This window comes from Platalea leucorodia, assembly GCF_965183815.1.
Source record: "Platalea leucorodia genome assembly, chromosome: 2".
NCBI lineage: Eukaryota > Metazoa > Chordata > Aves > Pelecaniformes > Threskiornithidae > Platalea > Platalea leucorodia.
This window is the reverse complement of record NC_138824.1, coordinates 122,958,506-123,535,221: the sequence shown is the minus strand read 5'-3', so window position 1 is coordinate 123,535,221 and position 576,716 is coordinate 122,958,506. Positions and strand designations below refer to the sequence as shown.

The 576,716-nt window shown below is 40.6% G+C and overlaps 9 protein-coding genes across 19 annotated transcripts; 6 read left to right on the top strand and 3 right to left on the bottom strand.

The window, feature by feature from the left end:
• Positions 1-128,481: 128,481 nt before the first annotated feature.
• DCBLD2 (discoidin, CUB and LCCL domain containing 2) lies at positions 128,482-166,719 on the top strand (the record flags this gene model as incomplete). Its single annotated transcript, XM_082336609.1, has 16 exons — positions 128,482-128,524; positions 128,678-128,782; positions 142,167-142,394; positions 146,751-146,888; positions 148,064-148,115; positions 149,482-149,554; positions 152,701-152,834; positions 153,506-153,546; positions 156,421-156,636; positions 157,791-157,915; positions 162,325-162,472; positions 162,868-163,038; positions 163,962-164,055; positions 164,443-164,492; positions 165,041-165,178; positions 166,264-166,719. 16 exons carry the CDS (start codon positions 128,482-128,484, stop codon positions 166,704-166,706), a joined length of 2,199 nt encoding a protein of 732 aa, XP_082192735.1. The 3' UTR covers positions 166,707-166,719.
• Positions 166,720-187,957: 21,238 nt separating this feature from the next.
• Positions 187,958-196,680, bottom strand: LOC309600812 (cell cycle control protein 50C-like; the record flags this gene model as incomplete). Its single annotated transcript, XM_082333425.1, has 7 exons — positions 187,958-188,145; positions 189,259-189,468; positions 190,467-190,604; positions 192,689-192,779; positions 194,169-194,270; positions 195,534-195,644; positions 196,468-196,680. 7 exons carry the CDS (start codon positions 196,678-196,680, stop codon positions 187,958-187,960), a joined length of 1,053 nt encoding a protein of 350 aa, XP_082189551.1.
• A 1,142-nt stretch (positions 196,681-197,822) lies between these two features.
• On the bottom strand, positions 197,823-443,760 carry CMSS1 (cms1 ribosomal small subunit homolog). Its single transcript, XM_082304043.1, has 10 exons — positions 443,684-443,760; positions 217,341-217,441; positions 212,562-212,633; positions 209,442-209,571; positions 206,466-206,525; positions 205,658-205,760; positions 204,177-204,237; positions 203,208-203,295; positions 201,520-201,608; positions 197,823-198,093 (listed from the first exon to the last, which is right to left on the bottom strand). The coding sequence occupies exons 1-10, from the start codon at positions 443,742-443,744 to the stop codon at positions 198,010-198,012; spliced, it is 849 nt and encodes a 282-aa protein (XP_082160169.1). The 5' UTR covers positions 443,745-443,760; the 3' UTR covers positions 197,823-198,009.
• On the top strand, positions 359,386-441,960 carry FILIP1L (filamin A interacting protein 1 like; the record flags this gene model as incomplete). 3 transcript variants are annotated; one of them, XM_082304040.1, is made up of 5 exons in its annotated part: positions 359,386-359,459; positions 366,545-366,723; positions 422,278-425,032; positions 438,053-438,237; positions 439,742-441,960. In XM_082304040.1, the coding sequence occupies exons 1-5, from the start codon at positions 359,451-359,453 to the stop codon at positions 439,743-439,745; spliced, it is 3,132 nt and encodes a 1,043-aa protein (XP_082160166.1). In that variant the 5' UTR covers positions 359,386-359,450. The 3 variants fall into 3 exon arrangements, with proteins under 3 accessions (XP_082160166.1, XP_082160168.1, XP_082160167.1); XM_082304042.1 differs by lacking the exon at positions 439,742-441,960 and adding an exon at positions 439,527-439,617; XM_082304041.1 differs by lacking the exons at positions 359,386-359,459; positions 366,545-366,723 and adding an exon at positions 404,431-405,335.
• A 1,534-nt stretch (positions 443,761-445,294) lies between the features above and the next one.
• On the top strand, positions 445,295-482,392 carry TBC1D23 (TBC1 domain family member 23). 9 transcript variants are annotated; one of them, XR_014230582.1, is made up of 21 exons: positions 445,295-445,371; positions 452,761-452,891; positions 453,644-453,755; positions 453,983-454,088; positions 456,884-457,088; positions 460,157-460,280; positions 462,476-462,600; positions 462,714-462,757; positions 463,678-463,781; positions 464,563-464,685; positions 465,741-465,833; positions 468,419-468,589; positions 468,809-468,851; positions 469,575-469,684; positions 470,356-470,498; positions 471,682-471,726; positions 474,771-474,859; positions 477,679-477,814; positions 478,999-479,193; positions 480,452-481,427; positions 482,305-482,392. XR_014230582.1 is itself a non-coding variant. In XM_082334887.1 (20 exons), the coding sequence occupies exons 2-20, from the start codon at positions 452,845-452,847 to the stop codon at positions 482,300-482,302; spliced, it is 2,025 nt and encodes a 674-aa protein (XP_082191013.1). In that variant the 5' UTR covers positions 445,295-445,371; positions 452,761-452,844; the 3' UTR covers positions 482,303-482,334. The 9 variants fall into 9 exon arrangements, 5 of the variants coding, with proteins under 5 accessions (XP_082191013.1, XP_082191009.1, XP_082191012.1 ...); XR_014230583.1 differs by lacking the exon at positions 482,305-482,392 and having other exon boundaries at positions 480,452-480,586; positions 481,275-482,278; XR_014230584.1 differs by lacking the exon at positions 482,305-482,392 and adding an exon at positions 481,975-482,278.
• A 940-nt stretch (positions 482,393-483,332) lies between these two features.
• On the top strand, positions 483,333-496,430 carry NIT2 (nitrilase family member 2). The gene is made up of 10 exons (XM_082334910.1): positions 483,333-484,847; positions 487,164-487,282; positions 489,986-490,106; positions 490,221-490,309; positions 491,885-491,978; positions 492,964-493,038; positions 493,471-493,549; positions 494,216-494,314; positions 495,380-495,435; positions 495,816-496,430. The coding sequence occupies exons 1-10, from the start codon at positions 484,460-484,462 to the stop codon at positions 495,902-495,904; spliced, it is 1,209 nt and encodes a 402-aa protein (XP_082191036.1). The 5' UTR covers positions 483,333-484,459; the 3' UTR covers positions 495,905-496,430.
• Positions 496,431-496,563: 133 nt separating this feature from the next.
• On the bottom strand, positions 496,564-523,828 carry TOMM70 (translocase of outer mitochondrial membrane 70). Its single transcript, XM_082334905.1, has 12 exons — positions 523,569-523,828; positions 514,544-514,717; positions 513,139-513,265; positions 509,968-510,077; positions 507,952-508,100; positions 506,581-506,788; positions 505,831-505,965; positions 504,544-504,651; positions 503,733-503,849; positions 502,793-502,890; positions 502,142-502,264; positions 496,564-501,180 (listed from the first exon to the last, which is right to left on the bottom strand). Exons 1-12 carry the CDS (start codon positions 523,812-523,814, stop codon positions 501,027-501,029), a joined length of 1,749 nt encoding a protein of 582 aa, XP_082191031.1. The 5' UTR covers positions 523,815-523,828; the 3' UTR covers positions 496,564-501,026.
• Positions 523,829-526,634: 2,806 nt separating this feature from the next.
• LNP1 (leukemia NUP98 fusion partner 1) lies at positions 526,635-535,381 on the top strand (the record flags this gene model as incomplete). Its single annotated transcript, XM_082336598.1, has 3 exons — positions 526,635-526,784; positions 532,844-533,089; positions 535,178-535,381. 3 exons carry the CDS (start codon positions 526,635-526,637, stop codon positions 535,379-535,381), a joined length of 600 nt encoding a protein of 199 aa, XP_082192724.1.
• Positions 535,382-560,717: 25,336 nt separating this feature from the next.
• Positions 560,718-567,772, top strand: TMEM45A (transmembrane protein 45A; the record flags this gene model as incomplete). Its single annotated transcript, XM_082303969.1, has 5 exons — positions 560,718-560,907; positions 563,114-563,326; positions 564,073-564,257; positions 566,448-566,593; positions 567,679-567,772. The coding sequence occupies 5 exons, from the start codon at positions 560,718-560,720 to the stop codon at positions 567,770-567,772; spliced, it is 828 nt and encodes a 275-aa protein (XP_082160095.1).
• Positions 567,773-576,716: the final 8,944 nt, after the last annotated feature.

Below are 576,716 nucleotides of genomic sequence, written 5' to 3'. Positions count from 1 at the left end.
GGCAATTCATGTTTAAAGTCTGGATACAAATATTGAGTGCCTCCTGTTGCTTGCTCCACCTCTGAATAAGAAGTACTCTTCTCTGAAGTTTTTTATGATGCATATAATCATGTGTAATCATAACTTTCCTGTACATGTTTTGTGAATATTTTTACTGTTTATAATACAGACCTAAATCTCATCCTTCTTTCAGCTGATAACATTCAGAGGTTTGCCTTTTGCCTTGGATGTATGATGTAGGAGCAAAAGCTAGCTTCATCCATCATCTTGCTGGGCGCTGGGTTGTTCAGTCTATTTTGTCCCACAGTCCTGCCAGTCACAGTCATGGACCTTCCTTGCCCTTCTAGGATTTCAAAAACCAATACTCCAGAAGCAATTCAGAGCCACTATGAGCATAATTCCTGGTTTATCTTTATTCTCCTTTGGTAGAGTGAAGGGCCACAGAGAATCAATGTAAGTTAAATTTTCTTTAAGGCTTCTTCATATTGCCTGAGCATCATCAAAAGGTTTGAGACTGGATTATCACATGCCTCGTAGCTCTTAGGAATCAAGTAACTTGTCTGCTTTCTCTGCCTGAATGAGAAAGGTGGTGCAGCTGTGTAGGCTAAAGATACATCAGGATGCTTTTGGTAGCAGAGTATGAGAACTTGCACTTACATGTGGGTCTGCAGCTGGCTGCAGTCAGCCCCATCCATCCCACTTCTGACCCTGGTGTCTAGTTGGCACAGTTTTGTACTTACATATACAGAAGACACTCAGTAAGGTGAAGCAATGGGTCCTGAGTCTGGCCAGTTTCTCCCTGGACCTCTTTTTCCTCTTTATTACCTCTCTGCTCTAGGTCCTGCTCAACTACCATGATCTTGAGCCAGGCCTTCCTACCTCATATGATAATCCCAGCACTGCAGTATGAGAACTGTCTTTGTCCTCACTAGGGAAGACAAAGCATAAGGGGTTTGCCTTACGCTAAACTCCACTTATCTCTGATTCCCTTGTTCTTGGCTTCTGACTGGTCATGGGCCACAATACTTGACTCTACCTGTAGACCTGGACTCTTCGTGCCTTACAGCATGGTGAAGCTGTCGGTGTTTGCCTGTCCTGTGGTTGTTCCATTACATCAGCCACAGAGTTATGCAGTATCTAAGAAGATGAAGAAATATCAAAGAAAAAATCTCCTTGGAGCTCTGCATGGGTGTCTTGTCTAGACATCAAAACAATCTGCAGAGAATAACACCCATTAACTGCTGTCAGTGAAGCAGAAGTGGGAGCTGCACTTGTTCCTCCAGCTGAAAGGCAAGAAGATCATCCCTTGCTCTTGCATGCGTAACCTGCACAGCAGTAGTTCTGGTAGTCCTTCCTTTGCCCTCCCGTGGCCCTATTGCAGTTCTTTCTTGGCATGCAGAAATGGCCTGGGAGTTGCATTCAGAAGAAGTTGTACAACTGGATTCACAACAAGGAGGCACATCAGCTATGTTTTTTCCTGAGCATATTTTTTTTTCAAAGTGTAACTTTCTTTTTTGTCCTTGTCTCCTTGTGTCCTTCTGCTGCATAAAAGCCTTGACAAGGCTTGAGAAGGACTTGTGTGTTCTGGCGTAGGAGCAAGGAGGACGTTATCTGACTGGCAGAATAAGCTAACAGCAGAGTATCTCATTGCAGGATCCTCATCACCTAACACTTTTACCATACAGAGCAATTGTTAATAGACAGTACAAATGAGATTTGGGACCTCTCTTTTGTAGGATCCTTCTGGATGCAGTGATATTTTACATGAGATTCAGTGTGAGGGACTGTGAAAACTACAACAGTGCTTTCCTTGCACTTTGAAGAGCCCCCAGTTTGCTTGTGAAGTTCAGTTCAAGGTACAGCATTTATTATAGAGGCCTGTTTCTGATGGCACAAGCACATACCATGACTCCCACTGAGTAGGCCAAAGATCATCTGTAATAATCTCTTAGGAGCTGATAGCTAGATGAAAATTACAGTTTCCAAAACAGAAAGGTCTTGCTGTTATTTAATACACTTTTAACACAGAGGGGCATTTGTTACATGTGAGTCTTTGGCAGTAATTTCTTAACCGCCTTTTCCTGAACCTCTCGCAGTTAAGAGTTGCTTTCTCAGACTAAGGCTAAATTACTTATGAACACACAAACATGGTTATTTTGTTAATGCTCTGGATATTACTGTGAATGATACCATAGCCCTAAGCAAATTTCTCTTCTGGTTTTAGACTTGTGAAGGAACAATAAGGCCAATGATTTAAAAAGGGGTTATTTATTGTAATTCTTATGTTGTGTCTTTGCAGAGCTTGCTATTTTTACCAACTAAAACGCAGGGAAATTCTCAAAAGCAGTTTAAAATAATAAACTTGTCTTAAGTCAAGAACAGATCCCATCAACCTATTGGCTCCCACTTCTGTTTTGAAAGGAGCACTGCTGTACCAGCAGCCATTCTTCTGCTATGAGTTTCCCGTGGGTTTTCACTGTGGGCAACCTGTAAGTTTTGACAGATCTTGGACAGTGACATTATTGGAATTAACAGCTTCTGAAGGAGTCCTGTGGAACAACATTTACGTACTTCACACCTTGTATGACAGATTAGTGTAAAATCTTGACCTCCTAAGACTAGCTGTTTTCCTCATTCCAGCAGAAGTCACTGAGAAAGGGGACAGAAGGTTAAAAAAAATCCCCATTTCAGACTGTTGTTTTTTTTTTTTTTTTCCAAGAAGTGAAATGGTCTCTAAGAATTTGGGTAATGCATGTACATGGTTTCTTGACTTTATATCGAGAATTTATGTAGGATGGAAATCAAAATACACAGCATCTGTGTGAAGAATGTGTGCTTGTCCTGGGGAGCTTTGACACAGAAAGAACCTGCAGCAGTGTGTGACATGGTACCTAGGGGCTTGCCCTGCAGTGTGCGCTTCCCCAGAGGGCATTTAGCTGCCCTCGCAGTGCTCCTTGGACGCTGTCTTCTTGGACCATATCAGCTTTACCACAAACAAATCTGACAATAAAGTAAGCCATTTGGATGTATAGGTGCCCCATGCTTGAGGGCCACCAAGCAGCTTAACAGAAATGCTTTGCATACAGAATGGTAAACAAATCCTGGGAATGTGAGCATAAAGGATGGTCTCCCAACAAGGTTTGTTGCGGATCCATGCAGGGAGGTCCGCATGCATCTGAAGCACTGCAGCCGTATTCCTGGATCTAACCTGTCAGTTACTACCTTGTTGCATCCCTGTCAGCAATAGGGAGCAACACATGATGACTACAGGAGCCTCAGCAACATACTACCCAGAAAGAGGGATGTCATCTAGAAAGTAGGATGTCATCTATACTACCAAAGAACCTGCCTCCACCTTCCTCCTGCCTGGAACAAGTAGCATCTTATCACAACTGACTCACTGTTCCACTCCAGTACAGCTCTCTAGAGGATGGTGGTCAAAATGGCTTGCAGATTTTACTTCATATCAGTGGTGCTATATCAGACTTTATACAGAAAGATTGCTGTCTCTAACTACTAGAGATGCAGACTTGGCTCAGGCTTAGACCCAGATGGAATCTCTTTGTTTCAGTTTGCACCATTAGTGGGGCTCCAGGCTGAACTGTGTCCTCACAGACATGTACCTACTCTTTTTTTCCTTCATCAGGTTGCAAACAGGTTCAAGGTACCTGGCTTGGGGAATTACTCCCAGAACGATATACAAAAAAGAAAGAAACCACAGAAAAGTGTGCGTGTGCGCATGGCAAATCTGCTTAGAAATGGGAGATAAAAACCCCCATAAACATAAAATCACACAGTGACAACTTTTAAGCCATTTTCCAACATAGAACTACAATACCCATTCCCCTTTTTCATTCTGGGATCAGGCCAGGTGTGGTGACCAGAGAAGGCTGGCTGGGGGTATGGATTCATTGATTCTGTTCCAGAGCTGTAATCAGTCCTCTGGATCCATTTTAAGGTAACAGCAATAGCAATACCCATGTATTTGAACAGAATATTTGGATTAGATCCCAAATGAGCTCCGCCAAGTCAATTAGCATCTTTGCAATGTCTCATCTGTATTTGGTTCAGTAATACTTTTTATACATGGCATCTGGGAGCGGTGATTAACGATCAGAATGTGTTTTTGAAATTCTTGAATGAAAGCGGCTACATCAGTACAATGTCTAAATATTTTAATGAGTTTGTCATTTTTTCTCTCTGTGCCAGTATTTTGTACATTGTAAACTCTTCAGCACAGCATGAAACTCCAATCCCATTAAATTTTATTGAGCAACTTAATAAAAATGACTTAAGTTCCAAAAAGAAAAAAAAGTAAGTACAAACACAAAGAACAGTTTTGTAAGCCCTGTTGTGGGTCCATGCAAGGATGCCTGGGTGCATATGGAGGCCTCCTTACTCCATTGGTGCAGGCTGCCCCTTCTTGACACATAAGCGTTAGTCACAAACAAATAACTACAGGAGATATTATTTCTTATGTGGCTTGTATTATAGCAGCAGTTTATGTTTGCATAGGCAAACCTGCATTAGAAAGCACTCCATGTGTCCAAAGGCTGACTTGCAAAGAGAGAAATTGAAAGCAAGGAATGTTAAGTGACTTTCTGGCTCCACCACTGAGGTTGCCAGAGGAATGATCAGCATTCCCAATACGTTAATGGCTTTTGCCATGGGAATGGTTTGTGGCAGGGAACTGGTCTGAGGCTACTGAGTCCACGTTAAGCGATCTGGTAGTATGCCGAGCAAATTCAATAGATTTGGGGCCAGTAACCTACAGACAAATAGAAGTAGTGCTCCCAAGTTCAAGTGCAATATTTACCTTTAGGAAGACCCTGTGTCTCCTTACATATGTCTAAAATAATGCTGAGCAAGTAACAAAAAGGTGTTTCATAGGTATGAGCCTTTCCTAATTGGATTTCATCTATTTTTAGTATTTAAACAATCTTTTTGCATCGTTGCTTCTCCTAACCTGTAAGGTCGCAGAACTCGTGGGCTTCTTTGCTCATAATGATATCCCATGATACTTAGGGAGAGGCAGGAACAGCTAAAAATAGTGAAACTCTCCTCAACTCAGCCCCCTAGGAAAATATTTTGATAAGCCCAGGCAGCAAGCAGGAAGGCTTGAAAAGGAAAGTAAGACATACCTCTCTGAATCTGAACAAACCCTAGGAAAGCATGGCTTAAGAAATAGACTACATTTAAGCTTTTATTTTATATGAATCAATTTGCCTATCTAATGTAAAACACATGTCATAATCCATTCAGGTAATAGGAACAAGGAAAAAAATCTCTTTCTGTGATCTTGCTGCTTTCTCTGCACCCAGATGTGACCCTGGCAAATGATCAGAGACTTGCTTTACATTTTGTTGGTCAGCAGTATACATCAGTAAGGCTGCCAGGGAGCTGCTGTTTTATCTTCTTGCGTTTCCACACTGAGGCAGAATTATCTGGACCACGGTGTGTCCACAAAACAAAACGAAAAAAATCGATTTTATATGGAGCATTTATAGGTGGCAAAAAAGAATATGCTATGGCTCAGATTTTCCAGCTACTTATGATTTTTGGGTGCCGTACCCTTATGATGAGTAGTATGATAACACTAAGGAGGAGAAAGGGGTTAGGAACCAGGGAGCTAATTTTCTGGGAGTATGCACTATTTCAAGTTGTATTTCAGGAGTATTAACACCATCTGACTTCACTGTCTAGCTCAAGTGCTGTGCCCATTGGAAGTTTGGTGCCTACCACATGGTAAAAACTGTCTGGGAGTTTCTGATCACTTCTGCAAACCCTGTCCCACAGTTTTTGGTATAGTAGCAAAGGTGAGAAAGGACCCTTGCTTTGCAGCCCCTTGTATGTGTCGTGACAACACCACAATAAGAATTTTTGTACTTTGGTCATTTTAGGTGGCATTTTATTAGCAAATTCTCTTCTTGTAAATTTAGGACAACTTCCAGTGTTACAGGTGAAAGCCTATCTTTACAAAATCATGGCTAACTACATGCATGTCAGTTCTGTGAATCACAGGGGTTTTTTTTCATGGTTTATGGAAGAAAAAAAGAAATCCAAGCTATTTCTCAGAATGATTCACCGTGAGTACAGTGAGCGAGAGCACATCTGCAAGTTAGTGCTCTCATCTTTCAGGCCTTCCTTGAAAAAACTTACTGTTCTGTAACTCAGGGTAAAGCTGGATAATGGCTTACCCGTCAAGAAAACATAAAATATCATATGCTTCAGTGAGGTTTTGGAAAGCTCCCCTTTCCTATGTGCTTTATGATCTGGTCACTGAGGAGCTCATGTAACCAGACATCATGCCATACCCTGGAATCTGACCGTACAAACGTAGCAAGCAAATGACTATCAGAGTGCAGGCACTGTATTCAAAACCTTGTAACACAACCAAAAAAACCCAACCCAACCAAACAAAAAACAATGACCAAAACTCCTGACTTCTGTCAGAGTATCCTAAGGACATCTTTCAAGAGGACTATTTTCCAACAGAGAGAACTGGAATACATATAAAAAACCCAAGTCACTATGCTTTGGTGAAGGTTGAAGTGAACTTTGGTATTTGCCCTTGACCTTGACACTGAGTCCTCTCACTAGCTTCAACTGCATACTGGTTTCTTCACCCAGTTTCTTATCTGTTAAATGTGAAGCATACTTTCAAGGGGGGTCACTCTAACACTTAGGGTTTTTTAAGGACAAAATATAAGTGCTAAGTATTGCATATTTACTAGGAAATTGAATCACGAAGTGGTCTTAAAATACTTTTGACTGCATAGAAATAGCTAAGAGTTCCCACTAGGAGAGTGTTCCTTAGGTCATGGTTCTTATTTTGATCATGTTACATATGGAAAACTCATCATCATGTATTCACAAATGCTGTAATTTACTGGAGCAATTGTGCTGGGCTGGTACATTCTGTGTTTGGTCAGACAGCTCATCTAGGATTACGTACCTTTTCTATAGGCTAGGTTGGTATGGAACAAGCATGCTTAACAGGCTGGTCAAAGTGAGGCACCCACGCGAGATTGCTCAGAAAAAGCAGCGTGCACTAGCATGTTCGGAAAAGGCCTGGAGTAGAAAAAGCAGAGCCCTAGCCTACCTTTCCAAGAATTCTTAATGTCAAGTGAAGCCTGGAGCTAGAAAAACATTTTAATACCAGCCAGCCTGTTATACGCATAAAGCTGGTATTTTACAGGGCATTAAATATTTTTGCCATATATGTAGTCGATTTCTCTTGCTGGTGCCAATTCAAATACATGCTTCATTTTCTGAGCTTCGTTACTCCTGACTAGCTCCCTGTTCATAGCTTTCCTTCCCCCCAGCCTGCAGTTCTCAGGGGCATCTCATTTTTTACTTATTTTTCCTCTTGATATTTCACTGATTTGTTTTCCATAACATCTAGATCCTTTTGAAGTTATTGGTTTCATCTGTACTTTCTTTCTGTTCTCCTTCTTTCTGGTCTGTAGTCACTTTTCATCACTTCCATTCGTTTATTATGTTTTTTCTTATTAACTTTGTTTTCTATTTTTGCCTTGTGGAATCTGTATTTATGCCCTAACCTCTCTCATTTAGTATTTTTCTACTCTGTCTAAGGAAAATACAGTCACGAGATAAAAGGGCACTTCTGCCTCATACATTCCTATCCCAGGAGACCAAGATTGTTTCCATCAGTGCAGGACCTGACTTGTTCCTTGCTGAGGTCAATTATATACCGAATGTTCAAGCCCACTTTTCAGTCCCTGAAACAGAAGGAACAAATCTCATCTCAAGTATGATTTTTTTTTGGTAATGATCTAAGAATTAGTTTGAGATGGTCATCTCAGATAATTAGTTGGTTAGTGATTGATTAAGGTGGGTAAAAGAAAATGAATGGAAACTAAGGGATGATCTAGAGGAGTAATAGCCAAGACAGCTGTTGCCAAATAGCTGTTATTTCCCTGGTGTCCACATGGACACTCGCCTTCTAATTTCATTAAGTTTTGGATGGAAACTATTTTGCTACTGTTAAGATTTTGAAGCTGTGGTGCAAGCAGATTTTTATTTTAGCTTACTGAAACGGACAGCTTTGTGTCCCTAATCTTGCCCTCAGAAGGGCCAAAACATTTAAATTTTTGCTGATTCAGCAAACTTCATCTCTGCATATATACTAAAACAATTGTACCTGAACCCACTCACTAACTTCCCTTATTCATGTAAATTTAAGCACACAAACTTGAAACATTCAGCCCCAAAGCTCGATGCTAACATTATGAAACCCCTTAGCTTTTCATTCTTTCTCTTAGCGAATGTGCTATGAATTTTTCTGTCCTATAGACAGACGTGAAGACTATAAGGACTCCCCCTTCAAAACTATGCAGAAGGCAGATGCAGCAGCACACTCAGCATCTCCACTCTCAGGCATTTTAGATGTCAGCCCTCTTGTAGGGTGTAGACAAGCGCAGCACAGCCATCACCTCTTGTTGTATAAGATTATAAGGGCAGAAAGCAATGAACTGTTCTCATTCCCTGACAGAGTGGATGGGAGAGGGACCTCTACAATACCCAGAAATAGCAAGCCTGGCAGCACTGCCACTGTTGAAAATGTTTTTCCTCAGTGCTAACTAACCATAAGGCTGAGAGTTGCATGGGAGAGTTAGCATGAAATATGAAGTGCATGGAGCCCTTGCCAAGACTTGCCTGATAACTTCCAGTCTACAACACATACAGCAATGCCTTGTGACACAGGGAAAAAATACATATGAAAATCCCGTCTCTCCCTTAAAAAAACTGTTTTAAAAAGGAATATGGAGTATTTGAGAAGAGCTCAGCCAGGATTGCTGAACACAGCGTCTCACAGGTGAACTCCCCTTCTGTTCAAACCTCCTGACTGGGAGCCAGCACGTGCCTGGAGCTGCTTTGCTATAAAGGCACACAGAAGCCCCCAGCATGGCTGCTCCAGCTGCAGCTGCAGGCAGCCGGCCAGTCTGCCCTCCCGTTGGACCAGCAAGGGTCTCTGTTTGTATGGATCTTGTTACAAATGAATTGGAAGTTGCAGTTATAGCTACCTGAAATGATAGGATGTAACTTTTGTTATTTTCCCCCTTTCTGGTAAATGGTTTTTTTTTATTTGTTACTTGAAAAAATATACTGATAGCTCTATATAACCATGGGAACAGACTGTAATGATGACTCTGTCTGCTGCATTTGAGTGTCAGTTACCCAGAGCTTGACACTGCCCCAAAGCAGCAAAGTTTGCCTGTGCAAGCAAATAAGAGAAAACCCTCATACATTTATCTAAGAGAAACTGTCTTGTAATTCCTAGCAGAGTGAACATTATGCCGATAACAAAAACCTTAGTAATTATGGAGTCCTTAGGATATTTATACAGAAATAGCTACGTTGGCAGATGTGTCCCGTCAGGTTTTCTATATAGCAGACCTTATACTTCTGAAAATACAGAATCTGGGGTGAGAAGATGAAGATGAAACAAACTTTGGAATTTGAATAGTAAATCATACAGTACAGGAAAAACGTCTCACCCACGTTAAACTTAGGAGACACAGTTTTCAGAAGGCTGGTGCAATTACAGCCTTGCTGAATAGTGGTTTATTTTCTGTGTATTTGAGCAATATGAGGGTTTATTAATCACTCACATCTATATTTAAGTTGATGGTGTTTGGGGTTATTTTTAGGTGTGAACACCTACACTTATATTTGTGAGGTACAGGTAGCATGCATATTTAATGCCTAACATTGTCTTAGAAGTACAGAAAAAATATTTTTAAAAGGCAATAATTAATGTTTTATTTGAGGAAAAACTTGGAAGGAGCGTAGTGTTTCTCTTTCTTACATGATAAAAGTCCTGTGATTGGCTTTTTAATTTTTTCATAGCAAAAGCAAAATCTGACAGCTGAGATTTTGTTAAGAACAGAACACAGCTGCCAAAATCCAGTTCTGATAAATCTAGAATCAGCTAGCTGACTTGAGATCTAACTCCCTTCATCATGTATATGTAATTTAGAACTGTTAACAAAAAACCCCTGAGAATTCAGGTTCTGAAATTTATTTAGTTGCCAATGCTAATAATGATGATGACTGAAGATATTCATATCTCCCTTTTGTTTGTCAGCATATTATTCAGTTGTCACAAATCATCCGACTGTATTTCTTGTAATTCTGGTTATCTGAAAACATGAAATAATGTTCAAAGAATTCAGAATGACAGTGATTCCCCATCTGTTCCAACTGGCCTAGGAAACTCATTTACCATCACAAATGTTATAAGGAGGGGGAAGGAAATTGCATTAAAAGTATGTAAGGGAGAAAGTACATGAAAAGCGAAAATGTTGCCTATGTTTAGAAAGAATGAAAAATGTAACGTACATCTCTCTGTGCAGTCATTACTGCAGTCTCAGTAAAACATGAAACATTTTCAGAACTGCAAGGATTGGAGTTTTATTGGCACCACTGCAAAAGCACATACAAGGACTCACTTGTAAATGTCAGTGTCTTTTCTGGGAAATAGCCTACATCCGCAGATATTTTAAAGAGGGCTGACAGAAGAAGGTTGTTGCTTAAAACTTCATCTATAATATGGAAGTGCCAGATCCTGAAATAAGTGCAACAGTAGACAGAATGCTCTAATTCGTGCTGCTCCTCCTCTCTTGTTGAATTCAGGGAGAGATGAACATACTCACAACTTTAAGATAAATAGTGTTTTTGGGGAGGAAAAAACCACGGTTCTCTCTGATTTGTGCCAGACTCTGTGGCAGGACTAGGGAGATGCTTAAATATTAAGATGTTAAAGGACATAAAGGATCAAAAGAATCCTCTTGCATCTGGTTCTGACATTAGGCATGCATAGAAGGTGTCCGATCAAACATCTCCTAGAATATGTGTTTTCTAAAGTATAATCTAAGACTGTTTGTGTTGACAGAGGAACTGCCCTTGAGAGATGCTGAAAGCCCCCTGGACTTGAAGAATATCCTGAATTTCCACTATCTTCAGTAAGAGAAGAAAATACTCAGCACCAGGTAGGAACTGAGAGAGACCTGATTTACTGTACAAAAAATGAGAAATCTTGAGATGTATCAGAGGGGCTTACATTCCAAAGTCTTGCAAGTCCTTATGAATTCAAAATGAGGTTTCATTTTTCCTTAGGTGAAGACTCTTAGGAATATGCCTGTCATCAAGCCCTGAATTAAATATATCTTATGGTAGTCTGATTGTATCTGTATTAGATTACTTTCTTGGCCTTATATATGCTCATGATGGTGCCAATTATTCCTTTTAATTCCACTACATCTTTTAATTTAATAGCCTGTGTTAGCTGAAGTGCAATGATTGGGGTATGGAGAAGTAAAATTCCTGAATTTTACCCTTTCTGCTTTTTTCCCCCCGTATATGTGATACAGCTAGTATCATTGCTGACATTTATAGTAGTTATGGTGTATTGCTCCAGATACTGGAACATCTCCAGCAGGGAAGCTTGCTGCATATCTGATCCTATTCCTAGTAAAGGATGTGGAATCGCACCAATATAAATACTGATATAAGTTCTCTCAAATAAGGGCATCTGACAGACAGCAAATATTTCTTCTGTTTGTGGAAGGAAGTAAAGCTCAAGAGGGTGTTACCATTTCTGAATCTAGGTTTGGCTGCATATCTTCAAGGATCATCTCTCACAAAGTATGAATTATGCACCAAGTATAAAGAGTTGTGCCAGGCTTCAGGAGCCTGGTAGGGAGTAGCACAGAATGTATTTGAAGCACTGGCAGTTAGTCAGCTAATGACAAAACATGTTTAGGTGTTCATGAAAACCCTTTGGTTGTGGCCTAGCTAGGATGCAGTTAGTCCACCAGTAGTTTGATGCTTTATCTTTCCTGTGGAACCAAGCTGTTGAGATGCCAAAGCAGAAATGGATTTTCAGAAAGGCAGCTATATATGGTTGAAACCACAGCATGGTAAAGAGTTAGCCAGACAAAAAGCCCAGCAATCTTAGGCTGGTGAGATACATTAATACATAACCTAAATACCTAACAAGTGGAAAATCATGTTGTTTAAATTATTAATCTGTATGTCTCAGAGAGATGTGGTAGTGTGGTAGCTCTTTAGTAGAGGGTGGGAACTGGACACAGAGGTCTCAGATGGTCTTGACTGACCCCTTAAATTCTGGAAGCCAAGCTGGAAGTGTATGTATCATGTCAGCTCTTGCACTGAGGTGGGAGGGCACAGCAGGAGGAGAGGACACAGCAGAAGCTGAATGATGGTGTATCAAAAGCTGAAGTCAGACACGGAGGGAGCAGAGCGAACAGCTGTCTGGCACTGAGAGAAGTCAGTGTTGATTTTCTTTTTTTTTTTTTGCCTGCTAGTGTGAACACCAAATGTCAAAGACTCTGAATGTAAGGGTTGTTGTCTGTGGCCAGACCCATTTTCCTGAATGTGCAAGTAAATACTAATTAAGGATAAATGCTTAAGACCTGAAAGTGAAGTAGTGATTCTTTAGTTAGTAGTGATTCTTTGGTAAGTAGCCGATACTTTGCCTCTTCACAGTAGAGACAGTGGAGGAAATGTTGCTGTCTGTCCTGCAATCTGGCCTCTCTTCATGTTCCTTCCAAACAGTCTGTGAGAACAAAAGGCCAGGCCTGTAAATAGAAAAGCTGCTTTTGCATATCATCACTACTTGATAAAAATAAACAAAGCCTGCTCTCACTTCATTCCTGCCACAAAAGCTTTATGGGTGTTTTCTGTATGACAGGGTTTATAGCGCATGTACGTCAAAACTTAGCACCTGCTTTTTGAAATGCAGGAAGCAAGAAACAAGTTTGCTCATTTGTGACCATAGTAGGTCTCTTAAGACATTTCATAAAGAGTCTCCAGTGAGATGATTCATAGTAGCATAACAGAAACCTTCCTTTGAGCCTCTCAGGGAATTCAAAACTGCGCTGACAGTAATGAATTGTATCGCTTCCTATGGGTTGTCACTTCTTCCTGAGCGATCACTGTCCCTGGGGACTTTTCTCCAGGTTTTCCAGGCATACTCTCTTCCACACAATATGTGGTTACTGTCCTCAGATGGTCTGCAGGATTTCCCAGGCAGGCATTCCTGAAACTGAGCTGGGATTACAGAATAGCTAATTTGAGAGCCCAGCTACAGTTTAAAATAAATCCAGTTCTGTCCTCGATGCTTCTAATTTTAACTTTTACACTCAATTGGTATAAATTATTGTACCAGAGCCTACCAGCTGAGCCTGTTGTCATGCACCTTTCTGGCGCTTAAAAAAATAAAATAAAAAGGTTGTAAAGAGCCATCACAGAACAGCAGGAAACTGTGCTTCTCGGAGCTCCGCAGTGTGCAGGTGTGGGAGTGCAGCGCACCCTGTCCTGCCCAGCCAGCAACAGAGGCTAGCTGATGAGGAACGTGTCCTTGGCATTGTATCTAGGCTGCTGTTTTAAATGTAATGGTAGCTGGCTGGCAACTGTGACCAGCGCTAAGACTACAGCTCTGACCAGCTTGGAAGTTACAGAGCAAACGCAATGAGTTAGGGGCCTGTGAATAAGGTGGATCAAGTCGCCTGTTTGGTTGAAAGAGAAGGTGGGTCAGTGCAGCTCTGGGTTGGAGACTGTGCTATGAAGTGACTAGCCTCTACATTGTCTGAATGAGAAGTGAGCAACGTCTGTTTATCTAGGTTTACGCCTTATTACGCCACAGGGCAAAACGCAGGACAGGCCTCTTTCACACCCTCTCCCCTTGCCCACGCTCCTCAAAGGCCAGACCTTTGCTCTGTGTGGGATGTGTCTGGAGGGGAACCAAAGAAAGCTGGAGCTCTGCTGTCCTGCTGTCCCAGTTCTGCCGTGGGCTGGTGGGGATGTAAACAAGGGTGGGGAAGGGGAGAGCTTCCGCCAGCCGCCAATCTAGTCTCAGGAAGGCGGGAAGCCCAAGAGCCGAAAACATTACAGCATTGTCTTTTGGAATTGACTGAACATGTGCATAATCACTGTCCTAATGATAAACACTGTAATAAATATTGGCAGGACATGAATCTAGCCTCTACAATGGCTTCTTTTTTTTTTTTTAATAATTATAAAAGCAGGTCAAATGACATTTTTCTTTATCACATCTTTGAAGTTTGTTATCCTGCACTCCTCTCTAGATTGCCGTATGGTGAAAGAAATGGCTCTTAGAGCTGTTTTCTGTAGAGCTGTAGTAGACATGAATACCAAACAACTTCACAAAACCACTAAATATTTGGCAACCTTCTAGTCTACTGTAATTTTTAAAAAATGTTCAAGACAAATGTTTATGTTGAAGGGGGGGAAAATCCCCAGGATAGAGCTGTCAATTAATGGATAATTTCGGCTTTCCTATATAACCCTGTTCTATAAGCCATACTTCATAAAGAGTGAAAACTCTTCTAATTAAACTTTTCTGAAACCTTAAAAAGCATTTGAATTGTGAGTGGATGCTGCTCTGGCTTTTCTGGCATGTTTCATACAGGACGTCTGGCCAATTCTCCAGTCTTCTCTCAGATACGTTACCGATCCAAAATATTTTCACCAGACACCCTGAAATGGAATCACAGGTTTGCCAATTTCCATTTCATGTATCTTCTTTAGAAAACTGAAAATTACAGCTCATGAGCACTGGCAATTTGATTGCTCAATGTCCAAACTTAACTCACGGGAACAAAGTAACAACAAAGATGCAGAAGATGATGCCTGGCCTCTATGAGACAAAATTGCTTAAAAAAAAGAAATACCAGTTATGTTATTTCCAACTCAGAAGTTAGGCCTAAGGGGATTGGTGCTCTTAAACCACTGATGAAGTACAGATCAGCAATTACCAGTAGGCCTTCATCAGCAGAGTTATTGCATTATTACGCTGACATTTCCCTGAACCTGCCCAGGTCTCCAAAGCAAAAAAGCAATTCTCAGTGTCTTTACACTGTGTAATTTTCAATTTTCTCAATTCTCTGAGCTCCAAGTCAGCACTTTTTTGAGAAACATATATGTCAGAAGAAAAGTTCTCAACAAAGGTCTCATATTCTGATTTCCTTGGACTTTGCAGCAAGATTTCAAATGCTGTTGAAACTGCCAGAAAAGAAAAATGTGTGTTATAGTATTACAGATGATAACATAGTCCCGTCTGGGTTTTTTCCTTCTAACCAGTGCTGTGAGAGCTTAAGCAATGTTATTTCACTAGGCCAGGAAGTCTAGGCAGAACTTCATTAAAATACAGCTGAATGACCTGTTACATGAACCAGGGTCCGCAAGGGAGTATTGGGGAGTTTGGCAATGTAATGGTCCTGCAAGCTGGTTCGTTGTTCACTAAAGCTGTAGCCTGTGGCTTGAACATCTCTTGTCCTCTGGAAAGGGATGATCTTACCTAGATGCCAAATACGGTGTCTCGTCCTCATATCAAAAAGATCTGCTCTGGGTCAAGTAAAGACTTAAACTACTTATCTGTTATCCTCCCCCCCCCCCCCCCCCCCCATTTATTCAAGACAAATGCTGATCCACCACTCCAGCCCATGCTTCCTACGGAGTTTGTCCGTGCTAGTTCCAAGCTGGGGCTATGTGTTCAGGCCACCTCTTTTCCCTTCAGAAAATGTTCTGGGTGGAAGGAATATGGAAAATGGAAGAGAGCTGTGGCTTTAGTAGTGAATCCCACGGGATACATGATGCTATGGTAATCTAACTCTGGAGGATAAAGATCCGGTCGATGTTGCTAGAAACACTCCAGGAAGCTGGTAAAGGTTATAGCTAGGCCAGGTCCAGTACTTCAGGTATGATTGCTCAGAATTACAGGATATTTAGAGCTGAAGCCCAAGGAGGGACCATTTTAGGAACGAGTTCAGATTTGTAGAACCGGGGAGTGAAGTGACAGCTGTTTAGAAGAATACCACAATGTAACCAAAGCCCAGAAGTTCCTTAAGTTCAGACTTCGACTGAGATATTTTGTCCAAACTTATGCTTTGACTTTGAAGGTGCTGCAAATCCCATGTACCTGTAGTCAGTGAGAGTTTCAGGAGCTGGATCTTCTAGGGAAATCCCTGATAGGCAGACCAGCCACAATTTGCAGGAAGTGGTACAAGAAAATAAAATACCCGTAGAGCCGAAAGGTTTATCAGGTCAGGAGCGCACTCTCTAGGTTTGTGTATGGTAGTAGCCCAGCTGCCTCTGACATTCCTGAGCTCTTGCACCAAGCCAGTTCTTCTTGAAGCCTGAAAATTTTTTCTCAGTCCTTGCTCAGTGTGATGTAGCCACCTCACCAAGAAGCCCAGGCAGGAGTTGATAGGGAGTGTATGGGTGATTTCCAGTGAATGATATCCAAACACGCTCTGAATAGTAAGCTTTACAAAGTGAATGTTGTACTTGAAGGGGAATAAATAACATGATGGCTAGTGAGGGAGGGACTGCAAGCCCATGGGCAATCATCCAGAATTGTAAAGGAAGGCTATCTTTTATAGTACTGTATATCAGTTTATAAATATCATCAGAGGGTTAAAGTAACTGCTTACAGACAGATCATAAAAATAAGGGAACCCTAAGGGGTTCCAGGAGCAGCTTTAGTGGTGGGAACATAGTATTTTTATTTGTAATTGGATACAGCCTACATTAGTTGTACAGCAGCCTCTTCATTTTGTGCAGTATAAAATGGGAGGGGACAGTGTCACTTCTGGCTGTGTCATCCCAGCAAGTGCTCTGTGTTCAATAAAGGGCTTCAGTCCTAGGGACTATCAGCTCGGCACGTTTCACTGAGAAAAAACAAGACATTACTTTAAAATGTTTAAAGTAATGCTTTAAAAGCAGTTATTGCCAAAACATGATCTAGAGAACAGTAACATGCTCTGTGTTCAGAGCAAAAGCAAGATGGATATCCCATGCTCTCATGGATGGATAAGATGGATATCCCAGCTTTCTCCTTTTTTTCTGCCACCATGAATTTCTGCAAGGTAAGTGGATAAAAAATTAGGAAGTCAAGTATGGAATTTTTTTTTATCTGGTTCTAGGTGGCCATAGCTTTTTTCCAGCCAGTGAACTGGTGCTCCTTCAGACTGATTCTTTGGCCCTGCTACTCTGAGCTGACAGCCTGTACCCCTCTTTGCACAGCTATTAGTACCTATGAGGCAGCAGAGGCAGTGGAAGGTCTTGCCTATCCTGGCCAGGCTGCAGGACTGAGCCTCCTTCTCACATGGCTGGTGCACATGGGCAGGATCAGGCCACCCAATTAAAAAAAAAAAAAACAACAACCCCCCTCCTCCCCACCCTACCCCCCCAAATTATATGGGGGATTGTTACAGATTGCCTGGCCTGGGGGCTTTGCAGCTGCTAGTAAGTGTTACGGCATCTCAGGAGGCTTGCGTTGCCATTACCAAGGTGTTTTGTAAGTAAAAGTCATGGGGTTTGTTTAATCCAAATTGGATTATTTCTCCCCCAAATCGCAGAACAGGCAGATTGTCCTTTCTCCCTCCTGGGTTGTTCTGTTGCTGCGCAGCCGCCCGCAGGCCTGTGCCCCGGGTGAGTGCCAGCAGAGTGCTGGGGATGGGCAAGGATGGCGGGCCCTGCCACCACCCTGGGCCTCGCCACCGGCCTTCCCTGGCTGCCGGCTGCCTCCAGGCTGCCTGCGCTTTGGCTGTCCCGGTATTCTGCTGCTCATTAGCCATCAAGGGGAAAATTACTCATTATGGGAAGGCCAGATGAGAATCGGTGACCCTAAAACACGAAGCAAAGGATTTTAAAGGGGTTTTTAAAGCCAGAGCTTTCAAGCACACAGCCTGAGGTTAAACATTTAAATCCATATTTAGGCATCAAAATAAACAGGGGTCTGATTTTTAAGAGGTGTGGAACAACTTGGGTTTTCCACCCAATTCCTCAGAGGCTGTAAATGTGTTCATTTCCTCTAAAAATCTGGCAGCCTCTTTAGGTCTTTAGGAATGGACTTGCAGTCCTGGCAATCCAGGGAAGCCTGAGAGCGTCCCTCAAAACTTTGCCGAGTAAGGAACTGAGGGCTGAAATCCAGAAAAAACTGAGGCTCCTAATCTGAAACACAGCAGGAATCTGGGTGCCTGTGTTCAGGAGCAAGACAAAAACAAGCAAGCAAAAAAAAAAGCAAAAAAAAAAAGCAGGTCCTCTCTACTTGCTCACTTTCTGGCCTTGCTAGTCTAGTATGGCTTTCCTCAGCATTGCAGTTTCCACATCACAGCTAGATCCTTCCAGGGGAAAGGACAGAAGTGGGCTTGAGCTCCCAGGACCTGCGGGGCTTCTCCTTTCTGAGCCTGTGTTCCACTCCTTGTGCTGCGATAGGAAACAAAGCACTGTTCTCACCTTTGTCCATCTTCCTTTTTTTTCCTAAAGAAAACAATAGCGGTAACCCCAGTTGCCAAAAGGGACCAATCACATAGCTAAACCCATGAGATTTCTGCTGTTCTCACATAATTGTGTAAGTGGCGGGACTGTAGCTGCTCCTCTCTTTTGATCGTTTCTGTTCATCTGGCTTAGGCAGCTCTTGCTCAGCACGCTGTTTCTTCTTACTTGTATTCCTGTGTGCTTAACTTTTCACCATTCCCTGAGTAAAGAACTCACCTGGGGCTGTGAATTCCTGTCCTGAAAACTCGGTGCCTAAAAATCATGGCAGCAACTACATTCCCCTGTAGAACAGATCCTGGGACCGGGAATCCTAACACCTAATTGTCACCATCTGAAAGGCAGGTGCATAGTCTAAAATGCTTCCCTAGCTCCTCTCTGAGATCATTTGAGAGAGGCAGAGGCCCCTGATAAGGGCAATCCTGGCCAGTTATCTCAGATACCATTCCGTTGTAAAGGATAAATTGACCCCAGTTCATCACTCCCACCACTGACAGTAGAGGAAACCGCGGTGACTAAGTTGGATTAGATACCTAATTGTTGGGTGGTTTAAAGTCAAGTGCTATAATTCCATCCCCAGGGTCTGACAGGAATTTCTGCTATAAGCAAGAAGCCCATTATTTCAGAACATCTGAGGGAGGGCAGACTCACCAGCCTGAAGATGACTGTCCGTTGTCACAGTGAGAGTTATTAAAGAAGTGATGTGTGGATGTAGCTAGGACAAGCATTTCCAATCCACACAGCATCTCTCCTTGCACGCCGTTATTCAAGGCAGTAGTGAAGAGTTCAAGTCATCTGCACGCCAGGAAGTTGAATTCACACTGGAAGACACGTAGAGGAGAGTTGGTAAATAAAATGGGAAGTGAGTTAGGAGGGAAGATTGGAAGAGTTGTATTAGTTTGACTTAGTGAGATTAATTTTGTGAGTGGAATATGATTCTTTTCACATACAGAACATTATGGAAAGGGAAGAGTTATTTAAGTTAAATTAGAACATTGGTAGAAGGACAAACTGGTATGAAGAGATCACAAATAAATGCAACGTGTTTCTAAAACTTGCTTTGTCTCACAAAATTCAGCATATCTCTTCACGGCATTTATGCTGCAGCAATTGGGGAAAGACAGCCCTTGCTAGGATATGTCACAGCTCTTCCCCCATCTGAGTTCCTCTCCCTCCTTCCATCTCTCCTCAACATAAAAATCAATGAAAGGGGTTGTATAATGTGAGAAGCCTGCAAAAAAACCCTCCAAACATATTGGCTACAAGTCTTCTTTTGGAGAGATGATTATTCTTACTACTTGAAGAAAAAAATAGCCTTGTGATAGCCTTTGGAGTCAGGGGTATTGACCCTAGTGACTGATATATCTGGCATTAGCGATCTTGGTCCCGGTGGAATGTGTGCTTATTTTCTTATTGGCTATCCAAGTCTTGAATGAGCAAAAGGTGATATTTTCTTGATAAAATTGCCCCAGCTCAAAGGCAGTTTTAGGATCAGAACCCCTGGGAGGGAGCCCTTGTAGGAGGAGACATGATGTTACTTCCTTTGCTGACTAGACTGATCGAGTTGATTGCTGATATTCCCATGGAATCATTGATATTCCCTCGGATATTTTTGTGTTAAACAAAATGCCATCATTTGCCAAGGAAAGCTAGGTCACTTCTTAAATCCTCAGTGCATACTACTGAGCTGTTGGATGTTTCAGGTTTTTTCTTATCAGTAATACTCTTAAATATCTCAGTTGATAAGACTTTATTCTCAAAACTAATTTACAGCCTATTACAGATGATGCCTTGTTTTGTTATTTATTGATTTGGTGTTATAAATGGTGTTTCATTTCTCCTTTTAATCGTTAGTAACCCAGAAATGCAGCCATTACACATACTTCATCAGTCCATGTCCTGTGTCAGAGCCAAACTGAGAGGTGCTGAGGAATGCTGGTAAAATCCCCTTACTTCTAGAAAGAGGATATGAGGAAATCAAGGTTGACACAGTTTGTGTATCTATGTGACAGAAAAGAAAGTAAGGTGAAAGGGCATTATCTATTCCTATTAGCTACTGACATCCCTTTCCTGATATGTTTCACCTGTTGTGTTTCTGTCTAATGGGTTATACTCAAAAGATGTGTGTAGATGAGAAGAGCTGCACAAAGAATAATGTTTGCAAGACTTCAGGAAATCAAATTGGAATTAAATTTCTGCAAGGTGGGCAGATGAGGCCAGGAAAAGGCATAAATCACCTTGATCTTAATTCTGCTTTCTGGGGGGAAAAAAAAAAATTGAAACCTTTCTAGGTGTCTCCAGCCTCCTGGTATTAGCTTTTTCTCTTATTAGACAACTAGTTAAAACTGTTGTAATTCCAGGTTACTTTTGGTCTCTATGCCTGGTCTGTCTTAGAGCCGTGCCAAATATTACTGATGGATTTAGCCACTAACTTTCTCTCAAGCCATTTCATAAAGGGCCCAATGGGACCACAGTCGTTGAACCTCTCCCAGCTCTGGTGCCACCCCATCAACTTCAGGTCTCTCTCAGGCAGGCAGTAAGGGAAGGTACTGATAGAATGAGCATAGATGCTGCATCCTCATGGCCCCTGCCATGTAGAAGGCCTCCTGGATACTGTTCCCAGTCAAGAAAGAGATCACTAATCCTTGCTGGGCTTAGCACCGGAGTGGCTCTAGTTTCTGGACACTGTAACTGTCAGCTTGATGTGCTTCCATTCACTGCTTCCCTTTCTGCATCATCTGTATCCAGGGATATTGGGCGCTGCACTAAGTCTAGCACCACGGCTTCAACTATTCCCCAAAACTGCAATAAAAATGAAACAATACAGCCAATACTTTGATGTTTCCTTCTTACTAAATCCATGAAAACATGGCTCTTACCAGCACTGGAAATTTTCCCAACAGCCTTCCTCATAAAATGCAATATTTAGTTGACTAACAATGTCAGCATTTTAAAAATGCTTTTCAGAAAAGTATGAGGAAGTGGAATGTATTTTCCTATCAGTACAATTAATTTCCAGGTGCCTAGAGATGACCTTAGTCTGTACGAAGCAGGGTCATGAATGGACACCTAAGGAAATGGAGAATTTGTGCATTTATTGATCAAAATATAAAAAACAAGAACTCTTTTCTAGTGGGCCAAAAAAGGCTTGAGAGGCAGACAAAGCAAATAATTCCACTCATTCCTTCAAGACAAAATATAGATCAGTGCAGACATTGTGCTGAACAGAAAGTTCTCCAGAAATATTTCAGGTTAATGGTTTTGCAGCATTCTCTCCAGTACAGGCTCCCCAATGCTCATTGACTTAATGTTTTAGATTGATACTATGAACTATGATACTATGAATTGTTGATCTTTGCAAATTTTATTCTCCATAAGATGCTGCACTGAATTTCTAGGATTTTCCACAGCCCAGAGTTTGGCCATGTATTTTATTTCTTTCAGCCTTGAAAGAGAAAGGATGACAGCTCTGGGAAGCTGTACTCCAACAGCCACAACATACACACCCACAAAGAATTTTCAGTGCGACAGCTGGCAACACTGAACTGTGCTGTATCCATCAATTTGTAGAATCTATCCCAAGACATGGAGGCAGCAGAGACAGCTCAAGAAATGGGTGGTACATGTTGAGGACAAGGCATAATAGACAAGGAAGATAAGTTGACTCAACAGATGTCTGAATCCCCCTCCCCTCTCTCTGCAGTTAGGATTCCTTTTTTATGCTCCAGGTTTAAATCAGAAGGGCTGGTTTTTTCAAAGCCCCTTGCATGTGGAGTGACTCTGGTCACACTTACTTTGTTATGGTACACAAGTTTGCTGTTTGTATTACTCCCAACTTAATGACGGTCTCTGTGAAATCTCAACCCATGCCATATAACTTCATGATCAGGCAAAATGCTTTTGGTCTCATTCAGTAGAAACTAATCTCAAAAATCATTTCCACAGCTGTATTCTGCATGATCACACTATCTGTTAGATCCATTTTTACATCTCACAAATGGTTGACAATATGCCACAGGAAAAAAATACAACAAATCTGGATATATCTAGATAATAATAAAAGAATCAGTCGTGATGTGATACATGGATCATGTTGGTATGACTTTTACATTGTAACTGATAAGAGGACTTCAAGAAGAATATCCTGAAGAGGATACAAATTAAATCACATCTGTTAACCATTTGTGCTGCTGAAAGGGCCACTTAGGAACCCTACTTGTAATAGATCTCCCAAAAAACTATGAAACCACCTCTGCCACGCTAAAAATACATATGTCAGAGAAGGAAAAGAGGAAGGTTATTTTACAGAGAGATGTAAGCCCTAGCCCTTCAAAGATTTTCATCTGGAGAAAATCTTGACAAAGTCATCCTGAATGGCCATGCCAAAACTAAGAGTAAAATCCAGATCTCACAGTCCCCGTGCCAACACTGTACCTCCCGTATTGTACATCCATACAATCCATAAATGCATTTTTAGTAGGTGGCTTCTGCCTATTACATTGCTGATAACTGGGCACTTGAAACTCAGTAGAGAGAAGGTGGTCAGGCAATCATTGCTCCAAACATATTAGGCGAGTGTCTGTACTAAGAGTAAGAGAGCTTGTTAAAAGATCTGAAAGTGATGATGAAGTTGCTGTCTTACTTGAGTCAATTCTGGAAGACAGAATCCTCCCTTGGCAATTACTTTCTCCTTACTCCTTTCAAGCCCAGTAGTTCTCAGTTGGTCTCTGAAAGCTCTCCACAAAAAGTTTTCATCTCGCAGTTTAATTGTCACTTCAATTGTCACTTTTGCAATAGTACAAGAACTCTGTACTCTCTGTACCACTGGAATTACTGTTTCTATTGCTGCTACTAACAAGGTGTGTTAAAATCCATTGATCAAAAAAGCCACATCTGCCTATAGCCGATGCTATAAAGGCCAGCTATCAAAAATCACTATCCTTGCAATCCAGCTTTACTGAAGGGGAGCCAGGCAGCAATGCTGTTTCCAGAGGAGCTCCTGTCATCGGCATAGGCCTTTTTTTTCCCCTAAGTTGTTTTAATACAGCCAGCATTTTTCATGTGGCGTTCATGTGACAGATGTCAAATAGCATGATAGTGACATCTTAATAGTTTTATATCAAGGGGGGTTATGGGCAGAACTTGTGGCTTGGTGCCATTCCACACAAATTCCAGAATATGGCTAAAAATCTGTATTTTCCTGCGCTAGCTTTAGCTGCTTGTATCAGTCATTAATGGGTTCTCCGTAAAATCTTTCTGATTGTTTTCTCTGTCATCTAGCTTTATCTTAAGGTATTAGCAATACCTAGCTTGTGTATAGTGCTTTAATCAGCAGGCCTTATGGTCCTTTGCTGAGAGATCAATGTCATTTGCTCTGAGAAATGGAGGTATTCTAGGCGTGAGGCAGTTGCACATCAGACGATGAAGACTGCAATTCAGTATTTTGTTTTAATAAAGTTGGCACCATCCTTTCGGTCCATTGGAAGGAGAGAGAGTTTCTGTGTGGAAAATATAATAGATGACCTATGATTGAAGGTTGCAGTAGAATGCATGCATGCATGCCGTTCATGTTGATTGAGCAGCACTTGATTCTGACATTCCCTCACATTTTAGTGCTTGATTTTGTTGTCCTAATAGTGTTGTTTCTGGATATTTTCTTTAATCAAAAGTTCTACATACATACTGCACCATGTTTTCCTAGTTTAAATCCACTCAATTGAATTATAAAAGCATAAAACTGGAGCAATAAAGTGGTATATTGGGCCTAGACTGTATAAACTAATCTTTGTTTTGATGTTAGTGAGTGATAAACCAGCACTCAGAGTAAGTTTCAAAATATCATTTGGTTATTAGTGCAAAGTACCACTGATAACTAACTAGAGACTTCTGAACATTTTCATAGTATGAAGCATCTCTTGATAGAAACTCCAGTTCAGGAAAATGTTACAGCATGTTCTTAAGTGCCACAGAAGACAAAGCACATCCTTTTCTGAACCAGCGCCAGAGAGACTGTCTTATTCCCTCTTGCCCTCCCTTTCACAATCACATCATGTTTCTGTACCAACTCAAAACATTGTATACATGGAAAAATGTGTGTGTTCTATTACAGGCAGTTATGGATAAGTTCTTCTGTCCGTTCTGAAATAAATTAATCATCCTGTCTAAATTTGTTCTTCGTTTCATCTGCTTCTCCCATCTGTTCTCTTCCTCTCTCTCTTCCAGCTCTCTCTGTTTTAGCAGAGTTTCTCAGTTCAACTGAGATCAGAAGTTGGCCCAGCATGTGTTTGCAAATTCTATTGTATGTGTCTTAACATGGTTTTGTTCAGGGGTTTGTTTTTAAAATCTCTTTCTCTAAAAATGGATGCAAGTCCCAGGCCTTATGGTCTCCCTTTTGTGGGAAGTCATAACATTTTCCCTTATGGGTGGTCAAGTGAGGAAGGCAGTGTCAACGGAAACCTGACTGATGGAGCCTCTCTGAGCTCAATAATCCATTCAGCTTCCAGTTTTCTGGGCAAGACCTGCTTGATAGCCAGCCATGTGTAGGGAGCAGAATGTGGGGTCTCTGTGAGGCAGGGCATGCAGGCCTTAGGCTCCTCTCAGCTCCTACTCTAGCGCTCCACCCCAGAGTGAGCTTTGCACCACATCAAGTGCTTTGTATATACTCTTGAAAGTATGGCCAGATGTGGCAGTTCTATTTGTTTTACTTAGGTATACATACCCTATTCATGTAGCTCTGAATACAAACACTCATCAAAGTAGATTAAATAGACTAATGCCATCGATAATGAAACAAAGCTTCTAAGTCAGTGTTTTCATGACATTTCTAATTCAAACATTTCTGTATGGCTTAACCCGTACAATAAGCAACCAGTTTGCTTCTTTTCTTCATCTGCTACAAGGGTGTCTTCAATATAAAGAAAAATGTAGCAAACCAAATATGTCATGATTCACTTGAAACATGATTTAAAGTTTCTGAAGGGTCATGCATTTCTGCCCTGCTGGACTGTTCTTGCTAAAAACCCCCTAGGTTGCTGCACATGCATGACATTTGCGAACTGTTGTAGGTTTGTAGAATAACTTGATGCGTTCCAGAACTGAGCACACTCATAACAGTCATATGCAAAGCCATAACTCTTACCAGTGCATTTGGAAAGCAGAAAGTTTTCCAGTGCAACTGAAGGATCCAATTCTGCTCTTCATACTGCCGCCGAAAAGTGAGAGTAACTCCACTTGAAATCAGCAAAATTGTTACACTGGACTAATATAAAAATGAGACATCAGTTTCTAGACATAACATCTTTCAGTTTTAATAGTAAGACCATAAAAAGAAAAATCTTGAAGGTTACAACCCTTTTGTTTCTTGCCTGATCCCGCTGACCCTCCCTTCAGCCAGTTGGCTCTTGATTTCTCCAGTGTCCTGCAGGCACCCAGTACTGGTTGAGAGAGTTTCATTCTCTTATTAGATTCATTACTCTCAACTATTCCTTTTTATCCCATACTGTCCAGCACATATCCCTTCTGAATTTGCTTCAGTGGGTTTCCTCTTCCATGCTGTTGGTACTGGCAGTCATGTTATTAACAGAGAGAGAAAGAGGCTTTCTTTTCTGCTTTAAGTTCCTATACATAGTCTAGAATAATTTTGAGTTGCCATGACTGTCCTGACCCTAGTAACCCTAGCCTGGCTTGGCAGCACAGTGAGCTAGTAATCACTAGGAGCTGGGAGCAGTCTGACCATGCTCTGTGGGGCAAGAGCCCTCAGAGATCATAGCTACTAGAAAATCAAGGGTTTTACTAAGTATGTGTGAAATACATTTTTTAAAAATGCTTTCACAAAGACAGCAGAAAGGACTCCTGGCAGGAGTGACCATTCCCCTGCCAAATTTTATATACATGCTTTAAAGCATTAAATAAATTGCATACAAGAAATGGTGTCAATTTTTTATATGTGGGCAAAACTTATTTTTCCCTAACTTTCTTCTCAGAAACAACTGAACCATGACTCTTTTAAAAACACATGAATAACAACAGCCTGGAGCAAACACCAGGCATGGAAAATTTCAACTGAACTTGTAAAAGTTTAACTAAGTTATAACAGCATCTTATAGCATGAAATGTCAAAAAGTCTCTTAATAACAATAGAATAATGGCGAAGCAAATCCAGTATTTCTGTGGAGGGTTGATTAGGGAACAGATAACATCACAGGAGGAATAAATGGAAATAAACAAATGGTGGGTAGTAATAGGGAGCACACACAAGCTATAGGAGTTGTAAAAAAGCTTAGAAAGCAGTTCAGAGTTTGCTTTTCTTAATATATTCTTTTCTAATCATAAGAAATGTTAGTGGCAGATTTAATAACCTTTAACCTCATCTTTCCTACAGTAAGAAAAATATAAAACACACTGGAATGTTGCAAAGTGATGATAACGTGAGGAATGCTTTCAAACATCCAACTCTTTTCATGGGTAAGAAATAATATCTTTGGTGATCTTTTGACTTTGCCATTCCAGTCTGATATTTTTGTAAACCAGGCTAATGTATGGCAGTTAACTCTGTGGTAACCACTCTCATTGCAGTGGTATAAGATCCCATTTCTCCCATCCATGGCAAAGAAAACACTCCATTGCAGGAAACAAAACTACCTGTAAATCAGCCTTTCTGATGCATTGTAATGTATGGTTTGTTAGATATGGACAACACTACTAGCATACATCTGGACCATGGCACAGATGAAGCTTTCTGAAACCCTCTCTTGCACTTGGTTTTCCCATGTATTTTATCCACAGTGGATGCATCCTTTTTTCTATTGCTGAAACATGAAGAACAGATTCCCTTTCTTTTCTCTCCAAAAGGAGTTTTGCATCAGAGCAAAAAATAACTAGTAATTCACAAAGATGAACAGGCTCCAGCTGAAGTTCTTTGGCAGCTTACAGGTAGTCTTTCCTTCTGAGGAGCAAAGTGTGTTAGCAACAAAGATGGGGTAACCATTTACTGTCATGGTCTATACTATACCCACACTTATAAAAGGTCATCAGTCCCTGGGGCTCTCAGTCCTGAACCTACCAAAACCACTGAATTTCCCTGTTTCTTGGGACCTGCTCTTGCCTAGGATTCGGGAGTAACTCTTTACACAGATTCTTAGTCCCTTTTGTTATCTATCTGCAGTGCAGATGATTCATATTGATGTGCATCTGTACAAATGAGACATTTTGGCCTTCTCATTAGACAGTTCTTGGGTAGAATAAAACAACCTGTGACAGCTGTACACTTTCTTTCTCACCTATTTTTGGAGGACCTGTTTGTGTCTTTAGGGGTGTATCAGCTCAGGCTGGTCCCTTCCAACCATTCTGTTCTATCAGCCAAATTTGCTCCCTTATCCTATACTATGGGTTTTCCCCCAGATCCTATAGATCTATTTTAATAGACAAAAAAAAAGCAGTAACCCAAGACTGTGCAAGCAGCTGTAAATCCAGCTGGACCTCAGAATAGGCACTGGTGCAACTTTCAGCATTTTCAGCAGTAATGAGTTAGAACATATGACAATAGAAAAAAATTATATTTTCTTCTGTTGAAATAGAAAGGAATAAGTCCCAGTCCACACAGGGTACAGTCCTTTAGGCAACATTGCCTGTCTGAAAGTCTTTATGAAAGCTGGAGCTTTGTGGTATGCCAAATGCAGAACATTCTGACAAAAGAGTAGAAAAGCATATTCCAAAGAAAGGAATGTAGTTATATTTAATTCCCTGAGAATATTTCTCTAGGTTTGGGCTTAGTTTGCCCTCCAATATAATTTTCCCCAAAAGGCTTAATTTAATTTCATACTGTCTCTTTAACATGAAATGGTGGAATGCAACATAATATTTTCCCACTTGCCAAGATTTGCTTTTCTAAATGTGCGCATTTATTGAATGAGGTCAAACCAGATTGCTTTCTAGTGCAGCAGCAAACATGGCAGATATGTCTTCAGAAACTCCCTGGAAAATGGCTTGGACCCTCTGAATCCTACATGGTCTAGCATCCAAGATGTTGGAGGGAGAGACAATGATGCTCTAAGGAGTATTTATCAACAGAGAGAACTTTAAAAAAATGGGTTAGTTTTCATTAGGTTGATGTGCCACTGACCTAGCCAGACATGACACAATACATTTCAACCCATCTTCCAGCCAAGACATGTTAATTATCTGCTGACTTATTTATACTATGATTATTATTTTTTTACAACTGGACATGTTCTCACAAAAGACTATACGTACTGCATATCAGTCAGTGTTGGTTTTTTTCCACCCTCAACTGGAAAGCTGCATTTTCTGTGAAATATTTTAGTGTCATTTTCAACCTGATCTAATTCTGATGGTAGAGGGACGGTATCCTTTTTATTGTGTTTTGTGTTGTATAACAAAAAAAACCTACAAGGAGCATCAGGTGGCCAACACAGTAATGGTTGCACACAGCCATTATTAGTGATCACTACCATTTCAGGAGCTAATATCCTGAAGGACTACTCTGTATTTTTCCCAAGGAAAAAAAGTCAGGGGAAAGGACTGTGGCTATTACTTAAAAAAAAAAAAAAAAAACAAACCCAAAAACCACACAGTAAATTTAGCATAAGCAAAAATTATCGTCTTGATTTCTAGCATTGGTTGGTCAAATTATTAAGCCTTGTGCTTGTTTCTGCCTAAGGAAAAAATGGCTTCTTGCAGTAGAGTTTCTGTGTATACGCTCCTTCTCTTTCACATCCTTTCAAAGCCCAAGGCCTTGCTTTTGGTTTCACTTACATTTGGGTTTTACTCTAGCAGGCTAATTTAAAGAAATGTACATCTGCTGTTAATGGGTCACATTCACCTCTGTGCACCAGGAACAGAAGCAGCCATTAATCCAGGATAACTTGTTATTTAACCCAGATTTACAGCTGTGTATTGTCAGTGGACTTCCCCTCTCAGCTTGGTTGTGCTGCAGCAGTGTATTTCAAAGTGAAGGTCATGGTCCTCTTGAGGGCTGTGGAAAGGATCAAAGAGTGGGTTGGAAGTTGCAGGAGAAGTGGTGTTAATCACTAGCAGCCCCAGCTGCGGTTCCACCAGTTTTGCTTTGACTGCAGCAATGGTGTGAGCAGTCGTCCTGTCCTTCCTCTCGGCTTTCAGCTCGTCTCCTGCACACCAGCCTCTGGGTGGCTCCAGTATGCGTCTGTGGAGCCACACCACTGTGAACCAGATCAAGGGGTCGACCTGGCTGATGAAATGCTCTGCCAAGCAAACATGCGCTCTGTCACAGCCAGATCTGTTTTCAAGCCCATTTCACCATGCAGACAGAAAATATGAAAGTGTCTGTTGGCTTCATGCAGGCTGCGGCACGGAGTAAGGACAAGCAGCTCTGCAGAGGGGAGTACACAAGCTGTGGACACCAGTTTAAACAACATAGCCACCAAATGGAGCATGGAGTGTCAGATCTTTCAGGGCGGGGGAAGGAGGAGGCTGTAACTACTTGCTGCAGTTTTTAGACTAGCCAGGAAACTACAACTTTACTTCAATTGCAGACTGTTTGTCTGCCTGGAAGATGTGAGTATTTGACTAATACAACATATACGAGCAGCCATTCTGGATCAGACCAATGTTCTGATTAGCATTGTATCCTGCCTCCAACGCGAGCCAAGAAAGCAGGCATACATAGTACTTTCCCCAAATACCCTCCCTGCTGCCAGCCACTTGCAGCTCAGGGGCTTTCTGAGCTACATGTGGTTGAATTTAGCAATCCTCAGTGGATTTCTCTTCTATGAATTTATATTTCCCCTTGAATCCATGTAAAATTTTAGTATCTGCAGTGTCCAAAGACAGTTTATGTCTTCATGTAGTAATTGCAGCAAGTCCTTGCTTCTCTGGCCTGGAGGGAATGAGCTGCAGCTCACTCATGGAGTCACACCAATACAGATGAGCCAAAAGGAGTGGATGGGATTGCCACAGTTCCAAAAGGTTAAAGAAAACTCTTTTTATTCAAAAGAAGTAACCTGATCAATGTGTACATGAATAGTCTCTTCAAGAACTTAAGAGACCGGATCCTTTAGCTGGTGAGCATGGGTTTATCTTTACAGACTTCAACAGCAGCAAATTGCAATTGAGCTTAGCTTTGTAAGTGGCCATCTACTGGCTTGTAACATCTGCTTTTGCTGCTGGGGGTGTTCTGGGGGAGGGAACTGAACAGCAACGAATAATAATTCACTCCATGCATAATCATCACAAAATCAGAAAGTGAATAGCTGAGATTGGCATATGACGAGTCATTTATTAGCTAAACAGTGGCATAGCTCTCTGGTCATTGATCAAATATTTCAGTATCCAGAATTCAGTGTTTGATTTTTGCCCATTGGATCAAAGCCCTGTGTCATGAATGAGTGGTTTGGCCACTTAAAGAATCACTGTCAAAGATATTTGCAAATAGTGATTTTAATAGAAATCTATAAAAGTGTGATTTAACAGAGTTCAATGGCAAGGTTCACTCTATTACTTATTAAATGAATGGAATGTATATATATAAAGAGAAAGAAAGAGGAAATTGAGTTAGAAGAAAATACAAGGAGAAAAAGGGTGCCCTCCTGTTGACTCACGAGGTTCAGAATGGACCCCCTTGCTTTCTAAACTTCTCAGAGAGGAGCCTAGGTATGGCTGGATCCAATCCAAGTCTCAGACTTGGTCAACAGTTTATGTCTAAGGATTATGTATGTCTAACAGCAGTTTAAGGTTTGTTCACAGTTAAGAGAAAATCACAAGAATTTAGGAATAACTAATCATTGGTTAATTTAGCATCTACAAGGTGATTAAATAGGGTTTACTACAATATTTGTATTGCTACACACACACACACACACTAGGCCTAGTAATTTGTGAACTTTAGTGAAACTTTAGTGAAATACTCGCAGTATACATATATAAAGGTACCTAAAATTCCCCTTGATTTCAGTGAAATACTCACATCAAATAATTAACTCAACAGGCGAAGGTTGAGTCTCAAGGAGTGAAAGGCGCCGGAGATCAGCCCAGGTCCCGTTGTCAGGCCTCTGTATGCAAACTTGGAAGTTTGCAGCTCTGAGAGGCGTCCCACTCGGAGGGAGACGCGGGCGCAGCCTGCTGTGGTCCAGCAGAGCTCAAAGGGTCTCCCTTGGCACCGCTGTTTATAGGGTCATGAGATGGTTGACTTTAGGCATCAGTAAATTTCCATGCTATTGTCACAATCCGGGTTGGAAATTACTAAAGTTCTCAAAAATTCCAGTGACGCTGGTACAGATCCTCCTGAGTTACAACCCAGATAAGATATGGCCCAAGGCTGTTGGGGGTGGCTGATTACTCCTGGTACAGACATAAATTATGTTCCAAGGCTGTTGTGAGGCAGCCAGCTCCCTGGTACAGACAGTGCTGCTCCCACCTTAGCCATGTAAGAGTTTCTGATACGGTCAAGGGATGCTTAACCACCAAACTCATTACACAAAGGCCAAGTTTTGACAGGAGTTACTGAGATTGTAAAGCAGTCCAGGAAAGGGGAGGGGGGGCATGCACCACCACACCCTGCTAACTTAATTTCTGCCAAGGATCCATCAAGCTTTTGGGCTGACCACATGTTGCAAACAAGCTGTACAAATTCTTTGTGCTAATGCATTTGTCTCTTTCTAACAATGACTATTAACTGGATAGGTATACAATACGAGCATAAAACCTGTCCCATTTAGCTTCCAGTTTCTGTAGGCTGTTGATTTGGTTTACCAGATATTGGTTGAGGTACATCTTTGGCAGAATGTGTATGAGCTTTCCTTTTGGTAAATTGACATCACAGCCTCCATTCCTAGCTCACAGTAGCAAAAATGTGCCCTTCAGAGGCTCATTTATTTTCTCTTACAGTATGTATCTAGACTGTGAAAAACAGCAGTAACCTACATGTCACCCTCGAGGACAGAAGCTGGGAAAGCTAGAAATACCAAGCTGATGATTTCTAAATGCATCTGAGCTGTGACATGATAGATGTGAATGTACAATGAGTACCAGAGAGGAAACACGTACCATAACATGCATGTTAGAAGGTGCTGTGGGCTAACCCTGGCAGGCAGCTCCGCCCCACCCAGCCGCTTGCTCACGCCCCCGACAGTGCGATAAGGGAGAGAATTGGGAGGGCAAAATTGAGAAAACTTGTGGATTGAGATAAAGACAGTTTAATAATAAAGACAGTTGTGTGTGCAAGCAAAATAAGGAATTCATTCACTACTTCCCATGGCAGGCAGGTGTTCCACCACCTCCAGGAAAGCAGGGCCCTATCAGGCATAACAGTAACTTGAGAAGACAAAATGCCATCACTCCGAACATCCCCCCCTTCCTTCTTCTTCCCCCAGCTTTCTATGCTGAGCATGATGCCATACGGTGTGGGATATCCCTGTGGTCAGCTGGGGTCAGCTGTCCCGGCTGTGCCCCCTCTCAGCTCCTTGTGCACCCCCAGCCTCCTCGCTGGTGGGGTGGGGTGAGAGGCAGAAAAGGCCTTGACCCTCTGTAAGCCCTGCTGAGCAGTAACTAAAACATCCCTGTGGTATCAACACTGTTTTCAGTACAAATCCAAAACATAGCACCATAGGAGCTGCTATGAAGAAAATTAACTCTACCCCAGCCAAAACCAGTACAAAAAGTCTATATTTTCTGTGTACACAGGGCTGGGAATGCATTGATTTGCATATCATCGCTTAGCAGTTTTAGCAGTTGACCACTGGGAGGTCAGTACATATCGTAAATATTAAAGAGAAAATAAAAAAGTCAGTAGCTAGTGTTGGGTAAAAGCCATGGAAGTATTAAGTTGTTATCTTCACCACTTATCTTTCATCATCCGAGTTAACTAGCTGCTCCCTTCGTTTCACCAATACTTCCTGTCAGTGTTCAGAGACAGGCTCCTGAAGGGATGGATCCAGAGCACTGGTGCTCTGAATTGCTCTCGGAAGAGCTGCTCTGTCTGCTCTCATCAGAGGGAGAACCTAGGAAGGCCTTTGGCCTGCTATTTTAGGTACATAGACTTGGATGGCTTTTTTCCCCCTTTTTCAGGGGATCTAAGTGACTGAAAATCAGAGAGATTCAGTCTCCATACTGATTTAAGCATTTTCAAAATCCTATGTGTGTTTCCAATACAATATATTTGAATTTAATCTGTGTTGTACTTCGTATTTAATGGCTCTCTGGTCTCTTCATATAATTAGTATGCAACACACTTCAGCAAGATACCTCAGAGTTCTGTAGTAGTGCTCTTAATCTATGTAATGATAGGGGCACTGGATTAGAACTAAGAAGATACAAGTTCTCTTTCCAGTTCTGCAGCTAACCTACTGGAGGAAAGCAGGAATGTTGCTGTCCTCCCGGTGCTCACTTTGGCTTTCTTGTCTGTAGAATTGGGATAAGAAGAGTGTAACCATAACTCTCAGTGAAATGGAAAATTGAGATAATAAATTTTACTGTAAGGTTTAGCATTGTGGACTATTTGTGTAGGCTTTCTCTCATCAATCAGATCTAGGATAACTTCTCAGCTCTGTGCTCCAGGTACCTACTCTGGCTGCATCCTGACTCCCAGGGATACACACTGTCACTCCTCCTTGTTAGAAATGCAGGGAGCCATGGGTGTGAGGGGATCAGAGCCAGGTCACCAGGCCGAGCAGTCAAGGTACCAGGACTGTGAAGAGTCTCACGGGACGTACCTGATACAGGTATTGACTGCCGCGAACATGCATGCTAGCTACATGCACGCGTGCACACTGAGTGTATACACACCTTAACACCTTGCTTTTCTTAGCTAATTGGGTCCAGAGATCAAGACCCCTGCGTTTTCCCCACTGCCTTTATTAGGGGATGAAAAGAAGGGATGCAATTGAAGTAATCTTTTTTATTGGCAGCTGTAGTGGTACTTTGTTACTGTTGAAGTATAGCTGTGGCACAGAGAATGTGTTTGGGAAATATCTGACATACCGTCTTCAGGGTGGCAGCACCGCAGGTCATCTTAAAATCTTGCAGACATGAATGATATAACTATGGCATAGCTGCTGTGAGCAGCCCTTTGCCTGTTGGGTTGCACACAAAAAATGCCAGCGTCCCCTGCCGTAGCAAACAGCTGTCCTTTTGGTAAGGATCGCGTAATAGGAGGACGTTCTTATAACCTCTGGAACCCTATCATTCAGATTGTGGACTCTGAAGAGCAGTGTACTTGAAAGGGCACAAAGGTGACAAACCTTTTGGATGCCGAAAAATAATGTCTGTGTACTGAAGATAAATGTCATTTTGGGTTTTTACTGCCCTCGGTCCTCTCAGTCTCCCTCAAGGACCACGTCTAACTTCTAGAACCTGAAGAACTTTCAAAATCATCTTTTAATCATAGACCTTTTCTTTCAGTCATATCAACTCAGGATATTTCCTATTTGTTCATTTGCTCTAAACTGCATTGACCTGAGACGTAAGACAGGCAATCAGCAGGTCTGAACTAATGGCAGATCTCAGATCCAGTGTCTCACCAGAGCTAGACATGGAAGCTTCCTAGCTCTCTATGAGATCTGAAACCTCTGTGGACTTAAAGAAGGAGTTTATGAAACAGGAAACACTTTCTTTTTTAGAAGTTTCTAAACTGTGTTAACTGTGGATTCTATCTCTGTTTGAGATCCATAGTAGCTATAGGTAGCTACTAGCTATAGGTAGGAGAATAAGAAAATATAAAATTGTGAGCACACTTCCAGTATATTTTCCTTTAAAATGCGCAATAGTCTTTGTTCAAACATACAGAATACTTGATGGTTGGCCTGATAAGTTGTAGATTTTAGCTGTAGCTGTTTAAGATAATTCACATAATTCACATAAGGTTTCACAACTTCTAAATACAATTGGGAGAATAATGGGTTTTTTACTCTATGCCTGAGTGGAAAAAGTTTAAATATTATTTAGATTCAATTTGGAAGGCTCAGGAAAATAGAAACAACAGACAGGTGTTTTTGGATCACTCCAAATGTTTTATTTACTCTGAAATAAAACATTTGGATTCATTTGTCATCGTTGTTTTTTAACAAGCTTTTTTTCTTTCCTTACTTATAAGGTAGGTCTTTCTAATGGAAGGAGGAGATTTTAAAACCAGAAGTAAAAATGTCAAAGCAGACCACTCTGGCTCTCCCTAAACAAGTACTTCATACAAAGAGAACTGGGAAAATAACCTTTCAGTCTTCAAAATTCTTTCAGTTGATCTTGGCACAAATTTTGGACTGTTTCACTGCCTCCAGAGCTCCATTTCTTCTACCACATCTACCGCTCACTGAAAAAAAAAAGGGGGTGGGGAGGGAAGCCCAACTCTATTCAAAAGAAACTCATACAAATTCATGCCAGGAAAACCCTTTTACCTTAGCACTATGTTCTGAAAACCTGCTCATACAGGTACTATATGCTGTAATGATGTAGATTCATTACAGCAGTTGTTTAAATTGCTTCATCTTCATCTACACTCTTGGCTACCTTTGAGCAAATCTTTAGCACTTCTGCGTACACAGGGGACCTGCTCCATGTGATGACCCAAAGGATCTAACCAGCTTGTCCGAAACTACAGAAGTGTTTGTGCGGGAGTAGGCAGCTGCTGCCTTGCACACAGGGTCCACAAAGGAGCTTAGCCAGAGCTTTGCATCATGGTTGATAGCATCAGCTAGTCTGATCCAATGCCAACCTATCCGCTGAAATCAATGACTTTGAATTAAATGTAGTGAAGGGAAGCACAGCAGGACAATAACATGCTCCAAAAGCAGCCAGCCTTCGACTGAGGGCAACAGTGAATGTTTTGCCTGAGGAATACAGCAGCACTTCTGGGAAGATCCATTCCACAGGAGAATTCTAGGGCTACTGGCACCAGCTCGTTAGGATCACAGTCTGTCTGAGAGAGGACAGACCACAGCCCGTACACCTGGCTAGTACTGCTGAAACAGCCCAGTTTGTTGTTATCACTAAATACTGTATCGCAAATGTTTCGTAAGTTCTGTCCTTACAGGTACAGTTCCTAAAATTGCATGATGCCCTCAGCTACTTTTTGTGGGCAATAGGAAGGGCCTGCTAGACTTGCCATATTCATGCTCTCCCATTTGAAGAGGTTGCTCCATGTGTGCGGAATGGAGGAAGTGGAGAGGAAAGACGGGGATTTCTAGAATACTTTCTTGAGATCTTATTAAGCATGTGCACATGGTGCATCTCCTTCATCTCTTGCCCTAAGATGTGGGTTTTATGCTTCACTTACAAAGCATTAAAAAACCCCAGAGAATCAAAAAAGCAGACGTGCAGTTTGACTGAAAGAACTGGGAAACAATAATGCTTTTTCTCGTCTGATTATCTTCATTTTACTTGCATAATGAAATGAGAAAACATATTTTCAAATAGAATTATTTGGAATCAGACTAGATGCAGGATATGTCATTCATCTGAGATGTAGAAACTTCTGGACTTATTTGGGAAAACATTGCTTTAAAGGGAGTTCCTCAGAAGAAAGCAATTAAATGTCATTTAGAAAAAAATTGCATATTGCGGCATAAATGATGAAATACGATTGCAAAATGTATAGCTTTCTCTCCTGGATTTATTTTTTCTGGTTGGACCTTCTCCACAGACCTGGATGTATCCTGAGCAGCAAAGGCTAATCTTACTGAAATGTGGGAAAGTTTTTAGTGGTTTTGGGTGTGGGAAAATACCTACCAAAAGGACAACTTCTTGCTGCTCAAATCAAACTTACAAAGTTCTGATCTGACTCAAATTCCCAAGGGTGAAAAACAAGTGCATTAGAAGCCCATAAAAATCAATGGCAGTCTTTCTTTTTCCTTCACTGACCTTTAAAAATGACTTTGAGGTTGAAATCCTGCCTTCACTAACTTCAGCGGTTCTTGGATGAGGTCCACATAAAAGCGTTTACTACCTCTGGAGTGTTTCTTCAAAAAATGGGGAGCTTCCCTGTATTTGCCACATACCAACCCTGTTGGCAAAGTGGAACCAGAACTCAGACAACTTTACATTGGATCAAATGTTTTTATTGATGAAAGTACTTTGAGCAATCCTGGTGAATGCCTGCATCCTTCCTATCAAAATCTTGTAGATGCTGAGGGTTTTTTCCCTATGCTTGATTCTGCCTAAGGAGTTTCTGCCCTCCTCCTCCACAGGGCTCTGTGCAGGCATGGCAATCCACACGGCTCCCTGCTCCTCACAGGTCAGGGCTCCTGGCTGCAGGTTGGAAAGGTATCATGATGTTTTAAAAGGTACTACACTACCCTGTGGCCTGTTTTTTGTCCTTTAGGGGTGGGACTAAAAACCTGGATACTTTGCATAACAGCCAATTATCATATAAAAAAACGAGAGACCGAAGACTACATTTTTTTCTCTTAGGTTTAAGTAAAGTACTGTCTACCCATAAACAACTACAGTGGCAAACAGAAAAAAAATCTGTGCATATGCTTTTGTTAGGTTGATTCCTTACCACTTTTGTGGCTACTACGGAGACTGTCATTTTTCTGGTTTCAATATTGAAGCTGTACTTCAAAAATGTATTAAGGTACGAAATAGAAAAGCAGAAATATGTCAGCCTCAGCCCTCCATTCACTTGATCCCCACTAGCTGGGACAGCGGTTCATATGCTTCAAGTGGTTGTGGTTAAAAACGCTTTTATTTCTATCTAAAGTTACCACCAATAACACAGGGCCCTCTACCAGTATTGTCGCAGGGTACAAGTTCTTGGAAGCTGTAATAACAGGATTGTTTCTCTTCCTGCTTGTATGATCATTTTAACCTTAATTATAGCTGTTCATTTATTAAAATAAATAACTCGGGAATATAATAAGTTTTAAATTCTAGCTGTTCAAACAGTCTTTTTATTTCCTTTGTGTGCACGGTTTGGTGGGCAATTTATTGTATCCATTTTCCTTTTTTTTTTTTTTTTTTTTAATAAGAAATGTGCAATGTATTTTCCAGCTGTGCTTGGGAACTATGTATGGAACCACATAGTTGGTTCAACACAAGGCCATAACGAAAAATGAACTTCGCCCTTTTTTTAATAGCACAGGTGACCTATGATGTTCATTGATTTATGATTCAGATAATGAATTACAAAGTATGCTTGAGACTGCCACTGTGCAGCTTAATATTCCACCTGTCCGTTTGCTCTTCCCTTTGTGAATTACCTGCTTGCTCCTTTCCCTGAACGTGGTTTAAATGCTTATTAGTGTGCTCTGTGCCTTCTCCCAAAGGGTTACTACTATTTGCCTTGAAATAAACACCACACTCCATTTAACAGCCTCCTTTGAGCTAAGAAACTCTATTTCCTCCATCAGACAGCTTACAGTGGACGGGTGGGTGTAGATTCAAGGCCAGTCCCTCCCAATCCTCCTCCAGTGAATCAAAGGAGGGCTTGGCTTCCTCGTTTCCATCCTCTAAAGGAAGAGGCAAGCGGGCAGGGAAGGAGGAGGCGCAGGGAAGGGGAGGCATCTTGCAGCAGCAGAGAGATTCAGCAGTGGTGGTTGGCATCCAGGGATGATTCAGAGCTCAAGTTACAAAAATGTGCTTAGGAGCTGTTTATGATTTTAAACCTTTTTTATACATTATTAACTCAGACTGGAAGGACAATAGGATCACTGAATCCAAATGGGGTCTTTAAAAAGGAATTGTCTTTCTTTTGTGGTTTTGTGCTCTTTCTTGTTATCACACCATCTCACACATCAAACCAAGCTAATGGCTTTCTTGCATTCAGTGCTGCAAAACATATAATGAAGCACAGTCCCAGCTGTAAGAAGATACGAGACAAAGGAAACAATATTTTGCATCTACTAGGGAAATGGGACACAGAAATATGAATGCCTTGATTTTCATTAGCATTTACAGTTGGCAGTACATTTGTCTGGTCTTAAAGTGGATATAGATCACTTTAAAACTCCACTTTGGTACTGTAATAGTATAAAATGTCCTCGTAAATCAAACTAAGGAGAGGGTCTTCTGACCATTTGTCTTCTGACCACAGACACTGTAAAACTCTAATGTGGTCAAGAAAGCCTGCAGCTTTCCTGCATGTTGACAGGTTTAAATAATCAGGAAGAGTGCATATAAGGTCTGCTTCAGCTACCTTATACGTGTGAATGCCAGTTGCCTAATGATGACATAGAAAAGCTTCCCATATCCCAAAAATGGCAAAGCCTATATAATTGACCCCAAATCAACCTGGAATTCCGAGTCCAATTTGTGAAAGGAGCCAATGAGTTCTCCTTCAGGATGTTAAAAATCAGATGTGTTTCCTTTCGAAAGCAAAAAGAAAATCCTTGGGAAGGTGTCGTTGCTCACAGGACAACCCCTCAGCCTCTGCCTCTCCTGATTTTCTCTGCCTGATGTTCTCCTTCACACAGACTAATTGTCAGCACATTCTGAGCGCGTCATCCAGCTCCCAGCATGCTGTAAGATGCTCATAGAGGAAACCATACCATTATTATGAAAGAGAATGTGCTGTCCCAAGGGAGATAACTTGGCGGAAGGAAGAAGGAAATAAAGTCGGTCTGAAACTATAGCTGAACATTTGCAAACTCTGTTTTGCACATTTGCACAGCCTGCAAAACAGGAGAAATCCCAGCATGTTTCAGTTATATTGGCTCTCCTATATTATGCACCCTGTGATCTAGACAGGTCTGATCCACAGTTCACGAGGAGTCATACTGGGAGAGAATAGATTAAAGGCAAAGAACAAAAAGGAAGAGAAGAAGCTTTCCTAGCTTTTGATGAGGAATGTCTAATATGAATCGTAAAAGCTGGCCTGCCTTCAGAAATGTTTGCTTGAAGTTCCCAATCCTGACAATGCTTCATGAAAAATATTTTAAGCCTTTTATTTAGAGGCAGCTCTGTGTGTGTGTGTGTGTGTGTGTGTATGTTGTGGGGTCTGCATTTTAGTTCTTCACCTTGGAACAGAAGTTGTTCTTTCTGCTTATGAAGAGCTGCTCATATGGTAACGATACTGGTGTTACAAGTGATGTACTGAAATGCTTGTAACCTAAACCAGAAGCTAAAATGTCCAGATACCAAGACGTGCAGAGGGCTTGTCTGGAAAAATTTAGAAAGTTGCTCTGAACAATGACTAACAAAAGATCCCCTTTCCACTTAGACAGTAAATAAACTAGAATGAAAATAACTGCTGTCCACAGGTATGGCAAAAATAACTGATTCCTGTGACAACCATGAACAGATGCATGAGGAAACTTTCTTCCCAGGGTTTGCAAAGCACTGCTTTAGGGCATCAAAAGGCTTTGTAGCCCGGACTGATTGCTGATGTTATACTGAATACCACACACATGCTACCAACCACCAGGGAAGTCGGAGATAAAGTGATTTTGTCTGAATCCCTTCCCCTGACTGCTTTGCACACATCAGGACGCATCCAGTCCCATGCAGGACTTTCCAAATTGCAATCACACATTGTGCTTCCCCTGCAATGTGCAAGCCATCTGCCACAACTCTGTTTGGTTTTGAGCCATTTCTTTGTGAATAGGTGCTTATCAGCTTGTTATTATTTGTACTTTGAGGTAGCCGATAGGGAGTCCAAGACCACCAACGCTGTCTTCGTCTGACCAGATGCATACAGAATTATTTTCTATAAATAATGGAAGAAGTTTCTGAAAACCATATTCCTATTTATAGTTCTGTTGGATTTTTCGTTAGTTCTGGCTTGTGTGTTTATTTTTTTAACGTGTCAATAAATAAGAATAGTGAAGTATTATAGTATAACAAAAGTGCTAATAACTTCAAAGAAAAAAATCTGGTTTATAAAAAAGGGTGAAGACTGTTTATGATTCATTATAAATGTTATACTAATGTTTGAGAACCAATGTTTTTAGCAAGTGTTTTGAAGTGTGTGAAGTACTAGTAAGCAGTACTTTTTTCCCCCTGTGGATAGCTGAGATGGCCATCATTGATATATGGGAGGCAAAAGGACATTTTTGGTTTGTTTTCTTTTGTTTTGGTTTTGAAGAAAACCCTGCTGAAGAAGTGGCCTTTTTATTCCTTTGACCTACATGAGCTGAGGACTTGGTGTGCTCTCCCATAAAGAATTCCACAGCCAGTAATTCTAATCCTCAAAACACTCCCCGAACACTGCCTAAAAGCCAAAATCTGTCTTTCTTTTCACATATTGTCTCAGTGGAGCACAGCTGCTCTGTGGGTTGTGGACAGAGAGGTGGTCTGATGCACACTTCCTTTGTGCATGCACATGAATATATGCATCTACGCTACTTTTTTCCCTAGGAAATATCCTGAACATAGTAGAAAAAGTAAATATGCTATTCTCTCACAAAATGGAAAAGGTCTCAGTAATTCCATAGCCCGAAGTATTAGTTGGATAGAAATGTCTCTCACTCCCCTTTGAAGGTCACAGGTTTATGTATGTGTGTGAAAATAAGATGCAAAATCAAAGAATCATGAAATAATTCGGGGTTAGAAGGGACCTGTAGAGCACGGCCAATTTTAAAGTTATTTCAGGTTGCTCATGGCCTCATCTGGTCCAGTTTTAAATACCTCCAAAGACAGAGAACCCACAACCTCCTTAGGCATGAAATACAATTTCTTCATATGCTTCCATATTTTAAATGGGAATCTCCATGGCCAGCTTAGTATTTCCACAGTGAATCTAACCTTTCATATCCATTACCAGAACACCACAGTTCAGTTCCTTGTACAGTTAATTTAGATTTGCCTTTTTCAGGAGACTTCAGACAAGGGAACATGTCAGGCATACCAGTGTTTCATAAACAGTCACACAGATAGGAAGGCAATAGACACAACCTGTAAGCTTATGTACCACTAGTCAGACAGACTGATTCTAGAAAATACCTTTCCAAAAGTCTTTGGAATTTTTAAAGCAAATTGTAATTTGATTTTCACAAAAAATTGCAAGTGCTCAGTCCATTTGGGGCCCACTTGCCAGGAATATTTTAGTAAATTAACTTCTTTTGAAAAGAAAAAAGAATTACTCACAGGAAATTAATTTAGAAATTTAAGCCAGAAACCTGAACCTGAGTTTTAAGTTTATCCCATGACCATAACGCTCTGTCCAAAGAAATAAAATGTTGTATGCTTGCAACAGACAGCAGTGCAAACAAATGACAAACTGAGACTCAGTAAGTAATAGGTAAGTTCAGGAAGATGGCATCCTTTCTGCAAATACCTTTCAAGCAGAAAAAGCAGCAATATGTGCCAGGCTCAATACTTGTAACAATTTTTCATACACCTCTTACATGGGTGCAGTCTGGAGAACATGTTATTTTAGAAAATTACAAAGCCAGGTTGGCTGCTTGCTAAAAGGGTCATCCAGCTTCTCAGTGTTGCTTTCTTAGCCTAGGTTGTTTGCACCACTTCTAACAATAATCACTAGGAAAATCTGCGCTGTATACATAAAATTTGCAACGATCTTGTCCTGAACGGAGGCAGTTCCTGTAATCATGTCCAGAAAATAAGTGAGTTTTACCTGGTGACCAATCCCAAATGCAGGCTGCTCTGCTGTACCAAACCACTGTTGTTTGCTTTCTTCCAAATGGTCTACAGGGAAAAAAAATGCTTTGAAATGTTTGGCAGCACTTTAAAATCACTAAGGTCAATTATTTTAAAATACACGTCTACACATAAAGCCAGATGCCTTAGGATCATGAATGCAGTTTATGGATGTCTGAGAGACAAGAGGAAAGTGTAACTGATGCTTTTTTCCCCATCTCGTTTCAAATGTTCTTTTGCTTGTCTGCATAAATTTTGAGGAGATGGTTTTAAAGTATGGTATCATTTAAGGAAGAGAAGGAAGCACCTTTCCTACTGTGCCAGGCCAGAATGCCACCCGCTCCATCGGACAGGCCTGTGAATGGGCATAAAGTATCGGATTTTTAACGTAGCATACATTTAGGAGTAAATGGCATTCTTTCTCTCCTTGGACAAGTGTGTTTCTTTGTCATTAAGACAAAAGAGGAGAAAGATGAAGCACAATTTTCTGTCAGATTGGTTTTGAATTGAGATCTTGAAAGATTGCAAATGTTTAACATACTGAGCAGAGTATAGACACAGGCCTGATAAAGTTACATGAACGCAAAGTTCGGGACTGTATCACACAGTGTCACCACCTGGATGTGGCTATGCTTTCTTTCCAGACGGAGCTGATAGTAAATGTAAGACTTGGCACCCAAACATGTAGCAGTGCAGTATCACACATAACTTTGGGGCTAAAAGTGAGGAGTAAATTTTAGCTATGAGAAAGTGTGCAGTGGCATGATGGAACTACCCACGCTGGCATCCATCCAGCACATGAAGGCTATAAAATCCACAATAGTGTGATGTAGCTTGTTTTATCTAGCTGATACAGGACTTTGTTATATGGTGTGTGAGTATACAGTATGGGGGAGTTTGGGGCTTTATGTCTTATCCATAAAGATGCATGTAAATTTGCATAAAATAGGGATATTTAAATAATACCAAAGCCTCGTTGTTCTTTCTTCTTTCACAAGCAGACAGATGTACTAAAACCTGCAAGAGGAGCAATAAAAATGAGAAATTTCCACAGGTGTTTTGCCAGAGGCCTATTTGCATTACAACTCCATCTGTGTTCCTCTAATCCAAAACAATACGATGTCCTCCTTAATAATGCAAAATTAGAACCAGAGTGGCAGGCAGAGGGGGAGATCAGTAGGAGACAAGTAACCTGGGCCACGTTTAGATGCTGACCTTAGATCTGTGAACTACTCTTTTAATGAGGACCTCATAATTAATAAATGTTTCACGAGCAGCATTTCTATGCATTTGCATTCTTTATCTCATAAAATTCCCCACAATAACCTCAGCTCTGCCCATGTTATCTCTGACACTTCCCTTGGAAAGAGACAGCATTGCTATGATCAGTCTGGGGCTGTATATATTTTCAGTGAGTATGTATGTACTCTTTGGCAAGGTTGCTACAGTTAAATTGTATTTATAAGGGCTGAGTTCTGCCTGCATTCTCTCAGAGTCTCTTCTACCCAACAGTGTTTGACACCAGTTGAAGGATCTTCATTACCTACCTCTCTTTCAAACTTGGTTGAAGTCAATCACAAAACTCAGGTGATTGAGCTGGGCAGACAGACTCATAGACAACACTTTTATGTAAGTCCCATTGCCTTACGAAACCCAGCAAAACCCCCAAGTTTTGTCAGTTTCTGGGCTTGCAAGATGACTGAATTAAGTTCTAGATGTGTCCAGCTGAAGGCATGGCTTGGCATCAGTGTATGTATAAAAAGTGGTCTTATTTACAATGGTCTCAAAAGTTATAATGCTGACCCTATAAACGTCTTTTCGCACTGTCATGTCTCTCCTCTTTTAATTTGAAATTTCCCTGCCTGTGAAATTAGAGCAATATAGAGGAGTAGCAGCTCAAGATTGTGACAGCCAAGAGGTGAAAACTTTATGGATTTTCTTACTAAAATGGTGGGGCATGTAGTGCTTTTAATGAAAAGATTACCCATACTGTTCAGGAGACATTTAGTGTGAGGTAATATAGTTCAGGCAGGAAGAACTTTGAGGCTTTTTCATCAATATAATTTTTACAGACTCTAAAAAAATCTAGTCTGATACTCCAGACTAGAAAAATCAGTGTCCTCACACACCCTGAGTTTGGGTGCCTGCATCCAGAACTGCAGAGCTTCGAGTGTGTTGGAAGCCTCAGGCAGCTTCTACTTTTTCCCCAGGCCCAAAAGTTTGGACAGGTTCAGAAAGGCATCAGATCTCCAAAAGTAAAGGTCTTTAAGTTTACATGTGGCTTCTTTTAAACCCTACTGCTACATCCTGTAAAACATATTAGGACTGCTGTTACTTCTTTATTGGCTTGTAAAACTTTATAATCTCTCCCAAATTCACAAGAGCACCAGTTACTAGGCTACTAATTCCTGTGTCCAAAAGACACCAGACACCTATATGGAAAATTTAGCCTAGGAACCAAAGTTTGTCAGCTTATTCTGAAGTTTTGGTTTGAAAGATGATGGCAAAGATGTCGTTAGCATCAAAATCACAACAGTTTAACTGCAGATTAAGAAGCCAGTGGCATCTGTTTGAGCACTGTCTCCATTCATGCTTCTGTCGTTTGCTGTTACTACCCACTGATGTGTGCTGAAACAGTCTGTGTGTTTGCAATGAGATGATCTTTGTAAAGATGATTACCTGAGGGCTGCTAGGGTTGTTTCTGATGGTTTGGATGCATAACAGAGGGCAAGAATCAAGCTAACACAGGCTTACCTAATCATTAGTAAGGATTTTGATGAGTGATAAATCCAGGCCAGCTGACTTCACATACTTTCCCTAGGTTTAGCTAACAAAGTGCAAGCTTTCAGAGTACTAAAGTACTCAGGTGACTACTGCTGGATTCACTAGTGCTGGCGAATGCACTGCTAGAGAACAGCAGGAGGAAATTCCCTGGCCAAGGAGGTGAGATACAGCTGTCCCCAGAAGTGGCAGTCAGGGAACAGTTGGCAGTACAGGCTGAAAAGGGATGTATCAGCTGGACAGCTGACAAAGCCCACGGGTTGATTCTGAAAAGGATATCGCTTTTAACAGCAAATATGATCCAAATCAGGTAGGAGTTTAAACCAGTTGGTGGAGCAAAGGGGATTACTGTTCCTGCTGTTGGGAGGTCAGCTGTCCAATGTTAGTAGTTTTGGATTTATCAACCAATTTGTTAACTTGTTAGCATCTAAACTTTTTCTAGGTACTTCCTTTTAGAGCTATATTGTCAGCCCTTTGAAAATGGCCTTTGCTGCAGTCTGGAGGAAGCTGTAGGGAGCAGAATACAGGCTGAATGTTTTCGCAGCAGAGAGATGTGGAAAGGCGTGGGTTATTTTGCCAAACCTTCTTCGCTTTTCTGTGCTGAATTTGAATTCTGTCCTCACTTTTCTTATGTTATGACCTCTTTGACACTGTTCTTTAGGGGTTCTGTATGGTGTATACTTGAGTTGCTGGTGCAGCTGAAGACTCAAACAGTCACAGCAAAAATGTAATGGCTTATTCATCAGGGATGTCGGGTTTTCAAGATCCAATTTATTTTTTAGTAGCCAACACCTTTCTTAGCTGCAGCTGTGTATCTCTTGGGCCTGATGTACAGAGGCAGCAAACATTCTTATAAAATGAATGTTTCTGTTCTTTTTCAATGTGGACAGATATGGTGAATGGACTTAATTAACCTTTTAAATCTTCCAGTCTTTTTTATAGTGTGATTCTCCTTAAAATGTCATGAAAGTTCTGTTCAGCAAAAATAATAATAGCTATTTTTATTCCTTTTAACACCTTTCTTCCCATAGTCCTTCAGAGACTGATAAACTGTGATAACGAGTAACCACAACTGAAATGCAGCCAATTCTGAGGTGGAACACGGCAGCTATAAAATGGCAAACAATAACATTTCAAAATGGGTTAGGAGAGGACAGAAGAAGTAATAGTATATGCAAGTGAAAATTATGGGGGAATGTAAGAGTACAAAACAGGAATTTGGTCAGTACATACTGTATTTAAAGCTCATACTAAAAATAAGAATTGCAGGGGGAAGGTTAGTAGCTGAATATTCTTTTGATCCTACATTCAGCTTGTTGCCAAGCGCGCTTGGTGTGTGATAAAAGCAACTGAAATATTTGACCAAAATATGAAACATCATGATTTTGCTTCACGTTACACCTATTATTAGGAAATTATAGTTATTTTTACCAGTAAGAGCTATTCTGTGTAAAATAAATAGCTACCCAGGAAGAGAAATGGACATGGGGAGGATCCATCAAGTTCAAGCCAAGGAGCACTGTGTCAGTCGGCACTCTTATTCCCCGTCACACCTCGTCCACAGAGAGAGAGATGTGACACTCGCTTATGGACAGTAGGGCACACAGTGTCCTGATGGTTTTCTATATTATTGCTCAGTATTCTGTAAGGAAAATGAGGTATCCAACCACCCACGGTTTAATTTGCAACTACTATTGTAAGAGGCCCTAGAGCTAAGGCATCTCTTGGTAAACTCTGCCTTATCTGTATTCTCTTATACCCACCCTCGTGATTTCCCTGCAGTACCTCTTGGGCAACATAAACAGCTCTCTATTCAGCCTATGAAAACTCCCATTTGCCCAACCGCCTCATGGAAGTTCATTGGTTTCAATTATTTTCAGCAAGGTAATATTGGGGTTTGGAAAATGTAGACCCAACTGTGTTATTAGTCTTTTCCTGGCAATTTTTCTTTATCTACTTATTGCATTTTTGAGGTAATGCTTAGCAGCCCCTGTACAAACGTCCAGCTCGCAGGCCCTGTTGGTCAGTACGTCTGTTCCAATGGACACAGTAAACCTTCCACGCTGGCAAAGGAAGCTGGTAATGGCAGCTAAATGATGCCATGTACAGTAAAATGTTGATTTCAGCTTGAGATAAGACATCCCAGGGTTGTACATCCATCTCGGCCTAGGTCTGGTTCAGCAAGAGAAGCAGACCTGTACCCCAGGCAGTCTTCCCTGAACAGCTCGGGGCACTAAGCTCAAGTGAAGGCACAGCCCTGGGGAAGGGAGACCAGGGCTGGGCAGAGCTGCCTGCCTCCCACATCCACTCCCCACCTGCCTCTGCTGTTGGGGGGAGCCCAATAGGCACCCTATTGGGGAGAATATCAGCAATTCCTATGGTTAATCTCTCTCCTTCTCCCGTCCCCAGGGCTGGCATTGTCTCTGGAAGCTGGAGGAACACCTCCAGAGCTGGCCGGGGAGGGAGAGTGAAGAGGGGAACTGCTCTACTGCTGATGCAGGGTTGAATTTTGCCACATCTGGGCTGAGGACAGAAAAGGAATTTTTGGCTTTGTTCCTCCCCTCCATCATTAGGACAACAAAATTTGATTTTGCATGTGTTCCTAGGAAGTCTGGAACTAGCTTTCAAAAGGCAGTAGAACTTTATGTCTTTTTAAGTCCCTGATGTTGTTTAGCTCTCCTGGAAAAAAAAGCTGGCTTAGTGTGTAGCCTGAAATTCAGACGGATACTCCATGTCATTAAAATTATTTTGCTGTTAGTCCAGCTAAAACGCGAGGAAGCAATCTAGCCATTTGACACATATTAGACCCTTCTGATAGCCGCTGTAACCTCCAAACCCAGATGTCTCAGACCAAATTGTTTAGCAGATGAACATGCGTTTCACAGGAAAAGCATGTTGCTCAGTCTGTGTAGTAGGTGTGATGGGAAATATGCTGTATTGGTGTCCAGCTAGCACAAAGGCCAACTTCATTTGCTTTGCTGCGTTGACATTCTTCAGCTTCTTTTCCACATTTTTTTGTTTGTTCAGACAATCTGAATCTTGAAATGATGGAAGGATGCCTGCAGCCTCCTGGGTAAACTGGTGCTGTTGGCAGTTCAGCCAAACGCTTTGCTATAGCTTAAGACTCCACCAGAAATCCAAAGAACTCAAATGTCCGTACACTCCAGCCCAAGCAGACAGTGTGTAAATGTTTAGTCTGAGGTATTTTATTATCTTGTTTCTCTTCTATTTGAGAACCAACATTCAACCTGTCCTGGATTTTTACTTTTTTTTTTTTTTTCCCCCTGCAGTGGGTGAAAAATATAATGAAGTCAGTTTGCTGAACCTGTGTCCTCCTAGTCTCAATGAAAGAATAAAAATTTAAAAAATCTCTAGGTTGAGGTGGTGGGAAATTATTGCTATGGACTCTGTTTCTGTGAAATAGATGATTTGTGTGGAAGGAAAAAAAAAGGGGGGGGGAGAGAAGTCCCTCAGGCAAAATATTTTCAGAAAAAGTTTTTTGGTTTTTTTTTTTTAATTGTTGAGAATTTTATTCAATATGGACAAGAGCAAACATTCTTCCATGAAATGCAGGAGAGGTTTCAATGTAACAAACAGCTGGGAAACATTATAGATCAAATTAAAACATTTTGAACTGGATTTTTCATGGTGGTTGGTGATTATTACTTATTACAGTACATGTTAAATTGCCTTTGCTCACTCCTGATGATTTAGCTTAGATATTCACTCTTGAGTAGCTGAAAGGTTTGAGCAGTGGAATTGATTCCACTTGGAAAGAGGCTCCCAGACTTCAGCATAAGATGGATCTTTCTGGTCAAGTATTTCCTGCCTTTCCTGGCTGGAAGTTTTTCTTACAATGAGATGGCTGGAAAGGAAGATCTCATTGTTATTTATTGCAGAGATATGTGGGTGCTATTTTTTAGTTTTACTAGGTGACATAATGATGTCTATCTTAAAATAAATGCTTTTTGAGAATTTCATTTTCACAGACATTTCAGATCAAATCCAGCTGAATCACTGGGCCAGCAGCCACCCCAAATAATTGAGGCCATTAATTTCAGGAGAATGACATCAATGTTCAGTTTGCCTAGGAAGCAGAAGATTCAACATCAGTCACCTAAGTTAGGATATTGAGTTGCTGTTTAGGTTATTCAATTCACTTAAGGTGAATTAACTCAATGCCAGTATAACTGGAGTACCCAGCCACATACCAGGGATCCAGTGAACCAAACCTCATTTGTCCATCTTCATCTACAGTGCATCTTTATATTTTATGGTTGTGGTGACCAATGGTACCAAAGCTTATGAGCTTTGACACTTATTTGGATGTATATATTACCAAGAGATCCGAAGGAGAGGAGCAGACTCCTCATTTAGTAGATTTCTGTGCTATAGGTGCTAGTAAAAAGAAAGGATCTTCAGCAGCATAGGTTGTTGTAATGTTCATGAAGTCATTTTTTCAGTGGTGACTTTAAGACTAGAGACCCACAATTTGAATCAGTCATAGCCTTTCTCCTGCTCTACATCCATCCAAGTTCACTTTTCTGTGAGATAAGATTTGACAAATGCTTCAGCAGTATTGTTTGTTAAGTCTGTATTTAACAATTTGGGCAGAACTGCAACGACTTAAAACCGTGAAGTCTTAAAACCAGCACGAAAATATTTTAAAGCTTCAACCAAGGTGGGTGATTTCTCTGTCCACCAAAACTTCCCTATGGTATAAGAACAGGCAGGATTAAGATTTAAGATTAAACCAGGCTTGCTAGAGATAAACCTGGGGGTAGCATGCCGATGTTTGGGGACAGTGTGCCAGCGAGGTCCTTTGGTCTGCCGTCTCAGTGGAGGCAGGGGATGGATATCCATGTAGCAGCAAAGATGCAAGGGTTATGGATGTGTCAGAAACCATGGAAGCGCCTGAGAATGGTCATGTAGGAACTAGGGCTTCTCCTCCCAAAAAGGTGGTGGGATCAATAGCCCAGCTGAAGTGCATCTACACCAATGCATGCAGCAGGGGCAACAAACAGGAAGAGCTGTAAGCCATTGTGCAGCAGGAAAATGATGACAGTTGCCATCACAGAAACATGGTGGGATGACTCGCACAACTGGAGTGCTGCAATGGATGGCTATAAACTCTTCAGAAGGGATGGGCAAGGAAGGAGAGGTGGTGGGGCAGCCCTGTATGTTAGGGAGTGTTTTGATTGTCTAGAACTTAATGATGGTGACGATATGGTTGAGTGTTTATGAGTAAGAATCAGGGGGAAGGCCAGCAAGGCAGATATCCTGGTGGGAGTCTGTTATAGACCACCCAACCAGGATGAAGAGGCAGATGAAATATTCTATAAGCAGCTGGGAGAAGTCTCACAATCACTAGCCCTTGTTCTCATGGGGGCCTTCAACTTACCAAATGTCTGCTGGAAATACAGTACAGCAGAGAGGAAACGGTCTAGGAGTTCCTGGAGTGTGTGGAAGGCAACTGCCTGACACAGCTGCTGAGGGAGCCAGCCAGGGAAGGCGCCCCACTGGACCTGTTGTTTGCGAACAGAGAAGGACTGGTGGGTGGTGAGACGGCTGGAGGCTGTCTTGGGCATAGTGATCATGAAATGATAGAGTTTTTGACTCTTGGAGAAGTAGGGAGGGGAGTCAGCAGGACTGCTACCTTGGACTTCCAGAGGGCAGACTTTGGCCTGTTTAAGAGACTGTTTGACAGAGTCCCTTGGGAGGCAGTCCTGAAGGGTAAAGGAGTCCAGGAAGGCTGGACATTCTTCAAGAAGGAAATCTTAAAGGCAGGCCGTCCCCATGTGCTAAAAGACAAGCTGGTGGGCAAGAAGACCGGCCTGGCTGAACAGAGAGCTTTGGCTGGAGCTCAGGAAAAAAAAGGAGAGTTTATGACCTTTGGGAGAAGGGGCAGGCAACTCAGGAGGACTACAAGGATGTTGTGAGGTTATGCAGGGAGAAAATTAGAAGGACCAAAGCCCAACTAGAACTTAATCTAGCTACCGCCTTAAAAGACAATAAAAAATGTTTCTATAAATACATTAGCAACAAAAGGAGGGCTAAGGAGAATCTCCATCCTTGGATGCAGCGGGAAGCATAGTGACAAATGATGAGGGAAGGGCTAAGGTACTTCATGCCTTCTTTGCTTCAGTCTTTAACAGTCAGACCAGTTGTTCTTGGAGTACGCAGCCCCCTGAGCTGGAAGACAGGGATGCGGAGCAGAATGAAGCCCTCGTAATCCAAGGGGAAATGGTTAGTGACCTACTACACCACTTAGACACACGCAAGTCTATGGAGCTGGATGGGATCCATCCAAGGGTACTGAGGGAGCTGGTGGAGGTGCTCACCAAGCCACTTTCCATCATCTATCAGTGGTCCTGGCTAACCGGGGAGCTCCCAGCTGGCTGGAGGTTAGCAAATGTGACACCCATCTACAAGAAGGGCCGGAAGGAGGACGTAGGGAACTACAGGCCTGTCAGTCTGACCTTGGTGCCGGCAAAGGTTACGGAGCAGATTATCTCGAGTGCCATCACATGGCATGTACAGGACAACCAGGTGATCAGGCCCAGTCAGCATGGGTTTATGAAAGGCAGGGCCTGCTTGAGCTACCTGATCTCCTTCTATGACAAAGTAACCCCCTTACTGGATGAGGGAAAGGCTGTGGATGTTGTCTACCTGGACTTTAGTAAGGCCTTTGACACTGTTTCCCACAGCATTCTCCTGGAGAAACTGGCTGCTCGTGGCTTGGACAGGCATATTCTTTGCTGGGTAAAAAACTGGCTGGCTGGCCAGTCTCAAAGAGTGGTGGTGCATGGAGTTACATCCAGTTGGTGGCTGGTCACAAGTGGTGTTCCCCAGGGCTCAGTATTGGGGCCAGTTCTGTTTAATATCTTTATCAATGATCTGGATGAGGGGATCGAGGGCCCCCTCAGTAAGTTTGCAGACGACACTAAGTTGGGAGGGAGTGTTGATCTGCTGGAGGGCAGGAAGGCCCTACAGGGGGATCTGGACAGGCTGGATCAATGGACCAAGGCCAACTGTATGAGGTTCAGCAAGGCTCAGTGCTGGGTCCTGCACTTGGGTCACAACAAGCCCATGCAATGCTACAGGCTGGGGGAGGAGTGGCTGGAGAGCTGCCTGGCAGAAAAGGACCTGGGGGTATTGGTCAATAGCCAGTTGAATAGGAGCTGGCAGTGTGCCCAGGTGGCCAAGAAGGCCAAGAACATCCTGGCTTGTATCAGAAATAGTGTGGCCAGCAGGACTAGGGAGGTGATCGTCCCCCTCTACTCGGCACTGGTGAGGCCGCACCTCAAATCCCGTGTTCAGTTTTGGGCCCCTCACTACAAGAAGGACATGGAGGTGCTGGAGCGTGTCCAGAGGAGGGCAACGAAGCTGGTGAAGGGTCTGGAGCACAAGTCTTATGAGGGGTGCCTGAGGGAACTGGGGTTGTTTAGCCTGGAGAAGAGGAGGCTGAGGGGAGACCTCCTTGCTCTCTACAACTACCTGAAAGGAGGCTGTAGCGAGGTGGGGGTCAGTCTCTTCTCCCAAGTAACAAGTGATGGGATGAGAGGAAATGGCCTCAAGTTGTGCCAGGGGAGGTCTAGGTTGGATATTAGGAAAAGTTTCTTCACTGCAAGGGCAGTCAGGCGCTGGCACAGGCTGCCCAGGGAAGTGGTGGAGTCCCCGTCCCTAGAGGTATTTAAAAGACGTGTAGATGTGGTGCTTAGGGACATGGCGTAGTGGTGGACTTGGCAGTGCTGGGTTAACAGTTGAACTTGATGATCTTAAAGGTGTTTTCCAACCTAAACCATTCTATGATTCTAAGAACATGAGCTTTTAACTTTTATGCTTACAAATAAGATGGTTCTTCCTTGTTGCTCAAAACCTTTATTCCTTATTCCTCTAAACCTTATTCCTCTTATCATTGTACAAAGCTGTCTCCAGCTTTTTCGGTGTTTTTCCAGGAGTTTTTCGGGCAGGGTAGGAAAATTCACAGGCAAAGTACGGCTCTGCTGGGTTGAAAGAGAAAGCTATTTAACTTCGTTGCCATGAGACATGATGGAGGAGCATGAGCCACATGTTTAAAGGGGATGCTGAAGCCTTTCTTGTTACCCTCACTAAGTGAATCCATGCTGCTAGCTTCTACTGTCAAGATGGATTGCATTGCTTTAGTGTACTTATTTAGGTGTGTATATATATATAAAGGTGTATTAAAACCAGTGGGTTCTCCATGTGGCCTTTAAGAGAAAGAAAACTTAAGAAGTTTTAGATTTTTTTTTTTAAGTAAAAAAACCCTTTGAGAATTTTCTCTTCTTTCCATACAAACCTGGGCAAATATTACAAAATATGTTTTGTGATTTTTTTTTTTTTAATATTCAGAATTTTAACTGGATGCTGAATACAAAAGCAATAAAGATAGTTCTCTGCCTTGTTCTACCCAACATATGGACAAAACTTCCTGTAAAGCAAGACTTTGTTAGTCCTTCCTTTATAATCGTATAGGAGCTCCAAAAATTGAATCCCGCCCCCCCCCGCCCCCCCTTAGTTGTAATGGTTTTCCTTATGATCTGAGAATTAGAATATATGGCTGTGCATCTGGAAACTACTTCTACTTATCTCCAAGATCTTAGTAGAAATGATACTAACAGGCAACCAACCATGGAAATTATGATGCTTGGACTGTGTCCTTGAAAAGGATGTTTTGAGTGATGCATGGTTATAATTTTCCGGATTGCATTCAGATGTCAGAACTGGCAGTTGCTTCCCCAAACAGCAGGTGTTCAAGCTGACAGACGAGATGGTAATAATAACCAACAGAAAATTTTACGAGGAATTCTATATAGCACAATATCCATGTTTGACTACATGCAGAGCCATTAGGCAGTGAAAGTTTTATTAAATCCACAGACTGATAATAACAGAGGCTGAATTCAGCCACTGAATTTGGGGAAAGTCAGTAAGCGATGTGTATGAATGCTTCTTTATTCCTTATTAAAATGACAAAGACTTTCTCAGTGCGACCTCCATATATTTACCCCAGGGTTGTTCCATGTGAGCACCCTTGAGACAATTACCTGTCCTGGCTCCTGGGATTGTCTCACTGCAAACCAAAGTGAAGAAAAAGATAGCAGTTATATATGAACTGTGTCCCTGAACAGTTCTGAGGCATAGACATGGGTACTGGAGGCAAATTTACAATTTCATGTATTTTTAATCAGAGTAAGGCTACATCAAGGTGTTCAAAACCTTTTGTATTGCAGCTCACACAGATATGTCATGGGATAGTTTAGAAAGAATCAAGACAGTATTTCGATACAAATTTGGCAGAACAACCACAAAAGAAGCATTTAAAAAAAAAAAAAAGTCTGGTTTTTTTTTTAGGATGTCTCTGTTTTCAGACTGTAGAAAAGATACAGGACTTGTTCTAAACTGCTGGATGATCCTTCTGACAGACCTGTGCTCCTATCTTGACACGTACATATTCACTTAAAATATACATTGTTGAAATTTCTTCCAGGACAACATTAAGCTAAAAATGTAGGTGATCCAAAGAAAATGTGCTTGCTGTCCAAAATGCCTGTTGTTCCCTCACTTCAAATATTGACATTTGTCTGGGTGCTTCTCGTTGTTTAGGTTGTCCACAGACCAATTTAACTGAGGCCAGCTTGCCAAGAAATAGGACTTGTCTCAGTAGGAAATTTGATAATCATTACCACTCTTCAGTGCACACTTTCTGTCTCATTTCATTTTTTTATTGTTATCAGTCAATGTAACTTACAAATCAATGAAGCCTGCTACCCAAATGTCACCATGCCACACTGTTCTGCCTTCACAGTGATGTTAAGTACACCATGTTTTCTACATTTATTTTCACTTAATGTTTAGGTATGCAATACTGGTCAAATATCTGTTCACTGGTATGTTACTTTGGGGTTTTAATTCACTGCTATGTGCTTGGTGTCAGAGAAAGCCATTAAAAGAAATGTGATTGCAGTTCTACAGTCAGACAGAAAGTAGTTTTCATTCTAGAAAAATGTTTCTTTCAATCTAGTTTTCACTCTTAGAATGGCTGAAAGATCTTGGGAGAAGGCAAATTCTCGTAAAGACTTGCTAATCTTAAAATGTGCTTTAATCTATCCTTATTGTGTTGTAACTTTTTGCTTTATAATTACTTTATAAATTACTTTATAATTCCTATAGTTACGTTGTCATTTCAAGGGGCAGCTTAATGGCAGAGGAGAACAGAGATAGCAAGGGAAAATCTGATTTGATTCCAGAAAAAGAAATTCACAGTGAAAGAGATCAAACACTGGAACAAGATGCCCAAAGAAATATTAAAATCTTCATCCTTGGAAGTATTCTAGATTTGGCTGGATATGATCCTGAGCAACCTGCTCTAACTTCAAAGATGGATCTGCTTTTAGTGGGGACTTGGACTAGATGACCTCCAGAGGTCCCTTCCAACCTAAATCATTCTCAGATTGTGAGAATATTCTGCTCTTTTGTCAATAGTTTGTGAAGCAAGTGCTAGCATACAAAGCCTTATAAAATCTGAATTTTTTAAGGATAGCAATAAAATTATAATAAAATTTTCCCTCTGAATATCAGTTACAGTAACACAAATATTTCGCCAAGGTACCATAGACTGAATTCACCATCATTGGTACCAGGTAGGTCACTACTGTCTCTCCCTGGCTAATTAGCCTAACTCCTTTTTCCTTTTGAAAATAAAGCATCGGCCTCCACCTTCCACTGATTTTGCTGGCACTTTGCAAATTAAAATAGTATAGATGAACATCCTAACGAATGGTTCATTCCACCTCCCAGCAGTGGAAGAATCTTCCCTACTGCATGCTGATAGTGCTTTTCCTTGTCTCATTTAAAATCTCCCAAATGACAGGGCTTCCACTACTGCATTTGCCAATCTAATTATTAAACAACAGAGAGAGCTCAGTCTCATGAAGTTTTCCCTAATCCCAAGCTAAGTTTTCTCTTCTTTTCCTATTAATCTTAATTCTATCTCACATATTAATATACCCGTCACTCTCCTTGTGTTTAAATATTTCTCATTCTTTTAGCAGCTTATATGTTATCACCTTAATTTTCCTCTGGGTATTGCTCTTCCCAGTGATTTTTTTGCTTCTCTGAAGTCTTGCCGTCTTTTTGATCACTGGGCATGTGAAACTAAGCAGCGCCTTCAAAGCCCACGTGTACAGGAGCCAAGAAGAATTTAGGTTATTTTTCCCTTGCTCTGTGATGAGGTACCTCTGCAAAAACAGGACTGAAGTGCATTTAACTTTCCTTTCCTGAATTTATATTACAGCGCAGCTGTAGAAATTGATCATCCACTGTCCCCATCAGGGCTCCTTCAGCATCGCTGCCTCCCCATGGAATAGTCCCACTGTGTAGGTGTGCTCTGGGATGTCAGAGATGATCCTTTAAGACAGGTTGTTAAAATTACTGGGTTCGTATTTCTCATTGGAAAAACAGAAACGGAGGATAAATGTAGTGAAATGCTCTATATGCACTGAAACCATCCAAGCCGTGGGATCTGGCTTCAGCATAGCCTTCCTTTCAGCATGTTTAAAATATTAATAGATAATACCTACATGCCATGCAACTGTATGAAAGCACAGACTATGCTGAGATTTTCATGCAGCTCTTTAACTCACATCATGTGTTATAAAAAGGTCATCTGATGGACATGGGACCAAACGAGAAATACTTGAAGCACATGAAGCAAACAAGCAGAGAAAGGGAGAAGAGAATCAAACTCAGTGTGGGGAGGAGGAAGGAGCAGGCCAAGGAAATGGTAATTCCCTGATGTAAATACCCTATATAGCTCTCCCACTCAAAGTTCACATGATAAACTAACAGCTATCCAAATTCTCGTTCCCTTTCCTCCTGCCAATCTCCACTCCATCTGACTCCAGCCCTGAGGAGGCCTGCTGAGTGTGTGTCTCTGCATGTGCACAAAAGGACCACTCGTACCTGCTTATCTTTTGGGTACATTCTTTGTTCAACACTACCAGGAATATGTTTCTGTTTAGCTAGGAAAAAAAAACATGTTCTATTTCGCTTTGAACCTCCCTTGAGGGAAAAGCAAACAAACGTGTTTAAATTGCAAGAAGAAAAAGTTCACCAATTCAAAATAGTCTGATGGGTCTCTAAACGCAAAACAGAAGCATGGGAGGTTTGCCCACCGGTACAAAGATGTGAGTCTGAATCACTAGAGAGGCAGGCCAGCAGGCCAGCAAAGCTCCCCCTTCATTATGTCAGGAAAAATCAGGGGCCCTGTGTTAACTGACAATTCATTAGTCTCTGACAGTAATCCACCCACAGGCAAAAGCACTGTGCATCTACATTTCTACCCTGGCTGTGGTGAGGCATGCAGGCAGTCTTGCAAACAGATAAATATTCAGCCCGCTCCCCAGGGGATGTTACCACACAGTCTGACCTGCGAGACACGGCCCAGTGTCCATCACTGACAGCCCCATTGCTAACTGCTTTTGTTTATCACAAAACTTGACCGTAGAATCTATTAGATAAAACAGCCTTTATTAAGCCTCTAAATAATAGCTGTGCTGCTGTAATAAGCCAGTCCCGTCTGTCAAAAGCTTGGGAAAAGCTGTACTCAGTTCAAAACAGTACTTTTATTTCCAACTTTTTAACAGAGACCAGCTTCTAAATATGATATCTTTTTGCTAGTGTTTCTGGAAGTCAACCTTTCTGACTGTTTTTCTTTGGCATCTACTATTCCAGCAAAGAATGATCTTAATTTTATATAGAGTTGGTTAGTTTTTCATCTCACAGTTATTAGAAAAACAATGCTTATGAATTGGTCAGTGTTTTCAATATATTCCAGTTTGCATCTCCAAAGTTAAAGCAATAATGACTTTTTTTTTTTTATTATTTGGGCACATCTTAGGAACAACACAAATTTTTACTTTAGCCTGCCTGTGGGCTCTGTCCTGCCATGTGTTTTCCAGCAAAGTTTGCACTGGCTTCTTTGTTTGTCCTTTGAGCTGAGTGAAATGGCTTCCTCTCAGTGGGCAAAAGGGTTATGGCCTTTTTGCTCTGTCTGGCATCTGCTTACAAATTAAAAGCCCATGAAATTGAGGGACAGATATCATACAGATGTACCAGAGCTCTAAACCAGGCTACTGGACTCTGCAACAGAAAATATACTAAGCAAGATGTTTAGAAAAACTTCTGCTGATGGGAGGAGGGGAGGGCACCATTAGATACTCAAATGAACCTGATTTTCAGGAGATACAGATAGTGGAAAGGGTCCCCTTTAGAAGTCTATCAAAGTAGGAAATTCCATTCAAACTTTTTTTTTTGAACAGCTATTGTTTTTCTGCCTCTTTTGTCTGTACCTGTTCAATATTACCAGCTTGTTCTAACAGTCCTTTTCTTTGGCTGTGTAATTTCCACACACAATATCTAAACATCAAGTGAAAAGATGCTGGTGTCTTAACAGGCTCTTAAAATGATGCTTCCATCTTTACATCTAATATCTCTGTGATGCAGGTGTAGGCATCCTAGTTATTAACATAGGTGTGAATGGACATATATTTTATTTGTGAAACTATAATCTGAAAATACTCATTAGATTTTCATTAAGGAGTTATTTTTATTTCCTTGAGAAAATTTTTGGCAAAAAAATAATTATCTAGAGATAAAAATCTTATTAAAGCAGGATTTTCCCATAGGATGTATGCTTTGTTTTAGTTTTTACTTTTTATTTTTCTTTATCCTTTTGCTGAAGGAAGGTGAAATATCTGCAGTTTCTTGTCAGGGAGCAACAAGGATCAGCTGCTCCCTAAGGGTTGGGATGCTGGGAGTGGTGGAGGCTCATCAGGCCTTGGTCCATCCCACTGCCCCTGGCCAGGCTGGGGCCACCTCTGTGGCGATATGACAGGTCCAAGGCCAAGCTGGAAATGTGAGCCAGTGAGTCAGGGTCAGGATCAGGTCTGGTGAGGGTAACCAGGGCCAGATATGGCCCAGTGATCACCAGACACGTCCATCGTGATGGGCAGGCATGAGGTCAGCCTGTGGGTCAGGGTCTGGGTCTGGATCAGTGGGGTCCCTGGGCAGGCACAGGCTGCGATGTGGTGGGGGCCATAGCTCAGGCTGGGGCCAAGCAGAGCCTCAGCTTGGAGCAGCTCCTGCGGGAAGGGGGGTCAGCCCTGGCTGAGTCCTCCTCACGATCACCAAAGGAAGGGGCAAGCCCTCAGTTGCGTCACCTCTAAGTCAGCCTTCGGCCCCGGCAGCCAAACCTACAGGACAAAGGATGCTGTCACAGTGCTTGCATTCTTTTTTTAGAAATATTTGAAAATAGTAATTTTGGAACCTACAAAGATGTCTGTTTCTAGTGGAGATTGTTTATTATTATTCATGGAAGATCTAAGGCTAGGTAGCCACCTTGATGTTTTTATTCAAGGGGTGACGAAATTGAAAAAAAAAAAAAGACTTCCAATTGCCTAAAGTGCTTCTCCATGCACTGCCAAGAGACGTAACATGCAGGGACTGTGCTGTCCTAAGGACAGCTAATACTGCGTATTCCACAGATCTTTTTAAAGAAAAGGTATCTGAGGGCTCAGAGTGAGAGGATGGGAGGGGCTGAGTGATGTGGTCAGGCTACAAGTATAGAGATTGTTCAAAATTGACCATAAGGAAGATACTAAGATTCTACTTTACTACAGTTTAACAACCTCAGCATAACTCGTTGGATATGGCAGCCCCTTTCCCCCTCTCAGTGTCTGCACTGAATTCCCACTTAGAGCTTTTCTTGGATAAAACCAGTAAGATCAGTATCAGGGATTCGATTTCCTACCATCTTTTGAAAGGGACATAAACTGACGTTCAGCTGGACTCTTTGAAGCTGAGAAGCCCCACCTTGTTCTTCATAATTTCTTCAGTGCAACAGAAAGGATAACCATCCATCCGTATAACCATGAAACAGGGATTTCACACACGGATATTGAACTTGAAAGGATATTGATCATTTGTGTCATTAGCAGCTTAGTGCTCATTGCAGCACCTGGCTCTTTGCTGTGTTGAACACCTACCTTTACAATTGCCTCAAATACTTAAACAGAGATCAGGCCCTAAAATAAAACAGAAACCCAGCTGTGCTGTCCCAGTCAGCCTCTGTTCCATCCTTAGAAATGAGCTCGTTCTTTCTCAAATTATGTTTTCTCACTTCTCGCTGTTGAAAACTTTTCCATTGCGAACTCAGACAATTAGCTTAAAATTGTATCTTCTGCCCAGCAATGACCTGTTATGCACAGTCTGGCTGTAGCATGGGGAGAAAAATCTCTTTCTGGAACAGCAAATGTAATCTTCTTTTCCCGCCCAGTCCCATATATTTTTTAGTAAATTGGTGGCAGGGAATAGAAAGAAAACTATTTATTCAGGCTTTTGCATTGTATTATCAATATAGCAGGGGCCCTGGAAAGTTTAACTCCTGAGAAGTTTGCCAAAAGTATCCTTAAAGAAAACAGTGAAAGAAGTAATTATGCTGTATCGTTCTGGAAATAAAGAGGCTCTATGTTGCAGTAATATGGCATCCCTGTAGACCTGGAGATAATATTATTTATAGTAATAAAATCTAGTTCTTATTTGGCATTTTTTTCTGACTTGGTCCCTAAGTGTTTCACAAACCAAGTCTCTCATCTTATCTCCATTTTGCAGATGGAATAACTGAGATACTGACTGTAAACTGCCTGCAAAGGATTACCCCAAACACAAGCAGTAGAGCCAGGACCAGAATTTGAGACTTGTGGGTGCTACCCTTTGCACAGAGCAGGAAGCCACGCTGAAAGCCCCTTCTAAACTCCACTTTGGGATGACGTAGCTGCTCTGCAGGCTGTTAGAGTCTCCACGCTTAGAGATAATACACCAGATCTATTATACTAGCAACTTATGGCTCACAGAGCCATAATTTTCTTGTGTGAATAATCAGTCAAGAGCTGGTCTGTCCGGTTGTTGTCCTGCTTCCAAAAGGACAGATGGTTAGTTTCAGAGTGCCTTGGGTTTTTCTCCTGGCTGCAAAGTAGCCTGAATCTTCACTAATACAGGAAGCCCAGAGCCCCAGTGGAGTACCAGCTAGCAGGTTTCAAAATGCTAGAGAGGGGAGGACCTTTGAAGCTCTGAAACGTCTTGTCTCCTACTGACAATGTCCAATCCATCACTTCCTCTCTGCTAAAAAGAAGTCCCCACTGCATCCTTTAAAAATAGGAATAACAAAAGCATTCAATGCAAAGTATTTGTTACTAATAAGAAACTGCCTCCCTTTTATTCCCTGTAATTTGAACAGCTGCAGCCTTCTTTTCAGTCTTGAAAGAGGTAATTTTAAAATTACCTCTGTTCTGACATTTTGCATTTTGGGGCTAATTATACATGGAAAGATGAATGGCTGTATCAGATTGAATTGAGTTGAACTCTGGCTAGTCCAGGATTCTGCAAGCAAAAAGTGACTAAAACCAGATGCCTAGAGAAGAGTATCAGAAAGGGGTAACTTCACACTAATACGTTGTCAGCATAGTCATATTTTCCAGCAATCTGCAATTCAGAGACTATCTGAACCAGAGGTGATGCTGTGTTTAAGTTCTGTAAGCAAAAAGGGAGCATCAGTTGAGGAGACACTGGGTCTAGGTGTAGCACAGTCACATGACTAGTACATTCATTTTTTTCAATGCCATATTGCTTTCTGTTTAATTCACATATTTTTTTCTGCAGCTCACATAGCTTTGTGAATTATTTTTCAAAAAGCCCATCCTTGCTACTTGGCCACAGTGGGGAATTTTTCTTACAGCATGAAGAATTTGTCTGATCTGATGTCACCTAACTCAGAAGTATTTTCCCTTTCACCATATGTCTACCTAATACCACTGTTTCCAAAAGATGCCAAAATCAAATTCTGTATTTTTCATATTTAAATCGTTATCGAACATCTCTTGAAAAGGACAAATCCTAATGGGAAACAAAAATCTTCCTTTATCATAAATTCTTTTCAGTATGTTCAGGTTTTTTTCAGGACACTTGCATGTTTTGCCAGTTATGTACTATAATCTGGAACACTACAGGGACTCCTCCTTTTTTTTCTTCATAACAAGACCTGCAACTGCTTCTCCAAGTTGCTGAACAACTAATCCACTAAAATTGGGACAGTATGTTAAAGTTAATGATGTACTATATAATTAACTTCCTGACTGACTTGACCAAAACCAGAGTCTAGGGGTAGTGCGTCCCCTATCTAAACAGTCTCATTAGACTAGTGGCATTCCTTGGAGGAAAATCTCCATTCAGCTTACATCTGTAGGAGTGATATGTATTACAAGCTTAATATTAAGAAGGAAGTGGAACTATATTTACAATATAGAAGTTACAATTCTGTTTCTCAGCAAGTTAATTTATTGTGATTTTGGGTAATAAATTGTGCTCATATACCATTATGGTTAAGTTTTCTCTTACGTGCTCCAGCAGGCTAGTATATCAGTACGCATCATTACTTATATAGTATGAAAAATTAAAGTTCCACTAATGCTAAAGTGAACAACATCTGTAAGCCTTGAATGATGAAAGTCTAAAGCAGACAAACATGTGACAAGACACTGGACCAAAGACTTGGCATCAGGAATATGTGGGGAATTACTCTAGAACATGAATGAAGAAAGAAAAGCTTTGAAGAAGTAGTTTTCAAGGTCATGAAAGTGTGTATTTTGCAGAGCCTCAGAAAGCAATTATTGCTGGGAATTATACAAGAGATTTGAATTGCTCTAAGAGAGCTTGTGTTGCAGTGTACCTAAATGAGAAGATGTTGATTTCATTAATGCTAAAGAAACACTGTCTGTTCTAATGTGCCTACAGAAAGGCTGTATGCCATTTGGGATACAGTGCTATTGCTGTCCTATGTTAACTGAAGTCACCAAGGGACTAAGGCGTACAGTGAGTTGGTTCTGTCTAACCCAGTGGCAACCCCACTGTTCCCCTGCCGCTAGAGACCTTATCTCAGGCTTTAGTCCACATGTAAAATGCACATGTATCTTTCTTATCATTTTGCTACATGAAAATCTCCCCTACATCTACTTCGTGAAAGCCATTTCCAGTGCAGTTTGAGTTCTCGCATATTTCCTTGTTGCGCCTCCTGAGACACATGGCACAGGAGGTGAGAAGTGAAAATGTCTGTGTTAATATGGCTTAACACCTGAAGGCAGCTATGGGAGCTGAAACATCCTCTGGTTTAATGAGAGGCTTGGTATTTCTACCTTATGGTGCTCTGTACAATCATGCTGCTGCTTAGCAGCACAGTGAAACTGGTATGGGACTGAGACACTTGTCCCTGTCTCCCACTCACCAGCCTCAGCTTCTGCGGCTCCTTCCTTTGCCACACAGCACGTCTCCCGCCTTGGCTGCACATGGGACGCTGAGCTCTGAGCCCAGGGAGAAACACTGACGTGCTGTGCTGAACCTTGAGCTGTGCATCCCAGCCAGGCCCCTTGCCTCATCTTCCCTAAGCCCCGCTCCTGTTACGTGGCCCAGCACATGCAGTGGCACTGCGGCATATGGGCACGCAGCTCCGGCACATACAATAACTTGAGAGCAATGGTGAGAAGAAGCCGAGGCAAGGCCCACTCTGGTCCCTTGTTTTTTGACAGTGACTTTGCATCTCTCCTCTTTTCCTCTTGGATTCACCACCATCCTAGGAGGTGTAAAGTCCTTTCCCAGGACAGTCAGGGTCTTCTCTAAGGTTCATTCGTCTGCTTTAGAGGATGTTATTTTCCCTGCCGCAGGGATCCTCCCAGGCTGCCTGGCCATTTGACTCCATATGAAGGACTTAGAGACTTCATGCTGCTACAGCTCAGGAAGACTAATGCCCTCCTGACAACTGAAAATGTTAAAAACACAAATACAATTATTCTTTCAGTCGTCATTTGGGTGCTTTGATTTCAAAAATATTATTTTCATAGCTGCCTTTTTAATATCACTCATTACCTTCCTGGCTGCTTTGCACGTTGTTTTCCTTTTCACTTAAGATGTATTGCTTACACTGGGAGAAGTTGCGTGGCCAATGGTTTGAGAACAAGGCCAGATGGCAGGAGTTCCCACATCCAACATCCAGTTTGCCACTGATATTATGTGTGGCCTTGGGCAAATTATCTAGCAGCACTGCCTATCAGGTCCCCTATGCAATTGTAGAAGGAGTAGAATCAATAAGATCTACCCTATGGTAATATTCTGACTGTCTCTCAAAGATTGCACTGAGCATACAGTGCCCAGCACTTTGCAGGAGCTAAGTGCTTTTGACAGTGGCAATAACAGAAAGTTGGACCCTGACGGCCCACAACATCACCACCTTACTGGGGCAGTTGTGTTTGCACACTCCAGCTGACCCATCCGCCTCTGTTGTCAGTGGATTTAATCTGAAAATGTAGCATGGAAAAGAGAGCGTAAGAAGACAGAGGAGTAAGTAGGGGGTAAGGAGAATGCTGGCCTGCTTCTCACCAGCATCATTCTCCCTAGAGGAAATCAAAGAAACATGAGTTTTGCAGACACTAGCCTCTTAGTTTAAATGCTTTCTGTGGTAAGCTTGATTACAGCTGTTGTTGGATACCTGTGCTTAGGCTTCACATAATTTTTTCCAGTGGAATAATTCTGTAAGTATAAAATTAGAAATGCTTGTTATTTTTCTTGGAAGATTTTTTTTTTTCATAATAAAACTAAAAAGTTTTCTAACTGCAACGTAACCAGAAGCCAGATTGGTCTATACAGTCCTGCTGAATTTTTTTCACTGAAGCTGCCTTCAAACATGAAGAGTGTGGTGGGGAGCTGGTCAGTGTTTGGAAAGTTCTGTCAAGCAAATGACTTCTCCTTGAACACAGCAGGTTTTTAACCTGAAGCACAATGGTTTCCATTGTGTATTATCCCAAAGCTCAAGTGACTCAGAAATTAGCAGGTCATTTTACACATAGAGAACCAGTATGCAAAGATTATTGAGTAAGACACTTTCTTTTTTATCTTCAATTTAAAAAGTGTATTCTTCCTTTTGGTTGTAAATTGTTCCACAACACTCAAATCTGTATAGCTGCTAACTAAAAGTCACAGAGTAAATTGAAGTTTCTCAGCACAAGGATGGCTCAAAGATTACGTTTACAGCTGAATTATTTTCCAAAAGAACCAGTCAGCCATTCCTCAGAAGTATATATTGCAGTCCATGAAGTTTTATTAAAACATATAACCTGTTTAAAAATGGTAACCGGCTATTTCTACTTGAAACTAAAGAAGAGGGTATGAATATCTATAGGTGAATTTTTTCTAAGGAGAGTTTCCTTCAAACATGATTATCAGAAAAATAGTTTAAGGAAACATTTTCTGTTGTTACATGTTATTCATGCAAAGCAATGTGTTATGATTGGTTTTATTATACATTGATCAGAAGGATGAGCCAGGGAATTCTCTGTGATAGCTTTCCTATGGGCTGTTTGCTCCGGTGTAGGAAAGACAGTGCTGATCTTTCAAAACCACAATTCCCTAACTGTTTCAGAAAGAACCAAAAAAACAATAGTTACATCACGTCCCTCTGCTCACGTTGCTTATGTCCTGTAGAAGCACCTGTATTTAAAATCCACTCTGTGTGTTATCCCCATGGTGAAGCCAGAAGAATTATTATTGGCAACATTTTCAAGCCTTAGCTGCCTAGATTTAAGCATCTAAATATGTGGCTTGATTTTTGAAGTACTGAACACATGCACACAGACATACACACACATTTTATTGAAGTCAGCTGGAGAAGCTGGGTCATAAGCATTTTGGAAAATCAGGCCACTTATTTAACTGTCCAAATATGGATTTATAGGCCTAACTTCAGACACACCCAAGTCTAGTTGTAGGCTCTCACAGATAGTAGTATATTGTCCCAGAACTGTGTCTCCTGCACGCTTCAGACTGACTAATTTTTAAGTCCCATTCCAGAGCCACACTTCCTAAAATTAGGCTGGATGAAAAGAAAATTGTTTGGGAGAATTATTTCCATAAATTAAAACCAAGGATTATTATTATTTTAGTTCTAGGAGGGAAAGGATATTATCCTTCCTCTGCAATAACTGGGACCTAAATATTGTAGCCCTACTGTTAGCTTGTGAGAATTAGAAAATCAGACTAATTTATTGCCCAGTTTTTTCTTTTGCTTCTTTTAAATATTGCAGTGCTTAATGAAATCAGTGGGGCAGCTTGTGATTATTGTTTATAAAGAGCAAGCAGATCCCCAGATAGCCCTTGCTGTGCCACTGCAGGATTGTAATTACACACTGCTTTCTACTCCAGGCTTGGGACAAAATAGCAACCTTACCCCAGGGGCATTAAAATTGAGCACTGAAACCCATTTTACTAAAATTTTCCTGTGAAAGCTGATGTTGACAAGGTGCAATTCTGTTGATGAGCACCTAAGCAGGTGTTTGTCTACAGTGCGAGTTCACACAAACCTTGGGAGGGCAGAGTTTTCGCAGTGCCACAGAGGTTTGCTTTCAGACCTTGTTTTGTGTCATAAAATTTGTGCCAGGAAAGTGTAGAAAACTATTTCGATCACTGCACATCTCTCATACAGTTCAAGTATATTCAATGAACTGTTTGTATCCCAGTTGACAGCACAAAATTGACAAAACTGACCTGAAGAAAGAATTCTTGGAGTCCTGGTTTGTTTGATTTTTAGCTTCGAGGCTTTTTCCTTCATCTAGCATCACACCAGTTGCTAATTCTGTTCACGAAGCATTGGTGTGAAGCATTTCCTTTACTGATAACTTGACTTTGTCCCCCAAACCTGCCCAGTGCAGAACAAATTCAATTTCTTCTTCTCCCACAGTGGAAGGATCTGTGTGTTCTCAAAAACTAGCATAGTTCATAGTCGACAGTGGTCCAGAAAACCTACATACACAAATAGCTTTGTCTGTTTTGATTTAGCAAGATATTTTACAGTTTAGTTTACTCTCTCAGGTGGGTACCCTTAAACCATCTTTTCCCTTACACTTTAGTTTCTTTGTAATAGAGTATCACTAGCAAGGCTGGAGTAAAACAAAACAACTCAGTGGGAGGTAAAAGCACTCAACCATGTAAAGCTTAACATGATTTTGATTCCTAACATTATCTTTTAGAAAACAATTTCTAAAACAATTGCCTCTGAGCTGGAAAAGACACGAAGACTATTTTAATAAAATCTGATAGCAAAGTCAGTTGAAAGATACAAAGTCATCCTGGACAAGCATAACTATCTCTTTTCATCTTTCATATTACAAAGGTAATAAATGTAGGATGGATTCAGCCCTTTTGAATCTTTACAGTACAAATCTGTTATTTGGGATGCTATGAGTCTAGATTTGTACTCATTAATGGAACGGAATCATGCACTTAATGTTTCACTGAACAAAACACAAATTCAGCTGTCATGACTAATTCAGCTGAAGCTTGTTTGTCCTCTCCTTTTCTTTTCTCTCTCCCCTTACTGCGGAGAAGCTGTTCAATGCAGAGGGCACCACAGGGCTGAAGCCAGCTGGACTAGAACTTTTTATCAGATCTGGAATGGTTCTTCCACCCTACAAGACAACTTTGTTTCCTCTGTCTTTTCAGCATGTGATTTATAAAGCATGGTCTAAAATTACCTGAGTGCTGAAAAAATAAGAGCTAAAATGTAAACCAAAGAAAGATTTCCAATGGCTGAGTCCACACAGAAAAACATTTAAATGAATGTCAACAGTGTTTCATGGGCAAGTTCCTCGAAATGTCCTGATTTGCTTTATAAAGGAGTTCAGATACTGTCAATGCCATCTTTGTTTCTAAACATACATTTAATATAGATCTTCCATTGATATTCATTTTGCTCCACTGCAGGATGGGTTTCCCTGTTATTATTTCTATTGTCTAGCTTTATCTTTCTTCTCCTCTGCAGTACCTCGCTTCCTAGATGCTCCTTACCAACTCCGTAAACAATGAGTGGCAGACTAAGTGGAGACAGATTAGTAGCTGCTCTAGTCTCAGAAAAGAAATAGCAGGAGAAACTAAATTTAGCTCTGAGAATAATAGAAGTAGACAAATAAGAGAGGAACAGTTCCAAGTGAAGAGTGAAATGCACATTCCAAGACCACAAGGGAAAACTGGGAAATTTTTTCTCCAGACACCCAGTAACAAAAGCTTCAGTCAACAGCAGTGGGAGATTTCCAGTTCACTTAAACAGCAATAGTCTTAGGGGCCAACTTTCTGGACAAAATATCACAACAGTGTAAAAAGGTGATTTTCACAAGTAGAGGAATTAGTTCCTCTCTCACAGATGTTAATAGTCTTGAAAACAAAGGGTGAGAGAGAGCAAGCTGTAATATCGAATAAAGGGACTAGGACACAGGCAGGTACAAGATGTTTGGCTCCTGGCTAATAATGACTTTTTGCTTCTAGATGTATAAATGCTCTATCCTTTAGCTTCCTACCATTCAGTTCCCTCTTTTTTGCCTGCATCAGTTCATTCTCCATTCAGTGTCATCACCCTGCTACTTCCTTACAGTTGTCCTGTCTTGTCCACAGGAATACTGAGATAGTAAGCATGCCATCTGCTTAGCTCCTTGCTTAGAAACCCAGAGGTCTTCAAGAAAGTAAGGTGGCCTGTACAGGGAGTATACTCCACAGTGAAGAGGTGAAGGGGAAGAAGTGAACTTGACAGAGTGATGCTGATGGCACTCTGCAAAGAGTGCAGGAAACCAAGGGTGATACAATCAGACAGAAGCATGGGTATGTGCAGAGTATGAAAGTCAAATTACTTTGGTTTTTTTCACTCATGCAAACAATTAACGTATCGGCATAAGGTTACCTCTGGTACTTTCCATCACATAAACAGGCTGTCTCACAGTCTGGGAATGATCTGGGAATCATCTGAAAAGGAGATCATTTGAAATAATTGTGCCAACCCTGGACAGTGAAGCAATAAGAAAATTTAGATTTGTGAGGAAGGGAGGGTTTTGAGCTAGTCACACTATAAAAAGATATTAAACAATGACCAAAAAATGCATAGGAGTTGAAGATTGTGTCAGAAGATGAGATGTAAGAAAGGCCGTTTGAGGTGAGAAACAAATCAACATGTTTCTAAGACCTGGAAGGGTACAATGAGCAAAGTATGTTGCTGTCTTAACCACAGCAGGATGTTCAGTCCCTGGCTACCTTCATTAATAAGGATCCCACTAAAACGAAAGAAAATTTCACATCTGATGTTTTTGGCATCAGGACAGAGGTTACTCAGTCATAGGGACCTGCGGGTCACGTGCAGTACAAAGCCATTTATGACATCAGCAAGACAGGGATTTTTGTTGTGGTTTTCTTACTGATTGCTCTCAAAAAAAATACAAAATTGAACGTAACTTTTATTTAGAGAGTAACACATACATGCACACAGGCAGGACTGTGTGAAGAGGTCTTGGATTGATGTGGTGTAACTCAGGATTTGGGAGGCAAGGTTGGTTTCATGTTTCCATGTTCATTATTAGGAGAAGTAGAATTGGTAATAGATGTCCCACTTATGGGCACACTAGGTTTGGTACAAATACACAGCAAAAAAAGTTTCTTCTCCAAAATCATTAAAGCTTTGTTTTTTGTCCAGTTATAATATAGGAGGTTTTTGAACACATTTGAAGTTAGACAAGCTAAAACCTGTTTCTCACAGGCTTAGCAGCTTGAGTTTTCTAAAGGGACCTTGGACAGACTGTTAATGTAAATTTACCCTACTTTGCTCCCCTCTTACACAATGATGTGGTAGAAAGATGCTTCTCACCATCATTGAAAACTAGGCACATAAAACTATCTGCCTGTTCATGTACACAGAACTCTGATTTCTCTCCTCATCTAATCTCCCCTGAATCCCTGGCAGCACACTTCAGCATTGTCATTTTTTTCTCCATTATTTTCTAACAAATATATTTACCAAAGTCTGGTCTTCAGCAATATAGTATTGATATGAATCCTGAATGCAATATATGTGAAGAAAATGAGAAACCTTTAAATTAAAATATATGTAACAATAGACCAAGTAAGCCTGTATTGTTTTACTCAGCCACCTCATGTAGATCATGCTAAAACTTCTGGATTCATTCTTGTATGAATTTGGTTTTCCAAAGAACAGCTATTTACCTGAAGTGCTCTTATCCAGAGGCTTTCACTCATACAGTGCTTGGCCCTTTTCAGAAATCATTAAGAAGCATATGAATCTGAAGTTTCCTTAGTTGCCACGATAGTAGCAACCAAAAAACTCACAAATTGCAAAGGGCACCAGCTTCTCTCTGTCTTTACCAAATTCAGAGAGGGTCTGCCACTGTTCCCATATTTTTTTCAGCATCCATTGAGGTGCTAGAGCGCGTCCAAAGAAGGGCAATGAAGCTGGTGAAGGGTCCAGAGCACAAGTCTTATGAGGAGCGGCTGAGGGAGCTGGGGTTGTTCAGTTTGGAGGAGGCTGAGGGGAGACCTCATCGCTCTCTACAACTACCTGAAAGGAGGCTGTGGCGAGGTGGGGGTCGGTCTCTTCTCCCAGATAACAAGTGATAGGACAAGAGGAAACGGCCTGAGGCTGCGCCAGAGGAGGTGTAGGTTGGATATTGGGAAAAATTTCTTTACCAAAAGGGTAATCAGGCCCTGGCACAGGCTGCCCAGGGAAGTGGTTGAGTCTTCATCCCTGGAGATATTTAAAAGACAGGTAGACATGGTGCTTAGGGACACGGTTTAGTGGTGGACTTGGCAGTGTTAGGTTAACAGTTGGACTCGATGATCTTACAGATCTTTTCCAACCTTAATGATTCTATGATCTCTGAGCTGATGTCATCATGTGAGATGGTAGCAAGGAAAGGATTTTCTCTATCCCATAATGCAGCCTAGCATGGTAGGGTTGAGGTGAGATGCATTTAGGTTCATTTTAACACTGGAGCTTCATCTGCCCTTGGGAATAATTTAGTAAAGGGATTTGCTTGATCTGTTTCCATGAAATGGAGTGCTTCAAGGATCAAATTCTTTTTGGGGGAACAACGATACCAGTCTTCAGCATAGACATTGCAGCAGATTGCATGCAGAAGTCAGATATGTGGCAAAGGGATGTTGTTGTGCACACCAGCCGAAAATATGTCTACTTGTCAGACGAAGAGAGGCCTCACTCCTTCCGTGTGTGCTTTGTCAGTAAAAGAATAGTTGATACTGTTGATGCTATATGAAAATGTGACGTTACTGCCTGTAAAATGTCAAAGTTAATGCCTGTTTGAGAGGACACCAGAAAATCCATATGTTTCAGTCTCAGGCTGCGTATAAATTTGTTGCCAAATTTGTAAAACACACTGCTGATGGTGTTTTGTCAGCTGTGAATCCTTTAGATATGGGATTACATCTTGGCCCTACTGAAGCTGGAGTTTGTGAGTTTTGGTCATTTAGTTAAAGACTGAGTCATAGCACCAGCATATCACGACTTACCTGGGGTTTTGAGATAGCACAAAAGTAGTGTTCACAACAGAAATACAATTCTGTCCCACCCCTCCTCCTTATTCAGCCTCTCCTGCAGTGCAACCTTATACAATGCCTACTCGTACATCCTCCTGCACTTCTTCTTCCAGGAATTTTTGTGTGCTTTGGGGGTGACAGGCAAAGGGCTCTGAAACCCATTCTCCTTTGATTTATCATTGTTTTAGAAGAGTATAACTATGTAAGCATGATCAGAATTTGTCCTTATTTGCAGGTCATCAGGCCTAGTAGATAAATTACATTTGAGTTACACCGCACTCCAGTAAAGCCAGTGGAGTTGCATCAGTGTAGCTGAGAAATGAATGTTCATTAATCATTCCAGCACGAGCTGTCTCCAGTCATTGTTTTCATCTGCTGCTGCCTCTGAGCACCAGCTCTTTCTGCCTGAGAATGTTTGAATCCTTTGTTTTCCTCACCACCTAAACTGTATCCAGTGGGCAACACATTTTCCCTCAGATATTTAATATTGATTAGGTAACTGAATTTAAATTTTAGAACTATGAAAGTTTGGAAACATCTGCAGACATTGAATAAAGTCTGTTTTCTCTTCCACAGTCTGCGAACAGCTGGAATCCTCAGCCTGAAAAGCCTTCTTTGTTTCCCAGGTTTCCATTGCACATTTTTGTACCACAGATGCAAACTATCCAGGCCTGTGAAGGAGGGACAATTCTTATTTTTGTGAAAGATGTTTGCCATTTTCCATTCTGTGCTCTTCAGACCTCTCCTTGTACAATAAATGTTGTTAAAAACATTCCTATTTTTCCCTCTGCAGCTATATTTTTAGTGCAGACACTGGGCCAAATTTTGGTTTTGCACCAAATTTAATCCTGTCACACACAATTAACTTCAGCAGGGTTTCTCTAGATTTGTATTGAGGCATGACACAAACTTACTTGTTGTTAATCTCTCCCACGGAAGCTGTAGAACAAATAGGGCATGTATTAACTACAGTACCCGCTAATAATTTTATCAGTAGCATTGGTGAAGAGCTGTATGTTCCTTTTTTTTTCTCATATGTGTAAAGTATGCTAGGTGAAGATTTATAGACCTTACTCTGCAATCTTTTATTGAGCATAATTCTTGTCGTGATTTGTGACTTCACTGCTGTTCCTCTGATTTTTCCATGATTAGATCTATCAAAAACTGGTCTTTAATAGCATGCTGGGCATGTTGTTAGTGTACGAAACTCTTCTGTAATTAAAATGTTACACAGATAACATTTGCTTTTGAGTGTTCCTCAGTAGTCGGACCCTAAATCCTTGGAATAATAACAGTGTCTGGTCCATGTCTGTCTTATTTTGTCCAAGGTAACAGAATTCTTTTCAACATGTAGTACTTGGTTAAGGAATCATTGAGTATAGGTAGAAATGTCTATGAGACTGAGTGATCCCCACTTCCTAGAGTTATATGACAATATTTTCAAGCCTGGTACTAAATCAAAAGATTGAGTTACAATATGTAGATATTCTTTGTCCCTGCAATTCTACACTCATAGAAAAAGAGAGGGACTGTCGAAGGTTGTTCAGTCTACCCTTTACCAAGGGCAGGATTAACTACACTGTACTGTACTGTACTATACTATATACTATACTATACTTTTAGCTATTCCTGACAGAAAAAAAATCCAGCTTGATACTAAAAATGTTCCATGAAAGCTCTGTTGCTTTCCCATGCCACGTGTTCCAGGCGGAAATAACTTGATGCTTTGAAAAGTTTTCCTGTCTTCTCTGAATCTCTATCTTTTTTCCTGCCACAGTGCACTGTGGAGAACAGCATATACATCTCCTCTTTGCAACAACTTCTCGCTTTTTGGAGGTTGTGCCTTCAAAACATTTTTGAATAGACAGACAAAAAGATTGTGATAATCAAGGCATTTAGACTGAAATGCAGAGCAATCTGGATTCAAAGAACTGCCTTTTGGTGACTGTGTCCAATGATATTTGAAAAGACCTGGAACAAATATAAGTAGAACATTTATCTGTGCCATGCTTTTAGTCAGCTTTCTACGCGATCTGGAGAAGTTACCAACTCGAGATTGACTAGAAGGAGGTTATTTTAAGGACAGACAAATCAGGATGACATGGACAACAATGTACAAAACTGGTATTGAAAACTGCCTTAAAATCATGCATCTGATTAACAGAGAGGGAGATCAAAAGTAGTCCTACAACTAGGGATATTGATTAACTAAGGTATGTCAAATTTTTTTGAATGACACTATCAGAAGAAAAATGAGAATAGCATACACTAATGGCCAAACTAGTGAAAAGACAAGTTTTCTAGATCTTAAATCTATTTCCACTGAGGGCCCAGGTTAAGGACAGGGTCCTGAGGTTTTTTTTATCAGTGTGGAACTAATTTTTGCAGAAACACGTTTCCACTAAAACCTCACCTTTCAATCTGTGTATACAATCCCTTAATGGAATTGACTGCTCATAGAATAAGTTCAAGCACAGATTTTAAAAGCAAGGCTGCTTCATTTTTAAGTGGATATGTTGTATTAACATCACATTTGTCCTACCCTTTCAGGAGTATGAGGAGTATGAAATGAGTAGCACTCATTTCAAAGTGACCTTTACAAAAAGACTCCTGTGTCAGCTATTTACATCAATTTAATTTCCTAAAACTTCCTCCTCTTATTTCTAGGTATTCTGTCCCCTCTACCTCTTTGCATTGACAGTATGTTTCTTGGTCGTAAACAGAAATGTGACATCTCTGGATTTTATTTTGTTCCAGTCAATACAAGAAGAGCACAGGAGCTCAAATAAATTATAACTCTGAATAATACTAGTTATAAAAGAATGCCAAAGCTTCTTGGCGACCACATTTGTGAGCCACAGCCAGAGAACCAGAAACTAATGTCTAGTAAAAGATGTCAGGTTCAATTCTTGCTGCCAATATCTGGCAAGAAAAATCTGCTCAATAGATGGTTTACCTCATATGACCCAGTTGGCACTCAGAGCAAGGCTGCCTAATCATCAGAAAGACAGTGCAGGTAAATTATAAGGAAAGAATATAGCACTTCCCATACATCTCATTTCTTGCATACTATTGTTCTCTGGATTTTAACACTACGCATTTATCCATAACAGTACTGTCAGGGGGTTATAGGAACCTCAGTCTGCTTAAAATAGTGAAATATTTGGGATTTGAATCATTGCTGGCAGTGGATGCTAGCCCAGTGGATTCAAGAGAGCTTCTGCTCTTCTTCACTGACACTATATTTCTGACTTCATTTTCATAAGGGAGTGAAATTGTCAAGTCCCTGTATTTCTGTGAAAAGACTAAACTTTCTTTCCCTTTGGCTTTCCCACTTCCAAATGAGACCTTTTTCCTGGTTTGCTGTCTCCTGAAGTGATTTAAATTCCTCAGACTCTTGAGGGGAGTTCTTTCTGTCTCCCTAAAGCCACAGGTACCTGGGCAAGAAAGCAGTTTAATTTGCTGCTCTGGTTGAGGCGTGTATGTGTAACAATATTCCTCTAAGAGAACAAGGCCAGGGAAGGATGCTAGCCCACCTTTTGTAAATACAACCAAGGCTGATCATTCTCATGATAGCCAGCCAATGCACAAGTGACACTGTTGCATTTTAATGGATGTCTGCAAAGATGATGTACTCTCTGCCTGGTAATTGTGCCCCCTACTTCCAGAGGCTATGCTGAATATTGCCACCCAAGGACCAGAGAGCAGGACCTGCCTGGGGCTGGCTGCTTCTGTCCATGGAGAAAGTCAAGGGAGGAGGGAGCTGCAGTACAGTTTCCTGCTCTGCCACTGTTGCCATAGAAAAGGGTTGGATAGAGATGGCAGTTTAGTCGTGCATAAGCCTCAAAGCACAGCATAAGCTGCAAGTGTGTGTCTTTCGTTGACCAACGTAGGCACAGCAAGCAGTAGGTTCACGGCTGCATTTTCATCTCCCAACACTTCATTGATCTAGGCAACTGCCTGTGTGGCCTATACCACAGTCAGCTCTGAAGCTGTGCAATCAAAGCCATATACTGAATTGTACAGTGTTATTTTAAGGGTCAGAACACGTGATTTCTGTCAAATAGATGAAGCAGAGCTAGCCACATTCCAGGTCTTGTTCCAGAAAGATGGGAGATTGTGTGCTAGATTTTGGTAGCCTAGTGGAGCTATTATTGCTCAGCCCAGAAGCAGCCTTGAGTAGGTCCTCACCTGTACTGATGTGATGGAATTGGCATGAGAGCAAAAATGGCCAGCAAGTTTATTTGATTAGTGGCTACTTGGCAGTAACAGGAGCTCGTATCCCAGAACTGTGACACCAGCACCAGAGTGACATCTCTGAGAGCATGCCTTAGATGGCCTGATAAATCACAGATGGTATTTTAAAAATGGCATTTCCCTGAGGCTATACAGAAGCTATTCCCTGCACAATAAGCTCAGTGTGCACACACTGTCACAGCTTGGCAAACACATGCTCCCCAAAAAAGTGTGAAAACAAGCTAAGTCTCATCTTCACTACTTACTCCTGAATGGATCTCCATCAGGCACTCCGTTACCTTGACAGCTTGATCCTAGTGAGGCCAATCAGATGCAATTCACTATTTTTAAAAAGCAGATACCAGCACATCTGTCTTGCCCTCTTGACAAAAGAAGGAAAATAAAGTGCAAATAAAAATGCCTGGTCCCTTGGTAAAGGAACAAGACAAGCAGGTCGAAACGTATGCCTACTTACCATAGAAAGCCCAAATAACATGAATACCACCTGAATTCCCTGAATAGCATTTCATTAACATTCCAAGACAGCTCTACAAAGGCAAGAGATCAAATCAAAGCTAGAAAAGCATGCCCAAAATGAAGCAGAATTCAAGTTTGACCAGGCAAAATGTTAATCAAGACCAAGTTGCTCAGTGCTTGCATTGGTCAGCAGGGTGCCATTCAGGAGATCATTTCTCTGTGATGCCCAAAATGTGCTCTGCTGTGGTATCAGCAGCTTCTGTGGTCATCAGGGAGGCCAGTCCACATCAGGGCTGCCCAGCACGTTTAGTCCAGCTGGCTGGAGACATGCCATCTAAAAAACAAAAAAATGTTTTCAGTGCTGCTTGCAGTGTTCATGCCTGACAAGATTTCTGACTGACTATGCAACTCCCAGATAGCAAAGACACAATTTTCAGTTTATAAAATCTGATGAATAAGCTGTCCCCTGGGGTTTGGCAGGACTTACAAACTGCCTGAGATCTGCTGTAACTTTCTCCACTTGGCCTAAACTCTCTGATATGGGATGCCTGGAAGTTACACAACAAAAAGCCATCTTTAACCACTCAAAAGAGCAGACTTGTTTTAGAGACTCTGAAAACTACAATTCCAGCAGGAGCATATGGGAACAGTTGCCGTGAAAATCAGGCCATTGTCATAAATGAGTGCTTTAGGCACACAAGTCTGGAAAAAAAGGCCAATAAACTGAACGGTATCATTGGTGAATGACCCACCAGTGGTATTCAGTTGAAAGCTTGGAGATGGCAGTTTGGATTTCATTCATTAAGATTTGCATGCAACTATTTTTCCCGTCTGCTGTTTAAGGAACATTATGGAACAACAGTGAGAACTTTTTTTTAGTTTGGGTTCTGTGCCTTGAGTGCATTTTTTCTGAAGCATGTGTTTGGCTAGTAGTTGCAATTTCATCTTAGCAGCCTCTTTGATGACATGCATTTTTGAAACTGATGCTTGTGCTGAGGGAGTGACCTGTTCCAGGGTTAAGTGGGCCCTCCAAGACATAGCTCTGACTGCCTGCTGCTGGGGTCACTAAACTACTTCAGTGGTTTTGTTTTAGCTCCCTGAATGACACCCCTTCTGATGGTTTTAGCCTTCAGCCACATTCTTTTGCTTCCTAAGAGACTCTTCCTGACTTTACCATGCATGCAGAGGACAGCGTTCTAACAACGCAGTTCTGACTATTTTTTTTCAGAGGCATTATAATTAACCATATCCATCGGTCACATGTTGGTCTGCCTGCCAAAAACCAGTACACAGAAGCAAGTGAATATTGGTAGTCAAATTTTTACAAGCCAGGATGATCTTCTAGTTTGCAGCCGTCTCTCATGAAGAGATGCACACATCTCCATTCAGCACTTAAGAAAGCTTGCAAGAGAAGAGCAGTCCAGCTGCCTACTCAAAGTCACCAGGGGCTGGTATTCAACTCAGTTTATCAAGGCCTTATTCGTATGGTTTTTACTTTGTCATTTGATCTCTCAGTGCTTCAGATCCTTCTCTGTATAATGAGAATACTACAGCCTCCCTTATCTCACAGTCTGTTGCTTTAAGGTGTAACTTTTCAAGGAGTGGGGGGCACTCTAATAATATGGTAGGAAGTACCATAATTTTACTCCTGTCTACAAACTGGTCTGCCTATGCTTATGTATCTCCCACTTTTAAGCAAGCTTCCTTCCAAGGAGGCAAGTGTCATTCAGAATCAGCAGTTGTCTCTCTTCAAGGGTTCAAGGAAGCCTCACTATTTGCCCTCCAGGTATTTGTCTATTCCTCTTCAAGTTCACCTTTCAGGTTGTGTTGTATGAGAATAAGATAAGAACAGGTCCATATAAGTCTGAGGTCCTTGTCATTGTCCCCTTCGTCACAGTGTACAAGTACTTCATAGTCCCTAGGATAGCTACCCTTACTTCACTGCTGTAAAGCTGGTAACAGCCAGTACCCCTTTCACGGGTAACACTCCCTGCCTCTTATGAGGTGCTTTCTGGCAGTAGCTCTAGAGGAGCACTAAAAAACAGTTTCCTTGTTTTTCAAAAGAAACAAAGAAGAGAGTACGAATCAAGTGCATAATGCCCTTTTTTAGCTCTGAAGTGAGATTTAAATAGAGTTTAGGTGCCAAGTCCAGTTGTGGAATCTGACTTTGTTAAGCACTCGCACCCTCTAGCTTTGCCAAGAAGGGGTCTCCCAAGCGCTAAACCTGTGTTTCTGCATACACTCAGGACAGCTTCTGATTTGGCAAGGCTCATCCACCCTTAGACCTACTGTTCAAGAGTTTAATCTGATGTCTCTGGTAATTCCTACCCCAGCCTTCTGCTGCAGCCTAATTTAGGTATCATTTGTAAACTGGTTTTGGTAGGATTTATGTATTGCAGGTCAAGCCAATTTGTAGTGTTAATAATGCTACTGTAGGAGCCTTAGCAGATGTCCAGGGCGTACTCCTGAGCAGTTCATCTAGTTTACCTGCAATTCTTGAAAAAACATGTATTTCTTCTACTCATAGTTGATGTCCAGACATCATTTTGTCTAAAGCAAAACATCTGGATCTCCTGAAGATGTTTCCAATATCTTCTCACCAGACAGGCATTACTTCCTGTAGGGCAACAATACTACTGATTAATCTGTCCTTAGGCAAGGCAACAAGTATTTACTGGGAACCAGAAACCACCTCATCTGCACCAGAGAAGACATAGTAAAATACATTTAGAAGAGAATGAGCATACAGTTGTAGAAATGGCAGGTTTTGAGATCTAGGAGGCATGGGGCTTTGTGTCACTGCTTCAGGAGATGGAAATGAGGGGTCAGAAAAGAAATGGATGCATTATATTCCAGTTCCCTATAACAAGCAATAAATAAATAATATCTGATATTCAGGTTACCCTATATTTTTTAAGTGATCAATAAACTACAGCTATAGATTAAAGACTCTGGCAGTTTGAAATTCACTCCATTTATTTAAAGAATGAGCGGAAAATATTCTTAGTCCCAGCACCTGCTGTTGAATTCCCCTGCTTTTCTGTGGTTTTACTATTACATTTTCCAATTTTAAAAGAAGTGAAGCAGACTAGACACGAGATATTGTCAAATGCCCAAGGTAAATAAACTGCAAAAATATTAAGAAAATTATATATAATTTTCTGTAATAGCAAAGGGAATATTAAGTGAACAATATTAAATTAAGAAAGGATTCTGACAAGAGAGGTAAAAAGTTGAATGGTGTCCCTTTAAAACAAATGTCCAAAATGTCCACTGAATCCTAATGGGTGGAATATTTCTGTGTTGCTTCAACGCAGAATATGGAATATGAATCAATCTTAATTTATGCATTGGATTAATTGCACATTTTAAATGTGATTCAGATCTCTCAGGTTCTGTACTTACACAAATCACCTTTATTGGCCCCATATGAGAGCTCGGTGCCAAGACCACCCAGTGACATGGCTTTACTTTGAAGGATGGAGGAAACTGTGTAGTCTTAAATTCTCATGCAAACGCTGATTCTCAAATTCCTGACTTACAGAATAGGAAGATGGAAACTCATAGCACATTACAATAAAAACACCCTTTGCACCTAGAAGAGAAAAAAAAATCACTTGTGAGGTTCCCTTCTGGGTTTCCCTATGCTTCTCTGGGATGTCCCCAGAAGGGAACAAAAGAGCTTGTATCTTAAAGGCAATTATCACACCTCCACTGCTTCCAGCCCAGGGCATTATGTAGGTGCTTGAGAAGCTGCATCATTGAATACATTCTGCTGTTCTGGAAGGGAAAGACCTAAAATGGGAAAGAAGGCCAGTACCATGTTAAAGTGCTTAAGAGGTCAACACAAAATCTGACTGCAGCCAGCAATGTTTGGATTTTTCCTTTGGCTCAGAGAACAAGCTGTAAATCATCCAGCAAATGTGTACTCTACAAGGGGTGAGAGGAAAAAACATCTGCCCATACTGGGCAGACACTTCAGTCCCCTCCTGTTGCCAAGTTCCTAAAAAGTGCCCAGAAGCACCTAGTCTGATGCACCAGGTCTCCTGCCTCTTCCTGGGCTGGTGGATCCTTGCGCATTAAACCTGACATGGAATATGCAGAAAGAAGGGGAGGAGCACTCATGAAGCATTTGCTTGTCTTTCTCCTGACAAGGCTGCACCTCTCATGTGAAGTTTTTAATCGCAGCTCGAAGGGGATTGTGGAAACCTTCAGAGGGAGAGCGAGCTCCTCACTCCTTTGCTGGTGTGCGTCCAGCCCACAGGCTTAAAAATCAAGTATGTTCCAGCCTTACCCTGATGACAATTTGTCTGTTTGCAAGAAAGGAGATAAGATTCTCAGTTCAGTGGAGAGCTTAAAAACAGCCTTCTTCCACTGCATTCAGTCTCAGTAGAAAAGGCAGCAAAGCAGGAGGTGGTGAAACCTCCCCTGGAGAGCATGGCAGGATAGGAAAAGTGCAGGGCATAGGGAGAGGTTTCCTGACCCACGTTTTTCCTGTGAATATGTATTAAAATATATACATAGATTTGTGTTTGTGTATTTATCAGTCTCCAAAGCTACCAAAAGTACAGCATTTGTCAGTAAGAACAGGGATGGACTTTTAACAAAATCAGCTGTTCTGAGACACACTGAAAAGAAGAGTCATTTCATAGATGTGGGGGAAACTGTTTTCACTTTCATATACCTGTAGCTCTACTGCGTCTGGGCCTGATTTCTGACAGCGTAAAGCAAACAAATCTAAGGAGAACTTCACAGTGCACTAAGCGTGCTGAACTTCACGTCTACCTGCACTCATGACATTTTTAGTGTTTCAATGTGCTCTGAGATGGGAGTAATCTGTAAAAGGGATGGAAATGATTTCTCATTTTTCTCTGAATGTGCTATCTACCAACCTGACTTCACTGAAAAGAATTTAGATTGCAGCCGGCCTGGGTATTTGGCTAATACACTGGCTTCCTGCCTTCACCTTGAGCTTTTTTTTTCCCCTAGGCATAGAAAAACTCAGCAGTCTGCTTAAAAATGAAGAAGTCGTGACACCTAGCGGTGAGTTAAACACCAATAACTTCTATTTCCTACAGAATTCACACTTGTTTTCCATACGCACGTTGTTCTCGGTCAGATTGTGAGAGGTGTGGGCATTACCCTCATGACTCTGGACATCCAGGCAGCCCCTCATTTCTTTCACAGGCCCGTGCAATGTGTGTGTGTGTCTTGTTGCATCAGACTCCTGTGCTTCTCCACAGAAGGCCACAGTCGTTTAGGCCCAGTGTGCAGCCCCTGGTCATGCTCCTTATTGACCATGACATGTTGAATAGCCATTTATACTGAGATCAGGTTAAGTGCTTTGACTTTGGAGAGAGAGGGAGCGTGGCAGAATCCTGGCATAAGACCAAGTGGGAATTTCAGACTTTTTTTCTTGTTGAGTACTTATTCATCAAGGCTCTTTTTAGAAGGTGACTCAAAAATGTATTGTATGGCATGCAGCAAATTCCTGGCAGGCAGTTGAAACTGACTCAGTTGCTGGCAAATTCTTTTGCTTTTGAAGACTACTCAGAGTCTGCCTTGGTCAGCAGCAGTCAAAAAGTACATACTGGCTGTGATACCATGGCAAGAAGTCGCACTGAAAAGCAGTAAACCAGTCTAGACATGTGCAAAAAAGTTATACGTTCTTTCCAAACAGTGGCAAGCCTTGGAGATGTTTGTTTGGTTTTTTCTTTAGGGAAGCAGAACAGTGTTGAGTTGTGCTAGTGGTAACTAGGCTGCAGTCACCGAGTGGCAAGCTTTCTTGGCTTGTTGAGCTAGCTGCTTGGGGACCTGCCATTTTTTATCACAAGAATGAGCTTCAGTGCAAGAAATGTCAAGTCAAAACATCACTGTATGTTGTTCGGGAATCTGGGTGCATGCTTCTTTGCATCTGTCAGAGCTGTTAGCAGTGCAGCCTCCCAGTTTCATGTCCATATTTGTGCATGCTATATCAAGCATAGTTTCCATTGCCTTCAATGAGACAAGCTCCTTCCTCCTCCTCTGTCTTTCAGAAGAGACGCATGATAAAATTGCATGTTGTAACCAAGAAATGGAAACTAGATTACTTGAATATACATTATTTTCTTCATCTAAAGATTTATTTTACCATATGTCCACATGTATTAGTACCTGTAACTTCCCCAGTTTGCTGTCTTGGGTATAATTAACACTTCTACCACCAGAGTGTCTGGATATAAGGCCAGTGAATATCAAAACATCAGTTCTGTCCAAAATGTTCCAGTTTTCATCCCTTGAATCATCAGCATGTGACCTGTTCTGTGCCAATATTAATAACCATTGCTCATGGCTTTCAAACAACTCAAACTATTTAAAAATTAATTCTGTTTACAGTACCTTTTAGAGGAAGTATTTTGTAAAAGTGAATAACTCAAACTGACTAGTGGCTACCCACAAAATATGACTATCCAGTAACAAAATGAATCATTTAGAACTAGTTGGCAAGGAATGGACATATTGTTAGAGAAAATATCAAGCGGAGATCAGATCCAGCAACTGAGAGTCCTGGGTTCTCTTTCCACTGTACCATACATTTCCCATGCTGCTCTGACATAGGCAGGCCTAACTGCAGTGGTGTAAGCAGCTACTAGCCTCAGTCATCCCAGATCACACCCTTTACTTTTTTACACTGGGCTGTAAGCTGTGCAGCTGAAGTGAAGTGCCCTGTTCAGCTCTCACTCCTAGAAACACTTGCAGTCATGAGTTGGAGCCCACAGGCATGCTAGTTTATGCTTTGCCTTTGATTTTCCCCTCTGTAAAATGGAGACGGCCACCAATTGATGCATGGCAAGCTTGTCTGAAGTCCCTGGTACGGGCCAAGGGCTAGTATTCAGTCTTCACTGGCAGTGATGCCACTGCCATTGCTGAAGAGAAACAACACAAAATGGAAAAGCAATACTAATGCTGGCAGCCCTGTAACCTGAAATATGTAATGCAGTCCTGGACAGAACAAGTGCAACATCTGGCAGAGCAAAAAGTTAGGTTCTGCTAAATCCTTGGGTGCCACTTGTTCCATTTTGTATTTGCCATTGTTTCTACAGACTCTAAGCAGCCCCAAAACAGTCACAAACAGAAGTAAATCTTTCTTCTTCTGAGGCCTCTCTCTAGAAGAAATAGCTTGACAGGTTTATAAGGGAAGGGAAGTTGCACATTACTTAGTGTGGCAAAGTTTTTGGAGTGCCAAATAGAAGACGTGACTTTGGGCTGTAGGTCCAGCAACAATAATGTGTTTGATCATTCTCATGCCAGGCAGGACTGTCTGCTGCAGCCTGCGTTGCGCAGGTACACCAGAACCTTTGCTATCTCTTGCTCTTGCACTTTCATGATTCCCCTGCTGACAGATGGGACACAAGGGCTGTGAGGCATAAAGCAGCTGTCAAAGACGGCACTGAGGAGTAAACACCTAGGTGATATTCACTTGCATAGGACTTTGAATACTCAGCTAGGATGTGCTTTTTAAGCTAGTCTCTGTATTGAGTGCAGAGGTGATATGGACAGTGAATCCCCAGTGTATCAGACTCACTTGCATGGCTAAGCCTACAATTACAGAATCACACAATGGTTAGGGTGAGAAGGGACCTCTGGAGATCATCTAGTCCAAACCTCATGTTCAAAGCAGGCTCAACTAGAACAGATTGCTCAGGACCACACTCGGCTGGGTTTGAATATCTCCAAGGATGGAGACTCACAACCTCTCTGGGCAACCTGCTCCAGTCCTGAATCACCCTTGCAGTAAACGAAAGGGTTTTCTGATGTTTAAATGGAATTTCTTGTATTTCAATTTGTGCCCATTGCCTCTTGTCCTTCCACTGGATACCACTGAGAAGAGTCTGGCTCTATTTTCTTTACACCCACCATACCAGGTATTCATAGCTATTATTAAGAATTCCCTCTGATCCTTCTCTTCCCAAGCGTAAATAATGCCAGCCCTCAGCCTCTCCTGCCATGTCAGATGCTCCAATCCATTTGTCATTTTTGGGGCCCTTCACTGGACTGGCTCCAGTATGTTCATGTCTCTCTTGTACTGAGGAGCCCAGCACTGGACCCAGCACTCCAGATGTGGCCTCACCAGGGCTGAGTGGAGGGGAGGAATCACCTCCTTTGACCTACTGGCCACACTCTTCCTTATGCAGCCACAGACCCTGTTGGCTGCCTTTGCTGCAAAAACACATTGCTGGCTCATGTTCAACTTGTTGTCCACCAGGACACCCAGGTCTGCTATCTGATGTCTAGTTCCACATTAATGGCTAGTTCAAGCTGTAGCTTTCTTCAGCTTCCTAGATTTAACGGCTTGAATTTCTCTATAATACATAGATGAACATGCCTGGTCTGTTGAATAGCAGGGACTGTTTCTGCATCAATGCTATTTCATTATCCAGTAGCACTGAGAGGTCTGAAAAGCCCTCCAGGCTGTTGACAAGTTTAGCAGACTGGATGCATGCTTAACTGCCTAGAGCAAACACAAGCAGCAGCAAGTTACTGTGTTTTCTGTTGAACCAGGGTAATACCAAACCTCTTGCTATGCCGTAAGCTTTAATGGCATCCTAACAACTGCAGAATAGCTTGAATTGAGGGAGGAGCTGCTTTTCCTAGTAACCCGGTTGTTGTCCTTCTTGTGGACCAAACAATGACATGTTCTCTGCATACACATTTGGGTCACCTCTCAGGCCTACATTTCGTAGCCCTACAGCAGAAAGGAAAATTCACCCTTTCCCTAGTAACGGAGTGAAATCCTTCTACAAAAACACAACTGCATTCTCCAAAGAGCAACAACAGTGGATGCAGTGGGTTAACACTCCGAAAACAGGCAATAGCCCTAACCAACACTCTGTGTCATCACATAACCTAGATTTCAGTTGAGAATTTGGGTGTTGTTTTAGATAACAACATACAACATGTGTTCATCATTAATCTTCCTGAACATTTGTTTGGCCAGAAACTGTCTCTGATCAAGCCACTTATGTAAACAGGTCTATGCTTCAGACAGAAGTGGTAAGATGTTATTCCAAGTACTTGCATTATAGGGAATCCCTCCTTAACTCTAACAAGATACATTTAATGACAGCCTTGGTATTGGTGGCTGTACTCCAAAGACTTTTATGTTCAGTTTAAATTTCAAAATTAAATAAAAATTTATCTTGCATCAAAGGGGAAAAATATTACGTCTAAAAAATCTACCATTTGTCCCTACTCTATTTGAGGTTTCAATATCAAACACTTTTGCATCTGGCTTGCAAAGAACGGAAAAGCTTTTTCTTCTTTCATTACCAAATGGCAGATGCTGCATTCATTGCAGCTGAACACCCTGGAGAGGTTTCCATTCATCATTTAATTTTTTACAGGTATAGGATCATATACAAAAATGAAAGAAAAAAATGAGAAAAATAAGCTTTGTTTATTTAAGGAAAATAAATGCTGCATTGTATTTGTCTCAGCTAGTTCGGGCACAATTGGTGTATTTCATTTATGTTTGAAAATGTAGTCACATAAACTAACAAAAATTTTACTTGTAGAATATTGGTGGAGTAAATTAAAACATGCAGTTTCCTACAGGCTCTTGCTCCCCATAGTTGGTCTCTTCATGCCTTTTTGTTTCAGAACAAAACAAGAAGGAGGCAGCTTCAGTCCTGCCAGTCCAGGGGCAGTGCGTGAGTGGGGAGCAAGGCTCTCCCGGCGCTGTGAGCGCTGCAGCTACTTACTGGCTGTAAACCTTACCCAAACTTCTTTGTCTCCATTTCTTCATTTGTAAAATGTAAAATATATCTAAGAACTAGCCAAGAGCCATATACTTACTCACTGCTGGGGAAATTATCTCTTCACAATCAAAAAGAGTTAATGCTTTGATTGCTTGAAGGTTAATCCAAGGCTTTAAACTGTCTGATAAGAATCATGTCCAGATACAAGGAGCCCCAAGTTTGCAATAAACACAGCCATTAGAAATATTTATCATTGAGTTAGAGCATTGCAGAGGATTCGTCTCCACTGCGCCAATTCCAGAACACAGTATCTTAATTGCATTACGTATTTTGGATATTGTCCTGAAATGCTTCCGAAGATTGTAGAGATACAGAACTCTTGAGATACGGTTTTGTTTTGTTTTTTTCTAAATCTGGAATTCAGCTTACCCATGACAATTGTTTTAAGAATTTCTTGCAAAGCCCTGCATTCGGTAGCTGGGAAAATGGTACAGAAAAGACTGTGTTGATAGACATACAGAGTAATAAGGAAAGGAGAGAAGCTAGAAGGAAGAGAGTAAGGGAAAAAAAGACAACTGCACTGGCTTTTAATATTTCAAATGCCTGGAGGGGTGAGAAGAAAATAGAGTTACTTTTGTAGGTGGAAAGAGAATTTTGTAGCTTTAGAAAGGTGACAGCTGCTATAAATGACATGGCAGGTGCTGCTGCTTCTTCTCCCTCCTCTTGGCAGAAATGTTCCCCTCAGCAAATGTGCTGCCATTCAGCTGCATTTTAATGGTTTTAATGCATTTTCAGGCCAGATCTGCAGAGCTTGCAGCCAGAGAATCAGAAATGCTGACAAACAAAATGAGCTGAAGTCAGGCATCCCCTTCCAATTCCAATGTATTAATGCCAGTCCTTTTCCATTTGGACTTCTGTCCTGATATACTGAACTGAACAGTTATAAGTCTTCAATATACTGGTTTTTTTCTTCTGCCAAGTATCACTCTGCAGCCCCTTCACTTACGCAGTTTGGCCTGCCACACTGCTGTCATGACAAAGTTTCATTTAGAGATATTATCCCATTAGTATCTACAAGTGACTGAGATCCATAGAAGTCTAGATTGGTTGTCAGAATTGTCGGAAATTACAAAAATCCATCTTAGCCTGTTACATAAACTTGTTTTGAAAGCAAAAAGAAATTAGAAGCAGATAGGTTGGCTGGTATAAAAGAGATAGGTTAAAACAATTGTGATAGCAAGTATTTACAGCTATTGAAGTCATGCAATGATTACGACAATGAGAAAAATGGGAGGAAATTTTTGTAGCTGAAGTCACCAAAATGTGTCTTAAGTAATGTTAATGGAATGTGGTTGTCAGCTTTCATGTTTATCTGAGGGTCACTGAACAGAGGCAGAGGAAAACTGACTGGGAAGAGCTACTGTCATCATGTATCTCAAAGGGATCTGTCATTACACGAACATGCTTCCAATGGGAGCCTGCTCTGGTGCTAAATCTGGATTTTGGCTGGAGTTACTCAGTGAGAAAGACTCACCTGGGAGCCCTCATTTCCTGAGCCACAGCTCTGGAGCACACTCACTATCTGTAGCTTCGGGGACAAGAATGGTAAAGGTGCCAACAAGTAAGGTCTTGAGCAATTTTTTTCTAAAATAGAGCTCAGCATCCGGACAGCTTCAAGGCTCCCTCTTACAATCTGAAAACTCGGTCTTCAAGGATTCAGTATTCCTGGACTTCAAATATATGTAGAAGTTTAAGAAGGCAAACAGAGCCAAACACCTCCAAGTCTGCAGTCAAGATAATTTTGTTTTGATACTGCCAAAATGTAACATTTAGATTGCGGGGGTTTTTATACTTTCTCTTCCAAAACCAACTTCAGATTTCCTATTTTTCGTTCTGAGGTGGAATTATTTCCTTTCTGTTCTTCATTCCATCACTCTCCAACTTCCATCCTAAGGAAAATCATGACTGTGAAAAGCTCCATAGTTCAGCAACATGGGAAGGGCGGAATTGTCACGAAAGGCCCAGTAAACTGTTGTAGAAATGGGCTGAACAAATCTGATTACTTGGAAATAGGATCTTAGCCATGAACAAACTTCTCTGTAATGGAAGGAGAAATAAGCTGGGCAATGGCCAGTTACTTTAAATATTCTTGGTTTTCTCTTAAGTATGATACATTTTCTTCATGTTCTGCTCTGTAATGGATAAAATTTAAACTACCATTATCTTCATACCACGCCTACATCTGGAGGATTGTGTAACTCTGCCGGTTGCTCTGGATGTTACTGTGTCAATAAGTGGAGATCTACAACAGGTTTATTGAATTTCTGTTAGTTTCTGTCTAATTTATGAGGGAACCAAAAGAGTTATATAATTTTAGAAGGGGATTGGATGGTGTATTTACCCAAAGTAGTACTGACTGTCATGCAAAAAACTGAAGCGGTGTCAAATACAGACAGAGCAGACTGGGCCTGAAACTGTTTACAAACGATTGCAACTCAGGTGGAGTTTTGAAGTGGTCAGTGCTCAAAGTAGTCTTGGTATGAGAGACACAGTGTGGGAAAGGAATTAGTTTTCTCTTTCATAATGGGAGTTGTCTGAATTTATTTCACATCTATTCTGTACACAGTACCGGCAGTAAAAATATAAAAACACTTGATGCTGTATTTCTAAGGACCTAAACCACTGCCCATTTCTGGGTATCTTTTGAGCATTCAAGTTGCCTGAAATCTGACTATGCATCCAGCTTTTGCAAATGGGCCTGTCTCTCCAATGGGCCTCTCTCTCTTAGTGATCCAGACCAAAATCCTGACTCCAGCTGTCCCTGTTTTGAGGACATTTCCATGATAATATCTGAATTTTGCTGCATGATCTTGCCCACAGAGGCAGCCAGCCATGTCTGTCTACTGCTTGTAGTAGGCACTTTTTCAGTTTCCAGGAGCTGTGCCTGTGCTCAGAGGGAGAAGCCAGACTGTTCTCAAACTATGTTCAGGGTCACGCTGAGGAAACACCCTCTTGGAAGCTGCCTGGCTCTTTGTTCCTTCCATCAGTCTAAAATAAATGTCATTGAAAGTGTCTCATTCCTCTTTGTGTACACAAAGACCATGGGAACACTTACAAGTCAATCTCTTTCAGATACCGCATACAAAATCAGAGGAAATAACAATGTTTGGGTCTTTCAAGAAAATCCAAAGTGTCCAGATTTCTTTGGCAGACATTCCCACTTTGTTTTTCCAGGCTGAGAAGCATGGAAGTACCCTTTCCACCTCTTTCCACCTCCCTGTCACTCACAAGTTCAAGGCTGATGATGCTTGGACTCGGAGATAAAATTTAGAAGTGAATGGAAAAACACGTCCAGCTGACCCAAAGGGGAACTGCATCCTCTGTCTGCTACTGTCTTCCTCCACATGTTTTACCTTCTTTCTGCAGGTTAAGTGACTCACTACATTCTTCTGCCATTTACTTATCTTCTGTTTTCTCTGTGTGCACAGCAAATCTCTGATGCTCGTGGGACTGTTCCAAGTTCAATAAAATTTCATTTTCTGAAGGTTATAAGATTCCTCAAACTCCAGTTGAGATCTGGAGCCAGAGGGGGGTCCAGTTTGCATAAAATCAAAGGACTGCCACAGGCAAGTGACACATATAGCTCATTAATAAAGTTCTCAAGCTGAAAGTGTTATTTTCTATGTGGGAAAAGTCAGCTTAACTGACTATAAACTGTAGCTGAAATTTTAGCTGGAATTATGCACACAGTCCTGGCTGGCGTAAGCAGAAAATATTTGCACAGACATCCATTGTCTTGACCCACAGACAAAGTTCAAACAAACACTGATGGGAAAATTAAATTAGGAGTACAGGATATTGTCCTTCATTCTCTGCATTCAGGCTACTCAGATGGCAGAATCTGAAATTTATATGGCATTTTAATTGGTCATAAACAAAATGATTCCAAGGTTGGATCTGAACAGATTTCATACATGAATATTTAATATTCATAACGTTTGCCAGGACGACTCCGAATGTTGAAACTTTGCATTCATCTGCAAAACAAGCAAAGCAACAGAGGTGACCAGTGGAAGCGTATGCAGAGCACCCTATTAACATGCTTCATGTGCTTTTCTGTGTTGTGCTATGGTGATACAGAAAACAGCTGAAGTGTTTACTTTTTCACTAATGCTATGGATGATTCTATTTTTCTCTTTAATTTTTGTATGTGTATTGACATCCATGCATGAAGTTAAATCCAGTATGGCAAAGGAATTTAGCACTATGAAAAAAGTTTTTAGCCTAGTTGGCCAAATGGAAAAGTTGGGGAGAAAAGTTTATTTTGGAAAACCTGAGACAGGAAATAAAATAAAAAATTAGGGTTAATGTAAGCATTTGTTTTGTCCCAGCTATCGGTATTTCATTTAGTGTTTGGTTTAAAACCTTTGTTTGACATTTTTAAATATATATGCATTTCAAATTAAAAAAAAGAAAGAATATAAATATTTATTTTGAAATGTTCAAATGAAACATGCATGAATAGGATGAAACAATGGCAATGCTATTTAGCAGTCTCACAAACAGCTCAAAACTGTGATTTCTTCCTTGCTTTCTTTTCTTTACAGCAAATAATTCTATTCAGTCTCAAAAATAATCCCTAAAGGGATCACAAAAGTATTATCTTATCCTTCATCAGACCACTGTTAACACGTGCCCCTCTCCAAAAATAACCAGAAGGCATAAATCCCCAAGTCCAATCCCTATCCTTCCCCAACAGAACTGGCAGCATCACATTTTTCCAGATCCTTCTTTCCAGCCATACCGAAATGAATAGTAATTCACCTTTCTTGATGTCAATCTTCATCGCAGTTTTATAGAAACCCATGTTGAACATGGAGCAATTACTGAAGACCTAAAGCAAATCCCAATTTAAAATCTTGTCCAGAGTCTTATTCATGCCCCAGTTTCTGTCACATACTACATACCTGTTCTTCACGATTGAAAAGATCAACAGTGAAATGGGAATTATTCATCTCACAGAACCCAGCAACAGAACAAGCTTTTCAGACTTTGTTTACCCAAAGCATAGCGCCAACCATTGCTCTCCTCTCAGTAAAAACCTTACTCGCCCATGCAGAAAGCGTACACCCTTCCTCACAGTAGCTTTCATCCTGCCCTACAGAACTGAGACTCCAATAATAAGCTGACCTCTGCAGCCCCTGCTTTCCTGAACTGCAATTTTAACATTAAGTCTAAATTTCTTCATAAATTCCAAAAAGATCTTCTGTATTAGAACCACTCCTTGTTCTAGGCCTCAATGCCCTGCAAGAAACCACACTAATATTTGAATGTTGCTGCACAGATGCCTAGCTCCAAATTCAGTCCTATTGGTCACCTTATCAAAAACCCGTTCAACTTTTCCTGCCATGGCATTGATCATCCATTACTCACAGGTAGGACCAGCCACAACCTGTTAGGATCCTGCAAGAAACTGAGTATCTAAATTCAGCTCTCTTTACCTTAAACCTAAACACAACTTTAGCCGATATACAACATGAAACCCCACCAACTCAGCCATCCTAAAAATTAAGTTTAGAGAGGAACACACAACTCACTACAAATAATAGCCCACATGCTATTCCCACAGGACTTACTAAGTTCATCTATTAACTTGCTCTTCTAGCCTTCCCTTTCCTGGACCATAACATAAGCATTAATAATAAGGATGTTTTCTAAATACAATACTCATCTGTACTACAGAGTTCATACCACAATGACTGATTTCTCTGATACCAAATTTTGCTCTTCTTCCTTAGCTTCTTAAGGAACTAATGTAAAACCAAGACCTTAACCATCTTTTACCAGACCTGTGATCCTAAGCCACACTATCAGTTAATGCTTTAACATCCTTAGCCCAGTTTGTGTTTTATGTCAGAGGATGAATTATACATTATTCATTGCTAAGAGAACTAGTCCTGAAACTGGAACCTGAGGCTTGGCAGGAGCCAGCAACAGGCACCTCTACTTTCCAAATGGAAACCAGATATCCAAATATGGCCTTCACCTGCAGGTAACCTTACTCACCTTGTCCTAAGCCAATACTATCCAGGTGTTGTTGACCTCTGCAAGCACCAGCCCTCTCCGCAGTCATCCCTTCTCAGAGATCCAACACTTGGTTCAGCTCTCCATGCTTTCTTTCGCAGAAGAAAGGAGTGCTACCCTTAGGATAGGCTTCTGAACAGACTTAACAATGGCCACGAACTTCTGAATTAATGCTAAGCTTAAGTAGCTTCCTGGCATCAGCACTGACTGTGTCTCTAAATTCTGTAGGACTTACCAGTAAATTCAGGTCTTTTTCCTCTTCCACCCCAAACTCTGTCTGCATAACTGCCAGATGCTTTGTCTGTAGTCCTGTCACACCTTAATCATTGACAGTTCATTGCTGCAAAATCACGCCCAAAGGAAGAGTAAAAGACTCGTAGGATTCAGCAAGAAATTTTTGTTTACAGCCTCTGTTTTCTTAAAGCCTGATCCTTCACCCAACCCTAAATTAATAATAGCTTATTGTAATAATAATCCTACCCATCCTCTTTTCAGTGCTATAGCATACAGACTGCACTCTTCCTTGCCAACCTCAGCCCTTCCCCGATGGACAGGATTCATTAATACTCCCAGTTCTCTGTCCTTTTCTTTCTTGCCCCCTAACTCCAACCATTTGCTTCGTTACAGACTTACCAACTCCCAGATCAGAGCCAATCATCCTTTCAGACATCATTATACTCTCCAGGACTCCACATTAAAAGCAGATCTCCAACCTTGGCCTTCCAGAATCCTAATCCTAACCACAACGAAGACAGTCACCTTCATTATAGTTAGTCACTCCTGTTGCTTCTGGGATGCATCATCGGATCTTCACTCCTATAAAAACGTCTGAAATAAGGGCTGCTGCGATACAGTGATAAACACAATTCCACAGATTGCCTTCCTAAATCCAGACCATACATCCAACCTTTATACTGCCTTTAATAATTACACTCTTGCCACCCGTTCCCATCACAACTAGCCAGAAGGCATAAGTGCTTGCTATCACCAGCCCTCATCTTAGACTCACCACATTGACAAGATCCTGCAGTAAATGTATTTGTCCAGCTCGTCCTTTCCTGAACCCTAACCCTAACCACTCCAGAGCATCAACCCTAATCCCAGCCGTAACTGTAACCTTAACTGTAACCAGTCACTTCTCTCTACCACACAACTAATCACCTGGAGACTAATCATCTCTCCACTGCTAGATGCACGATCTCTGAAATGAGGTTTACAGGGTAGCAAAATGCCAATACAGGAAAATTGTCTTCCAGTGATATGTCTCTTTTTTTCAATTGTTGCTTGAAAACACATTTTTAAAGGTACCTATTGCCAGTTTTAACTGTGTTTTTGTTTGGAGCGATGAGTTTTAGTTTTAGCGTAGCTTGTCAGTGCTTTAACAAACCCTGGGCTAACAGACAACCTTTGTTTTGTGGCTTACTAGAGAAAGGAAAAAAATGTGAAGGCTTCTTCAATATAAGGAACGTTATGCAAGGGCAAATACACAATCTCCAGTAAATGTGCAAATGCTTTTCCATATCTAAGCTGTATAGAGCTTTGTTAGATGGGATTTTTATCTTTATCTTTCCTTACATTTGTATGTGTTGGAAGATACTTTAACTTATTCCAAAAGCACTGAACAAATTAATAAAATCATATTCTCTCTTTTTATCTGTAAAATTCTGCTAAGAGCACTCACTCCTCTAATCCAGTGCTGAATAAAAACTTCTGATACACATTAATTTTAATAGGCACTGAAGAAATTGCAAGCCAGTGCCCTATAAATCTAACAGGATGACAAAATAATGTCTCAGAATTAACATAAACACTTCTCTCTATGGATAGATTTCTTCAAGAGCAATTAACTGGAGAAAATATACTCCACAGGTTTTCCTAATCATATTTCTTTTTTGGTAATGTAAGAAGTCATTCCCCAAGGGCAATGCTTTGTTCCCATTCAAGTCAGAGATAAAAATTCTCTTGAGTTTCATGGGAACAAGAGTATTCTAAAAATAAAATTGTTCCTCTGATAACCTCTAGTGTTTTTTTTTTCTCAGAACGCGAACACAACAAAGATGACATTTTCATCAGTTCCATTTCTCTCCTCAGGGTGTAGTTCTGTTCAGTGCGAACACAGCTTGGGGATCTGTGAAGGCACTTTATGTCGTCTCGTGCACCCTCTGGATTGCCCTGAGGCTAAATTGGCCCTTCCTGGTGGTAGTTTACAGCTGCTTCTGGGCAGCAGTATAGCTCAGGAGCCTCCATATAAGTAGGGGAAAAAAGTTTCATAGTCTTATACTGCATCATGATAGGGGCAACTCTTTCTTGGACTCTTGCAATTTCTCATTAGCCCTGGTATGCTGCCATGATCACCACAGAAGAGGCTGTAAGTCTGTTCCTAATCACTGTGAATCCTTCCTGAGGATGGCAAGAAACAGGACTGCCACAGAAAAAAGCAGAACAAAGTACTAAACTTGTATCCCAGCCACACAGCAAAAGTCAAAAAATAATTAAAATCATTCCATAGATACAGCAATAGGACCGCCAAGGCCACTATGCTTGAGACTCCCTAGCAGTGAATTCTACGGCTCTATGCAGAGTCCCACAACAGACTTTGTGACCCAAGCCTTCCAGGAGAGAGGGGGACGTTTAAACTTTCCAGATCTCACTTCAGGTAAAACAATGAGCAATCTGTTTGTGATGAATGCTCCCCGTGTACTGTGCCCTTCTTCTCATCTGCAGTTTACTCTTGCCGTTAAACAAGGCACTGCAGGACATTTCCTAATGTCTTTTGGAGACTTGTTTGTTGTTCTGCATGAATATATAGTACTACTGTTACCTTACTCCACGGAGGCACTTAGCTGGGTAACCATGCTGGGCTCAGCAAACACCATTTGAATTGGTGCTCCACTGTTTGCTTAGTTATGCGAGTGGAGTGAGGGAGAGGACCACACAAACACAACCCATGTTTATCAAAAAGCATTGTCAGCCTTTCCTAGAAGACCTTTGCAAGCACCTCTGCTTAAATAAATGCTGCCCATTGGGTTGCCTGCTCAGACAGAAGCTGAAAGAGAAAGGGGTGTTTGCTTGTATAGGCACTATACTGCTTCATTTTTCTGTATTACTTAAGGTGGATTGTGTTTCATAAGCTGGATTCTTAAATGAAAGTAGTGAATATGTCAGCATCCAGATCACAGCAGATATAACTGTGAGAAAAGGCTGTAGAGAAGGATGCTGAAGACGCTTGAGAGAACTACCATAAGAATATATCGTGTGGGTGCGGTGAGGCAAGTGAGGTGTTGCATTCAGCTTCTGAGCATGTGTGAAGTGAACCAGATGATAAAACCTTGAGCAACTTCAGCCAAAACTGGGTCCTCCTTCAGTAAAAGAGTGCTGTGCTCTCTTGGCAGTCAGACTCCATTCTGAATTGTTATTATTGTCTGTATGGAGAAGTACACGGGGAGACTCCAGAAAGAGAGGGCACCAGAGGAGTGTGCAAGATGGGGAAATGCGGTGCTTTGAGAAGGAGCTTGACATGGGCCATGGGAAGTGAGCAGGAGCCCAGGGCAGGGGCCTGACCAGTGTGAACTGGATGGTGAGTGAGATGGGTGTTTGCAGCTGTATGTTGGCTGCAGACAAAGTAGTGAGGGATACGAAGCTGTCACCTGGGAGGCCAGAGCCTGGGGAGCTGGGACACTCAAAGCAGAGTAGCTTCCCAGGTGGCAAACAGGGGCTGTGATAGACTACAGGAAGAAGTGAAAGTCTAAAGTACTTTTATCCAAGAGAAGGAGGGACAAGCACCACCTCCCCATCTTTTTGCAGAAGTCTCGCCCCTACTAGCTGGGCAAGTTCTGGGAAGAACAAATCCCTCCAGAGCTCAGAACCACCAGCACCCCACTTCCTGCTCACCAGTTTGGGCTCCCAGGGCCTGGAGCATCCCTGTGCAGTAGCCCACAGCCTCCTGTCCTCCCAGAAGCCCCTCTTGTTGGAGACAGAGCTTGGTGAGAGAGCCCCTGTGCTGACCCCACACTCTTGTACCCTTCTTATGTCTTGTGGGCACAGTGGAAGGGCAGAAGAGAACCATCATGGTGGGGACTCGGGTCTTCATGGGAGACAATTTTGGCAAGAATTTCCCCCTGTCTTTACACTGGGGGCACCAGAAGCAAAACAACCCTGCGCAAAGAGCCCGTCACTGCAAGAGAGACACAACCAGTGTGACCAGGCACAGGAAGGGCAAACGGGCATGATTTTAGCCATGATTTTTAGCCATTTCTAAAGTAAACCTCTTGGAGTCCATTTTCAAACATTCTTCAATATGGCCTCTAAATTTGCAGCTACAATTCAGACCATTCATATTCCCATTTAAGTGAAAATTCATGGAATTTTCTATAAAAAAGAAAGAAAGGAAGAAGGAGAATTGTTACCAATGGGAAACATTTTCCTGCATATACAGTAATGGCAGAACGTTTACATTAAGCTGCTGGATTTACTTGAACCAAGTGAAGTCTGAAGACGAAATCAAGTTTTTAGACACACGCAAAAGTTAGAGGATAAGTATTTAATTTTAATAGTGACACTATATTAGTTTGTCTAGCTATTACAGCTTTCGTTTAATTTAAAGTTTACTAAAATAGCTCGCCTACCATTCAAGCATCGCCTACGCAAGTACCCAAGCACTTCTAGAGCAACGTGTGTTCTTCACCAGTAGAGAGCAGCACTAACCTAACTATTGTCTCAAGGCAAAAGTTGCTCTACTTTTTTCCTCCTTTCTTCACCCAACAACTAAAGTCAAAGGAAGTTTCCTTCCTACCTTTTTCAAGTGGAATACCTGGTCTCATTACTGAATGTTTTGCAGTGAAGTAAAATTTAAGCATATGTTTTATCACTGGCAGAAATCTCTAATGATCGCCCTACTCAAAAAGCCGCTGTTTTGCCTATTTTCTTCCTTCCAGGGTACCTTTTACCTGGGAGACCCTCTAACATTTCTTACAGACACAGACAATACAGAAGTTAAATGTGAGCCTGACAGGCAGACCAACATGCTTTGTTGCCTGCCAGTTTGCTTTTTGTTTAATGTTGCTTTTCCATAGGCTGACCAAGATGGGAATCACGGAACTGCACCAGCCTTAGAAAGCACACAGGAAAACAGGGTCCTTGTCCTAAAACATATTTTATCTTACCTGAAACAAATATGACCCATGCAGGCAGGTAGAGAGAATCCTGGCAAGGAGATAAGCTACAGACCTGCACTGCTGTTCACAGAGGATAATCATAGGAGGTGGCTGGTGCTTCCTTTCTACCTAGGGATTGACCAGCAGAGCCTGCTTACCGCTTAATTCATAAGATGCAGTGAATTGCTCTAAACCCCTCATTATTTCAGCTTTTACATTAATTCTGGCTTTTGTTCCTCAGACCTACTTCATCCCCATATATGATCCGGACTCTGGGCTGTCCTTGGCTGCCATGCCCAGGCTGGCCCTGCTCACCTCAGTCAGGTAGCATGGGGCTGATAAGGCCCCTGCCCTACCGTCCTTGTTATCATGCCTGGCTCCCAGCTCCCCAACCCTTAGGGAACAGCTGGCCTTTGCTGTGTCCTGACACTCACCCGCCTCACACCAGCTCAGAATCTGCAGAAAAATGATAGACAGAAAGATTTAAGTTTTCCTTTGTATATTGCCTGGACAGTACTCTCTCTCTCTGCTTGCATGACTCCTATTTGTTAAGTTTGGCATTTTTTTTAAAGTGAGTGACAAGAGTTTTTCCAAGTCAGGCTGCTTTAATGAAAAGATTGTTTTTAAAATCATTCTTTCTATCAAATGGACTGTTCTGTGACCTGAAAAAAGTCTGCTCCCACTCTTCTATACCCAGGAATTCAAAACTGTAGTCAACACCTTCTAGGCAAGTAGTTATAGATAAGATGGCTTTCCTAGTTTAGAAGCTGTAGTACCACTGCTTTAGCAGCTAGGCAGAGCCTTGTTAAGCCTTACAGTGTAGTCCAGGTCTGGCCAACAAAATGAGAGATTATAAAGAAAGATTATAATCAATTTCTTCCACCAGATAGATCTGTAACTCTTGAGGTAACATCATTCCTTCTACTTTGTTGTACTTCTCTCCTGAACCACAAGTTAGTTTACTTACGACCTTTTTAAAGCAAGTTTTGTGCTCAAAGAGCCTTTAGTTTCCTGAGACATCTGCACAGCTTTCCTGTCCCAAGACTTTAAGGCCTTTCAAGGTTCAGTCTTTTTGCGTTCTTACCTGGTAAGCGAATGCATCTGGCTAGTTTGTGAAACATTCACCTTTAGAGTTGCCTACTGTGTTCCTTGCTAATGCTGGGCCATGTCATTCTGTCACTTTGGATTTGGCACACTATTTTCAATTAGTGAGGTATCTAAAGACCTCTTAAATTTGTTGCATGCAACATCTTCTTCATGGGCAATGAGCATTAGGTCTGTCACCTCATAGTGAAATTGATCTTTCATTGATGGTTCTTTGTGGATTCTGGGTGGTTGTTTTTTTGGTTTGGGGGGGTGTCAGCTATTCCTTAAGAAAATAAGAGAGAAGTGTAACAAATCAGAAATTCCTACTAGTAATTTGTTTCCTTAGAAATATGTCATTTAACTTTTATGCTCCAGTCAACATCATTGTGTCTCCAGACATTATTGGCTAGCTTTCCTCCTCCTCAGCCTATGTTCCTCTTTCCTTCCACAAGCAGGAAAGAGCAAAAATAATTCATGGCAGGTGCGGTTTTCAGACATGACTAGCTTTAAGTTAGACCAAAGCTAAACATTTTTGGAAACCATGCCAAACTGATTGTGTACATACATGCTAGCTATTTTTCTTTTAAAAAGTACCAGATGGCAAATTAAGAACTATACAGAATCAAAAATCATAATTTTTTTATTGTAGAACAGTTTAGGGAATTAGTTACCTTAAGTACAAATAAGGTTTCGGTTCTAGTTGGGTCAGAAGACTCTTGCAGAATGAAACACAGAAACAAGACCAACTTCACACAAGCCAATGTGCTTTGTAAGAGCACCGTATGGTGAGTTATTGGTATTCAAACCAATTCAACGCATACAATAGAGTAAGTCAAACCACTATATAACACAGCAGTTGAAGGCAAATATTTAGCACACACAACCATGTTCCAGCAGGACATTGTAGCAGTTTGTGGCATGACCAGTAAGTATAATTTTAAAACAGAGTACAGTATTATTTGTGCATAAAGGAATACACTTGATAAGAGTATTTTATCTGTAGAGAAGAAGTGTAATACGTATGATTTTATAGTGGATGCACATTACTGAGGTCCTCTGCGGACTTATGGGGAATTAGCACAGAGGGTTTAGCCCAGCCTTTCTGAGCACTGGCAAATCTGAGTTTCTCCAGTTGGTCTTTCAGGCTGTCACCAATGATGGCTAATTCTCAGAGCCGTGTGTATCTCTAAAGCACCCTTGTAAGCGTTACCTCAGCATTGATAATATGGGCAGCAATAACGTACCTTGAAGACTTCTTTTCAAATGCCCCATCTCTCCTCCTCACATTTTGAGCTGTGTGTCGAGTGTAGGCCCACTTTGCGCTTTCTGTAGCCTCTTAAAAGTAATCCTAACAAATCATGATAGATGGTACACTGTAAGTTATGCATCTTCTCAGGCCCACTTAGTCCAGTGATCTCTCTTCAGAGAAATAATAAAGAGCTGGAAAGAGCTATAAATGGCTTCAGGGAAGTTATTGAAACTGTCAGCAGCTAATACACATTCTAAGGTCTGTTTGGGTTTTGTGAAGATAAAGCAATACCCATTCAGCAATTTCCAATGCACTGATTAGTCTGCAATGCTAGCAATTCCTCTTGCTCTGTTAAAATAACAGTATCCTTTATTCTGAAGATCTGTTGCCTGTGTACAAAAAGAATTGACTCAATATGAATATTTACCAACAATGTTTATTGCATTCAGACTCTGTAGGTTGGGAGGGATATTTCTGAAGAGATTCCTTTATGTAAATACTGCCTACTCAGAGAGATGGGAGATAGGTTCTTAAAACCATGAGGGACGATATTACATTTTTATTACAACACATCTCCTTGCCCGGTGATGGAATCTAGCTGAGAGGAGCGTCTGGAAATCGCATAGCCTCCCCATGGCTTTGGTTGTCTCAAGAAAACTCTGGGGTATATTGTAATCCTTATCTGATGTTCCTTAGGATATGTGAATTCTTTCATTTGTGAGTAACAGTGTTTCATGACAGATATGCAAAATATAATGGTCCTTTTTTTCTAGAAAGGAAGAAAAGAATGCCACAAATTAAATGCCGGGCAAGTACTAGCCCATCTATAATGAGCAAGGACAGCTACTCAGCAAGTATTTTACCCTTTATTCTTTTCATAGGAATGCCTCTGCTCTTCCTTGAGGCCACCAGGCACAGCGGAATTTAGCAGAAGTCTGTGATATTTCTTGGAAATAGCATTCTTGCACGGAAAGGCAAATTTCTTGTATTACAGATGCTCATCTAAATGCTCTGATGGCTTGATCAAATGCCCAATAAAGCTAATATTTGCATGGACTATTTGATCAGACCCGATAATAACATTTTTAGCTTGAAGGAATAAATGCTAATAGCAACTCTTTTTTATTCAAAGCCATATACTTTCCTATACAATAAATAAGAATAAAAATCAACTCTTATTATCAGTGCAGTCCCATGTGTTTACCCCAACTGCCAAGCTACAATCTGTGTTACTAAGGTGGTCTGGTCATCTTTTCTTTTTTTCCTTTAATATTAATAGAGTGTTTATTCCCTTACTCTCTTTAAACTCTGCTCGATCACATAGGCCTTCCACTAAAGGAAATTACAGGCTGCAGGGAAATCTGGAGAAATATCTGTGTTTTAATACTAGCTGTATGTCATCCGGGATCCCACCGGAGATGACATTATTGCTTTTCAATGGCGAGAGCTGGTCACATGGGAGGTGATGTTTTTATTATAATCAGCTGCAGAGAACTGGTGAGGGTGAGCTCATCTGCAGCTGAGTATGTTTGAACTTTTGTACCTTTCAGTACCTTTCTGTGAGCAGTGGAAATTCTCTCCAACTGGGATGTGTTAGAGAGTTAGGTTTCCTGTAGACATTGAGATCTTAGAAAACGGCCACGGGAAATGAACTTTTCAAAAGAAAAGAGAATGGAACTGGAGAATTACGATGTTGATCACTGAAGCAAAGTAGTCTCATCTGGGTTCAGTAGGAAAGGATTATTATGGTTTAAATATCTGATTTGATCTTAATCTTGCATTCACAGAATTACTCAAAAGACTTTTTGAATCTATGTCGTATCACACAAAGCAGATTCCACTTATGCAGTGGCCTACCATTGTGCTGGGAGTCTCCTGGGAGATGCTGAGCACCCTTAACTCCTATCTGAAGCTTCAAGGATTGGTCTTCAGTCAAAGCCTCAATAAACACATCACATCTGCTTCCCTGGGACGATTTCCAGACGACATGCATTTAATTGACTTTTTGTGAGGAATAAATGGAAATGTAGCGGCACATCTGGTCCTGCCTTCAAATCAATCTACAGTAGTTAAATAGATTTAAATTGGCACTCACTCACATGAAGAACCTGTCATGCAGCTCTTTGTTCACTTCACCCCACGACTTGGCTATTAAACAATTGCATTTACCTTAATGCAGATTTTGTTGGGGAAAAAAGATGACATTTTGCACATGGCTGAGCTTTAAGGCAGTTAATGAAATTAAAGCAAGGAACTCCCAGCATAGTAGGAAACGTGGATAACAGGAACAATCATTTAGTCAGCACATGTCTGGTCCCACGGGAGCCAAGGCTAATTATCAGGGCTAAGCTGCATCCAGAGAGGTGAGGAGATGACAGCACAACAGTATTTCTCTGCACAGCTGCTCTAGTCAAATTTATTTACACGTTCTGGAGAACGTGTAAATCAGATTTTAAATCAGATTTCTTCCCAGTGCAGGCTGGGAAGTGTAGATAATGGAGCCATGTAATTGCCCTATCAAGTTTTCACAACAATTTGCAGTGTTTGAAAAGCAGCTTATGCAGTTTATCCAGTACCATCCATACGGGTCAACCCTGAGTAATTTTGGAAAAGATGTATCAAAGAAAAAAGGAATTTACAGAGGGAAAGGAGGAAAGCAGATCCAAGTCTGGAAATTGTCTCCACAAAACAGACACTTTTTTCTTTTTTTCTTTTTTTTTTCCCTGATTTAAGTAAAAACAAAATAACATTCCACAGTCATCAAAGCACGTTCTCTTATCACAGAGTAGGCTTTGAGTTAACAGCATACTTCTTGATCTTTCTCTATTCTCTTTACTAAACCATAAAAGATCATAAAAGGTGAGAAAGAGCAGTTTTGTCTAGAGCACTTTTATGAGTTAAAAGCATTATTTTGTGCTCAAGGCACTCGGCCAGATCTTCGAACATCTGGTTCAGTTCCTGCCTTTTCCATAAATTTCCTGTGTGACAAAATATATTTGCACTTCAATTCCCTATCTGCTAGGCAAGGATCGTGTTGTTTTATTGTTTTACAGAGGTGGTCAGTTCATGGAGTCTATGTGAGTACCTCCATGGCCCCGTTCAGTGAAGATTTGACTTTAAGCTGTGGACAAGGGTTGATTACCTGATATTCTGAGTATCTAGTCCCAGCTCTATCACTGTTTTCCGTGGCTTGAAAGTATCTCTCTCAATATTGTCATCTGTGATATGAGAATAATGCTGCTTTCTTACTTCCAATGGCAGTTGTGTGAATAAGTTGTTTGCAACGCTTCCTAGTGCTTAGACAAAGAAATGTGCTGTAAAGATGGAAATTATTTCCATCACATGAACCCCGTCCACTAAGGTATCTTTAGCATAAGAGAGTCCTTTCACTATCAGTTTTGCTGCTTCTCCTCTCAGAGCTTCCTCCCTGTTGTTTCCAATATGAAAAAGTTCATTCAGACTTCACACATTATTATCTCCCAACTTTCAGATGTACAAATCCAGCTGCAACAGTGTGAAAGATGAGGAATGAGTAGATGATGGTTGCAGTCTGATCTTGGCTAGAATGCAGTTAAGATTTTATCTTAACAGTGCCTTTGGTGTCCAGGGAAAGGCCATCTTCCAGCTTGTGCCTAATTGGAATGCTGGCCCTCGGCCAACAGCCCGGCAGAAAGTCAAGTTGTGAAACAGGAGAAATATTTGAGTCAACTCCTGAAATAGGTGGAGCGGTCGCAGGGAACTAACTCTTCTTACCATCTACTCTGGGCTACATCTTTCCTTCCAAACATTTTATGATTTCTGTGGCTTCCTGATAATTTTTTGGCAAGCTTACAATCTCAGCCTACGAAGCACCAGGAAGATTGGTCCTAGATGAAAATGATCTGATGTGAACTAACAAGTTTCTAAGAAGTCTGCTTTTCTGGAAGGGAGCCAATTGTTTGGAACAAATGCTGCAGACATCTCCTTTGGGCTGATAATTTCTGTTGTGGGTTAGTTGAGGAAAATGTTTTAAATTGCTACACAGGACCATTACGTTCCCAAATGTAAATATGCTGATTATTTGGTCCTGTTCTTATAGCCCTGTGAATCTTTCCTTTTCATCTTTCACTGAAGAACAAGAAACTCTATTCTCAAAGTTACAGATTCAAATGCTGTAACAACCTGTTTACAATGCAGTATTTCTTTAAACTGTGTGCTGGGCCTGTTACTGCCTCCTCCTAACTGAAGGGACGTATTTTTCTGTAATGAAGGATTTTTTTTCACAGTAATACAGGCCTCAGCAATTCTGTGGAGCACTGAGCAAATGGTGTCAATATCCTCCTTGAGCCGGAAAAACAAAAGGAAAGCAAGCAAGCAGGCTTTTGAGGAAGGATTCAGCTTTTCATTCCAGGGTTCTTACTCACAGCAATACACATTCCACTAGCCAGCCTCTTCCCAATAAACACAGAGCACACTCTGCTTTCACAGGAACAAACATTTTCTAGTAATTTAAAGGTGAATATTTGGATTGATGAAATTATAAGCTAGGTGTCTTGAAAGAATGCATGAGACATTGGGAAATCATATGCAAATCTGGTCATACTTTCTCTAGAAGCACACCACATGTTGTGGGGTTCCTCAGAATCTCATCTGTGGGTACCCCGAAGTACTTTCTGAGACAAGAAGCTCTGAAGGCTTTTTTCAGGATTCCCCTTAGCCCTGGGGAAATAGCCACTAATATTTTTATTGCGGCGAGTTTTGAGAAGAGGATGATTAGACAATACAACACAGCACCTGCTTCTGGAAAGCAGAATATGAAGTAAAGGTAATGAAGAAGGGAGCACCAGGGATTGGGAATGTTTGAACAAGAGCAGTGCGTATTCAGTGGGAGACAAGAATCCCTTCACACCAGTCTAGCGATGCTTAGTAAACAATTAAAGGAACAATTAGCGAACAATTAATGGAACAATGTTGGCTGGTTCTAGAGCGAACCATTGCTTAGGAGCTTCCCTTAAGTACTAGGCCTAGTTTTTAGAAAGTCATGCCTTTCATTAGACTATCCGTTATAGCAAAGGTCTGTAATATGCAGATAATATATATAGATAATCTATCTATCTATCTATCTATAGATAATATAAAAGTCTGTGTTTTGCTAATTATATCAGCTGGTCTAGAAAGAGATTACCTCTTTGCCTCACTTATAGCCTTAGGCTATTGTAGCTACAGCAACGCTGCTGCATTGTAATGCTGTTATGGACTCCCTAGACAAAAAGGGTGTAAAGGACCAGCTTGTGAAAATCTGTGACTCTCCAACAACTTCGGAAGAGTTTTTCTGATTTACGTGAAGTGAGAATCAGGCCTGTGTTATACATCAAGTCCTTCTTTGAGGCCACTGTAAAGTCTGGTGTAAAAAAAGGAGAGAGTTTCATTAATTTGTTTCAGAACAATGATCCAGATAGCTAAATAGATTTGAACGAGTAAAAGTGGAGATGACAGCAATGTGAAAATGTGTAAAATGAAAAACTGAAGTAGCATCTTGAAAGATGATAAAAAGTAGATCAAATAATAAATTCTGGTGGCAAATATTGTAAACAAGCAGGACTTTTACATCAGAAACTCAGTGCAGAGAACTTCATTCGCAAATATAGGTCAGATTTCCAGATGCTTCCTGATAACGTGGGAGGCGCTCTGTGCCTGCATGCAATTCCTTACTTAGATAATGCATAGGAAACAAAATGATCTAAACTCCCAAGGCACTTGACCCTGTGTGCAGTTGTCTAGGAACAAAATTATGTACAAAATACGCAGATATTATCAGGGCCTTGTGTATATCGTGATTCCATAGCAATGGAATTTGCTGAAGAATTGTGGTCTTGACTCTTGCTAATTATTAGATACTATATGAAAGGGAATGAGAAGGATTTTGGAAGTCCTCAGGGAGGTCTCTGTGGTGGGCATTTTGCAGACATCTAGTACATACCCCATCCCTAAATGAGCACAGACTACAGAATGGGAAGATGCACCAGAAGGTGTAAAAAAAGGCGGGGTGGGAGCCTATAAAGTGAATAGCTTTCTAGGCTGTATGAGTGTTAAAATACATTTGACAATACCAGCCAAGTATCATCGGTGTACCGAACTATGCTTTTAATGTTAGCTGTGGGAAGGATGAGCTCCTTATCATCTGGAAGGGATGGAAGGTGAATTTGAAAAGGAAAAATGTTCATTTAGAAACGGCACAATTAACCGTATCGCTGCAGAGTAATTCTCTGTCTCTGTCCGCTAGCTATATTCATCCCACAAACCCAGGCTGCCTTCCCTACCATTACAGGTGTGAAAAGTCCCCTCTGCTCTTTGTCTAGTTGCCAGAATTTCCAGCTTTTGCCATGCAAATGTTGTAACTGCCAATAGCTGAATATGAAAAAGTATGGAGAAGGCATAAAATTAATTAATAATGAGTATGAAACTGAAGAGCTTCTTTGGACTGAGTTAATGCTCAAAATATTTTTTTAGAAACTCTTACTTTTTAAAATATAAATAAAACAGCTGTGACATTTCTAATATGCTATTCCAGAACGTTTCATACCTGAGTTCTTAGGTACACATCAAATGTGAATATGATGATTTTTAACTAATCATGGATACCAATGTTAGTAACATAACTGAAATTTGGTGACATAGGTCACATTCCAGAATCCTGGAAATAGGCCAGCCTATGTTCTGATGACACTTGACCTGGGAAAAAAGAGGTGCTTTGTGCAATTTTTTTCCAAAAGTAATATGCAAATTACAAATGATATATGTATTGTTTTATAGTCCTAGATATGTCTCCATAGCCTGAAGAATTCTCTTGCATGGCCATGAAAGCATTTAAGTTGCCCTACACAGTTCCTATAGGGAAATATTGTGAGAGCACAGCTAAGACTCAAAATTAAGTAAGCCTTCATTATTTCTGAGTTGGTTTATTTATAATTAAAGGTACTATTTTTCTTCTTGTGCATGTAATTGCCTAACCAGTCAAATAGTTACTTTCGATTTAAGAACTGTATCAGATCTTATGTTCAATTTAAATCCAACTTCTTTAAATAGCTTTATCTTAAAGTTCAATCCGCAACTACCAGTGAGCAGGTCTAGGACTCATTCACAGTCACTCTGGATAATATTTTGTGGTGCTAACAGAGGCCCAGACCATTCCTTTCTCATTTTATTTCAATTTTGACATCTGTGTGTTGGTTACCTTTTGCATTGCAAAGCCTCAGTTTGGAAACAGACTACAGAAACTGCAGCCACAGCACCCCACCAGGACACAAGTTGTCCCTGTGCAGAACCTGTCCACAGCCCAAAAAGGGGAAGATGAAGCCAGCAGCAATCTGGATGTAAGTCAAGTGCAGGACAATTATGCCAAACAGAGCAGAAGTAAACCATGTTAATGGAGCAGCATACATATGCCTGCATTGGCACTCCACTTTGGTGAGTTTGGCACTGTGGTTTACAAGGGCATGTCTTAGGGTTACTTTCCCAATCTCTGCTGGAGCTTTTCTACGAGTTGGTCTGTGATGTGTGGAAAGTGAACCTGTGGATACGTCTCTGCCTTATGCATGTTCTTCTAAATGTGATTTTATGAATCCCAGATTTGACTGATAAGGTTCCAGACTGGCACAACTCCACTAGATGAGCAGTTGTCTGTCCTGCTATGACTGGGCTAGTGTGTGTTTGGGGGCCACCTGACAGTTATCAAAAGTGAATAGGGTCAAGTTAAGAAAGCTAAGACAGGGGAGCAGATTATCTTGGGAAGGCAAAAGCCAAGGGTGCATCTGATCTCATAGGCAGGCCACGGTCAGACATAGGCAGAGCATGATCAGGTATCTTGATACAGGATTTCCAAACTCTTTCAAGATTGTACCTAAACACAGCCTAGTCTAAGAACTATTCAAGCCTCACCAGGAAGAGCTGAGCCTAGAGGAGCACTATCACAAGGAGGAGGAATCCTACAGAATGAAGCGGAGAGGTATTCAGGAGTCAAAGAACAAGTAGAGAATCCACTAGAGCCTGAGGGGGAATCTAAACACGACTTAAAGCTTTCTGAGGCCATAGGGAGTTTTTCAAACTATCTGTATTTAAGTAGATTCCTCAATCCTAAACAGCTGTGGCAACTTTAAATGTCTTTTTTCCTTTTTGGCTTTTTTTCTTTCCTTTGGGAGAAAGTGGGGGAAAAAAGGACTTGAGGTTCTGTATAAAGGCCTCAAGGTCCACAAACTGCAATCTCCTGTTATGGTAAACAGCCCTTTAATAAAAATCTACTCACAAACTGTTGGCAATCCTTTTAAATTATAATTGGTCTTCTTGTACCTATTATGTCAGAAGGCTGGTTTAGTAACTCCCTGCTCTGCTCTTTAGAAACCTTCTTTTAGCTGTCATTTTGCCAGGATCATCTTTTGCAATGAAGATCAAATTCCTCTTATCTATGAGCTTATCTAATTGCTCATTTGAGCAATATCACTCTTTTAGGCACCTTAGCAAGACAGGCTCTTCATGAATGTAGTATCCAGTCTCCTGATAAGCCTAGTGTCCAGTCTCTGAATGTGTTCTGTGCACCCAATCCAAATGAAATTAATTTTCCAGGGGACATTTTATTATTTCATATAAAATGAACTTAATATTTCCTTATCTCTGTTAAAATATCTTGCCTCTCAGATGAGGATCACATTCGTCTTTTTCATGTCTTCATGTCAGTCACATCTCATAGTTGGGCCATCAACCCATGGGTCATTGTCCCTGGACACGTCCAATTGATAAACTGCCAACTTAAATGAGAAACTCTTATTAGTCTTTGCATTTTATTGTAGTTCATCACATTTCTATTACTCCTGACTTAAAAATCAATCTTTCTTGTATCATCATCTTTTCCCTCTCCTTATACAATATTTTGCCACTGTACTGAAAATGCCTCTAACTGTGTCATCAACAGATTTCATTAATATGTTCCTACTCTTTGTGCCAAGGCCATTCATGAGAATATTTTAGAATACGGAGTTCCATAAACAGTCCTGGAGGATGTCTCTCTGTAATCTTCCTTGAACCCTCAGTGAAAAACCCTTGTTCTCCCTCTCCCTTACTCTCCTTGCCAAACCCTCTTGTTACTATCATACTCATTTGTATTCACATATTCAGGTGATTCCTGTACTATTTCATATCTTCTCCACTTTAATTGATGAACTGTATGAGAATACTTTACAGAAGTCAGGATAGACTTACTGCATTTTCTTTCCCTAAAAAAAGTTGTTGTCAAAACCAATGCCAGATTAATCTGTTATCTTTCATAAACCCAGACTGCATTTTGTCCTATTTTTCATTACCTTTATGCCTTGTACAATATTTTCCTTTGCAACATGTTCTAAAGCCTTGTATACTATTGAAGTTTACAAGTGCATCATCATGTTCTTTCTGTATTGTTCGAAACACAAGTAGCGTTTGCTGTACATGATGGAAAAAATAGCCCCCATTTTCTTTTGGTGTCTTCGGCAGATAATCATTTATTAGGATTGCACAGTGATCCATTTTTTTAATGATTAAAGACTCCTCCTCTCCCCCCCCCCCCCCCTTTTTTTGGTCTTTTTGACAATTCATAATTTATTGCTATTTTCTCTGATCTCCAAGTCAGAGAAATTTTAGTTGATTAATTTCCTTTTTCATTTTTTCTAAGCTTTTGTTTACTTCTAATATATTTTTTCAGGTAGCTGCTCATCCAGTTACAGTCAGACCCCTCCTCTAAAAGTGTTTTTCTTTTCTTGGAATTCAAATAACAGAGTGTTCTTGCATCTCACACTTAAAAATTCTCCCAGATTTTCTCAATGTTCAGGACTCTGAGCTATTCAGTCCAGCCTACTTCACCAAATGGCTCTTTTTGTTTTATAAAATTTCTTCTTCTTTCCAACACTGCTTTTTGTTTATTTAAAATAATTTAATTTATATTGATCTGATCTAACTCATGATCATCAGACCCCAAATTATTTTATACTACTGTTCTTTAGCCAGTTGGAGCAAAGACCACAGTCCTTACTCAACAGCACTTTACAGTAAATTCTCAAGCTTTTTCCTTCCCCAGGGTAAATGAAAAACATTACAACAGAAAAATCATGTATTTCTTCTATTAGAACAGCACATCTGTCAGTTCACAGGATGGCAACTCTCTTTACCAAGTCTCTGATTTATAGTGATGAAGAGGCTGATTCATTCAATACATTGTCTTTTCTTCCCAATGAAAAAACCTTTTGTCTCTTTTTTTTCAAGACACATTGCACCTATTCCAGCGATGCCCACTTTATTCTTTAAGACTAGAGCCCCACCCCTTGAATAATCCTGATAATTTCCAATGAGGCAAATTTAGGGCACGATATTCTCAGAAGACATAACAGAATCTGACCCTAAAAATGCAGTGAAGGCTACTGAGGGAGGTGAATTTTTATTGTGTTACGAAGGGGTGTGCTAGTAATTGTGGGAAGAAATTCAGGTTAAAGAAAAAAAAAGGATATTAGGAAAAATATACTGAGACCAAAATACACTACAGTCCAGAGACATCTTCCAAAGGGAATCTTGGAAGCAGAAAAGCCTTGCACTTTCAAAAGCAGACTTGACAAAGCAATAGAATAGGTCCTGCATTTTTAAGCTGGCTAGCAGAGATTTTTTCCATCTGTACCTTCCATGTGTCTGTGTTCCCTACCTCCTCTTTCCCTGACAGATGTTCTACTCCTCATAAGGAAGTAACAGCACCCTTTACTGACTGTTCCTCAGTTTTCACCCATAATTTAACCCCAGATTTCAAGTACCGCTGCACTGCTTTGCACCCATTCCACTGAAATTAATTCCAGCTAATTTCTGTCTTGTAGGTACTGTTCCTGTCTGCGGCTCAGCAAAGGAGGGGAAGGAGGAAGAAATGCTATGTACCGTTTAGCAATTCTGTGAATGAAAAAACTTACCTTTAAGGCACAGCTTGCAACCTGTGGGTAGGAGTCAAAGCGTTTTTTATTCATTCTGTTTAATATCATATACTGAAGTTTGAGGCACCAATGGTAGGTGACTGATTTTTGTAGAACTAGTTCCCATATCTCTAATTTCTTCACAATCTTTCTGTGTACATTGTTATATTTCCATGCATTCCCCCCTCAAACATTAGGCTGGAGTCATTCTTCATCTTCCAGGGTTAACTAATCCATCATTAGATGGACCCATGGAGATCCATATCAAATGTTTGCTTTTAGAGCCAAGCTTTCTTACATCAACTTTTGACATTTTATTCACTTGGACAAGCTGATTAATGGTGTCAGCATTGTACATTTGCTTTGCAATGAATACTAAGCAGATGTTATACTGGCTTGTTGCCCCACACTGAGCATGAAGAGGTGACTCCTGTGAGACCTTGCTTTTGTTAGTAGGTCAGTTACCAAAAGGTCAAATAGTGTCCCTTAGTCTGTTTTACACATAAACATGATATTGATTAATCTTAAATATTTTGATTCAGATCTTCTGGGAGGGGCTTTATATTAGAAATACAGGGCCAAAACCTGATGTGTCAGACCAGGCAAAACGTCTGCTGACTGTAAGGGCAATTTTTTCTGTGAAGGTTTCCAGGTTGAACCAGTTGTGAGTTGCTCTCATTATACCTTGCATTTTCTCTCTCAGCAGGCATGCAGGCCACGTCTGTGGGGAGAGGTAACGTCTCTTCATCAAGCCAATGGGATGTAACAAAAGAATGTTTCAGGCACGCAAGTCCCTCTTTAGGTCTGAAATAGAAACCACAAACTTCAAGCTCAATACAGAGTGAGAAGGGAACAGTTCTAAAAAATCTGGGTAAGCACCCTTAGGATAAAAGGAAATGTTAGCAAGAGAAGAGATGATAAGCCATACATAAGCATTTTCCTTCAACATGGGCTAAACTTCAGAAATGAACCCACTGAAGTAGAACCACATCTGTTTGACACTGGCAGAAGAGAATCAAGTGCATTGATACAGATTTCAGAAATGGGCCTGTGCCACAAGGTCTGAGTCAGATCTGAAGTTGCCCAAAGTACAGGAAGTCTTCAGAACGAGGGCTCTTGGGCCCTTTTCACATAATTTACGAAATGGAGGCTGTAAGCCTACATTATCTGTTGTCCTGGGACAAAGATTTGGAATATACTGCTCCCCCGGATAGAAACAGAATTATTATCTCCCTACCTTCTGAAAATCCAATTGAATTATTAATTTTATTTAATTTACTAATGTATTAATTTTTAATATATAGACATGTGCAATTATTAATATATTAATTTGTTAATTCCCAGGTAGAGTGTTTTTTTTTTAAAAAATCTTTCTCCATTCTAGGCAAAAAGAAGAAAGAAAATAGAAATCCTACACGTTAATCCAATACAGGTAAAATCTATTTCAGTGGATGCAAGATAGGAATATTCACAATGCTCTCAGGTCCTGTAGCCATGTCTAAGGCTCAGGGACTAGCTCCCAATTGAATCTCTATTCATGCGCAGTATTAAACCTTCAAATGAGATTTTATAAAATAATTTTGAGTATTTATGATATTTTAATACCAGAAGTGTGACATTATCATTTTTATGTCATAAAATGTTTGACTGCAAGCTACTTCAGCTAGAATGGCACAATTACATTGACACAATTCTGCCGGTCAGAAAAACCTCTTCCTTTATAACTGTTCTTGTCCCACAGATTCCTGGGAGCTTGGTTATTTAGCTTAAGCTGAAGAGAATGGATTCAGCTCTGGAGGTCCACGGTTCAGTCTCTGCTTTTGAAGGTTGTGACTAATATTTAGTTCAATATTTCATTTACCTCTCTAAAAAAGACAAACATAAAATGACAAGGACATATAAATATAACTAGACTATTGAGTATATTTTCCTGATAATTACATGTAGGTTGTTTATATTTCTTTCCCTAAGCATAGGTATCCTAGTTACTTGCATTTCATTAAAAAAAGTCCTTCTCTGGCTTAACAACCAATGCATTTTAAGCCTGTTCCTTTAAACTATTGAGAGTTTATATGCACTAAAAGCCTAAAGGTAATGAGGCTTTTACTTATTGAACACCTTTTATATCTCCAGTATATATTTCCCTGTGTAAGCTGAGTCTCAATTGTGACATAAAGTGGTTTCTAACCCTTCCCCTTGAATACGAATTTGCAAGCAAGAAAGCTATTGAAAGGTCAAGGGATAGAGAGACGCACCCTGACCAGAATGGCACTTGTTCCTGCTGCCAATTCAAGTTACTGACTTCCTTGCTGTCTCCATGCATTCATTTGCATAATAGAGGTGATCATCTGGCCTTTATTACGGCAGACTGAATGTAAATCAGTTACTGAAACACAAAATACATCCTAGGGAACTCTCTGCACACTGGCATACAAATGAAGGTCCTGCTGCTGCCTAGGGATACTGGAGATGACAAAAGAAAGATATTAGTGTTGCTGATTGACTCTCATTGTTACAACTTGCATGAGAGGCTGCAGGAGGATTTCATGGTCTCACAGAAAGACGTGTTTCTTTTAGCTCATCTCCCTTCTCCCATTGCTGTAAAGTTGTTTACGAAACTGGACTTCATATTTCAGTATACAACTTGCCACCGAAACCATCCCCATTTTTGACACCCTCTTGGACTGAATTGGACTCCAAGCTAGGAGATTTCTGCTTACATTGAGATACAATTATGTACTTAATGGCCTTATTTCAAGCACCAAACCTAATGAAAAGATCCTCCTGATCTGCAACATTTTACTGAGCCGTTCTGCTTAGAATATATTTCCAGTTTCTCTGGTAAGACACTATTTTCCTTCTCTACACAAAAACAGCTGCAGGCTTTTATTCCTAACATTTAGAAATAAACAGAAAAGTATCGACTGCACGCCTCAACCTTTCTGACTAGGATTCCCTACCTTTCATTTTTGCTAGAGCAGACTAGGATGCCGTGCCTCCTCTATCACTTAACAGAACTACTGCACATACACGCTCAGTCAAGCACTTCCCAGGAAGAAGGCGCACATCTCTGTTGCTGTGCCTCCTTTCAGGAAGCCTGTCAGTTACTGCTCTAACCTTCTGACGTTCAATATGGCAATCCCTTTCCCTTTAAGTTTGCCCATAAGATATGATTTAGTGAAACTTTTTCTTCCCATCTGCTGCAACTGGCTGTCCAAGTTCTTCATGACTCTCTCCAAATCATTTATATAAGTCACATCTCATTCATAGAAGGAGAGATTGACACTACTAGGTTGCAACCTCATCCAGCAACTAACATCTTTCTTATGAAGTCTTGCATGAAGCACATTGGGGCATGTGTCAGCAGAGAAGGTGTGGCCTTGCACTTTAAGAGGAGCATGTGTCATATTTGCCTCGTATATCTGAAAATGGAAAGGGGCTAGGGAACTGAGTATTGCCAGTCATAAATTTCAAGAAACACTAGGGTCGAAAACACAATGCTATTTTAAGAAAACGTGGGGCCAGGGAGTGCGAGTCTTTCTTCTATCTTTTGGTTTTATCAAACTTTCTGGTTGATTTGGGCCATCTTTTAAAATTACTTCAACAATCATAATGGCCAGCAACGTACTCTTTTGTAACATCTTTTATCTCTCTCTTTTTTTTTGTTTTTTTAATTTGGGTTTTGATTCTTGAAACTCTTGCATAGTCGTTGCTTTCCAGCATCCAAGTGCTGGCAACAACACAAAACAACACAAATTTCCTGGGTTTTATAGTAACTGGCAATACCGTTCTCCAGGGAGAAGCATTAGCCCTGTGCATAAAGCTTAGATTTCATATAAAACAGCCCTATTTTTTCTTTAAATTTGATCATATGCTCTCATTTTCCTGTATGGCTTTATTAGTATAGTACAATATTTCTTTTAAAGCTTTTACTATTTTCAGGCTTCCTCCCATTTAAAATTGTAATTCTCTGTTATTTCAGTTAAACGCTACACCAATTTTCTTGAAGCTGAGTAATTTTTGCCTGCAGTTCTACCTCTCTATTTCATCAGCACCAGCTAGGGCTGTCCATCAGCAGCACATTACTTAAATCTGTACAAAAGATATAATCAGCTTTTTATCATTGATCTGGTGTTTCTAGAATATATTTTCACATTTTCATTCTCCTCTTTTCACTACAAATCATTTTACTTATCCCAGTACTGATGTGGTTGCAGCTCAGCTGAGATCTGTTTGCTTTGGTGGGACTACAATCAACCAGACAAAAAAAATCAGGCTGCTCTCCAGATTCTTTACCTGGAAGAGACAGAGCTGATACCAATATGTTCATGCTCTGATTCACAATTTTAAGAGCAGGCAAAGTATAAACTCTTGAAAAAACTGAATTCATTTGCTATGGAGATTATGAATCTCATCTGCAAAAACAGAAGAATGCCTCTATTTCCGAAACAGAAAATTTTGCTTGAAGTTCTTCCTTTTGGATCTTAGCTTCCAGACATTGTCTTCACAGGTCCCAGATTGTAGCATTATAGTCTCTCCTCAAGTTTCTGTTTACATCTGAGGCTCCCCTGTAGACAGCATTAGGCACAAATATATTACAACTAAACATTATGTTGTTCTGACATTGATATATGGACATAGTATTTTCTTTAGGTTGGATATAAAGACCTGAAACACATGACCCTTAACTCCTGTCTTTCACCTTCATAAGGCTGACAGAAAGGGTGCTCTTAATTATTTTCCTAATTTCATAAATGTGATCTTTCTCCTCAATCATGTAAATATATCAGTAAAGAGCTGCATCTTTTGAGGAGCCAGACATCTAAAATTTTTCTAGTTACCACTGGTCAATGAGATTGGAAGCAGGAATCAGTGTAAAACCAAATTATCATTCAACCTGGTACACTGACTAAAGTAATTCAGAGGCAAGAATAAGTAAGGATGCAGGCAGAGAAGAGGACTAGAACAATATAGGAAAGATACAGAATTTGGAGGAGGTGCACAGGTCACGAAAGACTGTTTCAACCTGGGGTTTGCATAAAAGAAGCAAAGCTAAAAAAAGGAAACTAAAGTCCTGACAAAAATGTAAAATATTGCAAAGAATGTGGAGAACAATACATTAACTATAAAATAGAGATGAAATCTATGGAAATAATTGAAGCAGCAGACTAATGGTTCCTGATTCAGCAAAATAGCTACAGACTGAAGTTTAAGTGTTCTCTTCATTCCCACAGAAGCTAAATCCATGGTTAAAATCCTGCCCATGCTTATGTGCTGAATTAATCCTATAGTAATCATAGTCTCCTCCTTCAGCTTTCACTGAGCCATAGGATTCACTGCATCCAGGGAATTTAGACTGCTCACTACTTCAAAATACTGCTTTTATTTAAGAGCACCAAACCCATAGTTACAAGACACAATTTGTCTTTAACGTTTTTCTAACTGTTTTTACTTGAAGGATCTTAATAGTACTGGGCATTGATCCAATAAACATGAACTCGTTCAAGGGTAAAAGACAGTATGAGATCCTCCCTAATATTTTCCTTCTCTGTGTTACCATGTTTAAATAAGCAAAAAATAGCTTAATTTTTTCCCCAGCATCCCTGAATTGTTTCACATATACAATGCAGTAAAAATGTAAAAGAAAATTGTTCTTGGAATTTATGCTACAATTTTTCCCTGATAATGGCTTTAGGCACAGTAAAATTAACAGATGTTTCTTACCAAAATAACCCAGAACTAAATGTTAAGTGTTTATTCTCTTTTAAAAACACAAACCAATCAGCAACCAGGTAAGTCTAGAGTGTCAAATAAATGTGCTTTATGTACAATCACGAGGCTGCTATCTGAAGTGAATTAAAAATTAATCTTAGGTAGATATATCATGGTGGTTTTGTAAATGTGTTTCTGAGGATGAGATTAATTACATCCATTGATGTGAAAAATATACAATCAATGCCCATTTTCCTTTCTAAAAGGATGAGATCAAATCCATTCTGAAAGTGGGACTTTGTTGTTAGTCTTAAAAAAATCAGCATAATAGGCAATTAAAACGGGAACAAAGAAAAAATGAAAACAAAGAGAGGAGTAGAAGGATTTTTGCTGAAAGCTATAACAAAACCTAGAAATCCCAAATGAGATGAAAATGAGTAGTCAAGAGCAACAAAAGCCAGCTCCTAAGGCCTAGATCCTGCAGTCTTTTAGCACCGCACATTTAGCTAACGCCACAGAGCATACTGCAGGATTCTGGAAGTGTTTGCAAGATCAGGCACCAACCGTTCAGCTTGGCTGTAGGTTAGTAGTAACAACAGTTAATAAAATAACATTCGAAATATCATGTAAACTCCTGAAGCTCCAGAGATGTTTCCATTCTGTAGAACTCATGAGAGCTTAAATTACTCACAATTTTTCATGTGTTTTCTTTGGCTATTTAATTTAAAATACTATGGAACCATTTATTAAAATGTGTTTTCCAAAAAGCAGAATTATGGCAAAGGAGAACAATAACTTTTTCAATAACAGTTTCTGTTTTAATTCAAATACTTTAACAATTAAAAATAAGAAGAAAAGGGTGGGGTTTTTTTCCAGTGCTGTTGTAGCTGTTAAATTATAAAGCCGTATTTCAATGAATAATCCCTTTATATACTATGAAGCCTGGACAGTTTTAGAGATGGCATGTTTTTTCCATGGCATATGTCAAACCTGCCTGCTGAGCTGGGTCCAGTTATTCATGGGCAGGACACTGGATCTACCCACTCTCAGGTAAAAGGGCTACTCACCTAATGAAAACGAAGTTAAAGATTTCCTTTAACATTAAATGATCTTTTTAGAGTGGCACCAAGACACCCCTGTATTGTGGTAAAGAAGTTTGCATTGTCAACATATCTGCTGGATGGTTCGTTATGTCCAGGAGTGTTTAATCCAACACAGCTTCACAAGAATACTAGGAGGAACTAAAATAGAGCAGAAGACCTTATTCAGGTCCCTCACTCCGGAGTGAATTTTACTCTTGTTAAACTCTTGTAAATGCTGGAAAACATTTTGGCTAAAGAAAATTCTGCAATTTAGTTTAGTTTTGAGTATTATATGCTTAAAATTATTTGCATACTGAAGTATGACATCTCAGCAGATTGCACGATCCAACCTACATACTGGACTTTTTAGAAAGCACTTCCACAAAGCTGATTTGCAATAGTGAGGCATTTGTCTCTTGTTTTTCTGGTCTTAAGACCTCTAAATTTATCAGGCAAATTTGACTATACTGCCACTGTAGTTGTAATCTAAACAAGATTATGCTCATTAAGCAGATAGCATAATTCTTTTGGCTGGAATTCCACCATAAGCGGTGGAATTTGTTTTCTGGAAAAAGAGGGAAAGTGATCTAATAATTCAGTCGATAGCAGAGAGAAACTGTGAACCTGAGTACAGATCTGCACTTGCTCACAAGTGATTGTCTGGGAACAGCACTAGTAATAACCTTCAGGTGTCTGCTGACATCAAAAAGGAGACATATGGCCCTTAGATGCACATACAGCACTTGCATTAGCTGGGTGGGTGGGCCTTTGTATTTACTGTCGCAGAAAAAATCTAGTGCATATGTGACATTTAAAGATGTAAGGGATTTGAAGATGGAGGTGCTAGCAAAGATCTAATGTGTTAGTATCATGAAGGAAGTCAATAATTTGTCTGCTTTAAATGCATTATTCCTTTTCTTCAAGTGCAGAATAATCAAGGTTCTCAGAATAAATTTTTATTTCAATTAGAGAACACGGGTAAGTAACTACAGAAACTGGAAAGTTGAAAATCTCTTTTGCTCATTTAGAACATCCCCTGTCAGTGCAGGACTCTGCTCCATAGTTCATTATCTAGTGCCTTGGAACCATACCATCATAATTTAGGTTGGAAGGGACCTTCAGAGGTTATCTAGTTCAACTCCCTGCTCAAAACAGGTCTAATCAGATCAGGTTGATCAGGGCCACATCCAGGGGAGTCCTGAACATGTCCAAAGATGGAGATTCTACAACTTCTCCGGGCAACCTGTTCCAGTGTTTGACTACCCTCATGGTATTTTTTTCACCTTTTATCTGGAATATGGAACTTACCACGTTGCAACTTGTGTCTGTTGCCTCTTGTGCTCACTGTGAACCTCTGAGAAGAGGCTAGTTCCATCTTCCAATCCTATCCTGCAGTCAGGTCGTTGTAGGCAGCAACAAAGTCTCCTCTTAGCATTCTCTTCTCCAAGCTGAAGACGTCCAGCTCTCTCAGCTTCTTTATGTGCATCATGTTCTCCAGCCCCTGACCATTTTGGAGGCCTTCTGATTGACTCTCTCCTGTATGTCAATATTGTTCTTATACTGGAGGGAGCCCAAAACTGGACACAGTACTCAGATGAAGTCTCATGAAAGATCACTTCCCTGGCCCTCTTGTTAATACAGCTCAAGACGCTGTTGGCTGCCTTTGCTGCGAGGGCACACTGCTGACTCGTATTCGAATTGTCCACTAGGATGCCCAGGTCCTTTTCTGCAGAGCTGTTTCCAAGCAGCTCCCAGCCTGTATTGTTGCATGGGGCTGTTCCTTCCCAGATGCAAGACCTTGCAATTGCTCTCGTTGGACTCCAGGAAATTCGCATCAGCCTGTTTCTCCAGACTCTGGAGCTCCCTCTGAATAGCAGCCCTGCCCTCCAGCTGAATTCAGCTTTTGAAATGCAATGTAAAAAGAATGTAAAAGCTAGAGAGCCATGGTGGGAAAGAAGTCCTGTGCATCAGAAGCCTCTCAAGGGAAATGAGAGAACCAGATGGAGATGATCGTTTCATTTACCTCTAGATGTTACTTGTAATGGGAAAGAAACATTACAGAAATTACTAGTTGGCTAAGCGTTCTTCTATCAGCAGTAAGAAGTTGGTTTAATCTTCTGTTGTACCATCTTGAAAAAAACCCCCTGTGCTGACTTCTTAAGATGTGTTGGCAACTTGCCTTATGATATTGGCATTGTATGATATTATATTTGTATTTGCTTCCCACAATATTTCAATTCTGTATCTGTTTTGATTTGACGACAGGGACAGTTCTAAGTCACAAACTAAAATGGAGTCTTTATTATACAGTTCTGTTTCCCCCAGAGGAGATGCCTGGGAACACTCACGGACCGAAATGTGCAGTACACTGCAGCTGGTCTAGTTAAACTTATTTTGTGCTGAAATCATCTTAGAAGAAGGAAGATTCTGAAAGCCAAGGAGGCCATCTGGATTTATCTAATTCTTCATATTTTTTTGTTGCATAAAAAGCATGTATTAAGACAAGCCATCCAAACAACTGCATTGCTAATGGAACCATATTCCTAATTCTTTGGCTTAGTAGATTCCATAAATCTTCAAAGCTTTTAGGGTGTATAACCTTTCATGGTTTGTCACCACTTCCGTCAGGATGGTGTTCCCTTTGCAAAATATGTAACCCAGGGCTCCACATGAACCATTTGTGGTCGTGGAATGGGTCTTCGGAACAAACTTCCAAGATAGATTAAGCAAATTCATCCTCTGGCCGCTTTTAGAAATTCTGCAAGTTTTCACACCCCTTTTAGAAATCAGCCCTCTCACAGATCCTGGTATCCTTTTTACATGAACAAATAAAAACCTATAGAACAGTCAAATCAAGCTAACAAAACACCCCACACAGCCTTCACCACAGAAAATAACACAGGAGGAAACCTCTGTCAGGTCCACCAGAGACTGTTATTGATTTATGTGTAGGATGTTCAGATGCTCCTGTTAATGCATGGCACTACTAAGCCACAAATTATTCAAGGAGCGTTTTTTTCCAGTACACACCAAATACCACTAATGATTAGTGATCTTAGGAATGTGCTCTCTGTAGTACAGAAAGGATGTTATTGTAGTGATATAACCGCTTCACATGACCTGTGGCACGAACTTCTGTGCCTGGTGAATGGAAGACAACGCATATAAATTACTTTTGATTCATCTTCCATTACATGTTGCAGGATGTCTTGGTGACTATTACATCTTACAAGCTGACTTAAAACAGCCTCATCTGAGATATCCTTCCATTGACTTTGCTTTCATTGGGGTCTCTTCGTGTGTTGCTAAAAAGGTTTCAAAAGGAGAAAAATACGAAATGTATTAAAATCCTCATGTTTAACATTCCCTAAATATATGAGAAGCCACCTCCTGGCAGCTCTGGCACAACTGTGGGCCAAACAAGTAAAAAGTGTGCATCAAAATTTTGCTCTCTTTAGTCTGCGCAACCAAACCTATTCTGGCCTCTTCCATGATTTGGCCCAAGTGGTATGGTTGATATGCTCAAGGAAGGAGAGATAACACTCTGCGTGTTTGTTTGTGAAAAAAGCCTTAATAAGCCATAGACTTGGACGTAGTTCAGTTTTCAGCATCTTAACAAGGAACAGTAATGTTAAAACAATTAGGAGACATCCTCTAAATAGTTCTTCAGGCAACTCTGCGGACGGGGTGAGACTGACTCCCGAGATGCTCCTCCTGCCGTTGTGGTGTGGTCAGCGCTGGGCACCACTGGCCAGGAAAGCAGCATCTGTTTCACAGAGCTGTTTGGGAGAGGAAATGGAGAACAGACTCTTCCTTAAGACACTTTTTACAGTGGAACCACTGGCGCAGGACACCACTGGGACATGGGGTTGACTTGCAACAGCCCTTCCACAGCAGAAAGGATGAACCACTGGCAGAGGGCAATCTTTGGAAGCTGTGGAGTCCCAAATCCCCTCTGCCCTGCGGTGAGAGTGAGTGTGGTCACTGGAGGGCTGAGAAGGTTTTGATTCTGAAGCTGAAAGAAACGTGAAATGATGTCCCGGTGGGTGCCGCTCCCACCCTTCCCCTCGTCCCTCCAGCCTTGCCGGGAGGACGCAAGGCTGGGACTGCGGCTGTGGAAGCATGGACATGCTGACATTTCATTAGCATCTGAAGAATGTGTTCATTTAATCTACCACTGAAAAGACATGTAATGAGGTGCTCCTTTCCATGATGACGATGATGGTATTAGGAAGGTGATTCTTTGATCCTACCTGTGCTTAAGGTGCTTTTCCCCCAAAAAATATGCTTTCTTGACAACCACGGGGAACTAATTCGGTACAGTAACAGCTACCGTAAGCCTCTCCAAATGTGCTGTTTTGCCTTCTTGTTGTGATTTTAAAACTTGAAAGTTACTTTTTTTTTTTTAAAGTATTTATTCCCCATGGGTGAATTTAGCCTCCGAAAGCAAGCCTCTCTGATTACACACTGCGAATGTCAAAAGCTAGATGACAATAACTAGAATTGGAACGTCTTGGGACTCGGTGGCCAATGCCTTGCATTTGTAGAGCTGAATCAGCGTTTCTGTGTGGAGACCTACCACACCAGTTTATCCTCTCCTGTTAACAGCAGCAATACTGGTGTTTCCAAGGAGTTTTCTTTGTCCAGGCAATTTTGCCTCACTCAATCCCTACTTCCGAGAAAAGCGAAGCATTCTTGGGCAAGTCGTAGAGGAGGTCGGAGGTGGAATCGGGAGGAAATTTAGGGGTTGACTCCCAGGGGCTCCGTTTGGGGCCGTTAACCCCGAGCAGGCCGCCCCGGAGGCGCCGCCCGCCCGCCCGCCCTCCCCGCGCACCCCCGCAGCGCCCCGGGCGCGGCCGGGGCCGGGGCCGGGGCCGGGCCCCGCCGCGGGCAGAGCCGCCGGGACCCCGGGCTGCCTCTGGGCGGCGGGGCGGGCGCGGCAGGAAGCGGGGCAGCCCCCCGGCCGCCGGGGGCCGCGCCGCGCACCCGGAAGCGGTTGGGCCGGCTGCAGGGGGCGGCGGCGGCGCTGGCTGGCTCGCAGGCGCGTCCCGCTGGCGGCCGCGGGGCGCAGGGCAGAGACGCGGCCCGGCCCGGCCGCCCCGCAGCCCGCGATGCCCTCGGACTGCCGGCCGCGCTGGCCACGCCGCGGGGCATGGTGAGCCCGGGGCGGCCGCTCCCCGCGGGGACCCGGCAGGCGGGCTCTCTGCTCCGCCTCAGCCTCCTCCTCCTCCTGCTGCTGCTGCGGGGCACCGGGGCGCAGAAAGGTGGGTGCGAGAGCGGGCGGGCAGGGCGGCGGCGGGCGAGCCCCGCTGCCCGGCGGCCGGGAGAGGGGAGGCGGCCGGGCGGGCGAGGGAAGCCAACCCCCGGGACTCCGCTGCGGGGAGAGGGAGCCCCCGCCTCTGCCCCCACGCCGCCAGCCTGCCCCCCCCCCCCCCGGCCCACAAAGGGCGAAAGAAGAGCCCCGTGCTTGGAAGCCCCCTTTCCCTCCTCCCCGCTCCCCCGTTGCGGGGTGCCCGCCCGTCGGGGAGCGTGGGGGCTCCCTCAGGCAGCGCCCGAGCGCGGGGCGGTGTGCGGGGCCTGGGCCGCCCCCGAGCGCCGGCCCCAGGGGAGCCGAGGGCGGGGGGGCTTCACCCGGGCGGGGCGCGGCCGGGGGGGAGCCGCTGGGCTGCGGCGGTGGCTTGGGGGCACAAGGGCGGGCGGGGGGCGCGGTGGGGATCCTCGGCTTGAACAGCGTCCCGTTTCTGGGGGGGCTGCCGAGCCGCGGGTGACCCCGGGGTGTTTCCTCGGCGGGCTGTGCGTGCAGTGGCGTGAGCCAGGAGGCGGGCACGGGGGGGGGCTGTGCTGCGAAAATAAACTTATAGGCGCCCAAGAGTATGTGGAAGCGCATGTAGGGGTGAGCGTCCGGAATGCGTGTGAGGCAGGGCGTCTGTTTGTTTGTTTGTTCAGAGAAATCGGCGAGATTTCTCCTCCTCGGGTGGAATTGCTGATTAGGCTTTAGCGCTTTGAACATTACGAGAGACAATTTGGTCACTTCATGGCAGAAGATCAGAGGGTGCCACAGTAACTGTCACTTTGATCGTATGGTTGGGAGAAAGTGGTGGGAGTGAATGTTTTGACAGCATCTTGAAACTTTCACTTCTGTGAACGTGGGGGTTGAGAAGAGAAATTTTATGGTTTTCAGTTCTGCTTGCTTTTTGCACTGGTCCGGCTTCATTTCAGAAATTCAACTTTCTTTTCACATAACTTTCTGTACATCTCAGAGAGAGATGAAAATATATTTGTTACAGTGCTGTATTTAAATGCACAAAGGGAATCAGAAATATGTGCACTGTACTGTTAAGCATACGTTTGAATTAATTTTTTGAATGGAAAAAGGTCAGGGATAGAGTCCGTAGAGCAAGCTAGTCATGTTGACTTACCTTTTCATCTTATTTCAGCTAATTGCATTTAATTTTAGGTGTGTTACTACTGTGGTTTAACCCCAGTCGGCAACTAAGCACCACACAGCTGCTCGCTCACTCCTCCCCAGTGTGATGGGGGAGAGAATTGGAAGAGTAAAAGTGGGAGAACTCGTGGGTTGAGATAAAGACAGCTCAATAGGTAAAGCAAAAGCTATGTGCACATGCAAAGCAAACGAAGGAATTCATTCACTGCTTCCCGTGGCAGGCCGGTGTTCAGCCATCCCCAGGAAAGCAGGGCTCCATCACGTGTAACGGTGACTTTGGAAGATAAAACGCCATCACTCCGAATGTCCCCCCCTTCCTCCTTCTTCCCCCAGCTTTCTAAGCTGAGCACGATGTCATACGGTGTGGGATATCCCTGTGGTCAGCTGGGGTCAGCTGTCCTGGCTGTGCCCCCTCCCAGCTCCTTGTGCACCCCCAGCCTCCTCGCTGGTGGGGTGGGGTGAGAGGCAGAAAAGGCCTTGACTCTGTGTAAGCCCTGCTCAGCAGTAACGTCCCTGTGGTATCAACACTGCTTCCAGCATGAATCCAAAACATAGCCCCATACCAGCTGCTATGAAGAAATTAACTCCATCCCAGCCCAAACCAACACACCTATGCACATATGAAGCTAGCGCTAATAAGCATTTGGCATACCTGGTTTTGTTTTGTTTTAATTTATAATAGAGGAGGAGAAGACCCGTTTGCTTTTGAAAGGAAACTGGGCAATTTTAACATTTAGTCTTTTGATGGCCGCTGCTGGGTGAGTCGGGCAGCAGCAAGTTGTTAGTTCATGCTGTAGGAGCATCACACTCTAAATACTTGTGCTGACCTGGCGCTTGTCTGACCTTTTGGTGAGCAGACTGAGTTTGTTGTTTTAGGAGAAAACTGAAATAACTGGGGGGGGAAGTAATAAATTTTCCTTCAGATTATTGGGTCGACTTGGCTCAGTGAGTGGTCAGAGGTGTGCTAGAGGGGGTGGGACCATGCAGCAAGAAGTGGGACTGCATGAACAGCAGGCTTTTAGGTATGCTGTTCACTTTATCTTTCTGTACTCTGGGGAATGGCTGAAGAGCTCCTACCCAGAATTTCAGTTTACAGTGTGCCTCCAGTTAATGCTTAAAGTTTGCACAGAAGTCTTAACTTCTAAGCAGGAGGGGAACCTCCTTATTGACAAACTTAATTTTATTTGGTAACAAAAAGCAGAGCTTGTTTTAAGGTTAGAGTCTCTGGTGTTGTTGAACACAATGCTCTTCAGTACGAGAAACTGTTGGAGGTTCTAAGAAAACTTCTGCGTGTGAGGGACTGTTTCCTTGCCAAAATATTTTCATTTATCTTATTCCAGAGAAGGCTGGGGAGCCCATATCCTGTATCTTTAAATGCTAGCATAGTTCTAATTTGGGTGAGTAGTCCCATACGGAATGAAACTGCTGTCTTGCAGTCTTGTGCAGAAGGGTCTGCACAAAGCTGTTACTAAATTATTGTATTAAATACATGCACAGGCTTCTAAGAGAACATGCTGATTGCCAATGAAAGTACACAAGACTTAGGAAATTCCACAGTTAAAGTTGCTTTTAAGCTCTTTGATAAAAATACAATAAGTGATACTATATAGGAACCTAGCCTCATTCGTTACGTTAGGGAGGTTGATCCTCTGTTAATACGTGGCTATTCATTTTCTTTTCCACTGTTCAGCAGCTCTAAGCCTCACAAACGACATGGTATTTAAATCTTGTTCTGAAGATAGAGCGTTTTCATTTCTCACATGCTTTCCTGTAGAGCACCTCAATAGTCTGAACTGATATAAAAATAACAATATGGTTTTGGTCAATGTGAAACTTGTTTTGAATTTTGGGTCAAATGTTCTTCTCCTCCCCTTCCAGATAGCTGCAAACTGAGGAATGAAAAAGTGCAGGTACCACTGTGGTGGAGATGCTTTTCACTTAGATTCCAGTGGGATTTTTTTGAATCTATCATATTGAAAATAATTCAGTGTACGTAATTAAACATTCTTTGATCAAGGTCTTGAACTTGAGTGTCTCACTGTCTTGGAAAATATGAGCATTTTGTATGAGGTTGAACAGCTTCAGAAACACTGAAAAAGCCTCAACAGAAGAGTACCCGGTGTTGCATTTCATGCGGTCACGTGCATCGGGGATGGTCCAGCCGATGGCTGTGCAAGTCAGCTCTTGTGATTTTGAAACAATTCTGTAGTGACTTTAGCTCCTGGTTGCAAGGAAATTAATATTTGAAAAATATTTCAAGTGTTTTAGTTGTTCTTCATGTAATTAAGCAGGTGTGAATGAAAGCAAGCCAGCACCATATGAGCTTCCTGCTCTTTGTGGGTTGCATTTTGAGAAATGGTGCTCTTAACAGATGTTCAGCTATTGACATAAATTCCGTATGGCCTGTTTGTTAGTTAAGTTTAACCTTTTTTTGGATGTAGAGAAACATAAAACAGCTAAGAGAGAAATGGTTGCTTAGCTTTCATCAAAATAGAAGTTGAGTAATGTCGCAGTTATTCTGAAGGTATGAAGATTGTAGGGTCTGTGGAGCAAGAGCTTTGTTGTCACGCATGTAGTTTGGTAGTCATATGTTGGGATTCCTAGCGGATACTGATCTGCATATGAAACCGGAATAAAGCCCTGAGTTAAAAATAAACTTTAGATTCTGAAGTGGATACCCAAGTGATTTGAAGCAGATTTGTTTGCAACTTTTTCTTTAAAAAAAATGAACTCTGGATGCTTGTTTTTGAATGTGATTGCCACATTTTGTTCTAAACAAATACCAACCCATAAGGGTGTTGTTAGATACTCAAACCTTGTTGGAGAAAGCACAAGAAAGTGATTCATCATTGTAGCTTAAAAACGTTTGCTTCAGTGTAGCAGAGAAAAAGAATTTTTGAATGTATGGTGCTGAGTTACCGTGATCTGAAAAGCTAAGCCAAGGAGCTGGTGGCTTTGTGTGCATTGAGCCTAATGAAATGGTTTTGCATGGCCTTGTGTTTTGTGGTTGAGATGTAGTATTCCTGGATCCGTTGTGTGTTCCCTGTTCCTCTTCAGTTCCTCTGTGTGCCCTCCCCTTCCCTCTGCAGCGCTCCTGGTCTCACGTCTGCTTGTCCGTCCAGCCAGGCAGTAGACAATGGTGGCTTTGACTGTGGTCAGTCCAGAATTAGGCACATGCTGATCCATCAGCCTAGCCTCTGCCTTTCTGTAGGGTCCGCAATAACTCGTGATCATTCAGATGTTGGTGGCTGAAACAAACAGTGGTAGGGACTGTTGCGACTTCCTGGCCACTTAGGGTACGGGGGTGTCTCCGTGCCGTTGTCAGTGAAGTTGCTGCGTTTCGCTTGCAGTATGCTGAGATCACAAGTTCGTGGGACAGGTGGGAAGACTAGAACTAGCTATGTGATTTTGTGAACTTTGTTTCCTTAAGCTTTGTTTCAGACTTGGAAATAACTGTCTGTCCCTTTTGGTCACTGAGATAACCTTCCAGTTGTGAACTTCAAGCCTGAAAGGATCTAACAATGTCCTCCACCTATAGGTTTGGAAGAGAGGTAGCTTGATTTGGGGAGAAGGAAGCAGACAAAGAGAAGGTGGCTCTAGCTACATATCCATCATCTGGGCAAGAGCGGGGGAGAGGGAGACAGGCTGTAGCTTCTCCCTAGATGTCCTGGAAGAGATGCTTTCCTTCTGGAACAGGGGACTGACAAGGGTTCCAGCTGCCAAGGTAGCCCATGGCAGATGTCTTTTCCTGCTGCAGAGAGTTCCTGGCATGAGAATATAAAGCACTACCACAAGACTGTCTGCCATACAAGCAATTGTCACGTGTCGCCCTTCATATGAAGTGCCATTTTCTCCTCTTGCTGAATTAGACTGGGTGGTGTCCCATTGCCCTTTGTATCCATTGTCCTTGGCTGGGCTCATCTGGAACAGAGTCACAGCCAAACCCGCAAGGAATTATTTTGATTAAAAAGACCCCCTCGGCTCTTTGGATGAGAGATTTATTATCCCTCAAATTAACATTAGAATAAGTCTTTTATGATGGGGAGGGCAGTGCTCTGTTGAACTATTTGGTTTTGCCAATAAGACAGTTTTACTTAGGAATGCAGTGTGTTTTGAAGATGCGGTTGTGCAGAATGCAGACTCTTGAGGATTCAGGGATTGGTACCATGTAGGCAGGGGTGCTGTGGCAAATCCCCTTCATCCTTGTGCTGAGTAGTACAGGATAATTTTTCAAAACTGGGGCTTAAAGTTCTGTCAGGCTTAGCTGACATGTCTGCTGATTCCGGTTTTCTGATGCTGTTTTTCACTTCCCAGCGTTGCACCTTGAAGATAGATGTGGTGAGGAGGAGGAGGAGCAGTGCTCTAGAGAATTGTGTGGAGGAATGCTGTTCCTGGGGGGAAGTGAGCTGGTATTAGAAGGTATAGACCTAAAAATGGTGAAAATTCTTTGCTTTTGAAAACAAGTATCTCAGCAAAGTTATTTTTCCTCCTCCAGTTACTGAGCTTTATTTAAAGTGGTTAAGTGGGTCTGGTGGGCAGAAGGTTCGTACATGTGTTCTGCAGAGCCATCCTTTCTGGGAGGTTGCGTCTCAGTACCGATTCTGTTCAGCCCAGCTCATCTTCAGAAGCCTGTTGAGGTCGGGCTAGCCTAGTCCACTCCTCTGAAGAAAGCAGGAATTACCATTTTGTGTAAACACTCTTAGAGGTCGCATACTTGATCCCAGAATGTATTGTGTTTGCTTTGGATTTAAGCAGTACAATGCACGTTGGCTTTATATATGTGTGTGTGTGTACACGGCTATAAAAATCAAGTATCTGAGCTAGTGTTAAAAAGGTAACATGAATGTTCTTTCAGAAGCTTGTGTGCTGTTACCTGTGTGCATCTCAAGCCAGTGACCTTCTGGCATATTAGTGCAGTCTTCAGGAAAATTATCTTCCTGCTACTGAACGGAGATGTTCAGCTTTCAAGATTTGGAGGAATGTTTTCTTACATTATTCACATAAGAGAAAAATAATCCATCTCCTTTTCTGCAATTCTGCCACCTGCTTTATACTCTGGGAAATGATGCATTAGGTTCTTAATGCGATCACTGCTGTTCTGTGTAGTTTCAGTCATCAGCTAGTTAAGTGCCGCCTTGAATGCATCAGCTTTGATAGCTCAGATCATCATCGGTACAGATGCAATCCTTGTTCGAATTGCTGCTCGACATCTTGGCAAACATTTCTGTATTGGTTATTTTATCCATATTTTGAAAGTGTTTTAAATAAACTATTGTGTGTCACCCGCACCTTTGTAGCTGCACCCTGTGCTTTGGGGAAGGAGTTAGGATTACCTAGAATTAGTTTTGTATTCAAAGGATTTCCCTCTCTGCCTGTTCCTTTTAGATTAATTTCTTTAATCAAATATTATGGAACATCTGTGGCCTTTTTTTTTTTTTCTTTTTTTTTTTTTTCCTCCAAATAGTGGTATAGTTGAAACCATCGTCCAAGCATAGACTGTGGATTTGTTACTAAACTGAGGTTAGGAGAAGTGGGGAGGGGGAGCAGTAGTAATGTTAATGTAAAAGGCCGTGTAGTAACTTGCATTAAAATGGGATCTATAAAATTTTCAGTGCTGTTTTTTATACAGAGCAGTGGGTTATTGTCTGTGAAGCCTGTTCATTAACGTGGTAAGCCTGTGAAATACCAGATTTTGCTAAGCTTCATGCTTTGCCTTCCATTATTTGAGGCAAACAGCTTGAGCTGTGCTATTCATATTCTATTAGAGCTTGTTGCTTTATATTTGAACACTTTTAATGTTATTTGAATTAAAAATTATACTTGAAAATGTGATAGTGATTTGACATTTGGACCACAGAATAGCATTGATTTTGAAAATGGCTTTTGTTTGAAGAATTCTTTGTCTAGTGTTTGAAAAAGAAAACAAACCCCAACTCTTGGATGAGTAAGAAACATTTAACCTGTGCTGTTTCTCTTTGGGCATGTCATTTCTGCTGTTTCCCTGCATGACCACTTAGTTTCCCTTGGTGAAGAGCTGTAAAAGGATAACATTTCTTTATGGCTGCTAAACTCTTCTAAAATTAATTTAAGGCAGATAGTTCATACCTGTTTAGCTACTGGTATCTCAGTTGTTTCAATCAGTTGAATCTTGGAATTGATACACAGGCACTTAATACTGCTTATGGCATTTGGATGCTTCCTCTTGGCATTTCTTACCAAATATCTATGTTTATAGTTGTCAGTTCTGTTTGGGTTAGATTCTTTTTTCTCTGCAAATACTGGAATAAAAATAATTTACCATGAGTTAGCAGTCTGTAAGGCTTAGACCAGCAAACAGCTGATGGGTGCTGAAGCTCAGTCATTATTTATGCCTTTGACTTTGGCAAGACTAGTTGCACCCTGAAAATCAGACACGTGCGTGTTTATCTTTGACAATAAGTGACAACTCATACTTCTAAATGTTTTGTTGTGAGTTTGCGGTGAGACTGTGATTTGAGTTGACCTCCCTAGATAGAAAACAATCGAAACACATTTACAGCAACAGCGTAACATATAATACTAAGTGCATGAGCCATTAGAAGTGCAAGGATTCTGAGCAGCTACTGGTAATCGTTTTAGTAAGATAAAACCTTCTACAGAAAAAGGATTCCTGGAACCAGAATATGTGTAAGTAGGGGCTGAATATGTACTTGTCAGATGTGCTCGATTTTAATTTTTGCTAATGTGAAGAGGATGTTTTGGCCCGTTCACTGGTCTCTGTGTACGATAGGCGTGCTGTCTTTTGACTCGGGCAGTCATTATTATCTTACAATTATTTGACTGCTGAACTTAAGGACCTCTGTTCTTCGTGTCTTACTGAAAGTACTAAGTTTTAAGTTATTGACTGAATGAACTTCTGTCCTATTAATAGAAATTCTATGCATCTTGTTTTTGAAGGGTAACACAATTACGGAAGTTCCAGTTCTGCGCCATTGTTACGATAGCATACATAGCTGTTGCATTAGTAAATGTTTCTGTGTAAGCTGAATAAAGTTTATGAACTTAATTGTGTCATTCTTGGCAACAGTATATTGAATAATAAGGAATTCGCCGGTATGCCATAAATAAAGTAGGTATATTTTTAAAGAATAAGTTAGAAACAGTTGGTTTGGTGGGGTGGGGTTTTTGGTGTGTTTTGTTGTTGTTGTTTTCCTCTCCAGGTGTTTAAAGCATGCTAGCTATAGTTAAAAATTCTCTCTCTCAAGATACCTTTAAATCAACTCTGAAAACTTTCTGGAAAGTTAAATCTAATGCAACATCCTAAATTGCCTGTGGTTAGAATCATGACTAGCCAACTGTAAGTAGTTGTGGTATACAAGAAATCATACTTAAAAGGGCCCTTCTGGTCTTCAGTACTGTGAATCTATCTTTCTGTAAAATGTCCTATAAATTAGGATCAGAGAGCTTCAAACTTGGTATTTTTTCCTTCTTGAGAGGTAAACTCTGGAGGGTTGGTTGGTTGTGTTTCATTTTGGTGTTTTTTGTTTGATTGGTTGTTTTTTTTGTTTTGTTTGTTTGTTTTTTTAGTAGAAATATTTCTCCAGTGCTTGCTTTATGTCAAAGTCTGTGTTTCATTGGCAAGACTGTATTTTATCAGTTTTGTTAATTGTAGTATTAAAAAAAAGGGGGGGGGGACAATAAGATATTTTCTTTTTTTTTTCCCTGTTCTGTGTGGATACCTTTTTTGTTAACATTTTTCATTGTTCAGTAAAAGTTTTAAATAAATATATTACATTTTAACATTCCTACATTCTTTATGGTGCAAAAACTCAATTCAGCTCCAGCAAAATCACAGGAGACTACCTTATTAACCATATTCCAGAGATTATGCATCATTTACGTACTGAAAAATGAAAATAAAATCAATGGTCAGATCATCGATATGCTTTATTAAACACTTCCCTCCCCACTTTACAATTTCCTTTGTTAATCCCCCCTCTAAATCTTCCTCCCAGATTTTCGAAGTTCTTTCCAAATTTACTTTTCGTTCAAGGAAGAGATTTTGTCATTCAAGATTGGTATAGTATCCATCAGCATGATAATCCTGCTAGCTACTGATCTTTGGATCATCAGCCTTGCTGGAATTCGATGTATTGTACATGAGGTCACATGGATTCTCTTTTTTATCTTTTCTCCCCCAAAGCAGCTCTTCTGATAGAACCATTTCTTTAAGCAATACGCTGATTTTCTTGGTTCTTTACTTGAAGTACTGTGGGAGATAACCATTTGATACATCCTTGAGAAATATTATTAGCAATGGAAAAGGGAACTTGAAAAGCTTGGTATGCCTCTGTAAATGGTTATGAGCAGATAATTTTCCTGTCCCAGTTTCAAAAAAAGGTGATGGTGTAAAAGCTTCCCAGAGTGATGCTGTCAGTCATATTGCACTAATACTGTTGCTCTTGGTCTGGCATTTCAACAAAGCTTGTAAATAAATATTTTGTAAAATTATTCCAGATGTGCAAAAGGTTAATTATTTTTCATTCCTAGATGCCATTTATCTCCTCATATTCAGTGATCCATTTGTGGTTTTCCTAGATTTAGATTGGGCAATCCTAAGACCTCAAATGTTGCTTAACTGCAAAAAGGAAATCTTTTCAGGTCTCTAATTGCTGTTTCTTGGAGTAGAAGTAGTAGTTGTTTCAGTGCCCAGTTGCAGCTTCAGGTATTGACGGAGGCGGATAGAAACACTGAACTGTTTTAGCAGTTTTGTCACAGTTCTCTTTATGCATCCTATTTTTGCAGTTTTATACTGAGGTGAAACTGAAGTGGCATCTTAATTAGACTTGGCAAGACAAGCAACTTGTATAACTGCTTGGATGTAAATGTTTTTTGTATAGAGAAACCCCACAGGAATGAGGCAGGTGAAAGATACTCAATACCTTGAGTGGAAAGATGAATTAGGAAGGCAGTGGAAACAGAAGGTGAATTACAGTGGTGCAGTTTTGCTTGGTTACTTCTCAGAGTTAGGAGATTTTGACTCTGAAAGGACAGTTTACTGCAGTGATCTGGCATGTATGTGGAGTATGTTGTGCACTTATGTTTGCCAGCAAGTCCACAAAGGCTTTCATAGTTGGCAGCTCTTGCATCGTTAGCAGGACTGTAGCCAGTTAAATCCATATCTGGTCATTTTAACTTGCTCCAAAATGATTAAGATGTGGGGAAAAACATCTTACCTTGTTCAGTGTGGGGCTTAATTTTTTTTTTTACAAATCCGTGAGTTTTGTGAAACCGGGAAGCCCTGAACCACATGATCTGTTAATTTCTATTTTTATGCCGTCATATACAGGTGTCAAAATATGTCTCAGTATGACAAGGGTGGAAAGAAAGATGCATTAAATTTAATGCTTTTGAACACTTAGATATGAAGTCAAATGGTGATCAATTTTTATCTTTTTCTCAAGTATATTTGTAGATGTCAAATAAAGCATTTTCATTACTTCATCTCTTCATTTTCAAAGAGCTGCTTTCAAGGTCTCCCGTTCTATAACACAAAGCGTCCTTTTCTTGCTCTGAAGAAGTTACAGCAAAGCTGATGGGCAAGTTTAAAGTGCACAGATAGTTTTTAGTGGAGCTTCACACATTACTGGCTTCCTACATGCTCTTGCTATACTTTTGTGATAATTTTGGCACTTAAAAACCAGTGACTCAAGTGTGTAGATTTACTGTCATCTTCCTAGTTAATCATCTTATTATTCAGTAGTACATCATGTTTGTTTTACTGATTGTATTCATAGAGGGTCACAAGTGTGAAAATATCTTCCCTTTAAGGGAACATCTACAAGGCAAAATTTGGAATGAATTACCTGTTAGAACAGATTGTGTATTATATTTCATGACGCTAGAATGGAGCCATGTTGTTCGCAATGGGAAAACCCCAAACAGTCCCATCATAATTTTGAGATTAGAGTTGAAAATGAGTGTCAGAAATTAAGATGGTGCTGTATGTCACCTACACAGGCAGAAGGAAATACTGGTGTAGAGATGTGGAGTGTTACCGTTTCATCAGTTGGACAGCAAACTTCAAAGAGGGTTAGAAACTGGTATTTGAAGTCACTGTTCTTGGTACAGCTACAGGGTGCAAATAATTCCCGTTGTTTTTTGAGGTTTTCTTTTTGAAAGCATCTAGATGCCCCACTGTTCTTTGTTCAGGTACCCAAACCATCAGCTTTCTTCCTGCCAGCTTCTGTTGATTCCACAGTAGCCAAACATGATTTTTACCACTGGCTGCTGCTGTCTGACCCTCTCCTCCCTGTCCCTGCCTTGCGTCCTCTCCATTGTGCAGGCTCCAGTGATTGTCAGACCCCCGGTGACCCATACCCGTACCCTTACTCAGTAAAAGGCAGGTAGGGTGGTAACTTGGGTGTAAAACTGCTGTACAGCTGGACAAGGGTTCAGTAAGCACCGGCAGTGGGCAGGGCGGGAAGTCGCAGCTGTTTCTGAAAGGCGAGGTACTTAGATCAACGTGTGCCATCAGGGATCTGCAGTGTGGGCTGCGCGGTCTCATTTATGAACTGATAATGAAAGAGAGAAAAAGGTGACTGTAGTGTTAATTGAGCATGTGAATTACTGGTATGATTGGAGAAGTTTTTGCTTCTTTGTTGACGTATGTAAGATGTTTGACATTTCATTTGGTCCTGGTGTGGTGAGGAGTTTGAAGACCTTACGAGAGATTTGAAGCCTATTGTGACCATGACTGCTGCTTACTCTCAGAGAGTGTTGCGTGACCATCTGCGTGTTAGTTTTCATTTCCTTCATCAGCCTTGTTTCTGCTGCGTAGCACTTATAGACACCGTTGTGCTTTGGTGCTCTTTTTATGGAAGTGTTGGTGCAAATTGCTAAGTAAATGATATGTCTTGGGAAGCGGGCAAGCTGCATGTGCCAGACGCAAGACAACATACAACATGAGCTGTCACTGTGATTCAGCACGGGCAGCAGATCAGGAGGGCTTCTGCATTACGTATCATTGAACGCAGAGCCCTCTTACAGAGTCCTCGTGGAAGTCGCTTTTCACCACAGCGAGCCTGTCTTTGTAGGCTGCCTTTGCCTGCATACTATTTAAGCAAGTCATAGCTGTCCCTGAGGACTGATTCACATCATTTACCTGACATCAATAAGCAAAAGCTTTGCAACAGTCTTACACAGCTGATCTTTCTTTTCTGTTCTTTCGAACTAGTCAGTTTGGTTAGTACGTGATAGCACAGGAAGCAAATGTCTTACCTGCTCTGATGATTTAATAATTTGAGATAATTTGTTTTAAAATATTACTGTATTTTGAATGTTAAATTTAGCAAGGCTAACTGTTACTCTTTTGTGTAAAATTGTGTGTGGCCGAAAGCTAAGACTGCATTTCCAGAGATGGTGATTGAAAAGCTGTGCGTCCAGGTGAAAATAATAAAGTGCTAATTATCACTAGCCCAGCATGTGGCTTGTGTTGTAAATGAAAACAGTAAAATTTTGTTGTAATGGCATCTTAAATTTTGTACTTTTGCTGTAAAGGCAAGAATCAGCCTCTGTCTCCTCTCCCCCAACTACTGAGCTGCCAACATTTTGAAAGGCAAAATGCTTATTGTGCTTTATCTTTTGTCCTGTTCCTATCTTTGTTAAACCTCAACCCGCAATCTCATTACCCTTCTAAGGGTGCCCCACAGCAAGTAAATCAGCGCAAGCTGAGACAACGGTAATCCCACCTGCCCTCCTTTCCTTGCCCTACCGCTGGTTTGCACGGTGAGCCGCCCCAGGGAGGCGAGTTGGCTGAAGTCGAGCGCTGTGCGGTGGGAACGGGTAGGGGCACTGGTTTGCCTTCAGCCAGCTCGGTTCCTGAAGTCAGTGTGACACACTCTTGTGTGACTGCTCTTCCCAGGGGAGGGGTGGTTTCTACATTTCTGGTTGGGATTCAAGGTTGCTTAAAATGCAAACGCAGGCTGGCAGTGCTGGTGAAAGAAGCGGTTGCTGGCGTTTCCCCGTCCCTCTGTCAGGGAAGGCACTGCTGCATGTGCATGCTAAAATAAATTAGGGGATTGCTCTAGGTTAAAACTAACAGCTATTTTTATCTGAAGTCCCTGGTCTGGTTTACCATGTGGCTGCAGAAGTGTTTACCTCCAGTACCAGGAAGGGTGTGAGAACAAGTGGCCAGAAGCGAGAGGCAGACAAGGCTTGCTTTTGTCTCTGGCTGCACTAATTTAAAGTGCCTTCAAGTGTTTATTGAGCTATGGCCTCACTTGGGGAAGTGTGGGGTATTTTATGTTGTGAAACAGCTGTAATGGGATGAAATGCTCAAACCAGTGTGTTACTGAGGCAGATTAATGGCGTAAAGATGAAGATGGACTGTGCGCTTGTCGACTTGTTAAGAAAATGAATTCTGGCTGAGGAGCAGATTCCTTCCTGAAGAACATAGTTCTGTGGATTTTGGTGGAAACAGCAATGAGTTTGGAGGACACAAATAAGAACATTTGAAAATACCTGGAAAAGCTATTTAGAATTTGATGTCTCTGTGGTCTTAATTCCTCAGTGTTCCTTATTCATGCAGCTGTTTTGTTGGTTGTGGAAACTTTCTTGCCCACACATAGAAAAGCAAAAAGTAGATGCAGTGTCTTTTAGTGGCACACTGATAAAGAGCAGGGACACGCAGAGCGCAGGAGCCAAACAGAAGAGGAGAAATTATAGTAGTGCATTGAATCAGAAAGAGTTGTGTGTCTGGAGTTAAAATGAATGGTTTAAAGTATCTTTTTGCTTACATAACTCTTAATAGATTTGGTTCTACCTTTGCTTAGTTAAGAAAGATTTAATTACATCCAGTATGTAGTCACAAACTTACAGAAAATTATAGTTTATATATGTAAAATCGTCTCAGGAAACCCACTGGTTAAATTGAGTCTGTTCAAAAGGCAGTGCCACGTGTTAAAACTGAGATCAGTGTTTTGATATGCATCAGTTATGCCTTATAGACTCTAATCTTAAACTGTCTGATGTCTTTATTTTGTCATTCTCTCTTCTCCAAGTAAGGAATGGGAAAGCATTCTCTAGTCTTAAAGATTAATTTTTAACATGTTTTGGTAGTGAGAACAAGATTAGCAGTCACTAACAGCAGCCAATCTCGGGGGAAAAAGTTCTGATTAATTGACTTCAACAACTATAAAGAATAATTAATCTTTTTTTGTGGGTATTAATAGAGTACTTAGCACCCACTCCTGCATATGCAATATCCTCTCATTTTGTTAAATTTCACATTTTCTTCTTATCCAGTGCATTTTGGTATGTTTGTGTTGGTTCAAATTCTGTATTTTGTTGACGTAAAGAACTTGGGTATGAGAAATCGTTTTAAATCATCGGCATGATTGCATCAGACATCAATGTGCCATAGCCCGGGGGTCATATGTAATCTGTCAGGATAATTCATCCAGACTGCATTGGAAGGCGCCTGCAGAAGAGATGAATGGTTCTCCTGACGACAGCAGTCTGCTTTCCGCTGCCGGTTCCTTAAGAGGCGCCCGCGTTTCTAACACACGTTTTAGGGAAGAGCCGAGCTTATTCCTGTTTGCTGTGGGCATGGTCCTCTGGACACATGAAGTTCAATGCACATCTGCAGACCTTCCAGCAAATGTCAGGTGCAATGCGTATGTGCAAGTGATCTGGTGCTTCTGCGAAGAGCTTGATCTGTTCTGCAAGTGCAGTAGGTCTGTTGTGTGACGGAGGGGGCTGAGAGAAAGCAAGGGACTCGTTCAGCTGGGTACTGACAACAGAAGTTGTCAGCCCATTCAGGACTAATCGATTTAGGAATTGATGTCTGTCTCTTCTATGTGTTCTCAGATATTCCACTCCCACGCGCGCAGAGATTAACAGAAGCTAAAGATTCTGTGGCACGTAATGAATGACTTGCAAATGAATGAAGTGGCTAATGCTCCTGTATATGTGGCCGTAGTGCAAAGAATTGTACTTTTTCTTGGAGAAATTGCTGAGTATTGCAGATTGCTTCCCTGGTACAGGATGTGTATGTGTGTCTCTGGAGTTGATCGGTGGTATTTATATAGCTTTGGCAGAAATGATGAAGCACCACTTATACAGAGAGGCTCAAGAACTACCCTTTTGTAATAGCAATAAAATAAAATGAGGTTTCATTGTTCTGCAAGTTGGAAGTGTGATTTTTAGCAATTTCCAAATAGCTCCTGAATGATGCTGCTGCCCTTGGCAGACTGTATATTGCATGCCGGACATGCAATGGTAATCTTTAAATTCTTCAGGCATGAAGTGTCTGGCACTTCTGCTATCACTAACCTGAGCGAAACACACAACAAAATGAGACCTAAAATGTCCAGTCAGAATGAGCTACTTTTAAAAATTGCCTTCACAGTGAGATGATGCTGTAGATGCGTTTCAGCACTTTTTCCCTTTCCGTTCCTTTCTAGTATGATTTGACAGCAGGTTCTTTAATATGGATAGATTAGAGGAGTATTTTTCCTCGCATGCTTTCAGGAAAGCCTACAACGAAAGGGAGATTTGAGATTTGCATCTCCATTAAATTGTGTGAGACAGATTACAAAGTTTTTTCTATCTAGCCACTGGAAACAAAGACTGGTTGGGCCAGGCTACAAGGGGAAATTTGACATTTCTTAGTGATGTGTCTTTAAAAGAAAAGTCTTGATGTCTTTTTAAAACTTAGAATATTTTATTTGCATTTTATCACCTAAACGTGTAAGAGTGTTTTTGCAATACTTTTGCTTTTCTCATCAGAAAGGTGCACCCTGTTCATCATACAAATGCAGTGCCGGTATTGTTTCATGCTTGAGACAGCTGAACAGCAAACTAGTGAAGAGGATGGTTTAAATGAATGTTAGGCATGATCTTTTCTACTTTTAATTGGAGAAATTCACAGTCGAAGTACAGTTTGGGTCAAAGAAGAGAGCCACGCTCTCCTTTGTCTTTGACTTCCAGCAGCATAGGCTTAAGATGCAAAAGTGTGGGGAAGAATCAAAGATACATAATCATGTGCATTATTGGTACTCCTGGTTGTAAGAAATAGAAATGTGTGTGGTTACTGCATTGCAATAACAGACCCATTGAAATAAGAAATAATTAACTACCAGGTATTCTAGATCGTGCAAGCATTTTTATTTCCCTTAAAGTGCACTTAGAACAATGTATCTGCCCATGCAGGTGAAAGCTACAATGATTTCATGTTCAAAAGGCCACTGTATGAGCGCATCTGCATAATATTTTCAATCTGTAAATGAGTAAACAGTTGCTTACCCCTGTCAGTGGATAGGAAAAGCACAGAACTGAGTAACTGGCTCATCATTTTTATGTAGGACATATCCTAAAACTGACTGCTGCTTATGTCGAAAATTAATTTTATATGTCTGCAGTATAAAGAGTGTTGAAATACTAGCCACAATTATCACCATGAATAAAGAGCTAGTACATATTTGTTGTTTTTATTGTTGTTAATATAACAAGTTCCATGTATTTTGTAATGTGTGTGAGTACTTGCTTGTGAAAAGCCAGTTTTAAAGGAATTGGTATTATTCTTGACTGTTAAGCATATTGTGACTAATAAGGAATCTGACATTTAAATGCTTACTTACTAATAAACCAAGGCCAGACAGGTTTTGAATGATAAATCTTTCACTTACTCTTAAGTTTATAACATGCCTTTGAAAAGAAACCAGGATTAAAATGATACACAAAGCATACGGTTTAACTTATCTCTTTGTACCATTGGACAATTGTGTCTCATGTATTAGAACAACAGTAATTTAGGAAAGTAATTTATCAGCTGTCACCCAAATGGAAATAATAGTTGTCATGGGATGGAACAAAGTGTTCTAAAGCAAATTGCTAAAGTTGAATGAAGAAAAACATGGCTAAACAACAGCTTTACAAAAAGAACTTTTGATTTTACTGAAGCAGATATTCCAGTTACCTTTTCCAAAGAAGGTGCATCATTTTGATTCAAGACTACTAGCAAGAAAAAAAGCCGCAGTTTGCATCTGTTTGTGATTCTGTATATACCAGTAGCACTTTAGCTTTTAGAACATGCAGCTATCTTTCAGTGTGCTCAGACTATGAAGAGAATAGGTTTTGTTACTAGAAATTGGGTGCTTTTGCAACCAGATTAATCAGACCTAGTTAAGTACCGCAGTTTTTTTCCCACATCACTTCAGTGGGCTTACTTTTCCATTCAGTCTTGCATGAAATACATTTAAGAATTCTTAAATTTAGTTAAAACTCTTAAATATGTGTACAATTTTTGTCCCTAAAGCTTAGCTTACCTTTTCATGTTTAGTAGCGGAACTGCACGTGTTAGTGTGTGATATGAAACACTTTCAGACTGACACTTCTAGCTGTCAAAACAAACATCTGTCAGTACAAATGATGTTGATCACTATGCATTTCCAGAGTGTGAAATCTTGACATAATGTTAAACCTGTTGTAATCACCATCACTTGTATACGCAGGCATGAATTTTGAAGGGTAAAATGGACCTACAGAGAATAAATGTATTTGGAGTGGTGTCGAAGACAATTTTTTAGCAGCATATCTAATCTGATTTTTGTCTTTGCTGTTTTTGCTTACATTACTTTGTTCAAGATCCTGAAAGGTCCTGATTGCTTTTAGGATAACATGTACAGGTCTCTTTCAAAAGATCTCTGGACCTTCTAGTGTCAAATGTTGAAAATGTGATAATGCTGTTCCTGGCCTGCTCATCTCATGGGACTAAATTCAATAAATAGGCTTTTTAGCCTCCAGTGCCAACAAAAATAAATCAGAGATATTATGAGGCTTATTTTATGGGGCTTATGTTATTGCAGGTGTTGATTTTCCTGGGTCTGTCCTTGTGCTCAGGAATACTTTGTTTCATCTTGATGCAGTAATTTATAAAGAGCCAGTGATGGTGGATGTTACTTAAAGAACGTTCTTGTTTGCAAAACAACACACAAATTCTTACACTTCTTGTACTACATACTGGGGGAAATTCATGTCTAGCTGTTGAGTAAATAGATTTATCAGTTTGCTCTTTATAATTTGATTTTGAGATTACACAATTTGTGCTATTTTTTCCACTTGTTAAACAAGTCTTCTTTAGTATTCTTACTGCTGTTTAAAATTAATACTGAAATGTTAGGTAGAGGGCTCCAGGTTGGAGTTATAATTTAATTTGTTGTACAAATCCAGAATGATGGAGCACGTTCTCTAAAGAGCTGTAAGAATTAATTACAGCATCAGAATTGCGGTACAGTAGAAAAGAACACACGAGCAGTTTGGTGATGGTCAGACCTGGCAGTTGTTTTCAGTAGAGCATTTGGTGTCTGCTGTCTTTCCACTTCTGTTCTTTTTCATCGTGCTGGGAATACGGTAACAACAGTAAAACTGATGTGCTCTTGTTTTATTGGAGGGTTTCTCCCTCCTTTTCAGAACCTGTTTTCTTCTGTACGTAGGTGTTGAGGGAACATGAAATAGCAGGGACATTCTCTGTACTGTCTGTGCAATTTTTTAAGTCATTAAGGATGAATTTTTATCTCGTTGAGGAAGTCATAGCAGCTCTCTGGCCACCTGTGATGAGAAGCTAACATTAGCTGAATGGTGTTTTCTCACAATTGCTGTTTCATCTGCATGTGACTTACCTTGGAGTTTTTTTGCAATATGATTAGTATGGTTAAAAAACCCAACAAATCTTATACCACTGTTAATAAACCAGGACGACTAAATCACCAGTGAAGCTTTGAAGATGAATGTGCATAGATGATTTATTTTTGTTCTTTTGTAGGTGATGGATGTGGACACACCGTTCTGGGCCCTGAAAGTGGAACTCTTGCTTCGATAAACTACCCACAGACCTCTCCCAATAGCACAGTTTGTGAATGGGAAATCCGTGTGAAGCCTGGGCAGCGAGTTCAGCTCAAATTTGGCGATTTTGATATTGATGACTCAGATTCTTGTCATTCCAGTTACTTAAGAGTTCACAATGGGATTGGCCCCACCAGGACAGAGATAGGTAGGAGCTTTTATTATTGGTATTTGAAAGGTATTGTCTTGTGTAGAACTTGGATATGCTGTTGGTACTTTTGTTACTTTTAAAATTTCTCCTTGTTTACCTGCTCTGAGCATAAAGTAACTACTAGGTGTATAGTTAAGTTCTTTTTTTATAGCCCTAGAAAACTGTTATAATTCAGTTGGATATTTGGCGGGGTAAGACCTTGCCTGAATACCTCATACACTGCTTTGTACAGTGTGGATTTTGAGTCTTATGAGAAGTGATAAAAAGAAAGAAGTGTTTATTATTTACAGGAATCTCAAATAAGGTAAAGAAAGAAGTTTCAGTAATTCTGTAGTCAGAGTTGTGTTTTTCCTGAGCTTCATAGCAAGGAAACTCTGCAAAACTTTGAGGAGCACAGGATGTACCTCACCACAGTAGAAAAACAGCCATCAAGGACCACTTTTAGTGAATTTACTACTGATAGTACTGTTAGAAAGCACAGCTAAGGAGAGAGTCTCCTGTATGCTCTACAGGTCTTCAGTACAGGGAGGGATTACAGGTGCCACTGTGACTATATAAAAATAGAAGTGGTAAAGAAAACAGTAGTCTGATTGCCCCTTTCTCTGGTGACATGCTCATTTCAAGTATGTTTACCATTGCTGCTCAGGAGATGAACTCTGTTTGGAATGCCAGAGTATTCTTAATGTAATTGTTCTTAAGTAATTGCATTTTGTTTACTGTTATTAAAGCGTATGTAAACATTTGTCGTCTTTTCACAATTCCTATATCCTAAAAATGTACTGAAAAAATGATGAGTAGTAATGATAGCAGAACATCCTACGTTTTGTTTGTGCACACAACTAGATGCTAAATGCAACACAGATCCTATAATCATCTTTGATTCTGCAGATTCTTAAAGGAAACTCCACTGTAATGTGGTTGTTTTTTTTCTCAGACATTTCCCAGTAGCTTGCAAAGTTCTTGTAAGCAGGGAATTGCAAAACTATGAGGATCTTCATTAAAAAAAAAAAAAAGTTAAAAAAAAAAAAAAAGTGTGTATATATCTATATCTATATCTATATATCTTACCTGAAATGTCTGTCTTTTTTTTTTGGAATACCTCTGATTTGAGCTGTTCATCTTGGTGGTATTAAAGGATGTCAGGCTTCAAAAGTTGTGTAGTTCAAATATCCCCCATCTTCTGATAATGTCCACAGTTTAATTTTTGTCCTCTCTAAGAGGACAAATTGAATTTCATGACTATAAGGCAGGGTTTTTTCCAAATAGCAGTGTGACATTGTCATCTATGTCAGGGTATATGTAGGGTTTTAAGACCCTTGTTTGCATAAAACTCAAAAAGCATTGTCATTCTTCCTTCACTAAAATTAGTTGTTATTGTGCAGATGAATTTTATTTTCTTTCCTAAAGCTTTAATCTGGAGAGAGAGGGAGAGAGAGAGAGAGAGAGAGAGAGAGAGATTTACTTCACCAAGACTGTTTTTGTGCGACTCAAATGTCCACCCCGCTAAACTGAGTCTTTTTATAAAGAGGCTAGTGGAACGTTAGCTTTGTTAACCCTCTTTTCCAGCTGTTACCTAGATAAGGGTGTGTGAAAATAAGTATCTGCTTGGAGCTGTTGAGCCAGACTTGGTCTAAAATAGGAAACGCTGAAGTCCTAAAATGGCAAGGAACATCCAGTTCTGATAAGTCTATTACTCACTTTTACAAGTGACTTAATGGGTTCGAGTAAATTTTCTACTTCATTTGTTTCTCTTGACTTTCAGCTGTTCCCAGCTGGTGTAGTAGCACAGTATGTTGAGCAAATGTGTGTGTTGTTCTGCTCTTAATAAATTAAATCACAGAACAAACAGTGATATTAACAGTGGCAGATACAGATGATGCAGATTCTTGAATGTTCATGTTTGAAGCAACAAACACTGGAGAGATTAAACAGTGACCTGAATCCGTTTGGAAGAAATCTGGATTTATCCTAACTTTTTCCGTTCAAGACTACTGACATGGTCTAACTTTAAAATACTTGTATTACATAAAATCTGAAATTCAATGATACCTACTTTAACCCCAAATGGCTTAGAAATTGGCTGATGAGATTAAAAAATGAATTGTTAGCGGGTTAGTTTATTGATAAACAGAGAAGGTTTCTAATGATGCTTTTAAGGGCCAGTTCTCATTCCCAGCCTTTTGAATATTTATCAATAAATCAAAAGAAGATTCAAATCCTTGGCACCAAGGTTGTCTCTGGTTTAGGTAAGATCTAGAGGTGTTCTGTATTAGATTTCATCGCAGTCCAATCACTGTGGGTCCACTTATTTAATACCTACAATGTAGGCCCAGACCTATAGGAGCAGAGAATGTAAGCTACCGTGGGAATTCCCTCTCCTGCTGTAACGTTGGTGTACGAAAGCACTTGGGGCCCTTCAACGCATAAGTGCAGACAAAATAGTAATATTACATCTTCTGCACGTACCATTGACAGAGGCGTCGCAGCGCTTGTGTTTTCTCCATTTCTAGTGCCTGCTTTTTAAAAAGATTGCTAAAAATCTGGCGAAAGGCCAGGAAAGAGTTAGAAAAATGATTTATAGTCTCAAAAGTACGTCTTGCCATGAATCATAAGGTGCATCAGTCTACAGTTTGTCAAAGGCTGTATCTCCATGGTGCAAGCAGCACTGGATAGTTTATCCAAGCTAGATTTAAATGTCTTGCCCTGTGTATTTGCCAAAGAAGAGGATAAATGGTGTCTTGAGGACAGTCTGACCTACCCTGAGAGGAGTCTCATGCTGGTCAGTCGTGTCACAAGATCCAGTGGCTGCAAACAAAACTTAAAAAAAAGGAAAAGTGGTAGTTGGAAAAGTGATGCAGTTCATCATAATGAATGCAATTCCTCATTGAAACAGGACTTAGAGCAAAACATAGGGTCAATGTGGAGCCTTGGTAAAAGGGAACTTACTTCTTTGTAACTCTTGCTGATCACCAGTTTAAGCAGTGAATTGAGGTAAGGTTCTATTTGTATAATATTATAAACGTCATTAAAGTATTGTAGACTCTTTTCTTTTTTTTTTTTTTCGTTAGAAAATACCTTTGCTTTGTTCAAAAAATATCTGAATAAGCAACATTTAGAAAGCTCTGAATAATGACAGGAATTTGTATTTCTAATTTTTTAAAATTTTATTAGTATTTAGAGAGTGCAGTTCACTTTTTAAAGGAATTTGACATACACATTATATTTGCATTATATTTGTTCTGTATTATATTTGTTAAGAACTATTCCTGCAGGGCAGTGTTATTCCACTCCCTCTACTTTAGTATGGTAATTTGCCTTTAGTTGAGAAGGGAGTCTGGCTTCTGTTTTTGCTATTTTACAATATGATAACATTATCAAGAAAGCAAATAAATGAATGGTGAACTGAAACATATGCAGTGTCATTTTCTGCTGGTGATTATCCACTTTGATTATCCACTGCAGAATCTTAAATAGCATTATAGGTGGTTTACAACATTGAATGATCAAGGGAGCCTATAGAACAGAAGATTTTTTTTTTTTTCTTAACAGGTTAATAAACTGATCAGTATTTTATTAAAGTTTCTAATTAGTAGGACTGGAGAATTCCATATTGATTTGGGTCTGTTTAACTGCCATTCATCCAGGTAATGTCATTTGGTAGTAATTCTAGGACGTCATAGGACAAATATTGTCAATATCTGCAGACTCCAGCATCTCAGTTTAAAATGTATTATTTTTGGTCATTTTGGATGGCAAGAGAAGTATCCAGATGCAGAACCTCTGTTAGGTGTTACAGGTGCAGCAAAACAGAAAGGGAACCAACTGGCAGTTTATATTAATGGTACTCACATATGCTTGTGTGTTGATGCGGAAGCGCAGTGAATCATGCCTGCTGTTGTCCAAAATTAAGTAGTTGACAGAAACGATGACATAATGGACAAGGAAGCAGTGCCCCAACAGCCGAGGGAAGAGAAGGGCTTTTTTCTCATTTGCTTCTGTAGATGATTCTCGTTGCCCTAACTTGATCCTTTTCCTTGACAGATTTCCATGGTCTTTGAAGAGCTGACTGCAAGGGTTATGCATGGCTAGAGGCGAAGGGGATAAGGTCACATTTATTTGCAAGTGTTAAGGGTGTGAGAGACTCTCACCTGTTGACAGTGGCAAAATAAATGTGGCACCCATGCTCTGCCATTTGCTTTAAATGGACACTGACTACGTTATTTAGTGTCACACACATGTATTTGGTTTTGAATATACGCCAGAAGTAATGAGAGCTTACGCTGCAAATGAAAAAAGATGCTTATTCCGTATGTTGGTTTTGGTCCATGTCTGTTCTCCTCCTTCTCTCCATAGGAAAATATTGTGGGTTTGGCTTTCAAATGGATGGTTTAATTACTTCAAAAAGTAATGAAATCACAGTACAGTTCATGAGTGGAATACACACTTCTGGACGTGGATTCCTTGCAGCTTATTCAACCACTGACAAATCAGGTATTTATAATTATTTGGTAATTTTTCTATGCTGGTAAAATTAGAGCCGCCTAGTAAAAACACAGAACTAATTTATTTATTCCTGCGTGCTCACAAATTAACTTCTAAAAATGCAGACCTCTAATGCAGTCTTCCTGATACCTCTGCACAGGAAATTGGACTGTCCAGTTACTATTTAAGTTACTGTAGTTTTAAAGAAATTATATCAAAGCTTGCCCTGCATAGCAGGGCAAGAATCACAGTTACCTGTTATGAATGAAAGAGCTGCTTCAGGTAAAAAAAATTTCTTATCGAACTGTATATATATCCTACAGACCAGCATCATGGAAAATTTTATTTCAGTAACAGTTTCCTATACTCCCTCAACTCTCTAATTATATAATCTGCTGCCTACTTTTAAGGTTTTTTTGCCATTTCTTGTTTTTTCTGTGTTTTTGGTTATTCTAGCCTCTGAAGGAGGCTGCTGTATTTGTTTTGCATCTCCTTCCACTCATCGTAATGGTGAGTGACATACGTGGTCCACAAGGAAGTGAAGGATTGCCAGCAACTGCGTCCCAAGGCAAAAGGCTTGAGAAAACCCTTTTTAGAAATAATTCTAAGAAGAGCAGATAAAGAGTTTTCGTTTTTAATTTATATTTTGTGGGTTTTCTGATGCTTTTCTCTCTGTATTTTGGACTGTATGTGCTGAAACACAGCAGACTGAACGTGAAATTTGAGATATCAGTCATGGATGCCAGTAACATGGCGCTCTAATGTTTGTTCCCTGTGCTGCCTGCTTTCAGTACCGTACGCCTGTTATATGCTGGAAACACAGGCCTAGCTTATTAATTTAATTTTGTGAAAAGAGTATACGTTTGTGTCTTTGAATTATGTCAGGTTCTCTTAAGTATAGCTATAAATTAAAATTAAGCTGCACAAAAAATAAAGGTTTGTAGTGTTTCTCTTCTTGTCTGTGTCACATTCTCAGTGGATTTCCTACTTACTCAGACAAATTATCAAGGTTCTACTGTAATACAAAATCTGTTGCAAGGAAATTCAGTAGGAACGTGTTTTTTTCATTCTGAGACTTTTGGTTAAGCCACAGAGGCTCAAATGTATATTTTTGTGCACTTTAAAAAGCATACTCAAACTTGTTGTCTTTATCATCCTCTTGACCTAACATTTTTTCTTTCCAGACCTAATTACCTGTTTAGACAATGCAAGTCACTTTTCTGAACCAGAATTCAAGTAAGACTGATTTTACCTGTTTCTCCCCAATCTCTTTCATGAAGTTATTTTAGTGTTTCTACTTCACTCTGTTCCTTATACCTGATGCAGCTTGAAAATTGGCTGTCCAGAGAACTTAAGAAACAAACTAATTGGGGTTAGAGCTGAATAGTGCTGACATTTGCACTCCTCCTTCCTCTCTCTGTCTCTCCTGGTTTTGTTATTTACGTGCAGTATACAGTAGAACCTCGTTAATTTGCACTAACACATACGAGCTAATATCTCATTCCCATAGAAGGAATATTGCTTTTGTAAACACATATTACAGCAGGTATACACCTTAAATACTGAAATTCATATTACAGTTATCTAAGGAGAACTATGAAATTCTTAAAAATTACAAACCCCTTTCACAGTTCAGTGTGAATTAATGAGGTTCTGTGGAGACACAAAATGCTGTACCTTCTGTTAGGGGAAACATGCCATTTCCCTGTTTTCTCCTTCTCCGTTTCCATCTAAAGCAAGGGTGGTGTTTACAGCTGCAGACTGTTGTGAAGTACCTAAACTTACTTTTTGGAGGGCTTCAGCCCTGGCATCATGAAACGTTTCAAAGTGCAGCCTTTGCATTCCTCTCTCATTTTCCCGAGTTCCAAAATAGGGCTCTGATTGTAGGTTCTGGCCTTACTCAACGTGTGTTGAAGTCTCTGCATCCTGCTGTTTTCGTGGAACCTGCAAAGTTGCTTCAACTGTTGTTGAACTGCAGTGAAAAATGTTAATAGTTTACTCCAGTTCACTGTTAAATCTTGAAGATGTAATAGTTTTTGTATGTGCAGCATGAAATGGCACTAGAACATGAACACGAGCTTGCGTCAGAGGTGCAGATGTCTTGCCTCTTGCTTTTCACGAGCTAGTGACATTAACTGAATTTGGCCAGGTTTTTATGATCAAAGCATTGCCAGGAGCTATTATAAAATAACGTTACTTTTCAGATGTATTACTTAAGGATGCAAAACAAATAGTTCTGCAGGTCTCCAGTTTATAAAATAAAATTCGTTAATACTGGTACTTAATGACTTTCAATTTACAGAAGCCATGCAGTATTTATAATATAAAATGCTGGCTTTATGAATTTATTATATTGAGACTGGAACTGTAGTTTCAGCTGAGACATTTTTTAAAACCTTTTCAAATGTCTGTTCTCCTGTTGTGTACTTCTCTTCCTATTTTATTGTCTAATTTGATATGTCTTCAATTAGGATATATCCTTAAATAGTGATATATGAATTATAACAGTGTATTGTAAATTAAAAACATAGTGACTGTTTTATAACATTATAGGAGTTGTAGTTGCATGCATATCTTGACTTGATATTTTCTTCTCTTCCAGTAAGTATTGTCCAGCTGGATGTGTGATTCCTTTTGCTGACGTTTCAGGCACTATTCCCCATGGATACAGAGACGTGAGTAAAAATACCGTGGGCTCACATGAATTTTGGTAAAACGCACACTGTGTAATTACAAGTCAATTATAGTTGTTCACATTAGTTCTGCTGCCTGGGTTCTGGAGTTTGTACCTCCTAAGGTGAATAGCATGGTACTAATTTTTTCGCACAGCTGTTAAATGGCTGGTGCTTCAGATGTTGCCATCTCCAAGAAGTGAAGTAGTGTAGTAGGGACTCAAACGTTTTTGTAAGGCCTGCTGAGAAGGGTGGATCAATCCAAATATTGTTTTCTGCTTCCTGTTTTGTTTTTATTGGCTTTATGAGGTTGGGAAATTCAGATTTATAAAGAGAGAACCAGTTCTTTTAATGGTGTCCCCTTGTTTTCGACACTGCAATGCATCTCTAAATACAGGGTCTCAGTGGTTATCTTAATTTTTTATTACAACATGAGGGATGAAATACTATTGGTGCTCAGCAGCTATAAAACCATTTGCAAAACAGATTTAATACTGTAACATTAATAGTGCTATAAACTGGAAATGAAAACCGTTAATAATGTACTATTTAGTTAGAACACGACAAAAACCTATACACCGTTTTTCTGTTGTAAGCTTTTGTAACTGAATTTGCATACCTGCCATAGGACTGGAGAGCGTTTGCTTTGTTTATGTTTAAGTGATTATAATTCTGCTAGCAATCTAGTAAACAATTACATTAAATATCTTTGTTTATCTTAAAATACTCTTTTAATAAGCCATTAGTTCTAGCACAGAGGAAAGACAATTTTAAAACGTTAGTGAGCACAGATTTTAATATTAAATATGAACCTAAAGTGTGCCCTTCTGATGTTCTTTTCTCAAACGTCTGTAAATCCTAGACTACCTGCTTAAATAATTACCCGTATGTAAAAATGTCACCACAGCGTAGCTGTGTTACATGTTCTGGTCCACAGTGAGTCCTCACTAAATGGCTGCGAGGTAATTTTTGTAGCTAGTAACAAGACGAAGTTGATTCTCTGCCTAACGTATTTGCAGCATCAGCAGGAGTTCTGCTTGTTGGGACATTTTTTGCCAAAATCTGGAAAAACTGTTTTCTCTGGAGGAAAAAGGAAACTTTAGGAAATAAATGCCCTGTGACTTTCTTTCTGTATACTTTATTGCTCTGAATAGAAGGCAGAGAATTTCCCAGAAGTCAAGCTGTGTGGCAAGAAATCAAATCGTCCAGCACGTTAGACAACGTTTCAGGGAGAGATTTCTCATGCATCTCTTTCAAATGATCAGCAGCTGCTTGCTGCTTTAAAAAATACCCTAAATCTTGATTCTTTTGTGCGTGACCCTAATGTCCACTGTCCTTGAGGACTTGGGGCGCTCATTGCTGACATGTTCTGGTGAGCAGGGAGGAGAGAGCTGCGTCTACTGCAGAATCCCATGCTCTTGCTTTCAAGGGAAAGTAGGAAAGGAAAGGGGAGCTGGGTGCATGAGCGAGACTTAATTACATTTCTTTAGAAAGATTTTGGGATATTTGGGGGGTGGGGAACAGGGTTAGAGCTTTTATGTGTGAGTATACTGAGGAGAATTATCTTTGGAAAAGTCTTGGTGAGCAGGTTTTTTTGCCAGTGAGCTTGAGATACAGGGGCATCCTGGCTTGCTGCACCATGCAATTATTTCTAAAGAAGCCACAGAGAAAGTTGTCCTGTTTTTAAAATAATGAGAGAAAGAAAATCATCCCTGAAGCCTTCCTTCTCTGGAAGGGACCTGCTGATTCCTTCTTAAAGAGTTGTGCTGAGGCTCTGTAGCACCCAGCGGACTGGCTGGCAGACCAGTGCAGCAAATGTGTTCAGTAGCAGCAGCTAGCAGTGGACTTGGTTTGGGGGAGCAACTGTTAACAGTAAATAAAAATCTGCAGTCATCATCTGTTGTTTATCGACTCGGGCAAGTCCGCACTGGGATAGCACACTAGTGATAACAAGGTAAATATGGTTTCTGGAAGGTGTATTGGGAGATACCCAGGTGGTCCTTCACGGACAGGTGGGCCCACTCGATCTTCTAAAATTCAAGTCGATCCCAGTCTCATTGGATGTGAGCGAGGGGCTGCAGAATTGAACGTGTCTGTGCGTACCCCGGTGCTGCACGTTGCAGGAACACCTGTGAACAGCTCTGTCTATGCCTGCCGCGCTGTGCGTAGCCAGTAATCCTCCAGAAACTATGGTGCATGTGGTGGACGGGTGCAAAGCCACTGCGCTAAACTTTTGTTGGAACTGGACTGTCTCTCTGCCTCTGAGCACTAGGATGTTTCTTGGTCAAGCCCCTTTGGCCTGGAAGGGTTTGCTTCCCAGCTGGAGAAGATCTCCTGGGCTAGTTGTGGTCCAGGAGACAGAGGCGCTCTGCTCGCTCCGTGCTGTGCCCAAGGACGTGGTGTAGTGAGTCGGTCCTGCTCTCTGTGGCCCAGCTAGCTGCAAGCCAGGGAAATGGCAGCATCACTGTGGCATTTGTTAGTGGACCCAGGCTCACCGTCGTCCAGGGAGAGGAGGAAAGAACAGGATGTCCTGCAAAAACTTTTTGCGTAACTGATCTCCATTGACCTGTACAATCGGCTGCTTTAGAACGAATTGTATTCACTTATGACTGTGGGTTTGTATGGATCAGACTGCTGGATGATTAAACCAAGTTTAAACATGAGTTAGAATAAAAAATATAACCCGTGGGCTAAAAGCTACAAAATCTGCAGTGCATCACTCCTTAATTGTGAGAAAATGAATAAACATACTTTTAATGTGCTTTCTATTAAAAGGTTTCCTATGTATTTATGTATTCAACTTCTGTTGTCTAATGGATTTATTGTAGGCTGAAAGTCTGGCCGTCTGGCTTTTTCAGACTGATTCAGCTTGCCGTTTGTTTGAGCTTATTTAATTACAAGATTCACATTCCAAATACATCTGGGCGAGGACACAGTGAAATGCAGGACCTTATTTTTGTGTTTTTATAAATTGCAGAGTAAACCAAAGCTGAATGGTTTCTAAATAACAGCGATAACAGTTAAATTAGAAGAGTATCTTAATGTAATAACAACAAAGACTATAACTGGACAATATAGCATTTACAATACACAGTGTAGTATTTATTTACAATGCAGTATTAAGTTTTTCTTTTTCCTCCCTCTTCAAGTCATCATCACTTTGTATGGCTGGTGTTCACGCAGGCGTTGTGTCAAATACTCTGGGTGGCCAAATCAATGTTGTAATCAGCAAGGGCATCCCATACTATGAAGGCTCCCTGGCTAACAACGTCACCTCAAAAGTGTAAGTACTTCCTATGTTCTCCTTACCTTTAGCACCTTAGATCTTGGTAGTGTCTCATCGTGGGATTAATTTCAGCTAGCGGAGCTACGTGTTCCATGGACAGGTTCTCTTCTTTAAGGTTCTCACAATGCTCTTTTACTACGGTGCGATTGTTTTACCAGATATTTTTAACCTCTAGACCATAAAGATTAATTTCCCGAATTCTGCACGGAGGTTTTATCTTCCAAAATGCATGGCGTGACCATAAATTCCTAATGGTCTGTGGAAAAATAATAATTTAATGGCAGCTTTTTAGTTGCAGGGAAAAGAGTGTAACTTGTCATTTTATCTCAGAAGTCCCAGGAATGAAAGCAATCAGAGGAGACTGATTCTCGTTATTACGATTAGCTGAATTTAAAAGGGAAGCATTTTAATGAAGTCTTGCGTTTTGCTGGGCAGATGTTTGTTTGAAAGCCTTTAACTCAGGCAGTATCTCTGGACTAGATTTCAGTTGGCAAGGTGTTTGTGCTGAACCTGGTGACAGGAAGCGTTACTTTAATCGCGAAGTGCTCGTTTAGGCATCTCTGCACGGGTTTCAGTGGCAAGCAGTCAGACGAGAAAAATAAACTGAAGACAGTTTGCTTCAATTTTCCTCACTGACTACGGCAAAAAACATCTTTTGTTCTCTGCAGGGGACCGTTATCTACAAGTCTCTTCACATTTAAGACGAGCGGTAAGCGTTATCACATGTATTACATGTTGATGCTGTCATACAAATTTTGTGAGTAGAAACAAGTGTGCAGGTGTTTTATTTTTTAATTTTTGTTCTAGTTAGTGTGACCTTTTTTTACTGCATTTCTCAGTAATGTATATTTTTGAATTGGTTTACTGTCTCACTTTGATGATTAATAATCACTACATTTATAGATACAGCGATGTATAAAGTAAGCCTTGCTTAACTGCAGAAAGAGATTCTTTCAGGTTACGGTCCTCTGTTACAGTCTGGTTTAAAGTCACTTGACTTCCGTACTTCAGACACACTGCTAAAGCAGAGCTGGGCGCTTAAGAGTCGCTCTTTATTTGTAACAACGGTGCATTCAAGGTTTTTTCGAGGTTTACTCCTTACACTTTCCTTGTTGCCCGGTAAGAAAGCTCGCAGAAATCCCCAAATGATTCCTCAACTTTCTCCACCCCCTTTTACTCTCCCCGCCGCCCCCCATTCTTGCAGCTGAATGCTACGTGATAAATTACTGTCCCTCGCTCTGGAGGGGCATCTCCTGGGCCCTGCTCTCTGTGCCAGTTGTGCCCCTGTTGGCTGCCATGGTTGGTTTTGTAAATGCATGCCGGGTTGCTGGTTGGTATAACAAGTGTTGCCCTTTTTAAAGCTTTACTGCTTTGCATGTTTTTACTTGCTATCAGTTATCTGTTTTTCAAACAAATCAGCTGTAGTTTTCTAAATGGAAGCTAGCTTTTCTGTAAGTCACTTGAAATGCCATCTTTAAATGGATGTTGGAAGCATTGTGAAGACAGTGGCCTTTCCTTAGTCTCTTTAACTGTTTTAATAACAATATTAAAAAAAAAAAAAGAACAAACACAACTAACAAAAGCATTATGTCTATTTTCCATAAGGATAAAATTAAAAACAAAAAAAGAAGGGGGAAATCATACACATATTCCTCAAAAGTAAACAAATACTTTCCCTAATAGATAAATAGAAGTGATGCTGATTGGGGTTGTAAAGGCAGGAATCTCATGGGCAGGAGTGTTTGGAGATGGAAATGTATACAAACAAGCAAAAATTAGAAAATATAATCCACATAATATTCAAATAATTTCTCTCCCAGACCTCTGCAAGAGCTGGAAGAAGGCATTGCATGTCTGGTGACCTTATGCATGGAGGATATTAAACACGGTCATCGAGGCAGGGTTTGTTGGGTTTTTTGTCTTTCACAATGTGATCTAATCGTGTATGCGAAAGTAATTATGTGGCCTGGAAATATGAAGAGAGAGGACAAAATGCTGATCGAGACTATCTGGATTTCAGTGACACATTTGAGAAATTATGGAATAAGCTAGAGATGAGATGCAGGTCTGGATTAAAATGTATGTAGTTGGGTGGCCAGGAGTTAGCTGAAGGAAAAAGAGGACTCGGTCGTGTGCTCAGGTGAGGTTTGTCAGACTGTGGTGAAGTTACTAGTGCGGTTCTTCCGTAACAGTTGGTTTCATGACTTGGTACAAAATAGAGAGTGTGTTTATTAATGCTAGAGGTGTGGTCAGTGCCGAGGAAGATGAAACACTTTGTACATGAAGACCTGGCTGACTTTGAGACTTGAGTAATAGAAATTAATTGAAGAATCACGGAGCAAAACGTGTACACAAGGTCGGGCACGTAGAGACTGAGGCATTTCTGCTTCAAACTGGCAGCGTCTTAGATGGAAATGAGAGATGAGGGAAGGGATTTGGTTAGTGACGTGCTAATGTGATCCTGTGCTGTGGCAGGTGAAGTACGTCCAGTAGAGACAACGAACTATTAATGCCATCGCACAGGACATCGGCAAGGCCTCGTCTGGGATCCTGTCGCACGCGGGCTCTGCCGCCTGTGCCTCCCTTGAGGGCTGCAGAGGAGGGCTGCAGAGGAGGGCTGCAGAGGAGGGCTGCAGAGGAGGGCTGCAGAGGAGGGCTGCAGAGGAGGGCTGCAGAGGAGGGCTGCAGAGGAGGGCTGCAGAGGAGGGCTGCAGAGGAGGGCTGCAGAGGAGGGCTGCAGAGGAGGGCTGCAGAGGAGGGCTGCAGAGGAGGGCTGCAGAGGAGGGCTGCAGAGGAGGGCTGCAGAGGAGGGCTGCAGGGCGCCTGCAGGGAGGGGGAGCTCACAGCAAAAGGGAAGCCAGGCTGGGTGGTTCAGGCTGGTGGCTGAAGGCAAAGCTTGCTCTCTGCTGCTGCGGCTGGGGAACACACGTGTGAGGGGGGAAGACTGTTGGCACTACAGAAGAACATTTTGGCGAAGAGCAAATGGATATCAACAAGCCAGAAGGAAATTTAGCCAGGCATTTAGGAGATTTTTTAGCCATCAGCAGAATGCGACATGGGAAGAAACTTCTAGTAAGAATGGTGACAAAAAAATACAACTAATTTCAAGGATGTGTTTGAGCTCAAGGCCAGGATTATGACATGGCTTCCTACATGCTTTGGTGTATTGTTCAAATTAACATTGTGATGCTGAGGTGGGTTTAAAAAACAAGAAGTTATATAGACACAAAAAAGGAACAGATAATCAAGTCGTCTTGTTTCCATTCCTGCATCAACCATACATACTCTTAAACCATGACAGCTCCCCCAAAGCTTCTCCTCTAGTGCTCTGTGGCGGTGGTGATTGAGAGAATACCCACATCACTCTTGAGCAGGCATAAATCATGGAATACTCGTGACCACAAGTTTGGTTCCAGCAGCACCGTTAGAAAGCAGAAGACAGTGTGTTTTGTTGGTAGCGTTGTTACGGAATAAATTTAGATGGCAGTTTGATATTTGCATGTAAAGTCTTAAACTCCAAGGAGGTAAAATCATTGTGTAACTTGAATTTTCATTTTGAATCCTCACCTTTTCTGTTGCTCAGGTTGCTATGGGACACTGGGGATGGAATCTGGGGTAATCCCTGATTCCCAGATCACGGCATCATCTGTTCTGGAGTGGTCTGACCAAACAGGACAAGTGAACATCTGGAAACCTGAAAATGCCAGACTAAAAAGGGTTGGTCCTCCTTGGGCTGCTTTTATCAGTGATGAACATCAGTGGTTGCAGATTGACTTGAACAAAGAGAAGAGAATAACAGGTAGGTGAATCTGATGGGGCTTTTAAGCAGCATTCAAAAAGTTTGGTTTCTGACATCCTTTTTTCCAGTGCTTGGTCTTAGATAAAGTCCCGGTGACATTTAATTACCGTTACAGCAAAGTTGGTTCTGTGTCCTAGCTAGTGCACGGAGGAGCCTGGAGCTGAACAGGTGGAGTTTCATAGTAGAAAACACCTCTTCCAGCAGAGCTTGTTGAAGTGTTTCCTGTGGTTTTAGTGGATCCTCGATGCTTCCCTTTTCCTGCTGATTGTCTCCTCGGAGGTGCAAATCTGTGTGCAAGCAGCCCAGTCCACTGGTGCCTCTGACGCAAGTGTACTGACTTAGGTTTCTAGGTTTTCCCTACTACCCGTCATGGCCGCAGTGAAACGTTAATGTTTTCTATTTCGATTTCATTATTCAGAGGTGATTTGCTGTTGTTAATGGGCCTGTTTGCAATCTGACTGAAATCAAAAATAAAGTGGCTTTAGGTAGATGTGCTTCATAGAGTCCCGGGCTTTAAGACTGTTGTGAAACATCTTCCTTTGATCAGGTTGGGTTTGTCTCTTTCTCAACTGCCTGAGTTGGTCTCTGCGAGCTCAGCTGCACACCCTGCTATCAGCAGCTTGGCTTCCTGTCATTAAGCAGCTCGGGTTTACCAGCAGCCTTTGTTATTACCTCCCTGGGGACTGTTGGGATTTTACATTACTCCTCTAATTCCTGTGCTAATAAGCTTTTACAAACCAGCTTTTCCTATGCGAGTCCTTCGGCAGCGCTGAAGCGTCAGCTTCGGGAAGCTACGGTTCTTCCAGTGGCGCTTTGAGGTTGGCGGCACAAAGCAGGGGAGAGTGGCGCTGTCTGGGCAACTGGAGACAGAAGTGGGCCGTGGTCAAATGAACAGGCTGTTCCCATCAAGAAATGGGGGAAAAGTGCTTAGCAAGGTTATACAGTGAGAATTAAAATATGAAAGTAAGTAAAATGATTATTAGGTTTCAGTCACTGTAGAAGTTTCAGACCCTGGCACCTTGGATAAACTTTTCGAAAGGTAACTGGCGCAGTGGCGATTCCAGCTGCGTAACTCTGGATTCAAAAGCTGATCTATTCATTTTTACAAACTGGTACCAGTTTTTTGTCTTAACTGGGCGCCTTCATTTTCACAGGTATTACAACTACTGGATCAACCTTAGCAGAGTACTACTATTACGTCTCAGCCTACAGAATTTTATACAGTGATGATGCACAGAAATGGACAGCGTACAGAGAACCTGGCATGGATAAAGATAAGGTAAAAATACCGCAGGCTTCTAGGTGTGTTCTGTGGAGGTTTCACACTTGTAAACACCACTAAGTTTGGTACGGTGAGGAAGTGTTAAATAACTTTCCTTTTCAGTGTAATTTTGAATCGTAAGCAGCATCTATGCAGAATAAAACATGAGAATATGCAAATATGTAAGGATTTGAACAGTTCTGAAACTCAGATATTATTTTTATTACTGTTTGGGGGTGGGAATATTCTATACAAGAAACTTCTGTTGCCAGTGGTAGGCTGTCTGGTACTGCGTCCCTTTAAGAATAATCAGATTTCTTTCAAAATAGGTTGTAAGTTTCAAAATTAAGGTTTACATTCTTACCCCCCTGTGGTTACAGAATAAATGTTGGGGGTTGAGTAATTTTCCAGCTTTTATAATGTTCCTGTCAACTTTACTTTTTGACAAAATACTGGTAAGTCTCTTGTGTAACAGAACAGCCCTCGCAGAGGGGAGTTTTCTTAAAAAATGCAATGGCATGTTCAGATTGTAAATGCTTTGCCACACAGAGAAATTACCTAACGTTCGTGGCAAGATAATTTTTATTTTCCCTGTGTTTACAGTTTTGCAGTATTTAATAGACAGTAAAAATAAGATTAATGTCCTGCGTGGTCTTCCCAGTGGTTCAGATCAGATTTTCTTAAACAAATGAGAGGCTCCTTGGTAACGCGACTGGAACTAGAATTTCCTTGTTTTCCTTAAAATTCTTGGATGTCATTCACCTTACTTCCATCGGCCTGTGGTATCACATACATGGAATAGGAACTAGCAACCTAGTAACTTTTTAGAAATGGGTCTTGAGAATGGTAACTCCTTAGCCGTACTTGGTTTTCTTCTGTTCACCGTGGGCTAAGAACGTTTCAAGGTAGGACATAGCAGCCTGTCGAGGGAGTGAAAGGCTGAAGTATCTTGTTTAGAGGTTGTGAACACTGAACATAATCACAGTAGGAAACTCTCCCGAAAGGAGAAGACTTTACTGTGGGGGCTGGTCCATCTCCTTGAGCCTCCACGTGAACCAACAGACCGCGAGTATGAAGTATTCAAGGGGGGAAAAAAAATCCAGCCTCTTTTGCTAGTTTTCGAGTGCCCTCTTCTGGCCATAAAATAAAATCTCAGCTAACGAGCTGCCTAGATTTAGGCTTTGTGTGTAGTTCTTAGAAAACCTTTGCAGCTGTTGCCTTTTAATCGAGCATATTGTTTTTCTTGCAAGTTCATGACATGAAACAAATTGTGGAGCTTGAAATTACAGGCAACAGATCTTTTTTCACACTCTCTGTCCCATGAGGTTCAGTGCATGAAGCACCATACGTATCCGGGAGGTGCCAGCTGTAGTTAAATGACAGAAAAAAAGGGCTCAGTACGGTTGCTCTCTTAGGCTTCAGAACAGCAGATTTTTCCCTCTGTCTGACCTGGCCTCACTTGATACAGCGTCGCTTTTGGATGCCTGAGCACGCAGGCTTCTCCCTTCGAGCCTCCCATAATTGCCCACCGGACAAACCAGCAGGTGCTATTCCCCGTTTCTTTGAAAAATGTTTGTAATTAATTCCCAGCGTTGGTTAGGAGACTAGAAGCTTTTCCAAGGCTTTCCTGTAGTCCTCTTTGCAAGTAGAGATCTGTCAGTACTCAAAAAAAGCTTTTCTTAAAATTTTTTTATATGAGAAAAAGAATAAAATGCTTGAATTGGGGAAAAATGACAAATCCAAGTTGCAGTGTTGGAACAGTTTTGTTTGTTTGACAGCACAGAGGCAAATGGAGAGAGTTTGATAATGGAATATGAAAGTGATTTCTTATAAAAAACCCTTGCACTGTATTGAGCTCAGAAGCAATTTTTTTTTTGTGCAAAACATGAAATGAACAGAGAGCATTGAGCTGCAGGAAAAGTTAAGTTACTACGTAACACTTGACTTCAAACACTTGATCTTTCTTGACGATAATAGTTAAACGTTAATGATTCTCGTTGCCTTTGCTGTGCTCAGCCTCAAAAACCTGAAGCAAGACTAACGTTCAGTGCTGGGCAGCTATTTTCCTCATCTGTAACTTGTGCGTTTGCTGCTCGGGTGGCTGGAGGCAGCATGCGCCACCTTCTAGGAGCGGGCCCTGGCGCGGCACAGCGCCAACAAGGATCCAGGACAGCAGTTTGGGCTGGACGCAGCCCCTCAGAGTCACCTCTGTACTTTGCTTCTCATTTGCATATTTACCAAAACAAATAATTCTCAGGTGAGATCCAAGCCTGTCACAGCTTAATTTAAAAAAAAAAAAAAAAATTGTCCTAATTTAGGGGAAAAGTGGCTGTAAATTGGAACCCAGTCTTCTGTTCTTGCTGTGTCACATTAGATTGTCAATACTTGTGCGCACAAACTGTGACTGCTCTGTATTATTCATTTATTTCCAACATAACACCATAGACTTGCCCTCGTGTTTAACCTGTCTTCATTCCTTGCTAGTAAGTACATTTAAGAACAATAGGCTTAAATTCAGAGCAGGACAAATATCAGTGAGAGCCATGTGCTTGTAAATCTGCGCTGCAGCGAGCCGGGGAGGAGCAGAGAGTCTACACTTGCAAGGCAAATACCTCGTGTTTGCCTACCTAGACTTTTAGTATCGTGACTGGGTTAGCAGTTTGATAGTGTTACTTGGCTACATAAAACCAAAAATGCTGGTTACTAATTTAAGATGTCAAAAAACCAATCCACTCAGACATGAAGACGGCATTTACATTGCCAAGTGATTTATTTTTCCGTGCCTAACTAAATTGACTTCTGTGTCTATTTGATCAGTCAGTGCTTTCAAATGTGAAGACAATTAATGCCTATGCAAGGACAAACTAAAATTCTTATGCGTAAGTAACAGTCATGGGGCCTGTGTGTCTTTTGAGAGCGGAGACACGTTCTGTATATCGGGGAGCCCAGGGTGAGGCCCTTAAGTCTCTGAGGTTGTTTGGGGTTTTGGGGGGCTTTTGAACGGGCAGTTTCCTGGAATAACTGTTTTCTTTCAAACCTGTAGGGATACTGAAAGTCATTGTGTTACAAAAACTTAAGCCCGGCCGTGCAATACAAAAACCTCTATCTATCTTGTGTATCAAGGTTGAAACAGCAGCCACCTGCATTGATCAGAAGCGTGCTGAAAACTCCTGACTGCTCCATTCTATGCAGACACAGCAGCTGTTACACAACGCAGTGCTTGTCCTTAGGAGCGGCAAGGTGCTTTATTGGTCAGCAGGTGGTACGAGTGAGCAGAACCCTCGCTGTAATACTTATTTTTCAGGCAAGTGCCATAATTCTGCTCTGCGTTATGGCCAACGTGATTTGCAGTATCGATCTGTACCAGTGCTTTAAAACCAAATATGTTAGTCATTTGCTGTCACCTCTGTGGTGGCACGTGTTGCAGTAGCACCCAAGAGCTGCATTTGCAGAGCCAGAGCCCAACTGCTGTGCGCTGCCGTGGAGCGATAGTTCACTTCTACCCGCAGACGTGGTACCAAAGCAGCCCCCCAAGGAGATGATGGGCTGGCTCGCCGGGTCGGAGCGCTGGGCCTGCTTTCTCTATTGTTTTAAGCAGCTCAGTGCAGAACCTGCCGTTGGCTGTAAGTTTGTCGGTGTGCTTACGCTGCGCCATGCAGTGACTGCCTGCTTAATGTCAGCCAGGCAAACCCGGTCTGTATCGGCAAATTTTGATGAGTTCGTTGTGTGCGCGGACCAGCAGCGAAGGCCCAGCTTTAGCTCATCCTTTGTGCAAAGCCCGCGCCCTTCTCTTCCAGAACCGCGTGGCTCCGCATGAGAGAGACAGAAGGGAGAGCGCTCCCATTCTGAACCGGAATCCTTTATTTTGCTGGTGGTTCAGCCCTCGCAGACGGCCACCACGGGAGGACAGCGTGGTTACAGCCGTGACTGCGGCTCTTGGTGCGTTCTGACAAACGCCACACCCAGGCACAGGACAGACTGTGCTTGAAGGCACCGCTTCGTTCCTGCTTTCACGGTGCCACACCTGCTTGCTGGATGCGTTTGAAGAGTCGATGCAGACTACCAAAAAGGGCTGAGTGAGAATCATTCAGTGCCATAAACACGTGAGATGTCTTTAACAGCAGGCGTGGCCTGGGGAGAGTCAGTAGGATGTTACACGGTACCTTTATTCTGAAGTAAGTAGTTGCGTGCGTACACATACCCCCCCCCCCCCCCCCCCCCGCTTTATTTTATTTAGTTGTCTATTTAATAGGGCCGAGTGAGTGGAGATGTGCAGGCAGCAGCACCATTTGGGGTGAATTTTCAGGATTCTGCAGCGTTTATTTTTCCTAAATAAAACATCCAAATTGGTTGTAGTTACTTAGTTGCTATTGCATTTCTGTAACGTAATGTTTGTCTTTTTTTTGTTTGTTTGTTTTGTTTTCTAGATATTCCAAGGGAACACTGAATTGCACCAGGAAGTTCGCAATAATTTCATTCCACCTATTATTGCACGCTTTTTTAGGATTAACCCCTTAAAATGGCACCAGAAAATTGCAATGAAAGTAGAACTGCTAGGATGTCAGTTTAGTATAGGTAAGGCAACTGAAAACCTTTCAACTGTGCAAAACAAGCAGTGAAATAATTTGGCAAAGATTACATTGTGGGTATATTTTCAATGAGAAAAAAAAAGTACTTCTTAGCTGCATAATCCTTCTGTAACTGCTACTTCTGAATTTCTTCCAGTTACTACCCTTAACCTGGAAAATACCTAGTTTAGGTGTAAACGAGGTAATTTAGAAAATAAGTAAGTGTTTCAAAAGACACCAGTTGCTTGCTTTCCATGTTATTGATTCATGGGGTTTTTTTCCTCATTTTATAATGTGAACAAAAGCTTTAGAGCAAATGGTTCCAGCTGTCTTCTCCTGAAAAGGAAACATGGAGAAGTAGCACTTCCAATAACTTTTTTAATAAATTCTTTTCTTCTAAAGGCCGTGCTCCTAAAATCACCATGCCACCACCACCTCAGAACAAGAATGATGACAAGAATGATGACTTCAGCGATGACTTCATTCATTCAGTGAAGACTTCGTTGCAGACAGATAAAACAACTTTCACACCGGAAATAAAAAACACCACAGTGACTCCAAGCGTAACCAAAGGTATCCACAGTTAAGCAGCAGAAGTGTTTGGGAACTCCTTACAGTACTTTGGCATATATTAAGTGTGCTTTCTGAATTTCAATGTTCTCAATGCTTAATGTATTACAGCGAATTATCGAGCTTTTCAATATTTACCAGTTATTAAATATACATGTGATAAAAAATGTAGAGTTGCATACTGCATGCAGAAACACAACCAATCTTCCAAGTCACATATGTAAGTCCTGTCTTTCAAAACTTGTTCAAACTGAGTTCAGATTTTTAATTACTGAACAAATTTTGTCAGAAGGAGAAGTTGCAACTTGACTTCCCTTCAGAATTAACCAGATGTAACTGCTTTGTTATTTAATTTGATAATTTCTTACACTTTTGACATAGCTAATCTTTTATGGAGCAGTCACGTCGGCATGAAATTTGAAAAACATCATCTGGCATCATCATTTTGTTTATCAAAGAAAGTTGTCAGAAAAGGGAGCAAGGGCACTGCAGCTGTGGGCACGGGCGAGGCGTCCTTCGGGTGGCAGGGGACAGGATGGGCTCGTGTCACAGGCTGCCCGGGATGAACTGTTACGGTGCTGCGGTGGTCACTTCTTAAGTGGTTGCATATTCCTGGGCTCTTTGGATTTGCCTTGTTAATAACAAAATACGTTGTTCTAACTGAAAAATCTTTCTTACGTTAAAACAAATCTGTTGATTTTGATGAAAAACCTTGCAAAAATGCCAGCTGTGCATACATGTAGAAGAGCTAGATATTAATTGGCGTTTACACTGCGGGAGCATCCAGCAGGATAGCTTAGCTGGGGGACCTGGCGGGATAGACGCTAGACATGAAAAATACGTGCTTTACCCAAGTAATTTTCAAATTAAAAACTGACTTATGAGAAGCTCTTCTGTCTGACACCACTTAATTTAATGGCTTTCAGATGTGGCATTGGCAGCAGTTCTGGTTCCGGTGCTGGTGATGGTCTTCACTACTCTGATTCTTATCTTAGTTTGTGCGTGGCATTGGAGAAACCGGTAAATGAACGGGTGCATGGAAGTGCTTTACGTGAAGGGCAGCCTGGCGTGCGGGAATGAAATGCTGCACGTATCGCTGTGGGAACTACGTGCTCCACTCTTGGGGAAGGATTTTTTTTTTCAGAATTGTATTCTCTGTGAGAAAATGTGCACTTAAATAGTGAGGGCAGTGCCAACAGCTTTTTGTAACTGGTTTCATTAGAAGTGATTTTCCTGAAAACTGGTTTCTCCAGTAGCAGCAGACTGGTGATGGCAAGCCAGGTTATTGGTGCTTATACTTTAAATTTGAGGACCAGTTACAACCAAATTGACAGTTGCTGAGCATTAATTAATGCATCTTCCAATAAGCAGACTAGCTAAAATACCCCCTTTTTCTTTTTTTCTCAGCAAGAAAAAAACCGAGGGCACGTATGATCTACCTTACTGGGATCGTGCAGGTAACAAGATGGGTTTATGAAATCCTTTACTTGGCATTTCTGGTCTGATGTGTGTTTCAGATTGCACTAACACAGACAGTTTCCGCTAGCAGAAGCTTCTCTAATGCTAACTGATGTAGGCATAGTGAACACTGAATTTCTTTTCTGGACAGACTTAACTGCTTCATTCTCTGAATTTTTTTTTTCAGAAATAGAAAATGCCTTGTCTCCTGTTAGAGCTTACACCTTCAGATTTTTTTTAGTAAACAAAGCATAGAACCTCTTAATTTTACAACATGAGGGGGAAAATAATTTATGAGGAATGTCTTTATACATTTGATAATCATATATTTTGTACTTTTTTTTGTCAGAAAAAATGTCACGTTTGCACCTCGGAATCCCCAGTCTGCCAGAAAATACTAAGAGATCTTGTAACCTTAGGGTCATGCAAATACCTGCTACTACAAAATATAAGCTGTGGTGTAAAAATATTTGAATAGCTTAAAACACGGTATATATGCAGTCTTAGGTGTTTTGTTTTGGTTTTTTTTTTTTTAATCCATGTGAAGGATGGTGGAAAGGAATGAAGCAGTTTCTCCCGTCCAAATCAGCAGAACATGAAGAAACTCCCGTACGCTACAGCAGCAGTGAAATTAGTCACCTAAGACCAAGAGAAGTCCCAACAATGCTGCAAACAGAGTCTGCAGGTACATTGTACTGGTTTTGTGGGCTATATATATATGAAATGCCAAAAAAATGTCAGGAATTTGGCTACATTTAATTATTTCCTGTTTGTTTTGGGGAACAGAAGAGAAATTAATAGTTCTGTTGGTAAGTGCATTTCTTAAAATGCAAACTTTGTCAGATCCGTTCTCAGTGTATCATAAAAGTACGTATTAATTGACTTGATGTGCTGTGGACAGACGCTTTCCCAAGTTAATGCAGTAACTGAAGGTTTCTTTATTTGTACTTGTTCTTAAACCCCATAAAGGGTTGAAGGATTTTTTTAGCCATGGTTTCATGCGCTGGAAATCATTTTGCCCCATTATCTTCATGCACAAATCTGAAATATGGCACTTGGTTCCCTACACTGCCTGTATGGATTAAATCATTCTTTTGATCTAGAAAAGGAGGAGTTACTGATACCAGCCTATGCCCTTTACTTGGTGAACCAGTCACGAGAGGAGGATGACTGACTGTGCCTTTGGTTCTGTGCTTACGCGCTGATGGCAGAAATACGCAGACGTGCAGGAATTACGCCTTCACAGCAGGCAGGATTACTTTTCTCTTTCTGGCTGCCTGTCTGTTTTTGCCCAGCTAGCCAGGTTTCTCACCTCCAGCTTTTGTAACTCAGATTATCTGTTGAACTAAAACATCTCAGCTGACCACATGCAGGCTTCCTCCCTCAGAGGACAAACCCTCCGCCCCAAGGACCACTTTCTATCCAAAGCCAGGCAGGATAATTTCATTTAATTCTCATTTTGCAGGGAAGCATGTTTCAAAAAACTTTGTTTTGAGGCAGATTTACAGCATGGGAAATTGCAGCTCACAAGGGAAGAAGTATAAACCTGAGAAGTCGGGATGTTGTAGCTATCCCAATGGCTTTAACTATTGGTGGAAATGACTTTTTTCCTCCAAAGCACTTGGCACTGGCGGACAGAGACAGACCCCCGGTTTGATTTAGGATGATAATTTCTGTGACACGATTGACAGGTTGTATTTAATGTGATGCCACTGTAAAAATTCTTATTAAGCGTGGTTTTATTTTGTTTTGTTGGGCCTTGCAACACAGAGTATGCTCAGCCACTGGTAGGGGGAATTGTCGGCACGCTTCATCAGAGATCAACCTTTAAGCCGGAGGAAGGGAAAGAAGCAAGTTACGCCGATTTGGACCCTTACAATTCACCTGTACAAGAAGTTTACCATGCTTATGCTGAACCACTACCTATAACTGGACCAGAATATGCAACTCCAATAATCATGGACATGTCCAGCCATCCCAGCACTCCTCTGGGCGTTCCTTCCATTTCCACCTTCAAAGCTGCAGGGAATCAAGCTCCTCCACTGGTTGGAACTTACAATAAACTCTTATCTAGGACAGACAGCACATCATCAGCACAGGCGCTGTACGATACACCAAAGGGGCAGCCGGGGCCAGGTGCTGCCGACGAATTGGTGTACCAGGTACCGCAGAGCATGGCCCATTCCACTGGGAGTAAGGATGAACTAAGTTAGCTGACGAGTACAGTAGAACGATGGCTTGTTTTTAAAAGCCAGTTCCATAAAGCTGACAGTTTCATTTTTTAATTGCATCGTTTTGATATTGTTAGTCTTAAATAATATGATGTTGAACCAAAAGATGTGGTATTGGAGGTCTGGGAAGCCAGGAATTCTGCCTTTCCTTAAGCTGTATGTATAATTACAGCTTGTTTCCTGCAAAACCGTGGACTTTTATTACTACTGTACAATTGTCTGTCAGACATGAGAGAAGAACTCTTCAAGATTAGCTTCAGTAATTCATAGATGTGAATGATCAATTGGGAGAAACAGTTTAAAGTACGAAAGCCAGTAATTTCTTGCTAATGGTACTATTTTTGGGGGAAAAAAAATCCCAAATCCAAAGCTCCTAACTTTCTAAGATCTATATGTAAGCACTATAGCGTCTAAAATTCATTTTACCCTCTAAAATGCCTGCACAACTTCAGACTTTAAAAACTACTATGAGGACTGATGGCAAAAATCCCATTAACTTCACGGCATAAAATAGTTTTGATTCTAAATTATGTTATTTCAGCTTTTGTTCACAGGATTAGGAATCGTCAGCTGTGTGTTCCTCAGAAGTTTCCCACCATTTTTGTTAGCCTTCCAAAACTAGAATCTGCTGCCTGTACAATCATCTGTTTTCTGCCTCATCTCCTTAAGCTGCTCAGTCTTGTTCCTTCCTAGGGCTACAGGAGGCACAGATTAAGTCGTACAAGCAAGCTACATGGCAACGGCTTTTACATTTTCCCTACTAAGCGAAGGCTACTCTGAATCGCGTCTGCCTCGAATTCAGACTTCTCTGACCGTCAGTGTGCAAGAAGCATCCAGCTGTTCGAGGTGACTGAATTCAGAAAGGTTCTCCCTGCCCCCCCAAAGTAGCTGTTGTTGTGTGTTAAGAAGTGAGCTTATACAAAGAAAGATATGTATATACTTTTGTGAGTGCTTAAGGAAGCACACAAATATTCTAATGGTGCACAGTTTGTGTTACACACGCATTTAGCACACATGGTACGTTTTAGCACAACTGAAAAACTTTGGCCTTAGAGCTTTTCTTATGATTGTTCTTATTAGACGTATAAAAGAAAGATTCCAAAACCTTTGCAAGAGAACCAGTACTGTTCCAAAGAGTGTCCGTTTCAGAAGCATTTAATTGAATTTGTGTCCTTGAATGTTCCAGTGTTCTCTACTATGAGAACATTGCAGTCAGTCTTCTATTTGAGATAACATAGACTAGTTTTAGCTCGGTAATCACGAAATGAAAACAACCTGGATGTCGTATTTGCCATTTTTTAAATCTTGTTAGAAACAAAGCACAGCTTTTTAACCTAAGTAGTAGAAAAAGCCCACAATAAAAATGCTTTATTTTTATTGTAACAGGACTGTTGGGAGGATGCTGAATTAATTTATACACGTGAAACCCCCTACCTACACATTAGCCCGGTTTTATGGACTTCGGTGGTTACTGTTTCTGTGATGTAACTCGAGTCAGCCTTGTTTCCTGCCCAGGGTCCTTAAACGCGGTGGGAGAACGTCCAAATCGAAACCCAAATACTGTTCAAGAGGGCTGCCACCATGTCTTTGTACCAGTACCGTATCCCGACTTACCACTTGGAAATTGGTTTGCACAAGGGCTATCTATAAACTCAGCAATCCAGAATTACGCGTGGCCTGTTCAACATCTAGAATATGTTATTACATACTCTGTTGCTACCTTAAAGCCCAATTCTACAATTTTTTGATCATTCATTCTCATTCATTGAGAATGAGAATTATTTTTTTTTTTAAATTGGGTGTCTAAGCCTAAATGTGAATGTAAGTAAGGGTGGTATATAAGAGCCATTCATGAAAAAGAAATTCCTGCCTGTCGTTGCACTTTTGATGTGATTGCAACTTTTTTCTGCTTGATAAAGCCAGTCTGCAATCTTTGTAGTTTCGCTTAAGGAGGTAAGTAAGTGTTCTTACCCATCAACAGCAACTATGACTTCGAAATTATCTGAGCTGATTTTATCCGAAAGGGGCGGGAGGTTATTTATTTGCACCAAGATGTGACATATTTATTCCAGCCGAGTTAAGAAACCTCTGCATTCTCAAAACTGTACCAGTTTAGGCTTAGAAAAATCAATCTACCATAAAAATCAATGGATGTGTTCAAGTCAGTAAAATTAACACTCTTGAAGTTAATTTTTACTGTAGGCCAGGTATGGTAGAACTGTGGATATACGGTAGGCTAAGATGGTGTAAGAACTAACAGTTTCTCTACAGTGGGTTATTTTTTAAGCAACCGTAATGCCGTTTCATTATCTGAGCAGCACGCGCTGTTGACCGGAATGGTGGTTTTTAAGAATTTAAGTCCCTCTTCTGAAAGGAATTGGTCCCAAGCTTTGCTCCTTGCTTTCAACTTTGAACACGTTACCTGCTAGGGCTAAGAAGATAAGTTGGAATATGTAATGGTTGGGTTTAAAATGTCTGCTACAAACTGTTAAACATTGATTCCCAAGTCTAAGTTGCGTGACGCACTTAAGATTACCATTCTCCTGTGTACAGTACAAGCAGAGGTACATTTAATGGGTCTCTTCTACATGTGAAGACATACGGATATAAAATGTATTTCAATCTTCTTTGGCTTGAGTATTCTCCCAGAATGTATGTTCTTACCTCAGCATGTATTGTAGTTGCTCAGTATTTGTATATGTTGCTAGAACTTAGACTGTATAAATAGTGAGGGGTTTTTATATGTATGTTAAAAAGTATTTTAAATAAATTGTACATACGTATTACTCAGTGTGTTTGTATTTAAGACCTACTTTATGTCTAATTCATTTGTCGTTTGGAAATGCCAGGGTTATTCATGAGTTACCATACTCCAAGGGGGGGTTATGCCCTGCCTCCAAGAGTGACGCTGTACCTTTCCTGGGGGTAGGTGTGTGTAGCAGCCCCCCACAGAAGAGGGGCTGGTCCCTGCCCCGTCTCGCCAAGCGTTACGACAGCGAACTGACACTCACCAGAGCAATCCTCGGGGCCGGAGTCCACTCCAGGGGTGGTGACAGGAGGGAGCTTCCCTGCAGTTGCCTGCTGGCAGAATGCTGGCTCTGGAGTCCTGGGTGATGAGGGGCGAAGGCACAGCACCGGCAGCTGCCCTGTGTTTGTTAGTGTGATGAGAAGGTCAGGCTCTGGTCCAGTATAGCTCCAGCATAACTTTGACAATCCCCCCACCAGTCAGCACACCACCTCTGTAGTGGTAGAGGGGCTGCTAGTGTATTCTTAAACTAGACCATGGCTATATTTTCCAATTACTGAGAAGAAGCTGCTTTTGCTTTCAAAGATTTCCCCTTCTTAATTCTAGCACTGCAGTTCCCGAAATACGGAAATCGTAATTACTCTTCTTTTGCAAGTAGAAGGTTAAAATTGGATCCTAAATGGCTTAGTCCTGTGCTTGTCAAACTGAAACATCCTTGTAACGTTACAAGCAGACTTGCCTTCAGAAAAGGAATGCCAGCACGCCTGAAAGCACCCCTGCTTTAGTTGACCACTGTTCTTGAGGGACTGGTCTCAAGTGGGACGTCCATCTGTGTAAGGCAGAACACTTGCCATTTCTTTATCCATCTCTGCACCCTGTTAAGCGTACATTCTGCGTGAAACGCAGCTTACCTGAAATACTGCTGCTTGGGCTGTCTCAGCTTCGTGCTTAAGGTTTTCCACATCTTGGGTGATGGAGGGGAGGGAAAAAAAAAACACAACCAAAAACTTGAAGCAAACACATACCTACATTTCTGAAAATGTTCCAGGAGCCAAAACCACCCTACTTTTACACACCTTAGTGTGCATAAAAGTCTCCTGACATACTATTTTTTTATGCTGTAGAACAATAGCGAAAGACCATGAGAAGTGCTTAAGTTAAAAGGCCAAGTATTCTGTTCACGACACAAATAGCACATTATTTCTAGGAAGAAAAGTTCCCAAAAAAGTAAAGATTTTCATGTAAATGAACAAAATTTATCCTTCATCCGTAAGAATAAGTGTTCAACATTTGTACTGTTTTATACTGATGAAAACGGAATGCAGTTACTTACGCTTGCAGTAAACTCTCTCTCTTCTCCTGTGTACCGGGAGTGCACGGGTGTCTCTTTGCAAGCTGGAAGAAACCCCTGTCACTCTACCAGACGCTTCAGATGTCTCTTAGCATCGAAACTTCAATGAGATGCACATCCTTCAAATGGGTGATGCTGACCTGTGAGGAGACGAGCACTAAGGAACTGTTACTGTGCGTGTTGTTCCAGTGAAAGTCAGCTTTGGAAGTTGTCTGTTCAAACTTTTCTTTAGGTAAGTCTTTAAACAATTATTGATAATGTCATCAATCAAATACACCATGGTTTTACCTCAAGAGATCACACCTATCACTTTTATGAAACCACATGATCAGTAACCAAATTCTGATCTAAAAAAGGCATATAAAACTTGAAACTGGTGTCAGTTTTCAGCACACCCAGAAGTTTATACCAACAGCTGTCTCCTACCTACATTCACATCGGCAGAAGCCTAAACCAGCTTTTAAGTGTACTTCTGTCTGCATGCTGAACTTACGTAGGGTGACTACAGAAACACCTCTATAGTCAATTTACAGTAGAATCACAGTCTATCTAAAACCGAAGCTAAATAATGCTGTGATTCTTTTAGCTTTTTTACCTTTGCATGTGGCTTTAAGCGAGACAGAGTTCAAAACAGACAGGATGCAACTGAAGGGAAAGTGGAAGTCTACAGATCAGGCTTCACACTAACACAATGCCACAACGCATCATAATAGTCCATAAATAATTTTTAAGTCTTACGTTATTTTCTAAGTGCCTGCAGTTCACTTGCCTTGCTCCTGAACGTGCTGCAGCTTCACAAGATTTTAGCTCTCCAAAACCAGCTTTTGGAGACAAGGGCCTGAGTGCCAGAATCCATTCTGCTCAGGAAGGCTCCTTCATATTGGCCTGGTCTAGGACATGAGTCTTTCTGAAACAAAGGCAAAAAAGAGTTGAATTGTGTTAGTAAAAAAGAATCCATGCTTTATGTATCGAACATCTGATATAGCTGATACAAATGCATGGATGATTGATTGACAAACTATTCCTTAAGAAATCCCAGAAACAGGTCTATTCAAGCCATTCTGTAAGTTTACTTTATAACTTCTCAAAAGTAGATTCAAAGATATGTTCTGTACTGCTGTACCTTCAGTAATTATGTGAAGATTTTTTTTTTTTTCTGCATCAAAAAAACTAACGGCAGCCGTGTTACTGACAAAAATGTTTTAACTACCTTTGAAGTAGACCACACCACCAATATGTTTAAATACTGTAATTATTCTCATCAGGAGAAATTACCAGAAAGTAGGATTTGGTAATAAAGTTAAGCTAAAGCTCTTGTAAACAAAAATGGCCAGTCTTTGTTTTAGTGTCTCACCTGGAAAGCAGGATGTCCAGCAGCACGACTGGCACTTCCACAGTCAGTAGCCACCCACTTCCTGCGCCTGGAAACTGCCAGAATCCTGCTGCAGCGTCTCCCGCCACAGGGAACACAAGAGCGGAGGGGACACTGCGCCTCACCGCCTGGCCATCCTCCAGCACCAACACAGCCACTCGGCGCCGCCACACACGGACTCGGGGAATCATGGAAGAGGTTTCCTTTGCTCCCACAAAACGCCTCAGCAGTATTCAAAACCACCACTAATAAACAGCTGAAGTTCTTGCACCGATAATTACTTCATTTCACATTAAGGAAAAAAGCGACTTTCAGCATTCATCTTATATGGCCTCTCCCACGCTGGGAATTACTTTCTTACTGTTTCTACAAGTCCTTGCATTTTTTCTGTTGCACCAGTAGAAGCCCCGTTGCCTGCAGTACGGAATATTAGTACAGGTACTAGTTCCATCAGTAGAGGGAGGGATGCGTGCTTTTTTTTTTTTTTTAATCTAAAGGCAGGAGTTATGCCAACTTTCCTACTACCAAGATGCCTAGCGCTTGCACAGGAGAGGAAAATCATTTACTAAAATACATCCCCATCTGAGAAGAGCTCATCTTGCTGCACTGTATTATTACTACTCTAAAGGAAGTGAAATCATAGAATATTTCAAGTCAGAAGGGACCCATAAGAATCATCAAGTCCAACTCCTTGCTCCTCGCAGGACTCGCTAAAACGATATGACTAAGAGCATCATCCAGACGCTCCCTGAACTCTGACAGGCTTGGTGCCATGACCACTTCCCTGGGCAGTCCCTGGCCAGAGGTGCCAGTGCACTGGCTAACGCGTCAGCTCTGGAACCTTCCACCCAGCATCGACCTTCTGCCTTTTGTCTCCTGGCGCATGCTCTCCTCCAGAACACCCGATAAGCTGCTGCATAATGGAAGGCTCACAGGTGAGTTCTGTTCGCTGCTCTGCAGTGGGAAGCACTCGTTTGGGTCTCTTTCACCCAGACATCCATTAAAAAAAAAAAAAATAAAAATTGAAGACAATGCTTTTTCAAGTTTGGCTGAAATTGGCCCACTGCTTTTGGCAAAGGAAAGGCCACAGCAGATAGACCATGCAGAAAGCCGCAGTTCCTTCAAGAAAAGGATTTGAAACAGCTCCATAATTAGTCAGTCAGGAATTTCCTTTGGTGCAAGCAAAGCATAAAAGTGCAGCCTCTGTCAAGGCTCCTTAGGAACCTGCTCAGGAAAGGAAAGCAGGCGGAGGCAGACAGGAAAAAAGTGCAGTGGAAGGTATTTCTGTCACAACACATATACCATGTCTGTATTAACAGTTTCGAAAAGCTGGTCACACTCCCTGACCTGTCAATGACTGCAAAATTTTGCAGTCCTGTTTTCAGTGGAGGTTTATAGTATCAACTTAGATGGAATACTTTAAAAGGTAAGCCTTGTTTCAACAGTTAAACAACATACCTTAGCTGCCAAAGTCACGAAAAGCTCTCTTTTGCATTTCATGAACTAAAGAGGCAAGAAAAAGTGTTTTTCATTGCAATTATTAGGAACAAATGAGGAATGGCTACAAAGAACACAGAGCAGCAGGAATTTTAAATGACGAGGACCTTGAACATCGTAGTTTTTGTAGTTTAAGATCAAAAGGCAGACAAGTTTCACGCATACCTCTAAGAGGCTATAAAGAAAGTAAGTAAGAGCTTGATGCAAATAAACCAAAAAGGTCAGTGGTATTTTATACTCCTTCATATTTCAAAGGGAGAGAAAACAGAACCTTACTTTTAACAGTCATCTCTGCTCTATCATAGTAAACTCAATTTAAAGGAAAGATGAAAATTGGACAAACCACTGGAAAACTCCTCAGTACGAGTAAAAGACTTTAAAACTGGCGTGAACTGTCATACAAAATACACTGCAAATAAACTGACCAGAAAAAATAAGAACAAAGGTCTTTAGCCATTATCTACATTTCAAATTCTACCATTCAAGCTAAGAAAGGGTGTTGTAAAGATGACAGACTCCGTGGAGAGGAGCAGACAGGTAGCACCACAGCACGAGTGGCAGAGAGACGCATCCTACAGGCTAGAGAGCGCGAAACCCAGGCAGCACTGAAACTAAGCCTAGAACCGGACTGAAGCCTGAACCATACTGACACAAAGTTGACGCCTACACCACAGGAACACACGAGATTGATGATGTCTTTACGTGTTTTGCCTTACTTAGTCATTTTGATTCTCTTCGTTTTATGTTGCTCCAGTTTTTTTAATTGAAAAGCCCTTCTGTTCTTTAGGCAGCTCACTGTAAGTAGAGGTCCAGGGAAATCTATCTCAAAGCTCCACCTCCCAGAGGATCCCATCGCAGAGCTGCATAATTTGCATGGGAACCGAAATAGGAATCTATAATTTACATTCACTGCTGTCCAGCAGGTAACAGTACCTTAAACAGGAGTGCGTACAGACATGAAAATAGTACCTGTCTTGAACTGGTGTCTGATGTATCGTTCAATCTCATGACACAGAAGTGAAAAATTTCTGATTCACAGGAATCTTGCCGAGATTCAAGATTTGTTTTTAGCTCCTGCTGTGAACACAAAGTAATATTCTATATCAGAAATAACAGCATTATAAAACACATACAAAAATGTAAACTCATTTGTTTATGTAAAACAGCTACGATAGAATATGTTCAGGATTCATTCAGGATTGCATTTGCAGAACAAAAGTTAGAATATTCTCCAGACACCAAGACAAAATACCACAAACAAGTCTCTTCAGGTTTTACGATGGCACTTTTGGAACAAAAAACAAAATGGAGAAAAAAATTAAATACCAAAGGAAGTCCCTAAGCCATCTATATTAAATGGCAAGTTACTCCAATGCCACCTCCTGCCCAAGACGACTGATTCATTGGGAGCAAAAACTTGCATTTTTCAGTAAAGCTCAAATAAATGTTTTATAAGAGATTTCCCAGTTGCAGTTTCATGCAACAAGAAAGCACTGCACTAGTCCAAAACCTCATTAATGTGAAAAGGTAGCCAGAACAGGCTTTGTAGCTCTCAGCCCATGTAAGAGCATTTTAGCTGTAATCCTGGAAAGTCATCCTCCTTCAGACAAGTGGGCAAAAAGACCTCATGTTACTGTCCTCAAAGAATTACTCAGCATCCTGTCTTAAGTCACATCTGGCACAATAAACGCCATATAAATAAGTGTGCACCACATACTTAGAATATACAGTGTTCGATCCTACTAGATAAATCTCACTATCTTAAATTATTCAAGACACAAAATTATTTCAGAGATTGAAACGCTAATAATAGTACATTAATCACTAGTGAAGAGCAGCTTTCCAAATACTGCCAAACTCCTCAGGTCTGACACACGCAAAGAGCAAGCTCCCCCTCCCCTGCTCTTGCATCCATAAAGTTTCTAAGGCTTCAAATAAGCGACACTTCTGGTGAGGACATTCTCTCTCCCAGCAGCAGCTAGATCCACAACATAATGTTAAGTCCCAATTTTGCAACTAGGGTAATGTAGGACAGCTTCCATACTGGTTTTGGTGGGGCAAGGTCCAGCACACCACTGGAATAATTAGGTCTCAGAATCTGCCCAGGCAGATGGTAGGGACTAAATACACAACAGGCTCCAAGGAAGCTCTGTTGTAACTGCCAAAAGGGAAGTGTTTTTGTGTGTGTGCTTGCTAAGTCCTGGTTGGTTTTTGCTCTTTACAGTGTCTTGTTTTTTTATATCACTGCTCCTCCTTTTATATCTACCTAACATCAATCCTTCCATTACTAGCCTAGATGGCCAGCATTATTTTACATTCCTGAAGGTATTTATAAAGCATGTACTACATAGCTGTAATAAACCATGGGGCACTTGGTTAACACCACTTTTAAAACAATCCTCCGGCAGCGTGGACTTCCAGAATTTTCAGAGTTGTCTTCCAGCCCAGCTTTTTGGTCATTACAGCAAACCACAAGAGTGCAATTTTGACAGTTGTTTTAATTTCCCCAAATTAAATGGGATCAAAATCCAGTACTTTGATGTAAAGGAAAAAAACCCCAACATCTTGACAAAATTCTAGTTCCTAACAGCAGATTATAAACAATGATGTTTCAGTTATGTTTTCATAGCAATATAAAAATAATTTACACTTCTGTGCATATTTCATAGCATTTTTTCAACACAGTAGAGGAAGATGAAACCATATACACAAAACTGGTCTCCTACATAAAGCAAACAAAAAAATGCTGATTATTAAACCAAACTTCTCTCATAAAACTAGACCTCTGCTGGCAGTATTCCCACTCCAAACAGTGGCAGATACTAAATTTGTCAGTATCAAGAGACTGAAACCATTATTCCTTATTCCAAAAGTTTTAATGTTTTCTGCATCTGTATCAGATTTTAAACTCACACAATAATGAAACAAACAGCCACATGATATCCAGTACTAATAAAGCTGCCTGCAAAAATGAGTTCCCACTGAGTCCACTTCAAAGACCACTTGAAATACAACTATATTACTATTTTCAAAACTTCTGCATATTTCCAAATTTGGCTTTTTATAAGGCACGTGTATCACTTAGCATTAAATAATTCCAAGAATATTTTTTCCGTAAGTCATTATACCAGCCCTCTAATAAATTAAAAAAAGATATCCCTCCTTAATGTCAGCTGTAGACGATGCTATCACCTTTTTGTTTTCTGTAACGCCAACAGAATTTGGACACCAAGAGACTCTTAACATACATTGGTATAGCTAATTTTTTGTTAGTATAGCTCATCTTTTTCCTTAACATATACGTGTGCATTTGAGAGACTTAATTTTCAGTCTCCACGACCACTGACTTCCCTGCTTTGTCAGTCTGCAGGATAGGTGCATAGCAGTTCAAATGACTAGATCCAACTATACACCCGTTGAATTCTCCTTCAGAAATGACAGTTTAAAAACTCTCTAGTGATGAATTACTTTCTTGGTACAAACAGAGAGGGGTACAAGGAAGCTGTTTTCCTGTGGGAACAACACTAATATACTTTAATTTAGGGAATTTTTTTTAAGTAAAAATTAACTAGTAATGAAATGTCAGACGACTGCAGGATCTTGGATGCAGGACTTCTCAGAGCCAGCAGACCAACACATAAGAGTTCTGAGAAGCTGTATGTACAGTTTTACACTATTTCAATGAGTTTTTTTCCCCTCTCATTTTGCATTTAAGTTATTCATTATTTTCAAGTTCTGCAGTTCAAACACAAATATTTTCAGATCTTCATTCATGTAGTTAAAAAAATGCTTACCTGCAATTCCTTTTTGCATGTCTTCAGACTTTGCTTGAGTATAACCTGAGATGGTTTGCATATCTTCTAAGGATGAGGCTTCATATAGAATCAAACAGAAATTTAACATTAAAAAAACCCCAATAACAAGTTGATTTTCTTTAACTGATCATTTATCTATGAACACATGCACGAAGGATGTATTTACAATACTTGTTTATATAGTTATATGTAGTTATATGTTACATGCAGTTCTATTTCAAGATAGTTACTAAGTTTTACAAAATAAAAACAAGCCCTTACTGTCACATAACTTGGGGAAAACCAGCATGTGAAACCACATTTTTCCTGTACAAAACAATTATACAAAAATACCACTGTCTTAATCAGGTTTTCTCCAGTACACTTGCAAGACAGTTTTGCGATGAACTGAAGTGAATTTCTTCATAGCATTGACAACTCCATGGAAACAAAACAAGTGGATTCTATTACCAGCTACTTTGAGGCTTATTAGCTAAGTAAGACCTTGACTGTATAATCTAAATATGCAATGGTGAATACTTATAAAAACCCCTACTGAGTCAAATTTAAAATTGCCTGGATTCTGAATGTGGGTTATTTCAGCTCTAAACAAGAAAAATATTATTTTTGCTTTCATATCAAGTAAATGAGGTATTATTCAGCTCAGAACATCATTATTTATACAAAAAAAGCATTTTATTCTTATATTAAGTATTATTACCTGACATTACTGTACATCTTTTTATTAACCTAACTATTTTTCAGATGAAAACTGCATTCAAAAGGTCAGAGACTTCCTATTTTTTCTGCTAGAGAAGGGGAGCACAAATGCCAGGATCAATCCAGCATTTTCCTCTCAGGCACTTTATTGATCAGCGAGGATCACGCATCGTATGTGTGAACTGAGCTGGAGGGAAGCATACAGTTTTTTTAGGCTTATAAAACAAAACAATTTCCCTGATTCTGTTCTAGTAAAGAATAAATTGTGCCCAAATGTGCCTCTTTCGTATAAAGGCATCTGGAACAGCTGAAATGGATGCAGACATGTTGATTTAGTGATGTAAATCTAAACCTAGAAGATACCTGATTAGACATGGTGCCTTGGTCTGGATGCAGTTGTCACATTGTATCATCTTGTATTTGCCTTGTTTTTACACTTTGACTTGCTTTTACTCTTTCCTGGCTCATGGCTGGCATTGGAAGCTGGTACTAAGCTGGATGGACCCAGTCGAGGTTGTTCTCATGTTACTAATGTTGCCCAGTGCTACTTGCGATTTGGGGGTCCCTGGGCTTGCTTTCACAGTGGCTGTTCACACACAGAGGGTCCAAAAAAGCCGCTGATCATACTAAGAAATGCACAAAGCGACAGGAACTATACTCCGTTCATACATACACAGGTTTGATCCAACACTGGGACCTCTTCTAAGGCTACGAGTACCAGAGATTCCCATGCTGGAAACTTGTGAGCCCTGGTATACAAGCATGAGGTGTTCGGCACATAACAAGCGCTCCACTGAGACGCAGACCAACCTCCACTCACAGCTGGCAAAGGTACCATGGAGAAAGCACCAGCTCCAAAGAGCGCTTTCTGGATCCAGTATGACGAGGCAGCGCTTTCACAAAAACACGTCCCCGGGAAAGCCCGCCGGGAGCAGGTTAAGTCCCTCGGGCCCAGCAGCGGCAAGCACCCAGCCTGCCTCGGCCCTGCTGCAGCCACGGCCCACCCCCGGACCTGGCGACGGCGGCTCGGCGGCAGCGTCCCCTCGCCTCAGGCCGGGCCGGGCCACGGGCGGCCGTTACCGCCCCGCGCGGGGATCGCGAGCCGCGGCGGCCGCGCGCCCAACCGCCCGCCCCCACCTGCTGGAGGTACGTTACTCCCGAGCCGCGGCCGCTGAGCCGCAAGCCCCACCCCTCCCCAGATCCGCCGGGCCCCATTGGCTGCAACGAGCATCTCTCCTCCCGCCCGCTGCGCACCGATTGGCTCAGGCCCCCGCCGATCAGCGCGAGCAGCTGTCCCCTGGCGACGGCGCGGCGCCAGGCGCCTCACCTGGCCCTCGCAGCCGGGCGAGCAAGAAATCACAAAATAAAAGATACGCTGGCCAAACCGGCGGGAGGCTGGAGGATGGCAAAGGATCCTACTGCCACAAACATGGGCGGGATGCACCAGATAAACCCGAAGCAGATAATCTGCAACTCCTCTCTGAAAGGTGGCACCTCCAGGACACCCTGTTCCTGGCGGGCAGTCGCGGTCAGCCGCACCTGAGGGGAACAAACGTCGCTTGCTGACAGCGCCTGAATTTCTCAAGTCTTTCATCTGACAACACTTACCTTGCAGGGAGGGACTAAGAAGATCCCAGTTTCTTCCCCGCTGTTAGGTCCATCCCATTAAGAAGGCGTAAGTTTTCGACAAGGCCAGCATCTACCACCCACCTTTTCCCAGTACAAGAGCTATTGTGGTTACTCTTAGCACAGTGAAGTCTAAAGAACAAGTATGCTAAAGACTCCAATATAAAAGACTTGCCTTTTCCATCAGTTTCCAAGGAAGTCATGCTCTGCCTGCCTGTATCTCCTCCAAAATAGCCTTTGAGAAACGTTTGTCTGAGGAAAACCTGCCAACATGTCGATGTTACAGTTGTTACGAGTTTTATGAAATCAGAGGTGAGCAAGAGAGAGTGCAGACAATGGCACAAATACAGGGCTCAGGCTACCTCTATGTAAGCCTCCTTGCTTAAGAGCTACTGGTCCACCTCTTACAAAAGAGGTAAAGCCCAGGATCCAAAATGGGGACAATTCAGTTAACTTTGGTACACTCCTGAAACTTTAAAATTACACCCACCCTGTAGGAAGAGAACATTTTTCCCCCAGAACTCAGCATTATTGAATTGAAGTCATTATGGGAAATAATCTTTCAACAGCTGAGAACACTTAAAATTACACCTGACATTCATACTTCATTTCTTTCTATGACATGATCACTATCACCTGTTAGGTAGATACGAGGATTCCTGACAAAAGAGGTAAGTTTCAGGGCAAATCCCAAACTAAAAAAACTTGGCCTATTTACTTATGCCATGTGAGACATTCCATTTCAATCAAAACCCCGAAAAAGCCAAAAATTATGAAAATACCCAACAGGCTTGTGCTGTGTCTTCTAATTTTCTTACCTCCCTTTGAAAAGCAACTCTTGACCTTTTTAGTTAAGACTTGGCTTTCCACTGGTTGCCTGGGGTGAAGTTACAAACTCAAAAATCTGAATGATAAATTCCTGAAGCTACAGCCTAAAACCCATTGGCACAATTACAGTTTGTACATCTGTTAAGCAATTCTTGTATTTAATTCATTTTATCAGTAAGAAAAATATGCAGAGATAAAATCTTATCCATAGCTTTACTTCTTAGCTCATCAGCTTTGTTTGGGATCAATGCCTTTTTTATGATTAACTGCAAAGCCAGAAATGACAGTGCACGAAGAAAGCTTGTTCAAAGACCTTCTGTGATCATTGCTGGATCTCACATGAGACCCAGCAACAGCGAGATTAAACCATGGAAATCTGACTATGAGCAATGGATTTTTTTCTTTTACCAAACTCCGCAAATAAAACCCTGTGCTTTGTTTTGCTCAGTCAAAACAGGAATGGCTGACACCAAAATTACACGTGAACACCACCGATGTTTGTCAGTCCCACATTCTGATGGCCGATCTCCAGCCATAGCTTATCAGTCACCAGCAGGTAATACTATGAAAGACCTTAGATGCAGAAACCTATCTGCTTTATAGGCCTCCTAATTCTTGTAAGGTGTAGCTGATAACTCACTGATTATTCTTTCAGTATTTTTACTTATAGTGACTTTAAAGTAACACTGCTGCAGTCAAAGCAACACGCTGAGCACAGAACCAAGGTAAAAACTGAAGCAAGGCTCCTCTTTCACAAAACTGATAGTACTTCAAAAGTCGCTTACTGTCTAAATTGTTTGTAAATAAAATTCCCAGGATCTGAACTAAGACAGATCAGCAAAAGCACTCAAGCCACCACTTGATTTGTCCATGGGCTGCTTTTCTTATGACCGTTTGTTACTTCGTCAGCCTCCAAAACAGACCAACTGCACACAGCACGACCTCGGCGCTCTTCCCGCTCCCTTACCTTTTCTACATTTCTGTACTTTAACTCTGCAGGCAACTCAGACCACTACAGAGGTCAGGAGCACAGCAAGCCACAAAGACGTCCTGGCAGCACACGCTGCTTTCAGCAAACACCTGGGAGGGGTCTCAATCTCCTTCTGGATGTCCCACATTTGGATGGCACAACGCAGGACAGCAAAAGCCAGCCCACGCAGGGACCATAACCTAATTATACGACTTCAAAATACACCCTGCCACCCACCAGGATGAAGCACCACCGGCGCATTTCCTTGGTGTCCAGCACTGGGGGACACAGTCCCGTTGTCCTCTGCCACCGTGACAGATTTCTCGGCACACCCACTGCGGGGAGGAGTGTTATTGACTGCAGATGTTGTTATTGTCCCGAGCTGCTGTGAAGCCTCTCTCCGCACTGTCAAATAACTGCCACATTTTACCTCAGAGGCAGTGACAGTGGCTCAGTACGCATCCCCCAAATGTTAACTCGTTATGACAACTGGGGCGATGGGCAGATACTACTTCCTTCCTTTTTTTTTTTGTGCCCAGGGATTCATATAAGTTATTTGAGAAACCTCAAGAACTTCTAACCCAATCTTAAACCCTGAATCCCCCAGTATTATAACTGGGTTAACAGAGCTGTTAATGGAACAGTTTGTCATTACACACAGGACTCATCACGGGGAAAAAAGGCAAATAACTTTGGGTAGCTGAGTCTGACACAGTAGAAAACCTCTTTTTTTTCACAAGTTTTTGTAACTGTTTCAGTTTGAAAAGGATCATTTTAGGCGCTTTAATGCAAAGAGACAATGGCTGCAATTGAGTGAGAGTATAACTAAATGGCCTTTTAAAATCTTGTTTCATGCTCCTAAGTTTGTCAACAGAGTACATAGGTATGTACTCAGTACACACACAGATATTTCGATTAGAGCCATCTGAAATATAAGCTTTCCAGGGTGCGAGATATTTTGATTTCTTTACCTATGGCAATTACCATTTGATATCATTTAAATATTGCTTCTACTCGCACTGGACCAGAATCAGCCCTTTCGTCCTTTTCCTCTCCTAGTCAGCTATACAGGGAAAGGGAGAAAACTTTTTTCATGCGCTCATGAACGTAAGCAAAAGCCAAACAAGCCCCACTCTTTCTCTGCCTGGCTTCCCATAGCCTGGGGAGAAAGCAGGACGCAGAGCAAACAAAAACTGCTCAACAATCCCTCTCTTGCAAATGAGAGGCCACCAAAGCAAAGGCATCTGCCCAAGGCACTCTCAGCTCATAACAAAATTGTTCTTGGAATTGTAGGGAATAATGCAATTAGAGAGAACTGAGTCAAAACACCTTAGCTCAAAAACTATGCACTTCAGTTCACGGAGTGTGTACTTTCCATTGAAAACCAAGAAATTGTTTTACTTAACTTGGCTGCTCCCCAAAATCATATGGGCTTTCCAGATCCCATGTCAGGATACACTATCATCTTAAGCAGCTCAGCCAAATTTCTTTGCCTCCATATCCAAGAGCAGAGAAAGTACTTTGTGCCTTTACCATTCTCCCGCCTTATGCGATTAGTTTTTTCTCAAATCAGCTCTGTCTCTCATACCATCCTGCTCCCAACCGAGGAAGATAGCACCTTCTTATCATGTGACAAGCAACTGCTTTCTCCTATTTTACGTCTAAACTTAAATCCAAATTGGCAGGCAATCTCTCTTTACATTATCAAAACTTTCCAAGCCCTCCCTTCCCTGAACTGCTCTCTTTGACTTTACTCTAGTATTAGTTTGATTTCTCAGAGGAAGGACAGAAAGCTTTTACACTGTAATGCATCATTAAAATACATGGCACCCCATCCAAACACTATTATTAATAATCTCCGTGCAACACAGCTGTTTATATAAAATAGATGCAGCATGTAACTAATTTTTCCAGATTCTATAGGTCTGTGATCGTGCTAATCTGTTTCACATGAAGGACTCATCCCTTTATTTTTAGATGAGATGAGTTAGGCAAATGTCTATGTTTAGAACACAGAAAAAACAACCAAGGCAGAGAAATACTGGACATACATGCATGAAACTGGAAAGCCTGAAAAAGACTTGGAAAAATTCTGTAACTGAAGCGCTACTGAAATATCCTGTAACTCGTGCTTCACTTTTATGTCCCTCTATAAAGATACAGAAACATATCCCGTTAATGAAATACAATCCTAAAGGAAGCTGGCAACCAAAAGCAGTACGAGAGTTTTTCACATTAAAATACAGCTCTCTCTTATATCTCCCTGTAATTCAGAAATGATATTTAAATTGCATATAAGTTTTTCATAATAATGGGATCTTTTCACCTCCAGATATTTTTGCCACTGTTAAAACTGAACTACAGAACTCCGGAAGATAAAATGCTCCCATGTGTGACTGTCATCTTCAAAATTACAAATGAAACCATATATTAAAAAAAACAAACCCCAGACACTTGTATCCCATTTAGCTCACCTGTTTTAGTCCATTTTATACCATATAAATTTAGATTACATCTACTAACAGGAATCCTTTGTCCAGTTTTCCATTCACTAAATATTCACTCCACGAAAGAAAAAAAAAATTGCAATAAATAATGTCCTCCTTTATTTATCTGTTCTAGAAAAAAGATGGGGAAAGGAAAAGAAAAAACCGCACTTTCTACTACTTTAAGCATCTAGATCATTCATTTCGATCCACCAAACTTAAACCCCATTTCTGACATGCATCTGTCTTTTTTTTGAGTGAAGGAAATAGGCAAAGTTCCATCAGCTCAAAGGGACTGAATATACGGCAATGATGCAAGATGAGGCTTTAAGTAGCAGTAACAAAGGATGCAGCATTCTCCTTTGAAAGCAAAAAAAAATTTTTTTAGTATTATCTTATTTTCTGAAGTGCTGGCATCTGTAGAAAAGGGATTCAAGCAATTTAATAATTTTGCTTTGCCAAAATATTACAAATAATGGCAGTAAGTCTTTTATAGTTTCATGATGTAGCCCTCACAGTGGTGCTGTTGACTTACTCTTTCCAGGTACAGCTCTTAATTTCATCCAGGAATCTTAAACCCGGACACCTTTGCACTGAACTGACAAGTCTACAGAAGTTAAATCTCTTATAGAAAAAGGCCTACCTACTATCGGTGGAAGTATGCTTGATAGATAAGCTAATTAAAATTCAATTTTGGAAAGTTTTACCAAGGTCTTTTTTTTTTTTCCTTTACTCAAGACATGTAATTCATAAAATCGAATGTGCACGGCAAAAGCAGCGCTGTGCCAAAGACACAGTATTGGTCATGACACTCCAGGTATTTTAAAAGCAATTTGTACCTCAGTGCAACGTTTCTGGTTCCTTCATACCTCTGCTCTCCAAATCTCAATATGCTTTCCCTGATCAATTTGACTTAACGATCTCCTAATAGCCAGAATAAATTAATTCAAAACCACCCTGGATTTGTGTCTGGAATTACTCTTCCTGCTGGTATCAGCAGCTGACAAAAGGGGCCAATTCCCTGAGACAGGCCACAACGAGGAACATTTAATGATGGCTTTTACTGTCTGTCTGTTCTGTTAGGCCAGTCCTTCAGCCAGGGCTCTCACTTCTGTTCCAGCCCCTACACAAGAGGGAATAAGGCAGCAGCAGCATCAGCATAAAATGATTCCAATAAACATTTCGTATAGGGGGAGGAGTATTCCCCAGTGTGGGCACTGAGGAACACATCTACAAGATTTTCTTGGAAAGGCCCATTCATGCAAGCTCTGGCACAAGGGGCAGACCAGCAGCGTAGCTGTACCACTGGCACAAAAGGCCGTGTAAGGAGGTTGCTAAAACTTATTTTCCACCCGTTTGAGCAAGGCAGATTCCATCTGCTGGGAGCAGTTCATCAAAACTGCCATTCCCCTTGCTCTTGTCTGGGCAGCACAATCCCGAATGACAAGACAGACAGACACCGCAGAGCTGCTCAGAGTTAACAACAGTAACTGCTGCAGCTCAAGCAGCAGCTTACAGGGACGCTGTTCAGAGGGTACAAGAAAGATGTAAGGCGTGTTTAAAGCTGCGGTAAGGTGAAAAAGAGGTTTTGGGTTTGTAAATGAAGACTTAGACAACTTTCAGAATAATAGAAAGGGGAAGATTTGTTTGAAGATAGGTTTTCCCTGTGGAGGGGGTTGAAGACGATGTACACTTCAAGAGAAGCAGTTTTTGCACAAACCTCTGGGAGACAATGGGCAAACTGTAAGCACCACTTGCTAGACTGTGTTTTCTAAATAAGTTTTTCTGGTAGACACTGACTCACTGAAATACATACCTCATTATTCAGTCTCCTTTTACTAACATTTTTACCAGATACTTCATGAAGAAATAAAATCAGTGACAACTGCACCGTGACTTAACCACCCAGATGACATATCATTTCCTGAAAGTCAGTTTCTTGGAGGATTTAAAAAAAGGAAAAAGGAAAAAAGAAAGAGAAAAACAAAGAGGCTCCTGTGGTCTGTCTGGAGCCAGAAATCCTAAGTTCAGCTTTGGCAGCAACTCCCATCAGGGCTTTCCAGAGGGCTGCATGGGATTACATTTTCAAAAGGACTTAAAAGGTTTAGGAGCACGCCTCATTGTTAAAAGTGATTTAGACTAATGAGCTTAAGCATTTCCAAATGTACTGCTTCATGCTCTGTCTTGTCCAGTCCAGTGAGGGGTAGCGTTCTCCCACAGCTCCTGACAGATTTAGATGCAAGGGTTTGAAATACTGCAACTCCGTTTCTACAGCTTTCTGATGGAGGTGACTGGCCCCGACCAGGAAAAGCGGACGGGGACACGCGCCTTAGCCCAGCAGGTCAGCATAAACCATCGACAGAGCAAGACTGTACTCGCAGGCCGGGCTGTGCACGTGAGCAGCACCCCTTCTGCTGCTCACGGCACAATTATGAAGCAGAGACTAAAGGAAATAGTACCTTCTGTGGCTGCAATCAGATTCACCAGAGACCATCTGTCAAAGGTCACAAGTTCCTAAAGTGCCTGAGGCACTTTTAAAAGCAGTTGTGGGCGTCCTTGACAGTGGCACGCAGCCTCCCTGTGCCACATTCCCTTCTCTTGCTCTAGTCTGTGATTTCTTTCTGATTTTAACGTGGAGGGGTTTTTTTAGGGGAGGTGGAGGTAAGGCACACAGAATACTTACCAAAGGAATTAAAGTGCTTTATTCCATTTGCTCTTCTGCAACAGAAAAATTATTTTAAAAAATACATCTGTACCATGGTATACTTGACCTAAATTCTTCAGCGTTGTTCCTATGTTTTGGGAGAGACTGGAAATAACTGCTAAATGTGTAAAATTTTGAACACAAAACATGAAAATTGATAAGCCTATTCATGAGCTGGAGTGTTTACTTTCCGAAAATGAAGTTGACAGATTTTCTGATGCTTTGCTTTCTTATTGACAATAAATTACCACACCACAAAAATGGGGGCTTGAAAGGGGAAGAGACGTGTCATGTCATGTAAAAGCCTGTGAACTTTTGCATGGAAGGGTGGGGTAGGTAGCAGTGCAATTGTGGCCTAATAGTTATATAAGGTAGATGTTTCTGCTAAAATGTGTAGCACTGAAGGAGTTTTTAATTTAAGCTTTCTATTAAATCATAGTTTAAAAAATGTAAATCAGCAATTTGATGACCTCAGCTTTGCACATTAGTCTCAGCACCTAGATAAAACCAATAAAGTGGGTTTAAACAACCTCCAAACTCCTAAAAAATGTCCTGTATTCAATCATAAATCAGGTATCAAACTGGGATGACTATGCCGTGTTAAACTGGTTGCTTTTGCAGGAGAGCTGAAAAAGGTATATAAAACCTAAGCCAAGCCATTCAGCCCACGCATATGGCCCACAGACTTTAGCACCAAGTTCTACCTGCTCAAGCTTTTTGTTGGATCAAGACCTCACTTTTTACCCATCCAAAGCTCCATTTAAGTCAAGAGAAATATTGTCTGAATTAAGGGCTGAGTAAGAAATGAATATGGACCCTTACTTCTGGCCAGACAGTCGTACCCTAGAATTTCTTTGCCATTGCAATTCGAACCCACTATGCTATCTGTTGTTTGAAGCTCATCTCACTGCAAGTTTCCTAGGAAACAAATTTAGGAGCACACGTACATTAATAAGAATGCAGCCTCAGGTAAGTTTGGTTTTGGATGATGGAATAGCACTGCCCCTCAACTTGCTTACATTCACCAAACCTGTTACTGAAACAGATCCAGAGCTCAGGGGAAAGAATGAAAGGTCTGTGCTGCATGTTCTTCGTTCACAGCACACCTTTGCCTTTGTTCAGAAAGCCAGGGAACCTTATTACTTCTGAAAGTATGTTTTCTTTTTTCTGAGCTTTAAGTGGATGGCAGCTATGACAAAACCTGCCAGGGTTGCTGCTGTGCCAGAAACCACGTAGGCAATTCCCAGGAATGGGTTACTTCCTCCGCTCCATACCACGGTTGAAAGAATCACATGCTTCCTCCCCTTGAATTTGGTAACAGGGAAATCTGACAGAAGGATGTTAAGGTTTCACTAACACTGTTTACATTATTTCCAGGAGGAGAAAAAGTAGTGGTAAATGCTCCAAATCCTTTCCAAGGCATAAAGGGTCTGGAGATCTGCATTTGCTGCAAAAATTCCTGGTCTGTGATGTCTCTGCTATTCTGGGGTCCAAAAACTCAGTAGCAGCTGGTGGTAAGAAATCCAGTTATTTTAGGTACAGTCTCTGTGTGAACATGGAACTTTTTTTTTTTTTTTTACATTATAAATTTCAGACTCATAATTTATGTAACTGCTACTGTGTTAATTTGCTATGAAAACTAAGTTGAAAATGAGCCTTTTGGGCAGCTTATCATGATGATACTCCACATATTCTCACTGAGGGGAAGTGCTCACCTCTACCTAATATGTTGGCTGCCCAGAAAGTTATATGATTTTACCTTTCACCTCTCCACGTGGAAGCTTTCAGAATAGAACTGTGCTACATCATTTAAGATCATAGCCCTATCGGCTGAGAGAGAAGAGAAATTTATAGTCGTCTTGACATAACTCCTGCTGACAAAACAAGTGCGTTAGTCGGCAGAGTTCACGCTGTTCAGCGTGAGAGTGCATTTTGCCCAGCACAAAAGTTCCAGTCAGCACATGGCCCGAATCCGGCAGAGGGCTCTGCTGACACAGGCATCCTGCACAGCTCTCAACGGCAGGGAGACCTCTGGCACTTCTTGCACCCCAGTAAGGGTGGCTACGCACCTAATTAGGCCACTATTAAATATTTCAGCTAAAACAACATCTTCAGTCATCTCTTCAGGTTCTCGTTCTTCAGTTTTACCCTTCCTGTAAAGCTCCCATGTGCTGTCTCCAGCCAAAAGTAGCCCCCTCAGAAGTGAAATCCAAAGTCATGTGCTGCCATTTAAGTCACATGTCTTAACTCCACCTGCACACGCTAAAGAAAATCCACTTGTAGTGTCTCATCACCCTCAAAACTAGGTCTTTTCATGGTGATTTAGTTTGAGGTGTTTTGCTTGGTTTCTTTGCCATTTTACTACACAAATCCGATCCACTTCCATCTCGTTGTAAGTATCTAATAGTTAAGGAGTGTCTTGGACAATATGAAAGGATACTATAGGAAATATGAAAAGTATAATTCCCTGCTGGGAGGCCATCTGCAAACTTCCTTATCCGGCTGACACGACGGTAAAGATTTCTGAATGTAGGAAAGGCTGACACTCGCATCCAGATAATGAAGTCGTCATTTACATAACCGTTGTTCCTTTCATCCTCCTCATCTAACAAATACACTGGTTTCTGCCAGTAAGGAGGTCTTGCTGTCCCTGGTGAAGAAGAAGGAAACCAGGAAAGACATACTGTCAGTAAAAACAGCGGTTGGTTACTAACTTCTGGGCCCACTCACAACCAACATAGAATACGAGATACGAAAGAGACACGAGACTGTCCAGTATTGGGAAATCATATATGCTAGGTAACGCTTTTCACCCAAGCATCTCCACTCACCTCAATCATGAATGAACAGAGTTTAACAGTACCCAGGGGTTGCTACACATTAGAAGCATCAAGTACAGGAAAGAAAAAGTGACTTGCACAAATGAAAATATTGTTTATTCTGGATTCTTGCCCCTTCAGCAAGCAACGTACTCTCTATAATGAGGAGCTTGCCTTTATTTTTATACATTAATTTATTCCTGTAGGCACCTTTTTGCAGTCTAATGGCACAGCCTATGATATTTAGAATCTGCCATATGAACACTACTTAGATCATGAACTCTTGCATATTGCATCCCGCACAGCACTGCCCTGATCCACAACAGGGAACTTTCAGTCCCACTGCAATATAGATTAACCATAACAAGGAACCAGTCCTAGCAAACAGCCGTTTGAAAGAACTAGTGAAGATGGCAGTTTCACTTGGCTCACAACTGCCTAAGAATCTGCAAAAGCATGAAGAAGGAAAGATGTGACAATGCAATTCTCCTTCATAGGTGTTTTCAGTAGAAAAAAATAAAATGACTGTATCCTTGCTTTCTCTGTATAGACTAAGCGTTACAATAAACTATACAGAAGCGTGTGGATGCATGCTAACTTCAGTCTTCCCAACCACTTTCTCCCAATTTCTGTGGGCAGTGGAAAAAAGAAAGTGATATTTTGGCTAATCTGGCCTCTGCCCTCAGTCACCCTCTAAAGCTGCTTCTCCTGCCTCCTTTGGGAGGTATTCCTCCCAAAGGCAATTCCCATCTCAGAATGGGAGACCTCCACACACGGGGAGGGAGGGAAGCCATTGAAAAATAAGGAATACCAGTGGAACCATTCTTACCCGCAAATGCAGAAGAGAGATTGTATGATTCTGGATTGCGAAATTTCACATTTTTATCTGTCCACCAACTGTTTCCAGTCTTCAGCAGTGGTACTTGAATAACAGATGAGTTAAGGTTGTAAAAAAGATCAATAGTATCTGCAGGGAATACAAGAAGCAATACGTATGAGTAAAAGACAGTCATTCTAGTGGCCAGCATGACTAACAAAAAGTGACACACTGAAGCACCTTTCAAATGAACAGAAAACAAAAAAAATCCTGGGAAAGGTTTCATCAGGACTGTGTACAGAGCACTGTATACTCCACAAGAATAATTAAGCTTCCACAGCCTTAGAACTTGTGAAGTTTTAAAGACTGAACATGCCCCTAACAATAATCCTATTGAATCCCTGTGTAGAAATATGTGCAATACCTTGCATCCATCAACTCCTCTGTAACTAACTTCTTTGCAAATCATTTTTGGAGCTCTCTAGCTAGTTACAGAACTAGTTACTCTCCTAGTTAGCTTTCCCCAGAATTTCTTTGACAGCTGTTCTGAACAAATTGCTTTGTTATATATAACCTATTTTCAGGGAACAGGGGAGAGATGAAAGTACCACCAAGGGAATCCATGATTCTTTGGAGAAAATTTTGCTTTAGTTTTATGCTAATTAGGCCTTGTCTACCAACTTGGACACAAACAGTTCCTTAAATCAAAAAAGTGTTTAGTTAAAATTGTGCTTAACCATGCCATCCTGTTTCGCTGGGCAAAAAGCATTTTTTTTCATCCATTATATTTTCCTCCTCAGATTAGTTTAACATAAGGCAAAACCAGTTTAGGTCTCGTTAACAACTATGTAAACACCTAGGCAGCCAGTGAGATGACAGGCAGGGATAGTTAGATGATATAGATGGGGAGGGGGGAAATAGTTAGACGATATAGATGGGGAGGGGGGAAACATGAAAAACATAACTCAACTGCATGAGCATCAATGAAAACATACTTTTTTTTATCCTGCTACAAAACCTGTGCTCACACAGCTCCTTAAGGCTCTTAAGACACACTCTTCTGAGTAAGTGATCATTCTGTGCCCCACTACATCCCCAGCTGTTTGTCACTGGTTTATTAAAGAGAGTTGCAATTCTCTGAGCTCTGCCTGCTTAACTGCTTGTCTGACAGCTCCCTTACCTGCTAGCTTGGGTTAAAAACCTTTCCCACGGCAGGAACTTGGCCATCTTCCTCATTATACGAAACAAGATTAGCGGGCGATTAGACAACCAGCTAAACTGTCAAAAGTGAATGGGAAGCACCGTCTTTCACAGCAGAGGGACAGAAATGAGCTACCAGAGCGGGGATTCAGACATCTGAACCCAGTCCAGTAAATCAGACTTCCAGGAGAGCAGGTGGGTGCACAGGCAGGTGAAAATCAAATGGATCTGGAAGTTACTGAGTGCAGCTGCCCTTCACAAGTCTGGTGTGGGTGGCTCAGCTTCTTGAAAACAGCTGCTGCATTGCCAACAACTGCTGCGTGGAACAGGTAAAAAAAAAAAAAAAAAAAGAGTGGGGAGGCACACAAGACACAAGAAGGACGGGGTAGGGGAGAACAGTCTGTAGAAGTCTTTTTGTCTCCTTTCCTCCCAGAGAAATCCATTCTGAAATCTGCCAGCATTCATGGCTAGGAGCCCCCTAGGTTGCAGCCTCAATGTACTCATAGGCAGATTATGCCCACTAGGTTACTATAAACAAGATCAAAACCTGGGATCAAGTTGAGTAAGACTATGTATACCTCCAGCATTCAAAGAGCAAAATGCACCACATAGATCCAAAGGTCCAAACCAAGGTGAAGAACACGTCACCTCCTTCTAAGCACACCACTGTGGGAAGGCAGAATCTGGGCTCTCCCATCACTGCAGAAGAATGTGGTTTTTAGCAAGGAAGTACACTAAATCTGTTGTACCATTGGTCCTTATTTCACCAGGGACTCAATTCCTCAGTCCTGTTGTATATTTATATATGTAAATGAAAAATCTTAGTAAATGAAAAATCTTCCTCAGTTTCAAAATGAGGGGCAAGTTACTAAACAGCAGGAAGCAGAGCCCCATATTCACCACAGTACCACTGCCAAAAAAACCTTCTGTGGGAGAAAGACAGAGATCTGGCAATATCAGGACTCAGCTGGATTGGGGTAACGGCATAGTTTTGAGTGGCAATTAGTAAGCAGATGTGGAAGGTACCTACTTACCATTGAACATGCTGTTGGCAATAGCACCGCACGGAGCCATGGGCGTCCCATTTCGGTAGGTGGTGAAGGGCGCGCAGTAGCTCTTCTGAATCTGCATTCAAGGTCACAGAACAATCAGGCACAGAACCTGGGGGTTTTGTTTTGGCTTGCTCGTATTAATGTTCTCCTCCCATTCCTTCTTCTGAAAAGCCACTGAATAATTAAGTCTCCAGTACCTTTTGGTCACCTCAGAGATACATCCAAATGAATGGGTTTGTAGTTGAGGAACACCTTCCCTGTCACGGTAAGTAAACTTAAGGTCTTCACCAAATTCTGCTGTGGATTTGCAAACTCCAGGCTACAAAAACTTATTTGGGAATCTGCTATTGTAACATAGCTACAATTTAAAATGTTCCATGAAGCCTTGGCTTACCCTAGAACATCTTATTTTTCCTTCTTTTTAATTTTGACCTGGACTGCTTCAGTGGTGGAGAACAGCAGATGCAGTTAGTCACATTACTGCAGTTCTGTGTGGGGAAGTCTTGCTGTATGCAGACACAGCATGAAAAACAAAAGCCCATGTCAAGTTTATCACATCTCTCCTACCCCAGTTCATGAGAAACTATAAATCTTCAGGTTTAAACACAGAAACATTTTCAAATAGCTCTAATAAGCTGTGTATCTGATTGGCACAAAAGCCAAAAGTGGTTGCACCTGGATGCAAACAAGCTGACTGGACACCTGGAGAAGCAGATTATATGGGGAACATGCCTTGAGAGTTACAAGAAGCATTTTATGGAAATAACAGATTATTATGGCACAATCACCATATGTACTGAGAGGACAGTGTGTGGACTGTGTGTATATTAAGAAATGCTACTTTTAAGCCACAGAAAACATGTTTTAGATTTGTAAGTAAAAAAAACTGAATGCAAAGATTGCATTCTCCAATTTCCTTATGCAGGCCTGCTGCAGGTGATGCTGCCTAGCCTCCTCTTTAGACCTCTAAGTTACATACTGCAGAATGCTACATGATCACCTGTTTCACCATTACCTTTTCCTGCTGCTTATCCACTTCCAAAGCCAGATGGCAAAATGAAAGACTTAGAATAACTTAATTCCCTATCCCTATAATATAAGCACAGCTTAAAACATTTCTGGCTAAGACGACTGAAAACACTAGAAGGAAAAGCTTTCTGTAAATTTATTTGAAAAAGACAATGTATTTTTAATCAGCATCCCTACAAGGTGCACATTTGAGAATTGCAACACTGGACTGACATCTTTTATTATCCCCTCAATCTTTGTCTCTTATTAACTTATTAGACATAATGGCCCTAACGATCATAAAAGCAGAGACCAAACACTGAAAATCTGTACCTTATTATTCCCTTAAGCCATGTTAACACACTTACAGTTACGCCTAGTTAGCTCTCCATATGGCCAAAGATGCACCTGATGGAAATACTGACGATCTCATAATATAAAGAAGAAAACTTACATTTACATTTCGACCCAACAATTGTGCGTCACTTCTTGATATCACATATCGACGGTGGTTTTGATAGAAGTTTTGCAGGCCATAGTACATAAAAACATCACCCTAGAATTCAAGGATAAATCCCTTCAATAAGGTGAGTTCATGTAGACAAAGAGAAATCCTATTACTTGCTAAAAAAGAGAGGGGAAGAGAGTACTCAATTCATATTTAAATGTTGGTAACTACGTTCCAAGCAATTACTTCAGCGGACACTGGCTAGAATCCAGTCTTTACCTCAACTGAAAGTTTTAGTATTTTGGCGCAAAATTAAATATACTCTAAATCATCAAATGAAACCTAAAATAAAAATGCCTGATTATTATTTTACTCAAGATGCCGTGGCTGGCCATGAACCTGCAATGACTATGAATAATTTCGTGGAGACAGATACTCATTTTCCATAAAAGAAGGTGCACAAAAAACTTCAAAAAGTACCCATTAGCTCTTCAGATTTTTTGAAAAATAAGGCCGCCTCTCATCAATTATTTGAACCCTTTGGAAAGTTTAGTCCTGTAATTAAAAGAAGAATGCTAAGCAGGCAAATACGAGCAAGAAGGAGGATTATTATTATAAAAAAACATTATCCAGTTAAATGAACTTCTCATCTCAAACATCACTGTAATCTGAAGAATTATAGAGTATTTTAACAGCCTCTTCAATACTGAAGAACCGTAAAGTGACTTTACAATTTAAATTGCACTGTAATTTTAAGGGCCCATTTAAGTAGTACTAAGCATAAGATCTCGTTGGCGGAACTTGAAGCATTTTAACAGTCTCAGCAACATAACCCAGTAGTTTAGGGCAGGAAATGAAGGATACTTTTCCCAAATGAAACTGCAGAATGACAGGGCTAGACTTGAACTATTTCAAGGACCTTGGGGATTAACAGCATAACCCTTGCAGAAAACACTACACAGGGGTTTACTTATGACAAGCGGTCAGAGCTTCAGATTTCCTTCCCATTTGAGAGCTTAGCAGTGCAGTAACAACTAACCCCAGGCCAAGGGCAAGGGTGTGCTACTGACTCAGAGAGAGATACAGAGAGAAGTCATCTTCACAATCAAACACCATTTCCTCCATCCCCATCTTCTCCTTGAACATCTCCCAACTAAGGACAGAGGTAGCCTGGTCTTGATGATTTTTAACATGTATCAAAATGAATAGCAAAGGCAAAACTATAAAAATTTTGAGTATTTCATGTTTTTAAAAAGTACAAAGAAAATTTATTCAGGAGTTCTACAGAGCAGAATTAGTGTATTTTATCATACAGGGATATAAGCAACAGGAGGTACTAAGCAACTTGAATTGGTTTTTCCATCCACTTACCAATATACCTTCCTTTAGCGTGAAATTAACAGAGCAGTGGCATTCCTTATTCCAATTAGAGGAATTTTCACGGAGTTTTGAACAATCTGAGCATTTATCTGAATAATCAATCTGTCAGGAAAGCGAACGAGCAGAGATATTGTAATAAAGGACATGCACATAGGAAAAGGTTAGCGTTTTAGCTCCAAGACTCCTCAGAGCAGCTCTCTTCTAAGTGACTCTGGACTGCCAAAAACATTGTTAAAATTTGACAGAGGCAGAGAATCAGGACTTGGCCTCAATGAACATTCACAAATTTTATCCCTAGTTTTAAAGCTGTTTTAGAGCCTTTTGATGACTGTTGCAGAACCTCCACATCTGCTCCTCGGCAAAGGAGTGCTGAGTGAAGAACACTTCTGCAGCTTGGTCTGGCTGACCGAGTAATGCCTGACAAATCCCCACGTGCATTATGGCCCACCCCTCTTGAGCAGCCTGGATGTAGAGCTGAGAGTTGGCTCCAACCAGGAGTCTATTAACACTTCCACAGGTCTAGCCAACCTTGCCTCCAGGTGGCATTTAAACATCAGGGCTCCCTGTATTTTAAGATTTTGCCCCAGCAAACACGTATGTTCTTCTAGTAACAAATGCTATTAAAGGGATTAGTTTATTTCCCTTCAAAAACCCAGGAAATAATGACAACATTTCGATATTACCAGCCAGTGGCAGTAATTACCACCCATATTCAGATACTACCACCCAGTTAACCACCCAATGCTCAGCTTTTATCGGTGACCTACGATCTCTGAGGATTTTCACAGGAATGTTGGCTGCTGGACACATGTCCAAGGCATGAAGCCATTGCTATCATCTTTACCCAGAAGCAAAAATTCAAAGCCTTTTCCCTCCAAATGTTTCTTCTTCATAGAATATCTAAGAACACCACCCCTAAACAAACCTGGATTTCTCTGACGCTGTTTGCAGACAGTATGAGGCAGACTCCCACAGAAAGGCAGAACGCGCCTGTGAGAAAGAAGCTGGAGAGCACACTCGCAATGGTAAGCTGGGGCTTCCAAGCTGGTAGCTTCTGTTGTTTGAATGCACTGTTATCTGGACATCTGGAAGGACGCGCCTCTCCTTCTTGCGGAATAAAACTTGTCTTGTCTTTCATTTTCTTCTTGGTGAGAAGAAGGAATGATATACTTGTGCTGGTGAGTGTTTAAGCTGAGATACTGTCCTTACTGTTGGGAGACTGTATTGTTTGTTCAAACCTGCGTTATGGCCAGGAATTACTTATTAACTAGATCTCTCCCTTCCTCATTTTCTACATTTGTGCCTGGATCCCCATGATCAGCTTGTACCAATCAAACGATTGTGTACTTTGGTCAGGGTGTCCAGCTCACGCCTCCTGGAAAAGCTTAAATATATGTTTTTTCCTGCCCCACAATTCAGTAGGATTTGTTATGTCTTATTCATTTGCAGGAACACTGCCAGCTATACTGGAATTTCTGTGTAATCTCAGATGCATTATTTCTTCTCCCTTCACTTCCATATCTGCCCAGCTAACAGGCATGACACACAGTGAAAGAAGCTCTACTCCAGCTGGGGAGGACTGCAGGTGCTGAGACAGCACTGTACAGAAAACATTGCTTTGGAAGACCAAATCAATTTTCTTAACCTACTACATTTGTTGCTATTGATTCAGATGCAATTTAAAGTTGTAAAAAGGTTATGTGTTCTTTATCACAAAAGGGCAACTCGTTCTCAAAACATCTGATTGGGACCAGTAGCTTTCCAAGATGCTGATGATTTGCTCACTTCTATTCCATCTTGCCCCCTGAAAAAAATACATCCATTCCCTACTATCCACAATGACAGAAAAATCACCCAGAGATCATTGCCTTTTAATTTAAATGGACAAACAGAAGAATATTTTTTGCACACTTCAACAGTTTAACCAAAACAAACCCTCAGTATACAGATAATTTACCATGTAATAGCAAAAAAGTAGCATTTGGCCAGCTCTAGAACAGATGGATGAAAAATACCTTTTGGACAAATTACTGAAATTCATACATTTTCAAAGGTCCTCTAAGGCAAGAACTAGATTATCGCTCTTATGAGAGAAGTAAAGGTCTCCTTTGGGACAGCAGAGGGAGATAACAGAGAACTGAATTGTACAAAAACTTTCACACTCAAGTTTGCTCATCTTCAAAGTCTTAACAGTGACATAGTAGTAAATCTAGCAGGTGAATGCAATGTACCTCTAATTTCAATATCACATTGCTCCTGCAATAAAAATCATACTAAAACTACCAACAAAACTTCTGTTTTATTATTAAAAGGAAACTCAGAAAAAGTTGCAATGTGCATTCTTTCCATATTGATAGACCTCTGAAAAGTAAAAATTCTTAATTCCATCACCTGTTAATCACTTCCCAATTGCAGACAGAATAATAGTAAAATGCAGCTGCAAACAACGTCCTTGTTGGCAGAACTATTAAAAGAGTCCCAGCTTCACAGACCCCTCTCTGCACAGCTTTATAATACACGTCTCCAGTAGGTCAATTGTTTCTTTCTTTATCTGAAGAAAACAAAAAAGAAAGAAAGCATCAAAGGTTACTGACAATGCTTTGGCTAAATACCATTATTTATTTACTCAGGCACCCCACTATAGAACTAGAAATTAAAGAAGAGGTTCCCATACAAGGTCCTGAGCTATACAATGCTTCCACTTTGTTAAAATAGCTAACATTTGCTCTGCAATCCTAAAGTACAACTATGGCTCGTGCAGTCCCATCTAACAGGGCTAGAGCTAAGCTGTTGCCAGTATGGAGTTGATAAAGCGTGCCACAGCAAGAGACCCACCCTGGGCTGCAAAATCCCTGCAGGACTTTCCAGAGTATCAACAGGTTATCAAGTAGGCCAAGGGCGGTGCTGCACTACAACAGCCACAATGTTGTCTCTGTCTGAGACACCTGACTGAAAGCGAGCATAAAGTCTACATGTGCTGCATGCAACGTACGTTGGTTTATAACACGGATATGACTGCGGCTTACTGCTTATCTAAAGATAAAAGACAAATATACTTGAGAGTAAATACTGACTACGGACTTCAGCAAGAACACAAGATTCTCTATCATCATGGTTAGTCCAGAGTCTCTTTATAGCTCCCTCTTCCCACTTAAAAATAACTTATTTACGAGTTTTCTTTCAGGATTATATCCTTCTGTGCCTCCATTTTGCACAGAAATAAATGATGTGATGAAGTCTGACCAGTCTCTGTTCCACGCTGGATATGCTACATGAGGGTGAAAACAGTTGTCTTTCTATCGCAAGTCCACTTCTTACAAACCTTTGTAGAAAGGTTTTTTTTTCATGAAACCTGAAACTTAAACTTTTTGTATTTTCAGACTCACTCAAGGCTCAGTGTTTGTATTCTCTGCAGAAAATACAATATTGTTTTTGTTGAAAACAACTCCATTTGAATCTTACAAACAAGTAATTTGAGGAGTTGAGACAGCTCTGTATTGCCATCAACCTTTAGACACAAAGATTTCAAAGCTAGAAGCTTGTCCTTCGGTCAGATCAGAAAGTACACAATCAATTTTTATTTAAACCTTTACGCTTCAGTAGAAATCAAGCATGCCAAGACAGAGTGTGATAAACTCATTTACCCCACCGCTGGTTTCTTTGTGAGCTTTCTTTTTATTTCCTTCTCTCCACCGTTTGGGATGAATGGAGTGAGACACATAGAGAAAAAAATCCAACTGCACTAATTAATGAGATGTTGAGGCATCTGAAAGAGCATTGGATCAGGGCGCCATCCATTATGTGGATGTGATGGGATACAGGACTGTCATACGGGAGGATTCATATGTTTTTAAATTTGTATATTTATCAGAATATACTACTGTGTACATAATTCTCCACTGAATATGAAGTGAGTACGAAAACATCAAGTAGTTCGCACCTTTAAAATGAAGCCACAGATTTTCCATGAGTGGACAAAAAGTACATGTGCTTCCAGCTGTTCTTGCTTTCTGGTATAATTACAATGCAATGTAAAAAAGGAGCACCTTAAATATACGAAGAGATTATTGACAAAGTAAGGTTTGGATCAGGGTCACTGTGCCTCTTTTCCCATTTTAAGGGCACGATTTTGCCTCCACAACTAACGTGGGATGAAAAAAATCAGTACATCCAACTGCCAGTTCTCTAAATTGTGTTGCTGGTACTATAATCCCTCTCTTCTTTGAGCAAACTTATTACTAGTCTTGGCATGTATTTGACAATTTTTACACAAGCAGGGGAGTAAGATCCTCTGCTCACTAAGACTGTATTCCACATTTCAATTCTGCAAGTTGCCAGAAAATCTTATTGATTTCTACTCTGTTAAGATGCCTTATGTCAAAAACACTGTTTGGGTATCTTTTGTTACTGACATTCTTACAACGTCCAGGAATCTGCCTGATGTCTGCAGCAGGACAAATAGCTGCAAGATGCTCCACGTACATAGCTCAAGATGTCAAAAACCTTTCTGTATGTTGTGTTACCCGAGTCAAGCGCACATTTGAAGACTTTTCTGTAATCGCATATTCACTATTCTGTAATCACACATAAATATCTATTCCTTATGCTAACACTATATATGAAGGTGTAACATACTTGGTTTTAATTTGAACGAAGCCTTGACATTTTGATGTTAAGATAGCCTTAAGATTTTCCCTTAATAAAACACAGGTGGAGTCACAATTTTTGGCCTATATTCCTAGACAGACATGCAGAAATGATGTGATGATACCTACAGTGAGCTGAAAGGGGTAGTTCAAGGTTTGCAATAGCCCAAAATCAAATATTAGCAACATAATTTTCAGGTTTTTGAGGTAGATCACCTATGGTCTACTGTATGTATATTTACCTCAGATGACTTAAAAAATCCATCCCACTGCAACCACCACCTTTTGTACTACTATCTTGTGCTGTGAATTCATGTTCTCTGTTCTTTAAAAAACTTACAGAGCAGTGCAAGTAGCATACAAAAAAAGCCTTATGTATTTACCACAAGAGGGAGCCTCCTTGCCTCAAAAAGAAGAGCTGGTTTCTTTGCTACTGCATTTCTGCAATGTATTTTTTGCGGAGTGCTTTATCCAAGATTATTAGGAACATGTATCTTTGTGTATGTGGGACTGTAAAATACAGCACATTCAAATACATAGACATGTGCAGAGAAGGATTAATGACTGATTATTTGTTTCACTTGTGAAACAGCTTAATGTCTATATGCAAAAAAAAAGCCCTTTCTTTCCTGGAGATTCTTCATATTGGCCTGCTCTAAATGTGCAAAAAAATGGAAACACTGTGCAGGAAATTGGGAGCTTTCTAACAACGACTGGTGGAGTAATCTGCCTCTTTCACCCTCTGCTGGCTAACTACCACCTGATGCCCCACAGCATATAGTAAACACGTCTTGTCACAGCAATAAATGTGAAAGCTGGATTACAGAATTGAAAAGAATGGGGAATTATCCTAAAAGGAACCTACAAATGATGGATGGCTGTACATCGTTTGTACCCTACCTCTGGCCAAAAAAAAAAAAAAAAGAAAAAGAACTAAAAAAGAATTGTCTGTAGATTTACTCACAAGAAGTTACCGTACTCTCAGATGGAGACAAATAAATGCTTCTCCAAAGTTTTATTTAGTTTTTGAGGAAACTTTTGCACAAAGTCCGCTTACTGAGAGAACATCCCGGGAACAGGCAGAATAACCATCTAGCATGAACAGGAGAAATTCACAGCACAGCCGTAGAAGTCACAGCTGTGACTTGCCCTCAGGAGGTCATTTTGAGACCTGAGAGTACAGACTTATCAGTCAAATGTTAAGTTCTTTGTGTTTCTAGACCACTAAAGTCAGCTTTACAGAAAGAAAACCTTACTGACCAAGACCTGGGCACTAGACTCAAAAGTAATAAATACACAGAATATAATATATACAGGTGCTTATACAATACCTCAGGGATATCCATCATTCTCCTCAGTTTCTGATCTCTCCAGTTCCAATCCAGAATCATATATTTTGTGGAGTTCAAGCACAGGCCATCTAAAAAGGCAACATAAATTTTACTACCAAGATAATATGACATGTGCTTATCAAAATGATTTTTGGCTTTTACATCTTTTGCTGTCTGTTTCCAAGGGAACTAATCTTTGAACACTTAAGTACTACATTTGCTGGTTGGAAAACTAATGCACTGACACTGCAAACTCCCTTAACCACATAATCCCATGCCTTTTTGGAAGATAAACACAAAAGCAGAACAACTACTGTTGCCAGGCTTGTGAAGAGCTAACATCCTGCCAGAAAATAATTCCTCAAGCTTCCTCTTGATGAAACCGCAGGAGTTGAATTTCCACAGCTGATGAGGAGCTGGTAAGTTACAAGGACCCTAGCCTGAACACTTGTGTTAATGGAACTGACAGTGTTTAGCAATTTACAGGACTGGGTGCTATGTGAATGTGAGTCAGGTCAGTGGTGCTGCTGAAGAATTCCTTTATCCTCCAAATAAATGGTGGTGAGAGAAGAAACAGGTCCTTTCTGAACTGGCCCTCCAGCTGTTCCCCTGTTTTTCCCTGGTCTTCTACATGATGCCCACAATTTTTCGTATCAGTTTTGACTCCTCTCCATTCTCTAGTGACCTGGCACTGCAACACTAAGGTAAGATGATACACCTTGTGTCCCTGCCGTAAGCTGCCTCCACCTAATATGGCAATGTGCTGATGTTCTGAGCAGTAATGATTTAACGTTGGTGGAGGGCACAGGAAGCAACAAAACTATGCTACTCCTGTACCCTCTTGGAAGGAGTGGTAGAGGCCCAATCCACAGCCAGTCCCTGAAACCACAGTCAGAGCAAGGCAGTGTTTAGAAAGAGGAGTGGAAAGAATCACCTTATCATCTTGTCATTTTGTTGTTTGTTTTTCTTTATGTACGTAATGTCTATTGAGTAAGTAAAACTATGCAAAATTTGGGAAGAGAAAAGGAGAGTTATATAGAATAATTAATTTAATTACAGGCAAATCAGAAATAAAATCAAATCAGCAAGCAGAGCTTTTGTCCACCTCTCACAAAAGTTTACACTGAGCTCAGAGTGACGTATCATACAATGACTTCTGCCATTATTTCCTTTTGATTTACTTTCAGTGTTTAGTTTCCTGGAGCTTTAAATCTTACACTATGGTTTTGCAATCACTTTCAAGTCAGCATAAATCAGTATTCCTGCCAAAAGAGGAAGTCCCCCATCTCTGCCTGCTCGTTACCTGATTTTGTGTGCACACTGGTTTTGTTTTAATTGGGATCAGTTCTAACTGGGATCAGTTCACCGAGCTGCCAAACAGACTCTTGGGCTAGCACAAGAAGCAGGAAGGGGGAATAAGTGGGCACTGACTCGGAGGGAGGGTAGTATTACTTTGCCTTTCTCTGGTAATACTGATTTATGCCAGCTTAAAGTGATTATAAAATCAACTGCTAGAATCTTGACCTCATTTTGACTGACATAGTAGAAGTGGAGAAACAGAACTATACGGTTTAGTACCCAAATCCAGAGATTCATCTCAGCGTAAGCGCTTCAAAAAAATTGAAGTCTCGCTTCTCATGAGACCAAGTATAAGATACTTATGGAGGAAACCCTCCTTGTTCTCCTACCTTGCTCCACTAGCGCTTTTACTCTCCCAGGAGTTCCAACCCCGATGTGGAACACGCCTTTCTCCAACATATTCATCTGTTCTTTTATCTAATTTGAAGAGAGAAAGACAAACCACAGTAAACCCACGACTGTTTTAAAATTTCTTCTCAAAGAGCCGGAAAGAAATTCAAGATCTCATAGTATCTCTTTCTAGAATACCATCAAGTAACAAATGCTATTCATCTTTCAAACTGTCAAACTGATATATCTGGGAGAAAGTTTAAGAAATATAACAGCCAGCTGGGCATCACACTTCTCTAGAAGTTCAGTCATTTTCAACTTTGAAAATCTGCTATTGCACCACCTATTTTTGGAGGTGAGAACAGTATGCTTCCTTCAGCATTTAAACAAATTCTCTTGAAATATCTGGAAAACTGACAAAGTTGAATTAGCTCTAAACTTCTTCAAGATGAAGACACTGGGAAAGGGTGAAATAAAGCAAGTGACATTTGTGTGTTTGACAGTATTTATATCCAAGGCCAAATGTCCACTTATTACTTGCAACATCCCCATAATTTGTGCTCTCCAACAGGTATGGATAGTGGGTATCCAGGCATCCAACTGGCAGAATGCAAATGTGGGTGCTGGTACAGTTTGCTTCTACAAACCTATGTGTGTGAGCCTTCTATTTAAACAGGCAAAATCCATTTGAATGAGGACCTCACAGGAATGTGCAACATCTTTAAAACACAGCACATGCATAAGCATCTACATTCTGCATAGGATTGCACCAGAGCTATTGGAGATGGCATTTGGCTAGATTCCTCAAACTGCACCAGTGGGTTACCAAAGGAAGCATTACCTAAAGAAAGGAACATTATGTGAACACTATATGAAAGGCACTATTGCTAAATGCTTTAAAAAGAAAACGGTATGACACTAGTTAGTTGTTTAGTTGTTCTGTCGAAATTCCCTTGCAGCTCTCTTACCTTTATGTGCTTTGCAAACAACTTGAGAACTCTGCAGTCTCCTTTAAATGCTGTCATTGACCTAGCAATAAAAAAATTGAAAAAGGAAATGCAAGCATCAGGGCTGGGATTAAGACCACACAGGAGGAAAGCAAAACTAACTGGCATTTCTCAATATGCTTGAAAAACACAGTCCTCCAGTGATCCCTGCTTGTACTTTGAACACTATGTACATTCGTGTTTGCTACTTGATCAACAGTGATCAACAACTGGGCAAACACAATAGCAGATATCAGTAGGGGGCAATATTGCTTAGATAGCTTTTCAGATAATATTTAATAATTATGGCCTGTGCTTTCACAGCTAACTTGGTTCAAAACTGACTAATCCCAAATTCTGATTCAAAAATATCTCCGTTACTGAGGTACAGGCATGAATGAACATGCGTGTGCGTGCACAATAGGAGAGATCTGTGTATGGACGAATCTAAATTTCACAGTCTTTACTGCGGAGATTGCCCAAATTCCAGTTAACCAAAACTCATTTGTCAGAAATCCTGACTTGTTTTTCTGACACTCCATTTTGGCACACAGTAATAACTCTATGTTCTGTATTAATCAAGCAGGAGACAACATATTCAGTATTTACTGAATGTCATTTAAGACAGCTTTCTCTGCATGTTTTTGCAGTGCGCCAAATTTTCAATTTTCTCTTGTGCAAAGCTAAATGTTTATATACAAGTATACATATAAACCACCTAAGTCTCAGATGGTAATATCTGCATGCAGGAGCTAAGCACTACAGGCACATCTGCCATATCTATGCTTCTATCTGTGGCATGGAGTCAAACTTCCCAACTCTCCATCTCATGTTGTACTGACAGATAACCACAGGAAATGGGGTTAAGACACAAAAGGCAACCATGAAATTTGTGAGGTACACATTAATTCATCAAAGTCATCAAGACTTCTGGAATGAGAAGGGGGAGGATAGAGAAGGGAAAAAAAGAGGACAGGGAACACTGAAAATTGTCATCTCTGCACAGCAGTTTAGCCAGCCTGAGCTAGCTGAGAACACGGACGCAGACCTGGAGGCACTCAGGCCAGACGCACGCGTTGGCACTTGAGGCCCTGGAACGCCATGTCCTCATTGCCTTTGATGCAAAGTCATGATTTCTAGCAGTGGATCATGATGCTTTATGGGTTTGCTCTGTTCCCAAGTATAACATGTTGCATGTTTCCCCAAAATGGGTTACGCTTTATTTTTGGTTTTTAACAAAAATAGCACTTCCATGCAACTGAAGTACTAAGTGTTACTTCAGTCTAAAATCAAACACCACACTCCTACAGTTTAAAGAAGCAAGGGATATTGCATCAGTTTGAGTCAGTGAATTTGTTGGCTAGCAGAGGACAGTGTCCCAGTTTTGCCTTTATGTCTGTGGTTCCAAGACAAAAACCTCTGACTGACTGCCAACCTCAACATAACATTTGCTATCGACATACTTGATGAGTTCCAAGGAACGAAGGGCAGAACTGCAGATAACCAGCATCACGACCGACTTCTTCTCCTTGTGGTTTTTACGGAGTTTTGCCCACTTAGGACAGACTGCAATGAAAAAGCCTGTGTACACACACTGAGAAAGTACTACATGCCACGATTTTAAATTACAAGAGTGCATGATGAATGGTAGCCAGCAGCAAGAACACACATGATGACTCCTATGAGGTCTGCATCTCTGGCAACACTTTTACATCTACTCATGGCTGAGAAATTGGAAAATAAAATGGCCAAAATAAATAAAATACAGAAATATCATCTAACTGAACAAATTAGACAAGCATTAAAAAATCAACAGTTTGTAAGGTGACAAGCCCATTGTCTTCATTTGCCACATATGGTAATTTGTATTAGAGAAAACCAATTGAAAAGATACATTTACCAGACCAGAAGTTCTATATACATATATATATAAGAGAATAACAATTCTCTTGGTTCATGTCAGCAGACAGCTGCGGGATTTTTACTGTAAGATAATACGTACACCTACTTATGAAGCCACAATAAATTACTGACAAATAATCCCTAGCAATTAAAAGAAACTCTGAAACAGTTTGACACAAAAGAAGTGAGAGAGTAAAAAAGAGCCAGAAAAACAAGACCTGTCATGTAAAAAAAGAAAAAAAGAAACCCCCTTAAAGTTATTAATATTTCATAATTAAAAATATTTGGAGGTGCAGATAAAAACTGCAATAATATCACATTAACAATGCTTTTCATACAACTTTCGTCTCATGTAACACTTTAACTCACTTTCCTTCAGGTATGAAGAAAAACTGTGGGTGAGATCATTGGCTGGCAAAAAACAGGAATCTGAAAACGTAAAAGGAAAAAAATTTTTTGTTGATGTATTTTTAACAGCAAAAGGAGCATATATGTTTGCAGCATAGCCCCTAGTTACATTGATGAAATCACAACTGTGTTAAAATCCATCATCAATAAATCACCATTTGTGAAACAAAGATTAATGTACACCTCATGTACATGCAGCTTTACATTGGATAAATCAATGAAGGTAGCATCTCTCAACTCAACTGCAATTCCTTTCTTTTCTCCCACCATGGAAAACCCCAAATACAGGGCTGCACAGGCGTGATCACCTACTTTTAAAAAAGTTTTCATGTCTTTGCCACAATCAATCAAATGTCTTAGCCAAAAGCCTGACAGTCAACCTGCTAGACTGTTCCTCCAATCTACCTACAATGGAATACATCTGTAGATCACCCAAACAATTAATACTGTGTAAATGCAAGAACCTACCAATAATCTGTCAATAAGTTTGTTCCTCTTTCTGGCCCTTCATATTGTGGTAATCTACCTTAACTCTATTGACCCTAATGGTAACACCTACACTGCATGTCAATGCCTTCCTCTTCCTTCATTTCCCTCTGACTGCCTATCTTTTACCTGGTCACTATGTGAACTAGTAAGTCTTAAAACCACTCTGTGGTTGTTTTGCCATTAAACTTTAAGCCATTTAACTTTAAGCTTCATACAGAGGCAACGAAGAAAGACAAGGTCCTAACAGGTTCTTTGGAAGGCCTTTCCTTTCTCCAGTGTCTATATAGAAAGTCTAAGTTCTTAAAATGGTGATTAAAATTAGACGGTCTGAAAACTTGCCATCGTTAAGGGTCCTTTGCCTGATGGAACAATACGCTCCTGCAGAGCGTTAACAACTCTGTCTTCAGGGACCCACATATTTGTTGTCATTCTGCATGAAGCACAGCACCTCAGGGGGCCTGTCTATGGAATGAGATGTTTGCTGATATATTTTAGCTAAATCAAGGACGTTTCCTTGCAAACATTGTTCATGTTCACATGGATGGCGCATTGTGCTAATGCTGACAGCGTCATTCCATGATTTCCACTGGAACAGACAGTGTGACAAACTTGGTTTGTAGCTGATGCCTGGCTGAAGTCCTGCCTGTGTAGTTTCTTGAGCATAGCCACTCTTCATCACTGTTATCTTCCATTTAATGGGTGTCGTCTTACTAAAAACTTTTATTTTGCACTGATGCCTTTTATTAAATCCAGAGACTGATGCTTATTGGGACTTGAGCTCCAAAGGGAATGGATGTGTACAACTGAAGGATCAGCAGCTGACTTACTTTTAAAATCATGTTTAAAAGATGCACTTCATGCTAGTGGGGAGGGGCAGGCATAAACATTCGGTGGCAACAGGAGAGCTCTTCACACCTACCATGGTCCTTTCCTCCCAGTGGCAAAATATCTTTGCTGTTGTTTTGCTCTTCTGAATACATTAAGTCTTATTAATGAGTGAACAATTCAAAAGATGGTTTCTAAAGGACACAAGCTTCAGTCACTGACTTTTCCCCAACACTTCAGCAACACTGGAGTTATTAACAACAATTTTAAATGGAAGTTTCAGAAAGGGGGGAAAAACACATAGCTCCAGACTGCAGCAAGAGACCAATGCTGACTACAAACCTGACCTGCACCGTGGCAGTTAACAGGAACACACAGCTCCAAGTAGTTGCTTGTTATTTGCTCAGTGCTTTGACGTGAATGACTTGACAGCTGTAGAAGTTTGTAAACTCCTTGGCGCTCTAAGCCTCCAACTCTCAGCACAAAAAGAAAGAAAAAAATATCTCCCTCCAACCCAAGAGCCAATCCATATGGAAATGGGTCACTTCACTAGCCCAAAGGGCTCTTTTAATAAGAAAAAAACCAAAGCAATTTATTATTTGCTAAAAACCCTAAAGGTCTAAAAATATTTAACACAAGCTTTTCAAAGCAATCTATATGGGATTTCTCCAGGTTTTTTTGATTCAGCAAGAAAGCTGAACCGGCCCCATAGAAATAAAGAAGGGTCAACCTAGAATCATGGATGTGAAGGAGGAGCATATTTATCTAGAAAGACAAGCTTAAACATTAAAAGAGAGAAACCACTGCTAGGCTAGAAGGCTCCTGTATCAGGCACAGGTCACTAAGAGTTCAAGAAGTATCAAAGGCGTATTCAGGTTAGTTACCAGGCCGTTTGCTCTTCCTGAGCCCTACGGACAGTGCCTACAAAATAACAGTGCCTCTTTATCTGCAGAGTACAAGGCAGAGAAGTTCAATGTTGCCTTCATCTCTAATGCAACTCCAACTGACAGAAGCTAACGCTGCTCTGTCCTGCTTTGCCTTTTCTATCACTGACTTTTAACTGGTGACAGAATACGGGAAAGCAAGAGGATCCTCATTATGGTTAAAACTTGTTCACTTTACACTTGGACCAAAACTACCATCTCATTTCATGCCACTCCCTGAAAAACCATTGCATTCAACATCTCATAACCACGTCAGAATGACATCGCATTATTTCTCTGTCTACTCCTGTCAGCCCTCCTATTACGCACCTGGATTGACTCACATAATCCCAGCAACAAAATACATTTTCACTTTCTGTGTCAGCATCTTGGAAGCTATTGTTAGGAATCCTGTAATTTCTATTAGAAAAGTGAGCTCCTGAAATTAATACTTTACAATAAAAGGACACATTTAAACAAGGTTTCTGTTAATTTCTGCAACTCAAAGAAACCTCACATTTATTCCAAAGAAACTAACATCTCTACTTAAACAGCAAATTAATATACAGTATAAGAAAATATTTCCATAAAAAAGTACAATTCAAGACCTGTCCCCAAAATCCTCTTTCTTCTGCAGAAAAAGAACTCAACAGTATCATGAAAAAAACATTATTTATCTATTAAATATAGAATAAGTTACCTGACAGCTTTAATTCCTCTATTTCAATCACTGAACGGTTTTCACCAAAATGTTGACTAAGCAGATTTTGTAGATCTGCAGGGACACCAGGTTTTGGAGCAGATTTTTCCAGAATATCAGAAATTTTCTTCTAAAAAAACAAGTAAAACAGGTGAGTATGGCATTTTTATAATTTCTGCTCTTTGGCCAGCTAACAACACTGTAAATAAATGTTTCTCCATAACTTTATACCATTACATTGGCTTAATTACAGCTTAATTGGAAAACCGCCTTACAATGGGACAAGATCTCCATCGTCTTTAGTGGTAATGCAGACTTCGGACGCAAGTTCAGATACTTTGATGAGATGATCCATGAGCCCAAGACAAAAAATCTTGTGCCCTCACCAGAAACGCTGCTGTAACAAAAACATAACTGAAGCTGGTTTTGTAAGTTTTCCTGTTGTTACACTTAAGTATCAGCTTGAAAATTCAGGTTTTTTTCATCATTTGTTTTAATTTATTATTCTTAAAGCATAACAACAGGAATCAAGTGATTATATAAGTCTTGGTTATATTTTGATTAAAACAGGGTAACTATCTATTTAGGAAGGAAAGATGGTTAGCTATATTCACAGAATGCCATGCAAGTGTGATGAAAATGAGTTAAAAGCTCAGAAAACAGAAGTCAAGCAGAAAGAGTTCAGCAGCTGCTTTGTTCTTTCAAAACGTATGATTCTTTAAACCAAACTAATAATTTTTAGAGCCTGGACATGAGTTCATAATGAGCATGTTTTACACCTTAGGAATGTTAGCAAATAACAGGTCTGAATTTTCACTGAAGTGAAAATGTTGCTGAATTTTTTTCCCCGTAATCAAATGGATCATTGGGGTAGAACAGCCCAGGATTCCCATTATCTGAGTGATCTGACAGCATTTAAGAAAACAGCAGATTTTCAAGGATAGATGCAGCCTGGAGAGAATGGCAAGAATGTGAAGCCTCTCTTGTTCTCACTGAGAAGTGATTCATTTGTGAAAAGCCAGCTCAAGGTTTCTCAGCTGCGTAAGCTAAACTGAACTTGTCGTCATGAGGACACACGGCAGCATAAGCCTAGAAGTCAAGAGGAGCAGGAGAGTGTGGTTAGGACGGAGCAATAGGGTACGTATCTGTGAGGGAAAGTGAGATTTCACAGAGAGAGGGGCCTGGAAGCATTTTTGGCAGCTTTGGAGGAGTGGTGAGTACCTTCAGTGCAATTTTTGCTGCCCCAGACCTTAGCCTGCCAAGATCAATGGAAATTAGCAGGAATTTAAACGTAGGGGACAGATCTTTTTCCATCCCTCTTTCCCTCAGTACATCCCAACGCCCATTTGCTCCTTCTCTTCCATTCCCCACCGCTCTGTCTATCTCTTGCCTAATACACCCCAAATACTCCCGTTAGGGCAGCATAAGGAGCAGAAGGCTGAACAGGGAAGAGCCACACAGGGGTTGCTGGAGCCACTCTAGCCCACAGCAAAGGCAAAGCAGGCAGCTGCCTCTCCCAGCCATCTGCCACTTTGGCCACCACGTGGTTCACCTCTGCTAAACACCAGCTGTGTGTCTGCAAGATCCCAGCTGAATCTTTGGGATACGTGGAGATGAAGTGCTTATGCCTTTCTCTCAGTCTACCTTTGGCCTGGTGCAAAGCCCTCTGCAGTCCCCAGAAGACCTTCCAGTGGATGTCTGGCTGTTTAGCAGGTTTTTGCAGTGCCTGAATCTGCAGCATTCCTTCCCAGGTTTCACCCTCATTTGGCACTGTTGTGTTTTTCTGCCACACAACAACTGTCTTCCCAAAGAATGACCAAAGACCATCTGCAGCATACACAGCCTTTGTGCGAGTCCCACAACTGAACCTCTTCGTTGTTCTTCCTAACAACCACAAATGCTCTTCTCCAGCCCCACAACCTGTCTCTTAAGTGACCACATTTGCAAACCTCTGATTTAGCAGACAGCAAGACAGAACTATCAGGCTCATTTTACTTGGTAATTCAGCATAAGGCACTGCTCCACAGGACCATTATGTCATTCGTTGGGCCACTTGGTTCCTTCATGAAAATTATGGCACTCTGGAGGGGAGAAGCCCGATACTAACGAGAAATTCCATAAGAGCAAGAGCAAGGACACCTGAGCAAACTCTCTTCCTTCAAGGAGAGCTGTGGGGAAACGTTCCTCATGCAGGAAGTTTTATTATTTTTCTTCAAATTCATTCCAGATGCTTAAAAGCAAAGGTTTCCCCCCCCGCCTTTCCCTTATTTTTGGAGAGAGCACTTTGTTTGGAACCCATAGATCAACCTGATAAATATTTCCTGATGGATTTTTTGACAGGCTGTGCATATTAACTTAGTGGCCTAGCACCACTGAAACCAAAGGTGTGACTAAGCGCCTACTGTTTGCCTGAGAATGGGGTCTTTTTGGTAGGTCTGGCTCACCAATCTCTGTCGTGGGATGCTTTTGCTCTGGCAGCAGTGGAACAAGTACTGTGGTCACTTCTGCCAGAGCTGCATTTAGAGCTAAATCCCACTCTTCCCTCTTCCCATTCCTGGGATGATTAAGAGGCCTGACATAATATAAAAAAGCCACCTCTCAGCCTTATGAGGGAGCCAACTATTTACAGTCTGTCCTGAAAGACAATTAACTTGCCTGGTGCCATATAATTTCCATCTAGACTGCAGAGTGTGTTTGTTGTTGAGGGTGAGGATGGAGCATGGCCAGAGGGACAATACTAAGTATTTATTTATATACTCATGCTATGAGAAGAGCGGACAAGGACAACTCTTGGCTCAAAAGACGTAACAGCAGCTGAAGCCGGACCACACTGCTGAAATGGGGCAGATTCTGCAGCAATTGAAATTGCCTACCAGTGGGGTGTAGACATATACAACCCTTGAGCAGAGTATAGAAACAATGCCACAGTTCAGGTTGGGAATGGGTATTTTGAGTAAAGTAAAAAAAAAAAAAAGTAGGGATTTCTGTTCTTCTCTAAAAGAGGCTGCAACATTATCACCATATTACTTCTCATTGTCACAGGGTTGTCCCAATTCTGAATCTTGTAATAGCACATACGCCCAATGCCCAGTCCCCAAACACATCCTAGGAGATTCATACCTTCTTTCTCCTCTTTGTTTTTACAGTGCTCTCTTGTTTTTCTTCAGGCTGACTTAGAAAACACTCTGTAGGCTGCAAAGCACATATTAAAAAAAAAAAAAAAAAGATTCAACATCAGATATGTGATCACTTGGGGAAAAAAAAAGGTCACCAAAGGGAGGTAAGAGGGGATACATAAAGTATAATGCTGGGTTAGGGATAAACAAACAAAACCAAGCTTCCCCGCCTGTAGAAGGGATCAAATTCTTACAGTTACATATATCTGGAGTAATTTTGGAATTGAAATCTATGTTGTTGTAACCAGGAGGGGAATAAAAGAACAGAAAATTGAAACATACAGGTTGTAGTCACCATTCCATAAAATGGTGAAAAGCAGGTTTTGACACATTGAAAAAAAAATCAAGAGGAAAACATGAACAAAACCTTTCACAAACTTTATATTTTTAATCTCTATTACTGTGTATGATTGTTTTTCTAAACTTTGCCAATAGTGCTCTAAAATAACTGGGTCTAAGGTGAGTATCCAGACGGTGAAAGATACCATGGAACTGGGCGAGAATAATTGGCAACAATAATGCTCTGGATTTCCTTTTACATTTGTAATTCAAAATTTAGGAAAACATGTTTTGAATTTGTTCTGCCCCATTCTTGCTTTGTCTCCTCATAGCAGGCGGGGTCAAATACACACAAGAAAAATACATGGTGCATTTCAGAATAATCTTCATCCAACATGCGTTGCTATTATTAACCCTCTTTTCTGCCTGAGTGAGCAGGCTGAATTGGTCCATTTGTACAAGAGTCCCTGTTCACATAAGCCATGGTTAGGATTTGTCCTTATCCACCTAAAATTGTCCAAAACAGAGGAAGCGAGGCACAGGGTTTCCTTGTTTTGAGCATAGCAATCCTCTTTTCTTTTGCTTTCTTAGGGACTTCCACTTCATGGAAATGCAAATTAATCTACTCAGATGGGCTTTAGAGCTTAATAAGTGACTTGATGAGGAGCAATGGTAAAATAGGCTGAGCTGCAGGAAAAAGCTCCTTGATACTAGGATGCATTTGGCTGGAAAAATCTGCTCCTGTGAGAAACTGCAGAGAAGTCTCATCACAGGGAGCATTAAAAGCTCAGGAACAGCAAATCCAGCGGTGCTCCCTGGGGAAAGCCTGGAAGAAAAGTATCAGCAGGACAGGGAGCCCAGTGGAAAGCCAGAGAAGCAGCTCCTTTGTCCCCTTGTGACGGCAGCTTTAACAAGGCCAAGAGGGCCAAAGGAAAGCTGACAGAAGTGCAGGGTATCTGAGCCTTTCTGAGCCCTCCTTGCACTGCCCCCCCTTAACCGGAGGACACTTCATGACAACTGGTACTACATGACCCTGCCCAGCAGATTTATGCCTTTTCAGAAGCATTTTGTGGAGTTTAATTGTTTATATTATGCCTACATTTCCTTTTTTCTCCCCACTTCCCCGGCTAATTTAGCTATAAAACCCAGGATACAACCATGCTCAACACAAAAAATGACCTATTGCTTGCTCCGGCTTTCTGTGCCATGATGCAACCACAGCCACTGCACTTGCAAAGGCAGTCGTACTGTCCAGACGTGGCCCTGAAACTAGTTGAGGTTTGAAATGATACCTAGGAACTACCAGAGAAGATTTGGCTGGGGACTGGCTACAACCAGCAAAGCACTCGGCAACTAGGGCTGGAATATAATGCAGACTGGATCAATACCCACCCATGAGAAGTTGTGATAGGGACCATAGCTTGCCTCATGAACAGAGATCTGTCCCTCTGATTTTCTCAGGTATAAACAGATATTGTCTTCACTAGAAAACAAGGGAATGACTGGAAGTAGAAAATCACTTCAGCTCACAAAATTGTTCCAGGGTTAACATAAGCTTTCCTTTATTTTTGGTTTGTTTCTTTTTTAAAAATCCCTGTCCTAACTCTGATTCAAGTGCTTTTAAAACACCACCATACATTTCTCCATTCCTATCCCTACCATTAGCATTCCCAGACATTGAGACTGAAACAGAGCTACCCTCTGCCTTCAGTTCCTGCTCTACCCTTACACATTGCAGCTGTCCATAGATACTCAGAGATCACTTGCCAGGTGTTTTAATCATAAATTCCACATTCAACATCATGTTCTATGCAGAGAACAAGCCTTTGGATTGATTTAGTCAAGGGGTACTACCAAGCAATCAAAGAGCCAGAAAAGGGCCAACCTGAATCTCTTTCCTCCAGTAGAATATGATGGTTCCCTATCCTAGAAGGTGCTACCACTCTTTCAGCGTATCGAAAAATGCCACTCATTCACTTCGGGCCTATTTCTCCCTTCATATACATTGTGAACTGTTTCACATAAATCCGCAAAACACTCCGAACTGGTATCTGCATGAGAAAAGAGTAAAACTGTGCCACAGAGCTGAAACACTTTCTCTAAGAGAAACAAAATTTTCTCACTGATAATCCTTCATTCAGATGTTTAAAAGTATCACCAAATGCCATGGCTTCTTTTTTGAAGGCAGTATGTAACCCTTTCTTTCAAGAGCAACAGAAGTACACAGCAGGCTTGTAGTCAAAGCCTTGCTTCCTCAGAGAAGCATGTTAAAACTCAAAATTATCTCCTTTACAACAGCATATATATATATATATATGGCATAGTTTACTATTATCCCAGTAATAATGTCTGCTTTATTCAGACATCAAAAATAACGCCATAAGAAAAAGAGAAACTTCATGGTGGTGAATGTCTGTAAGCTTACATGTCTTTGATGATCTGCAGTCTAAAATATGTAGGCATCTGATCTAGACTGAACTTCTGACCCTTATCCAAATGTTAGATGCCTACCTACGCATGCAATAGCTCTTTGCATGCCACCCTTAAGAAAAGGTCATTTGCATGTTTTTCTTATGCAAGACACAGAGCAGACAACCTACTGGTTTTTGACATGGCTCCCTTGTGCTCTGTGTTTTTATGCTGTTTTTACATGGAAGTTCTTAAAATGCAGAAAACAGGAAATTTGTGCTGAGACCACTGATTTATGAACTAAAATGTCATAAATTCCTTGTTTGTTAATCATAGACAGAACATAAAATACTTCCTGTATTAGATTTCTAAATTTTTTTTTCTTTATATGTTGCCAAGTTACTGGAAATTCAAATGTAGAGTGAAAACATTCTTGCATGTGTGTGAAAGTTTACATTCTAGGTCAGCCACATACTCTAACTTTTGGAGTCTGTGACAAAGTAAACACGCCATTTAGATTGGAGGCAAATTATTCATTTCATTGTAAGCCTTAGGAGAGCCTGCAGACTAGAAACATAAACGTTCATAATTCTATTTGGTTGTCTCCTAACTGGCTTTAAGGTGCAGAATAGCTTCCAGCCTGTGAATAAGGCAGGGATGAGTAAAATGGGTTATGTTATATGCACCAGAACTACAAAACTACTAGCTTTCCATAAATACATCTGATTTTGCAAGTGTTTTGCTCTAAAAGACATGCAATAACACATCCATGACTTTAAGCTCCCGTAAAGCATTGCCTCATGGAGTTTCATGGCCAAATATCAAATTACTCAATTCCAAAATGCAGACTGATATTCTTTATATGACAGGAAAAGCTGTGGCAGGTGTTTTGCTACAGCTGAGCAGTCCCAGCCCACCTCAGCAGGATAACCTGTGTTGGTTATCCTTTCTAATGTTCTCACAGAAAGAGCAAAGCAACTCCTCCAAACAAACTGTCTTAGTTCTAAATGCTTGAGTGAAGATAATGGTGATAAAAAGTGGTTCCATAGGCATCCTCACCGAGTTGAAGTCCTAAGCATCTGACCCCTCACTAGAGCATCTACAGCTTTCTTCTGTATTGCTCAGTTTTCTCTTTCCTAATCAAAATGGGGAGCCAGTTCAGATATTTGGCTTACTTCACCTTTGGTCTCCTTGGAAAGACACCTAAAAACATAGTAATTGCTACTGTGTTGTTTACACTTCTCTGTTACAAAAAAACATCCCTGCAAATGGTCTTCACTTGGGCAACTGCCTAGGCATCACACAGTGAATTTACTATTGACCTAGGAGTAAAAGTTAATATCCATAACCTCAAGGAAAGATAGCTTCCAATGTAATTTTAGCTCTTTGACAGCCATTCAGTCAATTCTCCTGTATGGTATCAGGAAGGCAGAAGAAATTTACCTTGTAACAAGAGACTTCTCAAAATCAGCTGACCTCTAGATAACTCTTTTTCGCTCAAGTTGGGGTGATGCTGTCTGTCAAAGACCTTGCTGCCTTTTCCTTGGTATACTCCATGCAATGCTGAACAACACAGTTCCTACTGGTTTTAAAGGAAGCTTTTAGTAGTGCGAGGCTATGAAAACAACAATCCATGCAAATTCTTCTTCACTTGGACCTTGCACTGGGGATATGCTTGGGTAGAGATGCTGTGCAACATTTAAATACAGCTTTCAAGACCTTATGTGTGCTGGGAAAGGGAAAAGATGAGAGGGGAGGGCACTTGGTAGCACTATCCAGGCTTTTATCACTAGACAGTCACTTCATAGGAGACAGACCTGGCAATCTCAACTCACACAAACCAAGAAGATATTACTGAAATGTACTGGAACGTGATCACTTCCAAATAAGGCAAAATAATTTAATAAAATAATCTTATTACACGAACGGATCAGACAAAGAGTGAAGAAAACTGTCCCTTTACTAAACGAAAGGGGACTACACTTCCCTACACATTATCATCTCTGTGCTCTAGACAATTGCTAAATTCACAAACCTGCTTTCTTTTCTTTGTCACAACAGGTTTGGAATCTGAATCTTGATGTGTTGCTGTCCTGTTATCACTTGCTTTCTCAATAGCTTCATCATCTGAAGGATCTAATGAGGAAAAAAAAGAAGGGATTTTGTTATTGTTTTTGAAATCCATCTCCCATCTTTGCATTCAAAAATAGGGATAAAATCTTCAGCTGAAAGCTTGTCACAATAATACAATCTCAAGATTGGCAATAAGTACAGCTGTAATAGATTTTTTTATCATTTTAGAACACTGGTATTTGAAATTTATTCTAAGAAAAGTCCCCAGTTTCCCCTCCTGTTCACAGTATGACGTCTGGCAGGCAATATATTTCTTTATCTTTCTGGAATGCTGCACAGTTGGTGCCAGCTGCAGCATCACAGGTAGAAATATCTCATCTTTCCAAAGCCTCCCTTGAATTAAGGTAAGCAGTGAACAATGAAATAAGATGGTTTTGATAAACTCCATTTCAAGTCGAGTGACACCTCTCTACATTATTTCAGAACAAGTAAAACATAATCGTGGATCCATAGCACTGCATTCACCACACGTAATTACAGACCTAGCTCATTAGACCCCAAAACAAGCAATAGCACTGCTGTTGAAGACTAATGGCACTATAGTCCATAGGATCACTGTAAAAATACATCTTTCTTGCTAAGTTTGCCGACATTTCTTTCAGAATAAGTCATCTCCTACTACTAAGTCTTGCAGATGAAGGAAGAAAAAAAAAAATCAAACCAAACACACACAAAAATGCACACAAACCCCACCCCAGCCTCCATCTAAAAGCCCAAAATGCCTTAGTGACAGCAATTACCTACAAGAGGAAAAATGACAAGATTGGTATAATGTCCTATTGTATAAAAGCATATGCAGACATTTTCTACAAGAGCATTTTAATTGTGTGCCTCTTACTTCAGTAACAATTAGGCAAAGGCACCATTCCCAAAGTTTAAGCAGAATGTCCACAAACTAGAAAAGGCTTATGTTTTGAAAGAACACTATTTAAATTAAGATGTTTCTACTCATTCTCTTCTCCTTCTCTTATCTACAGAGAGACTTTGTGGAAAAAAATATCCACAGCAACAGCTCCCTCTAATAGTGCTGTATTAGTGCTTAAGATGTTGTATTCACAGAATTTTCTGCTGAGGACCGAATTACTTCCCTGATCATTGCCAGAAGCATTATCATCCATTGAACTGAATAATTAGAACTGAATAATTCAATTTCTGTGTTGGGAATATTTCTGCCCAACAGGTACTTAGTCATTGTTGCAATCTCCGCTATTCTGAAGTTGTAAATTGACAGCTTCAAGATTAAGTTATTTATTTTAAATAAAGAGGAACAGTAGAATTTTTTACGCATCACCCCAAGTATGGACGATATAACTACATGTATGCAATCACTAGCTGTGAGCAGAGTAAATTGACAGCCAGAGAACATGAGAGAGAGAAAATGAACTATGGCTGGTATTTACTAATTCCATGTTGAAATAGGTACCTATTGAAAAAAAGGTAAGTGAAAGGATATGCGAAAGATATGTCAAAGAATTTAAGTGAAAGGTAAGTAAAAGAAGATGAAGGGTAAAAAAGAATCTATTCATCCACAGGTGCAACGTTATATTCTATATGGCAATAAGGCAGTGGCTTTGAAAATCCTAATGCAACAGAATGGGTAACAAAATGGGTACATATTTATCCCTGGAAAGATACCATCTTGTAACTTCCACTCCTTTTCCCACATTGAAAAGCTTGCGTAACAGTCAGCATCCTAAAGTTGGGTTCTGACAGCTGTTAGAAGTTCAAAAAAAGTCTGGGAAGTTGAAAGCTAGCAAGTGAAGAAAATCAGCTAATGTTTTAGCAGGCTGGATGTCGTTCGTCATGAAATCTTACTTGATATAGATTAGATTCTTGGCAAACCGCAAGAGCTTTAGAAACAGAGCAGCAACCGAGAAGAGAATTTGTTTTCTGTCCAGTACAACTAAGAGATGCCTAAATGAAGGGGTTAGATAAAGATGTTAATGAACTTAATTCAGACCAAAACGAATGCCATGGAAGAAATGTTTGCATCTCAATGCAGGATGAAGACATGTTCTTAAATCTTAAATGGGAATCCACCAAGAAAAGCTCCCAGTTTCCAGATCTAGAGCAAATGCACAAACGTGTGCACCAAGCGGACACTGCAGCTCAGCTGGCCGGTTTGCTTCCTTCTCTTCGCAGGCACGGCCACCAAATCAGCAGCTGAACGGACTGTGGCCACGCCAGCGCTAGATCCTGCCTAGGGTGAGGGGCTGGCGGCAGGGGAAGAGCAGGGATGTCACTCCTGGCAGCCCTTTACCACAGGCTAGCTGTAACATTAAGCTGCCCCTTAAGCTGGTGCTAAGTCAACCTCAGAGGACACCAGGTGGCCGGCCATTCTGGGATCTCTTCTCAAAGGACATGAGAAAGAGAGGTGACAAGTCTAAATCTCGGGCTTACTTGTACACTAGCAAGTGTATGGCACTGATCTCCACGAGCTGCCCTGATAAGCTATTTTCTCTCTCTCCAGAGGGACAAACTGACTCTGATTGACTCTTCTTCTGAGCTGCCATTTGGATCCTGAAGAAGAAGGAGCAGCCGCCCCCAGTACGACTGCCACTTTTGCTAGAACATCACTGTTACTGTCCTGAGAGCGTTCATCAGACATTGGCTGAAGGTGAAAAGTTTTCTGGGAAAGTTTATTGGCCACCATGACTAAAAAGGAGAGAGTATTCCAAAGCCGGCTACTTTTTTTTAATCACCACCAATGGTGATATGGATTTATTATAAGTTTATTATTTATGCACAAAAAAATATCTAGTCCTGTACAGCCTAACAGATGGCAGCAGGTGAACAGGGGAAGAGAGAAAGCTGAAGGTTTGGGAGACTAACACATTTCTTCCTTGTATTACAGCTCAAATATCTGTGTCAATCTACTGGGCTCTTCCTTTCTGTTCGCCTGAGGATGTCCAAGTGCTCCTGCACCATATGCCTGCCCCTGCACACCAACAGCTCCTTCCCTGGCCCATTCCTCTCCAAAGTCACTGACCACTTATGTCCTCCAGCCACTTTGGAATCTCAGATATGATACTTCATTAGAAGAAGCTGAAAAATTACATCATCCAGCATACTCCTGAAAGTTTAAAAGGTGTCTTGGTAACTCAGCGTTACCACTGTGCATTACCATGGGCTTGCCTGCTCCGTCTCACCCTTCCTCTGGCAAGTTTCTTGTGCTGCATTTTGGTACGGCAGCTTCTGTGTTTGAGAACCCATCGCTGACTTTTCTCTCTCCTGACTCCAGAGATACGGGAGGAGTGACCAGCTTTTACACACATGAGCTCCCCAGACCTAGGGTCCTGGATGCACTACATCCAAGCAGGCTGTGGAGCGATGATACGAATGAAGTACATCAAAGAAATCAGAACTAATCACCTCTTTGTCCCTCTTGCTCACCGCGCTTGAGCCCCAAACACCCATTCCAGAGTATGAATTGCTGAGCCAGCTCTTTCTCGGCATATTTACTTCACATTGGAAATAAATGAGAATTGCAAAAAATAGATTCAGGGGAAGCTGCTGGTGATCTTTAAGCATTCCTTCTTAAATCCCACTAGGCATGCTCCGAAAGGCAAACAGGAGTCCTCTAAGTTTTAAATAACTTCTCTTTCTCATAACTAAAAAGACATGCTGCTAGCAATAGAAATCTAAAACTGGACAAATGGTTTCCATGATCTGAAATAGCCTGACAATGTACCACCTGTTCACTGCCCATCTGAGTTTTGCACTGCACTTCGGGATGCAACGTCCTTCTCCGCTTTCAGAGAGAAGAGGGAACCAATGCCCAGCGCCAGGCTCAACAAACGTCTGTGAAAACAGTTCAAATTTGAGCATCTTCCCGCAGTACCCAAGTATTTTTATTTCATACAACAGGAGGACTTCTTATCTGTTCCAGAAACAGCCATTTGCATCCCAGTTGAGACAGCAGCTACTTTTGAGCTGTGATTGATTGTGACACCACGTCAGCTCCTGTGATGACAGAAGCGTTTTGTTGTGGACATCAAAGTACCACAGGCCAGACTCTGCCAACCATGCTCACATTAAACAGCATACCTTCTTCTGCAAATAGTTACCTTGATGTCAGCGGGGTTATTCACAAAATAAATAACTCGATGCGAATAAATGCAGAAGCACCCAGCTCACAGATCCCAAACAGGTCTGTAGCAGAGCAGCACAGCTTGCCCTGCTTTGAGGTGTCAAGCTGCCCAGGAGACTCCTCTCTGCCAGAACAGGGGAGCACACAAATCCTTCCTTAACAATAAGCTGGCACAAATGCAGAACCTAATTGATTAATACAACATTGACTTTCATCTCCCTTGCGGTGCAGACGAGCAGGCAGGCGCTGACAGAATACGCTGCTGAAGGGGTGGTGATGTTCAGCGCAGCGATCCTCTGCGTCTGCTTCCCTGCGACGTATGGACCTTACACAACCACAAGGTCATCAAAGATGACTGAACGGTCACGTAATGCTCTTGATATAGAAAAATAAATGTGAATTCCACAGCTCTTCAACTTTTTTCCTTTGGTATTACATCAGCGGCATGGCACATACTAACAGGCTTCCCAGTCATTAAGTATTTATATTTGATTTTATTTTGAGCCATGCTGAAATGGAAAAAGCCATTTATGCTTAACACATGCACATACACACATATGAATAAGACTTTCTCATTTATGATATTGATCACTAAAAATCATTCAGTGCAATGGTTTCTGACTACTTTCAAATTTAATGTTGATATATACACATGTCTAAGTACATCAATATGTATACTAAATATATACACATACATAGGTTTATATACATGCACAAAAATAAATCAGCACACAGATATTTAGATAATTTAACAGGTTCCCTTTAATCATCACCTTTATTAACTAATATATTCACAAAGAATGTACATTTGCTTGGTTATTTATACTAGTATTTTTCAAGGCAGACAAGATCTTAACAACATAGGAGGTAATGACACATGCTTTGATGTGAATGCAATTTTGTTTGTACAAAATAGCTAGTGCATACAAATTTGTGCTCGCTAGGCTGATTTGCCGTTACTGAGACTTCTCACTTTCATGTGCCACTTTTCTACTCTGAAGTGATTAATAAATTATATTATAGTTATACTATATATATATAGTTATACTATAGTTATAGTGACCACAACATAAATAATTAATTCTTATAAAGACTAAGGCTGACTGAAAAAGTGAAACTCTTTTAGGCAGCACACCCCCAAATGCCCCAAAATAAAGACAAAGTTACAACTGAAAAGGAACAGAAAATAATCTTAAAATTCTTTGGAAAATGCAGCTTCTGGTTTGAGCCAGCCTGTGATGGAACTAAAGATCAAGGAAGCTCACAGACATATCAGCAGCTATGGTTCCTCGCTATGAAGCCAACAGAAGGGGGTTTTTTGAGAGAAAGGAGGCATCGTGCTTACAACTCTTCATAATATAGGAACAATGAACATGTAATTAAAAAGAAAGCTTAGAATAGAAAAATATTCTTTTGTGTACATACCCAAAGACAACCGAGGGAATAATTTCCACTAGGGTTTTTTGTGGTTTTTGTTGGGTTTTTTGTTGTTGTTGTTGTTTATCTGGAAGCTAAGTGAGATCAGACCTCTATTTGGTATCCAGCAGCCCCCCAGTGACACAGGCCAGTACAGGACAAGTTCATTTCTTACCATTAAACTAATCTCTGTGACAGAATTTGGAGGGAACCTACCTTACCTGTCCACGAGGGAGACTCCCTCAACTTTTAATTGATGTTATCTGTCACTGTCCACAGTCAGAGACACACTCTGGGTCAGAGTCGTCTCTGGGTCTGAACAGAAATCCCTGCGTTCTTCCTTATGCTCTCAAGCAGGGCTACATAACAGTACTAAACTAGAATTACCTACAGGAAAACAAAGTTTGTACGTAATTTATTATTGCCCCCCCGCCTTTTCCCTCCCTGACTTCCATGCTCCTCTGATTGTTCTAAAATTGCCTTGTATCTGAAACCAGACTTTAAATAAAGCCTGTGTTTTCTGATTTCTAACAAAAAGCTCTGCACACTGCTGAAATAGGTTTTATATTTGTTATGCTTTCTTCCTAGTTTCAGATATGTTACAGGAAAGTATGTGCTTGTCATTACTCTGTAGGTGGGCATAGTTCTTTCAATTTGGGTGTGCTATGATGGATTAATTTCAGGCTGTTTGCCAGGCTACGTTTTTATTTATTGGTTGATTAAACAGTACTGATCCGTGTTCATTCATCTGGGGGAAAAATATTTCTCAGGGCTCCCAGCTTTAAATTCAGCAGATTGAAAAATGTTTGATGCTGAGTAAAATGCCAAGTGCCTTGGGCGCATCTTGAGCTTTTTCTTAATTGCCATTTTAGGTTCCTTTTCTTTGGGAGGAAGGGAAGAGAGGGGCAGTGAAGAGGTCAGGGAAAAGAATAAAATTGAAGTTTGAGACTTCCTTATTATTCTCCTAGTTTTGCCATTAAAAACTGGCCTAAATCTTCAGTGAATCAGGTTAAGTAATCTTAATATCAATGTACTACTTTGAATTTTTCTCATTGCATCTCCCCTGCATGTCCCATCAGGTACACACAGTGCAAGGTCAATTAATTTTCTGTAAAATATAACAGCTGTCAGCAAAATTGGCTCCCAGGTTCATCCTTGCTCAGCTGAGAGGCCTCCTCTTGCCACCACAGTTGTGCTGATCACAGTAACTGGGCTAAAAGTGGTGATGACAGTATTTTAACATACCACTACGGCATCACTCCTCAAGGCAGCAGGAAACACGAAGCTCAGGAGGGTGCTGCCATGCTGCCCACCAGTATCATAGAATCATAGAATCGTTAAGGTTGGAGAAGACCCTTAAGATCATCGAGTCCAACCGTTAACCTATCACTGCCAAGTCCATCACTAAACCATGTCCTCGAGCACCACATCTACCTGTCTTTTAAATACCTCCAGGGATGGGGACTCAACCACTTCCCTGGGCAGCCTGTTCCAGGGGTTGACCACCCTTTCGGTGAAGTTTTTCCTAATATCCAACCTAAACCTCCCCTGGCACAGCCTGAGGCCGTTTCCTCTCGTCCTATCACTCATTACTAGGGAGAAGAGACCGACCCCCACCTCACTACAGCCTCCTTTCAGGTAGTTGTGGAGAGCAATAAGGTCTCCCCTCAGCCTCCTCTTCTCCAAACTAAACAACCCCAGCTCCCTCAGCCGCTCCTCATAAGACTTGTGCTCCAGACCCTTCACCAGCTTCGTTGCCCTCCTCTGGACACGCTCCAGCACCTCAATGTCCTTCTTGTAGCGAGGGGACTAAAACTGAACACAGTACTCGAGGTGCAACCTCACCAATGCCGAGTACAGGGGCACTATCACCTCCCTGGTCCTGCTGGCCCCAACCCAACTATCCAGCCTGTCCAGGTATCCAAAGGAACAGATGAGGTCTTTTAAATAAAACAGGCCTGGCTGGGGGGCTGATTAACTAAGAAAAAAAGGATTAACATTTTAAATATTTTAAAGCATTCCAAGCTCAAATACTTCCCTGACAAAAGGAAAGGGATAGAGAGACACGGAGAGGCCGTCGGAGGGGATGGAAAGGTGCTGTGTAGCAGTGGGAGAAGCAGGTACGGAAGCCAGTGGGGCACAGCAGCAACAGGCAAGCAGCCGCTCAAACCGCCTCCCGGACAGATCCCAAATTACTCAGCTGTGTGTCACCAGCACTGCTAATCCCAAAAGGAGGATCTCTTTCATGTCTACCAGGACAATCCCCTCTAAGTTCCCTCTCCGTAGGCAATGGACAGCTTTCAATTTTCCTGTTGAGAAACCTAATAATAGCTCAGATACCCTGGAGCCCAAGGTGTAAAGCCAACTGGCCAAGCAATAGGAATGGCTAAGAATACAAATTTTATTATTAATATGGTTCCTTCAGACCAGTTGCTGGCTATTTACTGTGACAATACTTTAGAAATTGCTAGTAAATGAGAAAAAAAATCTTAGTTACAAAAGTAATCTGTCCCTGGGGAAGATCACCAGATAACCATTGCATCAAAAATAGCTACAATAGTATCAGTACCCTCTTCATTTCTCAAATTGCTCTGACTAAATTAGAAAGGGTCTGCTGCCACCCCCAGAAAGAAAAATAATTCTCCCCATCACGGGCACACATCATCTGCAGTGGCATGACTGAGAAATCCAGATGACAGATTACAGATTAAAAAAAAAAAAAAAATCATCCCCTGACCTCCTTGAATAAGGATTAGCTAAATCATTTTAAACAGGATAGTAAAACAAGATTTAGTCTTAGAAATCAGTAAGGGAACACATGTACTGACAGGAAATGAAAAACGAATATTTAATTGCATCAAAAGACATAATATTACAGCTCAGTGGAAATGATGAAAAGAATGACAACACGGCTAAGCAGAGTGCTGCCTCAAAAATTAATGATCTTTCCTTTTTTTTTTTTTTCATTTTAGCTTTTGCAACCCCAGTTTTAAAACACTGATGAAGTTTTCATACTTTTCTCACTGGGGTCATGAATCAAACGAAGTGCCTTTCACTCGTAAGGCCTTAAAATATTTGGGTATTTTGGCCATTTGGAACTAAAGAGGAAAAACCGTGAATGAACTGGTATCTGTTACTGTTACTAGGAAGTAAGAAGTTGCAGGTAAAGCTCTGTCGCAGGTGACTACCAGTTAGTTACCGTTCCTTTGTCGACTTTCCCTGTCAGCCTATTGCAACAGAGAACAGAGCTGCCTCCCTGCCTGGGCTGCGATAACCTCCATGGCAATTACCTGCGGTGCCAGTGCTCCATCGTCCCAAACCAGCCACAGTCCCCCAGGGTCTGGGCACTGTTTTCCCTTCCCATCTCTATGAACTAAGGACTCCTTTCCCAAAACAGTCTTATTCCAGCACAACAGTAAGTTTTTGTATCTGTGAGGATGCCTTGAACTGCAGACTTTACCTCCCAAAGTACGTTAAAAAAGGTATTTTAAAGTGGGCTTGGGAGGCATACCTGAAGGGCCGACAATATGCGACTGAGCAGAAACAGACACAGCCCTATCAAAGAATCAAAAGCGCTTCAATTTTGTCCCATTAAGTAACATTCAGATGGCGTAAGCTCCTTCCCATTCCATCCAGCCTAAGCCTGTGTCAAGCCAGAGTTTCTTGCAAACAGTCTGTAGGAATTCCCTGTAATAGTTTCTAAGTATTGGCAATAGCTTGTGCTACAAAGACAACATTCTTACAAAAAATGTAACCCCCTTCCCTGGGCAGCTCAGAAGGCACATCTACCACAAACAATTTTTTTTTGCCCAGTAAATCTGGTAACAGGATATTCAGTTTAGGTTCCTCTCTCTTACACTGAATGCCAATTTAAATACAAAATCACTGCCCGTTCAAGCAAAAAAGAACAGGTATTAATGGAATAATATCAAATTAATTTTCACTATGCTCTGACATGATAGAAAATTTTTAGCACACAGATATCACTATCTGCCGTGCAAAGGATCTCCCACAGAACATCTCTGACAACTACCTCTCCTTTCTCCCTTATTTTTAACACTTTCTCTTTTCTATCAAAATGGGTACTCACTTTTGACACATCTGGACTTGCTGACTGGGAGCGAACCAAAAGACAAAATAAAGGGCGTATTGGAGAATAAGACCAGAGAAAATCCTGTGTTGCACACATGTAAGCACAGAAGAATAAACTTGACATGATCAAGGTCAGGCCCAACTTGTAGTACAGCCACAACCCACTCCTATTCATAATTTGACTTTTTCATTTTTGTATGTTGCCTGATAAGACAGAAACATGTTAGAAAAATCACAGAAAGTGACTGATCAGATGTAAAAGTAGTAGGCCACCCTCCTTTTAATAAAAATAACTTTTTCTCCTGCAAGACAAGGGTTGAATTTGACATCCTATCGCTGCCTCGCACAAGGAGTAATGGCATCACCAAGGTAAGAAGAGACAACTCAATATTCATTTAGTCACTGTAGTTTTAAAACCCATGCTAAGCAAAGGGCAAACACAAAGATTTGACATGTTAGGAATATGACAGGCTCTTTTATTGTTTGACATCCAACTTAATTTCTTCATTACAGGCCTGCCAAACAAGAGCAACCAGAGCCTGAAGATACAATAACACATCAGCATGGAGTCCAAATCAGTTCTGTTGTTTGCTCTAGTGCCCTTCGCCAATGACACCATGAGTGAAGGCTCAGATGACATCCACAAGTGGCTGCAGTTTCCTCATTTCTCTTTCGTTCTCTCAAAAACTATCCTTTATGCTGAAACTTCCGATAATCTCCTTAAACCTCCAAATTCAGTTTAAAAGCATGTTTCTAGTGAGATGGGGAAGTGGGAGACTGTTTTGTTTGTTTGTAAGTAGCATGGGTTTTGGCTGTTTACAAATCTACTAGATGAATGTTATAAAATTAAATACTTAACCTTGTAAAATGGGCTTCTCGATAGATGCCAGGCATTATACACCCTACAGTCACTTTAGAAACCACTCAAAAGGATGCCAGCAATACTGTGCAACAGTTTATGCTAGTACGAGACCACTCTATCCAACTCCGAAAAGCAGAGGAATGGGGCAAGCCAAGATACAGTTGACCATGTTGGAAACTGCCTGAGACATTATGGTTCACATATCTCATCTTGTGAAATGCTCCATGGGATCTTTAAAGAACTACAAGTGCCTAGGAATTTGAGGGTAATCAAAAGAAAAATCCGTTCACAAATACTAGTTACAGAATGCAGGGCTGTATGAGGGGGAACCCCACACGGCTGGCTTGAAATAAGTATCAATCCCAATGGAGGCATCTGAGAGAGGAAACAACCTGGGCTCTGGAAAAGCCAGACCCAGATTATTCCAGAAGAAATGCTACCAAAGAAGGCTGGGTAGTCAATGAGAAAAACTGCCTACAAAGAAGCGGAAAGACCATCCAACACCATAAGGAAAACACAAGTTATGAGCCCAAGAAAAGCTAGGCACAAGCTAGGGCCCAGCTCCCTACTACATCTCCCTCTTGGTGGCATGGACAGGAAACTCATGCAAAAGCCATCCTAAAGAAAACTTGAGTGGACACAGCTGTCAAACAGAATACTGTTCCATCCATCTGGATAAACTCATACAGCCACTCTTGAAGCCTTTTCCCCTCCTTTCAGGAAGTTTGCATTACCAGGGTTGGTCAGGCAACATTTACAGCCCTGTACACACAAACAGCACCGCTCTGTAAAAGCCTCCCGAAAGATTAACACTCCCTCCCCAAAGCCAACCAGTGTATTATTTGTATAAGCAAGAAATCACCCCTTCTCCACAATATTCATATAGGAGAAGCGCATGTCATGAGTTCCTGGCCAAGTATGACTATTCCTGTGCCTTAGGATCCACTGAGCACTGTGATTCCTTCTTTTTCTAAGAACTACGGATCTATCGCATATGGAAGCTGCTCCAGCTGTTTGCTGCGGACGGTGAAGAGTACTAAGTCATGCTGGGGACATATTCCCTCCCTTATCCTCATCTCCTTCATGCTGTGAATGAGGGGATCTGTGGCAATTTCAATATCCCAGCACTGGAGAGCAGGGCAAAAGTGGCAGTGGCACTGCGGAGCTGGAATTGGTAGGGTTGGTCTGGATTGCATCGGGATACTACCCTGGAGTGCAGAGAGCATGATGCTATCAGTGTTTAATGATGTTGGTATCCTGTACACTCAGAATTTCACTACTTAGACAGTGCTAGCGTGTCACTCAACATATGTCTTTCTGGAGGCAGACTCATTCCTTTTTCAGGTCCTCTCTTCAAAGTCAAACACCAGCATCCTTCATTTATTATAATATTCACTCCTAACAAACATTTATTCTTGTTAATGGGGAAGAAATAGGTAAAATTGGGAGGAAAGAGGAACTTGGACAAATCCATAAAACTACTTAATGAGTGGGCTCTAGCCTTGGTCTGACTATGAGCAAGTTTTGCCCAGGAATGTAGTATGGTCCCAGATGTGATGTCTCCCTTAATGCTGCAGGAGATTCTTATTTTCTACTGTTCTCCTACTGTCTTGGGAAGCAGCTGTGGCTCACAGCTATAGTTCTTGTGGTGAAGGTAACACACAGAGTGTCTGGCTGAGCCTCTGGGCTTTGTGATAAAATTACACAGTGGAACTTGCTAAAAATAGTAGGCTTCAAGTGAAAAAAATATATAGCACACTTTGCAAAAACTTAACAGCCCCAATTATTGTTCATAGATGCACATTGCTACTTTACTGACCACTGATATCATTCACACCTTTTTGACTCATGGGTATTTTGCAGACATACACATCTATAGTATAAGGTTATCACAGTCCTGATGTTTTGTCAGGTTTTCTCTGAATATTGAAAATTGCATGCATGCATATGTAGCATACACTTAGATACATTTCACCACCAACAAATATATCCTGCTGAAGAACAATACCACAACCAAGCTTTTATTCCAACTCTCCTACATGTCTTAACACAGAACATGAGAGAAGACATTTTGAGTTGCTCAGATTTCTGCAGCTTTTTTTATTCAGAAGCCTTCATATGACAGAGCAGTATCAGGTCCCTGTTTGACAGAGTATCAGGTTGACTCATATCAAGTTAAACTCTCCTTCAGGTTAAGAACAAAATACCCTGTCATGTTGCCACACAGAGTTAGAGTGGCAAATTCCCCGGATTATAAAACATCTGTTGAAAAGCAGTTCCCTATCTAAGGCGCAAGGGTTATGTTTCTATGCCTCTTCTCCTCTTGCTCCCTTCTCTGCATATACTACACATTTCTCTGCAGTTTGGTCTCTGATATTGCAGGTTCTACTGTCCTTTCAAGCTACCCTAGCATCTCAAATTTACATGGTACCAGAATATACATTTGTGGATTTAACTCACTTTTCCAAAAAGTCTTACTGTAAGAGCAAGTGAAAGGAAGGATAATTTCTTATAGACAGAAGCTTTTAGGGAAATACTACACGCTGCTGCGTTAAGTCGACAGGATTTTCATCTATGTCAGTGCTTTCTATTTAAGACTAGCAATTACAATGCAATCTCTCATCTGTACAGGTCTTTTGTAAACTGGCATGTGTCTCATTCGCCTAAATGATCAAATAAAGCACATTATGACTCGATCAGTTGCAACTGCCACAAAAATAGAGCTCATACCTACAGTCATTTGCTGCAAGCAGATGGTTGATTGCTTTTCTGTCCTTTTACGTTGCAGTCCTGTTCCCTTAGATCCTCTCTTTGTAGAGAGTGACATGCTGGGAGGTCGGTTTTCTGACAAGGTCATCTGCCTTCGGAGTATGAAGAGAACTGCATGGAAAGTGGGTTGGGCTATATTTAGAGTTTGGTCCAACTCTGTGCCAAGGTCCCCCCGCTGTCTCTCTCTTGCAGCACCGTCTCAGGTCTATTCTTGCAGATTCTCAGCCCACAGAACACACGAGGAGAGGAAAGTTGCTCTGAGCTACTACTGGATCGAGGTTTTTGCAATTCGCTAAAAACAAGTGGATCAGGAGCTCAGATGAGGACTCCTTAAATCCCTCACTCTTCTAGTATTTATTTTTCTTTATTCAAGTGGATTTTCCCTTTTCAAGCAAATAAGGAGAGGAAACTGACTGGGATACAGCAAAAAAAGAGTCTCCTGAGCTAAGGTAAGCTTGCTTCATTTTTGTACTGTCATCATAATTAGAGAGCAATTGATGATGACTTGGATCAGATATGCTTTTTCTGCTAGACCAGTTCTGCATGTCAGCATTAAGGGTTTTTTTGGATAATGAAATTCTCAATTTCAAAAGATCAATTTTCATTATCACTCTCTAAAGGAAATGGGAAAATAAAAGGATATCAGCATGTGCAATAGAATATACATTATCTGATTTTTACCTGTTTAAACTAATGTAAAAAACACACAGCCATGCCAATAGTCTGTATCTTTCTGACAGTAAGAGAAAAACAGATGTGTGATTGTATGTATGGTGATTACATATATAGGTGTGCATTTAGACGTGCTGAATGATGTTTTATCCACAGTATTTTGCACAATATGAGAAAGTATGGCTTCAGGTTTGCAATATAGGGCTTGCTGCAAATAGCACAGATATTAAAAAAAAAAAAGAATAGATGAACACATGCTCCAAAGAAGTTGCTCAGCTTCAACCAGAGTACAGGCAGGATTAAAGATCATATTGCATTTTGTCTCCTTTCCAGTGTATGCTTTACACTGGTCCTGCATTGCTTCTCCATTTAAAAACACATATGGCTGAACAGTTTTCCTCAGTACCATTTTAAACTCTTGTGATTCTTAAGGGAAAAAAAACCTGACAGAGTACAGCATCGCATGCCTGTCTGTAAGGAGATCCTAACATACTTCAGGTCACATGCACATCATGATACTGTGGTGTGGACTCCAACGTGAGGAGATTGTTATCATGTAAAGACACCCCGGAGCCATGGATTTAGCACTGGCGCACACACACACACTCTCTAATGCAGCATGACCATAGCAAGCACACAGGAATGGTAACCTGAAGAAAAAGGGTAGGAAGGTCCACTTGAACCAAAGGTCCAAACACCAATGCGACAGCACCAAAAAGTTCTTCATAACATAAACACTACGTAAAAGTCTTAGCAGAAACATTTGAAGAAAGGCAGATGGGTTCTGGATTAATAGTAAGCAAAGGGCAAGAGAGGTCACTAAGGCACTGGGAGCTCATCTAAGCCGCGACGACTGGGTGAATTCCCACACTTACTTCAGGTCATCTTTTCTTAACATACCTGCTGGTTAAACAATGCCATGCATCAGGCTGAAAACGTAAAAGACTACAAGGTGGCAGAAGTCTTACCTGCTGAAGAAGCATCTGATTTTGGTTACTCTCAACTCTGTAAAAGATCATCTCATTGTCCTTTGCTTCTGATTTTTGCTCAGTGATTTATGCTTGGAGTCTTGAGTGCAAAGTTTATTTGGAGAATGTACTAAACACCATCCCTTTCACACAAAATACGTTCCTAGCAGTCCTAAGACTCTTTAACAAATGATAATTAGGGTAGCATGCCGTGGAGCCAACTCGGGCTGTGTGGCATGTGATAATCCAGATTCTTCCAGAAGGTTTATATTGCAAGAACTCGAAGAAGAAGCTGTTATGGGAGGATTACTGAAGTACTGCAAATGCACTCAAGTTCACCAGCTTCAGAGTATAAAACCAACTAATGCAGCCTAAGATTGGCAACAACCTTTTATAAACAGTTGTTGTACACTGATAGAAAAGAGGACAAATACATCTTTATAAATTTTTAAGTGTTCAGGTTTTGCCTAAAGTTATTGCTTAATGAATCAACTTAGTTTTTGTAACACTTTATGGCACCTATTCTCTATTTGCATGTGGGAAAATGTTATTTCCCCAACAACGTTAAAGACATCAGGGGTGTAGGGGGTGGCTTAAAAACAAGCAGTATGGATGTGACTGTAGCTTACAAACACAGCATTCACACAGCCCCCCTGGCAGAGGGGCGGGAGCGCTGCTGCGTCCCAGCAGCAGCCAGGGACTGCCTTGTTTTGAAGGGAAGGTCATCACACCTTCCCCACAGGAGCTGAGCCTGAAAGGTCTCTGTCACCCAAACTGGTGGGAGGTTTGTTGGCATATGGATGAGAGGATGACAGCAATGGAAAATGGCAGTATCACTTCAATGACAAATATGAGCATGGCATTACTGGAAGAAGTTAGAAAGAAGCACATCTGAGTGAACAGGCCTCATGTCCTAACGTAGACAAACCTCAATCTGCTTCTAACCTCTTTTTGGTTGGGGCCGATCCTGCTTGGGAGGATCCTCCTCTTCCTGTTCTCTCCTCTCCATTATAAAATTCCAGCACCAGAATAAGCTGGCTTCATCTTGCTAAGGTGGAGATCATCATGGAAGGGAAAAAATTTTAAAAAAGAAAATAAAAAGGAGGGAAAGATCTTTTTTTCCCCATTTAGTGCAGGAAAGAAAGACTGAAACCCTTCATTTCTATTAGGGGGGCTTAGATGGGGCTGAAATCCACTTTCCTCACTGGGGGTGGGAGGGCATGGCTATTTGTGTTGACTGACATGCCCAAGGTTGTGGCGGAGGAGGAAGAGAAGGCTTGGCCGATGATATATGCTGCCAGCTGGCCAGGCAGAGCTCCAAGGGGACATTCACAAACTCCTGGCTTTGGCACTGTCACCCTCAGCGGACAGGTGTAAGCAGGGCCAGGGCCAGATGGCTAAATCCAAACAGCGCCAGGGGATGAGTAAGTGCCACCAGCAGTCAAATCCCTACTACTCCTCACTGTATTTATGCTCCTGCTTGGGGGCTTTCTCCTGGTGTAACCAAACAACAAAGATGCTGGGATTTTCCTCCCTCCCTGCCAAACTGAACTGACAGAAAGAAGCTGGTGTTTTGGGGGGAATCAAAGCATACCTCAACTCATCCTGAAACAAGCACCTTTAGCAAGAGGCCCTGTCAGATGCTACAGCACCATTAGCACATGGCTCTGTAGGCAGCCAGCAGGACCCAGGACTCACCTCCACGCACCACCATCATTGCACAGCTGGTGCTGCAGCCAACGTCCAGGCAGAGATGCCGAAAAGGGGATGGAAGAGTGTGAGAAGGGTAAAGGTGGCACCTAGAGAGTCAGCCCAAGAGTACTTGGGTACAGTTCTCCATGTGTATGCCTGCATGAGGAGGGAACAAAATATTTGGTATGAAAACAAGTTGCTACAGCTGCTGAAGCAGCTCTACCTCAACACCTGCATAGAAATTCTCTTTCAAAACCTTTCACGACTATTGCCGTGACTCCTGAATATACTTTCCAGGAAGGGACAGAGGATGATGTGCCAATACATGCTGCATAGGAAAGAGAGGTACTTACAGGCACAGAAAAATCACAAAGCTATAGTTAAGCAAACATTTACTTAAACAATTGTAGTCATTCTGCTAAAGAATGTTTTCCCTGAGACCTCCTGGTAACAGGGAAGGGGAAGGAAATAAAAGTTCATACTTGCAACAAGCCACATAGCCCCAAGCTTTGTCTGACCTGCTTTTAAAAATCCATCTCCCAAAAATAGGAGGGATAAAAACAACAGAACTTTTCCATAGGGTCCTCTACTGCATTTTGCTCTCTGTGCACCAGAGGTATAGCGATACCTTGTTCCAGAAAACAGCCTGCTCTGACATGAGGAATAGCCTCAGCAGTCTGCATTTTCTTTCAGTCTGATACAGTGTTGGGACTAATGGAAAGTTCTCCAACATTGGTTTTCAAATTCTGCATTAGAAAATATTACTTTTAACCGTGGCAAATTCGCTTTTGTCTACCCAAAGCACAATAAAGCTTCATGCTCACATCTAAGCAGAATAAGGCACAGAAAAAAAATCCACTTGAAGATCTAGGTACTCTACGGGCCTGCAGTACCACACTGCAGCTGCAATGCTGGCTCCAAACTGGTGACACTGAGCACCAGTGCAACTGCGGACATAGCGGATGCAGCCTGCTTTCCCCTGGTCACATCTGCACCTCTGTATTTGTCACACAAATGCACATACATATGTACACAGTTGCATACAGACAAATGACAAAGTTGCAAGGAGCGAAGACCCACTGTCTATCCATTAAGAGCAAAACATAGTATTTTAGGCTAAGATGAAGCACCTCCTTTGAAAAATGCATTTATTTTATATGGACTTTCAGTTTGGCTAGAGGAAATGGAGAGCAACTATGACAGCTTTGCCTAAAAATGATGATAAGAATGAAATTAAACTGAAAGTAGTTTACCTAGAACATTATAAAAGAGTGTGCAGGGTTATGAGACAGCACGTATATAGCCAGGGTGGTGGTTACCTATACTTGAAAATATGCTTCTAAAAGTATTTGAAAATTGAGGACATACAGCTGGCCACCTGCATAGATTGTTTTCTCATTTTCATAGAGCTGTTCCCAACTCCCAAGTTTAGTGACAGCTACAGAAGTAAGCTGAAAACAGAGCGCTCTGGTGGGGCGCACGTTCCCGACGGCAGGAACGGAGGTACACAGCACACTCACAGAAAGACCTTTGCTTTCTCAGGGGAGCTCAGCAGGAGCTGGGAAAGCACCCGCACAGCAATGGCTGTGCTTCGCTGGAGCAGTTTCTCTATGAATGGTGTACGCATGGCTTTCTGCTGCTCTGTGACATCTGCCAAGGAACAGGATTATACGCAAGCCTAGATTGTACGAGTAGATTTCATTTGAAGATGAAGGTGGTTAACTTTAAAACAATTCCCAATGAAAATCCCACCTATACAACATGGCATAGTCATGCAGGGGGAAATAGTTAAAACTGGGATTATACAAAACTAACACAAATTTCTCCTCTTCCATTACGTAAGCCTAAATTCTTTCAATCGCAGCAAATTCACAGTGATCGCTACTGGGGCTAAAACGCCACAGAAAGTACTCCAACAACACTGAATTCTTTTGTCTCAGACATCAGAGAGTGAAAGTGCATATGCACAGCTGCAAAACTGTAAATTACAATTTTACATAAAATGAAACTTGGACTAAACATAGTCCTGTTAACATAAATCCTTGGAGGTGAACTTTTCCATTTTTCACTCATACCCAGCTTTTTAGTGTACTAATCTGTTCCTCAGGCATTCACTTCAACAGGAGAACAGTGTCCAATCTCTAACACGCCCATAACATTAAAAAAAAAAAAAAAAAATCAGTATTTACAACATGGTTGTATTTAGCACAGTACTCATGCAATTTTCTTAACCACTAATAATATTGCAGAAGAATACAAGAGCAAAGGATGTAAAGAATGTAAAGTAATCCCCAAAGGAATGACAAGTGTTTTAGATACTCTCCCTTAGAAGACAATTTAAAAATCATGTGCAAAATATAGTGAAAAATAGGCATTTTACATCAAGTCTTGTCTGTCTTTAAAAACACTCAAATAGAAAATGAGTGGCAGCCATTCTTCCTGTCACTATGTTTTATTCTGCTAACATAACGGTTAGAGATGTCATCCAATACAACTTGATGCGTACCATCATGTGTCCACTCACACAATACCTACCTAAAAGAGCGGGAAGACAAGGAAATCCCAGCTGGGAAGAAAGAGGGGTGGTACAGGACCAGCTTGTCAGTATACGTGAAAAAGGAAGGGTTGAGATGATGCCTCAGGACTCGTGTGCATGAGCATACGCTGTTGCTGTGCGGTTTGTCTCACGCAGCCAAGCCAATGGGCCGCATGTTCCCCACTGTACGTTCACCCACCAACCAGTACCGGCCCGCTCAGGAGGTGAGACAGCTCAGGTTGCGATGGCATTTCTCGATATAGATAAGTAGACACCAAGATTGAAACTATATGACCTCTCAACTCTTTTGCAACAGGAAACTTGAGACTCTTGAAGGGGGGAAAAAAGAGTGTTCGCTCCCCCTTACACCAACTTTCATCCGACCTCCAGCTGTCTGAGGTGGACAACATGTAGTCTAATTATAGGTTTCTTGAGTCTTCCTAGAGATTGTCCCCTTACGGGGGCAAAGAATTTCATGAATCTCTTTCAAGAGCACAGATCGTCCTCCATTTTAGATGACTCTTCTGCCCTATCAGAAATGTGCAAGGCAGGTTCCCCATCAAGTCTGCTCCTTGCCAGTGAAATAAAAGGAAGAAATGCCAGGTTTCATCAAGCAATTCAGGGTATGGAGTGACGACTGGAGAAGGCATGGCTAGCTTCTTCTCTACTGTCCTTTCCCATGACATGTCACTTAAAAAGAGCTGTTAACATTGAAGACATTTTGATTATTAACAGTGCAAAGCTACGGTATCTACTGAGCAGTTTCATACTTTACAATTGTTAAGGATGTACTACATAGATGAGTTGATCTGCTGTGTTTTCTTTGCACTTTGTGTACATACCCAGTACACGTGGTCAGAGAATCCTAAAGGATTTATTTGAAGTCAGGTGCATGTACGTGCTTTGTTATATTAAAGGGCTTGGGAGTACACATTTCTACATCTGATAGGGACTGCTTAGCCTTTAGCAAATCACTAGCACTTCTTCCATCTCACTTTGTCTTACTGCAAAAAACAAGATGCAGAAATATCCCTTAATGGAGTGTTTTGGAGCCTAAATAACATACGTAAAGTGCTATGGGATTCTTGAAGAAAGTGCTATAGTAGAATGAAATAATAGTTGTTTATTATATTCAGACAGAAAGGACATGAAGTCCATTTCTTTAACCCTTGAAAAAGCATTAGTGCTTTTGAAAATATTTTCGAGAATCCAAACCAGTTGCATTCAGATCATTAATATGAAAAACAAAACTTGGGGCTCACTCTGTCAGAGAGACACAGCTCAGTGGGATCCCTCTTAATTTGGAATTACAATTCTCCAGTCTCCGTATCGACAGCCACAATCAAAGGCTTCTTTGTCATGTCTTTGCTATTCAGCAGCTTCTGGGAGAGTGTCCTGACATGAAACAAGGGAACGATAAGGGTTAGCCCTATCCAAAGGGTTTCACTACTGCATCCAGCTCAAGGACAAACTGATGACAGACTATGTAAAGCTGGGGTCAGAACAGATACGGTATGGGAGAGACAGAAGCAGTGCTTTATCTAGGCCCTGAAGTCTCAGCTCTGGAGACAGCCTCCTAAGGCAGATGTTCTCTGGTATCCCATATGAATTCACACACTGTGAATTCTTCATTCGAGACCCTGCTGGGAAACGTAGTCTCCTCCTGCTTGATTTACTGCAGAACTGCTGATAAGGAAACCCTGCTGTAGCAGAACACTACCCGCTGCACAACAAGGACGAGATAGGCAGCACATCTGCGGAGGGGAGATGGACATCTTAGCCAAAGTTACAGAAAACAGCAATTGTAAAATAATCCAAGTCTTACAATACGGAAAACAGCATAGCTCGCAAATCAGAGATACTTTGTCTCTCACTGTTTGTCTCTGGCAGCAGAAAGAATGGCCACAGACAATTAATATTATCAAACAGAGCCTGGCATAGCAATAAAAAAAAATAAATCCTATGTACTGTCATGGTTATTTTACCCTTTTGTTTATTTTTTTAAACTGAACTAATTACTTAGCTCAGCAATGGTTGGGACTGGAAGGCTGCACCAGGACTGTAATGAAGGTAAAACCCTGGGGAACAATTTTGATTATAGCGGAGGTTTCAGCTGACTACGTTTTAATTAATTGGAGTAGTACAGCACTCTGAATTCCCAGGTATCCCATTTCAACCTGTAGACTAACAGGACTTGGTTTAGGGCATATTTTAACATTGTTCCAATAAATTCTTCAACAGCTCTTTTAGGTCTCAGAGGTAATCTAATTTCTTTTTTATTTTTATTATGGAGGCTTTCAATAGGCATTTCAACTCTAAATCACTAAAATGATGTGGCTGCAGAATGCCAAAAATAGACTCAGAAACCAAACACCTCTTCAATACTTGTATTAATTAAAAGCACAGTGAATTTTCTAATTACGAAACAAAAATGTTTTTTTCATATCGATAAGGCATTTTAATTTAAAATAAGTCTCTATTATAATAGAGACAAGCCACAGTAGCATTCAGTTAAAAAGCTCAGGAGTGAGCCAGAATAATAATATTAGATATCATCCGCTATAGCATAGACACATAAGTTGTCAATGACAAGAGAAAAGCAGGATGTTCAGGGTTCAACGCACAGGGCAGTGTCCACATCATCTGTGTAATCCGGGCTTAAGTGAGCCATGCTTAAGGACTGACAAAACATGCGTAGTCTGAGAAATATGTGGCAAATGAAGAACCAGACCCCAAAATAAGCAAGTTTTGAGCTAATACATCATAAGACCCAGCAGAGATGGTGTAATTTATATCTTTAAATTCACAAAGCACATAAATTTTCCTTTGCATTCTTCTCTGCATCCTGAATTCACCAGTGTTTTGCTACTGTATGGAAATGAGAATGTTAAACTGCCCAGTACTCTCCCGGTTCCTACTGAGGCGCCGCAGTCCCCAACATCAGTTAAATGTGACCTGCAGAGGTGGCTGCACACTGCCCCTATCCAGCAGCAGTAGTAGATGCTGAATCTTCCTCCAAGAGGGATGTAAAAACCAGAAAAAGATCCAGACATTACGAAAGGACCAGGGGAAAAACCTGAAGACAGCCATCAAGTAGAGAGGGCTTAAACCCAAGAGAAGGGCAGAGCATACCACTGAAGCTGGTGGCAGGAAAGGGGATAAGGACAACAGACATGGAGCCCTAGCTCTGAGCCAGTAGACTTCTCCATGTCGATCATGTCAAAAATGCTTCATTTTCTACAAAAAAACCAAAAACCAAAAACCAACAAAAAACCAAACAACCAACCCTCTCCCCTTCTCAATGGGGTGAGCCGCTGCACCACCTGCTCGGTGTCCGGGAGGTCATGGAGCTGCTCCTTGGTCCCTGCATGGGGGCACGGTAGAGGGGGTGACTCCTGCTGTCTCGAGGCACTGCCTGTCATACAGTTGCAGAAATGTCCTTGCTCCTAGCAGCACTTACACTTACTAAAGGGTACCGAGTCCCTCTTTGCTACAGCACTAGGCCAAATGCAGCCCACCTCTGCTCACTTTGTTCCCTAAATCTTTTGAGAAGATAGGCACCATAATTATGACTTTTCCCTTACATAAGAAAAGGCTGGGAGCATGAAAAGAGTACGTAACTTCTCATGGTCCCCTACCCCAGTGTACCCATAAAGCTGCCAAAACCCAACCCAAAATAAAATAAAAAGGCTAGTCACTTCTGTGTAGAAGCAACGAAGCAAATGTGATTTAAGAGAACGATAATGGATTTCCTTTGACAATGGGAAAGGTACAGACCTAAGCTCATATCTCTGACAAGGCATCTAGTTCAGCAATCACTACTTTCCTTTAGTTTCTGCTAACCTAACATTACTACAGATATTCTATTTTACAGTTGCCATTACCACAAATATTACAGGAATAATTTGCTACAGTAAGTAATCACAGAATTGGGTAAAGGCAACAGCATTCTCAGGAGCATATAAAGTTATTCCAGGCTGGAAACCAGGCGTCCATGCCTAGCAGTAATCGTCTGTGTAACCAACACTTACGAGAGATTGGACTGAAAACCTCAAAGAGGAAAAAGCATCAAATGATTGCCACAGACCAAGGCACAAAACCTGACTTTTTGATTTGGAGAGGCAGTTTCTGCAGAGATTTGCAAGCCTGAAGCTTTTTTTTTTTTTTTTTCCTCCCACACACTGAGCGGCCAAGTACTTAGTTCAGGTTTCAGAAGAGCTCGAGTGATGTATTAACACCCGCTGAGTACACCGCCACTCACGCTGTGTTCAAACCAGAAGGAAAGGAGCAGCTGCTATTGCAGTGCCTGCCTCAGGTGAAGCACCAGCAGTGGGAACCCCCCACCAGCAGCATGTGAAAGCACCAGTACCCACACGCTGCAGCCTCCAGTGATCTAGAATTCCCCTCCTAACTTTCTATTCTTCACTCATGCCTTGTCTCTTAACTGCATCCAATGACGAGCAAAGGTAAATAACGCAGTGCGCTTTACCTGGGGCTGACCCTAAAAACCGCTTCAAAACTGCAAGCTTGGGCAGATCCTAGCCAGGATCTCCAAAGGGAGCCCGAAAGAGCTTGAGCCTACAAAGCCTTATCGCTCCACAGCTCTGAGCAATGCTCTGGCTACTAACCAACCTCCTCTGCAATATCAAGGGCCACGAATGTCCCAGGATTTTTCTACATGGCAGTCATTAAGTGAAGATAAATTAAAGGAGGGTGGGAAGCTGAAGCATGCCACCCTCTGGCCTAGGTGATCTTGACAGAAGTCAGGTTTTCTCTGCCCTAAAGAAACATCTTGCAGGTAAACCCATGGTTGTGTTAAAAATCACCCACCTGTAGCTACTAGCCCTGAGTTGCTGAACACAGGGAGGGAAGCAGCATTATTTCTGAAAATGGGGAGGGAGAGCTTCTTCTAGGCAGAGGATTGTTCTGTCTTTACTCTTGCACCAGTAAGAGTACCAGTGCACCAGTACAGTACCAGTACAGAGCACCAGTGCTTTATAGTAACAAAGATGCTCATGACTCCAAACTGTATCTATCATCTATTTAGTGGTGGACTTTGCAGTGTTAGGTTAACAGCTGGACTCAATGATCTTAAAGGTCTTTTCCAACCTAAATGATTCTATGATCATGACAACTCGTGTCCCAAGGAGGTAAGCGATAGGTAAAATGCTGCCTTAGTGCAAGCATTGGTTTTACTGGGTTTGTGGTTTTTTGTTTGTTTGTTTGTTTGTTTTAAACTAGAGAATCTGCACATTTCCTACTCCTTAAATTGCTCATGCATGTGTTGGGAGTGGAGACTGTGGATTTGAAACGACCGAATCACAAGCATGCCTACCAAGTAAATCTTGCAGGGATGAGGGGGAAACTACATGCACAAGAGTCTTCAAGCTGCCTACACACGCAGCAGCTGCCTCCCACAGGGTCACTGGAAAAATCCATCCAGCCAATCTGATCGCTTTTAAGAGCAAGGAAAATAAATAAAAAAAAATACAGGGCACTGGGGGGCGGAACATATCTCAGACAAAGCAAGGCGTTTTTGGATAGGCTCCGGCAGTTTCTGGCCTATTTTAACACCACTTAAGGTTAGCAGAAATTTTGTGGGAGAGAATAATTTTTGTCTCCACCATTTGAGGAAGATGAAGATCATGGCTTCATTGCACAGACCAGCCTCGGTAGGCCAGCAATACACGGGGTGCAAGAGAGGTCTCCAACCTGTGCTCAACACAGAAAGCAGTCAAGAGAGCAAACAAATCTCTTTTTAGCCTCCAAATTCAAAATCGGAGCAGAAGTGACTGTGCAGGATTTTCATTCAAAAAACAGCCACCGTTCTGGTTTGTCAGTCCAGACTTCTGTTAGCATGTACTTCAGGAAGCTCATACCCTCGTACTCTGCTACACAAGTAGGAAACAAAGTTCCTTCTGCTGTATTACTGTGTTGAATTACGGGGTCATTTTTCAAAGAGAGTTTTGAAGTGTACAGAGCTAGGAGTTGGACATGATCAGAAGTCCATAGATCTGTCTGCTGCTTTCAACACAGTCGACTACAAGGTGTGAGCAACTTGCCTGCAGAACCAAACAGGAGTCAATCTGAATCTGTCTCAGATGGTTCATCTCATTCCTCTCAGGAAGCCCAAAACAGGCAGCTGCTCCTCCTCACTAGGAGCGCTTGCCATGGCATCCCAACAGATTACGCTCCATTCCCCATGAAGCTATACATTATTAATCTTATCTGGAGCAGACAGTGCTGACGCCCAGCTTCCTCAGTGTCTGGAAGAATACCAGCTGTCTCCAGCTCAGCCTGAGTAAACGGAGAGAATGTGTGCATGTATCAAGAGGAAATATTTCGTAAAACTTTGCAGGATTCAGAATCCTTCCCCTCTTCTTTTCCCTACGCACTATCACAGCAGCTGCCTGGGATTCATACGCCATTCCATCTCTCTGCATGCCCAGGTGCAACAGACTCCTTTTTGTATCTTCTGCTTACAAGATAACCGTGCCACTGCCTCTCAGACAAGGACCTGGCCCCAACAGCCCATCCAACAGCCCATCCATTTGGGTTTTTTTGGAACTGGTTACTGCAAAACTGTCTTTATCCGACCAACAGAAGGAGATGCCCAGATTATGCAGCCAGTGGAAGATACGGCAGCACACCTCCCAAAGCACAGGAATGGTCACTATAAAGAAAATGACTGTACTCAACAATTCCTTAGCTTTTACGTCTCAGAAGCCCTTCATGGGCTTGGTTCTAAGGCTCTACAATCTCCACGGTCCTTTTTCTTCATCAGTCTTGGAGCATTAAAACCAATAGACACCACATAGTTGCTAGTGTTGTAAACAAAAAAGTTCATTTCTACTGAAAGGCAACCAAGTTGAGGAAGAACTTTTTACCTTGAACTTAAGAATTGGTCTGTAAGGGGTACTGGATAAGACTCGTATTCATCAGCCCTTCTTAGAAGTGGTCACAATCAACTGGATGGCAAATTACAGACAAAAACTAGGAAGAAATGGATCTTTACTGACTTACAGACCTTTCAAAGCCTCTAACAATCTCAAAGATGTTTTAATGTTTGTATAGACATGGCATAGACTGGTGCAATACAAATACACAGCTCCACAGGTAAATTAAGCCCTTAAAAACCAAATAACACTAAGCACTGTAGCTAATTTTGCACCAGAAACTTGTTTCTTGGACCAGTTATCCATTTCAGGATGCAGTGCAGCAGTGACTTGGTTTATGAACAGTCACATCAAGACACGCATATCTCGCATATCCTATCCTCTCAAGAAAAACAAGGGTCTCTACTGTGGCAACATTACATGTGAGGAAGCGCTATTTTTAAATAAAAGCTTTTTACTCTGGGCTAAAACGATTTCAAAACAGTTTTTTATCCCCTAAATCAGGGAACAAGACTTTGCTAGCAAGTGGGAAAGTCTTCTACAATTTGAAATGTTACAGCCAAGCTGATGAAAGATCATTCAGGCAACCTGAACGGCTCACACGCAGTCATTTTTACTGTAGAAATCCACACACTATGTTCAGGTCTAATAAAACCGTATTATTTGGTATTATGGAAAATATGCTAATTCTGCTCCCTATTTCTCACACATTTACAGCACTAATTAATCCAGATTTGTGTCGTCAATCTCTAGAATTAATGACTGACTACCAGTATGAGTGCAGTAGGTGGTGACTAAAGTAACAGAAATGCCCCATAACACGGATGATGTTGCCTTTGTGTGGGGAGGCACTGTGTGGTAAGTGAATATTAACTTCAAAGATCCAGCTCATTTTACACAGTTGGGCTCGCTGATGAAAGTTGAATTTGGATCATGTTAGCGTAATAACGTACTCCCAAGATTTTTTTTTTTTTTTAAATTGGTAATTATAATGAAACACTATGGCTGAATAGTATTACCCTCACCTGCTTACACCATCAAAACAAGATGACATCGTTACTTTTATTTTCTAAAGCTTGTTTTTGCCAAAGCAAGTAATCTGTTCCTCTCAGGTACTGTTTAGAAAAGCAAGATTAGCAGATTAAGGCGTTTACCTCCTCAAGTACTGTGCTTTTTACATTGCCATATTTACCACATAACTTCAGGCATGGCAAATAAAAACTGTCTTAAACCTGTGATTGCCTCAGAGCTGTCTGACGTGGCTCTTTATGCCTCTTGAAGCAGGCTGGTATTTTTAAGGCAAGTAGTCCCAGGCTTAATCCTGAATATAAAGTAGTCAAAAAAAAAAAAAAAAAAAAAAAAAAAAAAAAAAAAGATTTCCAAGTAGAAGGCTGAAACATTTAACACATCCATATTGAAATGCCATAAGGCAAACCTGTTCATCCACAAGACAAACCTATTCATATATATTTACCTGGCAAGTATGTACGAGGGTGTTTGACTAGATCTGAAGTAATCGTGTTTATCATCACTGCAAAGGAAGACTAGATAAGCATGTGTATCTCACCAAATTAGCTATAGCCTATAGGCTTCCCCACACTTGTATCTGGGTTTGACCCTTAGAGTCATCTGTGTATTTCTATTAAGATACATTCACTAAGCCTTCATCACAAGGCAATGACAATTAGTTTCCTCTATTACCTGATTTCCAATTACCCAGTGGTCTTAAGAGTCTGACGTCTCACACGCTAACGTAGATAGTTGGAGCAAAGATCTGCCTGTTTATACAGGACAGAACGCAATTTAAATATACACTAATAGAGAGAGTTTGATTTTAATTACATTAGACACAGTATTTGTCCAAGCAAAAGCACAAGGGGAGTACATTAAAAACAAAACAAAACAAAACCCCCAAAACTTGGCTGTTGAAAGAAAATTACAGTCACATCTCTCATGTTAGAGATGTTGATAAAAGAGTTTGGAATTGCTGCCAAGGTTATTGTCATCCTGAATATGTATTGGCTCTTCAGACGCCAGTCACAAGATTTAAAGACTAAAATGACATTTAGTTTTGTATAGATCTGTTACTTCATGTAAAATTAAACAAGTTGCTTGCTTTTTTTGTTGTTTTGTTAAAACCAACCACCATTCAGCATGTGTTTAGAAGAACACACATCTTTCAGGAGCGTTTTAATCAATCATAGCAATTTGTAAACCCATTTCAAAAATAAATATTTAGAGGTCATGTAAGCAATGAACTCAAAGAATGGCTTAGATCCAGGCATTGTGTAGACTGAATGATGTGATCCTCCAGACATTTTTCTGCCCATGTGGTGCCATCAAAGAATTTTGGGATTTTTTTTTTTTTTTAAACATAAACAACATGACAAAAAATAAGGAAGGAAAGAAAGAGACATATGAGGAACTGAGAACTGAAATGAGACAGGGGTAATGCAAGAGGGGTCATGTCCCACCACTCAAACATGAGCCAGCAAAAGGGAATGAATGAGATAAGAAGAAAGGTCAGAGCAGCAACGGCAGTGGCCAGGTCTTTTCTTGGAAAGAGCTTAAGAATGAATTTATAACAAAAAACAACCCTCACACTTCTCTGTACTCTCTTCTTCTCACTACTTTGGATAAGACTTTTACTAGACAATCTTTTTTAATTGCTCACTTGGACCCTGAGGTGCTTGAGGAAAGTGCTGAGGGCTCAACTGTCACCCCAGCATTAAGTGTGGTTGGCAAAATACTCTGCTCTGCTAATTATCTTCCCTTGATCAAAGAACTTCCTGGGGGCCAAGGAAAAGGGGAAGGAGAAACACCACCTCGATCTTAAGAAATTATCTCCCATTTCAGACCACAGGACAACTCTTTAGAAAAGTGCTGCCTCTGCTTCGGTTCAGCAAGCGCACAAGAGACTGAGGTACCTTCTTCTGATTTTGTCAGCCATGCAAAAGACCTTCTTGCCAGCCTTGCCACCAACTATGTCAAGTCTCTGTAGCAATCTGCAGCAATATACTTCATTGGGCTACTCTGCTAAATTAGTTGCAGATGCTTCTGCAGTAAATCTTTCCTTAGTCGTGTGCTTCAGAAAAAATGAACTGGAAAAGTCTGCTTCATAGGCTCCGTATCAGCCACAAAAAACTGCATGAAACCTTGAAGTCAAGCCCAAAGGCCCCCAGAGAATTCTGGAGCACCACTGTCACATCCCAATCTTCCAATTTCATCCACTCAGCTGAAAGGATGTTTAAAACCAACATTTCTGGGGACAAAGACAATCTCATTTCATTCTTCTCTCATTATTGAAATGTGGCTGAAACCTTCTATTCTCAGAACACCCAAAAATAAATAAATGCTGGTACATGTAGGGAAATTTTAGCCTCGAAGTGGAATTTCTCACAAGAGATTTTCAGCAGCTGAAGATGTGGGAAGGGACACTATTACTTGCTCTCAGCTAGAGCAGCTGCTAACACAATTATATGGGCCACCTTTAAAGTCCATTTGCACAAAAGGAGGTGAATCTGTCAGTAAATAGCAGAGTAATTTATCACCACACCCATAAAACTCTCTTCCTAGAACTGCTGTATGCCTGAATATTGTCCATGAAAGCAGACCCCGTGCTCAAGGTGAATGCCATCTAAGGCCCGATGGCATTAAAAACTATGGCTAAAACGATAAAAACTGTGGCTAAAACGATAAAAACTATGGCTAAACTCGAGCTCTGTTTCAGACCCTGAGATGCCGTTTCTTAACGGCGTGACATGGGCCATCGTGCTGGAAGTCAGTCTGTTTCTGGGAAATGCCGTTGCACTTCCACTCCCGACTTTTTCTCCTTTCTCAGGTTTACCTCTACAGCTGAAAAGCTTGTTTGGTGCCCCAACTCATCTATACCGCGAGTTAAAATGTTAAACATTAAACCCTTAGTACTTCATTTTGGGTTTAAGGCTGAGATTGAGAATCTCATAAAACCCAGGATGCTCAAGCTACAGCTTAAAACTACAAATTACAGCCCTTTTCCCAGCACCTTCTGTATTTATAATGAAAAAAATACTACAAAGCTTATCAGAAAAAAACTTCTATACGAGTGAGAATTCAGAGGACAGCCATAATCTCTAATGCAAACAGGTATGCCAGAGCACAGAACAGTATGATTTTCCTCAAATCACACACCAAGTTAACAGCAAAGCCAGGAACAGTATGCAAATCTCACTGACGTGGGGAAACATCAATAAGCCCACGTGTGGCTCTTCTGCTTATTTATTGCATGTGTCTCTACATCTACTTATTTTTCACACGCTGATTATGCAAGAGTGAACTATGCTTTTCCCAGACTTAGGAAGCGTTACACGTAACTGCTCGTTATTTTCACTGAGTGAAGTACCGCCAGAGTGGGAATCATACCTTTGAATAGCCTTAGTTCAATTAAAATCCCAAGCCTTTATGCTTGCAGTTACCATATTTCTCTTATGGTTACTAGAAATATTACCATATTTCTCTTATTTCTGAAAACTCCTTGTGGTTAAATAGGACAAATCCCGCCCCCCCCAACTACTTGTAATAGCCTCTCCAAGTGCCCACTGCGCTGAACACCACAAGGATAAGTTTGAGCGACAAGTTAGACTCACAAAAAAAGAAAAAGCAGGCCATCGAGCATCCCCTACAGTGCTAGCAGCACACCGGCAGGGAAGCTCAAACAGGCAGGGAAAGAGAAGCTGCTGTACTCCTCCCGCTCCCATCCCTGTCGCGCTGTCAGCGACTCCTTGTCCCACACAGAGCCCACAATGTGGTTCCCACTGCCCATCCCCTTTACTTTGCTTCTTAGGGAAACGGGGCTTATAGATGACCACAGTATCTGTGTGTATTTGTCTATGTCTGTGTGCTGATCCCAGAGTTTTTGTCTCAGCCCACAGTCATTACACCAAGGTTTGACAAAGGGCCGGAGAAAGCAAATTCTTGCAAGTTCTTACAAGTTTTGTGAAAACAGGCAGGGAGGCGATTCTATAATTATCCTCGTAGAAGGAGAGGCTGGCCTGCGCGATCCCAGAGAGAGGGGAGAATCCCAGCTAATTCCTCGACCATGGGAAAAGTTTCAGCTGAGAGTCACAGTCAACCACTGGACACAAATTTATAGGAAAGTAGGCATGTTCAACTCCAGTGCTCAGAAAACTACTTGTCTGGCTAGACAGGCACTGTAAAACATATTTATTTAAATGATTTATTCCATTCTTTCTTCTAAGAAATCTTACCCAGCACTGCAACAGGAGGGAGCAAAGTGGTGGGTGACACACACAGTTGCTAGGACAGAAAAGATCTTTATAAAAGCAGATTTTGTATTTTCCAAATTAAGAAGAAAAAAAAGCCAGTGACAGGGCGTGCCAAGGGATCCTGTTTGTTTCTAAGCCTGTCTTTTCAAACACTTTGCATGCGCATACTTTCAAATACAGAAAAGCATCCATTCTGAAATGAGTGCCAGGGTAGAGCCAACATTCGTGTTTTGGCATAGCTGAGTTTATTTTCTCAAGGTCTGTGTATCAGAGCAGAGATATCTATTATGAATAGCTTGGTCACACATCCCCACCCAGCATTGGCCGTGACCGCTTAAGTAAGGGGGAAAAGGGGAAGGCTGACCCCCATTATCATCCCTCTTCAAGTCCTGCCCCTTAGTTGCTCGTGCCCAGGTCAGGCCCAGCGAACCAACCTTGCAATGACCCATTACTCACGCTGTTTACCACTAACCTTGCTCATGACGATCCGCGGCAGTCACAGAGCAAACGCAAGCCACTCACCTGGCAGATCTGCAGGCACTTGTGGGAAGCAGCCAGTGACCTTCTCAGCCAGCAAAAACTACAGCAGGAAGACAGTGCTTGAACAAACCTTATCATATGATAGAAAACTTCCCCACTGGCACTATAAAGCAAAGGGGAGACTATTTCCCACCAGCAGTTTACTATACAAGGATGTAGTGTCAGTGCAAAAGGACGCATGAACTTCCAGGCTAAAACAGTTGTGACAGACCACAGCATGCAAGCTCTTCCATCCCTTGAGAAGTTCAGACCTGGCCAGGCAAATACCACATTGCCTGCCACAGGAGTACTCCTCCGAGAACCACTTTTTTAGCAACATGGACAGCCCTTGGGATACAGGCAGCACACCACAGAGGACAGGAAACTCAGACAGATCGCTGCACTGTCCAGAGGGACTCACTAGGTAGTCAGAACTGAGCTTTGCCACGCTTCCCCATGAACCTTCACCCTCCCAGAAATGGAACAGACAGTATGGCAGGAGAGCTGTGGACTCCCTACAACTCTGTCCACCTACCTCACCTGCATCATATCTTGGTACCTAATACGACCACCCTCTCTCCACCCCACAGACAGCTTCCTTTCTTCCCCTCTGTGAAACTCTAAATGCTATTTTTCACAAGTAGAAACTACCAACATTGATATAATTCTTCCATCACTTTTTTTTTTTTTTAATTTTGACAAAGCTCTTTCTTTTTGCACTAAATATATATCTACACCAACACTCCATGGCTCAATATCTATCTATAAATACTTTAATGGGATTTATTCAATTTATTTTCTAGTTTCCCAGGTGATGACATGACAGACCTTCAACCTGGTCTTGCGTAATCAGCATAGGAGAGGTCAGTGAATTGGCAATAACAAAGTATTTGAGAGCCAACAACAGGGAGAGGGAGTTCAGATACTTGATGATAATACACTAACACAAATACATACTTCCCTCCTCAGAGATTCCAGCATAAGAAAAAGCTTTAGGGGCAGATTCTTCACACCATGATCTCCCACAATGTTTTGATCTGGTTACTTAAGCACAGTCTGAATTGCTTGAATTCATCTGCGGCTAGCCTGCAACAAGGACAAAGATCTGGAGTCTGAAGTCTAGAGAAAGGACCAAAATACAACAGTTCTCACACCTCTGCGAAACTTGTAACAATCAGATAAAGACCTCAGTTTAATCTTTTTGCCCTGGTTTTCACTTTCCATAACACTCCCCAAGTTGGTAGCCACTTCTCATTTTAGGGGTTTGGGATGAACATGCATCTCCTGTCGTGCCAGGCTTCGGGCATGCCTGCTGCCCCCAAAACTCGCACTCCGTGCCTCTTCTGCGGCACACAACGGGCAAACTGTTCAGTGAAGCTCTTCTGCCAGGGCTAGGTCATGATACTGGCAGTGAGTGTGGGCTACGGGGACTCCTGAGCAAGCCAGATCCCTGATGTGAGAAGAAGTGGGCCAGAAAGACACCCGTGGCAAGAGGATGGGAGAACGCTTCTCCCCTGTGATATTGAGACTTTGAAAAGACAGGAGTTTGGCATAGAGAAATGCATGGGCTGCAACATTTTTTTTCTAAAAAATCCTCCTCCATTCATGCACTCCTGCATAGCAATGTGAGACTCCCAAGGGGGAAGCTCAACAAAACACTTAAACTTCCCTTTGCCCAGGAGAGCCTGGTTAGCTCACCAGAACACAGGAATCTACGCGGAAGAAAAAAGTAGCAAGATATTGTTAAAAGATCAGTTGAAATCCAGACTGGTTCTCCCTTCTCAGTAAGGCCCTGTGTAGCTGCTCCTGTTAGCGAGGCACTGGAAGGGGTGATATTTCAGGCCTGTTCTTCAGCAATGCTCTGTAATTCCTGGCTCTGCAGCAAGCCTGCCAATCAGACACCTTGCTCTGCTTGCCTGCAAACCCAAGTCGAGTAACCTGAGGAGACATTAGCAACTCAACACTCACCGCAATTTCACATCGTGGTCTGACCAAGTGGCACAAGCACTTAACCACAGCACGCTGCGCACACTAATCCCTCCTTGATATTTCATGTCAGCTCCCACTGTGAATCAGTACAGTCGGCAATGGATTTTGGCTTAACAAGCCGACTCCATTGCACTTGCACTTTTTTGGAGCGAGGAAGAGTATCATTCCTACCTAAATTACACCATGATCCTGACTGCAGTCCACCAACCTCCTCCGAATGGTGCCTTACTGGAGCTAACGTGCAGCCAGGAGCGTTGCAGCTGGGACTGCCTGAAAGGCTTGGCCATTCCCTTCAGGGGAAAACGCCGAAGGAGTTGATGTCATTTACACGTTACCTGACTCTGATGAGCAAACTTGCTGGCAGCCAAACACAACACAACAGTGACACTTCAAAAGAAGTGTTCAGGACATGTTTTTCATTACCACAGTCATTCCAAACACACCATCGCCACCTCCACCTTATCCCACTGTGCAACAGACATTAACAAGCTGAAGCGATAGCAACACGTGGATGATGAAAACATTCCACCAGCAGACTGGACTATGCTGAACACTGTGCGGGAATGTCAAGTTAGATATTTTCTGTACCCTGAAGTGTTTTTTTCATGGCACATTAGACTTCCTGATTTTTATTTTTTTTAATTAACTGTTGTGCTCAAGCTCCCTGGGGCTTCTTCTTTGCAACAAGGTAGAACTTCTCAAGTATAAAAATAATAGTTCAAATAATAAAGTAAAAAAAAAAAACAAAACAAACCACCAACAACCCTTCCAATATTTTTTCCTCCAAAACGAATGCATTTTTTCCCTATGTCTTCTGATCCCCTCTGCATCTTCTTTGCTTTAAAGATATGACAGTAGAAATGGATAGTCCAACAAATCAGAACTTCAGTAACATGCCACAAAGTATGCACTTACAGCATTAGGCATTGATATTGTAGATTGATAACACTAGCTCTGCTCAGAACTGCTGTGTTCTTGCCTGATCAAAACCTAACAGCATCAAATTTCTCAGATCTTCAGTGGATGAGGGGAATGAAAGAAGTTCAAAGGCCTCAGGTCCAGAGCGAGGTGACGCCCTGCGGCAGTGTGGCACAGAAACGTGTGCAGCTAACAGGGCACAGGGAAACCATTCATTTGACTTCCCCCTCCAGAAAGGTCAGGCACTTTGACAGGTACCCATGGCAGTTACAGCTGGGTGGCTGGAGGGAGCTGTGGATGACATTTGTTCGGAGCAAGGCTCCTACTTACTCATCTAGATTAGGAGCAAGTCTTTTAACCACCCCATTTCAGAGCAAAGCTTTTGGAGGGATGACTGTTTTTGACGGGTGTGCCAACAAACTAAAAGCTCTGCCAGCACTGAAGGACTCTGTTATCTTAAGACAAGACATTGCACAGTGTCACTTCTAAAACAGTTATTTGCTTCCAACTGGTATCTGAAAGTTGCCAATAGCAATAACAAAAGTATTCAAGAGAAAAAATAAGGCAGCACAAACATGGTGATTAGCTGGAAAATTAGACAGTGTTTTTTTATTACTGTTACTATTTTTAATTGCAAATGGAGTCAGAACACATTCTCCTACTTACAATGTAATTTAAGCAATCTATTATTCAGTATTATGTCAAATCAACTTTCTGCAAAACTTGAATCTCCATCTCAGGTTCATCCCCCTATCCCACCCCCAACATACTCATTCCAAAAAACCGCTACATTTAATCCCTGAGTTTATAAAGTAGATAACATAAATGCTATTGCACTCAACTCCAGGGAATTACTAGCACAGTACTCTTGAAATCTCTAAGGAAACTCCTGCTGGGATAATATTTAAGACTTTAGTCCCCAAAGCAACATTTCTCAAATGACCTCAAGCCTAAAGTTACCTAAGCTGCATCAAAGCTGCTCAGACATGTTGTTGCTGGCATCAGCTCAAATTCTTTTAAAATATAGTTAAGATGTGCAATAAATAGAGAACAATGAAGTCAGCACATGAGAAAGAGTTTTAGAAGTTACCTATCAGAAAAAGCAAGGCAGATCCTGCATTTACACATGAACAATCATTTTAAAGGGTGGCTGAGCGCTCTCTTCACTCGCAGCGTACTCAGCCATTATGCTCTTCAAAGTACTGCGTGTCTTACCCTTCAGCTGTGTTAAGATGCTATTGATCAAGGACCAAGATATATGTTAATATGTAACCTGCCAGAGGTGTTTGAAATTCCATCTGATCCTCATCAAAGGAGAAAATTCCTCACCCTTATTACAGGGTGTAAAAAGTTACCAAATGCCCCCAAGCGGGACACGGCTGCCTGTAACGCCTTCCCCACACCACAACACCATCAGCTCCAGGTGAACCGTATGAATTCTCCATGCTGTCTCCGTCTTTCAATAGTGGCTTTGAACCAAGAATGTTACTATTGAAGAACAAGGGCGGAAGGGCTGAATCCCAAGATAAGTAAGCGGCAGGACTGACCTCATAAGCTATTCCCTAGGGCATATCATTGGGATCGCACGAGGTTCCTGGAAACATTATATGAAAACAGACATTGAGGTTTTACCATTCATAGGCAGGAAATAAACAATGTTTAGCAAGAATTAAACACAATTATTATACAAAGAAATTGAAAACACAAACCCACATACAAATCATGCTGGGGTTAAAGTGGTACCTAGATTCAATGGGGGAACACAGCAGGAACAGGTCACAGCAAAATCCACACTTGTAGAGCATGCGCATATGCACACTTATGAAGGTATAGAGAGAACTACAGACGTAGCTTTGCAATGCTCTTCAAGAAACATGGCCACTACATTAGAAAAACAAGAATTACAGAAGCACTTAGTTTGGTTCAGATCCACTCCCAGAGAAGTTAGTAGAAAAAACAACAAAAACCTCCAAAACAAACAACCCACTTCAGTGGGAAGAAAATCAAGCTGCTGCTGAGTACTTCTGAAAATCCTCCCCATCCCACTAACATGCTCCGCTGAGAGCGAGCTGCGTGAGCTGTCAAGCATTTCTGCTTTTGTCCACTTTGAGGTCTGTCCCATGCAGATGAGCCTCACCCCTGGGCTTCTCCCTCTACACATGGAAGAAATCGACAATATTTAAAGTACACACTTTAAACATCCTCTAATACTGAAGATTATCCTTCTCTTCTCACATGCCACAGACTTTCAGGGGAAATTTATTGGAAAATAAAAGGTTTGAAAAACATCAACAATACAGAAAAAAGCAGAAGATACATATGATGGGCCTAGAATTTGATGCCTATCGCTGCAGGAAGCTGTGATTCTATATTCAAATTTCTTCACTTTTTTCCTACTGTGATGACCTCAAGGACAAGTGTCCGTAGACCTTAAAACACAGGCACCTCAGCTGCCTAAGCTGCAGCATCAGGACCCATAGTTGGAGGCATCATGCTCATTTTGTATACTCCACGACAAGCTCATGTGGAGCACACTGACAATTCATAACAGAAACGCTAAGAGTCCTGTATTGGTCCTCTGTCATCTTGACTGCTGGGAAACCCACCAATTTCACACTAACTAGCACTTAAATAAGGACCATCCCTCTTATTTTTGGCTGCGCTAACAGTTGGTCTTAAGATGAAGTAAAACCGGAACAATGATACTGAAGTGGAAGAACATCACAGAACAATTATTTCAGGGAAAATACTTTAGTGGACTTTTTTTATTTCACTTGGGTTAAACAGGTTTAGGGTGACCCTCCCCCCCCCTTTATTTTTTTTCCAGTAAGTTGCAAGTTGCTCTGAGCAGCTGAGGAAGACTAAATACTCAATACTCTGAGCTCAACATTTTCACATTTTCTTCCCTTAGAGGTAAATTAACTACTAAGGAAGAAATAATTTTAAAAGTACAATACTCAGTGCTTATATAGTGCCTTTTATCAGCAGAACTCAAAGAGCAGCAAATACTTTTTAATGCACTTATCAACCACAAAGCCAGAGAACTGGACTTGCAATTACTCAGTCTTTCACAAAAGATATCAGCTTCTGGCAAAAAAAGTTTTGGTTTTTCAGCACTAAAAAGCCATAGTTTTTAGGACCATAGGAAGATAAAGAAAAACAGCTTTTGACCAATCCCATCTCATGCAGCCAAAGTCTCACGCCCGACTAAAAAGAAAAAGTGCTCCTGATGTAGCGAAGCTGCACTACAGTGAGATCTGGGTATTTATTATCCTGGTGCCTGGACCACTTGATTCATAAAAATCCAGAATTCTATCAAGAAGCTGATAAGACACAAGATCTCAAGTGGCAGGTACACTGCCAGGGCACTGAGAACCTCTCAGCTCTCACTCCACATGTTACAAAACATAAGCATCCACATTAGGTTCTGCAAGAGAACAAACGCAAACCCCAGCACTTCCCAAGGCCAACCTGCTGCTCTGTCCCCTGGCTTTCTAATTCTTCATGGAACTGAAATAAACCCAGCTCAAAGCAGCATTCTGAAAACTCAGGGTACTAAAAAGTTGTTCTATTCATATGTTCCCATGTCCTAAGAGACAGGCATAAAACATGACAAAACTATTAGCAATGAGGTTTTAGGGACTGTGATCTCACAGATGAGAACAGAACAAATTCAACTGAAGTCAATGGAATTATACCCACTGACATGAGATCACAACGCAGCACTCAGAAAATACCTTAAATCTTGAAATCCCCAGATGCAACGTCTGTGGCCAATGTCTGTATTAGCTACACATGCATTATCCTGAAAGGAGGTTTCAATTATTTTTATAGTGAGATAATGTTCCCTTGACGATCTTAAAGTCTTAGTAGCATATAACAATTAAATTTCATTCTTGAGAAGACAATAGCAAACATCTGCAACTTTGAATCTATAAAAGAATTAGGAATTTTTCCATTTTCTTCATGACAACAGCGACTTTTCCAGAATACCATAAAGCTACTGACAAGCTACATACAAGAACTTCAGGGGAAAGCAGGGGGAAGTCTTCTCCTAGGCCAAGCGCAAACTGGAAGTGTTACAGTTTGCCAGTTGCAAGAAAAATGGGAAACAAAACACTTCATTTTGTAATAAAGTATCAGCTAACATACTTAGCAGAAGGAAACCCGTTCTTCACCAGCCAAATCTGACTTTCATTCGGTGAACTAAAAATATATCTGCAGAGGTTTTGTTAATATCGTTGACCTCAAAATTTGGAACTTTCTTCCTTCCAGATGCAAAACAGTTCAAAATTATGCATTTTCAGGGAAGGATCCAAAGGCCCCTCTACCTTCTATTCCCCACAGAAGTTAATCACCAAGCATTAGTGGACACAGCCAATCCTAGAGACTAAGGGAACACCATTATCCCCACTTCTGGATAGAAAACCGAGCAATTAGTCTCTTCTGTGTTTTCTACGACATACTTTACAGCATTGCTATGCAAGGTTGAGCACGCTGCACGATGCCACCACTGACCTTTCCCAGTGCTGCTCTCCTAGATTTGGTTCTAAATTAATTAGAGGAAAGAAAATAGCACAGTCGTCAGGGACGTGAGCAAATGTAGGTTTTTCTTTTCTCCCACTTTTCTTAAGATTAGGTTAAAAAAAAAAAAAGGAAAAAAAAAAAAGAAGAAAAGAGACTACACATACTTAGGAGATGCACAGAACAGGTACCTTGAAGGCTATATGAAAAAGCTACTTAAAGCTTGTTTTGCCAGAGGAAAAACAGGGAGCTGACATATCTTAACCAGCAACATCACTACAGGTCAAGTCAACTCTTCACCTCAGCCAGGTAATCCAAACTACAATTTGATTTGTCTGTGCTAGGAATCGAAGAAGAGAGAGTTCACTTTTTTTTTTCCTAAATTAAAAAAAAAAAAAAAAAAAAAGGCTACTGTCCCATAACTAAGGATTCCTTGTAACGTGTCACCTTAATGCTTCTCATGCCATGGCTGTGCGTGGAACAGTCACTCAGGCCTGGTTCCTGCTGGGACTGGCAGCACCAGCATCAGCATCTTCAGGCCTTCTTCTGCACTATGGGGCACGTGATTAAAAGAACTAGTGGGTCACACTTGTTTCTCTAAAATGTACAATCTCAGTTTTCCTAGCATGATCCTGTGGGTGAAAAGACAGGAAGGTTAGTTGTGTTCATGCCTAAAGAAAACAAACTCCAGTTACTGAAGAATAATGTTCCTTTCTTCTCTAAATGACTGTTCACTTGCATGGTAATGCTATGAGGAACCTCATCAGTCTGTCCTTCCCCTGCCCAGCTCACCCAAAATAGGATCTCCAATTCTCCAGCAGCACAGCAACTGCAGTGCCCTTCTGGAGCAAGCACTGAATCCCACCTGCCATCCTTTTCAACAGTGCGTAGCAGAGATGTGGACCTCATTAGCTGCTCTGCAGGCCTTGGGACCAGGAATATTCATTCAGAGATGCTACTGGAGGTTACCTGCATTCATGGAAGGAATAAATCCCAACCCCCACCAGCAGCTGTACTCCAGCACACTAATAACAATGTACAAATGATAATCTGCCACCCAATGTGACCTCCTCTGAGCTGAGCCAGTGGTATATAAGGCCCTTTTTAAGACAGAAATGCAGAGTAATGCATTCTCCTACAGCTTAAACTGCTTGGGGGTTGGTTGGTCTACCAGCAGTGTGGAAGTTCTTCAGGCAAGGATGGAAGTACCTAAGAAGAGGGGAAAGGAGCAAAAGACAGCAGCTTCATTTCCTGACCTGACATGGAACTTGACACGCACTTAAAGTGAGTTAGTCCAGGAGAAATGCTGCATCTGGGAAAACATCTGTGCATCGGGGACATGGCAATGAGAGAGCTGGTCAGTAATCACAGTCTCAGTCTCTTCAGATTTACTTTTTAGCAGAAAGGATAGCCCATCAAAAACCTAATCCTCTGCAAACCAGTACGGAGCAGGCAGCTTTGCACTTTTTTTTTGTGAGAACTTTCAAGATCCAATAAAGGCAAATTATCCCATTCCCCTCAGAAAGTGTCACCAGATCATTCAGAAACTTAACTATAACCCATAGTTATAGATGCGAAGAGTTCTCTTTATGGTGCATTTCTGCATGTATATTAGCACAGAAACACAGTATAACACAGATTCAGAAAAACAAACAACCTTTTAGATGTGGGGCTGAAGTGACCTCAAAACAAACCTCTTCCAGATTAAAGAGGCACCCTTCTGAAGTTCTGTGAATCTAGGACCCCTGGGCGACAGGGATCTACTTCTGAGACACATGGAAAACCAATAAGCTTGGATCTACACCCATGTCTTGTGGGGGCTTCAGGAACAAGTCTACTCCATCCCCACAAGCTGTCTGACATCCCCTGAGGACACTGAATGAGACTGGTCAAGAACAGGAATTTAAAACAGGCTGCAGGGCAGTGGTTTACCAAGAATAGGGTGTCTTTGGGACTGCAATCAGCCCAGTCTACGTGCAGGGCACAGGCACTCTGGCCAGTGGGGTCACAGAGAAAGGGGCAGAGCTGGACAGGCTCCCACCTGCAGCAAGGCAAGGCTCCAAGCACTGATGCAGCCCTCTTCAAAGACTTCAAAATGGTCACAGTGAACGCAAGCCCTCCCTGACTTGTGCCAACCAAGCATAAGATGGACCTTAAAAAGATTAAGGTACGAAGGATCAGGAATGCAGGCAGATCATAGAATCATAGAATCATTAAGGGTTGGAAAAGACCTCTGAGATCATCAAGTCCAACCAGGTCCACCTCTAAACCATGTCCCTAAGCACCACACCCACACATTTTTTGAACACTTCCAGGGACTGTGATTGCACCACTTCCCTAGGCAGATATGCGGGATGGTCTATAGGGAACAAAATGTCTGCTTTAAAAAACCACCCTACTCACTTGCAGTGAGTCGCTAAGGTGGAAAATAGAGCTTTTGCTCTGCTCCTTCTGAGGAGGGAGCCATTGCAAGGCTCTATATCGGCCTCAGTGGGGATCCCCTCATTAGTCATCATGGTTCACTATGAACCAGAGGTACTTTCTGTGAATGGCCAAACCACAGTGATGAAACAAATTTCTTTATGTGAAGCAATCCCTTGCCACAACATAGATGCTATTAGCTAGTGTCATCATTCTGCATTTTCTTTTGTGAGTGAAGATGTTCAGTCTGACCGCTTATGTGTCAAACAGAGGGAAAAGGCCTGCTGAGAAGGAAGCTTTGGATTGCTTCTTGGCAATGCACTCTGGCCCTGGGCTCTAAACCCTGACACACCACACGTAAGCAGATTATGCTCTTCACCCAGCAAACAAGGAGGTGCATCTCCTCAGCAAAGAATGGAGCTCTCATGGCCTTCATCTGGCTACAACTCCGTCAAGTAAGAAACATGAGGCTGGAAACCAGGCTGTCCCACGGCAACAGAAATCAAAAATGGCAAAGAAGATGCAAAAAAAGTTAAAATTCACAAAAAAAGTGATGCAAATTAGAAAGGCTTGAGTAACTTTAAGCAAAGAGCAACAAATCCCAGAGAGGCTCGGGCTGGCCAAGACAAGAGAAGCAGCTGAGCATGTGAGGGCGAGCACCGTCCACTCCTGCTGCCTATGTGCAGAACGGAGGGAGGAGGAAGGAGGTGCACGGGATCCCTCTCTGTCAGGCAGTCCCTCCATCTGAAAAATTGAATCCAATACAAATTCAAATCCTAAGGAAGTAAATGTAGCAAGTAATTTAAAAGATGGTCTAAAAAAACCCTGAAAAATGGATGTTTGTCTTATATGAGTCAAAGATGTATAGTTTGATGGTTTTTGCTTAATTACTTAATTTTGAGGCCAAGCCTTCTTTGCACATTTGTTTCATTCAAGCTACAAATGAGGAAAAATATATTCAGGCTATAACAATCTGACTAGAGCTAACTTTTATTTGTAACACGGCTGTTTCACTCTACTTTTAACTTGCTTTTGAACTCCAGTTCCTTAAGACGCCTTCGCAATAAAAAAAGATGGTTAAGTTTGCAGATTGACTTGAGTTGACTTCCACTTTACATGTGAACAGGAGCTCTTCACAGCTGGCTCACAGTAACACCCTCTGACCACTCCTTGGTGACAGCTGTAGAGATCCACCACCCCCATTAGCCATGAAGAAACAAGACTTGGGGGAATAAAGCCTACAAGCTAATTGTTTAGGGTTTTTTCTTCTGTCTTGCATTCAGAGATGACAAAGAGACATAGCTCATTATGCAAAAGAGAGTACACAGCTCTGACCTGCTTTGTTGTAGCTGAAGTTCACGTTACATTACATTGACATGGCTGCAGAAAAGTCAGCACAAAAGCAATAAATTACATCCCTAAGGAAGCAGCAGCTACCTAAAGAAATGAATTAGTAGGTTGGCAACATCACCATGCCAGGACTTTCAGGTCACGAAGGCAGGCAAGTGGGTACAGAGTCAGGTAAACAAAGATCTCGTTTACACTTCAAAACCTCAAATTATGTCATATTTCACAAACTTTTTCCTAGTGTGACATTTTACTTGGTTCATCCAGTTAAATGGCTCCAGGATGAACCAGTGATACTGTAAAGGAACTAAACTGCCATCCTGTTCGGAAGGATACTAAAGACATGGGAGGAATACCCACAGAAGTAGTAAAGGAAGCCTATCTTCGTAAACCTGTAATTATAGCGCCCTGCATCTATTCTAAAACTGATTGGGTTCTTGTTTTCTCTTCAGTCTTTCACCCTGAATCCGCCATCTCTTCCCATCCTTTACCTGATCCTGATCATTCACATCTCCCTCACACCTCACCCCTATTAGCTCGGCTAGCCTACTAAGGGTCTTTACTGTGCCTTTGACGTATACAGGAATTTTTCTGTTAGCGCAAAGAAATCCTAACCAAAGTCTTCAAATAAGACCAATACGTATGCTTATAGCTAAATACAATAAATCTGAAAATAGAAACAATACAGCAGTTAGATCAATTACATTTTCTTACGGTGACTAATAATTTCTTTTGTGTTTTAAAAGTAAAGACTTACAGTCAACTGAAGCATGGGAAAATATTTAATGTGATTTTCCAAAGCACAGTGTTTCTGAAGCTCTGCCAGTCATGTAGGAGATTGAACACGGCATTATGAAGTATTCTCACGTGTAACCACAATGACTCTATGATACAGGTTATTTAAAGCCTCGTGAGATTCGCTTATAATTCTAGGTAAAGTACATTTCTTAAAGTATTTCACTGGCAACTGTCCAAAGCTGTGTTCCAAAAACTGAAGTGTAAATTTCACAGCCTCTAGCCCTGGCAATTCACATCCTATAAAGTAATCAGAAATTTTTATCTTTTGCAGAATAGCTGGGATCCCATGCTCTTGCAGACAGTTTTTATATTTTGTTCCCTAAACAATAAAAGTATCACAAGAACTGCTAGCAGGTTGGAAGGAGGTCAACAAAACTGGTGTCAGGGGCTTTTTATTTCCTTTCTTTTAAACTCCTTGGGGAGCCTAGTGATCAAAACTTAGCGAAGTGCATAAGTATGTTGTGTAACAGGATTGTTAGATCTATTGGCTTCAAACTAAAAAGACTATAAAACAAAATTCCTATTATGGATATTTCTTGATGTTTGGTGGTCTGTCATGCATTCCCACAATGGATAGTCATTTTCATCCTCTTGCTGTTAAGATCTCTGATTAAAGAGCATTGCTGCAATACTTCCATGAAATTACCGTAATTTGGGAATTTTACTTTTGGGGAAAAAAAAGGAACAGAATAATTAATATGTCTATCAATTCCACTCTCTTAATTAATGCCAGAAGTGGAAGGGCTGAATGATTAACCACTTGCTTGCTTTAGCTATCACATTGACAGAATGTCGGACCCACTTCTAGCATTTCAGCAATGCCAGGAGCCAGAATCTTCCTCTAATTCTGCCCAAAGACCTGTCCAAATGGGCAATGCAGACTCACAAGAAATATCTGAGATAAAGATGTGTCTTCCTAGAAGCATCTGAACTAATACTTCACTGCCGAGCCACACAAAGGGAAAGCAGACAAATTTTAAGCATATTTTATATTTACTCTTAAGCAATTCTTGGGTGAAGCTTAGTAAGCTGGTTTTGATCTATGAAGTTCTCTGTATCTCTGCGCTAACTACATAAGGAATGCCTCGCCTTTCTTCATCTGATGGGATGGCCTGAGACTTGTCGTCAGTGGAGGCGATCTTTTCAAAGCTTTCCTTATCAAATTCTAGATCTCTTTGAGAGCTTTTATGTACAGTAACCCACCACTGTGGACTGCGGCCAGTGGCCAGCAAACAGTTTTGAAGCTTCACCAGTGTGACTGAGAGAAGAATCCAGCCCAAGTGTCGTAAACACCCTAAGCCAAATCTTAGTCACACAGAATTCAATGGCAAACTTCCTATTGATTTTGTAGAATCCAAAATTTACTTTCTAGTTACAGAAACTTACCTATTAAAAAACACAAAAGGAATCTGACATTAGACTTCCTCAATTTTTACTAAAGTAAAACATTTTGCTACATTTTCATAAGCACCTAATGTTGAGAATATCATTCCAAAATTAAAATTTCACATCCTTTAGTATTTCTTACAAAGTATTCCACCGTCCCACTCTCCTGGTACTTCACAAGCAGGTTTTAACATCAGAAAAGAATACACCACATATAAAATTCATCACATATAGCAGACTTCTCTCAAAGAAGGGGAAATCACAAATGCTGTGGGCAGTTTAGTAGTTTTCCCTCTAAACAGCTAAGTCAGTCTTTCCCCCCAAAAATGTAAAGCAGCGCTTTAGATCTATACATATAACTTGAATATTATTTCTTAACTCCTCGGAGAAAATAACCAATACCTAACAAGCTTTATTTAAAAAAGACAAAACCCCCACCCCCCAAAAAAAACCCCACGAACTGCATTTGCTTTTGCATGGAAAAAAGAGGAAAAAATATTCTCAAAAAAAGTTACAGCTAAAGGAAAAAAACTTCAGTGCTTACACAACTGCTGGAATTATGAGCATCTTACTCACCAAACTATACAGTCTCCAGCTTATCTGACATGGCTCCATGAATGTGTCTCTCTGCTCCCAGTAGGAACAGTCAAAGATGTTTTAAAAGTCTCTGAGGACAGTTTAAAATGAATAAAAAATGTAGAACCATGAACCAAAAAAAAGCCTCAAATAAAGTCTCTGATACACATGGAAAGATCTGAATTTCATCTCACGAAAGACTGCCTTTTAAGCACAGACAGTAATTTATTAACTATGAAAATGTTTGAGTGGCCTAGAGATTACCAAGGACTTTTTTATTCCTAAATAACGTATTTTATCAAATGTTCTGTTAAAAAAAAACAAAACAAAACAAAACAAAAAAAACAAACCAAACAACAAACCACTCGGTGTGCTTTCCACCAAGGAGAAAGCAACAGAAAAGCATCCTTTTTCAAGACTGATGGCAAACGTACTCCACGCCATGTGCGTAGGACAGCTTGTTAGATAACACTGTAAGAGAAGCAGCAGCTCTGAAGCTGGTGCGCCAGAAGCAGAAGCACTGCACATGGGGGTAAACTGTAATTTGCATTCACCAAGGACAGAGATAACAAAACAAAATTACTCATTTCTTAGAAAGGCTTCTGGTTTCCCTTTCAAGCCCAGAAAGCGTTCACTCAGCACAGCCCAGTACTTGCTACTGCTGCCCCCCATTCTGCAGGTACAGAAGTAGCCATATCCACACTAATATCATAACCTCCCAGCTAATAAAAGCTAACAAGCAATAACCTTGTCCTGGCCACAAAAAAGAAGAGAAAAGAAGCCTTACAGTCAGAGGAGGCGGCAGAGAAAAGCTGTCCACAGTGAAAGGTAGATGATATCAAAGGAGAGGAAAAAGTCCCTCTGACAGCAGCAGCTTCCTGCTCACTGTATGAGCTTCACTCTATGAGTTTCACTCCTCAGATTTTGCGAGTCAAGCACTAAACAGAGTGGGACCGAATAAAGATGCGCATTGCAAGTCTTTTTTTAATGTCCAGGAAAACAGTGGATCCTGAGATGCAAAAGGAACTTGCTGGGGAGAACCACAGTGTGGTTTCACGGTGCAGACAGGAGAGCAGCACCTCCCTACAGCTCCCACCCCGCAACCACTGTAGATGCCTGCAGCAGCTCCGAGCTCAGAGCCAGCCACCAGACACCAATCCTGTCTACACCAACCCACAGTGCAGGTGTGCCCAGTTGGTAAAGTCATGTCCTTACCCAGTTACTGGCCTCAACAAACTCCAAAAAGAACCGACAGAGATCAGGAAAGTGAGTTGTAACGGAACCTCCCCAAAATGACTCAATTTGACTTCTGCGTGACTTAGCTAAACTGTCAGAAGCCCACAGCACATCTTCTTCTTCTTCTTCAGCCTAGACCCAAATAAAATCAGTGATAGAAATCTCTGCTGAAATTATCAGCGTGTGCAACATGCTTGCCTGTAATTGCTGGACACAGGTTTTACATCAAGCCATGCTTCATCCTAAAGTCCCACTGATCTAAAGAGTGACATTCAATGCTCATCTCTCCAGGCTACTTACTGCAAACACAGCTCAGATGAGGCTAGAAGATGGTCAAGTAATGCTTCCATGCCCTCTGCTAAACCCAGCTGGCTCTGCTATCTTTTAATTTGTCAAAGGTGAATAGGAAAGGTGAAAGGTGTAAGACATGGAAGGGAATAAACCAGACACTCTCAAATTACCAGCTAAAAAAACCAGCTGACAGGAGAGGGAGTAGGCCTTTCATAACCTAGCGAAAAGGCCATGTCCGTTAGGAGGTGTATGCTTGTCATGTTCCTGTGACTATTTGTGAAATGTGCTTAGTCAGTACACCAGGTACGAACTCGAAGGAATTGAAGACAGACAAATTTGATGACACTTCTTCCTCATCACCTCCACAATCCTATAGTCTTCAAATGAGCACAGAAACATAAGATGACGCTGACACCCAAATCTGACCCTTGTTAGCTAATACCTCTCATGTTGCACCAACCAGCTCAGCAAGCTCTTTTCACCCAAACACTGCAGGGTTGGTGGGAATAAAAAGCAAGTGGTCAACAAATTAGAGAAATTAATAAAAGGTAGCAATATCAAGTAAAACGCTACTATGTTTGCAGTTTCTTTTCAGACTACAACCAGACTTTAATTTTTTTTTTTTATTTTCCAAGGGCTAAGCACTCTTCTTTAGAGGAAAACTAACCTCACCGCTTTCCATGCAGCACTCTGCAAATCCAAACAATTGGTTAGTTCTCCTGACTTTGACCAAATTAAAGCGCGTTTGATAATAAAACCTACGAACTGTAAAAATCTGTTTGCAACCACCAACTGGTGGCCATCTTGCTGAGCAGGTAACTTTCTTGTATTGAAAGACTCAAAGCTCAAACATGAAACTAAATAAATCAAATTCCTGCATGTGGCTGGACTTGCCTCAAAGGGCCTTATATGCATCTGCAAAATATAAACAAATATTAGATAATCCTATAGCTATAGTTCCAGAATTTACAAATATGATTTTATTACAGATTTTGAATAGTTATTTGCTTTCAAAAGAGAAAATATTTCATTTGATGTTTCTTTCTATGGTCTTTCCAGTAGAAAGTGGAACACTTGATTTTGATTATTGGCCCTGAAAACTGGAATCTTTTATTTCAGAGTCAGTCAAGCTGTCTCTCTTTTGTGGAGAGACAACTAACATCAAACGTACACTACAAAGAAGCCAATCAGACACTACTGGGTTTATAATTTCTCAGGTTTTAACACACTGAAGGCAGAGGACTTCAGGTAAATATGAAGAAAACAAAAGTTCAGGACTTGCCCCAATCAGATGTACTGCATGGTTTAATGTTGACACTAGTCAGTGTTCACAAAAGCCCAGAACTGTCTCAAGTCAACTCCTAATTATGCAGGCAAATTGGGAAAAGATGACCAGAACAAACTAATACATAAATCAAACTAACCATATGTAAAATTAGGCTAAAACACATGCATGCCATATTATTATTTGAAAAAAAAGTAGTGGCTAGATTTCCATAAGAAGCAGACGCAGGTTTAAGGAGCAGTGGGCACCGTAATTACATCATCCCTTACTCTGCACTCAGACATTTCACAACCATTTGATGCACCAGACGGTGTTGGGAGATGCCGTGGTCTTGCTAATTCAAAACCCAGATAGCCATCAGAGTTAAATGAGAGCTGACTAACATAACAAGGAGTTAACCCCTGAAATAAGCTATTGCAGGGCTCCCTCCAGAGGGATTTCTCAATTGCTATGAAAACAATGTTCTGAATCCAGCTTCCATGGCTAGAACGAAAACAAATGCTACAAAGAGTATGACAAGATGGAGGTCTTCACACAGCCACTGAGTCGAATGATGAGATCTCACATGCTGCTTCAGTTACCAAATTTAATAGTTTTAGTATGGCCGTAAAGACAGGCTTCAAACTGACACTATTCCAGAGGTCACGGCTTACAGATTCCAGGCAATCCATCATCACAACCCTTCAAAAGTAGCAGCCAAATTTAACATCAGCACCTGATGGGATATTATTAAACAGACAGACCTGCACTAAAGCATTCTCACATAGGAGCTTACACAAAGCCCTCAAAAAAATGTGTGTTATCATAAGGTAGTAACTGAGTCACCTCATCTCATCTCAGCAAGCATGGGTGAATTCACCTCACAGGGCATGAAAATCAATGCTGCAGATTCAGTGCTTCACAAACAACGCTTCTTTCTCCTAAAGTAACGATGAAAGCCCTCCTTCTTCCATATTCCCTCCTCTATAGAGTTCTTCAGGGTGTATTCTTCTGCTAAAGGCATAAAACTTAAGTCTTGGCCATTTACACTCACTAAAAGATACGAACTCGTCCATCTTCCCCCACTGCTAGCTTGTCCAAATCCCTGCTTAGATTATTTCTGCCTCTCCAGATTTCCCCTTTGGTGACACCTAAGTAGCTGTATTTTCTCCACACAACTCCATTTCTTTTGTCTTTTTTCTAAAATGCGTGGCATATGGGTCATCCAAACTAGCAAGATTCAAAGGAAAGTAACCGCAATTAACAGATGCTTTCACAAGAGCAGCGATGAGTAAAAACTAGCCACCAGGCAAATTCCAACAAGCCAAATTGGCTAATGATCAAGGAAAGAGGTAGTTGCGTCCAGCTGCAAAATAAGCACCATTTTTTAAAAGATTTTTTTTTAATCAATCTTTGGATATTCATAGACAGATTTTATTTGCATTTTCTGCAATGAATTGTTATAAACATGTCCATCAAGAGATGGAAGTTGCGTTCCATTGTTACTAATCCCCTTATCAAAGTATTTTAGACACCGATTACAGCATTATGAGGAACAGCCAAAATGCGAAGGCACGGGGGAATGACAAGGATGCCAAAGAGCATTCTTTCATAGGGGGAATGAATAGGCTTAAAGGAAGCACAATAGGATGTCACCGCTTAATTGTCAATGCTCAAAAAAGTCAGTTTGGTCATATCACTTCCTTCGCTGCCTTTGTATCAATACTACTAGCTCAAGCTGCCCACCTGGTACTGTACAAAACCTAAAAACATATACGGTTACCAGTCTCTAACATCTTTCAATTTGTATGTTCATGATTTGTATGATTTCAGGTCGATCTTGTTAGCAGAATTAGGAGAATAGGCCCGATCTGATGGCCCAAGAGAGGCGAGGCTGCCACAGCTCCATGCTCCCAGGTGCAAGGCTGAAAATGTATTCCCAGTAGGCACAAACACTCTCGGAGCACATGCACATACGCAGATACATACAGCCACCACACAGCTAACACACAGCCCTCTCTGGCTGAACAGGAAGAGATCCGCTAGCGAGAATATATATTTTATCTGTATGCACATGTCCTCATTATGTGTGTGTGTGTGCACATGGACAATACAGATCCCTTCAGCAGCTGGGCTCAGACATTCGGTCTGCCCAGTAACAGCTCCTGGATCCCAGTCTTCCCAGTTACTGGTATCTGGACATGGGCCCTGCAGCCTGCAGTCCCAGCCCAGCTGCTGGCACCCAGACCCTCACTTGCTCCAGCTGCTGCACCACGATTGCTGTATTCAGACCCCATTTAGACACACCGAATAGAGAGTCCCTCACCCAGGAAAGAGGCAGAAAGGAATATAAGACAACAACAGCACAGTCTGTCCTGTCAGGCACAGGGCATGGCCAGACAAGTGTACTGACCAGCAAAGTATTTAGATGCGACTGGTCCTTTTTATGCCCTTAGCCCTCTGTTTTCCCACACTTGTTCTTCCCCAAATCACCTAACCGCCTCCCTTTGCCTGCCTTTGGTCCTTCCCTGAAACATCCCATAATAAGTCCTGTGCAATCCCCAAATGCTCTTCCCCTGCATCCCATCCTGTGGGCCGTACACCCCAGCAGCAACCCCCCCCTCAGCCCAAATGCTCTGGCATTGACTCATCTTGATGGGTTTCAGGTCTGGACCCTGGGGCTGAGGCTCTCCTGGGTCAGCCCTGGGAAGGGCCCAGAGCGGGTGTCCCTTCCTCCCAGTCCTTAATTCGGGTTCCTGCCTGCCATTGTGCCCCTGTGCTTCTCTGGGCTTGTGGAGGTGGGCCTTTGGTGGGCTGATGGCCCCTGTGATGGCCTGGGAGGAGCCCAGGGCAGGGTACTAGTTGGGATGCCCCAGCTGCCTTTGTCTGTGCTCACATAACCTAGCAGATCTTCCCATGCAAGTGTGACCTAGCAACTAAAATGTACTGCCTCGCCCCCAGCTTTCTTTTCCTTTTCAATTTATTTATTTTTTATAATTGGTGAACATCTGCTTTTCCTATTGAGCATTTGGTATAATTTAGAGGAAGAACGAAAGGCATCTCTATTAGAAACACAAACAGAGGCACCGAGATCAGACCAAACAATCCTCACAGAAAGCATGAACATAAAATCCGGCCAAACACAAAGGTGAATTTTCCAAATTCCAGTACCCCTCTTTTTAGAAGGGGATGCGTTAAGCATTTGTCTGTGATCTTCTTAAACTTTCAGTTTATTATCAAGCAAAGAACTCCATAAATCTCATTTAACCTTGACCCTGACTGTGGGTACCTTCAGCCTGGCCCAACCCAGAGCTCACGAGCTGGCTTTGACACACGGGATCCTTTCAGCTGGTCCAGCACATCACCTTGGGAGAAGAGGAGGAGCAGCGGCCGGCGCAGCAGACAGGCCTCCCTGGCCAACGCGGGCACGCAGAGCCGGGCTGGCCGACCGCGGTCCTGCCGAAAGTTATTTTTGCTTTCTGACCGAGCACTGCACGCAGCAGCCCAGTGCGCTTGTGGGGAATTGTAAAGCTTTTTGACCAATTCTTTCCAAGCGTGGGGAAAATTACTGCTGCTTATGTAATCCGTCTTTTGCCAAACGTGAATCTGGGAGCTCAGCTGAGCTGACGTTAGTATTTCTTTAAAGTTAAAGAGCCAAAACATCTTTCAGTCTGATGCTCTCCGGGCTTCCACCACCGACTGTAGATTCTCCTAAAAAGTTACATCACAATCTTAAGGGCCATCTATACCATTAGAATCAAGCAAGGTGTTTTGTTTAAGGTACAGTTCAGAAGGCAAGATTTGGGAACACGGGGTCACTGGGAGTTGTACGTAAGCAAACAAGCACCAGCAGCATTACGGTGTGGTAGCCCCACAATACCCAGTTTGCCTGTATGATGGTGGGCTACCTTGCTGACCTGCGGCTCCTGGAAAGATGCAGGCCAAGTGTCTTCAGACAATTCGCAACCTTTCCACCTTACTTTTTAAATTAGAAACTTATTTAACCTCTTAATTGACAGCACATAATTGTATTGTTTTAAACGCAGAGTCTGTTCATAGCATATCCCTTGAAGTTAATTGAGGTCTTGGTTTTCTATAATTATGTATCACTGAAAAAGCACACTAGAAGACATACAATCCAAGAAAAGAAAACAGAGGCAATTAAGAAGGATCCCTCTCTTAACAGAAACAACATACTGATTACTTGAAAGCCCGTTTCATAATTTGTCAGGAAATGGCAGTGATACATATCAATTTCAAAATAATAAGCATCAAATCACTGCAGAAAACCAATTGAAGGAAGGCTGTTACGAAAGTGTTTTACAGCATCAATAAACCCCAAATCCTGAAAGACTTAAAATGGCCCAAGACCACACGTTCTTACCAAGTACAAGAACTGGCTTATAAACTGCATGTAAATCAAGAACAAAACAACGGCAGTAGTCTTCAGATTACACCTGCGATGAGAAATGGCTCATCCGAGAAAAGGATGCCAACCCACCTGCCTCCGCTGTGACTGAGTTTGGGTCGATTCTTACTCTCAGTCAAGTGAAGTTTCTACTAACTTGAATGACAGTTGATCATATTGATGCTCAGAAAACCAATGTCTCAAGTTTGGAAACTTAACTGTTGTATACATATCTGGGGAAAAACAGTCTCTTCTGTTCATCTCATGATACCTTAAAAGAAAACAACCCACGAGGGCACACCAATGTGAACAGGCGTGACAGAAAACACTGGCTCCCTCTTCTTTAAATAGCTTTGGTTGGCAAAGCGTAAAGGGATTAGTGCAGACTTCTCTGCCCATCTGACTACTGAGGGATGACTTCAGGTTAGCAAGGTTAAGGAAAGAGCTGAAAGCAGCAGTTCCATTTTTAACTATTTTTAATTCAGAGGCCCCTAAACACTGTCCAGTAAGGAGCAAATTTAAATTAAGCAGAGGGGTGGGGTTTTTGTGTCCCCCTCTCCTCAAATAAATTTTACAGACCCCGTGAAAAGGACAGTTGATTGGTGTCACCCCCAATCCAACCTCTGGGTCTGTCACTTCAGAACTGAAAGGGGCAATTGAGTTTTTGATATTCTCAAAACCAGCATTCTGCAGCAGCAGATAATGCTTCTGCATCTTTCTTACATCCACTGCTAATAAACTTGATGAATCGGTCTACAACCCTCTGCTGACTCAGCATCAGCCAAGTCTGTTTTGGTAACCGTGGGCTTCTTCCCTTCTCACCATTTCCTCCAAAGCTGATCCATATTTCCAGCGTTCCCAGTGACTTTAATGAGAGCCACCAGCAACTCTTAGGGATGCTAGTTTAAAAACAAACAAACAAAAAAACCCCAGAAAAGCAAAACAAAGAGATGCAAAGGCAAAACAGGTTTGCTTTACTTGGCCTGGCTAAGCATAAAACAACAACATAAAAATCCCACTTTAAAAAAATTCTTATAAAATTCTTGCTTCCTTCAATACTGTATTCCACCTGAATCCTGCACGTAGGGGTAACAGTAAGACAGTCTTAAGACACTTCCAGACACCTCACTACAATTTCTTCTGTGGTAAGCATACTGATCTCAGCCAGTAAAACTGTCTGATTCTCAATGAACCAACTATAGGTGTCATTAAAGCAGCGGGAACCCGTAGCAGGGGAAAGCTGGGGCTCAACACCGGTGTCAGTGTGGCTTGGGCTGCTCTACACTTGACTCATTTATAGATAATCCAACATGCTCCAAATTGTGAAGTTTACTTGGGGATCCTTTCAGGCTTCGCTAAATTTATTTCTGTCATAGCAAAAAATAAAAGCTGAAGTACTGAGATACTTGATTTCAACCAGTGTGATGAAAATCTCACTACAGGGATAGAAGAGACTTTAAAAAAAAGGCGTGAAATGGTTGATTTTGGCTATGGTTGCTGCTGCTGCTGTTTTGCTGCACTTTGTTTTAAGTAAAGCAACATTTTTTAACAGTGACAGAGCTCAGTAACAACTTATTAGCTATAACTTGCGTAGTTAATCTTTGTTAGATTCTCTATCACCTGAAGCCTTTAAATCAGTATTGGGCACCTCCTTAGAAGATAAGCTGTAGCTCAGCCAAGTTTATTGAGCTGTATAAAAACCTGCTAGATTAGGCTCTATGGTTTATGTTTACGTAAGATTGCAACCATGACATAATGTCTCTAACCTTAAGTATCCACTAAGCTATAAAATACCCAAAATACAAAGGCCCTAGGAGCTACTAACTCTACTGGACACAAAGGTGGGCATGTAAAACACACTGCTATATGACAAACAAGAAATAATTGAGTGCAGTAACTCCAACAGGGGCAACTTTGGTGAGGTATGGAAAAACACCGCAAGCACTATTATGCTGCAAATACAGTGCTGAAAATAAAAATTCACATATTATAAGAGGACAAACACAACTACAGAACATATCTGTCTTACCAGTGCCATGGCAACTGTACGAGCAAACACACACACTGAAATAGTAGCAACTTCGTCCAATTAAGAACATTGCTTATAAGGGAACAAAAGCAAGAGCCGGCTGACCACGTATCCATAAAAGCTGGGAATGTTTTATGTTTCCAGACAGTGTTTCACTGCCTTTACTATTTTTACACACACGCAAAAAAACCCAACTAAAAAAAAACAAACAAAAAAAGGAAAAAAATTTAAAAGAAATTAAAAAGGTGGGTTTGTCCCTGATTTTACAGTCCCTGAGTGCATGAAGTTAACAAGGTGAACAGATGCACATTTTGGGGACTTCTCCTAATCCAAACCGTCACGTTTCCACCCGCCTTGGAACCTGCTGATAAATACAAACTGCCTTAACCAGACCCTGATCCCACAGGCTGATCTAACCCTTACACAAGCATCCCGCTCCTTTCCCTCACCAAAGAAGACAACAACCTGCTCACACAAATCAGCTGACAAATTCAAAATGAAACAGCTGAATCTGCCCGGTCAGGGATTAACTGGCATTTCAGCCCTGTCTGTCCACTGAACAGCCTTCACATTACTAAGATTCACCACTCTAATGCCATTAACCGCAGTGAATTTGTCAGATATGCTATGCGCAATTGGATAGACCTGTAAGAATGGTTTTACAAGGTTGATTCGAGACTCCTTCCTAAAGAAAGTCTTGCCTGATATGTTTTACAATTGTCTATCAGGCATCGTCCCTTATCACTGCTGGCTGATTTCAAAAGAGAGAGACAAGTCCTGAAGATACTAAGCTCCTAAAAATCTGGTGAGAAATCAATGAAAAGAAAGGAGATTATAATCAGAGCGTGTGTGAAAAAAAATAAACAAACAGGTGAACTCTGCCATTATAAGTCTTATTTGGTGGTAGGGCACCAACGTTGCTTCTGACTGGATGCAGCAGACACTGGCTGCTGCCTAGCGGAGGTTTCAATGGGGAGCACAGCGTGAAGCTGAGGGTACAGCAGAGTTGGAGGTACCCAAGCAAAAAAGGACACGCATCTAGTCATTAGTACATCTTCAGGCCACAAACAGTTTGGATTTGCTTGTTTAACCATAGTATATTTTTCTATTAGCAAATGACAATGTATGTATGTTCACAAGTTCTCCGCATCTGAGCAAAAACTCAAACCAGAAAAACCTGCGTAGAATGAAGTATTATTTACCATCTCCTACAGTAAATCTAACTGTAACAGAAGTAAGCTTACTCACATACTGCATTGGACATTTAAATATTGTCTAGCAAGCAAAAATAAAAGCTAAATAGATTTTTCTTTTCCTTTTAAAAAAGTCATACAAGTGTGAAACTTTGAAAAGCTGACACATGCATATATCCCTCATGTCTTTACCATGACTAAGACAGACGAGAGCGTGATTTACAAGTACTTCAGGATTTTGTGAAAACAAGATTAACATGGAAACTGTTCTGCAGCTCAGTGACCTGTTGGAACTAACTCAACGCAACTGCTGTGCACATATTCCTTCCCACTAACGCAAGCCTGTAAGCCACCAAATGCGAAGGAAAAAAAAGGCAAAACAACAGGGTTTTTTGCATTTAATAGCCAGTAATAGTTAGGACTGCTGTTCTCTACACTGCTTACTGACTTTTAAGAAGCTGTCATTTAAATGTCTACAATACCTTATTTGCCATGACTACTTGATCCAGTTCTCCAATCTGAAATTCCTAACGGCTGCTGCTGTTTGAAGCATCCAGAACATTACTTGCACATACTTTATAAAAATGTCATTTGCTAGTAGAAGGAAAGCTTTTAAAGTTTGGGGGAAATAGCCTTGGGGTTTTCCCCTTCTGAGAGCTTAAATTTTTATGAGCGAACCTAAAGGACTGCCAGACTTCTAAAGTGACAACACATTACGAAAAAATTTCCTATGTGTTTTGCAAATTTGAAGTCAGCCACATTTCACAACTGACATCAGGGTTTTTAATATCAGTTCTAATGAAATATAATTCTCCAATGACATAGCTGTGAAGTACAGCATTTTCATTTCACTAGCTGGCAGAGAGGTTTTGGCATTATTATTATTATTATTTCTTACATAGAGCCAAAAGTGTTCTAGGCCCTGCACCGACATGTCTGAAGACAAGGCCTTTTCCTTGTATCTGCTGTAAACACCAAGACTGCAGGGTATTCGGCCTAACAGAACAGGTCAGATGCATTTTCACACGACTGCTATGGCCAAGTCATATGTTAGGACACGAGAATATGAATACAGTGTAAGGAATAGCTTGTCTTCATTTTCTCTACAGTTTCAGTTTCACTAAATCTCTTCCGGTGGGACTGGATAGTTTCTGGTTTGGGAGAGTTTCACTGTTGTTTAAAAAAAACTCTACAGTCAATGCAGAAATTCCAGCCATCATCAAAACCCTGAGGGGAGCAGGGGGCAAGCTGAGGATTAAAAATTACCGTGTTCGTTTTAAATCTGGTTCTTGTTGAGGTCACATTTCTACTGGATGAGAGAGCGGTATATTTATTTTAGAAATACAGGTACATGCACAGCTCATGACAGTTTAACCGCACATCAATAAAAATCAGAAAGCTCCCATTTGCAAATGACTGAACTAAGTACGTAACTGAGAAGAGCTCTTCCTTCCCCAAACCCTGACAATCCAAGAAGCAGAGATGAGAGAAAAAGCCAAACTTCTCCTTCCCTGAGGCCTACACCCCCTTGACTGAGATGAAATCAGAGTGTGGCAGACAGTAGTCGGAAGGGGAGCCTTGCCTCCTCAGAAGCCCCAGAGTAGTTGGTAGGAACACCGGACACAGACACTTTTTTCTGAACTTGTTGTGGGGATGAGCAAGAACAGCAGCAATATTGTACTCACCCCTTCACCTGTGCATCCTGCTCAATGCGCATGTATCTTCAGGACTCTGATGGTGTTACCTTGGGAAAGAAATGTACCTCAACTTGGCTGTTCTCAAGACACTTAAAGGTTTTGGAGACTGCACGTTGTGCTCTGGGACTGAGCAACAACCCTAGTGTCACCCAGTGCTCAGGGATCCTGACACCCAGGGGACTCCTTTGCACACAGATCCAGATACAGCATAGGAGGGAATTTGAAAGGGGTATCTCATGGCACAGTACACAGTGACAAATCTAGGCCTGACCTGACAAAACGTACGCACAAAGAAGAAAAGGATAAGACATCCTGACAAGTACAAAGGGGAAGCCACTGTTGCTAATCTAAATGCAACATCTCCAAGTGGTGATCACGAGTGGAAAGCAGCAGGGAGCAGCATCTCCACCACAAGGCTGATGCATACACACTCAGTGTGGGTGGGAGAAAGAATAAGAACCAGAATTTGGCACATAAAATTGAGAGGTGGAGAGAAAAGCCTCCAAAAAACACAAGGGACAGATGTCTGGCGAGAGTTAACATCAAGGTTCATTTGTGGGGTGTTGGCCTCCTGTGTAACTCTTGTGGTAACACCTCGTTGGATTCATAAAACATAAAAGCCGTAGATCAGTAGCAGCTTCCCCTTTGGACTGGACTCTGATCAAGGTAACTCAGGAACCATGCCCTCTTTTTGCATCTTTCTGAAATCCTCAAGGATTTTTTTAATGGGGGTCTGCAGTACCTGAACTGCAGCCTAAACACAGTTTGCATTCTTAGCGAACAACAGCTGCGCATCAGCTCCGTTTGAGGCTACAGCAGAAGCTGAAAAGAAATCACGTTCAATTTTTCTAGCTTGGGGGGCAGGTGAGGAGGGGAAGAGTCTGCGTAATACGTTATGGTGCAGCCTGCAGTGGTGGTGGTTGTCTCTTTCGGTGCCGCAGTTCATTTCCAAAAAGATAGCTGTGCAGGATGAAGTAAGTGTTATCCTTTAGTTTCTCTAGATTGCGGACAAACATTAGACTGGTCTCCAACGCTGATGGAATACAGAAGAGAAAATACAGGGCATGACCTCCCAAAAACAGGCAAAAACTTTGGTTCTCTCTGGAGGATGCTCTGGGAAGAGGTGGAGGATAAACGCCATCTGGCAGTCTTTTCCAGCTCCATGCAACCAAGCATAAATTAGCAACAACACAGATCTCCCCACCTCTGAGGGGCTGTCTGAAGCTTGCAGGAGGAGGCAGCACAGTAGGGGAAAACTGCCACGCACGTCTGCTCTCCAAAGACCCAAGAGATCATGGCCAGGACTTGCTAACACATTTGCTAGAGGCTTTGCCTGAGAAAGGAGAGAATCAAAACCACGTAAGGACGGCTGGGTTTGGCTCATTGTAAATGCTGACGTTTATAATGGAGAACAGTGTCACTGGATACCTGTTACGGACACTCATGGTTTGCTTTTCACAATGTCATGTAATGATGCTTTGTACTGAGATTTCAGACAGTAGTTCCTTAATTTAAGTAACTGCATTTTCTGCTAGTGGGAAACGGTCCGCACTGACCATACCCAGTAAGCTATTGTCCCACCAATCATATTTCCATAATCATCAACCAACATTTGTTTTAAGGCAGTGCTGTTTCTGAAGAGCTCTCTTGCCTCTATTGGAGGACAACGTAAGCCTGAAACCAACAAGATACTCTTCTCCTATGACAACATCCCTTTCATCAGGCAGTGAAGCAATAAATGGCTTAGGAAGGGGAAAAAACTAGTTAACTAGTTGCTAAAACTATCTAGAGCCCCTGCCTGTGAACTAAAAAAAAAAATCCTATTTCTCACATGGCTCTAGAGCCTTAATATGCAAAGTTATACTAAAACGGTATTAAAAGTTTTACATCTTCCACCCACACAAATGGAGCAGTCCCCTCCTACCCCTCCACAGCTTCCAGCCTCAAATATCCTGGCATAAAATGATCAGACAAAATAGGCGACTTATGTTTTTATTGGTTCCTCCAGACTATGACGACATTTCCTAAAACACTGAGCCAGGAAACTATTAATGTCTCTGAAAAAGTGGAAAGGGTCAGGTTATTTCAAAGGGCATGTGTTTGCTAAGAAGCCTTTGTTATAGATGTATAGGCCACTTCAGATTCGATTAATAATAACAAAACTATTTAGCATTCACATAATATTTCTAGCTTTAAGGTATATTATGAACGTATTTGTAACACCTCTGTGTTAAAAAAGTATTACCCCTCTTCACCTTTTTGAGAATTAAAATAAGAAGGTTAATCAGCTTGCCCAAGATTTTGTGAAGTAGTATATCCACTCCAAGATCAGAATTCCACGCAGATCTGTACGTGCTCCCAATCTCAGGCTGTTACTGGAGGGAGAAATGGAAACAGTCTCAACTTATAAACATTAAAAAAAGGAAGACCAGGAAGATTTTCTAGATTTATCTCCGCTGCATTGGCCTGCATTTGGCAGCACAAGTTGGGTCAGGCATTTGCAGGTGAGGTCAGAGATTCCTTAAAAAAGCTCTATGTTTTATATACAAGCACTAAACCAAACCAATTGGTACTCTAACAGGAGCATAGCACACTGCATGCAGGACAGAAAGAGGAATCCTAAGAAGGCTCTACGAAACCTTCGAATTTTCTAGTGAATACTACATGCATATACCTCTTTGTTTTGGCTCCTTTGTCAGTAGGTCTGGGAATTATCAAGGGGGACACAAAGGACTTGCACAAAAGCCTTGGAAATAAGGGTGCTCCAAAGGCATCACCACTTCATTCACGGCCAGATTCATTTCACCCACAAACCCAATTCTGATTCTGACTGTATGTGGGAAGGTCAGTTCCCTAACACAGGGTGGCAAAGCAAATTTAAACCCAATCTGCCTACAGCATATACAGTATGATGCATTTTACACAGAAGAGAGTGCTGAGGCATCCTAGAAGTACAAGTCACTCTGCTCTTACTGAGTCAAGAACCTCACTCATCTGTCGTGTCTCAAACAATCACGATCCAGTCACACATCAAACGCTGCAGGTAAAAGTCCCACTACTGCACAGTGCCATCTCCTGGGCAAGCAAGACTGGAAAAACCCCCTCATGCCTCCCTTCTCTCTCGCAGCATCCAACGTTTTCGCGTCGCCTCCCGTGCGCTGGCAGGCCAGGCATTACCTCTGTTCTCAGAAGGCAGGCCATGAATTCACGGAAAGAAGAGTAGATTGTTTACAGCTCCCACCGTGAAATGTGAGACTCGGCAGCCCACTCTTGAGAGAGGCGGTATCTGCATAGGCAAGCGCCAGGCAAACCCCCAGGATTAAGTTCACTCTGGGTTGCTGGCTAGTCACAAATAAGCAATCGGGGCTTCCTTTCCCCATCCAAACAGGAAATGGGAGTGGAGGAAGTGAAAGCTTAATAATTTTTTGCATGTTAACAAGTTACATGAGCCACTCCAATAAAAAAGTTTTGCTTAGTGAACTTAAACCTAGCACACTGTCTGCCCCAATGGCAAGCATTTATCTTTAAAACCAAGCTGCGCATCTTGGAAAGGAAACATTGATGCAAATATTTCATTCGGCACAGCTTCATTTCCAGGATAAGAAGACATCAAGCTATGCAATAAATTTGAGGATCCTACCTTACTGTAATCACAAATCTTGAGATTACAATCCCCAAACCAAACCAGAGGTGGTAAATCTGGCACGTCTCTTGAAACATTCAGAAAAAACACACGATTAGAAAGGTAACTTTTTAGTTATCACAAACTGTTAAATCCGTAACGGTCCCTGACAAGGAGGAAGAAAATCAGACATAATGTGTTAGCTCCATTTCTTTCCACTGTCTTTTAGGGCTACTGTCCACATTGGCTCTGTATATCCATCCCACAGTATCTGCCTGGCCACACAGCAGAGGGACAGGAAAGCTGGGGAAGAAAGTCCCTGTGGGACTATGAGAACCCTAAAAGGCCCAAAGGAGCAAAGGACTCGCAGGCCTCCATGCCAAATGCAGCGAGGAACATCTCTCTCTGTCTTCAGGCCACCACATCACAGTCCCTGGCAAAAGTGTAAAGCCTGGCACACTCCTAACTTAGTGCTACCATCTTCACTGCAGGAGCAAGACAAAAAAAGCTTTGTGCAACTGTTGAGCAACTCTCAAGAGTTCAAGACAGATGAAAGGCCAGTCTCTTGGCTGCCTGGAGATACTAAGACAGATTAGGGACAAAAGTAAGACTTACATGGGTGGATGGAGACTGATATTTTGAGGGAACAAAACTGCCCTGGAACTACAAGGTAGAACTCCTTAGTTTTTATGGATGTGCCCAGCAAAAAAGAATAATCTCTTGAAGAAGTTGTAAGACTCAACAGTACAGAAAGGGATGATTTAAGTGGACTGCACGGAGAACAGAACAAAGGCAAAGGAATTTGGAAAAAAACCCCTGCTGTCAATATATCCACTGCACGATCTCGTTATCTCCCAGGGATGCAAACGAGAACAGACATACAACATAGATAGTTACCATGGCCCACAATAAACTGGCTGGAGTAAATCAGGAGCTAAAACCGCGTGGGTGTGCGCTCTGCATTATGGAGTGCAAAGGTAGGTTTCTTCCCTAGTTTCAGCAGCAGAGACACAGGCAAGCCTAGTTCCAATGCAGCATTTACCATAAAGTGCCATCTGCCATAAGCCACCTCAATGTACTGATTACGCTATGCACGTGGCTGGGAATGCGGACCTTACTGTGGACTCTCATATTATTGCTCTGAGCAACAATAAAAGGGGAGAAAGTCAGTTTTACATGTGAGCTTTCATCCTGGATCCTCCAGGGTCAGATCGTTTTCACAGCAGGCATTCCCTGTTTCCAAGGTGATGGAAGACAGATCAGATATTTAATCAGCCTGGGTTTCAGACCACCCATTAGCAAAACTCTCCAGAAGAGTTCTGAAAGCTGAAAAACAATGACTGTGTACTGCTGGGTTTGGTGCAGTTTTTTGTTTATTTGTTTTTTTAAGACTGAATCATAGGTAGGTATTACCTCTTCCACTGGAAACACTGACACCCTTTCCAAAGGACTTGTATCACTGCCTTGCACTCTGAGACTCAGTATCAACTGTGCCCAAGCATTTACTTCTGTGGAGTCACTGACTACCTCATTCACTTCTCTCTTAGGATGTCTGTATCCAGGGCAGCAATGCCACTTCCTACTACGTGAGGAAGACCATGAGGAATTTGCGGGACTGCCACCCGCTCCGTTCCCAAAATGACGGCATCTGCCAGAACATTCAGGTTTCCAGCCTGTGATGCTCCAGCAGGTTAGTTGATCTTCACTTAACTTCTATAGTACCAAATGCTTTTCCTTAAGCCAGAGATTTCCAATTTTCCTTCCTTCTCCCAATAAGCAAGGTGAGAGCTTCCAGATAAGGTTACTTTGGTAAGGAGTTCTGAAGAGCTCGTACCTGTTTTAGCAGCTACGACTGTATCAACAATCCAATGTGCTTGACAATTCTTAGTGACACACACATTATGATCCCTGTCCTCCTTACCCTACATTCACACAACATCCAAGCTCACATGTTGCTTTCCCTTAAGTGTGTAAAGGAAGATGCAGTTGTGACCCGTTCTCTAGACCAGACACCAGGTAGCTGTTAAATAATATTAAGAATGATTTAACTATGAGATGCTTGCACTGGATCTCGCCCAAAAACTTTTTATATATTGCATATATTACTGTTTTGCTGCAATTGCTGTCTTAAAGCAAAGCAAGAACTTTGACAAATATATGCATGAGATCATCCAGATGAGGAGACTGTATGTTTGCAGAGGTGTGGTAATACTTGACAAAATAGATTATCTTTTTCAGTCTGTCTTCCAAAATAAAGATTTTCTTGGATGATGAACTCAGGGGTTCCCAGAGTTTAGTCCATGGAGGGCAACTTAATGGGTGGGACATCAGGCCAGGGGCTGCATAACAAAAAAATCAATCTGCACGACAGTGCAGAACAGCCACAGTTTGAAAATCCCTCTGCGGGTCACACTTAGAAGCTTTCCAGGTCAGCCTCTAGGAACCCCTGACTCAGATGCTGCATTCTTATGAGGAATATAATTGATTTTTGTGGGGTTTTGTCCTCCTCAAAGACACATTTCTGAAGGTTTTGCTTTTCTGTGATGACTACTGGGCTCTGTGTTACACAAGCAGAAGACTGACAAGGCAAGAGCAGACATGTGAACCTTTCGATTTATAATGTACTTCCAAATGCTTGTAAGCTCAAAAGAAGTGATAGTCTTTATTGAGAAGGCCTCCAGCTCTAGAAGCAGCTCACATTATATTTGGGTGGTGGTGGAGGGGAAAGGGCTCTTACTGCTTAAATCTTCAGTAGACTTTTAAAGTTTATTTTCATAGTCTGAAGGCTTGGGAAGGTAATGATAACTTTTAGTATTCCCTAGAATACCCTTCTCATTGTGGTCTTGTTGAGTTATTTCCATGACATGGTTTCTCTGTGCCACAAACATACACAAAGAGGAAATATTTCTGCCTTGCATTATCTCTGCAAGCGAGAGAGAGCCTACAGAGGGAAGAGTAACAGCTGTGGAGATACACTGCCCTAAAGGATATCAGCCTCCCTTCACATTTCTTCAAGTGAAGGTGACAACTGTAAACTGCACCTAAGATTTGAGGATATAACTGTGCCAGTCAGATGACAATTCAATCATGGAAAGTAAGATAAAGAAGATTTTAGGCTTACAAGCACTCTCCTGCACTTATACTTCCTGTGCATATTTTCAATGGCCTCTCATTCCCAGTTGCACACAGATTCACAAAATAAGAGATGTTAGCAACTTGTTCTCCAGTTTGCAGGGTTGGCAGAAGGCTCGCTCAGCTGGTATGCCTGTGTTTGCCCCTAACAAGGCTGCTAACCTTAGTCCTTATGTACAGGTAGGTGTAACAGCGAATTCCCTTCCACCAACAGAAACTACCTGAGGAACAAACTGTAAGCCTTCCTCAGCAAACTTCCTGACTTTTAGTTCAGATGTTTTGAGGAGAAAAGCCACCAGTGAAATGAAGAAGCAAACAGATAAAAATCTCTGGATCGTCCTCTCTGCTCAGAGCTCAGAAGAGCTCTGCTAAGTGGAGAGGCCTGGCTTCAGCCCCACACTCCCCTGAGACGCAGGGGACTCCATCAGGGTGCGAGCTCCAGTCCTGAGCAAAAAATTTCTTTTGTCTCTGTTAGTCTGGCAGCCCTGCCAAGGAACATCTCAAGTTCTGGGCAGGAAAGCACGTGTTGGGCCACGCACTCCCGTCACGCTGGATCACAGGGCAGTGCCTGTGGTTGGAGGACTGCGTGACAACAAGAACGGGGCTCTGCTATGGTTGGAGCGCCCTTGTTAAAAGGTCTCCTGTCAGTAGCAGGCATGACTGGCTGGCAGAGATCTGGCTTAAATGGAGCAACCTCCTTTGTGCTCTCATCCCACATGACAGGTGTGGCTGGTTGAGAAATCAAGGCTCATGCCGCCCCAAATACCTGCCCTGCCTCCTTACTGAAGAGAAGAAAAGCAGCTGCCTCTGTTACAAAATGGGTGCGATCCAGGTTAAGCCGTGGGGGAAAGTGAGGTCAAAGCCTCACATGATGGCCTCATGTGCAGCCAGCGAGGACACAGGGCAAAGTTGCACAGCTGCAACAAAGGCTATGCCATGCAGCAGGTTTTCTACACCGTGACTGGCCAAGGAGGCTGCATCCGACATGTGGTCTGCTTAAGAAATACAGCCTCGCTGTTTTCTGTGCTCTATCTCGTTCTGATCACGAGTTAAACAAGCCAGTCAGCCTATTGTTCTTACCACATGGTAAGTGACTAGCTACATGTAAACAAAACAATTAAGTTCCATAAGGAACTGCTTGACATTCAAAGCTGAACTAAACATTGCATTTTGTTTCGGGAGTCCAAATATGGTAAATTGCTGACAGTTAACTATGACTATGGCATTATTCACTGCACGGTAAGTGGAACAGGCAGCACAAACTGGAAAATCACCTTTCTTCCTCTTTACCCCATCATTAAGCATCTCGAGATCCTTCTGGTCTCACTGCTAGCTGCCTCTTGCTGAGTATGACCTTAGCATAACTAATTCATGATAATGGGCACAACAGAGAGATAAACTTCATAGGCTGGCACAGCTGGCTCTAAACCCCCCACTCTTCAGTTGCAAAACCGCCAGGCTCCATCACTACCCCTCCAGGAGAACACCTCTGAGTCGTTAACCTCTTAACATATTTGGCAGTCAGACAATTCATTAGGGGATAGCACCGCACACAAATACACACCAACTCATTATTTTGTTATTAGCTGTATTCCCGTTGCATCTAAAAGCCCGAATCAAAATCAGACTGTCAGCTTGCTGGACAGAATATGCATGGAGGAAGAAAGAATCCTCTCCCAGGTGTCTACAAGACCAGAAGCCTGGATACTGTAAATACAACACACACATCCAACTCATAAAAGCCAACTCTCCTACTGCTAATTTGTGTACATGTTCAGCTTTGCAGGCTGAATATTCTTATTTTAAATATTCATAGGAGTCTTGAAGAGACATAGTAGGAGAAAAAAAAAAAAAACAAACCAACCAACCCACAAAGAAAACATTATTAAATCCATTGGGGGGGGGGTAATAAAGGCAAAAGTAAAAATGCATTTTTTATAGCACCCACTGGAACATCCACTTTTATATTTTAAATGTGCATGCTTTGCTCCTTTGCAAAGATTTAGCAGCTATCCCCTGTTACAGACCTGCACCGCAGCTCTCTGCTGTGTCTGTCGCTGTCGGGCAGAAGCAACTGAGCTGAAGCAGGCACAAGGCTGAGGGAGGAAAACCAGGAGTAGAGCTGGGACAGGACGTAGGGTGGTGGGTGCTGAGCCCTGAAGCAGAGAGGTGCCAGCACACCCAGGGGAAGGACAGAGCCTGAAAGGTGATGGCAGTTTCCAGAATAAGATCACAAGTTTCACATTGGAAATCTGGGAGTTAAAACCACAGTCATGGTAGATCTTCCCATTCCCATTAGTCACGCTTTCCCAACCAACTCTGCCGTGTGGTATCTATGCTTGTGCTGCCTAGAAACATCCCAGCCCCCTGATGAAATTACTAGATAAATTTTAAGTCTTGAAATACAGCTAGACAAAGGTTAAGAAAACAAACTATGCTCTATTTACTGTAGTACTGCAGCACGTCTCCATCTCCGATGAAGGGTGAAAGACACCATTTTGCGCAACACACTGGCAAGGACAGCTGTTGGGAGGCTGAAATGGCCTGTTACGGCAGTATTATCCAAATTACATATAGCTATGGGACAGTGGGACATAGGCTGTGTGGTTGCTCTCTCCAGTGTATTAACAGAAGAAGCACAACTTGCACAAAAAAGAGAAGCCAAACCACTCAGATTTGGTTCATTTTCTAAATCCTGGGTACCAAAATTGGAGGTGAGGGGGGACCAGGACAAAAAGGATAGAAATAGCCTTAAATTTCTTCCTGAGCTTCACTCACCATCATCTGGCCACCAGATTATTACCACTTACCTTCTTTATTCCTTGCAAAAAACTTACGGGCACACCTTCAAAGGTGCCCATGTACAATGGAGGATCACTGAGCATCCCATATAGCAGACCACAGAGCCGGGAATATACAGAAAAAGTCAACTGGTTTTGAATCAGGAAAAGTCCACAACAAGTGCTGCTTCTCTGTCCCTCAGGTTTTTACTCTTTGCTCACTGAAGTGAATCCTTCATCCAGCAGAGACAAAAAGGTCTAGAGCCCTTTCTCAGGACATATCTCAGAGTGGGATATGGTGGGAAGGAATGCAGGCCTGGACTAGGGCTTCTTTGGAGGCACCTAGGGACCTGGAGAGTTTGAGACTCATCCTAAGGGAAGATCAAGTCAACCCAGAAAAGTCAGACAGCTGTGAAGGTCTGGACTCCAAAGCCAGGGGTGAGGGGGGGTAGACCTGGGACAGACCGTAAGACAGCAGCTGGCTCCTAGCCTCGGTGAGACTAGTGTCTACAGAAAGGTCCCATCCCTCTCGCAGCCAACACAGGAACAACAGGTGTGGTCTACAGCTTTCTTATAACGGTGTGATTGCAGTATTAGGAATTCTGATTGTGAAGCATTTCAGATTGAGAAGGAAAAGGAAAGCTGCTTCCAGCCCCATGCAGAGACTAGAGAGATGCCAAAGCTCAAACTTTCATCAAATGGGCACAACTTGAGGTTCTGCTTGTCATTTGGACAGTTTCACATCCGTCCTTCCCAACGTGACATTTCAGACAAATATTGTAGGAGTACAGGGATTCAGGATGCACTCTCCAAAATGTGCAAATAGTACAAGCATTAGGTTTACCCTTATTCCTTAAACATTGTATTTCTCTGCCTCTTCTAACCTCTGCACCCTCTTTCAGTATCTTAATCTTAGCTCCATTATCCATATGCTCTGCCCTTGCCTGCTTTGCCTTTGCTCTCTCTAGTTTTCCTCCTCCTCACTAAAACAGCCCTTCCTTCTTGCATGTTGTTTCCCCACTAACACAACAAAAATCATAACACTAATCTGATTTCACAGGTGTAGCACAGCTGATTTTACTTTCGCATTCCCCACACTTTTCCCTGCATTGACATTGTCCACAAGCCCTCTGGGACAAGGCCTGTTCAAATTTGAATTGTGCTTAGCAAAACAGCACCCAGATGATCTCACCTGGCCCCTCAGCATGCCCTGGACAAAGGCACTTAGCAACACTAGTTGGTTAACTTGCTTCTTATACAGCCACCACCCTATTCCACCTTAGGATTTGAAGTTTTAGGTCAACGCATTAATACTGCATCATCCCCCAGTACAATACTTGATGCAATTTTCGTCAAGGTCACTTTGCCAGCAACTTTAAAGGTGGTTGAGGAATCCTACCTCAGACCCCAGGCAAGAGGCAAAACTGCTGTATCAGGCAAAACTCTTCTGAGGTACAGAGCAAAATGTCTCTAAATTCCATCCTTAAAAAAAAAATACGGCTGAGTGCTTACCCAGCCCTTGCCTCTGCAGCTCAGAGGGCTTGGTAAGCACTTGCATACCATGGTGTTGAGCATGGCAGTAAAACCTAGACAGATTGTTTAAACAAGCTAGGACCTGGGCATCCTGTTTCTCACGGCACCATCCTCATAACATACGACTGCTGCCAAACATTACAGTAGAAATTTCCCACTGAACCTAAGATGCAGTTGACAAATATCCAAAAAAAAGAATAAAAATATTTATATCTTAAAATATGTTGACTGGGTAAACAAGATTGTAGCTGGGTCTCTGTTACGTCCTGCTTACCAATGAGCAGGCTGAAGCAGACATAAATGTTTAAAGCAGTCACTGTTGTGTGTGCATATGTGCCCCGTGGGCCGTCCTCCCCACCGCTTTGCCTGGCAGGACCAGAGCCAAGTCCTGGACAGGATGATGGGTGCCCACTTACGCTTAGAAGAAGGTGATGACCGAAGTGCACTCAGCAGATGCCGAGCTTCTCAGCCAGCTGAAGCAAATCATTCCCACACTGTATGCAAAGACCATGCACAGCTACAGGTACAACTTTCAACTTTTCTTCATGTCCTGAATGCCAGGTGGACCCTGATTGCAGCTACAGTATAATGCCTTTCACCCTCCTTCATAAACGATTTTATGGAGCCATTTTACTCTCTCAGATAATTATCTAAAACTAAAATAAAACAATCATGACCAAAAATGGTCAGTTAGTGGTCAGACTTGCTGCTTTTAAGTAATCAGCCTCAATTCTACTCCTCTCCAGCCCTCACTGCAAGCATTTAAAAGTCCATCTTTTCATTCCACAGTCACCATTTTCCTCTTTATGACGCCTGTGTGCTAGAATTCACTGTGCCATTTATGTGAAAAACTAATCATCCGTTACCTTAGTACTCTGTGTCACATTTGGCCAAAACACATTCATTTTTAGAGGTGTGTGTCTTTAATAACTCAACATCTTAGGAATATATTAGGATTTTTTAAATGTACTTTTTAAACTGAAGCTATATGACTAAAGGTCTCTAAGCCTACGTATATCCCACCTACCTGTATCTGGAACGATATTCTTCAAAACTCTTCAAAATGACAAGTGAAAATCTGTAACCTGTAGAAAGCTTGCAATATTTCAATCCCACGCAGACAGTAACTTCTATGCTTTAACTTTGGTAAGCAAACACAGGAAAGAACCATCCAAATAAAGACATCAGGTACCTGCTAAGGGACTTTTTTTTTTTTCCAGTTAGCACCTTAAAGAATACTATATTGTAACTTTAGAAGAATTCAAATAGTTAAGAATAATTTTATGACAGAAGTTGAGCACAAGAGCCCTATTTCAGGTAAGCACCTCAATCCATGACTTGTCCTAGGCTGCAGGTCTGACACATCAAGGCAGCAGGTCTGATTTCCAACGCCATCTTTGTGTTTCCAGCCCAACCATATACTGATATATCACTCTACAGTAAGGGAGAAGACCTGTTTTGAAGCTCCTAACATCTGAATTCCTTCTGAAATAAGCATTTGCCATCCTACTGAAAGCATCTCAGATAAATTTATTTGGCAAATTCCTTCTTATAAAACAGCACCATTAATAGAAGACAACTTGCAATCTACTGAACTGTTATAAAGAGACTCAACAACAAAAATCAATTAAGTGCTACTAACTGTCTACTCAGTTGTTCTGGTTAATTCTTGTGGTTTTATCATTACTGTTTTTTTTGTTTTTCTTTTAATTGGTTTTTTCCCCTTTCCTTACTGCCTGAGAGAAACAAACGCACACAGGATTTGCCTATCTAGCCATGCAAACACAGCAATGGCAGAGGATATGCTTGAAGAATGTCTGAACTACCATTTAAAGAGGAAAAAAAATGGCTTCTTTTTCCCTGGAGTAGTCATAGCCATTACTTGTAACGGGGATATGCAAAAAACATTAAGGCAGATGTATGAACTTTAAGTTGATGATATGCCGTAGTCTGTTACATCTGAGGAAGTGTTGTTACAGGGAATGCTAGCGAGAGCATTTTGATATGGGCCACAGGACTGGCTAACACCAGTTTCATTGCTCAATGTGGCATATTTTTCCTATTATGTAATGCTTATTGTAGGTATTATAATGATACATAGCTGAAAGCCATCAGTAAAGGCTTTCACAAGGGACCACGCAAAGAAAGCTGATACAATGATAAAGAGACGGCACTTGATTGTTTTTCCTTATACTCTTTTGTACCTTTTGGTGGCTGTTAAACTTATGTTCTGATCAGATCTCCTAACCTCACCTGCCACCTTTATGATACCATTTGTCAGACCAAATTTAGAAACCAGCTGCTGGGAACAGGGCTGCAGTCTCATCACTGGTGGAAGGTCACTAAATGGAGGGGGGGAGCGGGGGGAAGGTCTCCGCCAGGTCACTGCACATCATTGCATGCTGTACAAGCACCATCTTTCACAGGACAATTTCTTTCAGCACATGCAGATTCCAAAATGGTTAGAAAACAGACTAACTAGCTGGGCTAATTACAGGGAAACCTCTCAAAATATGAAACCATATTAGGTGGCCTTTTATTGACTACGCCTAATTTAAAGTTTATATGTCATCAGGGCAGACTTGCAGAAATCCTCATGAATGCCATGCAATCAAGCTTTTATTAAAACTAGTCAGACGTTTTCACCACCAAAGCCAAGATTTCATTAGGAACCTTTCTCTGGTTACTCGGTTTAACTTTCTACATTTACAGAACTCTGTCAAAATTACCTCTTAAAGATTTGAGACTCAATTAACTGATACCTTCCAGGGGGCTATTTGCCACCAAGAAAATGTGCACTAATTTGGATAGTTTAGGTTATGCAGATCTATTTATTTCCTTTTGAGAAACTTCAACTGTGCTGACGATGAGAAACAGATGAAAAAGAACTGCTTCCAATCCCAACCTCAGATATTATAATTGTATTAAATAATTATTTAATTATTAAAAGGAATAGAGTGCAACACAAATGAAAATTCAGAAAGTAAACAGTTTAATGACTCAGAATCCCTTCTGTCACTGAAAGACCACAGAGGTCTAAGAATCCACACCAAGTAGCTTTTTAATACACTAAACAGGTTTGATTTAGTATTAAAAATTAATGTGAAATGAAATGACTGAGCACTACTTCAAAGCAGCTGGCTATACAGTTACTCCACCAGTTTATTCATAAACCTATTTCCTGGCCAAATACTCTAAATTCAATACAATATCATTACAAACTGCTGAATTGCATGTAGAAGTCTGCCTATCACTTCTTTAAAATCCCACAATGAAGAGATGCTTATTCTAACCTCACTGTGCAAAATATAATTTTGGAACCCCTATAATTCCACGATGAAATCACTACAATTGGTCTAAAAATGTAGTATGTTAAAATTTAATACCTCATATTTTGGGGAATAAAATATTTGCATCTTGCAAAGGGAAAGAAAGACAGCTCAAGTCTGTCTGTCCTTAAAAACAAGTTTGTCACATAACGGGAGAAAAAAAAAAAAAATCATCCACCAGCTGCTTATACCAAAGGAAACATTCAACTACAAGCCCCAGTCCATTTTGGTACCTGGTCACTTTTGACAGTGCAGAAACATACAGAGTGTGCAAGGTACAGGCTGAAGACATAAGAAGTTGCATGTTGTCCCATACGGTGGAAAAGGGATAAGACCTAGAAGGAAAACTATTTGGTCAGAGCAGGCCTATACACTCATGGGTTCCAGATGATTCCTCTCCTTGGTTTGCCTCTTCAGCACCTTCTGGGCCACTAGGAAGGCAAGTTCCTTCAAGTAGAGATCTCAGTAAGGTCATCCCAAACATCAAAGGCAGGAACAAAGATGACACACAGACAAATATGAGAGAAGAACATAAAAGAAGATGAGTCTGGAGCAGCTGTCAGAATAAAGGAAGCAAGACTGAGGCTGGGCAGACAATAAGAGATCAGAGAAAGAAAAGCTGGCAGATTAGCATCAAGCTGTGCAGTGAAAGCAAAAAAGGAAAATTTGCTATTGCTCTCCCCTGGAACAGAAAAGCAGTCAAACTAAGAGGAAGAACTTGGTGAAAGAACATGACTGTCATTATAATATTAGCCTTGCCAAACTTTAAAGTCCCTTAAAACAGACAAAATCGGTGTCTAAGGCAAGAAACGAACAGGAAACATGCGCTATTTATCTGGCAGCCAATATTCAGAGAGCATGCAGGATAAAATGACAGAATTCTGCCCTCGTATGAATGTAATCAGAGAAGTTGGAAACGAGGAAAAAAGCTGAAGATGTTGCAAGCATAAGGGAGGAGAATGCAGAGCTCCCATTGCATGTAGGCAACTAACACGGGCCCAAAGACATGTCTAAACTGGAGACACTGCAATAGCTCTGTGAAGGTCGGGTATGGGAGCAGCGCGGCTGGGAATACAAGAACACAGTGCAGTTTATTAGCTCATAACCTATCAACCTTGTTAGTAATCCTCATCTGGCAACAGTGACTCTTACAGTAGCAAAAACATAGTGTAAGAGTAGGGGGAACTTAATGCTGTGGGGGATGAACAAGACCCCTCCATCCCTATGAGAATTTTTTTGAAAGCAGAAACAGTACCCAGTTGGGCAGAATCAGAAAACTGCATCTCTTCAATTCAGTCCATGAAGTTTGACAACAAGCTTCAAGGATAAGCTTTAAAAGGGGTTTACATATCTGAACTCTGCATATACAAGAACCAAAAAAAGTTTTGGCTGCGAAGGATTCTGGAGTTGCTCAAAAGAAGGGATACAGCAACCCTGAGCTACAAAATCATTCACTGATTTTCTCATCTGTCAGTCAGGAACAAATTAGACCTCAGGGCTGCAACCTAAAATCTTTGTCATGGTTTCCGCAACCTCTATTTTTTTCTAGGGTAAAAATTATATCCACCCAGGCATTAAAAACAGGACTGCGTTTTAAAGTCAAATTAGTAGCATAACAAATTCTGGATCAATGTACTTCAGTCCCAAAGTCATTTGTTCTTTCTGTGCACTCAGTCCTTCTCCAAGCAACTACGTGACGCCTAACACAGCGGGGTTGGTGGCCTGGAAAGCCACACAGTGGGAGCTCATCTCAAAACAACCAGCTTCAGCTCAAGTACATAACCAAATCTTTACACAACAGTAACTACTTTGACAAATTCAGAATGGAGGTCTACTCCAACATGGGCATGAAACACCCACATTTATATGAAGCCCTTGATTAATGTCTTACCATGTCCTGCTTTAATAAAGACAGGAACTGCGTATATGGAACTTGGCATCTAGGTAAATGATGCCTGTGTATAAAATGCAGTTTGCATCCCATCTGCACTACAAACTAAAACAATGTGGTCAGCCAGTACCGGTTTTTGCTCTCCTTGTAGTTTAGGTAAATCCAATCTCTATTTACCTACTTCATGTCTGAGAAGAGATCAAATCCAGCTGAAGATTTTTAGAGAAAAGAGTATTAGATGTAGACAGGAGAGCTAAAGCCCGCCACATGATACAGATGTAATTTGTGCGATTTGTGTCATGGAAGCCCAAAGAGAATTGATCGGTCAGGCTGCCCGTGGCTCTGCACAGGCTTTTGTGCATGAACAACATTTTAATAAGTACTGTGCCCATGCCCTAAGTGATTACATAGACATCCTCAGAGCTACTGGAAGACAAAACTGATGGAAGGATGAATCATGACCTCAAATGTCAGAGAGCTGATAGAAGGCTGAACCATGGCCCCAATTTCACCCCCAACTGGACAGTGTAATACAACTCCTGTCCAACCTACGCATCTTCACAAAAAAGCAAAAACCTATACCAGAATGTAAGCAATACTTCAACGGATGCTGCATTCAACCAGACCACGGTCTGAGATACATGTGTTCTGCGAGGGAGAGAAGGAATGAAATAATCAGCCTGAGGGCACACTCCAGTTTTTCTTCAGTGACTTTTGTACATGAAGTCTTGCATCTTTTCATTGTCTCAACACTCTAGGCAGTTTCCATCATCTAAAAAGGAAAAAACCAGCAGTCCACAAAAACAATTATTTGGGCCTGTAGCTATTTGTGTTTTAACATATAATTAAAATGTTGAACTGAAGTGAATTAAAAAAAACAGCTAATTTATACTGTGGATGATGTGGTGCATGGTCAAATATGAAGCATACCGGTGGGTCTTATTTTCCAATGTAAAAGCTTGGTCTGCATAGGAATTCAGACTCCAAGCCTAAATATTTTGGAGACCTATTCAATTACATAAGAAAGACATTCTATACTTTTCTGTTATGGGGGCTGAAAAAGTGCCAGTGAACTTCTGCGCTGTTCTACCCTGTGAGGACTATACATTGCAGTCATATTAGAAATGTGGCAACTAAATTTAGGAGCAGTCCTTGCAGTTTCACTCCATAATGAACTAGACTGAAGGAATACATGTTTCCAACTCCTACGCAGGCATTCATAGTAGTTTTAAAAGGGATGCAAGTGTCCTGATAGCTTGTTCCTAAGCTGCTGTGATGCAACTCAAGCATAAAGTCATTAAAAATTCGGTGTCAAGAAGTGGACTTTTTGTAATTTTAATTGTTTCTTAATTAGAGACGAGACTATGGTGCATGTGTGGTTTATAATATTACATAACACAAATAGCGTTCATTTTAATAACTGTCTAAAGGCACATTTAAACAACTAGCCAATATATCGCCTCAAATATTATCAAGTCCAATAAAAAAAATTCTTTTAAAAGCTCTCAAATGCAGTTACAGTAGGAAAGCAATAGAAACCTATTTAAATGATGCAAGAACCCTAAGATGAACCAGGTGGACAGAACACCAATCCTAGAATGCCTTGATTCTGTGAGTTTATATCAAAAGCTGGCAGAAGGATTAAAAAAGAAATGAGACCAAATCTTCACCTAAATTTAACAAAAGAATTTCTTCAGAGAAACACAGGGGCAGAATCCATGGTAATGCAGAAGATGACATGGACTGGCCAACTGACTTTGTCTCAATGTATTGCTCCAAAGTCAGCTTTTGGGAACCCTGTCCACCAAAGACACTGCTGTCTTTCTCCCTCCCCCTCTTTGCCAAACACTGACTGTCTGAGGGCAGGACAGGGAGAGATGAGAAAGATCCTAGAGAAGGGAGCTTCCAACCATATGCTATTCTGTTTTCTACTCCTGTATAGTAGACTTACATTTTTTTAAACTTTATTTAATGTACTTCATATTATCATGTATCTATATCTCATGTGCATTAGTATGCATTACATCATCACATAAATTTCCCCTGCTTGCCTCAAAATCTCTCAGTCAATTACACTCACACTTTTCTGTGCCTCCGTGCCCAGTTCCACTGAGCTGTGTAATGTAAGCTAGAAATTTTCTTTCTCTCATGCTCAAGGACTCTTGTGTTTCTCTGCTGTGTTCATGCACCTTTTCCTATTTTTCCTTAAAAATAAAAAAAATTACAATAGACTTTCCCCCTCTTCTCTTTCTACCCATGTACTAGAGAGGTACCTTCACCTATTGTGTGCCAGAGAAAATGACACAAAATTAAAGGACTAGGTATTCTGCTTCTGGCATAAATGACAGCTCAACTATTGTAACCTTCACTTGTTCCCTAGAAGGAAGTCATAGAGGCCTCAGTTCGTATCTAAATCCTGAGAGAGAGAATGAATATCTATAGCTCACCAGCAGTGTCAGGGAAGTCATCCTGCTCCTAACTTAGAGGGTGAGAAGAACCATAGGACAAACAACAGCTACCAGTGACAACCCATCACCAAGCAATGAAAGTACAAATAAGAACAAGACTGGCAAAGGTTGGAATTTGGAGGAGTAAGCAAAGCAAAGCAGGGAAAAAAATTTCAGACAGGGGACCACAACTGAAGGGAGACAGAGACACCATTGCAACCTTAAAAAAAAAAACAAAACAAAACAAAAAAAACCAAAAAAAAAACCAAAAGAAAAACCTAGGGTTGAAGTGCTTGATTTTATTCTGAATATCTGAAGGGGGGGCAAAAAAAGATAGGACGACAGGGCTGTTGCAGCAGTTGGGGTTGGAAAGCAAAGCAGAGCTGTGATAGTTTTATTGTAGTTTTAGATGTACAGTACGCAGAACTGACTGAAAATAGCTAGGCAATGATGCCTGTTGCATTCTGGAGATCAGGATCAGGCAAAGGCTTTATGCTGGCTGCCAGCATTTGAAAAGTTTTGAGACATTTCAGAAGATTATGTGATTCCAGCAGACCTTTTTTAAAAAAAAAAAAAAAACAAACAAAACCAAAAAACCAACCAACTAGTGGATGCTTTTAATAGATGTTGGTACAGTCAGGCTTTGTTTGAGAAAGCACTGCTTATTCTGAAATAAGCAGGGTCCAGACAAAATGCTTCATCAGTTCACTGCCTCCTAACAAGATCTTTACTTAGGAGCTCTAGGCTCTCATCTACCCATTGTTTTGAGTAAATCCAACTTGAAAGAGAAGTCAGAAGAACCTAACTGGGTGCAGAAGTTGTCAGCTAAATAGGCAGGGCATGGGTGATGTTTAATGGAGAGTCACTCCAGGACAAAGCAGTGTCTCAAAAGCTTGTACCTGGGTTCTGACCGGTGAATATCGCCTGCCCTCAGTGTGACTAGAGCCTCAAGCAAAAGTGATGAGGGAACTACTGTTTGCTCTTGCTCAGGTGAGCAGGATCCTCACCATGTACAAGACGACAGTCACAAGCGCTAAGGGAGATGTGCTCATGTTTTTGGCCAAGAGAAAATGAGATGAACAAGAGATGACAATCTGTGTAATTAAAAATACTGCACAACCCCTACATTCCCTCCGAGAGCGGTGACAACTGGATGGCTTCGCGATTCCAACCTAAGTCAGACAAAAGCATCTGGAAAACTGATAAGAGACCACAACACTTACTTCACTGAAGACACACAGTAGTCACCAACCATAGAAATCACAGATTGTCCCTTTTTCCTTTCTTTTTCCTTTCTTTTTTTTTTTGGTTAAAAATTGGAAATAGTGACTCACTAGCTCTGTATCCTACAAATCCTACCCCCTGCAAGGAAGTTTAATCATTCACAGCCACTCCCATTACATTGCAGTCAGTTGAAAAGGCTTCAGTTTTTAAAGGAAACCTGTGATTTTCATAACATTTTCTTCTCATATTGAAGTAAGCCATTTAAATCTCTCTGCTTTATTACATGCTCCAGTACACCAAGCAGTCTGAACACAGGGAAATGGATTAGATAAATAGAAATATTTTTGTTATGACCTAATTTAAGGATCTTAAAAATAATACGACTACTTCAAAAACTGCAAGGCATCAAAAGGCTTAAAAATATTGCGGAGACATGAGAGTGCAAGATATCTGGCAAGTATTGATAGAGTAACATTTAACTCCAATGAGAAACAGGAGGCAGAGACACATGGTTACCATTCACATAAATTTATGACCAGGGCATTTCTGTTACTGTAATACTCTTTGTACCAGGAGCCATATGCAATGGCTCGCTCTTTTATGTGTAATGTCCGTTTATGTCATATTGGCGAAAATTAAAGAAAGGTTTGAATCTGGAATTCGCTGGCCGCCAGTACAACATACGAGATGAAGTTAGTACAGCTTCTGCTCTTTGTAAAACAAATCAACAGCCCTAAGAGAAGGAATCATGCAGCTTTTACAAACTTCACAGTAAGTGACGGAGGAGATAGCTAGGAGACAAAAGTATACCCACCACATCCTACATGCAATTAACATCAGTCTAGTACAGTTCAAACTACACCTTTAAGACAGCTGCCTAAAGTTTCTACCCAACTAATGAATGCACCGCTTCCTTGATGACCTTAAAAGTTCATTTGTGCGTTTGCACTAGCACTGAAACTTCATTAGCATTATGGCCTGTTCTAGAGGACACCTTTAGTAAGCCACTTCCTACCACGAAGTCGATGGTTTTCTGATTCCTTAAGCAGAAATTTTAAATGAACAGTGCAAAATACAGTCTGCAAAGCAGACACACAATGCCATCTGTATCGCCATTCCCTCATTAGTTTTACAGTTTATATTATCTTCCATATTACATTCCTTCTTACAGAAGCACTTAGACATCACAGCGGCCTGAGTAATAAAACCTCAGATTATAAATAGTAACAACTTCTCCTTATCAGGCAATAAGTGTCCAGGATCCCAAATATGGTGAAGTAATTCATAAACTGGAGAAATAATGAGTTGTAGGAAAAAATATTCCAGCTCTTATCACAAGCTGTTTTTCCAGAGGGTGTCTGCCTCTAGCTGTACACCAAATTCACGTCATTAAGATGTCCTGGGAAGAACTCCTTGGCCACACGCTGTTCAGCTCAGTCCTTTCATTCTTGGGTATGATGCCTGACCTCCTCAAATCATTCTTTACTCCCTGGTGTGCGAGGTTTATGGCTCCTCCTAAAGGTATTCACTTCAAGGGAAGAAAAATCCTATGCCTAAATCCATAGGAAATGCCACTGCCATAACCCTAAACCAAGCTTGTTTTACCTCTTGCTGCTCCTTTGAATTCCACTGCATGTGTCTGCATTGTTCTGTCATCTCTTGTACTCCAGTGTCCTCTCTCTGAGGGCATCTGCACGGCCCAATACAGCACTGTAAATCCCTGAATCAGGCATCAGGTTGTACCACATCTACACATACACAACACACAAGCGTAACATACAGCGCTAGCACGCTTACGTTTCCAGTGCCCGGGTAAGCTCATGCAAAACCAGGTGAGGTATTTCTGCACATCTTTGCACTGCATTACGGAATCAGACTCTCTAAAGAAGAAATAATCTTCCTGCTGTTTGCATAAAGCACCTTGTTTAACATCAAGGCTCAGAAGTGAAGCCTCTAGGTGCTGCACAAATAAAAATAACAAACAGTAACAACAGAGCCCTCTTGTATATTCCTAAAAACCACAAGTACACTTAGTTGGCTGCTGAGAGAAACATTTTCCCTTTTCCTATGATAAAACAACATGCCAGTGTGGTTCTCTACAACTAAACACGGACAGAGGAGTTGCAACACAACACAACTCTGCAGGAGGCCGTGCATGGGGGACAGAGCCCAGCCCAACACCTACGATAACCCCAACCTGAGAGAGAGACAAGGAAACTCCACACTTTAATAGCTCATTCCCACTTCTTTTACACAGCGCAGCCAGATCCAAAGGCAGCAAGGCCACAGCTGAGGTTAAACCTAGATAAAAGTTTTCTCATAGGTAAACGTTCTTCAAAGGGCAATGGGTCTATTGAGTCAGAAACATTTCATCCTGCGAGCTGGTGAAACCTCAACAGCGTAAGAGCATCATTGTTTCAAAGGAAAGCAAAACGTTTTCATGCAATACACTACTTCCTCCAGCTTCCCTGACCACTGCTTCATCAAGAACGTCCTTTTTCTTACATCCTTCTACTAAAAAGGCTACTTTGGAGAATAATAGTGCATTTTCCAGATGGAACATCTTGTTTTGCTTCTTTGTTTGCTTAAAAAAAAAAAAAGGGGGGAAAGAAAAAAAAAGTAAAAACAAACCCAACGCAACCACCCCAAAATGAGGCAAAAATAATTTCTACTTGGAGGAAGCATTCTTGGCAGGGGGAAAAAAAAAAAAAAAAAAAATTAAGTACCTCACGCACACAGCGGAAAGATTGTTCGTTGTTTCGCTCTGCTGGATGCTTCACAAAATCAGTTACATCCCCATATGGAATAAAATGTCACAGCAGTTCTTGACACTTCACCTATATTTTAAAAATACCTCAGTTAAGAGGTCATGTAAATTTTGCTTTTAGTCCTTCAGCGTGCTTCTATCTTCCTATAATATTTTTAACGCAATTTTCAGATTACAGAGAAAATGGATTCCATTTAAAGGACACAGATTATCATACTGGAGAGTAAAAGAGGAAAGGAGAGAAATAAGGTTATGTATCATGGATAACGTTTTCAGAATTTCCTACATGAGTTACACATTTAATCCCATGACATTTCAATGGGATTGAAAAGCCCCGTATGACCGAGATGCTGTCCCCATGCTAATTAGGTAAGTGCCCCAACCAGCGCTGCACCTTATCCAAAGAAAATACTGGCCACAGACAATCCCTCTCACAGCCCATACAAAGCGTAAGAGGATGCAGCGTTATCTACGTCACTGGGTGTTACCAACATCACAAATGCACGTCATGGTTTGTCTTATCTGTTTATTCGGGAGTTTTCATGCCCATGATTCAATTCCTGCTCAAGGCCACTAAATGGGAAACAAACTTTTTTGGAAGTCAAGGCAGTTGGAGACTTTTAAGGGCCTATTCTTTCAATAACTACAATCATCTGAAATTAATAAGTGAAATATTAAAAATAAATTCTCTGTCCAGCTTTCAACATTTGCGGAGATGTCTGCTTTTTTTCCATCAGCATCTGAGCAGCTGATAAATGAGAACTTCAGGAAGCTTGTAATGTTGCCATGTAAGACATTATCATCCCAAACCTTTAACAGTAGCTTAAGCACACTGTAAACTGACTGCAGTACACTAAAATTGGCCAAGACAGTCAGTATGCATCATTTGGGTAGGACAACATAGCAATTTTACACCATTTGTAACCAACCTCTTGCTGCGTCTGTTATGCAATGAACACCATTCACACTTTAACCAAAAAAAAACAAAAAAAAAAAAAAAAAAAAAAAAAAAGGCAAAACCCCCAAGGCTTCACTGCTTTTCCTGAACACGATTACCCCTTTGCTCTGTTACTGTAAAGACATTCCTATTGGTATGGATGACTGATGGAGAGTTTACAAATTAATAATTCCCAAAAGCTGCTTTAAAGCTACATTTCACAGATTTTTTTAATTCAAGTTCCATATTAGAAGAGGGGATTAGTGTCACTGTTATAGAGATTACTGCACATTAGTATAAAGACTTAGAAAATTTTGAGTCAGTGCCACTGAAGCAGAGCACTGTGCTGTATGGGAAACTGTTACTGCACTTATGATAGCTCATTATATGGTCAGAAATGCAACAAATCAGAAAAATACCTCAAATCTAATTCATTATGTTCATATATTTAAAATAATGCACGCAGTGCTTTACAATTATTTGCTCTTCCATAAACATGGTGGTATTTTGACATTTAAGCAAAAAGTCTGCTCTGATTTATTTGCAGATTAAGTTGTATTTTTGTGCTAAATGTTCAGCTGCTCTGCCCCACAGACCAAATCATGATATTTGTTCATATATGGTTATTCTCGGATGCATGGAAAGAAAAAAAAAAAAAAACAAACGAAGAAGTTACTCAGTTAAAAGCTCTCTCCATCTGCCTGAAGTTTTATTAATAACTCATCACCATGGTATCACAGCATCTTAAGGAAAATAAAACAGACAGATAGTTGCTAGGCTCTCCAACCTCTAAGGATAAAAGGGAATACTTCTTGAGGAAGAGTGGGAGAAACTGTTTTGGTCTTGTTTCCTTGTCACCCTTGAGGGTGAGGCTAAGCCAAGAGATGGGCCTCATATTGTGTCCTGAAAGCTGCAAATATTGGGGCCATCACTCAAATCTGTCATCCATGACCCAATTCTCTGCACTAGCACTTACATAACAACACAGAAATGTGAAGGGACAAAACCTGAGCAAAAGGAAATCGGATGAAGGAATGCATTGCTTTCTTCAGCACTCCCATTTAACCCTCAAAAGGGCTCTTCAACATCATCACTGCTGCCCCCATTCCTATTAACCTACAATGAGCTGTTTGCTGACATGCACTGAACGCTGCCCTGCAGAAGGGGCTCCAGGATCAGCACACGGCACAGACTTTGTTGTGCTGCAAATGCATCCGACATCGATAGTGGGAACCAGGAACACTTCGATGACAGGTCCTCTACCCAGAAGAGTCTCAGCTGTTTCTCACAAGCCTTTTTGAAATTATTGAGTTTGAGAAGTGCAACCCTTTACCTGTAGCACTCTCCCCACCAATACTGAGAGAGAGGATGTCCCCTGCCTCTGCCAGGTTTAGGCTCTAGGAAGAACAGGCAGCCTGCACACACTTGTAAACATTATCTGCTTCAGTAAGCGAAGTGAGCTCAAAATACACTGTAACATCTTCAGAATTCTAACATAGAGAAGCATCAAGCTTAAATGCAGTAGAACACATATGGCAGACAGAGTGTGTCTGCAGTCCACATCCCCTTTCAAAAACCATGTACTGCAAGGTTGCTCGTGTCCAACTGTTGCCACACTATTATTCCACGAAAGAATAGGACAGCAAAGGGGAATCTGTAAAAACAAGATATAGACTGGAGGGTACGAGAGCGCTCTTCCTACTTACAAATAATTACAATATCGAGTAAATTCATTCTAAGGCCAAAGAGCAATGCATTCAGAAGTCACACCTTTAGTTGGTACGCTATTCTGCTGAAGCGTCTCATAAGCAGGAAAGCTTTACAGGACAATTATGTCTAGTGCCAGGGAGAGACACCCCGACATGCAAACTATCCAGCCTACCATCTGTGAGAGGTACAGCGCGGTTACACCATTTCCTTTCCTTCCCCCTGTTAAGACCAGAAAGCAGAGTTACAAAAAACCCATGGGATGTGGCAGATTCATCTCCAGTGCCACCTCCTTAAAGTCCCAGCACTCATTACTTTCTTCACATGCAAAGTTAACACAGCAAAAAGACTGGGCAGCTCAAGGGGGAGAGAAGACAAGAAGCACCAGAGAAGTGCCTTCCCCACTGAAGGGCTGGCACTACACGAAAAGCCACAAAGCAGCAGGCCTGCCCTACTCCCCCAAAGATGCTGCCAGAGCTCAACAGACTTCCCTCTCCGAAGGGCCTTCACTCCTGCCTGCTCTTTATTCAGTATTTTAGAAGGAAGGAAACTGCCCTTTATCACATCTTTTTCACACTCATGTTACTGCATACTAAAGCAGAAGTCTGTCACCTCCATCGAGTATAAAATGCTGTATTTTGGTCTCTCAGGTGGCCTCATGTTAAATTTCTTACAGTTACAAGAGAAGTTAAGCACAGGAGGAGACCATTCCCCTTGTCCTTCAGTTGCTTGGCTAACTAGTGCAAGCCACAACAAGCCAGAAAAACCTTTTCCTTTTTGCTAGATAGCTGTAGCTCTGAGAAGGCAACGATTCCTGCAACATGAAGCTGTGTGCTACTTGGAGTCCTCCTTCTAGGGCGAAAAAGCAGCAGAGGTCAAGGTAAAAATCTCTGTAAACAATCAATCGATCAATTACCCTGGTTTACCCCTGCCTGCCAGGCCGGGTGCATTTTGTCTCTCTCTGTACTCAGAACATATACAACTAATTCTATTTTCTAGAACTGCAATTGTTGATTGATGAGTCATCTTTCCTGTAATTTTTTTTTTTTTTTTTTAAAGTGATTTTGGCATTGTTCCTTGAAATTCCTCTCTGGCTATGTAATGGAAATTTTGACCTCACACTCTGGTTTCTTTAACATCACAGATACCAAGATTATGAGTTTAGGAAGACCAAACAGTCGAAGAAAGGATGCAATGAAGAAATCTGTAGCTTAAAAAGAAAGCAAGCTGCACTAAATAAACTCTCAAGTAAATATTTAGCTATATGGCCATTAGGTTATGTTCCTAATAATACAGCAACTCATTTATCATAAGTATTCATGGAGGGAGGGGGCTGCCTCCCTCTTTCCCCTCCCAAAGTTGGTCATCTGGCCAAAGTTGTTGGCAAGTGAAACTTGGCGTATATCACAGTTCAGTTTTTTCCTTTTAATTAGTGACTCCCCATATTACCATTTTGAAAACATACTGCAATTAGTAGTCAGAAAACAAAAAGTAGAAAAACGTAAACCAGAAGAGAGTGGAAAGAAACCAAAAGCACCAAACCATTCACCCATGAGATAGAATTATTGCGTAGGGTAGCATAACACTTTTCAGATTGTAATCAACAAGATAAAGGACTTCTCAGCTCCCTATCCTTCCTCCATTTGGGGGCAATGTGGAAAGTATACGGTAGCCCAAATTTCTCAGATATGTGAAGTTGAAAACACATGACGAAGAGCTTGGAATTTTGCACTGCCTTAGTCCCACAAGAAAAATTAGATGGATCTTTATAGCAAGAATCAAAACTGAATACATTTGTGAACTACTCCGATTTATCTAAAACATCACTTAATAAAAAGAAGAGAAACTCCTCGATCCACCCAGTCTGCATTCAGCTGGCAGGAAAACCCCGCAGTGCTCAGAACAGACAGATGCCCCTAGCACCTGCTGGAGCCTCTGACCAGTAATTACAGTCATCATGGTAAGCTAAATCTAAGAAGTGGCACACTCATGACTCACGAAGGCTAAGCCTATTTAAAATGAATTGACATTCATGCCCATCTTCCAAACATTAAGTGGGATAGCCAAGGGACATGACAACATGAGCTTGAAATTATGCATTCTTGGAAAAGCTCTAAATGAGATTTCTCAAATGAGAACACCATTATTGTCTCTGGTAATTCTTCACAGTCATGCCAGAGGGCATTCCACTCTATCCCACCCATGTTTAGCTTGCACCATCACCAAGCTTTCATTCAGACCAACCAAAGGAGACTGAACGTTTGGCAGCAAGCTCCACTGTTGCTCTAACCACAATGCAGCCCACAGCAGTCTCGCCACAGACTTCATTAGACGCTGACCAACAAAAATGGCTGATTTAAGCCACGAAGAATGCGGCAAGTTTGAAACTTTGAAGAGTCACTGCCCTTCCCCATCAATGTAGCGCTCTGAATGGAACCTGTGCGCCCAACAGCTCTGACCGCATAGGCTGGGACACGCAAGGGTGCTGCTGGCACCCCCGACAGCCTTGCAGCTGCTCTGAAACTCATAGACGCATAAACTCATAGTCTGTCCTCGGTCTGTTGCGACGATGAAATGAGTTAATGTGACTTGCACAGGTGTGACGACTGACTGATAAAGTTTCCAAAAATTCTTGTGATAAGATGCTACTGAAACAAATCAATGCATAATCACATTCCCAGCTCTTGTCATAACCTTAATGAAGCTGAGTTTAAAAAAAAAAAAAAAAAAAAAAGTTAAGTATTTTGGTTGGGGAGAGGGGAAGGAAGACACATCAATTAATTTGGTTTTTACCTTTCCAGTCTCAGCAATCAAACTAATGGCTGGCAAAACCCATTCTTATGTACAAAAACTCTTCAAAGTTTCAGGTAGAAAAGGTCTATGAAAAATAAGCAGCTCAAATTCTATGAGAAGAGGTAACAGGCAAGCTGAATCTGTTTCTACGTACATTAATGGCTTCAGAGATGCCTGTAGATTAGTAAAATAATGCCTGTGACCTAGGGTAAAATACAGAGGATTTTAATACAAGGTAGTACAGGCTCCCTTACCTACAGCCATTAGCGAACATGAGAGAGAAATGACCAAAAGATTTCTTACTACACTGATGCATTTTTAAGTAAAGCATTTCCAAATTCTTCCGAATCGTTCTCTTCAGCTTCATAGGCAAACTTTCACTGATTCAAATGTATGCCATATACTGGAGAAGGGGGGTGTCCATTCCAGTGGTGAACATGCAAACATCATAAGCAAAGCTGGGCAGAACATGGGGAAAAAAAACATTTAGCATGTGTGTAGTTACTTGAGCTGCTAGGGAAACTTCCACCAGATGTTCCTAGATGTTACCTCTGCTGCCTCCCAAACCACTATCACGTCTGGTCTCTTCCTCACTGAATACCAGTGTTATTAACTGGAACCATACATAGTTTACTCCTGGGAGAAACCTTAATGTATCATTTATAAGCCTGCCAAGTGCCACATCTCTTATTAGAAACTGAAGAGCTCAATAAACGTAACATGCTAAACTCAGTAACAGGTTATGCAAATGGCACAGGAAACAATTTTTTTCCTCAATCTCCTCTCAGTCAGGGGAAAATTCAGCAAGTATCAGTCTCATTTTTACACACTAGCAGTATTTTCCAATTGATTGTGTGAGGCAACATTTTAAATGCTTCCATCTACCTCATAAATAATGTTGCATGTCTAGGGGAATACCCTACTATCAACACAATCACTAACATATTTGAGGTCTGTAATTAGACAGAAAAGGAGAAAAGTAGCTGGGCCAGAGGATCCTGACACTGAAAATTAGAAGGGTTTGGGCACAGGGAAGAGGAGAGAGAGAAATGCATTCCTCTTCCCAGTGATACGGTTATGTTATGTATAAGTGTACCTGACTTAACTTGGGTAACAATCCATGAAAACATGACAGCTGAAACTATCAGAAACCAACAGCAGAAACATGTCAGAAAGCACTCTAATTTCTGCAAAATAAATTCATATTGACTTCATTTTCATCCTCATCAACCCTCCTCTGCATCAAAGCCACTAACAATAGAGGTTCATGGACTGGTGGGAAAGGAAGGATCGTTCTCTCCCTGGGAGGAACGGGGAACACAGCCCAGGATCCTGAGTGGGACCCAGCCAGAAGAGGAGAAGAGTAGTTGGGCTTGAGGACGGCCTGACACTGACAAGGAGAAGGGTTTGGGCAACACAGGGAAGACGACCATGTTCCTACTAAGTACTACTAGTATTATCAAGAAAGAAAAATAAATAGGGAAGGGGCAAGTTGTCAAAGTGTATCTTAACCTCAAACGTAAAGAGCTTTCAACTTGCACAGAGCACTAACGAGAGGCAATGGTCTATGCTCACAGCTCAATGAAGCGCACCCATCGTGCACATTCCAAACGCAAGTTTTAACTGTTTTGAGAAATCAGCTTCAAGTGCCTATTGTTTTTTTAAAAAAACCAAACCCTAAATTTCTTAACAACTCCTCTCTGTAAACTGTTCTTTCCTCTCATGAAAGAAATTGCTTCTGAACTAATGTTTCATTTAACTCATCTTTGTAAAACATTCAACACGCTAGAATAACTACTTTTTAAGGAGATACTGTACCCACAAAAAGTAACGTGAAAAAAAACGCGGTAATTACATAATTGAATAACCTGAAATTCAGAAACCTGAAATTCTGAAAGTTATTTAATATATAGGGAATACAATCATCTATCCAAAAGTATTATTGAAAGTGAAGATATTTTTCAAAAACACAAGGACTGAAATAGCAACAGAAGTAATGGTCCACATAAATTACCAGAATTAAACAGGGAAAAGGGAAGGAAAAACATCATTATTAAATGCGCCTTTTTATTAGTGAGACTAAAATCCTTCCATGAAGCCTTCCTTAAATACCCAGTACTGAAATGATCTTCTGCTGTTCAGTTACTGAAAATCCCCTCTGCCTATCACCATTGTTGTATGCAGGATTTGATTACACTTAGCAACAGTGAAAGTGTTGCATTTGTATTCATCGGAAAAAAGGAAAAAAAAAAAGAGCACACAAATCAAAACTTCTTATCCTAATGTTTTCTATTCTGGAATTTTAGAAATTATCCTAAGCTTAAGTTTACACGTACACAATATATAGTATCTGTGTATGATCTAAAAAAATCCTAAAGGAAGTATCTTTGTAAGACTGCTAGCGTAGTCCAGTTTATCTATTATTCTCCATGATTGTTATTTTCAAAATGTATAAGAAAGTAATAACTAATCATTCCAAACTCTCTCAAGTTATTCTCCAGACGTTTTACTTTCAGCCCAAAGAATTTTCTAGCTATTTTCTAGGTATGTTGCACTACAGTATTCTACGTGATGCAGGAAAAAAATACAATCAAGACATCAAAAAAGCAAAAAATGTACAGATCCATGTTACCACTATGCTCCAGCTGATACACTGGGTGACCCTGAGCAAATCACTTAGCCACATTCCCACCAAAAAATGGAGAAGGCTCCAGACTCTGAAAAATGACTGTCAGACCAAAAAATGTTTACAGAGCAGCTTGCAATCATCAAACAGAGGGCTCTGCAAATGGAAAGTATTACAACACATGCTATGTTCTAGCCATGAGTTTAAAAAAAAATGAACAGAATAAAAAAAAAAAACCTTTGCAGTCATGACTAGGCACATATGTTCCAAACAGAAATGAAACTCCTGTTTCTTGGGTATAGCTCTTTGAGTTTTCATTACTTATGCTTCATAAAGACTAGCTCTAGAAACAAGAAAAATAAATAAGAAGTTCATACATACAGGATCATATGAAAGCTGTTGAAGTATTTCACAAACTGCAAGCACAACAAGGTTCTTGGAAAGAAGCAGTATCTACTACTGGATTTAATTCTTATAGCTAAAAGTCAAGTTTCCAGGTACCAAAGCTCTTCTTCAGGTTTCAGTCACCTTTGTAAAGTAAGGGATAAAAGGAAAAGAAGCACTTCTCATAAATGAGTGGGATGCAGAAGGGAAAAAACAACCCGTGTCAGGTCAGGACGCAACAAAGCACACACAAACCCTTGATGTGACAGCTGGAATGAGAAGCCCTTGCCTTTGCTTTGCACACAAGAAATCAAGATATGTTGGTGTTTATTTGCAGGAAGAGAGGGTGTCACCATCTGAAACGAATCCAGCAAATCTTTTTTTTTTCTCCTCCTGCTTGGGCTGGTTGGTAAGATTTGGATGAAGGTGCAAAGAAACCAAATGCCACTCTGTTTCCTAGCAAAATGCTTGTTCCATCCAGTGGAGAAGGCATCCAACGCTCCCCACGGAGAAGGCAGTGGCAGAGTTTGCATTAGCTTCTTCTGCAACGTATCAGTTCCAAGTGCAAAGACTCAGCAGTAGGAACAAGAACTTTAATGCAGATGGAGGCTCCAGCTGTAGGCGTATGACAATTTATTGATAAAAGTAAATCCTGTTTTATAGTATACACTAGCCAGTGTTACTGCCAGCAATTAATTATGGCTATGAACAACGCTAGCTAAGACAAGCATATGGTGGAAAAAAAAAAAGAGAATATGATGAGTCACTGTGCAGGAACTAAGAGGCAAAGATGTAAGTCACAATTTTGTCTTTAACAGCTACATGAAGTAGGGGTACTCAGGTTTGAGAGTCTACTAAAGCAACCACCTGAGATTATTTCTATTTTTACGGGGTCACTTTTCCTTTTGATTCTTATGCTTTAAACCAAGCAAACAAGCCAATAAAAACTAAGAAAATGGGATTATGAAGTGTAGAAGAAGGGTATAGACACTTCATTATCCTTGTTTATGCTTCTCTTCTCACCTGCCTCCCCATGAAAGAATCACACAAAACAAAGGAAGAAATACATTCACTGATTACAATGGCGCTGCATAAAACCTACTCAACACACATTGTTTCCAAATGCATAGCACAAGCAAAGCAACAACCTACTGTATTTCCCATAATTATCTTTTTCTTTAAAAATTTTATTTTAAATATCATCTATACCCTTCATTCAATATGTAAATCTAAATAGACAGAGAACAGAAAAAAGCATTTTCCCTCCACATGTCAAATTCATGATTAGTCTAAACAATTAAAAGCATCAGAGTGCCTAACGCCCATTGGTTTCTCCAAGCATTCATCCATACTGCACGTCTGGCAGTGGTTTCAAAGAAAATCTGGATTAAATAACATGATTCAGATGTGAAAAGACTGACAATAAACAGTATTTTAGTACCGCTCAGTCATAAAACAGCAAGCTTTAGTGCTGCATGTCCACATTAGGAAAAATGAAACTATTTCTTCCGAGAACATCATGCTGGGTGTTTGACCCATGTGCCCCGCAACAAAAACCAGGGGAAATTTGTTTTTCTGATTTCCCTTGTTCCATCAACATTTAAAAGCAGCCATACATAATAATGTATAACTACTAAAAAATCCCAACTTTTATTTTAAAAACTTATTAAAATAATTTTTGAACTAATTACCCGCTTTTGTCATTTTTAATAAAGCCATTTTATGATGTTCTTTTTCTTAAAGAATGATGCTTACAGAAGAACTACAAACAAATCTGTAAAAGGCTTTTCTCAAAGATCACAAAGTGGATCCGATGGCCTCTGATCAATGCAAAAGCCATTCACTGCAAGCATGTCGTGATGCTAACAGAAATGATAGACTACCCATGGCAAGTGGCAGCTACAGAGTTCTGGGAAGAAAGCACAGGGCACAGTAACCTCTTCCACATTTTATAAGGGCCTTCGTTATTTCTCTTCAAATCCCTGCAGGAAAGGGTCTTTTGGTAGTTCTCATAACCACTAATTCTTCTATAAAATCGATAAAAGAACAAACAGTATAATTGGACTCACCACATTTCTGGAGTTTTCTAGGCTATGGTGGGCAGATTAACTTATCCTGCTGTAAAAGAAACTTCTCAAATGCAAGTATATATCACAACACGCCACTAGCAGATGGTGATTATAAAATGTGTGTGAGGGAGGCTTGGGTGTGCTTAGTCATACTGTTCACAAGAAAAGACAGATTACTATGGATATGTTGCCACAATGATGCATAATTTCCAAAATTCAAAGCTGAAAATAGATTTCAGAATAGAATTCGAGCAGAATTGCCGAAAACGGCAAGATGTGGCAAAAAAAAAAAAAAAAGGCATGACTGTATGCTTGCCTCATTCCTGTAATCTTTCTGTGGCTAACAGCTATGGCTGGAGACGAGATACAGAGCTAGATGGACACTGGTCTGACACAATACATCTGCTTCTCAGTGCTCAGGAGAAGTCAGATATAAAGAAGCGATAGCCTTTCTTAGACAGTTTAGTCATGTTACTGATGGTGTGATCTTTTTATTACTTAATTATTTAATAGCAGTTCTTTTATTGTTAATGGCTGTGGTTTATGCAAATCTTATCCACTACAGATACAGATTTATAAATTACTCTAAATTACAGTGCTGTAATTGGACAGTGTTGACATGAAACTCGAGTAGTTTAGGAATTTCCAGAGGCACGATGCCTGGAGCCAAAGTTTAATTTCAGCTCTAAAGCAGACTGCCTCTGCACCTTTAGGCTGCTCATCTCCATTTCCTCCTCTCTAAACTTGCCTCCCAGGATGGTGCTAGAGGTTTAATTAATGAGTGTGAATCATCTTAGCATTCCCTTCTGAATTCCAGATATAACCACTAAAGAGCCAAAGTTTTACTCAGGCAAAGCTGTAGCTGCATTTGAGGAAAAGCACACCTTCCACTCTGCCAGTCAGAAGTGGTCTTGCAGAACACCAAAACCAAAGCTGTGCTACTTTTAATCTCTGCCAACAAGCGCAGTAGTCTGCCTTTAAGTGTGCAGCCACTTAGCTGTTTAAGCTTTCATACAGCCTGCACTCTGACCTGTGGCATCATGGCTTCTCTGCTAACCACACTCAAGTTAGCAGACTAACATACAGCAGTCAGAGGATCATCTCTGTGTACCTGCCCTCTCAGCCCCCAGTGTAGAGCAGACACCACCACCAGTTGTGAGCACGCATACTCTGCCAGGAGTCACCTCTCCTCAGAGGCTACGTCTCCCTTTTCCCACCCACTGCCACAGGGCAGGTCAACACTCCTCAAGCTAGCTGAGCTGCTTGCAGGATCACTCCACAATCGTTTCCACCCAAGACATGTTAGCACAGATGAGCTCCTTCAGCTTTTTTGTTTGAGCCTGCTTATTCTGACCAAAACAGGCCAGAGAACAATTGTAGCTGAAAAAGTGGGAATGAGGGGGTAGAGGAATATTGCAAGAGATGTGTGTTAAGTTCTTGTATGTGACCGGCACACCATTAATCAATGCCAAGGGACTTGTTCAAATTACGCAGCTGCCAGATGTGCTCCTCCCTGTGCCTTCATGTCATTCACATGACTTCACGTTCATGAGACCCCCTGTGCACCAGATTTGATCACCTCCATCCCTCTGTTCAAATACTTTTGTATGCTGTGATCCCAGTTGTTTTTTGGCATCAGTATCAAGAAAATAATTTCAGGCGCGCGTTACTGAAGAGATTGTTTTTTCATGTGATACTAAACAGCTTTACGTTGTAGAGCAAAAGGAAAAGGAAGCTACTGGAAGTACTGTAACTGCAAAGTGCCATTACTTTCCATCTGGTGACCTCCTGGCAATTCCAGAGGTATCAGAGCAGGCATGTTCCTGTCCTACCTCCCTGTTTAGTTTCTCATGACAGTCATCATCACCCTCTTATCTTGTCTGGCCATTAGGATCACTTCATCATACGCTGCAGGCTAAAGATCCTCACTGAGTAATTTCAAACCTATAACTTCAGAGTTGTGAGACAGCTTGTGGGTGAATGTCCAGTTTTAATGACAAGATGTAAAGTGATGGAGAAGCTGTTATGCCTCTCAGAGGCAAGCTGTTCCTCTAAGTTCCAAGACCAGTTTCAGCAAGTAAATGTCAGGAAAAGAGCTGCCAAAAAAAAAATAATTAACCCTACATCAGTCATATATTAGACAGAAAAGAATTAAACTGCTGTCAGTCATAAGTTCCTCAAGATCTGACTGTTTCTGTTTCAGTATCAAGTATATTGCCAGATCCATTAAAGAAAATGAGGACAAAACCAATGCATGTGCATGCATGTGCCTAGACACACACATGGCAGATGATAGTCACTCCACTCAAATCTCATGGCAAGATCCATTTCAACTACCTGCTAATTACCACCCTGGAAAAGAGATTCTATTCAGATTTTGTGATTGATATAAAAAAAGACATATATGAGTTGTTAACGCAAGACTAAACATGAACATCTCATCATGGAATTATCTGAAATCTACCACTTATTTTCATTTCATCAAAACAAGACAGGTGGTCTGCTCATCACCAAAAGCTGGCTGTTGTCAGAGACTTCAGCCACTGTGAAAAGCTCCTCAGAGGGTTACAATCAACAAGTGATGGAAACTCACCGAACATTAAACTTTATTAAACTTCTACTGATATTATGTTACAATCAAGACATTACAGGCTCCCTGTTACTGACTGCAAACCTGAGATCTGAATGCTCAAAGGATTAAGGCTTTCATCTTATTCTAAATGGTTAAATTTGTTTTCAGTTGGCAACTTTGCCAGGTCAAAACAAGCAAATTAATATGTATTTTTTTAAACTGAACTCAGACATCAAATCTTTCTACAATACATACCATTTGTTAGCAAACTCGCACATACTTTCCATCCATTTAACATTCACTGGCACCGAAGCAGAGAGTATGAACTCCTTTCCCCTTTCCCACCCCAAGCAGCATTCTCTCCAACCTTCATTAGCTAAACTGAAGCTAGTTATAGGATGACTAAAAGCAGTTACATATCTGAAAACAATGTTAGTCAACAACTGATTATATTAAAAATGCGATACTCATTTGAGAATACCCTTATAAAAAAACCCTAAGAAATCCTATGGCTTTTTATAAGTCTTTTAAGCTATAATCTAGTTTATATACACAATTTATAGCATAGAAACTGAGTCAGCTGCTATGTAATCAAGGCTCCTCATGAGAAGTATAGCTTTGCAATGACTCAACATGCATTGTTCTCAACCTACAGGAGCCTGAAACACTGCAGTCATTACCAAGGGCAGCTCACCGAGCCCTCCCTCTAAAATTCACAGGAAGACATTTTCAGCTTCCCCTCCCACTCAGAACTTCTCCTTATTGCTGTTAGAAAATGGAGTCTGCCTTTCTCTGCCACAGCTACTGCCTCCCAAACACAACTCCCACCTTTTGACATCTACGGGTAATTAAGTGCCTCCAGTATAAGTGCGACACCTTCATGCCTTTATTCTTGTTCCTTCCCAGCTTGCTGTCAGGCTCCGTCCTAGCCTAAAGTAGTCTTGACACCTCCACAGAAAGATTCCCCCTGCCCTGAAATGCCTGGTCTCTTTTTAACATGCTAGAAGAGGTTGGCAGGAGAGACTATACTCTGACTTAACTTTTAGTCCTCCCTTCCTCCACACCCTGCTGTGTATTGTCCCTTTGCCCGCAAGTCAAGATCAGGGATGCTGGCAGGAAGAGATGCTGCTCACTTCTGCAGAAGTGAGACCTCCTCTGCACGGAAATGCAGAAACCCTCCTGTGAAAAGCCTTCCCTTTGCATTTGGAACAGACCTGGGTTTAACTAAAGGCAAATTTTCCTATTGAAACGGGAAACGAGCAGAAAATGCAACACATATGAGTTAAAAAAAAAAAAAAAACCCAACCCAAAAAAAACCCCAAAAACCCAAAAAACTCATATGCATGAGAGTTCCTGTTCCTAGTAAATAATTATTACCTGCAGTAACAAGCAGTGCAGATCCTGCCTCTCTCTCTCCTCCCTCTCCACGCTTTTTCTTTTTCCCTTTTTTCTTTTTTCTTCAATTACAGTATCAAAAGAAAACCAAGACCTTTTAAAGACATAAATGAAGCATTCCTGCTCTGGAATGGCATCAGCATCTGGACACCTGGCAAAACACAGTTCAATACCTACTGTACATATTTCTCAACGCCCCTGACAACAAGCATGTCATTCTTGCTTTTCTTCTTATTTACCAACAACATTTAAAGCCAAGAGTGTTCAGAAGTCCATTTCAATAGTTTTTGTTCTGGTTACATTACAGCAAATGGCTTTGATCTGGGGGAGGGAGGAGGAGGGGAGCAGAGAACATCTTAAGTTCACCAAGCCAAAAGCCAAGATGCACAAAACTGAAACATTCCAAAGTTAAAAATAATCATCTTTAAACTGCAAGAGCAGAGCTGTAATTTTGAGCAGTACAGCATGACATCATGGTTTATATGGGGCCAGCTCAATAAATCAAACTGTGCCTAATTAGAGATCCTACTGCAAATCTACATTATTTGGGCAAATAATTAAAACAGGACAGTCTGTAACACAAGCCAGATATGTTTACTAAAATATGTTCTTTTCAAACTTTTAGGTTCACTACTGCTTACAAAGCTTTCACATTTAGTAAATTATAGACCCCTAAGCTTTTATTTTAGGCTGACTTCACTTTCAAGGAATTCTTCAATTAACTTTACATTGCTTTAAGCTCTTCATCCAACGAGAAAACAATCTGTGGTTTCTTACTTCTTCCAGTGCCAATGGCTGCCCTCCACGTTTGACTTGCAGACTTACTGTCTTTTTAGAGCCAGGGTCTGTTTGTCTAAAGCCAGTCTAGTTGTCATAGCATTTTGACAAGTCCTCTGTAAAAGGAGAACAAAACTTTGTGGTGGGTAAACTGCTAAGAATAATGAAGGTTGTTCCCACCATCTCAACAGACGAGTGCCAAATTGAAGGAACACGCAGCAAGAGCTGAAAGCCCTGACTACCTGAGTTGCCCTTCTTTCCTATGCACCCCAATTTTTAATTTTCCATTTCTTGCTTTTCTCCTCTCAGTTGTTTTTCTAAAATGTGTGCTTTTTCTCAGATTAAAAGCTATGACATGCTCAAACATTTAAAGCCTAAAAAACCCCAGTGCTATCAAACATTACTATCTGTAGATGGTCAGGACACCTCTGGAATTATTGTAAATGCTGGGGAGACTTTAACTATCAGTTACTGTGTATGTAATTTTAAATCAAAAGCCAACAAGTTTAATAAAAAGCATGAGCTGAACAAAAGGGACAGGATTCTTTCTTAAACAGCAAATTTTTTCTCCTAGAGCTAGAGAGATTTGTATGTAATTTTTTAAGCTCAGATTAAAAAAAGAGGGGCGAGTGGGCAGCTCTCCTCCCTTTTCCCTTCTGACATTTGGCTTGCTAAATGGACCAACACATGGAGGATTAGAAGAACTGTAAAGACAATGACTGAGGAGCAAAATGTTTGACACTGTCAACAAAAAAGGACCATACAAAAATGAGACATATGTCTATTAGTGCAGTATTACGTTGTCCAAATAATTTTCTTCTGTAGAACGTTAACCAAGCACAGACATGGAGAAAGTATCATTCACTACTTAATACACAGATTTTAGATAAAATAATCTAGAGGGTTTTAAAGGTATCAGAACACCTTAAATATTATATGCACTGCATAACAGTGTTTATAAAGACATGGCAAATGCACCTCCCTCAACACAGCCACCATGACCAGCATACCCTTAAACTGGAATGCACCTTTCAGACCTCCATTTGAGTTCTTTGTTACAATAACAATGCACCAAACTTGTAAATTAAGAAATGTTATGTTTGTTTGTTTTAATTTAAGACTGTCTTTGTGGACATAAATATTATGACTGACCTCTGTTAAGTGTAAGCATTTGGAGCCATAGCCATTCCAATTTCCCTACACATTCGCATTGTGCAGCAACAGATTTCTCATGAAAAGAAACCCCGTAACTATTTGGACATACTTCTGAAAGCAACAGTGAAAATTAAGAAAGCAGCCTTCTCAAAGAAGTATCTATTTTTGCAATGTGTGCTCTTAAAGCACAATGCTTACGGAATGAAATACTTCAGCTCTCTTGTGTAAACTTGTACAGATTGTTTGCTATTGATCTTTTGAGTCATATTTTGGCAGTAAACTGGTATCCTTGTAGAAAATATAAGTACTACAGACCAAGTGATGTAATCTACATCTATATTTAACTCTTTTACTTTTTTTTTTTTTTTTTTTTTTAAAAGAGGAAAACTCAGGAAAGGATACAAAAATCAAAGACAGGTGAAACAAAAAAAAACCCAACCCAGAATATTTGTAGTTAAATTTATATTTCAAAATAAATAATCTGGACTCTATACTTCCATTTTTTTCCCCAGATTATGAGCCTTGTGATAATGAAAATCTTCAGAAGAGATAGATTGCTTGTTTGTAGAAACACGGCTCTTAAGTCACAGGACAGAACTCGGATGAAAGAAAGTAGTGTTTCTACCTGTACTCAAGATGTAGGACTATAAACTACTTTAACTGAATGACATAAAGTGACTCTATAAAACCAGGGCAAAAACTAATCTCAAGGAAGTGAAATCTACAGTTTTTTCACAGCGGATTCTTCCTTCCTCCCTGCTCCCAGGCTACTGTCTCTTCAGAAAAAAAAGGACTCCATCCATAGGGCCCAGGCTTGTGCTGTGTGTGCAGTACGTGTACATGCACTGCACGCTGATGCAACACTCCCTCTCTGCTTCTGTTGCGGCCCAAAGCAGATGCCACAACATCTGGGTTTCTGGCCCTTTGTGGAGCACCTAACTCTGCATGGCAGTTTGGACAGGAGCAGGAAGAGCCTATGGAAGAGGGTAGCCGACAGAGGGAAGCTAATGCAATGCTCTTGACTGGTAATTAAAGCTTTGCTCAGCCTCAAATTCTCAAATGTGGCAAGTCTTTAACCCACAAGAGAGATTGCCAGGAAAGGACAACAGTGAGTGAGAGAAAGAGTGCACGAGCAAGAGCGTGCGCAGGAGATGGAAAACGTGTGCTTCCCCCTTTCCTCCTCTCAGGTTTCTCCCATCAGCTGAGAACCACTACGTAAGGGCTTGAATCTCTTCAAAGTCTGGTTACGCCAAAAATAAGAACATGGTCAAGGCCAATATGTAGAGAACAACTGGAAGAATCCCACCCTTTAGATCTTAGGTCAATGTTTTCTTACCTCTCTGAAGCAGGGATTCACTGATGGCAGCTTTTTTGTACCTTTTCCTTACTCCTTCTCGTGCCACCAGTGTCACTGCCTCTCTACCCTCCCCTCCTTGTCACATTGCCTCCTGCCTCTTCCTCATTGCCACCTGGGAACCAGTTCTGTGGGGAGCAGTCAAGATGAGGACAAACACCATGCACCCACTTCTGGGCAACCCTTGGAATAAAGCATCTCGAACTCCAGAGTTCATTTGAGAACATCACTAATTGCCTTTCAGGTGGAATGGCAAGGAAGAAGCATATTTAAGACTTGAGAAAATCAAAATTCACACAACTTGCATTGACTTTATTAGAGGCTGAAGCCCACGTAAAATCTGTTTGAATTAATAAACGAAAGATTTTTGCATTACATTACACAAAGGATCAGACTAGATGGCTACAGATGGTCCTTCTGACTAAGTTGTGACAATACAGATGCCAGAGAATTTTAAAGATCAGGATTATTTCCCAGTATGAATTATACTATTTCTTGTTTTAGTTTTGGTCTTCTAAAAAACAGGCAAAACCCAAAGGAATATTACGCACACGGCAGCCCAGAGCCTGCCTTTAAATACCGTCCAAATGACATACTACTTTGACCAAGGAGATAGCAGTACCTCTGTTTCCATTAATTCTCCATTAAGAATCACAGGATTCAAACTGTTGATTTCCAGCATTACCTCATGCCCAGGCGCTCTCACTGATTAATTAAAACTGTATACGTAGAGGAAAAAGAACAAAAAAGCAGAACTGCAACACGACGAACCAAGAGCGTCCCTGATAAAAGAAACAGACTGCTGTTCTCAGCTCCTTTCCATAGGTTGATTGTGAATTGTAACCAGACAAGATCTCCTTTTTCAAGCTTCCAGCAACTGGCAAACATGTCTAATGCACAGGAAGTCATATTTATAGTTGCATCACTCTCCACAATATACCAATTCTCTTGTAGTCAGAAGTTGTCTCTAGGCCTGCTAAATGAAAGATCTTTTTCCCTGGGATTGCAGCCCCTTAACAGGAAGCTTCCAAATCTACAGTTAGTAATGGCTGTGGAGGGGAAAACACAGCACAGTACAGCCCTCACATCATGATCAGACAATAAAAACCCCAAACCATTCTGGAATCCTCATATTGCAATTTGTGTTAATTACTCTGGTGAATCATCATTTAAGTTACAGTATGCGTTTAACTTATCTACTTTTTGCTATCTAGCTTTAAATTCTTTTTGGGTATAGACAGATAAAGAAATTACTGCTACATAAGCTTCAGTATATACTTGGGCAGGGCCTTTGAGGATGCAGATATTCCACAGGAAATGTGAAGCAGCGCACTCTGCTTCATTAAGGGAAAATCTGTTCCAAGCTACTTCAGGCTACTGCAGGTGACAGTCAGTAACTTCCTTGTGCGTTTGCACTGTCACCCTGTATATAGAAAATTATTAAGAAAAAACCCAAACACCTACTTGTAATTTTCAAATTCTCTTCCAGCAACCATATCAGAGTATTTAAAAGGGCACACCACTAGCCTTGGCCAAGGATTCCCCCCCTCCTCTTAAACACAGAGAAAAAGAATACCATTTTTTAAGGAAGATAGAAAAAGAGATTAATACTTTACCAAAGAAGAAATTCTTCAAAAGCAAAAAAAAATCACAGCAAAAGTCGTTCTTACCTAAAATTGAAAGAAAAGAGAGAGGGGAAAGTAAATAAGATTAAGAATCATCCCTTGGAGCATTGCACCTTCAAAACACAAAGAATTCCGGAACAATATTTTACAGACATCATGACAGCGTGGAACAAATCTAAAGAAAACAAGCTACACCAGAACAGGAAATTGCAATTTCTTTGAAACAATAATTAACCTTAAGAAGGAAACCACTACTAGTATAAACAAACAAGTAATAAAGGAAACTCTTTTACCACAGGGAAACCTGTCTTAAAGCAGCAGAACAAGGGAATATAAAAAGAGTTTGCCAGAAGTGATGGGTCTCTAAAGAAAATCGGAGCAATTCTCTAGTAAGGATCATGTACACGCAGGCTTCAAATAGGTCATCTTCAAGGTTTCAAAGAGGAGGCTGGACCACCAGAAATTCAGTAACATTAGAATAGAGGACTTGAATTTATACTGAATGTAATTTCATACTGCTGGCACTTACACATAATCAGGAGGAGTTTGAAGGACATCTAAATTGTTTTATAAACATAGCTTTTGATACCCAATCCTTATTTATAAATAACTACAATTATAGCAAGCATCTTGGTGATTATCTTAAATGGGAATCAGAAATGGGAAAAGATGAAAAATCAGAAACTCAAACTTTTTTCATCAGAATTGACAATTTCAAAATTTTTAACAAAAAATGTGCATACAAAATTGAAAACAGGCCTAATTTTTAGAATTTAAAGTCATTACTTTTTATATAAAAACTCATTCTCAGATCTGAAGTATTAATATTTGCTTCCTTTTACTGCTTGCAATTCTTAAACAGTTGCAAGTGAGCAGTAGTCCTCTTGTATTTACTTATATTCCAGTGGGAGAAAAGTTTATAGGGATGTAAGAAAGCTGTAACTAAAATAAATACCAAAAACAGAAACAATTTTTATTTCAGATGTTAAGTCAACTATCTGCAAGTAACAGCATTTCAGACTGTCCTTATTTGCTCTGGTTTATTACACTGGTGCCCTTTGTGGTTTCTAGTATTTTGGCAACTGGAACATACACAGTAAAGCTAGCAACCCAACAAAAGTTTAGCAAAGGCAACCATAATTTGATTCCAAAAACCAACACAGAATAGAGCACACAGCTCTGCAAACAGTGGAACCCACGTGGTCTGGCTTCCTATGAATTTGTGTCCTATGGGGATTCAAAACACCTTCAGTAGGCCCACAACCTCACACTAAGATGTCTCTCTTCTACCTGGGAAGCCATTCCCATGGAAGTTATTGAAACTTATTATCATCAAAATCTGTTTCTCAACTGGTCCATCCCCATCCCTGGGAATGGCTGTCAGACAGGCAGACAAAAGTCCTTCTTCCCTAAAAGAACAAGTCAATGAGAGAAGTACCAGATCCACTACTTTTATGTAAATTCATTCAATTTTTACAAAGTGGCATTTAACTAAGAAAAAGAACCTTCCTGTTCTATGAACCAGCTTCTTAATACTATAGCAGTGTTTTGTGACTTCTTGTTATCTTTTACATGCATTTAGGAGGATCACTACAAGAGAAAAACCTTTATACAATGCTAAAATAGGTCCACGGTCAGCCAATTCCAGGTAAAAAAAATGTGAGTTTTTTCCTATCTCTCCTAAAGGGATTTAGGAAATGGAAATTTCCAAAGCTAGACAAATGGCAGAAAATAACACGTACAAATTAAGAGTGTCACAGAGTTGCACTCAGGAAGCTTAAGAGATTATCTCTGGAAACACCTTCTCAAATGGAAAAATGGTGGCAGCAGCAATCATGGGAGATGAGGGAAAGTCAGGCCTATCTAAACCCAAGACAAACCCCTCAGTTCCTAGGAGGAAACTTAGAGCAAGAATGAAGGAAGATCGCTGATGGTTAAATTATGCGCTTTTCTCATGCTGTTAAACCAAAGGCCAACAGTGCATTCAGAAACGCTCTGCATTACCCTGCAGCTATCTACCTACTTGAGCTCACCAAGGGCTCCCAGGTAGCTAAGCAGCAAGCCAGACAGCTCAAATGGTCAGCGGCAGCCCTGCAAGGGGATGTTTTAAGATACAGACAGACCACCAATGAACCAGGAACAAAGGCTTTCCTTTTGCAAAAGACCTGACAGAGGTAGAATCTCAAAAGAATTTTAAGAAATCCCAAGGCAGAGACAGTGTCTGGGCCCTTCTCAAAAGCCAGAGGGAGCCAAAAGAAAGGCTCTGGGCACAGACCTCTGCAGTGCAGTTCCACTGCTTCATGAGCATGAACCATCTCTCTTTGACAAGTTATGCCTTCATGGCACAACCCCCGAAATCATCATTTTCTTCAATTTCACTTTTTTTTTTTTCCCCCCCAATCCCCGAGATTCCTCATATCCCTGTGGTATCTGGTAATGAGAGACTGCTCAGCTGATTAATGGATACCAAGAACATACAAAATCTGAAAGGAGATTCAAGGAAGCATTTCTGTGCACTCTCCCTGGAAGATAAGGTGCCAACACCCAATTTAAAGAGTTTGCTGTAGGCTTCAAATGGTCCTGGTATGTACCCAGGTACCTTTTACACCAGAAAAGGTCACAGGAAGAAACCATATACAGAAAAATAAAATACTAAACCTTCAGTGTTTTGGAGGCTTCACAGGGCTTTCTCTGAATATGTAGGACTCCAATGTTGGCCTTCTACATCCCCCTGTGCATGTTGATCTTTGGCCAAATACAAGATAAAAACTACTGAAGTACCAAAAAGACCATACAAAGCATTTGGAGAAAGCTACCTAGCTGCACGCAGAAACAAACGGTGACCTGCAGTGTTATCAGACAAGCAGTCTGAAGCTTGACAACACACCACAAATGCCAAGCAAAGAAAAACATGTGCAAAAGTCACATTAATCCTTAGGTAAATCTAGATTTAAGTAGCCCGATAAATAAGACTATGAACTGTAGTTCTAGCCATTTAACCCACTTAGTTATTTTGGCTTGGTACACTTGTTATCGGGCCACCTGAGCCAGGACACTGCTGCTAACATCTGTTTCCTGCCTCTTGGGCCCTTCCTCAATCAGAGCTTCCTCTGGACTCAGGGTTTTCACCGAGCCAAGGAGCCGGACGGAGCTTGCTCGCTCTGCACAGACTGTTGGCTGCCTTGAGCAGCAAGAGGCAGCCACAACTTGATGTGAACTGGAGGGCAGGCAACGTCCTGCCTCATAAACCTGCAGGAGAAGTGAAGGTACAGGTTTAACAGAAGTTGGTCAAAGACAGTTTCTTTTTTCGCTTCATTCAGTGCCTTTCAATTTTGAAAAAGAAGCTTTTAAGCTTTGTTTGATTCATTTTCTAGTTGAAAGCGCAAAAGAAGGGTTTAGACAAAAAGCAAAAAATCAGTTCTACAGCCAAGGCGCTGGCTATTTAGCCAGAAGAAAACAAAAGCCAGAAATACCACTTCACTGTTCAAGCTGAAAGACAGATTCTAGATACACAGCTTACATAAAGGCACGTGTCAAACAATATGCTTGATTTTTGCTTAAACACTGACTCACTGAATAAAATCTGTTACTCTTTTATGTAAACAGTTCCTTTAAAAGCAGCAAAATGAAATACAGACAACATTAAGCTGGACATGAACTTTTGCCATCCCCATTCAGGCATCTCTGTAATTATAACAACTCCATTAGCACATACTGCAATGTACACAAAATGTGCTACATGTTGCATGAGAGAATTTTTTTCTTTTTAAGAATTTTTTATGATATGTTTACATTAAGAATTTACTCATCTGGTGCACCTTTTGGGACTAGCAGACCATAGGATGAGTTTGTTTTCCTTTAAGATGTGTTTGCACAATGTAATCAGGAAGCGTATATAAAATTTTATCTCAGGCATCAGTATGGCCTTTATTAGAAGTAGTCGAGAGGTATGCCTTATAGAAATAAGTTGTTGTTTTGTTGTTTTTTTTTTTCTCGCTAATTATTCACTTTGATCATTCTTTTCTCTTAAGGGAATGTTATTTCCAAGAAATGTCACCTATCTAAGTACCAAGGTTGTTTACATTCTACACAAATGTTATGCTCTCAAGCTTTCATTTTTTTAAATGTCAAAAAGTAAGGGGGAAGATTCTGCGCTTGTAAAAACATTCTTTATTAACAGAATAAGTCTCATGGCATTTGAGGTTTCCCACAAGACATTTTTCTGTCTATCATTTTAGAAGTTTTTCCCACACATTGTGTTCCTGATATAGGCTTTGGCAGGTTGTGAGATATGAGCTGGCTGGAAAATGATAGCTTGTTTTCAGCATAACCTTCTACTGTTAGACATTAAGCACTTTTTGAGCAACATAATTCAGATTGAGCACACGCAGAGAAAAGACGACAGTTTTAGTTGAGGAAAGCTGAAGGATGTCCTGAAGGATGCCAAAGACTTCATGACATTTTTACAAAGAAAACAAAGGAATCTTGAAAAAAATTAATCAGTGTTTCTTGCAAATTCTAGATTGTCTTCATTCTGGTCTCCTAAGAAAGACTTGATAGCATTTGACAGCACGATTTATAGCAAGTTTAGTGGAACATCAATACAGATGCTCTACAAGGAACCTGTAGTTAAAGCACACACACACACACAAATAGCAGAACAAATACTGATCTTCAGGTACAAAAGAGGTCCAGTCAGCCAGCCCACAATAAGGGAACGACCAAGACTTCAAAGTGTATCAGAGAACATGCTCACATGTTTTCTTGATCAGTAAGATCAATTTCCCTGGCTACTCCGTTAAGGAATTAATGGATGGACCAAATTTGTCAGAACAGTTGTACCTGCAATCCAAGGAAGTTTCAAAAGCTGGAAACAGCATCACAAACTTGCCATTTGCATTTTGTAAGCTTATCTCTGTGCAAATACACAAGAAGAAACAGGAGGTTTTACTGACAGACAGCAACTGACTCATGGTCCTGTTGCAAAGCATACTAATTCATAATGCTATCATTGCTAAACCCGTAAATGTGAAGAAGACTTTAGCTGATAAAAATCAGAATTCACATAAGGACAGAGAAAGTTTCTAAAGCTGCCTGGACCACAGATACCTAATGGTGCTTTTCATTTAGCATTACGGTCAGCTATCTGTAAAAACCGTATTTAATGTTTCATAAACATAGAGTTTAAAACAAAAGTGCTTCTAATCAGATCTGGCAGGAAAGGGAGAAATGCATACATAGAATGAGGTAAGTGTGATCTTGCCCAGCTGAAGAACAGGGAATGGCAGGGCTTCAGGCCATGACTCACACAGACACTAAACAGTAGAGAGCTACAGATAATTCTCAGGTAAACTTTGCATGAGCCACTACGTCATCCTTCTCTACCCTTCCTGCATTAATCATGTCATTAGTAACCTGACGCAGCCAGAGAAGAATGTCTGATTTACAGGGAGCAGAGCAATGCTAACAGAACAAACACTTTGGCAGGTCAAAAAAGGAAAGACCAACCTAAATTTCATTTTAGTTCGAACCACACCCTAGAAGAACAAGAAAACTAGGAAAAAGAAAAACCAAACCCCAAGAAGATATCTTCCCACCGTGAGATTGCATATTTCGTTAAAAGTTCCTGATGAACCAGTTACTGAGAGTACGAATACAAAGGATATGCAAGAGCACACGGATAAAGAACCAGCCCGAACATGTACCTAAACAAAGCAAAGAGGAAAAAAAAAACCCAAGCTTTCTTTTGAAGTTTTCATCACAGTTACGTAATTTCCACATTAGTCTAGATGTTTTTAAACACATTTTATAGCTTACAGTTGTGAATCAATTGTACAGTGAGTACAAAGTGTACTGTTAGGAAAGATTCATGTCCCAGCCAGGTATCTTGGTTACTCCACTAAATTAAGAAGGATAAGGGGAAATACTGGGGCAAGAGAAAAACATAACATTTCAGAATTCCTTTTTAAAATTATTACTCACCCTGGATTGATAGTGGTAAATTATTATTACCACTATTGATAGCAGTAAATAAATCATTACTCACTCTGGATTGATAAATGTGGTTATTGTTTAAATTATTGTATATGGCTATTGCACCTTAAACATCTCAAAAAAGTAATAGTCATTTGAAGGAAGGGCAGATCACTTCCATTCACTCTGAAGCAAATAAAGGAACCCTGTAGACTACTTTAAAAGCTGAATGAAATTATCCTTAAGTTTCCTGAAGCAAAGAAAATTGCCACCCAAAACATGCAAGGGGTGCAGGTAGCAGCAGCAGCTGCTTTAAAAGAAGTCCACAGGAGCCATTTCACAGTGGCAATTCTCAGAAGAGCATCCACAGCAAATGTGTGCTGAAGTCTCTCTAAGTGTATGGAAACCCCACTGCTTATGGGGTTTTGTTCAGGTTCTCATGACTTCATCTACTTCTAAGTCGTCTTAAGTAGGCTGCCTATTTTCTTAATGTTTCCTTCCCATAGAACACTCCCTTTTCCCTCACTTTCGTCTCGTTTTATCTTAGCGTCAATCCTGTGAACTGCCAAGTTGGTTTCTTAGCTTCATGACTTTAAACCACAGGGTTGCAGGTCTACTTTCCATCATAAAGCAAAGCTCTAGAAATTGAAAAGCAAAGACAGAAAAAACTATTTTTCTCCTCATTTTCTCCTTTGACCTACAATGGCTGCACGTGAGCTACTGATACCTACATGTGTCACTTCAGTTAAAAACAGCTAATCGTTTTGTTCTTACTGGTTATTCATGGCATCCCTTTCTCAATATTAAAAGTAACATACAAAGTATTACCAATTTTATAGCTAAAATGTTAAGACAATACATCAAAATATTAGTGGAATGCAAAATAACAAAGAAAATACAACATTTATTTTCTGACACCAATTTGGAGAGCTGCTCCATCGTGCCATGATAGTAGGCCTAAATCTCTCATTAAAATTTAAATCAAGATGTTTTGAAGGTTTTCTCAACTTATGTAAATGGGCATGTCCCTGTCCTGGCTTCTTGCTTTAAAGCCAACATTGACTTGAGAGAAGCAAAAATTTTGTCCCTGATAGTTGTTCAAAGTCATATGCAGAAAAACACCAGTAATTCCAAATCTGAAATAGGCTGTAATCTGCCATACAACTATTCCCTTCTCATCAGTTTTTTGAAGGTCAGCTAAAGACTATGTGGACAACAGTGAAAATTCTCTCAGAAGAGTCCCTACGTAGATAAACAGGGTTTGCCAGAAAATGGTAGGTTGGTAAGAGTGATCTGTTTGTGCTTCATTCAGCAAAGGTGTTAAGGACAGTTTCACAACTTTGGTTTATTTCAGGAGTGGGGGTGTCTGGTTTGTTCTTTTTTAATTTAAGACCTTCTGAAACAAAATAAAAGATTCAGAGATACAGTGCCAACAGCTCAATGCATATTCTATAGTGCGTATGAGCACCCTGGGGAAAACCTGCACTCTGATAAACAACAGATTCCATCTTCCCTTGCCCTGAGGAGTATAAGCCAGGCTCACAGTTCACACCTCATCCAACGGATGCATTAAAACAAACACATTTCAGAGGTATCTAGCAAATACTCCTCTTCCCGCTCTGCATCCAAAGCTTTCTCTTGAAAAAAAGGCCTTCTTCCCTGATGAAGACTTCAAGGATGTCTTCCAAATCCGCCAATAGCTTGCATTACATAGTACACCTAAGAATTTTAAACTGACCTTTGTCCCCTCTGAGAAAGCCGTCAGTCTGTTCCAAATGACCCACGCACACTCATCAGAAAGCCAAAGCTCCCAGAAACTCTTTTAAATACGTAATGTATCTGTCCCGTGGGGTGAGACTATGTGTGCCTCTGCGCGCACACGAAAGGGTGAAGAGAGCTTTCCACAGTCTTGAATATCCCACAGCACACATCTGGTCCTTAGAGGCCTCTCCCTAGTCCTTGCTCTGTGGCACTGCTTCCTTCCACGTCCACATCTAAAAAGGGTCTCAAAAATTTACTCACAACTTGGAAGTAACATGCACGTGCACTCTGCCAGCACAGGCTGCAGAAAGGCGAGGAGGAGGAACACTCACAACCCACTTACACCCCACACCTACTGCAGCGAGGCTCCTGGGATGGGAATGCGCGGTATGAATACCTCCCCCAGGAAGCTGCGCTTTCCCCAAGGGAGCATGCAGCGGAGCTTGCACGGCTGTTATATGCCCCGTGCAAATGCACAAGTTTTCTGGTGGTGGGAACTGAATTTGATACCTTCTGCCAACTTAAAAATCTATCCCTAGTGAGGAAAAACAAAAACAAAGAAACAAAGCAGACAATGGCCATAGAGGCTCCAGAGGAATGTAATGACTATAACAAAAGGCAATAGCAGTAGTGTGACAAGGGTTTATTAATGGGTCAAAAAACAGGCTGAAATGACTCAGCCACAGAATCAAATCCCAGCAGGATTACCTTAAATCTCCTTCGGAGATTGCAGGCCTTCATGCAGTTTGTATTCAGGTTCTCTTGGGACCATTAAAAAGAAGGCTCTATCTGCTCTTTCACCTCTTGATCAGAAGGGCACCCTACCAAAGCAGGGCAGTGTTGCTGTCCCCTTTTAGCAGAGCACAAACAGGCTCAGAAGCATCAAGTTGCACCCTCTTAATGAAGGGCAGCGAGTCAGAGCACAGCACAAACAACTCCTACCAAATCTGCCACTGGTGGAATGCCAATGGTTTTCCTGGCGGCTGAGGGGAGACCTTATTGCTCTCTACAACTACCTGAAAAGAGGTTGTAGCGAGGTGGGGGTCGGTCTCTTCTCTGCAATGACAAGCAATAGGACGAGAGGAAATGGCCTCAACCTGTGCCAGGGGAGGTTTAGGTTAGATATTAGGAAAAAATTCTTCACTGAGAGGGCAGTCAGGCCCTGGGACAGGCTGCCCAGGGCAGTGGTTGAGTCCCAGTCTCTGGAGGTATTGTAGATGTGGCACTTAGGGACATGGCTTAGCGGTGGACTTAGCAGTGCTGGGTTAACGGTTGGACTTGATGATCTTAAAGGTCTTTTCCAACCTAAACCATTCTACGATTCTATGATTCTAAAGTGATTGTAAAACTACAGTTCTTAGTAGTCAACGCTGGTCAACAGAAGTTTGTACTGAAAGAGCACGTAAATAGGCTGTAAATGTGGAGAGAGGTGACAACGCTGAAGTGACGTAGGTATTTTATCCCATTCATTCATGGGAAGGCATGTCTAACCATGCTAAATACAGCCTTGCTCCTTTGAAACACTACCTACCTTTGCCACTATTAGGAAGCAGGACTTGCGTGCACCCTATATACTTCAATATTTCAGCTTGTTTAAGAATGCATATGTGGGTGCCATTCCAAGTATGCAAGAGACAGCACTGTGTTGTCATTTTGAACATTTCTACATTCACACGCAACTACTCACAAAATTGATACCTTCAACCCATCCATGCCAGGACTTCTCTCAGTTATCCACCTTAAATAGCTCAGTAACACAAAGGTTAAAACATGAATTCAACAAAAAACTCAATTCCCTAGTTACAATGATTAAAAAAAAAAAAAAAAATCAACTAAGAAGTCCTCCTCTTTTCACTACCAAATCCACGGATTTTCAAACAGACCTTTCTAAGCAGTAAGGCATTGTCTTCTGTGATGTTCCATGTGCGCCATGGAGCAGCCTTTGAAGAAGACAGTCACAACAGTTAGGTGTTAGTTTCTTTCAGATTACCAAGTCAGGTGCCAAATTCTTCCATATATTTGATGGGGAGGTAAACACCTACAAGAGTGCTTCAGCTGGATGTCTAAAGATGAAGGAGAAAGACCAGAATACACTGAGATCAAAAAAGGACGGTCACGGACCTGGCAAGAATTATGAACTGAACAGAAAAGAAACCCACCCCATTTTGGACAGGGGTGAGACATGGAATAGACCTGTCCACAGTTGCCAGAAAAGCAACAGAAAGCCAAAAATTAAACTTGCTGCAAACCATTACTCAGAGAGTGACTCAAAATAGTAGAGAGCTATTTGGTTCTTAAATAAAATACTATGACAACGTGTCAAGAAGCATTACGTTATCATAGGATGACTTAAGTATTTGTGAAAGCTATGTAAAAAGTTTGCTTTCTCCCTGCTTGGAGGACTGAATTATAGCAAGAAATCCCTGAGATCCTGCAATCATGTCCTTGCGGATTTAGCATATTGGACAAGTCAGTGGTCTTAACAAGTGCACCAATTCATATCTAGTATTGTCTTGATATCCCCTGCTCTGACCAAAGCCAAAAAAGGACCATAAAGCATCTAATTGCGCTATACTGAAAATCAGGAAAAGGTTTTTTTTCTCTTCCTTAAAGCAGAATTTCCTTATATACATCGTGTTATCAGTCAAAACTAACTCAATATACTTTGAAGAAAAACAAACAAATAAAAATTAAGTAACATTTAACTTCATTATTACAAGAAAACAAGTTAAACGCTTTGTGATAAATCACCTTGAAAAGTCAAGGAGACAGATTGATGCATCGACATCTTCTCCCATATCTTACATCACTAGATGATTTTGTAAGGTGCATATTTACGCAGCACTTCACAGAAACTTTCCTAATAGAGTCAAATTGTTTTAACCAACAATTAGTAAAACAGGATTCTGGTTTAGCTCTTTCCTGTGACTTCATCAGTAACTGTTCAGTAATTACAGACAGTTTCTCAGAAGGTTAGCCGTTTTTGACTTTAGAGCGTAAATACCATGCTTCAACCATCAAAATTTAGGAGCTTAAATCAGAAAACCACTACAGATCCAAAATCCAGGACCTGTAATGTTAAAAAGCAAAAATACATAAAATATAAGTGAGAACACAGGGCATCTGTAGTTTTAAAAACTCCAAAATGCTTCTTTTGTTAAGAGGTATTATTACAGCCATTATGGCATTTGTTATCTTACTATAATAGCTAACAGAAAAGTGATCAAATGGCACATTACCTGAAAAAGTATGAGGAATACTATCATAAGAGTACTTGAGATTACTTGACATTGCCATGGGAGAGGAGACAATTCATCGCGTCCAAAAAGCAGTGGGAAATCAACATAGCCTGGTAGAAGTTTAGAAATCTAAGAGTTCAAGAAAGAGCTATGCAGAACACATGAGCTAACCCAGACTAACTGGTGCCTTCTCCCTCTACTCTGTCATTATCTATCAGTAATAGATGGTTTAATACTAGAAATATATTATGTGGTTTTCATTCTTGGCAATAACTTCCAGAAACAGCAGGCAAATATAAAATATAATTCAGTTTGAAACAACTGTGTGTGTATATTAAATGAGTTGCTACCAGCAAATAACAAAAAATGCCTTCCTGTGTCCAAATAATCCTATTTCCCTCTCCTTTCTCTTCTGTTACATCCTTGGATCATCATCTAAAGACACAGAGCATACTTATTTCACTCCTCAGCACATGGCAGGGCTGTTTCACTCAGGTCTTCCTCCCAGTATCCTGCCTTCATCTCCTCTTGCACCACACCTGAGCTCCTTCGTCACATCTCCATAAAAAAACCAAACCGTTGCTAGTATACCACTCAACATCAATATCACGGCATTCTTTCCCCTCCTGTAGCTGCCTGGCCGTGGGCTACACTTTTCAAAGGGTCCTTCAAGATCGGTGACCTAGCTTCATGAACCGGTGAATTCCCAAAGATGAAATTCTCTATGTAAGTTCTATCAGCTAGAATTTGCTCACTCCCTACCAACACAAACGAATACTTTTGAAACTATAAAAGAATACAGAAAAAAGTAAAGAAGAAAGAAGTCTTTAAATGAAACAAAAATTAGAGATTAAATAGCAGTGCTTTATTTTAATATTCTTACAGGCATCTACTAGACTTCATAACAGTTAAACAGAAGAGCATATTATTCATGTGCAACTTTCTGAATGGTAGAATCTTTACTGGATCTAGTCTAACCCTTAATAAATTATTTAATACAAATTTATCAAGTTAATGCTGAAATAAGGACCTCTGAAGTCAAAAGAAACCCCCAAGCAATATTTACTTATGCTTGTTAAAAAAAATCATAATGGATTTTGAATTTTATTACAGATTCATACTACAAGAGAGACAATTCTGGACACAACTAAGAGGAAATTTAGGGAAAATATCCCTAACTATCAGCAGAAGAGCTCTGAACTGGTAGGAATTATTTTTATTTGCATGTTTTTAAGTGGGTGCTACTAAAAAATACAAATAAAATATAAGCTCATTTCTCATGTATGAATTTTTCAAGAAGATGAAAATAATAGGAACCTGTACATATAGGACATTTTTTGCAGATAACTTGGTAGACTGACTAGTAAAAAAAGTTAATTTTTTTTTTTTTTTTAAATCATTCCTACTTTCTTGGCAAAAATTTGGAAGACTTTCTCACACCTCTTACACATAGTGGGCATTGCTCTATTTATCCAATTCTTTTAAATTCTAAGTCATAGAATGCAGTGGGGGGAAAAAAGGGATTTTGTTTTGCTTACTAGAGCACTCTCTTAGTTGATTAAATAAATTAAAAGCTTGTTAGATATCAAATCAGTCTTTGAATGTAAAGTAAATGTGAAAACATATTGAAAGTAGACTTATATTTCCCCTGTACCACTTTTCCAAGTCAAAGCCCCCCCCCTTAAAAATAGTAAACAAAACTATCAAAAAAGTATGTGAATCCTCCAGATGTTTAAAAAGTAGCTTCATATAGCCAGCAATGTCATTATATTAAATACATACAGTGGTTAACTCATCTGCTTTTGCCATTTACACACTATAACAACAAGCGATGGGTTTTTTTGGACTGAAATAATGTTTCTGTAAACACAATCTGGAATTTCACTGTTCCATTTAAATTAATATGGATCTTACGGTAAGTGGCCCTGGGAGAGAGCACATTTGTGATGTCTTTGCATGAAGCACATATCTTCCTGAAACACTTCCTGTCTTGCACCCGTTTTTGGATATTATCACTGTTGTCTGACAAGAATGAGGTCAGCTAGGATTGTAGGGATACTTTACAGCAGCTGTTGGGCATTGCTTTGAAACTCCACAAGCCTTTAACTCCTTAACTGCCTCACCAAAACAGGCATGGTGGTCTTGCAGGAACACTGGAAAAATAATGACTTTTCAGGGTGCACAGGATGCCATCCACTGAGCAGTCTCAAAGAGCTTAACTGAGGGAAATAAAAGACTAAGCTTTTCAGGTGAGCAAAAATGAGAAAGAACATGAACGCGCCACGTGATGTGTAACTGAGAAGCGTTACCAGCAGCCAGGCCCAAACAGAGCTGGGGAGGCAAGACTACATCATTTATGCAGAAAAAAGACATTGTGCTTGAAAAACAGCAGAGACAGACAGCCAGGTTTAAAATAGTAAGGTTTATCAGCATTCTCCCACAGAGACACACTTGGCTGACTCTCAGCACATAAAACTGCCCAGTTGCTCAGTAGGACCAATAAAGCTGAACTAAACCTGTATAAGCAGCAGAGTGCTCTGAATTTGCACAGAACTTAGTTATAATGTGACACAACAAACTTCCATCCCTAACACCCTCACAAAACTTCCTGATGTTTTAAAACTAGCCGTCTCGGGTCAGGCGGACTGTCAGAAACTTTTAAAATTCATTTATGAAGCTGTATTTGCACAATCACTACCATGAGCTCTGTGTATGAATGAATCTTTCAGTAGCAAAAATTTGATCTGTATCAATTATGGCCATATTTCCATTAAATGAGCCAAAATTTGCACCCATGTTTTATTGGCCGTGGGAAGACAGACAGAGCCATAATGATGGAGACTGATGATATCTGGCATACAAGCTTTACTTGTATAAAAGTTAATTTGTTAATTTTTTTTTTTTTTTAATAGAGTAGAAAGTTCCACTCGTGGTGTAAATTTACTCCTGATCAGTTCACTGAACTGCATGGCCACTGTTTCCATTTGAGAAGCTTTAAGATGACAGCGACTTACCCCATCACCAAACCAAAGTTTGTGTATTGCTTTTTGAAACACTGTGTAAGAGCTGTTGAGGGGATGAGGAGAAAGCTCTGCACCCCACCACAACCTCTCCAACTCAGGCACTAGAAGAGGCTGTGAGAGAACAGCAACTGGGACTGCAGAATATGTTTTTAAAAGGCTCAGTTATGACACTGATGAGAGACAAAGAGGCTGTGATCGCGCGGCACAAATGTGCTGGTAAGACGCGATTTCCACAGCTTCTTACTTCCCTTTCTCACTACGCGTTCACAGGTGTCAGGCACATCCTCCCCCTTTTTGTACAGTGAGCCTACTTTACATCTTGTTTTAAGGATACTCTCATGATTTCATAATTTAAACCATGATTTAGTTACAATATTAAGGTTGGCATAGTTTTAACAGAGCAGCGTTCCTCCTTAGGCTGTGTACCGGTCACACTTTGGGGCAAGCAACTTAGCTCATCTGTTATCATACTGTAATACGTCAGAGTGCGTACCAGATCTAAGAAAGCATTTACAAACTCCACTTGAAAAAAAAGAAATTAAAAACAAAAAAATCTTTCACAAAACTGATTCTGTCTTGCAAAAAATCTCTGTATGCCTTTGGCGGCTTCTGTCTCCACCTGAGATAGGGCGTATCCACACGTAATATATTATGCATGTGTGTGCAGGTCTGCAGGGCAACCCTCTGTGCTTCCTTCCAAATGGCAACTTTTCAAGAAGCAGTTGCCACTGTGTACGTTTGTGCGTACAATAACTCAAGCTAAAGGCTGAGAAGCGAGTCAACACACAAGAAATTAGCTCAGTTTTGCCTACAGTAAAAACCAAGCAAAACACAAAGACAAATGCAAAAGTAAGCAATTTCCAATCACTTCACCTGGCTCAAGAATCAGATTATAGCCTCATAACACTGCACCAGGATGTGCTGCAATAAATATTACGCTGCTCTAAACTAAAGAAATTGTTAACGCCAACCTGGCATCATCATTGTCAGTAGAAGACCCCTTCCTGCCCCATTTCTTTTAAACTAGCCCGGTCTCAGTGTCAAACTACAGGCTGCCTTGAAGTTCTGTTTACACCTGGCAAAGGACAGTCTGGCTTTTTGGATGAGTTAAAGCTTGATAACCAGTGATACCAAACAAGTAGCTCCTTTATAAAATCCCATGATTCTGTAGTTACGGACAACTAATGGAAAAAGCCTGAAAGCTGAACTTAAGTGTCACAGAGGTGAGATCAAACAAGTTAGGTTTTTTTCCCCCAAGCCATAAACAAAAACCATCAGACACGTGCAGCATGTTAGGATACTGCATTTGAAGGCCTAAGGGGCCACAGATAATAAGCAAGGTGGCTAGGGCGTGCTTCCTTTAAGCTGATATCATTATGTAGCATCACATTAATAGGACTGGGTTTTTGTTTATTTTGGGCTGGATTTTAAAATATGTTATTTAGTGCGGGGAAGAGACAGATGGACTTGAGTAAGGAAAAACTGCTGTTCCCAACAAAGAATTTTCAAATGAATTGATCATTACATACATTTTAAGTCAATATTTTAATGCATAGAACAATTTTGTGGCAAAAATCAAGTAAGTTTTGTGGAAAGCAAAAGAGAAAGTAAGGAGTAACACTACGCAGCTATTTCTGGCATCTGACCACAATCAGTGTCTCTGCCACAAGAAGGTACATGAGTTGACAAAGCTCAACTAAGAACTAGGCAAAAATATTATCTCTAGCTAAATGGGCAAAATTGTCCATTTTCATAGTCTTTTCCCCCTCCCTTCTCTTCTAAGCTGAAGATAATATATTTCTGCAAATGAGATGATGAAGGAGCAAGATCTACAGGCAAGCTGGCAGAGCACACAGGTAACAGGGAATGTACAGCTTAAGGCTCCCAGAGCTTCTACCCAGCATTTACAAGATGTCAGATGCCTTCTTCTAGCCTGAATTTCTGAACAGGCATTAAAAATTCATTTAGGAAGAAACTGTTTCAGAAACCTTGTGCAAGGGTCAAACCTTCCTGCCTTTCCAGCTCCAGAAACCTAAAAAAACCATCAACTTTTGAAAATTATACATTTACCAGTGATTCTGTCTTTGTTGTTGTAGCATAAGGGTGCACCCACAAAGTCAACGCCTTCCAGTTTCTATTAGCTTACATCTACCGCTTTAGAGGGCAAACAAGACTTACTAAATCTTAGGAATCAAGAAAATATTTCCCAAATACAAAAATTAAAGTATGTATACTATTGTTTACATTTGGTTTTCAGTTGCCCTTCATTTCTTTCTTTTTCCATAGCTGTAATGATTACAGTAAATATATATTTACTGTTTTACATACATATCTTTATATATTATGAAAAAAAATAGAGGGAACTAATTAAACGATAGACTAGAAACATTTTGGGTTGTGAAACAATTGCAATAGCTACTGTGTTCCTGCAGGCTCAAACAACAACTCCAATTAGTTTGTCTTGTATTCTGTACACATTGGCACTTAACTGTTGAGATACAAGCAAGATGTTCTTCGGAGACAAATTATCTTTGATGAAGTGGGGAAAAATTGCCCAATCTTAGAAGCAGTTCATCTTAATCTATCTTAAACGGCCTATAATTGGCCTTTTCATGTGCCTATTGTAAGGCTTATGCAGAAGTACCTTAGCATTAAAGTGGAAAGGGGTCAAGGAAAGGAGAACAAGGGAAACTGGTTAGGAAGATCTAAGAGACACCAAAATTTTTGCAGAAAATCCAGTCCAAGAGGAACAAAAGAAAATACAATAAAAGAAACTAACAGCTACAGCTACTTCACCTAATACATGCAGGTTGATTTCAAATGTTCACAGCACCCTTCAGCAGAGAGTATCACAATACCTCTCCTCAAACACTTGTAGTTTGAGGCATGCAAATGTTCACTGGTTCACTCCGTTGAACAAAAGCAGACAGCATCAAGAAGGAAGCCTGAATCATTTGCCAAAGCTAACAGGACAGCTGACAGTGTGCATGCAGGTTTTGCTCTGGAAATCTAAGGACCAGGAAATATAAACGAGGGAAAAGCTTCACAAAGTCTTACGAGGACTGCAAAATAATTTCCAAAGGAATGCAGAGGAAGTCTCATCCCTTGTGATACCTAAAACTAGATGGAACAAAAGAGCGGAAAGTATCCCAAGGAAAAAGCTAGCACTGGCAAGCTGACAGGCTATATGGAATACATTTTTTCTTGCATCTCTGACTTCTATTAACATTTTTGTGGCTCTTGAGGCAGCAAGGTAGGAGCTTTGGTTTATGCTCCATAAACACAAGCCAAAAGCCCGGTTCCATTTGGTAACATCAGCTTAACATGCTCAAGTACACACAGACTCCTAACAATGACTCAAGTTCCCACTCAAACATAAGTTATGCCAAAAAACGCCCAAGATTATTTCAACTAATAAACACTTGGTTAAAAAACATGTCAAATCAACTTGGTCTTTACATCAATTTAATTGCGTCTTACCGCAACCATTGCCTAAGCCGTAGTGTGCTGCAGGAAGCACTGAAAGATAAAGGCGATGGAAAACATTTTCACAGCACTCCTCTGACTGTCATTGCTTCTGTGGTTGCACAAACCTAAGGACTCTTCACTAGGAAAAAGAGATTCTCCAGCAACCAGCCTTATGTTGTGAAAATCATTTTTAAGGATGTCATAGCATTGTTTAGACCCTTCAGATCATCAAGTCCAACTGTTAACCTAGCACTGCCAAGTCCACCACTAAACCATGTCCTCGAGCACCACATCTACCTGTCTTTTAAATACCTCCAGGGATGGGGACTCAACCCCTTCCCTGGGCAGCCTGTTCCAGGGCTTGATCACCCTTTCGGTGAAGAAGTTTTTCCTAATATCCAACCTAAACTTCCCCTGGCGCAGCTTGAGGCCGTTTCCTCTCGTCCTATCACTTGTTACTTGGGAGAAGAGACCGACCCCCACCTCGCTACAACCTCCTTTCAGGTAGTTGTAGAGAGCAATAAGGTCTCCCCTCAGCCTCCTCTTCTCCAAACTAAACAACCCCAGCTCCCTCAGCCGCTCCTCATAAGACTTGTGCTCCAGACCCTTCACCAGCTTTGTTTCCCTTCTCTGGACACGCTCCAGCACCTCAATGTCCTTCTTGTACTGAGGAGCCCAAACCTGAACACGGGATTTGAGGTGAGGCCTCACCAGTGCTGAGTACAGGGGGACGATCACTTCCCCAGTCCTGCTGGCCACACTATTCCTGATACAAGGCAGGATGCTCTTGGCCTTCTCGGCCACCTGAGCCCATTGCTGGCTCCTATTGAGCCGGCTGTTGACCAACACCCCCAGGTCATTTTCCACCAGGCAGCTCTCCAGCCACTCTTCCCCAAGCCTGTAACATACTGTAACACTCCCTAACATACAGGGCTGCCCCACCACCTCTCCTTCCTTGCCCATCCCTTCTGAAGCGTTTATAGCCATCCATTGCAGCACTCCAGTTGTGTGAGTCATCCCACCATGTTTCCATGATGGTAACTGTCATCGTTTTCCTGCTGCACAATGGCTTCCAGCTCCTCCTGTTTGTTGCCCATGCTGCATGCATGGGCATTGGCGTAGATGCACTTCAGCTGGGCTATTGATCCCACCACCTTTTTGGGGGGAGAAGCCCTAATTCCTACGTGACCATTCTCAGGTGCTTCTGTGGTTTCTAACATATCCATAACCCTTGCATCTTTCCTGCTGCATGGATCTCCATCCCCTGCCTCCACTGAGACAGCAGACCGAAGGACCTCGCTAGCACGCTGTCCCTCAAACACTGGCATGCTACCTCCAGGCTGATCTCTAGCAAGCCTGGTTTTATCCCTTTCCCCCTTCAAATCTAATGTCAGTGTCCTGACTAGAATTTGGGACAAACACTGCACCAAAATTAAGTTCTTAAAGGAAAGGTCAAAGTCACGGTATCCTGTCACGGTACACAGTTTCAAAGCCCTCTCAAAACGTTGTCCTTTGATTCAACCTTCATCGTGTCATTCTTATAAAAGACATCTCTTCACAAGAAATACAATACTTGAAAACATGCACAGTTACCCCAAGTTTATACAGATGCTGTTCATTAGCATATTTATTCTCTTTATAAAACTGTGACATTTGGACTTCAGATTTTTCCAAATTCCATTCCAACTCCCCTACTGAGTTTGTATACTGAGTATTAAAAAGACAACCAAAGCGAAAAATAAAAACAAAAAATTCAACACAAGGACACAACCAAAGTGCAAAGTAACTTGTGATATGTTGGATTTATAGAGCCTGAAATAGTCTTCTCCAAATGACTGTTCTTTCCAGAATTTCATATGTAGTTACAGTAACACAGAAGGCAGAGCTGGTGTGGTTAGCTCTTGCCCAAGAGGCCTTTCCAATGTAAGTAGCATCTCTAATAGACCACTCTGACAAGCGATTAGAGAAAGGCAAGGCAAATTTCTACCAGACAGATTAAAAGAATACAGCAGAAGTGCATTGTCAGTTAAAACATTGATTGGAATAGCATCACCAGCAGCAGTTACAGCATGGAGAAAAAGACTGAAACCTCCTAGAGACTCTTCTATCACACTAAAAGCCGATTTTCCTGATTAGGACTGAGGCACATTTGAGAGGCTAAGCTGAAGTGTACCTTTTCCATAAGAGCAAGCCTTCTTCCTCCACAACTACCACGCTGAGGCTAGCCATGGCCAAATAAATACTAAACTCACTCAAAACACTTCAGAGACAAAAGTTCTCAAAGACAACCCAGTTCAACTGAAAACACATGTATCCAAATGTAACGTCCTGTCTCCATATGTATTTCCTCTTACAGAATGGTGACATGAGCTAAAATTTCATTCCCGCTGTGAGATCTCTTGACAACTCATGGAAAGATGAATCACTATTCTCAATGGAAATAATGACTTGTGACAGCTATAACTTCTGATATATAAAGTATCACACAGACAAAGTTAGCCTGACTCCCTGCTGTAAATAATTAGTGGATTGTAACAAAACGTATTTCACTATCTAACTTTAAAAGGTACTGGAGAATTAATAGTCTAGAGCTCACCCGTGCTACAGGATAAATGCATGAGGAAAGCCAGAGGTTGAACTAGTTCCACAACCTTTCTGACAGGGGCCAAAAGCAGATGCTTGGACAAAGAGAGCAACAGGAACATCAGCAGAGTGACCCTTCTCCTAGCGTGCCCTCAGCTGCCATTTAAGGATTTAAGCTGCCTCCAGAACATCCTGCTAAACAACCGCAAGCAAAGTGATGCTCTGTGAATCTCCTTTCTGAATGCACTAACACCTCTGGCCTCAGTGGTATCCTGTGGCACTGACCTCTAACGTTTGACCATGTGCTGTGCAAGGAAGTACTTTCTTTCAGTTTTGTGGCAAACTGATTCACTGAGTGTCCCCTGGTCATCACGCTATGAGAAAATAATTATTTCCATTTCCTTCACATGTGCTGCTCAGGATATCTGAGTCCTAAATCAGATGCCTCTTACACATTTTCTTTCCCATCTGAACAGTCATGGTCTAGTAGTCCTAGGAGATAGAGCATAGGTAATCTGGTGCTACCTTACATTTTAGGGAGACAGGGAATCAGCAGCATCTACTACCCAAAATATCTTTGCACGAAGGCATAGCAATGCTTTCCTGTTTAGCTGACTTGCTTTGTTAAAGCTCTCTGGTTTCCGACCAGTGCTAGAGACTGAGCCGAAGTATTCCCAGAACAACGAAGAGGGATCCCCTACAAGCCCTCTTTGCTTAGTAACAGTTGCTAATAACTACCTCAGGACTTTTTCTTAGAGGTATCATCATCAGAAGCACCTCATTAAATAGGCTGATAAGCCATCTATTTTAATGATTTTCCTGCTACAACTCTGACATCAATTTTGCAGAGCTTCAGCAAAACAAATTCTGGTGTGTTGCATTGAACAAGCAGTTCAACATCTTTGAGAAGCAACACTGATTCCTTTGGGAAGGAAGAGTGCAGGACAGGGAAGGAAGGAGTTTTCATACCTCAGTGCATAGCTACTTAACCACCAGTCTCTTCAGTCTCCTGCTACACCTCATGGAGAAGGCTGGGCTTCTGAGCAGGAATCCAGCCTTGGATTTGTGGAAGTGCCCTCTGATAGCCCCATCCCTCTTCACTGTCTGCAGCCAGCTAGGCTAAGCACATATGCACAGCTAGCGTGAAAACCTTCCCGCACACTCCTCTGCATACCTGAAAGCAAACATTTATCTTAAGATATCTGATTCTGGACAAAGAATCATCCATTTTTACAAGGTGTCATGGTCTCAGCCCTTACAATTTTCCCTCACAGTGGAGTAAGTTAGCATATGTATATACTTATACATTTAAAAAGATAGATGTATTTTATATATGTAAATACAAAGGAGCTTTATTTGTTTCCCACAATAGGGCACAGTGTGAGTCACAGGCTTCCAGATACTCTGTCCAGTTCAACCTGCATGCATAGCTTCCATAAAACAAAGATGAAACACCAACATTGGCGGCCGCTTCCCCAAAGCTGTACTACGTGTTTTGCCAAGGGCTTCTTTCCATCCTCCCGACATTCTCCTGTCCCTTCAGCCTCCCAGGCAGTCCTGCTGCACCCGGGGCAGCTCGTTAGCAGGTGCAGAGGTGCTCTGTGCTCCAGTGCACGGCAGCAAACTCGGAGCCAGGCAGGGCTGCCCACCCCGGGGCGGGGGGCACGGCAAGGGCCCGCAGTACCCCTCAGAGCAGTGCTGGCAAGCACCACCGCTCCAGCAGTTAGACGACAGCCGAGACGATGCCTTTGTTATACCTGCCAAGCCAGGGAGCAGTGACCAGGGTCCATGCTTAACAAGGCAGCTGCAAATTCGACAAAGCTATTTCTTACAAGTATTGTACAAGCCCTTTGGGAAGACGGCCTTCAATCTCCACAGGGTTACGTCTTGCACAGGTGGCCTGTATAACTTCACAGGACCCTGTTCTTAATATTTTTTTCAAAGCTTGCTCACTACATTTATTGCTGTAGTTCTGACTAAGCCTCCAAACTATTTTTACGGGCCCTGAACAATAGTAATCATTTAGGATCAAGTTCAACTTGCTAAACTGAATTATGTCTAGTCCAGATCCTTAAAAATCATACATCTCTGACAAATGCTGTTGATCACAGAACATGAAGGATATCAATTGGGATAATATTTGTTTAAGAGATATATGAAGAACACCACAAGAACAAGAATTTGCCATAATGCTTTTTCATTGTTCAGACCCTGAAAAATGCAGTGCATTGTAACACCCCTTAGCAACAACTTCATTTTGAAATGGGCAACGCAGATGTGGTAAGGTAAAGATGATCAGGGCATTTTCAGTGGCATTTAAGAACCCTGTCTAGGACCTAACAGGACATTAAGAAGTAGTAAATATCATTCTTCATATAAAGCAACACTAAAACTAGAACATATTATTTGCAAAAGACTATTTTCAAAGCCTGAAGATTTTACTTAACTCTCTCGATGGGCAGCAAAAATCAATTCTTTTGGCTTATTTGTAGAAAGACAACTTCAAAAAATTCCAATTTGATTCAGTTTCCTGAAACAAATCCTGGTGCTGAAGCACTACTATTTACCATTGAAGCATTTGCCCAGAACCATATACATTCTAAAGAAATCACTAACTAACCTTAAAGAGATGGGTAAGTTTCAGCTCTGCAGCTCTAGTTTGCATGAAGCTGAAATTATGACAAACCCAATCTCACTGTGCAAATGCTCTGACAATAAACCTATGTAGTTTGTCTTAGGCCCATGCAAGGTAAGAAAACAATGGTGAACATTTATGATAAAATGGTATTGCTGTCATTACTAATACCAGTGTTACGAGCCACAATCTACCTCGCTGTTACCATACACATGCATTTCTTCCTTATTTTTCCTTCAGTTCTAACCCTAAAAGCCAAACTAGACAGTCAGGTTTACTTCTCAGGTATCATGAATATACCTTCCCTTCTCCTATACCAGGGAATTTTATGTTTTGTTTTGTGTTTTTTTTTATCCCCCCCTTTTTCTTCTTTTTTAAGGCTATATGGCAAGAAAATGACTAAACCTTAAAGTCAGGAGAAGACATCTTACTGTCTCTAGATTTGTTTCCTTAACTAATGAATATGCTTGTGTTAACAACAGACCTTTAAAAATGCTACATTTGGAGACTGGCCAGACTATAGTTAAAGGAAAATGCATGTACTCAGAGTTATACTAGCAATAAGAGTCACAAAATACAGTCCCCAACCCTGTAATCCAATCTTACACACGCAGCCCCACAGACTTTAATGGGCCTGCCTGCACAAGGAAAGCTTGCAGAACCCCACCATATGCACTCTGATGTTTACTGGGTATTTGGTATTAAATGATGCAGGACAGATTCTCTAGCCTTTTATTTAAAAGCCTTTCCTTTCTTTTATCTCCAGAAATTTATTTGAGAGAAAACTTAACATTTTGGCATCAGAGGAGGGGTTAGGATCTGTGATCATTCCTCAAATAGAATTGCTTGCACATACAGGAATAACTAGCTATTCAGGGCTGTGTATTGTCTTAATCAAGGTAAATCCTATATAATAATCCTATAATCCAATATAACTCTACTGTTAACACTTTTTAAATGCTTATTCACTTACTCAGAATTGATTGGAACAGAATGCTAAGAAAAATTATCCTCTTAGAGAAAGAACATAAATACTATTAATATGTAGGAACATATGATCACTACACACATACCTGCTGTGTGTTAAAATGACTCCCTCACACTCCTACTCAGAAATCAAATAGGGGGCTGCTTTGGAATATTTTTTTTTTTTTAATGCTAAGCAAATGGCACAAGCAAACTTACATGCCAGAAGATTGACCAGGAAGTGTCTTTTTCATGTATGTCTAGGAGAAATGTTGGTACCTATATAACACAGCATTAGGAGGATACATTCAGATGATGAGGTTCACAAGTACTTTCAGAAGTGGCATTAATCTGCTGACTTAATGTATAACAAATTAGCACTATTTATGTGCAGAAGAGGCATGGTGCTCTTAGGAGCTAAATATGAGCTTCAGATAAAGTAATTTCAGTAAAGTCTCCCTAAGCAGCAGCTCTAAGGAGGCCGCCTGTGCCTGCAGGATATGACTCATTGCTTCACTAGGAACAACTTGCATGTATAATGCAAACATTTATAGTCACCTGTCCATGCCCTTCTTAATACACCTAAAAAACTGTCCTCAGCTGCCACGAAAACACCAGTAGGAACATAACATAATTGCCACCAAGACCAAAAAAAGCAACTCCAACAGGACTCTCCCAGCAGATCAACCCACTTATGATACCTGCTGCTCAGGGAGCAGTTCCTTCCCAAATCTTCCCATGACGATTGCAGGGCTGAACACAGGCAGCAGAAGGGTCCCTCCTGCGTCCCTCAGGTCCCACCTTGCCTCTGCCTAGATCCGTGCTGTTTGTCACTGGCCATCACCGAGGCAGGTGGACAAGCTCTCTGCAAGTCTCTGCAGCACCAACGCACATGTAACAGAGCTCCAGCAAAACACAGGACATCTGGTGCTGAGCAGCTAAGGCAGGTAATACCAAGATTTTGCTTTAATTTTAATTACCATTCTTCCAAAAGGATAAACAGGTGTTTTAACTGGGCTTTTCAGAGAGGCCTTTAGAGGGGTGGGGATGGGGAAGAAGGCTTTAGTGTTCCCTTAGGACCTCTCTGAACATCAGAACCTTGTAAAATATTCGTACAGGTGCATCCATTTACATCTGCAAAAGCCCTTTCCTCGATTCCTACTAGCCACTGGGCTAGCAGCTGGCCACAGCCATATTTTCTTTGAACAAGTGGAAAACCAGAGAGGAACAAACAAGGGTATGTGCTCTACGGCATCTCTCGAGCATGCTTTGCCCTCCCCCCCAGGACTCGGCTACAGTATAATCAAAACCAGGGTGAAGTCACAGCTGCAGCCACAAATCAACATTTGCCTTCTTTATGTGTGAACCTCATGTAGCAAAATTGCGGGGTCCTTATGTAGCAATGAAAGGAATATACCAGTTTTCCCCACATGCCCTATGCCAAAGCACAGCTGATGGCCTCAAGACCAAATTTCAAACAAGAGGGAAAAAAAAGAAACCATAGCTAGGGACACAGAGGAGGTACATCTACCCGGCTCACCGACCTCCATTCCAATTCCTTTTTTCTGTGAGGAGGCAATTTAACTTCACGGCTTTTAAGAACCGTCCTATTAGAAAGTTGTGGTTTCCCATGCATTTTTATTGCATTTTCCAAAGTTGCATCATCAGAGCAGGGCATATTCCTACAGGAGCTGAAGGTCCAAAACTGTAAGCCATTATAATAAATAATAACGAATGTCATGGCTAGTAAAACCTGTAATCTGAACATGTACAAAAATTAATTTCACTGTATACAGTTACTTTTCAAACTCTGTGCTTTTCACATTTTCCTGGCAGACACATATAGCCACAGTCACCAATTAATATGAACAATATAAAAAATATAAGCCACCACTCAAAGTCGTAATTTTACTTTGGCTTATTTAAGGCAATAATCAATGTTAATGAAAAAAATTCTTCAAAAACTAAAAACGAACTACAAAGCTGACTTGAGAATCTACCTGGAAGCTCATGTTTCTTTTGTGTTCATTTCTGCGGAGGTGAACATGCACCAGATAATTAAAAAAATCCTGCTGCCACAAAAATCAACAGGTAGAAACAAGATAAATAAGAACAAAAGAAAAGAATAATAAAAGCCAAAGAAAACAAAAGAAGCCCCCAAAACAATAAAAAGAAGAAATCCACCTTCCTGTCGCAAAAAAGAGGTTTTGATTCAAAACACCAATGCAACACCGACTTCCACTTCCACCGAAGCCTAGAAATTAAAGGTTTCAAAATTTCTTTGGAGCATCTTGTGACCCTAGGGCACTCTTGTCAAAATCATGCAACTTGCCAACATGAATCATGGTGAGAGCCCACAGGCAGCATTTGTGGGGCTGGATGAGGGGGATGCAGGGCACTGCCAGTCAGTGCTCTGGGCTCAGAAGCGAGGAGGGGACTCGTGCCATTCGCCCCGATGGCAGCATCCCTTCGTTCACCAAACCCCAAAACCTAAAACCTCTGTTCCATAGGAAATAATGTCTAGTCTGCATAGAAGGGTTACAGTGAGAAGACCGGAGACCTGAGAGAGATTTTGTTTCCATTAAACTCCTGGGAAAGAATGATTTAGGATATTTATCTAATTTATCCAAATTCTTCTCTTGGATATTAAATATGGAGAATGTGGGCTTGGGGAGCAGGGTGAGGAATCTTCCACCACTGTCCACATGTTGTTGTTGTGTAGTTGCAGTTGGAAGAGGAAAATGCCAGAGCAGATTTCTTGCACAATTAAATTGTCTCAGTCGGAAAAATATGTTAGCCTGCTGTTACATACTTAGGTATTGTCATTAATGAGAAACGAAAGCAAGGAGAATAACAACATGCAATCACACTGGTTTTGTATTACAGAATACAAAGAAAAACTCGGTATTTCCCCAACTGGACGCAAAGTACCAAATCACAGAACGTGACAAAGATCTGAACTTTAGGATATATAAGGAAAATCCAGTTCACAGCTAAAAGAAAACCCTAAAATCCAGGAAAAAAGCAACCTTAGTGATTTCATTTCTGATCAGGTAAACCAATGAAAGATTACTGTCCGATTTCTAGATAGCAGCAGAATATAGTCATGGGTGGGGATGGTATGAAAAGGTTTGGTTTAAAACAACAACAAACAAAAACCCAAACAAACAAAAGAAAAAAGCCATATGGACAACTCCGAAATCCTAGGTTTAGATACAAGCCTGAAGTCCTACCTAGTGTTGTTCACAGATGCTTGGTGCCAAGCATGACCAAACCAGTAAAATCCTTCAAAAGAGAAACGTTACTCTCAACAGCTGCTCTGAGTTAAGTACTCTCTGCTATCAGACAGCACATAAGATTTGGTCTGAAGCATAAAAGATGAAGTTCATGAAGGCAAACAGACATTAAGAAAAACATAAGAAAGAAAACCCCAGGCTTAGGAAGAACAAAAATTAATCTATTTTCCTGAAAGCTGTCTAAAGGTGGGGAATTCCAGATTAGGGAGAAGATCACAAACTTTCAAAGCTTGGCTAATATGTGTTCTGTGTTGCTTAGATGCAAAAACAGATGAAAAGAGATTTTTGGACAAATCAAATCAGAACCAACCAAGTGGGGGAAAACAAACAAACAAACAAACAAAACACAACAGATATACAATTTGTGTGAAGCCCTGAAAGCCGTATCTGGACATTTCATGTAACTTCAACAGCCACAAAAGCAGATAAAATTGCGTATTTAAAAATGTCAATCAACTCGCTCTTACACAGAACTCTTGAACATGCACTGCCAAAGACAATTGTTTGAAGTAGAGCATCCCACGCAATATAGCGGGAAAAACAGACTTGGTTTTGAGAAATTATTTCGTTCATGTCTGTCTGGGTAAAATTAGGGGGCATCTGTGGATTCCCCCACCTCCTCCCTCTCCAAACAAGGCATCTCCTCTCAGAGTAGGTTGCAAATGATCAAATCAATGGAATAATGATCTTGATTGTCTCAGCCAGCTCTCCACAGACATGAGTTCACAAAAGAGGCAGCCATGCAACTTCCTCAGACATTAGTAAAGACTTTTGATCTTTCTTTGAAGAAACTTTTCTCAGGATATTTAAAAGTCTGTGGTTTATTTTCATGTGTGGGGAAAAGCAATGCTGAGGTGAACGCTCCCACACAAAGAAATGTCTCGACAAAGCTATGCTTGTCAAAAATACCCTTGAAGAAAATTAATATATACTCACTTTGAAGGTGTACATTTTTATTCTGTAGTCCTCACTGTGGTCTCTGCTGCCTATTTCATGACTCATGGATGTAAGGCACTCCATGCAAACACCAAGCAGATAAAAAACATGAGTAAAATGGAAATAGAGATGGCTGCGAGGGTTAAGAAGTTTGGGTCTTGGATACCCAGGCCAATTACTGTGGGGTAGCAAATTAACTTACACTAGATAATTCTTGCTTAGTAACCATACATTTTTCATTTAAAACAAAAGCAAGGTATTTCAACTCTGTGTACTACTGCTCTTTCGCTGAAAGTTTATAAAAGACCACTTATTTTGTATTTGCCATGTGCACCAAGCACAAGAGAATTACATAGACACAAACTTAGTACACAAATACTTTCTTTAAAATGTTACGTGTGCATGTATAGAGACACACACACACACACTGAAATACAAGAAATACCATTGGTTTCTTGCTTCTCTTTTGCCCACAGCTATTATAACTAATAATACCATAACATTGTATTTCTTCAATTAGATTCTGTTTGGAGAGTTGTGATTATAGGCTGCTTTTCAAAATGACCTTATACCACATTACCAGGATGCTTAAGGCAGACAAGAAGATGGTTTGTCACAAGCACTTCTCTGCCAGAGTCAATTTACCTTCCACCAGAAAGGAAGGACCATACCATAGAAGATGCACTGGCCAGTGAAGTTGTGTTTGTACGCGCATGTATGTATGTTTAGCGAAAGTTAATCACTGAAGTCAGAGATGTAAAAAATTGCACTGGACTCCGTGAACTTCTTTTGTCTTTTATTCCTACAGATTTTTCCATTATATTTGTGTTTTGCTTCTTATTACTTTGAAAAATAGTTTTTAAATTAAGAGATCTGTCATGCTACTAAAAACATCAGAAGAAAAATATTGAATTGAGAGTATTTTAATTCTGCTTAGATGATTAAAATAGAACATTAAATGTTCCAATTTTGGGGGTGACAGGAAGTTTTGGGAAGTGGGAGGGAACACTATAACAATGGGATTTTTTTTTTTTTTTTTTTTTTTAAAAACTTGATATCACAAAACTCACCTTGAAATCTTTATAAGATTACCACACAATAATGGCATTTTGGCTACATCAGGTCTGGTGAGGACAGCAAAAGAAGCGTGGACAATAACCTATATTGTCAGGAAGTCAGAAATAGCTGCTTTCACAGGTTCCCCATTTACCAAAAGCATGTTCAACCTGGGGAACAAAGGGCACATACCTGCCAGCTGGGAGACAAGCAAACACACGGAGCATTTAGAGAGTCTTGTGCACCGAGAAGCTTCCCCTGGATTTTCAACTCTGCCAAAACTGTCATGTACGTGCACAAAATTAATTTCACTGCTGAGACAATACCTTCAGAATGTTTGCACCATGTTTGGCACAAGGAGATACTAATCTTGACCAGGGCCTCTGTAAGATTTCATTTAGTAAGTCTCTCATAGGAAGAGGCAAAGCAAAAGCCAGAAACATAGGTATTGACCCGAGAGGTGCATGGATCTCACGTGAAAGAATCAGAAATGAGATATGAATGTATGAATTAGATCAGATCAATAACCTGCAAAACATAAAAGCCACTAAAAAATCTTCAGTAAAGTTGCAAAAACAACGCCAAACCCACCATTCAGCAGACAGAAGGTGTGTGACTTACCGTACAGAAAATTTTAGCCTATCCTGAAACCCAAAACCTAAAAGCTTTTGGTTTGGGGTTTTTCCTTCTGTTTTCAATCTTGCATATTGTTATTTTGCAAAGAGATAGCTAGCCCCTTCTCAGGTCTTCAATACCTTACTTTAGCTATCGCCTGTGGGATTTACAGAAACATGTTACACACCATGCAAAAACCTATTTGTTTCACAAGTCTGACTATGCCACCCTTCAGCTTCATGAATACCCCCATGACAGATGGTTCAGGGAAAAGGCCAACCAAAGTTTCCAGTGTATTCTTCCTAAAGATAGCCCAAGCTTGTTTCTGCGTGGCAACGAGGCTGTGCATTTTGTCTATCCAGGCATCCCATCCTGAACCACTGCCAATTTCAAACAAGCCAGAGAGAGAGGGCAAGATACTGACATTTCTACAGATTTCAGGGAAACTGGTGCCTGCAGAAAGAGTCGAGAGAGCCACAGTGAGGAAAAACTGAAATGTGGGAGTCAAACTCAGACGCAGTAGCTGCTGCCTTTGCCTTTCTATAAGCATAGATCTACAGAAAACCAGGCTCCATCAGTACTTCTCTCTACACAGCTTCTTTCTCCCCCTCCCTTTTTTTTTTTTTTTTTTAATTTTTAAATATATACTTGGTCGTATATACTAGAGTACTTAACCTAAATTGGAGCTGAATTATCCTGCTACGTAAATATCTACAGTCCAGTTAATTTCAAGATATTCAGGAAAAAGGATGAGTTTAAGATACACAGTTTCTGAGACAGAAACATTTTCTTTTCATGTAGCACTGTTTCCCATTTTTGCTCTGGATAATGTTGTAATTACAGAGTAATTATACATTGGAGCCAAAATTACAGCAGCTGAATAATAAGTATTAAACCACAAGCACTGTATTAAATAACGTTAACTGTTTCTTATGCTCATAAAAAGAGAAAATCCTATACTTGGAAAGCAAATTCATATAATTGAAATTGGAGCAGCTGAGTTTTATTTCAGTGTACTTTACCAACAAAAGTGTGTCATACAGACAACTGCAAGATTCACATTTTTTTATTTAGAAAGAGAAACAGATAATATTGCATTGCAGAGTACTTTTTCAAACACTTAGATCTACCTGATGTTACAGTAACATTTTTTCACACACCCCAAAAATCACTACTGCACTAATGCTTATAAATAATCCAATTTTAGTGTCTAATTACAAAATGAGTGTGAAACATTTTACTTTAAAAAGAAAAAACCCCTAAACCCAAAGAAACAGATAGAGAAAAAAGCTCCCCATATTAATGTCTCGGAAGCAATTCAGTGTAACTGCACAAAATTCCCCACAACCGTCAATTCCCAGAAGCAGAAAGTTAAAGAAATTCTAGCTATTTTAATTTTGATTCCTCCTCAAGCTTTTGAACCCATGAAAACATGGGATTATACTAGTGTTGTCACCCTGCAGCAGCACATTGAAGCTATGGTGCACATACAACTTCAGAGTCATTCTCCCACTAAAACGAAAATCTTAGCTGCACACTGGGGCCTTGTGGCATGTGTAATACCTCACTGAGAAGACAAATCGCCTCAAACAAATCCACTGTGTGTAACCTATTTGCTACATAAACTGTATACGTATAACGTAATAAATATACTGCAATTTTCTAAGACTACCATCAACTTAGGAAAATGCTGGACCGCAAACTAGGAGAGCTGAATTCCTGTGGAGAAGAGAGAAGAAGGGTTTAGCAGGAGGAAAAAGTGATGTGAGTGCCTTTGAGTGTTAGGTACGGTCAGGAGTTGTTCCAAGGTATGACCAGATTCAAGGGAAAATCAGCCCACGTCAGAAAACTCTCAAAATACTGATTTCTGAGCTGGAACCTCTGTGGAATCCAGGTCTTCATTTCAGATTTCAGAACAGCTACCCAGTTTTGCCAAAGAAATGTTATGCGATACAGCAGGGAGCCCAACTCTTGATTTTCTCATGGATCACCATGAAGAGGTCTAGTACACAGACCACTTAGTTTTATGGACCATCTGAAGAACCCTGCTTAGAACAAGGTTTGACATCTCTGAATAGGAGTACACATTCCTAACCATATTTTCCTAATATGAAAATTTCAAGCATGTTCCCAGCGAGCACCTTATGCTCTCATGCAGAGCACTGTGAATGGGCGTGCTTTAAACTGCCACAGTATGAACTCAAATCCGTGGGCAAACACCACCTGAGCCTCAGCAGGAAATGAGCTGAGATCGGTTAATCTGCAGGAAGAGCCTAACTTGAGCTCAGAGCCACAAAACCAGCAATTGGCCACATGGTACAGGTTCTTTTCTCTACTTCCAGGCCCAAAACTCCATGAGGCGTGGGGGAGTGTGTGTGTGTGTGTGTGCGCGCGTGTAGTTAGAGGCATTACAACTTCACACACCATTACTGAAATGACAGACAACTGACACAGATATATCCTTCAAAAGGACCTGGAGAAAACCTCCCACACGGATGCAGCCTTCTAAAGACGACTGTAAGCTGTCTAGACCTCATACGCAAAATGGACTTGGGAAGATCTTACCTAACCACAGTCACTGCATATGTGCAAAACACTACAGGACTGGAAGGAGGAGGAGGAGGAGGAGACAACAGATAGTGGAAATTTCACAGTACCTTCACCATCAGCAGAGTAACATGACAACTCTCTAACACAGTCCAAAAGGCATCTTACTGTCTCAGAAGAGGCTCCCTGTCTCCGAGGGATGAGAAATCTGACTTGCGGTCAGATGAGCATAAACCACAACCAGCACAAAAATGACATCCAATTATCAACCATGCATTTTCCTGTCTGGGAGTGTTTACATCCTCTGTTGAATCCCGATTTTCTTCCCATTTGAGTAATTGCTGTTCTTGCAGGATTCCCAAGGGCTTCAAAGATCAAAATTTGACAAGATCCCGTGACAGAGGAAACAGACTGCTAATTTATTTTCTTTCTCCTGCTTGAGTCCCTGCAACTCCTCATGCCAACAGATGCATCAGGCTACACAGGTAAGCACTCCTGCATCAATTTTCCCAGATAAACAGCTTAATCTTGGAGCTTCCATGCCAGGGTGGAAACAGTTATCCCAGAGTCCCTGGGTGAAGAAGCCATTAAAGGAAAGAAGTCTCTTCTCCCTTACCGCCCAGCCTATCCACCAAAACAGCACAAGCGTCTGCTATGAACAAGAGCACAGCCCGAATGAGAGAGTCAGCCGTGGTACAACAGAACATCCCTCTGGATAGAAGCCACTGCAAATGGTTTTCAGGAAAACACTAGAGCAGACTACCCAAAAGGAAGGGCTGTATCTTTGGAAGTGGTGCAAATCTACCACAAAGCAACTCAGGGGAAGGAAGGAAGTCCTAAACACATTCTGTCAGAAGGCACCAGTTCCAGAAGAGGCTCAGTGATGCTGTGAAATGGCCAGATCCTGGGATTCCAATTAATGACTTTTTCATCTTCTCCCGTGGTTCTGCATGGCTCAATTGCTGGCCCACAGGCCGCATCAGGACTGCATAAGGAGAATAAGACAAACCTGCTGCTTTCTCTCGTGGAGGGCATGATGTGGTCTAGCCAAACGCCCTTTCCCATGCCTGGACACTACCTCGCACACAGCCACACAAGAAAGCAGAACAACAGGGACAGGGGATTAATTTCTCCTTAGGCATGTATGTGTGGCACTAAGCTGAACACGATGCTTCAAAGTAGCTTTAGCTACACAGGAAAGGAAGAAATGTCCTGCAGCCCTGTAGTAACTGAGGTGAGACCACCTTTTTTCTTGCCCCAAACCACATTCGTAGCAACAGGCAGAGGGTTGCAGACCTCTGTCCAAAAGACATCATGTGCTTTGCACCGTCCCATTACATTGGCATGCTGAGCAATCGCATCTCAACTTCTTTTAAAAGTCAGTCTGTTGGTAGGAGTCCTATCAATTTCAGCAAATTAAAAGCATTGCCATATCCCTTTAAGGGATTTTAATAAACAGAAAGACATAATTCCTTGCTTAGTCACGGATTTTTGGAAGAAACGGCAAGTTCTCAACTCTTCGGGATCCTTACCTTGGGATTAAGGGAAGATTTGGTCCTATGAGGGATTTTGTTAGCTCATAAGTCAATCACTGACTAAAGAGAAAACACTAAAGGGAAAAATACATGGAAAAAAGATGTTTCTTAAAACCCTGTGGTGTCTGCAGTGAAGTCATCTCTGAAGGCTACTTCAGTCTTTCCCACAAAAGTGTGGGGATTTCTGAACCACCTGCTTGTTCACTGCTGCCAAAGGGACAAATGCAGTTTCATCTCCTTCAGAATATGATTGAGAGGGTGGAGACCAAGTTAACATCATAGAAACATTTGGTCATTTATTCATCTGGCTCTTCAAGAAAGTATATTTTGATCTCTCAGATTACTTGCTCATCACCAAGGAGAGGAAAACTTCTCCTTTATATGCAGAAGGGCAGCATACATATTCAGAGATGAGCAAGCTCTTTAAAAAACAGAAAACAAACTAGAAAAAGAACAAGAACACGAACACTGAGAATAGATTCAAACTTTGCTGAGTATGTTCCTTGCAATAATTTGATTTACCAGAATGTTTCAATGTAACCTACCCTTACTCCATTTGCAATCTGGAACCAGTCTACCAAGCTGCACTGAATCTGATGAGCATGGAAACCATCACCTTGTGACTTCAAGCAAGATACCACTGCAAAATCTTCAGTAAAACAGACACCTCAATGTGAAGGAAAGCACAATAATGCAGAACACAGGCCTCATGCTCTTCAAATAGCACACTTACAGTAAACTAATCTCTATAAAGTACCCACTGCATGGTGGCCTGTGATTTCAGGAGATGTAACTTCATGATATGGATGATCCCTTTCAATCTTCTTTTATTTTTGATGCAAGCAGATATTGCCTAGATGGTACGTAAAGCATCATATGAGAATGCTGACAAGTATCCTTGTGTTCATGTAGCTTCAATCCCTGCTGTATATCAATTGATCCAAAACAGATGAAAGATCACAAGCACAAAGCACATAGGCCCAACCAAATCTTCTCATCTGCTTTGTTCTTTCCTCGCAGTTGTTGTGTACTGTTTTCTAAGGTATCTTATATTGTCATCCTTCTTGGTGGTACAAAGAAACAGGGCTTAAATTAGCTTCTGTACAGGAGTTTGCCATAAGATGCAAGAGTCAGTCCTCCAGGAGAAACCACAGAGACTCTGTGAGCTACAATCCCTGTTACAAGAAGGAGCATTTCTTCCTTACCTCTTTTTTGCAAGACAGCTTTTCTTGTACACAGACCCATCAATACGTAATTTAAAGTGAAAAACGGCTGAGACACAGATAAGCAAAAAGGCAAATTTTCCACTCATTAGTCTAATCTTGAGAGCCTGGACTCAGGAGGGATGAGAGACCTTTTTGGGTGCCATGAGACAACTGATATCCATAAATTTTATGAGCCTATTAACATTTTTACCTTGAAAAAAAAAAAGTTGCCCTTCAAGAACACGGAAAGAGGTGTTCAAAGTAGAAAATAACCCAACATACCAAAACGCACAGCTGGAAATTTCAAATGACACTGCTTCTGTCTTGAATGTAACACACCAGGGCCATTCAAGGGCTTAATAACATTGCAGAAACCCAGCATCCTCTGGACTAGAATCGATCATCTTTCTGCCATGGTGCAAGGGCATGACACAGCAGCCGATATTCTGTCCAAAATGTCAGGTGCACTTTGAGGGTTAGTCCCTTAGATGGTGCCACATCTAGGGGGTCTGACAATTTGCAGGTGGTGAGGAGTTTCAAGGTAGGTGGATAGGATGTTTATTTTTGTCCATTTCTGAGGTCCCGCTTTGCTTGCTGCACCAGCAGCTACACTGTCTGTGGTAATTTGAAGCTTTGAATGGCCCTTCTGTTACTCATACCTACATCCTTTGATGACCACATTAGCACTAAAATCCTTATGTAAACAGACAACACTACAAATAATAAGAATGCCTGTCAATGTACAAGTAATAAGAAGGCTTAAATAAATCAACAGAGAAAGAATACGCTAATAAGGCAGCCTACTAATACCAGAGTGTTTGTGCCTCTCTTGTCAGCTACATTCAATTACCAATAAAAAAAGTGCTTAAAGCATACATTTAGTATGCCACTTCAGTCTCTAATCATTCATGTTAATTGCTAGATCTGATAAGCATCTGCATTAACAGATTCAATAGTAGGCACTGGCATTCAGGAATGCCAGAACAGAATGCAGGTAAAGTGTATGTAACAACTCTGCTCAACAAGAAAAGAAGAAAAATCCACTATGGGATGCTGCAAAGGCAGCATCTCCCTAGGAAGGTAACCTGTTTGGCAGGTCAGCTGGCCTTCTCAGGGACCAAGTGCCTTTTGCCAGTGCAATAAGGACTGATCTTCCTGATTAAGTAGACACGACAAGCTTAAAAGGGAGTGACAGCTAGCCCTCTGCAGCTGTGAAAACTGTGTGTGGCATGTGGCCTTGAAGCCAACAGCATGTGTATACTGTAAGAGAAAACACGGGGGAGGACGTCCTTCTTAGCAGGATTGCTGAGACTACTGTCCTTTCAAGTTCAGGATCCTGTTTCCAGGTGCAGCCAACTCAAAAAGCTTGAAAAAGTACGAAACTCTTCCTTTTGCAGTGGTTCCTCTTCCCTTCCGCAAGGAATGCCATAGTGATACTCATTTTCAACAAGTTTTGACAGTAGCCTGATGTCCAATTGAGACTGCTGCTGCATCTGGCATGCGCGAGGGGACAAAAATGCAAGGACTTCTTGGACTATCTATGCATTTCCTAGCATCCTGTGCGTGCAGCATCAAAGTGCGTGGACAAGCTCAGAGTGCGTTCAGGCTACCTGATTTAATTCACAACTCCTGCATTTGATTTTATAAACATTAGCCATTAACTGTACATAAAAGCCAAGCAGGCATTCAGCATTTTACACTCAAAGGAAACCAACAGTCTTCTTCCAAAGTGGTAATACTCTGTAAGCAAGACACAAAAGGTGAGTAAGCCTAATAAGCAGACCACAGCAAACAAAGAGAAACTACATTCAACTGAGAGGACAGGATGAGCACCAACTGAAACTAATCGTCATCAGCTAACATCGCTGCTGGCCCTGCTGTGAACAACTCTCGGTTTCCTACATGCACTGTAACAAGCTCCCATCCTAACCTGACACTGTTGATGCACAGCTTCACAAAACAGGTTCCAGTGCACACTGCCATTCAAATCTGACACATCTGGGGTTTTGGAGACCTGGAGAAACAAGTTTTTCTTATGAAACACAAGTTATTATGAGTGCTTTAAATTGGACTAGAAGAGACTTCAGCATTTCAGGAAATGTCGCTTGCTTTTCTTGTAATGTTTTTGATAAATTCTCCCCACTCTCGGCCATCATCCATTACAAACCAAAAACTTCTTCCACCTCCTCTCTTCTTGCAGAAAAACAACAAAAGGAAGTATTTATAGCATTCAGTGGAAAATTACCACAGTTAAGGAGTATGGTCACAGAGTTTAGGATTTAGAGTCAAAACCTGGCGGAAGGGGGAGCTCTGAAAGAATTTTATCAGCCACTGATTTGTGAGGCCAAAAAGCAGCAGCACAATCGTCTCCTGCATACCATAAGCTGTAACAATTTTCTGGACCTTTCAGCAGTTAGCTTTGCGATTTAATAAGAAAAATTGTGCCTTATTTGTATTTGGAACTTAAGTTTAATTTCACCTTTGAATCACATGATCAGGCTTTTGTCTGCTAGACGGTATCATGACCACAGTTTTCCTGTAGAGGTGGACTATAATACATTCATGCCTTAATCTGAGTGGCGATAAGCAAAGCAGAGTTCCTGAGGTTAATCAATATTTATACAGTGTTAGTAATTTATCTGCAAAGGCATTAGAGTATGCTTACTTGTTAAGTAAGAGGCACTTAAAGGGGCCTAGTTAGGACAGGTCTCCCTTTGGCCAGGTACTAACACTTCTAGAGTGCTAGAGTCTAGCACTAAAGAAGGAGTAACATTTCATACTACACGGTTATCGGGGGGGATGACACCACGATAGCAAGGTAGTTTGGTTTTGGGGGGGGTGGTGTTGGGGAGGGGGTTTTTACGAGGCTCACCCTTTACAGTCTGGATGTGCTAACCCTTACATTTTGCCAAACATGGGGAATGCAACTGCCTAACTCGTAGTAGTGGAGGACCGCTTTTGTGCTCTCCCTTGGAAAGACAAAGAAAAACAAAACATGGCTATACAGTGAGGGCTGGAATGTTATGAGACTGAAACAGAAAAAGCTTCTTAGTGAAAACTTTCTAAACCTAAATTTCCCTCATCACAAGAAGTATCTACCTGAAAGGTGAGGTAGGTGCTGTCTCTCAAATGGGAAATGTGGTCTGCAGTGATGGGCACAGTACTGCTACTAAAGTTGCTGCCTTTGCAAATATCGAGGAGGGAATTGTCACGACTGCATAAGACCAGTTAAGACTCACTTCACTAAAAACATCCAGTAAGGATCACAGCCCAGTCCTGCTGGCTTACACGAGGTTGTCAGCTTTTGTCAAGTGACAAACAGCCTTGTGTGGGAGGGAAAACTACCAGTCTGGAGGGAATAATACCCACCATAAATAATGGTAATAGTTTTACAGTCTCTGCTAGTTAAAACAATTACTTTTTTCCCCACCTTCCTTCAGCTTCAGAGATATAAACCATGCGTTCCAGAAGTAACAGCACAGAAAGCCCAACCAGACCAAAGCTGAGCCAGCAAAGGCCAAAAGACCACCATAAAGAAGAGGTTGGTTACAGTGGGAGAGGAAACGTGCAAAGAAGGCAGAAGGAGAAGGACGATGTAGCCCAAGCCAGTACCATCCTAAGAAGCCCTAAGGCAGAGAAAAAACAAAGAAGTTCTTTCAAGAAAAGAGAGGATCTCTCTCGTGATGACTTGCTATTTCTTCTTAGTGTCCTCGAGGGTGAATTACAGGTGATTTATTGTCTTATTTTATATCCCAAATTAAAACATACTCCCCCCCACCATTACCACAAACACATGCTGCTTTCATGTTAGGGAAACACCCTACCTAATTTGATACCGGACAAATATAAACGGCAAAGTACATAAAAATGCAAATTATAGCTATTATTATAGCTATCAGCCAGAAAAGGTGATCTTTACACCACCCCTAAATGCAAACAAAATTTACTCACCATGTACCTATACCACACTAAACGCACTCATGGTCCCCTGTGAAGGATCACCTAACTCCCAGAGCAGAGAACTCACAAAACTTTCCTATTGTGCTGTCCCATTCTAAGTACTTTGAATACAAATTATTTGTCACTGTAAAACCTAGATGGAGAGACCTTTAAGATCTGTTACTTAATTATTTCTTATCCCCCCTTTCCTATGAAGTCATGAGCATTACTCCCTCTGAATCAGTATGTGCCAGATCACAAGTAGTAACTCACTCAACAGTATTCTGACATCTTCTGCTAGAAAAATCAAAATAGCCATTTTATTTCCCATAATATAAAGCATAAGTGTTGCATGCCACTCAGCCCACAAGATACTGGATTTTGAAGAGCAAGCATTTTTCTATCTGGAAAAGGAGCCAGCTGCCAAGTGGTAAATGATGCCTAACCTGGTCAAACGTAATTTCAGGAAGTGGGAACCAGATTTCCAGTGAGCAGGGAGAATATTTCTGTGGCAGGCTGACTGCTCAGAAGCAGTGACGGCCACGTTAAAGCTGCTCCCAGGCAGAGGGAAGAGCAAACTGGCCAAAGTGCAATAAACAGGTGTATCACATGGTTTCAGACTTTATTACCTAGACAGTACCTGGGTAGTTCCATTCTTAACATGTGTATACGTTTACATAATAACACATACATGCTTAACGGAACACACATGCAATATGAATATTTGATAGATATACCAATCTCTGAGAGTAGATCCAAGGCAAACTTCTACAGAACATTTCATTATGCAAACACAACAATCTGTGTTTGCAAAACACTTCTCTCCTGCTCACTTGCCCTTTCCTAATTTAGATTAAAATTCAGATGTCACACACTCCTCCAAAACAGTGCTCTCTTCCTCTCAAGAGATGTTTGTGTATATATTTATATATATTGATATTACACACACTTCATTACACTTGTGTAATATCAATATATATAAATATATATATATAAAAACCCCCACACACTTCATTACAGTTGTGCAATATATATATATATTTTATATATATATATTTATATATATAAAACCCACACACACTTCAATTCTTAAAATTGGAAGAGAGTGAAATGAGAAACTGGAAAACAATAAGCCTGACATGAACATTTTAAATCATGTGCGACATTCCAAAGGAAGCGTTACGAATGAAAAAAGTGAGAAGTCATTTCTTATTCCTAATTTTCCACCTCCTGTAATGCCAAGTCAAATCTCTGAAGATCAGCTGTCAATCCAAACATAATTAAGTTTCAAAGTTAGATGCCATTACTCTCCAATTCCAGAACATTTAAGATGCACAAAGGTCACTCTTCTAGGTTTTTTCTGTGATGATAAGGATTAGAAATAGATTATTTCATTTTTTAAACACAGTCGGAAATAGGGATACAGAAGCACTCCCGCCAAGAGCAGTCAAACTGAAAGTGTTACCCTCTCCTGATAGATCCCTCTTTCTGATTTCCTCCCTTCCTATTCTGTCCTCCTAGGATCAGCATCTACTTTGTTTTGTTTTTAACCGAGATCATTGCAGACAATGGATGTTTGAGACAGTTCACGTAGTTATGTCACCGTAATGGAGGCAGGGGGCAACCTCCACCACCAGAGGATGCGGGGAGAGGCGAGGGGGAAAGATGGACGCAGCCCTACGGGAGGTGGTGACCTAAACCAGTTTCCCTGGCAGTGCAAACATTCACATCATCAGATAGTCTCATGAAAGAACATTACCATTAGTAGCGGGACTTCGAGACAATTAGCACAATGTTCACAGCAAGTATTTTGTCCCCTCCAATGTAACATCTAAGAGCTAGTAACTATAGCAAAGAAGCATTCTTGGCAGTTTGTTTTTTGGGTTTGTTGGTTTTTTGTTTGTTTGTTTGTTTTTGTTTTTGTTTTGGGTTTGTTTTTTTTAAAGAGCAAAGAGAATCTATAGATCACTTCAAATACTGCAGATACATACAGCATGTTTCTCCAGCATGGAGCATGGACTTAGAGAGCAATGCTGTATGATAGGAAGAAGGTATGTGCACCTGCCAGCTGGTGCAAGAATTTCTGAAATACATACACCGAAGAACATTGAAAACATGCCTGAGAACGTATTGTATCTACTCTTTGGTAACAGGATGTCATCAGCTATTTTATAAGATTAAGGAAATAAATGCAGTGACATTAAAAAAGTATAATGCACATTTTTAGGCTATACTTTTTGAAACTACATGATTTTTGGAAACCAGATAACACCACTTTCTCTTAATCATTGTCTTTTAAAATGCCTTTTTTTAGTATGCACTCACAAATTGAGAATACCCTTACAGCAGTTACTTCCAAAAACTCGATGCTGCAAAGTTGCTTATTACCTGAGGGCACGTACACAAGCACGTGCACATCTACATATCTACACATAAGGCACGGTCTCACACATGCACGCACGCGTACATGTGCACAGGACCCCACTGCCAGCTTTGAAGGCAATTAATCTTGTGTTAAAGAACCGCCTTTATTGCCTGGCTTTGGAATGTGTGTTGCCAAGGGTCACATCCTCTGCACCGCACACCTCTCTACATTCACCGCTCAGGGGAGCTCAGTGTAACAACAGAAGCAGGCGACCCCAGGCGGGTTTAGACTACAGAAGCCACCTTTGCACCCGGAATATACAGAATGTGCAACACTTCCAGGCTTCAAGAACCGTCCTAACATCTTTCACTAACAGTTTAAAATCAGCTTCTGATACCACAAGTCACACTTCGCCCTGTAATTCTGTGTTGAGAACGTTACACACTGTTCCAGAAACAGGAATAGGATCTAATCACTAACAAAGTACTTAAGCATTGATCGATGAGGGTTCTGAAGATGCTGGAGTTTATGCAGAACTAATAATATACAAAGACCAATACTTCCCTCATGCTTTTTAACTGCCTTCATGTTACTGACTATTTTGGGGCACTTTACTTACACAGCAGTCTTTAAAAAGTTTTTTAGTTTTCTTACAAAATCAAAAGCAGAAAGCTAACCTGTAAATACACATATACAGTTTAACAAAATAAAACCTTACTTTGTGTTTCTGCAGGCTCAAGATGAAGTTATAGGAGTACTTAAGGCTGAAAAAATTGACTTGGCTTTGCTTGAAGCACAATACGGCTTTGTTACTCCCAAGAAGGTGTTAGAGGCCCTCCAGCGAGATGCTATTCAAACAAAGGCTGAGCAATGGCAAGAAGATATCTACGAAAAGCCTATGGGAGAGGTACGAACATGTAATTGATATTTAACCATAGTTCCCATCAAATTCAACAGAAAATATCTCACCGATTTCAGGGAAAGAAAGCAAATGAGCTCTAAATCTAGAATCTAACACAAGTGTTAGTGACAGCAGAACAAAGTCCAGGGTCCAGTGGGGTCCCTAATAAAAAACAGGTAGCTAATGATCCTCATTTATACTGCGCTCTGGGAGCTTTAAACATAGACAGACATGACTTTGTCTAACTCAAGCTCTGATAATCAGCCTTCTATTTTTGACATCATCTTTTTTTTTTTTCTGTTCCATTATCAAAATTCACAACCCATACAACCAGATGCCTCCCCATGCATCTCATTGAGGCCATCTTACCAATGGCTGGTAGGGCCCATTCAGCAGTAATGGCACAGCTGCCCACCTTTACGTATCCCAGCTCCCACTAATTCTGGGGGAATCACGGGTATACCTGCATGGTCTGAGTAGTTACTGTAATGAGCTGTCATTAGAAACTTCATCCAGGCAGAAATCTAATATTCTCACATTATACATAAGTAACCTTTAGTTTAATTACACTGCAGCAGCAGCCATACTTTCTGAACAATGTTATCTGAATTTCATTTCTGCCCTGCAGTGCAAATCATTGGATATTAAAATCCCTTCATATCAGAATATGTTTTTTTTACCAAGTAAGTGTCTCCTCTTGAATTTAGATAAACATTTTTAATATGCTGCTCGGTATAACCATCATAAAAATAAAAGCAGAAATTATGAATAAAATTCTTCCACCAAGTGTTTTCCAAGCTTTCTGAACAGGAATATACTTAAGCATACAGTGTTCGTTTCAGAGAAAATTATGTCAGTCAAAAGGTCAACACTCATTTCAGAGGCTCAAAGGTTAAAATCTCTGGCTATAATCTGAAACAGATAAAGTTCAACTGCAGAGGTTAACTTATTTTAGAACATTGTGGCATTATGTCACAGAAACTTTGAGCACAAATGGAAATGATTTGAAGTCCAAAAAAGTTTGAAAACATAAGTTCAGTCTGTTACTTTACATAAGTTTATACACGCTTTTTCCTTCTTACACTTAATGGCAGAGAAAGGATTTCTAACACCACTGGATTTGGCAATTCCAAAAGGCAAAGGTAAACATCCTGAGAGCAACTGAAAGGCTAGAAGGACCACTGGCACTTCGTATATCTTGGTAAACCAAAGGATGCCATAATCAGCAGGCATTCCACAACTTCAGTTTCAAAATCCCCCCAGATTAAGTCAGAGATCCATTTAGTTTTTGTTTGGATTTTTTAAACATTTATAAAAACCAAGGGAGAGCTGGAACCAGCCACAAAGTATGGGAACCAACCATTAAATTGCCCCTTTGCCACGATGACAATGTACCTTTGTATCTGCCTACAAATGATGCGGTTACTCTAGAGCACGTCTCTCTCACCCTTAACAATTTACCCTTGTAGCCCTGAACACAAAGGATCTTCCCAAAACTCCGTTGAAAACACAGTGAATTTCAGAAGGCATCTGTAAGATTACTGGTCCTTTAACGTTCTCTCACAACTCACTCATCTATCCTAAACTTTATGAAGCTTCTTGGTTAAGAATGTAGTGGGAAAATTTGGTCACTGGACAGCTTTACTCACTAGGAAGAGGATTCATAGGTGAAGAAACATAGCAAAATAGAAAACAGTAGTAAAATATCTTCCTTTGCAAAACCTATGAGGGGTGTGACAAACCAAAACCATGTCTTCCTTGGCTATGAGGAGATTTTTTTATTTTTTTGAAAGCAGAGGGTTTTTTCAGCCAAGTTTGCTCTATAGCTACTTCTTTCTGCAACCTAACAAATGCCAGATAAACTTACTCTTATTCCTCACACTTGAGGATACAATAAATTGTTTTATGTTTAAAGGAGCTTAAAAGAAAATAGACTTTTATTTTTGCTTTGCTTCTGTCTGACACGAAGGCCTGAAAGGTTTTCCATCTTTTCATGGTTTATAAATTTATATCAAGTCAGTTATTCATGAAAAAATCTGGCTTCAGATCAATTGCTGCTTCTCTTGAATAGAAAATGAATGGTATTCAACATTCTAGTAAACACAGAACAATAGCATAAGAACCATTTTCCCAGATTCAAAAATAAACAAATTCTTTTTAAAAAGAAAGAAAAAACATCAGAGAAGGTGATGTAGGAAAAGAGAGATAAAGAGGAAGATACCGCAGAATTTATGGTGTTTTTTTCTCATGTTTCAAACCTTCATGTTATTAGAAAGCCAATTCTGGTTTCTAACTCTTCCCAGCTTCCAATAACACAGTCAAAGATAATAAAAAAATCCGGTGCCTCACTGTTTGAAATATGATGAACAGTGCCTCCTACCCCTTTGAGAACTCCTCTAAAAGCAGTGAAACTAGAGGAAAGCCTATATTCTGCATCCATCAAGGATAATTCAAAATTGAATCAATTTTTAAAATCCCAGTGCCAATCAACCCGAGGGAAGATGCATCCTCATCAACCTTTTAACAAAGTATATCTGATTGCATCCTCACAACATCTTACCAGCGTTGGTCACAACCTTCCAACGACAACAGCTATAGCACGCCAATAAGTTACCGTCATAGGAAGAGACTGAAACAGTAACATTGACAACGTGGCATTCAGGAAAAGCAGACCAACACATCCGCATGGAAATTTGGCTCGGCTAGGGTTGAAAAAGACACGGGAGGAACCGCTCCCATAATCTCCAGTAATCCTAAACTCAAGATTATACATTTATAAACAATGACCATGAGGATATTATTAACAGGAATAACATTTCATTGAACTTTGGATGAAGAAATGTAACGAACCTGGATTTCATTCTGGCACAGTGCCAAACACAAAACAGTCTAAAAAGAGAAAGACAAAATGTTCAGTTCCAACGTAATGGATGAGGCACACCATCCTAGTTTGACTTCAGACACGAGTTGGTGGCAAAATGATTTTAAACGATTAAATTCCTGTGAATTTTTAGCTTGCTGAACTGTTCACAGTTACGTAAGACCATGCCTCTTATTTTCCATTGTATTGTACAGTACGTTCAAGTATGAATTCTAGCAAAAAGCCCATATGGTTAGCAAGAACAAAACAACAAATCACTTAAGATTTTATCACTTTAATTTTCAACAGAAGACATTTATACTGCTGCTTATTAGCCCTCTGTGGTTTTTAGCCAAGAACTGTATATGCTGAGCAAACGTGTGTGCGTACATATAAATGGATATTTCTGCACATGCAGATTTAGCATTTGGACAGAGTAATTTGAGGAACGAGGGGCTGCTGGAGACTGCTCCTGTGAGAGGATCTCACACTAGTAGGGGTTCACACGACTTCTCTCTCGTCTCTGCTGGATACGTGGGAGTCAGCCACAAGATCTCACAGGGAAAATGCAAGAGTCAAATTTGCTCGCCAGGGAAGCGCCCTTATCTCGCAGAGGGACACAACAGAGCTTCCAAACAAAACACACAGAAGTGCAGCGGCCCAGTATCGGACTCTGCTCTGCTTGGTCCTGCGGGGAGGGAGAGGCATGCTGCGCAATAACACACACCAATGTCACAAGGCCAAATGCCCATACCCATTATGCAGCTTACAAGCAGATCGGAAGCGTCTGCATTAATTGTGATGTAGGATCTGCTGCCTCTCCAGTTCTCTTCTCTATCACCCACCTGTACCAGGAGACAGGCCCAGCACCTCCTCCCTTCTCTCCTGAGTGGAATCCCAAGCTCTCGCTCTGCACCATGTCCCCAGCTGCAACAGCCACATGCCAGCTGCTAATGCTCACGGTAGAGCTGATTTGACAGCATCCCTGAAAAGCAAACCTAAATGCATCTTCTAACCTGAGCAACAGGAGAAAACTGCAACATGAAAACAGCTTTGATGCAGCAGTTTATTTACTTGTCTCTCTTACCCTTTCATGTATGCAGGTCTCCCCAGGACACTACTGTTCTTTTACCCGCTTTCAAATTCCTCATTCCCCCTCCCTGCCTTGAATACACACCTCTCCCTTTCCAAATACCAGTTTGTCATCCAAACTGCTGATCTCAACACTGACAAAAGCATAACTGTGAAGTGAAAGGCACTGGCATTGCTCACTGAGAACCGCGAAACAAAAACCTGGAGTTACTACCTTTCTTCTTGCATACTTGCTGCTTTGATTACTTGATACTTGAATTAACCCCTCATAGCCATTTAACAAATACTCTAGAGCAAACAGGTATACTGAACCCATGAAACAATGCTGGCAGGTGCCACACCCGTCACACCCAACAGTGCAGAAGCAGGACTATTTTCTATTTGGTTAATGTTGTTCGTGTGGATGACTAACCATCATCTCCATCAGGCAATTTGGAAACAGGAGTCATTTGATTTACAATCAGCTTGTAGCAGGAAATTTCAGTGTTTTCTTACTATAGCACTTCACACATCCCCTCAGGTTCTTACATATACTTTTGATGCAGTGGTCCAATCCATACAAATGCATCACTTAACGCCATCCATGTGGACGGCCCACAAAAAGAAATCAGAAGTTCACACCTTTGCCTTCTTCCCCCCCTGACCTCGCACTGAGGGCTGAGAGCAGCAAGCACTAACATGCAAGGCTGATGCCCAGTTCATATCAGTTTAAGACAGGGCCATAGTTGCAAACAGCACCGCATCAGAACTTTTATCAAAAAACAGGAGGCAGTTTCCTTTCTGCGAACAGCATATATTCACCTGACAGCACGACCTTTACAAAGGCGAGGATCAGAAACTCAGGTGATGGTGCTTCATGCATCCGTGCAATAAACGTTCCTAAAAACCCTCCGAAATCTTGGAGGGGGAGGAAGGCTGATAGAACACACTGAAAATTCTCTCATTCTAATAAGCTAGTAGCTGAACAAAAGATTTTAAATTTTGAAATTTCCACTTCTGGTGGAAGAAGGAAGAGCGTGGAGAAGTTAAAAATGGCCAGTTTTCTTCAACCTGACCTTTTAAGGCAATTTAGTTTTCAACCTCTGTAAAAGACACAGAAAACATAGCCAAGAGATTACTGTATAAGGCAGCACTTGCTTACTGAGAAAGCTTGCATATGCAAGGGTTTAGGTAAGAAACGTTTTCCCTAGAGAGGTGCTACTTCTGGATCATGATTCCAGAAAGCATTGACCTTGCTGGTGTAAAAGTGTGCAAATTATGAGTGAGCAAGATGAAAAAAACCCTTAACAACCTGCTGTAAGAGCACCACAAAATAGCCAAGGACAGTCATAGGTTTCTTCACATTTTTTGATCATGCATGAAATGAGCACAGTTATGTGACAACAGAAAAGACACTCTCTAATATCATAAGCAGAAAGAATGGGCAATTTTCAAAATGATCCACATTTCTGTTGGAATATTTTGGACTCAAATCATCTTCAAAGTCTTGTCAATAGTTCCTTTTTCCTTATTCATAGCAGAGTCACCGTAAAACAATGATTTAGGAGAAACGTAAGAGACTATATAAAGCTTAAAAAGAAGCTGAGGTAAGCAGGGGGAGACTCAGAAGCCCATGTAGAAATTGAGAATATTCTCACTCATTCAAGGAACTCATGTTCAGGCATTCCAGCTCTTCCTGTCATCACTTCTATCAGCCAAACTGAATAAACATGAGGAAAAGATAATTAATCATACTCCTTGGAATTAAATTGTCCAAAATAAGCAGTGGCCCTTAGAATCTGAAGCCCCAGTGTTTCTTGTGGCACATGAAATTCCTTGTGGGGGAAACGTTGGAGAACCAGAACCAGCCTTGCTTCCCACACTGCCCTTTCGTGAATTCCTTCCTATTAATAGAGTGCAGCACTGCAAAGCAGCTTGACCTACTGGAACAGACTGTGGTTAAAAGGAGGCACTGGGCTTTGAGCTCAAAATTTCTCTTTTCCAACAAGGATACAAGGATTCCTGTGTTGACCTGATGAGGGAGGCAGTCTCCACAGGGGAAGGGGAATGAGCAGGGAACAAAGATTCTCACCATTACAGACTCTTCCCAGGGCTTTAAATGGCCTCCAGTGAGCACTCCTCAAACTTCAGCTAGATCAGTAATGCCCAAGGAGGAAAACCCTTCTGGTTTCATACACACACACTTGCATAACTCGGTCACATACTGAATTCAAAATTATAAGAGAATCCTCAGAATGATAATTTTCTCTCAGTTTGTGGAAATATTTTTTTTTAACAGCATAACTCCAGTGAACAGTTATGCCAACACCCCTGTGGTTTAGAAAAAGTAAAAATTATTACCAAAACCTAAAGTAGATTATTTAAGATAAAATACCACTATATAATAATATTTAGAAGCTCAGCAGAAATCCTTGGGGAATGGGCGGGAATTCGATATTCGAAGTGTGCTATAAAGGTGCCATCTGCAAGGCAAACCCCTTTAAAACGTGTGAAATTTGAGGAACAAAACAGGAAAAGCCACCATTAAATAAAAATAATTCCAACCATTCTAAAATTTAGCACTTACTTATTCCAGAAACCCAGAGGCATGCTCAGAGCAAGCACAGGAGACAGGATTGTTTTCCACTCTTGGTTCTGTCACACATTTACTGTGAAACCAGAGGAAAACTGCTTTTTGAACTACCTGTCTACCTTACAAAGACAATTCAATGCTCTCGCTTCCTATGCAGCTACAAATGAGGCAGCTATTTCTATTCAACCAGAAGTCAGTCTACTTCTGTGTAAAGCAAAGGTTTCTTCTGCCAAGACATCTGTTTCTCTACCACAATGATCAATGAGAACAGCACAGCACTGGGAACAGTAACTGTCAATTACTAGCTGTTGAGGATCAGTCATGGCAGGAGGAGGAACAAAAGGTGACCAAGGGTCCTGCAAAACAGTACCTTAACTTACTTTTCTAATTTGTCAGAATTAGACTGACAGAACTAAATAACCCTTTCCAAACAGACACCAAAGGACCTGACCATTAGACTATTAAATGCATTTTACATTATTAAGCCTCTCTTAAAATCTTTCATTAATGAAAGCCTGAGCAAGTAAGAGTTTCAAAAGACTTCAGGAGTTTTTGCTTTTTTTGTAGCTTGATAAAGTTGTAGAGAAACAGAAAGAAACTCACAGACGAATGCTGGAGCAACTTCTAATGGTAGAAAAATCACACAGACAGACACTGTATGAACTAGAAGAAGAGAAAAGGAAGCACAGCAAATACATGGAAAAAAGCGATGAGTTTACAAACTTACTGGAACAAGAACGTGAAAGGTAAGGTTACCTCTTGTCATAGTACTAAGAAATACTGACAATTTAACATTACGTCTAAGGATCTGTCCACTTTCTTATTCTGCATCCACTAAAAATCAGAAATATTTGCAGAGTTGTATTTTGAGAGTTCAGCTGTGAAAACATGACTAATTACTCCTAGATAGTGTAAACAGTAGCATCTACATCTCCATCAGCAGGTGAGGTAGGTCAAATGGTTGGCAGATTCTTCAGCACTGTGGCAGGATGACAGATATGTTACGCTACAGAGAATACATGGAGATACACAAACGTGTAAAGTTACAACCAACACAAAGCAGGTGAACCTTTCAGCATGTTTAAGATGTTCGGTGTACACTATAGTATGTAAGTAACTGAATATGAAATCAGGCATGCAGCCTTTGATGGCAGAAGAAAAAGACATGAGGAAAAGTAGAAGGTGTTTGGACAGACCATAGAAATACAGAGAGAGGAAGCAAAGGCAGAGAATAATTTACAGAAAGCTTTGAAAATAAAAACACCATAAAGTTCTTATATCAGTACTAGCATAAAAAAATATAGGTCCAACTTTATTTTTAAATGTAACCTAAAAGTGCCACAGCTTGTTTAAACACAGTGTGAGGGTTTCAGCACCAATTCTCAGAAGAAGGATTAAGAAGAATTTAGTGTTATTTACTGTCTTTAAAAAAGCCACTTTAAACTGTGGTTTCTCTGAATCTGCAGTAAAACTGAACACATCCTAAGGGGGAAAAAAAAAAATTATCGAAGAACATTTCCTATTCCTTGGATAGCTAGTCCAGAAGATAGGAGAATATTGTCTCTGTTTCCTTTTGCTTAGGAACAGCTTCCAGATGGAAATGTTTGGGTGTGAGAACGTCAAACCTATTCTAAACTCACATTATGCATAGATAATTCTTCCTCTGCTTCGCCTGTGTAACATCGTGTTCCACGTATTTTGGCAGTGTTCACCCTTCACACTACACCTCTTCTCCTGCAGGTCTATCAAAGATAGCACATATGCTTCCCACCGAGTACACAGCCATATTTATGGATTGCAATTAAAGCAGCTGGGGGAAAAAACCCTTTGCTTCTCAGAGGAACGTATACAGATGCAGGCATGCGCAGGCACACACAGAAAAGCACAAAGTCCCCCCACAAGGCACAGAACTGACTTTTTTCTTTAAGAACTGTTTTTGTGAAACATCATCATATCACAAACCAAAACCTGAGATGAATGGAAGTTCTCAACTCTGCTGTCTTTTTCTCAAAACTAGGAGACACTCATCTCTTAGAGAAAGAGCTAAACAACTGCAGTTGCTAAACGCGGCAAAACGTTACATCAGACGCATGTGCTCACACAGCGTGAAAAGCTGCACAGAAGACTAAGCATCAGAGTCCTTGTATTTTTTTTCTTGTGAAAACAGGGTAGACATGGGATTAAGACTCTCTTCCCTGCCCCTCCTCCATATTCCCCCCAAGAAGACTATAAAACATTTACCACTATTATCTGCAACATTTAGTCTATCTGCCTGGAAAAAGGGGGCGAGGGGGGAGGAATACTGAGGTGCCTAATGAGACCTTACAGGATGTAATAATAGATTTCAGATTAAGTCTCAATTTTTGTATTTTCTTTGGAGGACGTATTTTATGTGGAAAACCTTAAGGGGGTGTGATGTCACATGTTGAGCTGATTCCAAAATGTTTGCCAAGTAATGTCGCCATCAAGATCTCCACGCAATTGCCTGCCATAACAAAACAAAACAAAAAAAAAAAGAGGAAAAAAAAGAAAAAAAAACAACAAAAAACCCACAACCAAAAAAAAAAGAACCGCTCAGCAAGTTAAGGCACAGCTCTTTCTACATCAGCCTGTCTGACTCGACATTCAGAACACACACCCATACACAGCAAATTGACCTTTTCTTCCATTTCAAAAACCTTAGTCGAATTTAAATCTTCTCAGGATGTGAATTTTGAATTTGGATTCAGAACAAATAGAACTCTACGAAAAGTTTCATACATAAACCAATGACAAATGAATTTTTGCCCCCCCCCCCCCCTTCAATTAAAAAAAAAAGTATTTGGAAAAGCATTAAGTATTCGTCAATGAACTTTCTTCTTTTTTCAGCCAGAAGCACTATTGTCTTCTAAGTGTGGAAGGGTATATAACATTGCTATCATTATTTCAGTTTCAAAGCAAAATCCTGGACTTCCATTCAATTAGTCAAAAAAGTGTCTTGCTTTTATCAAAGAGCAAGGCTACAGTATATGCTAAAGATATCCTTGAAGAGTATAGAATGCATGCGTGCCAAACAAGGTACATGAATAATACGTGATTATGTGATCAAAAGGAAAAAAACTTACATGTTATGGGACAGTGATGCTGAAGCACTGAAAACTACTCTTGACAGCAAGAATAAAGCAACTATCAGTCAGATCCAACTCTTACATATGACTCTGAATGTATTTTCAAATAAGGAGGAGGGAAAGCATTTCCTCTTTCTTACGCAGGCACTCAGGAAGTACAGAACTGAAGAATTCTTAAATGAAAACTTTAGTGATGACCTAATTTATCAGATGATCATGTTTTACAAAAACTAGGCAAGCCTTCATCTCTAGGGCCTTTCTGCTGCCTTACTCTCTCCATTCATGACATTTCTCATTAAAGGAGTTAAAAAACACGTTTGGCTCATGCAAAATATTAGCAGTCTTCACCGACTCAGTAAAAACCTTTCACCTTAATCCTCTGAGAACCCCTTTGACTTCATAGCAAGGCGACAAGACTTTGGCCTCAGAAATTGTACATTGTCAGATTTGGGAGTTTAAGCTTATGACAGGACCAGTGACAGCCTTCTAGAGATGAGAACTGGATTAGCATTTAATGTTAACCCTTTAGGCACTTTAAGCATTTCTCTTGTTGCCAGCCAAAACCAATCCTCCATAGTCTTGCTGTAGTGAAGAGGCAAAAGATGGGTCTTCCAAACTGAAGAGAGTCTCAACTCTTAGCAACAGACATTTACCAGTAAAAGAATGATAAAATCATGCTACTGTCATTATATTTATTCATCTTCAGTCATATGTGCTTTTAAAGCATAGAGCCACTGACAAACCCTTATCAGATACGGAACGGTTTTGTGGAGAAAAGGAGTCCTATGGGCAATAACCAGATAGGTCTTTCCTGCACTTCAGCAGGAATTGTACTCTGTGTGTGTAAGGATCTGACAGGAACAGAAAGACAAACTACGTGTGCATGGTAGTGTACTAGACCAAGTCTACTAGAGTCTAGAAGGGAAAATTTTATTGTGTTGCTGGAGCCTAAGGAAATAGCAGCACCCAAACTCACAGGAATGTAAAAAACCTCCAGAAGCTAGATACAGAGACTACTAGGGGCACCTGAAGAACCACAGCAAAAAAGCCATTGAGTTTGTTTAGAAGCTCTTGCATCTCATGGAGTTGGGGGATGGAGGGCAGGACTAAGGACTAGGAAGAATACTGACTTTAGATTCAAATGCAGATTCCACTCTATCTTTCCTGAGGATGTACCTATTTGTCCAAATATATTTATCCACATTCCATTGCAGTACAGCTAAATAATAAAAGCTGCTATTTTAGAAAACATTTTACAAAGCTAAAATATGAAACTAGGTTTTCCAGATATGCATGTTCCCAGTTTGAAAACACATGCCATATGCATGCAAGTATTTATGTGTTTACATACTAACTCTCCACACCACACACAAAAAAAAAAAAAAAGAAAAAGAGTAAACTAGTAAAATGATTAGCACTTACGCAGCCCTTTTCCTCTGCAAATCTCAAGGAGTTTTAAATAGTACATAAGCACAGTTATTCCCCATTTTCTGAATACTGAAAGGAAATGAAGGTATGAGTGGAAGAAACCAGACACAGGTACCTTGGGGTACAAGGGTTAAACTGGAGAAAAGGAAGAAATCTCCCAAAGCATAGGTGTGTCCATCTTCAAACTTTCTTTACACTGTATAGACTCTCAACTATACAAAAGGTTAAGCTTTATTATGAACATACACTGGTTAAATAAGTGAACGTTGTTCAACAGGACAGGAAAAAAAATAGCAGTTTGCTAATAAGCAATGTCAATAGATTTTTTTAAAGGCAGTTATGATATACGTTGCTTACAGGTATTCAAATATTAGCACAAAACTCCGCAGGCTGGCATAGCAGCAATTAGTAAGATCTTTAGTTTAAGGATCATCTACTAAGATGAGGGGTTTTTTTCTACAGGGAGAGCCATCATAAGTTTTTGCTTTAGCTCTGAATTCATACCCACAAACGTCATATAGAGAATGTAGTCCAAAGAAGAACACACAATTGTTTACGTATAAGATAATCCTAACATTTCCTAAAAGAAAAAAACTTACTCCTTATGCTCTAAGCAAGTGAAAAAACCTAAGCCAGCCAACCAAACTCTATTCCACCGTACCAGACATTTCTTCTTAAAACACCAAGTAAAGGGCATTTTCAGTGTTAAAATTTATTGTTATACCCATCTGAGGAGTCAGCATTCACCAAGTTAAAAAATGGAACCTAACCTGCAAAAGTCTCACAACTGTAGTCTTTCTCATCTAACAAAACGCCATAAACCACTGTGCTTGTTGCTCCAACTGCTGCCCCCCTCAAGGTCAGTCAGTTAATATGACGTCCTGTTGAGTGATACAGGCTAGAAGGGATCTCTGGAGGTCTCCAGCACAACCTGATGAGTGCAGGGCTAACTTCACAGTCAGTTCAGGTTGCTCAGACTCCTGGTCCAGTTGATTATTGAAGACCTCAAAGGGACAGTGATTCTGCTGGCTGCCTGGGCTCCTGATGCAGTCTTTGTCAGCCTCACCAGGAGATCCTTTCCCTCAGTTTCATTGTAGGCATCAGTCTGGTCTGGCTTCTGCCCCACGTTCAACTGACACTGCTCTCATTAAAGGCTCAGTGACTTCCCTTCTGGCAAACCTCTGAACCTAATCTATCTTCACTGCCTCTGATCTTTTGGCTGCCTTGGACACAAATGAGCTTTCAGCACTTCCTTGCCATCTTACCCACACAAAGTTTCTGCGACTCCAGCTGGACTAATTTCTCTAAGTGTTTCCACAGTGTGCTCTGAGTTGGTAACTTCTCCTTGTCCACCTCTACTCTGTCCATAGGACTCGACAGGTCTTATTCTTTGGGTCTTCTCTTCATCCATTTACTCTCTCTGCTTCTTCTCACAGAAGTTCAAAGCCAGCCACCATCTCAATGCTGATAACTCAAGTCTACTCCAACCACCACCACCACCACAAATCTCACCATTTGTGAGCAACCTGCCATCATCCCCAACTCCATCAGACTAGAAGGGAACTCAGTCTTTTATCCCCTGGCCCTTAGCTTTATCCTTAAGATTCTCTAATACCTCAGTTCTTAAAACGGGGTAACAAAGTCATACTGCTTGTCACTCAGCCTGTCATACCTAGGCACATTTTCTACCTGAGCCTTTCTACATTTAAGTCTCACAAATTCTTCTTCATAGCACGTCCAAGAGAATGAAAAATAAAATTAAAAAACACAAACCCCCACACAAATAAACCAAACATATATTTCTGTCCATCCAAATAACTAAATCCTTTTCCAGGCCCTCACTTCCAAAATATTTTTTTATCATTTCCACATTAGCTATTTCACCCCTCTATGTCTCTTCACTGGATGCACTCTCATTACTGCAATAAGGCTATGTATTTCCTTTTGTGTACCTTTACAGTACACTCCTACCTTCTCATGCAATGTTAATACATGGACTAAACATCACACTAAAACCGTACCAAAATTAAAATCATATTATGTTATAATACTGCTCAGGTATTGAGTAGGAAAGAAATGTGATTTCATAAAACTGAGCACTTCAGGTTAAGTGTTTTGTTTTAAAGTGTCAGATGAAAATAATTGCTGCACACAACAGGTCAAGTGAACAATGCTTGAAAACTGGGGCAGGGCAGGGCATCAAGGACGGAAGGAACCGTCTTGGCTAAAAGGTGAAGTGTGTTAGTATGTTGTCAGTGTAACATTGCTGTACTTTAATTCTGACACATTCACACATTGGAATAACAATATATTGCATGCCCAGCTCTGGAAAATTCAATATTCTATAACAGTGGATACAATTAATATTTGTTGTTTTTCTTAATGAAGCCAATTAAATATTATAAGAAGCAGGACCTTATCTCTGTAGAAAGCTACAGTAAAAATAAACAGACAACTTATTTATTCTACATGTGTTACCAGCAGTTTTTAATTTCATGCACTCTGAACTATTGTTGTAGATTGCATTGTACTCAAATGCAATCATTTCCTTTTAGCTTTCTGGCAATGAGTTCTATATATTACATATGCCTGAGACTATGTCTTGCAGGTTGTGAAATGGATGCCAGATCTCTGTACATTTGACCTTTTTCATGGGTATCTAGTGCTCTGTAGGTGAATAAGAGAGACCCACCACAAGCAAAACACTAGTGTTTTTATTCTGCATTACACCCCAATGGGACAGTCCCACTAATAATACCACTGAGGCACAAAGACAGACTCAAGGAAGTGATGTACACAGATTAATTACCTCATGCTCATATGTGAAAAACTACGTACCATTGCACTGCTTAACTTTGAACAGATGTTGTGAAATCAAACCCTTGTCAAAATTCAAGGATTCAAAGATTTCTACAACAGTTCCTGTGCATGACAGAAGGTTAAAATACTTTATCTTAAAGCAAATAAATTAATAAAATCCATGTTAACAAAGGGATTAAAAAAACCCCAAACTGTTAAATAAAGTCACACTATGTTTAGTCAAAGCAAAGATTAAGAATAAATACAAATAGAAACAGGGCTTTCAACTCAGTATTAACACAACTGAGAAATTCTCTAGATCTGTGGTGCAATTTAAATTATTCCACCTACTGTAATCAGCAAGCAGATGCAAGATCTAGGTGATAACCATTTCTCATGCAACTCCACTAACACTGGTGGAATGACAGAGAGAAGCGAGGCTCGTATTTAATTTCTCTAAATTCTGAGCACGTAAGAAGTCTGTTCACTGCTTCAGGCACACTGTCATGACTACCAACCGATACTATCATTGTGTACTTCGAGGCCACGGAGGACGCAATGAAAAGCCTTAGTCAAACGATGTTCTCCTACACTGCTACCCTCTTTCTCCTCATGAGTGGGGAAAGAGATGGTTGTTACCATATGCCCTCCCTGCAAAAGGGCATAAATTCTCCAGAAAGGGATGATGATCATGGAAAACCACCCTGGTGAGAGCTCTGGTCAGCACTTTTAACTGTAGTGTCAGAGCTCAAAGGGAAAGATGATCTTTCTAAGCTGGCAAGTCTCAGAATATTTATGGCTCTTGTAAATCAACACCAACTCCATATACTCTGTTTGGAACCTAACCAGTGATCAGCGCGGACGATGAAGCACTGGCCAAATATGCTCATGGTGAGGCGCTGCCCTCAGTAATGGGGCACTCGCTCTAGTCACCAATTTACATTTCCAAATAAGACTGAGTGCACCGCTCCATGTGCAGCACAGCATAACTAGTCTAATCATAAGCAACAATAGAAGTGGATGACTGCACCAAGACCTGTGACCAAAAAAAGACACGGTGCACTTCTGACTCATTGCAGGGTGGGGCTGTGAGAGAGGGAGAAATTGGCACAGGATTTTGTAACTGGAGTTTGAAAAGAAAACACACAACATCAGACAGAGAAAAATCTATAAATCGTTCTCTGAGATAGAAAGTTTGACACTATCATAAGTTTCCAGAACAAGCCATTGCTATGGGAAAAGTTATACTCCTGTTCGAGCGTGGAGGAGGAGAAGTCTCAATGAAGTTAAGATCTTTCTCATGGCAGAAAATGTAAGTAAGTGACTTGTACGTGCTATAAGCAGTTTCATATCTTAAGAACAGGCAAGAGAAAAATGGCCATGAGAACTGAGAATGCAGGTCACACGTCAGTTAGCAAAACCTGTGGTCTAAACTCATAACCAAATTTCCCAGAGCATACTGTGAGCTTCAATGCCTTTATGCCCAGCTACAAAATCTCTGAGCATTATATATACATGAAAGAAGCATGGATGGGAGACTGAAGCAGTTTAAGAAAAATGTCACAGCCTCACTCTCTGTGCTAAGCCAGTAATTTTAAACAGAGAATAAACAAGAAAATCAGTAGCATTAAATCTGTTGAGAACAGAGATTACTGGAAAAAAAATCGTTAAAAATAAACACCAAGATCATCTTATATGATGATTTTGATTTTCACATAAGCGCATTATTTTTTTGTTTCTTGGGCCTGAAACGCACACTGTATAACCTTTCAGGAAAACAACACAAACTTGCAGAAGGTAACACATAACCTATTTAGTGTCTGAAGACCAAAAGCTTGAACACGTTGAAAAAGTATGTTCAATATTTGAACCTTTCTGCTAAGACAATTGGAAAAAAGCCACAAAATATGTATAAATGCAGAAATAAACAAAAAGGTCAGGAGGGACATACGAACTTCTGGTTTTGAAATTTCTGTTTCAGACTCCTATATGGGCAGGGACCGGGCGGGTGGATGGCTCAGAGTAGAAAATGGGAGTAATAGGAAGTAGATACAAGAAAACCCATTAGATCATCTAGTCTCATCCCTGGCAACAGAGGGTTGTTCTCCAAACATACTGTTGACACTTTTGCTTCTCATTTCAAATGTCCAGAATACAGAAACGTCTCAATCCTTGTAGAACTGTTCTATAAAAGTTGCATTGTCAAAAATAAAATTATACTTTTCTATTCATTTGATAATTCATTCTCCTGAACAATTCAATACAGTCCTTCCTAATAGGATTGTTACTCTATTGCAAGATTTCTAGATACTCGGCTAAGACTGAAAAAGAACCCTAAGGCACCCATTTTGGTCACAGACACAGACCCAGCTGACACCCATAGCAGATAAAACCCTAAGATGAGAGTCTGAGTGGGCTGCAGCAAGGTCTGCTGCTTAAGGGCGATTCTGAATGGAGAACTGCCCACTCCCTTTCCGTGGTAGGTCTCAACTGCGCGCCCCTTGGGATAAAAACCCGACACAACAGCCCCTGCGAGGCACGATCTGAGGGAACTCCAAAGACTGAGCATGCAGAGAGACTTAACCAGTCCCTTCACCCTCCCACAGAAAAGTTTGTGCTGGGGAACACGACTGGTAAAAGGCAGAGCTTTACACACATACTGATAACAGAAGGCTCCGGCACTAAGGGCTCTCAAACCATCGACAACATTAATTTTCAAGCAGGAAAAAAAAAACCAAAACCAACAGTTGTGATGGGGTCACTGTGATCAGGCTACTGAAAGGGGAGAGGGGAAGTATTTTGCCATAGAAAAGTTTTATTCCCCCCCCAAAATAGGAAATTAAAAGTGCCAAAGGGACAGTAACACTGAAAATACCCAGACAGCTAACTGATTTATGTCTGCCAAATTTGACCTAGCATCAGTTACCTTCTCCTAGACTCTGCCTTTGCCAAGAGTGTTGGAGAGGGAAACTCACTGAATCCAGAAACATGGTTGTTTTCAAATGCGCATGAGCTTGACGAGATATACCTTGCACACGTCTGCTTTCATTCTCTGTCCAAGATATTCCTAGCAGCTTCAGCGGAGACAGCATCAGGTTATGACACTGCAAAAGAAAAGTCACTAAAACTGCTCTTTGGAACAATGCCTTATTTACTCCCTTTCCGATACCTTTCAAGTTACACATTTTGCTTGAAATTATGAGAGCTGATTAAAAACCTGCAACTTGAACACAGCTCTTCACTTTTAAAACCAGAGTCTTGCCTCTTATACACTACTGGGAAATTCCTTAGCCTCAGCACTTTCATTCACGGTATCTTGACGTCACTGGGGAAAGACACATGGCCCACAGACATCATCAGGGTACAGGTAACAAACCAGTGGTTTTCTTGAACTATCCTTCCATTTCAGTCAATCATAATTGTTACCATCATACTTGCACTTCCATACACGCTATGCTCGCGTCTGTCCTCCTCATAACCTGAGAAAAAAACCTGAACAAAACCAGACAACCCTATGAAAACAGAAATAAAACCTAGGAGAAATGGAGACCGTGTCCTCTCCTCTCCCTTCAATTTGATTTGCATGCTAAGAATTTCAGGGTTATCAGAAAATTCTTAGCATGGTAAACCTTATTCTGACGTATAAATTTATGACTACTAAGATGACTTTCAGGAATGTTCAGATCCTACAATTTGCATTTAAGTCATCAGGAAATTGGGACATCGTTTATTCAGATGTTTAGACAAGATTTCACATGTTTCTCATTTGAAAATTTTATCTTGCATCCAACTGGGGAACTGAGAAGCAAGACACACTCCCTGAAATCCTAAAATTCTCCCTTTTTTTCAATAGTCTTGCCAGCTAAACTCTGAATGTCTTTGCGTTCTGTCAGACAGGAGAATGAGTCAGTCTGTCCCTAACTGGCCTTCTATAAAGGAAATTGAGAAGTTTGATGACATATTTGGATAAACACACTCACTGGATAAAGTTACTTAACTTTTTATATCTTTAAGTTTGCTATAAACCTTCAAAATCCTTATAGACTAGATTTAAGTACAGCCAATAAAAACTATAGATTATAAATAACCTTAATGAAAACCACTATATTAAAACTCAAAGGACCTTGTAAACATGCTCATCAAAGCTTCACCATTGTAATAACAGCACCGCATCCATAGATATATGCTATTGCTTGCTAGTGATGTACAACTCTTATTGAAATATCAACCCTATATAGATCATCTTTGGTTCAGAAGCCAGTTTTCTCATGGTCTCTGAACACAACGTAACAGCCAACACTGTAGCTGTGACTGAAGGAGCAATGAAAAAACCCAGAGTTTATACAGTTCAACGTGCCTGAAAAGACAGTGAAGACTATTGTTATCATCTGTATGCACTTTAGGTCTCCCTGAGTGTAGTATTTGGCCTAGAAATAAAAGATGGTTGAAACAGTTGATACAGTACTGAACCGATAAAAGAGCACAAACACTGAGCTGATTTAGCTTCCTAAACCCTCAGTTTAAGGACATTTAACATACCATTTTGGAAAGCATCATTTCTTGCAATAGTGAACATCCAACTGCATGGTGTGTAACTCAATAGAGTTTTCTTAAAGGAATGTACCTTAAAGATTCAAGATCCTGACCTCAATGAATTCCCTTCTTCTTTAGCTCTGTATTAACTTCAGATCAAAGAAAGAAAGAAGGCATTCCAATCCAAAGAAAGAAAAGAAGGCATTTCAAACAACAGAGCTTTTACTAGTTTCATAAAATAAAGAATTTATTTTACATGAATTATATATCAGGCTGTTTTCCATACATGCTTTTAAGCATTATCAAATTTTAAGATTAGTTTGGTCTAAATTTCTTGTCTGCAACCAATCTTAAAATTAAGCTAATTTCATATCATTTCAGATTTCACTGCCAGCATTTCATTAAAGTGTGTAGTTTAATGCTTACGTATACAAAGATCTGAGTCCCAAAACAGTATACACAATCTTGCCCTTGGGTATTCTGATTACTAAATGCAAAGACAGTTGGTTTTATGATACCCAGGAGGCATCCAGAGCATTTCTTAGAGAAAACTGAGAAGGAGCCATTCACAATAAAAATAACAACATATAAAGGAATCTGCAAAGTGCTTGGAGGCAAAATTAGCTTTTTAGCCACCTGACTACAAGACTATCTCCATGGCTACATCTTTGAAACAGTCCTAATACCAAGGCGCGGGTTCAGGCAGTAAAGTAGCATTTCAGTTAGTAGTTGAAAAAATGATGCAGGAAGAAAGGGTTCGGTTTTATTAGACTGTGGAAAGACTTTTGGAATAGGATGCACAAACTCTACCTAAAACAAAACAAAAATAGGCTGCTGGTATCTAAGTTTAAAATTAAGATGGACTGTTTAAACTTAGCAGAAAGTTGGCAGGTGCAAAGGCATGCACAGTTCAGGATGACACATCAATTAGGGATGCAATCATTACGACTCAGTATTCTTGGAAATAAAGCATTAAAGTAGTTAATGAAGTTTGACAGGAAATAGCAAAGCTCTGTCTAACCAAACAGTATTTCAACCAAGCATAGTTTAAAAAAAAATAAAAAAAGACAGCCAAAGAACAAGGGTGCAAGGTCTCCTATACAGATGCAAGTCCAAGAATCCAACATTAAAACTAGACAGTCTAGTTTTTAACATGAACATGGATAGTATGTGCTTCTTCAAGTGTGTGAGAAGAAAACATTCAGAGGAATATGATTATACTATTGATAAAGTATTTAAATCAGAATGAAATAACTAATTATGCTGATGCAGGAGCTGTACAGCTGTAACAAAAAAAAAGGAAAGCAGAAAAGTGGAGAGAGTAAAATAAATGTATTTAACTCTGTAAAAGCATATCCAGACTTTCTGTGAGTTGAAGCTCATATATAAAGAGATAAGCATATAAATGCTAGACTACTGACCATCAATCCAAAATAACAACACTTATCTCATAGTGATGAGAGGTAGAAAGGGCAGAAATAAGGGGAATCTGCAGTTATTTTTACATGCTGGATAAATGTCACACTAGAGTGTAACAGAGAATAGCTATTTAAATACTCAAACTTTTTGTAAAGCATCTAATCATAAATTTCAATAGTAGGAGCAAGTTATGGGTTTTGTTCCTACTAAAGCCATGAACTAGTCCACACTCTAAATATTGAAAAGCCCGAGATGAGTAAGTTCTCAAATTCAACCTGTTTGAGGTAAGAGGGAAGAAAACAAAAAACAGCTATCGTATCTAGCTTTAAGTGGGATAAACACATAACACTAGTGGAAACTAATTAAACAGAGCATCTAAAAGACTAAATCCCCTGAAGGCACCACAGAAACAACTTAACACCACTGGAAAAGCAGATTCCATGTAAATGTGTATCAGCAAACCAAAAGCAGCTAAAATACTCTCCACAAAGCCAACTAAGCAATTTAACAACAGATTAAAATAAATTAAGTATAAAGACATCTTAAAAGGGAAAATACATGCAAACAAAAATATCATACAAGAAACAGAAATGCTGGTGTGTTAAAATCCATCCACCAAAAGTGGGAAGTCTGCATCCTACTCAGTGGAGAACACTGAATTGCTCTGGATATCATTCTCCTCTGAACACTAAGGCATAAAATTAATTTGGTTCATTTGCCACAACCTTAGCTCTTTTTCATTTGTATTTTTCCCTAACTGACAGCACTGGATTTTCACATTAGGACTCTCTTTATGGAGGAAGAGTCTGTGAAGCCATCTGAAGCTGAAATGACTATAGAAAAAGCTTTCAACCAAATTTTTACAACACAAAGCAACAAGCTTACTAGCACCTTGCCAGAACTGAACGGTATTTAGGTGTTCTAAAAGAACTTGCATGAGAAACCGATGAACTATTAGCTGGTGGGTAATTCCTCCCTTAAAAAAAGCCAGAGAAATGGGAGGCAGCAGTAGTTTTTAACAAGAGATTCTAGGAATAACTCAAGCAGAACTCAAGACCAATTCATTTGATTCACCAACTAATTAGAAGTAACTGTAGTAAAGAAGAGAGCTGACAGATACCAGGCAAACGCGAAATACTCCAGCCAGTTGAGAGGAAAGCAGAATCATGTGCCAAGTCTGCTCTCCTTCCCCATCTGTCCTTCAACTGAGTAACGCTTTGCCCTTCTAGCCTCCTGTTAATCCCAGTATCTGCACTGAAACAAGACTAACTGAGCTCACAGAAGTTCATTTACCCCTTTCCCAGCATGAGTATGTTTTTCATGCACTTTGACCTGCATAAAAACAAAACTCAAGGGTCTGACTAGTTACTTAAAATTGTTTGAAATAGATGTTTACAAAGGCCAATTTTTAATTGAGTTTCTTATGGCTGTGCGCCTACCCATCATCATCTCCATTTTCTCATCCCTCAGCTAATTTCAAATGAAATGCAAGAAAGCAGCAAAGACCTCTAAATTATGAAATGCCTACAGGGTTCTTGAAAACAGATATCTTTTACTGTCCAGGATATTAAGCAAGAGTCCATTTTGACCCCAGTAAAAGTACATTGCAGAAAAACTTTGTGTTCATCCTAACGGGAGGGAAAGCCTAGTAGCTTGCACATTATTGGACACTAAAAAAAAATCCAGCCATGAAACAAACTTCCATAATTCATTTTGTTTCACTACACAAGCAGCTTTTTTTCCACAGCAAATAACACTGTTTTTACAAACTTTATGGAAACAGCTGCCTATCCTTACCGCACCCAAATTAAGAAGTAAAATCAGAATCTTGATTTGCTATTGCAAAAGCTGAATATTCGGATAGCTGTAGAACATCACAATCTTCACTTTTTCCTTCTTTTCCTTCTAAAAATCAAAGAATGAGATTATAGGAATCCATGCATATGTCTCCTGAAAATATCTATAATGAAAAAATGAGTCAAATTTTCAAGAAATAAGTACTAGCGTGTGAGGTCATAGTTTCAAAAGAGCTCGGGCATGCAGCCTTCACTGTCTTAGAGAACTGCAGTCAGACTTCCAATGCATTCAGGCACGCAGCAGTTCATAACAATAATGGGGAGAGGAATGAAGACGCTGAGCTCACTGGAACATTTAGGCTTTTAAAAATTATTCCCAATAAAGCAGAGCGCTCCTACCTCCAAGAAGAAAGGGAGAGGCTCTTTGTTTTTAAAAGAAAAATACTAAAAAGATCTTCAATTACATTTATCTTAAAAGAACACATCACAAGTTCTCTTCAGTTGAATCCACAAAAAAATGTGATAAGGCAAAATGTATATGATGAATGTTTAAGACACTGAAATATCTTCAAGAATGAGAATGCAGGAGTACTTGGATCCCAATAGAAGACGACACTGAGACCATGAATGCAGAAAAAACCATCCTGAACCATTTGAACACCATTCCACTTTCTCGTAGCATCCAGACCTCTACCTTAATTCTTTAAGAAACTTCTCCTCATGTTATCTTGTTTGTTCAGCTGTTATAATTACAGCAGGAAAGGGAAAAGCTGATGATTTGCTGTATAACACTGAAGAAATCATTACACTTCCTTATTTAATACAAACACCTCACTTTCCTCAAGCATGAAATGGAACGATGACACACCACCATACATCATTACTGGGGCCAAGTCTTATTCACCGTCATTGCATTCAGGACAAATACATAAGACGACAGAGTACATACAACTATGCGCTAGAGTTCATAAAGTATATACTAAGCAGACATTCCTACAAAAGCACTGTCCATTGGTTTCTTTTTTTTTTTTTAATAAGTTTGTTTTATTTGATCTATCTGTCCTCAGATGTCCTTAGTATTAAAATCATTCCATTTCATTTCCTTTTTGGTTCTCGTCATCAGCTCCATAAAGAGTACTTATTTTTGCAGTCATTGTGGCAAAACACGTATTTTTGGTTGCAGCCCCAAAAGAATGCTAACCTTCACTTTCTGTTCAGATTTTTCTGTTTCTCCATTCTTATACAAGATATCCAGACTATCTTATAATAGGTATATTACCTCACCTTTTAGTAAGCTTACTTAACATGGAGCAAGTTTTGCCCTCCTAGCACTCACGTTCCCCTCTCTGCTCTCACCTGTGACTGTAAATTACATTCAGAAACAAAATGTAAACTTTGTTCCATATTTGACATTAAAGGCATGATTCAGCTTATAGATGAAGCCATCTCAAGTAAGTGATCTTTGCTCAGATGCCTCTGTTGTGAGGCAGGCACCTAAGCCCCCAGCGCTGTCCATAGAAATGTACCCATGACAGCTGCACTCAACTGACTGAAAATAGGGGTCTTCACACGGACAAAAATCCCACTCCAAAAGTGGCAACCTGTAGATAACCCAGCTAGGGTCACTACTCCTTTCTGTAACCTCTCTTTGAATAGGCAATTCTAATGATAAATCTTCACTGGAATGTTTACTACATTCATAACACAATCATTTGCAGCACAGTTTCTTGCACCTCTCCCTCATGTGCCGGTATTGACCACTGACTCTGACCCAGCTTAACCGTTTCACATCTATTATATCTGCCCATTTCTTGCCATTATACTTCTGTTTACAGAATCAGACTTCACACTTCAGTTAAGGAGGAACAAACACCCTTTTGGAAGAAAATTAATTCCGCGGGGTGGGGGGGTAGGGGGGAGACAACGACCAAACCAAAACAAACAGCAAAATCCCAGAAATATCTGGAAATTACAGGTTTTATAGAAGCCCACTAACTTCCCTTCTGCACTCTGAGTTCGGAGCAAGTGGAACGCGACAAGCAGATATGCAGTGTATGGTGGAAGTTGTGTCAATTCTCATAAGGATACACTTGACAGTTAAAGATAAAATGGTTAGGAAATTGGTGCTAAACCCACATGGTTAAAAAAAAGAAATGTGAGAAAGAAAAAAAAGTTCTTAGATTACTGCTGTCTTTTCTCATTATTCAAGTTGGGATATTCTTATTTATCAGCAAAGGAAAGGAAAAATATATAATGACATTTTCGTGGGAAGGGGAAAAAAATACAATCATTATTTGATTTCTAACTGTTTGGCTATGTCTAGAGTTACAAAACGTGTTTACATTAAGAACTTGAGCTTTGTTTGAATGTTTACTTTACAAAACCTCCGAGTTGGGAAGCCAGCAGAATAAACTGTGTATTATCATTGTCAGTGTAAACTATAGGTTTTGTTTGCCATAGCCCTCTGCAATGAGAAGCTGGCCAAGAGCCAAACAAAAGTGAATAATTTAAAACACTCAATCAGTTACATTCTGAGACATTTTGTTTAGTGTTTAATAAGCTCTCCAGGGATGGAGAAATTACTAAAGCACATTGTCTTGACATGAGCTAAAACGGCCCTCTCTCATCACCACATTTTTGGGAATTTGACATTAACGCATTAGGCAAACATAGGTCCGTATATATACATGCACTACATATATACATGCTCATATTTTTGCACGTATGTATATTGAGATACATTTTATTTGACAGTTTTGCACATCTCATGTTCTTTACTGCATTCCATCTTTGAACTGAAATGTCCATATTCAGTAAAATTTCTATACACATTTATACATTCACTCGCCCGTCTACTTTCTCTGCAGGACTTCTCATTTTATATATCAAGAGAGGACACAATGAAATGCATCATACACAATGCATCATACACAATGCATCATACACAATGCATCATACACAATGCATCATGAATAGAGAGTGAAGGCTGTTCAGGAACTGTTCTTTAGTTTCTCTCACATTAGAGAGAAAGCGCCTCTATTAACATAAAAACATGGTAACTCCAAAACTAAAAGTGCATCAAAAAGTTTGTGTGTCTTTCATTGATAATCGGGTTCTGACACTCACTTTTGCCAGAAGTTTGAGCCCAAGAATTTAGGAAATTCTGCTGAGCTTCTAGATGCAAAACAAAGACATTGAAATTGTTAACAATTGTTTCTGAGGATTCAGTGGCAAGCAGGAAAAAGAAGGGAAAATTTTTATTTTGAGATGAAATGTATCTCTTCTTAGAAATCAAAATGAGACATTATCATAGAACAAATTATTCTGCCCCTACTTACCCTAGTTTGGCTCCTACACTTTTGTTAGGTGTCCTATGTCAGTCATTGTCAAGAGTCCTGATATTATGCTAGAATAAGTGTCCTAACATAGCAGTATGTAGGTTCCGATTTCAACATGTATCATTATTTTAAAGTTTTATTTAGGACCAAAAGGTACGTTGGTCTATTTCATATAAATGCCTTTCAGAATATACTGTGGCTGTTCATTGAATCTGGTTTCTTTAATTGTGCAACTTAAGAAATTCAAGACACCACAGAAACTCTAAGGAGCGGACAATACTGATGCTTCTCAAAATACAGCATTTCATTGGTTGTGCAGAGGAAAGGTGCATAGGCTGGAGGGTTTGCCATAAGGCATGATTTCTTACTGCAGAGCTGTCCCCATCCTTTGAGACATGCCATTCATGCTTGTCCCACTCTAAAGGTGTATGTACATGTGTCCCACAGGCAACATCCAATTCTTTGAAATAGCATCTTTCAGGCGGCCAGCTTGTGTGTTACTGATAGCATCAGATCAGCAAGCTGTAAAGAGTACTGAACCCAATTAGGATATTTGCTAACACATGATGAAAGGTACTTCCTAGGTATCCAATAACTTCTTCTAAATAACTGTAAATGCCTTTGAACAATATCTAGGAGAAAGTAGGTTGTGAAAAGGAGTCAGGAAGGCTTAAGGAGAGAGTAAAGAAACAAATCAAAAACAGAACAACAGAAGAAACCATTCTACTAAATGGGAGCAAAAGTGCCTAGCCTTGCTCTCAGAGTAGGCCCACAAAATCTACTGTGAGGCTGTTTAAGGTCCAAACCCCAGTGTCTCCCTAAAATACTGGTGCTCCCTTTAATGCACATGCCCTCCAGCCTGAGAGACATGTTCATTTCACAGAGGAGGACAGCAGAGAAGGGGCTACAGGCCAGCACAGCAATTTACAAAGCCCACATAGGACTCCTTGCCTTAAGGAATGATAGTAAAAGAAGAAAAAAAAAAAAAAAAAAAAAAAAAGGCTGGTGAAGTGTTCTGGCAGGCCATGCCCGATGGTGTGACCCCGATGGTCACAGACTGGCTCTCCTGATCCGAAATGAGGTTTTGGAGAAAGAAATTGGGAAGAGATATTTATCAACCAAAAGCCTCAAGTTATCCTAAAATGCACAAACTTGGGATGAGGTCTGGCACAGGGTTCCTTATAGACTGTGCTGTATGAAATACACACCCTGCAAGCTCACAGTTTATCTCTTGTTCTTATAATCTGTACTGGCAATACATTGCCTGGGAGCAAGAAACAACTGAAGCTGCGAGAGAGTCAGGAGGCAAGGACTCCCTGGTGCTGCTGCGCACCGTTCCAGAATGCATTCTGATGCCAGCTTTCGTACCTGCACCGTACGCTGCTTATCCCTTTCAAAGAATACAAGAAAGCTTGACCAGTCATTTCTCATGAAAAATGTCATTTAGGAATCTGTTATGTGATTTTGCCATTTTCCTTCTCTTCCAATCAAACAAGATTAAATCTGGCTAAGCTTTATGCTCATAGATTGTCTTCTCTTTGGCAGCATCAACGAAACCCACAAAGGATTACAAGTATAAAAAGTTATGCTACACTCCCCACCACTGTCTTTTTTGTGCTGCAACACTTTGAACTGCTGCAGGTTATTGAAGTGAGTCAAAAGCGGCACAGCTTGAAACCTTTACACTTTGGCTGTTTGATAAACAAGAGTTCTTACTGCAAGCACAACAAATAAAATTTCATCTCCAAGGATATCTGTCAAATAAGAAAAGCTGCAGGCTCTATAAAGTGAGTTGCACACAACAATGTGTTGCATTTCTCTCTTAAAAACAAAAGTATGTTTCACACCTCCTCTTTCATGTTCATTAGTAACATTCTGAAAAGGCCAGAAAATGTCTATCTGCAATTAGCAAAGAAATACTAGGAAATATTAAAATGAATTTTATGAAACTTAGTTTAGGCGATCTTTTTATTCTCTACTACCAAGTCACTATGAAATGGCAATGGCTGTTGTTGGTGCCCTAAATACACATAAACAAATATGAAAAAGTGAAATTAGGATGTTTTGGATTCCTGGAAGGGCAAGAGAACAAAGGGAAAGGAGTTTGCAATGTCGGGGCAGGGGGGGGAGGAATCAACCATAAATGTAAAAATGCTGACCTGGTGACCATAATCTCAAAAGGTGAGTTTAGGTTTCAATTACTGTCATCTATTTATACTGTTGAAATATTTAATTCATTAGTCTACCTGTAAGCTATTTTTATACACTTTAATTTCTCCACACTAATTAGCTAACATCCCAGGAGTTTACATCTTTTAAAAACATACAGTCTGCTTAAAAGGAAATGGTATAAAATAGCATCAGAAGACATTCTAGACTATAAAAAACAAATATTTACATAGGATCTCTACTATAATCATGTTGCATCCTCCTCTTATAATATTTACAAAGTTCAGGTTATCATTTGCAAGAAAGCCCCAAAAGCATTAGATTTGTTGTCTCTTTAGTTTATCCAGAGAGCTCTTCAGAGCATGCAATTCTTAATCATCTCTAGGCAAAATTTCAACATAGAAAAGAATCTACAACAGCAGCAGCAATCTGGGCAGGATGGGGGAGTAAACAATAAAACTGTTCCCCAAGACCCAGAGAAGAAACGCATCCCAGCAGAGCAAAACAACGCAGCCTATATTAAATCCTGAAAAAACAGGATTTAATCCAGTGATACTGGACAAAAGGATTTCACGAATTCTAAATTTTGAAGCAGCTCAAAATATACCTATGTTAGAAGTCTCAGCTGAGAGAACATCCCATCTTCTCAGCATCAGAAAAGGCAGGCTGAACCCAAACGTGACTGATTTCCAAAGCAAAGTCAATTCAGGACTCTCCTCAAAACAACTCATACCCACTGCTGTATAACAGCACAGGCCTGACAAACAGCAGGCAGGTCAGCACTGATCAATCATGCCAGTGTTTTTAGAACCAGCTAAATTGTTGGGAGTCATCCTTACAAAATGTTAGATATTCAGACATCTTCCTGTGTCCTGTGGAAAGATGCATCAAGTGAACTAAGAACAAGGATTTGTAAAAGAAGGTAGGGAGAGATGCATGATGAGATTGCTCCATTTCAAATTCTGGGTGGCAAATTTAAAGGGGTTTCAGATCAGCAGCTCTGTAAGTGAAGGAAACAGATACACTTCTGGATCAACGCTCCGCAATTCCAGTGCTGAGAAGTCAAAAGTAGACCAGGATCAAAAAAGTGTTTCTCTCAATGCCCTGATGGCAAACCAAATAAATACAAGACAAATACAGAAAGAAGATACTAATTTTGTCAGTACCACTAGTTGAGTCTACAAATAAAGCAGTCTGCTGAAAACAGAGCATCAGATGGATCTTAACTTAGAGCATGGAAAACAACAAGTGCCCCCCCCCCCCCCCCCCCCCATGCAACTCTTGCAACAAATACCCAAACCAGCTCCTGAATTAGTCCTAAGCAGCACACCTGGCCAGAATTTTCTCAAAAACGACATATTCGCAAACTTGAACATCAGCATCACTCCACTTATACTTGAACAGATTATCTATCTGAATTCTCTACAAAGTGGGCAGAAATTGGGCATGTTTTCAGAAGCCAAAGCTATTCATCTGCATGCAGCTTTTTTCAAAGCTCCAAAGAGGTGTTTTAAGCAGCCAATAGCTCATAAAAAAGAGGAACTGTTTATAGGGCAACTAATTGCCAGGTCTCGTGGTAAAGAGCAAGTTCCTAAAGCTCAGCCGCTCTAGAGAAGGATATGTCACTTTATTAGGAAAAGGCAAGACTCCTGGTGGCATAAAAGCACAGATTTCAGCCTTCAATCAGAGGGATGGCAGCAACGACTAGTTATCATCCAAGTATTCACTATACGGGGATTGAAGTAACATGGAGCAGTAGAGTTACTGTTGGACACAAGAAAAGGAAGGGGAAAAAAAGGATGAGTTCACTTGTGCTGAAAAGGTTGTTAACACTACAGAAGAAATAACTACCCATGCATGTGCGCTCTGTGCCCAGCAGGCAGCCCGCACATGTCTGGTTGAAATTTGCTCTTCTGCAGGATGGTTGCCAGCCATGGCACATAGACATGCTGCAACCCTGCTGCTTAAAGAGGCTGTACAAACCATTTGGAGTTTCTCACACCATAAAAATGTCACATCTTGTGACTACAGTTTCCTGGTAGTGGAATACAATGTCACTAAGAGCCATGCATTGATTCCCTTCTGCCACCTGACAGTGGATATTAGTTGATACGTTTTAACCAACATACTGAACCAAAAAGCTCTACCTCAAACAGGACAAGTCCTCGCAGCACTTTATGCTGGTGTGACAGCCGATTCATGGAAAAAACTCAAATCGGCTGAAGGGTTTGTGATACAAAATGTAGTTCTCTCCTTAGCGGTTACTCGCTCGGAAACTGAAACTCCAACAGAACAGCAGAAGGACCAAATTTCTTTAAATGCACTCTACAAAACTGATTCATAATTAGGAGGCAGGGCCCCACAACACGGATACAAGTCCTTGTCCCTCCCGACCTGCATCACTCTAGTCCGTACATCATTAGTTACGGGATTCTGTGTGCATGGAAGTGATTCCACCAAAGTCAACTTACAAAAAACCCAAAACCCTCAAAAAACTACAGGACAACTAAATGCATTTACACTTAAGTAAAATAAGACATACAGAAGCTACCAAATAGAGTATATTTAATAATTTTCCTGAGACTTCTTTAAAAATGTCTCCTCTTTCCTCCAAAACAAGTAGTATGTTATTAATTTTTGTTGTTTAAAAACAAAAAGGGAAAAAAACAGGTTCTTCCCCCCCCCCATTTATAAAAAGGAATTTAAAAAAAAACCTAACCAACTCCACAGATTTCTACAAATTCCAGATGCATTTTCCTGGCTTTTTGCTAACATGGGTGACAACCAAAATAACATAAATAGGTTTCCTTTCAAAATATTTGTTTTCATTCTTTTTGCTGACAGTATTTGTGATGTCATTTACTCTGGTAAAGAAACTAGCTCAGATTTCTCAGGTTTTCAGGGTGTTAGTTGTTAACAGAGTACTAATTATGGAGGGATTTTTTTTTTTTTTTTTTTAAAAAGCTAGACCTGGCTTTTTATCTATTTTTAGAAGTTAACACTGCATACTTTCCGAATTTAAGTAAGATTGGTAAAGCATCTGTCCTACTTCTCCCCCAAATAAGCTACATTTGCTGGCATAATGCAACCAACTTAGAAATGAGTATTTCTTTATAATCCCACATAGGACTTACCATCTCAAAATTAAATCACTAGACCATAAAATCCCAGAGCCAGAAGAGGTCAGAGAGAAGACTGAACAAAATTAAAATGTCATTTAGTCAATCTTCCTTTTCCATGCAAGGATTAAGACCCCCTCAGAGTACGGGCCATAACATGACCGATCAGTTGCTGAGTTACAGTTCTCCAAGGGCCCCACCACTCTGCAGAAAAGAGGCCACGCTTGTGAAGGCAAACGTGGTGGGAGACATTCTCCCAGGTTTTGATCAGTCATTTTTCAATAGAAAGAAAGCAGGCTCCTTTCCTCCTAAGCATTTTTGAGAACATATTCTCTGGATTGAAGAGTTTTCAGCTGCAGGCCAAAGTAAGTTCCTGAACACACATTTTGCATGTCAACAGAAGCCCTATAGGACCAGGTTTGATTTTGACCTTCCCAACACCACTCTCACTTGAAATTGATTATTTAACTCAAGGTACAAAATTAACTGAGGAAACAGAAAGAGCTACCCATGCTTTCTCCACATCACATGCAGTTTGAGAGACTGCATTTTGCTTACAATTGTGCACAGATGTGCGCGCAGGGTAGAAATGCTTCTTCGACTAAAGTTAGCAGGTTACCTCAGCACGTACTTCACACTGGAAACATCATTTGGATGATGCCTGTTTCCAGGACAGCTCTTCTTTTCAGAACTAAGCAGTAAATCTTAAGTTGCATTAAGCCATAAACATTCTTGCTAACTTAACATGGTAAAAAAATCCACAAAACTGAATATTAAAATACAGGAGGTTTTCAATTTTTCCTCTTTTAAAATGAGAATATGAACGAAGGCAGATTTGTGTTTTTGCATCCAAATTTTTCCCTCTATTCCTTGGCAGAGAGGCTCTGAACCTTGCACATCACCTTCCACTCCCTCAGAGAGCTCTTTGGACAGACATTATGAAGGAACTACAAGATATGGGCTACATATAGAAAACCTGAATAAATGGAGCATACATTTTTGTCTTTAAATAAATCAGTCTCCCAGAAGTTAAGTGTACCAATTATGTGGCTAACGTTAGGGCAACAAATTTTCCCTTGCCTTCCTATTGCCATATGCCTGTCATTTTTTTCCTACAGTTTCCACTCGCTGTTTCAAACATATGTTGCCACTTATGTGCCAAGAAAGGAATCTCTGAATTACCCCCTTCATGTATGATGAAATGGCAGACTGAATGGAGCCAGAGAGAGCACCATTAGCAGTTATTCACACTTCTGTTTTCTCTTAACTTCCTCTTCTCCAAAGTTTATTCCTCCTATGCAACGGGATGTAGAACTATAAAGCCATCCATGACTCATGCTGCAAAATATATAGCTGCAGCCATGTACCAGAGAAGCAATTTTTTTAATTTTTTTTTTTTTAAAGGCCACCTTAAATAAACTTTTTGTCCTTTCAGTTTCCAGATGGAGGATTCTTTTGTGAATCGCTTACCCAAGCATCAACACTGGTGATCCAACATTCTTTTCTTGTAAACTCACTGCTCAGTTTACCAGTGGTTTGCAGCCTCTCTCCCTGCAAATCCTGCTTCCCGGGGTCAGCCTGGGTGCACACTTCACAGTTTCAGAGCAGTGGACCTCAAAAAACATCTATAGCACTACTTGCACTCTTCTTTTTCTCCTCAATAGAAGACCAAGAAAACAAAGTCATGCACATAATTCTTCAAGGGAAGGGGTGAAATCAGTAAAAGATGAATGGAGAGAAAAAAAACAGGATGCACAAATAACCAAAAAGCAAATCAGTTTGATGACTTAAATTCTCACAATGCCAGGGCACCCATGCTCCTGAGGGTGGTTCTTCCGGTGCCCTGAAAATCCAGCTGACTAACAGCCCCTGAGGATACAGTATCTTCAGCACTCTAATAACTCAGCAGGAAAAAAGTTATCCACTAAAACAGATACCAGCAACTACCTTTCAACCTTGCTAACATTAAACAGAGGTAACAGGAAGTTAGTCCATCAAGAAATATTTTTTTAAAACAGCTTAAAAACAAGCAAGCGTTTCCAGAAGGAGTCACTCAATGACAAACACAGTGCAAAAGCAGATCTTGGACAGTTTCAAGAGAAATTACAGAAAAAAAAAATCTTTCATGAAATCAAAAGTGTTACTAAACTAAAGTGAATTCAAATAAAACTAACACCTTCACTATTTTCCTCTCTTACGCTCTTGCACTGATTATCAGCATCAAAATTGCCATGTGGTAATACCAGATCTTACCCCCCCCCCCCTTTTTTTTGTTGGTTGGTTTTTATTTTGGGGGAGATTTTTTAATGTGAGGACATACAGACAGAAGTTTTCAAAGGAAAAAATATGGAACCATATATTCACTGCCAGAAAATTACTTAAATTAAATTGCATAATCAGAGGCCAAAGAATTACCTTTTGCCTCCATTTACATTCTCAAGAGCATAATGAAACCAATAAAGATGCACAACCTGAAACCTGGTATTTTTTTAATTTTGTAAGGCCGTTGTTAATTACTTAAAGACCTGGGTTCATGCTAAGAATGGAAACTATCCAACATATCTACTTTTACAATGTGTTTTGTTATTGAGTGACTCTTCCTGGACATGCTTGGTTACTTTTACCTATTTTTTAAACATAATTGTCATCCTGGGGTTTTATGTTTGTTATTTCCAAGGTGTTCTATGAAACCAACTGCAACTCATGCAGAATAATGTTTTTCCTTAATTCTCAGAGTAGTGGCCCCAAAGTGAAATGATGTTATGTTCTTCTTATTCCTCTTCAGTGTCACAAATTTCTGCCTTTACTGATAACAAACTCAACTTTTCTGGAAGTTAATAAGCAATTATTATATTTCTTGACAAACAGAAACATAGTAGAACATAGCTCAGACTCACATATTTATGCTGATTCAGCAGTGAAAATTTAAAAATTTAAAATTAACAAAAAGGGCCACACAACACACAAAGTTGTTTTTCAATTCTTTCTTCAAAAAGCATATAAAGAAAAGAAACAGTCAGCAGGGTAAAGCAGCAAATACTGGATCACAGAAAATTTCAAATGACCCACTGTTAGTGAGGGGATGCAAAAGTTCTTTGGTCCTTTTGCAGGAAAAGGAATATTCAGGCTTAAGTCAGAGAGGCCAAAAGGCAGGAAAGTCACATGGCAAGCTCCACTGCCAAGAGAGAGAAATCCCACAGGCTGAAGTTTTTCTACCAAAATCCGGGGCGGTGGGGGGGGGGGGCGGCGGGATATCAGTCTTGTTTTCCTAAACACACACCAGTAACATGTATTCTTAGCTCTCCACATTAACTAACAGTCCTTTGTCCCAATGTCTGCTTCACAACTGGTATAAAGATGACTGGGAGACTGAAACAGAAAAATGCCCACATGAATAACTATCAGGGACAAAATGTCATACATGTACACCCCAAACTTTTCTAAACAGAACTGCTGATAAGTAAAAGTAAAGCAAGCCGGTAGGATGCTAAACACGACCTATTGCCCATCCACTGGATAACAGTTGGAACTTGCATTCATTTTATTTCATTAAAAATTTGAATAGTAACTATATTAAGCCTCCTGAGTACTCACCCGTGCTTTGTCCTGTGGATGAACGACAGAAAAAAAAAGCCTAAGAACGCTGTCTGCTGTGAACAGATAAAAATACAATGAATTTTTATATAAGCCTTCACAGTGTGTGCCTTCCTCTCCACTTGAGGATCTTAAGTATTACACACACTTATGTCCCTCCTTGAAGTATCAAGACGAATATTTTGAGGCCAACACTTAAAATTTGTGTCTTGTTTCAAGAGTTTATGGAAGCACTGACCATCTGGAATTGATCTGGACAAGAACTGGGGGATTCTGTGAAATGACCAAATCAAATTTATTATTTCTGAGGATACATTGGGACAGGCATATTAACAAAAAGGTTGCCAACAAGTTCCCACTCTTCAGCAAATATATCTCAAAAGCAAAGTCAATATTGATGGATGACTCATACTGGTGCCTAATTTAGTCTGGGAGCAGGGCAAGAGGGGAAAAAAGGAGCAAAACCCATGGCCTTGGGTTCAGTCAGTCTTTTCACTGAAATACACTTTCCAGTCTAAAAGGTACACATACCCAAAGGCTGACTAGCAGTTTTAATTTGAAAGTTTGGTGCAATTTTACCCTGAAGCCACGCATAAAAACTACATTAAGACAACACAGGAAATCACCTGTAGTTCATCATAGCATAAAGCTCAGACTTCTAAATGTTTGTGGTTTGTTTGTTTGTTTGTTTTCGGGTTTGTTTGTTTGTTTGTTTTTTAATGTGGTCTCATTTCCCACAGAGTAGGCACTTACCTATTTATTTTATTTAAGATGAGGTTTATAAAGTCCAGGTTCATTAAAACTAGACTGAGATCACACAAAATACCACGGCAATCAATAAAAGACCAAACATTGGTATCACTTTCATATAGCTTGAGAACTATAAACTCCGTATCATACCTTTCACAAGAAATGGTCTTACTGAAAAACAGATTAGTTCGGAACTGGGCCGATGAAAGTTGCCAGACATATAACAATAATTTTGTGCATATGGTCCTTACCAAGTGAATAACTCTAAAAAGTGCTTAAATTAGCTTAGAGAGACAAATTTAATATTCCATAACCAAAAAAAATTTCTTTCCAGTATTTTTAAGTGGATCGTTTTCCAATAAATCAAAACCACAGACTGAGTGGAAATTGGTCTGCCTCCTTTGACTTCATTAACAACAGGAATTACACCACATGAAATTTCAGCAAATCAGTCTATAAACATATCTGTAAAACTCTTCTGGTTCTTTTTGTTTGTTTCAATATATTTAAGTACATTTACAGAAAGAAGGTGAACTCTTAACCGATTTAAAATCTAATTTTCTTCAGCTACACCCTTCCCAAGTGAATCCTACCCCAGTCTATTATTTCACTTCATAGTTGTTGATAGCACGGTTAGGAAATGGTTAATTTTGTAGGATTACGTCTTCCATATGCAACTACCACTCAGCATCCCACCCTAAGGGCACAATCAACCAATAAAGACTTTGTTCTGATTATGTAATGCTTATATTTGATATCCCACTTGAGAGCTCTTCTGGATGTAAAGACAACTATAGCATAGTGACTTTGCAAATAAGGTGACGTAACGTTACTTTGGAAGTAACAAAACATCTGAGCATGCCCACTGTGAACCACACAACTCAAAAGCCCAAGCACATTTCAGTTTGAACCATTCAGTTGCTGGAGAGCTGTCTCTCCCTTTCTGGTTTGTTTGCTCTATAGCTTTTACAAACTTTCTGATACTAAACACAGACTCACAATTTTCTTCAAAACTAGTCACACAGAAAACCACCCAGAACAACCCACCTTCGTTTGAAGTTAACAGGTTCGCAGAAAATAGAATAAAAACCCTCTCCCAACTTGTATTCATGAGCAAGAACCTGAAAATTGTTTTCTAGATAACTTTAAGCAACGCATATGCCCAAAAGGCAGCTGTCAAAAGAACACATGCAGGATTTGTGCAATTCTTAAAAGAGAAGCTATATGTAGAAATCCAACTTGTATCAATACACCTGTAGCTTAAGAGTTAAGAAAGTGTTTAAGTTGGGATTTACGTTCAAATGTTGCAAATGAACACATACCCAGTACATTCATTGTTCATCAAACTAGAAACAGTAACAGCCTATGAATGTGGTAAGAACATGCACACACACAGTTTTAAAAGGACTGTCACCTCATGGGACTTTATATATAGCAGCTTTCTTATTTCAGGTCAATGAAGAAGTGTTTTTTAAAAGAGAAAAAGAAGCTTACTGAAAGTAAAATATTCAAGTATTCACCAGAAGAATCACACAACAAGATAATAAAATTCTATTATCAACTCAGCAAAATCACTCTCACTGAAGAGGTTACTATGAATAGTGAGTGAGAGAGAACCACCTCAGTGTCAGAAAAATGAAGACAGACAAACAAATCAAGCCCAAACCTCTACTGGAAAACAAAGTGAACATTTTTCTTCATTGCGAAAGAGGTGACCATTTTCGTTATCCTCAATGCCATGCAATTGACAGCAATAAATTGGCCCTACTTGAAATAAAAGATTCCTAAGATAATTTCATGCAGAAATGCAAGACAGCCATTTTCCTTTCTAAACTCAGATTAATGCCAAGTTGAAAAGTATGCACTTGAGACTCCGTGTGGACTGATTCCTGATTCTGGACCTCTTCCCTTTCCCATTGACCTCCCTTAGGGAACAAAAGTGCAATCATAAGCCTCGCTACATTCCAGTACGAATGCTAAAAATGCCTCTTAATCATTCCTTCCCAATCGCTCCATCGGACACTGGCATCTTCACATGGTCCTCCCTCCACCTTCCAATAATCCACTCATGGATTTTCTTCTTTCAACATGACAAAGGCAAACTGGAACCTCACCTGACAAATGTTAGCCTCTTTTATTGCTTTTGGCTTCTGGATGCATTTAAAAATCAGAGACAAGCACAGAATAGCACAAGAGGATAAGAGAAAAGACTTGTTAATATCTGGTGAAATAGTTAAAGAAAAAAACCAAACTTCACAAGGTGACTGGGTCTACCTGTTCCCCTGCAGTTCTGAAAAGAAATAAATTATTATACTTGCAAAAGGATCCACAAACATGATTCCCCATCCTCCTTTTGTATTGCTTAAGATACTAATGCCATTCCCTGAAGCCTGTAGAAATTCACTACCAAAAATGGGCAGCTTTCCTGCTTTTGAGAGATACCTAAAACAGAGAAATGCTTCCAAGAAAGCGTTTTCCACAATACTGAAGTGACAGTAATGAGTCAAAGTTTGGGTAAACAACCCAAATTCTGTGACATCAATACATGTGGAACGCATACTTGTATGGCATTTAAAGCTAAGGTATCACAAACAACTGTCAGTTGCTTTTTCTAAAGAGTAACTAGCTGGAAGAAATCAGCATCCTTTGGAACCATCGTCCATAAAAGCTCAGAAGTATCCACAACTCCTTTGTGTACATTTGCATATGCAAACTTTTCAGAGCAATTCCCAAAAGGTCTGAAGGCATTTCAGAATTCACTCCTGCTCAGACCCTGCTCTCCCCGAGCAAAGCCACTGATAAGGGTTTCCACAAGCCTCTGAGGTATGAGTGTTTCTGCTCCAGGGATACCTATCCCCATCAGAACTGCTCTGAGAACTCTAACCACCCACCACACTGACCACTGAGCAAACTATACATAGCAACATCTTTCGGGCATGACTTGCATTGATTTAGATATACACAGATAGCTACAAGTTAAGGCTCCACTTACATTCCCAAGCCCCAAGGTCAAAGGCATTTTATAACTCTCAAATAAAGTGTTTATTCTTGTCAAGCTCTGTATAACCTTATGTCACTCTGGACACACATCAGGCTTCTAGCAAAATAACTCCTCCTATTTTGGTAGAGTTGGATCCATGTATGCTCCTCTTTACTTAGCAGCAATATCGAGGAGGACTGACTTGTTTTACATGAGAACAGCCTTTACTCATCTACTATGGGGATTCTGAAATAAAAACAAATAAAACGAGAAAAACAGGGTAAAACAAAAATGCATCAAATATCAAATAAACTTCACATGTCCCAAAACACAGACATCTTACAGTAGGAAAAGTCAACTTTAATCAAATTCTAAGAGGTCACGCACAACCAGGTCTCGTTTAACCAACACAACATACCTTAGGAATTCCAAAAATACTTATTCTTTTGCAACTTCTGGTTCTAGGCCTCTGCTTATCATACATGGAATCCAGACACTTCTCTATATATCACTTTGAAAGTTAAAAGTAAATAATAAGTGTTGTCATTTTCCACAAAAAGGCTGCAAGCAGTATCATAAGCACAATATTACAATAACTAGAATTGCTTTTCTCCCTCTGCCCTTGCTACTGGCTAGAGTTATGCACAAATATTTACTTATACATGCACTTATGTATTGGGGGGGGGGGGGAACAGGACGATGATAGGGGGGACACATGTGGGGAACAACCCAAAGATTAGCAAGTTTATCATGCTTGAATCTTTGTTCTGTAGTCACCTAAAAGTACTAATGTCTATGGCATTTTGTTGTACTATGCTTGCTAGGAAAACACAGCTATGTTAAAAAGACATGCATGAGACCAACTTGAAATTATACATCCATTGAAGAAATAGGCTTGTTTAATTTTTTCTTGAGTAATAACAGTCTGTTTATAAGATAAATTATTAATAATTACCAAACGTACCATGAGATTTCATAGTGAAAGAAGCCACTTCACTTCAGATTTCTCTTATATGAAATTGTATCACTACAAGAAAGAATCCAATACATCTCTACATTTAATCATTTCTACACAGTTCATCATGATCACACACTTACTATACACACAACTTTTTATGGACTGTAACTATCTTTCATCTAATTATTTTAATCTTCATATTATGAGCTTCTGAGTTCACTGGCCAGAGTAAATAGAAGCCAGAAATGATGCTCTGTCAGAATGCTTTCAACTAAGTTACCAAGGGAAAACACCATTAAAAGGAACAGAAACTTCATCCTTACAACTAAAAATAGGTAACTGAACAAAGCAGATTAAAAATAAAATACTCAACAACTAAAAAACCCCACAAAAAAAGCAGACCATAGAGCACTGGGGAAGGTTCCAGGGAAGGCTGTTTAAAGAGCGTAGGATTTTAGGGACTAAAAAGGAATTTTTGTCTTTCCTTTAGGTGCTGGAAGAGAATTTCCTTAAATCACTTCTTTGTGCTTGAGTACAATTTTCAAGCATGAAGCAATCTTTAGGTTATTCAAGCATTTAGTTCATCTCCTGAAAGACTTTCTTAGTAATAGTCCATCCTATTGACATAGCATCCAGAGACATGAGATCAATAGAAGTGTTCCCAGATAACAACACAACTTTAGTATTGCTGAGTTTAGGGTAACAGTTCTTAATGCTGACATGTCTCATGCAGGCTGCCATAAAAAAGCCAAATTAATACCCTTTTGTATTTATTCCCCTTCCTCACTCAAGGGTTTTGTGAAATTTTTGTTGCAGACTCTGGAGCTGTGGAGTGTCTGAGTCTGCTAAATACATTTCCCCAAGCCCAAGAGACTCCTTGAACAGTACCTGCTGTGGGCAATGCTAACACAAAGAACTACATGGGACTACACACTAGGAGATCAAGCAATTCTGTAAATACTTTTCCAGACTAGAGAATTGAACCATACAACTAAGTCACATTTCTGAACTATGAATTTATCAGATAGCTCAGCAATTCTGAATCCCAAAGGGATCAAAGTTTTACAAGTTACATTACATCCCTAGGAATCCACAATCTAAAATGGCCTATATGGGATACATTTGCTTCTGCATTATTTCAGTACAGATTCCGTGAACAGGTATTGAAATCACCGATATCTTAAAGTACTATGCTTTAAACAGAGACTAGTGTATGGCTACTGAAATTGTAGAGAATAAGGAAAGCCTTTAAAAATGTATTTTTAGCAGGAGTCCAAAGGAGGGCAGAGGGAATTTACTAAGGCAGAAAAATTGTCTTTTATTATGTAGGTTTCATAACATAAATGCCAGCATCGAGACCCAAAGAAGGGCCATGTGAAGAGCATGTTTTTTGTTTTACTGGACTATTGCAGGCAGCCCAACAAGAAATATTTTCTCTTCTTGCAAAGTTTGTGTTCCTTAGCATCCTTAGCCATTCTTTTACAACCTTACTACCTTTCAGATAAGCTCTCTTTAACAGCTACATTTTCACGGGGTTAATCTGCAGGAGGCAAGAGAAGCCCACTCAAGAGAATTGTAACAACGAAATGGAAGACTCACTATACATTTTGATCCTGCATTTTCTCTACTTAACCACTAAAAAAGAAAAAAGTATGACAACTTTGTACTCCTATATGTATAATATCAATGGCTCCAACAAGACTTCTTATGGTTCCTAAGCTCCGTTCAAGTGTGTGCCTCACAAGCTTGTGCTCTCAAAGCAGGCCATGGCCTCAAGTGACTCGTGTAAAACTTGCAACCTGTAAGAAACGCACTGAATGCCAAATCCCTTCCTACCTGTGTGCTGGGCTTCACACTCCAAGGCATTGATGGAACAGCATCACCCAGCAACAAGTGAAGAAACAAAAAAAACCCACCCAACCAACCAAAAAACCCAAAAAAACCAAACCAAACAAAACAAAAGCAGAAGGGAAGAGATGGTCAGTGATATGGAGGAACTGAAGGAAGTTGCAAAAACTTGAACTACTTCTTCACCTCATCTGCATCAAAGCTTAGAAAGGAGCATCCTCCGCTGACACCATGTTCAATTCATGTTTATGCAAAAAGTTGAGTCAACTTCACTCAAATCTGTGTGTTTATTACTCAAACAAGAATTAAACTGCTCAGAAATAGGTTTGATCACTTTGAACAAAATGAGTGAATTCACAGCTTAGGTTAACATGTACAGAAGATCTGAGACAGGGATTCATGTGGAGTTAGATCTGAAGCTCAAAATGTTTCAGTCACACCGTTTCCCTGAAGTTCTACAAGAAGAATCTTGCTTTGACTGAATTTCAAAGGAGACGGATGAAGAAAAAAAGGCAACTAATTACATAGTGTCACATATTTTTTCTGAGGTCTAATGACTAAAGACAGACATTTAAAATATGTTCTACTTCCAAGCATGTTCACAGACGTGGAACTTAGTACCTTCCAAGGTACCTCACCACAACAGTCTTCACATGATTACAACTCACTTGTGCTATTGCATTAATACTGAAACGGCTGTCATGCTTCCAGGAATAGCCCAACTAGACAGGCATACTTGCAAGGGCGGGGGGGAATAATAAAAAAATCTCAGTGCAGAACAGCACAAACAAAATAAACCTCCAAGCCCAAACTGCTTCTTAAAATACACTATTATGCAGAGTTTTCATAGACTAAAGAACATTATCTCATTTCATCATGGAGAAAAGATTACTTGGCTATATATGGTTTATACAGACTAAGGGAAAGCATACAAATTAAATTCTATTAACCTTTGCTCACGGTAAGCTCTGCTCCGCAAAAAACATCTTTTTCATAAAAAACGATCTTGTCCCATATACAAGAGGAAACCATCTCACAAGCAGATAAAGAGCACTTGCCAGTTCTCCTTAGGAGAGAAGTCATTAGTAGTTAAGAGATGCAGTCATCGACTTCTCAAGGCGGCGCCCAACAAAAAAGGATCTAATTATCCCTAATATTTGGCTAGGAATTTTATTTGTATCTGCCAAAAAAGGGAGAATAATGGAATCTGCAAACAATAGGAGAGTTTGGGAAAATATTTCTTCCTGCTGCCAAAAAAATTAAAAACACACAGTAATGAAGATACGAATCTCTTTCCGTCCATGGTCCATAGTAAAAGACACATGAATCTAAAGAATGTTATCTTTAGAACTTCCCCCTGCTTCTCCCCCTTGCCTTCCACATGCAATTTATCAGTTGTCAGTGCATTTCAGACTGTCACTTAGCCATAATAGCCTCCATATTTATCTTTGTAATATTCAGAAATTAATCTATGCATTAGGACATAAAACACTAAAACACTCTTTACTGATGAAATCTAAGAGAGCGTCAATCACAATGCTAGGAAAGTAATAAAGACAAATTGGACAGAAAATTTTTGAAGGATGCTATCAATCCAAGAAATAATTAAAGAGCAAGCCTTCTTCCACTGAGTTAATGTCAAAACTCCCACAGACTTCGGAGGCTGAGCACATATTGGAGACAAATCCTTGAAGTCACATGAGTTATTAGAACATTAAACACCAGATCCTATTTATGCAAGTCATTAAAATTCAACTTGTCGATCTTGCATGTGTTTCAGTTCTTCAGTATCACTTGTGAAGTTTAAGCAGACCACCTCCAAAAAAGTAAACTGTTTTAAGTAACGTAAAATGCTAATGAAAGCTTTAACAGCATTTGTACTTCTGTAGATGTCTATTTTTGGAATATGGAAGTACCCTAAAGATTTAGACCCCATGGGGAATTTCAAAAGCCCAAGCTTCAACAATATGTACATCAAGTAAATGTGACCAAGAGCCTGATTCAGCCAAGTATTTCAATATATCATTTAAATCAGGCTTATTCTGAAGTCCTTTCCTTTTTCACCAAAAATACACAGGACTATGTTTTAAGTGCTTTGTTGAACTGAGGCCCAAGTTCTAATTTCCTTTATTTATCTTAGATACAAAACGGCTAAAGGAAGGGGTCAAATGCTGCAATAGATAGGTTATGAGTTTAAGGACACTGGAACTGCTGCTATGAATTGCCATGGGAAGAAAAAGGAGAGAGTAGTAGTTTAACAATGGAAGTAATGGGAGGAATTCCGATACTTTAAGATAAAGTCTAAACAGCAGCCTCAAAGTCTTTTAGCTTATTTGTCTTATCTTTTCCCTGTCTGCTACAATCTTCCATCTTTCCAGCTTCTATTTTTTTTTCAAGTAAAATCCTAAGAGAATGTGGGCACAAATAATGATACGAAATGATAAACAGAGAGACTAAATGAAAGCCACTGCAAGCACGCTGCAGGGAGCAGCCCCGCATTGTCAGGGGATGCACCAAATGATCTAATAAGGTTTTCATTTGGTCTCTTAATTTGTACAAATCCAGAGTTTCTTTTGCTGTCACAATACTTGCAAAAGCACCAATTCTGAACAACTATGTCTAGTAACTAAGGAAACAGAATTAATTTTCAGGGAGCAATGGAGAATGAGACAGGCATATCTGCTTGCCCAAAGGCTTTTTTCTCCCCTTCTGCGAGGCTGACCAGTGCCAGGATTCCACCTACAGATACTGGAAGACACTGTAAAAAAGCAGTAAAAAAAGGCTTCTCAGCAACTCTATTCATTGTCTCAGGTATAAATAAGCTTTTCATGTTATAGTAATCAAAAACTTGGAATTTTTAATGATACCGTTCCTTAACAGGGCTTGGAATAGTACTGTACTCTGTCCTTTATTAAGTTGTGACAATACAAGAGAAGTTAAGTCGGGTCATCACAAGCTCAGCTGATGCTCTTTGATAAAGCTGTTTTGCAGAAGGTCACAGATGTGCACTTTTGTATCACAGAGGAGAATTAATTAAGAAACTGGAAGTTCATACTTTGGCCATCCCCAGATGTAAACACAGACTCATAAACAGGAGGATTTGCATTCCCTATTCCCTGCTCTAGCCTGCCCCCAGACTGCCAACAAACTTATCACCGGCACTATCTGAGCTGCGTTCCTAGCAACTCCAGAACAGAACTGGACTGTAAGGATGGATTTTTGATTACCAGCTTTTGAGAAGTCCTCTTTTTCAAAGCTGTGTATGGTCTACAACAACTGTTTCATGTGGGTGGACAAAAACGCAGGCAATTTTCATGTAGAGATAGACTAGACAGATAGGGAGGTGTGCAGGTAAGGGGAAGATGCAAGGGAAAAAAAATTGCATGGGAAGGAAAGAAAAAAATTAACCAAGTAAAATACAGAAACAGCAGTTTTCACTCTAAGCTTTTGTATGCTTGTGCACACACATACATATGTAAAAAAGAATGCATGCACATTTAACTCCTAGCTACCTGTCACAGATCTACTTACCTGACTCCCCCTGCAAATCTTAACTGGGTACAGCATCCTCCTGAGCCTGCTCTAAGACAGCACCTTGCACCTGCAGTTGTCCTGTCTTTTAAACAGCGTCCCAGCAGAAGGGGTGAGTTTGAAGTTGACTTCACCTTCAGCTACATGTTCCCCATATGAAGGTCACCTGGATGAGCTTTTATGCAATTCAAATGATCCACATTGGCGCAGTATTTTTGAGAAAAGCTATACAAAATGTTAGCTCCCCAAAACATTAGCCAGCAACTGAACAGTCCAATTTTAGCTAAAGGACAGGTTATTTTTTTGTTTGGATTTGGTTATTAAGTCTCCCTAGAATAGGAAATAAAATATTATCCTGGTCTGTCCATTAGTATATTGAAATAAGACATCTCATTACCTCTGAAACCATTTTGGAAGGGTCAGTGTACAGGTATTGCACTACTAAATAGATCTGGAAGTTTTCTGACCAAGCACCCAAATCTGAACTTCCTCAGAAGCTTACAAGGCGGACACAGCAGGATCATCCATACACACAAGTAGCACGTTTCTGAGTAAGTCTTTACCCAGTCACAGTGCAAAGGGCTGGTTGAAATTTTCCAACTAAAGAATAAGTATCTTTTTCAGGCTACACTCGGGGTAAATATGTGCAAGGTAACTAAGAGATGTCTGTCTTTTTAAGGAAATGCAAACATTTTCATCACTGTTTGTCTTCATACCAGCAGACAACACCCCCAAATAATTGCCTTATGTTAGAATTATGTTCAAGTATGATAAAACACACAAAAAGCAGGCAGTAGGACAGCTTAAGCTATATCGAAGTTTATCTGAAGACTAAAATTCAAATGCTGCAAATAAAGGAATTTGTGGATGCACCTACTTTAACAGAGCTGCACAAAATAGTGTAGAACGCCTTTCAATGGTGTAATTTACCCCTCAACACAAAAGGAGCTTATTTCATTAACTCCTACTAACCCTTAGTGGAATTTCAACAATGAGTTTTGTGCCTATTTCAAGTATTTCTTCCTTGTGTTCTCAATGTTTATTCAGGGTGTACACTGAAGGACAGGGAGTATGGGAGATACATCTTAAGCTCTTCAATCTAAATCCTACTTTTTGGCTTCCTGCCTCTTTTCTAAATATTAAAACAAAAGACTAATTTCTTTAAGACCTTCTTACTAAAAATAGTTGGTTAGACTGCTTAATTGTGTTAGCTGAAACACAAACATACGAAAAGGAAAGGGTTTTGTAGGAAAAACATTGAAGAGAAAAAAAAAAAATCAGATTTCATCTGGCCTTCCCATCATCACTTAGAGAATTGTTTTGTAGTTACATCATCAGGAAATAAAATACTATCCTCTGAGGACCCCGACTCTTTACAGAAGGAAAAAAAAAAAAAAAAAAAAGGAAGGCTCGAAGTTCATATCACCCTCTGAGGAGTTCAGCTAAATTCACATTTTTTGTCATATTAAAAAAAAAAGAAAGTAAGAAAAAAAAATCTCCCTTAGAACAACTAATAAAAGAAGATGACCTTGAATTTAATTTTTCCCTTCTCAAATTCGAGGCTGAAAGACTAAGTGGAAAGCATTATAACTAATCAGCTAACAATTTCTAACGACTTTATTATCAATAATAGAAAGGAACTGCCCTAACCCAAACCTTCCGCACATTCTTCTTGGCCATGAACTAGTAGACAAATGAAATATTTCACACAGTCCTGAGCGTCAGCTGGAGCCAGAACACATTAATAAGCTTTCTAAGTTCTGGCTATCACTAAAGTACACCAGTCAGACACGACGAGTCTGCACAACACAGAGTGCCTTATATGGCAAGGCAATGACGTAATGCTCCATAGGCTTGGGGCATGCAAAGAGCCTATCTCTCATTGTTTAGTGGGACTGCTGGAATGCTCACATCTCTGATGCTACAGCTGAACGCCTCACACCATGGAGCAATAGCTGACCCAGGATTTCTATAGTCCAGGAGCGCAAGGTAAGGGAGAGGGTGGGAAGCAAGCTTCTTCTGGCAAGCACTGGCGCTTCTTGCTTTTTCCTATTGAGATACTTTTTTTAAAAAGTTGCTTCCGAAACAAGGGGTGAGGACTGAGAAACAATGAAATACCCCAAAACAGCACCCGGAGGTCTAGGAGATGTCCAGTTACTCAGAAGTAGGATGACTATTTCAAGCGTTAAAAACTGTATTTTAAACGATTCCTACAGAGCCAACAGATGAGGAATTAATTTAATGTTAAAGAAGGAGGTAGTTATGAATTACACACACTTTCCAAATGGTCGGATAAAATCATGACTGCATTTAAAGCTGTGGAAAGAGTCCAACTGTATTGTAATATATTAGGTAGAGCTACTGCCTCTCTTTATGCTGCATTTATATGCATATGCTATATATTAGTAGCCATGTGTGCACATATGTCTCTAAGCATTTACTATACTTTTGAACAACTTTTACTGTAGTTTACAGAAGGACATATAAATTGCTACAAACATTACTTTGCAGTAAGATTATGCTATGTCTGAAAGAAACAATTGTAACTAGTTTAATTACTAACAAACTTTTCAACTCCTACACACTGCTTCCCTCTTCTGTGTCTTATGTGCAAGTGTCAAATCACAAGAGGACAGAACTGTCAGATTTTTATGAAAAAAACTTTAAATCCTAGTCACCAAACAAATGATGAGGCTTTCAAAATCAGAAAACCCACTGGTCTCTTGGAGGCTTATTCTGCAAGATGCTGAACAGTATTGCAGTTATTAACTCCAAAAAACAGAGAAAGGAAAGCAGTCCTGACAAAGCACTAAGCACCTGGAAAGCTTAGACCTTAGTGTGTTTATAATTCACATCTGCACAGTATATGAAACTACATTGTCCTCTCCCTCGATTAAGGACCAAACCCTGTCAAATCCTTGTTTATAGGAACAATTGCAATTAAGTCAATTGTACTGTCCTACTTGCAAATTCAGACTACTAAGCATTGCTCTCCAGAGTCTTACATGTAATTTAAAATGTGAGAAAAGTTAGACTCCTTAAGACCTTCAAACTCAAATTCTTCTTAAAAGCAAAACATGTTTTTGTTGTATGTGTTCATTTTCCTTAATATGAAATAAAATGGGCATTAAATGTTAGGACAGCAGAAAGTTTTTTTCCCCTTCATTCCATGTTTTAAATCCTGTAAAATCCTTGTTCAAGTATATATTTAAGAAAAAAATCAAAGCTGATACAATCATATGCATTGCTGTACTATCAAGCATACATGGATTTAGAGACTGAGTCAAAATACGATGTGTGAACATTTTCATGACTTTTTTTTTTTACTTTAAACAGCAAGAAAATATTAAGTAGTTATTTTCCACATGCTTCTAAAAACGTAAATATATAGAGGGACATTTCCTTTCAAAGATTATTCAGGTATTTGTGTATTATTAACCTTGGCATTTAGATAAAGGTCACATGCATGTTTCCAAGATAATCTTTCTTGTAACAAGCAAAGTTTACACCTCTGTTGATGCCGTGAGTCTGCCTGGCTATAGAATCAGGGAAGAGGGCACTGTATAGTATATACAGAATGAAAAGAATCCTAGCAACCGGAACAAATATAAGTTTATAGCAGAAAACCAATACCCTGGATCAGTATCCTAAGCCCCTTACAAAGTCTTCTGCTCACTATTCTGTCGTATCTGCAGACTTGCAACCTATGTCCTAGCATTTTTAGATCTCTTTCCTGATAAATGATTACTTGGATTCCTACATATCCTATATCCAGTGGATTTAATAATAAATACATTGTCAAGTTATAAAGTGGAAAAGTTAGCTATGTTATGAAAAGATATGTTACAAACAAAAGTTTAGTAACAGATCTCAAAAAACGTGTCTGAGTAGAAGGGATAAACTGAAGTCAAAGGACCACAATATGATGAAAGAAAAAATATTCGTAGAAATGCTACACATGGAATAAACATATATATTTGATAAGGGTAGTAACTAGAAAAAGAAAAAAGCCTACCCATACATAAGAGACTATTTCAGCTCCTCCAAATCCAACAGAGGAGGGTAACATTTACCATTGATTACTGCTTTAGCAATATCCAAAGTACCATCTGTACTGTGAATGCTGCTAGCCTAATACGAATCATAACATCTCTCAAAAGCCAGAAGAACTCTTTCCCACAGTCCGTCTTCCTTAGACCGAAAGGGAAAAACATTCTTCACTTAATACTTACAGGACCAGTTTTGCTCTCATTTATACTGGTAAAAGTCCAAAATAATTAGACTGAGGTATAATGATTAAAATGTCTCACTATTATTTCTCCCCCACCCCCAGCATTACGCTCTTTTGTTTTATCAGATTTCTTAATATGTATTGAGACTATCTAATTTTAAGCAATTAAAATGTTAGCTTGCATCACTTAACAGTAAAGGGAGACGGTAAAGGAATTGTCACCTAATTCGGTCTTCAACAATTGTATTTCTTCACTTAAATTTCTTTTTACAGTAACGTTTTACAACATCCAATGTAAAGAGAAAGCATTTTAAGAACAAGTATATCCTCCAGTAATGAAAGTCAACTTCCTATTAAACTGCACTGACCCTTTGTTCCTTCCCCGTCACTTCCCTTCCCTCCACTGACAAACACCGCGTAACTGCTGACAGTAGAATTTTTAGGGATTTGACCCAGGAGACCAAGGGGTATAACTTACATTTATTTTATTTTCCCCATCAGTAGTAGTAAAATCAAGTTATTGCTTGATTTTTGCCGAGTAACAACACTTTCGTATTATTTACCTAATGCTGTGATGAATTATCACATTTTCCATTATCATGGGATAGAAAACCAGTGTGGTTTTACTCCCAGTGAGTTTCCCCTCTGGGGCAGCTCTTAAAAGGCTGGCACTTTTCTTCAGGAAAAATTCTTTACCAGGTGTAGTTTGGCATGGGCAAGTGAGCAGCCACTGCTCCTCTGGACCTCTCCTGCAAACAGCTTCTCTCAAATCCTGGGTGCGGTATTACCTGAATACTATTAATTAAAGAAGCAATTAAAACATCTAAGTCAGAGAAGCAATTAAAATATCCAAGTCAGAGAATCCTAGAGGAGTTTACAATGTAGGAAGACGTATCTTTAAAAACCATCCAATAAAACTTTAGTTGTGACTCATTAATAGTTCCCCTTAATACTTTAGCCTGTCATCGAGTTGATTTGAGCTTAAAAAATATGCCTTACCAATAAAAATAAATTATTTTTAATTGCTTAGGTTTGTTTTTCTCGTATTGAATGGATTCTGCCATGGCATCCTTGAGGTTTATGTTGAGCTTTTTTGAAGTGGTTGAAAGCTTGGTTAGTTCAACCATTCACCAAACTATTACTCAGCTCCAAGAGGGTAAGAGGCACCACTGAAAAATTCTAAATATAGTGCCCAGTCTTGTGATTTAAGTGAAGTAATGGACATTTTGAGTCTTAACACCTCTCAGTATGTTATGCTGATTTTGAGGTTTGCTGTGTTTTCTGTCAGCGAGACAAAAATCACTTTGATTGCACGTCCCGGGCACCATGTTGTTTCTGGAAGGTCAGTAACAGCACTCATGCTGATGGACCAATGAAGCACACTCAGGCATTCACAGCTCACTTTCCTCAAGTGTTCACATATTCAAGGAAAATATATTTGAAGATTTTCTGTGACAGTCTGTAGCCTCCAGTTAAAAACAGTACAAAAACAACACCTCCCAAAGCACTGCCTCCTCACCAGAACAACAGAACTGAAGTGACAGTAAAGAGGTGAATGTTCATGCAATAAATGAATGCTAGCTGAGGGAACACCCAGCAACATCATTGTATAAGCCTCCTTTAATAACAAAATGGAAAGCTTGCGGGTGAAAGTTCAAACCAACCTTGCTAGACAACATTTCAACACAACTCAAAGTCCTATAACCTTGGTCATTCAAGTTGATAAATGCACATATTTTTTGCCCATTGCAGAAGTCACCCTTTCTGCTACAGCTCATCGTGCTTATCACAATGATGTAACACAACTGCTTGACTTCAGCCTTGAGCTGGGCAGGGGACCTGTGAGCAACCACCAGAGAGTGGCTGCTGAGGGAAACAAGCAGAATCTGAACCATTTTGCTTCACACTGCACGTTCATAGAAGCTGAGCAACCAGAGCCCACAACCACCTAAACTGCTCGTGCTCAAGCTTCAACAAACCTTTGCAGACGTACTTCAGGTAGGGTACACAAAGCTCCAGTGAGCATGACTGAAAATGTGGATGAAAAAACCTAAATTCTTCTGACAAGAAAAACTTTAATCTTGCATACGTTTCAGGGATGTGAAACAACACATCAGTCAGATTTCATTGTCCTCTATAGGCTTCCAAAGGCCTGGGAAGGAACACAACAACACAACAACACTTAAGAGAAATGATAGGCTAGAGTTCTTCAAGATCTGCCTTAAACCTAATATTCAAAGCAATTTCTTGCAAATTCATTGCAGAGAGTGGATTTTAAACTTTGTCCTTTTTTATTAGAGACACAAAGCTTATCTAGTGTTTGCATACTAACTACTGCAATGAGAGCATAAGAGAAAGAGGAAAAATTTTAAAAACTGAAATGAAGCAGCATGTTGTTACTACCATGAGAAAAAACACAAAAGATTGGCTGTTTAAAAATGGAAAGTAATGCACTCATAAACCACACATTTAAATTACACATTGGATTTCAGCACATGGACAAAACCATCTTAGGGAAAGTATAAGCTGACTGAATTCTGTCAACTTTTTATGACTTTAATCAATATTCTGGTAAAACTTGCATAACTTTCAGCCATTAAGTCAAATTATGAAGAAAATTAGGAAATTTTATCACCATTAAGCTCGGCTTACCCAAAACTAATGTCACCCACCACATTCCCAAATGTGATTCTATTCTACTTAGCTACACAGAGGTTTCTCAGAAGCAGCCTAATAAATGCCACAATTGTTTTTATTTTCAACTTCAAAATGCTCCCCCCAGTCAAGGACGTTCTCAGCCTCAGTAGAGCCATTCTGTTTCAGATCCCCACCTAGAAAAGAGGAAAGTGAATTATATAAGCCTAATTTTTTTTTTTTTTTTTAAATTTTGGTCACTTGAACCTGGGGGTACCGCAGCTCCACATCTGGGGCAGCCAATCCGTGACCTAAATATCTGAAATCCAATGCTGAACATCCTAACTTGGATGTAGGAAGGTGGGGGAAAAAAATGCAATTTGTTAACGCTCAAAGCTGAAACATTTTCTTAACTTGCAAAACAGTACCATATACTCTTTCATGTAAAGAGAAAAGTCTTTTCACTAGCTGCCCATGTCATTCCCAAATTAAATACTGAATTGGCTCCAATGAAAAGGCCACCATGAACTTTGGAAGACCTAAAACTTCTCCTAAAATATGTGTTTCTAAAAACATAACTAATATATAAATGGGTACGTGCATTTGCTTGCATATGCATAAGCAGAGCAGGGGGATAAAAAGCCTCTGAAGCAAAGTCAGCAAGTACAGCTTCAATATAGGTCAATTCAAGACAGATAAAATAGACTGCCTATGAGGGTGGTGTGGGGATGACACCAACCAGTGGAGAATGTTTAGGCTTGCGCTAGGAGGTGTACACATTGATTCCCTCTCAGGAAAGCAGCAGACAACTGGTGACAAGAATCTTCAAGCTTACGTTTTTTGCTAACTCCTGTAAAAGAGGAGGGAAGAAAATGTAACATGGCATATAAAGGAGCAGCCACTTTGGAAAGTGCTTGCCCTTGCTTTGTTCCCATCCTCTGCTTAAACCTTCAGGTGATTACTGCCATCTTTGTAAATAGCAAAATTCTCCTATTTCAATCAGGATTAACTGGGTGAGGGGAATCAGAATTTGACAAGGTAGCATTTTATAACCTGTAAACGACCCTCTCATATATCCAGGCTAATGCAGTTAACCAAACAACTGGCAAGTTCTGTCTAGAGATAATTGTGTCTATTTTCAGCATTTGAAACCACGTTATAAATTAATGATAAAAGCTAAAATGTATTACATCAGAAACATACTGTACATGAAAGTATGCTACAGCTCCTTCATTTTCAAAGTGACATCTGAAAATAGGAAAATATAACCTAAACATCACAAGCCATCAGCCAAGAGGCAAGAAGAGATCAAATAGAGCATGTAGCCAAATGCCCTTCAGTCACATAACTATACTGAGTTATAAATCAATTTGGGGTACAATAATGAGGCCGAGAATGTTCAACTGAATTAACAGTTGTTTGAAGACCAGGGAACACTTGGAGTCTAAAAGTCTTCATATGAAGGTGCAAGGGAAGCATACGCGCACATAACCCTCCTCTTTCCTAAAAAAGCCTTTTTTCTATGACAGTTTTTGAAAGACAGAGAAACAAAACTGGAAAACAACTAAAGATGGAAAAAACAAGTATCTCTCTTGGCTTTATGAAGACTGTTCAGACCAATTTTAAAAGAGTTTAAGAAACCGTTTGTCATAGAACAGCTAGAACTAGTTAAATCCACTTTTTCATCCTAACAATTTAGGGCTTTTTCCTAAGAAATAGAGGAACATTTATTTTCCAAAGCAAGCAACAGTTACTCCAGCTGCTGAACACACATGCAAGTAGCTACAAAAAAAAAGAAGCTAATTCTAGATACGAACTGTTATTGGCACTTTGAGTGGACACACGACCAAAGGACCTGATTTTTTTTTTAATGCTTAAGCAGGTTATTTGATCTTTAACGCAGTGAACTACCAAGGCTACAGAAGAATGGAAAATCTTACTTCAACACATCGTAGTCAACAGATCTGAGAGTAAAAGATGTTCTTTAGTTAAGCAATTCATCACAGGTGAAGAGGCTACTTGAATTATTATTTCTTATTTAAATTGTTATTTAAATATGTGAATTAAATCTATGAAGTAAACCTTGGTTAGAACTAGAACCATTAAAAAAATTGTCAGGCTATCACCTTTAGCTCTCCACTGTAGCTTCCTATCTTGTAGTCTAAAACAATGTGTTAGTCCTCTTTGAAGAGGATCAGTTTGGAGAAACCAGGTAAACTTAAATCCTGAACAAGAATACCTATTCTAAGGATTAACACGCTTTAAACAAACGTGCATTGACTTTGCACCTTTAAATGATTCACCAAGTGCTCCCAGGCCAATGTGGCCCGAGGTCCTACTGAGACAAGAGAAAATGCAACTCCCAAACAGCCCACACTTCAAGTCCCAACACATTCAGATATAGGAGACATACAGCAAGACATCTAGCAGGATTAGGACAGAGAGCAAGAAAGTGAATTATGTCCCAGGTAGCAAAGTCCCCAGAACTACAGAGCTTCAGTACCTAGAACTGTACCCAGAAGCAATTTGTAATCCATAGGGAATAGTTTTAATACAATTTCTGAAGGTCACATACTGCAAAATGGGAAACTAGCAGCATTCTTCTCGCTTGTAGCTTCAAAGCCATCTTTAGCAAGTTAACCATGCTGCTGGCCAAGTCTGTCTTAGAGAAAATGGACACACTCACATTATCAGGTCTATGGGAAAAAGATGCATATTCCACTTCAAAGTGAAATCTCTGACAATAGTGTTATTAGCGCTCTTATCACTTCCAGTCTTGGCTACTAGAAAAAGTTACAACTGTATCAGGAAACCTGATTAAAGTCTTTTGCCTATTTCAGAATCCTCAACTACACCGCTTCATGCAACCGTGCATCAAGGAAAACTTAAATATCTCAAGCTAAATTTGCAGTAACAATTAAGGCTCATGTTTCCTGCAAAAAAAGGGAATGGGGTGCCACCCAAGCCCAGTCTTCAAACACTCAGAGTTTATTATACACACACACAGAGACACTTCAGGAAGTAAGAACACCAGAAAGAGGGCTTACTTTTGTCTTAGGATGTATGTATGTAATAAAGATTTTATCGGTATGAACAGGACCCTCAAGAAGTCATGGAATTTTATCCTCCTGCACAGGAGTGACATCACCTACGTCATTCCTGAGGAATGTTTGTCTAGTTGTTTTTAAACTAGCCCCTTTCCTCCAAATGAGGGCAAACTCAGTCTTCCCAGACAGTCCCATCCACTACTAAAGTACCTTTATTTAACCTACAATGTTGAATCTGTGTGGTTCTAATCACAATTTCAGCACATAAATTCTTATCATGTGCACTGAGCACGTGGAGAACATACTAAAGCTTGCAGCCAACTTCCACCTGTCTAAAAGTAAGTGGCCACCGTATGACTGAGCAGGTTATCCAGGACTGGCAGGGACGAGGAGGATGCCTTCAGTTCACAGAGGAAGTGAGCGTGGCAGCATGGGAAGTTCTAAACTTTACCACTGTTGATGACTGATAATATACAAATAAGGCCATGCTTAGCATGAGAGATAGGCACAGTGCCTGTTCTGCCCGTGGACGAAAATGTGGCCCCAGACATTTATTTCTATATAAAATGTGTGTTAAAATTGTTTTAGAGAACATCCAGTTCCTGTAAATGTTATGGGAAAATGACATTTACGACTAACCAGTCTCCTCTGAGTAACATGATGTGTTATTGTTGGCTGAGTGCCATTTTCTGTCATACCAAAAATATTAACTAATTGAAGTTAAAAAAAGTTTGTATGAATTGGATCCTTGCACAATTATACCCAGTTCTGGTCAAGACAGCAGCACTAGCACTGCCCCAGGTGAATCAGACACCAGAAAAGCACCTATTTTCCCCAACTGCCCCCCAGAAAAAGCATCCATAAAAGAGGTCCACCTTGAACCTACACACTATGATATTACAGACAGAATAAAACCCACAATCAAATTCTAGACAGGGTTTATCCATTGAAATTGCTTAAAGAAAACTCATATTGTTCTCTTAATTTAAAACAAGTATTATCATTAAACTGAAAAGCATAAAAAGATGACTTAAGGGTTACAAACTTGTACAGAGCTGAAGCAACTGACTCATGCAGGGAATCAGAACTTCTGCAAATTCCTCAGTCACTTGAAGGATGCAGGTTAAACAGCCAAGACAAAAACTCAGCCCTCCAACTATTGCACTTCCATCAAGAGTAAAACACAGCACAGCAGTGATAACTAAGTAGTATTTGCCTCGTACAAACTAAACATACATGGCTGGGGTAATCAGTGCTAGCAGCAGCCTGACCAGAAATTTCCAGAACTTGGGCAAGCTGCACTCCCTCGTTTGTGCCTAATCTTCCCACGGGGAATGGGGGGAAGGCAGGCAGGGCTTTAAAAGACAGTTTTCAGAAGCTCAATTAACTCCTGCTACAATTTTTCACTTGCTAAATCCTAGCAGTAGGCTGCAATGGTAACAATTACTGGTACTGATGCTCCGAACAGACAATGCAAACACATCCACCTGCCCATGGAGGGGGGGGACGATGACAGACAGACAACACACTGTCCCATTTATCTCTGTAGTACTGAGTGTTTTATAACACTGGTGATTTTAAAAACAGCTCAATAACTGTGGTCAAGCAATAACTTTCTAGCAATAACGCTTAAAGTATACATTCAAAACAAAACTCAGGTTCATAAAGACACAGGATCTCTCCCATCAACTTAACTTATCATACAATATCAAATCAATCGTTTCAATGACACTGTCATTTAAAAATCACAAATTATAAAAAGCAGTAGTTTATTTTGTGTAGTTACTATACTATTAAAACCTCTTTGGGTTAATATTCTCAAAATAATCTGTTACAGTAAGTCAACGCTGCTTTTCCATTTTAATAAATCTGAAGTTCAGGCACAAAATTTTACTTTTTAAAAATGAAGAAAAGACAAATGCAGGACCTGGATTAGTAACTGAGAAGTTCTGCCTCAATCTTGTTGCTTTGACCCCTATACCACATCTCTTGTGGTTCATCTTTCCATTTCCTTCTGAAAGCTTTCCATCTGCAAAACTATAATTTCCTGGCTGACGTAAATTTGAAGAGTTCCAAATTCTGGTGTTGCATCTGAAATTACTTGCTTTATTTCTGACTTTACAGGCAGTGTGGAGAGAGGGCGAGAGGAATGAATGTGCACTAGAGTAATATGAAAAAACCCCAAACTACTAACCAACAAAACCCAAGTCGTATTCCTGTGAGCCAGTTAAGTTATTGATGCATTTAGATTCAGAACAGAAGAGGATTAACAGTCACGCTACATGCACAATTATACGCCATTGAAATGCCAACAGTAATAGATACTGACTTCACAGAATAACTGAAATAGCTGTTAAATCTAGAAAGAGGGAAGAAGAAAGAAGAGCGCATCTCAAAAACAGCGACACATCAGAGTCCAGCTCACAGTTCATTGTGCCATGTTTTCTAGTAGCTGAACTCTGGGACCCAGAGTTTTTAAGGCTAACTTCAAGTAAAGTTCATCAATATTGTGGTCTTGTCAGGTCAGCGCTCATTTACAATTGTTTTTCAGGACATGCAGCCAAGAAAAAAACAAAAACAAAAACAAAACAACAAAAAACCTGCCAACAATTTAACAGGATAGCAACTTCTTCACTCCCCCCTATAAGTCCTCCACCTTCCTACCGTAATCTCAGAGGTTGCGGATGGCTACCATTACAAGATTAGAAATGAACAAACGGAATTAATAACTATCACACTGCACATTCAAACAGTTACTGCCGCAGAAAGCATTAATACTTTTTACACAAGACTGATGTTTTGATAGGTGATTTCCAAGAACATCTAGATATGGAAAGAATGTAATTCAAGACAGAAACTTATTTTCTTAAACTGAGGTTTTATGATAAAACAAAACTGACTTTTAGTGCTGAATTAAAATTACTCCAACTAGAAGTAAATGTTAATCCAGTCTTAAATCTTAAATTAACCAACATAAATTTGCTAAAAATTTCTCATGCCATTTACTGTTACCAAATTTACACAGGATTTCATAACATTTATGAGCACCGATATCCCTATATCACCAGGAAGAATCTTTAGCAGCTTAGTAGTTGTGAAATCATGGTGACAAACAACGTTACTGTTCCAGATTAATTAATTTTTAAAAGAATATATTATCTCTGTGTGTTTACTCACCATCACAGCTAAATACATCTGGTTATCCATTTGAAATTTTGCCCAAGTTAACCCAGAACTGACAACACCATTCATCTTATATGACTTTTATTAAGACTTGTAAAGCCAGTCAGCAGTTTAAGCATCAGATAAAACAATGATCACTCTGTGGTAGTTTGTGGAGTAATAAGCAGAACTCACACCCCCCTCATTAAAAGTCCTCTTTTTATAAAATAAATTTCCTTATCAGGAAGTTTGCCTTACACACAGTCTATCGCAGTTGAGACACCCTTTGTGGAGGTTTGTATCCTAGTATAAACTAATGATTTAAAATATACATATGTAAATAATGTACTGAAAAACAAATTTTAAAGTAAGTGTTTGCATTCTGTTGGGAAGTGCTGACTGATTCAGATAAAGCCAACAGATTACACAACAACTATGGTATGTTGTTGCTGCTGTAATTTCAAAGGCTTTTGACTTTCTTTATTATGGGGGGAAAAAGAAGCACCAATAAAGATAATAAAGAGAGCCATAAAAGTAGCTATAATGTATGTCTTCATAAAAACTACACATCAATAAGTAGAATTGTAGGCAAAGGGGAAAAGGAAAAAAAAAAAAAAAAAGCATATCCACCCCAAGACCAGAAACCAATTTTAACAAACCCAAATTTTGTTGCCATAAACTGTGGAAGGCACAGACAGACTGGCTTTCTTCTGAAAATAAATATTTAACTGCATTGGTGTTAAAAATTACAGCAACTTGTAAGATTTACCAGAAATGATGAAGCATGTTTCTTCTCTTATTAAAGGCCAGACCATGGCTTATTGCTAACTGGGAAGAATGCCTCAGATGAAGAGGCATGATTTCATCTACATTTAAAAGCTTTCAGCTTAGTGGTTTTATTTGCATTGTACACGGGGAAATTCAAGCACATGTCCAAAAACTTTAGAAGCAAGTCTCCCTCATGTTATAACCTGTAGAACCTCTACTAAGTCACGTCTTTTACTTGGGGAAGGGTGAAGAGCACACGAGCTAGATAAAAATATGTATCTTTATGATTTACAAAAACAAAACAAAACAAAAAAAACCCAAACAACACAGACATTCAAAATCTCAGTCATTTCTGCAGAATGATCTGATAAAAACCAAGATATTGATAAGGTGGACATTAAAATCTCCTCAGTCTTTCAGTGGAAGGAATGACGGAAGTACAGCTTTACAAACCAACACCTATTTCACTTGCATCCTTAAAGAATGCAGCCTCTTCTAAAGTTATCATTACAAGTTTGCTTAAAGAAAAAAAAAATCATCACTTTTATTCTTATTTTTTCTAAGAATAATGATTCATTCCTGAACAAACAAACAAACAAAATAATTAAAAAAATAAGAGTCTTGCAATCTCAGTCTCCTGTGCTTTCTTTAGTTTCCCTGAAACTCAAAAGAAAAGCAGCCCCCTTCGAATCCTGTAAAAACATAAATTAAACCACACTGATGTAATACAAGTCCTCCCATGACAACGGAAAACCCCACTTAAGGACAAAATTACATCACATGACACCAAGACGACAATGAACTGTTTTGGGAGTCCCCACGTCTTGTAGAGAACACATAGTCATTACATTGCCAAATATAATGTAGTGTAGCCAAAGCTATGTGCACTTGAAAAAAAAAAAAAACCTGGAAAACAAGACAACATGATTGAATGCATGGTATTAACACCAAGAAGCTATAGTATGCATACTAAGGAAAGCGATTACAATAAACAGAGGAGTGCTGACAAATATGATTTCTTTAAGGAAATAAAGCAGCAGACAACTGGTATTGCAAACAAGTATGATAGTAAGTCACAATAAAGCGGTCATTTATAACAGAAGCTCTGAAGAAAAAGTAATAAGACACTGCCCTGACTCTGTTTAACTACCTAGCATTCATGTTCACAAAACCAATTTCCAATGCCTGTTTTTGCTGGCCTGGATTCAGAAAAGGTTCTTGTAGTCCTATGAAGTCAACTGCTTGGAATTATCTGTGAAAGCTTTGCCTAAATGATATACCTACCTTTGCCTAATATGAAATTACATGATCATGAAATTTAACTGGAAATTAAAATTGTAAAAAAATATTTTATTGGATAGGGGAGTGCCTGTTTTGTTTTTGTTTTTTTTTTTTTTTTTAAATTCTTTCTTTTTTTAAGTCAACTGTTTTTAACCTTTGCATATTTTTGGTAAAATTGCTCTTTCAAATACTCTGAATACTATTCTTCAGGAAGAGTATTTTGGATGAAGTTAATACAAAGTATTTTTATTCTGTCACAAAAGTATACAAAATATCACAAAGTGCTATTATCAGTTACAGCACTTCTTCAACTAAACATGTGATTTGCCTTAATTCAAATGATATACATAATTAAGCCCTGACCTGTGGGAGTCAGGTTCCCCAGAAAAGCTGACCAAAACCAAGGGATGACTTTAAAACAAACAAACCAACCAAAAAAAAAAAAAAAAAAAAAAAAAAAAAAAAAAAAACCACACAAAAACAAAACCAAAACAAACCAACCCCTAACATTTTAGGGTCCTCTTCCATTCCTAAGGGCATGCATGCAGACACAGTTGCTGTGACCTACTGAACCATGAAACAGGAATTCAGCAGCCAAGGAAAAATTCTTCTGCAAATATTAGCAGATTCCCAGTTGGCTTCTTACAATATCTATCTCAACTCTGTCCAAGAAATCATTATCTATTCAGCACTGTTGAGGGCATTTTCTATATAGGAATACATGAATATTTCTGTATCGGAATACATGAATAAGCATACAGTTATCAAAACAAGTGCAAAAACTTATTTAACTACACAATATCAAAAAATACACCATGCTTAATACATCCCTTTTTTCTTTTTAGAAACACATTAAAGTCCTTTAACTCACAGCTTCTGCACTATGCTCCACAACTTAACTGCAATGGAGTGATTTTATAGAAGTATTTTTTCAAGAAGAAATAGATCTCAGGGGTTAGAAATATTTTCTTGTATTTCGGTTTGAATCTTAAAACTCCATTTTATCTTTTGAATGAAGGAAACATTCTTAAATACCCTAAAGTCTTCTCTCAGGACCAAAGAAACAGAATCTCTTGAAAATCCTTCTCAGTATATACAATTGTCTGGGTCAGATACCAATAATTTAGGCACTTTAGTTCAGATAACTCTTGCAACACAGACTTGATCGGAGATTGGGTTAGACTACCTCACTCAAGCGCTCAGTTTGGGCTGGAACCTCAAGTGGTTTGCTGAAGCAAGTCTTATGCATTCCAGATAGCTTGAGAAATGAAGTTACAGAAGAAAAAAAAGAGTAGAAGACAAAAAAATACAAATTGTACATAGACTGATGCTCACTGGAAGGACTGCTGGGATTATTCACTCAAACATTTGTCAAGTGATTCTATTTATTATTTATGCACAATTATCTTATTTGCATCATAAAAAAATTATACGGCATCCCTATGAAAACTACAGTTGTTGGTTACTGTTTGGTCTAAGAGTTTTCTTTCTAAAGGAATATAAGGGGCATCAGTCACTGGAGCATTACAGTTTCATTTGGCCAGACAGATATCAACTAGTTAATAGGAAGTGTTGGGTAAAACACTGATTAATTTAGGTATTAATCACCTCACCTAAATTTGCCTTACAAAAATAAATTATAGTGAAGCAAGCTAAAATAAATCAAATGCTAATAAGCACAAGTCTATTTTAACAGAATTAATATAAGATGTCTTAACTTCATGCACACAAAACCTGACTTCATTCCAAATGAAATTGTTAGTTATGCTTCTGTTATGGTTTTATATCTATGGCAACGGTAAATCATCAATTGAACTTCACTACTAAAGCATTTAGAGACAAGGGTGGGGAAGGAAGAGAGATTTTTACCCTAAAGAGAACTCAAACTGAAAGTAGCACTGAAAAGTGGACAAAAGTTTATACACCAACAACACAGTAAAAAGCTGCCTTTGAAGATGGCGCAGACTTCTCCCCATTTATTTGTTCTGTCAACCAGCAGCATTCCTTCAAGCTCATTTCACAAACCTCTCCCTCTCCACTTACACCTTTTCATGTCTGTTTTCCCCATTATGTTAATTGACTGCTGTTAGAATGTGGGGCTGCTTTAATTCTTTGATATCAACTCTGTTTATTGCTACTTCCCATTCCATCAATGTTTCATATAAAGCATTTCATTACATTCAATATAGTGCAATTTATGCACTAAAATAAAAACAGTGGGGATGGTGAAAGTGTTGCAAGACATTTCATAGTCATAGACTGCTGTACAGTACCACTATTAAATCAGACACGTCTGATGGACAGTTGTAGAATGGCAGGGACTTCCTCTCTCCGTGCAGGAAAACTACAATGCTGCCAAAGGGGATATTGCTGAGGCAGACTATGAAATGCCCAGGAATTTATGTCTCCAGTCAATCAACAGCTAATAAAGAGCTGTGCAAAGGAGGCCGTTATCTAAGCTCTTCCTGAACTAAAAGGATGGCTGCAACAGGAACTTGTCAGTGGGAAGCTGTAAAGACTCACCACTTGGACAAGGGCATCACAATAGTGACAAAAGACAAATGTGGAACAGGAATCTTATGTTTCAGCAGCAACTTCTAGAGAGTCACTGTCATACTTGGGGGGGGGGGAACTAAAAAAAGCAAGGGGCCTCAGCTAATCGTGCTGAAGCAGTCATTTTGTGCAAGTACAGTCCTGATATGCAACTCATTTCCCTCGCATAATCTACACAAGTGGATACGTACCGTACGTATGAACAACAGCAAAACATGCAAATTCTAATACTTTACTACTTCAATCTAGGATTTCAGACTTCTTTAACACCAGAATATAGTTATAGGTTGGCTGTGGGAAAAATCCCATTGAAAGGAGGCAAACGTGCTGGCCAAACCTAATCATACCTCAGACCAACTCCACAAACATCTCCCTGACAAAGAAAAGTCTACAAAAGCACCTAATTATTTGAGGTATTTGGAGGTTTCTTAGGATCTTACATAAACAAATGCACAACCTTATCCCAAGTCTCTAACAAATTAAGTATGTCGCATCGCAGTAAAGACTGAGTGCTAACATAAGCTTGTAAAACTAATTTTTGAAGGTTATTAAAACCTTCAAGAATCATGTAAAAGTAGGGTTGCACTTAGGTATATCTGCAAGTTTCGGCTATAAGACTGAATCCAAGCCTAACAGACAACGAGATGTTTGGGCTTTCTTAAGTTCAAAAGGCACAACCTGAATACCTGTTTATCTGCTGACTGCATTTTTTTTGTGTGTATGACACAAGGTCACAAGGCCCACATTTTCACTGAGGATTGACTTACCTACAATGTTTAGTTTTGCTCAGAAATTGACATTAGGCAGCCTGACTAACTGCCTAGTGTGGCTATGTTTCCTTCACGTACTTCAACATCCGTAAGGTTGTATCATAAAACATCAGAATGGTTTATAAGCAACTTAAAGGTACTAGGAGGTTTATGATGGTGTAAATTATACCTGCCCTTGAGGACTGCACTGATTTAATTTCTCAACCACTACAATAATCACATTTCTTAAAAAAAACCTGCATGCACATAGCTAGCCTCAGCAAACAGCCAAGATCAGCCTAAATGATCATATTAAAGTGTCCATTACGAAAGAACTTCTGAGTAGAAAGTAAGGCCTGTGGGCCTCATGACACTGCAAGAAGAGGTCTGCTTGTAGTTACAAGTGGATGCTCAAGCATATCTGGCAGAGATGTCATGATATTTCAGGTGTGTTTTTAAATGCCCATTAAAATGGCTACAAAATACAATATTATTTCCTCCCACAGACTGAAAAAGCTTCTTGAACAAGAAACAGCATATCAGGCAAAAAAAGAGAAGGAGAGCAACAAGAAAATAGCTAAACTGAAAGAAGAATTGACTAAACTGAAATCCTTTGCTTTAATGGTGGTGGATGAACAGCAAAGACTCACTGAGCAGCTGAATCAACAAAGTCAAAAAATTCAAGAATTAACCACTTCTTCAGAACAAGCACATGAGAAGCTGGCTTTTGCTGAAGCAAAAGCTCAAGAAGAGGAACAGAGAGCCAGCAGGCTGGAGGCTGAACTTCAAGCCCAAAGCAGTAAGATTTCCCAAGACCAAGAAGCAATGATGGCCAAACTAACCAATGAAGACAGTCAGAATCGTCAGCTCCGGTTAAAATTAACTGCTCTCAGCCGACAAATTGATGAGCTGGAGGAGACCAACAAATCTTTACGAAAAGCAGAAGAAGAACTGCAAGACCTAAGGGATAAGATAAATAAGGGAGAGTGTGGGAACTCCACGCTTATGACCGAAGTAGAAGAACTACGGAAACGACTGCTGGAGATGGAAGGAAAAGATGAAGAGCTCATAAAAATGGAAGATCAGTGCAGAGAACTTAATAGAAAGTTAGAAAAAGAAGCATCGCAGAGCAAGAACCTTAAAGGGGAAGTTGACAAACTCAACAAAAGAATTATGGAGCTGGAGAAATTAGAAGATGCTTTCAACAAGAGCAAACAGGAATGCTACTCCCTGAAATGCAACCTAGAAAGAGAAAAAATGTTAACAAAGCAGTTGTCCCATGAGCTGGATGGCTTAAAAGCTAGAATTGGTGAGCTTGAAGCAATTGAAAGTAAGCTAGAGAAAACTGAGTTTACGCTTAAAGAAGATTTAACAAAGCTGAAGAGCCTAACAGTGATGCTTGTGGATGAAAGAAAAACTATGGGTGAAAAAATAAAGCAAACAGAAGAAAAGCTGCAAGCTGCAACTTCTCAGCTTCAGGTGGAACAAAATAAAGTGATGTCCGTTACAGAAAAACTAATTGAGGAAAGTAAAAAGGCACTGAAATCAAAATCTGATGCAGAGGAAAAGGTGTCCAGTGTTATAAAAGAAAGAGATGAACTGAAAAACAAGCTCAAAGCAGAAGAGGAGAAAGGAAGTGATCTTGTTTCCAAAGTGAATATTCTAAGAAAAAGACTTCAGTCACTGGAAGCTGTTGAAAAAGAGTTTCTTAAAAATAAACTTAAGGAGAGTACTAAATCCAGCACCTCCTTGCAGCAGGAGAACAACAAAATTAAAGAGCTTTCTCAAGAAGTTGAGAGGCTTAAGCAGAAGCTGAAAGAAATGAAGGCTATAGAAGATGATCTTATGAAAACTGAAGATGAATTTGAGTCTCTAGAACGAAGATATATCAATGAACGGGACAGAGCCAAACTCCTATCAGAGGAGCTGGAGGCTGTGAAAATGGAACTGGCTAGGTACAAATTAACAGAAAAGGCAGAGTCCAATCAAGAGCAGCGTCTTTTTAAGAAGCTCAAAGAAGAGGAAGCTAAATCAAGTCATCTTTCCAGAGAAGTAGATGCACTGAAAGAGAAAATTCATGAATACATGGCAACAGAAGACCTAATCTGTCACCTCCGAGGTGATCATACAGTCTTGCAGAAGAAACTCCTCCAGCAAGAAAACAAGAACAGGGAGTTAGCAAGAGAAATGGAAAGCCTCACAAAAGAATTGGAGAGGTACAGACGCTTCAGCAAGAACTACAGGCCCAGTCTCAATGGAAGGCGAATTTCTGATTTGCAAGTTTTTTCTAAAGAAGTCCAGACAGATTCAGCAGACAATGAACCACCCGATTACAAAACCCTCATGCCTTTAGAGAGAACAGTCATCAATGGGCAGCAGTATGAAGACAGTGATAATGAGGACAAAGACAACAATGAGGAGGAACAAACAGTGTCTTTCAAAAGCAACTCATCCATTGCAAATGCTGTGAACAAAAAATTATGGATCCCTTGGATGAAGTCCAAAGAGAGCCATCCTCAAAACGGAAAGATTCATACTAAGCAAAATGGAAACTGTGCACAGACTGGAGACCTAGTGCTAAGCCATACACCTGGCCAACCTCTTCACATAAAAGTAACTCCAGACCATGGACAGAACACAGCAACACTTGAAATAACTAGTCCTACCACTGAAAGTCCTCACTCCTACACAAGCACGGCAGTTATACCCAACTGTGGCACTCCAAAGCAAAGAATAACCATTATTCAAAACGCCTCCTTAACACCTGTAAAATCAAAAGCAGCAGAAGCTTACACGAGCCCAGAGCAAGTAATTTCTCCTATTACTATGGCTACTTTTGCAAGATCTCAAACTCCTGAATCATGTGGTTCTTTAACTCCTGAAAGAACAATGTCCCCTTTGGCTTTACCAGGCTCAAGTTCTCAGGAACAAATACTCTCCTCAGAGCCTTTGGAAATGGGAGCCAAGCATGCCGTTTTTAGAGTATCCCCAGACAGGCAGTCGTCATGGCAGTTTCAGAGATCTAACAGTACGGGATCAAGTGTAATAACTACTGAGGATAACAAAATCCACATCCATTTAGGAAGTCCTTATGTCCAAGCTCTCACCAATTCCAAGCCCATCAGCCCTTGTAATGTGGTGCAAGACAACAGAACTACAGCACTAGCTAATGGCCTACCCAGTAAGCCCACCAATAAAATCACCAGCAGTATTACTATCACACCAACAGCCACTCCTCTCCCACGGCAATCACAAATTACAGTAAGTAATGTCTATAACTGACCCCCATCCATGCTGTGACACCCTTACCAGCAACCCATCCTGTTTTTCATCCCAGCAAGAATTATTTGGAACAGCCCCTTTACTTTGGGAGAGATCTGTGCATGAACTATACAACAGTATATGGAACTAACGTTAAGTTTTGCCTGCTTAGTGTTATCAAGTGTGCACTTACTGTATATCTTCTCATTGAAATACAGTTATGTAAAATATTTAGTCTTGCACTTGTATAAATGCATCTTTATGTATTTCCATTTTCAAAATAACTCACATTACTTTTGACTGCAACCTGCCTTGGTAAAATATTTTAACATTACAAAAACAGTAAATAATTGATTATTTTTATCATTGCTTGCAGAATATTTTTGTTCGTTATGTGTGGTTTGTATTTTTTTGCATGTACGGTAGAATTTGAATTAAGCCATAATATTGCTTGCTAACTTCAGATAAGACTTGATTCATTATCTTCCCCGCTATTTCCCAACTCCTCCTAGTGCACTCATTTCAGATACTTATCAGTACATCACACACAAACACTCAAAATATTATGTGTTGTATCTCATTACAAATTTATGATGCATACATGATATGATCCAGAGCACAATCACCACTTTTCCTCCCCATCTTTTTTCACACTGGTTAAAACTCTTTTTAAACCTTCCTGTAAACCTTTCTTGTAAGTGAACTGAGTTCAGAAGCTTATATCACAAAATGATTCTCCCGAAACAAGGCAAGCATTTTTTTCCAATACAACAGAAAAACCGCTATCGGTTAGGTACACTGTAAAACAATAAACAGCAACACTTACATTCCTAAGGGATAACTCAGAAGTATGGCTTCACACATAATATTCCAATTTCATCTAAGCTCCTAGCCATCAGCTCAACATACAATATACATCACACAGGTACACTGAAGAAGAAACAATGATTAGCAAACTATGGCACACCTTCACGTTTTTCATATAATAGGCAGAGAAAGCTTGACAGAAGCATGAAGAAGTAGTACTAGACAAATCTCCAAACATGCACACCTCTACAACTATGGTAAATAGGAGTACCATACAGAATGGACAAAACAGGTTAAGGTATTTCAATGACAAATACAGTATTAGTGCCTAAGAAAAGGACAGAGATGTAAGCAATTCTGCCCGTTACACATGTGCCAAGCAGTCAGTCCTAACGTCCCAAAAAATATCGCTAGCAGTGGACCAACTTCACACAGAATGTAAATCAGCCCAAAAGACCTGAAATACACTTCCAAATGTCTCTCTTTCAAAAGCTGTAAACAGCAAATGTAAATTGGAACAGCTGCTTCTTATTCTAAAAAGTTAAATGCCTATGTATCTTATGCTCTTGGGGAGGAGGTGTATTTAAAAAAAATTCTACCTCCTTATCAACAAGGAAGTTTGCAAGTAAGCAGAAAGTCCTTATTCATTAAACCCATATCTTTATTCTGTTTACATTATCTAGAGAAAAAAAAAAGTATAACTTAGCAACTGATTCAGCAAAGGACTTTGGCACATGCTTTCACGTAACAAGGGGACTTTTACCATTTTAAGTCCTTTTGATGGACAGGAATCTAAACTATTACAACTGTAGGTAATAACTAATTTTAGAAGGAACAGTTTCTATTGAAAAGCAAAGCCCACCACCCATACACAATTTTCTCAATAAAATTAACAACGGGAAAAAAAATATTAACTTATATGTGATAGAAATGGATATAACAAATGTATTACAGTTGAGCAGTGGCAATTTTAAAAAGACAAAATGTGGACCTGCACAAGCCTAGCTTAATGTCATGCTGATACAACACTTCCTGAAGTTACTGGGCTTCATAAGAGGTCCTTCCCACTTGTTTTGTCTCAGTTTATCTTCACTTACGGGAAAAGTGAGATCTGACTAAGATTGGGTCAGAACAAGTACACGGTCTTATCCAGCAAAGCAACTTTGGCTCGCACCAACTTCAGCAAAAGTTACTGATCAAGACAGGAGCCAGCACTCAGGCAAGTCAAGATTATAATAATTTTAGAGTGTGCTAATTATACAAACAAGTTACTTAACTACATTCAGGTTACACATTCTTAACCGCAGGGTTCATTGAAAATTAAAAAGCAGTCCACTCAAAACACGTTCTCTGCACATCTTCTACATATCCTGCTGATCCATACCCAAGATCTCTGCAGGGACACATTACAAACATGGTACTGAATAACTGTGTCGGAAGTACACACTTGCCAGTATACTAACAGACACCAGAGTCTCCAAAAATTAAAGGATTAACAGTTGTCCTCCAGGAGAACTAATATTTTCTTCAGTTGGACTTAAAAATCTTGTAGGGAAAAAAAAACAACCAACATTTAATTTCATACCTGCACTGCAAAATACACAGACATGTGTTGACCATTAACCACCTGGCCATCTATTACAACGTCTTGTAAAAGAAAAGCACAAATCAGGACATAGCAATAAGCACACTTAGTCCTTTGGAAAATTCCCAAGCTATTATGAATACAAAATCTAGATGAGAGTTCACACCACTTACAAGTTTAATTATTAAACAGGACAGTACTTCTGTTCCTTTCTTAATCCTTACACTGGTGATGTTTTACCAGTAACTGTCCAATTAACAAAAGACAAAGGAAGCAGCCACTCATGATCATTAACTCCTAAATAAGAAGCATCACCATTGCCTGTAAATGAACTTGCTACGTTTCCTAAAAACACACCTTGATTAAGGGATGCTTATATTCCCCTGCTGATGAAACAAGCTATGTGTAGATCTTAACTGACTTCACAGTGGAATTTTTGTCATTCATTTCAACAGATTAAAAACCAAATAATTATTTTCACTAAAAATAAGGTTTGCAGAATAAAACCTGTTCAAATTCCCAAGATCTAGTTCAAAGCACACAGCAGAGTAAACAAACACCTGGATGCATTTGTTGAGAGGTGAAACTTACTTAATTGTTTGAACAGAAACAGAAAAAATTTTCATGATGAGGGTGGTGAAACACTGGAACGGGTTGCCCAGAGAGGTGGTAGATGCCCCATCCTTGGAAACATTCAAGGCCAGGCTGGATGGGGCTCTGAGCAACCTGATCTGGTTGTAGATGTCCCTGCCCATTGCAGGGGGGTTGGACTAGATGGCCTTTAAAGGTCCCTTCCATCCTAAAGCATTCTATGATTCTATGAAATAAATTAGCTGTAATTTTATCATAAAATAACAAATAGGAAGCATAGCTTAATAATAATAAGCAAATTACCTATTTACAAATTAACCTCAAGTTGTTTAGATCACCACTTGGTATTTCACATTATTTTCTTTTTGCTGAGTGGGAATATTCACCTACTTCCTTGACAGGCAAAGAGAAAACAGCAGAGCAAGGAGAAAACTAAATGAGTTGCCTGCAAATTGATTTAAACACTCTGAACAAAAATATCAAGCATAATCATATTAAAATTCCACCAAGTACGGCAGCTTTTCTAGGAATTTCAAGCATTCCATAAATGGTAAGTATTGCTGTTAATTTGGAGGCTGAGATGCTTTTGTTTTCAGCATTTGCCCAAAAGCGTAAAATCTGACAGGTATGTAATGATTCAACTAAATGTCAAAGGGAAATATGGTCACAATGTAAGTGGCACATATCAGAGGGATTAAACTCTGAAAGAGAGCATAAAAGCAGTTTTCAGCAGATCATAATATCAACCTTTCTCTTTTCCAAAACTCTTAGCAAGCATCTCCTCTGAAGTCTAAAAATCTACTCTTTCCCCTGGATGTTGAGTCCCTCGGAAAAGAAAGGGAGAATTAACTGATTTAAAAAATGGAAGAAGTTATCAGCCCACTTTCCTTCATCTTTTCAGTTTTATTTCAGTGAGTGACCAAAGGAACATAAGCAAGGGCAGCACAAACAGTTTGGTGCTCAGCATTTAAGTCATTCTTTTTATGTGATTAAATATTTCAGAAGAAATATTTGTAGTTCTTGTCCTTACAGGGAGGATGGATGAGGGGAGGGAGGGAAAAAGAGGAAAAGAAAAAAAGAAGATAATAAGAAGCAATAATGGTTTTCTGAGAGCAAAGTGCCCATCCATCAACTGAGAGGTAGCATTTCAAGTTATTTAAAAACCTCCCTCAAGTAGTTAATTAAGAAATAGAATTTACAAAAATTACAGGAGCAGCCAGCTAGTCTTCCTGATCCAAAGCACAGTAGATGATATGGTGTCTGCGGACAGAATGTAAGGCTGTAATAAGAAAAAAGATCTGTATGTAAACATCTCACGCAAGGCTTAAGAAGGTGCGCTCCCCACACTGGGGAAAAGTAATCAGAAACAGAGTTGTACAGCACTACTTGCTCATTAAGATTAAATGGATGCTGCTGGTTAGGTGGTGGAAATGGAGTAACCATCTGCAGGATGACTTTGTCCCTAGGAAACAGATATTGAGACAGGCAAAACAAAAAATGACAACTGCCTAATCTCCAGGCTTAAGCAAAGACTACCAAAACATTATGTTACCAAGAAACAGAAGAGAAAAAGATCTTACGGTTCAAGTACAGCACAAGTGGGTGTACAAAGACATTTTAAAATTAACATCAAGTACTGTAAGCGGGAAATTGCCCCCCCCCCCCCCCCGACAAACCTTAAAAATTTAAGCAGCATGATGTGTTTTCACAAACCCGCAGTCAGTGGCCCCAAGATGTAGCTGAATTCTCTCTGCTAGCACATCACCCAAAGTCCCACCATACTGTGGGCACCCAGAAAGTCTCAAACATCAGAGCTGCCAATGGAACATGATTCATATATATATATATAAAAACAAATATATATATATATATTTAAAATAGGACTCTGATCAACACACTTTTAAATGTGGCCTTCACAGAGGAAAACAGCCTGCTCCCAGACAGAAAAAAAGCTGTGATGGTAAAAGCAGAGGGTTCTTTTTCCTTCTCCAGGCAGAACAGATTTGGGCTCAACCTGGTTACCCCCACATACTTCTTCAACATATATATTAACTAATATGAGAAAAATGTATTCAAAGCTTTTGAACAGACAATACTGAAGACATTTTCATGTTAAAGGGTGTGTGCATAGGTATGAGCACAGTTCCACACATCTTTAAAATCTGCATACTTAGAAATATTCAAACACTATATCCCTACCTGCCCACAATCTGTATGGAATAAGACCTGCTGCCAAGAATCTACTCAACAAACAGCAGCACAGCTTTAAACTATGTGAACTGATGATCTCACATAGATTTGTAAAATAATGTATTACATAAAAACACTAACAGTTAAGCAACAGCAGAAACATTTCAGTGCCGGTACTACCCTCTCCTGGACAGAAATAATGTTGCAGTGTATCTAGTATTCTTTAAAAAGGCCATACTACTACTCTTCTTAGGGACCCTAGGTGCCCTAACACGGTGCCTGAGATCCCTCCTTGTGTCAGGGGGCAAAGGGAGGAGAACTAATAACAAGCAAATGTTCATTTCAGAGAACAGCAAGCTGCACGGCTATGTAGATCAACCAGACCCAAGTAAATCCTTGTCCTAGGGGAGCTGACCTACAACATACCCTTACCTTTCCCTGCACCTTGTCAATTATCTATTAAACTATCTTATGTTTAAAAGATTATCACATTTCCCAGTGAAGACATGCCCCAAGAAAAGCAAGGCACATAACAGAACTTTAGTAATTAGGAATACAACTTCTGCCTCCAACTCTGTTCAACCGTGCTTCTTTTCCCCACCACCAGAAAGCAGATTTAAACTTGGTGTTCAGGGAATAAGACCATGGTGACACATTTAGGTACATGAGTGCAAATCACATGTGTCACATATATGAAAACTATTTCTAATATTAATATGACCTATTTGACAGAAAAATCTATATTATTGAAATCAAGAGTGCTATAATAGGCCAAGTATCAGCAGAAGAGTAAATATCGCAGAAAACAGGGCTTAGAAGGGGCCTCAGGACATTTTCCAGCCTATTCCCTTACTACAACTTGACTTAAACCCCTCCAAACAAATGCCTGGTTCATGCTGTTCTAAAAAACTTCTGCAATGACAATTTCACAGTTACCCCAGGAATCTATAACAGGGCTGAAATATCCTTACCATTAAGAGTCTTGCTAGTTTCTAAACTAAATTTCCTTTGCTAAATTGTAATCCAGCATTTGCTTTCCTATCCTTCCACTGGACTTCGAAAACTATGTTCTCTGCAACAGGCTTTCACATACTAAAAGACAATTATCATGTCTTCACTCAGTTTTGTTTTCTCCAGATTAAACACACACAATTGCTTTCCCACTTAATAGCTCAAGTACTACAACTGTAAGATTACTAATCATTTTCCTTCTGCAGAGCTGTTTATAATGGTGTGACAATGCAGTGCCCCAAGCCAGACAATACTCTGGCTAAGGTCCTACCAACATTAGTAAGTATAAGGATTATTTATACTACTCCTGCTTACACAGCTCAATATAGTCATGCACACAAGTGGGTTGCATAAAAGGAAATGCAGAGCAACTGAGAATTTTCCCTCTGGATTCCTAGAAGACAGATGCCAGGACCTAGTGAAAGAAAAGGAAATAGCCGAATGCCCTGTGCAGTTGAAGAGGCCTAACCAGAAGTTTCAGCCAAAGCTGTCTTGTTTGGAGACCAAGGGGAATATTCGGGTTTATCACTTAATCTTAACTCATTCTCACTTGCAGACCTGGCTTATGTTCTGACTGCATCCAATCATCCAGGAACAAACTTAAGTCTGGCAAGAGGCACACTTGTTCACATACAGATATGTGGACTTCTGTGTAAAGGATCTTCAGCACCATCCCCTGGCCACTTTCACTAAAGTTAAAAATTATATTCTCTGTTGCTCAAATTTCTTAAACTAAAAATTTAAGTAGTGAGAAAGAACCTTATCTAAAGTTATTTCTCCTAGATCAAGTTCTACAATGACTGTAGAAAGGTAAATAAGAAAACTTTCAGCAGAAGTACTACATGCTCCTCCCTATTTAAATGAATACAGTTCAAACAGGAAGCAAAGCATACATCATACTTCCAGAGCGGGGAAAAAAAAAAAAAAAATTAGGACCAAAGGCAGAACTACTACTTGAACAGCACAGAAACATTTTCTCTCTCTGACGCCCCTCACCCCCACTTGCCTTAGCCCACTCCCCAGAAAGCAAGCATTGTATTGTGGTAAAATACCTGACAGCCCATATAAATAACAGGTAAGCCACCTCTGTGCCTGTGGGGAAAAAAACAAAGCTTGTATGGAATATATATCCTGATATTTCAGAGCATGCTTTCACAGTTGACTTCCTGAAATTAAGAAGGGCCATTTTCACAGTCACATGTGAAAATTCCATAATTGTCACCCGTGAATTGTTTATCCCTGTCCCTAAAGTACCTGCTGTCATTCACTATGAAATAACAAACACAGCCACAGCATACAAGTTCTCGCTCTAACACCCTTTTTCCTGCCAATTCCTGTGACAGGTGATTGACATCTACTTCAGAAGTTAATTTAAAACTGAGGAAGTTAAAAGATCCTTAGGAAATTCTAGCTTTCTTGATTCTTAGGTCATTGCTTGCCTTGAAAATGAGCTCTAACTTATTTCTACAACTGTAAGCACTACTGACAAAAACTTTGGTATTTTCCAAGCCCAACACCTTAAGCTAATACAATGCTGTTATATTTACAGAGTAACACACCACATAATCTTCTTATTTCAGAAATGTGGCTAGTTTAATGTCTTTGGGGTTGGTTGCCTTTGTTGTTGCAATAATTATTTGCCAATATTTACTTAACTGTGTTTAGACACATTAAGTAAAGGAAAACCACAGAACTACTCAGATAGGTAGCTCCTGGGTAATATTTTGTTTCTAGGGATGTTTTGAGAGCACTGATGGGAAGTCACAAGGGCTCTCCAGAACATGAAAGGTAGCTCAGCTTGGTTTTTTAAGGATAAACATATCTTATTTCCTCTTCTATCACTTGGAAGGACAGCAAATATAAAAAGTAGCCTACAGATGGGAACTGAAGGAGCCATAACTAAACAGCAATGATCAACACAGAGCCAGCAAATTCAGAATACAAGTGCGTGTCAAAAACAGAATGGGGGAGACTGAAAACCATTCATCTTGAAGGAGAAAACGAATTGGTAGAAAGGGTGCATACATTTGAAGAGATTTGAAGAGATTCTTGGTGTACTCACAGACTTCCCATACATAGATAAGAGTTAAAAATCAAATTGAAAAAGCCCACCAAAATCTATATATAGGGCATTCTTTTTAGTCATTCAGGTCTGCCCAAAAAACAAAGTGGACATCCCAACACACAAGCATGCCATAGCCAATGTATCTGCTTACATGCCTCTACACTAGTTTGGAAGGAAGAGGATTGCACATGAATTTTCAGCACACATACAACTAAACTAATGCAGAGCTTGATATACAGTTACTTCCAAGTGCTCTCCAGACAATTCCCACACAATGCCCTTCCCTCTTTACAGGCACATCTTACAGCAGCTTAAGCATTGATCTAGTCCACTGACCCAAAATAAAAAATAAACAAAGTTTAGTCCTTGATTTAGCTACACGTGTAATTAAACTCAGAAAGTTAAGTGTCAACACGTTTTCCTTAAATTTAAGTTATTCAGCCTTTCCCATCTAGAATTTATACCAGGAACAATGAAAAAGAAACCAATTTTTAAGTGCTGAATGAGGAGGAAGAGAACTAGATGGACAGTTTATTAAATCCCTGCCTACAACAGAGGTTCCAGCTATACAGTTACATGGGTACAATCGCTGAAGTGCAAGTTTTGTTGTCCTGGCACAGAAACTTAACACTGGTATAGTTTACTTGCATAGGAAAAAAGCCCTATAATAGAGCTGTTACCCTCAAGTTTGACCCTATGCCAGAAGTTGCATCAATTCAGTTATTGTGGCTATAAGCAATGTAAAACACACAAAAGAGCAATACAAACACTGTAAGCAGACCAAACCTTGACAAAGTCATCAGTTATAATGCAACTCTCAGCACCAAGTGATAATAATTTAGATGTATTTGATACTGTCATTCAGAATTGCAAAATAGAACATCACTTTGAATCACCAAAAAATTTGTGCTTGAAACAAAATCTGCTGGCTCAGAAAGCCATATTGTAAACGGTGGTTTTAATGAGCTGGAAGCTGGCACAAACTATAGGCCACAGCACAGGGGTATTTTCACACCTAACTTCCCACTGATTTAATAAGACCTTAGAGCCTGAATACCAGCTAGATACACAAAACCTGTAAAAATCTGGGCCTACAAATACATTCTTGAAGTACTAACACTGCTGTTCCATCAACTACAGACAGAATTGTCCAAGCACTTTGTACCCTATGGAATCTCTGAACTGAAACACTTCTCAAAAAAAAAAAAAAACAAAACCCAACAACCCACAACTCTTTCTTAGAGATACAATCACTCTTTAGTATGCAAGACTTTACATAAATATTTTTATCTATTCATCTCAATATGCTTAGCAAGTGATGGCTAACCTAATTCTTTTTATAGTTAAGAAACCAAAGCATGTTTTATATAATCTCTAAATTTCCATCAGACAGTAGCACTGCTAGGAATAGCCACCCAAACGTTTTATTCTCAATACTGTGCCTCATCTACCAGGCCATACCACATAGTCAGAAGGCAAACTGTTCCAACTCAGTACTCAAGGAAAGCCATATAGCAGTAACACAATTATCACCTCCAACATCAACCCCTTCTTTCTTAACACCATGCCTTTGGTAATTGAAGCAAAATGCTTTTTGGCTTTTTTTTTCCCCCCCCCTTGCATACTAACAATACAAGTGCTAAAATTCAAGACTACCATGAAAATGCATGTTATTTTTTTTTATTCAGCATTTAACGACAAGGTTCAGTCCGGTTTTAGTGAAAATACTGGGATGCAGTACAAAAGAATAACTTTGCTGCCACCTAGAGGTAAAATCTTCAAGGAACACCGAGCAAAGAAAAATGCATCTCGTTTTTCCTTCTCACTTTCAAAGCCAAACTCTTTCCTTTCTCAAGGTATTTAAAAAAAAAAAAGCTACAAAATTAAACTTTCCGATTTTGAAAATAAAAACATGAAACGAGTTATACACATTCGACCCAAGATCTAGGTATCTCATCTTTGGTAGTGACCAACGGTAAACGCTTATAAAAAAACATTAAGTACCAGGCAAACAGAGTAATAAACCCAGCCTCTAGCAGTCTACAACTTATGGCTATCCACAGCTGAAATCTACGTCACATCTTTGTGTTTAGGAGTCCTTGATGGATGCCTTGAATTAGTCTAAACTCTCTCCAAACCAGTTTATATCATCACCTCAGAAACTGCCTGTCTCAATGAGTTTTGTAGCTCATTAACAGGGGAAAATACTTCTTACTTACCTTTAACCGACCTTCAATGGATGCCCACTCAAGCATGTTATTAGAGAGAATTTCCCTACTCACTATAATGCTAGATTTCTTCTGTTGTTTTTTTCTGTCTACAATCTATTTTCCAAACTTGAAAAGGTTTAGTGTATGTTGTTAATCTTCATGCAGAAGCCATTCCACAACTGATTGTCTTTGCCACCTTTTTCTGCATTTTGCCATACCCTTTTCTGAGCTGTTTGAACAAAACTCTGTGAAATATTCACAATGTAGGCATGGTTTGGATTTACACACTAAAAAATGATGGGGTTTGTTTTCTTTTATTCTTTGCCTAGTAATTCCTAACCTGCCTGTTACCCGTTTGACAATTGCCAGTTGCTGAGGCAATGAGGACCATTTACAGTGACTCCAGGATCTGTGTTCTGAGTGACAATAGCTGTCATATTTACTACTGTATGCGAACTAGTTTTCCCTACATGTATTATTTTTCATTTGTTGACACTGAACTGACATACATTTTTATCACCTTGTTACTCAATACCATGAATTACCGTCAGGTCTTCCTTCTAATATCCTCCCTTTTATACCATATGCACTCATCATTTCAGGACTCACTCTCTTCCCATGCAGTTTATGAATACGTTGAATATCACAGGTGTCTGTGAGGCTCAGATGTTATCTCCGCTATACTATGAAAACTGGCTATGCGCTCTGCTTCCTATCCACTTGCTGCTTTTTAACCCTGAGAATTTTCCTTCTTTTTCCACAGAAACTTTGCTCTCCCAAGATTCTTTTGTTAGAGACCACTATCACGTTTTTTTGAAAAATCGTAATATAACATGGTCACATCTATAATAGTAAGTTGAAGGCACCTATGTCTGTCTCTCAGACATGGGTCTACCCAAACTGCAAGAAACTTCCTGAGCCTCCAAAACAGCCTAGCCAGCTACAAACTACCTACTCAAAATAACCCTCCTCTGGGCTAACTCCCAAGCTACGCCTCAGAATTGTTCCAGAGTTAGATCCAGGTCACAGACCACCCAAACAATTCAACACTATTGACAATTAAACAGCTCCAGTGCCTGGGAACATTCACAGACACTGCCTAGTTCATTATTAGACAATCTGACACCATATATATAACTCTATATACCTATATAACACATACTTGAATGTTATCCTCAACAAGAAGTGTGGATGTTTTCCCATCCCAAAATTAGTAACCATGTGGGTGAACATGCCATTTCTTATTGTCATTTCTACAGTTTGATCAGCTCAGTAGTTACACTCATGAATCTTCTGTGAAGCTTTACTTTAAAAGTGTCATCACATCCCTCTAGCATCACCAGCAATTTCAGTGACAGATTGCACATCACTAATAAGTATCCAGCAATTTTAAAAATCTTTTCCTTCAGAACTCTTGGAAAAATACCACATTGTTCTGGGAGATCGTTACTATTCTTTCTATCTCTTTGTTCTCAAACTTCAGGTAGCCCAAGTTGCTTTTTCTTCCTTACTCATGATCCATTAAGGACTTCTGTGATGTGCAAACTTTCCCAAAATTCCTCCATACTGAGCAATGCAATGATCTGATGTTGGCTCAGCTTTATCCTTTTGAGAACTCCTGTCATATACAATTATCTACCACCAAATAGCAGGTTTTTGAATTGTGATACTTTTTTTTTTTTTTAAATAAATACTTATTCCAGGCAGGCTTTTATGGCCGCTAGGAAGCTGTCTCTCAAAACTTGTTTTGATGTAGCTCATTCTTATTTATACTTAATTCACCAGAGTTTCTACGCTATTTTCTATTGTCCTCATTTGAACACCATTCTCATTTTATGTTTTTTAAAAAAACCTCAGTGAACTTCTTTTACTCTGTTGCTCAACTATAAAAAGTATATAAAAAGGCTCGTGATGTAAAAAGTCTTTCTGATGGGTAGTGCACATTTAAGCCTAGTTTCAGATATGGTACCTTTCAAACAGTCTCCTTGCCTTTACAGGTCTTCACCCCTTTTCAGTGCTCATGTTAACTTTTTATTTTTGTCTAGTTACTTCATTGCAACTAAGTATGACTATGATGGATTCTGGAGGGAGAGCGCTCTCTTACAAATACATTCATTTTGTGTACACTGTGGTCACTTTCAAAGAATGATCTCTCACAGTAAAGTATGAGCTAAGTACTGCCTGCTACTCAGGACTGAATCAAGACTTGCTTCTGCACGTGGAAGTTCTCTCATTATTCACCCAGCAAAGTCACACAGTTCACAGCCTTTGCACTGCATCACTCAGCCCCTAGGGCTGCTGCCCTAGTCAGAGGGCTGACAGAAACCCCTCTTATTTATACTCTGGATTTCAATCCATTCAGATTCTTTGATATTCACCAACCAAGTAGACAAGTTAAACACAAAGCTACACTCTCATTACCAAGGAGAGAAGGAAGTTCAGACAAACAGTTCCAAGAGCAATGCATTTAGTTTTACAAAGTGGAAAAGAGACTGATGAGCTAAATACACAGCCCGTCTCTCCTCCCTAACGCGTGACTTATTTTCTCCGTTTATTTCAAGATTACTGATGCGTTCCGTCGTTCGATTCCAACTCGGATCCCCAAACCAAAGCCTACGAGCACAACCAAAGTACCTGTCAAAATTCCTGCCGGACATCTCAACAAACCACTCCAAGACAGCAGTCCTGGAAAGCTACACATTATAAGGACTGTGTCTAAAACCTGCCTTCAAAGCGGAGGGAGAAGGTAAATAATTTTCTATGATCTATGACATTAAAATGGATCTAAGCAATCTGAATCTCAACAGTAGTTGTTTCCATTGGGGAAAAGTCTGAAACCATCCACATGGTCAGCACGTCAGTGGTCACCAATCACAGGACATCAAGAGACAGCCAAATTCTTAGGAGCCAAAGGTAACTGCATGTCTGCAGGGACCAAGCTCTGCTCACATTTTGCTGGTATAATTCCAGAATTTGGCCCTCACAGTAGAGAAGCACATAAGACGCAAATCAGTTTCTACTATAAACTCAGTTTTGACATGTTCCACAAATAACAATACTAATGTTGTCTCAGTAGATTTATAAAAACATATGGTCAATCAAACAAAGAGGGGTTGAAGGAGGTCCCGTTTTGTTTTCAAAGTTGGTCTAGTCAAGAAGTGTTTCAGTATGGATATCTTCAGTAGTAAAGACAGAACGAAGAAAGGTATGGAAAAATCTGCTCCTTCATAACGTATAGAACTTAAAGAAATGCAGAGCTCCTTGTTGTGCCAAGCATCATTTTAAAAGCATGATTTGAAGAAGAACAATTCTCTCCTCAATGAGTCAGCTAGTGTGATTATCCCCACTCGCATTCGTGCAGATGTTATCTCAGAAAAATAGATGCAGGAATTGAGATGGATATTGTTTGTATTGGCTATATAAACTTGCACCATTTTATTTGGACTATAATATTTAGATTTCAGTTCACTTAAACAGTATTTTGGAACTGATCAAAATTTGTGTCAAGCTTAACAGTAAGTTGTGACTTACACAGAAGTGCAATTTTGTTCTTGCATTCCTCCACAATTTTGCCGTTCCTTTCAACTGCTCACATTCAGGTAAAATAGGTAACTGCATTCGTAACTCTTAGTGAAGTTTTGTTTTAACCAAACTAACTCTGCACAAGTAGTTCTAGTTCATCCATGAGAGAATTTGCCTTTTTGCTTTTCTTAAAGCATAACTTCTTTAAAAGACAAAGTTCCCTCAAAGTTTCCTTTCAGCCAATGCACAAAAAAAAAAAAAAAAAAAAAAAAAAAAAAGTTAGAAGAGACTCCAGGTTCGTTGTTTTTAATTTTTTGAAAAATAGCAATTGTTGCTCTGACAAGAAAATTTCTCACTGTTCCACTAAGTTAAAGTTAAAACTAACAAGATACTATTACTGTAAGGAACCCCTCACAGGAATCCTGTAATACCAACTAACATGAGCTACTGTTTTAGAACAGAAAAATTATTTCCCTGGTATTAATGTATCCCTCATTCTTCTTCCCCTAACAGAGTGCATTCCAACAGTCTAAATGGCTCAACTGATAATTTGTGGGAAAACTCCTTTCACATAGGTCTTTCTTTAAGAACTGCCAAATCCTAATTCCTAAATAAAGCAAAAGCTGGTGGTGATCACAGTGCCACAGCCAGAATCGCGATCCTTTTGCTGAAACAAGGAGAGATTTTGATGCATTCAGTTATCCAATTTTTTCCCTTTTATTTCACAGCTAGAAGTTTAACTTAACCACTGAGTACAACACATTAGCACTGCTGCGTGACTATTTTTGCAAACCCAGAACAGAAACCTATGCCTCCCTCAACAGCTCCACAAGAAATTCGCTAGGAGTACTTAAAGGAAAAGTTTAAAAAGATCAGTCTACTGAAAAATTATTTCAGCTTGTGTCCTACAAGACACATTTGTGTCAAAATGCAAAAATTAAAGAATGACTCTTTCATACTAAAAAGAAAAGGTTTCAAATTTTATTCACTAAATCTGCAGGTAACTATAAAGTTCCAAGGCTCCATGTCATGTATACTCAGATCTAAATAAAGTATACAGAAGCACACCATTATATGTTCTGCAACTTGCAGAATAAGTGTATGTAAACATGAAGAAACACAAATTTCAAAAAGCAGCTGTCAACTTGGCAGGCTTACCGGAGAGATCTTCAGTACAAGAACAAGTTTCATCAGAAGGGATAGCAACTCATAGATGAGCCAAAAAAAGGAAAAAAAAAAAAGATACAAACCTCTCCATACACAGGTCTGCCAACAGATCTCAGCTCCAATCAAGCAACAAAACTCCCACTGAATGTGCTACATTGAACAGTCCGCTCCTCGTTAGTTGCAAATCACATATTACACATTGATGCTATTTGGCACCCTTTATTGCCAGTCTACAGAAAGAAAAGAAAAGAAAACCTCTGGCAAAAGAAATTAATTCCTGCAATAGCATCCTTTGCTTTAGAGCCCACAAAGGACCCCACAAGTACTGTCAAATCATCCTCCATGGTACTATAGTATACTTCTCACCTATTTGTACTGCTGACACAGAAGAGTTTCTCTGTCTTTTGTGCCTGTCTTGGGATGATACAATTCATTCCTACCTATGAGGGACATGGCCCACATAGGCTCTTACTTAAGGATCTAAACAAACTGACAAATGGGGACACTACACTCTTACGGGATTAAGTGAGACAAAAGAAAGCATGGAGAATGAAAGGCAAAGAGTGGTAACATAAAAGGAGGAAACTGGAAGAATTTCTGAAAAACAGAATTCTATCCTTCTCCCTCAAACTGCTCGGGAGACGTGACATGCTGGCTACAGGCAAGATACCGACACTTGTAGAGCTGTGAGAAGTGCTCTTTCTGTTCGTGGAGAGAAGAGGAAAAAGTTGGTGTCTTTCACCAGTACTAAACAACCTCAGTATTCCTTATCTTCTCCCCTATAGTTCTGAAGGCAGTATAAGAATCATATCCAAGACTGGACATAGTTGTGACAGGAACTGGAAAAAGGGAGGTAAGGAAGCCCTGCAGTTAAATGACTTGGGACATGTGTAACACTAAGCAACACTGATAAGTAGACAATCCCTAACCACTCTCCACAAATCTCCTCTCAAGGTTAAAGGTTTGCTGAAGAAGTTACTGGGCAAGATTTGTTAGTTTGTGTCATGTGACAAGGTAAATAGATGGCTAATCCCTTCAGGTGTTTTTTTGTTGGGTTTTGGGTTTGGCTTTTTTTTTTTTTTTTTTTTTTTAACATCTATAAACCACCTGCAGCAGGGTAAACATTCATGTCTCAAAGTGAGAGTAACTACCTTTAATCTTTAATATGGATTCTAAAATAATGATTTCCAGTGATGCGGCCAAAAGCAAATTAAGAATTACTTATATATCCATATACTAGGATATATATTTTGTGTTTTCATATGCTTTAAGTGAGTCTGAATTCATACACTTCATCTTAAAAGTGCCCTCTTCAGGTTGATAAAACCTGAGACACTTTTGAGGTCTGCGTTCTTAGGATGAATATTCCATTGGTCAGGACTTATTCTAGGACTAGTCTTAAAGGACTTGGCAAAAGATTAGTATTTTAAAAGTACATTTCAAATTCTTCTGCTTTGCACCTACAGTTGTGGCAGAGATGCTTTTTTAAAATAAGTCAGCAAATGAAGTTGGATAGTAAACTTTTTTTTTAATTAAACTTGATGTTTCACAAACTTGATCAAGTCTGTCAAAAGTGCACATTGCCTAATGGGCAATTATTTTCTTGTATCGCTGCTTACATTGTACATTGTAAACCCTGATTTCCTATTTCATGCCAACTGATTTTAAAGCATTTTACAGTATCCATAAGATGTGGCACAAATTAACCTTTGATTTTACATCTGTTGTACGTGAAAAATAGCTACATAAAATAAAAGTAACAGATGCTCTTCTTACTTTACTGACGGTTTGTGTCATCTTAATAACACAATGGGCTCCACATGAAGAACCTGCCAACAAGTTTACACAGGTGGGATACAGACAGCAGAGCACATGGTTTGCACGACACTCACCTGTAATCATTACTCATAACACATTCAAAGCATGTTCTTGGAGTAAAGTGCATACAGTGCTTTTAGCAAAGGGCTGGATTAGACACCTCCAGAGGTTCCTTCCCACCTGAATTATTTTAGTAGCTCAACAACGCAATTGCAAAAATCCTAAGGAGTTTTATGTAACTGGAAGAGTTGTGATGCAGTCTCATCTCAAAGTCAGATGGTTTATCCATCATGTCAAGTTTATCATTCAAGTCCTGCTTTGTATCCAGTTTCTAAAGGAAAGCTGCCAACATTACAAAAATCAGCTTACCACCCACCCCAAATGAAACCTCTGGTTGGCAGAATGTGCAGGTAGGCTCTTAAGATATTTAGGACTCCTGAATGAAAAATTCCTAAGGAAAAACATTTACCATGGGAACTGGAACTGCTTAAGAAACCTACACGAGATTAAAAATAAAAATTGAATGCTCAGGAGCCTTATTAGTACTTGTGACCCCACTTTATTACATACATACAATTTTTATATTGCTTCCTCTCAAACTATTCTCCAAGTACCTTTTCACAGGAAAGAAGCAACCATTTTCAACACACTGGAAGATCTGGAGTCTTCCCAGAGGTGCAAATAACTCCCAGTAATTCCCAGCTCTCACCAATATTATATTTAAAAATGTCAATTGAAAATCAACTAAAAAAAAAACCAATAAAATAGGGCACTATAGAGTCTTAAAGTCATTTTAGTTGCCTAGATCTACCTACATTCCCACATTGAATCTCAACATTACAGATGCAACCACAGGCTGTAAAGTGCTTTAAGACACATTGAAAAAAGCCAAGTATAGGAGCCATATATTATAATCACCAGGAAAAGCAACAATCAGTCATAGTACCATACTCCAAAAAGCAATGGCTGGAGAAAAGCTGTTTAACTCCTGCCCTTTTACAATAACACATAGGAAGGGTCACGTGAGACACCTCAGTGAGCACATGGGTGATGCTTTTCAAGTACCACAGATATTTTTGCCTCCAAAGGCTCTGCTATGGATTTACTGTTTCCAAGGCCTTTCAGCAAAGTAAGTAACTTCACGTCGGTAACGGCAACATATCATGCAACATCCTTTCATCAAAGAAACTCGGTATGGAACACAGTTTAGAAGCTAAATGAATGCAGGGGACAGCCCAGCTCTGAACTCAAAGCAAGCGGTTTTTTTTCTCTCCCCCCCCCCCTCCCCCCCGCCTCGCTTTTTAAAATTCGCTTAAATGTATTTTTGTTGAGTGGGTTCCTGTTGTCACTTAAGTACTGATATTTTTGTTTGCCGCTTCATCCTCTAACTATCCCGGGTCTGAAGCGTCAGAGATTAGACCTCACCTGGCTGCGGAGATTTTGTTTACAAACAAAACCGCCATCGGTAGCAAGCAGGGGAAAGCAGGCACGGGAATTAAAAAACGAATGAAAGGAAAACCAGGAGAAGTCAATTAAAAGCGGAGAAGGGGAAGGCAGGGGGCTGGAGGAAGGGGGGAAGTGAAAAAAAAACGAAAAGGAAGAAGGAGGGCCGGGGAGGAGGGGGCAGGCCCTCAGGAAGACTGTTTCAAGCCCAGCGTGAGGAGGGAGCTCCAGGAGACGAGTACCTGGACTGCTGCCTGCGCCGGACGGGGTCTCCCACCACGGCTCCTCTAACGTGTCCCCCATGCTGCTGCTGCTGCCGCCGCCGCCACGCGGGGAGGGCGGGGCGGCGCGCGCGGCCCGCGCCTGGCCCCGCCCCCCGGGGCCGCGCCTGCGCACTGGCACCGCCCGCCCGGGGGTAACGGGGGCGCGCGGGGGTCCCGGTCCCGCCTTCGCCGCTTCCAGGCGGCCCGCGGGAAACGGTGCCTCGTGAACAGCCTACAAAGCCTTTTCCTAAGTAATAAAAGTAGGTGTTTAAAAGGCATGTGTTTTTTTGTTGGCTTTTTTATTGTTTTGGTGGGGTTTTTTTAGTAAAACATATAGATGAAGTGTTTGTTTTTTTTTTTAATGAAAAATATAGATGAAGCAGGGAAAAAGAGGGAAGGAATTTAAAAGATTACCCTCTCCTTCACAATATTCATTTTTTTTTAATTGTCTGAATCTGGTTTGATGCTGTAAAATATCTACTTTCTTGATTAAGCTTATTCATATAATCTTTTCTGAGAAACAAATACGTACGGGAAAACATTGCGTGTTACCTTTGGAGGAGCGCTACTGACCCCCTGGGAACGGGATCCTGCCCACAGTTAAGCCAGCGTCTGTCTGTCTTCACAGGAGCAGTCCCGCCTAAGCCCGGGCACTTCCATACCGGAGCACACCCCGAAGCGAGCTGTGGAAGTAAAACAGACGAGTGTAAGGACATGAATTCATCATAAGGTGGCACTGTCAATCCACGTATAAATTACTTGAGTCATTTTTCTTACCTTTCATAGAAGTATACTATTTTTTTTTTTCCTCTGAGGGTGTAGACGGGTAAGGAATGGGCGTGATCGAGAGCTTTAGCGTTGTTCTACATAGGGTTACTAATGAACATTACCAGATGATTTTTAGCCCTTGGAAACAGGGTTCTGTGTAAAACTTGTGAATTTTATCTCCGACTTGTGGAGTATAGCCTGGCAAAACGCTGACTGTAGTGGAAGTCATTTAATAACCAAACCTATACATAGCAAAGCAGTTCACCTTGATGAAAACCGAAAATATTCAAATTTTTCACAGAATGGCTTCCCTGCCGGGCAGGGAAACCGATTCCTAAGTCTTCTAGAGGAAGGCATCTGCAGCTGTTGGTGACCTGAACCGGCGGTAGGGCCTTCCCCCACCACCAGACCCGAAACAGCACAGGAGCGGGCGGGCAGCCGGACGCAGCCCGCAGCAGCGGCGGGTCTCTGTCAGCCCGGCCCAGCCCGCGGCGGGGCAGCTCCCGCTCCCCGGGGGAGAGCCCCGTAACCGCAGCCTCTCTCCGGTCACTGCTGAGGACCCGCTCACGCCCCGCTTCCCCGCAAGGAGCCCGGCGCTGGCTTAGGTGAACGCCGTGAGGGAGCGGCGACGAACCCCGCCTCGCCCCGGCTCCCGCCTTTTCTCCTCAGGCAGGCACCGCCCTTCTCCTTTGCCAGGCTTCCGCGCTTTGCGGCGGGCGCCCTCACTTCACGACAGCACGGGAGAGGCGGGGACGGGAGCCGCTGCGTGTCCACGGAGGGGTGTCGGGAAAAAAAAAAAAAAACCAAACCACCACCCGACCGCGCTTTACGGCCGAGCGGGGAGGCACGTCAACAGCTATGGCGGAAGGGGAAGAGGCGCTGCCGCCGTCGAGCAGCTGGTGAGTTACGGGGGTGTCGGTGCCCTTCCTCCCGCTCCCGTCCCTCCCCTCTGTCGCGGGGCCGAGGGGGAGGCGGCCAGAGGGGAGGGGTCGGTGGGCGAGAGGGGCCGAACCCCCCCCCCACCCCTTCCCGGGACCCGCCGCACTTGGGCTGTGGGCGTGGGGCTGAGGCGCGTCGGGAGGGGGCGGGGGCGTCCGTGGCCCCGCCGCCCCGGGGCGCTCGGCGGGGACCGGGTGGCCGGGGCAGCTCCCCGGGGCGGGGGCGGCCCCCCTGTGGCCCCCCACCCGCCCGCCGGGCCCGGCAGGCCCCAGCGCGGCGGGAGGCTGGGGCGAGGCGCCCCGGGGCAAACGCCCCTGGGCGCTTGGTAGCCCCCGGGTCCCGAAGGAGGAAGCGCCGCCGTCAAAACAAGGGCGAGACGGGGCGGCCTCCGGCCGTGCCCAGCCCGGAGCGAGGCGGTTGCTCCGGTTGAAAATGACAGCTTTAATATGCGGTAGGAGCTGCTCGATGCGTGTACTTGTCTGCCTGGAGTGGAGTCGCTTTGTTCAGTTCAGCTTCCCCTTTCTCTGCCTACCTGCTCAAGCACAGGTGACAACAATAGGTCCTGGCTTGTTTTCTGAATGATTTTGCTCGCCACCCTCCTCTAGTGCACCTATTACTTATAATGGATTTTACGTTGAACCTCTAGGACAAGAACAGAGACTTTCTGGAGCGTATATAGGATCATTTTGATGGTAACAGTGATGTGATTTTAGTATTTGTTGCATGCATATTCACTGAAGATTGCTGAGGCTTAAATAAACATTGTATTAAAATACTGAAGCTATTCTTACTGCACCCCACACCTCCATTCCTGTGCATCTTCACTTTGTTTTTCTCTTTGCACTTCGCATTGCATGTGATTTCTTTTCTTTCTGTGGTTCTGTGCCACAGCATTGCTTTTTCTCCTTTCCACATATGCGCTTTTCAAACAGCTACCTTACAGACCTGCTTTTTATGATAATTTCCAATCTCATTTCTTTGCTTCTACACTTCATTTTATGTGGCGGATTCGAAGTTTCTTGCCTGCTATGCTCAGCCTTCTTTGCGCTTAGTTATCTCACTGTAGAGAAGCCAGAACTGATGCACATGCAGGTTTAGCTGGTATCTTCTTTGTCTAGGTTGGTTCTACAAATAGAGCTCTTGGATAAAGCAACTAAGTATCATTTATTAGCAAATGAAAATAAATTAGTGTAGTTTTTTAGCCTTTTTTTACTTTTAGCTACACCTGGAAAATTTATGAAGCACTTTCTATAGGTACAGTGTTGCATAAACATTATTTCTAAATACAGACCTGACTGTTGGGATGCATAATTACAATGTTAAGGAGAGACTCACTGACAATTGCTGTCTTGACACTTTGAAATATAACCCTGGACATGGAATAAGAACCGTGTTGAAATATCTCTGAAAAAATACTTCAAACATCTTTCATTACTAATGTTGAAAGAATATTACAATCTCCCAGATCACAACAAACTGCTAAAATTCCTGGTTAAGAACAAAGCACAAGTGCAGTTTCCAGATATATTTCAAAGCACAGCCTGCATTGTTGCTGTTCTGTGATTGGCAGTTTCAAAATGTAGCTATAGTAAATTTGATATGCTGCTACTACTAGAAAAGGCAAACTTGAAGGCATTCATTAGAAGAGATTTTGTAAGTCTTTATGGGAACAGTTCAAGAGGTTTATGCTTAAATGCTACATTAATATGCCAGAATACATCCTGTTACTAGAGCTGTACCCTGTTGGTAACATAAAGTTGTATTCCTTGTTGCTTGTTTAGAAACTTCACGTGGCTTTTTGGTTTGGTTGTTGTGTTTTGGCTTTTTGTTATGTTGCTGTTTTGTTTAGTTTTTTTTTTTAAAGCCAGTTTCAGTGAAATATTTTCTTTTTCATGTGTTGATTTAAACTGTTGTATACATATCTGAATGCTGTTGAACAGTTGTTTTCCTAAGTACAATATGTATCTTTCAAATGAGGTTTTTGGTGTAAATTACTACATTATCACAGTTTTGAAGTATATAGGATTGTGCAATAACATTTCACATTTTAAAAAATCCAGCCGAGACATAAAATTACGCGTTCTGTACACCTGAACTGTGTTGGGAACAAAACTGGTAGTGCTGATTCCTTGTCCTCTATTCAGTTCCTTAGGGGAATTCAAAGGCAGATGTAATTTTGTGTTCAGAGACTGTGACAACACCTTGAGTGTGTAGAATCTAGACATGCTTATTAACAGAAAATGCCCTCTTTTTTTCCTGTGTCAACTTGGCATGCAGTGGTGGTATAAGTGATTTGGGGGGGGCACAAACTAATGATGAGTTAAACCCCTCAATATCCGTACTGACTGCTTGGTGTTCTGTTTAACAAAAACCAGGGAAATTTGCCACTGTACAATGCAATTTAAAAAAAACAACCAAACAATAACCCAAAAAAACCCCAACACTCCCCCCCAACTTATTGTATAGAGTTATTGAAAGATGAGACTGTCAGCTTTTTCTTCAGTAAATACAGGAAGTTTATCAATGTTTTTGATATAAAAATGAGAAAAATCTGTCAGACCTTGTTTATTAAGTATTTCTTTTTAGCTATTTGTTATATTCTCAAAAATTAATTTGAGAAATTGCCGGCAGTATTTGATGCTGGAAGACATATCTGTGTTCAAAGCTAAGAATGCTGTGAAACACAAAGGAGGCAGGCTGCTTTCAAGCTGTGCTGTAAAATCTTAATTTCTTTTTTTTTGTCTGCCTATTTGATTATTTTAACCATAATTTTAGTTAATATAATACATCTAGTGAATAGAATGTATAGATGCAAACAAACTGGACTGTTATTAGTTAAAATGTTTGTAATTGGAAGTTATAGGTTTTTTCTCTCCTTGTTTATCAAGGAAATAAATGATTTGGACTTAATTTTTCTTGTTCAGGTTCTCAAACAGATAAAGATATGATGAACAGTTATGAATTAATTTCTAAAACCTTTTTGCAGATGTTTGTTTAATACTCAAGCTTCAGGGAACTTGATCAAGTAGTATTTTTTATTTTAAGATCTATACTTTGAAAGTTAAGACCTGAACTGACTAAATATAACTGTAACCACAGATGGAATTGTTCCTGTGCATTTAACTTTGCATTGGAGTCATTCATCTTATGGGTCCCAAAAGACACTCCAGCTGTTTCAGACAACAGGGTGACAAAACTAGTACATATATCTTTTTTCTGTGCTCAGAATCTGGTTTATTAGTGCTTGGAGCCATGGTATTTCCTCTGAAAGCACACGAACAAAAAAATCTTTTGCGGTTAACTGCAAAATTAACGCACTTGAGGAAAAAATAGAGGTGTAAAAGTCAGGGAATTACTGTTTTTCTCAAAATTCCATTGGAAAAAAAGAATATTCAATGGTGTTCTGAATACAATGGATATTTTGAAGTAAATGTGAGGGATTGATTTTTGTTCGTTTGTTTTCAATAGAGAACAAACACTCCTCATTACTTTCGATTTAATGTAGCTCTTGTTGAGGCTTTTTTCCGGTAGTCGAAGAATCCTAAATTAGAAGTAGGAACCAGAGTAACTAGGTTATATAAAAGCATATGGGGGGGGGGGGGGAGCTTTTATATAGATAGTTTTCTGTGGTGGGAAGCTGTGTTCTTTGCTGTGGGAAGGTAGAATGATGACTATAAAAATAAATTTATATTAGCCATTGACTTTGGAAATTTTCACGAGCACTATTCACTTGCCCAGTTTTCTTTTAAGTAAAGCTTATTTGCAATTACTGCGTGTTATAAACCTGTATGCCATTGTGAGCTTTTTCAAGTAAAGTATTTTGCTTAAAATGCTTAAAACAAAAATAATAAAAATATATTAGATTAAATTAGTCCAATCTGGCACTAACATGGATATGTACAGGCAGCCCTCATAGTGCTGATGGCAGCATTGTGATATATGTGTCTGTCTTTCTCTTTGCGTGCTACAATTATCAGAAATACGTGAAAACTTGCAGACTGGATGTGTTTGATATTCTAGGAGACAGCGACTTTGTAGAAACTAAAACTGACTATACTCTTGGCAAGGGTTCAAGCTGGTAGCAGCCTTGTTTCTGATTTAGGGAAAACAGGAATGATGTGTGAAGATGTTTAGGAAATACTGCTGAATACTACTACACTGAAAGTGGTGGTGGCCTGCTAGAGTATATCATGAGCAGCTATGATCAGTGTGTCCCTTGAGGAGTGTGGGAGAAAATAATCCAAGCAGCTTTTCAAGCATTACACCAACGTCTGGTCAATGGTCAGAATATGGGAAGCAGTTTGGTAAGCAGTATAATCTAAGTGGAGGTATGTGTTTTAAGCCTCTCTTAGGCCACTGAGTAATATCTTTAACAGGCAGGTGTGTTGTAGTAGATTCAGTGTATATGGAAAAAGAGTGATCATCTTGTTTTGGACTGATAAGTGCATTTTAGATAATGAATTTGGTACATGTAGAAGATACCTGTTGGGCTGTGAAAATAATAAATTAGTATTAGAAGTGTGCCCATCACAAATTAAAGCTTTAAACTTTTGAAGCATTTTTTCCAAAAACGCGCTTTGACTTGGAAGAAGCAGTTCAAAGGGATTTGTCTTTCCTAATAACAAATAAGCAAACATAATGACTTTAGCAGGTACATTCCAGGCATTGTAATCCACTGATTGATTATAGTTTTCTTCATACTATACGTCTTTTCCTATGTATTTGTAGTTTATCGAAACAGTTCCTACTATCTTTTCCCTGCTGTTCACGTCCCCACAATTTCTTAATATCTTCATTAGTATTTATGTTACTGTTACCAACTACCTCAGTGATATATAAATAAAATAAATAGTACTTAAAAAAAAAAAAAATGAAGCTGAAGTCCCAACAGTTGATCAATTTTTTTATTGCCTCCAGCTCGCTCTCACATGTGAATTGTTTTGGCTTAAAAAAAAAAAAAATCATGTTGAACGTCTGCGCAAGTAGTTACCTATTGATTATAATATGTCACTGGACTGGCATGAATTTCAGAGATCCTTCTGTAAGTATGGAAATTTACTCCAGATACACTAATAGCAACATTGTGCATTATGACATTTAGAACAGTATGTCTTGTGGGAATTAACCTTTCGGGCCATGGCTTGAGTATAGGCTGGAATTGTACACATCTAACCAAAATTTAGGATAACGTCTAGAATGGAATGCAGTGGAGCCATGGTAGAGTAGAAAGAAGGATGTTCAGGTCTGGAGGAGTTTGCCTATAAAGAGAAGTGCTGCATTCCTTCCAAAGTAAGTGTAACAGTTGTTGTCCATATGAACAGAAAACTTCCTAGCTGATCTTAACTCATGAAAGACAAGGATCCAGATTGCTAGCAGTTTGCTGGAACATTTATAGCACAGACTGAAATAAGGTAAAACACAGCCGGTGGACATGTGTTAAAGTATCAAAATCACTTTGCAAGTTAGCGTGAATAGAATATTTATTAGAAAATAGTTTTTCTTAATCTTTGAGAAGTCCTCACTTCTAGCCTGTGAACAGTCTTGGGAGGGGATGGAGGAAAAGAATAGCTAATTAAATCATAAATAGAATAATGCAATTCCCCTCCCACCCCCCCACTGTTATTTCATTTAACTCAATGTGGTAATGCATCACGTGTCTTCATGTGGGAGATGGGCATATCAGATTCTTACTTTTTGAAGTGAAGTAATAAAGCTAGCATTTGCCTGTCATCTTCCCAGTGTACAAAGTACGGATGACAGTACTTATAAGATTTTGCAAATAGTAATATATTATCGAACAAACAGAGGAAGCACGCATTCACAGATAACATGTTGAAGTTGATCTTGATGTTAACCCATGCATAGCTTTTTAAGCTGTGAATATTAGGTATTGAGTAACTTGTAGCTCATGGGTCTGTGAAACATTCTTGGCCAGGTGTATTTTTGTAGTTGGTGTAGATGTGTTTTTAAGTGTTGTTTCACATATATTAAATTACTTTTTTTTATTAAATTACTTTTAATTTTATTTGGAGGGCATAGAAACCAAATTTAAGTATTGCAGTTTAAGACCTTTCCACCTGAAATATAATGTGCATGAGCTGTTGCATTCATTTCCATGTGCCTATTGAATACTTGGATAATATTTGTAGCAACTAATCATATTTTGTGTGCTATAATTCAAGGGCTAGCTGTTGCTCTCTAGTTTGTTTGCCATACGTGGTGTGCACAGAAACCTGCAATATGTCTAAGAGCATCTAGCTCTCTTCAGCTGATGTTTGATGTTGGCTTCTGTTGAAGTTAGATCATCCCAGAGTTCATGTAATTCTGCTGAGTGCTAGGTCTCTTTCTGTAAATGTCCTGGAAATACTTGATTTTTATTCAGGGTGAACTGATTTGGTGGTTTTAATTTTTCCAATGTTGATTGTTATATACACAATCTTACAACAGGATACGTGATGGATGCGCGAGTGTGCTTGTGTATTTCTTCCACCCCCATTTCTGTCTCAGGAAGGGGATATTCACCCGTGCAGCCTGTAGTTCTATAAGTGGGCTTTGGGATTTTTTTTTTTAAATACTAAAAATACAAGAAAACAAGGCAAGTCAGTCTCTTTGTAAACTGTACTTTCTTTTATCCAAATTCACAAAATTACTTGAAGAAAACAGACTATTGTGCCCCAGTGTGTGTTTGAAATATGATTTAAAGTGCTACCAAAAAGTACTGGCAAAGAAACTGGCTGATATAATGCAAGGAAAATGCTTACTCTGCAAACTTATAAATACTTTGAGAAGTCTTAAGTAAGGCTAGCTCATTGCTTATTCTTAAGTATATGCATACATTTTTACAGGATTGAGATTTTAATCTGTCTATCAAAAAGGGTGGTATTTAGAAAATCAGAAATTTGTGTGTTAAGCTTTCAGAAGACCAAACTTGAGAAGCTTTATATCAAAGAGTTAGTTGTGGAGATATGCAAATTAAAGAAGCAGACAGAGCTCAACAGCTGACATTTCTTTTTTCCATGGGTATTTGGAATTGACTACATAGTATGTAACGTGGATTAATTGAGAATTGTACTGATAACACTTTAACATCTGTTATTACACATGTATAAATAGATGCGTTGTTCATGAGGAATGCATCTTGCTTGAATATCTGTCCTGAATAAACAATCGCATTCTATGTTTTGCTCTGGCTATAAACCTCCTGGGTGTGTGTTTAACTCCTCGGGTATATGAAGCAAAGCCTTTCTTAAGGCATGTGTCAGAGCTAGTAGAGAACAGTTAAGAGGATACAGAAAGGGAGAAGTTTTGCCTATGGGACCTATGTATCACTGCCATTGCTATTTTTCCAGTGAACCTGGTGTTTTGCCACTGCTGTGCTACATAATATTGACATTCCTGAAATCATCAGATGTGATTCTCTCGTTGTTGACAGCATGGAACCGTTGAAACAGTCTGCAGAAGTTATCAAAGAGATTGTAAAGTAATAATTTCTGAATGCGTACCTTCTTCCCTATAATGCTTATGAAATTTTGTTGTCTTACTGTGGCAACTTAAAGTATCATTACTGTTTGACTGTCTTGTGAATTTGTGTATTTTGCTACTTTTTATACTATTATTAACACTTTCATATGTTTTAATTCAGTCTTGTGCACATGTCTACACTTACGGTACTAGAACTTAATAGTTAAGTAAACCTGAGTTTGACTAAAAGGTCCTTTCCCATTTCAGGGAAAGATGGTGTTAAAAGCTGACTGTTCTAAACCGTTGAAATAAGTTTTCTGTTTTCTAGGTCATGTAGTATTTTAAAGAACTCTGCCATCTAATTTAGGTGTAGTGTTTGCTTTGAATGCATTGTGTGTGTGTGTGTGTGAAAATTTGCCATGTATCCCTAAGTTGTAAATGATGACTAAATTTGCATTTTTATGATACATTTTGCAACATTGCCACTTCATGAAAGCAAACAAAAAATGCTCTGAACTTATTTTTTTCTCATATTTTTCTTATAAATTGAATGGAATTAGAACTCGAACAAGCAGCCTTAAAAAGAAAGGAATAAATAATATTTTGCAAATATTTATTTTCAGTAATTGGCAAGTTGTCTTATAATATATCTTTACACATGTGTGCGTTTTACCTGATAGTAGCCTCCAGTCTACATCTATTTAATAGGTAAACATAGAAAAATATTGTATAATTCATTTTCAATAAGCACATTATGTATCATTATTATAGGGAAAAAGATCTTGCAGACGCTCTAGAAGAAGGAGGCTGTGATCTTGAAACTGTGAGAAACATCATTCAAGGAAGGCAATTACCTGCTGATCTGAGGGCCAAAGTCTGGAAGGTAAATATGAGCTTAAGTCAAGAAGCAGGAAATACTTGAAGTTGTGTTTCATTTTGAGGTAAATGATTTAATTACCAGGCATCTATACAGAAGAGATGTAGTACTGGAATTTTAATATGTATGTATGTTGGTTCAGTTTAAGGATATTCCTCTTCATTAAGTTCAATGATTGGGTAACTACAAAAGGATACTAAAATGTTTAGAGGGTTTTCTGTTTTTGTTTTCAGATTGCACTTAATGTTGTAGGAAAGGGGGACAGCCTAGCATCCTGGGATGGCTCTTTAGACCTACCAGAACAGAGTATAATTCATAAGGATTGCCAAGAGCTAATTGGTAAGTTCAATTCCATTTAGATCACCTATGTGAAAACTTCTGTACTCTCGGTTGTCTTAGGACTTTGTTATTTGAATTAAATAACCTGAATGATGTTTGCATTTTGGAGGAAGCTTTGAGGAGGAAGATGGGAGGGCAGAGAAAATTGGAAAGAACTTGTAAGGAAACAGTAGTATCTTATCTGTACTCTGACTCTGAGATGGGTGACGTCATGGAAGTTTAAAGTATTAGCTTGTAAGTGACAGTTTGCATGGTCAGAGCTGAATGGGAAGAAAGCTTTAGGAGTCGAAAGAAATTTAATTTTTTTTCCCAAGCTCCATCTTTTAAACCAGATGCTCTTTCTATAGTGTCATTCAAGTTTTTAATTGTCTAATAACTGGTACTTAATCTGAAAAGCTGGTGTAGGACCAAAATGCATATAACCTCTAAGGGAAGAAATATATTAAACATTTTGGATTTTAAAGACTGTTTTTTTAAAGGTATTTTTTTTAATAGTGTTTTCAGCAAAAATGAAACATTGTGTTTGTGAAAGCAAGATGCTGCCAGGACATTGGAAATAATATTCCAGTATGTCTCTAAGGAGCTGCCACAAGATCTGGTTGGCAGGTCATCACAAAAATGGCCAAATCCCTGACACCATGCAACAGCATTAGTATCAATAATCAGGTGATGGAGTGAGTGCTGACTCATAAATTAGGATACTTCTACTGGCATCAATAAGAGAATCTTCTATTTTATTACCTGTCACACTTTAATTTATTCTTGCACAATTGAAAGTTAAGGCAGAGAATAGAACTATTGCATGCATGCATACACACATACCTGCTACGTTTAAAATGCAGTTCTACATTTTCTAGCTCTAGAATCTAGTCAGGCTCATTTTCCTTCTCTCTCTGTCCTGTAAAGGAAAGGGAGCACAAAATTCCACTGTGTTATTTAATCACAGTGTGTTTTCTGGAAGGTGGCAAAACATCCCAATTAGTATTCATAACGTACAAAATTAAGCACTTTAATATCTGTTAGTTCTCCTTTTGTCTTTATAGCAAATATTTTGTAATATGTAACAATGTTAAACTGATTAAAGTAATAAATGTGAAGTTACTTCAGAATGAAGGTTATATAGAGATTTCAATTTTGGATTGGATTAAATCTCTCTATTTCAATGTTTTAGCAAAGCAAGTAGTCTCCAAATTCAAAGTAAATCTTCAGATGGCATTTGAGTTTCATGTACTATTTTATTTTCCTGAGAGGTAGAGGAAAGGAAATGCCAAATGTTGACTGGCTTTGATGTGAAAGTATTAAAGACTTCAGTAATAAAAACTTCAGTTAACAGTAATGAGACTCATGGGCTTCTTGTAATTGAGGGGGAAAAATGTTTGCTAGAAATTTAATGCCACTGCATTAATGTAGTGTGTAGGCATCTCTTCCCCCCATCCAGGACATAACATGGTTATTCCTTCTTTTACTGTAAATCGGTTTAGCTATAGTAAAATTGGCACAATCTAAGTGGATTAAAACAAGTTTATTTCTGAAATATATAATTCATAAGTGTATTTAATATTAGATTTTTCATTTAAAAAATCTTAAAAGGTGTTTAATATTGAACTGAACATTGTATGAACTTACACAAAAGTCTGGTTTCACTACAATCTGTATAATAAATACCGGTGTATTTAGTTGTAAGTAAGCTAAGTAGTTATTTCATCACATGGAGGAAGGCATAATTTGGGGTATGATGTTGACATTGTAGTATGTCTTAGATTCATTGCCTCAAGTGAGGTAGATGCCAGTACTTCTTCTGAAGTGTTGTCAGCCTTTTAAGTAGGAGTCTGTGCAGAAAGATGCTTTGGAACTAATGAAAACCTAAGCTTTGTGTATGTATCAAACTCAATAATGACAATATTTAAGCAGTGTTTAGCTTGCTACCTTAATTACAGAACTGGTTTTGTACCAAATTTTTGTGCCAGTATTCATCCAAATGCAACAATATAAATTATGGATTCAGAATTAGTCTGTCATTAAATAGGGGACATCTTTACTCTTCAGTACCTTACAACATTTGTAAGAATTTGAAACAATGTACTACATTATATAAAAGATTATATGTTCATGGTTAGTGTATCTTTTGATTAGCAACAGTACCAAATTGAATTTAAAAGCCAGGTATAGTTTTAAGTAATCAAATAATTTCTCATTTTATAGTTACCCTAACAACCCCAAATTTAAACTCTTGTTAAGAAAATTACTTTGAAGTAGAGATTAAAAATGTGATTTATATGTTAATACTAAATTTTAAGTCTGTAAGCCTAGATGATTTCAAACTACTGATTTTCATAAATTTGCATGTCAGTGGGCTTTTGAGGAATTGGAGGTATGTATTGTGGGTTGATCTGTGTTGAAATTCAAATTACTTTGTTGTAGAGTTGAGCATAAGTTATATGCTGAGCACATCCAATAGGAATAGACGAGGTGCATTCTGTGCATTAAAAGAGTCTGCCTCTTTGTTTCATATAGATCCTGGAGAACCCAAACTTCTTTAATCCTGTTGTTGTGATATTTAAACATTGTTTAAATGCCTTATCCTACTGGGGTTGTACAATGACTTGTATTTTGATGCCTTTTTGGATGCCTTTCTGTAAGCATTTAATCCAAGCTGCTAGTTTTTTGTTTGTCTGGTTTTATTGCCTTTTTTTTTTTCCAAGCAGACCCTATTGGTGCGATTGTGCAATGAAATAATCTCATTCATTTTCTTCGAAAGGCCATTAATATGGTTTATATTGCTGTGCCTATTTCAGACCAGTTGTCAGTACCAGAAGAGGAGAAGTCAGTATTACTTCTGGATATTGAGTCTGTTATTACTTTTTATTGTAAATCACGCAATGTTAAATACAGTTCTTGCCTTGGCTGGATACATCTACTCAAACCTCTGGTGCACCTTCGTTTGCCACGCAGTGATTTGTACAACTGCTTTTATGCTATCATGAATAAATTCATTCCCAGGTAAAACTCTTTCTTTTGCTTGTGTACTATTTTTATTGGCATTAAAAGTATTTTCTGAAAGGATGTGCAGGTTAGTTTCGGCTAGAGTAGCAGTGTTTGTAGCAAAGTTGTCAGATTCCTTCATACGATAATAAATTGAACTATCTTTCAATACCGTTGGTTTGGAGTCCAGGAGACGATTGAGTTGGTTCTAATTCACATATGTTATGTGAAAGCATTTTTTTCTTTCCTTTCCTAGCATTTTTGATATCTAAAATGCTTCTATCACTGTCACTTCAAAGTACTTCATAAACACTAATTAAGCCTCAAAATCTAGGCTTTAGAAGAAGTAGCTGATATTTTCCCTGTATTCTACTGAGTTGGGACTGAAATGATTTTTTTCTTTTAAGTTGTTAGATTTATTTTTTTTTAATAAAAAATATTAAATTGGAGCTTTTCATGCTGTTACATAGGTGCTCTTACTAAAATAATTTTTAATTTATGTTGGAGTAGCATGATGACACTCCAGCAAGGCTACAGGTTCTTCTGATTAAGACCTTGTGAAATAATATATGGATAGTCTGTAATTAAAGACCTTAGTCTGATTCCCTCGAGAGGAGATTCCAGCCCAGCTACTGGATGTGTGCCCATGATATGAAAAGTTCACGTTTGTGCTGTGGCAGGAAACGTTTGTCAGTCCTGTCACTTGACTCAGCTTGTGTCTGTTTCTGATTTAAAATACTGTTGGGGTCCGTGAACTGTTTGGGGATAGTGGCGTTGTGGTCAAGTAACTCATATACTTTCAGCCATAGAAGGCTTTCAGAGTATCTAGTATTTGAGTTTCTTTGTAAGAACCTAGGTGGTGTTTCAACAAGATGTAGACTGTTCTCTGTCTCTTTCTCTGGGAGAATGAAAGGCATAGAAAGGCAATTTATAGTAGGCTTGCAAATCTCCACTTAGTTCAATTTGGTCTTGATTTGATGTTTGGCTGCTGGCCCATCATTATTATTTGAGAAAAGTTTTATTTTTAACTTTTTGCTATTTTTGTTTTTTAAATCATGCACTTTTTATTCACATTTTCTCATGTTTTATAACCATCATGAAATATTTGTTGGGAATTTATTCTGACACAATACTGACAACAGATGAGGGAAATGTACAGCATCATCTGTTGCACCATATTATAGCTTGATTGTTTTTTTTATTTTTTTGAAAGAGCATCTCTAGCAAGCCAAAGGAAGAATGAGGGAAAAAAAAACATAATAGGCTATTTTAGATGAGGGAGGTTTTGCTATTTTTTTCTTGGAAACACTGTTACTCTCAAGGCTTTTGGTATAAAGTATCCTGTGGATACCTGTCTGTCTTTTCCTCCTGCCTTTCCTCTAGAATGGTGAGTTTTCTGAACTATACAAAATTAGCAAACAGTTAATATGGAAGTCATAGGTCGTTAGGATTCTTTGTTTGGGCCATAAGTAGAAGTAAACACCATCTCAGATATGCAATTGAGGAGACAATTATTTGTGTGAAAGCTTGTAAGGTAGTGAACTAGTTAAAAAGCTGCAAGTGGATAATGAAAGTGTGTCTTTTTTCAGGGACTATGTGAGGAAAGCGCATTACATCTGCTTACATTACATCAATGTTACCTCTAACACAGGGTAGCAAATAGTTTCCTTTTTTGGTTAAAAACAAAACAAACCAAACCCCCAAAAAACCAAAAAACAAACCCAAGCTGCACACACACCCTAGCCCCCCCCCCCCCAAGAAAAAAACAACAACAACAAAAAACACAAAAAAAACCCCAGCAGCAATCCACCCTCTCCTGAAGTAAAATGTATGTTAGTTTCTGGGGCAATTTATTTCTGTTTAGCTAAACTTTTTTTTTTTTTTATTGTTTTTGCTTTGCTTTTGTTTTTTACCAGTCCTTCCGATGGCTGAGCCTGCTGCCTCCATGGGGCTTCTAGCCTAGGAAGTAATGGATGGGTACAGGAATTCGCAATTCTTGAAAAGTGTTTTTTTTTTGTTATTTTTGGGGGGGCATTTTTTTTGGTTGGTTGGTTTTTGTTTAGGTTTGGTTTTGTTTTGTTTTGTTTTGTTTTTTAAACTGGGTGTTTAATAAGGGTTTATTACTATGATAGGTACCAGAAGTAAAAAAATTACTGAGCAAAACAGTTACGAGAAATGTCTAAACGACATTGTTCCACTGTCAGTAGAAATGTGGAAAGATTCTTTTTAAAGTTATTTTTGGCTATATATCCATTCTTAATGTTAAAAGGTGGTAAAGAATGAATGAATGAATGGAATAATAGACCATATTAACCATTCAAACAAAGTGATTTGCAAGTCTAGATTCTTACGCTAAATTCATTAATAGAATATTTTTCTTCTTTTCACACTTTTTTGTCCCGTTAACTTAATGGGAAGTCAGAGTTCTTGTGATAATTTCAAAAAAGAATCCCCACATATAATTTGCTGTGAATATTTCTATTTCACCACCATAGACATACCCTTGTTTAAGAAAGTTAGGCTGATAATTGTGTTTGGAGATGTGTGTGTCAAGTTTCACATAAGTTTACTCTAAGTTTTTGAACACTTGAGGTTTGTTCCTCATGTCTAAACAACTGTTTCTTCATTTTAAATACTCATTTACTTCCTGCTTGATGAATTGACATTTAATTGTTATTCATATATGAAATAAGCATCTTTTAAATTTCCTTTGGTTGCCATCTTTAGAATGAGGGTTTTTTTAATTCTATTTTTAGTTAACAACATTGGTACCTGCTAGCCTTGTTTTGATATTTAAATCTGTTTTAAATACTTCTGTATTATATACTCTATCAAGTATTGGCAGTATTTCGTTCTTTTTCCTGCCTTATTAATATAGTGGCATTTTCAGGGTTCGTGGATTTTTTGTTGGTTTTGGTTTTTGAGTTTTTAACTCTTGAGGCAAGTTGACTTCATGATCAGTCCCTCTGAATTAAAAGAACAATATAGGAAACTACATAATCACACCTAATGAAGAATTGCTACTGTAAGTCTGACAACTGAAATATTATGGGGGGCTTATGATTATTTTCACTGCTACTTTTTAGGGATTGTTTTATGAAGGGAAGACCATTTCATCTATTTAGACTGCTTCTTCAGTACCACGAGCCTGAACTCTGCTCCTTTCTTGATACTAAGAAGATGACTCCAGACTCATATGCACTCAACTGGGTAATAAAGTGAAAGTAGGGAAACATAATGAAAAATAAATTTCTGTTAAAATTTAAGTACATGTTGCCAGTTTATGGAAGAGTAGTAGAAGAGATTAGAACTGCATATATTGAAATAAATTGCATGTTTTAATATAGTGTGAGCTTTTTATCTTCAGTTGTTTAACACAAGGTATGAGATCTTGTTAATGTCACATTTTTATTGTACTGGATGTTAATTGAGCCACTGATGTTAGGAACTACTTGGAATAAGTAAGAATGAGAGCAACTGACATACTCAAAGAGTAAGAAGCTGTGATGTTAGTGTTTATAGTGGGCAGCGGTATGGTTGTAGATATGGATAAACATCAGCCTAACAGTTCTTTTAAAGTCAAATTACTAATAGTTTTTAAAACCTCCATGCTAATAGATATATTTGCCTCATATGGTGCTATGCCTTTTAGAATTTAGGCACATATATTTTACAGCTGTTCAAGAATTGGTCATTTCCTCCTCGCCTTAACTTCAAAACTGCCTCATGTCGGGAGTATTTATAAAGACACTTACCTCAATCATTTTTATTTTTTTTTATAAAGTTTGTGTAGCAGGACTACAGCATAAAGCAGCAAAATTCTCATGTTTCAATGCTACTTAGTATATGCCATACAAAATCATGATAACAGTGCTTGCAGAGGCAAAGTCTGTAAATTAATAAAGAAGACTTTATGACCCATGAACTCTTCTAGGCTCTTCTTTCATACCCATTGGCTTTGTAAAATTTTTTGTAACTCCATTACTTTCAGTTAAAGAAATAAGACTGAAATGAATTATTAAACTGTGAGGTCTGTATTTGGGTTTTTTTTAAGATGATTTTTTTTAGGCTGCTATCAATTTTAATACTAAAATGTGTCCAGAATTTCCATATTCTCAAAATCTGCCTTTTGCCAGTTGTCAGCCTTCAAAAGAGCAATCGGGTCTTTTTTTACTACTGAATCTCCCTTTTTTATATATATAATTTTCTTTAGTAAATGCAAACTTCTTTGAAGTTGTTTATTAAAAGTTTAGTGATTCATTAGGAAAAAATCTTCCCTTTGAAAGGAGGTAGGGAAATGAGCTAGTGTAGCTGCCAGTCTTCAATGTCATGCTTTCTGGTGTACAATGTTAGAAAAAAATCTTAAGGGTCATTTTATATTATGAGATTACATTAAAATTCCTTGTTTCATCTGTCAAAAAACTTAGTCTATATAGAGGTTTTTCTAATGTGTAGAAATACATAAGCAACATTGAGAGACCTATCATTGCCTTGTTGTTCAGGGACATTTTGCCTTCAGTTGCATTTGACTCGGAATTGGATAGATCTTCTTACCTTTTGTTATAAAAGTGTACTAGGAAGTGTTGAAATATTCCATGATAGTGTTTAAAAACAGATACTGAGCTTCTGAAAGCTGCAGCTCTGTTGGTACAGAATTTGTATGCCTCAGCAAGTTCAGTAAGACCCCAGTGAAGCCAGCTGGTATGCATTTGAGTTAGGTGTGATAGCGAATATTATCTGGCATGTATGAAAAGAAGCTCCTACCTTTTCTTTTATCCACTTGGAACTTTGCATATCAGAGAGGATGTATTTTTAAATGGGAACATGGGAACAGGCAAACAGTTTGTTAATGGTAATGAAAATTTTCCGTTGCTTGCAAATGTTTAATTACTCAGCCATAAAGCATCATAATGTTATGTTAAGTAAGTGATGTCGTCAAACTGATGTGCAACCATGTTCAATTAGCTTGGTTGTACTGTGAAAAATCAAAAGAATGTTGTTTACGGAATCCTTTCAAAGTCCTATTTGTTCAGTTGGTTGAGTAAATATATTCTCTTATTATTGTCTTGTTGGTATAATTGGTATTTAGCAGTGGCTATGAGCTAAACAGTATTCCAGCCTGATTGTGTTATCTCTGGTTGAATTTGCAAGGCTGACAATGTACAGCTGAGTTTGCCTTCACACTAGGCGTATTTATTCACAGATAATCTGTCGCAGTACTGCACTATTTCCATAAAAATTATTTTTGAGGGTAGAACCATCCTTCAATAGATGGTGCAAATGTATGTTTTAATGTAATTTTGTCGGTTTTATTTTTTTAGATATCTTGTATCTGTTAGAAATGTTATCCTGGTAAGATTGTTTCTGGTTATTTCTTTTTCTCACACTATTTTCCAAATTTTTAGCTTGGAAGCCTCTTCTCATATTACTGTTCAGCTGAAGTCACTCAGGCAATATGGGATGGATATCTACAACAAGCAGATCCATTCTTTATTTATTTCTTAATGTTAATCATCCTTGTCAATGCAAAGTAAGTGTATAGTTAATTCTTTGGGACATTCCTTGCTGACACAGTTTTAATCCACTTTTGTTTCATTTTGGTTTTACTGACTTAATCTATGCCTGTGACTTTACTGTTTTCAGAGACGTTATCTTAGCACAAGAATCAGATAAAGAAGAAATGATAAGTAAGTACTTCTCTTATATAGCTGCTAATGAAACATTTACCATATAATATAGTCCCCATTGATTATTATTTTTAATTACTAAATAACTGAATTATTTAATTATTTCCCTGTGATTGTCTTATTAATAAATCCACTTACCCACTAATTCCTTTCTTACTATTCTTTTGCTGCATCACATTTGCCCTGTCCTTAATACTCTTTTTTTGTGTGTCCTTTTAGCACTCCCACACCTAGTTTTATACTTCAGTTTGGAGTACTTGAAACAATCACCATGTTTCTAAGCCCAAAGCAGCAGCTTTCAAATCCTTCTTTAAATCTGCTTCACTTGTTGCATTTTCCAGATTATCTTCATATGCACTTGATTCGAGCCTAGTTAATGGTTCTTGTATTACCCTCTTCTGTTTTTATAGAAATTACACTAAATTTCTTGTGAGCCTATTTCACCTGCCTTTGTATTTTTTGTTTACATGGCATAATACAGTATAATTAATAATCTCCTAGTAGTTAAAAATGAGAGTGCTTGGAATTTTGCGTCTTTGCCATATACTGCAGAACTACAACCCTGTACCATCCTGGGCATATAATAGTACTACTGATTAAGTACTCTATTTTAGAGGATTCTTTTGGTCAGTGCTCTTTAGAAAAGGCAGCTGACTTAGTATTACAACTGAAAGCTAAAAATATACAGAGGTAAGTATGTGGTAAAAAATAATCCACGTAGAAGATTTGAACTTCTAGCAAATAGCATAGGTTTCCTATGGATAAGGAGTATTTTCTGGATCTTCCCTTTCCTTGAGTGACTCAATATTCGTGTTTAATCAATAAATTAAAAATACGTTATTTTATGATGTGAAAAGATGTATAGTGCTTCTTTTCTACGTCTGAAATAATGGTGTGCTTGTGTTGTTTGTATATCTCAGAATTCTTAGAAACTTCACCAGCCAATCTTGATTTAGAGGACATAGAAGATCTCTTCTCTTTGGCACAATATTACTGTAGCAAAACTCCAGCTTCTTTCAGGAAGGTAATAACTAAGTAATTTTGAAATTCTCTTCTTTTTGGTGACTGCTTAAGCTTCTGCTGACAGTAACTTTGAATATTTCGTTGTGATTTTTTTTTTCTTTAAACAATTTTTTCATGTTGTTACTCTCGTGGTATTTACTGTTAGGACCTTTGAAAGATAAGAAAGTTAAGTGAAACATGTTAGACAGAAGGTTCCCTGCAATATTCTCACTTCATGACTGATGACCTTGTTTTGCAAACTGGGTTCTTCTAAGAACTGATGAAGCAAAAATGCCATACTGACACAATTGCGTTGTAGTAGACTGCACAGCAGTCCTAGCTGTATTTGCAACAGCAAACTGGAAAAAGTCGCTTACTAGAGATAAAGCTGTCATCACCTGCACTGTTCTTGCAGTTCTTCCTTACTCAAGATACCTGACTTCAGTGAATTCATGAAATAAAAGTAATTGATAGTCATTGCCTTTGGCTTGTATGTACTTTCTCTGATGTGTATAGACAGGTATGTGAGATTTTGGGGGGGGAAACAACCAAAACCCAGAAGTATTTCATCATGTTGGCATGATCAGAGTGGTGAGCAAGCGTGTTTGTAATGGAAGTTCAGGCCTTGCCATGATTTTCAGAAAGAATTTCAGGTGGTCAAAAATTTGATGACTATGTGGACAAGATACACATGTATCGGGCTTAATGTTTGTGACATGGTGGATATAGTTTACTTTAAGCCTTCACATCTAAAGACAATGGCTTCAATTAACTTTTTTTTTTTCCCCCTCTTGCCTTATTAGGACAACCACAGTCTTTTTGGCAGCAGCTTGTTGGGCCTCAAAGATGATGACACAGACTTGAGCCAGGCTCTCTGTCTAGCAGTTTCTGTGTCTGAGATTCTTCAAGCAAATCAGCAACAGGGAGTCAGTATACTGAATTACTCTTCCCACCCCAATTTTATAGAAAAGGAAAAGAATCGCTTACTCCTTTGTGTGTCACAAATATTTTAAAGTGCTAACAACACAGATAAATATTTGCTATTTTAGGAAAAAGTATTCTTGTCTTGAAGTTGTCTGCCTTGTAAATGATCTGCTGACTGCAATGCATTTGTGCGGTAGCAACTAGAGCTACAGCACAGGGAAGCTTAATACAGCTGATTTGAATCTGAGGAGTGGGAGCTTAAAGTAATATCTCACTAATTTGAATTTCTTTCCAAAAGTAGCTATTGTAGAGGAAAATTTAAAACCCAGTACTCAGTACCTTTGAGGAGAATACCATTAGGCAATATCTGTCCTTCGTCAATGAAAGGTTTAAACAAACAAACAAAAAAATTGACTCAAGCTATTTCTGTAGTAGTAAATTGCAGACATACTTAGATGCAGGGACTTCACTTAAGAGTATTTAAGACCAATACATGGATAGTAGTGTAGCTAGATTACAACGTTTCTTATCGAGTACTGCTTTTTGTAGCAGTTTCCAGGCCCCAGTATCATAACGCATACTTGTTTTCCACCCCCCGCCCCAGTCCAAGTAAAGTTAAGTATCTGTTTATATCGTGTTTAAGTCAGTGGGATATAAAGCGATCCTTATGTGCTGTGCTGAGTAGTAATGGACTGTTGGATTGGGATGTGGGAGTTGTCCCTTCTGAAGTCTTGTTTATGTGTGCCCTCATACCCACTGTATTTCTTCTCAGTAGAAGTGAAATAATTACACTGTGTGTATTGCACTTGGGTGATCCTTTCCGATGCACAAGCCGATGTATTAATGGAAAATCACTACTAGAATACTGTTGGTGGCCTGGTAACTGTAGAAGTTCAGATTAATCAAATGAAATAAGATTTTTCTGATAGCTGTTAGCCCCTTTGAGGGGTTCCTGTAGTATTGGAATTAGTATTAAAATATAATTGAATAATGTACTTTCCCATCGATAATTACAAGATTTTAAAATTTTGTAACAGAGAAAATCTTTCTCTTTCAGGAAGGAGTAAGATTCTTTGTAGTGGATTGTCGTCCTGCAGAGCAATACAATGCTGGGCATTTATCAACAGCGTTTCATTTAGACTCTGATTTGGTTCGTATGCTTTTTCTTCTTTACTGGTTTTTGAATCCTAAGTTAAATAGAAGGAGAGAAAAACATCTGCCTTGAAAAATAAATTATCCTGAGTTTAGACTTCAGTCTGTGGACTGCAGTGTCTAGCTATGTGAAGAGGTTTCAAAAGTCAGCTTCTCTAAAGGAGATTGATGCAACCATCATTTTACCGACATTTTAGTCCTTAATGACATTAGAATTTGGGATTTCAGACTTCCTGTTCTTTGCTCAGAACTGGAAACTAGGCTAAAGACTAGATGTTGCTTGGAGGAAAGATCTCTTTTTAGCATCATAATTTCTAATGAAATGTGTCATTAATTTTAACAGGTAGCATTTTTTTTTTCCCCAGCCAGTCTTACTACAGCCTGCTTGTAAGGAGCATATGTCTTGAAAAGGATTTGGTTGCTCCTTTAAAATTTTTGCAGTACAATATGAGAGAGGAAGCACATGAATTTTGGGACTGAGATGTACTACGGACTAATTACTTCATTAAAGATTTTGCTGTAGTTTCCATTTGATTATGAATTCCTAACTGAACATTCAATCATGTTTTTCTCTGTTCTTTTTTCCTCAAATCACTTATGCTTCAGATGGCTTACAGTGTATTCTCCACTTCTAGATTAACCCTCTACTATCTCACTTCACGCAGTCTATGGATGCTGCATGGAATGATTTCTATGTATATACCCCATAAAAGGCTTTTTTACCTTTCTTAGTCAAGAAGCCCAGTCCTGCATCTATTATCTTTACCTCTCTAATTAAAATTATGTATTATTCAGTATTATTTGCACAAATGTAATGGTACAGGAGAGAAAAGGAGGCTGAGGGCAGACCTCATCACTCTCTACAACTACCTGAAAGGAGGTTGTAGCGAGGTGGGGGTCGGTCTCTTCTCCCAAATAACAAGCGATAGGACAAGAGGAAACAGCCTCAAGCTGTGCCAGGGGAGGTTTAGGTTGGGTATTAGGAAAAATTTCTTCACCAAAAGGGCAGTCAGGCCCTGGAACAGGCTGCCCAGGGAAGTGGTTGAGTCCCCGACCCTGGAGGTATTTAAAAGATGGGTAGACGTGGCACTTAAGGAGCTGGCTTAGTGGTGGAGAGTTGGCAGTGTTAGGTTTACAGTTGGACTCAATGATCTTAAGGGTCTTTTCCAACCTAAATGATTCTATGAATGTATGATACAGTGTTCTGAGTTTTAACCTAGGTAAAAAATTATTTAGGAAAAAACTTTCCCCATGGTATGTGGGTGTCCTTCTGTTAGCCTTAATTGAACATCATATTCAATAAAGTAGAAATAAGCATTATAAGTTATTAAATAGTTTAAAAACCTAGTAATATATGAAAAAGAAGTCCATGAAGACAGTTCTTAAATTAGATGTGATTAGTTCGGATGTATTTAAATTACATATTGGAATTAACTTCTGCAGTGTGTGTCAGTTGGTATGGTTAGGGTCCTTCATGAACCATGCTGGATGAATGTCACCAGGTTCACTTCTGGTTTTAGAAGTTTAATGCCAGGAAAACTGTAGGGAATAATCTTTGAGATGAAAAGCCATTAATGGAACTTCAGTGCATTTCATACGCTTGTATGTGCAAAGTACACACAGTTTACTTTAAGGGGAGGCAATGGGGAAAGCACTTTGGAATCCATCTCATTTATAGGTATTCTTAGATAGAAGAAGTAGTGAGATTGAGCACCTATGTAATAAAGCACCAGCATTTGGCTCTGGGAAAACCCCAGTAAAAATTCGGGTTGATTTACTGATGACTAGGTTGTGTACTTGTTGCTTTGTTCTTCATCATTTAATCCAGTGTAAAGGCTAGATAATGAGAATTCCTCCCCCCCCAATCCAGTTACAGGTCAATATTGCCTTATTAATTTAAATAAGTGACTTCCCCGCTAGAGCAGGTTAAAATTTCAGCTGTATTTAGAAAGTCTTTGTTCCTCCATCTCTTTCATATAGCAGCTCACTGGTTTTGCATGCATAATAGGCCTTCAGAAGACGACAGCCTTAACTTTTTGAGAGCACTAAGAATGCCAGGTATCTCCTTGTACTCCTGATTGTAATTTTTTTTCCCAAATCTCGGTAAGTAAATGAGAAAAAGCTTAGCAGGGAGACAAGAGGAGGACCTTACTGGCACCTAGAAATTCTAGGTATTTTAAAGGGTTTCAAAACTGCAAAGTTTGAACGTGTTGTGCTCAAGCATATTTAAATATGGAAATCCGTCCCTTTGCCATATTGCCAACTTAATGCAACATGAATGTTGCAAAGACTTTTTCCACTATTATTTGGTGTCTGCAAAAATAAACTAACAGATGTTAGCTGCATTTCTTTCCTGGGGAGAACAAGGTGGAGTGAGGAAGAAAAGGACCATTATCAGTGTTCTTTGTGTAACATGAGGTCTCGGTCAGGCTGTCTTTTTTGTGTGCATGTGTCTTATACAGTGCTGGTGTTGCCTTGTTTGTGCTCAACAAATTATAACCATTTTCAAAGTTTGCATCTTTTCACAAGTTGTGTTGCAGTGTGTTGGTGTCAAACAGCACTTTTCGTTTGTTTCTTCCACAGATGCTTCAAAACCCATCAGAATTTGCACAGTCTGTAAAATCCCTACTAGAAGCACAAAAACAGTCTATTGAGTCTGGCTCCATAGCTGGTGGGGAACATCTCTGCTTCATGGGAAGTGGCAGGGAAGAAGAAGATATGTATATGAACATGGTGCTAGCACACTTCTTACAGGTACAGCTAAATTGCTGTTGATTTTAATAGCTGAAATAAAGTGTGTCTGCACATATCGTTGATACTAAATGGCAAAATATTTTCCCCTTAAAGTCTTAGCTGTTTTTCACATTACTCAAGTTTACAGTTTTTATGACACTAACCCATGTTTCATTACCATGCTTGCAAAAGTCATTCCACAGGTTTTTGTTTCAACCAAAAATGTCTTTTCTGTTGCAGAAAAATAAGGAGTATGTAAGCATTGCCAAAGGAGGATTTATGGGTAAGCTTATTAATAATGAGCTTTGGCTTGAGAAAACTTGATACCTTAACACTGTTGATATTTTTACTAGGCTTTGGCTAGAAATCGGCTAAATGAATAGCAAATAGGTCTTATTTGTCAGGTTTTTGTTTTGTGCAAGTCAACACTGTCTGCTTGCCAATTTGTGTTTAACTGTTATGGCTTACCCACATTCCCAAATGGTGAAAAATTAATACAGTAAGTGGGGAAATTCCCTCTTTCTTCTAACTTCTCATTCTTGATGTTTAGCCTCTGTAGATTGCAGATCTGTATGAAGATGCTACTTCATAATTACTATTAATTGTTGTTGTGTTTTCTTAAATCATCAGTTTGTAATTCTGCAGTTGATTCCAGCAACATAAATCGGCTCTACAGCAGTGGAGAGTTCTGTGCTACAATATGATTATAGAAACTTTACTAGTCAATATGTGCGGTGTCATAACAGCTATCTTTAGGATCAAAGCAGTGATTTAGTTTTAGTTGCTGCTGTATTTTAACTGTTTTCTTTATTAAAATAAAGGTTATCCTAATACCTTTGTACTAGTGAAAGAAAAGACAGGGATGATATAGCAGTATCTGAATTTATATGTTTTATTAAATCACATGGAGTAAAAATTGTTACTAATTAGTCTTGGATATACAGTATTTTCATCAACAGACTAATTCCAGTGTAGTTCTGAATGTTTTTTAATGGCCTTTTAACAGCCCTCCAGCAGCACTTAGCAGATATTAATGTAGAAGGACCAGAAAATGGATATGGCCACTGGATTGCTAGTACCTCAGGCTCGAGAAGTAGCATAAACTCCTCTGTTGATGTAAGTGAATTTTAAGCTCAAGTGGTATAGTGGGATGGGAGCCCCAGGTGTACTGAATTTTTTCTTCGTATTCCTCATTCTGTTCTGTAAAATATGTTACTGCAAGGCATGGTTGTTTTCAGTTGTATGTTTAATTTCAAACTATATTCACTTTCTAGTGGGGATGACCTAAACATTTTTATCCTCTTGAGAGGAAGAGCTCGTAAAGCTCTACTTGCTGTAGTCGTTCTCCAGCAGAATATATGTAATGGACAATTCTTTTCCTGGCTCTTCTTCACTCTAGGAATAAATTACTATAAAACTGACATACAGTTTCATGGGAAAGCTCAAAATTGTCTCTTTTCTACAGCTGATATGTTGTACGTAGAATTTGGCTTTTAATTTGGATACAATTTATCATTAATAGAATTCCTTCCTCTCTAGATTTTCGTAGCAGAGTGCTCGGTAGTAAGGTTTGTTAAGCTTGCTTTATTGGATCATTTTTCCCTCAGACGCATATCATTGGTGTCATTTGATAGAACTCTAAAGGAATACTTAATGCAGTAATTAATGTTCTACCAAGTACCAAAAAGTAGATGATTGCTATTTTGTAGTCTGTTTCCTTTCTTAACAAACTAGAGATGAAATAACAGTTTTTATATGATTAATCCTGAGAGGAGTTACTTTTACAGGGTGATTCTCCTAATGGTTCAAGTGATGGAAAAGGAGTGAAGTCCCTGGTGAATAAAATGACAGTTGCTTTGAAGACTAAATCTGTGAACGTGAAAGAAAAAGTTATTAGTTTTATTGAAAATACATCTACTCCAGTGGACAGGTGCGTCATTTATATCTCACTGTGAGTTAGCAGTGACAAATGACTTCCCATTTCAGATGGCTATTTGTAAATGTGAAGACTGTGCTAATTAGGAAAACAGTTATCTTCCAATTTCAACTTTTAGATTAACTACCCCTACCCTCCTCACAATTGTATGATGACACAGTAAGCCTACTGTGCTGCCTTAGTATTGCAAGGCTAGTGTGAGCAGCCTTTTCTCTTGAATGTTTATCTAGAATTTGTCACTGCATGGTTAGTTGGACTTCATATAATGTGTTGGGTTTGTATTCAGTCTAGAAGTCAAGGATGATTTCACTTTTATTTCAGTTCCTCCCCATCCTAACTCTAATGGAATGGGTGAATGACAGAAGGATTCTGGGCAGGTTTTTTTGGTTGGTTGGTTTTGTTCTGTTTTGGTTTTTTTACTGCCCCATCTTGTCAAGTTGAGGTTAACTTTTTTGAAGATCTTGATTTTTCAAGTCCTGATGTAAAGCTGCTTTTCAAACCCAGAATGCACTCTTGTTCATTTTTTGTATCTTCAAGTAGAGCTGGGAATGAGAATGTGCAAACATGTTAAAAGACACTTTCAAAGTTGGAAGTCTTCATTCCAAATACTTACCTTAACTAGATACAAGAATAACAGCTTTCATCTATCAAAGCTTTAATTGAATATCCTATTTCTGAGTTCTTCAAAATGCAGCCTTTGGGTATGTTACTAAGACATTGGTATTCAAGAATCTTACAGAGCTAGTGTTTGTTTTAGAGCAGGATTTAAAATACGTGCCAAACAAACAGTAGTTTTTAGTAGTCTTGTACCTAATCAAAAGGTACAGATTGTTGCCTCTTTTTGGGTTGGAAAATGATTTTTTTTAAATTATTGTTTCACAATTAGAGGCAAAAAATTCTTAAATAGCACTTGGTAGTAGCTTTTGTTGTGTGAAGAATTCAAGGCTTAAATGTAAGCCATACATAGCATGAAAAATGTATCTTTTAGTAGAATTTTTACAAATATTTCTCTACCTCGTGGCTAGCTGTCATGAAGCATTGCTTTTATTTATAAGCATCCTCCTTGAAGAAGATACATTACCAATATAGAGCATTTCAATTATTTATCTAGATTTTTCCTTTATACTTTTTTTTTTTTTAATTCTTTTGTTCTGTCCTCTGCCCCAATGTACTGTAGAATACCTTTCAATATTCCCTGGCCAGACAGAGCAAGCCTGGAGCGGTAAGCTTGATAATTAAGCAGTCTGACTAAAACCACCTTTGTCGTATTTGGCATGGCATCGCAATATTTGTAAGCATTGGTTACACTGACAAAGTTGCTCACATATTTTTATATTCATTTAGGTTTTTTGAATATATTAGAGCTATTGGTTTTTACAAGTACTGGTCAGGGGACTAGAGGAAGAAAAAGAATGTATTGGCAGTTCTTTCTTCTCTTAGTTTCTGCTTCGTTATTTCTGTTCTCTTGCTTACTATTGCTTTTTATAGATTTTTTTTTTTTTTTTACTTGTCATTTCCTATATACATTTTATTAGTGACTTGTACTAGTGAAAGACACCAGGAGCCATTACTGAACAAGTTATGACTTAAGGTTTTAACAAGAGAGACTACAGCTATGGAAAGGACTTGTTATAAACTGTTCATAAAGCATCATCAGAGCTTAGATATAACAGGGAACCCATACGGAAATTCTGTCTGGAAATCTGGAATTTTTATGCTTCTCATCACATGGTGATAGAATATGCTGATAGAAGCAGAGGTGCTCATTACTGGGAAAAGAAAAATGCTGAGTTAATAAGTAAATATCTTGTTCACGTAACTACTGTGTTTCATACAAATCTGGAGTCCCTTCACATTTGTCTCAGATTTATTGCCTTATAATTACTTAAGAAATAAAAATTGTGAATTGAGATTATATAAAATTACTTGTGATAAATAAAGGACAGCTCATGTGTAATGACTTTGGAACTTTGGTTATACTTTAGGAACTCTGTGTTATACCTTTTGACCCTCATAGACTGAAAAGCATGAAGATTGGTGCTGGAAGAATTAATGAAGGTTTAAAACGCTGTTTGGGTTTTTGAGGACTTTTGGACCAATTCTTCTTTCAAGTAGTTTGCACATACTTTGAGATAGGCTTTACCCATAAGCATCACAGAATGGTGTTGTGTGAGCAAAACCAATAGTAATGTTAACTGGTATTCTTTTTAAAAAAAAAAATTAAAAAAAAAAAAAAGTGGGGATATCCCAATAGCATATAATATATTTTGTTAATTTAGAAATCCTAAAGATCATGGGGATTTCTCCCCACGTTTTGTTGATCAGTTTTTAGAATATGGTACGAAAGTGTTAAAATTCCAACTTAAAACAGTTGGCGACTGTTCGATAACTGAAAGACACTTGAATCTGTAACCAAGAATTTTTGATATATTGAGATTATACTTCAGTTATTTTACTTGCTCCTTTCACTTATATTGCTTATCTTCTTTCATTGGGAAGATGCAATAATAAATTTGCTCACACTATGGATCACTAGACTATTCTCTTAAAATTGCAGCTCTTAAAAACCTGGAATGGCATTCTTTTCCCATCCATTCAATTAGATCCACTTTGTGTTTATCACCAATATATTTCATTTTGCAGGTTTGCCACTAAAAGGAATTGCATTCAGTTTGTAACAATGTAATGATGGCCTTCCATGCAAACAGGTTAAAGGAAATCCATTTCTAGTTTAAGACATTACCAGGTTTTTATAAAGTAGCTTTTTACTTTCTCTTGTCTTGACTAACTTTGATCTATAAACACCAATGAGATCTTCTCTTAAATTCTCCCTGTGTAATTCAATTTGACACTATTTAAACGTGCTGCTTCTTACTCAATTGGTTATGTATTACTAAAGCATATTTACAAGTCTCCTTATAGAAGCACTGCCCTCTTGAATTGTCAGTGTCATTGATGCTTATTGTCTTAAACACTAACGAGCATGTTTTTGTATGTTTATTTTTTGTTTCACTGTAGAATGCATTTCTTTTTTTTTTTTTCCTGTTAAACATTTCCTTGTTTTGTCTACATCAGTAAATTTTAGCCATAGAAAATGTAGGTTTCTTTTTTAACTTTCAAATATGCTTTCAGGTATACATAAGTACTAGCATTCATTTATAAATTGCTAACGAGGTTGCCTCCCCAACTTGGTTCTACAGTAGCATGTAAACTGGAGTTTGTGAATATACTTAAAACAGGAACCAGGGCTTACAGTTTATAGGAAATATGAATGCACGTTATGGGGAGGGAGGTTATAGAAATTGAAATGGGGGAAAGGGACAAGTGTGTTTTGGTTTTGTTTTTTTAAAGTACTTGTTGCCAGTTCTAAAGGCTAAAATCATTAACTGTTTATTTTCAGCAATTGCTTGTTTTGTGGCTTTCTGAACCTTTAGGTTTTCTCATATTTTCCAGGTATTCTCAGTAGTTGAGGGCCAGAACTTTTAACATGACAGCTGTGACCGTGTAATGACAGCGCTCTGAGCTGGAGCTTTGAAATATCTCAGGATTTGCAAATGTTACTGTCAAATAAGCCTCAGTTGTGTGTGTTTGTGTCATTTAATATGATCTGTAAAAACAGATTTAAATGTGATTTTTGAGGTCAATATCTATGCAGAAATCCCGGTGGTGCTGGGATTTTAGTGGTAGGAATTGCTTGACCAAAGATTTCAGGACTGGGTTCATGCTGAAGAAAGTAATGCACTTGAAGTCAGAGTTCACACTAAAGTGGATGGTTTATAATAACCCCACTTTGAAGTGCTTAAGGTATTTTGTTATCTTTTGAGGAATTAACCAGAAAAATGAGCTTCCAGATATGTTAGTTAATAGTTTTCATTTTTGTCCTCCTTCCCAGTTTGGCATCCTTGTAAAGCTGCTCTGACTGTCCAGAAATATTTCAGTTTCATGCTAGAAACTTCATAGCATGTTGTCACTTTTCAGGTCTCTAACGTATTTTGCCATTTGAGAAGGTGGCTTTTTACTTTTCACTTTGTTACAACAGTCAGCCTTGCCAAGTAACTGTGAAATACATCCTTTCACTAACCAAATTGCTTGATGGGTCACTCACAGCTTCCTTGCAGGCAGCTTCATGAAATTCTCTTGTCTTTCTCAGTTGCACAGTTGTGTTTATATTTTTCTAGCATGTTATTGTAGGAATCATACCATCAGTTTGAAAGTTACTTTCTTCTCCCATCCCATGTCTTCTCCTGCCCTTTTCATTGCCAACAGACATGTCAGCAGCAGTGACAGAGTGGGAAAACCCTACCGTGGTGTGAAACCAGTATTCAGCATCGGAGATGAAGAAGAATACGATACTGGTACAGTAGAAGATTTTCCTCTTACCTATATTAGCTTATTTAGACAAAATTAAGTTTGGCTAAATCATAAGAGTGTATCTTACATCTCTGTCTTACAATGTGATGTTTTTCTAACGATTATCATTGATCGTGTTTGTTATGGTGGTGCCTAGGACCAATCAAGAAAGAAACACCCTCTTCAAATACATAGTAGCAGACTAAATTGAAAAGATTTTGTGGCAGGCACCAAATACCCAATAGGAAGAAATGGAAATAGATGGATTTAGTGGATCATTGTGTTCACTTGTTATTTCTGTAGTAAAGATCTGGTTTTCTACACTGGTCTTGTACGTGTAAACCTGCAATTGTACCTTTATTACTCACAACAGCAAGCAAAATGTAAAGGACCTAGTTTAGCTGATAGATCTCGGGTTGAATCTGTAGTATTGGCAGTTAGTATAACGATCTGAATTTCTGAAAATATAGTTGGAGCTAGACTTAAGATTGCATTGAATCTATTCGTAATTGATTCATCCCTTGATATGCCTGCAGAATGCTATAGAAAAAACGTGCCATTTTTCTTTAATTTTTTTTATCTAGTTGAAAATCTAATCTACAGACAAAACTGGAACACCAGACTTTTCACAAAGGTTTTGTTTTTGAGACTAGTACTAATGCTAGAACGGTGCAGACCTACTGCTGTCCTGGTTTTGTTCTGGTAGTATGAGCTCACTCCCAACCGTCGTCATCTCGCAAGTAACCGTTCTGTGACCAAAACACATACTCAGCTTCTCTGCGAGAAACAAATAACTAGACTAAGAATCTTTGACCTGGAAAAAAAGCAATTTAGGAAGATTAATGAAAGAGATTCATAGGATCTAGAATTGTTTAAAAAAGCTTGATGACAAACAGTTGATCATTGTTTGCTCTAAGAATTGGGAAGCAGCAAAATGAAACTATCAGGCAGAAGCTTTAACACTAACAAGATACTTCTCCAAATGCCACGTGATTAAGTTTGCATAGTTCTTTGAGCATCCATAATAGTGTTTGGCGAAGTCTGTGTGGTTTCAGAAAACCAGGTCCTCAGAGGCAAATTGTCTAGACCATACTTTCAGTAATGGTTGTTTGCTAATTTCTGTTTAGATTTGCTGCTTTTGAAAGCACTGTTAGACTTACTAAGTAAGCAGAATCACGGCAGTGATTTGAATAAGCGAAGCCAAGACATAGGAAATGAAATATATGTTATTTTGGTACAGAAGAATGCAAAAAGTGAACCTGTTTCTGTATAATTGTTTTTGTGAAGTTTTAGTGGGGTTTTTGTGGTAAATAATTGCAGTCAGCTATAATAATTGCAACCTGCTCTAGGCGGCCCTGCTTGAGTAGGAGAGTTGGGCCAGATGACCTCCAGAGGTCCTTTCCATCTCAACCATTTTGTGATTCTGTGAAATGAGGATGGATTTTGTTCCATTCCTTTCAATTTCATAATGTATTTTTTCAGTGAAAACCTTTTCAAAAGTGTGGTTATAGTTCTGAATTGCTTTGAAATAAATAGTTTAACAAAGTGTAGAAAACTGGCTTTGAAAAAGACGTTTTAAAGAGGTGTCCTTCTAAGTTATTCTGGGAGTAATTTCTATGGATTTAATGTAGTTCATTGTTTTAGATAACTAGATTGCTTAAGTTCTTCTAATGTAGCACCAAAATTACTATGTAAACATAATCACCATATTTAGACATAAAACCAATATTTTGCAACTAAGTGATAACACTTGCAGGAGTTTCGAGTGTTTCACAGAGGTCTGTGCTGAAAATTTCTTGGATGTCCTTAGAAAAGGAGGTGAGGCCAAAGACAACAATTTTTGCTAATGACCCAAGTTTATTCAAGGTAGCAAGGACAGACTGAAGAATTGAAGGAATCTTTTCCTAGTCTGAGTGACTGGGCAATAAAATGTCACATGAAACTCAGTATGAATTAATGTGAAGTGAGAAAGACATGAAAAAAAAACAGTTCTAGTTTCAGATACAAAATGGTAGACTGATTTGGCTGTGTCCAGGAGCAGCAGGTTTATAATAAGTAAGTGCTCATTAGCAGTCAGAAAAGCAAATCAAATGCTAGGAATTATAAGGAAAGGAACAGAGAATAAAACAGAGGTCATTATGTCACTGTATTAAACCTATGTTTCACCCACACATTGGATATTGTGTGTCTTGATCCTCTACCTCAGAAACAATATGTTTGAACAGAAGGTTCAGAGAGGGATAAGAAGGGTGGGGAAAGGTGCGAGATGGCTTTCACAATAGGCATAACTGAATATTAGAACTGTTATGTGAAACAGGCAATTTAAGGGAGGAAAAGTGGCCCACAAAAATAATGCCTGGCCTGGACAGGGATCAACAGATGTTTATTTCTTCTTGTACAAGAAACTATAAGCCACAAGAGGAATCTTTCCTGGAACATAGTTGACATGGTTTTTGTACTCCTTGCCAAATTTATTGGTGGTGTAGATGCAAAAAGTTTACATGGCTGCAAGGAAAGTCTGGATGAGTCCATGTAAGAGAGATCTATTAAACTTTACTGAATGAACAAATCAGACCAGCCTAAGAAATCCCCTGAGCTGAAAATAGTTGTCTGCTGAGAGAGAATTAAGAGGAACATCAGATATGCATGCCTTATGCTTTCTTCCCTCTGAACAATTGTTTATGGACACTCTTGGGGGCTAGGTGGACCTTGGTTTGAACCAGTGTAGCTACTGTGGGTTTAAGTGAGTTGAAAAGTTGTCTGATGGTGTGTGAAAATCTTCTCGTTTCTTTTTTTTATTTCTTGCCCCCTCCCTTCAAAATAGATGAAATTGATAGCTCCTCAATGTCAGATGATGATCGAAAAGAGGTCGTCAACATCCAAACATGGATAAATAAACCTGATGTGAAGTATAACTTCCCCTGTAACGAAGTAAAAGAAAATGGACATATGTTTCCCAGGTACTGGAATTAGTCCTAAGCTTAATGAAAATGTCTGTCTTGGTACACATTTAAAAAAAAAGATATTGGGCAGTTAAGTTATTCTTGCTATTAAAGTAGGAAATGAAGGTGCGAAACAACCTAAAACAAAACGTTACCACTATATTTGCATTCTTATATTTGCAGTGTAATAGAATGGTAGTTATGTACAAAACCTAGTATGAAGTTTTGCTTTGCAAAACAAGATAGTAAGAAAAATATTCTCAGTATGCATAGGCTTATTTTTCAAGACCAGGTAGACCCAAGTACCTGTGGCTCTATTTTTTCTTGTCTACTTGTCTCTGTGACTTGTACTATGCACCCATCTTGCCCCTAAGATTCAGTGACCTTGTTAATCCTGCAAGAGCAGAACATGATGCTTACTGTATTTTGGCTTCCCCAAAGAGTAGAAATCCTGTTGAATCAGGATAACAGAAAATTGTGATGGGTTTTTTCTTGCATCATGGTCTGTTCTTGTCTTTTAATTTTATTTTCCAATTAGATTTATTTTATATGGCGTATGATTGGTAATCTGCCATAGTATGATTTCTCAAACTGAGTTGGAACTCAACTAGTGTGTTCCTACCACTAGCTGAACATGCATTCCTTCCATGAAGAACGCAAAAGTGGGTCTTAAACTGAGCTGGCAGGTCAGCGTCTCCACAGTAGTCTTTGTACAGTGGTTGACAATCACAGAGTGCCAGCACGTCCTTCTAACTTAGGTCTGGTGCTCCACATGTAGAGTTGCCATTCTATAGATGGAGGGATGGGGCTGGGGTATGATTGAAGGATGAAAGAGAGAGGCTGGTGGCATTTTCCCTGCTCTGTGTGTGACCTGACACATTACTGGTGCTTGTGATCTTTGTTGATAGCACTCATGGCTGTTGTGTTGAGGTGATGTGAACTACTCACTCTGGTTTTGTATGCTGTTGGGGGTGCCATGCTTATTTTCAAAAATGGCTATGATAGAGTACTCAAGGAAGAGCTGAAGTATTTTGTAGACCTTTCTAAATTACAGATTTTAAAAGTATTAAAACTCTTTCTTAGATTTGGGAACTGTTTTATCTAGTTTTCTCCGTGTAGCTTGTTTGTGGAATTGAGCTTTCTAAGTAGCTGATATTTAGTTCATTAAGCAAATTTAATTTGTATTTTTCTTTTCCTTCAAGTCATCTCCTCGTAACAGCAACTCATATGTACTGTTTGAGAGAGATTCCATCGCGAAAGGGACTGGCATACATACAGTCTCGACAGGCACTCAACTCTGTAGTCAAAATCACATCCAAGAAGAAACATCCGGAACTGATCACCTTTAAATATGGAAATAGCAATACTTCAGGCATAGAAATTTTGGCAGTTGAAAGGTAAGCTATCTCAGTAGCAGAGATGTAAGTGGTAATGATATACAGAATGCTGTCAACTGGAAATCAGGGGCATGCTGTAATTCACAGAATTGAGTTCAAAAGTAACAGTTTTTATTTAGGAATGGGTAATTCAAATGTGAACTATAAAAAAGATCTGCCAGCAGAATGAGGAAAGTTTACAAGACGCAGCAGAGAGGAACTCCATGGTCTGCAATGACAGTTTTTGGGGATGGGATGTGTGCAAGTGTTTTCTTTTTTGTAATATGTCTTAAATGAAAATGAAGTAGACAGCTATCTGCAGCCTAAAGTATGAATTTGTGAAGAGTGAGATTTAAGAGAGTGGCCTTTCTTCTGTGGTATCTTTTTTGAGACATCTGACTCTTCCTGTGTATTGTACAAGGAGTCCAGAAGCCTAACCTCAAAACTCTGAACCCCTGAAAGCTGGTTCCGGAACGTTAGGTATTGCCATGCTCAGCATTTGCATGCTTAAGACTGGGGGGAAGTCAGAGGGATGAGTATATTGGGCTGGTGTAGCCTGTTGTTTCTTGGCACTGTTTTAACAAAGTTGCTGACGTCACTTGGACATTTTCTTGTCCTCTTCCTTGGGGAGAACTGTGTGCAGTGGGTGCTCTGTTTTCACAAGAAGTGGGAGATGAGTTTTCTAGCTAACCAGGGAAGTTGTTCTATGCCTGTTGGCTGCTTAGAATGAAATTTGTTTGGTAGTAGGTTAGACAAAGAGAAATGAAAAAGTTGCAGAGAACTTTGCTGCTTGTTGAATTACTTCATCACCACCTTGTTGACTGGAGCAAATCCAGAAGAGAAGGGATCGTAAATAAATGATCTAGAGCTATCTGTAGGAATTTAAAAAACAAACAAACACAAAAAAAACAAACAAAAAAACAAACCAAAAACAAACAAACAAACAAAAAAAACACAAAGACTGCCGTGCTTCAGTCAGACAGTGCTATCTGTAGAGATCTTGAACTGCCTGATGTATACCATTGACAATTAATGAAGAACTTATCTTTCCAGGATGGCGTGTGAAGTACTCCTCAACAGTTCTAAGTTCACAAATGGAAAGTGTTTAATCGTATAAACAGGAAATAAATGCTACTTGCTCAGTAGTTTCTCATTTTAATATATTCCCCTCCTTCCTCCTAGTTTGTGTCAGGGGAAAAAATCAAAACGAGAATTATGGAATTGATACTCAAAAATTTTATAGTCAGTTAATGATGCCTTTTTCTAATCTTTTTTTAAGGTATTTGATTCCAAATGCAGGTGATGCTACCAAAGCCATAAAACAACAGATCATGAAAGTATTGGATGCCTTGGAGAGTTAATAACTAAAAACTTTGTAGAGAACAGTTTATAAAGAAGAAGCAACCAAGATACTGTATGTGGACACAAGATGACTGTTTCCCAACTGAATACTAACTTAAGAGAATTTTTCTGTTTGCTGATGGGAGTGCCTGAGTAGCAGGCTTAAGATAGGGTAAATTATTATCAATTTCTGAACAGGATTTTTAATTTTTTTAATTATATTTTTTTTGTTTTGAAGAAATGTTTATTATAAAGGTCAGTTTGTTTTATTTTTAATACAACCTTGATGTGAGTGATCTGCATCTTTGTGAGAGAAGATGAAGCTGGGTTCGCATTAAGTGTGTTAAAGGAATGAAGCACTGCCAGATACAGAGCAGCAGTTGAAAATTGAATGGTTTTTAAATTACCGTCCCTTGAAAGTAAAATGTGTCCATTGCCTACAGTCTATAAATTTGATTTTGCCTACTGGGTAGTAACAAGGATTGATTAAAAAGTTAGGTTTATGAGCAAAGCAGATAAAAATCTTAGAAATACTGGTTCTTTCTCATTAAAAATGGTTAAGTCCAGCTTGTGCTGCAGATAATTTTACAAATGGCTAGCATTTTTTCCGTTTAACTTTTTTAACAGTCTTATCCACTACTAGGTTAAATAATTGGAATTGGTGGTAAGGGTATTTTTGAATACCAAAATGAACTGTGTGCAATAAGCTTTTACTACAGGGTTGTGATTTTTTTAATTATGCAAAATTTTACATTTCATAGGTTGAGGCTGTTTCTCTTGTAAAGATGAGTGTGTGCATTGAAATTGAAGTTAATGCTTCGTGACAGAATATGACAATTGAAAACAATTACCTTGCTCCTCAGAAACAACATGTCTATAATTAGACCTTTAAAAACCTTCAGTTCGGCACAGAAGTGAGTATGGATTGGAGTATGATTGGAGGTGTGTTCAGCAAGAAAATTCACGCATACAAATAAAGTGAAGAGATTCAAGTGCTGTATACCTGTGATAAATGTATTCATTAACTGTTGCCTTCATTGACTCAAGCATTTGTTTATATTCTTTTAATTAACATCTTCTAAATCAGTTAATGTTTGAGAGATGGCAACTATGTGGTGGTTTATCAGCAGCTTTCCACTTGTTCCAAGAACGGTTCTCTTGTTAAAAAGCTCAGTATGGGAATGTCCTTGTGGCTGAGGCATAGCATCTTTGTAGGCTGATGTGGAAATTACCAAAAACTGTGAAATAAAGATAATAGGGATTAGCTTTGCTGTGTGAAGTCTTCTGAGTATTTGATTCAAAAACCTGTGAGTGAATTGGTATATCATCAAGAGGTAAAATAAATTAAACTGACCTTTATAAAAAACAGTTATTCTAAGTTATTTTACTAGGAATCAAGCTAGGGCACCTTAATTCTGGAACTAATTTTTTTTTTTTTTTTTTTTTTTTCCTTCTTCTTAGTATCTGAGTAAACTCCAATAGAACTTGAACGGTTGAAAATACTTGCATGAAATTGCACCTGGGCCAATGCTCATGTATTTATAGTTTTGCCCAGCAGCTGTTGTATTACATTTTCCTCTTCCTACTTCCTTCTGAAAATATCCTGAAGAGTCTCTGACTCTGTGCCTACTTTAGCAATGAGATTTTTTTCATGTAAAGATGTTTGTGTTACTGTTTATAAACTACAATTGTAAATAAACCAGTACAATTTGAACATAACTTGTTCTGTCAAAAGGCATTTAGTTCCGTACTGTGTGAATTCTCCGAATCAATTAACAGTTTTTCCTAAAGGTATTTTGTATACGGAAGTGAATTTGATTTTTGGAGTGAAAGAAGTTGATTATGGATCATAGCGATCTACTGTCGGTGACATCTTAATGTAAGTACATGGGAATTTAGACTATTTTCATCAAATACTTTTGGGTGAGCCACAGTAAGCATTCATAGAAAGGTCAAAATGAGTTAACAAATAGTCAAATTATAGAGAGGGTCTCTGCATAAATTCCAGACTTCTCAGCATCATATTTTTATGTTATGAAAATGTTGGCAAAATGATACAACACATTTCTGCTAGTTATTGGGAGGGGGAGAATTGTGAACGTGATTTGGGGAGAACTGAGAAATAGTTATTTCATGTGTTGCTGAAGTATTTAAAGTGACATCTTGAAGAATCTAATTACTTGTAGTGAAGAGTTCACTCTGTTAAACAGGTGTATTTGGGCATTAAATATGGAAAGTGGGTAATGTATGTGCTTCTCTATGAGGACAACAAATACAGACCTTTTAGATCTATAGTAAGTAAAGTTACAGGAAGTTCTTAAATCTCCTCTGTGTAGAAATGTATAATCCAAGCCATCAAGAGGTTAATTATTTGTAATTTTTAAGGCAATGTGCAAGTTGTCAACAGACTCCTTATCTTACAAAGCTCAGTCCAAACTACGAATAATTTCAGTGATGTTTTATGCATCTCTACCCACAATTTAAAGGCTACTTTTGCCTCCGTGTATGTATCTGTAGTTAGTGTGTTTGCTACAAAACTTGTACTGCTAAGCAGAAGTTCCAATTATAGTACTGGAGTGATGGTTTTTGAAAAGAAAAATCAAAATAGTCAGTATGCTACTTCTGGTCCCTGTCATCTTAGGGAATTTTTAAAAATTATTTGACAGAGGTTTGCAGGCTCCTGTTTTGTTTGCATGCACTGCTGTCTATATTGTTGAATATAAGATGACAGCTGCTATGTTGCAGGGTTTTTAATTTTTATTTTTCTTTATTTTGGTGATAGAAATGAGGTCTGTAGCAGGAAAGAAACACTCTTCAGAGTAAGGTTTCCTGCCAAATGGAAGCTCTTACCTTTGTGTTTAATAGCCAAGGTCAGTGCTTCTGTGTGAGAATTTGTGCAGAACTTCACAAATACTATCCATCGAAAATACTCTGACTGTGCAGATGCAGTTTTTATTACGTTGCCTTCTCTATATGTAAGTAAAGATTATTTGCTGCTCTTTCAGTTTAGTTCCTGTTAGGCCTTACACCTGTGTGTAAGGTGTCAGCAGCGTTTGTAGCTTTTTCTTCCCACTGCATTTCAGTTGTAGTTTCAAAACTTTTGATACTGTCAAAAACGTTTTCAATATAGGGGTAGTCTACTGAATGGGTGAAAAGTTTCTCCTTTTTGGGAGGGAGAGGGTGATAGCATGCAACTTGTTCTTTTGGGTATATTTAGTGCTTTTGGATATTGTTCTGAAACTTGGAAAAATACACTGTATCTCTCTGAAGCATGGGAAACAGTGGATTTTTAGCCTGTGCTTTTTGCCTCGAAGGGATGATACTGCTTCACTGCTTATTCTCTTTCTGAATTTGTGCTCTGCCTCAAACCTTGTGTGAACTCAGGAGACAGCCGTTCTTTGCACCTGGAGCCCTGCAAGGTGTGCTCTTCAAAAAAAAAAAAAGTTCATATATGCTGTTTCTGCTACCATGGGCACATGTAAAAGGGAGGGAGCTCTACCAAAGAGCTGCTGCATCCCCTCCTCATCTGCGGTTGTCCGCTGTTGGCGACCGTGCCGTCCTTTGGCTTGCTCGGTTTGGGATGAGCTCCAAGGGGCAGATCGAGCAGCTTTTCTGTTGAAGGAAGGCTTGTAGCTGCTGCGCGCGGCGGTGGAGGTCCGTTTTATGGTGGCTGTGCGCTTCCCATCCTTTATCTCTCGGCCCGTGTTTCTGAAAGCGGCTTCAGCCCTACACGTGTAAGAGATAGATCACCTTGGGTTACCCACGTTTTGTTTTATCTTTGCCCCTTCTGCTGTCACGTGTGCGTCTCCGCTATGTGCGGAGGTAGTCTTGCATGAGAAATCCTGTGCAAGAGGTGCCGGCCTCTAAACAACGTGAATCTGCAGTTCTACAAACATGCTTTTAAACAGCCCAAGACTGTAAAATATACACGAGGCGGGAATGTTTTATGTTGAGTAACGGGGAGCGCTGGGTGGTTAAAGCTAGTAAAAAGAACAGCATGGCAGTTAGCATATTGGTTTCTACCTTAGAAAATGCTGTTTTTGTAAAAGAAGGTGGCGATGGGGATGCGCAGGTGAACGAGTTACCTGTAGCCGGGTACAGAGCCCTTGGGACGAGCCCTCCACAAATACACACGGCTGCGACGGATGGCGTGGGGCTGGAAGACGCCGTGTCTTGTGCAGACGGAGGGCTGTGTTCTTGCCGGGTGCCCAGGGGCACCGGAGGAGCGGGACTACATTTCCCAGCAGCCCGCGGCGCCCGGGCGGGCGGCCCCGCTCCCTGCGGGAGGGGCCGGGGCGGCGCGGGGATGCAGGCGGCGCGGGCAGCCATGGCCAGTGAGTGGCGGCGGGAGCGGCTGCTGCCCCTCGTACCTCTCCTCCTCGCACTCCCTCCTCCCCTCCTTCCCTCCCTCCTTCCCTCCCTCCCGGCCGGGGACGTGGGGAAAAGGGCCGACGTGGGGTCGAACCTGCCCCTGTAGCGGAGCTCCGGCCTCCCGCCGCGGGCCTCCGGCCTCCCGCCGCGGGCCTCAGCCGCTGAGAGGGGCCGCTGCGTTGTGCCGGCTTCCCCGCTCGCCCTGGGGCGCTCCGCGGAGCCACCGTGGCCCCAGGGCCCATCCCTGTCCCCCCCATCCTGGGCCCTGACCCTCTTACCTGGCCGCGGGGGTGCAGGCGGGGCGGGCTGCTGCCCCGGCCAGGCCTGGTCTGGACTGGGAAGGCCTCGGCCCTGGACTGGGAAGGCCTCGGCCCTGGGCGCTGTCCCGGAGCCGGTGAAGGGGCGTGAAATACGGCAGGTACCGGGGGGAGCTGCCGCGGGCACCCTGGCTTGGCTGCGGGCGGGTAGGAGCCGCCTGCCGTGCATCTCTCGGCTCTGCTGCAGTGGCCAGCTCGTCGAGAAGCGTGATCTGAACAAACCAGACGTGCTTAGCTTCTGATGTTTTCCAAAAAAAACATGCTTTGTAGTGATACGAATAAATACAAACCATTACTTCACTCTGATACACTTCTACCTGGGCGTGGTGTGCATTGCTGTAGGCTTATCCTGAGAATTACTTTTAAAGAGGTTTTTGAAGCAGCTTAGCAAGGCTGGAAGAACAGATCTTGGGCCTCTACAGCACTGTTGCACATTTCTCTGTATTTCTGTTGCTTCTACGTCTCAGCGTTTTTAAACAAAACTGTGGGCACAAGTACAGGTATTCTGTTGTGACTGAGCTTTAATTGTGCCCTTTAACAAACTCCAAACCTGAGGCATAGGGAAAATAAGATTAATGGTTTCCTGGTGTTTTAAACATTATGGAAAGGAAGGTAGTTAAAATTTTTCCTAGTAGCTGCTCTTTTGGTTTTTTTGCAAAAGTGGATTTATGCTGAAATGTAAGTCTTTAAGTGTTCAATTTATTTGAGTTAAAACACATTCCATAAGTATGGGAAAGTTTTAGACAGATCCCTAGTATGGTTATCTAGGTGGGTCTGGAAGCTAACTATGGTTCCATCTGTTCAAAATCTCAGTGAAGCTTTGTTTACTCAATAAACCAAATATTAAGAGCCTTTCATGTGAAGAGTGGCAAAGTGAGCAGTTAATTATTTTCTTAACCTTTAGAAATTAGCTGCTTCATTACTGAAGTGAGAAATAAAGTAGGAAGAAAGATACTCTGCCTGACTGTTCCTGACCCAATCTCATCTTCACTTGAATCAGTTCTTCCTGTTTCCCTGACCACTGAGGCTGTGTTGCTTGCAGCTTTTTCTTTACCCGATAGTGATCTTTGACTGTATGACCAGGGAGTTTTCCAGAGAAGAGAGGTGCTTTGAAGCTGGGGTACTTTTCTTTATGAAGCTAGAGCATTTTTTTTTTTTTTTTTTTTAAAAAAGGAGACAGTTCTACCTGATCAGGATGTGTTTTCCCACAGCCTAAGGTACTAGGAGATTCATGGAAGGAAATCCAAGGGGTGTGCACAAAACTTGATTTGATCTCTTCTACTTGTGTACTTCAAGAGCCTGCAAATGTAAATCCTGTTTAGCTGCAGTAGAGACAGTGTTGATAACACTTGCAACTGTCTCTTGACTAGAAACCAAATTATAGAGAATTGATCGGGGAAGATGTTATCTTTATTGCTTTTTATAGCCATTTCCTAGGCTAGTTCTGATTTGAAGGATAAAAACAAACTGTTCCCATATTCGGTGCTTTTGGGATTATCCAATCCTTTAGTTTGCTGGTGGCATTTTAGGACGTGCAGTGCTCATCGGGTGACGGGCGCAACAAAAAGATAGGCTCACAAAGCGTGTAGCAAACTGGGAAGGAAGAAGCAGGTCCAGGTGACTAGTGGTCTCCCTTTCCGTCACTCGGCATCTTACGTTAGAAGGTGGGCTGGGTGCTGCCTAGGCTGAGTGTTACTAGCACGTGAACTCTCTGATCTTCGACCTGAGCAGAGCGATGGCGATGTATGGTTCCCATTAGCAAGCTTAGGTTTGAATGTTCTCCCTCTGCTAAGAGGCCGTTTCCAGAGTCATAGGCAGACTGCAAAATGAGTTAGAAGTGGTTTGTGTATATGTTAATGTATAAGCAAATTTATTTTGTTAAATGCTCATTAGCGAATTCAAATTTTGAAGAGTTTTTCCTGGGGGAATTCTGCTGACTAATTTTTTCTTTTCTGCCACTAGACTTCCGCCTGGCTCTTATTCAGCTTCATGTATCTGCTGTTAAATCTGATAACCTTCAACGAGCCTGTGGACTGGTGAGAGAAGCATCAGCTAAAGGAGCAAAAGTTGTGGCTCTACCTGTGAGTAAAGATCGTGGTCTACTTAGGACCTATACCTCCAACCCTTGGATGCATTATATATTCCTGTTTCTCTCTGGATAGCTTAGATGCTGTATGAGGCTCCAAAATAGGAAAAACACCAGGGGTTCTGTCTATCAGCACAGTTACGAGGGGAGAAAACAAGAAGCCAAAAAAAAAAAGCAGGTTGTCTTTTTTGTGGTATAAGATTCTGGTTAAGTTTTTGCTGGTTTAAATCCCAGGTAATTCCACCACTGGTATGTTCTGAATTCACAAAAGTGACACTGTGGTTTGAATCTTTGCAGAAGCCTTCTGTGCTAGAAATGTAGGAAAAGGTGATTTTCAGCTAAAGAATGTTGATGTGAAGGTGAAACAAAACAGGTATACAGTGACTCTTTGCCATAATCATTCCAGATTAGATAGTACCTGAGAAACAAAATAGACTTAAGACATTTCCAGCAGGTCATTTGTGGCTGAGTTGTGATTAAAACACATTTCTCTTTTGACTTGCTTGTGTGGAAGCATAAATAGCCACTAAAAAATCCTGATAATTTCTGATTTACTTCTTGGACTTCAGCCATCATTACCTTGCTGAATTTTCACACAGATAAGTGTGCTGGCAACGAGGTGACCTTCCCAGTGCAGCTTTGAGCTTTTTTTCCTCTCTTTCTGGGGATACGTGTGTTACCCCTGTGCCCTGCAGCATCTGACTCGGGAGTGCAAAGTTCTTCTCTGGGTGAACTTTTGGCCTGAATGTTTTACACACAGAATATTTTCCCTCCTGCTGTCACAGGTGAAGTATTAAGCAACCTTCCCAGTTCCTCTGTGCTAACACAGCTCTTGTGTTGCAAATGTGACCTTTGATTATTCCGGCTGGGCCTCCTGCATTGAGATTATCTATTATTTGCTAGTTTCATCATGTGTACAAACACAGTTTTCCAGACCTGTTTAGTTGGGATTCTTACTTTGCCAATGATAATTCATGCTTTTAGAGTAAAACTTGTCAAACAAGGGCAAGGTTTTTCACAGACTTTGGGGAGGTAAATTTTATACTGGCATTAGAACATGGGCATGAAGTATTGTCTTCCCTCCACATTTTTTTTTAAAGTCACACCACATAAAGAACAGATGTAGCTTGCACTGACTGTATAATCCACACCTCTGCAGAGGGATATGGCAGTTTTCTTGTGACATGTTGGCCTTGATGTGTTAAACTTTTTTCATTTCTGAACTAGGAAAAATTTGCGAGAGAAAAACAATTTGTAATGTTTATGGATAAAGAAATAAAAACAGAATCCACTTGACTCGAGAAACTGACAGAAAGCAATTCAAAGATCTGTCCCTGTATTCTTACTGCTTTGGAGAGCGCAGGACTAGGTGATCTGTGCAGCCTGCAGTTTTGTTCCAGCGTCAACTTCTGAACAGCCCCGTGCGCTGCTACCACAAGCGCGGAGCTCTGCCTGTTCTCTTGAGCCCCTGCTTTCAATACCACCCATATTGACACTGCAAGTGGCAAGACGAAGGTGGAGGCAGCTGGCATTGTTTTCATTTCCTTGAAGTTCAGTCCAACTTTCAAAAGCCCGCGAAACTCATTTGACAGCCTGCAGAGCCTTCCCTTCCTGCCTCTTCCATCTACAAATTCTGCGGTGGGTTAACTGGCGTCTGCTGGCCCAGTGTCTGTATATGGGGCAAAACCATCCATCCAGTTTTGGTTCAGTTATTCCAGTTCAGTAGAATCTACTACAGTTGTTTAGAGTTTGCTTGAGTGGTTAAACAATAAATGTTTTTGGTGCTATTCAGAGCTTGATTTTTTTTTTTATTTTATTTTTTTTATTTTTTGGGGGGGGAGGTCTTGTTACAACTTCCATTGAGCAAAGGTGACAATCGAGGCAGATGGCTGGGCTGGGAATCGCTTGCCAAAGAGTAGGTGCTGGTACTGTTTGATAGCCTATCTGTGCCCTTCAGCTGTACTCCTTTAGGGGACAAAAACGTGCTGGGGGTGGGTGTCTTGCATCCTCCCAGAGCTGGCAAATATAACGCAAAGTAAAAGTTCTGGATATCTTGGGCACCTCAAACACCACTAGCCACCTAGTTTAGGCATCTAAACTGCTGTGTTAATCTTACTGTGTAAAGATTACATGCCTGGTTCTAAGGGACAGCAAATCTTTAACTACAGTCTAGGACAGAAGGCACTGTTCAGTTGTGAGGAAATGGTGTTTAAAGGATTGTTTTAGCAAAAGAATAAGTAATTTTGAGAAATGCACGCTTTTGCAAAGGTCCTTTTAAAAATGAAGATATCATGGGCTGTGGATGAGCATGAGCATTTCACGGTTTTGAGAGGATCTATTTAGCTTGTAACTTGTCAAATGAGCTAGGTGGAACTTGGTTCATTGTTCTGCTGAGAACATCCCTTGTGATCTTGCTAAGTCTAGATGGATAAATGTGCTAGCCTTGTTACTGGCAGCTTGCATATGATACTCCTAGCTCATGTTCTGTTTGGCATGCGTTCACACCGACACACCCACTGCATTTTCTCTAATTGTTAAGGCCTCTCTGGTCTCCTGGTATTTTCTGATTTGCTTATTGAGCTCCTGTAACTAAAGATTGTATGAGAACACTGATAGAGAGGAGTTTGAAAGGTCAAGTACATGCCCTTGCAGTGGTGTTACTGGATTTTAACATAATTTTTTTTTTCCCTAATTCTAGGAATGCTTTAATTCTCCATATGGAACCCAATACTTTAAGGAGTATGCAGAGAAGATCCCCGGGGAATCGACACAAAAGCTCTCAGAAGTTGCGAAGGAGTGCAGCATATATCTCATTGGAGGTAGTTTACTCTGACCATCTCTTTGAGGGAAAAACGGGCAATGTCTATGAGTGCCATTGGATCAAAATTCCATATAACACAGCGGGGGAAATCTTTGTTCTCACCTTTACAAAGGATCCATTCCAGAAGAGGATGGTGGAAAGCTGTATAATACGTGTACTGTCTTTGGGCCTGATGGTGCTATGTTGGCAAAACACAGGAAGGTAAGATGGCAGAATATTGTTATTAAAAGGTTTCTCAGCAGCATTGCACAAGTGACTTCATCTGTGCCTAAAGGTGATGCGAATTAGTAGAATCTTGCATTAAAAATAAGCTGTCTACTGTCAGTAAAATTACATGTAATTTTTATTTGGGACATGTAGACACCCCTCTCAAAGGTGGTCATAAATTTGTTCTGGATAAGGATGACAAAATGCAGAAGGCATAATTGGCTTTTCCCAGATGCTGGGAAAACTGTGGTAAAGAGTAAATCCTGATGCAACTCATCTGTGTACCTTGGTCTAGGTCTAAAACATAGCGCCAGTTAAGTGGGATCAGGATTTTCCCTCAGGTTCCCAGTGGATTTAGTCCTTCTGTTATCATAAATACTGTTCTTTACATACTTTGTGTGCTATATGTACGATTAGTGCAGACAACTGAAGTCAGAGTTCCATAGTTAAGCTGTGTCTGCTGCTCCTGATAGATGCTTGCTTGCCGTCATCTTCCACCTGGACATTGCTTTGTGCCTTCTGAGAAACTACCTCCTGTTCATAACTGTAGAGTGGAGTTTCTGTTAATCTGACTGTGCATACACGTATCATTCCATAGGTGAACAACAGCTTATTTCTTTCAAGGAAAAACAAAAGAGAGAATGCAAGGTTACTTGGAACAAACGAGGTGATGCAAAATACCTCTGGGGTGCAAGTATTAATTTATTCTGTTAACTGATTCTACGCTCCGCTACACTATTAGATCATTTTTTGAAGTACTATGTTGCCTTCCATCTATCATACCACATCAGTCTGCAAGCCCAGTAGTTGTTTGTAGAATGAGTGCAAGCTTGTACTGTATAAATATGAATGAATAGTAACATAAAAACAGCTGTATTATTAGGAAGCTGCAGCCAGGAACAGAATCTTCCATTGCAAGGGAGGGATAAAGACTGTCTGCAGGGGCTAAGAGGCATCTGCATAGCTGAACTCATGGGAACTTTATGACTTGGTGAAGGTATTTTCTGGAGAAGTTTTGCAGGAATGGGACTCAAATCTTAAAGAGGAAAATATCACCTGCTTTAACATAGTTTAAAATCATCCTGACAAATTCAATACATTTATATGTATCCTTTCTTTTGCAAAATTACTCATTAGATCAAGATATCTAGCTATTTTGCAGGGATTCTTTCCACGAAGAAGATATAGAGCCATACTACAAATTAGTTGTTATATTTTTAGCTATTTTTAACTACTCTCTTTTACTGCATGGGAGGAGGACAGGGCATTCTATTTGGTAAGTAACATTAACATTTGATACGTGCATCACTTGGGTCACAGGAGTTTATGTGTTGTTTAAAATGGCCAGTCTTCCCCCCCCCCCAACTTTAGACATGTATATTTCTGTAAAGAAGAAAACTGCTTTAAATCATCTTTAGATCTCTCAATCTTAAGCAATGTTTAGCTGGGATCCTGACAAAAGAGTAGTCTAGATAATGGTAACTAGAAAACACCTGCCTAATAGAAAGAGGCTCAAATACCAAGCAGAGAAATTGTTATTAATTGTTATTAATCATACTGTAATTACAGGTTCATTTGTTTGACATTAATATTCCCGGGAAGATACAGTTCAAAGAGTCTGAAACACTGAGTGCAGGGAATAGTTTCTCCGTGTTTGATACTCGTGAGTATGAGACAAGCCCTCTCTTTAAGGAGCTCTACCACAACACCACTATGGTCATTCTGGAGTTCTCTTCCCCCTCCTCCTCCCCAGCAATGGATTTTCAGACTATCAGATTTATATTTGGCATTTGACAACCATGGTAAATCTCGTTTAAGTTTGTTTCAAGTGCATGGGTCACTTCTGAAACTTTGAAAAAGGCACTGTGACTGCAAAAGGACAGAGGGGAGTAGAAAGGGCTGAAGCATACATCATGGCACTTCCCTTAATAAATAGTGGTCCTATTGATTTGCTAAAGAGAAGTTACTGTATTTTTTTATAGCCGTTACATCTTTAAAATGGTTCTTATAAAACATGACTTGGAAAAGAATATATGTAGCAAACAGCTACACTGGCACATTGTTTCATGTGAGGATGATTTAATAATGGAGACCATTAACTGTAAATCCCATCCCAACATTCTTGAATCAACCACATCAGATGAAAAAGCAGGACACCTACTCCCACCCCGCCAGTGTTCAGAAATTAACAGGTCCTGTTCACTGAGCTCTCCAAAGAGTCTTATCTCCCATGGCCACTTTTTCCTCCTTGCAGTGTGCACGCTGTAAGAAAGTACATGACTGTAGTTTCTTTAGTCCACGAAGAGCAGTGAGGGCTTTCTTTTCTTGAAAAGAATTGAAAACCTGCAACTAAATCAGAGAGGAATACGTTACGCGAAGACCTGATGTAACACGATTGTGTGGAAATGGCTGTTTTTAAAGGGTAGATAAGACTGCTTCTCACAGTCTTCCTGTTGTCATGAAGCACGAATTCTCCCCCACAAATAGCCAATGCTTGTTACAGATAAGGATACACATTTAAATATAGCTCCTCTTGTTACTGTGAGACATAAAATAACAGCTGGCAGGATGGCTACAGGGAGTCTTGTGATTGCTTTTGTGTACTCGTGATAGCGATATGACTGTTGTCTCTTGTGTTTTGAGAACAGCATACTGTAAAGTGGGCCTGGGCATCTGCTATGATATCAGGTTTGCTGAGATGGCTCAAATCTACGGCCAGAAAGGTGAGGCTGGGTCACCTAATGGAGGAGCATGGTTAGTCCTAAGGCCTGAACTGTGCAGGGCCGTCTCAGGGTGGTACGTTCTGGGCAGTCTGGGTGATCAGGCACTCTTATCCTCGCCCAGTAACACAAAATGCATCCTGTGGCCAAGACTTTGTGACTAAAACGAGTGTCTGTTCTGCTTGAGTAAAGTAACAATCGTTTCCTGCTAGACGTTTGCTGATGGAGTGATGGAGATGGGCACATCCCCACGCTTGGTGGTGTATCCCAGGGCTTTGCTGACGTAAGCCATCACCCGCATCGTGCATGGACAGTTTGGGCAGAGGGCGGGAAGTACTGAAAGAAACCTCGCCTCGAGTCTCAATGTGAAGGGCACTCTAGGGTAAAACATCTTCCCCTTGGTGATTGTTGGCTTCTAATTTTCTTTTAACAAAGGTTGCCAGCTGCTGATATATCCAGGGGCTTTTAACCTGACAACAGGACCGGCCCATTGGGAATTGCTACAAAGGGGACGGTAAGAACGCAGTAACAGCTTGTCCTCCTCTTCCAGAGGGAGTTTTAGCATGTGGAACTGAACGGTTCTTGTGTGCCAAATGACGCCATGCAGCAGGAGTGGCGCTGCAGGGCCGCTCCGCTTATGAGCGGCGCCATTCCTCAAGCCTTGCTTGAGGTGTCCCTGGATGAGGCACCAGAATGATTTTGCTGTCAAGGAGAAAAGCAGGAAATCCTTATCCTTCACTCCTGCCAGCCCCTCCGCAGCTATGCCCTTTCAAGGACCTCCTCCCCATGGCTCTGTAAGCACCCTTCACACACAAACTTCAAGACAGAAGAGCCAATAACTGTTTGAGAACTGCTCTAATTACAGACAGAAGTAGACCCTGAGATTCCCGAATGCAGGGGATACTCATTTGGTCTGCTTCCATCAACTTTGCTGCATACTGAATGAACATGTAATTCATTCTACCTACTAACCCTGGAGCAGGGGCTGGAGACTTCTCTTTCCAGGCTCTGCTTTCTCTGACCTTCATATCATTTACAATTTTGGCTAGTCCTTAGGAGAATACATAGCTTGCCCTTCAGAGTGGATTCTTTCTCTTCTGCTTAATTAATTGGTGGTATATAAAAAAAAAAAATTTACTCACTTTTTCCCCTCTCTTCCCTCATCTTTCTGTGAACGCAGAGCTGTTGATAATCAAGTCTACGTAGCTACCGTATCTCCTGCTAGAGATGAAAAAGCATCCTATGTTGCCTGGGGACACAGCACTGTAGTAAATCCATGGTGAGTTCAGAAAAAAAAAACCCAAACCCACCTTTTCTTGGTAAAAAAATGACTTGACAGTGACATTTCAGTCCCACATTTCTATCTACTCTTAAAAATGTCATAAGTTCTTGGTAAAAAGCACTTGAGACTTCAGTCTACATTCTCAAAATCATGCTTTAAAACTGTCTGACTGAAAAACAAGAAAGAAACTGGAACGAGTTTAACCGCGTGTATTCTTTTTTGTAGCAAAGAAGCTACTTAGTACTAGTATTTAGCATTTAGTTAAGCTGCTGACCTTTTCAACTTGTCCCTGAGGTTCAGTCCATTATATACTATGCGTTATGGTAATTCTCTGTGCAGAACTGAACCATCCTAAGCAGCTTACACAAAACTATTTCATTTCCTCAAAGAGCAACACTGCTTTGACGTAAGAAAGAACGTCTTCAGCTAGATAAGAGACATATTCCGACTTAAGCAGAAGCAACACAGGTGCACGGGAGGTAAAAGGGACCAGATCTTCAGGCAGTTATTTTTCTTTCAAATAAATTCTCTGATAGTTCTCTTCCAGACAATTGCAAAGTAAGAAAAGCCTTATCTATGTCTTGAGCTTTTAACTTTATATGACGAAAGCAGTGACAGAACACCTAGTGGGAGACATGACAACGTTCAGCAGCTCATGCAGAGGAACAGTGTACTCCTGTTAAGAGCCAGTAGGATCTGCAAGGAGAAGGTGTTAGTCTTTGCCATATGTGGCTGTCCCTGGCGAGGTTGTTCCTTTCCCCCTGAGGTATATTGCATGCTCACACGCACCGGTTCTCGCAGTTGCTCTTACCATGATTCTTGATCTCCGGAAACATACTTATGTTAAGTATATGTCACATATAAAACGTGCCACATATAAAGCCTGGGAGCCATTTCTATCATGCCAGAGCTATGAATTTTGATGCTATTTTTAGGACAGCCCTGTCTTTACAGCTGTAGACATCAAGGGTAGGAACTCCCTTTTGTACAAACAGCAGCAACTGGACTGATGCCTCAAGACCTCTGTGTGAATGCTCTGAACAAATGTGCTTAATTTTGCAGGGGTGAAGTCATAGCCAAAGCTGGGGCCGAGGAAACAGTTATCTACACAGATATAGGTAAGGGTAAAGTTTGTCTTTCCTGCTTGCTTTCTTGAGTACAGATCATGAGACTAGGGAGAGACAGCTATTTAAGTCTGTGGGCTTGCACATACAATTACAGGTGATGCGGTGTTCCCATCCCTTCTCCACCTTTGCTAGATTAAAGCAAGAACAAGCAGCACTTGGCTGTGCCCTTCCCGTTCCCTTACTTAGGAGGAAGCCGCCACCTCAGGAAAGAGCAAAGTTGAGGCTTCCTTCAGCCCTGGCTGCCCAGTTGCGGTGCCCTGCAGACCCAGTCTCAGTGAAAGCTGCTCTTTTTTTCCCTGCCTCACCTCAGAGCAAGCCAGGAGCTTCCCTTTCCGACTGCTGTTCTAATAGCTCTCTCTTCCCCCCCGCAGATCTGCAGAAACTCGCAGAAATACGTCAACAAATTCCTATTTTAAGCCAGAAGCGTTGTGATCTCTATGGCATAGAGATGAAAAAGTGAAGCTGGGTGAACAGGAAAGGTTCAGTTGGCACCATGGCTGCTGCTTTCATCTTCGGAAGGATTCCCTTACTAGTTGCTCCACAATCTACTGCTAAATGTGCCAGTTAATTTAAAAACAAACAAACAATCAACAAAAAAACATAACTTGGTGATGTAATTCTAAAATTGATTCCAATACAGCTTTTATATCTCCTCTCATACTTTAGTATTTTATAGTATTTTACAGCTAGGATAAAGATGGAGGGGAAGCCAGTTCAAGACAGCAGTAGTTACCATTGCTTTTTGTGCATCACAATGTTTTAGTTACCTTTTGGGGGCTTTTTTGTAGAACACAGAACTGGGAACCTTGTTCTCTCCAGAAATCCCCTGAAGTCAGCTTTGGTACTAGGAATTTTTCAGTGAATTATCAGATAACGTAGAAGCACGATTCTTCCACCTCTGTGCTTCGCTGTATGTGCCTTAACAAAGTTCCTTGACTGCCCAACTTCCAACTTGGAAAGCTTAAAATTTACCACAGTGAGCAAAACAGGCCAAATACTGCTCTGTACTGCGTGGGGACAATGCAAGAAGCTGCCAGGCAGAACTACTACTATAGAAGAATCTGCAACAGGTTTGGGTTCGTGTGTCTTGCCTGGAATAGATGTATTAAATTCTCCTTATTGCAATTCCTGTTTATTGCTGAAGTGCTGCAGGTTACTGGTAAAGCAATTCACGTCACCACGCCTTTGCTCTCCCTACGGCTTCCTTGCTATTGTGTCTGAACGGGCTTTAATTCTTCGCCTGGAAAAGCTGAGGGGAGTCAGTCAGAAGGGCTGGAAAACCTGTTGGGCCGGTGAGGTCTCTCTGCCCACGGTCTCCCAGAAGGCGGGGACTAGAATTGCTCAGTGTTTAAATGCATTATTGCTACCAAGGGCCAACTCCCACAGCGGCATGGGAAACACTCCTTGCTTCATCGCTCTTGCTGAAGAGACTAACAAACTGATGATTAAAGATGGCTTTGAAAGACTTAAACCCAGCCTAGCATGTTGTAGGTTTGTTGGGTTTTTTATTCTTAGAAGTAAGACACTGTGGTACTTCTAATGTAAAAAGATAAGAATTTGCAAATGACATTTTTTTTCCTCCTAGGGATGACAAAAAGAAGCAACTGGAACTATCCAGCCTTTGCCACGAGGCTTTTAGTTTCCCAGCAGCAAAAATGCTACAGCAGTAAGGCTAAAGGAGATTTCAAGACACAAAACCAGGAGGAGGGAGAGGTTCTGTCTCGCTCTAGCTAACCGCCCATTTCCCCCACAGCCACCTTACCTTGTTACTCATGGTCGGCCATCCTCCTCCTCTTCCCACAGCTGCTCCCTTGACTTTTTATGTTCTTTTGGCTTCTCTGGAATGAGCTAGGTGTGTGCTTTATAGAGGAAAATTAATGGTTAAAGTAAGCCAAACCCGAGGCATCTTCCCCTCCCCGCCCCCCCAAAGACAGGTCACCCCGTTCCACTCCGTGGCATTAGCTATTCCCGCAGGCACATTTTTGGTCTGCACTTCCCACTGCATTTTGGTGTAGATACTGTACTGGAACTTTTAAGAAACAAGCCACAGAGCATAAGGTGAAATGAAGATTTATTTGTTGAAAAATAAATATAAAAAAATTAACAATTTATCATTCGTGTCAAGTCTCCTGCATTAGATTAGTGCCTCCCGCACACTCAACAATCGGCATCCATGACGGCCACCACCGGGCTCCAACTCCTAAATCACAGCAACTATTACACATCCATTTTTCCAAACTACTCCACCTGCCTTTCCCTCCCCTCTCTGTACTACTTTAACACGCAGCAGAGCAGGAACAAAATACTGCCTTCGGAGGATTAAAGTCATGCAGGATTCTCATGGGCTTAATTTTAAAACCGCAAAGTGCAGCCTGCAAGAGACAACAGAATCCGTGGCCTGGACCCTCCTCCCCGGAATTCCACAGGGAGAGAACGGATGAAAACCTGGAGCGAGCGAGCTGCTGTGGGGAGCCCAGCGGAAGAGGCGGCCGGAGCTCGGCCCTCTTCAGCCTGTCAGGACAACGTGTGAGCACCTTGTTTTAGCAGGATGTTTGGGGGGGCTCCAGTGCAATCCACTCGGAAGTGAGGACACAGATGGGACTATGAATTTTGGGGGGTTTCAAAGACTTAATCAATGCTCAATCTTTGTATTGGTAGAAAACAGGCACTTTAAGTATCCATATTATACAGATGCACCAGTATTTGGTAAGTACAGAAAACCAGCCAGTCACAGCTCCAGCATGTCAGCCTGCAAGAGGTTAAAATTCTTTTTCAAGAAATGGCACAAAACGGCAATGCCTGTTGTAGCGGGCAGCGTCATTACCGCTGCAGCTGGGAAGCCTGCCTAAAGCTGCTCCGAATAGTTGCAGCGTTAAGTTACAGTACAGCTCCTTCGTGTATGTTAGTTCCCTCCTCACTTTCAATCTGCAACTAGATCCAAGTAAGTCAAGTCACAACTTCTGCTCTCCCTTTTGGCAAACACGTCTCTAACACGAACAACAGGGATTTTACATGATCAGAATTAAGACACAAGACAACTCCATGTAGAAGCAACTTCCCAGAGTCTCTAGGATATGCTAGGTTTATCCGAGGCTTCAGTACTAACTTCCTATGTTATTTCAACAATATTTATTTTTTTAAATAGCAGTAATACTTGTTTCACTTCAGCTCTCTGTCCCTACTAAAGAAAGCTTTTCTCAAAGATCGCATGCACACCTGGCTTAAAGCAAAACCTCAATTATATCAGCCATTTAAAAAAAAACCCCTCCCTTTCACTAAAGGGGTCCACCTGCGCACACACACATTAACAGGGTGCGGGCTACTCACATTCCCAGCTCTCCTGGCTGGATTTCCTTTCCCCTGTAAGCTTCAGCTCCCAAGATCATACCTCTGCGGGTGACTGATGGAAGCCACCGGAGATAAGACTTGTTAACTCCATGTCTCCAAGGTTGAAGGGAGCCAGGCGTTAATAGCTCTTCCTATATTCTGAGCAACCTCAAGCACAGGGAGCACCGCTGCAGAGAGCGCTTTCATCAAAGCCTGTTCTTATACATGTCAGAGAGAGAGACTTGAAGGTAATATTTATTTTTTCAGTTTACAGGTGATACGTCATTTACAAAAAAAAATTACAGACAATGCATCCTTTCAGTGCAGTTTCAAACTAGTTCAAGAACAGGCAAAAGTCTGGGATGATTTGGAATGCTAGTATTCGACAGCACATGCTTTTTTCCCTTAATTGGTTGGGTGGGGTAAGGAATGGGGTACAGGTAGGGTGAAGAGGAGAAAATGCCAATGTAAGTAAGGCCATGCGAATAAAAACTCCTCAGGAGAACAGGACGCATCAGTCAGTCCGGCGTATTTTTGTTCTCAGGTAACTGATGCGGAGATTGGAAGTTCCAGAACACATCTGACACTTGTTATGTGCAGTGCCCTTAGAAGCTGCCAGTACCTTCCAACGCCTTCAATTCGACACCAACGCCATGATTTCAGGTCACGTACTGAGCTAGCTAAAATAGAATGATTACATCTTTATGTCTACTCTCCACCATTTCAATTCTCAACTGTAGTTGCTGGGAGAAAGGAAGGTCAAGTTGAAAATACGAGCTGCTGCTAAATGGTGGCACAACTAGAGAACAAGACAGTTTGAGCGCAGCATGGTTCATTTCTTTAAAAGATGAAATACATTAGACAATTCAGCACAAGCAATCTGTGATTTCAGGATGGAAAGAAGCCCAGATTAGTGTATCGTAAATTAAGCTACATCAGTTAAGTATTTCCATGAGGTTTATCCAGCCACATCAGTCCAGGGAGACGCAAGATGGACTGACTGACTTCCACACCAGAAAGGTCAACCCAAAGCAAGAGGAGAGCCCTCTGTGAAGTTCCTAGCTAGAGGAAGGCGGTTTATACTAGTATTTAATAATTTGCCAATCTGCTATTTGCAGAACGGTTGCTTCCTTTCTACAGTATTTGTAATCTTGGACAAGACAGGGTCTAAAGAACAAGGACACCAGTACAGATTCGAAATCCATTATTTGAAGTTTTAGCCTATGCTTTGTTCCTTATCTCGCTTAATCCTGCAAAAGGGCTATGACAAGGAGCAGATCAGACCACGGCAGTCTCCGGAGACCGAAGAGAATTTAGACCGTCTATTAGCTGTCACATTTAAGCAAGAGTGTCAGAGATTACAAAGATTATATGCAAGCATGACCTTACCTTGGCAGCTCTACTCCCAGCAGCACTTGCTGTTCTTGAAAGCCCCCCTGAACCCTCCAGCACAATTTCCTGTGACATTCAAGTGAGGACCGCTGCGCCAGAGCACGGCCTCTCTTCCCGTAAAACCTGCGCTGAAGCAGTGCCACCTGACCTCTTTCCCCAGCCAGCCTTTTCACTAGCTCTCCTATACCGTATGCTAGGGCCTTCGGGGGTGAGGAGAAGGACTATCAAATTAATTCCCTAATAGCTGCCACAGGGCTATTTGTAAGTAAGCTATGCAGAGGGCGGGAGGGGCTTTAAGGGAAGATTGTGCATGCTTGCATATATTTACAGAGATTCTCTCCACATCTACTGCCTTAAAAAAAACCCCTCTATTATTAAACAGTTTGAAAATTAATTCTTTCCGTTTTGCAAAATTAAAATCAACCCTCAAGGATTAATTGCATATAAAAAAGAAACCTATTTTACAGCACTGACTAGTATTACCTTTAAAATCAACAGGAAAACAACCCACATGCTCTAACATTGTTTGATAAAGCAAAAATCGCCCACAACATAATCACCCAAAATGAACCAGTGTGAAGTTTTTATTTGCATGGCCAAAATACCTTCCTTTTGTTCCCCTGCAACTTTAGTTCCCTTAACACGCTTTAAGGTTTTTGCTGCAGAAGGAACAAGACGCAACACTGCATACTTCCTTGAACAACCACTCCCACAACACCTAAACATTTAACAGATGTAGCAAATGACAACACCACGAACGGGAAAAAACTAAGTTCCGCCATTCAACATGGTCTGCAACAGCGTCTTTAGGGCTGGCTGAAGTGGGCAACTTCACTTTAGAAGGTCATTTCCTCCTCGTTTCTTTACAGTGTTGGTGGTTTCAATCCATACTTCTTTGCAACTTCTGTCTGGGCATAGGCAGCATCACAGAGTGAGTAGAGGTGGGCCATCTCCATTTCTGATTTGGCCAGGTTGATAGCTTTGTTGAACATTTCAATGGCTTTATCCAGATTACCTCTAAAATAAACCAAAAGGTAGTCCAATGAAGACTGGCAAAGCAATCTTTTCATCTCTACAGCATCCTTTTTCCTTCAGGACTTACACTCGCCACTACTAAGCTTAAAAGGACTTCAGGAGGAGCCACCGTGAGAACTTGCGATGATGCTGAGCAAGCTGAGAGACATTGTTACCAAGCCTAAGCAACCAGGAGAGCTGTTAAACAGCCTTCCTCTTGAGAGCCCCCACAGGTGGTAGCAGGGCATAAAGTGTTCTCCGCAGGACACCAAGTTTACTACAAAGATAACGCTGGGACATGAACTCTCATCTCCCTTGAAAAGAGTTTGTATACTTAAGAGGAAGACTAGCACAGACAAGAGCTCACATTATTTAAATAGGAAATGCTTGCAAAATTTCTCATGACAAGTTTAATTGTCTGTCCTTTTGATGGCTAGACATGTAAAAAAAAGAAGACTCAACTATACCCCAAACTTTTGCACAATGGTAATACGGTGCGCTGTTACAGAATAGCGCATTACTCTGTCCTCTTTACCCTGTGAACGTGCCAGCTGCAGTCCTGTTCGAATTAAACCCAAATTGCCAGGCTTAAGAGTAGAGCTCAAGGTCCTCAGTACAAATGGTCGACTCAGATATGTTTAAGGGCTACATTAGATACTCAGGAAGCCTAGTAATGATTAAGGAAGTCACTTTAAATGCAGAAGGGACAGACTCATCTGCATGTTGTCCAGTAAGTATGAAACTGGTGAACACGGGAACTTGTCAGATCATAAAGCAGAATTATGCCATAGAGAAAGGAAGGCTTTACCTAAGAGCACAGAAATCAGGACTTTGGGTAAGAGCTGGCCTTGCACAGCACTGGGGAGAAGATCTTAAGAAAGACTTAAGATCCATAAGGAAATCTAAAGGACTACTGTAATTTCAAAAGTAACTAAGAATTCTTAACACTGTAATTCAACGTTACCTTTGCACTTCAATCGTTCCCATGGTTTCATATGCAAAATCACATTTGTTATCAATTTCAATGGCCTTGCTTATGAGTTCTAACCCTTTGTCTAAATCTTGCTTCCACTGGAGCTGAAGTAAACTAGAAGAGAAAGAAAATGTAGAACAGACTTCACATACTCCTCCCAAAACCCTGATCACGTAAGCCCAAAAAAAAAAAAAAAGACCCCAAATGTACTGAATTCCTAATGCAGGGTAGACAGTAACTTCATGGCTTTTAAAAGCATGTATGCGAAAGTCACTTTCCATAAGCCATGTTACCAGTTTAGTGACTCTAAAGAGAGGTAAATTCCTCCTGAGAAGGCTTGTTGCAAGTTGTTTTATGAAAGGGAAAACTTCAGCACAAAGCTGAAATTAAGACAGGGCTAAAGTCAAAGTCAGATATACTTCAAGTATATACTCAGTTAGGAATGAACACTAATGAACCTTTCCTGAAACTTATTTACAGTTTAGCCAAGAGAAACTGTAGAAATACATTTAACAGCACTAAGATGTTTTCACAAAGTTATTTCTCCTGGCTACACTCCTAAACACAAACATTCCATTCAGGTTGATTCATCTAAATATGCCAACTGCCCTTGACCAAAAGGATCGCAAACTCAGTACATACCCTTTATGAACATACGTAGTGGCATTGTCTGGCTCAAGGTCAATGCATTTATCATACATTTCATCAGCCTTGCCAAACTGCTGTTGATCAGTTAGCGCCTGCATCAGAAGAGAAACCTACATGTCAATACGCAACCAAAACATGCACTCTGCGCTAGGCTAATTCTAATTAAAACCCTGTTGACGATCTGAGATTGGATATAGCTCTCTTACCGTAGAGCAGGCCAGGCACATCAGTTACTAGAGTTAAGTTTCAAAACTGAGGCTTTTTAGAAGAAAGCTGCTAGGCTTTAAGTGGACAAATTACTGATCACAGCACTGTCTGTAACAGGAGATCCACAAGCAACGTGCTACGTGTACTGCAAGGAAAAACCATTCTAAAAGTCTGTACCTGCAAGTCTCAACTTCTTCCTTTTTCAAATATACTTCTTTCAAAAGAAAATGCATCCATATTGCCTACCTACTTAAAATCAGAACACCTCATGCTTCAGACTAGAACTAGCAGTATGTTTTCTTACTGTTACAAGTGTACTCTGAACACCTGTACTAAACTCTGCTTGACCAGTACATGTCATCTGTAGCAGAACTGTTACCCTGGTTCCACACATTTCACTCCCAAATTACCTAGAGAGTCCCTGACATCCAACAAGTGAGAGGCCACGCACATGCAGGACTTGAAGGGGAAGTCTACGCCAGACCTCTGCGCCCCAATAACCACCCTTGACTCTCATCACTTATATTCTGCTCCACCAATTTCTCCTCGGCTTCCTCTACCCCAGAACACCCATACCCACAAATTCAGGTAGCTTACTGAAGACAGCATATGTTATCTCAGAACTTATTCTCAAAAATCTTCATATATTATTTGAAGAAATGTATGTTATCCAAGATAAAAGGTGCAAGAAAATGCAGCATTTACTTTAAGAAAGAGAAAAACGTACCTGAGCATAGAGTGCATAGCCTTCAGCACACTTTGGAAATTTTTTTATGACATCTTCAAAGCCTTTCATGGCTACTTGCACAGGCAAAGGATTACTTCCTGTATAAGCTTGGCGATACTATTCAAGACAGAAAAAGAAAAAAGGAAAATGAAACACCACCACACAAAAAAAAAGACTCATCAGACCTCTACCCACTTCCCCAAGAGACGCATGCATCATAACAATGACAAGTTCCAGAAGGTGATGTGCCTGTACATCCTACCAAATCTGTTTTTAGTAACCTACCATGTGTCCAAGTCGCTGGCAGAGTGGACTTGGAGAGGAGAAAGGGTGAAAGAAGGAAGCCGTAAGGCCTGATAGTTGCCAATAGCCTCCCTCTATTTCAAAAGCCTAGAATTCCTCCTTGTTCACACCATGCAAAGCTGTCCTCAGAAGATTCCTGCATGCAGAGGTATTCTACTAGCTTGAAATAGTTTCCAGTTTCTTGAAGATGACTGTTTTCCACAACATTAAAGCTTTATTTAAATCAATTTTATGTGATACAGTTAGAGTGAAGATTTGTGCTCCTCTACCACAAAACAGAAAAGACGACCTATTGTTTGAACAACGAACATTTCAAAATGAAAGCAGCAAACCCTTACTCCAACTGCAGAAACTGTTGCGTTATTTCTTTACCTTATTGTTAAAAGATATTGAGATGTTTGTTGCCCTACTTTTCCATTAAATTGAAATAAAACAAAGAAACACAGTATGTTTCACAGAACTCTCTAAAAAGAAAAAGCAACCAGATAAACACCAGCATGTTACCTACCAGAGCGAAACACTTCTGTGCTTGAGCCAAAGCAGAATCGGGTCGCAATCGGATACATTCATCAAAGTCTTCCACAGCCTCTTCAATTTGGTCAAGCAGGATTTTCAGCTAGCCAGAATGAAAGAAAATCCTATTTCTGTATTTAATCTGTGCTTCAGACACTTAAGTGTTAACTCAATTAGCGTCGTTACTCATATCGTCTCCAGTTCAGTTTTAGAACTGCCTAGAAACCTACAAAATCCATAACTAAAAATCACTGCCATAAAATAACAAAGCCACCAGTGAAACTTAGGCTTCATACAGAAAGGCACTGTCCGCGTGTAGGGATTGACAATGTTTGCATTTTAGACTGCTGCCATTACTGCTTTAGCATTATGTCCAGTCTCCAAAACTATGCCATATTTTCTCAAGTCGCTTTGCCTTGCTGTAGTTAATGCCTGTGGACTATTCGGATGTCGAAACATTTTGGCTTTCCCAGCCTGCATTTCAACTTTTTTTTTTTTTTTTGACAGTCTCATTCCTCCACAAGAGTGGAGCTCACTTCATCATTCTTTTACTTTACTGTGAAGCTACTGTAAAACACTAATTTTCAATCTGAGAAAACTTTCATTCACTTCAATCAACGCATAACACCATTCTTATTTCTGAGCACTAAAGAAATCTAATGAATTCATGAAGAGAGGCACTTGATCTGTGGAAGTATTCCTTACGAATACGACTTAGCATACCTGCACATGGCAGTGTTTCCTTTTTTTAATTCCAGCACCTTTTATATTACAGTTCTGTGGAAGCAAGCTGCTTTAGGTCTAGAAATTAGTTGAGGACACAGCAGCGTCACAAGCCAGAGAGGGATGAGCTGAACAGATGCAAGGCTAGACCACAGTGCTGCAGATGCTGAGTTATCAGGAACACACGTTACATCGCTGTAACGAAGCTTCCTTCTATGCAGATGCTGCTCTGCCATATCAGGCCCCTTCACAGAGCAGCTTCTACCTGCTGTAAATGTATATAAACCCTAGTACTTTTAAGTCAGAGTTCGTACTGATAGAGGGCTGAACCTCTGTCTCTCTGCGTTCTTTCCTATAGCTATAGAAATAAACTGCTTCTGCCTGACCTGAACCTGCAAATTTGACTGCGTGTTTATTCCGCAACAGTTCCAAATTAGGAGTTCATGGTTTTCTCCCACAAACAGTATAAAGTGTCTCCAATGATGTATTGATCTTTATTTTCCTTTTAGTATATATTGAAATATTCAAGTATTGGGACAAAATCTCTGATGTTTCTTACTTGTCCTCGATGGTGGTAAACATCTGCGTTCTGAGGATCAATATCAGCAGCCATGTTAAAGTCTTGAGTGGACAGCCCAGGCTGCTGCTGCTGCATATACATACTTCCTCGTTTGATCAGAGCATTAGCTCGGAGCTGTAAAAAAAGTTCAAAGAAGCATTAGCCACTCCAGCATTCCTCCAGATTTAAGGCTTTGTTACAACTACAGTAAATGTTTCATTTTACTAGTTTCTCCCACTGACAGATTTCATTCATTCTAAGCAGGCATAAATTTCATATTGACTCTAAATGAATCAACTCCCTTGCTTAGTTTCAAATATGTCAGCCTATGCTTCCATCTCAGTAGATTTTTCAACCCGCCAAAAATCCTTTATAAGACAGATTCCCTATGCTTACAAATACGTCAACATTTTTTGAAGCAGGTCAATATGCAAGTGCAATTAATGTTTTTCTCTTATCTATGAACTGATTTTTCAGACTGGATAAGCCTCCAATTCATTCAACTTCCTCTGTTCTTTACTTTGTACTACTTAGCACAGCTGTCTTGAAAAATCAACAAGCCCTTGAAAAAACAATTTGTCAGGAATAAAAAGACAAAGCAGTAAATAAACCAGAACATAAACCAGAACACTCCCCATTCAAGTATCTGGAAACTTGGAAAAACAACTTCTTGAACTATACTGCAAGTTTATCATCTCACTTCTACGTTTTCTCAACCCAAACCACATTCCAGCTGTGACAGATTCTTACCTTCACGTTTGCATCTTCCATGTTGATGACCTGATCTAGGTCTGGTTTGGCAGCATTTGCGTTGCCAATAAGTAAGTAGAAAGTAGCTCGCAGAAGCAAAGCTTCTGCCATGTATTTCCCCTTTGCTTCAATTTCTTTTGTGCTTTCACTGATGATTTTGTCATAGTTCTCTTCTTCCATATATTGTTTTGCTCTCAAATAGCCAGAGCTGTAAATGATGTAAGAACAGTTGTATATATACATGCATTCACTGAACACTGCAATTTCAATTCAGATTTTTCATTAAATCGTAACAAATACTAACTTTTGCTATACCCAGTTACAACACCAGCATAATAAGTAAAGTTACAAATATTCCTGGACAGAGTCATCACAGACTGAAAACAATTTAGACAAAGAATGGCCAAATTACATTGGAAATAAAGAAGAAAAACGTTTTAAAGCTCTTGAACTTGAGCTTCATTTGTCCCTTGAATTTTTGTTTCACATTAAGGACAGCCACAACCTCTGCCTTAAAACAAGAGGGCTGGGATGGAATTCCAGGTCAGAAAAGTGAAATATTAAACCTAGCAATGTGCAGCTTATACGTGGAAGAAAGTACTTCACAGCAAAAATTACAGTAAGCACTGCCTCGTCCTCAGCTAAGTGTCCTGCATTCAGTGAACCTGCCTGTAGATCAGGACATTCTATCTTACTTAAAAAAAAATTCATAATGCCGTTTGCAATGGTTTCCATACTGACAGCAGCGATATCTTCCAAAAATAAACTGGAAAGCAGCATAGTAAGTTAAAGCATCATTCACGTGGTTCTCAAGCTCCACTCAAAAAAAAAGAAAAAGCTCAAGCTTTTCTTTGTCAGAACACACCTCTCATTTATGTGCAATTTGATTTCAGAAAGACAGAACACCCTTTCAGCCTCAGCTGCTGCAAATTCCTAGTTTTCATTAACAAAGACCCCTTTCCTAGCTTGTCTTCTCCCTTCCAATCCAAAGACTAACTCGCTCTCTTCCTCGGAAATTCTCCTTCGATATAAAACAATTCTTTCTCCAGAAGCGTCATTCACCACTCTCCAGTCCTCCCATCTCCTAAGATTTACTACGATACTGCAGTAAATATTCAGCATATCTTCCCAATCTCATTGTCCTTACTCTGTTTAGTGGATCAAACCACCTACAGCTTGGAACTAGCCAGTCAGCTTTCATGAAGGTTTCATTTTTAATACTGATCTCATTTCATAGGCTCACTTTATTACCACAGGGTTTCCCATGCCAAGTACTATGAAAACAACAGCAAGTTACACTAAGCAGAACGTCGAAGTCACTGAAAACTTAATTCCAATACCAAACAATTCCCAACTGTACTGCACACTCACTTTTCTTTTACTTCAGAAGCTTCTCCCTCCTTATCCTTATCTTCATCTGATTTCTCACCCTTAAGCAAAGGTTGGGAGATTATATCGTCTGTGAAAGAACTGAAGTAGGACTTAATGAACTGTGGTGAGGGCATCAGAGGCTCACGATTCTGAAACAGAGAAATGTAATTTCAAGTCATTAGATGGTCAGATGAGATGGTAAATACGGAAATGGATAAACAAATGTGATTATAAAAAAATTGATTCATGAAAGAACCAGTGTATGACTTTCCAGTATCTCATTTGATAATCTGATATTTTTGATTTGACAGTTTGACATTTAAGGATTATTTAAGCTTCAGATCACAACGCAATACCCATCACCAGCAGAAATAACGTGAAGCTATTCAAGCGAGGAGGGAGATAGTATCTTTCTGCATGTGTGGCTAGAAATGAGGACTCTTAGGATATCGTAAGCCATTGGGTAAATGTAGTAAAGCAACATGCGTGCACATAAATTGGGTGAAAAATGCAAGCTGGCAGTTTAAGCATGAGCCTAAATTCAAGTAGATTCTGAATGTCAATTTGCTCTTTTCTCCAACTTGTCCAAGAGAAGCTGCTGTCTATCATTACCATGAAGACTACTGAGGCAATATCCTAATTCTATGTGGAGCTTGGCCCAGATCCCACACATTTTACTTGAAATCCCAGCAGTAACACCTCTCAGTACAAAATCCTTTCTACAGCTGAAAAATATTTCTTGCTCAAAATGAACACTGCACACAAGAATTACAATTCTATCTCTCCTGCAAGAAAAGTCTGAATGCACTCTTCTGAATGTCTCTATTAAGTTCTATCGTAATACTGCCTATTTGAAGCACACCTATTTTATGATGCTACCACCACCACGCTAATAGCACAATTCATTCTTGTTACCTCAACATCACGCATTTATCTGAGTTTCTATAGGAAAGAAATTCAGCATCTCAAAACCAACGTGGATTTCAGTACTTCAACCATCACCACGAAAACCAAGCAAGAATGTTTTAATAACAAGTGAGAATGTTTTAATACCTGTCCCAACTTTCTTGTAAACCTACAGCCACTTGAAATGACTGCTCCTGCCTACCCCTATACTTCCACAGTTCTCTTTTCTGCAGTGTCCACACATTAACGCAAAGACGTCTGAGTGCCAAAACAGGAAAGTACAAGTATGAGCACTTACTTACAGAAATGGAACAGAAACAGCCTGCGACTGAATGTCACAAGTAATGTGTGGTAGTTAGGAGATGAAGGCGTATTTCTCATGACAGAATCAGGAAGTCTGACCACTAATAAAAAGATGTGACTTTGCACTGCATCATTTTTTTCTTAAGCAATGCTTTTTTGCTTTTCTTCTTTTTTTTTTTAATTAAAAAAATAACAACCTTAAAACAGTTTTATTTTGCCACTTTCTAAAATGCAGGAATTCTGCTGTCAACTTAATCTTTCCTACATGAAATTCCCATTTATAAAACCAAGAATAACCTGGAGAAAAAGCCCCCAATCATCATTCTTCTCATTTTAAGCTATTCATTACATACAGAACCAAGATTTTTACCCATTTTCAATTATTTATAAACTTTCCTCTCTCATCACCCATACCTCACTCAACCACCTGATGCGCAACTGAACATTTGGCTACTGCTGTTCCAACATATCCTGTTTCCATTATGTTGCAAGTTCAGAAAAGCCTCACGTAAGGCAGCACACCAACTTAGGTGTCTCCTGAATGTCACAATAAATTTGGTTATTAAAGGGAAACAATTGTTAGAAATAGACCTCTCGTCCCTACTGAGGTTTCAAAAAGTTTGGACAGGTCTCAAAGGAAAACATCAGTACAATAGTAGCTTTGTACAAAACCGTTCATGTTGACTCTTACGCTTCGGCAGATGAAGACAGTGACTTGCTTACAACAATTGACAGAATGCCAACAATCAACATTTCAACAACCAGCCAGGTGAAATCAGAATTTGTCAGCAATATCACAAGTCCTACCTTGTATTTCTCTTTGGCCTTTTCTTTTCCAAGGAGTTTAAGAACTTTATCAGCTAATAACATACTTTGCTGATTTTGGAAGGCTTCTAAAATGCAGACTGCAGTGACATCTAGGAAGCAACATACAAAAGTGAGATTAAAGACAAATTCTGATAGTTGCTGGAGTACACTAAAATGTGCCACTATTACACTGAGTCACTGTCAAACTAATAAACATCCTCTTCAAGGGTAAAAGCCTCTGTTTCCAGTTTGCTGTATTTACCATGTTGTCCAAGATACAAAGTTGTATCCAAAATGATCCCCTTGTGATAAAAGGACTTCATGACAGTGAATGAAAGAAATTACATTTATTTTTATCTTCATGTTTTTATCTAGAGACAAACACACTTAGATCAACAGTGAAAATGTATACCTCCAGCAGGGACTTTCAACATTTTGAAACTTTGGGGATAGTAATTATGTTCATATTATGTTCACGTTCAAAGTATTAACACAGCTTCTCTTCTGGGACGGGTCCTAATTTTCTACTTTTAAAATTTACATTCAGACCAATCACATCTCGCTTCTTCCTCAGTTTAAGAAATGTTTCCATATTATATCTCAAATTTTTCTGCTCACCTGTGTAACTTTCGAATGGAGCAAGTTTAAGAGAAATAGCTTGCTGGCCTATTTAAAGTGCTAGCCTATATCATATCACTTTCATTCACACATAGAGCCTCTGCAAAGGTTAACCCATTGCTGCCTGAACCATACTTTGCAGTGTGAAATGTGCTCTTATGGCACATTATAATTATTTCTCTGGATCCTTTAGTTAATGTAATACTACCACTGATTTTTTCCTATTTAATTTTCACTTAAACATCAGTAAAGATGAACAGAGTTTGGACCTGAAATTCAAACAGTGTATTGTTTGAATACACTTGAAAAGCAAGTGTCTTTGGAGTTTAAGTATAGTTCCTGTAATTCTACACCCTATAGGTACTATTACGCCATCATTTATATGGAAACTCCCCACAACTCTAGCATGGTCAAGAAGCACATCGGAGTCCCCGGGAAAACACGCTACGCCCAGAAAGAGCATGAAAGATAGTGTGCAGTAATACTGTACTATACCACCTTAGCAGACACGCTTTGCCCAAAGCAGGCAGCTGTAAACTAGTGCCCAGACTTGGGTGAGGCAGCAACGTCTTCCCAAATTATACTGCCAGGGATCATTGGAGGGTTTTTTGCTTATGCTGCTGGTTTTTTGGGGGGTTTGTTTGGTCTTGCTTTCCTCCACTACAGGGACATACCCTACTTCCTGGGATTTTACTGGCCATACGTGGTTGGCAGGTAAAGCAGTATTGTATTAGAAAACCAATGTAGTTCAGAAAAAGCAGGTAATTTTCAGATCTGAAAAAACTGCAAGCTAAAAATCAAACACAAATCAAGGTTGAAAATAATTGCTACAAACATTACTGCTACTAACATTAAAAAGGAATTACATTTAAAAGCTATCCTACTATGGCAGGGACACTTGATCTTTCTTTTATCATCTGTCAGTTTATCGCAACTACATAACGTTTAGATTTTACTATAGCACTCTGCAAGTGCAGCTGTTGGTCAATCAGCGATCACAAAGGACTACACTAAATGACCTAAGCAGTCCTCTTCTAGTTACTATGGTCTTACAGGGCAGAAAGGCATTCTGCCAGCAGATAAATAAATAGATAGATAAATAAAATTTCCACATCTTATTTACCTTCTAATTTAGCAGACCTAATTCTTAGCTGTTATACATAATGAAACTAATTTAACAGATTTGCCAGTCATTTGCCTTATTTTCTATCCTTTGATAATGAGCACAGCTAAAAATTTCATTTGCCTCTTAACCTTACATCAGCAGGAATGAATTCACTTGATGAAATTTAAATGGTTCCTTTCAAACAGTGTCCCTCAGTTCAAAAGTGCCCTCAGACAACACACCTGACCTGTAGGACTCCTTAATTTTCATGGCTTCTCAGTCACATCTTCCTGACAGTTCAAAATGTATTCTGTTAGGAATAGTATTTGGAAGGATTTGACACAGTAGTTCCTGCCAAATACACAGTGTTAATATTAAAAAAAGGGGCTTTTTAAATCTTTTCCAATTTTCATAACAGTTATACATCAGAACCAAATGCTACTGAAGCTGTTTTCCCTTTAATGCCTGCCAAATGCATTTAAATGACTGTAATACTCTCGTTTCTGACCATGTATCTCCACCTGCAAAAACACCTTGGTTTCTGTAGTAGTACCATTTCTCTAAAACAAACAGGTAAGAAAGTTTGTTACTGTATGGAAGTAGAACGACTGTTGTCTGGGTTATCCACTCAGCACATTACATGAATTCTGTTCTAAGATGTAGGGAAAGGACTGGGACTGGGAAAGGAATACCTTGAGTGGCTACAGTAACATCAGTTTCTCAGCAGCTATTTCAGATCTGAGTGGGTGGATGACAGCTTGAAAAACAGGAAAAGGTTTCTTCTCACACGAGAAGAAAATGTATTTGCAGGAGCTATGAATGGTTTTAAATAAATAATTCTGTATTACAGTGCTGGGGGCCCCAACATAAGAAGGACATGGACTTGTTGGAGCGGGTCTAGAGGAGGGCCATGAAGATGATCAGAGGGCTGGAGCACCCTCCTATGAGGACAGGCTGAGGGAGCTGGGGATGTTCAGCCTGCAGAAGAGAAGGCTCTGGGGAGGCCTTACAGCAGCCTTCCAGTACCTGAAGGGGGCCTGCAAGAAAGCTGGTGAGGGACTTTTTACAACAGCATAGAGTGATAGGACATGGGGTAATGGCTTTAAACTGAAAGAGGGTAGATTTAGATTACATATAAGGAAGAAATTCTTTACTATGAGGGTGGTGAGGCACTGGCACAGGTTGCCCAGAGAAGTTGTGGATGCCCCATCCCTGGAAGTATTCAAGGCCAGGCTGGATGGGGCTTTGAGCAACCTGGGCTAGTGGAAGGTGTCCTTGCCCATGGCAGGGGCAGGCTGGATGAGATGATCTTTAAGGTCCCTTCCAACCCAAACCATTCTATGACTACTGTAGTTACAGAAGTAAAAACAAAACAATCCCAGAAGTTATCCTCTCCAAAGCGCCTGAGCTAATTCCACTTTTAAGTATACACATCAAGAGACACTCACCTTCTAAACACTCCTTCTTATTGTCTAGCTTCTCATGAGCTTTTGCGCGCCTGAAGAGTGCTTTTACATATTTAGGATTAAGCTCAACAGCCTTTGTGCAGTCTTGTGCCACTTCTGTCCATTTTTGCTGTGGGTAGAAAACAATACAATGAGAGAGGCCCTACTCAGCTGCATTATATTAGCTTTCCACTACCAACTCCAGGGTCATGCCCACCTAACAGTAGCTGCAGTTCCCAGGGCTCTGGTTCTACCTGCTTGCTTCTATTTCTGCAAGTTTCTCAGTAAGAAACTGCCAGGCACCACTGGAAGCCACCTGCACCAGAAGAGCCACAAAACAGAAAAGGAATTCCTACAGAAAAACGAAACCAGACAGTTGTACCAAGCATATGGGAGAAAATAATGAGTTGATGCAAAGATGCTTGCAGGAGGTAACATTGGGACTGTAAGACTGGCACAAAACAAATAGAAGAAAAAAGATGAAAACATAATGAAAATCAACAAACAAGTTTAACAAACTGCTAAAACACTTTTTTTTTTTTTAAAATTTGTTATTTCAATTTACTATGCTATGTTACTGCAAATGGATGATAAATGAATATGTAGGAGTAGAGTTGGTCACGGGTATTAAGAACTGAAAGTCCATTTATCTGCAAAATTGATTATCAAAACAGGCTTTTCTAATAACTGAAAAAGAGGAGCCACATACATTTGGGATCCATTATGGCATGAATTATTGTTATACGTAGTATTTGATTAGACAAGAACTGTTTTATCTCTCCTCTAACTTTCAAGACTAGATTTCTCTAATCAGTCTCTCACTTGATACTTCAGACTGTACAAAGCCAATTTTTGCACTCCTTTATACAGCTCGCCAACTTGACCTCATAAGCAAATCTGTTGATACCATAATAAACAACTCTGGTTGACTTCTAAAACTAATATCAAGTATACTCAGCTATCAAGGAAATGGTACTTCCACATGTGCAAAATTTAGGCCTTGGGCTTTAGTAGGACTTCTGTGATTTTGTTGTTTAATTTTTGAAGTAGCATCCTTCCAAAATATTTGGCCTTTCACCTAACAGTTAAAGAAACGCTCTACTAGAGAGAAGCAAAATTAACTTATATACAATAAAATTGTTCCAGAGGATAAGAAATTAAAACCTTGTCTTACAAGAAAGGGACACACAAGAATTACATAAGACAGACTGAGAGTAGTAGACAGAAAATAGTTTTATTTATATGTGCAAAAGTATGATGAGCTAGTGAAAGATAGCTGCAAGCAATGGCATCTTGTGAAGGCAGCAGATATCACCACCTGGCATCTTTCAGTGGACAAAAGTGACAAAATACACAATCTATAATGCAACTTTTTAGAATAAACACATAATTATCCTTAATTTCTTACCAGTTGTTCATAGGCAGCAGCTCTATTTTGATAGAAGGTAGAAAGATCAAGGTTTTTCTCAGGAGGGCACAAGCTGATAGCCTCAGTATAACACTGAATAGCTTGCTCATATTTTCCTGCTTTAAAATATTTGTTTCCTTTGTTCTTGGCTGCTTGGGCTCTATCAAGAGGGCTCTGAAAAAGAAAGTGATAGGTCAGTTCAAATAAGAAAAGCATCACCGCCCGCAAGCTATGCACTTAAGGGCTGATCTTCAAAGATATAAAATGGATCTGAGTGGTAAACTCTAGCCTAGACTTCTGAAAATCTCACTCCTTCCATTTCCTGGAAAAACACAACAGAGTTTCTTTTGCAAGTGTATCAGATAGATAGGAGACAAAGTTTTCAAAAGATTCAATACAATGGTATTAAACAATGCAGTGATTTCTCTTTGGAAAGCTGAACAGGTTTTAATCTCACGTGACTGGTGACCAGAAGAACCAATGAGATAAGTTATTTCTCCAAAGACTAAATATGTGAAGACAACAAAGCCCCCAAAGCAATTCAAATAGGAAGAGTTTCCTACTGAAACACATGGGGCCTGTAAGACCAGAGCTGACTCAGTAAACTGTGAATTAAATATGGAAAACACTTTGTGGAAAGACCTACTCAGCAAGATGAATAAAGCCTGTAGGGAAAACAAAGCTGTTTTGCCTTCCATACACTAGACACATTAACTAACTTTACAGCTAACTCCTCTACAGCTTCACACAACCTGCATCATCCAACCGCTAACACAAAGTGCTGGACCATCACGATCTATCACCCTTACCAGAGGATGAAAAACTTTGCTAGCTGGCCTGTGATCTTACTAAATGAATCTTTACGTTCTGCACCGCCTATTGATCATCTGCATTTCTGCAGAAACCAGCACTGCTACCTGTAACCCCTAGATTTACAGATCAGTTATCAAATGTTGTGGTTTATAAGGAATCAGATGTAAAAAGCCTCTCTTTATCAAAGGGGTATGACCTACATTCAAGAAATACAGAGCTGCAAAAGATCCTAACATTCATCATCTGCATTTCTGCTCCTCTTTCACAGCCTAGCTTCAAGGACCAACATTTTGGGGCAGTTCAGGCTAACCTGACAGACCAAAAAGAACAGAGGCATGAGCATACATGCCATCCTACCAAGCCCTCTGAGGAGGGCAAGAGTACCAACTGGGGCCAGCAATGCCTTAAACAATAGCTGCAGCATTCACTACATCTCACCTGTTGAATCACACGCACTGAAAAGATCATCTAGGATTTCCCGGCAATTGTCAATGCTGCTCTTTGACCATAATTCTGCTTCCTCTCCCCCTCATCCACCACCAGCGCCAAACTACACCCAGATTGCTGTAAGACAAACTTGAAAGCATCTTTGCATTTCAGCCTGTTTCCTTTAATGTCTGCTCATTTCATGCCAGTCTCATCATTTTTAGCATCTAAATGATTTTTAAAACTGAAAATCTGAAAGGAACCCAGGAGTTGCTATACAACCCCTCTTTTAAGGCCTGGTTTCCAATCCTGGCATGAGAGAATCAGATAATGGGTACCAGTCGTAGTTCCTACATAAAAATAGGCATCCAAATAGAACACAAGTATCCTACAGGCACTCTCCTGAGGAGAGACTTACAAGTGAAACCATATAAGGGAGGCAATTTCTTAAAGATCCCTACTGCCAGAAGAGCTCCTCTCACGGGTCACCAATCACTGGGCTTATAAAAAACCAATCTGCACCATCTCCATTGTTCAAAACCAAGATAATCTGCATGGCTTTTAGATTTTTGTTTTTTAATGATTTAAATTCAAATTGATAAAAGATTATTAACTTCAACCCTTTTCGTACACTGTGTGTAACTCTACAGATATACAAACCAGAATTAGAGTGCAAATATTTTTCTGAGAGACAAGTAACTGTGTATTTCAGAAGTCGTTTCTTTAAAACGACCCAAGTTTGAAAAGGTTACATTTACTTCAAGTATGTCCTAAATTTAGCTCCCAATACAGCAATGCTTCTTTTTTAACTAAGGAAAGGGTTATGCATATGCAGCAGACAAACTTAGATACATGAAAGTCAGCTTGAATTTTTCCTTCTGCATTTCTACAGCAAACCACATTAGAAATGCCTTTGTGAAATAATCTACAAAATTCAAGGCTGTTCCAATTTACTTGGTAGCAAAAAGAAAAACACAAGATGTGGGCCATGTTGTAACATTCAGACCTCTGTTCCCAGTATGAAAATTGTTTAAAACTACAGAGATTAAGCCTACACTACAACTAGATTACTACTTTATGATCACTGCCTTTAGCCCAGGGATCTAATACGCCACTACGCACCTCAGGCTGACCAGTCCGTCCGCTCCATCCTAGGCACTTTGACAGCCCTGTACCACAATCCCTGCATAAAGACACATGCTACAGATGAGGACCACTGGATAATATCCAAATGCCATGGCTGCTCCAGTGTCACGTGTGGGATAGGAATTATAACTGGAAGCAAGAAATCTGTAGTTCGGGGGCTGTCACTGGTGCTCTGATGGTTCTTGGGAAGCATAAAGTCTTCAGACAAGCCTAAGTGAATGCAACAGGGACCAAAAACTTTACAGAGTACAGGTATGATGCCACAGGAAAACCCATTAAAATTAGTAACTCTGTTATCAGAGTAAGCTTCGACTAACAGTAGTAGGACCACAGCCCACACAACCAACTACACAGAAATGAATCATCAAATAGATGCTAACTCCATGGTTACTCTCTGCCCCATGCACTGCATGATGCAAGAAATTTGGGGGTAGGGAGTCAGGAGTTAGAGCATAACATGCTATCATGTAATAAAGTCAGCAATAATGCCCAGGGCAAGAAAGAAATCAACTTCTTTTTTTTTCGTCTATGCTGCCTTAAACTAGACTCCTAGCTCTTCAATGGTTTATCTCTGCAACCTTAATCACACTATGCTGCTATAGTCCTTAGTCTGCATGCAAGACACCGTTGAATTGAATGGCTGCCATTTGAAACGCAAAGGCTGATACAGCTCTGTATCATCAATAAGCCCATTCTGATAAGGATTTAGATGAAAAAATAGAGTTGCTTACCATCGCATATCCATGAAAAATGGGTACCACACAGACTGTATAGAAATTTTGCATTAAAAATAACAAAACGTTTTATCTACATCTTGAAGCCCAAATGGTGATAAAACACAATGCCAAGTTTTAAATTCAACTCTTCTTTTAAATAATGGATCCTGATGAGAACTATTTTCTTATCAATCACGAAACTTTTACCATAGAAAATATAGCAGAAAATAGTGGATTAATTTACAGCTTTGGTATACAACTGATCAACTTATGGAGCAAAACAAACAAAACCAAAAATATACCTTTTATTTTAATTTTGTGAAATTTTTAAGAATATTCATAACCTTCCCCCCCCCCCCAGCTTAATAATTTCTGTTTAAGTTACATATTCAACTTAACTAACTGCAGTATAACCCGATGAAGCCGAAAGCACTAAAAAGCTAAATCTCATGAGTTTCCTCTTTTGCTCTGGTATGGTTTTGTTGTTTGTTGTTGGGGTTTTTTTGCTGTTGTTGGGGTTGGTTTTTTGTGGTTGCTTATTTTTTTAAAGATATTAAAGAACTCACGTCACATTATATGCTGCAATACCTTTTCATGATAGCACAAATAAGAATATGAAAATCAGTTCTTAACATAAGATCAGTTTTTGAAAGAGTTTGTGAAGCCTTAGATTTAACCCTGACAAAATTTTTAAGCTGCTGCTTCTCAGCCCTCCAGTCCTTCTCAATTGCTACATTGAAGATGTACACAAATAAGAAACTGATTATTCAAGCAAACTTCATGTACCTCATACACAAGTAATCAACAAAACCCCAAACCTTCTTCCATTCTCTTGCAAATGTAATAATTCTAGACATTAGTTTCCAATTCCACTGCTCCTCCTCACCTGACCCACTGACGTTCTATGTGGTGCACTGGACATTTTTTGTCCCTAAGGGGAAGGTCCATATAGAGCAAGAAAAACGCTCACAGTTTGTCATCTTCTGGTCAAAGAATCTGTGCAACAAGCAAACCAGCTCAATAAAACGAATGGAAGTTCATAATTAATCATCTGCCAAGGCAGTATAAACAAATAGCTCAGAAGTTATCTGCAGTTACATAAAAAAATAACATCTCAGTACTTAGGACCGCTTTCAGCAACCGTTCACTAACAAGTCTTAAAACAGAGTTGAAGCCAAAAGACACTTGCGTATTTGAGAAACACTCAGTTATCTAGGTAACTAAACAAGCAGACTGCTGTCTAAAGACTAGACAGCACTGACAAAAATTTCTTAACTGTTAATTTAACCTCAGCAAATGTGCTTTCCTCACAAAATGTTCAGAAACTGCATGCAAACAGCAGCAACTTCACAGCAACAGACTGCCAGCTGCAAGAATAACACAGCTTCGTAATCCCCAGCAATGCCAATACGGTTAAGCTAGGAGTTCAGAACTTTATATATTTGAGGGAGATTGTTTTTTAAAGCAGAACAAGAAATTTGCTGCCAGCCAATGATGACAGTGATTCACAACAGAAGCACGAGCAGCAAGTTTCAGCATTTTCTTTTGGTTGAAAAGGATTTGTGTGAGCCCTTGTCTGACATGGAGGGGGACTACTGTTTCAGCCATCTTAATTCATCAACTTGGGAAAAAATAAAAAAAATTTAAAAAAAAAAAAAAAAGAAAAAGCCCTGGTCTACATCTCTTTTTCCCTCTCCAAGTGAGAGGACTCTCTTGATGCGACCAGGTACCAAAAAAAAGTGTTGTTTTCTGAATACCTGCTGTTACTGAATACCTATCTTTCCTCTTTTTTTGACTAACGTTCATCTCAAGTCTTATCTCAGACCTATACTGAAAGGCATTAGCCAAGTATAAGTGGTTTTAAAATTCTCCTTAGCACTAAAACCACTGTGAGAAAAAGTATGTCCACATGAGCTTAAGATGTAAATTCAGAGAGCAAGCAAGGACATATTATAGTTAAGGAATAATGAAGCTCAAGTTTTCAGAACAATTTGTCAGCGTTCTCCATCAGTCACCTTCCTTTTAAATGAGTCTGTCATTCACGCCTACCACGAATAAGCGAGCTGCATATGAGCTGCCAAGGGTCTAACAATTGTTCTACTGCTATTATACACACGTTTAAGAGTTTTCTACACCTGTCCACTACAGCTGGCGTGGAACACAGAAGACTTACAGTAGGTCGATAGTGAGATTTATTAGGCAACAGGTGCACAGTACAACAGAAATGACTTTTTACATACTTTGCTTAGATCAATTCAGAATAATTATCAACATAAGTATATCTAGACAAAGGGGTTGAATTCATTCATATACTGATCTAATGTCACAGCAGTGAGATAGGCAACATTCAGCAATTGCTATTAAAATAGATACTGGAAAGAAGCCATACTAGTTGGCAGTTGACCCCAATATGGGGCACCACACAAGCCAAGGAGCTTGGCCACGTTCACCCACCACTGCACTCAAGGACTATATCCAGCTCAGAGGAAAATGTGCAGACCGTGAACTGCTGTGGACCCAAACGGCTTTGTCTGCAACACACAATGCCACACGGCTGACTAAACAATTCAAGAATCTCTGCTTGATGCTTCCTCACATACCAAAAACACAAGGTTAGCCTACGAACTTGCTGAAAGAGTTAAGGGGTGAGATTTGGACTATCACAGACTTGCAAAAGGAAGTGATTTCAACTTAAGGAGAAAAAAAAATACTGAAGCAACAAACACATTACCTCACTGACTAACCAGTGCTCGCTCCTGTCAGACAAGGAGGGTATAAACTTGCTAAGAAGTTATCATGGAATAAGTAAAAAAAAAAAAATTAATCAACTGAGTATCAATTAATGCAAAAAATGCAAAGCGGTTTACTTCTCCAACATGTTTAAGTTATGCAACATTCACTACAAACCAAGAGAGCACATAAAAAGGAACTGCTGTTACTGAGTAACTAGAACACATTCCAACTAAATTATAAGAAACAATGACAACTTCTGTAATTAACAGATGCAATTTGACTTCCCGACCTTTGAGTCATCCATAGATGCAGTTTTATCACCAGCACTTAACTGGTCCAATAATACCAGTTTACTGTACTGTTGAGGAGCTGTGCTTACAGAAGGAATCTCAAAAGTAGTTCAGCTTTTCCAGATATAGCACCTATGCTAAGGGCTTCTGCCAACACGTCAGTCACAGATCACACACTTGGCCAGTGCATCTATGCCAGGAGAATCCTCTAGTGCAGACAACACAGCCTGGGGAAAAAAAGCTGAGGCCTCTGCAGCGGGTAAAAGAAAAGCTTGAACTGTATGCAAAATAGTAAGAAGTCTGAATAAAAACCAACAAAGTTTTTAGAACCTATGTACTTTCAAAGAACAAACAAAAAATAAAATTGAGGTCATGTCTTCAGAAACAGTGAACAGAGCATCAAATGGGTACAAAAGCTGATTTAATGAAATGCACAAAAAAGTCCAAGTCCTAAGTTACATTTATGAGTACAAGAATAGTTACCTGACACACATACACACACAGCTGTTGGTAGCGCATTCATTATTTACCTATGTGTTTTCTAAAAGACTTCCCTCTTGTTTAGACTGTGAAATGAATTACTGGCTCTTATTCACTGTACAGATTTGTATTTGAAATCCTACTGAGTTTAAAAAAATACCCCACCACATTAGAAAGGTAGTTAACAAGTAAAGCATCTGCAATGGTTGTATTTTCAATCAAGGGTCTTATCAATAACATCCATAACTAATAAAATGTGTGTGGAAACATGAAATCTACATGGCATCACCACTTTGGATACGAGGAGCAGGAAGGCAATCCTCCCCACACACACATAACGCAGCCCAGGGAAGCTGCTGCCACATTAATTTTCCTGCTGCAGCCATATTTTGACCAGCTAGACAATTATCTCATGTAATCAGGCCAATCTGATACCTTCTTCTACAGCTTTCCTAAGTAGTATCTCTCATTTCTTTACAGTATAAGCAAGGACACTGTTCAAGGAACTCTGGATCATGCCACTCAAGCATATACTTATTCTTAGACGCATAGAGTCTTCCAGTAATTTCATTGGTGAAGCAACATAAAAGAGCTAGACACACAATATTGTAAATCAAGGGCTATATAAGTGTTTCAAATGTTTTAAGTGCTTGCTTCAAGTACAACTACAGAATGACTACAAACCACTTGATAGTATATACTGCAATCCAGAAAGACAATCAAGAAACCCAGAGTTAACATACTAACAGCAAAGCCACTGCAGCTACACAAAGGTCACAAGTAGCCTGCACACCAGAGCTCACACGTAGCAAGCACATTGCCATAAATAGGCCAGGTGCTGTTTGCAGCCACAAGCCAAAGTTACCATAGTAAACAAAGTCTGAATTTGTCCTCTGTACACTACTTGCTCAGCCCTGCTACCCATGCACTAACAAATCACTGCATTCAAGTAACTGCCTCCAGGTCCTGCATAGGTTTTGCAGCTCGCTAGGCTTCCAGGAATGCCTGAGGGTACCTATGATTCACTACCTATGGAAGTTGCCACCCTCTTCACCACTCCCAAGTGCTCCTGCCACTGCCTGCCCACTCGTGCAACACTAATTTTCATCACTGAAATGACCAAGGTTAAAAGCGACCTTCACCAGTCTCCCGAATTTGATTTCTTCTCTCCTGATCACTTCAGATAGGAAGTTTAAACCATGATCTGACAGTTCAGAGCATTTCAGGTGGTACACAAGAATGGGAGAAGAAAATGCAGGAATACCTTAATGCGATTTTCTTATCAAAGCCAATCAGTTTGCCAAATCCACCACTTTAAACATGCTTGTCAACTTATAACTTCACAGTAATATGTGACCATCACGATACATCTGTGACTGCAGGTGTGCAGAAAGTGCCTCTTAGAGGCATTTTTCCACATACAGATATACAAGAGGATCATGGATCTGACCTGGACTGATTTGCCATGTTGTCCTTCAATTTTTGTACAGGCCATTTCATCTGAAAATTCTCAGAATGGTAATTTACAACAGGATAAATGTAAGTTTTGAAAGCATATCTATTTAGACAAATTCTGCTCTGAAATCTCTGTTGCTTGAACTGTATGGCTGTTGTATTTTCATGGAAAATATTTCATTTTAAGAAGATTTTGATTGCGCTTTCTTTCCACTCTGCTGTATCCAGCATCACCAGACTAACGCACAACAGATCACAGATTTCCTTTTCAAAATACTATTCCTGGAAGCAACTTACTCCTAGCTATTCTACACCTCACAAGCAGCTCACAAGCACCTCACCTCACACCTGACCCAACACCAGCACGTTGTCAGACGCATGCTCACCTGGTTAACGCATACTTCGTGACAAGATGCATTCAATAAGGCACTTTTCCAAGCACCAGGACTGGGACAAATACACGCACTCTGAACACAGTACTGCCAACCGCAGCAAAACGAGGGAAAAGCCGTGAAGGTTAACGCCCGGTCAGTGCTCGCACTCGGCGGTCACACCGGCCGAACCCCAGCTGTTTTACGCCGAGCACAAGCGGATGCCACCCGAGGGCACCCGCTGCGGCGCGGCTCCATCCCCTCACACGCGTCCTCCGGGGCCGGGACTTTGACAGCCGCCTTTTGGACGGGGCCAGCGGCCCGCCCGCCCCCGCCTCCCGCGGACCAGAGGCCGGGCACCCCCCCTCCCCGCTCCAGGCGGCCCCGCCGGCGGCTCACCACCAACCCAGCCAGCCAGCCCAGGAGCTCAGGCCCCGCCACCCCAGGCCCGGCGGAGGCGAGCCCCGTCCCCGCCGTTAAAAGCGACGCTTCCCCGCTCCCCCCCCGCCCCGCCCCAGCGGCGGGGACTAACGGCCGCCGCGCGCGCGCGGGGCGGGGGAGGGGTCCGCGCCAACCGCCGCCGGCGCGCGCTCACCATCTCCTCATGGCCGGGCCCATCGGGCTGCCCGCCGCCGCAGGGCCCGGGGCTCGCCCGCCCCTCGGGGGTCTTCCGCTCGCTGGCGCCCTTGCCGCCGCGGCGGGCCGCCCGCCGCCGCCACAGGCAGAAGGCGCCGGCGCCCACCAGGATCGGCGCCCCCAGCACCAACGCCAGCTGCCAGCGGGACAGCCCCGTGCCGCCGCCGCCCCCCGCCGCCGCCTCCACGGGCTTCGAGGCGGCCATGACGCGCTCACACCGCCGCCGGCGGGAGGGGAGGGAAGGGGTCACCGGACACCCGGGGCACGCCGGGAGCGCAGGGGTCGCGCAAGCACTTCCGCCCGCCGCGCCGCCCGGCCCCGCCAGCTGCCGGCGGGGTGGCGCCCCCTGCTGGAGCGGCGGTGTAACCGCCCAGCGGCGCCCCCACGTGAGGGGCGTGCAAGGAACGGAGTCGCCCTGGCTTTAAGTTGTTAGCCCAGGCCTAAAAGTTCTGAGTGCGTCTTTAGGTCCGGGTTAATTCTGTGCAGAAGGAGCTTCTGGACTGCTAACATATAGGACTGATGCGAAGTTTCTAGGACTTTGTGCTGGAACATTTTGAAGCAAAATTGTTCTTGTTATAAATGCCTTTTTTTTTTTTTCTTAGTTATTAATTGAATCTGTCATAAAAATAATTTAATACGCTGTACTGGAATTTTATATACGTTGTATGTACATATGCATCATATATATGTGTGTCTATGCCTACTTAGCATCCTTACCTGTAGGCAGAGGAAGCTCATGCCTCTGTCTCCGGGTATTTCCCTGGAGCACTCGGCTGAGGATGAGAGGAGTCGTCTTTGATGCTTTTTTATACTCAGAAAACACTAGTCATCTCATACCTAGACATTTCATTGTAGGCGGGAGGGAAATGGAAGGAATATGTGTGAAGACATACTGCACTGAAGAAAAAAAGGACTGAAAATAAAAACATTGATGCCTGGTAGTAAAGAGCTTGAGCTGTGTCTCTCTTAATTTATGGATTATTACTCTTTACGTAAGCATATTTTGCCAAAGCTATGGGACAGCCTCTCTCTCCCACTTTTCTCTGTCACCTGTCTCACCATGGCAGAAGCATTTCTTACTCCACGTGACAGGCTGCAGTTCTATCTCACATGTCAGAAAAGAAGAAACTTGAACCATACAATAGAAAATACGTATCAACAGGCCTATAGCTTCCGACTGGGACAGCCTAAATTCCACCCACATGATGCTTCCTATGAGCTAGCATAGGCCTTCAGATGTACCTTGCCTGTACAGATTGGTAGCCTCAAGGATGTAAGTCAAATTCAGGCTGTCAGAATATGGCCAGGAGTGTTCTTCCCCACCTGGAGAATCAGCCTACACTTCCTTTTTATTGCTTCAGGTGTCTTTTTACTGTACTGCTTTGCAGGTATTCCTCTTGCTCCTGTCCATCTGTGCCTCTGCCAAGCAAGCAGCCTGCTGCAGGTTTGGTTGCCTCTCCAAGCTCTGATACTCAACCTCTGAGGCTATGCCGTCTGCACACCCATGTACTCCAGGTCCTTGTCCTAATCACGGTCTCATCTGCCCAGGCCAAGGTAAAACTCTGGCACATAGGCATCCAGGACCAAGTGGTCACTTCACCCCTGTTATTCAGAATGAAGAGTCCTACATCAGAGTATTGTACCTAAACCTCACACCTACACCCACATGAACAAAACTGGAGTTTTGTTACTACATCTGTATTGCTAAATAGACCGAGGACAAGGAGCAAGGTTTAACGCTGGACAATTGATTCTCCATAATGCTAAATTGCCAGCAAGCTTTTGGCATAGTTCTGGCCAAGGCCAGCTAGCATCTCCACAGCAGTGCCTAGGCACCAGGAGAACCTCTAGTTACCTAGCACACACCAAGGACTGCTTTCAGTAGGAACTTAGATGTAGTCCTCTTCCTCCTGTTCCGACACTATCCCCACAGGCTCTACAGCCTCAAAGCGCTCCTCCGTGTCCTTCTGCCATGTCCCAAGGCATGTAACACATCTTCTAGTTTCATACTACACAAACAACAGTTTTATGGGCCACAACAGAGTTTTCCTGTTCTATCAATCAGATATGTTGACATAAAAAAGACACAAAAATTACAACAAAGTATTACTGCCACAGTGCATTACATACAGCCTCGAGGAGATCCACGGCACAAGCGCCGTGTAGGGTAGATGTGACCAGTCTAGCCACTTGGTCTCTGGGACAGAAAACAGTCCCCAGCTGTCTGTTTTGTGGTATAGGCAGGGCCTGTGTGGCCTACACCCAGGGCTGGCGAGGAGGAATCAGACACATTTTGATTCTGGGTGCCTTCAAGTGAGGCAGGGCCTCCCATAACCCTGATATGGCAAGTGAAACGACTCCAGTGAAAAGCAGCTGATGCAAGTTCACGCTGGCTGTCATAACCCAAAAATGAACAAGCAGTTTCCTCAGGGGGGGCTTTCTTCTACCTAGACAGACCATGTCTCCGGAATACCAAAGGAAGAGCAGGAACAACAGAATTCAGGAGGGAGGGCAGCATGGGAAGAGCCGGCCATTTGCCCCCCCTCCCACAGAGCCAGTTAGGCCTCTGCAAGCAGCTGTGCCCGCTTCTGACCATCGTCAATACATCAATTCTACTTCTCAAAATCACAAGCCTGCTTTGGGTTCGTGTACGCACCTCCCAGGCATGTAACTGTGGGCAGTTCTCCATTGGTATTGACAGCTGGTGCACTCAACAGCAACACACAGGGAGCAGCCAACACATTTCCCTTCCCACCAGCCCCCTGCGGCCGTGTCATATTGGACATGGCTGTAATGGAAAGGTTAAAAGAAACCTTGTTGAAAAGCAATGACAAAGGATTGACTTTATGTTTAGACAGTGCCTAGGGCTGCAGTGGGATGGGTTTTGGGGGATGGAGTGGTTGAAACTGCATCTCCTCTTCCTCTTGTTGACAGAACAGTGTGAGGCTATTGGCTTGGTGGTGGCATTTGACCTTGCTTTTCCTTGTCTGGTTGGCAGACCCCCCCAGGTTTGGAGCATCTGTACATGGAATATGAAGAGGATGATGATATTTCCTTTGCAAAATGGATGAGCAGCTTCTGGGGCCACAACTTCATCGATGAGAACGAGAAAGAGGGTAGAGGCCACAAGAAACGTCAGACACGACCCTTTAGTGAAAGGAGAGCCTCCCTTCCGGTAAGAGCTGCGTGCAGTTGTCTCTGTGTGTGCATACATGGTTTATGTATAAATATAAGTGCCGTCACCATGGCCCTAGCGATCTGTGAGGATGACTATGGTACACCTTGCTGAGAAAGTTCAGCTCCTACTGGCAGCAGCTAGTTGCTTTTTGAACTTAGCTGCCTGCCAGAGTCAGGCCTCCGGTGCCTCTGGCATACAAGAAAACTGGCAAACTCCAAGATAAGCAACGATAGGACCAGAAATGTAAGGAGAAGGGTGTAATAACTGCCTAGCTATGTATTACAATGTTGTTCTGTCTGCTAAGCGTGACCTGGCAGAGATCAAAACATTTTGGAAACTGGCACACAAACATTGGCTTCAATGAGTCTGTTCTCATGTGTAAAACTACATAAGCCTGTATCTATTCACAGGATTTGGACCTAATTCTGCAACTATACCAGCTCCAGGAACTTGTATGCTTTACTCCCTGGGATTTAGCTGTTTGCAGACGTAACTTCTAATTTAAGCTAGAGGATGCAGTCCCTCCTTGTTTAAAACATCTGACTCTAAAAGTAAGGATGCAACACATAACATCATATCGTGAAGTAAGATTTTAAGAGAGAAGCACATTCTTTATTCTTAAACCAACAAAACAGTTGGGAAAGGGACAGGGTTCACACACAGAGGCAGTTTTTTAAGGCAGCTCAGAACTGTCTAACTGATTATCAAAATGAAGTTAAACTGAAAGCAGCTGTTCCCAGTCTGCTCTTTATTTGAAGGCTGGCGCTTTTATTTCAGCCCTAAAAAAATGTTTAGGTGGTCCAAACCTGTCTCTTTTTTCCCAACTACATCAGTTGGCTTACCGAAGATATTATGTTTCCTTACAAACCATTTTCCACTTATATCCTTAGAACGTTATGGCTACAACAAAGCAAATGCTCCCCTGTTGGGGAGAAACAGCTAATCTTTTCCAGACTTTTTTTTCTGCCATGCTGTATTTTCACCTTGCAAGTTCTCCTCCACTGGAGCTGCCATGTTCTAAGCTGCAGGATTTTTCATTTTCAAAAAATTTAGCTAAGAAAAACAAAACAGGCCAAAACCACCTCCCCACTCTTTGAAATCATGGCCGGGTTGGAGAGGTAACCTTCATTCATTAGTTTTGAACTGATCAGCCACATTTGTTATTTACAGTTATATTTCACCCTGGTCACAGATTGTAAGACAGATTCTGAGCTAGAGCTGTGCTGATGGATTCCATCAGAATGCCTGAAAACAGAATGTTTATTAATGGGGTTTTTTTAAAATTAATTTTACTGTATTTTAATTTCATCCTTTGAGATCTACGCATATGTGATTTCTTTAGGCCCCAATACAGACTGAAGTGTAAGAATGTACTTTAAATCACTGTCTATTCAGTAAGCTGCTGAACACATTTTTGTGTATATTTGTGTGTGTACACATACATTTCATTTGAAGCATGTTCTTATATTCAGTTTGTTCAAAAGCTATTTAAATACTTAGTCAGTAGCCATCCAATTGCTATAGTTGCATCCCTGAATCAACACATAGAACTTGGATTAAATTAGTTGACAGAAAGAGAAGACCGTGACTTTTCACGTTACCATTCAACGAGCTAAAGTTATCCTGTACACTTAATTATGTCTGGCCTTTACATTAATGCTCCACACAAATTTGTCTTGCTCCAGTAATATTATACAAGAGAGATACATTTCAACTGCTTTATTTCTCAGTGCCAGAAATTGACTGGAGGAATAAGAAGGAAAGATTTGTTTGGGGATTTTATGATTCAGGGGTAAATTTTGAGATGAAACTTTTTTATTTCAAAATCTCTGACTAGTTGGTAGTGAAGAGCACTAAAACATGTCTTAAACCAAATCCAGAAGTTAAACCAATGGGGACTAATAATTCCTTAGAAATACCTTCAGAAAGAGCATCTCCTTGTTGAGAGCAACAACTTGCTACTGCATCTGGATGTGGTTTTTACACAGTTATTAAAAATTATAACTGCTGTAAGATTCATTATTACAAATGACAACTACTGTAAGATTCAAAACACTTATCACAACTAACACTTAGTGTTAGTTAAATATTGTCTTCATTAGAACAGTGCTATTAAACCGGAGGATTAATAACTGAGATCAGACTGCATCTCTTCTGTAAGTTAATACCTCCACAGCAGATCACAGCGTACCCTTTCTTCTGTGTCAACATTGTAAACGGAGATAACGCGGCTGTCCTGGTGAAAATCAAGTCAGCAGGTTCTGAATGACACAGCTGTTGGCAAAAGTTCCTTGTGCAGATACAATGGTACTGCCAAAACAGCACTGCCAGCATGCTTTGTCTCGTATCCAGGGCTGGTATACGGTGCATCAGCAATAGCGCAGCCCTGCCCACATGAACTGCATCTGCACCAGGAGAGTTTTGGTATTATATAGCAAAATGCTAGCAGTATAGCACAAAAGGTGGTTTTGCATAGTGCTGGAAATTGCTCTCAGCTCCAAATTGGTACGTTGGTCTTTGTAGTTTTTCCTGTACTGTAGAAAGAAAGTCAAGCCACTGCTCTCACCTCAAACAGAATGGTAAACTCCTGTGTTATCCTATCATGGTAGAGCTCCCCAAAATATGGATAAAGCTTTGTAGAACAACTCCCAAACTAACAAGAATTTTCATTATTTTTTTTTCCCAGTAGTATACCTCACAAACATTACTGAGATGAGCTTTGCAAAATGCTTTTGCTATTGTCATTCCCATTTTGCAGAGGGGAACACAAAATTATATTCATCCTTCACTGGGTCACTGGCAAGACAGGCTAAAACTTGCAACTCCACTCCCCTGAAAAGCATCAGAGTTGTATATGTTGCTGTGGGCCAACACTGAATGTGAAAACTGCCTGGGGAGAACTCAGTAATCTGTTTTCATCTCCTTTAGTTAACTTGTTCCCCTGGCAAACTTTAGACACATTAACTGTGATACCCTTTTTGAAGCCTCCAGGTACAACTTTCCTTGACTCCTTCTAGTTATCCTCCATCATTTTGGTTCAGGACAGTTTCTTACCTCCCAGACATTTTGTTGTGGGGAAAAGATAGGAGGCAAAGGAGCACTGATAAGAGTTTTACAACCATAAAAATGTATCCACCTTCAAGTAGACGTTGCTGCTCACAGGAGAAAATCTGATAATAAACAGCTGAGAGTGGGAGCAGAACAACTGACTGCTGTAGAAGTTACTAACATTTAGTTCAAACTAAAGTCAGACTGAACATCTACCACAATATTGTTACTACAGATCAGTTGGAGCCTAGGCCAAAACATTTTTAAGGAATATGTGCCTGGCTATAAGCTTCTCAGAGGGAAAGGAAGGTGTGGGACAACATCTGAATGTCAGATGTTCCAAAATATCCCTAAAGTACTGGGGTCGTGGTGTAAGCTTCAGCAAACAATGAACACTCGTGCTGACACACTGAAAATTAATTTTCTTACTGACAGCTGTGCAAGCCCTCAGATCAAGGACACAAGATGGAAGCAATTATCTTGTCTCCAACAGAAATTGAGAAAGAGAATAGGCATATTATATTGACATCAATTGTGTGAAGTATTTTTGTTTGTGTACTTTCTGTGTGTTTTAGATGGGCAATTAGCAAAAGATTAGCTGTTGTGTAAACAGATACACTGAGCATGACTGGCCTTTACACAAAGGCTCAAGCAGAAAAAGGGAGTGCTAAGGAAGTGAGAAACAACCCCTGAGAACATGCTCAGTGCTTCTGGCTTTCCCAGCACTGGCAAAAATTCCCCATTTTGATATAGGGGAGCATTTTTCATTCTTCCTTCCCATGCCTTTTCTCTTGTTTCACCTCCTTCCCACTTTTCCAGTTTAAGAACTGCTCAAGGTCAGATCTAGGAGCCAGAGATCAAGGGGAGGTTGCTGAAGAGGGACCAGACGTAGGCAAGAGGCAGCTGCTGGGGCAAGGACAGGAGCAGACACTGGGGCTGTGCTCAGGGACCTTTGGCAAGGGAGGACAGCAGCGGTGGGTGGACACCAGAGCGTGCAGATACAGAGGCAATCTCTGTTGCCAGCAGCTGCTGAGACTTCAGGAAAGAAAGCATTCACTAAAGCAGTCTTCAGCCATTCTTATTTACAGTGTTACCAAGCGATCAATTTGGCACCAAATGCATGTATTAAATCTAAGAAACAGGAAGAAAACTGCACAGATTTTATCTAAAGTCAGTGCCAGATCTGCTTCGTTGCTGAGCTTCAATTTATGACTCTTTCAGTTCTCCACAGAGTCAAGCTTAAATAAAAGAAGACTAATGTCCTGTACTAGTTATAAGCCACAAAATGTTCATGCTTGAGCAGTTGTGTTAAGGGTCCTGTCCACTGTAGGGTTGTGTTCATAAGACAGCAACATGCTAACGTGCGTGAGCATGCTGTCCTTCTAGTTATGGTGGTGTGTATCCCGCAAAGGCACTGTGAGGGGAGGCGCAGTCACAGTAAGATGATGACATAAATATGTATGTGTAGCTTTACCCTTAGTCCGCTGAGGCAGATACACATTTCAGAGGAAGGCCTGTCCCTTTTCTGGACCATTGGTGCCATGTCAGTTTATGAACTGCAGTCTTTTTGATACGGGCTTAACTGTAATTCCATCTGTGAAGGGAAATTAAAACAACATCTTAGTAAAATAAAACACAAATATTGCAAAACAGGATTGATAGAATACCATCCTCTGTTTCATCTTTTCTCCTGTTTGTTTTTTTTTTCTCCCAAACCCTCTAAGAACAAACACCAGTGATTTTTAGTGCGCGACAATTTTTATTTCCAGGAAACAATATATGTTGATACCATTAAAATGACACAGAAGACATTTAGCTTGTTGAGCTTGACATGGCATGTATACTCCTGTCCCTCAAGCACAATGTGATTGCGTTCATGCTTTTTAAAATAACAATACAATATGACCTTACAGAAATAACAGCTCTATTGATTGGTTTGTAACCAAAGTAAAAATAGAATGGCAGAAATCATTACCACTACTCTCAGAGGCAGTCCATAATACTAGTTACTGAAGTAAGCTTATGTCTGGAAATGAAACTGAACCAGTACTGTGTGATCTGAAAACCCTTTGGTATTAGGTGCTTCTGTCAGGTATAAGACTTATGTAAAAGAAACAAGAGTTGCAGATGCCTGTGAAAATGGGAAGTATAGATCAGTAAACAGGATATATAGCCCCAAGAAAATAGATCCTCAGTTACCACCAATAGCTGCATGTGGCAACTAGTAATGAGGGAGACAAATCTACCTGTATGGATCTGCAGCATTTTGCTGGAAGATGCATAACGCTGTCAGGTGCAGATTTACTGGTGATTTAGAACCTCACATCAAGCCTGTCTAATGTGATATAGTCACAACCATTTGGATGCACAGTCTCACTATTCAGGGAAAGGCTGCACAGGTCTCTGTTGCACTGATAGATTTATAATAGCGCTGGGCCAGAGTAAATGCAAATTTATACAGGAGATGTTTCAGGTCCCTTGCAGTCCAAGGTCTGTAGAGTCATGTGGCCACTATACCAAGCTGGTTTACCTTTCCACTGTTGTTTGTTAAAAAAACAAAGCAAAACAAAAAAAACCCCAACAAACCTTGCTCTGAGTGTAGGGTTTTCTCCTGGATTTTCTTAGAAAACATTTCAGGATCTGTGGGATAAACCTTCAGTTGTTATAAACAATCACAGCTCCCTTGAAGCCAGCAGAGCTTCTTAGGGTTACTCAGTAGCTGAAGGCTTAGCACCAGGCTTCTATAAAACATATACGCATTCAAACATGTATGCAGCAGCTGGGTGCCTGGAGTGCCATAACCTGACACCTGAGGGGGGGTCTCATTTTTTGTACTTCCCATCTCTCTCTCTCACAGCTTTCACCATCTGTATCTTACCAGTGTTCAGCCCCTCGCCCTTTTTTCAATATTAATTTATAAATTATATTATATATATTATATATATTAAATATATATATATTAAAGATAATTAATATTCAATACTCAACAAAGGCCTCTTATTTTCCAGGCCAGGCTTTCCTCCCTCCATACAACACGACTTCATGCCTCTACCAAAGGCTCATCTTCAGGGCATCTCAAGGGCTCCAAGGAATTTCAAGAAGACCAAGATGTCAAATGCCACTGCCACACGAAGGCAAGCAGAACACCTTCAACAGACAGCTCATGCCCGGAGACAAGATCAAACTCCATCCAGGAATTTGCAGAGTCCTTTGAAAAGCAATTGCATCTCAAAAGCAAACGCTCGGTTTCTTTGGTAGGTAACAACAAATAGCAGCCTTAAGATCACTTCAGAAAAAAAACCCAAACCAGCAAGCAGGCCAGCTTTATCCCTGGTGTAATTGCTGTGGCTTTGCTGGGGGAAGAGCAGAAATAAGCTTGAATTAGAATTTCACAAATGAGGTAGTCCTTACAGTAGTGCAAACAAGGTTAAAGTGGCAGTATCATTACTATGAGCATTCTTGATGCAGTGTTACCATCTAGAGTTATTAAAAAATGTGTATCTTCAAAATGAGACATCACAGTGGCTGTGGCAATGTTTTCAGAGGCTGTGCCAACAAAATGTGACAATAGAAAACCAGGTTTGCTTCACTTTTGCCGTAAGACCCAGCTGTATTTCTCACTGCTGCTGACCTGGCTTAACCATATACGGTGATATCTGTAAGATTGCCAGACATTGTGGTGTTTGAGAGGCTTCTCTTTTACCCCTTGGGACTCCATCCATCTGCTTTCTTCAATGTCACCACACAGCTGCAGCAGCAGCCATTGCTATAAGTGGCTGAACGTATTTTCACTGTAAGGACGTGCAGCCAGCAGGGGATTCTCCCCCCATTTCATCCTTCTCTTCTCCCCATCATTCTGTCCTGAGGCATGAGTGTTTTCTGTATGGATTGTGTTGATGAGGTAGCCAATAACAACCTTTTGTCTATGACGCTTTAACACATTTTTATTATTATGATACATACTATCTGGTGTATCATACAATGGAAGGAAGGATAATATACCTTAACTCGCTTTTAAATATTAGAACCCTATAAAATTCAGTCACTCTATTGAAAAATCTGTGCTTGAATAACACTTTATATTAGCACCAAATAACAACAGAGGGAAGTATCTTTTTTCTTCAGTTTGTTGATATTAACAGTTTTGTATGGAGAAGTAATTTTCAGCTCTCTTTGTAGACCTTCTGTGCAGCAACAAGAGAGAAAAAAAATTGTTTTTCAATACACAGCATCATTACATGAACAGACCCATAATTATAGTCCTTGCATGCCCAGTCCTCTAAGAATATGCAGAATTATGGTGATGACAACCCTGTTATGCAGTTTTTAAGATTTTAAGTGCATTCTCTAATCTTCTTTTTCCCCTTCAGGAACTACTCAGAATTTATTTCATTTCGAACTTCACATTGCCTCATTTGTCAGCCCTCACCAGTGGTTATCTGGGTTACCATTTATCATTTCTCAAAAGTGCCTACAGCTAGAAAGTCTGTGAGTGTGTAATAATTGTACAATAAGTACAGTAAGCATAATGCATTAAATATGGCTTTGGTTCGAGTTAAAAACATGGATTCTGGTACCCTTCTGTAATCTGCAGTGAGGTGTGCCAGGCTGTATTTTAATCTACCTTTCAAGTAGACCAAATTGTCGTTCCCTCAGTCATCACTGAAGTTCGGGAGATGTGAAGGACTTCAGAACCTCGAAGAACTGAGCGAGGTTACAGATGTGTTACAGATCTGAAAGGAAATTTGGGAGTGGGCTTAAACTTGTAGCTTCAAATGGAGTGGGTTTTTTTGCATTCCGGGCTCTGTGGGTGTAATTCAAACCACTCTTTACATGACTACATAGGTTAAAAGAAAAAAAAAGTGGGGGAAAGGTAATCCCATTTCATGTCCTTCCCTGCATGTTGCTTTTCTCTTATAAAAGTGGCTTTGAGGACAGTTCATGATATTCAGCACTTGTTTTCAGTGAGGTCCTTGCAGCTAGCACTGAACAACCTTCAGGCGCATAAAGAAGGATCATGTGAAAGGACAAAAACATGGAGTCTGGACTGAAATCTGAGAGTTTCTCCCTTCTCCTCTCCTTTCTCCTCTCCCCTTCAAGCCCTCCAGACAGGTGACCCTTCTACCACACATAGAGTATAATCAAAAGCATGTTACCTCTTGCTGAGTTTTAGGATGACTGTCTGGGGCCTTGAATTTGAGCCCATCATGTTAAAGCTGATCTTGCTGAGGTAGGTGACTGGAATATTTTATTATACATTAGTAGTGAAATAAAATAATGAGATTTTGTTGTTCATGTAGGAGTCGCTATTAATTCCCTGCTATTTTTCTCCTGCCTTTTAGCAGCCTGAAGGCATGAAGGAGAGAAGAGAAAGAGAGAGACTGCATTTGAGAAAAAGCAAGTCTCACAGGAGAATGGGAGAGAAATCAGAGCCAAGGAGAGAGCAGAAAGAAGATGATGGCTCAGAAGTTGTACCTGCAAAACACAATGAACAGTTTCCATCACAAGCAAGCATTGAGAAAGGATATTTATGCACAGGCAGCTAGAATGCATTGGGATAATGAATTTTAACACTCTCCCTGAAGCGAAGAGGGAGCATTCTTGTTTTGTTTTGACTAGAAGAGGCCTGTTAGCTAGAATACACCCTGACCTGTAAAATAAGAGTAAAATTCAACTGCATCATTGACACCATGTTACTACCTTCCTGTCTGTACTCTCTCCATTAGGAATGTGACCGTTGTCATAGGAGGAGTGTGTCTGGAGCAAGATCCAAGTTAGCAATGAACCACTGTAAGAGGGTTTCAGGCAGATTTAGCACTGCAGCAGGACAGTGGTGGATGTGTTCATCTAAGAGTAGAGCATGTATTTATTACAGAGCTGTGCAAAGTCATCCAAAGCCCTATGTTTCTCTTTTAATTGAAAACAGGCTTATTGGTAGGTTTGGGAAGGAAAAAGTACACATAAACAGCCACCTGCTTCCTGGCCCTGACATTCACTTAGATTTGGCTTGGAAACAGGTATCTTTTGTCTTTTACGTTCTCTCAACACCAAATTTACAGGAGTAATAGAAGAGAAGCCCCCGAGTTCTCTTCTACACCTTCCTGATGTCTCACTTCTCTCTGCTTTCCCTCACTGTCACTGGCAATATGACTCTCGTTTCTCTGGCATCCCCCAGTCCTCTCCCATGTCCCCAGTCCTGTTTCCCCAGTCACACAACTAGTTCTTTCTCCCAACTTTAACCTCATCGTCTTGTCTCTTTTGTGGCATTCCCCCTCTCCATTTACTACTTTATAGCCCTGACTCATAGCTACCAACGTCTTTTGCTACATCTCTAGTTTTGCCCCATCAAAATTTGAGCCTTGCTGAAAGTTCTCCAGTAAAAACAGAGATGTTCTGCCTCTCACACTTCTATATAAGCTCTTCAAGGGGCTTGCTGCAGGTGATGGATTGCAACCCTTTTCACTTTTTCCCTTTTCTAGAACTAGGGCCAAACCAAGGGGATGGGAACTGGCTCTGTCTATGGTAAGCAGGGCTTAGGAAAACTCTATTTCCTCTGGCTGAAGATCTGAACTCAGGTGTAAATCTTACCAACTATAAGTAAGGTTTCCTTCTATGCAGAGGAAATCCACCTCCATACGCTCATAAACACATACACACCCTCACAACCTCCCCATACCCCTCTTCAACACGTGAGTCTTCCCTGCAGAGAAGAACACTGCCCTCTTTGAGAATAATTTCCCCAGGCCTAGTACAGGGAAAGCTGCTTTGGATAGTACAGTTAGAGAAGCATGAAGACTAAGGAAGTCATGAGAAAAAGTCAAAGTCTGCTGGGTATTCTTCCTGTGATTTTCTGTAATTAACAAAGATCTTATTATTTTGCTTTAGAGCCTTAACTTTGAATGTTCAACCTTTTAAAAGCTTAGAGCATCCTTAAAACTTTGTAACACTTGTCTCCATTAAAGGACTGTTTTTCTTCTTAAGTAGGGCTTTAGGGGATATATAAGAAAGCAATCGAACCCTTGCTGATGCTTGTAAATTGCTTCTTGCCTGGAAACATATATTATAAACTAATAAATCTGACTGAAAAATGTTGTTCCTATGCATAATTCCTGCCCTTCCCAATTCAGATTGGATTTTCATGAAGTTCTTCTGTCAGCCAAAACATCCATGCAGATGGCTTTCCTCTTCTAGTCTTAATTTGAAGACTGCATTACAATAGACCTGGATAGAAAGGGACATGGCCAGCTATGCCTGAGTTCCTCACACATACAGCTCACATATAAAACCTCTCACATACATCCTTTCAGGTAGCAGCCTGCCCTCACAACTCGTGAGAGCTGAATGTCGTGGCTGCACCAGCTTTGCCTGGATTTCAGAGCATCAGCCTCCTCCTCCTGTTTTCCAGCCAGTTTAACTCAACAGGCCCAGCTGTATCTCAGCAGAATTTGCAAAAACCTTGTATTCATCAGACTAAGGCGCTGGTTGTACGCCACACCTGATGAAAAGAAAACACACAGAAGAGCTAAAATAGAAAACCCTTGTGTGCCTGGATCCAACCTGCTGTTTACCATCTCAATCAAAGCACAGGCAAGCCTCACTGCCACCGCGGCAGCCTAGCAGGTCTGCCTGCAAACAGCTCCCGTGTTCATCACTGAACCCCATCTCTCAAATGGGAGAGCCTGTAAGTGTTTGTCTCCTTTCTGGGCTGGCCCATCAGCCCCGTGGTGTGACTCTGGAAGGAGCAGCTTTCCAATAATGGCCTCAACACTGTTCTCCTTAAATCAGTAAAAAATATTTACTTGAAAGTGTTTTTTCTTGCTTCATATCATGCCTGATTGGACCAACAGCCCTTTCCGGTTTAGTCCCATGTAGTCTGATACAATAGTATTAATTAGAAAGGCTGAAACTTGCATGATAGAATGAAATCATTCTCCACAGAAATAAACAGTTATTCCATAACAAATCAGGCATTTGGGAAGGAAGGTAATCATCTGAAGAGGAATCTGATTGCAATGGCATGGCTGATAGTTCTGTTTCCACAGAAAGTGGAATTGGGATATACAAGTAGTCAGAAAGACTCCAGAAGGTTTTCATTTTCACAGTAGGTCACTAGTTCGGCTGTGACTGACATAAAAAATAGTCACTGCCTTGATTCCCATCCCCAGTTCCCAGAGCAGCTGGGCTGGCTGTGGGCGTTTTCTGCACACGCGCCCCTTCCTAGGCAAACGCTGTTTGCTTTTTCTGCTCTTTCCAAGAGCGGGGTGGCTGCAAGTTGCATCAGAGTCCAAACCCTGGACACGAAGGAGGTCAGTTAGTGGGAAGTGAAGACAAAGGGACCAAAAAATATCTTTTCCAAACTGCTCATTAACAGGTAATGTTAAAAACCTGAAACAGTTTTACAACAGAGGGGACCCAGCAGGCAGCAGAAGTAGGCTGATGCTCCCACTGCGGGCTGGCTGTCGAAAGCTGACATGACTCAGGGGCCCGTGAAGGACATTTTAGGCTTGCTGTGGCTCATGGGGGGGAGACCACGCTCTGGTAAAACACTTGTCTCTGTGGATCCTTCCCAGCGCTTCAGAGTAACTAGAAAATGCTCCTGTGGGAAGTTAGGGCATGGGTACATACAAGCATTTCAAGAGCAAGATCCAGTTATAGCCCAGTGTTTTCTGAGAGGGCTAAGAGGAGAACGTCAATTGTGGTTACCTCATCTTTTAGGTGGGCATTCCCAAAGCAAAATGTTTATGCTTGCATGCTTCTGAGGTATTGTTTAATTGCAGCATGTTTTTGAGGATGGATTAAATTTTGGGTACGTGTTAACATATCACATATCAGTATATAAAATGCCAGACCCCACAAAGGCAAAATGAAGCAATAGCTATATTTATGTACATGCTTGCAACAATCCTTTCTAAGAGAAAAATGGGAAATATTTAAATGCATAAATAAAACGAAACAACCACAATGTATAACTGAACAAGAATATAATAACTATTAAAAAGAAACCTAACATTAAATATGAAAAAATGAAAATGTTCATCTGTACTGTTTCGTTCTTTAGCACAAAAGAAGGTATTTGGGTAAGCACAGCCCTGGCTCTGAATATATTCAGTGTACATATGAATAGTATAAAATCACATAGAAATATAATCAAACCTGATAACCAAAATTATTCACAGAGAAATGAATCATAATAATGGGACCTTGAGTTTATACAGCCATCTGCCAAAACCATTGAAAACAAACAGGTCTTGAAATACATCCAGAAGGCTATTGCAGCCAAAATCTAGTCATTCGATTACAGAAGTGAATATTGAAATCCAACAAACTTCGTAGATAATGCCCTGCCTTGCAGCTGTTGTGCCAGAGCTTTAGGTAACTGTGTATGAACAAATGCTAAAATAAACCCACTCACCATAGAAAACATTGCTTGTAGGGTGTTGATTTTTTTGCTGGTTTTGATATTCCTCCTATTAGGAGGATCCCTCTGAATCCTAGCCCAGTCTCTGCTGTACTTTGGAAAAAAGATAACTTCTCTCAGCTGTGTCTTGTCTCTGAGGCCAGACAGAAATAGGAGAAAGAAGTGATACAAGGAGCATCAAAGACTAATATTCTGTCATATTTGATGCATTTTTGTCCTTCTTATATGTTTGCCAAAATGTTTCAGTTCATGCAATTTCTAAACTGATTGGTAGTTTTGCTGGATGGAGAAGACCCACCGAAACTTATGACAGTTATATATGAATTTTCATTAAAAAGCTGATGGAGTCCTTACAGAGAGTCTTCAGCCTGGTGAATTAGTCCTGTTCTTGATACTGAAGTATCAAAAAGGAACTCTCTTTTTGCTCTAAAGCTTGAGCAGAAGGATTCATGGACACCATTCCCCTGGGCTTCCCTGCAACCATATCCCATTATATGAGGTGGGCGCTAAGGTTTTGGCCCTTTGGAAAGCAACCCTTCCTCGACCTTTATGCAATGGATCTCAGTTGATATTCTGCTCTTCCTATATGCAAAAAATACATCTTAAATGTCTCTCATAAGCATTCTAAACCTAGTGCATCTGCTCCCTGAGGACTCCCATACAGAGAATTTTGGCTGTCAGAAAGCAGCTAGAGTGATTTTAGGTTAGCCTTCCCACAGCTAGCACAAGTTTATGCCTGGGAGAGAGGAATGGTTAGGGCATTCCTTTGCGCTGACAGTCCCAGCGGCAATAAAAGGTCCTCAGGGAGAACAAAGTAACTTTGGCCTGCTCTCACCTGTGCAGGAGCAGCAACCACAGGTTAGCCCAGAATTTGGGGTGCAAAAAAAAAATTCATTAACTCCTCCTCTTCTGTGCCAAGTTCCACCTACCCACAGCTGGAGATGAGGCTACTTCAGACAACAGATCTTCCATTCCTTTAACGCCTTTTGCATGGAACAAATGTAGTACCACAGCAGCATAATCCAGGTCTCAACTATATGGTCAACAGATATCAACCATAATGTTCATCACTCATTCAGGGTACTCATTACAATTTGATTACCTAATCAAAAGCAATTATGAGTTGAGGTCATTTAAGTCTGACAAAAATTTCCTTTCACTTGAAGGAGGAAGATCTGGATCCATGTGTTATTTGTCCTGAAGACTCGGGGACTGGCAGCAGCACAGAACTTCACTGCATGCACAGCTTCCACAAAGAGGTATCGTGACAAACTCCCAGGGCCTTATTTTCTATTACTGGCAATGTAGAGAGTAGAGGAAGGGGTTTATATATCAAATTCTCCAGACCTTGACTAAACCTTGAATGCTGGTGAGTGAAAAAGATACATCTGTGTGTTGAAGCTGCTGCGGTAATCCTGCGTTACCAGATGCTACCTAGAAGGTGGGAGAATCCTCAGCATCATCTTTAATGGTTTTTAGCAAAGCTTTGCACTGATGGAAAGACCAAAGGTGGAGATGATGGGCCACACTGAAGCTGCTGCAGCCAGTGTGTGTCATTCTTTAAATAACTGTGTAAGGGGAACATCAGTGCCCTGAAGGAGCTGCAAGCAGCTGGGTGTTTCAATGTCTGCAGTTCCGAGCTGGCACTGCAGAGAAGGAGCAAACAGTTCTCCTAATTCCTGGCTAATCAATGTTTAAGAGTTCAGTGAGTCCGGCTCACTCCTCTCCATAGAGATAAATTGTGTGGTATAGTTGGTGCCTATACTGATAACCTCAGGAAAGGGACCGAGGACTCCTCTCTTTGGAGGTTGTTTCTGTAGGTGGCATCTGAGATGATACACTGGTGGAGTGGAGTGAGAGAAGCAGGCGTAACTGCTATGCGAGCTGTACTTTCAAACACAGAACCTTATCTCAAGACTTTTTGTCTGGTATCAAATAAGGAAAAAGAGAAAGCGCTGGATACCACATTCTTCTGGAAAGAAAAGTAATGTTGTGTCTGGTCTGGATCCTGCTGAAGTTATTCTGATGATAACAGGATTCATCTAATTAATCTAATTCTATTAATCTAATAATAGTATCCTCATTTCCTTAATATCATTGATTTGGTAAATATTTTGGACCAGGGATCTTAATTTCTTAAGGGAATATATCAGCTACACCTCTTGAAATTCCTGGGAAATAACAGGAATCCCTGCGTTAAAATCCTGTTTGCTAGTCCTCTTTTCCATTTGCTTTTAACAGTGTACTCAAAAGTGGCTGCTAAAGAAACCAACCTGTCCAACATGTCGTGTCCAGGTGCTTCTGTAAAGTCAGTGGCAGCCTCTTGTCATCTGTGATGAAGAAGTCAAGAAGAGAGGGTCCTTCAGGACTGCGGAGGGGAAATATTCAAGGCTTGATTCCAGTTACAGAAGAATAAAGAAAACAAAACTTTACTCGGTGGATTAATGCATTACAAGGTTACTGTAAGTGTTTTAGCTTTTTTTATACAGTTCTGAGTCCAGCTTTGAAGATAAAAACTAACTCCTAACTCCTTCTGCCTGCGTGTGTCATAGAAACATGCCAGTGTTTAAGGAAGAGGTCAAAATATTTTTACAATTCTATGGACAGTGTAAATAAAAATTACACATTTGCTACAAAATACATTGTTTACAAATCATTTCACTTATTGTCATTAAATGGCTAGATAACATACATAGCCATTTTCCAGCAGAGGGAGTCTGTCGATACAGAGTGAGAACATGCACTGTAGTCTGCTGCAAGCACGAGTTTGAGATTAAAACTCATTACACTGTCAGTAGGAGACAACAGCAAAAAAAACATAACCAAGAGCCCAGGACTGTATGGTCAAATTTTGCCCTGTGTTGTTCATATACGACTTTTGTTTATATGAAGGAAATCCGTATACACTGAAACCCATGGCAGAGTTCAGTCTGGTATTAGGGACTGCAGTATTTACCCCGTGGTCAGCAGAAGACCTTGATCTGGCTCTGGAGATCCTATATTGCTGAATCACTAGTTGGCAGCTCCTCACTGCAAGCGTTTCCCAAACTGTCCTCTTCCTCTGCCCTCCATTTCCAGGATGCAGCCCACAGTCCCCTCCTTTAACTGGTCGGAGAGCTGCTGGTGTAGCCCTGGGTGCCCCCACGCACAACGCACACTGAATGCCCAGGCTGGAGGGAAGGATGAGCAGCAACCCCTGCAGAGGGATGGAGGTGCCCATGGCTGCTGCTTTCCTTGGGGTCAATGGCTGACCAACGTCGGAGACAGCTCACCCAGCTCCTGCCCAGGGAGATGCTCCTCCTCTACACCCAGCTAAGCTTCTCTTCACCTCTGTGGCAGCCCTGGGGTTCAGCAGCTTCCACCCTGCACCTAGAAACCAAGGTGGGTTGCCTGCCCACGCTTCTCTGAAACCTTCCTCAGCTACTTGCTGATAGCTGGTGAGCTGCTCCTGTCACCACTAAGGGATCTGCTGCTCCCAGTGCTTGGTCTTGCTTTCTGTATTTTCAATGTTAAATACAAGGCAGCTTTTGGGAAGCTCTCCCCTAATTCTTGCTATAGGAAAGATAATATATTTCTTGCCCCAGGTTTATTCTGACAGAATAATTATATGTGATGCCAGAAGTTTCTCAGTGAGAAAAAGCAATAGCATTTTTTTCTTAGAAGCAGCACATGCTATTATATAAACGTAAATGTAGAAAGATTAATCAAGGCCTTTGCTTTTAACAATTTTTTTTTAAAAGGAAGTTTTCCTTCCAGAGTGTGTAAATTACGTTTAGCAGGTCTATGCAGGTTTCCATGAACAGTGTTGTGACTCTCCTTTATTTCTCAGGTGTGCAGACTGACTTTTCAAGCCTAGATCTCACACTGCCTTAACTAGCAAAAAAAATCTCTTTTCCTCCTGTTCTCCTGCATCATCCAGAAAAAAATAAACATTACAAGTACTTTTCATATGCAACATAGCTGAAAATAAGCTATATTTTAAAATACATTTCAGACCGTCTCCGTTCATCTAACACAACGTCTGCTCTACAGCAGTCCATAGCGAAGTGAGCCGAGAGGCACATCCACCCGCATTTCGGCCAGTCCAGTTCAGAGTCCGACTGATGCGGAGAGGTTTGTGCCGTTTTGCTGGGCTGCAAACTGCGACGGCGAAGGGCAGGGACGCGCTCCTGTCCGGCAGCTTTGCTCTGAGGGTACATCTGGCAGCAGGACAGAAATGAGTGGCTGGGGAGCAGCAGGAGTCTTAAACCACTCAGTTTGCACAGTTAATGTGAGCTACAGTCCTCAGCCTTTCACTATTATTTCAGAGGAAATCTGGAGACATAAAGCCACACCGAACTTCGTTCTTCAAATGCATACAAATATGCTAATTGCAGGAGGATTACTCATGGTTGTGAAGTGAACCACAAATGGACATGTTGGCAGGATCAGTTCCTATGTTCTGGCAAATAAAGAAATACATTTGCTCAGAAACAAAAAGGAGGTAAAACAACTGAATTTCTTAAAACAATTGAAGTAAGTCACAGGAATGTCAAAAAAAAGCTGATAGTAGGGGTTTTTTTCTTTCTTTCTTTTTCAATTGCAAGAGGAAAGAGAAATTCTCCTGCTGGGAAATTCAGCAGGAGACCCAGGATCAGAAATCACCCTCATTGCCTTTTACACCAATCACTGGCTTGCTAAATTACTTGGTCACTTCATTTTTATTGTGCCTGTTTACCAAGGTACCAAATAAAATTTTATATATATATATATTATATATATACTGACCTGTGCTGACGATTAGACATTTGTACCTCTGCATCTCCCAGGAGAAGTGCACAGTACTGTGTATTTCTGTTCACCACTCCCTCCTGCCTGGCCACAAACTATTATTTTTCAAGCTGTCCCTGTGTTCCTCTGCTTTCCCTCAACTTTCTTGCCTGACACAGCCTTCTCCCTGTCACTCCCCCGCTTCCCTACCACGGCCTTTTCCTACAAAGCTGCTTAGCTGACTGCCTGTCATCCCATAACATCCAACATCGCCTTGCGAGTTCGAACTCACGTTCAAGCGCGCCTGTGTTTATAAGGCATCTGTGCCAATATGTACTAGCTCTCAGGCCGATGGAAATTTCAATGCGGTGGGAAACCTGGCAGAGAGGTGGGACCAGGTGGGAACCAGCGGTGTGGAAGGGACCCTGCCTACCCTGGCAGTGCCAGCTGGGCTCCTGGATGAAAGCAAAGGGGAGGAAGAGCTGAGTGAGTTAATGCTGAAGCACCACTGCGGCTGTGACTTGGCGGCTTGCTCGGGAGCAGGGTTGGCGAGGCCAGGGATGAGGAGCTCACGCTGGGCTTTTTCACGGGGCTGTCCGATTAGGGTGCCCCTGGGAAGAAGTGTGATGGAGAGAGCCCAGAGCCACCTTTGGGAGGGAGCTGGTTTGTAAGAAGTGTTTTGGGTTGATGGCAAGGACTTGGGGTGGGGATGCTGTAAATTCAGGTGCTTTGGGAGGGCAAAGATTTGCTAAGTGACAGCCAGGCAGGAGATGGAAGGATCCAGCTCGCAGTGAGACAGGACGTGTGGCCATGCCTGCGAGGAGCTGGTTGGGAGGACAGTGACCAAGGGGAAAGCGTCTGTCTCCAGGGAATATTGTGCCTGGACACAGAGACTTTCATGGCGCTTGGATGGGCTCCTTCCTTATTAGTGCTCTTTCTCTTTCATGTGTGTAGCAAATGTGTGTATGGGGGGAGCTTTTTTGCACCAGAGCTTTTCTGGCCCTGGTGTCCCATGGCACGATGGCTGGTAGCACAACAGCCGCATGCCCCTGCTCTGTACAGCAAGCAGGAGGACATTGCCCACTGTGCTGCAGGAGAGCCGAGGGAAAAGGGTCGCAAGAGGCAATGCCCATGCAGCAACACCGGCTTTCTGACCTCCCCGTCCCTCCATGCTCACCTCCCACAGCTGTGCTCCTGCTCTCGCTTTCCCTCTTCCCCTGAAAAAGCATTTTTCCCTCTTTCTGCCTAGGCTGGGCTACAGCTGGTGCTTTTCATATCACTGCTCAACTGGCCAATTTTCCTGTCCTTTCTGCCTTGTGTCTCTGTCCAGAGGGTTGTTGACCCTGATGTCCTCCCCTGGCTAGCCCTCTCTCCTGACTCACCCGAGGTACGTGCTGAACGCAGCAAGCGAGTCAGAGAGAGACAGAGAGAACAAAAATTAACAAAACAATGAGGAAGACGAAGTTGCATCATAAAAAAAGTCAAAAGAACACCATTAGATTTACAAAGTTAAACTCTCAAAAGCTGGACAAATCCAGACCTAACGCTGCCTTGAGAAATGTAGTTCAGCCCCCTCTCCCCTTCCCCCACGCAATGTGTATTATGTGACATGATTTAATCATTTGACTGCATACTATTTTTCCCGTGGGACTAGCACCTCGTTTAGTGTAAAAGCAGGACAGCGTCTGGGAATGAAGCCGGTCTCTACATTTCCTGGACTAAGCGTGTGACTATGAGCCCCATTTATCACCGTATAACCCAGAGAGTGCACTGAATTCAGAGCTGCCAGCTGCTTCCTGAGGTTTTCTGGAGGAGCTTTCCTGCAGTCTCTGACTGTTTTGCAAACATGATTATCACACGTGTGCATTACAGGTGAGGAGGTACTATTTCCAGGGAACTGGGAACTTTGTATTATGATTTGCTACACCTTTTTGCATACTCTGTTGGCCCTGACATTTGTTCAGAACACTGTATATTTTAACTAACTGCTCCAGCAGACTTCATTCACTGTTCTGAGTGCCTGGTGCTTCTATAAATCTGTAACCTAGATGTCTCCCACCAGGTGCCCCAAAGTAAGAAACCATCAGCCAAACACAGACACGCAGGGAACTCGTCTAGAAATGACCAAGGAAGCTGAGGGAGCCAGGGAGAGTTTCTAGTTCTTGCAGCCGCCGCTTCTTTCCTCAGCTGGCAGATTATCCCTTGTTTTCCCACAGCCCTCTGCTTTATATTTCCATGTCCCAATTTCTGCAATAACTGATAGACTAGGACTTGGCTTGGTATTTGACCCCGAGTGAGTACACCAGACGAGCTCTCCAACGCCCGACACTATTGAGAAGTTATGCTGTTGTAGACATCGTTCGAGTCATCTGTTGCTGACCATCCTCCACCGAAAAATGCCAGGTTAGTGCATGTCATTTTGCCCAGCATGAATAATCTCTTATTTTCTAATTAAAAATTTGCTTCACAAGCTGAAGCGTAGTAAAAAGAAATGTCATTCCACATTTCAAACTTCTGTGGTGGCATCTGCAGCCTTAAAAATCATCTTTGCTCTCATTCAGCTGATACATGACAAGGAAAGAATAAGCAAAGCTTCTTAATCTGCAATGTGGGGACAGGGATCATCATTTTTATACGTTTGTACTGTAGAAGACCTCACCTGCACCGCTCTCAGTGTCAAGGCATATATTCATTTCAAGTACTGATACTCTGAGAAGAAAAATATTTGAGCTTTGCAAACTCCTTGCTCCTAGTGCTCCTGCTTCCCCCAGATTTCTCTGTTCTGAATCATCATATGGAAATGGAGAAGTCTGAGGAGAAAATTCTTACTGTTCATATGCTTGGCATTTCTGGCTTTATTGCACTGGATTCCCCACGCCAAATTGCCTGATTAGTTCAAAGGACTCTAAATCAACTTGAAACAGCCAATTACCCATGAATTATAGATTGTTTGAGGTATTGCACCTGCAGTCGTTGCTGTTCCTCTCTTAATGCAAGATAGGGGTAAGATGAGCTCTTTCGACTGTTTTTCTCTGACTGCTTCTGCATGTTCTTCTAGAAGACAGACTTTCATAAGGGGGGGTACATTTTTATGTGCTAGGAGTCAGCTTGACAAATTGCTGATTGATGCACAGCAAGGATACAAACTTGAAAAAATATGTTTCTTGAAAGTTTCTTACACAGGCTACTTGTAAAAAACCAAAAAGTACTTCAAATAACAACATAATTAATAATTATAAAAATTAATAATTTTTAAATGCCATGTATAATGTAACTACATTTTTTACTGATGGCAGAATTATGCCTAGAAGCATTTTTAAACTTTACACATGTAAATCCATATCTTCTAAATCCATCCAAGAGCAATTATCCCTACTAGCACTCCAAAAATTAGACTGTCATAGGATGGGTCTTTGTACTGAAATTCACTTTTTATTTATTTCACTTGTTGCGAGTTGTACTGAAAACAGAATGTTTGCTTTTCCTCAAAGCGTAGCCAATGTATGCATTTGCTCTTTTTTCAACTGTTGCATAAACTTTGCAAAGCCAGAATTATTTGTTTAACTTTCTGGGCACTCTGTCTGGAGATCAGTTATTTTATCAGTGTCAGCTACACTTGCATGCTACATTTCATCAGCTATAAATTAGATGTGGTGCTACAGAGATAGCTACACACAGCACATCTTAGACTTCGAGTGTCCAAGGGAGCAGACATTTCATTTCAGTTTTTACACAGACACATGTCATGAATGTGTCCTGTGGGACTGGACTAGGCTTGGGAGGTCCATGGGTAGCTTCATCCCCTGACTGTGCAGGACCACGATCTTGCACATCTCTACTCTATAACTGTGTCCTAAGACCTGTGGGGCTCGGAGCCACAGACATTTGGTCTTGTAATGTTTCATTCAGGTAACTTCTGTGAAAAGCAGATCAAGCACTAATTGCAAATTCATCTCATAGCATTTAGGCTTAGCCATGAAGAAATGTTTTTATTACTTGCTTCAGGTGCAATGCTCGATATCAGCAGTGAACAACCAAACAAATCCTGCTAAAAAATCTCCTTTGCAAGCGTCTTAGGGACTCAAGCCCAATGGAGATTTATTTAAAGTGTGTTCCTTAATGATTTTTGTGGATGCTATTTACTTTGACTCCAGCAAGAATGGAGGGATTCCCAGTTATGAAGGAATTTTTCTAGGCAAAAATAGGAGGACACAGGGCATATGGAAATAATTTGCTTGTCAGATGGGCAGACATAAATGATGCACCTGGGCTGTATTGTTCAGAGAATCTTGCTTTTCAAACTTTGAAACCACAGCTTTTATCTGCAGTTACTTGATAGCTTGTTCTCACTGAGTGAGTAGGATTTACCATGTCAGAGAGGATACATGGTATGATTACCTGGTCATTTTACCATACTGCATGGTCATTTTACCATGCAGCAAAAGCAATGTTAATCACATCAAACCCATGCCATTCAGTACTGAGCGGTCGTCCAGAATCATTCATAGCACAGACCTGACACTCACTGCAACGTTAAGCGTCTAAAGGCAATTGTTCTTTTGCTGATAGACAGGTTAAGCAGGAAGAAAAGTGGAATGGATCCAATATGTTATTAGTTACAAACTGGTAAACTGGATCTATTAGTAATTTTAACTGTCACTTACAACCGTATTGTAGAAAGCATTCCTGAACAGGCAGGAAAACACATTATGATCTGAAGAAGTCTTTTTCACTTATTTTACTTAATTTTTACATATTAAAATTTTCTCTAAGGTATTTGCTGTTGTTTGTATTAATTCTCAGAATACATTGCCCCAGCAAGCGTTACATATTTTCTTGCCTCCTTTGACAAGCCAGAGTTTGGGAAGCACACAGAGCCCTTTCAGAGATGGGTGAATACTCTATTCCTCCAGCTAGAGGAGGGCTTGATTGCCTGCCTGCGTGCCAGGCATGTATCCTAAGTATGGAACAGGTACGGTGAATTAATTTCCTAACTTTGGAATAAGGTAAGAAGAATAAGATGAAAACGAAGGAAGGTCTGAACTTGCCTGAATGTAGCAGTGCTGTTGGCCTCTTACTGACCTTTGTTAAAAAATGGCAAAGGATGCTTTCTTGTATCTGTAGTCCCTAACAGTTTTATAGAATATTCTATGCAAGCACTTCTCTGTGGTTACTTTAATGCACACTGCAATGGTCCTCGCAGAAGTGCAGAATCCCTGCAGGGTTTCCAGGACTCTAATTGGAGTTTTTGACATTGGAGACACTAATCGTTACTTAGAATCACTATTAAGTCATCTTAAGTATGGATGGAAGTGAGGAATCCCAGGAAGGTATTTCTGCTCCATTGCCAAGACAAACACATCAAACCAGTGGTAAACAGATGAGGTAATTACAATTATCAGTTTCATTGACTGATTTAGCTCAGTCTAACTGAAAACTCTTCTGCAACAGAAGGATATCCATTAGGCAGGAATTAATGCCATTGTGTGAGATGCATTCTGCCATCTAAAAAAAATTGCAGAAGTCACCCAGACCAGGAACAGGGAGCAGCTGCCACAGAGATGGGATTTCTGAAACGCTGTTTACAGAGAGGTGGTCCTTCTGGAAAATATTAATTGCCTTTTTCTCTGTACTCATTTCATCACCCAACCTGCAAAGGCATCTGCTTGCCAGATACTGAAGGGTATTTGCTGGAGTACTGTTTATCTGATAGTAAATTATACTAAAGAGACAGACATGGATGGAGCTGTCTGAGAAGATAACTGAGGGTGAAAAAGTGTCAAACAGAAATACACCGTTGATCTAAGTTTTAATCTTTACATGGAGTTAATTTCATCCACAAATTTCCCAAAGCAAAAAGCTTTCAGATCCTGAAAAGCAGAAATCTTAAATTAGGGGCCTTGTGGAGGGGTGTGTGTGTGTCTCAGAATTTAGTCCAAGTTATGACTCGCTGGTGGGGAGAGTTGCACCTCGGCTTGGCTATTCCAACAGCCACGGGGAAGGCTGGCAACGCAAGAGCTTGGTGCTGACAGGGGCGGAAAGGGTCAGGGAGGCTTCTGGGGTAGTTCAAACAGAGCTTCAAAACCTGATTATCGCAGCTTCCCGGCAAATACCTCAAAGAAGGATTTTTCCATGTGCAAGATTTGAGGATTTCTTTGGTGTTCTCTGCTGGCTAATGTAACAGAGGTGGTGCAGTATAAGATGCCTTTCGTTATGCTGTGAATGATTCAGTAATGTCACTAACACTGTTTACTACAGCATGACTTTTGCAAATAAAACTGTGGCTTCATCCTTTCAATTCTATTTTTAGACATTCTTCTTTTAGATTCAGGGCTCTGCCATACATTCCAGCGAAATTACAGGAACTACAGCCACGGGTGCTCATCTTCGTGGAGAAAACCACGGGGGAAAAAAAAAGGCGAATTAAAAAAAAGCCTCTGCTATATGCAGCGATCAAAGGAGGGTTTGTGTGTCAGAAAGTCTCTCTACTTCTACTTTTCCTAGCCTGCCCGGGTTAGTGGGAGCCGCTGCCCGCGGCCGCCCGCCCTGCCCGCTCCCGGCTGCTTTTCCTGGAAAGCGGGGCAGCAGCGGGGGGACGGGCGGCGGGCAGCGCCGGATCCCGCTGAAGCCTGGCTTTCCCCGAGCCCCTTTTCTTTGGCTCTGCCCCGGGTCCTCCCCGGCCGGGCGGGGAGGTAACCGCCCGCCCCCCGCGGGGCCGCCGGGGGAACATCTGGGCGGCCGCGCCGCAAACATCTGGGGCGGCAGCGGCGGCGGCGGCGGCAGCTGGAGGGTCCGGCGGCCGCGGGGCTGGCCCGGGCCGGCACCCGAACCCCTGGCAGGGGGCGAGGGGCTGCGGGGGAGGCGGAGGAAGAGGCTGCGAGGGAGCGGGGCGGCGGAGGTAAGGGCTGGAGGGCTCTCCCTGCGCCCGGCCGCGGGAGAGGCGGGAGCTCCGCGGGGGAAGGCGGAGGGGGGGGTGTAATATTCCCGGGTGAAAGGACGACAACTGCTCCATGTTTGCCTGAACTCGGTCCGTGAGGGGGGCTCCTCAGTTAAAAAGCGCGGACGGGACTTTTAAATCAGCAAGAAGCTTTTGAAAAGATTGCTGGCGTTCAAATAGGAGCGTGGCTCTTGCAGGCGTCCGGATTATTTTACCCCAGGTGCAAGAGTTGTTGTAGCAGCGGTTCTGGATCGTTAAACGAAGGGAGATTAAGTGTCAGGGATGGGAATAAAGCACTCGCTGTAGTTTTAAGTTTCTTGCCTGATTTTTTCCCTCTCTCTTCCTTGGATGTCTCAAATGGAGATGTGCATCCAAACTTGAATTTCCAGGCAAAATCAAGAGAATTTAAATGTAGCCACGTCTACTTACTATATGAGAGAAACCCTAAAATTATATTATCCCAGCCTCTCTATTTTATTTCAAAATAGAATAACCCTTGGAAAAACACTTACAGTCCCTGCATATGTTCCTTTTTTTTTTTTTTTTTTTCAATTTGTCAGCAATAAATCATATTCTTCTCTCCCAATAATGCTTAATACTTCACATGATATCAAACATTTAATTCTCTTTCTGATAAGTGGCTTTCTGAAATTTCAGAGCTTAGGAACTGAAACATAGAAGTACTTCAAAACAAAGTATTTATGCTTCTTCATTTTTAAACTGAATATATGATGATTACTATGCATTTACATAGCTAGGACTCGTGATTTCTCCAGTCTCTATAACTTCATTTGCATCACCTTATATTATTGTAGACCTCTTTAAATTATGGCATACATTGCACCCTAAGTCACTACAAGTACTTTGTCATTTGTGAATGTATTCAATACCCATTTTAGATGCAAATTCATCATGGACTCTGGAGTTACCTTTCCGAAGTTTGCTCAGATGTCTTTCACTGCTTTTCAGGGTTGCTTATGTGGCTTTTCCTGCATTTTTCTCTTTACAAATGGAGTTGGACAAACCAGATTTCTCTCAGTTGTGGAGAGTGTGGGTAGAAATAACTGCTGAGGCAGAGAAGTCAAATGAACCTTGAGGAGTGGCTTGAATAATTATGCCTGTGTTTAGGCAAACTGCTCTCTGTTTACTCTTTGCTTGCACACCAAATCTGCCTGGAAATATCATTTTACTCAGTACCGCAAACGGCCAGTGCAGCAGCACAAAAACAGGCCCCTTGTTTTCCAGTCTGAAGACGTAGATGAATCAAGACTCCTCAGTGTCCAACCTCTTGTCAACTGGCTCCTACTCCGTTTCTTAGATGTGACCAAACATGTTCACGCTCACTTGCAGTTGGCAGCAGTGGTCATTTTAATCATCTCTTCCTAGCTATGAGCAAGGCAAGTTCCTAACCCCAGGGATTATAAGTAATTAAACATTGTTTTTGAAATATCTTAGTTTTTAATAGAGTGCTGCTCTGCTGTGGCACTCCTGTCTTATCGTGCAGCATGAGCCAGACCTTGAGTTCTGGCACTGCTTTTTGCTCCAGAAGATAAAAAAGAGACTTAAGTCCCTTCTAATCAATTTTTGCCTAAATCAGGGCCTGATATAACATTTTAATGCTGTCTGAGCAAAATTCTTAAAACTCTTGCTCCACGTGACCTTGCACTTGAGACATTTCTAAGGTACAGAGTGTAGCATCTGTAATGGCAGTGGTTTTGGAAGAGGATACAGCCCCTTGCTGTGGCTGCTGGCCTGATTGAATTACAAAGTCTCTACTCCATAGCATTACTCTTCCTGCCTCCCTGAATTCTGTCATCTGAGGGGCAGCAGGAACTGACGCTGCTACTATAGCCTTGCATTATGGAGGACTCCTCAGTTTCTGCTAATGTGGCATTAGCACTAGCCGATTCCCTTTTAGTGAGTATGAGGTGGTCCCATAAAGAGGAACTATACCTGTTTCTCGGATGCATTTTGATTTTTCTAGCTGGGCTAACTCAGCCAGCCATTTCTCCCAGCTATTATCAATATTACAGACTGCCTTGCCAATGCTCCCATTTATTCATTAGTGTTTCTTTTCTGACCCACACATCTTTCTGCTGTTGAGAGTGCGTTTCCCCCCAGCAATAGTTGGCAGAAGCAGTGCACTTGGTCACCCTCGTGACAAGAAATACATCAAGCACCCCGATCTCAACAGACAAGACTTGCAGAGAAAACTTCCAGGTACAAAGACAAGTCAGTCAAGGCAAAGCTCTAAGTGCAAATCCCACCTTCTGCTCTGCTGCATGGCTTTATGGAGATTACTGACAAGAAAGGTTTTAGAATTTTTTTTCCTTCTTATCACAACAGAATGTTGCAAGCTCTAAACACTCAAATATCATTGGTTACAGCACCCAAATCCATGAGATTTAAACATTTATTTTAAATCACTTTTTGCCATCTAAGAGCCCTGAAGACTCACACTACCTAGCTGTACTCCACAGACAGACAGGACGGCTGAAGGTTAAGAACCACTTAATCAAATAACTTCAGAAAGCAGAGATTCCGGAAGAAGAGGCTGGATCTCAGCAGGAGGAGACAGCAAAATGCAGCACAGTGTCCCACTAGATGCCGATATTCTGGACACATGCCCCTGGTTTCCAGTCTCCTCCCTAGCAGGGGACAGGAGAAGTTCAGCTCTTACAGGCGTCAGCTGCTTGTTGCCCAGGTATGAGCTGTTGTGAGCATCACATTGGCCAACTGAGCTGGTTTGTAATTTTTTTATAAGAAAACTGTCCTTCCTATGAACACCAACAGGAACATATTAATGCTCTTGCATTTGTTGAGATGAGCTCCCTTCCCGTTTTTGTTAACTTGGGACTATCCTTAAGATGAAAGCTCACTAGTATGCACAGCACAGCATGACACTTCTGCTTACCATATTTTCTTAGTGTTTGGTGATTCTTTAGAACAGCGTTGTCTTTGTAATATTCCGGTTTCTCATTTGAAGGCCTCCGTCACCCCAATATCTGGCATGTACACAACAAAGAGAAATCTAAATGCCTTTTCTGCACAGTCGCTGGTAGCCACAGTAAGAGAGCAACCCTTGCAACCAAAGAACTATAAATCACATTGAGGTCAGCAAGCCCTGTCTTCCATACCTGAAGATCTGTCCTTCTCCAAGAACAGAATTCCTCACTTTTCTCTTTCAGACCTGGCTTCCTTGCAGGCAGAAAATAGCATTTTAGACCACTTAAACATTGAGTTTTCTCAGGAAACACCCCTTTTTTTGGTTGTGTCTTCTTGTCTTCAAGAAGTATTTGGAAACATAAATAACAATTGCAGGAACTTCTAAGTCTGTAAAGTGCTCTGTAAGTGTCAAATGCAGGATTTGTCACAGCCCGGGTGGTCCTTAGTATTTATTACACATATTTGTCCTAGTCCAGTGGTCCTGTCATCTTCAGTGTCTTGTTAGATCCTTCCACCAAAGCCCTGACTGTGTTGTGAAGACATTGTAAAGGGAGGTCCATAAAAGAGATGCTAACAGAAACCAAATCATATTTTATTTCATTTCCTCTCCAGAGCTGGGTTTTGAGCAATAAATCATCAATTGATATAACAAAATAACTTTTGCTCTCTTGGCATTTTCCCAGCCTGTCTATCAGGAAGCAGAGAACATGTAGGTGAGCGCACCTGGAACTACAAGGAGTGGCCAGGGATCATACCCTACAAAACTGGGTTTGGTAGGATACCCAGGGAGCGATCTTCTTACTGGTGGTGTGATCTCTGCTTGACCATGGGCCTTCAGGGATACCTAGGGTCCTGCAGAGGTCATTCATTGAAGTGACTTGGGATGTTTTAAAGACAATAAGGGGAACTGATTTTAAAAAGAGAGAGCATACAGGAATTTCACTAGCTGGTACAATTCAGGTTAAAATCAGGAAGCAGTAAGAGCTCTAGCTGAGCCCAGTGCCAGGTGGACTGGAAGGGGCAGCCAGTCTCGGATGTCAGTGAAGAGCTCCCGCAGCACAGCAGTGGGATGCTGCAGCACGTCCTTCCACCACGCTGCCGCACACGATCAAAAACTTGCTCGAGTCTGCTGGCTTGAGAGGAGCCATGCATTGGCAGCACCTCGCTTTGAGGGCAGCAGCCTGCTGTGACCCTCTGCGGGGAAGGGAATGGCTGCCCTGCACGGGGGACAGCTGCAAGGCCACCCCACAGGCGGCAGTGGCTACTACTGGGCTCCTGCAGGCAGGGAAGTGGCTGCGGCGGCTGAAGCCAAACATACTCCCGCAGGAGGCTGCACTCTCATACCTGCAATAGTTTACTCACACACCCATGCTATTTTACCCTTTATTTCAGGCAGTGCTAGGAAATACCAGGTTTTATGGCCAATAAAGAAACTATGAGTCTTTCATAGGAAAAAATGACTCTTATGTATCCCACGCAATTACAAGATTTAATTTTTTGTGTGTGTATGTTTTTTGAACTTGTGATGATCTGAATAAAAGGTTCCAAATTGGCAGTCCTGAAGACCAAAAATTTCATATCCACAGACTAGCAGCTGCTCTGATATCAAGAGCCAGTGGTAAGATTATTACGGAGTGTTTGTTGTCCCTGGACAACCCCTGGAGACAGCCTGCTCGGCTATGGGAGCAGAAACAGAGTCAGCAGATGGACAGAGAAAATGGAAAGAAAGCCAGAAAACTGAGGGTCACGAGAGATAAAAAAACACCGTGAGGAACACTCACTCAAAGGGCTGAGAAGGACAAGTATCTGGGAAGGAGGAGTTGTTGACAGATGCAAGGCACTGAAAAAAATAAGAGTAGTTCAGGTTGTGGGCCCAAACTCAGCACTATGAGAGATTGTGTCTTGGAGTCCCTCCTTTCTAAGGCCAATATATAGATTTCTGGTCATTACTTCTTTGGGATTTTTGGTTTTCACCCGTCTTGTAGGCCTGAAGATTTTATCAAGGGTTGAATTCTTCTCTCACAGGCTTCAGAGACGCCTATTCATTTCCTTTTTTTGACCTGAAATCTTTGTCTCCTACACCATTAAGCCAAAACTATCTAGGCTGTACTGTCATTTTTTAGCGTTTCAAGAAGTCTTGAGTGAGTCCTGCTTTCATTACCATACACAGGACTTAGTTCCAGTTTAATTGTGGAGGAGCTATCGGTGCCAGCTGAGTATTTCCTTAGCACCAGAGCAGTGATCTCATCTGGAAACATGGTGCTGTAGTTGCTGAAATGCTTTTAGTCATGACATGAAATTGCTACTACATTTAGTGAACAAAGTAATTACAGCAGACATCATTGTTTTTCAGATCAGCGTGGCTCTCTGTGATGTTTACAATTTAATGGCTGCAGGATAAAAGGCACTTGCCTCGTAATCTTTAACTGCAAGTAGGAAACTTTGATACTGAAGTAAACACGTCTGTGATTGTCTTAGATACATTCAACTTTGCTGGATTCTAGTTTTCGGTAAAAGCTGTATGATCACAGCTTGTGCACTGATTAGAAAGTGTCTACAAATGTGTTATTTCCTCCTCTTATCTTATCATTCTCATTGACACCATGATCGATTCCTGGGGCTATTATGGATAAATAAACATTTTGTATCAACTATTATAAACTCCACATCATTGTTTCCTAATCTAGCATATGGGAGGAAAATAACACTTCAGTTTTACCATTGTAGTACATTTGCTAATGTTTGATCTTTGGTTTTAACTTTTGTATCATACGCTTCGAATGCATTGCAGCAGAGTGAGTTTGTGGCCTCATAACTTGTGTCATTTCTGGAAAAAAAACACATTTCTGGTTGACAGTCCTCTTTAACATCCCCCAGGGCTTGATAAACACAGGAAATTGCAAGGCGTACGGCTGTGGCAGGAGAATGTGCAGGCAAGGGAAGCTGCCTGCTGCAGGGCTCGCTCTGGCTCAGCTACCGCTTGCGTCCCCGTCCAGTACAGGTTACATTGCCGAAGCCCCTGGCTTTTTTTAAAGGGAGAAGGGGAAAAAAGGGAAACTAAGCTAGTTCTTCAAGAAGCGACTGAGAAGCTGTCTGAGTAACCAGGTGGTATAGCTAGTTTCTCCATACCACTTGGAAGTCTTGCCTTAGTCCCCACATGGGCAGCCGCAAGAGATCAGGAATCAAACTGGTAAATGTTATGAAACATTCCTCCCCAAAAAGTCAGATGATGTTTAAATCAATCACATAAGTCTGTTTCTTGCTGCCTTTCATGCTTCTGCTGATGTGAGACGATAATTTTCAGGCTAAAAAGGCAGCTTTTAATACCCACAAAAATGCACAGCTTTTGAATGCTCACTTGGAAGCTGCCTTCGCTCATCCCCTCCTTTGCCAGTGGATCCCCATATTCTCTTCTGACCCCAAGGAGTAAGATGCAGCCTGAACCAAGGGATGAACATCCCAGGTACACAAAGCATTACTGCTACATAGGGAATTGGTGGGCAACTGTCAACAACCTATATTTAGTTGGCAAAGTTTGAGCATAAAATGCTTTTGCAATACTATGCAGCTTTCTAATTGCTGGAAAAGCCTGAATCATGCAGAGCTTTCTGTAACTATTGCAAGAAAAACCATGCTTGGAGTTGTCACATGTGGGGAAAAAAAAGGCATCTCACATTCACAGGTACCTGTAAATTATTCTTGTTCCTTATTCCAATCAGCTGGTACTTAATATTTATAAACTACCTTGATAAGTGACTTTATTGCCATAATTACGCCTAATAACCTTTTTCTCCAGTTCCCCTGTGACCATGGGCTCCTGGGCAGGGGTGCCGCGGTGGGGGTCCTGGGTGAGGCTGGTTGGGGCAATTAAGGCCCATGGGTGCCCTTGAATGCTGACAGCAGCCTCCCCTCCTGGTGTGCTCCACAGTCTCCCGAGAGCAGGGTTTCAAGGAGTACCTGCTGTGGAAAGCCCAAATCTGGGCTGGAGTGTGTGCCTCGTCTGGTTCCTGGGCACGCTTCTTGGGGTGGCAGCCCTGCTGGTCAGTGGGGAGAGAAATTCCCCCAGGTAAAGTCCAAAATTTGCTTTCCTGGAGTCCAAAATTTGTGGGTGACCTGGCTGCTGCAGCCCATGGCGGCTGGGGGTGGTGGAAGGGTCCTGGGTGGTGATGCTTCAGGGTGGGGACATGAAAAGCTGAGTGAGCCTGCAGGGATCCTGGGGGTGCACACAGCAGGCAACAGGGGCGATTCGATCAGCAATGGTCAGGGAGTCTGCGTACACTCGCTGGAAAGCCAAACCCTGTCATCCACGGCAAGGGCTGTGGCCGGGTGACGCCGGCTGTCTGCATGCTTTTTGTAGGCAGCAGCGCCGTTGGCTTTTTCTAGGGAAATCCGGAAATAATCCCCAACATCTCTGGGTGAACTCAAACTGAAGTTTACACTCTCTAAAGCTAATAATACGTGATTGTATTGCTTATAGCAAAAAATCAGTTTTTCTCATTGTTTTGTTTATATTGGATATGCAGCAGTAGCACCTGTATCAGTCTTTTCCTTTTCTTCTTTTCCCTTGTTTTGAAAGGCAAAAAACAGTTTTAAACTGAGTATCTTGATGGATTACCCAGATTTAGGGCAGAATAATAGATAACCCAGGTGTGAATTTACAGATTGAGAATTACTTTTGAAGTTTTGTATACCATGCACTACAACTGATGTTAACCCACTGTTCTTCATTTGACTCTTATTGCAGCTGTACTCTCCTAGAGGGAGGCTTTTCATAGGTTTAATTTACCTTTTTAATCCAGTATCTCACTTTGATGTGGGGTACAGGGTAAATCTTTCCTATGTAGCTGTGGTGAATAATAAAATATCTAATGAATAAAGTCTTTCTAATGAATGGTGTTCAGTGAGATCAGACATATGGTGACGAAAGGCCGCTCTCCACTCCTCCCCTCTTCCTTTCATTCAAAGAAGGAAAAAAACCCAACATGTCTGAAAAGACAGCAAATGCCTTTCAGGCCAGCAAGTTTTAGAAGAACCAGCAATTAAAGCTTTCAAAGCGAAAGAAGTATTTCAAAGTTTAAAGCAAAGTTTAGGCAACTGTCTAAAACTTCAGCTCCTGTTAGCACTGCCCTTTTTTGAGGCAAACAATGGTCCAGCGAGTACTGGCAGTGATGCATAAGCTGGTCAGGCTCTTTGAACTAAAGATGTCCCAAAATGAGGTGCCTCTTCTGTGAGACAGCAGGGGCTCGATCTAACCTGTGGGGCTGAGCTCCCCAACTGCACCACTGAGAGCCTGACTGTGCTGTAGGCTGCTGGAGAGCCAGCAGTGCTTTCCCCACCTGCAAATAAAACACACAGGCATCAACCCAGTGGTACTTTAAGGGTGGTGGGGGAGGCAGAGGAGAAAGCTTTTAAAGCTCACCCCTCCCCTTCTGCAGCCCTTACAGTGGGAGAAATCAGCTCTGGAAGAGGAGGGGACAGGCAGTGGAAGCAGGACCCTCTTCAGCATCCCTGTTTAAATCACAGCCTGCCTCATGCTACGTGTGAATAGTCATATTTTTTTGCTTCTCCTTAGTGGCTATGTAGGTCACCTCTCCTCATGCAGTTGGGTAATAGTCTTATGGCAGCTTCAGGACCTGTGCATGTGGAAAAGTTTCTCTTCTCAAAAAAAAAAAATTTAAAAAAATTAATGCTTTCAGTGGAGTTTAGCCTCCAGAAATAGGAGAGGGCTCACACTACGTGACTAGACAGCATTACGTGAACCATCTGCAAGTACTCCATGGCCCACAAGCCACAGTTTAAAACTTCTTATGCAGAGCTGACCATAGGAAATACTTACTGAAAAGAAAAATATACCGGAGCCTCCATGCTCTATTCATAACCAGATGGCTCCAGTGTAGTGTGGCAATCGTATTTTTAAGTCAGCAACGATAATAACAGAAAGTACAGATTGGCAATGCTTCTGAAGCGGTTATTCTTGATTGTTGCCTGTGCAAAGATTTAGTATGCCTTTGGGTCACGATGCATGACAACTCAGTTTATAATAACTTAAAGAAAAATCGCAATTTAATATTAGAACTCTCATCTGAATGAAGAAGCTATTGGAGCTAAGTTAACTCTCCTGAAAGTTGGGGTGATGACCAGAATGACTAGGTTTTATTAATGGCACTGCTTTTAACTGACCGTATAACACTGACCAACTAATAACCTTATCACTCAGTGCGCTTGATGTACTTGATAATATGTATCTAGCTGTGGGTGCATAATGCACCTATCAAATATTGAGAATGACTTGGTGTTTGTAAATCATAATGAGACATCCGGATTGAAATACAAAATACAACTTATTAGTGAATAGTTACCCATTGGATCTGTAAACAATTCGTTTTTCCTTCAGTCAGGTATTGTCTTGATTTCTGTTTTTGGAGTATAGAAACATAAACCCCTCTCTAAAGGTGAAAGAACCAAATTGTGAATATTCATGGTCTCTCTTTTGCTAGTACAACTTCAACAGCATGACATAGTGTACTAGGACTTTTTTTCTCTTAACTTGCCAACTGCCAGCTCTGCCTTTCAGGTCAGCTGCTTTGCGGTTGGGTCTCTTACTCCTGTTCTGCAAAGCTGTGAAACTGGGGAGACAGGCTAGGTGTTTTGAACAGCCAGGGAAGATGAGTAGTTAAATTTATTTTTAAATAAAGTGTGAGTACTTAATTCAGTGACACCCTTTTGATATATGCAAGGAGATACTTTGAAATTATAACCCACGGAATTCTCCTACTATTCCCATAATTGATCTGCATTTCTTTCACCTTCAGGTATTGCCTAGCAGAAAACCATGGGCAATTTCAAAGGGCATGCCCTCCCTGGAAGCTTTTTCCTCCTTTTTGGCTTGTGGTGGTCAGTGAAGTATCCACTGAAGTACGCCTGTCGAAAAAACAAGAACGCTTGCTACCTTGGTTCCAGGGCAGGATTTCAGCGCCTGGAGTTTGTTGAGGGGATCATCAAAGCTGTCTTTGCCCTGATTGGTAAGTAAGGTGGACTTGGGGCAGATGGCAAAAGGCCTGTGCCTTTTAACGCCTTTTTTTTTTTAAATTTTGTTCTCTGATAAAGCATACCTCATTGTGTTTTGGTATTTTGTCCTTTAAACACTGTGAATCTAAGAACTAGTGGGGCTATTGCTATTAATTACATAGTTACGACTGTAACATGGTTTCCATCCATAGTGCTCTTCTGGAGCTTCTTTAAGGTCTCCTGACTACTTCACAGCTGGTCCATCTGAATGTTCATGTGCTGTTCACTGCTTCAGGGAGGGAGATGTTTAGGCAAGGGGCTCTCTCATGCAGACCGGGAGCACCAGACTGCGGGGGCATTGCTTTTCTATTTTGAATCCAGCCATCTCAGATGTCGGTAGTCTCTGCTGAGTTATTGATAAAATATGTAAATGCAGGTGTTTCTTCATGAATGTCATTCAAAAGTGAAAATATTCACAAAGACAGACTGAACTCCAGATCTTATTGCTGCAGGACTATTGCAACGGGGTGAGGGTGGGGGGCTGTTTCCCCTTCTGTTGTGGACTGGCCTGGGTGCAAACCCAGGGGATGGTTTAGTGAGCTGTGCAGATGACTGGAAGTGCCTCCTTCTTGTTTACATTCCAGCAGGCTGTATGTTAGCAATTTACCTTTATAGACTAAGTAAGCTAAATAACAGGGGACCCGGGGAGCTCAGCACATGTGGCTCTCAAGTTAAAAAGGATCTTAATTTTTAGTATTTTTAGATTTTTAGATTCTATCTATTTACTCTTCTTTAGATGCTCAGAGTTGCCTGGTTTCTAACTAAGGTGCAGGCTGTGCCAAAATCTTGTTCTTGCTTTTCCTTCCTCCCTGGGAGTTGTATTAGTTAAGATACATCAGCACTGAAGTGATGTTATGTGTACAGTATACACTTTGATATGCCTTAAAAAATTATTAAACCCTAAATTTTTTGCATTCATTTTGAGGTGTGAGTGGGGACATCTTTCCTACAAATCTCCCAGTCAGTGTCTAGAGGCAGCCAGGCAGCTAAAACAGTCGTCTAGGGGTTTTATTTTCACCCTGAAACAAAAAGCTCTTATTTTAACATACGGTAATTTCAATTCCAGTCAAAAAGGTGGACGAGAAAGCCTGGCAAGGACAAACAGTAAAAGCAGCAGAAGGAGTAAAACCTGCTGTTTCTGTGTTAGGAAAACTTGAAATAAAGGTGGAAAAACACTGCATTTGCTCTGCAGCATATCTACTTATACAGCAGGATGCTGGCCTACACTTTGTAAACAATATAATTAACTTTCATGTTTTAAAAGCATAACATATTTTAAACCCTTCCCAGACTTCACTGATAATATGAAGTATCTAAAAGCAGCTTTGCCTTTGCTGGAGTGCTGCAGCTAGTTAGCAAGACACCGAGGGGCCAAGGTAAGGGAGGCAGTGGAGCAGCAATTCAAATACGAACTCAGTATACATTCTCATGGGACCTTTAATAACTCTGTACGGTGGAGGGATTTCCTTTTATGGCTTTATAGGAAAAATCCCCTTTGAATTAAGAGTCTGAACTCTGCCATCCTGCATACTGCAGGGGACTGAAATGGTAAATCTTTCTTTTGGGGACTTTAGTATGTGTTATACTCATGTTTGAACCACTGGGAAAGGCAGCTGAAAAATTCAGTCAGAGGACTACTACAATAGCAATTGTTTAAAAAAACCAAAAAAAGCAGCAGAGAATAGCTGTCTCCATTTTCACTGCTGGAAACTGCAAGATGCAAATAGTCCCACCAGAAGTGGAGCTGAAGCCTGGTTTGCTCTGGCTTTCTCCTCTCCAGATTATGTGATGCCTAATATATGCTTGAGCTCACTTTATGGTCTTTCTCTCAGCAAAGCAACTTATTTCATCTCTCCTCCACCCACTGCTTATTTTCTTGAAAATTTATATAAAATTAATATCTTTGAGGCCTCTGTGCATTTGCACTTGAATTTGGACAACATGTTAAAAACTTTATGGGGAATGGCTGAACTGGGCAGAAGGGAGCAAAACATAGTAATCACCCAGAGCAATCCTCAGGCAGGCAGACTAAGCCCCAAACTGACTGGCGTTATGCTGTGCGGGGATATACTGTTGCCTCTATTGTTTGTATAAAGACTTACCATCAGTCTATACCTTAAGCGCCAAGACAAATCGTTATACTTCTCATTCCATGCGCAGGAATGGTGGCCGAGCAGTTTGTTCCCGATGGACCTCATCTGAAGCTGTATAATTATGAGGAAAAGCACTGGGATCACTTGATGAACTGGCAACATGCCACCATGTACCTCTTCTATGGCATTTCGGGGTTGGTTGACATTGTGGCTCACGGGACCAACGCATTGCCAGTGGCCATGGACAGGATGATGCTTTCCTTAGCAGTGTTTATTGAAGGTCAGTTTACCTCTCCCTGCAGAGGTGCGTGTGAAACTTGCAGAGGGGTATCAGTCTTTGGCCTGGGAACCTCAAATCAGCCTTAGAGAATAAGCCTGCGGGATCTGGGTGTTTAACTCCCTGAAACACTTAAAAACGATCAGTCTTGGCCCTCCTTAAACTGCTGAGGGTTTGTCTGCACTGCAGCCCAGAGCACGATCACACATCGTAGAGGTGTATCTATGCTTTCCTAACTGGCTCAGATAGATAGCAACAGAGATGTTATGAAAATAGCAGCACAAGCCTGTTTTGGGTAAGTGCTCAGTAGCTCGGGTATGTGCTTCAACGTATGCACTGACATGGTACGCAACTTGTTGGCTAAAGCCAGTGTGCATGCATTTAGCTGCACAGCCATTGCATGCTGGAATTGCACTGGAGACACACTCAATTTATGTTTTCTGTATGCACGGTCTATCTCATAGCATCCCACTTGTCACACTGCGGAGACGGATGAATGAGACTTGTTGTTAATGTGTTTTAAAGGAAAGGTGACAGAGCTGCAGTTTCCCATGCAGTTTCCTGGTCTGAGCTCAAGAGTGGGAGTATACAGTATGTAGGCATCAGTCTTAAAAAATTACTCTCAGTTCAACTGAGAAGGTGATAGTAGCATAAAGAGAAATCATAAAGGTTCACTGTTTTCTAAAAGCAGATGTACGGACATTACAAGGGAAGAAAATATCTTAAACTGATCACTTAATTTATTCCAGGTTTTCTCTTTTGCTACCATCTTCATGGGAGAGCCATGCTGGATGTTCATGTTCATCAGTTATTGCTATTTGCTATCTTTGGAGCTGCTGTTTGCATATTTCTGGAAGTCTTCTTCCGTGGCAGTATTGTGCTAGAGATGCTCCGTACAAGCCTCTGCATATTACAAGGCAGCTGGTTCTGGCAGGTAGGTCACTTTTCTGCCTTAGGAATTTCTTCCTTCACCAAAATTAGTCATTTACCCCTTTGCAGATGTTTCACAGGTGATATAATATGCCTTTTAAACACAGGCCTCAAAGGACTCCCGGAAAACAATGCACTCTTAATGTCCCTTTAAAGAGACAAAAGTATTTATTGTATCCGTTTTACAGACAAAGAAGCCATTTTACTTCTAGTGTCTTTTATTTGAATCAATAAAAAAGCCAAGGTGGTTTTGTTGAGCTTCCCCTTGTGATTGAACATCCCCTCTGATCTCTGTAACATCCTGTTCAAAACTCGCCAGCCAAATGGCAGGGATTTTACAGCCCGGCAATATATGCTGTTCTTCACAAAGACAGTCCCCGCTGTCCGCTGCCGGAGCAGTGGGTGCCCAGCAGAGTACTGGGCAGGTGAGGCAAAGCACCCACTGACATTGAGTGAAGAGGAACGAAGGTGCAAATTATCTTTCATGTTGGCTGCCTCTTTCTACTTCCTAAAAAGCATTTCAACAGTGGCAACCTAGGTTTAAAAGGTGTTTGAGCTCCCAGCTCACATTAAAAGATTGAGTGATGTAAAGCCTCCTGCTTTTCCAGTGTTCGGGAAATTGAGCAGAAGAAGTAACAGCCCAAACTTTTATATTTCAGGGAGACTCTTCAAAATGTAGCTGCCATGCCTTCACTTGTGATTCTATCCAATTAATAGATATTTGAAAGCGACCATTTCTCTGCTGTCAAACAAGAAAGAGAATTTAATGAATTGCTGTGATCTTGTAACAAAGAAATAGGAGTGCTAGTGCTGATGTGTGTTTCATCTTATAGTGGAGAACTGAGGTCACTGCAGTGATTTTTCTTTCCAGCATGTCTAGACTGGCTTCCCTTTTTTATATGCTGGCCAGACACGATTAATAAAAATGTTTGCTGTTCCTTAGGAGAACTGGACACTCAACACCAAATCAAATATTTAAATACTTGCTCTGGCAAGAAGACAGACCTCCAAAATGGCAGTATTTTTCTATAAGTGAACTCAAGAACCTGGTGCTGCAGCACTTGGTGCTTTATTTTCTTGTTCGCAAACTTTTCTTTGGTGATTTAAGAAGCTTTCCGTAAGAGGAATTAGATGCAACCATTTATTCTTTGTTGTCTGCCTAGTCTAATTTTAGAACAAGTTCTTTCTTTAGCTCTGGAGACAATGTGGGTTTTGTTTCAAAGTAAAAAAGCTGAAGAACTAAAAATACAAGGGATTTAAGTGTGGCTTTTTTCACACCCACATCAGACTTCAACCGTATGTGTGACTGAAAACCACATACTGGCTGCAGCATGACAAATTTGTAAAAGGTAAAGGGATTTTCTTTCTGCATCATCAACACCCTCATTCATTGAATTCTCTGCATGGAAATGCAAAATGCACTCCTCTCCTCCTCCTTCCTCTCCTCCTCTTCCCAGCTCCTAAATTCTCAGCTAAACTGCTGAGTGGTGACTTTGAAGAGTGTTAGGCAGTACAGAGGACTGGTGCTTGTCAAGGCAGACCCCTGTGTAGCCATGGGATTACTAGTTTCCCAGTTTATGCATTAATCTGAATTTGATCCTTCCCAGCTCTGAATAAACAAATCAGCTATGTATTCCACGCAAACTTATAGCCTTGGCTGAGAAAGCTCCATTTTTATGTAATTTCAAAACCTGACCTTTTCCCTGGTTGACCCAGAAGAAATAGACTTAGGGCTCGCCTTTATTTATTAATTTCTTATTTGTCTTCTGAACCATGTAGCACATTCCCAGACCCTGTTGCGAAGAAGCGAGTCAGTGCAAATGGCTGGGCGGGTTTGCTGGTTGGTGATATGCTTGCAGATCAGACCTTACACGGCCGAGCACCAGCCCCTTTCCTTACAGTACGTAATTGGGATCGCTGCAGGACTACCTGGGCTGGCTCCTTAATTCACTGGGCCAGGGCAGGGGGTCTCTGGGACTGGCTCTGCATCTTCAAAGGCATTTCTGCACAAAACTGTGTAAAATGATCCATTGCATCTGAGTGTGACTGCAAAATTGTTTTCAATAATAATCACAGAAATAATCAGCACTATAAGAAAATGAAATATCTGCCTCATGATGGGTAGCATAATACATGATAAGGCATAGGTTATACATCAAATGATGTTTGCTAAATATCTTTTATTTTATTACAGATCGGATTTGTGCTTTATCCTCCAAATGGGAGCCCAGAGTGGAATCAGACGGATCATACTAATATGATGTTCCTGACCATGTGCTATTGCTGGCATTATGCCTTTGCTTTTCTTATACTTGCAGTGAATTACACAATAGTCAGCTGGTAAGTTACTTGAAACAGTAAAACTTTGGAGACCTGTCTATTTAGTCTAGCAGGAGCTTTATTTTAGAAAAGTTTCACTGACAAATCAAAAGGTTTCCACAAAGTAATTAATTGTCTTGCAAATAGATATTGCTAATCAATGAAGACAACATGACTCATTGCTTCAGTAGAAAGGGGAAAAACATTCATGAAGTACAGCTCTGACAGCATAATGCTTCTCACATAAAATGAACTCCTTTTGACAGTCTTCCACGTTTCTAAGTGCATAAAAAGTTACAAGGAGGAGAGACTTCTTTTCCTACAACATTTTCTCTCCCAGTACTGATCTCTCCTAATGCCAAGTGGCTTAGTCAGCAGGCTTCATGACTTAACTTTGAACAATATTGGACAGGTTTCACTGCTAGCAATTTCTCGTGATTAGACCTGATTTCTTTTTCACTAGCCAGTTTCACCCCCTAATTCTAAAGTTAGCCCTTTTCCTCGCCGCCCAGTGCTAATTCTGACAAAATTCCAACTGCAGAGTAAACTTTGTTGTAAAAATGAGCCTGATTCTGCCACGTGTGATCACCTTCTGCCCACAGGACCTTACCAAGGCTTTGCCTGCACTGTCCTAAACACTCTTCTTCACAGCTTTATAGTGCTCTTCCAAGTGAACACATCTGTCGGTCTTGTACCTGCACAACATTGAACTTTCTAGATGTTACACTGAGGTTTGCTTAAGGTGTATGCACTTAGATGTGCCCATAGGAACAAGCTCTTACAAGCAGTACATACAGGTGGTATTGGTAAAGGCAGCACATACTAATATCACGGTACGTACTCACATTGTGTAGTGGTCACTCATGCTAAAATACAGGTACCTACAATTAAGGCCTGGGGTTAAATTCTCCCCAGATTCTGCTTGAAATCACTGTCTCCCCTTTACGATGTCTTCCACAGTGGCCCACTTCAAGTCTTCATAAACCAATCATCCTAATTCCCCAATGAGATGCACGAGTTAGTTGAACAGTTTTTTACCATGTAAAAATGGCCAGATGAGCCTTTGAGTTACTATTGACAACTCTTTTTTTTGTTGTTGTTTCCAGGGCAGTTCGTTCAAAGATTAAACAGTCCCAGTCCATGGAAATGGGATTACTGAAAACACCTGAACGAGATCAGGAGTCAGAAGATGAAATTTAGTGTGAATATGGCTTGACTAGTTTACCCGCTCTACCATTAGGCTAATTGATACCTCATTTCTAGATTCGTTTGCCATCTTATTCATTCTTTACTACAACTTGCTATGCAAATATCATCCCCTGAGTACTGTCTACATCTACACAGTTACGTCTTTATTTGTGGAGGGTAAGCTTGGTATCGATTTGTGGTGGTTGCACTAGTACCTTGCTTATCACATACTTCAAAGAAAACCAGACTAATATTAGACAGACTTGGACTGGATGAGGTGGCATGATGAAGTCTGTGTGTTTGCCTCATTAAAAGCTAAGCAAAATGTTTTCCAGCTGCTGCTGAACGGACTGCTAAGTTTCCATAATTAGGATGCCCAAATAAGTGTGTTTGTTGCCCCGCAAGTAACCGCATAAATAACCGTGCAGACCTGGAAAACAGTAGAACAAGATAAAAAGTCTTGCAGTTGTCTTGCATAGCACCTTCGTGTCTCTGCTTGTGGCTTTATGTTAAATGGAAAGGCCTGCTCACTGCAGACCCATTCAGCATTTCCTTGAAGAGCATGTAGTGTGTTCACTCCCGCAGAGACACTACCAAGCTTGGCAGGAGAACCAAAGAGGTGTACGATGATCAAAAGCCACTGCAGTTATTCATTCTTGTGCCTAGATAGTCCCGCCTCTTTGCTATCATTTGACTTTGAAAGGCAGTGAAGTGACTCTGCTTTCCCTCAGCGTCTGGAGCAACTTCTTTTCCAGAAAGGACGAGGGGTGTCCAGTGGGACAGCGCCTGGATGCAAAGCCAGCTTCTTTCCCAAAGTTATTTCCTTTCCTTTGGTGGGATTTGGTGGAATTTCAGCAGGGTTCATGGCAGACACACAACTGGACCCAGCACCTCGGTCAGGAGCCAGTGATGCTGATCTGTGGGCAGGATACGATGCATTTGCATCCCTTCCCCTGTGTCACCCCCACAAGCGCCGGGCAGCCTGCACAGTGCTGCATGGTGAGCTGTGGGAGGGCAGGTGTTGCCTTCATAGTAGCTTCATTCCCAGCTCCCCACAGCAGTGAATGACTTAAAAAATTTTTTTTAATTGTATTTCTTTTCTCCACTAAAACTAAAGTCTTGATCCAGTGAAAAACAAAGTCTCCTCCCCAGTGCTCAGTGTTACTTGGGATGCGCTCCAACCTCAACAAAAGGGAAATAACTGATCCGTGGCAGAAGACATCAGAAAATGATGTTGTATATAAGCACACGGCCTCTACGGGGAGGACTTCTGAAGCATCACTCTGGCTTTAATACATCTTTCGAAAGCCTTGCATGGGCACCTAGGCAGGAGGGAGCACTTGCTGCGCCACTGCATGTGTGCTCTGCTTTCCAGAGGACTGAGCACGGGATGCATGCTGGTGGCCATGGGCCGTTTTACATATCTGTTGGTGGTAAGGTGAGCATTACTGGAAAACACCCCTTCCCTTTAGAACACCTTCTAAAAATATTATCTTCTATTTATTTTTGGAAACAAGCTAGTGCAGGACAACAGATTCTGTTCAGATAGTACCAGTGCATCGGGTTTGGTGCTGCAGAAGTGTGTTCCTTCTGTTATTTGAATATTTTCAGATGCTCCTAAGGGAATGCAGAGCTGGACTCTGGTAGATGAATGAGAGCTGTAGGATCTCATCCCTCTACTTTTGAGTCTCCCCTGTATTTTTTTCAGTGTGAGCCAGAAAAATGAGTAGCATAAAATTATTAATTGCAGTAAGCTGATTGCTTAGAAAGAGAGGCAATAAAATAGTTCATAGCTCAAAGGGATCCCAGGACTCAGAAAAAAATTTAAAAGCTTTTTCTAAAGCTATTTCACCTTCAATGCAACATACACATTCACTTCATTTTTAGGATCCTCTTTTTACCTCCTCTTTTTCAAGGAGCACCTTCCTTAGCTGCATATGCTGTTAATGCTGAATTTTAGACTGCCAGGCTTATCAATGCCTTTCCAAAATCAGTGAGGTCATTTATTCTGAAGGAGATCTTCAGAAAGTACTTTGCTTCTCATAGGCAGGAACAATGCAAGTCTCTTGACTACTTTTCTTGATAAATTATATTTAATACTATACAAACATTAAGGTGCTATGTCTCTAAACTAAAGGGATAACCTAAGCAGGAAGAAAAGCATGATAAACTGGCTGAGCTTTGTTATGTCTTCTTAGAAGACTTCAGTTGGTCATTTTTTAAAAATTATTTTATTTTTGCCAAGTATCATGAAGTGACACTTGTAGCCAGGTGTCAGATTATCCAGATGAATTTACTCTGGAAAGCAAGAATAGTTGGCTCACAGATGTTTCTATGTTTAGAAATGTAAAATGGGAAACTGCAGATGCATAGCCAAAGATCACCACTTTTCTTAATAATTGTTTGCCCTTCTTCAAGGCCTTTCTCTGAAGGGCCTTGGAGATTTTGGCAAACTTTAATGAAGCCTGCCTCAGGACGTTCTTCTAAGCTAGGTATCAGTATGGCATTTTTGTAGCTCCGTGTCTCAGCTTTGCAGCGGTCTCACTGTAAACTCTGAATTAATTGATATTTACTCTGCTCTGCGAACCTAAGACTTGAGTTTCACTACTGTGGTTCCATTAAAATCAGATTCTCTGTTGGCATAAGACAGTAGGAAGATCCATGGCTTTGCTGGGGAGCTTGCCTGTTAATTGCGGCAGGGATACATTGACCAAATGCAGCGCGTCATTAGGCCCAGCTGTAATCTGATCTTCATTGCGCCACATCACTCGTCTCTAAATTGTTGGGATTTTTTTAAAGGGCAGAATTTTTTTCCTGTTAGCATGGTTGGGATATAAAGCTTCTGCAGTGCTGGGCAGTGAAGACGATGATTATGTATCAAAGAGAACTTGGGGATTATTAGAAAAGTCTGTTGTGATAAGCCAAAATCAGTTGACGAAGTGAGCCTCACGGGACTCAGTAATGTGAGCGAGCTGTGAATGTGGAGGGTGCTTAGCAAGCTCTCCTTTTGAAAAAAACTGCTTTTTCAGAAACAGAAAGTGCCATTACTCAAACAGGATGGCTAGAAAGGTGGCTGCCTGCAGTGGTTCCTCCTGTGACTGCCTCAGCCTGGTGGCTCTGGCTCTGCCCTTACCTGCGCCCAGGCATTAGCGTTTTCTTGGGAGAAAACCTGAGCAGGACTCAGCCTGCTGAGAGGTATCACCTGTATCTCCCTCTGTCTCCCTGCTGTGAATCTCCCATACGTGATCAGAGAACTGGACGAATAAGCGCATCAGACACATCTGCTGGTTTTGGTGCAACCATGCTTAGCAAAGATGCCTTTCAAGAAGCCCAGCCTGGAGGCTAATGCAGTCTGTGACACAGAACTGTAGGGTAGGCTTCTTACAAAAACTCTCTCTTCGTGTAAGAGAAGGTGGCATTGCATTATTAAGCTTGAAGAAATGCAAGGAAAAATGGATCCTGAAGCCTCAAAGAAACAGTAGTCTCTTGGATTTAATTTTTAATACTTACAGTACACGCAGAGTGAGTGTCATAGTGGGGTTTTGTGCCTGATGTATTTTTGGTGCCACAACGGAAAGAAACAACCCCTTTCAGGGTGGGTTTTTGCTACGCAGAACACCTGACCCGTTCTTCTCAAGCAGTGTTCGAAAGAGATGCCCAGGAACAGTAAGGTACCTATTATGATGAAAAAGGTACAACCTTTGGCATTTCACTAGCAACAGACTTTACTTGAGTTGAATGAGTGGAGGGAAGTCTGACAAGTTTACAAATGCCACTCAGAAAAAGGTAGCTGCTCTCAAGAAAATTTAAATTATTGTTAAATATCAGTGCCTTTGAAAAAATATATGGTAGTTTATAATAGACAAGATATGCCTGTAATTTTATTTAAATAAAATTGATTTATTCATATAAGATGTCTGTCATGTTTTCAGGGGAAAAAATATAACCATTTGTGGGGCAGGATAGGGTGGCATAGACATGTTACTCTCACAGCTCACCCAGACATTTGAACAAGTTGCACTCGAACTCAGCAAAGGCCAGTGCTGCCTTGTCAAATTCCCTTGATTCTACTATTAAATTGCCATTTACAACACAGGTGAAAACAACTCTTTTTGAGGTCTGGGCAGCAGAGCTTCACAGATCCACAAAAGTCAAATGCTATGGAAAAAGGAGGTCCCAGATTTGGATCTGGTCTCCTGTGTCATACATGATGGAGCAGCCAGCAAGCCAAGTAAACAGAACTGCATGAACAGGATCTTTCTGTTTTGGCAAGCTTAATAATAAAAATATTCAGGATTTTATTTGACTTCTCTCCCTTTTTCCATTAAAGAAAAAACCAAAAACCTTTTTCTGCTGTAAGATGAAAATGCATTCTGAAAGAAAAAACTGAGATACTTGAAGAAATGTTGGCAATCACAGATTTTGTCCTCTTCATATTTTTCACCAGTTTCTGAAATTAAAACTAGGGACCATACCTGACAAAAAGTAGCAAATAATTTTGGCCACTCTCAGACTTCATTTTGGGGATAAATTGATTATTCATTAAAGATTACAGTCCCATGGCTTGCTTTCATCATTCCATGGATTTGATGCCACTTTGCTGCATATTTGAGAGGGAGTGTTTTTTTGTCAGCTATGGAGAACTTTGGGTGGGATGCACTTACCTGTACATAAGAAAACTAAACTTCTCCAGAACCAGGTAAGAGAGAGGAAGTCAGCACTTCCTAATTTCCCATTTCATCTGGTTGCTCACAAATCTGAAGGGGTCGCATAAGACTTCTGAAAACTACCAGTCAGAAACTTTAAAAATCTAGAAGTAGCTTTAAAGAAACCAATTGGGGAATCACCCAGTTTACATTAAAAAATAAGATGTACCAATGCCACCGTACCCGCTGGGGTTGGGTCTGGGGTCAGCTATCTCCAACCACATCACCAGCGTGACTGGTTACTCTCAAGGAAAAGCCAGTGACAGGCTGCATGCCCCATCCCGTTTGAGCAATCATGTAAAATGCGTATTTTGGGATTGGCTCTGTGCAAGTGTGTGGCAGAAGCTTGGTTTACAATGGGAAGTTGTTTCCACCCATGGGGATGACTCGGGACCTCACGGTTGCATTGGTGTTGGGGTGAGGCATGGAGGGAGGCACTCATGCACGGTATGGGGAGCCTGGTCTTGGGACAGCGTTGCCTGAGCCCAAGAGAGCTTGCTCAATGTTGTCAGCAGGCTGCGAAGGAGTCAGTAGCCCAAAGGAAAGGAGGCTGAAACCACCCCCTGGACAACCAGGGAACAAGATGTCCTGGGGGAACAAGCATCTCCGAGCTGGCAGCTTAAAGGCAAGGCTGCTCCTGCAGTTCCTGCGTCCCCGACCACACTACTGGGTGAACCTACACTAGCATTTTAGTCTGGATCAAGAGAGCGCTTTGGACTTCACCTGCTCGTCCTAACTTCAGCGCTAAGGTTTGCACCATGGAGAGGAGTCAGAGCATGGGAGCTGGAGTCCCTTTGTGGGAAACAAAGTGCAGTGGTGCTCTCCAGCATTGCGGCTCGTGTGCTCTAAGCACTAATGGACATTTGCAACCTTGGGACAAAAGTAGAGTCCCAAAATGCCTGTGGTGTGGAATGGTTGTGCTGTAGAGGTCTGCTCCTTTGGCACCACCGATAGAGGCACACACATGGGTAAGGTGAGGAGTTTGTCTGACAGGAGGGAAGGAACCCATTAAAGTTTTATCATGAGGATAAATGGGTTAAATGTGGCTTTCTCGCATTTGTTATCTGCATCTCTGTAAAGCTTAGTAACTGTGATATTTGTTCCGTATTCTGTAAATAAATACTTTTTTTTTCCTTGTATCTAAACCTAGCTTGAACTAAGAGTAAATTTGGCAGCAAGGCATTTCAGTCCAACAAGGTTTATTCATCCTTAAAACTGAGGCACTAGAAAACTTTCGTGTATCTGGTACCTTAATGCCCTCCTCCCACATGGTTCAATTCCTCCAAACTACAGCAGCTGGAGTAGGAGTTACTGGTACAGAAACTGGTGGAAGAAAACAGAATAGTTTTTTATCCAAAAAGCCCTTTAGCATGTGCAGTAATGGAAGCAAGCCTGACTCCCAAGGACTGAGCAACAACAGCGCATCTGTTAAAAGGGAGAAAGACAACTGAAAACTGCTGGGCACTTGCCTTTAAAATCTATTCTAGGTAAAATATGTGCATGCTCAAAATACGTGGGAGTAAAAAGCCTAATATTTATCAAATAAGGCATAACTAGTCCTCAGATGACTTTTTCAGAACAGTAATTTCTAACACCTTGCTATGTAATTGTTGCAGTTCATAGATTTCTATATTTGATACACTTCTTAGAATGAAAATACGCTTTAAAAGTAGTTGAAAAACATAATTATAAATACTACAGCATACTTCACAATTTGATTCAGAAAGAAAGCTCTCACATCTAGACCACTGCCATCTAATGACAAAATATTCTGCAGGGGATGGTACCTAAGAGGTCAATGTCACAGTAAGGGCATGAAATGGGAGCAGAAATGGTTACGTCTACATACTGTGGTTACCAGCCATTGCCTCCCTGAGGAGGAGGAAGAAGAAATGGAAAGCAGACTGCAGATCTATACAACTGAATAGCAATTAAGCAACTAGAAATCACTCCCAGCACTCTAAAACTATGGGAGGGGAAGCTGCGTTCATAGTATACAGCATTCCAGTCTGCCTCCAGTGTTGTTTACCAGGGACAAGGTTCTCAGACACACTCCGGGATTTTTATGGCTCCTGTGCGGCAGCCCCAGAAGCAGTAATGCCGATTTCCCGCTCCTGACGGGAATGACAGCAGGAGTGAAAGCTTGCACTGCTTTGCTGGAATTTCACTGGTTTGTGACTCCAACTCAGCCAGATGCAGTTGACACATAAAAAAATGGCAAAGATGGTGTTTACTGCTGGCACCGCACTTTGTTCAGGCTTGAAAACAAAAAAGAAAGGAAATAAGAAACATCTGGTTCTAATTAAGGCTTAAAAGAAATGGAGGAAAGCAGAAGAAACATATCTAGTCACTCAAGAACAGTTTTGTCTCCCCGCAGCTGCATCACATATACAAATTTGCAAGTAATAAGGTTTTCTTTCAGTTTGATTATTCTATCACATAAACATGGTTTAATATTTTCATAAATAAAAGTGTACTATCCTTTAGGATGTATTTATTGATTTGTTTTGGTTTTGCTGTCTGGTTCCTTATGCCATTTTTTTTCTTTAAGGTTTATATAAAATATTCATGTGAAGTTATAAGTTCCCAACCTTTTTTGCTCACAATCCTACTTCCACTTCCCAGTTGACAAACTGTCTTCCATTTGCAAACCTGGGCTTGCAACCCAAGGTTTTGGACTCATGGTATTTTATATATCTAAACACAACATGCTGCTCAAAGACATCCATGATCATGTTAGCTATGTAGAAGAATGAAGCAGGGATGTTATTTTCATCGAACAGAAAGGGCAATGTCAGTAACCACGAGAATTAATTCTTATTTCTTTCCTACTTTGTCACTTAAAAATCTCTGCAAGTATGCAAAATCCCTGCTATTATTTAGCAGCATTTCTACTAGCAGAGGACCCAGACCTGTGATTCAGAAGCTGGGTATGCTTTTAATGTACTGTAAACCTCAGACTTGGTGCTGTATTGGATGTAGCTTAACTAAATGTTGCTGAACTATTCTGTGACTCAGCTTCCCCATCTGCAAGCTCCAGTCTGGCCGAATCACGCCTGGGGCTGCTTTGCTCCTGTGCAGGGACAGGCACCTTCCTGTGTCTTTTAGACCCAGTTTTGAACTCTTGGCCCTTCTAACCTCAGAAAAGCAAACATTTAACTGCTTATGGCAAGAGGCTGTAAAGTAATTAATGTGTGCAAAGGTATTACACATTCTTTGTGAGTAGGGCAAGGAGGAGATGTTTCTCTCCAGCTGAGCACTGCAGTTGTTCACAGTTTGACAGCGGTGAGATAGCTGGGCCACGCAGCTGTCAGGCTGCCAGGGCTTGCCTGGGCGACTCTGCAAATGCCTCCTAGCCCGCGAGATGGCCGGGCAGGGGGATGCACGCTGGGGCCAGCGCTGGAGCTGTGCCACCCAGCCTCCAGCCACGGCTGCTCTCGCTGGGCAAAGGGGGCACCTCTGCTGCCCTGCCCCACAGAGCCCTGTTGCTGCCCCTCTGATGAAGAAAGCCTGCCAGTGCCTGTGCAACCCCCTTGGGGGGGATTTGGAGTTTGGCATTTCATTAAAAGGCTCAAATGTCCCCTCTGTGCCAGGGAAACGGCTGTTTTCTCCCACCCTCAGACTCCTGCCCACCCATCGGCTGCGTGCCACAGCCCCTGCGCCCTCCTCGTGTCCCTGTGCTGATCCCATCACTGAGGATCTTTCCCCTTCTCCGTTTTCCATGCTAATGAGAATAACACGGAGAGAGGAAAGATCTAGGACAAGAGACACACTCGTGACCCAACGGCTACCGCAGACAGACAGGCAGATCCCCAGCCAGACAGAGCTGCACCCAGAGGGAGAGCAAACAGCCCTGTCCCGCCTGGAGGTTTGTCCCAGTACCAGACACTGGTGTGGCGGCACAGCCTGTCTTTAACTAAAACCTCTGCGAGCAGATTGTTAAGACATTTGGCTGCCTGAAGAAGCATATTAACAATTTTGGACCTCCCATTTGTAAATGTAATCTTAATTATTTCATCATTTCCTTAGTCTTTCCTATGTCCTTAGGCGCTTTCCTCAATACACAATGTCTCGATCACTAAAAATTAGATGTTTGGCATTTTCCGTATCGATTTTTTGGAATATGAGTATTTTTATGAATATTTTGCAGATTGCTACAAAGGAGATTAAGTGCATACCTTATCTTACTCATCTTTTTTCTTGATAAGAGGAAAAAACATCTTAATATTCTGTAAGGTGTTAAAGAAACA

Excerpts from the sequence above, each read along its gene's own strand:
- CMSS1 (XM_082304043.1), bottom strand. The coding sequence starts at position 443,744 with ATGGGGGACACGTTAGAGGAGCCGTGGTGGGAGACCCCGTCCGGCGCA. Across the intron at positions 206,526-209,441 it reads AGAGGAATTAAAGCTGTCAG|ATTCCTGTTTTTTGCCAGCC; the intron begins GTAACTTATTCT and ends TTACGTTTTCAG. Across the intron at positions 198,094-201,519 it reads GAATGATGGATATCCCTGAG|ATAAAGAAAGAAACAATTGA; the intron begins GTATTGTATAAG and ends TGTTTTCTTCAG.
- TBC1D23 (XM_082334883.1), top strand. The coding sequence starts at position 452,845 with ATGGAACCGTTGAAACAGTCTGCAGAAGTTATCAAAGAGATTGTAAA. Across the intron at positions 460,281-462,475 it reads ACTCATATGCACTCAACTGG|CTTGGAAGCCTCTTCTCATA; the intron begins GTAATAAAGTGA and ends CCAAATTTTTAG. Across the intron at positions 462,601-462,713 it reads ATCATCCTTGTCAATGCAAA|AGACGTTATCTTAGCACAAG; the intron begins GTAAGTGTATAG and ends TACTGTTTTCAG.
- NIT2 (XM_082334910.1), top strand. The coding sequence starts at position 484,460 with ATGTTGAGTAACGGGGAGCGCTGGGTGGTTAAAGCTAGTAAAAAGAAC. Across the intron at positions 487,283-489,985 it reads CAAAAGTTGTGGCTCTACCT|GAATGCTTTAATTCTCCATA; the intron begins GTGAGTAAAGAT and ends CCCTAATTCTAG. Across the intron at positions 491,979-492,963 it reads TTTCTCCGTGTTTGATACTC|CATACTGTAAAGTGGGCCTG; the intron begins GTGAGTATGAGA and ends TTTTGAGAACAG.
- TOMM70 (XM_082334905.1), bottom strand. The coding sequence starts at position 523,814 with ATGGCCGCCTCGAAGCCCGTGGAGGCGGCGGCGGGGGGCGGCGGCGGC. Across the intron at positions 514,718-523,568 it reads GGCCCGGCCATGAGGAGATG|AGCCCTCTTGATAGAGCCCA; the intron begins GTGAGCGCGCGC and ends TTTCTTTTTCAG. Across the intron at positions 505,966-506,580 it reads TGGAAGATGCAAACGTGAAG|CTCCGAGCTAATGCTCTGAT; the intron begins GTAAGAATCTGT and ends CTTTTTTTACAG.